General features: G+C 49.5%; 2 protein-coding genes, 4 long non-coding RNA genes and 1 pseudogene across 34 annotated transcripts; 3 read left to right on the forward strand and 4 right to left on the reverse strand.

The window, feature by feature from the left end:
- The first annotated feature begins 12031 nt into the window (after positions 1-12031).
- Positions 12032-133638, forward strand: NCOA3 (nuclear receptor coactivator 3). 15 transcript variants are annotated; one of them, XM_070588454.1, is made up of 24 exons: positions 12281-12419; positions 70341-70422; positions 84247-84352; positions 102571-102675; positions 103715-103887; positions 104323-104423; positions 106020-106194; positions 106581-106769; positions 106948-107049; positions 110344-110484; positions 110763-110910; positions 111919-112310; positions 112491-113356; positions 114870-115005; positions 116025-116222; positions 116896-117156; positions 117251-117377; positions 118615-118786; positions 125264-125557; positions 126679-126783; positions 128109-128331; positions 129171-129345; positions 129700-129841; positions 130151-133638. In XM_070588454.1, exons 4-24 carry the CDS (start codon positions 102590-102592, stop codon positions 130160-130162), a joined length of 4218 nt encoding a protein of 1405 aa, XP_070444555.1. In that variant the 5' UTR covers positions 12281-12419; positions 70341-70422; positions 84247-84352; positions 102571-102589; the 3' UTR covers positions 130163-133638. The 15 variants fall into 15 exon arrangements, with proteins under 15 accessions (XP_070444557.1, XP_070444556.1, XP_070444552.1 ...); XM_070588461.1 differs by having other exon boundaries at positions 128112-128331; XM_070588462.1 differs by lacking the exon at positions 12281-12419 and adding an exon at positions 66813-67016 and having other exon boundaries at positions 128112-128331.
- LOC139078294 (small ribosomal subunit protein eS1 pseudogene) lies at positions 108674-109503 on the reverse strand (annotated as a pseudogene).
- Positions 133639-134172: 534 nt separating the features above from the next.
- On the reverse strand, positions 134173-262213 carry SULF2 (sulfatase 2). 14 transcript variants are annotated; one of them, XM_070588473.1, is made up of 22 exons: positions 239658-239845; positions 239355-239502; positions 226773-227047; positions 205714-205953; positions 172194-172345; positions 161391-161560; positions 156557-156707; positions 155204-155379; positions 151472-151600; positions 150002-150058; positions 149378-149507; positions 147377-147569; positions 141254-141482; positions 141037-141133; positions 140416-140510; positions 139444-139503; positions 138789-138958; positions 138403-138545; positions 137167-137290; positions 136392-136425; positions 136095-136148; positions 134173-135124 (listed from the first exon to the last, which is right to left on the reverse strand). In XM_070588473.1, exons 3-22 carry the CDS (start codon positions 226945-226947, stop codon positions 135094-135096), a joined length of 2610 nt encoding a protein of 869 aa, XP_070444574.1. In that variant the 5' UTR covers positions 226948-227047; positions 239355-239502; positions 239658-239845; the 3' UTR covers positions 134173-135093. The 14 variants fall into 14 exon arrangements, with proteins under 14 accessions (XP_070444574.1, XP_070444573.1, XP_070444571.1 ...); XM_070588472.1 differs by lacking the exons at positions 239355-239502; positions 239658-239845 and adding an exon at positions 262065-262213; XM_070588470.1 differs by lacking the exons at positions 239355-239502; positions 239658-239845 and adding an exon at positions 254438-255066.
- A 106163-nt stretch (positions 262214-368376) lies between these two features.
- LOC139078131 (uncharacterized) lies at positions 368377-369773 on the reverse strand. The gene is made up of 3 exons (XR_011530929.1): positions 369642-369773; positions 368962-369105; positions 368377-368674 (listed from the first exon to the last, which is right to left on the reverse strand). It is a non-coding gene; the product is annotated as an uncharacterized lncRNA (long non-coding RNA).
- A 43326-nt stretch (positions 369774-413099) lies between these two features.
- On the reverse strand, positions 413100-423103 carry LOC139078258 (uncharacterized). Its single transcript, XR_011531138.1, has 3 exons — positions 422921-423103; positions 419507-419660; positions 413100-414137 (listed from the first exon to the last, which is right to left on the reverse strand). It is a non-coding gene; the product is annotated as an uncharacterized lncRNA (long non-coding RNA).
- LOC103545044 (uncharacterized) lies at positions 416241-420069 on the forward strand. 2 transcript variants are annotated; one of them, XR_543322.2, is made up of 3 exons: positions 416241-416474; positions 417043-417196; positions 419527-420069. It is a non-coding gene; the product is annotated as an uncharacterized lncRNA (long non-coding RNA). The 2 variants fall into 2 exon arrangements; XR_011531136.1 differs by lacking the exon at positions 416241-416474 and having other exon boundaries at positions 416638-417196.
- Positions 420691-426457, forward strand: LOC139078257 (uncharacterized). Its single transcript, XR_011531137.1, has 4 exons — positions 420691-420849; positions 423159-424360; positions 424784-424941; positions 425394-426457. It is a non-coding gene; the product is annotated as an uncharacterized lncRNA (long non-coding RNA).
- Positions 426458-573991: the final 147534 nt, after the last annotated feature.

Consider the following 573991-nt stretch of genomic DNA (forward strand, 5'->3'; position numbering starts at 1 on the left):
CCTGCCACCTACCAGCTTCCTGTCGGCTCAGCTTCTCTTGCTCTCTACTTTGCTTGGTTCTTGGTCAAACTTTCTCGGTCTTTACATATATGCATATGAAATACACGGGGGTTTTTCTCATCTTTTGGTCCCTTCTTTTGTGTCTTCTTTCCCATCTCTTCCGTGGTTTCTATCCTAACAAGCTATCTGCTGAACTTCCATGGGTCTCATGCCACCTTTGCTCGGTCTGCTGATTCCCAGCGTAAGGAGGATGCTCTCTGTGTGTTGCAAGTTGGGGTTGTCTGAGCCCAAGGCCTCCATCCTGTCCTTGCATTTGCATGTCACCCCAAGACCCTTGCTTTCCGAGACCCACACACCTCCCTCTTCTGGCAGTATCAGTTCACACTTACTGGTTTGGTTTTCGATTTCATTTTTATTTTTTTGGCATCTGGGGATTTCCCTCACTTTCTTGTGAACTTAGTTGTTCATTTAAAAGAGTATTTGTTATCTTTTACCCAGAATTTCCAGATGTTTTTGTAGTGGGGATAGGGTGTTTCAGGTTATCTAAATCTGCTGTGTTACTGGGAGTGAACTGACTTGACTTTTCTTTTTCAGTATCTTTTCTCTACCTCCTAGCTCTGAATATTCAGTTTCTGTTCTTTTTTCCCATCCTAGTCCCTCCTGTCTCATATGTCCTTTCTCCCTTCAAATTCTTTTATTAACTAGCTGATTCACTCTGTGGTTTCTAATTTGAATTCACTCCAAATGGAAATATGACAAGTCAACCTGTTTCCTGTTTGACCAATTTTTTTTTTCTTTTGGTGAGGAAGATGGGCCATGAGCTAACATCTGTTGCCAATCTTCCTCTTTTTTTTTTTCTCCCAAAGCTCCAATACATATTTGTATATCCTAATTGTAAGTCCTTCTAGTTCTTCTGTGTGGGATGCTGCTACAGCCTGGCTTGATGAGCGGTGTGTAGTAGGTCTGCGTCCAGGATCCAAACTGGCAAACCCTGGGCCACTGAAGCAGAGCATTCGAACTTAACACTATGGCACCGGGCTGGCCTCTGACCAAATATTTTTGTGCTCAGACACCTCAGAAATCACTAACCAGTCCCTGCATTGGCTGCTCTTGGTCTGGTTCCCAGATCTGATCCAGTCAGCTGTGGTGTGAGCAGAAGAGGCCAGTCACATAGAAACAAAGACAGTGACTTCTGTCCTTCCTCTAGAAGGGCCTGTGGGTGGGGCAGGCAGCGTGATTGATGTGCATAGTAATTTATCCTTAACAGGCTCTGCAATCCGGTAGATTGATAACAGTCAGAGGGTGGGGTTTTGTTTTTTTTTTAAGCTAGAATCTTAACTTGGTTTATACATTCACCCCTGGCATAGATATCATTTTCATGCCCCAACACATCCATTCCTCCGGTGTTCCTACTCTGTAATTACTAAATAATTACAAGAGGGTTTATCCTTTTAAATAAGCTCACTATCATCACTTTAAAACCCAAATTCGTTGAAAAAAAAGAAACTGTAATTCCAGAGCTGGGGCCAGACTCCATATGCTGCAATGCCATGCAGCTGATAAAACATAACGCAGCTGCTCAACATGCACCCGTACGAAAAGGTCTCCCAGATTCTGTAAGTGAAAAAGTCAGGGGCAAAGCAGAGCAGACGGTATGCCATTATTTGTGTGATAAAAATGTATTTACTCATATATGTATGTTTATTTGTAAATGCATCTCTTAACACCTAAGAAATTGGTAATAGTGGGCCTCTAGGAGAGGAATTGGGTGGCTGAGGGTCTTCAACTTGCATCTCCTTTGTAGGATTTAAAAAGAAAGAAAAAAAGGGAAGAAAGAAGGAAAAGAGGGTGAAGGGAGGGAAAATGTAACAAAATCCCCCAAGCCAAGGTGGGGAGATTGCGCTGAAGGGGGGCTCGTCTTCAAATTTCTCTCTCTTTAGAGCAGAAGGGTGAGGATCGAACTGCTTCCCACTGGCAGCAGCCTCACTTCTCACCTGAATTTACACTAGGGGGTGGTGCGTATTTGGTTCTCAGTTCTATATAATAAGACTGGCGGAAAAGTTTGAGGGTATGAAAAAGAATATGGAGGCCAAAAAGTTGCCCTTCTGGCTCAGTGTCTTTAAGCATTTGCCTGTGAATCACAGTGACAAATATATTTCACATTGTGATTCAGTATTCACACTTCTATATATACTTGAGATAAAAATTTTAAGAAACAATACATACTATGTGAGACTCACTCTGATATTTGGTAAAATTCCATTACAGCTTTAAACAATAGCAGGTAAACCCCAGGATGTTGATTTCCAAACCCACAAATGGGTTTGGACCCACCAACTGGAAAACATGACATCGTCTCATGAACCCAATTCTAGTAGTGGCCTTTGGGGGACAGTGATTTGGTCATGTTCAAGGATGTCCTTTCACATCTGAATCAAAAAGCTCCAGCCTTGATGGTCCTTCTATTTCGAGACTCTGTGTTACCTTGATCCAAAACACTGCCATTGCTAGAGAACTTCCTTGTCTCTTCCCCAGGGCCCCCTCTGGTCCCATTCCACAGCAAATGCTGGAAGATCCTAAGCTTGACGTCACTGGACTCATTTAGCAAGAGATCGTTCACGAGAGCTCTACTTCCTTCTTTATATTTTGTGATTACCAGTACTTGTTAAAACGTTGCTTTTAAAAGAGAGGTACAAGGAAACTCACTGTAAAAGTAAAAAGAAAACCACAAAAAAACGGAAATATCCTCAATGTCTGCTAATAACACCCACATACTTATAACAGTTGTTAAAAAAAGCAGGACAGCTCTCTATGAACCTTATCACGAGGTCCTTGTGGGCAATTTCCATGATTCATAATTAAGTGGTAAAACAAAGAGCAAAATATTCTGGACGGAATGCTCTTGTTCATGCATGTTATGGCACGTGTCAGTACTTCCCTCTTTTTGTTGCCTATTAATTTTTCATCATATGGATATACTACTATATGTATGGATATACGTATTCCACTATGGAATGGATATACCATTCATCAGTTGATGGTCACTTGGGTTGTTTCCACTTTTTTTTTTTTAAAGATTTTATTTTTTCCTTTTTCTCCCCAAAGCCCCCGGGTACATAGTTGTATACTCTTCATTGTGGGTCCTTCTAGTTGTGGCATGTGGGATGCCGCCTCAGCGTGGTTTGCTGAGCAGTGCCATGTTTGCGCCCAGGATTTGAACCAACGAAGCACTGGGCCGCCTGCAGCGGAGCGCGCGAACTTAACCACTCGGCCCAGGGGCCGGCCCGGGTTGTTTCCACTTTTAGCTATTGTGAATAATGTTGCTATGAACATTTCTGTACAGGTTTTTGTGTGGACATATGTTTTAAATTCTCTTGGGTATACACCTAGGAGTGGAATTGCTGGGTCATATGGCAACTCTATGTGTAACATTTTAAAGAACTGCCAAACTGATTTCCAAAATGGCTGCACCATTTCACGGTTCTATCAGCAATGTGTGAAAGTTTCAATTTCTCCTCATCCTCACCAAAACTTTTTAAAAAGTTTAGCCCTCCTACAATGGGTACTTTTTTTTTTTTTAAAGATTGGCTCTTGGGCTAACATCTGTTGCCAATCTTCTTTTTTTTTTTTTCCGCTTCTTCTTTTTTTTTTTTCCGCTTCTTCTCCCCAAAGCCCCCCAGGACATAATTGTATATGCTAGTTGTTGGTCCTTCTGGCTGTGCCATGTGGGACGCTGCCTCAGGAGCGGTGCCATGTCCGCGCCCAGGATCTGAACTGGTGAAACCTGGGCCACCGAAGCGGAGCGCCTGAACTTAACCACTCACCCACAGCCTGGCCCCCAATGGGTAATTTTTAAACATTTGGTGGTAAATTATTTTTTCCCAAAGCAAATGCATTTAATAAGTAAGTCTCAGAGAGAAAAAAACCATAAAGTAAACCGAGCTGAAAATTCTTCCAGCTGTGGAAAGGCATTTGCAGGTTGTGGGGAGGGGCAAGTCGGTTGCAGCTGGCCCAGGTGCCAATTTCAACTGGCTCGTGTGCCAGCCACCTCTCGCACAAAATCACAGCTCGCCAGTCCCTTATCTAGGTTTAAAGCAAGAGGTATGAACAGCTTGACTCTAGATTGAAAGGCTCTAGCTGCTCTTTTCTACCAAAAATTTGCCTTAAATGTGGCTCCCTGCAGAGGTGTTTTCCCCCCGTTCAGCAAAACAGTATTCATTGGCTTTAAATCTCTTCTGTCTGTCTGTCTGACTTTCCCTCAGCTGTGTATCCTACCCCTGGAGTAGAGTGGCTCAGAGTACAGCCTGGGGGTGGAGCGTGCACCAGTGCCAGCTCATTTTCAGATTAGATATTTCAAAATAGAGTTTTAGGCATATGCAGGGTTTAGGTATCCACCCAAGCAATCTATTTCCCCTTGCAGGGGAATTTCAGACTCTAACAACTATAATGAGGCAAAATAGGGGGAAAGGAGGAAATTGTTACTAACCCTCGGATATTAATCCCCGCAAACCCCAAGTTTGGAACTGCCATACATAATCATCATTAACATTTATTGAGGGTGTACTTCGTGCTTGACACCATTCTTAGGACTTTCACTCTATCGTTTATTTAATCCTCGCAACAGCCCTAGGAAATAGGTATTATTATTCTTGTAGTTCCCATTTTAGGAAATGGAGGCACAGAAAGTTCAAGTACCCAGCCATTATCACACAGGTTTATAAGTAGCAGAACCAGCTGGGCAAGTCACGTATTGACAGCCAAAGCCTATGCTCTTAACCATTAGGCTATACTGTCACACAAGGAAAGGGGGAAGAAGGCAGGGGACTATGAGAGGGGTAGGGACAGAAACAGACTCTGGGCTGGACCAGACAACTGAGAAGCATTCGCTCATCTGCTCATTTAAAGCCCAAGGCTGAGAGAGCAGATGCTTGGGTTCCCATATTCCCTTGCAGTTAATGGTGTCCATGAGGCCCATATCTCTACCATAATGAGATGTAGGGGGACATTTGCTTTGGGGGTGAGAGGCAGTGAGGGGGAAGGGGGAAATTTTGGGAAAAAGTTTTATATCTGAAAAAAAAAGAGAGAGAGATATGATGCCTTTCTTGACACCTGTTCACTCTTCTGCTTCCTGCATTTGGACTTGATGGTGAGTTGAGGTGATGCTTCAGCTGTGGCAGCCATCTTGTGTCCATGAGGCTGTAAGCTAAGGACAGAATACCAATATGCTGAGGGTGGTGGAGAAGCAAGATTGTAACATCCCCATCCTGGATGAACACACTCGGTAACAGTCTACCCCTAGGCATGTCATGTGCAACAATTAAATGTCTTCATTGTTTATGCATCTGTGGAGAGGCAGTGCAGCATAATAGTTAAGAATACGTGGGGCTGGGCAGGTGGCACAGTGGTTAAGTTTGTGCACTCTGCTTTGGGTTTGTGGGTTCGGATCCTGGGCAGGGACTTAGCATCACTCGTCCAGCCACACCGTGGCAGCGTCCCACGTAAAACCAAGGAAGATTGCCGCAAATGTTAGCTTGGGACCAATCTTCCTCACACACACACACACACGCAGAATAATAATAATAAAAAAGCAACAAAAAAAACGATGAGCCTGTGAGCCTGGATTTACATCCTGACTCTAGTACTTAGTAGTTCACGACCTGGGGCAAGTTACTTCCTTCTTCAATGCCTGCGTTTGCACATTTGTGAAACAACATAATGAAAGATCCACTGCTTAGGATTATTGTGAGGGTTAAATGAACTCAGATACGTAAAGGACTTCAAGTAGCGCCTGGTAAGTATAAGGTCTCTATGAATCCTGGCTAGTACTATCTTTTTTCTGCCCTAAGTTTTTTTTTTTTTGTTTGTTTTTTGAGGAAGATTAGCCCTGAGCTAACTGCTGCCAATCCTCCTCTTTTTGCTGAGGAAGACTGGCCCTGAGCTAACATCCATGCCCATCTTCCTCTACTTTATATGTGGGACGCCTGCCACAGCATGGCTTTTGCCAAGTGGTGCCATGTCTGCACCTGGGATCCGAACCAGCGAACCCTGGGATGCCGAGAAGCGGAACGTGTGAACTTCACCGCTGCAACACTGGGCCGGCCCCAAGTTGTTTTTTTTTTAAAGATTGGCACCTGAGCTAACATCTGTTGACATCCTTTTTTTTTCTCCTTCTTCTCCCTAAAGCCCCCAGGTACATAGCTGTATATTCTAGTTGTAGGTCCTTCTAGATGTGCTATGTGGGACACTGCCTCAGCATGGCTTGACGAGTAGTGCTAGGTCCGTGCCCAGGATCCGAACCAGTGAAACCCTGGGCCACCGAAGCAGAGACCGTGAACTTAACTTCTTGGTCACAGGGACAGCCCCCTGCTGTAAGCTTTTTCCCCTAAACTTTTTATTTTGGAAAATTTCAATTCTACCGAAAACTTGCAAGAATAATACAATCAACACCTGTGAACCTTGAATCTAGATTTACTAACTGATAAAATTCTCCCACGTTTGCTCACATGCACTCTCTCTCTCCGAGTGTGTCTGTATTTTTTCCCCCCTTGAATCGCTGGAGAGTAAGTCGTAGGCGGGCTAGTGAGCAGTGTTACTGGTCTGGTTGTCTGCTACTTGCGTATCTATCATGTGACCTGAGCTAGAACAATTGAACAAATTTCTCTTTTGAATTTGAATCTCCAAGTAGGATGATGAGAAGATAGGATAAAGCGATTGCTCTTCTCTAGACCGACTACTGATCCCAGAGAAGATGTTCAAGTATCTTCTTCTCCCCTGCTTTCTCACCTTTCTGGGCCTTGTCCTCTAGCCTGGCCTGTGAGTCTGTGAGTTCCTGCATAACATTTTCCTCCACTCTAGAGTCTATTGTTGTTACTTTCAACCCAAGAACCCTGACCACCAAAGCCGCCCTTGAGGAAGGGAAGAGCCACCCTGGAGGCTCACAGGCAGAGGCTTGGTGCTGTCAGAAACGCTGCAAGCAGAATCTCTTTATTTTTGGAGGACTTCAGCTAGGTGACCTTCTAATTCCATCCTCACAAAGTTTATACTTCCGTGTCCCCTAGGCCAAGCCAATTTTATTGGGATAATTTCAGAATTTCAGATTACTCTTCCTGCCTGTTGAAAGTTCTCAGCCACAAGTCAACAAAAGTCCTCACCTGTGGAGTGTTTCAGTTATCAACTGCTGCCTAACAAACCGCGGCAAAATTTAGTGGCTTAAAGAACTATATTTTAGCATCTCTGATGGTGTTGTAGGTTGAATGGGCTCAGTGGGTGGTTCTTCTGTTCTGGATGTTGTTGGTGGGGGGTATAGTCACCTGGGGCCTCCAGAAACTGCAATGAGCAAGAAGGCTGACTCTCCGCCTGGGATCTTAGCTGGGACTATCAACTGGAGTGACTCAGTTTTCCTTCATGTGACCTCTCTATGTGGCTTGGGCTTCCCATGGTACGGCGGCTGGTTTCTAAGAGGAAGGAAGTGGAAGCTGCCAGTCATCTTATGGCATGGACTTGAACGTCCCACCATGTAACTTCCACCATTTCTATTGGTCAGTCACAGAGCAACTCCAATTCAAGGAAGAGGAAATAAAGTTTACCTCTCCTGCAAGAGCAACTTGTGCAAACAGGGAGGAAGGAATGATGGCAGGCATCCTTCATAGACTATTTACTAGAGCGTGACACTCATGTGGCTTAGATTTTAAGTCTAGAATAGCGTTTTCCAGACAACGCTCAGTACAGACACAAGTACAGGTTCCATCAAAACTCTGCCAAAGTCAGCACAGAAGTTGCTCCCTCCTGGTAGCTTTCTCTAACGCCCCTTGAGTTAGAGGTCTGTCCTTGGGTTATTTATTTTATTCCGTTCACATGCAATATTTTGTGTGTGCGTGTGAGAGGAAGATTAGCCCTGAGCTAACATCTGCTGCCAATCGCCCTCTTTTTGCTGAGGAAGACTGGCCCTGAGCTAACATCTATGCCCATCTTCCTCTACTTTATATGTGGGATGCCTACCACAGCATGGCGTGCCAAGCCATGCCATGTGCACACCGGGGATCTGAATCGGTGAACTCTGGCTGCTGAAGTGGAACGTGCAAACTAAACTGCTGCGCCACTGGGCTGGCCCCAAATATTTTTTTTATTATTGTTAATATCAGTTATACTTTCTGTGAACATATATATATTAATTAATATTAATAGGATTAAGAGATTGGTTTCCTTTCTTCCTTCTGTCTTTTCTTTTTTTTCTGCTCCTTCTTTCCTTCTTTTCCTCCACAGATGTTTATTAAGTGCCTACTATAGGATAGACATTAATCTAGGTGCCGGAGAAGCTTCAGTGAATAAGTAGACAAATTCCCTGCCCTCTTTGCACTTATAGTCTAGAGAGGGAGACAGACAATTGAAAAAAATTCAGATAGTGGTAATTATTATGAAGAAAATAAAGCAGGATGATGTGACTCTGTGTGTGTGTGTGTGTGTGTGTGTGTGATGTGTGTGTGTGTATGTGTGTGTAGCCCTTTGGAAGATCTACCTGAGGAGGAGACATTTCAGCAGTAATCTGAATGACAATAGGGAGCAAGCCAGGAGGACAGAAAATTCCAGACCGAAAAGGGAACTGGAAAAGCCCTGAGGCAGGAGCAAGCTTGGTATGTTCCAGAAACATCAGGACTGTTACTGTCCGGCATGGAGTACGAAAAGAGAAGAAATATATTACTTGAGATCAGAGAGAGAAGCAGAGACCAAATCAATTAGAGTCTGGGTTTTATCCCAAGTGCAATGGGATGCCATTGGAATACGTTCAGATTGGCAGTGACATAATTTAGTATATGATTTTTCAAAGATCCCTGTGGCTACTGTGTGGGGCGTGGCTCATGAGATGACTAATGTGAGAAGGCAGGAGAGCAGCTGGGAGCTGGCGGCAGTTGTTCAGGTGAAAGGCCACGCAGGGTCTTAGTGTTTCATCTCTGGGTTCTCAACGTCTAATATCTATTTATCGTCTGTTGTTGGATGAGGGAGTGAATTCATCTGCGCAGCAAATGCTGACTGAGCGCATACTATTGCTAAGTTCTGCAGTGGGTCCTGAGAACATGTCAGAGAACAAGAGAGACACAAGCCCTATCTTCAGGGAGCTTTCATTCTAGTGAGGAAAAGAGATAATAAATACTATAAGTAAACAAAAACAGATGGTGTTCCTGATGATACAAAATGCTACAAAGGGAAACGAGACAGGGAAGAGGGATAGGGAAAGCTGGAATTGAAGTGGGTGGGAACTTAAAATAGAGAAATTAGGACAGGTTTTACTGAAGAAGTGATACTTGGGGACTTAGTGACATGGGGGAGATAAGGGAGTGAAATGATGCGGGGTCGGTGAGCCGAGGAGTTGAAAGAAAGATTTCTTAGACTCTTAAGATCTGGCAGTAGTGCTCTTTTATTTAGAGAATAGAATAGCATGGGGACAGGACCCATGGGCAGTCAGAGCTGCTGCCGCCACTTCTGCTGCCCCTGCTGGCATGGGGACAGTGCCCATGGGCAGGCAGAGCTGCTGCTGCTGCTGCCCGGAGTTGAGGGTTGGGCTAATTTTATAAGGCATGGGTATGTGAGTCATTTCTTTACAAGACAAAGGAAAGAACATGAAGAAAAGTTAAAATGGTATCAGTACAGGTGGGGTCTGGTTGTTGGGTGGTCCCATGACTTTTAGACAAGAATCAAATCGGATTAAGCAAAGGTCAGAAGCCACCACCCTAAATCAGTTATATGAGATTGCCAGACAGCAACCAACTTAAGTTCTTGCCTTCCCCATTAAGAGTTTCTAGGGACAACGTCATCTCTCTTCTTCCTGGTACAGAGAGGGAGGCACCTTTTACAGATAGATTTACCTTACAAATGTAAATGTGTCCCAACAAGGGCAAGTTCCATTCCCCAGAGCCTCCTTCCCTGTCCCAGTTTATCGAAAGCAATCAGCCCCAAACAATCCCGATGCCAAAGAGACATATCCTGGGGTGGCCAATTTCAGGTCCCTACAAGGTCATCCCCCCTTCCTTCACAAATGCAAATGTCTCTCAAAAGGGCAAGCAAAATTCCAGTCCTCGGAGCCTGCTTTTCATCTGTAGTTTTAAAAATAACCAGCCTAAAATCCTCATCATAAATGATTTGGATTTTCTGGAAAAAAGTGAACTAGGCAGAGGAAATAGCAAATGTGATTTGCTATTTTGAAGCCAGAGTGTGCTGGGCCTCAAGGGTTGGAGGGACCCCAAGAAGTCCAGTGTACCTGGAGGACAGTAGTGAGTGGACAAAAAGTGGTGATGAGCTTAGAAAGGGAGCGGGAGAAGAGACACAGATTGCGTGGGACTTTGCAGGTAACTGCAAAGATTTTGGAGGACAGACCTAAAGTGACTTGGTGTTTACCAGATTCCTCTGGTTGCTGTGTGGAGAAAACACTCCAGGGGGAAAGGGTGGAACGGAAGCAGGGAGAACAGTGAGGAAGCTACTGTACTGGTCCAGGTAGGAAATGATGGTGATGGAGCTAGAAGTGGTTATTTATTTTATTCTAGTGACATAAAAATGGCAAGTAATAGAATATATTGGAGTATATGAGGAAGCCATTTGGTGTAAACCTAATTCGTCCTGACCTTGTCTTTCCAAAAGGGCCTGACAGAGGCCGTTGAGCGTACATTGTATACCTGCTTTAGATATTCCCTTTGGCAAGAGCAAAGGCCCTTGAGATAAGGGTGCAACTTCCCTCCCCCTCCCAACATTGGCATTTCTTTAAGGATTAAGCATCTTTCCTTAGGCTAGAAACTGATTGCTGAGCTCACCTGTGACCACCCAGCTCAAGACAATAGACTTGCCTCCTGCTACGCCCACCAAGATAGCAAACCCACTACCTACTGTGTCCATCAAGCGCTGTGCCGACAGGGCAATCTTGTGACTATTGTGGGAGGGACATTTCCATCATATGTGAAACACCCTGTTTGGGGGTATTTAACCACTCTGTGCACCCCACTTCTTCGGTGCCCTTTCTTCCTTCGGGAAGAAAGGCCCCGGGCCATGGTCCTCAGATTTCAACTCAGAATAAACTCTCCAAAATTTTCATTTATAGATTGGTTATGGATTATTTTTGTCGACACTAGTCAAATACAAGGCATGTAATACTAATTCAACATTATTATCTAATATATAGTCCATATTAAAATTTCCCTCCAAAATTCTGTTTGCATTAAAAAATAAAATCCTGGATCCAATCAAGGTTCACCTATTGCATTTGGTTTTCACCCCTTTCATACTTTGATCTTTTTAAGAGTCCAGGCTAGCTGTTTTGTAGCATGTCCTACATTCTGATTGTTTTTACAGTTATATTCAGGTCAGCTATTTTTTTTTTATTTTTTGGCAAGAATGCTACAGGGGCCGGCCTGTGGCCAAGTGGTTAAGTTTGTCCCCTCAGCTTCAGTGGCTCAGGGTTTCACCAGTTCAGATCCTGAGCGGGGACATGGCACCGCTCATCAGACCATGCTGAGGCAGTGTCCCATGTGGCACAGCCAGAGACACTCACAACTAGAATATACAACTACATACTTGGGGGCTTTGGGGAGAAGAAGAAGAAAAAAAGAAGATTGGCAACAGATGTTAGCTCAGGAGCCAATCTTTAAACAATATAAAAATGATTAAAAAAAAGAATACTACAGAGGTGGCTTTATGTCTTCCCCATTGCATCACATCAGGAGACACATACTGTCAGCTCTGCCCATTATCGGTGATACTAAATTCCATCACTTGGTAAAGGTAGTGTCTGCCAGATCTCTCCACCGTGAGGCAAGCTGTTCCTCATTGTAAGAGGTAAGTACTCCGTGGGATATATTGTCAACATATTATTGCCTAACAACCTTTCACCCAGTGACTTCAGCATCTGTGGAACAGCCCCATCGCTTCTGACCTCGTGCCTCAGTTTGCTCATCCGAACAATGAAGATCATAATGGTCCCTAAGGGATGCTTGTTTTCAGGAGCAGTGCTTGGCATACAATAAACGCTCCATAAATGTCAGATATTACTGGACGAAGACAAGTACGAAAAAAACAGGGCCAGGGCAAGGACTGCATTCCAGTCCTCGGGACCCTGCTGCAGCTCCCAGGCAATAAGTTAGCGAAAGCGGCCGCAGGGTCCACGCGGCCACGCCCTCGCGCCGCGGAGGCCGGACCGGCCGGGGGCACCCAGTACCCCGGCCGCGCAAGGCCCCCTGGGACCGGTAGTGCTGGGCGTGGCCGCAGGACTACAAATCCCGGCGGCCCCCGCGCCGCGACTCCAGCGGCTGCCGCCTCAGCCCTCCACAGCGACGGCAGTGGCCGCGGCGGCTGGGTCGGCGGCGGCGGCAGCAGCGGCTGCGGGCTGAGCGGCGAGTTTCCGATTTAAAGCGGAGCTGCGAGGAAAATGGCGGCGGGCGGTGAGTGGAGATAAAGGCGGCGCGGTGGCGGCGGGGGCGGGCGAGTCCCGGCTGCCTGAGCCGGCGGCGCGGAGGGGCGCGCCGAGCGAGGGGAGCGCGGGCGGACTCGGGGGCCGGGGCCGCGCCGCCAGCCCGCACCCGGGGCGGCCGCGCCGAGGGGGACCCGAGGAGCTTGGGGGGCCCGCTCTTGCCCGCGGTCCCTAAAGTTCTCAGTGCCCAGCCCTCGGGCTGCTTCGGGGGGCTCGCGGCGTCCTCCCGCCGCCCAGGCGCCGTCGCACTTAGAGGGGCGCACGGGGGCGCGGAGCCGGGACCCCCGCCGGCCGCGCGCGGAGCCGGGGCGGGTTTGGCGGCGGTTCCTGCCGCCCTCGGGCATCGCTGGCGTTTTAGCGCGTTATCTGCGGGATTTCCATTTTGGGCGCGGGGAGGTCTCTGCCGTGTTCGCGGTGGGAGGGCATCTCGCCGCCCCTGGTTTGCGGGCTGGGGGATGGCAAGCGGGAAGTTAGCGCGTTGCGTTGGGGTTCGGCCGCCTGGACGGTGACCGATGCCCCCCTCACCCCACCCCACCCCCGCCCCATCTCTCCGTCCGAGAGTCGACTCCGCGTGTAACGACTTAAAGCCCCTGTTTGTCTCGCGCACGCCTGAGAGAAACCACCCGCGAGTCGTGGGGAGGCGGAGCGGCTCCGAGGCTGTCGGAGGGCGCTCGGGGTGGAAAGGGACCCGAGGAGCAGGGGGAGAGGGCGAGAGCATCGTCCCTGAGTCTCCCCAGCAGCAGGAGTTCGGGATTCCCGAATGGAGTGACACGAAAGGGGTGAAATTCTCGGCAAGTCGAAACTTTGTCCCTCCCCCCCCCCCACCTCCGCCTCGCGAATATGAAGACTTCCTTTTTGCAGTTTTCGAGCAGCGCTTCAAAGCCAACCTGTTTTTGTTATTAAGCCTGTTCCGTCAAGAAACAGGAAGGCGAGTACCAGCTGTCTTGCTGCAGTGGTTTGAAATGGAGCTGGATGAGGTGGGTGAGAGGGGTGCTAGGACTCGGGGAGGTTGCTGCATCTGCTTGGTCTACGTGCCTGGTCTCCAATCCACCTAGCTGGTCCCTGGCTGCAAGAAAGCTTCAGAATTTGTGGCAGCAGGTTGTTTAGAGGATGATGGAAAAAAAAAAAGTCTTTTGAATGTCGCATAAACTAAAATGTTAAATGGAAGTCTGTAAGTTCGTGAAATGTTTGTTCTTGAAGAAAATTTAAATGATTGCTTGTTTAGGGTAGATTATACCTGTGATACTCAACTGGGAAGGTACAAGAATATTGAAAAATGAGTCTCTCTCCTACTCTGAATCCTCCAGTTTCTTCTCCTACAAGGCAACTGGTTTCTAGAATAACCTTGGTCTTTGGAATAACTATTTTAAGATTTTTCACTTGAAGCGTATCCCTGTTGGATACCAAAAGTAGGGAAATAAAGTGAACAGAGAAAAGGGAAAATGTGGTGGGAATACTGTGTGTGTGTGTTTTTTTTTTTTTCTGTCTTAAATGTTGATAGCAACTAGAAAAGGTCTTCTGAGCTTATTGCTTATGTTGCCTTATCTGCTAACACCCTTAATGAAATGACAATCTGAAGCTTTAGGATGAAGAACATGCCCGGGTTCATTGTTTGTATGTAAGGTGAAGCCTCTGTTTGTAACATGTAAAATGATATTGAACACTATAGCTCCTGTCGCTGGAGGTTGCTTCAGGTTCTGCATTTAAATGAGCAGTATTCCAGAGTGCCTGTGATCCTAAATTATAGGGATATTTTATGTATGGATAGAAATGACTTAATTGTCCACTCAGCATTAAAAAAAAAAGCTGTACGTCGGAAGCTGGCATATAGAACTACATTTTGGATGTGAGGATTGTGGACTAAGTGGGAATGTTTCTAGAGCAGTTATAGGAAGTGTTTCTACCAGAAAGTACTCCTTAACCACAGAGGCTTTCAAAGTACAAAACAACCCCAACATGATTAACAGGATTTCTGTTTTTATAAGTTTTACAATAGTGGTTTTAAATTTACCAACACTAACAATTCATTAAAAAAATTCAATGATATTAGAGTCTAGGGTATTAGTGAATTATATTAAGTGATTTCACTCTGTTTTGAAAGTGAATATACTGTGCGTTTTCCCCCGTATAAGAATGATTTCTGTAAATCGCCCCCTGTACCCTAAGCCAATAAGTTAGAATTCATTCAGTAAGGAGGGAGTATACTGTTGGATCCAGGACCCCCTTTCTAGGAGACATGTAAATAAAAAATAGTTCTCTACTTACTAAGGCCTTCATGACTGGTCTTTTGAAATAAACTTCCTTACTGTGTCAGGGACATATTAAAGATAAGCTTTTTGTTTTTTTTAAAATTCAGTCTTGTGCATTAGCAGTATGATTCTAGAACAGTTCCTTTTAACTTGAAGACTACTGTGTTTTTGAGAAGTCTTTTAAAAGAATAATTTAAAAATATTTTAGTTTGGACAATAGGGTAAGATAAACCAAACTACAATTGTCCTATCCCTAATTGTTAAAATAAATGGCTTTAGGGTTTCTTTTTGCATTTTTTTTGGACTATGTAATTTCAAGCGTTGACCATAGGATGTAGAAAACTTGGAAACTTTTACCTTGTTTCAAGTTTAGAATGAGTATAGCCTCCAGTGGCTGTTTGTCTACACAGCAAAGCCACTACAATTTAACACAGTTGTTACTCTTTTAATGCTGCCTATCAAGAGTTGTTAAGATGGAAGACGCAGTATAGTTTCTCCTAGGTTAAACCAGGTTACCTGTCCCAGTTGGGTTTGAATTTACCATACTCTGTAGTGTAGAATATTCCTTTTTTGCGTTACTGAGTGGTTAAAGCTCTGAGAGCAGAAAATTAGGTATTGGAAATGTATGTTAACTTTTCTCTTTCCTCGTAGTTCAACAGATTAAAGAAATAGGTGACTGTATCTTAGCCTAGATCCTCAGGGAGAGCACTGAGATTGAGTGCTGCAGTAAAATGTAGGCGTTTTCTTCCATTTTATGAGTGCTTTTGGGGTGGGGGAGGGGATTCCAAAACGAAGGTTTCCCAGTTGAGGTGGAGGAGGGCTCTGTTGTGAGGGGGCTTATGCCCTCACTTTGTTAATGTTTGCCAGGGAAGTTCACTTGGCCCATTGGTTTTCTGACAGGGTTTCTGGGAGATTATTTTGGGGTAAGGATGCAGTTTATCTAAAGCCTAACCTTATTTTTAGCCCCCTAACAAATGATGGAATTGACGTGAATTTAATCGCCTTTGCCTTTCCTACCTTCTGGTGGTGAGTTGTTAAATGAACAGGAAAATGGCCGGAAGATACACAGTGGGAGTTGAAATGAAGACCTGCAGTGTCTAGAAGGCCAATTTATCCATTCTTCTTAGACCTGCATGCTGCCAGTTGCCCACTTTGTCTGCGTTAACTCAGTTTGGTCAGTTCTGCCGGCCTCCGTCGGTTTACATGGGGGCAGTAGTAAAGGTTTATTTAACTAACTGTGTAGTAAACTTCGTGGCCTAGAGGCAGAGGGAGGAAGTGTGACCTAACTGGCAGACAAGGCTTTACCTATTTCAAAGAGTGTTCTAAGAGCAAGCGGACTAGGCTTCCGTTTGTCCTTTTTCCTATTTGTCATTAGGAACTTCGGTGTCTTCTTTTTTATTTTCTGTTAATACTTTTTTATTGATATGTTTTGGGAAAGTGTGACATTTTCTTTTTGGTTTGATGTTCACCTATGAAGCTATTCTTCTGAAATGTTTAATTTCCTTGGTTAGAGGCTGTGAGTGAGGGTTATGAAGCTTCTTTTTTGGAAACTAGGCTCACTACGTTACTAAATTGAACTCTTCCTCATCCACACAATGATGAGAAGGGAATATTGGCCTGGGTGTCACAGAGTTATGGATAATCTGCTGCTCTCTGGGGCTTTGCTTTTGGTAGCTACGGCAGCTGAGTAAGAGTGGTAGATGGCTAGATGGGAAAGGACTGCAGAAGTCAGCATAATCCTCAATTAGGAGAAACCTCATGGTTAATTGAATGTTGAGTGGACAGGTTAAATCCCGTTATAACTAACTCCAGGGAACTAGCTACATTATTTTGTTGCACTGAGATGGAGCTTTATTGAATATTGTTTGAAATAAATTAGTCTTTTTGGTTTTGTTAGAAGTGTGCGGAGAAGTTTTATTTATTGTAACAATTTGACAAGTTGTTACTCATGAACCAAGTGTTTCACCTTCATTTTTAAAGCTTTTGCCTGTAAAAAGAAAAGAACCGGTGGTGAGCTGGACAGATAATTTATTCCCCTTCCCTTCACCCACCATGTCTCCGTCTAGAGTAGTTCCATTGGTTTATCTCAACCACCAGATAAGTTTATTAGTAAGTACCACTGCCATCATCAAAGTGTGGTCAGAGGAAATGGGAAATCCCCCAGTTTTCCAGGTGACTGCTGCTGGTAATTTTTTCTGCCCCCGACAAATTTTTAAAATAACTGAATATACTTCATTTTAGTGTGAATTTTTCTTTGTCAGTAATAATTAAGATAACCCTTTACTGTTCAGCCTCATGTAGTTTGAGACTTTTAGGTCTCTATATGGTATTGTTAGAAAAGTGATGGTACTATTGTAGTCTTTAAGATAATTTCATATAAATGTGGAATTTTTCAGAAACAGGATTAATATACATATGAGAAAAATACTATTCTTATTCTTGGCTGGAAATATACTTTTTTCTTTCTGTTCCGTACTTTTAGATTGACGTTTACTAAACTTCCGGCATTTACATCCCACCTTCTTATCTAAGGCTAGCATTTTTAGTTAGAGTAAGCATTTTTGCTTAGAGAGTTTTGATTGGCTACAGCAAGAGGTTTTTGAAGTCATTCTTTTAAATAGATGTGCCATGAAGGAGGGAAAATCTGAAAGAAGGAATTTCACAGCAGCCCAAGCAGTGTTTTGAAAGTTTTCAAGTCTTAAGAATAATGACTGACTAGTAGGCAGGACGCCTGCAGTTGTATTGTGGTATTGTTCCTCCGTCTTACACGTTTGAGAACTTGAGTACAAAAGAGGAGAAGGCATGGGGAGGGGAAGAAAGGGTTTTAACAACAAAAAAAGTGGGGGGGGGAGACTTTTTAGAGTAAACATTCTTTGCTCTTCTGTTTAAGTGAAATCTAAAACCAAATTATTTTACTTTGAGAGGAAATGTTTGTTTATCATAATATAAGTGTCCTAAACTGACATTTTTGTAAATGAGAGTTAATTGTTATTGGTGGAAAGAGCAGCATGATCATATGCTCAGCTTTAAAATTACTTTAATCAAAAGAAATCTATACCTGAAAACCTTTAAACATTTCCCCCCTTTGTTACCTGATCAATATCATTTGTTAGCTTGTTACTTTGAAAAGAATACTTACCAGTGAAGGATTGAGAATAATTTGCGAGTTTGTGCTATAAGCTGTGCAAACAGTCCCTCTAGGTCTGTTTTTTAAATGTGTAAAACAAAGGGGTGGAGTATATGTGTTCCAGGGTTCCTTATATTAGAAAATTCCATAAGCTTAAAGTATCATATGTGTAGAATGACCTTTTATTTAAATTTTATTGGTCAGACATTAAATGGATTAACCTCTTTATGCCAGACAATGGTGTGAAGATGCAGGTTTCTGTGCTGACTCATGAGTTTGGGGACAGGATGACTTTGAGCTCCTGACTTCACCATAGTTAAATGCTTCAAGCGGCAAGACATGTGAGGGAAAGGGAGCTGGAGATCGAAACATTTTCAGTCCCCTCCTTCTGGTGTAAGAAAATGAAGTCATATTTTCTTTACTCCCAGTAAAGCTGTCATCAGTGAAATGGATTATTGAATTTAAGTCACACTGTAGAGTAGCTATATCAGCTTGATTTTGTTTCCAGATTGAAATTTGGCAACTTTATTTGAAAATGTTTTAATAATTACCCAATATTCTCTTCAGCAAACTGTGGCTTTAGTCTACACATCCTCTGCTCCATCCCAGCTCATCTCTTTCCTCTTTTACCTGCCTAGTCGTGGTTGTGTTTTATGACAGTACTGTCGTCCCCGCCAAGGTAGTTGGGTTCATTGGTGTTACAACCTAAGTATTTGGCTGCATTTAGGAAAATCTGACTTCACCAATGAGAAAAATAACTCCACGCATATGTTCCATCCATTGGAGGGCCACTGCTGTCTTATTCATATAATAAGACAGGACTATTATTATATTAAGTTCTAAAAATAATTTCATCAGGAATCTCACATGTGGCTTTTTAAACTGACTTCATACCACCGTTCTCTTAGCCATGAGGCCTTAAGTTTCAGCCGTCTTTAATTTGTTACTCCTTATCTGCTGCTCACGTCCCCATACACACACATACGTAATCAGTGTTTATTAAGCTTATGCTATTTAAGGCACTGTGAGAGTTAAAAGGTTTTGACCTCCAAGTGCACACAATCAATCAGGTACATCACTTCAGTACAAGGCAATCTGTTTTGCCTGTAAAGATTGTGGAGGAATTCAGAGGAGGAAAGGGGACTACCTCTGACCAGGTGATCAGGATGCAGGACTTTAAAGAGTGAGTAAGAGTTTAATACGGAGAGAGCACAGTTCCCATTGGTGGGAAATCAGTAGCTAGAGTGCAGAGGTAAGACATTTTAAGCCTTGATCATTTAAAAATTCAGTGAATGTTAAGTGAGTGATGGTATTGAATAAATGGGTTTTGTTTTTGCAAAATCCTATTGATACATTTTTCTTAAATATACTTACATTCCAATTTGTAAAACTCTCGTTCAGGCCATTTATTTCTAAATTATTGTAGTAGCTTTCAGATTAGTCTCTGCTCTTTCCTTAGTCCCCACTCTAGTTCTGTCAGTTTAATTTTATTAAACACCATTTTGATCACATTTTTTGCTTAAAGATCTGCAGAGTACAATCCAAATTCCTTACCCTAATATTCAGTTCTTAGCTGTCTTTTTTACCAGTCTTTCCCACTTTTGTCTCCCCTTGTTTCAGTCATGCTGATTTTTTCTGCCTCTTCTTCCTTGCTATCTAGTCTAGTCATTAATGTCCAGCTCAGATTCCGTCTCATTTAAGTAAGTTTCCCAGACCACCTCAACTGAAACTGTAATTCTTATTTCCTTATATGAACCTTAGTTATCTCTTCACATGCATTGGAATCAGTATTTATTGATTGGTAGGGCAGATTTCATCCAATTGTGTATTCTTTGAGGTAGAGACCCTTCCTTTTAGAAGCTTTTAAAATCGTCTATTTTTTCAATTATATTCATTTTAGGTCCTCTAAAATGCTTGGTGTTTTGATAGGAAAGTTTCTGGAGTTCAGCTCTCAAGTCATTTTTTTTCTACTTGGAAATTGAGATAAAATTAGAGTCCTAAGGATTTGCTTGGGGCCTGTGTCTCCCTCAGAGTTGTCCCAAATAAATCATGTCTGGGCCTTAGGATGCTTTCATATTTCCCAGGTGATATAGGGCTGGACATCCTGTAAGTTGTTCAGATGATTTTATTTATACCACTGTTCTTCAAAGAATTGTGCTAAGCATTGGGCATTAATATCTCTGTGATCTAGGAGCTTATACTCTAGTTGAGAAATGAGTATAATTGAAAAGACAGTTACAGCAACATAAATAGGTTGTTCAGAGGAAGAAAAGGTCGCTTTCACCTGGGATTGTTGGGAACTTCATGGAGGAGATGAAATAGATCTAAAGGGAATTAACTGCTTCTTCTCAGCTCTCAGATCTTTTATTCTGTAGTGCTTAGAGTAAAGAAAAAAAAGGTTTTTTAAATCGAAAAGAAGGCGTAAATATGGTAGAGGCGAAGCATTACAAAAAGATACGCTGTGAAAAAGTAATGCTCCTGGTACCCCCAGGTCTTTGTAATTACTCCCCCACAAAGGCTACTACTGTTAGAGGATATTCTATACAGATAATTATGCATGTCTCTTCAGTTTCTTTTTTTCTATTCTCTCCTCTTTCTTCTTTATTTTTAATGAACAATTGAGAAGACAGTGGGTTGCCACTATTTTTAACAAAAGAACTTAGCCTTCTATACCTCATTTTTTTTTTAAAGATTTTATTTTTTTCCTTTTTCTCCGCAAAGCCCACCGGTACGTAGTTGCATATTTTTAGTTGTGGGTCCTTCTAGTTGTGGCATGTGGGATGCCACCTCAGCGTGGCCTGATGAGCAGTGCCGTGTCCGCGCCCAGGATCCGAACCAGTGAAGCCCTGGGCCGCTGCAGTGGAGTGCACAAACTTAACCACTAGGCCACGGGGCTGTCCCCCATATACCTCATATTTTTTAAAAGGCTATATAATATTCCCTTGTACGAATGGATTTGATGTAACTTATTTTAGCCAGTTCCTCATTGCTTTTTCCAATCTTTGACCATTTTGAGTGATATTGCAGTGAACTGTACGTAGTTCTCTGTGCTGTCATGGGTATATCTTAGTACAAAAATCTTTTTTTTTTTTTTTAAATAAAAGATTGGCACCTGAGCTAACAACTGTTGCCAATCTTTTTTTTTTTCTGCTTTTTCTTCCCAGATCCCCCCAGTACATAGTTGTATGTTTTAGTTGTGGGTCCTTCTAGTGTGGCACGTGCGACGCCACCTCACCGTGGCCTGACGAGTGGTGCTATGTCCGTGCCCAGGATCCCAACCGGCGAAACTCTGGGTCACCGAAGCGGAGCTCACGAACTTAACCACTCAGCCATGGGGCCGGCCCCTTAGTACAAAAATCTTGGAAGTGAAATTTCTGAATCAAAGGAAATGTGCATTTAAAGCTTTAATGCCTGTTTACCGGTTGCCTCCAAATAGGTTATACTAAGCTTATGCTCTCACCTGTTCAGGAGAATGCCTGTTTCTTTGTTATCTTTCAAAAACTTACCCCTTCATGTTGCTTGACTGCTTGAAGGCATGGAATCTTCTGTTGTTTACCATCTGAGTTTGAAACTTAACTCCTTCTCTTAGAGTTCCCCAAACCTTTCATAATCTGGCCCTAATCCATATTTCCACCATCATTGCTGAATTCCATCTGTATATCTTTTTTTTTTTTAAAGATTGGCATCATGGGCTGGCCCCGTGGCCAAGTGGTTAAGTTCACGCGCTCTGCTTCGGCGGCCCAGGGTTTCGCCGGTTCGAATCCTGGCCATGAACATGGCACCGCTCAGCAAGCCATGCTGAGGTGGCATCCCACATACCACAACTAGAAGGACCCACAACTAAAAATACACACTATGTATGGGGGGCTTTGGGAGAAACTGGAAAAATAAAATATTAAAAAAAAAAAGATTTACACCTGAGCTAACAACTGTTGCCAATCTTCTTCTTTTTTTTCATTGCTTTTTTCCTCCCCAAATCCCCCTAATACATAATTGTATATTTTAGTTGTGGGTCCTTCTAGTTGTGGCATGTGGGATGCCACTTCAACATGGCTTGTCCACGCGCAGGAGCCGAATGGGTGAAATCCTGGGCTGCCGCACCGGAGCACGCGACCTTCCCCACTTGTCCACGGGGCTGGCCCCCATCTGTGTATCTTATACTGTAGTTGCAGTTAAGTCTCCTTTGCTCTCACCCCGATAAAGTTCTCTTCCCTGTGTTTTGATTCATATTCTTAGATATAAAAGATAAAAGTTACCGCTTATGGAATGCCTTTGTGCCTGGACTCTGTTGTGTGCTTACTATGCATTATCTCATGTAATAGTCGTGAGTTTTTCACTGTAGAGCCCTTTTTTTCTTCAGATGAAGTTTTATACCAAACCTTATTCAAAATAGAAAAGATGATTCTATTAAAGTGTATTTTCTAAGTTGAAACTTAAACTGTTTACTGGTTACAAAGGCAGTGAAAATGAGACTATTGTGACAAATATAAAATTTGAAATTGGATTGTGAAGAACTATTATGAACTTAAATCCATCCCTGCCACTAGTTTCTTTTCTTTTCTTTTTTTTTGAGGAAGATTAGCCCTGAGCTAACTGCTGCCAATCCTCCTCTTTTTTGCTGAGGAAGACTGGCCCTGAGCTAACATCCATGCCCATCTTCCTCTACTTTATATGTGGGACGCCTACCACAGCATGGCTTGCCAGGTGGTGCCATGTCTGCACCTGGGATCCGAACTGGTGAACCCCGGGCTGCCAAAGTGGAACGTGTGCACTTAACTGCTGCGCCACCGGGCCAGCCCCTAGTTTATTTCTATATTAAGAAAATCTTGACTCATACAGGGATATAGTTGCAAATGGTCTCAGTTCAAAAATATTTTTTGAGGGGGCCGGCCCCATAGCTAAGTGGTTAAGTTCGTGTGCTCTGCTTCGGTGGCCCAGGGTTTCGCTGGTTCAGATCCTGGGTGTGGACATGGCATCACTCATCAGGCCATGCTGAGGCGGCGTCCCACATGCCACAACTAGAAGGACCTATGGCTACAGTATACAACTATGTACTGGGGGGCTTTGGGAAGAAGAAGAAGAAAAGAAAAAAAAATGCACACAAAAAAATATTTTTTGAAATATATAACAGGTGCACGTGAGACAAATTCAAAAGGTACCAGAGGGTATGGAGTGGAAAGTAAAGCCACTTTCCTCAGCTGTTTCCCAGCCATCTCTCTATACCCTGCCCAGAGGTAATCATTGTTACTCTAGTCTAGGCATGTAAATGCTTATGCTTAAAAAGCTTTAAAGTTTAATGAATTTCTTCCACATTTTGGGTAAACTTTATGTTGAAGTGTAACATACATTCAGAAAAATGCACAATTACAGTCTTATAAATTTGCATAAAATGAACACACCTCTGTAACTGGCACTCAGGAGCCCTGCTTTGGATTCTGTATACTTTTTAAATGATCTTGGAGAGGTTTCATATCGATACTTACAACTACTACATTGTTTCTAGTGGTTACACAGTGTTCCACTGCATGGATATATCATAGTTTATCCAGTTTCATATTACTACAAACAAAGTTGTAAGTGTATCCTCATACATATTTCTTAATTCTCATATTTTGTTATAAAGGGTATAAAAATTTCTGGAGGTAGAATGCTGGGTTAAAGAGTATGGGTTTAGGGGCCAGCAGTGGTGTAGTGGTTAAATTCACGTGCTCCACTTTGGCGACATGTGGTTCGCAAGTTCAGATCCTGGGTGTGGACCTACACGCAGCTCATCAAGCCATGCTCTGGTGGCATTCCACATACAAAATGTACAAAATGGAGGAAGATTGGTGTAGATGTTAGCTCAGTGATGGTCTTCCCCAAGCCAAAAGAGGAAGATTGGCAGCAGATGGTAACTCAGGGCCAATCTTACCAAAAAAAGTATGGATTTAAAATTTTTATAGATATCACGTCTTGCTCCCTGTAGAGGTTGTATCAATTTACCAACGTGCCTTCAGTGTATGGAAATGCCTGTTTCTCTCATCTCTGAGTAATATATCGTGGTATCCAATTTTTTTTAATTGAGTTCATAATAGTTTATATCATTGTGAAATTTCACTTGTACGTTATTTCATGTCTGTCACCACATAAGTGCTCCCATTCACCCCTTGTACCTACCTCCCACCCCCGCTCGCCTGGTAACTACTGAACTTTTCTCTTTGTCTGTGTGTTTGTTTATATGCCACATGTGAGTGAAATGATATGGTGTTTGTTTTTCTCAGTCTGGCTTATTTCACTTAGCATAATACCCTCCAGGTCCATCCATGTTGTTACAAATGGGATGATTTTGTCTTTTTTTATGGCTGAGTAGTATTCCATTGTATATATATTACATCTTTAGCCAATCATCAGTCAGTGGGCACCTGGGTTGTTTCCTTGTCTTGGCTGTTGTCAGTAGTGCTGCAATGAACATAGGGGTGCATGTGTTACTTTGGATTATTGATTTCAGGTTGTTTGGGTAGATACCCAACAGTGGGATAGCTGGGTCATATGGTATTTCCATTTTTAGTTTTTTGAGGAATCTCCGTACTGTTTTCCATAGTGGCTGCACCAGTTTGCATTCCCACCAGCAGTGTATGAGGGTTCCCTTTTTCTCCACACCCTCTCCAACAATTTGTTATTTTTAGTCTTGGTGATTATAGCCGTTTTAACAGGCGTAAGGTGGTATCTTAGTGTAGTTTTGATTTGTATTTCCCTGATGATTAGTGATGTTGAACATTTTTTCATGTATTTATTGGCCATCTGTATATCTCCTTTGGAAAAGTGTCCATATCATCTGCCCAATTTTTGATCGGACTCTTTGTTTTTTTGTTGTTCAGTTGTGTGAGTTCCTTATATATTAAGGAGATTAACCCCTCGTTGGATATGCAAATATTTCCTCCCAGTTGGTGGGTTGTCTTTTTGTTTGGATTCTAGTGTCTTTTGCCTTGGAGAAGCTCTTTAGTCTGATGGAGTCCCATTCCCTTTTTTCTTTTCTTTTGTTTCCCTTGTCTGAGAAGACATGGTATTCGAAAAGATGCTTTTCAAAATTTTTTTTTTTTTAAAGATTGGCACCTAGTCTAACAACTGTTGCCAATCTTCCTTTTTTTTTTTTCTTCAAAGATTGGCACCTGGGCTAACAACTGTTGCCAATCTTTTTCTTTTTCTTCTGATTTACTTCCCAAACGCCCCCGGTACATAGTTGTATATCTTAGTTGCAAGTCCTTCTAGATGTGGGATGTGGGACGCCGCCTCAGCGTGGCCTGATGAGCAGTGCCATGTCCGCACCCAGGATCCGAACCCTGGGCTGCCGCAGTGGAGCATGCGAACTTAACCACTTGGCCACGGAGCCGGCCCCTCAAATTTTTTGATATGATAAATTTAAAAAGCTCTCTCATGTGTTTCTTTTAGTGCTTTTGTGGTTTCTTTTTCTTTTTAACATAAAATATAAAAATTAAAAAATGTAAAGTAAAAAAAATAACTGTTAGGATATCAAAATGGTAACATAGATTAATAAGGTGGTAGACTAAAATATGTTGTGACTATATATGTTTGTTCCTTTTAGTGTGTTTAAAGTTGTTTAAAATGTATCTATATAGTATTTGGGTATCCTTTATTTTTAAAAATCTTTTATTGAGGTATAATTTACTTATAATAAAATTCAACATTAAGTGTGCAGTTTGGGTTTTGACAAATGTAAACAGTTGTTACCACTGCCACGGTCAAGATCTAGAACCTTTCCATCACCCTAGAAAGTTCTTGTCTTGCCTGTTTGCATTCAGTTCCCCTCTGGGTTTTGTATTCAATGAACTGCTGTTCTGCTTTCTGTCACTATAATTTGCTTTTTTCCTTACTTTTGTTTTTCAACTTTATTGAGGTATAATTGACATTCAATTAATTGCATATGTTTATATTGTGCATTTTGAGTTTTGACATATGAATATGTCTACCCATGAATTTGTCACCACAATTACAATAATGGAAATACCTATCACCTCCAAAAATTGCCTTCTATCCCTTTTTAGTACATCCCTCCCTCATCTTCAGGCAATTACTGATCTACCTTGTATCACTAAAGATTAGTTTTTTTTTTTTTTGAGGAAGATTAGCCCTGAGCTAACTGCTGCCAATCCTCCTCTTTTTGCTGAGGAAGACTGGCCCTGAGCTAACATCCGTGCCCATCTTCCTCTATTTTATATGTGGGACGCCTGCTACAGCATGGCGTGCCAAGCGGTGCCATGTCCCCACCCGGGATCAGAACTGGTGAACCCCAGGCTGCTGAGAAGGGGAACGTGCACACTTAACTGCTGTGCCACCAGGCTGGCCCCTAGTTTGTATTTTTGAGAATTTTATAGAAATGGAATTGTACAGTATGTACTTTTTTTTTTTTTGCTGAGGAAGATTTGCCCTCAGCTAACATCTGTTGCCAATCTTCCTCTTTTTGCTTGAGGAAGATTTGCCCTGAGCTAACATCTATGTTGGTCTTCCTCCATTTTGTATGTGGGTCACCGCCATAACATGGCCACTGATGAGTGCTGTGGGTCTGTGCCCAGGCACAGAACCTGGGCTGCCAAAGTGGAATGTGCTGAACTTAACCACGAGGCCATGGGGCTGGCCCCCATAGTATGTACTTTTTTTTTGAGAGAAGCTGGCTTCTTTCGCTTAGTATGGTTATTTTGAGATTCATCCAGGTTGTCACATATATCAGTAGTTTTATTCCTTTTTATTGCTTAGTGCTATTGCATTGTACAGGTGTGTCACAATGTATCCATTCAGCTGTGGATGAACATTTGGGTTGTGTCCAGTTTTGGGTTATCAAAAATAGAGCTTCTATGACATTTTTGTACAAGGCTTTGTATGGACATATGCTTTTATTTATATTGAGGAAATACCCAGGAATGGAATGACTGGGTTATATGCTAAGTGTATGTTCAACATTTAAAAATTTAAAAAGAAACTACCACCTGTTTCTTAAAGTGGTTGTACCATTTTACATTTCTCCCAGCAATGGATGATAGTTTTGATTATTCCGCATCCTCACGAACCCTTGGTATGGTCAGTCATTTTAATGTCAGCCATTCCAGCAGGTGTATGGTGGTATCTCATTGTGGCTTTAGTTTGAGTTTATCTAATGACTAATAACTGAGCGTATTTTCATGTGCTTATTTGCCATTGGTGTGTCTTTTTTGGTGAAGTATGTGTTCATTTATTTTGCCCGTTTTTAAGCTGGGCTGTTTATCTTACTGAGACATAAGAGTTCTTTATTCTAGATACAAAACCTTTTTTGGATATATGTTTTAGAAATATTTACTTTGAGTTTGTGGCTGGCATTTTCATTTTCATAACTTTTTGGAAGAGCAAAAGTTTTGAATGTTATTGGAATTCAATTTATTGATTTTTGTGTTTTCTTTTATAGTTCATGCTTTTTGTGGTTGCATTTAAGAAATCACTGCCAAACAGGATCAGTAAGATTTTCTCTTATGTTTTTCTTCTTGAAGTTTTATAGTTTTGAATTTAGGTCTATGGCCCGTGTGAGTTAATTTTTGTGAGTGAAGTGAGATAAGTGTTGAGGTTTGTATTTTGGTATATGGCTACTGAGTTTTTCCAGCCCCATTTGTTGAAAAGATTATATATTCTCCATTGACTTGACCTAGCACCTTTGTTGAAAATCAAGTAACCAAATATGTGTAGGTCAATTTTTGGAGTCTCTTCTGTTCCACTGATCTACATATCTATATCTATCTATCTTCTCTCTCTGTCTAATCTATCTATCTGATCTTTACTCCAGTCTTGAAATCAGATAAGGTAAATCCTCCCACTCCTCCCTCCCAAATTGATTTGGCTACTCTAGGTCCTTTGCATTTTCGTGTAATTGTTAGAATCCTCTTGATTTCTGCAAAATCTCTGTTGTGATTGCATTGAATCAGTTGATCAATTTGGGAAGAATTGGTTTCTTAAAAATACTATGTCTTCTATCCTGTGAACACGTTATATATCTCCGTTTATTTAGGTCTTTAATTTCTCTTAGGAGAGTTTTGTAGCTATCAGTGTACAGATCTTATAAGGCTTTTGTCAAATTTATCACTCAGTTCCATATTTTTAAAATGCGACTATAAATAGTATATTTAAAATTTCACTTGCCAGCAGTTTGCTGTTAGTATACATAAAAACAGTTGATTTTTGTGTATTTACTTAGTATCTCTTTAACCTTGCTAAACTCATTTATGAGTTTATGAATTTAGCTTTTGTGTAGTTTGCTTAGGATTGTATATGTAGGTGATCATGTTGTTTGTGAATAAAGACAGTTTTATTTCTTCCTTTCCAATTAGTATACCTTTTCTTTTTGCCTTTTTCTAATGGCTAGTGCTTCCAGTACAGTGTTGGGATTTTGATTGTGATTGCATTGAATCAGTTCATCAGTTTGAGGAGAGAGAGAATCTTTGTCTTGTTTTCCATCTTAGGGGTTAAGCATTCAATCTTTCACCATTAATAAATGTGTAGGTCTGCTGTTCTGCTTTGCATCGATATAGCCCCCTTTCTTCTCCCCACTCCTTTTGTTACTGAGTTTTAAGAATTTTTTAAAAAAATATATCTTCTGAATATACCTCTTTTTTTCAGATATAATTTGCAAATACTTTGACCCAGTCCTTGGTGGCACAGATCTTTATCGGTGATCAGCCATGTCTTTGTCCTAATGCTCATGTTCTTGGTCATATGTATATTTTTGGGAATAACAAGTGTTTTAAAGCTTGAATAACTGTTATCCAAACATGCATTATAGATCTCATTCATTAATTCATATAAATGGAAAGAAAAAGTAAAATTGTTAACCTGGAACATACCAGTTCTTAAACAGAATAAATTACTTTCTACTGTATTTTACTGTTAAAAGTAGTTTTTCATTTTAAATAGTCTGAAACTTCACCTTTTAATCTCTTTAATAAAGATGAAACAATAAGTCTTGGTCTATTTCTTCACTTATTATTACAAATTAAGATTGAAAACATCAAATATTGGTCTGGTATAATCCTAATGAGAAGGTGCTGAAGACCTGTGTAAAAACTCTGAATCTTACATCAGAGATTTTGCCATTGTTTCCTCTTTAATCTTTACTGAAAAATACAATCTTCATGGCTTACTTCTGTTAGTAAAGAATGTATTCCTTTCTTACCAAGCTATATTGTACTGTGTTCTCTTTACGTGGTTTCTGTGCTTAACTGTTCTACTGATTGTATTAGCTTTTGAATGTTTCCACTATAAGCTAATGAAAAAATATCAGGTTCACAGTGTGCTATTTGTCATATTTAGGATTTGTATTAAATATTTTAGCCTTAAATCGCCTATCTCCCTGGACACTTTTTATTTCTTACTGGAAAAGAGTGACACCCACCTCAGTTTGCTCATCAGTCCCCTACCGTAATTTGAAGATAGATATTTTAATTCTTTTCTGTCTGAATTATTCTTTCTTATGCTGGAATTTTGGAACAATTTGCAGTTTACATTTAAGAAGGCTAATTTAAAAACCAGTGGAAATTTCCAGCTTAAAGAAAAAATCCAACTACTGGTCTAATAACTGCTTGCAGGAAGAAAGAAATATGAAAAAGAACCGCAGACGTTCTGGATGTCAGCCTGTGAAATTTTCCACTATTTCCCATAATAACATGCAGGCATGCTTATCCTGCTGGATTCAGTGCACTGCAGTTGTGCTCAGAGTGGAATTTGAAGCTCCTCTATCAGTGATAAAATGGCATCTGGCCAGCTTTTAGTGAGCAGTGCAGAAATTCTCACATCGAAGGTACTGTGTGTTTGTTTCATCTCTGCCTGAATAGTGTGGTCATAACACTGAACTTGCAAAATTATTTAAAAATCTTCTGATTCCAAAATTCCTTTTAGTTTTAAATGAATTTTGTTTCTTTTATTTCAGCAGATTTATTATGCACCTGAGAATGTAGACATATGAAATCATTCTTTTAGTGATGGTGCTGTGTAAATAAATTTTTATTTTATAAGATTTCATACTGCATCGACGAATGCTCAGAAAATTAAAAATAAAGTTTTTAAAAGATTTGCATAAGTTCGATATTAATTTGGTGTGATTCAGGAAACATTTTAACTTCTATTTCAGGTTCCTGTTAATCTTTCAAAGGGTCAGTAGACTTTATATTAAAATTGATAGTGTTTTTGTCTGACTGTTTGAAGTGTAAGTGCCAACAGTGGTGCACTGTTTTCATAGCGGGGGAGTCCAGGCTGTCTAGTTCTGTAAACTGGCAGAGCAGAATGAGGAAGAGTAGAGCGCACACAGCCTGTAATTGCCCACTTCTACCTTATTTCATCTCGTTCATGGCAAACGCCTAACTGTAGTATTAGGGAATGAAATGGAAAAATGCAGGTTTTATGAATTAACCTTTTAAACTCTTATGCATTTCTGCAGTGAGGAATTTGAATGTTGAAAGTGATGCAACAGATGTACATGCATATGCTTGTGTATCTTAACACTCGTAAGTCACTTATGTTTTGGAAGTAAAGGCGGGCGGCTGGCCTGGTGGCCTAGTAGTTCAGTTCCTCCGTTCGGCTTTCGCGGCCCGGGATGTGCAGGTTTGGATCCCAGTGCAGACCTGGCCCTGCTCATTAAGGCGTGCTGTGGTGGCGTTCCACATAAGATAGAGGAATATTGGCATAGGTGTTAGCTCAGGGACAATCTTCCTGACACACGTACACAAAAAGACATAGTTTATATGTTTTTCAGGACTGTTAGGTCTTAGATTTGAACAGGAACAGCCTTGTGACATAACAGTGCCCTGCACCCCTTCTCTGGGGTTGACTCCTCCCTTATACAGTTTCATCCTTCCTCCTTCTCTTTTTTTTTGAGGAAGATTAGCCCTGAGCTAACATCTGCCACCAATCTTCCTCTTCTTTTGCTGAGGAAGACTGACCCTCAGCTAACATCCGTGCCCATCTTCCTTTACTTTATATGTGGGACGCCTGCCACAGCGTGGCTTGACAAGCGGTGTGTAGGTCTGCACCTGGGCTCCAAACTGGTGAAGCCTGGGCCACAGAAGTGGAACTTGTGAATGTAACTGCTGCGCCACCGGGCTGGTCCTCATCCTCCTCTTGACCTCTCCTGTGTCTGTAACTCTTCTCCTCTCGTCTTCATGCACTTCTCATCTCAGCCCTCATTCTTTCCATTCTATCTCCAATTATTTTATCCCTTTCCTCTCAGCCTAAATTTTCTTCTGGCCCATAGTCCTTTTTTTTTTCCTTGTCAACTTTCCATCCTTCAGGTCTCTCACTTTTTCTAGTTGTTCACTAGTCTCTTTACCTTTGGAAGGCTTCTTTGCTCCACCTGTTCTCTGCTCCTGTCTGATTTTCTTTCAGTCTTCAGCCCCCTCAAACACACACATCCTTAACCTTCCCAAATTCTTTAACCCTTTTAATTCTGCCTCCATGTTTTAATTTATTCTACAGGGATTTATTGGATGCCAGCCGTGTGTCAGGCTGTTCTCTGGATGTCGGGATATTCTGGTCACCAGAATGACTGGAAAAAAATAAAGCTGCATATGGGGACTGGAAACTGGTGTGTGTGTGTTTGTGTGTGTGTGTGTTGTGGGGTTTCCATTTTAGATGAGGTAGTCATAGAAACCTTCTCTGAGAAAGTAACATTTGAGCAAAAGAGTTCAGGAAGTAAGCCTCGTGAATATTTCGGGGTGGGGAGCGTTGTGCGCAGAGGGCATAGCTAGTGCAAAAGCCCTTTGGTAGAAACATTCTTAGTGTGTTTGAAGAACAGCAAGGTGACCAGTGTGCTGGAGCACAGTGAACAAAGGAGTAAGTCGTAAGAGAAGAAATCTGAGAGGTAACAGTGGGGCCTGTTAGGCAGTTGTAATGTCTTCAGCTTTTACTTTTGAGCAAAATGGGGAACCACTGCTGCTTTCTTATTTTTGACTATTCCAAAAAGATCTTATGATCATCGATCACCCCCATTAAAGCATTCATTTTTTATTATAAAAGTAATTAATTCATGTTCATTTGGAAAATGCAGAAAAGTACAAAGGAGAAAATAAACCAAAGAGCAGATAAAGATTACCAGTAACCTCATCATCCGTTATCAAAGATTTTGTGTGTATATCTTCCTACTCATTTTCCTTTGTGCCTGTATGTGTATATATATATATAACACACTCACACAGCCGCCTCCTACACTGTGGGGTTTTGGCAGAGAGCAAATAAACTGACTTGGACTTTAAAGAGATCCCTCCAGCTGCTTTGTGAAAAGTAGCCTATAAGAGGGCAAGAAGCAGCGAGACGTATTAGAGGGCTATTACAGTAATCCAGGTACGAGATAATGTCGGTTTAGACCATGGGGGTGGCAGTGGAAGTGGTAAGTGGTCAGATTCTGTATATATTTTGAAGGTAGAGCCAGCAGAATTTTGTGATGGATTTGGTGGGGCTGGGGGTGGCTGTGTGTGGTGGGGTGTGGAGAGAGAAGCGGGAAAGAAACAAGGGTGTCTGAGTTTTTGGCTTGAGCAACTAGAAACCTTTGGTTTCATTTTTCTTTCTTGTCAAACTACCCATCCAATGTTCAATTCTGGCTCTATGTTTTATTATGTGTTTTCCTGTTCTTTTGAAGTCCTGATTATTTCTTTACCAAGCTTCTAGTCTGTTCTCTTCAGCTTGGCATTTGGGTACCCATTCCAAGATGCTATGTATAACAAATTGTTTCACTAGTATTGGTTTCCTTCGCTAGGCAGTGAGGACCCTTTTAGTGGATTATTCTGAATTTATGAATCTGCCCAGGGACTGGTAACTTTCTGAGCACATTGTGGGCGTTCTGTAAATGTTGACTAATTGTACACTCCTCAAGCTGGAGATCAAGGTAGGAGAAAACCTTAAAGTAAATACCTACTTTAGTTTTGCTTTAGCTTACTGGCACCTTTTGAGGATGAATTGTTTTGGATAGTTATTTTCATCAGTTATTTTGAGTCTAAAGCACCATTAAATACTTTTTATTTCCATAAAATGTTATGTATTTTCTTGAAGTCTGTAACAGTATGAAGACTTTTTTTTGGATAATGAATATTGCTTGCTCGATACATGTAAAGCATCCTAGGAGATACAAAGGTGAGTGAGAAAAGGTCCCTGCCCAGAAAGGTGCTTATGCTTTGGTGCAGACTGTATAGCATAGATACAAATCTGTGTCTCCTTTATGAATATAACATTGTGTAATGATTTAATGCAGAATAAATTGCTTGATGCCTTTGGCATTCTAAAGATTGTAGAGGTTCTTTGCTTCATTATTAAATGATGCTAGACTTGTGTGTTTTGGGTTCTTTTTTTTTTTTTTAAAGATTGGCACCTGAGCTAACAACTGTTGCCAAACTTTTTTTTTTTTAATTGCTTTTTCTCCCCAAATCCACCCCAGTACATAGTTGTAGATTCTAGTTGTGAGTGCCTCTGGTTGTGCTATGTGGGACGCCACCCCAGCATGGCCTGACTAGTGGTGCCATGTCTGCACCCAGGATCCGAACCAGCGAAACCTGGGGCCGCCGAAGCGGAGCGCGTGAACTTAACCACTCGGCCATGGGGCCGGCCCCTCATTCCTGCCTTTCAAATGAATCTGTGTCTTATTTTCAGAAACTAGAGATAATGTTATATCCCCCTTACTTTTCTTTTTTCTTCTTTTTTTTGTTTTTTTAACTTTCAGCATCTGTTTTGGCTGTTTCGCTTTTTCCTAAGCCTTTACTTAGAGCAAAAAAAGCTTGGATTCCCTGCTTTGCTTCCAGGACTTCACTTTGCATTTTGGTAATATTTTCTCTAAAGAAAATCTAGGTAGTGTTGTGTTTTATACTTTTTTGGGTTGCTTAGTTTTTCAGCCTTTGGGACAGTCTGCTGATTCAGTTGTGATTTTTGACTTTTCCTTCCTTGTGCCATGGAAGAACACTGCTAGCACATGTATGTGCCAGTAGAATGTAAACTCTGTGAGGGCTGGGAGTTATTTATTTTGTTTACTGCTATTGATTTTTGAGGAAGATTAGCCCTGAGCTAACATCTGCTGCCAGTCCTCCTCTTTTTGCTGAGGAAGACTGGCTCTGAGCTAACATCTGTGCCCATCTTCCTCTATTTTATGTGGGATGCCTGCACAGCATGGCTTGACAAGCGGTACATGGTTCTGCACCCGGGATCCGAACTGGCAGACCCCGGGCCACTGAAGCAGAACTGCGAACTTAACCGCTACGCCACTGGGCCAACCCGTAGTGCTGTGTTCTTAGTGCCCACAATGCAGGCAGGCACATAGTAGGTACTCAAATATTTGTTGAATGAATGAATTCAGAGTAGTGGTAGCAACAGTTCCTATTTATTGAGCATATACTACGTGCCAGAGTGCTAAGCACTTTGAATGGATTTGGTGCTATTTCCATTTTGCAGCTGAGTGAGTTGTTTCCTATCCATATGATAGTGTATGTATGAATGGTTATCGGGGGGAAGGAGGAGAGGATGCTAGCATTGGTTGAGGATGCTGCCAGCTATGACCAAATTTAATCAAGCTCAAGATACCGTCAGTTACGTGACACATTATTATGTACCACTAGGAAAGAAGATGTAAAACTGCCAATTAAACTATGGGGTACTGTCAGTAGCATGGCACATTCTGATTTGCAAGGTGTCAAAACATGAAAAAAAACTAAGAACCTCTAAAATAAGGAATAGCAGTAGTTTTACATAAACTTTCTCATTTAACCATCAGGAAGCCTTCTATATCTAGGTATTATTACCTTCTTTTTAGAGATGAAGAGATTGAAGTTTATTGATTAAGTTAATAAGTTCTCAAGGTAGGGGATCCGACTCGAAGTCTCTTAGATTTCAGTGGCCATGCCCTTTTTACCACCCTGTATCACTTCAGGAGTCAGGGGAAACAATAGTACATTGGCCTATCAACTCTGGCTTGAAGATTTTTAGTTGACATGGCTTTAAACGTTTTCTTAATGTAACTATATTTTTCTTTCTTTTTTTCCCCTCTATTTTTGACTTTTATGTATTTTTTCTTTTTTAATCAAATATCTTTGTATTTACTATGTTCCAGCTATTTTGTGTTTTTATGTGTATACAAAACAATATAAGGACTTATCTCTTCCTCTCAAAGAATTTACAGTCTATTTGGGAGATGAGAAATAAACACGAAAGTTAGATAACTAGAGAAGATTTAAATAACATTTCAGAGAATAATGAAAGTGGTTTAACAAGGCATTGCAGTTTTAATTGCCGAATAAATTGTACAAATAATTGCTTTTGGAGTTCAGAGGAAGGCGAGATCACTCGAGGCTGCAGAAATCCAGGGAAGGATTTAAGGGAATACCTGGGAGATAGTTTCAATCAGTGAGATTATTTACTTTAAAATCGTATTAGTGTTTGTAACTAATGGAATTGCAGGCTGTTGACTATGAAGAACTTTGGTGCATTAAGTTTTTTCTCTCTGTGTGAGTGCAGAGGAACTACCTGCTGTAGAAAAGCAGAAGAAATCATGTGGTATCCAGTAGATGGGGACAGGGCTCACTTTTAGAAGAAAGACATTTGGGTGAAAAGGAAGGGAGCTCCCCTTCTAAATGCCTTGAGTGCCACTCTTGCCACATTTACAGTCAGTTACACTTTTTAGACATTGTCAGGGTTACTTTCTGTGGCTCTTAGAGTTCACGATGAACCTGTAAAGGTTGAAGCAGGCGTTAAAGCCCTTTTTGCACCAGTGTTTTCTGTGTTTTGAAATAGGGCCTCTTAGTTAATCATGCACAGCAAACAAAGGATAGTGTACCATGTTTCGGGAGGGTATGATTCACAGTGTTTCAGACTGCATTCCTGCACACTCAGCTTTGGGTTGTAAAGGGTGTTACTTGTTTTACAGAAGAGTGAAATGCAAAATAGTAAAGGCTTGGGAAGCAAGAGAACTGCGTTTTGATGGATCATCTTGGGCATTTTATTTAACCTTTCGGAGACAGCTAACATCTGTGGCAGTCTTCCTCTATTTTGTATGTGGAATGCCTACCACAGCATGGTGTGATGAACGGTTTGTAGGCCCGCACCTGGGATCCGAACCTGTGAACCCTGGGCTGCAGAGGTGGAGTGCGCTAACTTAACCACTATGCCACTGGGCCGGCCCCCTTATTTTTTGAAAACATTTTTCTTTCTTATTTTTGAAAAAATTGGTAATACATGTACATGGCTAACAAAAACTCAAACTACAAAAGGCTATGAAGTTAGGTTTCCCTCCCACTTTCTTTTGTTTCCTAGTTCTGTCCGCAGTGGCAATCACTGTTACCATTTTCTTTTGTGTATATTTACAAATGTATCTGTATGTCTTTATAATCTATGTATCTACTCCTTTTTTTTGGGTGGGGGGAAGACCAGCCCTGAGCTAGCATCTGCCGCCAATCCTCCTCTTTTTGCTGAGGAAGGCTGGCCCTGAGCTAACATCCGTGCCCATCTTCCTCCACTTTATATGTGGGATGCCTGCCACAGTGTGGCTTGTTGAGCAGTGCCGTGTCCGCACCCGGGATCTGAAGTGGCGAACCCTGGGCCGCCAAAGTGGAACGTGCACACTTAACCGCTGTACCACTGGGGTGGCCCCAGCATTACTTTTTTTCTTCTTTGTATTTTGGAAAGTTTCAAACATAAAAAGGTAGAATAGTATATTGATCCTCATGTACTCATTACCTCAGGTTCACCAGTTAAAAGTTTATCACCAGTCTTGTTTCATATTTGTCTCCATTTACTTCGTTCTTTTGTAGCAAATAACAGACATCATATGATTTCCTTAAGTATCTCTAAAAGATAGACTTTTAAAAAAAAAATTGTAACCACAATGCCATTATTACATCTAGAAAAATTACAATAATTTCTTAGTAGCACCAAAATACACAGTCACTATTCAATTTTCCAGTTCCCTCTCTTGCTTTTCTTTTTTTCTTCTGCTTTTTCTTTTTTTTTAAGTTTTCAAATCAGATCCAAACAAGATTCACACATTGCAGTTTGGTTGTTATGTATCTTAAGTCATTTTAAATACAGTTTATGCCTCCTTCTCTTTTTTCCTTGGAATTTAATTTTTTTTCCCTACAGTTTCTTATTGTCTAGGTTTTGTTGAGTATATCCTTATGATGTTGTTTAAATTGGTCCTCTGTATTTTTTTTAATAAGTTGATAGTTGGCTCTCAAGGCAAATGCGTTGGTTATCTATTGCTATGTAGCAAGTTGTCCAAAAACTTTGCAGCTTAAAACATTTATCTTCCACGGTTTCTGAGGGTTAGGAATCTGGGAGTGGCCTAACTGTGTGGTTCTGGCTCAAGTTCTCTCATAGGTTGTGATGAAGCTGTCACCCAGGGCTGCAGTCATCTGAAAATTGGACAGGGACTGAAGATCTGCTTTCAGGGTGGCTCACTCACATAGCTCTTGCCACTCTCACTTTCTTACCTGAGTGTCTGCGAGGTGCTCTGCTGGAGCACGTGATCAGAGACAGGGAGGGAGAAAGCCGCAGTGCCTTTTGTGACCCCAGAAGTGACATACTATCATTTCTGCTCTATTCTTTTGGTCATATGGACCAACCTGATACTGTGTGGGAGGGGGCTACTGAAGGGTATGAATTCTGGGAGATGATGTTCTCTAGGGGCCATCTTGGAGGCCGGCTACCAAAGTGAGATTACTTCCTGTGTGGTGTGTTTATCAGGAGACCCATGACATTTGCTTCTCTTTCTCTTTGTGATACTAGCAGCTGTTGATGATCAGTATCCTTCATCTGTTAATTTATTAGGGGTAGCAGATGCTGAGCTGATCTTCTAATTCTGTCATACCCTTTTCATTTAATAGCTGTAATATTTCTATAAAGAGAAAACTTCTAATCAACTATTTGGTCACACAGTGTGGTGGGTGCAGTTCACATAGGAAGGCAGGATAAATGTTTGACTATTTCTCTTTTACTAGATTTTTAAATAACAGATTGTTTTAGTAGCATTCTCCAATGGTGAAAAACATTGTTTCTCAAACTTTTTTTCCTTTGAAATAATTTTAGACTTACAGAAATGTTTCAGAAACACTAGAATGTTCCTGTGTACTCGTCATCCAGGTTCCCCTCATGTTAATAACTGCATAGCCGTGGTACAGTGCTCAAAACTAGACGTTCTCATTGGTGCAGTATGGCTAACTAAACAGCAGGCACCACCACCTCTCCCACTCTTGTCTTTTTTTCTGTTGCAGGATCTAATCCTATGCTTACCTTAATTTCTCCCTTTTGCTTTTTAAACATTTATTTTATTTTGTTCTTTTTCTAGTTTTTTGAGTTGGGTATGGGGGGGTGTGTGTGAGAATATATCTTTGTCTTTTTTATGATATTCTGTCTTGTCTGTTTTAGGTTTTTTTTAAAAAAAATTGTGGGATTTGTACTTTTCTTCTAGCTATTGCCTTTATATTAAAACTTTTAGGTAATACACTTAAATCCCTCCCCACTCTTCACTTCTTTTGGTTATTGTCTGTTGATTTCTTACTTGGAGTACTGTTGAAATTACCTAGTAACCTCTTCTTTCTCTTCTCCAGCATTTGATTTAAACTATTTTTTTTACTTCCAATTAGTACCTATAAGACAATCAGCAAGTTTATTCTAATTTTTACTTCTCCTTATTTCCCCTTTAGTTTTTGGTATTTATGTTGCATCTACATTGTCAAAGTATGTAATCATTATGTATTATAACATGTTCCTTATACTCATCATTCAGTTTTTTTATAGGTAAATATATATTTAATTCCCGTGACTATTTTTATGTTGATGTGGACTTTCCAGTTATTTGGGTTGTCTGAAATTCATTCTCTAGTAAATTCCTCAGGAAGAGCTTATGGGAACAACATTTCTTGAGTTCCAGTATGTTTAAAAGTTTGTCTGCAGCTTTAATACTTGAAAGCTGGTTTGGCTGAGTATAAAATTCTTTTCTAGAGTGTCTGTCATTCCATTGTCTTCTGGCATAGAGCATTGCAGTTACAGTCTGATGTCAATCTGGTGTGGCCTTTTTTTAATAAAAGACTTAGCTTTTTTGTCTGCTTGTCAAAAGGGTTTTTTTCATAGTAGTTTCATGTGTTGGTGTTGGTCATTCTGACTCATTTTTCCTCAGGCGTGTGTGGTAAGGACTTTCAGTATGTAGTTTCACGTCTCCCCCTCCCCCTAGCTTTCTCTCTCTCTCAACATTAGGAAGGTTTTCTTGACTTGTAGGATCCTTTTTCTTTGCTTGCTTTTTGTTTTTGTTGTTCGGTTCTTTGGGACTATACATAGGACTGTACCTTTTCTTTTTATACATATGTTGGATCTTTGTGTGTTGTTTACGTGAGATAAACCTCTCTACCATTTCCAGACTCGTGCATCTACCTGTCTTCTCATTCTGTCCGTCTGGATTTCTAATAGACCTCTCACAGCCAGCATGGCTAAAAGTGGACTCCTGACCTTCCCTGCTGAATCTTCTTCAAGAAGACCTCCATGTCTCATTTGTTGGTAACTTGATTTTTCTGATCGTGCAGGCCGAAAACCTGGGCTCCTCCTTTCTCTCACCTCCATGTCTCTATCTTTGAAATGGATCTAGAATCTGCCTGCATCTCAATACTTCCAGTGAGCCGACATCTTCTGTTGCTACTGTAATAACATCCTGACATGTCTCCTTGCTTGTTACCCTTGCCTCCTTGCCATCTGTTAATGACATAACAGCTGGAGGGATCTTTTAAAATCCTAAACCACTTTGTCATTCCTCTCAAGAATCTGCAGAGGTTTCCCCATATCATTTCAGAGTAAGAAATGAAAGTCCTTCACTTGGTGTAGGCCCACTGTGACTTGCCTCTGCTCCATCTCTGATTGCACCTTTCGTTACTCTTTGTCTCTTCCTCACTCTTGATTGGTGCTGCTGTTCCTCTGATTCGGGCACACTCTTGCCTGTGTGTGTGCTTCCTGTGTGGAATGCTTTTTTCATCACATATCTGTTTGACTAACTTCTTGCCTCGTTTAATGTTTCAGATCCTACTCTCTTAATGAGGCCCTTTCTTACCACCCTATTTGATACTGGAACCTCTCCCCTCGAAGCACTAATTCTCTAACATACTGTCTGATTTATTTATTTATTGTGTTTAATGGTTGTGTGATGTTCCCTGATAAAATACAAGCTCCACAAGTATAGGGATCTTAGTCCCTCTTGCTCACTGGTGTGTCTCAAACTCTTAGATAAGTGCCTGGCATGTGGTAGATGTTGCTTATTCATTTGTTGAGTGAATAAATATACCCTATATTTCCTTGAAAGGAGGATGTCCTTCTCAAACTATTCTCCCGCCCCTGTCTGTGGCGTGAACATGTTTTTCTGGGGCATAGCATATCTTTCATTTTCAAACTCTCTGGAACTGCATTAGGGAAGTCCCTCGTCTCTGTTGGTTTTATTTTAGCTCCTGGTCTATTTAGGCTTGTTTCTAGAAATTAGGCTTGTTTTAGAACTGTTTCTAGAAATCGAGTCAAGATGGAAGTTGACTCTGAAATTGGCTAAAGATAGGGTGGTCTGTTAATATGAAGAAACTGTGAGTAGTAGTTAATCATTTATTGTATATACATGGGAATTCCTTTTTTATTTTCTTATTCTGCCAGCCTAGTAATAAAAGTTTCCTTTCTTTTACTGAATTTTCAATAGCAGTTTGAGGAGAGGGAATGATAGGTATAGGCATTAATTAACATGCAGTTGAAAATTGCCTTAAAAAAAAGTGTATGTGCATATTATGTCTCCCCGATGTATCTGTAATTCTGTTTCAGCAAATTAAGAGAGTTGGAGTAGTCCAGAAAAGACTGTATCATGATAGTTTATGGAGTGGTTTCCCCCAGAAAGGCTGCTCTGTTGCATCTTGCTGTCAGGTACAAGATGTGGGACAACAGCAGTGAGACTTTCAACTGGAGAACATGATAAAATCAATGAGTGTTAGAAAGCATCTCAAAAAATACCATTTAAAAATTTTAAAAATTATTGCCGGGAACATTTGTTAAATATTTATTACTTTTGTCTGTTTGGATTGGATGTAATGCATAAAAAACTTCAAATGTGTTGTAAAAACTTTCCTTATTACAAAGTTAATTCATGTTCTCTGTAGGAGTTAGGAAATTGAAATGTTAAAAAAAACCCAGGAAAGATCATTTTGGTGTATACCTTTTCAGTCTTTATTTATGTATAAGTAACTATACACAGTACGTAAGAAATGGAAATGGGATCATGTTATATAATATATTGTGAAAATTTTAAGAGGCTGTATAGTATTTGATTATATGGATATATCATAATTGATTCAATTCTCCATGCATTTAGGCTATCTTTTTTTTTTGCTAATATAAATAACATTGCAGGGGGCTGGCCCCGTGGCTGAGTGGTTAAGTTCGCGCGCTTCGCTGCAGGCGGCCCAGTGTTTTGTTGGTTCGAATTCTGGGCACTGACATGGCACTGCTCATCGAGCCATGCTGAGGCAGCGTCCCACATGCCACAACTAGAAGGACCCGCAACGAAGACTATGCAACTATGTACTGGGGGGCTTTGGGGAGAAAAAAGGAAAAAATAAAATCTTTAAATAACATTGCCGTGACAGTCTTTCATTATTGACATCTTATTCAGTTGACTTGAAACCTTTTCTATGGATGTTTAAATAATTATCCTTAAGAAATTTATATTTCTTTTTCAAATTTTAAAATTGTACATAAAATTTTTATGGCAACCTTAATAAAAAGAGGACAGAGTTTTTGGAGTCATTTGACTTATTGACAGTAGTTAAGGTAAAATTGTTTAGAAATTTAATTTACCATTTGCAGTTATGAGTTCTTACTGTGGTTTCCTTTTTGATAGATAAGACATTGGAATGAAGGTTGCTTTAGGTGAATAACCAACATGCCTTCAACCAACTACAGGGATTTTTTTTTAAAGTGCTTGAATAGCTATTTGTGTTAAGTATAATAGAAGAAGCCTACCATAACTTCCCCCTAATGCATTGTTAATTAAGGCAAGAATTATTACTGTGTGCCCTGTCTCCTATACATATGTATTTTAAGATTCTTATGTGGAACCATAAAGAACTTATTTTTGTTTTAAGATACTTTTAATAATATTGTAGAAGTTTATTTATTTTTTATTTTTGTCCAGGATGATTTGCCCTGAGCTAACATCTGTGTTGCCAATCTGCCTGTTTTTGCTTGAGGAAGATTTGCCCTGAGCTGACGTCTGTGCCCGTCTTCCTCTATTTTGTATGTGGGTCACCGCCACAGCATGGCTGCCAACAAGTGGTGTAGGTCCATGACCAGGAACAGAACCCGGACTGCCAAGGCAGAGTGCGCCGAACTTAATCACTAGGCCACAAGGCCAGCCCCTGGAAGTTTATTTTTTGAAAGAAGTTCAAAAGCTTTCATCCAGTTTCATTTACATGTTTATTTTATCCTGTTTATTAAACACAGCTAAGGAAAAGTGATTTGTTCTTTTCTGATTTTATAAAAAGTAGTGTGTTTATTTTTATTTTTTAAAGATTTTATTTTTCCTTTTTCTCCCCAAAGCCCCCTGGTACATAGTTGTATATTTTTTAGATGTGGGTCCTCGTTGTGGCATGTGGCACGCCGCCTCAGCGTGGCTTGATGAGTGGTGCCATGTCTGGGCCCAGGATCCGAACCGGTGAAACCCTGGGCTGCTGCAGCGGAACACATGAACTTAACCACTCTGCTGTGTGGCCAGCCCCTAAAAAGTGGTATGTTTATTAAAATGATAGATGCACATTTAAAAAAGTTTAAGCAGTACAGAAAGATATATCTAGAGATACCTGGTGCTAGTATTTTTGTATGCATCTTTCTACGTTTCTCTATGTAGACTTTAACATATGTTAGAAAGAGGAGATTTTTACATGCTGCTCTGTAATCTTTTATTTCACCTTATGTGATGGACGTCTTTCCAGGTTAATAAGTTGAAATCAGTACTACTTGTACGGTTTCTGCTGTGCATTTGACATCTTTTTTTCCTATATATGCACCATCCTTTATTTTTTATTGAAGTATAATCGACATACAATGTCCTATTTGCACCATCTTTTAAATAAGCTATCCTCCATTGATAAAATGTTAGATTGTTTCCAATTAGAAATCTATGTTTTAAATGCCTCACTAAGATCTTAGCTAAACAAGACTAAGACTTGCATAGTTGGCTTTGTGTTTAAAAATTACTCCCAGCCCCCATCAAAGCAACCTTAAAGTCAAATCTCAAAAAGAGAAAAATATACTTACAGATAGCTAAATTTATTAAAATTAAAATGCAATATTTAAAAGGTCCAAAAACTGCAACACTTGTACAGTATTTACAACTATAATTGCAACATGAAGAAAAACTGACCCTAGTTTAAACTCTTTACTCTCTTTACTGATTTAACAAAAGTTTTAAAAGAGGGAAAGGTGTGTATTTCTCCTGTACAAAATACCAAAAAATCTGGAGACAAGAAGCAGAATAACAACTTAGAAAGATTAAACCACAACATATGACCAGACAACGGCTACCTGCTTATCTCTATTTTAACATGAGAACATTTTTATCAACTCACAGGTTAAGTGGTTTTAAAACTTATGAACAACCCGGGGGCCGGCCCCATGGCTGAGTTTTTAAGTTCGTGCGCTCCACTGCAGGCGGCCCAGTGTTTTGCTGGTTTGAATCCTGGGCGCAGACGTGGCACCGCTCATCAGGCCATGCTGGGGTGGCATCCCACGTAGCACAACCAGAAGGACCCACAACTACAATATACAATTATGTCCTGGGGGGCTGTGGGGAGAAGAAGAAAGGAAGGAAGGAGGTTGGGATGGCGGAAGGGAGGGAGCGGGGAGGGGGAAGGACGAAAGGAAGGAAGGAAGAACGGCAACAGATGCTAGCTCAGGTGCCAATCTTTAAAAAAAAAGATGGATGTGAGTTAACAAAGTACTAATATATGAGGTACTTAGTTCTCCCCCATCCTTTTATTTCTTTTTTTGAGGAAGATTAGCCCTGAGCTAACTACTGCCAGTCTTCCTCTTTTTGCTGAGGAAGCCTGGCCCTGAGCTAACATCCGTGCCCATCTTCCTCCACTTTATATGTGGGATGCTTACCACAGTGTGGCCTGATGAGCAGTGCCATGTCCGCACCCGGGATCCGAGCCTGCAAACCCCGGGTCGCGAAGCCGAACGTGCAAACTTAACCGCTGAGCCACCGGGCCATCCCCTCCCTTTTATTTCTTAAGGAAAGATGCAATAGGAAGTAGGTTTTTTTTTTCTTTTTAAAGAGTGGCACCTGAGCTAACAACTGTTGCCAGTCTTTTTTTTCCTCTTCCTTCCCAATGGCAAGTTCATAGTTAAGTTCATAGTTAAGTCAAATTCCTTCCCTAGTACATAGTTGTATATTCTAGTTGTGAGTGCCTCTGGTTGTGCTATGTGGGATGCCGCCTCAGCATGGCCTGACGAGTGGTGCCATGTCCATGTCCAGGATCCAGACCAGCGAAACCCTGGGCCGCCGAAGTGGAGTGCTCGAACTTAACCCCTCGGCCATGGGGCCGGGCCCTGGAAGTAGGTTTTTGAGTGGGTGTATAGTCAGGTTTAGTGTATTGATGTTATGTTAGCTAGATTGCAGCTGTGAGGTAGAAGTTCCTATGATGAGGAATAAAGGTTATGTGAATGAATAAAGATCAGAGTCTTGCACTCCCTTAGGTATGTTTTTGTGGTGTCTTTAATCTTTTGTCTTTTGCTAGCCTTATATTGGGAGGGTGTACTTTAAAAAGTGAATGCCACAACCAGAAGGACCCACAACTAAAAACACACAACTATGTACCGGGGGCTTTGGGGAGAAAAAGAAAAAATAATTTATTAAAAAAAAAAGTGAGTGTAAATTCTTGTGTATGTAATTTGTACATATGTATTTATATAAATATATACAAATATATAATCCAAATAAAGTTTTCAAGTTTTAAACCACTTAAATACCTGTGAGTGGATAAATGCGTTTTCATGTTAAGATAGAGATAAGCAGGTAGTGGTTTCCTGGTGTACATGAATACACATTAAGTGATAACATGCTAGAGAAAGTATTTGTCACTGTTTTTGAGGTCTGAGCTTTAGAATTAATGCTGAACATTTGTAAAGGAAAAGAATTCATACATGCTCAGAGCATCCCGATGCTTCTCTGCACATTCATCTCCCGACTTCTGTTAGCAGGCGGAGCTGTTAAGATTCACTTGCGCGTGGTGTCTTGGAATGGATTTGGATCTCACTTGAGGTCTATGAACATTTCCCAAGGGGTATATGAGTGGAAATAGTTTTTTAAAACTTTTCATTATGAAATTTCAAACACGAAAAACTAGAGAGAATACTATAATGAATTTTCATGAAACTATCTCCCAGCTTCAACAATTACTAACTCATGGCCCTTTTCCTGTTTCTTAATGTCAGATATCCAGGCATGTTCAGTTTTTCAGTTGCTTGACATGTAACTATGTTTTATATTTATGAATCAGATGCACAAATTATAATTTGTTGTTATATCTTTTATGTCTCTTTTATTTTAGGTTCCTATTGCTTCCCGTTTTTTCCCTTGCAGTTTGTTGGAAAAAAATGGGGTTATGTCCTGCAAAATTTTCCATAGTCTGGATTTGCATCTGAGTGGTGTCATTTAGCACATTGTTCTGTCCTCTGTATTCTTCTGTAAATTGGTGGTTGGATCTAAAGGCTTTAGCAGATTATTTAGAGAATCAATTTCTAGATTCATAAACTCTTGTTCTCTTAAATCCTTAAGTTGGTCTGTCTGAGAAAGCTTTGCAGAGTCTTACTCTACAGATGTCTCCTCCCACAAGTGTCCTTCCAACTGCCAAAAGAAAGGAACAGCTCTCTTTTTACTGTGTTGTGTTGACACTGGGTGTTAAAAAAAAACAACAAAAAAGTGGGGTTTGAAACACATGGACAAATAGAAATATTGGTGTCAGGGCTTAAAAAGTGAGTGAGTCTAATGGCTGGGTAAAAAATGATCTGTCAGGTGTCTCTGAGTCTGTGTTTTCATCAAAATCAAAATTGAAGGGAGAGTTAGTCAAATTGCTGTCTGAGAGATAATGAAAAATAATTTTTGATAGTTCACTGAGATTTTTGTCATGTAACTAAGATTGCATTGAAAGAATTGAGTGACGTTGCTTTCACATAACTCCACTTAATTATCTACTTATCTCAGCAAGTTTTATTTATAATTTTAACAAAAAAGAAGTATAGATTGATGAACACTGTTGCATTTCAGCAACATTATTTATTGTGGCTCCCTGAGTGCATGGGGATGGGCGGCGGGGAGAGGAGTCCCTACCTGTGTATCTTAACAGATTCACTTAGAATGAAAAATGTACTTTTTACATGTAATTTATCAAAATTTGTAATACACATATTTTGGACAGTTATGTTCTAATAACAATTGTAGTAGTAATTAAGAATAAAATGTGTTTTCAACACTTATAGCCTGTGATCAGTGGAATTTAATTATTTCAGTTTGTATACCCTTTTGTTGCAGACATGTGATGATCAATAAAATACTTTCAAGCATAAAATGATATTCCATTATGATCAAATACTGTGGGAGAAGAGGAACAGAAATTTGTATTTCAGGAGAAAGGAGCAGTTATAAAGTTTCTGGTTGTTAGAGAGGGATGATGATAATCCAGTTTCCTTTCAATACTTAAGAGTGATGTAACAATTTATTAAAGATACAAATTCTTATACAATCTTGGAAATTACTGCTTTGTAACTAGTTAAGTTGCTGAAAAATATAAATTTCAACTTACAAATGTTCCAAGCTATGTAGTTTTCCAAGATTCTTTTGGTAGGTATGTGAGCAAAAAGTTCGAATTCCTTTGATATCCAGTTGATGTCAGGGCTTGTGCTGACTGTGTTCGTGATAAAATGACTAAAGTGTTAACATTCCTGGCTTTCAAGGAATAGATTCTGTAGAAAAACATACTACATCTATGTCTGAAGCAAAGACGCCTAACTTTATAAAACACTAATGTAAAGAAGCTTGTGTTACCCCCTTTTCCATTCTTGGCAAACAAGCAGCTGGCTCTTTGCTGTATAATCAGAATTACAAATCCATATTTTATATTTGGAATTTTAAGTGAACACTCCCTCTTTTGTGTCTTCTTTGTCAAAATGCAGGCACGAAAATAAATGTTCTTATTAAGGTGAAATTTTTTTGACAGTGATTTAAAAGATTAGAATAGTGGTAATTCTGTTGAAAAAGTTTAAACATGCATTTAAAAAAAATTGAAAACTGGGGGGCCAGCCCAGTGGCATAGTGGTTAAGTTCTTGTGCTCTGCTTTGGCGGCACAGGGTTCACAGGTTCGGATCCCAGGCACAGACCTATACACTGCTCATCAAGCCATGCTGTGGTGGCATCCCATATACAAAATAGAGGAAGATTGGCATAGATGTTAGTTCAGTGACCATCTTCCTCAAGCAAAAAGGGTAAGATTGGTAACAGATGTTAACTCAGAGCTAATCTTCCTGTCATAGACACACAAAAATAAATTAAAAAAAATTGAAAATTGGGCCCAGCCCTGTGGCCAAGGGATTAAGGTTTCATGCACTCTGCTTTGGTGGCCTGGCTTCATGGATTTGGATCCCGGGTGCAGACCTGCTCCACACACCAGCCATGCTGTGGTGGTGTACCCCCCTCCCAACCCCCCCCCCCCCACCTACACACACAGAGGAGGATTGGCACAGATGTTAGCTCAGGGCTAATCTTCGTCAAGCAAAAAAAGAGGAGGATTGGCAATGGATGTTAGCTTAGGGCGAATCTTCCTCAGCAAAATAATAATAATAATAATAATAATAATAAAAAGAGAATAAAAAATATTATTTGTTCATATCTTAGCAATTTATTGTGTCCATATATGAGACAAATAAAAGAGGAAAATAATTTTTGCATGCCTTAATATTTCATCGTTAAGATAACTTAATCTGTGTGTTTCTCTCCATGAAGAATAAATAGGAAGGCTAAAATAGAGTAATGTAAACATTTTTGAAAACTAATTTTTTCCTTTTGTTTTGGCTTGAAGGAAGCTCTGTCCCTAGGTTTTTAAATTCTCATGCACCAGGTTGGTCCTTTTGCTGAGGATGAGGCACTTTTGTGGTAGTGTTGCCATGGTGACTGCCTTCCAAGTGCTGCCTCAAGGTCACTCATCACTCATAGCCCTGAATACTTGGATTTTGTTAAAGAAAAATATCAACACTCAGTGGATAAAATGAAGTTAATTATCACATTGCTTTAATCAAAGCTAGCAAAATTATAAACAGTATTTTGTGTTGATGGTAGTGACAACTTGTAGTTTTTTTGAATATTAAATTTTAACCTGCCGGATTAGAAGGCTAACGGTATATCCATAAATCATCCATAACCATTATGTTGTAATAATTTGATTTTATTCCCTTTGTGATTTTTTTTTAATGTAGCAACTTCATTTTATTACATTTATATTTGACAATGTCTTAATCTACCTGCCTCAGTATTTGTTTTTTTTTTTGATATGAGACAAGGGCAAAGATTCATTAATGTTCTTTTTCTTTTTGGTAAACTTAACTTGAAGTTGCCAGTTGCATCAGCCTTTGTTTGTGTTAGGGTGATTATTTTATTTTCTGTGAACTAGGTTTCAGAGATCCATTGTCTACCTGGCTTCTACTTCATGTATTCTTTGTCTCATACTGCTGTTAGTTTTCCTTGTCCTTACTTTCTGGATTTTTATCTTTTGGTTAAATATAGATGTTATACCATCACAGATTTTCGTATATTGTCAAACTGGTTTTCGGGGAAGGAAGATATGAAAAGAAATGCTTCTTTGCATTATTCTTTATTTAATAGAGTCTTGTTCTAAAAGAATCAGCGCTGTGTCCCTCCATTAGGCTGGAAGGTGACTTTGAAATCAGAGATGAGAAGCATTACTGTAAAAAAGGAAAGTGCCACTGAAACAAAATTGCTGTTCAGACATATATGGCTAGAAAATTTGGTCTTTCAGCTAATTAGAATCTAACTAGTTGCTCTCCCTCCAAGGGAATTAGATGAATTGGTTCTCATAAAGCGTTTTCATCTCTGCTTCTGCAGTGCAGACACCTTTGCAGTGTCTGATCAAGATATTTTACATGCTTGAAATTTCAATGAATGCAGAGCTCTATAGATAGTATTGCAAATATGCCAGGTAGTATATGCCAGCTAACGTTTGTTTCATTTATGCATATTTATGAAACCAAGTGTTATCTGATGCTATTTTTGCTAATTTATTTGGAAAAGGGAATTGATTTAAAACTGTATAAGCTAGGATGTGAGGCAGTATGATCTAGGAAAAGGAATACTGGAGTAGGCGGTCAGGGCCCTGCGCTGATCCTCCGTCTGTCTAACTGTGTGAAGTTGGTCAAGTCACTTTTTGTGCTTCATTTTCCTCATCTATAAAACAAGTGGTTCCATTTCTATTGTGACCTTCCATGATTCCAGTCTCATTGTGTGCATTAAATTTGGATTATCTTCAGAAATGGAGGAGAACTTAACCACTCGGCCACGGGGCTGGCCCCCATGATTTTGAACATCTTGAACATGGGCTTAATATAGGTTCTAGACTCTTTCAACGAGGAGGAAGGGTTAATGTGCAATATATTTTTCTTTGAAGTTTTCCTTAAGATGTCTCATTCCATAGGGCAGGGGAGAGCATTTGTCTCAAAAGATGGTGCACATCCATGTTTTTTTTTGTTGTTAGAAAAATATTAATATGAGTTTTAAAAAAGTTTACAGTATATAGAATCTGTGAGCAAAAAGTGAAGGCTGTTTGTGGTTTGGTGTTGTATCTTTTCATACCCACTTCCGGGTGTCTGTAAACACACACAGTTTTTACTTTGTTGGACTATACTGTGCTTATTCTGCCCTTGCTATCTTTTTGTCAGTACACAGAAATCTACTTCAGGGGCTGGCTCCGTGACTGAGTGGTTAAGTTCGCGCGCTCCGCTGCGGCGGCCCAGGGTTCGGATCCTGGCCGCGGACATGGCACCGCTCGTCAGGCCACTTTGAGGCGGCGTCCCACATCCCACAAGTAGAAGGACATGCAACTAAGATATACAACCGTGTACGGGGGGGGGGGGAGGTTTGGGGAGATAAAGCAGGGGAAAAAAAAAGAAATCTACTTCATTTTAAAAATAATGACAGATATGAATCTAGCATAATCTAATATTGAACCAGACCTGTATTGATTGGCTGGTAAAACAGTGCCACAAAGAAGATCGTTTTTCTTCCATCTTTACCACCTTTACAAGTATTTCCATAGAACAGATTCCTCTAAGTCAAGTTTCTGGTTAGAGAGATATCCTTAATGTTTGCATAGGTATTTCAAAATTGCTTTCCGGAAAAGTTTAAAAAGTTTATAGTCCTGTTATCATTGACACCTACTTGTCATGCACATTTTCTTGGGATGATGATCCTAATCACAGCTACTGTTTATTGAGTACATCTTGTGTTAGGAATTGTGCCAGGTGCTTAATTTAGTGCTCTCTAATCCTGATAATCCAGTAAGATATTATTTTCATCCCCATTTACAGTTAGGGAATTTGAAGGTCAGAGAGGTGAAATAACTTCCTTAAGGCCACATAACTAGTAAATTGCAACACTGGGGTTTAAATCTTCATCTCCTTGAATCCACAGTCTGTGTTTCTTTTATCCAGAAACAGTGGCTCTAATATTGCTGATGTTGAGAGGACTGTCTTTAGTAGGTACACAAAAATTCAGAATATGTATATTTTTCTTCAAAACAAGTCATATAGTCACAGAATACATAACATGTTAATAGTGCTTTAGATCAGCCATAGCCCAAGGAGTATAGATAATATACTTTATTTATTTTTAAAAAATTGTTTTAAAAGATTTTTATTTTTCTTTTTTCTCCCCCAACCCCCCCCCCCAGTACATAGTTGTGCATTTTTAGTTGTAGGTCCTTCTAGTTGTTCCATAATATACTTTATTTAAAAAAGTATATATGATATATAATTGCTAGTTTTGGCTTCAGGTATTTGATTTTTTGACTTTGGAAATGTGTCTGGAAATGTGTCTGATTCTAAGTGGCATTGAGCTTAGCTTGAGCCAGTGACTACAATTAGAAATATACTGCCCATTTATAAACTCAGTCTAGCTTTAGGAAGAGTAGGTTGTATTAGTTTGCTAGGGCTGCATAACAAAGTACCACAGACTTAGGTGGCTTAAAGAAATTTGTTTTCTCACGGTTCTGGAACCTAGAAGTCCAAGATCAGGGTATCCACAGGATTGGTTTCTTTCTGAGGGCGCTCTCCTGGGCTTGTTGATGGCTGTCTTCTCTCTCTGTCTTCACATGGTCTTCCCTCTGTGCATGTCTGTGTCCAAATTCCTTCCTCTTATAAGGACACTAGTCATAATGGATTAGGGCCCACCCTAATGACCTCATTTAACTTAATTACCTCTTCAAAGATCCCTGTCTCCAAATACAGTCTCATTCTGAGGTCCTGGGGGTTAGGACTTGAACAAATGAATTTTGGGGGGTATGCAGTTCAATCCATGACATAGGCCATATTATATTTTGCTTTCCATACTTTAAGGACTTTGGAACCTTTTTGTTTGTAATGTTTGAACATGTGATTTTTCTTTTTGGTCAGGAAGATTTGCCCTAAGCTAACATCTGAGCCAGTCTTCTTCTACTTTGTATGTGGGATGCCTCCACAGCATGGCTGATGAGAGGTAGGTCTGCACCTGGGATCCAGACCTGTGAACTTCGGGCCGCCGGAGTGGAGTGTGTGAAACTTTAACCACTTGACCACTGGGCTGGCCCCTGAACGTGTTTTTTTTCTTTTTTTTTTAATTTGAATTTAAATTAAAAAAATTTTTTTGAGGAAGATTAGCCCTGAGCTAAATGTCTGCTACCAATCCTCTTCTTTTTTGCTGAGGAAGATTGGCCCTGAGCTAACATCGGTGCCCATCTTTCTCTACTTTATATGTGGGGCACCTACCATAGCATGGCTTGACAAGTGGTGTGTAGGTCCACACCTGGGATCCGAACCAGTGAACCCTGGGCTGCTGAAGCAGAACATGCAAACTTAACCACTGTGCTACCAGGCTGGCCCCCTGAACATGTGATTTTTAAAGTGCCATTTGTACATTTGAAATGACTTTGATGTAGCATTGTGAAAATACTTAGTACTTGCTTTAAGAGATTTTCTGCTCTACTAAATCTAAACAGTTTATTTAGCTAGTAGTTTAGTAAATAATTTTTATATTAAAGTTGTTATTTATTATTTTAGAGGGGCAGTTTAGAAGAAGTGAAGTATTGATTGTTAGAAAAGGAGCTAAGCGAGTGAGGAACAGCAAGTGATAGGAAAAGCCTTCACTCAGAATGTAAACTTGCTGCCTGGATCTTTGCTTTCTGAGATTGTTCTGTCATAAAGCAATAATAATATCAACCGTTATCACTTACTGAGCACTTGATACACATATCAGAATCTGAGTATTTTAAGTGTTCTGTGTAATTGTCTCATATAATTGTCACAACAACCCCGTAAAGTATTTTTTGTGTCCCCTGTAGGATGAGGCCCTCAGCTGGGCAGACTAGTCTGTCTTTATCCAAAGTTTGTAATCTTAACTATACTGGCTTCTCATTTTCTACTTACTTTACATTTGTCATTTTATGACAGATTTTTCCACCATATTATATATGATTTCATCTTTTCTAGGCATGTTAGTTTCTTCACATACTGCAAAGCATGGAGGAGCCAGAGGTTTTCTCTTCTGTGTGTGGCAGAATTCCAAACATCATTTCTGGAACAGAAAACTGAAGACATTTGGTGTTTTTATAGCATGACATTAAGTCATAAGTATGTGTGTGTGTGTGTGTGTGTGTGTGTATATGTGTTTTAAATTCCAAAAACTGTAGTAGCTGTGTTGGCCTCTTTTAATTAAATTTTAACTTCTTGGGTCCAAGACATTTATATCAGTACCTCAAATTATTTGATGGCAGACTTATTCTTGTGTTTCAGTAGTGTTTCACTTTGCTTTCCTTTGTGCTTGTAACCAAAAAGAGAGTCTTATGTATCGTGGTAGAATATCTTCTTCAGAGAATTTCTCAAATGTTATGAGATTTTATGTGAAACTGTCTTATATGTTGGTAAGCAACTTCCAGATGTTTTGACCTCTGTATGGAGAATGATTCTCTCCTCCAAGACCTCTGAGATTCTTATACATATTCACCTGTATGTACCCTTTCTTCCTCTCATTTAATCAACCAAATTTTGTGTGCCTACTATGTGTTAGGCACTGTGGGTGAAACAACGCAGAGACTGAGACTCTGCCTGCAAGAAGAGAGGCAGTTTCCAGGTGATAAGCACAGTAGGGATATTAAGGTGTTAGTTGTCGAGCTCAGTGGCGGAGTGTATAGCCTAGTTTGGGATTGGGAGGGTAGGCTGCGAGAGGCAAAGTTGAAGCATCTGGGTATATTATAAGTTGGAGGAATCTTATAAGTTGGAGGTGGATGGTGGGTTGATAGAATAGCATTCTGACTGAGAGCAGTTTGTGCACGAAGACTTGGCGGTATTGGGGTCTTCTCTGGGAAGTGGTAAGTTGTTTAGTGTGGCTGGACCATTAAGTACATGGAGAGGTTTTTAGAAATTAACTTAGAAAGGAATTTGAGCTTTATAGGCCTGGAAGAGTTTAAGTAGGGGTGTGGACAGATTGCCCTCATTCAGCTGAGGATTAAGTGGAGAATAAAGGGTAGACTTGTGGAATAATCCAGGGAAAATGTTTCCCTAGGTTCGAAATGGTAAATGAAAATAATTGGAGTGACAAAAGGGGTAAAAGTTGTTTGGGATTAATTGTATACAAAACACAATCTTTCATCAAATAAAGATCAGTTAATATGTGGTGCTACCCAGATTTTCTTTTTTTCCTTTTTCTCCCCAAAGTGCCCCAGTACATGGTTGTATATTTTTAGTTGTGAGTCCTTCTAGTTGTGGCATGTGGGATGCCACCTCAGCATGGCCTGATGAGCGGTGCCATGTCCCCACTCAGGATTCGAACCGGTGAAACCCTGGGCCACCTAAGTGGAGAGCACAAACTTAACCACTCGGCCACAGGGCCAGCCCCATACCCAGATTTTATTAATCTAGATTCCAATCTAAGACATTTAGGGCAACATTGAATGAACCCTTTTTGGGCAAGTAATGTTTTCCATATATTTTTCTTATGAATATAAACTAAGGTGATACCTAACAATACAATTGTACTTAAAAATATGGTTTAAGCTTTTTGGTAAATGATGTGGTTGCTGAGAAGATGTTAGGCAGATTACATTAGGTACCACAAAACTATTTTTAATACAAGGATAAAGAAATAGTAGGTGATTTGAAAGAATGCAGGTTCAATTTGGGTTAGGGGGCCTACTAGATGCTCAGTAGTTGCACCTGTTCAGTATCATTGACTTTGAGGCTGTCTTTTGAATATTATTTTGCTGTTGCTTTTCATTGATTGGTTATATTTGATAAGAAGATAGTGATTAAAAAGTTGTCTATAAGTGGTTTTTAATGACCATGTTTTTTCTATTTAAAATACTAGTATAGTGGCCAGCCTGGTGGCACAGTGGTTAAGTTCGCGTGCTGCACTTCAGCAGCCCGGGGTTTGCAGGTTTGGATCCTGGTCATGGACCTAGCACCACTCGTCAAGTCACGCTGTGGTGGCATCACACATAAAATAGAGAAAGATTGGCACAGATGTTAGCTCAGTGACAATCTTCCTCACAAAAAAAAAAAGAAAAACTATTAGTGTAGGACTTACAGAATTGAGTTTTTGCTGGGTTTTTACCTGAATGAATCTAAATAACGGCTCTAATGTAGCCAAATAATAGCAGATTGGCTTAAACACATTGGCTGAAATCTACTTAGAATATATACGTATAGTTTTTGCTTGAGGAAGATTGGCCCTGAGCTAACATCTGTGCCAATCTTCCTTTATTTCGTATGTGGGACTCTGCCACAGCATGGCTTGTTGAGTGGTGTGTAGGTTCGCACCCGGGACCCAAACCTGCATACCCCAGGCCACCAAAGTCAAGTGTGTGAACTTAACTATAACACTATGCCGCGGGGCCAGCCTCAGAATATTTTCATTATCTTAGGAATTCTCATTTATCACAGATGGAATCTTAGTGTACTTGAGGGTGTGCTTCATCCGAGTGGACAAGTCTGAAGCCCTTCCTTATCTGAAATGAGATAATTTTCTGATGTTAATGTGTACTGTTACTGTAATTAGCAATTTTATAGTACTGTTAAAAATACTGTTATTGCTGTATTTTCTATTTGTACTCTATGAGTCTCTTGGTGATGGAAATTTTAAGTTCTTTTTTTTTTTAAAGATTTTATTTTTTTCCTTTTTCTCCCCAAACCCCCTGGTACATAGTTGTATATTCTTCGTTGTGGGTCCTTGTAGTTGTGGCATGTGGGACGCTGCCTCAGCGTGGTTTGATGAGCAGTGCCATGTCTGTGCCCAGGATTCGAACCAACGAAACACTGGGCTGCCTGCAATGGAGCGAACTTAACCACTCGGCCATGGGGCCTGCCCCTAAGTTCTAACATGAGATTTATTAGTGTCTTTCTTTTGAAAGCCTGAACATACTTTCCTAAGAAGTGCCTATGTGCAAACTTTTATATTCCCCAAGACTTGCACTAAAAATGGTGTTTCCTGTTTAAGCATGTGTCTGAAAATACACCCGAGTAATAAACAGCACTCCTTTAAGCGCTCACTTGGTACTTACAGGCTCTGTCTTTATTAGGAATTGTCGAGGTTAGTATAGCTTTCCTTCTCTGTGAATCTACCCAGCCTCTGTCAGGTGATCAATGGGAGTAAGGTGCTGTTGTGAAACGGGTTTAAAATGTTCTCTTCCCTGATTCATTTTAGCTACATGTTTGTGCTTTTTGTATTTAATCCAAGAATGTCAAAATACTTCATAATTTTAGAAGTTAAATTTCTTCTTGGTGGGTTTTGATAAATGCATAATGTTGCCTATCTGCCGTTACAGTATCATACAGAATGGTTTGTCACTTCTCTAAGAGTTGTCTGTGCTTCACCTATTCGTTCTCCTCCGTCCCCCCGAACCCCTGGCAACCACTGGGCTTTTGCTCTCTCTCTAGTTCTGTTGTTTTTGTAGTGTCATAATAATTGGAATCGTATACTATCTAGCCTTTTCAGACTGACTTCTTTCACTTAGCAATGTGCATTTAAGGTTCTTCCATGCCTTTTCTTGGCTTGACCACTCATTTCTTTTTACTGCTGAATAATATTCCATTGTATGGATGTACCATTTATCTGTTCATCTATTGAAGGACATCTTGTTTGCTTCCAGTTTTGGGCAATTATAAACAAAGCTGCTATAACAATTTCTGTGTAGGTTTTTGTGTGAACATGTTTTCAACTCTATTGGGTAAACACCTAGGATGTGTTTGTTGGATCACATGGTAAGAGTACATTTAGCTTTGTAAGAAACCGCCAAACTGTCTTCTAAAGTGGCTGTACCATTTTGCATTCCCCCAGCAGTGAAGGAGAGTTTCTGTTGCACCGTATTCTCATCAGCATTTGTTGTTCTCGGCTTTTTAGATTTTAGCCATTCTAATAGTGTGTGGTGGTATCTCAGTTTAGTTTAATTTTGTAATTCCCTAAAGACATAATGATATTGGGAATCTTTTCATATGCTTATTTGCCATCTATATGTCTTTGGTGAGGTGTCCAGATCTTTTGCCATTTTTTAATTGGGTTGTTTTCCCGTTGATTATTGTTTCTTATTGTTACTGTTGTTGTTTGAGTTCTTTGTATATTTTGAATACAAGTTCTTTATCAGATATGTGTTTTGCAAATATTTTTTCCCTGTCTGACTTGTCTTGATTTTTTTGCTTAAGTTGGCATTGAGGGCCAGGAATCGGGCTTGGGATATAGTTTAGGTAGGGAGTTAGGATTTTGTGTTTCAGATGTAAAATAAGGTCTAGGAATGTTTATATATAAATAAATTAAAACCTTGTCACACCCATTTTATTATTTTGTGATTATAAAAGCAAAACAAACTAATTTTGGAAAATTTGGGGCAATGTCACAGTGGGAAAATGTACTAGTAATCTTGGGATTAACATTTTGGTGCATTTTCTAAATTTTGTTTTATCTCTCCTGTGTATATCATTTCTTTCTATTTCTATATCTTGCTTCTATATGTAACTTCTCAGAACTTTTGATAGTATTTTAATAGCTTCTCCATTTTATAATTGTTAAAAGTAATGCCGATGTGAGGATTTGATACTACAAGCTTTATCTGCATTCCTAATACTTCCTTTGGCCAGACTGCTGAAAGTAGAATCAGGATCAAAAATCTTTTTCGTTTTGCAGGGGAAGATTCACCCTAAGCTAACATCTGTTGCCAATCTTCTCCCTTTTTTCTTCTTTTTTTTCCCTTAAAGCCCGAGTAAATAGTTGTGTATCGTTGTAAGTTCTTCTGGTTGTTCTGTGTGAGCTGCTGCCCACAGCATGGCTGCTGACAGGTGACGTCTTTCTGTCCGGGTCCTGAATCCAGCTGCCAAAGTAGAGCACACTGAACTTGAACCACTGGGACATCAGGGCTGGCTCTGGATCAGAAAATTTTAAGACTCTTGGTGTGTGTTACCTAATTGTTTTTCCTAATCTGTTTTTTTATATTAAGAAGTTTAACATTTTGTAGAGCTTAAAAATTTTTGTCACATTTTCTTTAAATTTAATTTTTATTTAAAAATACTAACAGAGTTATTTCTAATCCCACATCTTAAAAAAGTACAGTAATTAAAGTATTCCCTCAGTTTAATTGCTCATCAGATTGTACGTACCTTTCTTTACTTTTCTTCAAGTTTAAGGAGATATATCTATGTAAACATGTTCTTACACTTTAAAACAATCATTTTATTTGTTGCCTGCCAGTTTTTTTTTTTTTCCCCAATTGTTTCATGGACATCTGTTTAGGTGATTATCTGCATTCTTTTCAATGACTATATAATATACCATTTTTGGATGTCCTTTCTTCACCCATTTATCCATTAATTTAGCAAATATATATGTTGAGTACCTGTCACGTGCCAGTTACTGGGGATAAATAGCAACAAACAGAACATACTGGAATCTCTCCCCTCAAGGAGCTTGCGTCAAGTTAGAGTTTATGCATTCCTATTAATGCTTATTATTTTTTCCCTTCTCCTCCCCTTCCCCCCTTTTTAGGCTCTTTTATAAGATGTTACATTGAATATCCTTGTACATGTCTTTTTTTGTTTTTAAAGATTTTATTTTTGCTTTTTCTCCCCAGTCCCCTGGTACATAGTTGTATGTTTTAGTTGTGGGTCATTCTAGTTGTGGCGTGTGGGATGCCACCCCAGCATGGCTTGATGAGCAGTGCTGTATCTGTGCCCAGGATCCGAACTGGTGAAACCCTGGGCCCCTGCAGCAGAGTGCACCAACTTAACCACTAGGCCGTGGGACCAGCCCCTGTACATGTCTTTTTATATCTTGATGTACTTGTGCTATATTCCTGGCCATGGGCTTGTTGAACCTAAAGGATACATGCTTAAAATTACTAATTTTTGCTAGCTGGTACCGTTTTCTTTCATTCTTTTTATGTTTCCCCAACCCTTGGAAGAGTTGTGCATGTTTTTGTGTGTTTATTGGCTGTTTGTACTATGAACGGCCTATTCTGATTCTTTGCACATTTTTCATCTTACGTTGTCTTGTCGTACCAACTTGTAAGAGCTCCTGTGTATTCTGGGTTTTTATTCCTTGTCTCTTTATACACTGCAGATGTTTTCTCCCTGTCTGTTGTTTACCTTTTAAATTATTTTTTATTTTTCCTTAATTCGGGGCTTACAGAAAAGTTGCGAGACTAATGTAAAGAATTCCTGGGTACACTTCACTCATATTCTTCAAATGTTACCATTATTGTCTTGGTGCTCAAATTGTACCAGATTTGTCCAGTTGATGTGTAACTTTGATTTTGATGGGGTTTTTTTTGAATATAGAATCTACAAAAATATGCTAATTTTTAATGACTTTAAATGTATTGGTCTCTTAAAGCTTCTGGACTTTATGTTGTACTTAGTTAGAGGAAGCCCTTTCTTGCCTTAACTGTACCTGCCCACTGCTGGTCGTCTGAGTCCGATGGTGTTCTCACCTTTGCTGCTTGGCTCTGACCATTCCCTTGCTTCTCAGCACCATCCTGGGGAGTGGCTGGGCATAGAGAAAAAGGTGCAGAGAAGCCCATAGTGAGATCGTTGCTGTGCATAGCCGAAAACAACCGTTAAGGTACAACACTTGTAAAAAAAAAATCATGACAAAAACAACAACAACAAAAAAAACCAAAAAAAACCCTCAACCCTCGGAAATGGAAATCTTTAAGCATATTTGAACTTCCTCTTTCAAGCAGTGTGGTAAGTGTATTTAATCTTTTCTTAATGATTCAGAACATTACTTTTTTGTTTTTTTTGCTGTGAGTGATACCTCTTGTACCTCCTAAATTAAAGAGGATTATTTCCCTCTGGCTGAATGACTCTACAGTCTAGACTACTTTAATTTTAAGAGTTTTTGTGTTTGCTTTTTATTTTTTTTCCTATTTTCCTTCATTGTTGGTTGCCAGTCAGCTGTCCTTTCTTATTGCTGTCAGTTCTTTATTGCTTCTGATAGTCTTTCTCTTCTAATTTACTGTGAGGTAGGGAAGCCAGATACACACAATTCTAATCAGTTGGGTTTAAATCAGAACAAATAAACTTGAGTGTCAGACTTTGGGAATCTCTCTCTTTCTCTCTTCCTGTTCTTTTGAAGATTGACACCTGAGCTAACATCTGTTGCCAGTCTCCTCTTTTTTATTGTATTTTAATTAATTCTTCTTCTCCCCAAAGCCCCCCCCAGTACATAGTTGTATATTCTAGTTCTGGGTCCTTCTGGTTGTGCTATGTGGGACGCTGCCTCAGCATGGCTTGATGAGCGGTGCCATGTCTGTGCCCAGGATCCGAACTGGCGAAACCCTGGGCTGCCGAAGCAGAGCACGTGAACTTAACCACTTGGCCATGGGCCGACCCCTGGGAGTCTCTTTAAAAAAAAAAAAAAAAGGTTTTATTTTTCCGTTTTCTCCCAAAGCCCCCCGGTACATAGTTGTATATTTTTAGTTATGGGGTTCTTCTAGTTGTGGCGTGTGGGATGCCGCCTCAGCATGGCTTGATGAGCGGTGCCATGTCCGTGCCCAGGATTCAAACCAGCAAAACCCTGGGCTGCTGAAGCAGAGCGCGCGAACTTAACCACTCGGCCACGGGCCGGCTCCTGGGAGTCCCTTAATGAGTGGATGGGCTGTATCTTTTTTGCAGCCAGAGATAGAGCTTTTCCTGACAGTGTTGGTGGCAGTGAGGATCTCAGTCATTCAGTCTTCATAGCTGCCATTGGAGATAAACAGGGCAAGAGATGTTCTCCCTATTTTATAGAGGGAGAAACTGGTGATGTTGGTGACATACTTAACTAACTGACAGAACTGGAATTTCAGTGTCTCTTCCCTCCAAATCCATTGAAAAGCATTGTTTTTAGTAGTAATACTCCCTTGCCTACAATCCATTACTTCCTGGAAAGCGATGTTGTGTACTGGCTTTAAGTATGGTTCTTTTATAGACTTTATTAAACTTGTTTTAAATGAAGCACATTACTTTTTAGACAGATTATCTAGCATGTAATTTTCAAGTTCCCATTGGTCTATAACGTGGATTCCAAACCAGAAGTGGGAAGAAGGTTGAGACTGTTGGACTTAATGTTAATGAACTAGATAATTGATTCATAATAATTAATTTCATTATTTATTAGTGCTGTCATGTACAATGCTATCTGCCTGGAACCCTCTTGGCATGGTTGATTCCTTTCAGCTCTCAGCTTAAATGTTGTATCCAGAGAGCCTTTCCCTGACCTGGTATTACTTCCCTCTTCCTCCATTCCCTCCTTTGCATATCATATCACTATTTATTTCCTTTATGGCATTTAACACTTTCTGGAAATATCTTGTTTATTTGTTGTTTGTTAATATCCAATAAAATGTAAGCTCTGTGGTTTTATCCTTTGTCCATCTTTAGTGTTTGTCCCGTCTCACAGGTATGTGTTTAGGTCTTTTGAAATCTCAGCACCTTCCTTTGCCACACCTAGGAACTAGGCTCTCTGAATTTAAGGACTTCTTTGAGGGCCTTGTGTCTTGTTTACCTTTGTATCCACGGAATCTGGACTAGCAGTAGGGTAGAATATGGTATAATTTCAGCACACATTTGTGAAATGAATGGATGATTTACACTTGGTGTTACTATGTGCTGGTGACAGTTCATAGCGTTTTCTCTTGAGAGGTGTGGTTGAGGTGTATAGTCTAATGTGCTTTTAAAAGAGTAAGCATATAGCATAGTTATGCTATTACTGATTAATAATACCATTTTATATGGTATAGTACTTTGTATTTTTTTAAACAAAATTTTTCAGTTATGAGCTAGCCAGTCCAGTTTGATGCCATAGAAAGTATTTGAGTCTTTTTTTAAACACGTATTCTGTGAATCTTAAAGAGTGATTCTCAGACTTTTGTCTATGAACCACTCCGACAGAGCAAGAAGACATGCAGGCCAGTATTTTGTTTGCTGTTATTTTATAGTCAATATTTCCTTTCAGGTTCTATTTTTGGCACAGAAGCTGCACTGGTACAGGAAGAAGACCAGGCAGCCAGCTGCTGCGGCCCCAGTTTAGTCTGTGTTGTTTGCCAAGTGAGGAACGCGTGGGGTACTTGGAGGAAACCAGGGAGAAGGATTTAGCTGGAGATGTGAGGGAACGATGGCACCTCGCATGCTGGTCTATGGCAAGAAGCTGGCTACTGCTTAGCTCTGTGCTTTGTTCTGAATTATTTTTGGAGCAATTCATGTGATAGAAAGAATATAGAGGCTAGGAGAATTGGGAAAGAATTTATCCCCCTTTTGTGCCTCACAAGGTGTTCTGGGGAGAAGGAGTATGAATAATTTAATTTTGCCTTCTGTCTGTTTTTAGAGGTTCTCCCGTCTCAAAGGCATGTGATTAAGTCTTGTTGAATTCTTCTGAATGCCTGCCTTTGCCACGCCTAGCCACTAGATTCTCTGAATTCAGGGACTTCTCACAGTATTTTTTACTTGATTGCTTTCCTTTTCCAAAAATGATTTTAAAAAGCCCTTTACATAAACAGAAAACTCTGTGCCATTAAATAATAGCCCTTTTCGGCCAGTCATTGAAAGGTCAAAGGCTTGGGGAAAAAAAATGTCAAACAGTATCGGTTTGTTTGAACTTGAGCATCTACTATCTGCTCATTTTTTTGTTGCTGAAGTTACTGAACCAAACTTCAATCAGAATAAAGGGTTGGGGAGCATAAGGGAGGGAATTATATTTTCAATTTATGTAAAAATAGAAATAAAATGGCTTTGAACATGCTGATGATTAAAAAAGAGAAAGGCCAGGTATTGTATTTATTATACAAATGTTAAAAACACAGAGGTGATTTGCTGATTATATATCCCTGGAATATTGTGGTTCAACCATAACTCCCATTTAGTAGGTAGGAAAAATGAGGCACACAAAATCCATCTAATTTATCCAAGGCTATCTATAGAAAAGTACAAGGAGTGTATAGATTTCCTGACTCTACCTAATATTTTATCCAGTTAGTTGAAATGTGTATAGAACCTCAGAGAGGACAGGCAAAGTACTTAGTGTGGTTTCCTGGCTGTGCGTAGTAACTGCTCAGTTAAATCTGCCTGTTATTATTCAGGGAGAGGGTTTGTTCTAGTGGTTGATAATGTTTATTTTGATGTTTGTTTTTTGAGCAGAGAGAGATAATATTTGCATTAATATTGGTAAGAGGAAACTAAATTGAATTTCAGTACAAAATGTTTGTGAATATTTTGCAATATAGGCTTTTGTGTTTTGGATTTCTACTTTCTGAACGTTTAGGCCACTCTTGGTTTTAGACAAGAGAAGTTTGAATCTCTGGTTCTGTTTTCCTAAGGGGCCTGTATCTTCCTTTGTAGGCGTTTTGCATAGCAAGTGCACGTTGTATTGTGTTGAATGCTAAATTTACTTGAATGTCTGGTATTAGATGATTTGTATAGTATTAAGTGAAATGTTTTAACGTATTTTAGCACTGAGGGTATCTTTGATGTAATTTTGACGTGAGTATTATATATACTGAATTAAATTTCCTTTTTTAAATATTGAGTGGAAATAGTTCAATCTTTTTATGCTAGAAATCTTGAGATGTTCCTGTCGTCCTGTGCCATGTCTTTGTCTGTCCCTATGTCCGTCCGTCCGTCCGTCCGTCCCTTCCCCCCCCCCCCCCCCCCCCGCCCCCGCTGTCTTTCTGTAGCTGCTGGTGGAGATGGAAGCCTATCTGTGTTAATAAATGCCATCACCCATTCCCTTCCCCCAGCCTTACGCTAGGGCCTAGTTTGCCTGCAGCTGCAATGGTAGGCATCTTTCAGGAAGTGACCTTGGCTTGTATTAATCAAATTCAGAACACACAAAAAAGCTTCTTGCTAACATGCTGACTTGATGTAAAATTTTATCGCATCCATTTTCTTTCAAAATGAGGCCATCTTGTAAAGAAGATATACAGAAGACTCCTACTTTACTATTTAAAAAAGCTCCTGCAAGCCATGTTAAAAAAAAAAAACACTAGATTTTAAAAGTATAGACTTCTTATTGACAAATAATGCATAAACTTAAATCATGAAGGTTTGGGAGTTGTTACTAAAAAATTGTTTTAACGCTGAATTTAAAAAACCTGTATTTCAACATTAAGTTTATTTACCATCTTAACAACTGACCTTAAATTGCTCTGGAAACTTTATACACTGTGAATTTATTTTGAGGCCCTTTAGATGTGTTAAGTTAAGGACGTTTGTATATTGGTTACCTTTGGGTGTTCAGAAATAGCTGTAGTGTTGGCTTATGCTGATTTGGATAAGAGAACCAATATCCTACATGCAGTCATTTTCTTAGGCAGTGGTAGTGCCTATAAGGGCTTCAAAAAACCTTACGTTTAAGTCAATAAGACTGCTAAAATTCGTCCACCTCTTGTATTAATGAGATGTATTGCTAACTACAGATTCACACATCTGCTTATTTAGGGTTTAACTGATCATTTTGATAGAGCAGTTAATGTAGCTGTTTTACTTGTATCATGTAATGCTTCAAAGAAATTTAGTTTCTTAAATGTAGGATAGTTAAGGTGTGTATTGTACATATCTTCATTTTAACCTTGCTTAATGTTAAATATAGAATGTTGAAAAGAGTGTTTAATGGATTAGTTTATTGTGTTTTCTGCATTTGGAGGAAATTTACATAAAAAATGAGTTAGAGAGTGGTTGTGTTCATTGCCAAAGAGTTCGCTCTTGAGTTTATTTTATAGAGGATTACTGCTGGGTACTGAAGTGTTTGGAGAGGAGAAATACAGGAAAAGACAGCTGGAACCTTAGGAGCTGTACCTGCATTTCGGTAGATGTACAGTATGAAAGGGATGGATATGTTGCATGCTTATGTTAATGATTTGGAGAGGAGGTGGGGAATCTATGCAAATAAAAAATTGGTGTAGATAAATAATTAAATGCCTTCATTATCTGAGTTATTTTTAAAGCATTTACTGGAAACACACCACAGCATTATCTTTCATCATATTGTAAATTGTTCTTAGAATTGCAGCCTCATGGAGATAAATCTCTCTTTAACCTGCCTAGATGTCTTGATACTAGCATTAATGATTGGTTTGTTAGATACTACAGGATAAAGAAACTGATTTCAAGGAGAAAGATAATTACTTGGTCATCTCTCCCCTCAAATACCCGTTTAAAATACATGGTCTTAAATAAAATGGTCAACTTGAGCTTAAAATGTTCTTTCCTTCCCTCCCCAACCCCCCTTCCCCCCCGCAAAGAAGAAGAAGAAAAGGAAAGCCTTACAAGAAAAGGAATATGTGCAATCCTGGTAGCCAATGAGTTAATGTTCATTTGCAGCCTGAGGGGTCAGTGTGCAGTCTCTGTTTCCTGATTGGCTGCTAAAAGGTGAAATTGAAACCACTGTAAACTTTTGACCCTGTAGCAATTCTTGTGGAACGCCTTCCACTGGTGGAGCCCAGAGCTTCGCTCACCTCCCCACCCAACCCTCCCAACCCCTTTCCTGTATTTATTTTGTGTGATCGTGCAGCACTGCATGCAGTTTTTCCAAGAGAGGGGGGAGAGGGAGGCAGAACAAGCACCAGCAAGCGTTTCGCTTGCATGCCTGTTTTAGTAACCATGTCATTACTAACTACAACTCAGCCAAAGATATGGGGCCTGTTAATAAACTGGTCTGCCAACCGGATTTTTTAGTTTTCTCCTTAATCTCAAGGTAATTTAAAAAATGCAGAATGGTTATATTTACTGCCATTGTTCATCAGTGGATAGTTTCCTTGTGTAAGCAAAATGTATGGCATAATTTCCTGAATATGTTGAGTTAAAAATAGCTTTCATTTTCAACAACCTTTATACACCCCATTAATGTTTCCTATGTCTCATGTAATTTTTACGCAAATGACTAACAATTTATGAAAATTTTTTTCTTCTTTGCTGTTCTCTTTTATCATAAAGAAACTCAAATGGCATTTTGGTTATGATAACTATGGAAAATAATTGCAGAAATTATCTGTACATTTGAATTTCATTAATTCTCTCTCTTTTTTGGCTTAGGTAAGTAATTTTGGATTTGTCTAGCATTCTCGTTGAAACAGTGCTTTACACTTAGCACAGCAGTCCTGTGAAACAGGCAGAGCAGTTCTCTCTTCTCCCCTGTAACACTGTCGTTGGACTCTGACTGCAGCTTCAGAGCATTTGTCGTATCCCTAGGCGGCCGCAGCACAGCGCGTTAATGCTCGGCAAATGCTTATGGAGTGAACCGAGTTTGCATTTCGGGAACTCCACTGCCTGTTTATACCTGCTTCTCCTTTCCTAATTAATGGCAGGAACCATATTTGGCTTATACTTTTGAGTGCCAGTGTAGCGCCTGGCATCTAATTAGGTACACAGCAAATATTTAATTGAATTAAATGTCACACAAGGTCACTTTAAGAAGCTGGACTTGCAAAACCTAGGTTTTCTGGAACCAAGACTTCTGTTTTCATGGCATCATTTTAAATTTTTATGTTGACTCCATATAGAGCTAAATATTTATTATAATTTGTTAAATGACTGTGTAGAATAAATTATTATAAATCAGTTTGGTCCTTTCTAGTATATATTATAGGATAAGTGGTAATCCATGTCAGTTTCTTTTAACTCTGTTCTTAGTTTGCTAGACATGCATATGGTGTAATTTGAAATAATTCCTTCCTGTCTTGTCAAAAAGATTATGGTATTTAAAAAAGTTTGTAATCGGGGCCTGCCCCGTCGTCGAGTGGTTAAGTTCTCGCGCTCGTCTTCGGCGGCCCAGGGTTTCGCAGGTTTGGATCCTGGGTGTGGACATGGCACCGCTTGTCAGTCCACGTTGAGGCGGCATCCCACCTGCCACAACTAGAGGGACCCATAACTAGAGTTTACAGCTATGTACTGGGGGGATTTGGGGAGAAAAAGCAGAAAGAAGAAAAAGATTGGCAACGGTTGTTAGCTCAGGTGCCAATCTTAAAAAAAAAAAAAAATGTATGTCATCAGTGTATTACTGATGTTCCCTTGGGTACCAAATACATTTTTACTTATTTACTTGAACATGTAATAATAGAGTAAGTAATTCTTTTCACTGAGTTAAGTTTATACAGCCTCAAAAAAAGTGTCACCTTTCTATGTAATTTTAAATTTTCATGATTTTTAACTGACATCCATTTTTTTCCCTTTCAGTATAGCTACAGATTGATTGCAGTTGACTGTTGAAAGTAAAATCTGTTGTTACAGTTTTGACAAAGGATATATTTATCACTTGATGAATAATTTCAACTGCAAAAGAATGTTCAATTTACTTTGCACCAATGTTATGTAACCATTAAGTAACCTGAAATTCAACTGGTGCACAAACTTATTCTGTGGTGCTTTGAAGATGAACAGGTAACAGCTGGCTTTCCCAGAGATGGCGGTTCGGGATCTCTGTTTCAGGGAAGTGAGGAGGGAGTCCCTGGGAGCACTGCCTGTGCAGCGTGGGGACGACAGTGTGTTTAATATGATTAGCAGCGGGGTCCTTGCCCCTTTCCATGTTCAACAGCAAGAGGAAGACATGTTCATAATATTCAGTGGCCTCTTTTTGTCCAGTTGGTGTCTCCAAGTATGAGCATTATATAGTTTGGATTTTCCTCTGTGTCAACTCCCCTCCCCCAGTTTCATTCTTTGTTCTGGCCTCAAGGCACATCTTCTCAGACTAGCTATTAACAAAGCTCAGTTTGATGTTTTCCTCCTCATTAGCTTTCTAGTGTTGCAGGTTTTGATAATGGGGATCTCATCAATCACTTTTTTGTTAATTCCAGTAGAAAAATTAGTCGTCTTCCCCCCCCCCCCCCCGATATATAGTATTTTTGGGATGTGCCATTCAGTTTTTATGTCAGTGTGATTTGATTTTTGTATGTGTAATTGAGTAAACTCCAAATTATGAAAAACGGTAAGAGTAAGCTTATTTTTTATTTTAAAGATTGGCACCTGAGCTAATAACTGTTGCCAATCTTCTTTGTCTTTTTCTGCTATTTCTCCCCAAATCCCCCAGGTACGTAGTTGTGTATTTTAGTTCTGGGTCCTTCTAGTTGTGGTATGTGGGATGCTGCCTCAGCATGGCCTAATGAGCAGTGCCATGTGCATGTCCAGGATCTGAACCGGTGAAACCCTGGGCTGCCGAAGCAGAGTGTGAGAACTTAACCACTCGGCCACGGGGCCGGCCCCTTAAGCTTATTTTTGATAGAGGTAAAAAAATGTTGTCCCAAGAGATCTACTAGGACTGTTGTTGCCTTTGCAGAATCTTGGTTCTAGACAAGTTAACTGCAGTTTTCCTGCCAGCTCTATACTTTACAGGACCCTGTGTAGTACGTTCTAGACCATCTACCCCTTTCAGGTTCCTGGTAGGCAAGCCAGTCATTCATCTCTGACTATTTGGGGACCTCTCTAGTCCAACTGCACACTTCCTGGGAGCGGAGGATTTTCTACATGGTTTTCTTTGGATCCTGGGGGTGATGGGGTACAGATTGGCTGGGTCAGCACTCTTTTGGGTAGTTCTCACCAGCAGTACAGTATTACTTGAGTGTTAATATAGGCTCTCTTGCTGGCCTTCCCCACTAGGCAGCAGTACTTGTTTCCTGGGTCAGTTGTTAACAGTACTAGGTACATTCTGACTCAGATTCCTTTTCCTGCCCACTCCTCTTGTTCTGTAGGTGCTAACCCCACTCTATGACTCTCCCTTCCTCCCCCATAAAAAGGAGCAACAAGAAGACCATTTTTTGAAGTGAAACTTGATTTAAAACCAGGCCCAGAAAACCTTGGATTTTCTATAGAAGTTCAGCTACGTTTTCCCCCTTTACCTTCTTGTAAATAAATTGGTTATCATAAAAATTCAAGTTATAAAACATTGAATTCATTTCAAAACTAAAACTAATGCTTGTGTTTTCTCCTATTTTTTATTTCAATGTGCTTGGAAATTCTTAAGTTATATTATGTGCCAAGTAGTCTTTTCTTTGGCTAATAATAGTTTTTAATTGAGCATTTATGTACTAGGTACTAATAAGTAATTTAAGGATTTCACTTAGTCTTCACAAGAGCCTTATGAGGGGTGATCCTATTTTAAGATGAGAAATCTGGGGCCAGCCCTGTGGCCGAATGGTTAAGTTCATGTGTTCTGCTTCAGTGCCCTGGGGTCTGCTGGTTCAGATCCTGGGCGCAGACCTAGACACCACTCATCAAGCCATGCTGTGGTGGCATCCCACAGAGAAGAATTAGAAGGACTTACAACTAGGATATACAACTATGTACTGGGGCTTTGGGGAGGGGGGAAAAAGAGGGAGATTGGCAACATATGTTAGCTCAGGGCCAGTCTTCCTCACAAAAAAAAAAGGAAAAGAAAGAAAGCTAAGGCTTGAAGAGGTCTTAAGTTGACCCAGGGATACCTAGCTAGTAAGTGAAAAGAGCTGAGAGTTGAGTCTACGTCTGGCAGACTCCATTGCTTCTGCCCTTTAACCATTATGCTATCAACAGTTATGCTGTCATGCATTGGAAGATGTATTCCGAGAACCAGCTTTCTTTGGCATATATCTCAGTTATAAGTTGGAGACGATACTGTGATTCTTAATAGACATGTCAGTAGATATATCAGCTCTTTTTATAACTTTAATTGCATGGCACTGATACACTATCTGGATTTTCCTCTTTTCCCTTTGTGAACCACATGTGTACATTCCCACCTACCCCCAATTTTCCCACCTTTAATTTGCGTTTTAAAAGTGCAGCAGACGCTTCACATCATGAGGCTAGATTGTGGTTGGTTGTCCTCTGTCTGCTCCATCTTGGCCATGGCTTTAATATGTTCATTACTTGGAATTTGTGAATATATCAGTTCTTCTTCTACCCCTTCCCAACAAAGCTGCCAATTCCAGCGTGAATGCTGTTAACTTGAGGGCACAGTTATGGTTGTTGTCTTGATGTAGAGACTGCGAGAATTGGTGATAGCCAGACTGTTGCTTTGTTACATTGGGAAATTCCTAAAGTGAGGGTGAATGTTTTTATTGGCTGACTTTTTTGTTGCACCATAGCCTGCTCCACATTTCCTCAAGTGCAAAAGTCTGCTGTTTATATGTTCGTGTATTTTATTGCAGATTATTTTGAAGAACTCCCCCTCATTTCCCTGTCTTCCATTTAAAATATTTCTTATTGGTGACCCAAATGCAGCCTTTCCTAGAGGCAAAGAAAACATCCAAGACCTTTCTTTTTCCTTCCTTTATCCATCCATCCAGTGCGCATTTATTCTTTTTGGACTCAGATATTTAAGCATTAGCTTCTGCCAGGGATACTAATATTGTTTTTAATTGTTACTTGTTGAACATTCCTTTTGGACAGGTGGGGATATCCCAAATTCAGATGACTCATCTGGTTTGATCACTTTTCAGGACTTGGAGCTGGTCTCTTCCACCCCACCTTGCATTATCCATGTTTACAAACTGTAACAGAATATATTGTGTATGCCATGCCTGACTTTTTAAGCAGAAGTAGTAATATATGGCAAAATAAGGCATCAGCTCAGATTCCTAGGAAGAGGCCTCTTACTTGATAGCTTCTTTTGGTTTTTTCATATGTCGGGGGAAGGGAAACATGGAAAAAGTTAATATGTGTGTGACTAATAATAACACATATTGAGAAAGGGCAATAAAATTCAATGCTTTTTTTTTTTTTTTTTGTCCTCAGGATCAAAATACTTGCTGAACAGTGGAGTCAGAGACCAATAAAAATAAACTCCTACTTGAACATCATTTGACTGGTTAGCCAGGTAATTGAGTTTTACTTTGACTTGAGCCTTTTTAATTTTCTGACTTCACCCTATGAAGATACTGCCCTCTTCTTTGGATTTAATGATTTAATCTTAACCTTGTTTTATAGTTCATGTTTTTCTCTTTAATGATAATGTTAGTTGGATGAATGAATAGGCTTGGAATGAGTGAATATGTATATATTCATATATGTGTGTGTGTGTGTACACACACACACACACACACACACACACACACACACACACAAACATAACTTTAGGGAAGAGGGGAACTGTGTGTTACAGTTTAGTGTGAGATACTACCCTCCTGCCCACTTTTTCCTTATGTGTGGATGTTTTAATGGCATTTAGTCAAAATCTGAATCAGCTCCACCTACTTTTAATATTTCACCTTGTAAAGACTGGTTTCCCGGGTTGCTTGTGCTGGCATATAACATTTCATCTAACTCCTCTCCTAACGTTTATTGTTGCATCAGAATAGGAAAAATGAGAACAGAAGAAGTTGTCTGATAGCCAAGAAAGCAATTATGCTTTGCTTAGCTAGTTAATTTCTTGTTAGTACCATCATTCTCTTGGTTAGCTAGGTTTGAATCTGAGTTGTCTTTGAATCTCACCCCCTACCTCCCCATACATTTAGTGAACAGACCTTATCTGGTTTTCTATTTTCGGATCTCCCGTATTTGTTCCACTTTCTGTTACTAACCTTAGCTTCCTAGGCCAAGACTTCATAATTTCATGCTTGTATTTGGCCAAATGTCCCTTTACAACTTCTTATCTACTATTTCCACCCACTTGAAATTTTTGTTAGAAAGTTTTCTTAAATATATCCCTTTAATCAAGCCTCTGTTCTGCTCTAAGCTTTGTGCTACTGTTCCCTGGCTTACAGAAAAAAAGTACCAACTCCCTTCTCTGGCATTTGGAACAGTGCGTTATCTGGGAAACTATCTAAGCCTCTGGCCTCAACTCTTCTATTTCCCTATAAAGTCCTTCAATTAATTACAGTATATACCCACTATATTCTGAACATAGTAGAGAACCATCTCCATGGTGTTTACTTTTTAAAGAAAACCTTTTAGGGGCTGGCCCAGTGGTATAGTGGTTAAGTTCGTGTGTCTGCTTTGGCGGCCTGGAGTTCGCGCGTTTGGATCCTGGGTGTGCACCTACACACTGCTCATCAAGCCATGTTGTGGTGGTGTACGACATACAAAAAATAGAGGAAGATTGCCACAGATGTTAGCTCAGTGCCAGTCTTCCTCAAGCAAAAAGAGGAAAATCAGCAACAAATGTTAGCTTAGGGTCAGTCTTCCTCACACACACACACCCCCTTTTATTTGGAAATAACTTCTAATTTACAAAAGTGACAGAAATAGAGTATAGAGAACATCTAGACATCCTTTAGTCAGATTTGCCTCCTTGTTTTATTTACGTTCATGTGTGCTCTCTCTCTACACGCTCACATGCGCGAGCACACACTCTCTCCCCACCTGCCCGAACTATTCAAGGGTAAGTTACGTATAGCATGCTTCTTTCCCCTAATACTTCTGCTGTATTTCCTAAGAATAGGGTCATTCTCATTGCACAGTTATCAACTTCATAAATGGACGTTGATACAAATCTATTTTCCATCATCCAATTTTGTCGGTTGACCTAATAAAATCTCTTATAGCATTTCCGCCACTTCCCGCACACAATCCAGTCCAGGGTGAGGTACGGCATTTAGTTATTATTTCTCTTTAGCCTCCTTTTTCCTGGAATATTTCCATAGCTTTTTTTTTGTCTTTTATGACATTGACGTTTTTGAAGAATGCAGCCCTTCCCCCCTTTGACAGACTTTTCTTCATTTTATATTTATTTCAAGTTTCCTTGCAGTTAGATTGAGGTTATGCATTCTTGGCTGGAATACTGCCTAGGTGATGTGATACCCTGAGAAAGAGGCACAGCTTCTGCAGGCACAGGATGTCTTCTGTTCCTCATTGTGATGTTAATTTTGATCACTTAGCCAAGGTGTTGCCAAATTTCTACACTGTATGGTTTTTCCTTTTTCTTTGCAAGCAGTAAGCAGTCTCTGGGGAGACAATGCAAACACCATGATTCTCATCACAATCTGCCCTACATTTAGCATTCATTCGTGATTCCTTTCTGTTTTTTACTGTGATGCTTCCAAAATGGTCTTTTTCTTATTCTAGCATTCCCTTCACACTTACCAGTCAGCTCTTGGCATTATTTTGTAATCAAGAGCTCTATCTGTATGGAGTCATGATTTCCTATTTTTTGAATTGTTTACAATTCATTACTCTACTTAATTATTCTGGTGCTCAAATTCTCCTAAGTTTGGACAGTGGAGCTTTTTTAATCAGGCTCCCATGTCCTTGTGGGGAATAATAGTGTTAGAGACCAACATCTCTGGTGGGTAGGTGTCCTCATTGCTCCCAGGTTCTCTTCTCTTCTTGGCCCTCTCAGTGGACAGAGCTAGGAAATAAATGCGTGTTTATACACATACACATGCACGCATAACCATACTTGTACATATGCACTTGTTCATAGCAACGCACATATGCATAGTTTAGAAATCATGAGTTTATATGAGTATGTCCAGCTTCATTCCATATCTACAGGGTTCTGTGTTTGCGTCCCTCATTTCGTATTTTTATGTGCCTTTTTATTCCATGAGAACCCTGGCTTCCACTGTTGTCGCTACATTACTCATTTGCTCTATCCTATAATACATTTAAATAATTTCAGAATTGCTGTGTGCATTTCACTATAATATACAAACTTACTTAAAGTGAGTGGAGAATTTTTTTTCCTCCCCAAAGCCCCAGTGTGTGGTTGTATATCCTAGTGGTAAGTCTTTCTAGTTGTTCTATGTGAGCTGCTGTCACAGCATGGCAACTCACAGACAGGTGCTGTCGTTCTGCTACCGAGAAACGAACCCTGGCTCCGAAGCAGTGAGAGTGCCGAACTGTGACCACTAGGCCATCAGGGCTGGCTCAGTGAGTGGAGAATTTGTGTGTAGTTCTCCGCTTCCCCCCACCCATTCTGCCCAAGCCTGAGAGTAAATAAGTAAATAAATACTCTGTTCTTAAATTACTAGAATTAGCCTGCCCTCTTCCTTCTTTTCAGAAATCCTTCCCCTCCCCACTTTTACTTCCTACCCTTACTTTCTGCATAATGTAGTTATGGTATTTATTTGAAATGAAATTAGATTCATTTGTTTTCGTGAGTTGCAAAGTTTTTTTTTATGCCCCTTGCCATTCTGATTCGTTTTTTTTGTTGTTGTTGTTGTTAAAGATTTTATTATTTTTTTTTCTCCCCAAGGCCCCCTGGTACATAGTTGTATATTTTTAGTTGTGGGTCCTTCTAGTTGTGGCATGTGGGATGCCACCTCAGCATGGCATGATGAGCAGTGCCATGTCTGGGCCCAGGATCCGAACTGGCGAAACCCTGGGCCGCTGAAGCGGAGCGTGAGAACTTAACCGCTCAGCCATGGTGCCGGTCCCTCGTTTTATTTTTAAATATGTAGAGTATGAATATTTTTTCAAGAGTTAAAATTATGCAAAAGATAGCATTTCCGTCTGTATCACTTCCATCCCGTTTCCCACATTTCTCATAGGTAACCATCTCCAGTGTTTTCTGGTTCATTCTCCTTGTGTTTCTTTTTGTAATGACAAGCAGATATATGTAAGTTTTATTTTGTCTTTTTGTTTATACAAAAGGTAACAAACTGTGTATACTGTTTTTCACTTTGCTCTTTTCATTTACTAATATCTCCTGGAAATAATGCCATATCATGCCAAAGGGGTCTTTCCCATTCATTTTTTAAAATTGTGGTGAAGTTTACATAACAAACTTTATGATTGTCATCATTTTTTAGCGCACAGTTCAGTGGCATTAAGTACATTCACTTTGTTCCACCACCCATCTCCAGAATGTTTTCCTCTTCCTAGACTGGAACTCTGTACCCATTGAACAACTCCTCATTTCCCCTTCCCCTGACCCTTGTCTCATTTGTTTTTTACACAGATGTATAGCTTTCATTATGTGCTTATACCATAGTTTTATTCAAGCAGTTTCCTATGTATGGATATTATTTTGCAATTACAGTAATGCTGCAGTGAATAAGCTTTTGAATATACATTTTCACATTGTTGGGCGTGTACCTTTGGGATAAATTCCTGGAGGTGAGACTGCTGGGTTGAATGGTAAATGTGTATGTAGTTTTTGTTTTAGACATTGTCAAATTACACTCCATAGGAATTATACTATTTTGGATTCCCACCAGCAATATATGAGAGAGCCTGTTTCCCCACAGTCACACTGTAAAAGTTCTTTCACTCTGCATAATGTTTTTTTTAGGTGCAACAACGTTATTGCTTGTATCAGTTTCTTTCTCTTTTTATTGTTGAGTAGTATTCCATTGTGTGGATGTACCACAACTTGTGTTTCTCATTTTTGGCCTTCATAAATAAAGCTGTTGTGCCATTCAAGTACAAGTCTTTGTGTGGATTTTTTTCCCTCTTGGATAAATAGTCAGAAACTGTGAAACTGTTTTCTAAAGTGGCTGTACCATTTTATATTTCACCTGCAGCATATGAGAGTTCAAGTTCCGTAGCTTTCCTATTTGATGCTGTCAGTCTTTTTAACTTCAGCCAGTCTCGTGAGAGAGAAGTGGTATCACGTTGTCGTTTATTTGCATTTCCATGATGTCTGATATTAAGAAAAAGTTTCTTGTGTTCATTACCACATCTATCTCTTCTTTTATAATAAAGTGTCTTGTCCATTTTTTAAAATTGTGGCTTTCTTATTGTATGAGTTTGCTTTAAAGAAGTTGTCTGCTTTAGGTATATAAAAGAGACCTAGAAATTTTGACTTAGTCTTCTAGTACAGTTGTAAAATTGTGTAAGTTACCTTAGCTCAATGGTCCCTCACCCAGAGTCCATTTTATAAAATATCATGATTTAAAGATACTTTATATTGTCTTTTCCATGACAGTCTTAGACCTCAAGGCAAACATCATAGGGAAGCAGAGTCACCTGTTTGGCAATAAGACATTTCTCATGCTTTTCATTTGTCTTTGTAGATAGTTTTCATCTGATGGCCTTTCTCCTTAGCCTGAAGGATAGATATCTTTTTGTTTCCTTAAGTGCTTGTGACTAATTGTGTCAACTTTCATTTATCTGAAAATGTCTTCTTTTCATATTAATTAAATTTTTCTTGTTAAGATTGACACCTGAGCTAACATCTGTTGCCAGTCTTCTTTTTCTTTTCTTTTGCTTCGTCTTCTCCCCAAAGCTCCCTGGTACATAGTTGTATATTCTAGTTGCAGGTCCTCCTGGTTGTGCTATGTGGGATGCCACATCAGCATGGCTTGATGAGTGGTGCCATGTCTGCGTCCAGGATCCCAACTGGTGAAACCCTGGGCTGCCGAATCAGAGTGCGTGAACTCAACCATTTGGCCATGGGGCCGTCACCCCATTTTGTATTAATTAATTAATTGATTTTTAATTTTTATTTAATTTTTAATTTTTTGATTTTTAATGAGTTCATAATAGTTTTTACATCAATGTGAGATTTCAGTTGTGCATTGTTTCTTTCTTTCCTTTTTTTTTTTTTTTCTTAAATATTTTATTTTTCCTTTTTCTCCCCAAAGCCCCCTGGTACATAGTTGTATATATTTTTAGTTGTGGGTCCTTCTGGTTGTGGTATGCGTGATGCTGCCTCAGCATGGCTTGAAGAGCGGTGCCATGTTTGTCCCCAAGATCCAAACTGGCGAAACCCTGGGCCACCAAAGTGGAGCATGTGAACTTAACCACTTGGCCACGGGGCTGGCCCCCTGTACGTTATTTCTTGACTGTCACCACATAAGTGTTCACCTTCACCCCCTGTGCCCACCTCCCAACCCCATTTCCCTGGTAACCACTGAACTGTTTTCTTTGTCCATGTGCTTGTTCATATTCCACATATGAGTGAAATCATCTGGTGTTTGTCTTTCTCAGACTGGCTTGTTTCACTTAGCATAATTCCTTCCAGGCTCTTCCATGTCATTGCAAATGGGATGAATTTGTCTTTTTTTTATGGTCGAGTAGTATTCCATTGTATATACATATACCTCATCTTCCTTATCCAATCACCAGTCGATGGGCATTGGGTTGTTTCCATGTCTTGGCTGTTGTCAGTAGTGCTGCAATGAACATAGGGGTGCATGTGTTACTTTGGATTGTTGATTTCAGGTTGTTTGGGTAGATACCCATTAGTGGGATAGCTGGGTCGTATGGTAGATCTACTTTTAGTTTTTTGAGGAATCTCCGTACTGTTTTCCATAGTGGCTGCACCAGTTTGCATTCCTGCCAGCAGTGTATAAGGGTTCCCTTTTCTCCATACCCTCTCCAACATTTGTTATTTTTAGTCTTAGTGATTATAGCCATTTTAACAGACGTAAGGTGGTATCTTAGTGTAGTTTTGATTTGCATTTCCCTGAAGATTAATGATGTTGAACATCTTTTCATGTATTTATTGGCCATCTGTATATCTTCTTTGGAAAAATGTCTCTTCATATCCTCTCCCATTTTTTGATTGGGTTTTTTTTTATTGTTCAGCTGTGTGAGTTCCTTATATATTAAGGAGGTTAACCCCTTGTCAGATGTATGATTTGCAAATATTTTCTCCCAATTGGTGAGTTGTCTCTTTGTTTTGATTCTAGTTTCTTTTGCCTTGCAGAATCTCTTTAGTCTGATGAACTCCCACTTGTTTATTTTTTCTTTTGTTTCCCTCATCTGGGAAGACGTGGTATTTGAAAAGATCCTTTTTAGTTCGATGTCAAAGAATGTACTACCGATATTATCTTCCAGTAGTTTTATAGTTTCAGGAGATATCGAGTCTTTGATCCATTTTGAGTTTTATTTTTGTGTATGGCGTGAGATAGTGGTCTACATTCATTCTATTGCCTCTGGCTGTCCAGTTTTCCCAACACCATTTATTGAAGAGACTATCTTTTCTCCATTGTATGTTTTTGGCAGCTTTGTTGAAGATTAACTGTCCGTAGATGTGTGGGTTTATTTCTCAGCTTTCAGTTCTGTTCCATTGATCTGCGTGCCTGTTTTTGTACCAGTACCATGACATTTTGATCACTATGGCTTGGTGGTACATTTTGAAGTCAGGGATTGTGATACTTCCAGCTTTTTTTCTTTTTTCTCAGAATTGCCTTCGCAATTTGGGGTCTTTGGTTGCCCTGTATGAATTTTAGGATTCTTTGCTCTATTTCCGTGAAGAATGCCCTTGGGATTCTGATTGGGATTGCATTGAATCTGTAGATTGCTTTGGGTAGTATGGACATTTTAACTATGTTTGTTCTTCCAGTCCGTGAGCAGGGAATCTCTTTCCATCTCTTTATGGCATTATCAATTTCTTTCAGTAATGTCTTATAGTTTTCGTTGTGTCAGTCCTTCCCCTCCTTGGTTAAATTTATTCCTAGGTACTTTATTCTTTTGGTTGTGATTGCAAATAGAATTGTATTCTTGAGTTCTCTTTCTCTAAGTTCGTTTTTGGAGTATAGAAAAGCAACTGATTTTTGTAAGTTGATTCTATACCCTGCAACTTTACTGTAGTTGTTTATTATTTCTCTTAGTTTTCCAATAGAGTTTTTGGGGTTTTCTATATACAAGGTCATGTCATCTGCAGACAGTGAGAGTTTCACTTCTTCACTCCCTATCTGGATTCCTTTTATTCCTTTCTCTTCCCTGATTGCTCTGGCCAAAACCTCCAGTACTGTGTTGAATAAAAGTGGTGATAATGGGCATCCTTGTCTCATCCCTGTTCTCAGGGGATGGCGCTCAGTTTTTGCCCATTGAATGTGCTGTTGGCTGTGGGTTTGTCATATATTGCCTTTATTATGTTGAGGTAATTTCCTTCTATCCCCATTTTGTTGAGCGTTTTTATCACAAATGGCTGTTGGATCTTGTCAGATGTTTTCTCTGCATCTGTTGAGGTGATCATGTAGTTTTTATTCCTCAGTTTGTTGATGTGGTGTGTCCTGTTGATTGATTTGTCGATGTTGAACCACCCTGTGTCTGCGGTATGAATCTCAGTTGATCATGATGTATGATCCTTTTGGTGTATTGCTGACTTCAGGTTGCCAACATTTTATTGAGGATTTTTGCATCTATGTTTATCAGCAATATTGGATATTGGTAATTTTACTTTTTTGTGCTGTCCTTGCCAAGCTTTGGTATCAGAGTGATGTTGGCTTCATAGAATGTGTTAGGAAGTGTTCCATCTTCCTTAATTTTTTGGAATAGCTTGAGAAGGATAGGTGTTAAATCCTCTGAAAGTTTGGTGAAATTCCCCAGGGAAACCATTTGGTCCTGGGGTTTTATTCTTTGAGATTCTGTTGATTACTCTTTCAATCTCTTTTCTTGTCATTGGTCTATTCAGATTGTTTGTTTCTTCTTGACTTGGCTTTGGGAGTGTAAGAACTTATCCATTTCCTCTAGGTTATCCATTTTGTTGCCATATAGCTTTTTGTAGTATTCTCTTATACTCTGTTGTATTTCTGTGGATTCTGTTTATTTCTCCTCTTTCGTTTCTTATTTTGTTTATCTCAGCTTCCTCTCTTTTTGTCTTTGTAAGTCTGACTGGGGGTTTGTCAATTTTATCTTCTCAAAGAAACAGCTCTTTGTTTCACTGATCCTTTCTACTCCCCTTTTTGTTTCAATAGTATTTATTTCTCTTCTGGTTTTTATTATTTCTCTCCTTCTGCTGACTTTGGCCTTTGTTTGTTTTCTTTTTCTAATTCAGTTAGATGTAATTTGAGATTGCTTATTTGGGATTTTTCTTGTTTGTTAAGGTGAGCCTGTATTGTGATGAATTTCCCTCTTAATATGGCTTTTGCTGCATCCCATATGAGTTGGTATGGTATGTTATCGTTTTCATTTGTCTGCAGATATTTTTTCATTTCTCCTTTAATTTCTTCAATGATCTGTTGCTTGTTCAGTAGTATGTTGTTTAGTCTCCACATCTTTGTCCCTTTCTCAGCATTTTTCTTGTAATTAATTTCTAGCTTTACAGCATTATGATCAGAGAAGATGCTTCTTATTATTTCAATTTTCTTAAATTTATTGAGGCTTGCCTTGTTTCCCCACATATGGTCTATCCTTGAGAATGTCCCATGCGCACTTGAGAAGAATGTGGACTCGGCTGTTTTTGGGTGGAGTGATATACAGTGAGTCTATTGAGTCCAACTGGTTTTGCTTTTCATTTAATTCCACTGTTTCCTTGTTGATCTTCTGTCTGGATGATCTTTCCATTGATGTGAGTGGAGTGTTGAGGTCCCCTACTATTATTGTATTATTATTAATATCTTTTAGGTTTGTTAATAGTTGCTTTATGAACTTTGGTGCTACGGTGTTGGGTGCATAGATATTTATAAGCGTTATTTCTTCTTGATGGAGTGTCCCTTTGATCATTATGTATTGCCCCTCTTTGTCTCTCTTTACCTGTCTTATCTTGAAGTCTTTGTCTGATATAAGTATTGTGACACCCGCTTTCTTTTGTTTGCTATTGGCTTGGAGTATCATCTTCCACCTCTTCACTCTGAGCGTGTGTTTGTCATTGGAGCTGAGATGTCTCTCCTGGAGGCAGCAAATTGTTGGGTCTTGTTCTTTAATCCATCTTGCCACTCTGTGTCTTTTTATTGGAGAATTCAATCCATGTACGTTTAGGATGACTATTGAAGTATGAGGGCTTAATGCTGTCATTATATCACTCGTTTTCCGGTTTTCCTGCATTTCCTTTGTTACTCATCCTGTGTGTTTTGGTCTACCCATTGAATTGTGCAGTTTTTTGTGATGTGTTTCTTTGTTTTCTCCTTATTTATTATTTGTGTCTCTATTCTGCTTTTTGTTTAGTGGTTACCCTGAGGTTTGTATTCACAATCTCGTGTATGAGATAGTGCATTTTCTGATGGCCTCTTAGTTCCTTAGTCTAAACCAATTCAGTCCCTTTCCTCCTCCCCTCCTAAGTTGTTTTACTCCTATCTTATTCCAACTTTTGTTGTGAGTTTGTGGTTAAAGTGACAAGATTGTCTTTGTTTTTGGTGTTTTCCTTACCTTTAGCCTCATGCTATGGTTGAATATGTGCTATCCTATTCTGATTCTGTCTACCTATTTATCTCCTTACTCTGTTTTCTGACCCCTTTTTTCTTTTTTCGGATACAAGGACCTTCTTGAGGATTTCTTGGGCGGGGGGGGGGGGGGGGTGTCTCGTGGCTACGAAGTCCCTTAGCCTTTGTTTGTCTGGGAAAGATTTAATTTCTCCCTCATATTTGAAGGATATTTTTGCTGGATAGAGTATTCTTGGCTGAAGATTCTTGTCCTTTAAAGTTTTGAATATGTTGTTCCATTCTCTCCTAGCTTGTAAGGTTTCTGCAGGGAAATCCGATGAAAGCCTGCTAGGGGTTATTTGTAGGTTATTTTCTTCTGCCTTGCTGCCCTTAGTAGTTTGTCTTTATCATTCATTTTTGCTAGTTTTACTACTATGTGCCTTGCAGTAGGTCTTTTTACATTGACAAATCTAGGAGATCTGGAAGCCCCTGCCACACGTATTTCCCTCTCTATCCCTGGATTAAGGAAGTTCTCTGCTATTATTTCTTTGAACACTCTTTCTGCTGCATATTCCTTCTCTTCACCTTCTTCAGTACCTGTAATTCTTATGTTGCGTTTCCTCATTGAGTCGGATATTTCTTGGAGACTTTCTTCATTTCTTTTTAGTCTTAGTTCTTTCTACTCCTCTGTCTGGAGCATTTCAACATGTCTATCTTCGATTATGCTGATCCACTCCTCTATGATGTCTACTCGAGCATTCAGGGAATCCGTATTTTGCTTTATCTCTTCCATTGTCTCTTTCATCTCTAATATTTTTGTTTGATTCTTTTTTATCGTTTCAATCTTTTTTGTGAAGTAGCTCCTGAACTTGTTGAATTGTTTCTCTACATTCTCTTTTACCTCATTGAGTTTTTTTTGATGATAGCTATTCTGAATTCATTATCATTTAGCGTATGTATTTCTGTGTCCTCAGGACTGAGTTCTGGGTACTTGTCGTTTTCTCTGGTCTGGAGATTTGATGAAGTGCCTGATGTTGGAAGGATGGGGCTTTCCCATGGTGATATTATTCTGTTGCAGTTACAGCCTATTGCCACTGCGTTGGGGTCAAGAGTCGTGTATTCTGAGCCCTCTGCCTTCAGCTGAGATGGTGCTGGTCGGGGGAGGGGTGCTTGCTCCTGCGTGCAGCACCGCGGTTTCTGATCAGCTCTTGCTATCTGGTCTCCTGGGGTCTTGGTTGGATGAGGTCACCCCCAGCAAAAGCTTTCGCCTGGTTAGAGGGCTTCCCTCTATGCTGCAAGGGCGCTAGGGAGTCCTGGGTGATCCTGCAGACAGGCAACCCCTCCCCCACTCCTTCCCTCAGGGAGCCTCCCATGGCAGCAGTCCCAGTCTTTAATGGAGGGAGTGGAGTTCTCTCTTACCCAGTCCACCTCCTCTGAGGAGGGCTCCAGCCTCTCTGCCCTCTGTCCTGTGGCTGCCGTGACTCTCTGAGGATTTTTATGCTTTTAGGGTATTTTCTGTTGGAATATGGTTGCCCCTTTTTGCTGTATGTTGCAGGAGAGAGAGTCTCGGGCAGGTTCACTCTGCCATGGTGCTGACGTCACTCCGTTTATTTTTATTTTTTGCTAATGAAGATTCACCCTGAGCTTACATCTGTGCCAGTCTTCCTCTATTTTGTATGTGGGTCACTGCCGCCAGCAGGGCTGACAAGTGGTATAGGTCCATGCCCCGGAACTGAACCTGTGAACCCAGGCTGCCGAAGCAGAAGATGTGGAACTTAACCCCTCCGCCACGTGGCCCGCCCCCATTTTGTATTAATTTTTAAAGGATTGGTTTACCGGATATAAAATTCTGGGTCGACAGTTTTTTATTACAGCACTTTAAAGATGTTGTTCCATTGTCTTGTGGCTTTTTTCTGAAAAGGTAATTTTTATCCTTGTTCCTCTGTATGTATGGTCTTTTTTTTCCTGTGGGTATTTTCAAATTTTCTTTTTATGTTTGATTTTAAACAGTTTGACTATGATGTACTTACAACTGGTTTTCTTTGTATTTATTCTTTTGAGATTCTCTGAGCTGCTTCAATCAATAAATTGGTGTTTTCATCAGGTTTGGGGGAAGTTCTGGCCATTATTTCTTCAAGTAGTTTTTTCTGCTTCACTCTCACTTCTGGGACTCCAGTTACATGACATGTTTGTTAGACCATTTGATATTTCAACATGTCCGAATGCTCTGGTCATTTTTCTTCATTCTTTTTTCTTTTCATTCTTCAAATTGGGTGGTCCTTTTGATAACCCTTCATGTTCCGTTACTTTTTCCCTCTCATCTCCAATCTGAGTGCTATTCAACAATAAAATGCTTTTATGTCTCATGCTCTTCTTACAACCCTGTGTAGGAAGAGACTTAAGAAAAGTTAATGGGTTTATCAAAGTGGTATAACTAGTTTGTGATATAACCGAAACTCGAACCTAAATCTTGAGTCTTTCCCAACTTGAGACCATTGTCTTTCTATAATTCGCTGAGCTTTATCTTACAGTAAGTTGTTATCTTTTTAAATGTTTGTACTGTTATGAGTAGGAGTGGGGTTGTGGTTGGGGATACTATTTAATTAACTTAAACATTGTAACATTGCAGAAAGTTGAAGTTCTTGTTTCTGCTTCTATAAATGGTTTTCAGTGGAAGAATGTACGTATCACTGAAGTCCATAATACCTTAAGGACTAATCTTTTAAATGATTTTCTTCCAGCAGTGAAAATATGTCTGTGGTTATTCAACAGAAAAATTCAATTCTAACCACAGAAATTTTAAAATCATGACTTTTTGGAATCCCAGGCTGTGATATCATTCGTGGTCTTGAAAATTAACTCTTTGAAGTATTGCCTCTTATGAGTTGATGGATTTACTTCATGAAAATTTCTTAAACCAATTTTTGTGTCATCTTAGTTAAAATAAGAGCACTACATAGTTGGATAAAGAAATGAAAACATTGCCAAGGCCAGGGTAATTATCAAGTGCCTTTATGTCTCATTTTACTAACATTTTAGTTTCTAGATATTAAAAAAGTATTACTAGCATATGAATGGCATTGGAAGTTCTAAGAACTGTATTTATCTCTGTCCTTCAGTTTAATTTGAAATTGAATTACTAAAGTTTAGAGAGAACTTTTAATTATAAACTCTGCTTTTATGCCTTGTAATTAAAATATGAATCAGACTCATGGAACTCTTGGAAAGCAACTGTTACTTAAAAACCAAACAATTTAAGTAAATTTCTTTTAGGTTTACATTTTAAATATGTAGGAAAATTGACAATTGGTAATTTTGTCAATTACCTCTCTAGATATTATAACAACTCTTAAATTTAAAGCTAGAAAACACAGGATGTCAGGGTTTCCTAGCGTGGAAACTAGGAGTGGGAATAGTCTCAGCTTGTCATCAGTTTCCTCACAGTGATCAATTTGCTTGTTTTGTAGATCTCAGGTTCTTTCCAGCTTGAAGTTTCTATGATTGATGGATTTGGTTCTTCATTCCAGAGCCTTTTAGTCACCCTGCTAACTGCTTCTCCCCCACTCACCATAAATGCTTGATGATTAGTCAGATTAGGAGATGAAAGTATTGGTAAAATGAAGATATTTTATTTTTTAAAGCAGATGTACAGGGATGGGTCAAGAACCTGCAGTCCTTGGTGATGACTCGTAAGGGCCATAATTCTTAACTGTTTTCTTCTTTTTAAGATTGGTAAGAATTTCTAGTGAATGTGCCTGGAAAACTGTGGCTTCTGATGGGGAACTTCACCTTGGCCAGTTGGACTGGAAGGCAGTGTTAAATCAGCTGCAAATGGTACTGTTAGAGATGCCGTGAAAAAAAAGAATTAAAATATTTCATGTGACTTAAGCTGTGTTTATTTTTTTGGTGGTAATAGTTAAGAGCTTGGGCTCTGACATTGGATTTAATTTCTTCCTCCACCACTTACTAGATACATGACATTGAATTATTTTACCTACCTATGTCCCAGTTTTCTCATGTAAAAGAGGGATAAAGTTGAATTCTACTTTCATCTACTATCCTGTCCTGTATATCTGAGGGCTGTAACAGGGATTAAGTGAGAGTCATAAATGGAATGCCCTCAGTTGACACAGTATCTAGCTCAAATGTTGGATCAAGTATTTGTCCACATAGTGTTTTTTTTTTAATCTGACGTTAAAATTATGCAGTATTTTATAAACAAGAGTTTATGTTGTATGTGAGTTATGAAATAACACCTGTGGACCCACTGCTTGAACTTAACTAGAAGGGGGGCCGGCCCGATGGCCCAGTGCTTCAGCAGCCCAGGGTTTCACCAGTTTGGATCCTGGGTGTGGACATGGCACCACTCGTCAGGCCATGCTGAGGCGGCGTCCCACATGCCACAACTAGAAGGACCCACAACCAGAATATACAACTATGTAGTGGATGGGGCTTCGGGGAGAAGAAGAAGAAAAGATTGGCAAAGGATGTTAGCTCAGGTGCCAATCTTTAAAAAATAATAAAAAAAAATAACTAGAAGGTTGTTATATGTACTTGCTCCGTATATATTTCTCTATGAATTCTTCCTCCTGCTTCTATCCCAGAAGTAACAGCTATCTTTGAGGTAATTGGTCTGTTGCATTTGAAAACTTAAGAAACACGCAAGTTTGTTTTCCTAAACAATGTTTAGTTTTTCTAGCTTTACAAAAATACAATGGATATAATGTGCTTGTGTTTTTTTATACTTTAACTGCTTGTATGATTTAACTGTGTTATGTGTAACTTATTTTTGCTACTATGGTAGTCTGTTCTTTTGTATGGATTTATTAGAATTCATGTTTTAAATTTGGGATTGATGAACATTAGAGTTTTATCTGGTTTATGAGGTTTGAATGATGTTGCAGTGAACATTTTTGTGTATTTCTCTTGTTGCATAGAGTATTGTTATTGCCCTAATGTTTTTAAACATAAATTTGATTTTAAGTTGTTGATGTGATAAATTTACTTTTCCTTTGGAACTTACTTAGGAAAAGCAAGTTTTATTGAAATAGTCCTATGTTAGCTGATGTATTTTATCTCATACCAGTCATTTAATATTTATCACAGGATTAGCAATATGCACTGCCGTTTTTCTCATAACTTAAAGTACTTGATTGTAAGAGACAACTTAGGTATAATTTATATACAGTAAAATTTGCCAACCTTAAATCTAGAGTTTGATGAGTTTTGACAAATGTCACCGTTATGACAGTCACGATATGAAACCCTTTGACCTCGGCTGAGGTTCCTCTGTGTCCCTGTGCTGTCCATCCTCTCTGCTGCTTGCTGGCCAACACGGGTCTGCTTTAGATCGCTACAGTTTGGCCTTTTCTTGAATTTCGTATAAATGATATTCCCATTATGTGTATTTTATACTTTGTGTAATTGTGCCACCATTCTTGGAATTCTGTTCCTTTTGGTCTTTTCTTTGTATTTCAGTTTTGGAAGCTTTTATTGATAAATCTTTAAGCTTGCTGATTTTCCTCATCTATGTCCAGTCAACTAAGCCCATGAAAGGCATTCTTCATTTCTGTTAGTGTTTTGATTTCTAATATTTCCTTTTGATTCTTTCTTAGAGTTTCCATGTCTCTGCTTACATTGCCCATCTGTTCTTGCATGTTGTCCACTTTTTCTGTTAGAGCATTTAACACATTAATCATACTTAAAATTGCAAAGTTTCCAGTCTTTTTTACCTTTTCTCTCCCAATCGCGCCCCCCCCCCACCTCTGTACATAGTTGTATATTTTAGTTGTGGGTCCTTCTAGTTGTGGCATGTGGGATGCTGCCTCAACGTGGCCTGATGAGCAGTGCCATGTCTGCGCCCAGGATCTGAAACGGTGAAACCCTGGGCCACCGCAGTGGAGTGTGCAAACTTAACCACTAGGCCGCGGGGCCAGCCCCTAGTGCTCATGATTTCTGATTTAAAAATCTAAATGATAGGGTCTGGCCCCGTGGCTGGGTGGTTAAGTTCGCATGCTCCGCTTCGGTGGCCCAGAGTTTCACTGGTTCGTATCCTCAGCATGTACATGGCACCGCTCATCAAGCCATGCTGAGGCAGTGTCCCACATGACGGAATAGGACTTACAACTAGGATATACAACTGTGTACTGGGGCCTTGGGGAGAAGGAAAAAAAGAGGAAGATTGGCAACAGATGTTAGCTCAGGCAGCAATCTTAAAAAAAAAAAGCGACTACACAAAAACTTGCACATAAGGCTTCATAGTAACAATATTCGTAATAGAGAAAAAGTGGAAATAACTTAAGTGTCCCATCAATTGAAGAAAGGATAAATAAAATTTGGTATACTGCTACAATGAAGCATTATTCAGAAGTAAAAAGAAATGAGGTACTGATGTGTGCTACAACATGGATGAATTTGTATTATGCTAAGTGAATCAAGCCAGTCACAGGGGCCTAGATGTTGTGTGATTCCATTTATTTGAACTGCCCAGAATAGGTAAATCCATAGAGACAGAAAGTGGATTAGTGGTTGCCTAGAACGTAAGGGGTGGAGGAGAGGTTGCATGAGGTAGGGGGCATTGTAGAATTAGGAGAGTGACAGCTAAGGGGTACTGGGTTTCTTTTTGGATAATGAAAATGTTCTAAAATTGATTGTAGTGACAGTTGTACAACTCTGAATGAACTAAAAGCCATTGAATCGTATACTTAAAGTGTGTGGTATGTGAATGACATCTCAAAGTTGTTAAAGAGTATAAGTGATGTTTACAAATATAAGAGCTCTCTGATGCGATAAAGGAAAATATTTTACGGAAAATATTTTCACTTTTCTCATGGCACTCATCTCAAAAGGTTTGCTCTTTATCTCAAACATTCTAGGGATTCAAAATAACAGTTAATTGAACTCATCTCAATTTTTCTAAAACCGTATTCAGTCTTTGTCGTAGACGGCAACCTGTAATTACAGGGTTAATGTTCATTCCAGCACTATATCATTTTCATGTGTCAAAAGACTATTCTTTAAAAAAAGTCAGTTCCAAGTCATACCAGACTTTTCCATTTGTCCGTTCAAGGGCTGTGAGGTACTTGGGGGTATCTTGCAGCAGTCTGTCCAGAAATCACTTTTTGCTCTCAAGCTTGTAAACAGCAATTAAAACAAAATTTACCAAGAAAACCATCATTTCACTAGACCTGCTGTTTAGGGCTAATGAAGTGCTGTGGTTACAAGTGGAAAAGCCAAAGGTATTTTGCTTGAAATAATCTGACCAAACTTAGTCCCTCACCCCGTTTTTAGTTTTCTTTTTGGTTTTTAAACTTTCTAAGAGTCTCCTTCTCTGGAAGGAAGACTGATGAGTAGTGACACATTTAGAATGTGGAGATAACTGGTTTCTGCGATGATATGTAGGAGAATATTAATGCATTTGTAATTCTAAAAGCTTAAATATTTTGAATTTAGTACAGATACTTTAAAAGAAAATTCCTATTGATAGTTGTGTTTCATTATTAAAGTCAAAGACCAAAGGTTATGCTGGTTTGCCCTAACGATGAAGCTTTCAGAATATGTAGAGAAACTGTTGAATTTTCGAGCTTGATCTTTGACGTGAACAGCGAACTATTAATCGTCACCATTTTTCTCTCATCGTGAAAATGGATGGAGCTAAGGTTTTAGTAGTTGTTCATAAAAAGGACAATTTGATTGTGCTTGGAAAACAGACACAAAAATCATCACATTGGTAATATAACTCTTATAGTACTTAAAGTTTGTAACTTATTTCGGCCAGTTATATTTAATAATCAGCTCAGTGATCTAAAGAGTGACCTGCTGTACAAATAGGCCATCTTATATCACTGTTCTAAATGGCCTATCTCCCACGTGCCAAACTCAGAGTACTTACTTTTTTGAAGAAGAAGAAGGTTAGCCCTGAGGTAACATCTGCCACCAATCCTCCTCTTTTTGCTGAGGAAGACTGGCCCTGAGCTAACATCCGTGCCCATCTTCCTCTCCTTTATATGCGGGATGCCTACCACAGCATGGCATGACATGCGGTGCATAGGTCCACAGCTGGGATCCGAACTGGCGAACCCCAGGCTGCTGAGGTGGAATGCGCAAGCTTAACAACTGTGCCACTGGGCCAGCCCCAGTAATTACTCTCTTGTGATTCTTTGTTTCCAAAAACTGTTTTAATAAGAAAATGTTTTTGAATCTGTGTAATATTAAACATATAAAGCCTGCATTATTTTGAAGTTGATATTGAAAACCTCTAAACTTCTGACCTTGAGTAGAATTTGCTATGTATAACCATTACATGCAGCTGGTGGATTCAAAATTGCCTTTTCTGGATCTCTGCTCTGTGAAAATTAGTATGTATTGGACTTGAGTGCATGACAGCTGACATTTATCAAGGATAACAGGAGCCTTACTCATTTTCACATTTTAAAGCAACTTTGAAAGCTTTTCATGTGCACACATGCTCAACATATGTTCCTGAGATTTAAATATATTTTCTATCATGTATTGCCTATCATTAACACAAGAAACTGAGCTTCATATATTAAACTTACACTGTGTGAGTATACAGGCATCTAAAGATCAACGATGTAGGATTCACTTCTGTAGAATTTTGTTCAAAGTTTTTAAGGTATTACATGTGAAAAATGTAGCTAACATAGTTCAGGTATCACTCTTGTTGCATAGTGTTGTGTGATTTGGCATTTCTTTAATCCCCCTACTATAAAATTTGACCCTAATGTAGAAAAGCAATCACAGAAATTATTTATTTTGAAATCAACTCCTAGTATATTACTCTTCTTTTGAAAAAGATTTTTATAGAGCTGGTTATTTTATTTTACTGGAGAGTGACAAATGGAATTGCACAATTTTTAGTCTTGGTTCTTAGCCTTTTAAAATTTTCTTTAAAGTTAGATTGTGATAAAAGTTTAAAAATAATTCTAGAATAAAACTGCAAAGTTCATAATATGTTGGCAAACTTAATTAAAATGACACCTTTTATGATTGATATGGGTTTCAGATGCTGCAGCCCTGCTGCATATATTGATATGCAGATCACAGTGACTTGCTGCCAGGTAACAGGAGACATGCTTTGACTTCAGAAGATAAATTGGCTGTGCACAGCTATAATCCTACTGTCTTTCCATTTCCAGACATGATTCAGTAGTATAAGGCTTTGGATTCCTAGGCCCTGGGAAGCAAGTTGAAATTTAATTTTTTGTGTATGAGAGTTTTAATTGGGCTTTTGATAGGCCTGTTCTGTGGTGTGAAGGTACCATGTAAATTGTGGATGTTTTATTACTTAAATAATTCTCTCCCGATTCCATTTGAAATAGATAGAAAGTCTGAGTTCTGTTGGTTTCCATTTTCCTTTTGGGAGTTGAAAGAAAGCCTTTTTATTAAGAACGATGAGTAGTGAAAGGAATTTTAAATTTAGGCTAGTTAACTTGCCAGTGTCTTTCAAAAAAATTACACAGCATTAATTATGGACCTTAACATGATTTTTCAAAGAAGAAATTGTCCTTAGTCACTTGTGATGCAAGTGCCCCTTTTAATAAGAGGTACTGTTTCTACATATTCTTTTGACAGTGAAATGTACATCAGAGAGTTTTAAAGAAAATATTTGAGATGTTTACATAAGAACAGTTTAAAACCACTACCGAAATTTATTTGTAGATCTTAGCATCTTTGAGAACTTAGTACTTCCCAAAAGACATATCCTTTAATCCCCTCTGAGGTACCAAGGTTTAGACAATTTCCTTAACTTATTCGACTAAAAAGAAGTTAGGAAACACACAAATACATTGTCTCCTGAATTTATCCGGGTTGTAGATGCAGTTGCTTTATAATTACATAGGCAAAATTCCATTTTTTTCCTTAATAACCTTGATTCTGTTTCTAAAATCATAAGATTCTTGAGGGAGCCATTTTGCAAGCCTACCATTTGCCCAGACACTGAGTTTTTTTATTTGCATATGGTTTTAATCCTTTCAGCAACCCTATAAAGGTGATGGTGTGTCCACTTTAGAGAATAGAAAATTGAGGTTCAGAGACTTAAATTTGGTAACATCGTGCTGGGGCTTAGATCTTCTCTGAAGTCTATGTTCTTTCCCCTTTGCTACCTCACTCCGCTGCATTCTGGCTGGATTCATCCGTGTTCTTGTCCAGTTCACTGTGTGTGTGTGTGTGTGTGTGTGTGTGTTTATTTTGTCCAGTCTAGGAGTTAATCCTGTTGAGTTTTGGTTTCAGAGATGGATTGAAGTACCTCATGCAAACCAAATCTATCTAGAGTTCGGATATTTGGTGCTCAGATAATGGGCAATACTACTGTCTTTTTTAATTCTTTATAATTTATGAAGGTTTACAGTTCATTCTTTTTTTTTCTTTCTTTTTTTTTTTTTTTGGTGAGGAAGATTCACTAACATCCTTTTGCGAATCTTCTTTTTTTTCTTGAGGAGGATTAGCCTTGAGCTAATGTCTGTGCCAGTCTTCCTCTGTTTTATGTGGGATGCCTCCACGGATTAGGTCCATGCCTGGATCCAAATCCGTGAACCTGGGCCCCTGAAGTGGAGTGTGTGGAACTTTAACCAATCAGCCACAGGGCCAGCCCCCCAATTCATTCTTTTTATAATTATTTATTCTGTTTCTTTTAATTTTTTTTTCATGGCTGTCGATTCTTTTATCTCATTAAGGATTATAAATATTTATTTTAAACTTATTTTAAGATTTCATTTTATTGGATTATGAATTCATCTGTAATGTTGATGAATTTCTTAGCCATCTTTCTTAGTTCAGTTTTCAAGTACACTTGGGAATTTTAGTTTATAATTTGCATCTTAAGTGGGAAATTTGTTTTTCTTTTTTGTTGCCCTCCATGTGTCCCCCTCTCCCTGCCCTTGGCTCTATTTTTGTTGTCTTCACCCATTTCCACCATACCTTCAGTCTATGTCCAGGATTCTGTTCCGAAGTATTATGGCAATATCAGAGGTATGTATGACCTAGGTTTCTTTCTTCTACAACTGCAGGTGACAGTTGGATATAATCAGTAACTATCGATAATAAGTTTCTTTTCACTATCCCTTTGGGACTATTTTGTTAGGTTTCTACCTCTGAGCGTTGCTTTTGGCCCTGTTATCTTGCGTATGATTTGATTTCCCAACTGCCCTTGCTCGTTTCTGGTCCTGGAGCTCAGAGGGTTTATGGAGTCATCAGTTCATTAGGGAGTTTGCTCTGTGTCTTGGTCTACAGACATACTTGTTATGTTTGAGCATGGCTGTTTCTTTCAAAATTAATAAAAAATATGTTTTCTCATTATTGTATTTGGAGGAAGGGGGAGAGAGTGGCCGGTTGAAAGCAGTAACCCACTGTGTCATCAGGAAATCCTGTGTTCTTTTGATCTCACACCATGGCTTACTTATATAGGCCTGCAGATAGTAGATATTGAAATGGATGTGTAGAGGATCTTGGAGAAGCCATACCAGTTTCAAACCCTTAAACCCAACCTTAATCTAGTACAGCGGTTCTCAAAGTGTGATTCTTGGATCTTGGGAGCCCCCGAGAGCCTTTACAGGGTCCACACAGTTAAAACTATTTTCATGATGATGATATGTTATTTGCTATTTTCATCCTGTTGATGCTTGCACTGGTGGTGCAAAAGCAGTGGTGCATGAAACTGCTGACGTGTTAGCCCGAATCAAGGCAGTGGCACTGTACTACTAGTCATCACGTTTTCACTGCCATGCACTCATAGCTTAAAAAAAAACAAAACAAAAGATGAAAATAGCAGCTGTTTCCCACTTAGGTTGTCCTTGATAAAGCAGCAAAATTTGCTCATTTCATTAAATTTTGATTCTACTCTATTTTTAATATTCTGTGTAGTGAGACTGGAAAATATGCAGAAGGCACTTCTGCCTACCAAATTATGATGGTTGTCCTGTGGAAAAGCTCTTGTATAATTGGCTTGTGCACTGAACTGGCCACTTTTTTTGTGGAATACCATTTTTACTTGAATGACTGACAAACTGTAATTGTTGAACCTTGGGTATTTGGCAAACAGTTTCTTGAAATTGAGCAAAGTGAACCTGTCACTTCAAGGAAAATATCTGATGATGTTTGTTGACAGTGATAAAATTTGACTTTTCAAATGAAAATTATAATATTGGTTAATTTGAATTTGCCACCATGAGTATGACAGCTTCTCAGAACTTGAAGACTTTTTGGATGAGATGCGTGGTGATATTAATGAATATGGAGTTTTTGGTATTGTTTATTAGTATTTGAAAATCTGCTTAATCAGTGAACCAGTATTACCGAAATGACTGAGTTATAAAATCATGCTTGGGTCAGAGATTTGTTCAGAGTGTATTTTAATGTAACAGCATGAAAGTTCATCAATGTGGGTTCAGATTTCTCTTTGCAGCTAACCTTTAAGAAACTACCACTTGTCAAATTTTAGCATAATATCAAGGAAAAATATCTATCATTATTTGTAAAAGACTGTTGAAATAGTCCTTCCTTTTACAAGTACCTATCTCTTTGAGGCTGGATTTTCTTCATATGTTTAGTCTAAGTAACATTGCAACAGATTGAATGAAGAAGTAGATAAGAGAATCTAGCTGTCTTCTATTGTCAGACATAAGATTTGTAAAAATGTAAAACAACACACCTCTCTCACTGAATTGTTTCAGAAAAGTTATTTTTCATAAACTTATGTTTATTGTTTATATTACGGGCTTACTTTAAAAGGAATTAATATTTCAAATATTTCTAAATTTTAATTTCTAATATGGTAAATATTGATAGATACAACCGACATAATGAAAACTTTTTGGAATTCCCAATTTTTAAGAGGTAAAGGAATCCTGATATTAAAAAGGTTGAGGGGCCAGCCCCATGGTCGAATGGTTAAGTTCGTGCACTCCGCTTCGGTGGCCCAAGGGTTCGCTGGTTCAGATCCTGGGCGCGGATGTGGCACTGCTCGTCAGGCCACAGTGAGGCAGCATTCCACATAGCATAACCAGAGGGACTCACAACTCAAAATGCACAACTACGTACCAGAGGGCTTTGGGGAGAAAAAGGAAAAATGAAATCTTAAAAAAAAAAAAAAATTGGAGGTTCAGCCCGGTGGCATAGCAGTTAAATTCTTGTGTTTTGGCGGCCCAGGGTTCGCCAGTTCAGGTCCCTGGTGTGGACCTATGCACTGCTTATCAAGCCATGCTGTGGCAGGCATCCCACGTATGAAATAGAGGAAGATGGGCAAAGATGTTAGCTCACGGCCAGTCTTCCTCTGCAAAAAGAGGAGGATTGGTGGCAGATGTTAGGGCTAATCTTCCTCAAAAAAACAAAAGAAAGAAAGAAAATGAGGAAGATTGGCAACAGGTGTTAGCTCAGGGCCAATCTTCCCCACCAAAAATATAAATTAATAAAAACCACCAGGAATTCTTAAAAAAAAAAAATTGAGAACCACTGATCCAGTGAAATTGGTTGGAACTTCAGAAGTATTTGACTTTAGCCTTTCACCTTGCTTGTATCTATTTGTTCCCTTGTAGCACATCTAATTCGTGTCTCTGTTTTGTCCTGCTTAAACATGAAGTGGGCCTGAACTAACCAGTGAAGTGTGGCCAGTTTCAAGGACATGTAGTTGTCCTTAACCTGAATTTCTCTTTCAGTAGTAGGAAGCTAATTGACTGCAGACGTGTGGGACTTTGAGCAGCCGTATAACATTGTCTGCTATGGCTGGTACTCAGTTGTTCCTGCTTTTGAATCACAGATCAGTCATTAATTTTGAGTGGAGACCTTTTATAGCACAAAATACATTTTGTGATTCTATACTTACTAGTTTGTCATCAGCTTGCTGAAAGTGGAAAAACCGTGTCTGTTTTGATCCCCAGTTCATCCCAAGCACGTAGTGTAGGGAATGTGATCTGCTTTGTCTTTGCAGACAACCCACCCAGTATGCTGAAGAGTGACCCACTTTAAGACACTTGCTGAAGTGGGTTTTGGTTTTAACCAGTTTAGTTGAATGAATGATTTTACAAGAGTTCATAATTAAATTTTTGCCTCAGATGTTCTGTTAACGATAATGAAGTGCCCCCAGCTTCATTTACTAAACATGCATGAGCAGGTTTTGTGAAATACAGAAAGAAGCTCTTTAAAGTCATGAATCATGAAACTGACCTTTGAACAGCAACAAAAAAGCCAAACTGTGTTTTGTTTTAAACTACTTGAGTGATACTCTTTTCACCCCATTCCTCCGTAATTGATATCCTCCCTTGCTGCAGGTTTCTTCCCTGGAACCATCGTAGCGTAGCTCCACACAGTACAGGAGCTGTGCGTTGAGGGGGTAGAGGGAGGCAGGTGAGGTTTCTGTTCAGTTTAGACTTTGATGCTTTTTAACGTTTCTACGGGTGCTTAGCCCACCCTCCAGCAGGTACATGATGTTAAGAGTCCTTTCTTATTGGGCTTCAATATATATGCTCTCATTCGTTATTTGTGTTATTGTCATCCTGAAATCGATAATGACTTTTGGAGATTATTTGAAGAGAGAAATTCTGTTAGTAGACATGTAACTGGTAGGGATATGGAAACATTATTTTTAAAGAAAAGATTGTTTGGCATTTAAAGTTACTTAGGCTAGGAGTGGAATTATAATCGCTGAAGAATAACAAGCTGTGAGCTCAGAAAAGGAAACAAAAGAATGGAAATAGCAAGGACTGAGCCACAGACCAACCTGCAGTAAAGACGATGACCCATCCCGGAAGTCTTATGAGTCAGACTTGCCATGTCGTGTTGCTGAGATCGTGTAGTTAGAGATCGTCTGCTCCAACCTCTTTGCTTTTAGAGAAGGAAATCTAGCTAAGATGGGTTTTTCCCTTAATACATCTTAACTCTCTCTCTCTTCCACCTTCAGTACCTTTTCTTTGAAAAACTAATTGAGTGCTTTTTATCAGGTTTTACGTTTGTACATTGTTAATTTTTGTAATGTTAGTGACACAGGTAAACCCGTTGTAGCTTATGTTTCTTGGTAGTGATGGACAGGGCCAACTTCAGTATTATAGGGGGAAGTGTCTTGTCACTTTAAGTTTTTTATTCTGCAGGCACTCTAGGAGTATCTGTCTTGTGGTTGACCCAGGTTACCATTCCCTGTATCATTCATTGCTTGCCTTGTGCCACTTTCTGTAGCAGCTTTGCTGCTCTCAGCCATTTGGTTACCAGGTGACTAATGTCGTCAGCTCTTAATTTTTAACATTTCTTCTATCTTTCTTTCTTCTCTGAGGCAGATAGAAAGAACGGATTAGAAGAGAATGGGGCACATGCTGTGATCATCTCTCCCTTACATCTTTATTGCTTATTAATTAAGTTTATATCAGATTTTATTTCTGCTCTGTGCACGCACCCCTCTAATTCCCCACTGCTTATCTTAATCCAGTACTTCATGACTTTTAGCCCCTCAAGGGGGCTAAAAACTTTGTTTCTCTCTTCTTCCTCTCTCTTTCTCTGCTGCTGATATTTTCATTATGTGGCAAGGGACAGCCTTAGGTGTAAATAACACTTTTGATGCAGAGATATTTACATCTTTCAAAGAACAATTAGACCACAAATCCAGAAGCAAAAAGAAAACGTAAAAAAGAACCAGCACTCTGTGCTTTACCTAGTACCTTTGAAGGTACTTGGATCTCCTCTTCAGAATCTTGCTTTTCATCCTCACAGTGAACATAGGAATACATGAGGCATGATTATCCCTAGTTTTTACAGATCATAAGCTGTTTACGGGTGACAAAAGTTTACCTTTTAGAGGAGTTGAGATTCAGCTCTCAAATTTGATTTCGGCAAAGCCCTATTGTCTTTTATTGTATCACAGTAAATCAGCTGAAGGATCCAAACCCTTGAGTTTTAATTTTGATAGGCAGCTTGAAGCCACTCTATTTCTGGAATATGAATACTCAAGTGAAAAAAGATATGTCAGAAAGACACAAAAGTGTTCTTCAATGTATTTACACCCTTGTGCCATGTCCCCTCACCCTCACCCCCCCGCATCTTCTCTGTAGTTTAGGAAAATTGTGGAATTGGTCCAAAGTACAGCTAATGGGATGGGGAGGAAAAGAGAACTGGAGTTGGGAAAAGGAACAACGGGACTGGTGGTGGTGATAGTAAAAAAGAAAGAGCAAGGAGTTTGTAATAAAATAGTCTCATACAAGTTTTTATAGTGATTTGAAGCTTATAGTGTAGAAAGTGGAAACAAGACAAGTGCGCAGGAGTAGCGTATTGTGTGTAGAATGTTGTAAAAGCATACAGGTGCATTAGGATAAAGAAGGGAAATTTTTTTCTAATTGGGGGGCGGGAATGGTTTCTCAAGAGGTGACAGTTGAGCTTGATCTTGAAGGATGAATAGGAGTATTCTAGATAGAAGACAGATGAAAGGGAGATTTAAAAATAAATTAATGACTTCAGGTTAAAAACAAAATCAGAAATATTTCAATGATCATCCTTTGTCAAAATCTCTTTTAGCATAGGTCATTTGGGTGGCTGCCGATAGTGGCTGTGGTGGAATGAAGTGATGGAGGTGGAATGATGTGATGAGGAAGAAGCATGACTGGTAGTATGTTGTTTAGAATGAAGCCGAAGTCAGGTTTATGAAGCTCAAGTTTAGGTCTGTTCTTGTGTGTGAGGTGGATTCACTGCATTAAATTGTAGGAGTCAGTATAACATTTCAAACAACTAAAGAATCACCCAGCTTTTTAGCATGCTGTCAGAAGAGGGTAATTTGCTTTAGATGGAATTGGTTTGCGTAACTCCCTCTGCATAGAGTGTATTTGTGAACTTCAACTCTGTTCATGTAGTTGTTGAGAAGGCTCTTGGCAACAAGCTTCCAGTTGCAACTAACACCTGCCTTGCTAATTGGTCTGCCCAGTTCTGGTGCTAGAGCCTCTGGGGAACTTGTGTTGGAATTGACTTCATCACGGTTAAACCGGAGCATAAATGTGAAGAGGCTCTGGGATCAGCCCATTGATTGGCAATGAGAAGGCAAGACATACAAAGGGAGAAGAGAGAATGAAACCTTGTGGATAAAATAGCTGTTAATTTACATTCAGACGCTTTTCAGCTCAACTTACATGTTAAAAATAGGATGTTTTACTTTATTGCTCTCTGCTAGCCCCTTTCCAAGTTTGCTGGCATTATAAACTAAGGCAGAGGAAAAGAATGACCAAGCTAGTTTCTTGTTGACATTACTTATGTGCTTTTCCTCTTCTTTTTTAAAAAAACTTTAGGCTGGTAGGTTTTTCCTATCGCCTGTGTTCCCACTCTATACAGTGCCTTCATTTTAACACTTACCAAGTGACGTTGTTGTAATTGTTGGTATGTTTTCCTCTTCTGCTGGTCCGAGAGTTCTAGCAGTGTGTGGTGCCATTCCTCTCTATTTCCTGGACCTACAGTGGTTCTGAGCATGCAAGTTTTTGAGCTGGAAAGGAATTAAACTGAAAAGTGGATTGCATTAGGTGGTTTATACTTTATCCCACTAAACATGACAGATTATCAGCAACAAAAGAAAAGGATATCATGGAACTTTCCTTCTCTTTTCCCTCCTCCTGGTCTCCTTTCAGCTCTTATCCTCTTTACTAGGGTTGAGTTAAACCACAAAGGAGGACACGTTCATTGGGAAAGTTATCCAGTTGATGCGGAAGCTTTCCTAGTGGTTCCATGTTTAGGGACTTTCTACCCTCCGCCTTCCCCAGTCCTGTAAAGACACACAGGTAATAGTTCATTCAGTTCTTTCCTCCATGGTGCTGGTTCTTTTGGAGCTGTTCAACAGATTGAAATAAAACCTTTAACTTGGTATTTTAGGAAATATCTTGTAGGGATTAAGCCTTTAGACTGACTAGTGATAACTATACTAAATTGTCCTGAGTAAGAGTGTCAGCTTGGAAGTTGAGTTTTGGATAGTGCCTTTGTGTATGAATGTCTCAAATTTTTCCCAAGGGCAGTTTTTTTCCCTAATTGGCTTGAGCAGTCTCTGTTTTTACATAGTGCTTCAAGCACTTTTCAGTAAATCAATTCAAATCCACAGTTGTTTTTTGAAACATTTCCTTAAGTTACTGTGATTCTCAGGAGACGCCCAGAAACACTCCCTAATTAGTGTATTTAATCATACCTTGTATAAGTCAGGCAAACAAGCCTGAGGAGTAAACTGAATTACTGGTGGGATAGTCAAGAGTTCTTGGCCCCAGCGTTTAATCTTAGAAAACCCAAGAATAAAAATACGTGACAGACTATTTTAGGATATAGTTTGTACTTTTCTGACCTCAAGTTTTTTCTTGCTGTGTGAGCCACTGATTGTTCATCTCAAGTGGAAATAAGGGTCCTGTTAATAGACCAACTCAGAGGGCCGTTTATCCGGAGACTTGTCGAGTGCTGGTTAGTTTTTAGGGGCTTGAGGGGAATAGCAGCGTTTAGTACCTGCTGGGCTTGAGCAGCTCCTTCCCTCTGTCCCTAATGCTGCGTGCCCCTAAGCCCTGGACCTACTAACTTCTCAGTGTTCTTGGGGATGAGCTGAGAAATTTTCTGGCTAACTAGCTGGAGGGGGTGTGATTCAACAGTTTAAATGGTTTATTATTATTTTTGGGGGGGGGCATAAAATGCCCAAGGAATATTTGATGCGTAGTTTGTTGGTTATAAAGTCTGAAAATATTGTAGTCGCAGCTCTGCCATCCAGTGTCTGTATATGCTCTAGTGGGAAGTTATTTAGCTATTTTCTTATCTGTAAAATGAGAAGAATAATACCTACATTGAGAGTAGAGAGAAATTACACAAAGTATGTGACATGCCCAGCACTGTACTGCCACAGAAGTTATCCCCTTCCATCTCTCTCATTAATTTAGGAAAAGGAAAATATTTTAGTTGGTCTCTGCCAATTGAGATTTACTGTGTAATCTGTCTCCTTCCCATTTTGTCAAGGCATGGCTTCTCTTAGCTGCCCTCTTTCCCCCCTATTTGCTGGCATAATAGACACTAGCATTGTTGATTGATGTCTTTTCCTTTTGGACAGGGAGTACTTCCTGTATCCTTGTCCATCTGACTAGTTTGTTGTACATAATGAAAATTTCCCCTCTTGTCTTAATCACAAATAACCAGAAGGAAAGCTAGTTAAAGCTGCTAAGCCATATATGAACATTTTCATGGCTTTTGAGCTGGCAGGTATAATTTATTGCTGCTTTTTAGCCAGAATTTGAGTTTAGGAATGTTCATTTTTTCTAGCAGTTTATTGTATTCTTTGAATGTCTAAGCTTAGACATGTACCATAGCTTGATTGTTATGTATAGAAAGGCCGATAGTATTTGTATGAGAGATTCTCTCCAGTTGCTATAAGATTCGTGCTCATTTTAAATCTGATTTATTATGGATCTACTTCTGACTTTTCCAAATAACACATGAATAAGTAACATTAGAATTGCAGCAATTTAGAGTAACTTTCAGTGCTAGGAAAATCTAATGTCTCCTATTCCTCTTTATTATATTTTTAAAGAAGTAGTACTACTCACTGGCTAGTTTGCCATTCAATTTAAAAACCTGTGAATGAAACAAATATTAAACCAGTTGTATTGAGACATAACTAAAATTATTTTCCTTCTGTACTTAAGGAATCACTCTTTTTCTTTTTAAATATGAAAATTGGAAATTAAAACCGAACATACTTTTAAAACTTTTTTATTTGGAAATAATTTTAAAGTTAAAGCAAAGTAGCAAGAAAAACAATAGTACAAAGAATTTAAAAGTTTCTCCTCCACCAAGATTCACCCAATGTCAACATTTTGCCACCCTTCCTTCTCCTTTCTCTCCCTCCTTTCTCTTATTTATTTCTCACTCACTCACTTATAATATATTCTTCCCCTCCCCCCAATAGAAGGGTCATTTGCATACATAATGGCCCCTTTGCCCTGAGTACTAGGAATAGGGATAATCTCTTAAATAACCACAGTACGGAAATCAACTTCAGTAAATTTAACATTGATAAAGTACTTTATCTATTGTCCATATTCTAGTTTTGTCAGCTGATCCAATAATGTTCTTTATAGCATTTTCCCGTCTAGTGCAAGATCCAGTATAGGATCAAATATTGCGTTTAATTGTCATTTCTCTTCAGCTTCCTTTAATCTGGAAGATTTACAGACTTTGTCTTTTATGGTATTTGAAGAATATAGTATTCCTGGCATTGTGGGATCTGAATATGCTTCAAAATCATAATATTGAGTCACTATTTTTTTTTTTTTTGAGGAAGATCAGCCCTGAGCTAACACCTGCTGCCAATCCTCCTCTTTTTGCTGAAGAAGACTGGCCCTGAGTTAACATCCGTTCCCATCTTCCTCTACTTTATATGTGGGACGCCTGCCACAGCATGGCTTGCCAAGCGGTGCCATGTGTGCACCTGGGATCTGAACCGGCGAACCCCAGACTGCTGAAGCGGATTGTGTGACCTTAACCACTGTGCCGCTGGGCCGGTCCCTTGAGTCACTATTAATCAAAGTTATTTTCAGTTATTTTTTCTTGTTTCACTTATGTTGTGAGGAAAAAAAAAAAGCTACCACCAAGTCTTTAAAACATCTCAGCTTTTCAGCCTTTTCATTCTACTACCAAAATTATAGGTAGAATGAATTTTGTTGGTATTTAATCCATACCTAGAACATTTGTAAAGACAGTGTCAACATCTAGAACTCCTGGGGCCGTCCTGGTGGCGCAGCGGTTGAGTTCAAATGTTCCGCTTTGGTGGCCCGGGGTCGGCCAGCTCAGATCCTAGGTTTGGACATGCCGCCGCTTGTCTAGCCATGCTGTGGTAGGCATCCCACATAAAAAGTAGAAGATGGGCACAGATGTTAGCTTAGGGCCAGTCTCCCTCAGCAAAAAGAGGAGGATTGGCAGCAGATGTTAGTTCAGGGCTAATCTTCCTCCAAAAACAAAACAAAACAAAAAAAAACCCAGAACTCCTGATTAATGATCATGTGATTTTGATGCTTTTAAAGCTACATATTTTAAAGTTTGATTAGCATCTAGTGTGAAATTTTGCCTTTTTATTAATTTCTCACCTCCTGGTGGTATTGTGCCACCTAGTGGAATTTTATGGCCTTCAATATATGGCTCAGAATCTAGATGGAATGCAAAATGCATTTTAACATATTAAGAAACAGTAGTTTGGAATGTTTGAACTTCTTGGGTGACTTGGACTTCTTTAGAACAATCATTGTCTTCCTAAACAAGAATTCAGAACAAATAAATTCTTAGTAAGTGAAGTCTTAGTAGATGTCTTAACATGAGCTACTGAGTGTTAAAAATCTGCTTTTTTCAAACAAGAAATACCCTACATTTATTTTCTTTATCTATGAAATTTTAACCAAAGCGTATTATATTTCCATCAGTTAATATTAAACTAATTGTTGCGATGGGGATCTTGTAAAAATCTCCATTTCCCCTCGTAGGTCTTATTGTTGTACCTCTACTTTCTAAGCAGAATATATTGGAGTTTACATGTTATTTACACAATCTAGGTTTATTTTGGAGTAACAGAATAAAAACACACTTTATGATAAATATTAATTGAATGGTCGACAGGAAAAAATGTGCTACCTTGAAAATAGCCTGAAGATAGTTTAGCCTTTATCATTTGAAGATTTCTTGCCAGATGGCAAGATGAGCTCTTATTTGTGCTTACTTGGCTATAAATAAAATTTAGGATTTTATCAATTGGAGAGGTAGCGGTCTCTTTTTCTTGTTATTAAATGTGAAGAAGATGCCTTATTCCTTGAGAGGTATTCAATGTACATGTTTTTAGTAGGACTTGAGAAACATTTCTCTCTTGGGGTTGGTCATTCTGCATAATGAAACTGGAATATGACCTCTGAGGTTGTCTTCAGGATAGTCATTTGTGATAAAGAATATTGAGAATTATCTAACCATGAAGGGGAAGTAGTTCTGAATCACAAGATGCAGGTCATTCAAGCATACAATACCTTTTTAGAGTCACAGATATTATATAATGTTTTTATCTTATTTTTTCTTAGTTGCTGATGTATATTCACGATGAGTGGATTAGGAGAAAACTCCTTGGATCCACTGGCCCCTGATTCACGAAAACGAAAATTGCCGTGTGATACCCCAGGACAAGGGTAGGAATTTATTTCCTGATGCTTCACCAAGATCTCCTCCTCCTACCCTATTTTTTTGGTTTAAGCTAACATTTGGACTTTCTGTTATTTACATTCTCTGGTTAGATTTTTGTGTGTGTATGTGAGGAAGATTGGCCCTGAGCTAACATCTGTTGCCAGTCTTCCCCTGCTTTGTATATGGGACGCTGCCACAGCATGGCTTGATGAGTGGTGTGCAGATCTGCACCCGGGATCCAAGCCTGCAAACCCTGGGCTGGCCCCAGCTGTTTTTGTTTTTGTCTTTGCTGAAATAGTGTGGTTTTGCTGTGTGGTAAGTAGAGTGGTGCAGTGATGAGATGGATGTCCGTGTGATGTCCACCAATAAAGATAGAAGCGAGAATGTTATCCAACAGTCTGTGATGCTGTAAGACGCATTTCTCAGTGGAGGAAGTAGGAGTTAGGAATAGATAAGCAAGATTATTACAAGTAAGAATCTTTACTATCCTTTCAGAACATGTTATAAGTTGATATTTTGGCATTTGTGAGGTTTCATCATTCTTTTCCTAAATGGAGTGAGAAGTTTAAAAAGTTGCAATAAAATAACTGCATGTTACGCAGTGATACTGTGTAGCCTTTTTAGTATTTACCAAGGTCAGTATCATTTCAATTTTAATGTGATAGTTGCAGAATAAAAAAAAACAATTTACAATTCATAAAACCTCACCATTAATGAGTAGCGACCACTTTTTTGGTTATTATTTGTTAGTTGTTTTTCTCCATGAGGTAAAGGCTGTTTATATTTATTGCCATTTTCCAGATGATGAAACTGAGACTAACTGCCCACGGTCATTCCACTAACCCAAAGGTGGACTTGAATTTAGGTTTGCATGAATTTCTACTATGTTATACTGCATCTCCAAGATAGTGTTTGATAGTCTCTACTGGCTGAGTTTAGTTTGTTTACATATGAAGGAAACAGTGTTGTATAGGGACTTCTTTTGCTCACAACTTTTGTGATAGGTATACTTATGGCTTTCTTCCCCCCCCCCCCCCTTCTCAGTCTTACCTGCAGTGGTGAAAAGTGGAGACGGGAGCAGGAGAGTAAATACATTGAAGAATTGGCTGAACTGATATCTGCTAATCTTAGTGATATTGACAATTTCAATGTCAAACCAGATAAATGTGCAATTTTAAAGGAAACAGTAAGACAGATACGTCAGATAAAAGAGCAAGGTAATACAAAGTAAGAACAACACACTCTTTTGGAAGGAACTTGTTACCTCTGTTTATGTTTCCTTTTTGCTGCTTCCGTTGCTTAGGTGGGGTGACTACTGTGTGGGAGTGGGCAAATGAGTTGACCGGCTTTGCTCTTACCGAGTTGAAAGAAGGCCAGTGTTGCTTACTCTTTCACATGTTAGTTCCCTTTCAGGAAGTCATGGGACAGTACATTTATTAGTAAAAGAGAATTTAGAGTATCTTCTGCCCCCCTGGGTAACTTGGAAGTTTAATTTTAACATTTGAAAATTGTAGCATCATTTTCTTATGAGGAAATGTCTTGCTTATATCCACATGCACGTGTATGTCTCTTTGTGTCTGTTCTGGGGTCTATTCCAAGGTGGACGTAACTCATATATGTGCTGTTTGTAGTACTGCCTTGTGTCTTTCCAGGAAAAGCTATTTCCAATGATGACGATGTTCAGAAAGCTGACGTGTCTTCTACAGGACAGGGAGTTATTGATAAAGACTCCTTAGGACCACTTTTACTTCAGGCAAGTATAAGGTTTCAGCCAGCCAGTAAGCTCTGTTGATTACGAAAAAAATGATTGAAATTTTGGTTAGGAAATGAAAGCAAAAAGAAAATGTTTCTTTCTATGAGACAGAATTCAGTATTCTGAATATGATAGAAAAATGCTTTTATATTTACAATATATATAATTCAGGAGGCCCTGTGTGCTCTTACCCCCCCCCCCCCCCGCCCGCACCTCCACTTATAAAAATAGAGTGCAAACTGAGAAAGCAAACAGAAAAATACAAAGAAGCAAGAGAGGAAAGGTAACCCATAATTTTGCAAACGTAATATTTGGGGCATATTTAGCTCAGACTTTTTTTTTTTTTTTTTTGAGGAAGATCAGCCCTAAGCTAACATCTGCTGCCAATCCTCCTCCGCCCTTTTTTTTTTTTTATTTTGCTGAGGAAGACTGGCCCTGAGCTAACATCTGTGCCCATCTTCTTCTACTTTATATGTGGGACACCTGCCACTGCATGGCCTGATGAGTGGTACCATGTCCGAACCTGGGATCCGAACCGGTGAACCCTGGGCCCCCAAAGCAGAATGTGTGCACTTAACTGCTGTGCCACCGGGCTGGCCCCTGGCTCAGACTGTTTTGAACATTTTTGCCTGATGGATTATATGATGCCCTACTGTTTTATATTCTTGAGGAGTTTTTTAAGACTTAAAAATGTGCGTTGTTTTGTAAGTAGTTGTCTTAAATTCATCTGACTAACCTGTAGCACTTACAGAATGTTTCTCTTACTTTAAGGCAGGGTCTGAAGCCCTTCATAAAGTTAACTTGTCCACTTTTTGTTTTGATTAGTTTGGTCCAACAACTTTTTATGATCATTTCAGCTCTTCTTCATAAATGCTCATTAAGGAGTAGGGTAGTTCCTGTAGCTGGACTTGTTATCAAATGGAAAAACAGGAAACACTAAGGATCGTTTTCTTACTTTTAAAAGCTCCTTTGAAGAGGTGATTCTTCAAAATATTAGAGTAGACATTAATTCAGATTTTATGTTGAGTGTATTTGTCTTTTTTTCAGATTCTTTTTATTTTTCATAAAACCCTGTAGTAATGGTGCTAATGTTAATAGAAATGGTGGCTGATAGTTCTTTGCAGTAATTGTTAAATGAACATTAATTTTTTTACATTCTGCTTTATGCTAAGGTTGGTGTCTTAGTCTTCTAGGGCTCCCATAACAAAAGACAGCGGGGGGGCTTAAACACCAGGCCTGCCTTTCTCACGGTTCTGAAGCCTGGAAGTCTCAAGGTGGCAGCAGGTTTCATTTCTCCTGAGACCTATCTCCTTGGCTTGTAGATGGCTGCCTTCTCCTTGTGTCTTCACATGGTCTTTTCTCTGTGTGAGTGCATTCCTGGTGTCTCTCTCTCTCTCTCTCCTTATAAGAACACCGGTCCTCTTGGATTGGGGACCTACCCTAATGACCTCATTTAACCTTCATTACTTCCTGAAAGGCCCTATCTCCCAATAGAGTCACATTGAGGATTAGGGCTTCACGGTGTGAATTTGGGGGCGTAGGGGGGCGCCCTATAGTTCAGTCCCTAATAGCCAATGTTAACATATACCACTTTAGGCATTGGATGGTTTCCTGTTTGTGGTGAATCGTGATGGAAACATTGTATTTGTGTCAGAAAATGTCACACAATACCTGCAATATAAGCAAGAGGACCTGGTTAACACAAGTGTCTACAATATCTTGCATGAAGAGGACAGAAAGGATTTTCTTAAGAACTTACCCAAATCTACAGGTAGGCTTTTAATGTATATTTTCTAAATAAGTTAATTTTTTTTCTTAACCATTTCTTAGAAAAGCAAATGTACCTTTTAGGAAGTCAGGTGATCAAACTTGTGTAGAAAAGCAAGTGGCTAATAGTGAAATTTTCAAATATGACCTCGGTGAATTTAGAATTCAGTATACATTTCATGGGGCTTAAAGGTACAGTGAGTTCCAAAATATACAGTGAGATTTCTGTTGAAATTATTCTCGTGTTTTATGTATTGCCACTTTGAAATGTTAGTGTAGAAACTACTATGGAGAACATGCGTAATGAGAAAATACAGCTTAAATTCTTAATGATAGTTAAGGACTGAATTGCTAGCTTTTTAAAAACGCCTTTCAATTTGTTTTCCAAAGTTAATGGAGTTGCCTGGACAAGTGAGACCCAGAGACAAAAAAGCCATACGTTTAATTGCCGTATGTTGATGAAAACACCACATGATGTTCTGGAAGACATAAACACTAGTCCTGAAATGCGCCAGAGATATGAGACCATGCAGTGCTTTGCCCTGTCTCAGCCGCGAGCTATGATGGAGGAGGGGGAAGGTGAGGGCACACGTTTATGTGATGTGATGTCTGTCGAACAAACAGCAGCAACATTTGTAGTTTTGTAGTTTCCATTGTTGTAATTCTTCGTACTGCATGTCATGTCCTTGCTCACCTGATGAAAAGACATACCCAAAGGTTAAATATAATCCTTACTTGGTTAAATGCTTTATTGTAGATTTGCAATCCTGTATGATCTGTGTGGCACGCCGCATTACCACAGGAGAAAGAGCATTTCCATCGAACCCTGAAAGCTTTATTACTAGACATGATCTTTCAGGTAAAAGCTCTGGGTACATATGTATAATTTTGTTCATTTTGAAAATTTTTTTAAAAGTTAACTATTTCTACAGCCTACACTCACTGTAGTGAATGCTTTGCGTGGGTTATTTCCTCTGTCTCTTATCCACTCCTAACAGAGATGTACTATAAGATGTTTGGCGTTTGAGTTGGATATATTGGGCACTTTGAAAAATAAAAGTAGAGTCACCTGACTTTCTCTACAAATAGCATTTCGAATCACAAGTTAATATTTCTTTTCTTTAACCTCAAACCCATTTTTCATAAAGAAACATGTTTTCAAAAATTTAGGTAACTTAATGAGAATTGCTGAGACTAATTCTTGACTTCAATCTGAGCTTCAGTCTTGGTCAGCCGCTTTTTGACCATGAGAGTAAAGAATTCAAGCCGGTGTAGTTGATAAGGCACAGTGATGAAATTAAACCTGATGGCAATGTTATCTGTATTTACCTTCAGGGTCACTCTTGTGGTCATCTAACCCTACATAGTGATGCCAAGGGTTTGTCACATATGCTCCATCTTGGAGATGAGGAAACAGATCCCTAGTGACAGAGACATTGGGTTATTTGTCTAAGATCATGGCTAATGAGAAGAGAATTTGCAGCTGGATCTGCTTGACATCAAAGCCTGTACTGTTTGCTTTGTGTCCACTACGTGGACCCTCAATAAGTATTTGATAAACTGGAGTGTGTTTAAATAAACTCATAACGCAGCTATAAGTATTTTATATATGTGTATTTATATACACATGTATATATATATATTACATACACATACATACGTACATAATTTACTGTAAAAGATAGCTATTTTTGTATTCATCAACCGTTTTGTCAGGCTCAGTTACTTCTCTTGAGGCTGCTTGAGATTAATTTTCACACATTAAAAAAAATTGCAAAAAACTTTCTTTGTATTCTGAATTGACAATCTGTTTACACTGATGATTGTTACTTTATATTGGAAATTCTTCTCTTTATTTATCACCTTGAGATAGTCAGACCTGGTGACAGGAATTTTTGTGTGTTACATCATCTTTTTAGAGTGGTTCTTTCTCAGCATTTGTTATGATTTGGCAGTCTTAAGTTTTCTCCATAAATAACAATACTTCAGATTTTATAACTGAAAATACTAAATAAAACATCTTTACCTAAGCAGTTTTGCAAGTAGAACCTTCAAAAATAATCTCACCAGTATTTTCCCTTATTACAAAAGGAAAACATATTTATTACGAAAGTTAGAAATTACCAGCAAGAAAAATTAAATGCTTTTGTCTGGTTAATATCTGAGAGCTATCTTAGCACAGTTATGGTTGGTACCTTCCACTTGCTGTCCATTCTTTCATAGGAGAGTTGTTGCGCTCAGCAGAATACTGTTTTTGGCCTCTGGAGAGATTTTATCCTCTGTCCCTGCTGTGTTTATTGAACTTTTTCTGAGCATCTATTTTGTGTTTGTCGTGTGGCTCTCAGAGCTAAGCATTGCCCTGGTTGAGGGCAGATCATTCTTATTTTGGGCACAGTGCACATATGTTTACTCTTTCCTGGAATGTATTTGTTCCTTTTCCCTAGTCATTGTTTTTTCCCCACTAATAAGATTTTTTTTATTTGTCACCATTTAAGGTCTGAGTTGTAAACAGATTCTTGGACTGGTGGGTCATATCCATTAGCTCTCAAAAATTAGTGCCTTTCTCATCCCCAGTAGTGTTTCCAGAACTCTCTCTCACCATGAAGCTCTGTGAGTTTTCCCAATCCAAACTTGATTTTCTTCAGCATTTTTACTTTTCTCACAAACATATCATGGAGAAGATAAGTAGATTAACAAACTTTTCCTGTGTTTTCCCCAATCTGTCTGGAATCAAATTATTGAACACTTCTTTAAAGTCATTTGTCTATGCCTCTTGAATCATGATTTCCATTATCTTCTGTATTTGGTGGACCTCTTGGTGCCGAGCATAAGAGGTTGTTTGGGTCTGAGTATTGCATTTTTTAGTAAAGCCTATGCGGAATAGACAAAAGCAACCATTGGTAGTCTTGACATCAATATCAGCTTCAATCATAGTCTGACATTTTTTGACCATGGAGCATATTTTGTCATGGAAATCCATGTCATGGATGTCGATCACATGATTTTTGCCCTGGACGTCCTCAGTAATTAGTTTGAATTTTCTAAATGCAACTTCAGCATTCTGTAGATCAGCAAAGCTCATTTCAGAAGCATACCCCTTGAGACCATCAGAGACAGTTTTGGTTCCTTGCGTTGTGACTAATGTGTTCCCAGTATTTCTTATATTGAACGTGGCTGGTGCTTTCACGTCATAACAATCTTTTGTTTGAAATGGATCAACCACTTTCTTCTTGGGCTCTCTTTTTTCCACTGTTTGTAAGGTGTTCTTGCTAACTGCCCTGGTGCTGCTCAGAAAGTGAAAAGGCTTAGCCATTTTTTAAGGGCCATCTTCATGAATTCTTTCATTTCATAGCATTTTTGAATTGTATATATTTTGTCTTTCTGGTATATTTGATGTTAAAGCAAAGGTTGTCATGGGGCGGGCCCAGTGGCATAGTGGTTAAGTTCACACAGTCAGCTTTGGCAGCCTGGGGTTCACTGGTTCGAATCCCAGGCACAGACCTACGCACTGCTTATCAAGCCACACTCTGGCTGGTGTCCCACATATAAAGTAGAGGAAGATGGGCTGAGATGTTAGCTCAGGGCCAGGCTTCCTCAGCAAAAGAAGGAGGATTGGTGGCGGATGTTAGCTCAGGGCTAATCTTCCTCAAAAAAAAAAAAGTTGTCAGAAACTTCCTTACTTGTGGAAATTAGTATTTGGTTAACTTTCCTAGTTTGGATGTTGTGTCCAAAAATGCAATCACCTCTCAGATGGAAAGAATTGTCCCTGCTAGCTGTTTAGGTAGGTGTTTTCTCTTGCTTCATAGTTGAAGGGAGAGAATATCTTCAGATGAACAATTTTCCTGGTAGATGTTATTTTTTTCTTTTAAATGAAAATCAACCTAAGGTTATCTTGACATGTTATATTCTGTACATTCACAAAGTAAAAGCAGTTGTGTGGTAACACTCTTAGTCTATACAGCAGGTGATTTAATGTGAGAATATCCTGCAGGCCTATGTCCTTAAAGAGAACAGCGCTGGGTATAGCAGAAATTGGGACCAGAGAAGGTGGAATGGAGGTTTAGTGTGTGTTTTATTCTTTATTCCTAAGCCGTGCAGTTTGCACCCGGTGAATACTTGGGGTTGGATTTAAATCTTTATTTCCTTTCAATAGGAAAAGTTGTCAATATAGATACAAATTCGCTGAGATCCTCCATGAGGCCTGGCTTTGAAGATATAATCCGAAGGTGTATCCAGAGATTTTTTAGTCTTAACGATGGGCAGTCATCGTCCCAGAAACGTCACTATCAAGAAGGTAAAGAATTTCGTGGTTGATTCTTGATCTTGTTTGTCATTGTATTTGGAATAAAGTACTAAGTATATACATGACTGTAGTAGTTGTTTTTTGTGCCTGCGGGGTAAGAAAACGGTTCTTGAACATTCTTATTTTAGCCTATTCATACTTTGGTGTAGGCCCAGTTTTTCACTGAATTTTGAAAATGTTGGACTTGAAGTTGATTTCCTTTCTCTCTTCTCCTATGTTTATTTGTTTTGCCAATTGTAGTTACTAGTCATGGGATATTTTCCCCACAGCTTATATCCACGGCCACGCAGAAACCCCAGTGTATCGATTCTCTTTGGCTGATGGAACTATAGTGACTGCACAAACAAAAAGCAAGCTCTTCCGAAACCCTGTCACAAACGACCGTCATGGCTTTGTCTCAACCCATTTTCTTCAGAGGTAATGGGAGATCACCGTGGATTCTGATATTAAATGCAGCAGCTTTCTAAAGATGTGTTATTATTAATGTAAAAAGGGAGCAAATTTAACAAGAGAAAAAGCAGGAACATTGTTGGATTTGCTGAAGTGAGTTTAGATTCTTGGATTGTATGTTTTAAGGTTATATTTTTATGTGAAAATGAGAATTTGTTCATTAAATAATTCCTGGGAAAGCTGGGGGATAAGAAGGCTAGTAGTGGGTAAAAGATCATATAAAATCTGACCATTTTGTTACCTTTTAATTTCTAATGATACATTACATTGCTCTTAGGGAATGAAGGTAGACTTTAAGAATAAAAGATAGTTACTATTGCTGTTGCTAATGGTAAATGAGCAACACAGAAAGGAGCAGAATATTCACCTGTTGATTATCTGGAGTAATTTACAAGCACCCCCAGGTTAACCTGTGGATAAATAGCAACTCCAGTGAAGCCCAGCTGAGGCTCCAGTTAACGTAGCTGCTGGCCCCTCACAGTGCTGTGGTGGCATCACTCACTCAGGTTCTGTGACTGTTAAAAATTATGTCATTAGGTTAATAAATGATCACTGTCTAGATTGTTATCGTCACTAGGCATTGGAATGGCGCCTAAGACATTAAGTTCCTGGGCACACACTTTATCTTTTTTAAAAAAAAATCTTGATTCAGGGCTTTAATGCATGCCTGTAATTTTTTTTCTTTTTAAAAGATTGGCACCTGAGCTAACAACTGTTGCCAATCTTTTTTTTTCCTGCTTTTTTTTCTCTCCCCAAATCCCCCCAGGACATAGTTGTATATTTTAGTTGTAGGTCTTTCTAGTTGTGGTGTGTGGGATGCCGCCTCACCATGGCCTAATGAGCGGTGCCATGTCTGTGCCCAGGATCCGAACCTTGGGCCGCTGAAGCAGAGTGCACGGACTTAACCACTTGGCCACGGGGCCGGCCCCATGCCTGTAATTTTTTAGTAAAAGTTTGATGTTCTGTTTCTTGCAGGGAACAGAATGGGTATAGACCAAACTCGAATCCTGTTGGACAAGGCGTTAGACCTCCAGCTGCTGGATGCAATGCTTCGGTAGGCGGCATGAGCATGTCTCCAAACCAAGGCTTACAGATGCTGAGCAGCAGGACCTATGGCTTGGCTGACCCCAGCACCACAGGGCAGATGAGTGGCGCTAGGTATGGGCCTTCCAGTAGCATGGCTTCAATGAACCCTGGGCCAGGCATGCAGTCGCCATCTTCCTACCAAAACAACAACTATGGTCTCAGCATGAGCAGCCCCCCACACGGGAGTCCTGGTCTTGGCTCCAACCAACAGAATATCATGATTTCTCCTCGTAATCGTGGGAGTCCAAAGATGGCTTCACATCAGTTTTCTCCTGTGGCAGGTATTTGTGTTGGCATTTCCTTTTCTTTACTTTTCCTTTTTCAGTAATTCTTCTCTTTCCATACCACTATAATTCTTGTGAAGTTAATTCATTTTATAATGGAAACTTTGAAGAGCTCAGTGCTGTTTTGTTATAGCATTTAATAGTCTAATTCTTTTCTTAATTTTTCTCCAAATCCAGGTGTGCACTCTCCCATGGGATCTTCTGGCAATACTGGGAGCCACAACTTTTCTAGCAGCTCCCTCAGTGCTCTTCAAGCTATCAGTGACGGTGTGGGGACTTCTCTTTTATCTACTCTGTCTTCACCAGGCCCCAAATTAGATAACTCTCCCAATATGAGTATAACCCAACCAAATAAAGTGAACAGTCAGGATTCCAAGAGTCCCCTAGGCTTGTATTGTGACCAGAATCCAGTGGAGAGTTCAATATGTCAGTCAAATAGCAGAGATCACCACAGTGACAAAGAAAGTAAGGAGAGTAGTGTCGAAGGGTCGGAGAATCAAAGGGGTCCTCTAGAAAGCAAAGGTCATAAAAAATTACTGCAGTTACTTACCTGTTCTGATGACCGGGGCCATTCCTCCTTGACCAGCTCTCCCCTGGATTCAAGTTGTAAAGACTCTTCCATTAGTGTCACCAGCCCCTCTGGGGTCTCCTCTTCGACATCTGGAGGAGTGTCCTCCACATCCAGTATGCATGGGTCACTGCTGCAAGAGAAGCACCGGATTTTGCATAAGTTGCTGCAGAATGGGAATTCACCAGCTGAAGTTGCCAAGATTACCGCAGAAGCCACCGGGAAAGACACCAGTAGTACAACGTCTTGTGTGGAAGGAAATGTCAAGCAGGAGCAACTAAGTCCTAAGAAGAAGGAAAATAACGCACTGCTTAGATATCTGCTGGACAGGGATGATCCTAGCGACACCCTCTCTAAAGAGCTGCAGCCCAAGGTGGAGGGAGCGGACAGTAAGATGAGTCAGTGCAGCAGCTCCACCATTCCCAGCTCAGGTCAAGAGAAAGACTCTAAAATTAAGACAGAAACAAACGAAGAGGTAATTTGTCTTCTGTACATTCCAACTCAGCCATAATACTTCATCATTGCGTTTTTGGGTTAGAAAGACAATATATTAATACACAAATTCTTATGTTCTATTTTAAGTTTATTTCATGGAAGTGAATCTTGAGCTATGATTTCTTTGTAATTCTTTTGGGCTTCAGTAGAGTGTATTATGATGCAATTTAGAAATACCGGGCGTGTGTGTTTTAAAATGTGACTGTAACTCATTAGCAGTCAATTTGAAATTTTTCATGGAGGTGTTCACTGTTGGCATGAGGAGACTGGGTCATTAAGGGCATGGTGGAATGAAACAGGAGAAACACTTTTGTATTAAGCAGCAAAATTTTGATTTTTTTTTTAATAATGTGCTTTTTTTTTTTTTTTTTTAAAGATTTTATTTTTCCTTTTTCTCCCCAAAGCCCTCTGGTACATAGTTGTGTATTTTTAATTGTGGGCCCTTCTAGTTGTGGCCTGTGGGACGCTGCCTCAGCGCCACCCGATGAGCAGTGCCATGTCTGCGCCCAGGATTCGAATTGGCCAAACCTTGGGCCTCTGAAGCAGAGCGTGCGAACTTAACCACTCGGCCACGGGGCCAGCCCCCTTCCCCCCGCCCCCGCCCTTAAGAAAAAAAAAAAAAAAGATTGGCACCTGAGCTAACAACTGTTGCCAGTCTCCTTTTTGTTTTTTCCTGCTTTTTTATTTTTTTCCTCCCCAACTCCCCTGAGTATATAGTTGTATATTTTTTAGTTGTGGCGTGTGGGACGCCGCCTCAGCATGGCTTGATGAGTGGTGCCGTGTCTGCGCCCGGTGTTCCGTCCGGCAAAACCCTGGGCTGCTGAAGCAGAGTGTGGGAAATTAACCACTCGGCCATGGGGCCGGCCCCCAAAATTTTGATTTTTACCTGAAATCAAGTTTCATGTACACGATCACATTCTGTATAAAGATTTCACAAACTCTGCTTGAGGAACACTATTCTAGGAGACATTAATATGCATCTGAGAGTCTTAGAGAAGTCTTACTGTTAAGTTGTCTGTTTAACTTTGTTTAACCTGGTTTTCTCTGAATTTATTGGCCAAAATCTCTTTTTAAAGCATGCCTATGAATATTTTGTTGAACCTCAGCTTGCTGCTTTTATTATTAATGGTACTTATTTTCAGAAGGTGTGTGTAGACATCTAGGCAGACATCTCTGTCAGCTAATGATCCTGAGTAATGTTAGCTGGAAAATATCCTACAGTTTGAGAATTAAACTCCTAGTGTAAATTAAAAAATGCCCCTTTGAAAGCACCTCCAAACTCAGGGATTTATCTTAGTAGTTTTAAACTGTTGTTTCAAGGAAGAAGATTGTGGGGGGCGTCATAATAGACCAGCCTTTAAGTTGGGCATTATCGTTTCAGGTAACTAATGTATTTTACTTGTTCCCATTTCATCTGTTTTCTTCTGATGAATATGTTTATACTTGTGTGTCTAGTAATGTAGACAGCTTAATTTTTAAAATTTTATTTTCAGGGATCTGGAGATTTGGATAATCTCGATGCTATTCTTGGTGATCTGACTAGTTCTGACTTTTACAATAATTCCATATCCACAAATGATAATAACCTGGGAACCAAGCAACACATGTTTCAAGGAACTAATTCTCTGGGTAAGAAAGAGCTAGGTTTTGTTCTTGCTGCCTTTTAAAGCTTTCTGCACACTTGTATGTACTCTTATACTGAGAGTAGGATTTAAAACACATAATCTGCCTCTCAGTTTCTTAGACTAATTTATCATGTATATGTTTAAAAAAGTTTTTGGACATTTTCATGTTTTTTTAAATTTCCCATTTCTAACTAATATGATGCCAGTAATCATGGCACTAACAGGAAAATGTTCATCTTTGGTTGCTCCAGATGAGTAGTAGGTACTAGGGCATGCGTTTTTCTTAGGCAAAGAGAATTGGATTAAAAAGCAACTAAAACTGCAGATCAAAACCTGTCCTGCGAATTTATGGAGTGTTATCATTTAGCTATGAGAGTTTTCCTCTTTAGTGTTTGCTGGTCCTTTTCCAGCCTTTCTTCTATAGCTGTGTCTTTCCTCATTCATTAATTGACGATGTAGTATATGTACCAATCAAAATGAGTAATTCACAGTGATCAGAAAATGGTGGTTATTCATTTTCAGTGACACTATTTCCCAAACTGAAATGGATAATCAGATCAATTGAATAGATTGGATAAAGAAAAAGACTAAGAGGAAATTTTATCTTTCATTCCTTGTTTCATTAGAAGGCAACTTATCTGGTTACATTTAATTGTGAAGTTTCTCTGTAAAAACAGACAAGCCACTTACGAAAGTCCGCATATAGAAGAACCTCCAGGAATTTGAAACATTGGGAATTTTTCAATATTGAGTGAAGCAGAATATGAATGACCATATCAGGCTACAGAACAATACCCAATGCTTCAGCCAACACTGAGACTTGTGTTTCTACTACTTTATTTGGAGTATGAGGCTTATTTTTTTTTTTTTTTTGGTGCTTAGTGTTTACTTTGTAAAGAAAGACAGTGTTTTAGTAAGAAAGACATTCTTGGGTGGATAGTATTAGTATTTATGTCTTGTACTTGATTATTTATGTGTTGAATCATCACAGGATATTTATGTATTCTGCTTCTGTGTTTTCAGCAGGTTTGAGGAGTCCACAGTTGGTGCAGTCCATTCGTCCTCCGTATAACCGAGCAGTGTCTCTAGACAGCCCTGTTTCTGTTGGCTCAAGTCCTCCAGTAAAGAATATCAGTGCTTTCCCCATGTTACCAAAGCAGCCCGTGTTGGGTGGGAATCCAAGGATGATGGATAGTCAGGAAAGTTATGGCTCAAATATAGGTATGTTATTTCTAGTTAGTATTTATGATTGAAAGTTTCTTTTGGGAAAAGTAAATTCGAAATACGTAAAGCCATTTAAATAATTGAGATTAAGTAATAGATTTTTGAATAACAGTAGCATAATATTTCTTTCTTGAGTATCCTTCATTTATTCCATGTCTTGGTTATTTAAGCTCTTAAGGAAGCTTTTTTTTTTTTTTAAAAAAGATTGGCACCTGAGCTAACAACTGTTGCCAATCTTCCTTTTTTTTTTGTCTTTCTGCTTTTTTCTCCCCAAATCCTCCCAATACATAGTTGTATCTTTTAGTTGTGGGTCCCTTAGAAAGTTGTGGCATGTGGGATGCCACCTCAGCATGGCCTGACGAGCGGCGCCATGTCCACACCCAGGATCTGAACCAGCGAAACCCAGGGCTGCCGAAGTGGAGCGTGTGAATTTAACCATTCAGCCACTGGACCAGCCCCAGGAAGCTTTTGATCTAAGGCATTTTCTAACCTTTAATGAATATATGGCAATAGTGGCCTACCAAAATGTCTCCATAGTTGGCCAGCCCTATTCTTAGCATGACACAGCATTTTTTTTGGTCAAGGTCAATGCTGTGTATAGTGCCTGTACCTATGTAAGAAAGATTTCGTTATAATATGGAAAAGACGTTATCATTTCTACTTGTTTCAGGTGGTCCAAACAGAAATGTGACTGTGAATCAGACTCCTCCTTCAGGAGACTGGGCCTTACCAAACTCAAAGGCCAGCAGGATGGAACCTATGAGTTCAAACTCCATGGGAAGACCAGGAGCAGATTATAATGCTCCTTTACCCAGACCTGCAATGGGTGGCTCAATGCCCACCTTGCCTCTTCGGTCCAATAGCATCCCAGGTGCAAGACCAATGTTGCAGCAGCAGCAGCAGCAACAGCAGCAACAGATGCTTCAAATGCGTAAGCATCCCCTTCATAAAAAAAGAAAATGAGATGTTTTAGAGTAATTTTTGCTATTGGCTTACTTGAAAATTTATTGTTTTTCATCTCTCAGGGCCTGGTGAGATTCCCATGGCAATGGGGGTCAGTCCTTATGGCCAAGCAGCACCATCTAACCAACCAGGTTCCTGGCCAGATGGCATGTTGTCCATGGAACAAGGTCCTCATGGGACTCAAAACAGGTGAGGCTTTATTATGTGACTCTATAGAAAATGTTAGCATTGGATAATCTATAAAAGGGTTGCAGCACAGGAACAAACCTGAAAGAGAATGAGAAGAACTCTGTAATTGAGGTACTTTGTTGTCATCCGAGCGCTTCTCAAATAGTTGTGTGTAAAACAAGGCTGAGGCAGCAAGCAGTGGCGTTCACGGGAAAGGAGGGAGACAGAACTGTGTGGTTCAGCTCTCAGGACCATTGAGTGGTCAAACCTGAGTGTCTCTCTGAGGCGATTATTGTCTCCCATGATGTACCCGTCCTCCTTCATGAAGAAGGGCATGGATTGCCACCGGTTTGACAGATAGTAAGCCTCAGTTTTCTGGAAGATTCATTTTTAAGGATTGGATGATTCTCTAAAATTCTTTAAAACATTTCAGGGATCATGGTGAAAGTGAACTATATCACTTTAATTTTGTTAAAGAAAGATTGTGGATTATGTGTGTATTTCATTTTTATTTAGCTTGGTCAGCAACTCATTTGCATGAAAGAGGCCATCTGTCAATGTCAATTCTAACTTGAATTCTGCGATAAATTAGTAAAGAAAAAATGGATCTGTTGAGTAGCCAGCGCTGTAACTACATGAGTTCATTAACTTGAGTTTTCCTCTACCCAGTAGAGGACAAATAGTTTCATCACAGAATTTTTCTGAGACAGGATAAATGTCTAGCTCCATGCCCCTTTAATGTGTTGGAGAACTGTGGCACCTTGCTGTGGGCATATGGAGTTTTTATTATACTTGTCAGTATGTGAGCTCTGTGGGCCAAGTATAACAAAAAGTTATTTTGGCAGTTCCCAGGTTCAGTTCATCTATAGTTTAACACTTCGGTCCTTTTTTCTGTTCTTTTGTTGATTTCTTCAACTACAACCACCTCTATTCTTACAGGCTCTTGAAAACAGCACCCTCTTCCATCCCAGTCATCACTCCCCCCTCCCCCGTCATCCCCAAGTGCCACAGGTCTAGCAATTACATTTTGGTGATCTAGCTGTGGTGGTCGAAGATGGCCTGGTAAGGTTTAGAATGATGGGCCTTAAATTTAAGTTGATGCCATTTGCTCTTCTCTGCTTCTCAGTTGGTTTATTATTTATACTTGTAGTATTTGAGTTATTCTTGCATATTAAAAATATTGTGCATGGTTACTGTGACTTTTTTTTTTCCCCAAGAGGAAAAGCACCATTGAAATTGATTGCAAGTCTCTTTTTAGGCCACTTCTTAGGAGTTCCCTGGATGATCTCCTTGGGCCACCTTCAAACCTAGAAGGTCAGAGTGATGAAAGAGCATTGTTGGACCAACTGCACACTCTCCTGAGCAACACAGATGCCACAGGCCTGGAAGAAATTGACAGAGCTCTGGGCATCCCTGAACTTGTAAATCAAGTGGGTAGCGTTAACATGGAAATCGAAGTGTTTGTGTGTGAGTGCACATCCATGAAGCCACACAGGAGAATGCCTGTGTGTGTCTCTCTTCTATTGCTTGAGCTACATCACTGCATTCGTGGATACCAGCATTAAATTTAGAAAAGATACTTTTATAATTGTGATACCACTTCCAGCAACCTGTTATTTTATAAAGATGTCAGATTTTAGGCAAGCATAGAGATGATCTGATAAAACTACGATAGTTTTTTTAAAATGCTACTTTTTACCTATGTTAATAGTACTCATTTTTATAATTACCTCTCTACTACCTAGCCAACCAGTGTATACTCTTAGAAGGCAAACTTTTTTATGTGAAACAAAACCCGTTTGCAGTGGCAAATCTGTGAACACCCCAACATCGTCTTCTATTCCCAGTTACAGCCGCCACTTGGTATCTGCTGGGGATTGGTTCAGATACCAACATCTGCGCATTCACAAGTCCTTCATATAAAATGACGTAATATTTGCGTACAACCCACCCACGTTCTCCTGTATCCTTTGTCATCTCTAGATTACATATAATACCCAATATAATGTAAATGCTGTGCAAATAGTTGTTGCACTGTGTTGTTTAGAAATAATGACAATGAAGAAAGTCTGTACATGTTCAGTACAGACGCAGCCATCGCAGACCTTTTGATCTACTGTTGGTTGAGTCCACAGATGTGAAACCTGTGGATATGCAGGCCGGGCTGACTTTACCTGTGCAGCCTTATGAAAACATGCCATTCACAAATACAGGTTTTTGAAACATAACATTTTGTAGTGGCTGTTTTCATTTAACGGATCTGTGTGTGGGGGCAATGTATAGGTCTGTGCATTCAAAAATAAACAGGAGGGATCTTCAAGGGGTTCTTAATCTTTGTTGGGGAGACAAACGGGTACACAAGGAATTCCGCTACAATATGACAAACACTGTCACAGAACTTTTTAAAGGGTTGCTGGGAAACAAAGAGCAGTGATGATGTACACCTCTGGGGGTATCGGTCACATATGACCCTGGCGCTGAAGAGTGGTGTCTGACCTGGCTGGGAGTGACGTGTGGGCTACACAGAGATGCAGAAGCCTGAACTGCCCCTCAACATTTTATTTAAGCTGGAAGTAGCTTTCTTTGTCTACGTACTTTTAATACGTAAAAGTACATATTAAAAAAATGATAAAAATCTTCTGTAATCCTGGCACAAAAAATCGCCGTAAGTTTTGAGTGTATATTTAAAAAAAAAAAGCAAACTAAAACACTTTCGTAACCGTTTTACTTTATGAAAATCATCATCAATCATCTTTTTCTGATATATACATCTTTAATTTTAGTGGCCAAATAGTATCATATTGAACACAGTTTATTTAACCAATTCTCTACTGATGAAAATTTAAAATTGTTCCTAAATATTCTGTCTTGTAACCAGTTCTGTGAGTTACTCACATCTCGTTCACTTAGCCTGTTTTCTTAGATGCAGTCCAAGAGAAAGGATGGTTGGGCTCCAGGGAGTGTGTATTTTAGAGGTTTTGCTACATATTTTCAGGTTGTTTTTCTGATAGATCATGGAGCTGCTTTTCCACAGAGGAGGGTGAAAATTTGAGTTCCTCAACCTCACAAGCACTGTGCTGCTGTGGCCCACGTGGACAGAAGAACACACACAGTGTGAATGAGCAAGAGATAAAGCAAATACTGAGTGTCATTATTCTTTTAAATCTTTTCCAACCTGATTGGCATCATAGATCCTTATTTTAAATTATATTTTGTTGATTGCAAGATTGAACATATTTTATGTTCTTTGACCATTTAGATGTGTTTTTTAAGTTTCCTGATGGGGTTTTTATTTCGTCCATCTGTAACAGTACTTTATGTATGTTTAGTTATTGATTCCTTCATTTAACAAATATTCGTCTTCTATATGCCATCAGTCTTTTTATTAGAGGCCGAGTAGCAGTAGTCAACACGTTAGTTGCTGCTCCCAAAGCTCCCATCCCACTGGGCATGGCAAACATCAGGCAGGGGACCAGCAGATACTCTTGACGTGGTGCAGGAGAGCTGAGGAGGAAAGGTGTGTGATGATGCTGTGAGACTGCATCATAAAGGGACCGTTTCTTAGGCTGGGCTGTCAAAACTTTCCTCTAAAAGACTCATGTCTGAGTTGCGATTTGAAGAATGACTATTAACTTGTCTAATATGTTGCAAAGTAGTTTTCACAGTTTCTCTTTAGTCAGGGCTTATTGGTAGTTTTGTCCTTGAGTTTGGAAATGTTTGTGTTTTCAATTCAGGATGATGAGATAAAGAATAACTGGGGACTTACTGAAACGGTCAGGAAGACTTTTTCTGGGGAGTTGTCGTATATGCTGACACTTGAAGGATGAGAAAGAGCCAGCTGTGCAGAAAGCTAGGGGAAGAATGTTGCAGAAGAGTCACAGCTCGCTCAGAGGCCCTTAGACAGGAAAGAGTTTGGGAGTTGGCAGTTCTCGTAAGTGACTGAAAGGCAGCAAGAGCAGAGAGGGACTGGTACAAGATGATGATGGAGAGGTAAGTAGAGTTTAGGTTCCACAAAGCCTTCTTAAGGAGTCTGGAATTTTCCTGCTGTATTGCGAAGCCCTGGAAGATTTTAAGCAGGGTAGTGAGGAGAGCTGCTTTCCTTTTTGTTATAATTAATTTTTACTTTTAGCATAGTAACCTGTTTGTAACTTAAAAATAAAATGATACGAAAATACACTTATTGAAGAACCATAGTTATTTGCTCCCCTCAGAGATAGTGAAACTCAATTCTTTGTTTTGGTAATATTTCTGAGTAATATGCTTATGCAGCTCTTTCTTTATCAACTTCAGTCTGTATCTTATTGATGTCCTGATGTGACAGTGGACTATGCATTCATAGTCCCTTATCTGAGCACCTTGGGGTCAGATACTCTTTGGAATTCAGGTATTTTTGGATTTTGGAACGGTACAATGGTGCATATATACCCTATATTCTACAGTCCCTCGGGTGGAGTTTTGAGCAGTCGCCTGTGATCAAACATGGTAAGACTTCCGCAGCAAAATGCATAAATAGTCACCCGCAGTGGGGTACATGGAGATTATGTATCTCTTCGTGTAAGTTCAGGTCAGGTTTTGCTGTTACATACATTTGGTGCTAATGAAAAATTGTTAGCGTTTTTAGAGCTTTTTTGGATTTTTGGAATTTCAGATAAGAAATTGTGGATCTGTGTTTATCCCCCTTCCTCTGTTACACATACTCACACCCATACCCGCTACATACACACAGGCACGTGCTCTCTCTGTACACCCAGTATAGTTAGATCTCTTGTTGTTAAATGGGTGATCAGTACTTAGATTATTTTGCCTCGTTTCTGAGCCAGGTATAGTTTGTGTAGGTTTTTGTTTTGGGTTTGTTTGTTTTGAGTTAATTGCCTTCTCTTTTTATTTGGTTTGGTTTCTACACACTTAACTGCTACTTCTCCCCAGACACTTGGACAGAGCTCTAAAGGCTCTCTTCGTGTTTCCTCCATGTTCAGACCCGCGGCATAGTCCCTCCGCTCCTTCCCTCCCTCTTGCGGTTCTCTGTCTCTGTTCTTCTGTCCTTGTGAGGCAGGTCCACAAGTTAGTCATCGTCCCTCTTCTCTGTTGCACCGCCAGTCTCCTGGGTGTTTCCAGGGTGTTTTCTTTCTTAGCTTACGTTGTTGTTTTGCTGAAACACTATTTCTATTAACGTCTCCTTCCCTACTGCATGAGATATAATATTTTAAGTCCTTATGTATCTGAAAATATCTTTATTCCATTCTCCTCCCATGTCTGGCTCGGTATTCAGTTCTGGGTTGAAGATAATTCCCTCTTAAAGTTTCGAGAGAATTGTTGCGTAGTTTTCTGGCGTCCAGTGTTGCCACTGACTCCGATTCCAGTCTGATTCCTGTTCTTTTGTGTGTGACCCCTTCATTCTCTTTGGAATTATTCAGGAACTTTTTCCCTCTGAAACTTAGCATGGGTCTTGTTTCATTCATTCTGCAGTATATTAGGTGCACAGATATCCCCTTTGGTTTGGGGGCATTTTCTTCTATCATTTCTTTAATAATTTTGTCTCTTTTTCTGATCCTTCTTTCTGGGATGTCTGTTGATATGTTGAGTGTTATATGGATTTTGTGTTTTCTTATCTTCTCTATTTTTCTTTGTTACTTTTTGTCTGTTTGAGTCGCTTTCCTGTTGGAAGCTTTCATCAGCAGATGTCTAGTGATCCTCGACTGTCTTTGTGTGTTTAAGAACACTGTATGAAAAGCAGGGTCAGTCTTCCCTGACAGTGATGGGGCGGGGGAGGGTGGGGATGGCTTTTTTATTTCAGGAGTCCCCAGATTGCAACAATGTAGAGTCGTGTCCCCTCACCCCCCTCAATACAGTTTTTCTAGAGAAGAGTCCTCTGCTTTTTGCCTGGGCATTTTTTTATTACCTGGTTGCAATTTTGGAGCTTGGATGGGGAGGCAAGTTGATGATCCCGTAGTATTAAGATATAAAATTATATAAAATTTTATCAGAAATTATGAATATAGTAAGATTTCCCATTTTCAGCCACTGCCCTCTTCCTGCCCTCTGCTGTGCTCGGTGTCCCTGAACCGAGGCCCTCAGGAATAGGTAGAAGGTACAGCCTCTTGGCTCTGTGGAGTGGGGGGGCAGGCTGAGGGCAGGGAGGTAGTTGCCCCCCTCTGCTGTACTCAGACTCTTACCAGTGCCGTGTGAGCACTCTGCCAGATCCCTGCCGGCCCCGGTAGAGTCTCTCATTGCTCAGTTCTTGTGTTTCCCTCTGCAGGCAAACAGGTCTCAGTTTCTCTGCTCTGTAGAGTTGGTTACTGCTCTCTTCACTTTCTGTCTTCCAGATACCTTTTGAAATATTCAGTCTTGTTGCCTTCCTTATTCTCATTGTTTTGTGGATAACTGCTACTTTTAATTCTTTGCTGTTATTTTAGTAGGGTTAGCAAGAGAAAGAAGGTAAACACGCACAGTCAGTCTGCCATGTTTAACTTAAGGTGTGATTTACTTTCTACAAAGGTATCTTATTGCTGTCTGGAGAAGAGCATTGGTGTGATGGGACAAAGTAGAGGCACAGTTGCCAGTTACTGCAAGAGTCCAAGAAGTGCCTTGGGAGGGTCATGGCCATGGAATGGAAAGAAGGGAAGGATACACGATATGTCACGGAAGAAAAACTGACCGGGCTTGGTGGACCATGTGTGCACATGTGTGCACACGCACACTTGGAAAGGGAGAACGTGGAGAATGCAGGTTGCTAGCTTTTAGTTCTGGGAGAATGGTGTTGCCACGTATTGCCTTTGGGGAAGATTGCAGGAGAATCAGGGTTTTCTGGGGGAGGAGCTATTATGGATCATGACTTCCTTTTTCTGCACGTTAATTTTGAGATGCCTGAGACATCCTGGTAAAGATGTTAAGATATTTGCATAAGCAAAACTAGAATTCAGAGACAGTTGAACTGGAGACAGAAATCTGGCAGTTGTCACTAGTGGATGAGAACACCAAAGTAGAAATTGAGCGAGAGAAAAGAAGGCGGCCTAGGACTGAATCCTGATGACTCTTAACACTCCTCCAAGGAGAGGTCAGCAAGGTGGGAGAACATCAAGAGTGGTGTCACAGTCACAACAGGCTGAAGTGTGCTTTAAGGCGAGGCTTGGCCAGGACGTTGACTGCACACTTGGGCATTCTGTGCCGTGGATAAGAAGATAAAGGTGGATGCAGTGCGTGACACGCCCTTCTTGTCTTATCATGGCATGCTCTTCCTTCCTTCAGAATGTTTATTTTTACTCCTTTTTCTGTCACTGCTGGACATTATTTTGTTCACATTCTTAGCATGTGGAGAAGTGATGACTGGCACGTGACAGGCACTTAATAAATACCTGTCGAATGAATGTGGTGTCCATCCATGCCGCGCCTCCCCGCCCCCGACATGTACAGTAGTAATGGATGGCCAGCTTTAGGCTTTGTTTCAACTGGTGAATACACTCCCGGGAGTATGACTTTTCTTGATTTACCTGTCTCTACCAAAATCACCTCTTGCCTCCTTCAAAAACATTCTTCTACAGATTACATGAAAATTCGTTGATCACAGTGATTTTAATTGATGTATTTTATAACTTGGCTTGAGACGTCCATGTTGGTACAGAAATCTGGTCTGGAGCAAATACTGTTTCTCCAGGTACTTAATACATTGTAGATATTTGGTTCAGAAAATATTTGAGTGTCTGTGTGCGACCTTGTGCTAGGCAGTAGGACACAGCTGTGAAAAGATGGGGCATGGTCTGTGTTCTCATGGAACTCCAGACAATAAACTTGATTTTGCCGTTGAAATCCTGCAGCATCACTGTTCATGTATATTGACTTTGTTTTTCACTTTTAGAGCTGTTACTTTCCCAGATGTACTTCACTGTTCATTTATGTGTTTGGTTTTTAAGGGACAAGCTTTGGAGCCCAAACAGGATGCTTTTCAAGGTCAAGAAGCGGCAGTGATGATGGATCAGAAGGCAGCATTATATGGGCAGACGTACCCGGCACAGGGGCCTCCAATGCAAGGGGGCTTTAATCTTCAGGGACAGTCACCATCTTTTAACTCTATGATGAATCAGATGAACCAGCAGGGCAGTTTTCCTCTCCAAGGAATGCACCCAAGGGCCAACATCATGAGACCCCGGACGAGCACCCCCAAGCAACTTAGAATGCAGCTGCAGCAGAGGCTGCAGGGCCAGCAGGTAACCAGCCGCATGCTTTGCCTTGGCCCGAAGTGGCTTTCCCTTGGCTTCCTCCTCTTTAGTTTATTTTCAGACTGTTCTTCAGAGCTTTTGCCACTGGCTTCATATTCCTCGTCAACTGAAGAAATTCCTTTTGTTTTCACTTCTGTGTAACATTTTGTTTGTACAGGTGGGTCCTTGTTAGGGAGTGGTCCTGTTAGAATTGGATACCTTTCTATAAGGATATTCTGTTGTACAGGTTAAAAAATAAAGGTCAGAGAGGCTTGCTCTTGGGACAGAGGAGGAAAGTGTTTCTTGCTGACTTTGTAGTCTTAGAGGTAGATAAGTTCTATTTTTTAGAAAGTCCTTAATAACCAAATACTTAAACCTTATTGATTTGAGCATTCTATTTATGGAACCTCTGCTTTCTAGATGCTTTATTAAACTTGAACTCTCTTAATGTTCTAAGACAAGACTTCTCTTTTTTTCATTGTTTCCTTAATCCCCAACAAATCTTCTAAAGTATAATTATTTATATTGTGTCTTGGGTGTGCTGAGTTATTAAATGTGGCAGAATTGAACCATATAAGCGGACGAGTGAGTGAGTTTAGAATCCAGCAAGCCAGAGACTCTTCTGGTGTGTTAATATTCCTAATAGTCAGCTTAGGTACTCAGGAAAGCTGTGTTAATGCGTTCATGGTATCATTTTACTTTTTACCATTTGTTTCCACTAAAAGTTACCTAGGAAAAGGTAACAGAATAGGTTTTTCAAGTTTATTCAGTGTTACTCTGATCAAGTTAAAGCTATTTCCCTAATGGCTTCAATAATCCCAGAGAAAATTGGACTTTATAAATCCTTTGATTTCCTCCAATCCTTTGAAGATATTCTTTAAGCTGCAAAATCGCACTTAGTTTTCCTCCTGATGCCAAATAGAAAAGTGTCATATGCTGGCCAAGGACTGTTGGGCATGAACTGTTTGGAAATGGGAAAGTGTATCTGTTCAGCTTCGATGTGATTTAAGCAGGTTGACGGGTTTGGAGATTTCCTCATGACCTTATCGGCTGGTGCTGAGGATTTGGAAAGCTGTTTTGGGCTCATTAACATGCTCCACTTGCATCCTAACCAATTTGTCTCTTCCCAGTTCTTGAATCAGAGCCGTCAGGCACTTGAAATGAAAATAGAAAACCCCCCTGCTGGCAGTGCTGCAGTGATGAGGCCTCTGATGCAGCCGCAGGTGAACTCCCAGGTGAGAAGAGCAAGTCTCCACGCTCCCTGCCAAGTGCTCAGCACAGGGCCTGGCTCGTGGTGCTTCTCAGTAAACGACTGGTAAACAAAGAAGGGAATTCCATGTTTCTTGTGTAAGAAACCATCCCATGGTCCTACCACACTTCCTCTTCTCTTCTTCCCTTTTGTTGGTAACTAGGCAGAATCTGAGGAGGAGACATCCTTTTATTAAAACCACTGATTCGTGTTTTTTAAATTAATTCCCTTTGTGATCATTTGCTGTGTTGTGAAAACAGCTTTCACTTACTTTTTAGAAGTTTAAAATAATAAATCTGTAAACATTTCTCTGTTCTTGGATTATGAAACCACATGCTCACTGGGTAAAATTTGAAATTATAAGAAGTATGAAGAGGAAAATAAATAATACATAATCCTACTCTCAGTGATAACCTCTGAGATAACTTGTTTTCCAAGGTGGGAGGGATGACATTCAAGTTCTCTCTACCTCCAGCCCAAGGTGAAGATGTGTTAAGATATTTTCTTAATGTGCACGAGACAGATGACTACACGAAAATCCTTTACTGTGGTTGGAAATATTGTTCATAATTATTGTTAAAAAAGGTAACACTGAAATGCCCAGTTTTCACAGTTTTAAGCCTACTTGGAAGTACCGATACCTGCATTTTCTTGATAGTCAGATATCTTGCATAAGCTAAGCTAGGCTGCCCTCCAAAAAGATGATAGAAGTTTGCTTTTTGGAGATGACCTCTCCCAGCTGGTAGAGTTCAAATCAGCTTCCTTGTTCAGTGCTTTGATCAGGTCACCTCCTTGACCTCCAGAAACTTCTCGTTACCCTCCACCTCCTCTTGCAGAAGGTTTTAAGAGACTGCAAGACCTTCTGGGGTAGATTTCTGCTTATCTGAGTATAACTCCGTCTTTTTTTTTTGGTTTCCTTCTTGTTTCAATCCCCCCTCCCCCCTCCGCCCCCTGCTCTTTTTCTTCTTGTAGTTTTATTTCATAGTTTCTGAAAAGTTTGTCCTCAAATTCTACCCCTAAATGTTTTGTCGCTTTGAGGAATGTTTCTAACTATGCTGAAGCTTGACAACTTGTCTGCTTTCATTTCCTAGCCCTAAATTACTTTCAGGTCCCTGGTCTGCATCTCTTCACCCCGCCCTCAAATAGCCAGAAAGCCATTACCATAATGAGAATTGTTCATTTTTCCTTTTTTATAAAGAAAGCTTTGGGTGATTTTTCTCTCTGATACCTAATGTATTGTGGGGTGCTGTATGTATGAAATTGGCTGGTTCTTGCTATATCTGCATAATTGCGTTCTTTCTTGGGTGTTAGCAGGGTTTTCTCAACGCCCAGATGGTCACGCAGCGCAGCAGGGAGCTCCTGAGTCATCACTTCCGACAGCAGAGGGTGGCCCTGCTGATGCAGCAGCAGCAGCAAACCCAGGCCTTCAGCCCGCCCCCCAACGTGACTGCTTCCCCCAGCATGGACGGGGTCCTGGCAGGGCCTGTGATGCCACAGGCTCCCCCTCAGCAGTTTCCATATCCACCCAATTATGGTAAACTTGACAGTGGAAATGTGTTCCCCAAAGTAACATTACTAAGGACGCAGGCCTCACTAGCTCTGTTGCATGTCGAAAGCAAAAACACTGTTTACTCCCTCTTGTTATTTCACAAGAAAAATGAAATTAATTAAAAGTGTCTCCTCCAGTGTACAGGTTAATTGTAATTGAGGTAGATGTGCCGTCATAGTTGAATATTTTTTTCAGGTCATGTCTTTTCAGCTCCCCACATCTTAATTTGAGAGAAGGACTCACAGGCTCCCCCCCTCCACCGCATATGTCCCAGCAGAACTCGACAGTCCCTGAGTGCTTGGTCACGTCAGTGGGAGGAATGCACTGTGCAGGCTTTTGAGTTCTTTTTCTTGGTGACTAGGACATATTATTAATTACGGTAGTGCACGTCCCTCTTCAGGTCCGCCTTTGAGAGGTTCAGGAATGGGGTCGGGGTGGAGGTGGAGGTATCTTGGGGAGATTACATTTTAGGATGTGTCCCTGTCAGCCAGGGACAGTAGCTCTTCTGCCCTCAAAAGAGGGAGTGATGTGAGTAGGGTGACATGGAGTCCCTTTTATGCAGAAAGCTCATTGAAGCGACCGCTGTTAAGTGATCTAGACAGTGTGCTTTTCTGTAGGAAGCTTGTTCCTCTAGTCGTCATGTTGGCGAGAAGCACGAATAACTGGCAGGCAGCATCTTGTAGCACTTTATATCTCATACACATCACCTTGCCCTGCTTTTAAAAAAGAACAGAAAATCACTTTCAGGAAGCTGATATTCTAAGGAGTTAGCATTTGAGCATTGTGATTTTTTTCTTTTTCTTCTTCTTGTTTCTTTTTTAAAGGGATGGGACAACAATCAGATCCAGCCTTTGGTCGAGTGTCTAGTCCTCCCAATGCAATGATATCATCAAGAATGGGTGCCTCCCAGAATCCCATGATGCAGCACCCTCAGACTGCACCCATGTATCAGTCCTCAGAAATGAAGGGCTGGCCATCAGGAAACCTGGCCAGGAACAGGTAAAGAGCAGGGACTTTCAAAATCATTCACATTCTAGTGCCAGAAGTTCAGAAAGTTACTCTCTCCATTTGTCAGTCAAGCCTGTTTGGATGGAGAGATCAAAAGGTCTGGGGTTCATATTAGAAAATGTTATTTGGCTCCTGCATTTTGAGAATCCTTCCTACCGTGCACGTATCCGTGAGGTATTGAGTGCAGACAGCTGTGAAAGTAGACGGCGGGCTGTCAGGGGGTTTTCTCTCTCAGGTTGTTCTCTGCTTAAGTACAGTGACATTTGACAAAATTGTGATCATCTCTGTGTGCATGTCCTGTGTTACTAAAATGACCTAGGAGGTAATTTCACACTTTCTTTACAGCTCCTTTTCTCAGCAGCAGTTTGCCCACCAGGGGAATCCTGCAGCGTATAGTATGGTGCACATGAATGGCAGCAGTGGTCCCATGGGACAAATGAACATGAACTCCATGCCTATGTCGGGCATGCCCATGGGCCCAGATCAGGTACAGGGGTCTATTCTTTACCTTTCTCAAAAAGTTATTCCTGTTCCCTGGAGAGAACCAAAGCCTCAACTGTTAATCTAAAAGGTCTCAGGTAGATTTTTAACTTGAATGTGTAACGTAAAAGAATAGTCATTGAAAAAACTTTTGGTTTGAAGGCGTAGGGCCATTAGATACTTTTGGTAATCTGGGATCTAAGGAATCTGACTCAGCTGGCTAGAGCTATGTTGTAAGCCATCGGTATAGACACAAGGGGTCTTTTTTGTTGTGCTGAGTGTATGTTTTACTCATGTTTCTTCTGGTTGCTAACAGAAATACTGCTGACATCTCTACACCAAGACCTCTAAGGAAATCACTGTACAAATGACACTGCACTAGGATTATCAGGGGTAAAGGATCATTGTTCTAGGCACCCAGCTTTGAAGAAAGGACCAGCTTTGATCTCCATCAAGGGTATTCCAAGTGACGTCATTTGAGCAGGACTGGATTTTAAGCTGAAGCGTGATATCTACCTGTTTTTTTCCCCCTTCTTCTCTGTATCATGGTGTTCAAAACAGAAATATTTTTGGCATTCTCCCTGTTAGGGATGTGATTCTGGAGGTATGGAGTGTTACTGATCACAATACTCCTATGTCACTTCCCTCTTCCTGACTATCCAAAGTCTTTCAAATAAATGTAGGTGGGCCAGAGAACATTGGAGAAATCAGCAGCAATTACAATGCCTGGTTTCTCTAGTTGCAGCATTGGATGAAGAACATTGCCCCAGCCTTCACATGTTTTTTGTCACTACCAAGTAGTTCTGTACGTTAACCCTCTGCCCCGTGGAGCTGGCATTTCCGAGTTCTCGTTCTTTAATGCTAGTGTTGAGTTGCTCCAGCCCTGTTCTCGGTTGTCCTAGGCCTTTTCCTAACTAGAATTCTCATCTGCTCCTAATGTCCTATAATACTTCACCTCCAGGAATCGTCCTTGATGTCAAACGGCTTTGCAGAAGGGAAAATGAGATGACAGTATTTAACTGCAGCAGTAGCAATTTTTTACATGCTAATGTGCAGCTGAGTGCACTTTATTTAAAAAGTAATGGATAAATGCAATATTCTTGAGGTCTTGCGGAATGGTGAACTACATTCCTGGTTTTTGTCTAATCTGTTGGACAAGAACTATGATTTTTGTTGTAGTTGTTGTTGAAAGTACTGATGTCACCCTTTGCCTATATGGTAGAGCAATAATGCTTTTTGAAAATAAACTGCAGAAAACCCAAGGCCAGGTACTGCATTCTGAATCAGAATTTCGCAGTGTTTCTGTGAATAGATTTTTCTTTTGTAAATATGACCTTTAAGATATTATGTAAAATATGTATATACCTTTTTTGTAGGTCACAACAACTCATTTTTACAGAGTTTGTGAAGCTAAATATTTAACATTGTTGATTTCAGTAAGCTCAGCGCGGTGAGGTTCCAAACAGAAGAGACACCTCCTGAATTATGTGGCCTGGGGGAAGGGACAGCAGTCCTAAGCTCCTCCCCCGCCTTAGATGCCTGCTCTTTTCAATCTCTTAATCGAAATGCTTTTTAGAGAGATCATTTGTCTAGATGTAGGCATTTAAAAAAATTTTTTTAAATTCCTTTACCAGAACTAAGCACTTTGTTGATTTTAGGGGAAAGAATAGATATGAGGAAATAAAGTTTTTGAAAAAAGATATCAAGAATTTAAGAAGATCAAGCAATTTGATTAAAAAAGAATCTTGGATTTTAAGCAGTCCATAAATTAATCGCTATTCATGGTATTTTTTTAAATTGAATTCGTCGTCTTTTCATGCATTTTAGGAGTGCTCTGAGGTTTTGGTTGCTAGGACCTGAAGCCCACATTGAGATCTCGGGAGGGGAACCCTTGATGTGTGGTTTCTGGTGTCTGCTCTGCTGTGTCGTCATTCTACTAATGTGATGTGTTTGCCGTCCCTGAGAATTAGGATGGTGCCATGACTATTTCTTAGGCGCTCAGTCTCCAGAGCAGCCAGTGTCTGGGATTCAGAGCTGCAGTCTGACTGAGCGCCTCGGTGCTCCCTCCCTCTTCTGCCCCCACCCCGTTCTGCCATTGCCACTCCCTGACACTTGTTCTAGTCAGTGGGATTAGGGAAAAAAAAAATCAAGTTTAATTCCCTTTATCTGGTTTACTTTATTAAGTTCAAACAGTTGAATGAAAATGGGTTTTTTGGAATATTTGTGTATTTCAAATGTGTCTGCTAGCCTTGGTGTCATTTCCTAGCAATAACTGAGAGCCAGTTTTAATTTCACGCATTTAGCCAGTCTTTCTAGGTGTCTCTCAAGGTAAGATAATTTAACTTCTTTGACTTTCCTATGAATAAGTGAAACCTGTATTTCCAGAGCCACCACTAGAGCAGATTTGAGGTTGACCCCCCCCCCCCCCCCCCCGTGTGGTTAAAAATAGATCTAAGATTGTAAATCCATCAGCTTCCAGCATGGTGGCCTGTGCTTTTCAGGGGACATCTCCTGTCTGGGACAGAGGCGCAGGTGACAAGTCTCTGTCTGTGGACACAGCTGTGTCAGCATGCCTGAACCGCTCTGGTTTAGGTCACGTGTGTGTGGGGAGACAGAACGGTGCTCTTGCCTTTCTTGAGTTTTAAAAATAAAAAAAATAAAGTTTTGTGATTCTTCCCCTCAGTCCTAACTCCAGGCTAACTGGAAGGCAGCACCTCCTTTTTATATGGGAAAAAAATGAAGTTTATTATAAGTTTTTATATTTTCTACTTGGTCATTTTATTGGTGCAAACTTAAGATTTTGATTTTCTTTTAATAGATGCAGCCTTTGAGACAATTTGTTGTTTTTACCTTTATTGTCGCTTTATCTTTTTTGGATAATTCTCTTTGTACTCCTGCTGCCTACCTCTCCTCACCACCGCCACCCCACCACCACTTTTTTAAACCTTAGTATCTTTTGGGTGAACAACATAAGTAATCTTCTCATTTGCTTTTAGAATGTGAGATATTTCCAGACCTACTTTTTTGCTGAATCCAAAGATATATAAATATATATATTTTATAGAAATCAAAGTGATATAAAGGAGATACATGTTTCTTCCTTTAAAAAGCAAATAGAAGCTGTGGTTAATGTTCATATTATGATGCCACTTTCCGAATCGTGTGTCCTGAGGGAAAGGTGTACATATTAATCAACAGGACTGCTTAGGGATCGCTATTTACTATCGAGGGGCGAGTTGGGGTGTACCGGGGTAGGTGCTACAGAACATAATTGGCTTTCTGTCCTAGAAGTTCTTTGATCCAGAGACGCATGCAGCTGGAAAGCAGAGACAGAATGGACTGCCAGTTACCCACATGCCTGTCCAGGTCCTTTTTTATTTGCAGAAGCCATGAGTTTTGTTCACAAGTCAGAAATTGATAGGGGTAAAACTCTAGGATAGATGAAATTCCCCCTGCTGCAGAGGAGCAGGAGCTGTGGCCAGCTCCGGGGCACACCGTGTCGGAACGAGCAGGGTGTTCTCTTCTTTCCTTCTCTCTCCAATATGTGGAATTCTGAAGAAGATGGAAGTGTCATTCTGAGAGCAATATTTAAATTCTCAGGAAGTGACTTATAGTATTGAGAATGAATTCAGTTTCAATCAAGTTTACATTAAATGTTGCTTTTAAAAAATATAAATCATTCCTTACACTGCATAGAATCCAACTACATGGGATAACTTATGAGATGGTTGGGTGGTAAGCTTTGAGTGCTTTGCTCATCATTTTGGATGTCATTGTAAATAAAGGTTTCTATTTAAAATTGAAGTCTAAGAGAGCTTGCTTTTTCTCTTTCTTTAAAAAAATATTTGATTAAGGGTTAAAGAGAACGTTATGGAATCCTATTTCAAATAACGATAGCAGTTTCTGTGAGGTTAAAAGAAATCTTGAAAAGCATGGAGCTGTTCTTATAAAAGGTGAGTGCTTAGGGATTGTCTCCATCATGTGTTAAATGAGAAATGGGTTGGGCTAGGTGATGGCCGAGGTTCCTCCTGCTTCTCCCATCCTGGCGTTCTGACAGCTGCCTTTACCACGCTAGACTACTTGGTACACAAAGAAGGACCGGCTAAAGTGAACTGCTCTGCGGTTGATTATTACTTTGGGAAAGTGAGGCCCTAAGGCTGGTGTAATGTGAGACTTACCTGTGGGGTCCCTGACGTGTGGTAAATTTTAGGTATTGATTTATAACCATCTGTTCCCCTTCAAAAATCCCTCTAAACCCAAGGCGTCTCCTCCCGCAAAGGTGTTGACTGGTAGTATCTCGAATGCTTTTTTTTAAGAAAACCAAACACACCAAAAAACTCCCAAGAATGGCCTTTTACAAAATGTCAAAGGTTACCTCATACCAACTGCTGGTCATTGGCTGGGGTTTTGGACACTGTATGACAATACTTAGACTACAAAATTTCTTTACAAATACAATTGCGTTAAAACTTGGGATGTACATCAACTTCAGTACTTTAAAAAACATCAGTTCTGGGACAAACAACAAAGGAATACTGGGAGAAAGGGTATCTGGTCAGGAACAGAAATGTCCACAACTGCAAGGAGTTTTCTTTCGCACTGGCCACAGAGCGTTTATTGACACCACCACTCTTGAAAATTGGGTTTTCTTATTAGTCAGATTCCCCTAAAAGTTCACACGCTGGTTACATGGAAACAGTCAGTCACATATGTACAGTGAAGGCAGTTTCTTCAGAGGCAGCCAGGGCTATAGGGCTGGATAAACGTCACTTCTTTTGTGCTATTGACTCATTGTCGAACTCGGAGCACCATTTCCAGCATCTGCAAGTAAGTTGCCTCTGTCCTGCTTAGTTCCTTCTTAGTGATGAACCAAAAGAATAAGAGGATTTAAAACAGAGTTGTTCTTCCCCTGTGATTTAAAAAAAATTCCAGTGACTTTCACCCTTGGGGGAAATTTCCAAGAAAATCTCTCTTTCTGTTCTTTTTCCCTCATGAGCCTCTCAGAGGGGGTTAGTGGCGACTGTTTGATGGGAAAATGCATTTTGTGCAGCTGGTGAGGTATAATCCAAAGCAAAAGCAGGGGCAAAAGTGGGCATCCTGAAGTATCACGACTCTGACGGGTCTCTTCTGGAATCTGCCATGTTGACCGAAGGCTGGTTCTGCGTTTCTCAGGCCTCTTGGCCTTGAAATCATACATGGTTTCTCGTTGTCTGTACAGGCAGATGATGCCTCTGTTTTTGGAGGTCCGTCTTGCACTGCTTAACCTTCCCAGCCTTCCCACAGTTGGCCCCTGTAGAACAAAGCAGACTCCTCTTAGTGTCTGGTTATCATGCTGCTTATGGATTTCTCAATCACTCCTGCAGCTCAGTAGGCTTTGCTTCAAGGATGTGGCTGCTGAGAAGGAGTATTTCTAGCTCCCTCAGAAAGGGCCTGCTGCCACCTACTCGTCTAGCTTTTCAGTTGCTGGCTTACACACTCAGCAGCTGGCAAAGATGCATTTAAAGATCTGGATAGAGTAGTGGCTAAGGAGAACGTGAGATGTCCAGATTATGTGCTTTAATTCTGGGAGCACTAGAGAAAGGCTTAGCTGGCCCGTTACTGTTGTCCTGTTAAAGCCACATACATTATATACATGGAAAGACAGAAGGGAGTAGACCAGAGGTTGCTAATGGCAGCTCACTAAGTGGCTTAATGTCAGATTAGTTTCAGTGTTAACAAAAAATTGTCACGCACACCTGCGTTTTAGGATTTTCCCCATGAATTAAAGGATTCACACTGCATCCCATTCATGCTGTTCCCTTTAGACTAGAGGTGACCTTTCCAGGTTGTCACAGTCGTCTTAGCTCCCTGCCCACCTCTGTTGGCACTAGAGAGTGAGTTTAGTTAGCATGGACACTGGAAACCACTTAATGAGGCCCCCCGCTGCTGACATTATGGACCAGGCAGCACTTCCGCAGCCACAGCCTTCAAGATGGTTGGCAAGTAGAATATTTAAATGCTTCTCAACCTCTGAGGAGTACCTTGAGTTTACCAAGCACAGATTATTATATAGAGAACAACAGTGCATTAGACAAGGAATTAATCTAAAACGTGAAATGTATTCCAGTACGTTATTTTCAGGAAGAACTTAGTTACTGCTTCCCCTCTCATTATGGGAACAAATGAGAGTGATAACAAATGGCATGCACACAGAGTAGCCTTGGCAAAGCAGAGCACGTCAGACCAGATCTCTCTTTGTAAACTGGCTCAACTCAACTCACAGTGATTTGGAAGAAGGTCTCTTCATTTCTGGCCACTTTCGACGGTGAAACTGCCTAAGTTGTCAGGTGTCAAAAGGAGAACGAGTGTTAACCATCACCAAGAGAGAAAGGCACCCCCAAAGAACTCTACAAAGAAGGCCCCTTGGGTGACGCCTATCACTGGTGGGTGGTCCAGGCCCCTGGCCGGGCAGAAAGCGGGCAGTGTCTAACCGAACCTGTGCACCCTCACAGAGGCTAGACGAGAGGATGGGCCAAGACACGGGGCCGTGCTCATGCTTTAAAAACAAAACTGAATACCTGTATTGTTCATAGCTTCCTCCATCTTTAAGTCCTAAATGAGAGAGAAATGAACAGAACACACATAATTTAGGGTAAAAATGGCACAAGCAATGACCAACTTTATAATTGCCTCTTTTTCTGTTTTTAAACACCTGAGGCTTTTTGTCACAAACCCATGGGGTCGATAGTGTTCCCTAGGCAGACGGAGTGGAGTGAATTGTGAGGTGGGCTCCCAGGTAGCCTTGGAGATCACCTACACGCTGGTGTCACCATGTCAGTTTGAGGACCCTGAGGCATTCATTCAACACTGACCTCGGTCATAGGGAAGAGGCAGACATGGGCCCGGGCACCTATGCTGCAGAGGACAGACAGCCAAAGGCCCTGAGGGGTGGGGCGGGGGGAGGGCCCCACGTCTTGGCTCCTGGCAAGTTTCTTAGAGGATATGGCAGTTTGACCAAGTGAGTAGGCTATGTACTCAGCCAACCCGGTCACTTTACTCATCCGTGAACCGAGGACAAGCAGATTCGCCTCGAAGGGTTATCCTAAGGATCATCAGTTAATGCACATAAAACCCTCAGCACAGTGACTGGTACAGTGACTAGTAAGTGATGGCACTTAGGACCATAAAAATAGCACTCGGTTGGTGGATGTTGGGAAGCGGGTATTTCAGCCACTAGTGAGAATTCACCAATGCCTGGTGATTCCAGGTTCCCTCCTGGGACTAGACCTGACCTCCCAAATCCTTCCTGTGGGAACCCTGCTCTCCAGTCCCCGCGTGGGGGTGCCTACTCACCCAGGTCCATGTTTCGAGTCCGGGGGTTGCACTGCTTGTAACCCTTGCAACTCCTCAGCTCCATGAGCTGTACGTGTAGCTGATTGAGGACGTCCCTGTCCAGTGTATTCACGGCGTTCATCAGCTAGTTGGAAAAGGCAGGTTATCACCAAGGTGATAAGACCGGGGGCCTTAGTTCAGGCTGGCCGGGCATCACAGGAGCTGTGGGATGCTGACCTCCCCTTCTGCGAGAGCTAGAGTTTGGAACACTCAGGCCTGCCTCTTGCCTCTAGCCCCACCAGGCTCTCTCCTCATGAGAAGGAAAGCTCAGGAGAATAAGAACCACACCATGTACCTAACACTGGACTCCTGGGGCCACAGGACAGGAGGTTTCCACGCTTGGAAAGAAGCCCTTCCAAGCCTGTGTTTTTAGGCAGCCTCCATCCGCGGCCTCTCAGTGCCTTTTGGCTGGAAAGCGGCCATTTGGTGAAGGGATGGGTAGGTGATGTGGGTGCTTGCCCAGTCTGGGAGCTACCGGTGACCCACTGGCCTACGCGCTCTGCTGCCTCCTTTTGTAAAATCTGGGGATGACCTACCTAAGAAGAAAGACTGGCAGCCTATATGGTAATGAAAACAAAACAAGACAATGGAGTTGTTGGCCTTCAAAAATGAGATTTCATGCGAAAAACTGATTTCAGGCTTTTCTTGAAACATTGAAGACTGGACGATACCAAGCCTGCACTCCTGAGCAGCTCTAGTGCCGAAGCACAGTACACTCACGTCCCGCTCACCAGAGGCTCTGTGGCTCCTTTTGTCTTACATGTTCTGGGCCACTTCGGTCACGTATGTGTTCGTATGATTTAATACACGGAAGCACGCAGTGAGTGCCTGAACGTTAGCTACTGTCCCGTTATCCGCGTGGTTCCGGTGGGCCCCGGCGTGTGCAGGCCTGACCCTAAGGACCCCTGAAGCTCTGGGGGTCTAGGAGCCTGCACACCTTCCCACAAAGCCTGCTTTGACCTTGAGGTGCCTGAGTTAGGGGAGAAGCTGTCCACGGCCTAGATTACACATGCAGGAAGACGGAGGCAGAGAAGCCCTGCTTGCACCTCGAGTTCCCAAGTTCTCGGGAGCTTCAGAACTCACTTCTGCTGTCTTAAGGACTCAGTGGGACTTGGAAAATAAACCGCCTCCCCAGGAGGGCTAACTGGCCGCACCCTGTACCGTACGCCCCCATTTCTCCAGCCGTGTTGTCTGTACCTGGTACGGGTCTGTGTTGAGATCAAAGTACTCCAGGAAGCCGGTTGCAAATTCACAGAAGAGGAAATTGTGGGTCTCGTTGATTGTCCTCATGCACCAGTACGTGTTGTTGTTGGCGCTGGTGCAGGCACAGAAGGGCCCCACTGCCGAGGGAAGAGAGAGCATGCCTGGAGTGTGCCCGCAGGAAGAAACTCAGTTCGCCCAAACGAGTGCCCACCTGGGATGACCCCCTTCAGTTCCTGCCCCTGATGTTGTCAGGGAACCGGTTCCTGAAAGACCGGCAGGACCTTGCAAGGAGGTATGAGCTGGGGGCAAAGTGGGTCACTGTGAGCCCCTGAGAGGCCCCTCCTGGCCCCCCGCCCTGGGCCTGCCCCGGGCTCGCTCACGTGTCCAGAGAGGCGCCGTCTGCCAGTGCTGGTTGTCGTGGGTGAAGCACGTGAGGCCCGGCATGCTGCACGTGTCATTGTTCTGCAGCCGTTTGAGCAGCTTGCGAAGTTTCTTCTTGCGTTTCTGCTCCTTCAACAGCCACACCTTGTCCTTCTCCTGCAGACCCTTCCTAGGGGCACAGAGGGCCACACCCCTCACACCTCCCTCAGGCCCCCACCCTGGAGCCTCCTGGGGATCCATGGCCCTGAACTTCTGCTCTTCCTGCCCAGGGGGCTGAGGGCATGGACATAGAGGGTCCCAAAGGGGAGGACCTTTGCCCAAGTCCCAGTGCTGGCCTCAGGCATGCTGGGACCAGACCCAGTCTCCTGTCTCCTGTGGTTGACTTCAGCCTGGGCTGCACAGAGGCGAGAGAAGCAGGAGGCTGCGGACTCCTGCTCACACCCCTGCCCTGGAGCCTGTGTCTTGCCCTACTTGGTGGGGTAGCAGTAACCCCGTCCAGCCTTGGGGGGTGCCGGGAGCCCGCTTGGTGTTGATCTGGGGGTCAGGCCTTCAAGGAGGCCAACTGCCCAGGGAAAGACCAGGACTCCTTTGTCCTCCTTGTCTCTTGTGGCTTACGGGAGGGCAGCCTCCTCCCAGGGCCGATGCTGCCCTTACCTGAAAGGATGAGGACTGGAGCCCTTGTGCTGGAGGCGGCCTTTGTGCTGGCTGTGGTAGCTGTAAGAGACCCCCGCCCCGGCCTCAGGCATGCCACTGGGCAACTCGTGGGTGGGTGCAGACTGCAGCTTCCTGGGGGCCCATCCCTCCTTCTGGGGCAGTGCTCACAGGGTGCTGTCGCCTGGGCCGGGCTGGCTGGCTCCTCTGTACAAGCATGAGCTGGGGCCCCTGGCTGAAGGCCTCAGGCCAGACTGAGAATGTCAGGGAGATGGAAGATCGCCCACCCTGGAAGCCAGGCTCCACGGGGCCTCCGCCTCAGCATCTCCAGGTTGGTTGTCCTCAGACCCTCACCCACCTCGTGCCTGGTCAGGGCCAGCCCTGGCAGAAGCCACATTGTGCAAGCCCTTCCTGGCAAGCCAGCAGGGACCCCACAGCTGCGTTGTCTGGGACAGTAGCCATGGGCCATCTGTGGCTGTTTCCATTTAAATTAAAAGTACAGATCCAGTTCCTCAGTTACATTGGCCCCATTTCCGTGCTCCCTAGCCACATGTGGTGGCGCCCACACTGGACAGCACGGCCACGTCCACCTGCATCAGCACAGCAGTTGTAGAGGATGGGGCTGCTCTGGAGTTCAGACCCGGGGCCAGGGTCCCCTGAGCTGATCCCTGGGCCTCGGGCCACAGTCCTGAGAGGGCAGTCAGTAGACGCACTTCCCCCGCTGGGAACAGCCCCACATGTGCAGAGCCTGCTGCTGCCAGGGCGGGGATCTGGGCGTGTGGCCGGCCCCCCTGCGGGCCGGGGCTGGGTGCCCAGAGCTGACAAGGGGGGTGGGAACTGTTAGTGATATATTTTTACCCTGAGGGAGGGGACAGGGATATAAAGATAATGAAAGGAATCATGGATGCTGTGTCCCAGGGTTAGTCCTGCAGGAGCCCCAGGGGCCTTCCTGGGGTCCCTTTGCTGCCCGCTCACCTGATTTTGTGACAGTCACATTCTTCTGGCCGCTTTTTCTTCAGGTGACCTCGGACTTCCCTCAGGTTCTTAATTTTGTTCTGCAGGGTTTCGATCTGAGGGAGGGAGCAGGAGAGGAGGCCATGAAACCCTGGGGGGCGCTGGGTGCGACAGCTGGGCAGTGGTATCCCTGGCCCTGCCCTGTCTGTGCTCAGCAGCAAGCCTGCGTCCCCGGGCTCAGGGCTGCTCCCACACCTGTGGGGGCCCCGGGGCTCCAGGGCCACCTGCTGACATAACCAGGCTCCAGCGAAGGGACTGGGAGGCCTTCTCTGGCCCTGTCCTGCCTGAGAACCAGCTGAGCCCACTGAGGACTTCAGTGTCACCCCCCAGGCTCGTTGAGAGGACCAGATGTGGTGTGAACATCCCGTAAATCAGAAAGGGTAGGACGTGACTGCGCCGTCCTTCCTCCGCAGCCCGCTGTGCGGAAGCTTCTGAATGATGCTAGGACGGATGCTCCCGTCCCCGGGGTCAGGACTGTGTGGGCCTCTCTCCCCTGGGCCTGGCCTCACTGCCCTCCCAGGGTGGCTGGGGGCCCACCGAGCTCGTGGTGGCGAGAAACTGCCCCAGCCCAGACTCCGTCACCTCGTGGTCGATGTGCAGCTTGTGGTCCTTCCAGGCCTGCAGGGACTTGTACAGGTCCAGGTCACACTGGACTGTGTCGTTCTCCAGGATGTAGCATCTGTGTGGGAGAAGGGATCATGTGTGGCCCTGACGGGATGAGGGGGGCCTGAGAGGGGTGGGTGGCCCTGCCGAGGCCAAGCCTGTCCCCTTTACCCCTAACCCCCACCTGGACTCTCACCGATGTGTGACTTTAATGGGGTTGGGGGCTGAGGAGTCTGGAAGGCCCCCAGTGCCACTGAAGTCCCCGCCGTCTTTGTCATCTTGGTCCTCAGGAGCCCCTGGCCAGTGCCGTTTGGTAAGGTTGCGGGGCTGGGACGTGTCATCCAGGCCTATGTGGTGCACCTTGCCGTCCACCTCGATGGCCACAGAGCGGACGGAGCGGTTGCGGGCATAGCTGGCCTTGTACTCTGTGGGCGTCAGAGGGGTGGCTGGGTTAGGAGGGCTGGGAAGGCTGGCCCGGCTCCCTGGGCAGCAGAGTCTCCATCCGGACAAGGTCGTGCTCCCAAGCAAGAGGCTCAGTGTGGCCTGAGACTTGAGAGCTCATGAAACCTACCCCCCAGGAAGCAGGACCTGCACCCACTGGGAAGACCTCAAGGTGAATCAGCTGGGGACACTGAAGTCTTAGAGCTAAGAAGGAATTGGCCTGAGATAAGCTCAAGAGCTACGTGCGGATAAACCAACGCACATCTGTGCGGTGGAACATCTGCCACTGAGGAATGCAGCAGTAACACACGCCGCCACGCAGATGACCGTCAGAAACACTGCAACACGGAAGAAGCCAGACGTGGGCCGGCCCCATGGCTGAGTGGTTAAGTTGGCACACTCTGCTTTGGCGGGCCAGGGGTTCGCCAGTTCAGATCCTGGGCGCAGACCTATACACCACTCATCAAGCCATGCTGTGTTGGCATCCCACATAGAAGAACTAGAATGATCTACAACTAGGATATACAACTATGTACTGGGGCTTTAGGGAGAAAGGAAAAAAAGCCAGACACAGAAGGTCACATATTGTCTGATTCTGTTTGTATGAAATTTCCGGAATAGGTAAAGACAGACAGAAAGCAAATCACTGGTTGCTGTGGGATGGGGAGAAGGTGATGGGTTTCCTTGTGGGCTGATGAAGCATTTTAGGGCCACACAGAGGTGGTGGTTGCACTACACTGTGAATGCATTAAGTGCTTCTGAATTGTATACTTTAAAATGGTAAATTTTATGTTCTGTGAACTCCACCTCGATAAAAACAGGAAATCAAGTAAAGTAGATATAAAAACATTAAGTAAGGAGATTGAAGCAGTAATCAGAAACCTCCCAATAAACAAAAGTCCAGGACCAGAGGGCTTCCCTGGTGAATTCTACCAAATATTTAAAGAAGAATACCAATCCTTCTCAAACTCGTCCAAAAAACGGAATAGCAGGGAACACTTCTGAACTCATTTTTTGAGGCCAGGATTACTCTGATTCCAAACCAGACAACAATGCCGCAAGAAAAGAAAATTACTAATATCCCTGATGAACACAGAATGCAAAAATCCTCACCAGAATATTAGCAAACTGAATTCAGCAGCACACCGAGAGGATCAGACGCCATGATCACGTGGGATTTATTCCAGGGATGCACGGATGGTTCGCCATCCGCAAATCAGTCAACATGATGGACCAAATGATGCGACTCACCAGTGCGATTAACAAAACGAAGGACAGAAACATTCTTCGGGACGTTCTTCTGGATGGAACCGGGAGAGGCTTGGGGAGGCTCTCAGCTTCTCGGGGTGGATTTGCCCAGCAGGGAGCTGGATGCGCTCCACCGGGTGGGCAGCGAGAGAGATAGCTGAGAGATGCTTCGCCTGAGCTCTGAGTCAGCCATTGAGATCTAAGGGCTTGCAGGCTAAAGTCAGAGCCCAGACTACTCCCATCTTCCATTTGTCAAAGGATATACTTGATCAGGTCGGCCCATAATAACCCCCTGGCCTAAAGGTACATCTTTTTTTTTTTTTTAAGATTTTATTTTTTTCCTTTTTCTCCCCAAAGCCCCCAGGTACATAGTTGCATATTCTTTGTTGTGGGTCCTTCTAGTTGTGGCATGTGGGACGCTGCCTCAGCGTGGTTTGATGAGCAGTGCCATGTCCGCGCCCAGGATTCGAACTGACGAAACACTGGGCCGCCTGCAGCAGAGTGCGCGAACTCAACCACTCGGCCACGGGGCCAGCCCCAAGGTACATCTTTTTTTAAAGGGCCTGGAGCCAACTGTGGCCTGGGTTTCTGCTGGGCCCTGAATGACCACCAGGTGGCGACCAAGGCTGGAGCACGGCCTAGGGGCTGGCGGTGGTGGCGCCCAAGAGGGGAGGAAGGGACTCCCTGTCCGACGGGGCCTGGGCCCAGGGTTCCAGCATCCCCTCTTGCTGCCCCTGCTGTCCCGGCAGATGTTTGTATCTTTCCCTTCTCAGACTCCTTGTATTGGAGTCACACGGGCCAAGAGTCCGGGGGTCCAGGTCCAGGAGAGGCATCTTCTCTTCGGCCAAGCCTTGGGCCTTCTCTGGCCCTGGACAGCTTTCTCCTTGGCTTTTTCCTCCCTGACTTCAGTCTCCCTGAAGCCACAGTGCCCAGGCCCCTGACACATACAGTAATGAGCGGCTCTCCCTGGGGAGCAGGTCCTGCCTGCTCAAGAGGCCCAGGAAATAGCCCCCTGGGTTCTTTCTGCTGCTCTGTCTCACTCATGAGTCGGCTGCTCTGTATCTTTCCACCCTCAATCCCCCAGCCATAAGCCCAGGGGTCCCCAAACGACGGCCTTGAGGGCCTACGCCCCCTGTTTACAGAGTCCACGGCTGTCTTCTCACTACAGTGACAGAATGGAGTCGTTGAGACAGGAGCGTTTAGCTCACAAAGCCTCAGATCTTTACCCTGGCTCTTTACAGAGGAAGTCTGCCAGCCCCTGTGTAAACTTTTCCTGGGCTGAAGCCACGCCACTAGCTCTCCTTGTCACCCTAGTTGTCTTTATTTCAGGGCCCCGGGGGTGCCTCCCTGCTGCACGTCCCGGGAGGGGGCATTTCATGACCCAGTGGCCAGGAGCTTCGGCTCTGGAATCGGAGTCCTGGGGCAGGTCCCGAGCACACGTGCGACCACGGCAGCTGAGTTCCCTTCTGCGCGGCCGTGTGCCCATGGTGCCCGCCTTCCAGGGCTCTCTGGAGGGTGACATGGAACAGGACTGGTAAGTCTGTCAGCTCTTGGAAGCTGGCATCGAGCAGCTGCTCTGTGGTTCGGGACTGCAGCTGGGACATCCTCACCCAAGGTCACAACCCTGGCCCCTCTGCCTCCCCAGGCCGGTAAAGCCCGTGCGTGTGGCCTGTTCTCTGGGCCGGGACCCACAGGGCCTTTGTGCATCCTCTCCCCCCAACTTGGAACTCTCGTCCTCTGGGTGGTCTCAAGGTCTGTTCCTTCTCCACACTTGGCTCTCATTTAAATGTCACCTGACCGTCCATTCTAGAGCTGCCACCCTCTCCACCTGGTCACACCACCGTTTCATTTCCTCCACCCATTTTCCACTGAGGGAGGTGACCTTCCCACTTACACCTTGTCTCATCCACGAAGTCTGATCAGTGTCTCTCCCACTGAACTCTGTAATCTCAGCATTTGGCACATGGTGGGGCTTGCGGATTTGTTGGGAGAGTAAGTGAACAGACATTGGCCACTGGACCCATTCCCAGAGTCCTCATCTCCTCATCCTGGTCTTGGATCTCCTCTGATCTGGGCTGGCTGGCTCGGCCGGGCTTCCTCACAGCGCAGCCGGCATCCCAGTGGAGCCCGGTGTCCGGCGTCTGAGCTGCACGAGGCTGGGGCTTCTCAGCCTCAAAGCTGGTGATGTTTTGGGGCCAAATAAATCTCCGTCATGGGAGGCTGTCCCTTGCAAGGCAGGATGTTCAGGAGCATCCTTAGCTTCTACCTACGGGATGCCAGCAGTATCCCCATCACACACTATTGTGACAGCCAGAAATGTCTCCACGTTGCCAAGTGTCCCTGGGGGTTGAGAACCCCTGCTCTAGGCTGGCTGCTCAGAAAGGAGGGACAGAGCGTCTTGTCGGCAGCACTTGCAGGAGGAAGAATGGAGGGCCAGGAGACAGGGCTCAGGTCCCCAAGTCGGCTGTCTGACCTGGTCTTTCCTGACCGTCGTAAGGAGGGACCCTCCGCCCCCGCCACTTGCTCCCAGGTTGCTGTGAGCTGCATATAAGACAGGGCTGTGATGTCACACTGTCCTCACCTGAGGGCTTGGGTTGAGCCAAGTCTCAGCTATTTAGGTGCGTTTTTCTTTCTTCTCAGCATTAACGGGGAGGAAAGAGGCTTGAGTTGCCAGTTCTTATATTATTTAAAGATTATCCACTGTGCCACGTGTCGATGCGAGATGTTCACCGTGGGAGTCAGTCGGAAACCAACCATTTTATTCACTGACCGAGATGAGCTCAGGAGTCAGCAGTCAGCTGGAGAGGAAGCGTAACGGGGCCGCCAAGTGGGAAGCGCTGTTTGCGGCAGGAGCGGGTGGCCGTGGAGACCCGTCCGCTCCATCACAAAGGTGGGCTCAACAGACCAGAGAGGCCGTGGAGGGGACCTCTGAGCCTGCCACTGGACACCCACCGTCTGCTGAGGCTACAAGGAATATCATTCAGCCTGAAAAAGGAAGGGAATCCTGACCCAGGCTACAATGTGGATGAACCTCAGGGACATGATGCTGAGTGAAACGAGCCATCACAAGAGAACAAAGGCTGGGTGATCCACTTATCTGAGGTTCCTAGAACAGTCAGACCCACAGGTAGAAAGTAGGGGGTGGTGGCCAGTGGCGGGGGACTGGGGCTGGGGAGCTGCTGTTTAGTGGGCCCAGAGCTCCAGTTTTGCAAGACAGACTGATCTGGAGACGGACGGTGGGATGTCAGCACAATGATGTCAAGGTACTTGACACTACTGACCTGTATGCTTAAAAATGGCTGAGATGGCAAATTTTGTGTGTGTTTTACCACAGTTTAAAAAACAGCAGAACTAGAGTCTGTAATTAGGCATTGGCTGTCCTTGGGTTGGGGGGCCAGAGAAATGGGTGGCATGGGAAATGGCCCGGCTCTGGAGTGACACATCTAACTAGCTGACCGCATCTTGCTGAGCCCAGGCCTGGCCCCAGCAGCTCTCCGAGCACTTTGAAAGCACAGGTGCGTGCTCATTTGAATGCCAGGCAGGGAGCATTCCTCCCTGGGAAGCTGAGCCTCAGACGGAGCTGTGGCAGCCCTGGTGACAGCTGAGGCTTCCAGCCAGGCCTGGAGGATGTCCCCTGGGGACCGTCTCTGCTCGTCCTCCTCCAGCCTCTGCGGGAGTGAGGTGCGAAGACCAGGCAGCTTCCTCCGCTGGGACGGGGCCTTCTCCTCACTCGTCCAGTGTAGTCTGGTCTCGTTATTTGTGGGGACATTCTAGAAAGTCACCTCGCACACTGAATGAACTGGGCTGTTCTCCCAGCGGGAACACGAGGTTCCTGGGAGCATCTGGTCACAACATGCTTGTCAACTGCTCAACACAGAACCTTGTTCTATGTGTGTTTCTGTTTAAAGACACCTTGTTTAATATATATCGTCGATTCATGAACACCGAACTCACGGCCAACAGCAGCGTAATTTGGGCCTGAATGAGGCCGATCTAGCCCATGGGTCTCCGCGAGGTGCACCCAGCCTGCCTGCGCTTAGAGACACCACACAGCACTTCAGCTCCACGCTTGGGGGCCACAGTAAATACTGAAATCACCGGAAAAGTACAGAAATGTGGAAAACATGACTCAACAGATCTAAGGGCTGAAACGAGAAGGCAGAGCATCACTGTGGACCACAACTGGGAGTGTGCCGTTGGTGACTCCGAATTTCCTACTGCTCCCCTTCCCATGCCCCCTTTCAGCCACTGAGATGGCAGCTGGGGGAGCTTTGCAAACGCTCACCTGATCTTGCCTCCTCGGCTCCAAACCCTCCGGTGGCTCTTGTCTCTGAGTCAGGGCCCTACGATGCTCTGAGGCCTGGCGATCGGCCTGGCCCATCTCTCGCGCCCACCCCCTCATTTCTTTACTCCACTGCCCTCCGCAGTGCTCAGCACCCTAGCAAATTCTCTTCCGTCTCTATTACTGCTCTTCCCCGCTGGATGAGTGGATCAGGAGCGGGTGTCGCTGGGTCCCCAGCTCCCAGAATGCCACCTGGCTCTGATGGTCAGTGTCTGTGGAATTGTTTGAATGAATGAATGGGGCGTGGTCCCCCCTCCTGTCCTGTTCCGCCCAGGCCGCCCCACTTACTCTTCTTGAAGAACTTCTTCCGGCGTCCGGCCAGGCCGAGCTTGTAGTCCCCGCGGTCGCAGGAGCAGGCCTCGCCGCCCTGCCCGTAGTACTTGGGCACCAGGTTGGACAGGGCTCCACCCCCAAGCCGCACGGGGCCCTTGCACTTGTGCAGCTTCAGCTTCCCGGTGGCATCCTCCACACACTGCCACTTCTGCAAGACACAGGCGGGCCTCAGGCTCCTGGGCCTCAGCCAGGCCGCTCGGGCACTGCCTGGCCTCCCCTCCACCCGGCGACCTCCTCTCCCTGACCTGGAGGGGGGATACAGCTCCCGGGAGCTCCGCTCCTGGAACTGTCTGCTCTGTGATAGACCGAGACGCATCTATTGGGGGAGGAGAACAGAAATGGTGCCAAGGGAGTCACCCACAGCTGAGCGTGAGCGCTAGTGAGGGTGGCCCGTAAGAGGAGCCCCAGGGCTGGACAGAATGGTCACACGCAGGAAGGGCCTTCGTGGAAGGCACAGCATGCACAAAGATGTGGTGACAGTGCTGGGAGGGTAGGGGGCCAGGACTGACTGCCTCTGCCAGCCAGGGGACACTAGGGGCAGGGCCCCGGAGGCCCCTGGAGCTGTAAGTCTGGCCCCAGATCGATGTCCCCAGCTGGTCCAGGCCCTGAAGCCACGGCTGTGCTCTTTTCCTTCGGGTTCAGCAGTGTGCTCCGATCATCTGTTCTGCAGAACTGATACCTGCCCCTCCCCCGTCCCGGGACTGCCCGACCCCCAATCTGGGGTGGGTGAGAAAGGTGCAAAAGGGCCAGCGGGGGGATTCACTGACAATCCCAGGGGGACGAAGACCCCCTGGCACCATCGGCTCATTCTCTGTAGCTCAGCACCGAAATTGGCACCACTTCCGGGATCTCCCCAGAAGGTCCCCGCCAGGCCGGGGGTTTCTGTTGCGGGCACTCAGGCTGTCACCCGAGCGCCTGGAACGGCGCCTACACAGAGCACGCGGTGGCCACTGCTACAGTGGAGCACGTGCCCCAGAGTCCTGCCAGGCACACATGGTTCCTTCCCTGATGAGATGTCCCCGCCATCACGGCCAGGGGCCTGGGGACTACACACAAATGCCGGCTGGGGGTGGGGCTGAGCCACGGGGATGGGCCAGGACTGATCCCGGGTCTAGTGATGAGATGGAGCTGCCGGCTGCAGCCTGTCGGAACCCACCCAGCCCGGCCGTGGCCCAGACAGCTTGCGGGGCTGTTCACGAGAAATGGAGCACAGGCCCGGGTCTGGCTTTCTCTCACGGGCGAAGTGGGCACGCATCTCCAGGCCTGAGCCACCACAATGAGCTCAGTCCTGGCCCCTAGACCCAGGCGGGGCACATCACCTGCAGCCCTGGGCCAGGCCAGGTCCCCTTGCCCGCCCTCCTCCTCCCCTCCCCCCCGCAGAACCTTGCCTCCTGCTTGGGTCCCTCTTCCCAAGGCCCTGAGCCCTCTCCTCTCCTGTCCTCTCCTCTGCGGAGCCCACCTTGGCCTTCCAGGCCTCAGCACAGCCCAGTTCAGACTCTCCTAAGCATCCGTCACCGTTTCTGCTACCTCTGAATATTACCTGGATTAGAATTTCCTTAATATTTCTCTTGCAATCAATTCACTTTTTTAAAACTTAAATTTATTTATTTACAAAGGCAACTTCCTATCACTCCTATAAATGGAATCCCAGCCACAAAGAGGACCCTGTAACACAATGAAAATCAAGTCATTTCACTTTATAAATAGCGTGCAGAGGCCTGCTGTGTCTTTTTAAAGAGGGATCAGGCAAGGGTAACGGGATGAGCTAAAGACACAGGCGCTCCCATGGGAGGGTTTTCCTCTGACATCAGGACCGAAAGGGAGCTGGGGCAGGACCCCGATGTCTCACGCCTTGGGGGGCACTGGCCTCACTGGCTCCCGTGGCCTGCGCTGCAGTTTGCAGTGGAGGAAGGACGGGAGGCGCATCGTCCCCAGGACACCAGCCACACCCCTCACCTGGCCCAGCTGCTCACACGCGGTCTGGTATTCGGCGCGCTGACACAGGTCCTTCACGCGCTGGTACTTGGGCAGGAAGTTCTCCTCCTGGGCGTCCACCTTGTCACTGTCCCTCTTGTGGAGCAGTTTGCTGTGGGGCAGAGAGGGGGACATGGGGAGCTCTGGAGGGGCATCGTCTGCAGCCCCTCCTGGAGGAGCAGTCCCCCTCGACCCTGGTGCAGTGTCACCACGGAGGGTGCAGGTCCAGCCTGGCCACATCTTCTGATTATTAAGAGACTTAAGAAATGGGGATTTTATAAGAAACCTCCAAAATTGCATGAGTTGGCAGTAAATTAAAACATTTAAGACACCGTCCGGGCAGGACAAAACGTGTCTGAAGGGTACAGGCAGCCTCCAGATGCAAATTCTGGGTCAACCATAGGATCAGCAAACGGGCTCCCTTGTGTCTAGGGGGCTGTGGACACAAATTCCCAGTCCTTGTGGAAGGTGCCATAATAACAACCTTCTCCCTCCCGCCCTTGACAGTGAGATCTTCAACACCACAGGTGCATGGGGGCTGCCGGGAGCTCCCGGGACGGGGCAGGTGGGGGGCGCCTGGGTGCTGCTTCAGGACCTGGCACTCACCCTCTCTCCACCAGGAAGGAGTCCCGCCAGACCCTCATCTTCTTTTTCAAGTGAAACCTGGAAAAAAAGCACACTTCCATCTCCTTGTCAGTGGCGGGGGAGGGGGGCCTCACACATTCCCGCCTCCCTTTCCCAGAAGCAGGGAGGGTGCCCAGAGCCAGCCCGGGTTCACCATCGGCACAGACCCTGGGGTCCTGGGACAGCGGGTGTGAGTGGGCCCAGCTGGGCACTGGGGAAGCTTTGATGCCCCTGCCCTGCCCCCCAGCAGAGCTGCCTCCCGCCCAGAGACTTGGGTCTGAAGGCACATGGGGCAGAAGCTGCTCGAAGTGGCACACAGTTGTGTGTGGGGGTCACAGTGTAAGCCCTACAACCCCCCGCGTTGAAAAGGATCGCTTCCTCTTTAGTTCGGCACCAGATGAAGTGGTCGGCCCGGCTCCAGGTTAATGATGTTGTGTTTTGGGGGGTTTTTCCTTTGATCCTTTATAGTTGGATTTGTGTGATTTCAGTTGTGCATTTCATGCAGTTTTCGCTCTAGCATGTCCATTTCCCAGAGGGGGCTCGGGCTGAGAGAGGAAGCTCCATCCGGGCCCTGACTCCCAGGTGTCCTGGCTCCCAACCCAGGGCCCCTCTGCCCCGAAACATGCCCATTTTATGCTCTTACAGCTCATAAAACCTCACAGTTGGAGGAGGCAGCTCCACGGAGGCGGTGCCCCTACAGGGCAGCCCGACGTGGACGGACAGCGCCCCCCCGGGACCCTCCGAGCAGCAGGACACGCCTCAGGCTGGGAGCCCGTGGGCAGTCACAGGGCCGGCCACCAGATGGCGCTGCCGCTGCGTCCCCACCAGACGCGGCTCGCCTCCTGCCCGTCCCTTCTCTCCATCACTGTTCCCTGTCCTGCCTCCAGGACACCTAGAACAGGTTCCCATCTCCCCGTCTGGCATTAAAGGCACAGAGTGTGCGACCAAGAGCACAGCCTCTCCTCCAGAGTCTGAAGGCCCGGAGTCGGGTCCAGACTTGCTGAGCGACCTCCGAGTGGCTCGACGTCTCTGGGATTCAATTTCCACACTGGTCAAATGGGGTCACATAATGCCCACCTCGCTGGGCTACTCTGAAGATGAAATGAGAGGATCCCCCACACAGTCCTCAGAACGAGGCCTGGCACTCCGCAAGGGCTTGGGGTTACATCCTGTTGTGGTTATTTCAAGTTTTGCCCAATTTTAGCTCTGAGAGGGTCCTCAGCTGGTCACCTTGGCCGTATTCCAGATGGGAAGACGGGACCTTGGAGAGGGGACTCCTCTCCCTCGGCAGGTAAGTGGTCCGGATGGGGGGACCCTAGAACTCCAGCTGCTGACCCTCAGAGATGCCCTCCTCAGACCCACATGGTTTGGCCATGAGCTCACGCAGGCAGGGAGCCGGCGCCCCTCCCCCAGCACCCACCCCTCCCCCAGCACCCACCCCTCCCCCCTCACCGATTCACGGGCCGCTCCGTGTCCAGCAGCTTGAGGATGGATTTCCCGTCCATATCCGCGGGGATGTCCAGACCTGCGATGTCCAGGATGGTGGGGGCCAGGTCGATATTGAGCACGATGTGGGGATTCCTGGGGGAGGCAGGAGGCCAGGGACTCAGCCACCTGAGCAGGGTGCCCCAGCCTGGGAGAGGAGCGGCTGGAGGGATGGAGGTGGCCAGAGGCCAGCGCTGCCCACAAGATGCGGAAGCTGCGACCCTGTCACTCCTGCGCCTCAGCCCTCAACACCCTGCTGTGGCCCGCTCCCCACCTCCACCTCTGTGCCCTCCAGGCTCACCACGGGGTGCTGGGGTTCACAGGCCCCTGGCCTCTCTGTGGCTGTTTCTTCTGCCAGGAATGCCCTCCTTGCCCCCCACGACCCGAAAAAAGGACACCCGCCTTTAAGAGCCACTCTAAACCCTGGACCTACCCCCGACCCTTCTCGGAACCTCTGAGGTAAACACTGGCCCCCTTACTGTTCCTAGATAGCCCAGGCACAGTCTGGCCTCAGGGCCTTTGCCCTTGCTGTCCCCTCTCCAGAAGGTTCTTCCTCCAGACACCAGCATGGCGCTCTCCCTCACCTGCTTTGGTTCTTTGCTCAGCGATGACCAAGGAGGCCCGTGATGGACTCTAAGTGGCCCTGTGACCACTGCCCTCTGGGGTTCACTCTTTTGTGTCAGCCCCTCCCGCAAGGTTGGCCGAACCAACAGAACATGGCAAAGGCGATGGGCTGTCCCCCGTGGTTACGTCACATGATGCATAACGCTGTCTGCTAGCCATCTGTCCCTTGTCCGTTTCTCCCCTGGCTGGCTCTGAGCAAGCTGCCATGCATCCACTGGGCTCTTGGGAGGCAGGCTGTGTGAGCGAGTCCTCTGTTTGCCCCTGAACCACCCCGTGAGTGGGCAGCGGGGCCCTCCGCCGTTGAGCCTCCAGATGAGACAGCGGCCCTGGCTGGCAACTTGCTGTCGGGCTGAGTGGAGGACGAAGCTAAGCTGGGCCCAGGTGCTGACCTGCAGAAACTGGGTGATGATACGTGTGTGTTGTTCCCAGGTGCTAAGTTTGTATGGCTTTGTTACGTGGCACAGATCACGGACACAAGCTCCTTCCTGAGGACTGTATCCCCTTGTCCTGCTCCCACCCCCTCCCTGCTGTATCTTGCACCTGAAACCTCATCACCCTCCCATTCACTACATATTTTATTCATTTATCTGGTTTATTGTCTATTCCCCAATCAGAATCTAATTGGAAGGCAAGTAGATTTTGTCTGTCTTGTTCCGTTCTGTATCCCAGGTGCTCCTACACTTAGAGCATTCAGTGGGTACTCAATAAGCGTCAGCTAAGTGAATTTTGTTATTTATCTCCACCACACATCTGTCACTTATCCTGTCTCCGGTTTCCCCCTGGTGGTGTTCCCAGCGTGGTGGTAAATGACTTGAGGGATGCGCTCAGCACAGGGCCTGGCACCTGTGGAATGAATGATGGCTGCATGGACACACTCTCCATCAAGGTGGCTCAGTGCCCCGCCGCCCCGCCATGAGTTCCCTGGGGCTGAGGGGCAGGGCCTGGGGCCTAGGGTTCCAGTCCTCCTTGAGCCCCTCCCTCCCCCAGCCCAGCACCTTGTAAACACTGGACAGGTAGCCAAGCATCCTGGGGGGTTTGGGGGGGGAGGCTGGGGAAGGTGGGTGAAGCTGCACTGTGGGGGGTTTAAAGGCCAGTGTGAGGTGAGACTAGTTAATGTGGCAGATGGAGGGAGCCGGAGAAGCTGCTGGACGAGGGGGTGTTACAGCAAATGTTAGTGACCAGCAGTTGGGGTGACCTGAGGTTGTCCGGTGGTCCTGCTCCCCCCAGGTTGGGTGGAATGGACAGGATTGCTTTTCCCACCCAGCATCCAGCCTGGCTTGGTGGGGACAGCTTCCAGTTCTGGAGGAACCACCCAGCCTCATTCAGATTCCACCATGCGGTGTACTCAGCCTGGTCACTCAAGGTTTTCTATCAATGCTGGCTACAGTGATTGGTTCGGGGATGGAAACAGCCAAGTCAGGCTAGTGAGAGTCAGACTCAGGCTTCTGTTCAGACCACTGTTTGGTTTCCTAAGCTGAATGTCTTAAAGTCTGGAGCTGGGATTCTGCCACCACGAGAGAAAAGCCTGCCTAAGAGTGAAGCCAATTCAGAGGAAGCAGGGCCGAGAGATAGAAAACGAGTTTCCTGATGTCATAGTGTGACTGCTGGATCCAGCCATGCCTGAAGCCAGATAGCCTTGGACTTTCCACTTACTTTGGCTACTGTATTCCTTTTACTCTGTTTTATTTGCTTTCTCTGGCTTGAGGGTCTTTTCTGCTTGCAACCACATGAGTCCTGGCTGACAGATGTTGTGTATGTCTTCAGCTCCAAACCTGACTTTAGCCCTCTCTTTCTCTTATCCATGTGGGGCGTGGTTTTGGGTCCTATGAACCAGATCACTGACTCCGAGGCTGACCAAACCCACAATGTCAGTGCTTGTAGAGCCCTCAGTGGGTCAAATTCTTTCTATGCACAGGAGCAGTTCGAGGTTTGAGAGAGGCAGCATTGGCTGGCCGGTGGGACCATAGACAGCCTGGCTTCAAATCCCAGCTCCTTCTCTTACATGCCTGTGACCTCAGGGAACTTAGCCTCTTGGTGCCTCAGTTTCCCCAGGTATAAAACAGGGATATAAGAGCATCCACCCCATAGGGTGATTGTGATGCTTATGTGACTGACATGGACGTGAGTGCTTGCACCTGGGCCTGAAGAGCAAGCACTATCAAGCGTGAGCTATTATTATCATCGCTACTACTACAGGTGGGGACCCTGCGGTCCCACGACAGGCAGTGGTTTGATGAGGTGGGCAGGGAGAGTGATAAGGCTGGGCTTGATCTCACACAGCCTGCCTCCCGCAATTGTCACCGGGTGTCCAAGGCAGCGGGGACATCTCACTTGGTTCCCACACCGCCCCGCCAATGCCCCTGCAGGAGCAATTCTGCAGCAAACCTGTCAACGCCCGCGCATGTCCTGCGGCCCCTGAGCTCGGGGCTCAGAGGGAAGTCAGACCACAGAGGCGCCTTCCCAGCAATGGATCCGCATTTCAGTAACGTGACGCGAGGACGCTGCTGCCACGAGGACCACTTTTCTCCCTCTCCATGCCCCAGACGTGGCATTTTCCTGCCAGAACGTGTCATCTCAAAGGTTGACCCAAGGAGAACGCTGGCTGAGGGCCACATGGTCCTCAAGAAGGATGGGAGGGGAGCCTGTCTTCCTTTGTGCTGTGGCCCCAGCTGGCTCAGCTGATCACAGCCGCGCTCCTCCCTGACGAGCCCTGGACCCTAGGATGGCGGAGGCCATACAGAAAGGGAGGCGGCATGCCCACCTGCCGGCGGGGACACGCGTGCAGCCCGGCTCCCTGATTCCCTGGCACACGGCCCACGACAAACGACCTGTATTCACAGGCACCAATGGCTCCTGGCATCTCCCTCCCCAACGGAGGGGTATAAAATGCATCAGCGTCCACGCCGGGTGACGGAATCACCGTTGCACTTGGCACCGAGGTTCGTCCACCTTCCCCGACCCTGTGCCGCCCGGGGGAGTGGCTCGGGGCCGCACGGTCCCATCTGGTGCCAGCGGAGCCTGCTGGCCTCCCTGGGGCTTTGGGGCACTGGGGGGGAGGGTGTGCAACACACTTACAGAGAGCCAGCCTCCACGTTGGGGCCCCTCACGTAGAACGGGACCCTGATGTCGAACTCGTACGGCATGGACTTCCCCTTGACCAGGCCGAACTGGCCGATGTGGTAGCCGTGGTCGGCGGTGTACACGATGTAGGTGTTGTCCAGCTCGCCCGTCTCCACCAGCATGTTGTAGATCTGAAACACAGGCGAGGAGGTGAGGGCGCGGGCCAGGCACACCGGGCGCCCCCAAGGCTGTCGTGGGGCTTGAGGTCTCAGGCCTGTCCCTCCGCTGCGTCAAGTGTCTGCTCGGCCTCTCAGCGGGGCCCCTGGGCTGTCCTATTTATCACTGTGGCCTCCCCACCTGCTGCCACCTCCCGGCCCTTCCCTCTTCCTCACAGCGCTCCTGCCTCCCATCTCTCCTACTCATCTGTGGACTGTCAGTCCGCCTGCATCAAAGTGTGAGCCCATCACGGCGGGGACTGGTGTCCTTTCGTTCTCTGCCGTGTCCCGTGCACTGGCACTCAACACTCAACAAATGCTCTTGAATGAACGATGAATGAATGAACGAAGTTAGCCTGTGGCCCTGGCAGGAGTTTGTCCCCTACAGGGGTGCCGTCCAGCAGAACTTCCTGCCACACCGGCATGTTAATATCTGTGCTGTCCAATTCGGTGGCTGCTAGCCAACGCTGAACACTTGAAACGTGGCCAGTGCGACTGAGGAGCTGAATTTTAAATTTTACTGCATTTTCATTGATTTAAATGTAAACAGCCCTGGATAAATAAAATATATGATATATATCCATGCAATGGAATATTTTTTGGCAATAAAAAGAAATGAAGTTGCGACACCTGGAGCACCTGGATGAACCTTGAAACCATCATGCTGAGTGAAGGAAGCCAGCCACAGAGGCCACATATTGCCTGGTTCCATTTATAGGAAATGTCCGGAACAGGCACATCCACACAGACACAAAGTAGATTAGTGGCTGCCGAAGGCTGAGGGGTGAGGGAGATTTAGGGGTGATGGCTAAGGACTGCGGGGTTTCTTTTTGGGGTAATGAAATGTCCTAAAACCGATTGTGGCGATGACCAACAACTCTGTGAATATATCGAAACCACTAAATTGTACACTTCAATTGGGTGAATTGTATGGCATGTGAATTACGTCTCAATAAGGCTGGCTGTTAAAAAATGTCAATGGCCACATATGGCGACTGTATCGAACAGAACAGACCAGAAGATAAGTGCCATAAAGGCAGATGCTTCTCCAGCTGGTGACACCTGGGAAGAGGGCAAGGGGCAGGGAGACGCCGGGTCTATCAGGCTGTGGGGTCCCACTGACGCCCAGGACGTCAGTGGCAGGGCGGCCTACCGTCTCCATGGAGTCGTCCACGGACATGAGGGTCTGCAGACGCTTCCGCTGCAGCATGTTGGTGAACTCCATGTGGATGGGCTTCATGGGCCCCGTGTAGCGCATGATCCAGTGCTTGTCGGGGTTGGGCGCGTAGTTGTAGCTCGGCGTGCTGGCGGACACACACACACACACACACACATATGAAGGTCAGGCCGGGGGCGCCTGGGCCCAGCCCCCCACCCCACTCCTTGGGTGAGCAGCGCCCTGCGCTGGTCTGCAGCCCAGGCTGAAACGTCCTCCGTTTGGGAAAGCGGACGCTGGCACGTCAGGGGTCAGCATCTCTCCACGTTTGGGCGTGCATGTGGGAAGCCCGTGGGCGGTACAGCGTGACATGACCCTGGGCCACACAGTCAGAAAGTCCCTCCCGTTTCAGCTCTGTCAGCCCACCCCCCACCTTGAGGCCACGTCTGTCTGGCGAGTCTTTCATCAAGGCCTCTCTGGAATGCACTCGTCCCCCTTTTCAAAGAAGAGGAGAGGCTCCCGTCCAGAGCCTCCAGCAGGCCCAGGACCCAGCTCTCATCTTGCAGCACTGCATTTATTTTCCAGGCACCTCTGGTAGCTGGCAAGTGACAGTTACTGGGGTTAAGGGGTGACTGCAGAATATCCTTTCACAATATGGTTTTAAAAAAGGCTATTGATTAAAAAAGCAGGTAAATGATCGTTGTGCACGTACGGCCAAAATTGTGAGGCTGGCACCTGAATGTGTGCATGTGGGACATGTGTCCTTTCATTTAGTTGTCACAATTACCCTTCCTGTTTGGTTTAACCTCCCATTTCCTAAAGAGGAGACGGAGGCTCCGTGGTTCAGGGACCTACCCGCGGCCTCGCCGAGTGCTGGTGGAGACGCTGGACTCAGAGCCGCTGTGCTGACTGATGATAAACGAATGAAGCAATGATAACCTCTGACCTCTACCCAGCACCCACCATGCGCCAGGCACAGCTCAAGGGCTCACCTTCCATCATGTCTTTTAAGACAGCGGTCCTGGGAGCTGACACCACTCTCATTCTCCTTGTGTGAGAAATGGGGAAACTGAGGCCCAGTGAGGGGACCAGAGCTGGGGTCTGACTCCAGGAGAGGATGCGGCTGCCCACCGCCATACTGACAGCACCTCCCTGACCCGGGCCTGTCTGAAGACCCCCCCTACCTGTAAGCGCTCAGGTAAAACTTTGGCCAAGATACTCCTGCTAGAGGATCAAGCCGCAAAAACACACAGGTTAATTCAGTTCCGGGCCTCAGAAGTTTCCAGATACTTCCAGTCATATATTCCTCTGTCCCAGACTAGGAGCACCTGTCACCTGAGCTCATGCTGGGCCCCAGGATCTGAGCTATGGCGAACCCCATCAATGTGCAGAGTACCCTGGGGGGTACACCATGGAAGGGGAGCGCTCTGTTTAAAACCCCACAAACCACAGGCATTGCTCGCGCTGGGTCTGATGGTCCTGGGGGGCCAGGTTCCCCTACATCTGACCTCCCGCCTGGGTCACAGCTGAAAGGAAAGGTCTAGTTTCCACTGCTTGAGACAAAAGCCTTTTCAAAATGGCTATTGGGGGCAAGGGGCTGCGGGGAGCGAGGGGAGGGCCAACAGGCCTTGTCGGAGCCTCCGAAACCCCACCCCTTGGCCAAGCCTCATCAGGATGCTCACGGCCCACCTTCCTTCTGGGCTTTGCTCTCCGCCCGGGCATGGCCTCCTTTGACTCCGAGCAGGGGCCTGACCCGCGGGTAGAACATTGCCAGGAACCAGCCCCGCGCCCCCCACCTGCCCCTACCGGGCCGGATCCAGGATGCCGCTTTGAGCCAGGGGCCCTGATCTCGCAGGTTCTCTGAGGCTGGAGGCGCGGGTAGGGTCGGCGGCGTGAGACCGGGAGCCCCTCCCGAGAGGCCGCCGGGACAGGGGCTCCGTGCCGCCTGCACGAGGCCAGGCTCCTCCGGGGAGGCTGTCATACTTCCACAGGTGCCCTGCTGCCTGCTCCCCAAGAGTGGGTGCCCTCAGCTCCTCAAACGTCCCAGGGACACCCAGGGTGCTCGGCCGGCCCCAAGGAACACACGCCCCTCCTGGCAGCGAGGGAGGCTGGGCCGCGGGGGCCCGGATACCTGCCATCCCAAGGCTGTCAAGGTGGCCTGGTCCCGAGGGTGTAAAAGGAGAGCCCTGGACCCACGGTGAGACGCCACCCCTCAAAGGGAGCTCTGGGGCTGGTGGGGGGGCATCTGTGTGCGTGTATCTCTGTGTATGTAAGTGTGTCTGTGTGGTGTCTGTGTATCTGTGCGTACGTCTGTCTGTGCTTGTGCCTGTGTTTATCTTTATGTGTGTGTGCCTGTGAACATCGTGTGTCTTTGTGTCTGCGTGTTTGTGTGTCTGTTTCTGTGTATGTGTATTTGTGTGCATGTGTGTCTGTGTCTATGTGTCTCTATCTGTATATGTCTATCTTTGTCTGTGGGTTTGTGTATACACTTGTGTGTGCATTTGTGTATGTGTGTCTATATCCGTGCATGTGTTTGTGTGTATTTCTTTGTGTCTTTGTGTATGTTTGGGTCTGTACCTGTGTGTGTATCTCTTTGTGTCTTTGCATGTGTTTGGGTCTGTACCTGTGTGTGTATCTCTTTGTGTCTTTGTGTGTGTTTGGGTCTGTACCTGTGTGTGTATCTCTTTGTGTGTTTGGGTCTGTATCTGCATATCTCTTTGTGTCTTTGCGTGTGTTTGGGTCTGTATCTTTGTGTCTGTGTGTGTGTGCATGTGTGTCTGCAGTGGGGGTGGGAGGATGGGCCCTGGGCAGTGGCATGGGTGGAAGGGGGACCACACCGCATCAAGCAGCATTGGTCAGAACCCACGAAGCTCGCCCCAAGAACAGGGTCCACCTTGATGGGGTGAGAGTCTCAGAGACTCCTGATGGAAAGCTCTGGAACTCCGACCCCACAGGGAGAGCTCTGTCTCTTCCTCATGCCTCCTTGACTGTCATAATTAAACGTCTTGGCTGCAGAACTTTCAGGGTGTTGGTTTTGTTTTGGAAATGATTATACCCCTGAGAGGAGAGAGCCTTCACACCCGCCCCCAACAAGGCGAGGGGCTCTCTGGGTAAGTGACAGCGCTGCTCGGCTCAATTTCTGTAATTTTCACTTCAAAGGGGAAATAAAGGAGCAGACAGGCTGAACCATCTCATCGTGAAACTCCAGGGCGGGGCCGGGGTGTCAGCACCCCTTCTAGAGGAGAAGCCGCAGAAGCCGCAGAAGCCGCGCCCACGCCCACGCCCCCCGCCCCGCGGCTCCTCCCTCAGGTGGGATGCGCTGTCCCGCGCCCCTCCCGCAAAGGTGAGCCGTCCGGGGGGCTGGCATCGGGGCGGGGCGGGGCTGGGGGCAGGACCGCGGGGTGCAGGGCCCCGGGGATGGGGTTCATCAGCTCCCGTCAGACCCTCCTCCCTGAGGGCAGGGGTCGGAAGGTTAACACACTGTCTGGTCCTCGCGGAGCCACTCTGGGCGCCGTCAGAAAGTCATCACAGTGAGGGGCCGAGCAGGGCCATGCATTCTGATGTGATGAAAATTAGACGCCCGGAATATTCAGGCCGCCTCCAAATTGCCCTGTCCTTGTCGCCCCAATGTCACAGCAAGGCTGCGGAGTGTCGCTGCTGAGTGGGAGGTGGTCTGAGGCAGAGGAGAGCAGGAGAACTTTCCAGAAAGATTTACTGGCCAGTTGGAGGGAGGAGGACTGGAGGGGTGGACAGAGAGATGGGGGTGTGAGTGGGGGTGGGATTTGAGTCCTGGCTCAGCCATTTACCAGCTGGGCGACCTTAGGGAAGTTACCTCACCTCTCTGTGCCTCAGTTTCCTCATCTGTAAAACGAGAACACCAAGTGTGACGGGCAGCTCCGAGAGAGCCTTCCATGGCCCCTACTTCCTGGTGTTCACACGTGTGTAGCCCCCTCCCACCCAGCAGGAGCACCGGTCTGTGTGGCCAAAAGAAGACGGCAGAGGGATGGTAAGCTGCTTCCAGATTAGGCTGCAGAAGACTCGGGCTTCCACCTCGGACTCTCCATCCATCCCCTCCCACACCCATCTCTCTCTCTGTCTCCGTCTCTGTCTCTCTCTCGGACCATTTGCACTGGAGGCAGCCAGCTACCGTGCTGTGAGGATGCTCAGGCAGCTGTGGGGGGGCTGGCCTGCTGAGAAGCAGCCCCAGGGGAGAGCCCCAGGCGGGCCTGACGCCCTGTTTACAACCTCAGGAGACCTGAGCCAGAAGCCCCCAGACAGGCCTGATGCACAGACATTGCGAGATAACCGTGTGTGTCGTTTTAAGCTGCTAGATTTCGGGGTGACCTGTTCCGCGGCAATAGATAACTAACGCATCAAGGGTCGCCGTGAAGATTCAGGGATCTGGTGTGTGTAAAGGTCTTGGCCCAGAGCCTGCCACATGGTCGACAGCTCAATGAAGGCTGGCGAATATATGAGCAGTCTGATGAAGCTACGGACCCCTTCTCAAAATAATGTTTTTAAGTGTATAAAATAAAATGCATAGGATTACCAAGGAAACCTCTTGTGCTGAAATGCAGTGCCATCCACAGACCTCTCGGTGGGAGGAGGTGGGCCCCAAGTTAAAAACTCTTGTTGCCTGTCTGGCCTGTCAGCCAGCCCAGCTGGCCTTGGGTCCCGGTTTCCCCCGATGAGCAGTGTGCTCCTGGCTCTCGAACCCGGGAGGACTAGAGAGCAACCGCAGCTCTGTCGCTGTTGTTACGTTACGTGGCCGAAGCCTGACCCCCCACCTTCATGCCAACCAGCGGCTCTGCGGGCAGGGCGCGAAGCTTACATGTGCTGGGACGCATTGGGGAAGAGGCGTGAGTACTGGGGGGCCGAGTCCTCGGGGCCGTGGGGGGCCGCGTGGCTGATGACCATCAGGACGGGCCGGTGCGGGTACATCTTCTTGGACGTGCGGAAGAAGCTCACGCTGTCGTTGGTGATGAGGTCTGTCAGGTAGTCCTGGGGTGGGAGAGACAGGAGAATGCGTGAGGAGGAGCCAAGCCTTCCTACTGAGCGCCTACTGCCTGCCAGGCACGGGGCCGGGCATCGGGGACACAGCAGTGACCAAAATAGACAATCCCTGCCCTCATGGAGCCAATGGTCTAGGGAGCAGAGGGGCAATAAATCAGCAAGCAAAATATACAGACTGTCAAACGGTGCTGCATACAACGGAGAAAAATGAGCAGAGAAAGGGTTAAGGAGGACAGGAGAGGAATTGCAGTTTGTCATCCATTCGTGATATTAAAATAGTAACAGCTAACACTGTTGAGTGCTTATGGTGTGCAGGAACTGTCCTGTGCCCATGTGATAGCTCATTCAATTCTTACATAACTGGAGAAAGTAGGGGGGATGATAATCTCTGTTTTCCAAAACAGTAAGTTAAGGCACAGAGACGTTAACAGAATCGCCCAGTGTCACACAGCTGGTAAATGTTGTAGCCAGGCCTTCTGAGTCTTGGTTCTGAAGCCTGAAGTCTTCTCAAGGCTCTGGGGATGCCATCGAGCAGGGTGGGTACATCCCTGCACTCCAGGAGGGCCTGTGCTGGGGGCAGGAGTCGACGAACATGCAGACAAAGAACTAAGATAGTGACAAGGTGTGGCACATGAGGGCAGTAAGGCAAGATATGACAAAGAGTTACCGGGAGCTGGGGTGGAGGATGTACTTTAACTGGAGCAGTCAGGGAGGGCCTCTGTGAGGAGGTGACATTCGCACTGAGACCTGAGCGATGAGAGGGAGCTGGGCATGGGCAGCTCTATGGCACTGAGTCCACCCTCGGCTGCCTGCTGGAATCCTCAGGGGGCTTTGTGATGTGTGGGCCACTCCCAGAGACGCCGGTTTACCTGGTCTGTGTTTGCCCCAGGCATCGGACTTTTTAAAAGCTCCCCCAGGGAATTCCAGGCAGGGTTGAGAATCCCTGATCTGGGGGAAGAGTTCCAGGCAGAGGGAACAGCAAATGCAAGGGCTCCAAGGCAGGATTGGGCTTGCTGTGCGTTTGAGGAACACAAAGAAGGTGAATCATCAGCAAGGCAGGGACGATGGAAGGAGAAGCACAGAGGCATGCAGGTTCCTAAGAAATATGATGTTCCTTTTGTTATGGAAATTCAAAGTACGGCTCCAAGTAAACATTTGTTGCAAGATAATATGCACACGTGTATAGGTCGCCAGGGGCTGGGGGAGCGGGAATGGAGGGTTAATGTTTAATGGGTACAGAGTTCCAGTCTGGGAAGATGGGAAGAGGTCTCGAGATGGATGGTGGCGATGGCCGGGTGTCTCCGCTTAGATACTGGGCAGGAGGAGAGCAGACTGGGAGGAAAAGCCACGGGCAGACGTGGGCGGCTTTAAAAGCTCAGCTAAGAAGTTGAGATTTGCCTAAACTCTTCTTGAACTTGGTAAATCTTTAGCTGCTGATCTGTCTCGAAGGTAATGAGTTCTGGAACTTTACCCTCTGCCTCCTGGGAAGCACCTGTGTCCAAAATGATCCCTTTAAAAAAAAAGAGATTATTTTAGAGAAAAAAAGGTGAAGAAGTGGCTCCAGCTTCTACTCTGAAGGGAACAGTACGGCACACATACATACTGCTGGTGTCCCCGTGCATCTACACACACACCTTTAGGGACATGGACACACTCGACCTACACGCACGAGGACGGTCACTGCAGAGTGTTGATAGAGCAGAAACACATCACAGCGACCAGCGAGAGGGAGAGGACCAACGGACTGAAATCGCTTTCATGCTGTGCAGACATTCAAAGGGCAGGAGCTCTACCGTCGCCGAGGCGGAAGTTGTCCAGGACACACTGTTAAGGGAAAGGGCAGCTACAGAGTCAAACCCAGGGAGACTCTATCTTTTTGTGGAGAAGGGAGGGAGGCAGGGTGGAGCGGAGAAGCCAAACCACTAACTCCACAGGCGTTTGAGCACCAGAGAAGGATCCAGAAGGACAGATATCAAAGTGCTAATTGAGGACGGGGATACGGGGAGAGAAGGCGGGAAGGTCACCTGCTGCTTTACGTGCTTTTCCTTGAATACTTTTTATGATTAATTTTGGGAGTAAAAAGGGTTTTTTAAGGGGGCTGTGTAGAACCTATCACATAAGAATAATATTATATCTCATGTAAATCGAAGAGCTGCTGCTGTAGCTGTGGCCTAAAGGTGTTAGAAAGGCTCTTAAAACGACGGCGGTAACTGACGGGGGATCTAAAAATGGTGCAAAGCTCTCAGGTGCAGGGGAGGGGTCCGGAGCGGACAGGAGGTCAGCAGCCGTGTTCTAGGGGACGAAGCAGGACATGGCAGCGAGAACGCCGTGGGAGCCACCAGCTTACAAAGGGCTGCTGCTCTTCCCAATAAACCCGTCTCCACTCCTCGACTTTGGAACTACAGGCCCGTTTGGCCATGATTAAACTTGTTTTTTTTCAAAGCCACCCTTCACATCTATTCCCTGGAGAGGACATTCAAGGCGATGACACAGCAGTGCAAAAGAATAAATGACAGCTACACGGATGGATGTGGGCAAATCTTACAGACGTGACATGGGGCGAGAAAAGCTGGTCAGAGAGGGTATGTGGGATGCGACACCATTGATACAAAGTCTAAAAACACACAGAACGATAGTACATGTTGTTCGAGGTGTCTGCATGTGGAATAAAAGAATAAAGGCACGTGTGGGAATGATAAACACCAAATTCAGGATACTGGCTACCTCCCAGAGAGGGGGCAGCAGGGACAGGAGGGGGACCGGGGAGGGAATGCAGGGGCACCTGCAGTCTCTGTGATGCTGCGTGTTGGAAGCGTGTGTCGGGGATCACCGAGCCCGCCTCTCCAGGCTGGCGTGAGGGTTTCCAGGACTGAGACACAAAGCTCTTGACACGGTGCCCTGTGCCCTGCCAGTTCTCCGTAAGAGTCGACGAGTATCACGGCTGTTTGGGTGGCAGATTTTCTGTACGTCTAAGAGCCATCTGCCCTTCTGGGTCCTCCTCAAAGCCACTCCTCTGCTAAGCCTTTGCTGATCCCTGCTGGCTGTGTCCTGGCGTTGGCAATAACACCTGACACTCGTGCCTGTACTCCTCGCCCCCACTTCCATCCATGTGGATTGGGGGGGACCACACCACCCTGACTCCAGGCATGGGCAGCGAGGCTGGGCTGGCCAATGGGATCACGCCATCCCTCTGGCCACAGTACTTGAGCTGAGTCCAGGTGTCAGAGTGAGGGACGAGGGGGCCTGGGCCAGGGTGGTGATGGCATTGTCCAGTGGCGGCTTGGAGCAGACCTGATAGCTAAGAGGTGTCCTTGAGTAGACGTGTGGGTGCAGGAGAGGGGGCATCAGGCCCCCACTGCTGGTTTCTGGTTTGGGTGGAAGGTACAGAGATTGGGCTCCAGGGGAAAGAGAGCGCCTGGGTGAGGGCAGAGCGCTGAGCTCAGTTCTAGACCAGCCGCGCTGGGGGCCTGGGGTCAGCCATGAGGACAGAATTAGACACTCAGAGTCATTAACAGAAGGGTGAGATGGGTGGGAGGATCACCCAGGCTGAATGGTGAATTTTCCAGAACCCAGAAATGGGCTGATAGACTATGAAGGAGTCAGCCCTCTGCCTCCCTCCAGCCCTGGGCAGGGCCTGCTGCCCCATCCAAGGCGAGGTGGCACACCTGGGCCATCAGGAGCTAGGCTTTCCCCTGGCACACTCCTGGCCACACCCGGGCAGGTCGGTGGTGGTGTCAGGGTTCCGGGGACTTTGCTCCAGCCCGGAGCTTAGCAGCCACAGCTGGGAGACGGCCAGGGGTGAGGCTGCCCTGCCTGGTGCCGACAGGGTGCGCCCCCGCCGCCCTCTCCATCCTCACCTCCACTGGCTTCCTTTGATGAGTGAGCCAAGAGGGGCCGCGGTGCATCTGAGGAGGCTGCCAGCCTGTGGCTCTGAGCAAAAGCGCCCTTTTCCCCAAGGAGTCATTTGGCAACAGGATTTCTCGGGAGGGAACCGGGAGGGCATGTGGGGTGCAGGGTGTGGGTGTTCTTGGGGACCGGGGAGCTCGGGGACAGGGCTGGCACACGGCCTCCCCGCCATGCCTCTGGCTCGCCTTTGCCCCCGTTTCTGAGTTGCTGAAGCGACTACTCATGCGCTCAATTAAATGCCTGTGGCTGCCTGTTCCCAGGTGCCAGGCTCCTGTTAAGGGTCAGGGGAGTGGTCACGGGTCCCTGTCCCCACGGCACTCACGGTCCTGTGCAGCGCATGGAAGAGCACTGCCATGAGTGAGCTGAGAGGGAGGCAGGAGAACTGGGAGGGAGGGGACGACCTTGCTCACCTAGGACCCTCCAGCAGCCTCGGGGTGACGGGGGACAGAGCGACAAGAGGGGGCCGCGGCTGACGGGACGGGAAGCTCCTCTGCCCGTGTGGACCCAGGTGCTGGGAGAAACCCGTCCCGTCGCGTGGGTGCCACGGGGAGCTGCTCACACTTTCGCCCCCTAGAACCCGACTTTTCTGCCTCCTGTTTGAACTTGGGTGACATAAGCCAGGTCACCCCACATCTCACAGGGCATCTCCCCAAACTGGAGTCTCTGGGCTCCCAGGCCTAGTTAAATTTGCAGCTGGGGGAGCCCCATGTGGGCGCCATCGGGCTGCTGTCAGGCCGTGCCCAGAAACTAAGGGCTCTGCTCCCTGAGACCTGGGGGGCGCGGGGGGTGGGAGGCAAGGAGGGGAGGTTGACTCGAGCCCAGGGGGGGCCCCCAAGCCCACCTCTTGGTATTCTCTTCACTTGGCGAGTCAGCCTTGTGTAACAGAGGGTCTCCTTTCTGATCCATCGGCTTCCCGGGCATCAGGTTTGTCTAACGTTCGTTCCCGATCATGATGCTGAGCCTCACCCCAGGAGGTGTCTACACCAGTCTGTGTTTAAGAGATTCACCCCCCTTTAAGGAGCAATCATAGTTCATGAAGCAGAGTCAGAAACACTGGGTTCAAATTCCAGCTTCATCGCCTGCTAGCTGTGGGCGAAACACTCGTTTTTCTGCATCTAAAAATGGGCCCAACAACAGTCCCTTCTTCAGATGGTGATGGGACACTGGACAGGGACTCGCTAAGTGAAGAAAGCACGGAGCAGGGAGCCTGCACCGAGAGAACCACAGGGAACACTGGCCTCACTGCTGTCCAACGTTTGCCAAACTGACCTTCAGAGCAACTTTGAGAAGCAGACGCTGTACCCATTTTACAGATGCGGAAACTGAGCTCACTAGACCAACAAGCTCAGAGCTCCAGCTCAGGCCTTCATGTTTTTTGTCTGATCCATCTTTTTCCCCCACAAACAAACAAAACTATTAATGAGAGGAGTATACTGTGGTTCACACTGCGTGTCAACAAACCTTTTCTGTAAAGGGCCAGAGAGGAAATACCTGAGGCTTCCAGGCCAGACGGCTCAGTTACAACCACCCATCTCAGCCACTGTAGCGTGGAAGCAGCCGCTGTGTCAATGAGCGGGCACATCTGTGCTCCAATAAAACTTTGTGCACACTAAAACTTGAATTTCATGTTATTTTCACGTCATGAAAACTGCTCTTCTCCTGATTTTTTTTCAACTCGTTAGAAATGTAAAAACCATTCTAAGCTCAAGGGTTGTACAAGAATAGTGGGCGGGCAGGACTGGGCCCAAGGTCCACAGTTTAGAGAATAGATTTTTGAGGCAGATGGCCTGGGTTCCAACCCTGCTTTACCACTTCCTAGCTGTGTGGCCTAGCTTCTTAGCCTCTCTGTGCCTCAGTTTCCTCATCTGCCGGTTGGGAACAGTAACAGCATACACCTCACAGGCAGTGGTGGGAAATGCATGGCTCAATTCACGTAAAATGATTCCAACAGTGTCTGAAGCACCATCCGTCTAACTGAGTGTCAGTCATCGTTCCTCAAGAATCACACGCCTGCATCTCCTTGTGAAAATGAAAATGGGGGAAACAAAGCTGCAGTTCCTTTTGATTACCCCTCCCCCCGCTCCCAATCTCGGCCCTTCTGTCCCCTCCCAGGAAGTCTCTTTCTGGTGTTGCATATGTCAGAGCATTGCTTTATGCACCTTCTTACGTTCATTATACCGCACTGTGCATCTTCATTCATTCATCCAACATGCAGAGCAGTGACAAGACAGATGAACATTCCTGCCTTCGTGGGCCTGTATTCCAGTGGGAGGAGGCAGACAATTAACCAAGGAATCCGTGACAGACACAGGTCAGAGCATCAGTGGTGATCAGTGGACGGAGGGAGGCAGGGTGGTCCAGGAAGGTGGCATCTGAGCAGGGACCAGGACGAGTTCTGCAACCCACTCTTTCCACTCAGTCTTATGTCCTAAGCCATTCTGATGGCTTTAGAGGCAGACCCCCTTGTCTTTTTCCAGAATCCTCCAGGGGAAGGATGCTTCACGGTCATTTAGTCATTTCCTGCATTGGTGGGTTTCTTTGTTGGTTTCTTTCAAAAACAAACAAAGCTGCAACCAACAGCTCAGCCACGCCCCCTCCTGCACCGAGGGAAGTTTCTCCAGAACAGAGACAAGTGCCAATGCTGGGCCAGAGGGTAGACGCATGAGTGCACGGAGACCGCCGTTCCTCAGAGCCTCCCCACCACCTGCGCCTCTTCTCCCACCCCACCTGGAAGCCCCTTTCCGTGACCCGACCCTAGGTCATTCCTGTCCCCCCGCTGCCACCTGTTCTGCCTTCTCTGACCCTCTCCGCCGTCAATACTTGCTCTACGTCATTCTTTGCTCCATCACTGCCTCTCTTTCCACCCTGCCAGCAGGACCCCGTCTGTGGCACCTGCCCACCTCTGGGATTAGAGACTCGGGACAGAGTCCTCAGAGGGCCTTTCAAGGGGGGCTTTGGAAGGGCTGCCACTTCCTCCCCACCTGGGCCGCCCACCGAGGCCCCTGAGGCCAGCGAGGACGCTGCCCTGGGAGAGGCAACTTACCTCCCAGACTTCGGGGCCAGCGCACGGGCTCCTGGCTCTGCCTCGGCTGGAAACCCTGAGCTCACTCCTGCTCCCTCCCGATGGTGCGGCTCCCAATGTCCACTGCCACCCTCAGGACTTGAACTCTGGACCTGAGCCAGCTGACTCCAGAGGGGCCCCCCATCCCTCCGTTCCCAGGCCTCCAGTAACAGGTGGCCCAGGAATCCTACCACCTGTCACGGGGGCTCCTCTCATTCACAGGGGGAGATGTGTGTGTGGTGGAAATGGGGCCAAACAGCAGCCCTGCCACATCCCCCTCCTCAGTCCCGAGGGCACTCCGTGTACCCGGGGTAACTCCATTATCGGGCTGCTCTGAGACCAGGCGTGGACACGCGAGGAATTTCAACAAGGAGCAGGCGGATTTTTCTAGGTATTGGAGAACCTGCTTTGCTGAGGTTGGGGGGAGAGAAACAGCATGTTTGGCCCCAAGAAACTATAATTTCTATTTCCAAGGAGTCCAGCAGGCTTGCTGAACCCCCCACCAGGACTTTGGAATTAATTCTCTTGGGAGGCCAGAGAGGCCTACAATGTGCAGAGTGAGACACAGAGTCAGGGGAGAGGGCGCTGCCCAGGTGATGGCACATGGTTCCTGCCACTGCGGCTGGGGCGATCAGACTGAGTAAGGGGACACAGCAGTGGTGATCACCTGGCAAAGGCAGGAGGGAGGGACCCCCAAAGGTGCCAGTGCTTCCAGAAGGGGAGCAGGAGAGGGTATCTTTAGGCTGTTGAGCATCTAGTCAGCTTCTTCCGGTGGAAACGCTCCCCTGTTAGTTGGGGCTCTATTCTCAGCCCATGGTCCAGGGTCTGGCTCCAGGGTGGGGCGAGGGCAAGGGCAAAGGAGTCTGTCTGTGAATGGGGCCAAGAGAAGACAGCAGAGCTTAGAGGAGAGAGAAACCAGTGCCTGGAGATTTAGTTTGAGCCCCTGGATCCAGCCATGTCTGACGTCATCACTGCTGGATCAGTTAAGAAGGCTACTATGTTTCCTTTTCAAGGGAGCCATGTTGAGTTGAGTTTCTGTTCACAAACTGAAAGAGGCCAGTCTGATTCAAGAAAGAATAAATCTTGTAGTTTAAGGCACTCCGGGAAGCCTTCATGGAAGAGAAGATGCATAAGACTTGGATAGATTCAGGGCAGGACAGCACTAGTAAAGATTTTGAGACAGTTGTAATAACCGACAAAGCCCGTCTGGTTGAAATGGCTCCTACTGGGGATGACAAAACAGAGGAGACAGGGCTGATGTGTGTGTGCGTGCGCACAGAGTGCCATCACTTCACAGTTTATAACGCGCCTCCACGTGCCAGACAGAGCTCCACGAGGTTCGCACCTGGGCCTGCCTTTGTTCCCCCTTGGGTACCCAGCGCCTGGCACAGGAATCAACGCTTGTTGAGGGAACGAGTGAATAACGCAATCAACATCCCCCCAAGTCCACGGACTCCCAGAGGGAAGCTCCCTGCACAGCCGCTGCAGGGCAGCGGGCAGAACAGCGCAATGGGGTGCGAAGGCTGCAGACCCGAGGGTCAGGCCTGGCCCTCAGGCAACCTTGATTCATGTAGAATTTTCGAAAAGTCTGAATTAATTACCAATATTTAAAAATCATGAAATTTCACAGGAGAAGATGTACAAATGTGTGGTTTCTGTTGAAAAATCAGAAAACCTGGCCATCTTGGGCCCATGTCTACATGAGACCAACAGGCCCGATCTGAGAATTTGCTGCCCCCTTTCAGACACATTCTCCATAGTCCCCACCACTCCCTACTGTCTCACCTACTCCCAGCTTGCTATCCTGTTTGTGTGACTGCCTGTCCCCTCGTGATTTCCGCTGAGGGGCCTTGTGTAGCAATTCAGAGAGAGATGAACTGGAGAGGGCAGCCCCAATGAACTGTCACACTAACCCAGAGAACCCTGGTTATGACAGCAAGCCAAGCCCAGGGCTAGTGGCAGTGGGAGTGGGGAAGAGAGAGGGATGGGTCTGACAATCTGAGAAAGAATGTACCAGCTGTGGGGGGATGCCCGAGCTGACTTTGAAGATTTAGATGGGGCAGGAATATTTGTTAGTCTCCAGATTTTTTTTTAATGGAAAGTTTGGATGAAACACCACTGTCAGTCTCTCCTCTTCCTCCTCCTTACCATTATCATCTAAGTCAAGGGTCAGCAAACTACAGCCCGTGGGCCACAATGGGCCCACTGTTTGTCTTTGTAAATAAAGTTTTATCAGCACACAGCCATGCTTGTTTCCGTATCACCTATGGCTGCTTTTGCACCCCAATGGCTGACTTGAGCAGCTGCCACAGGGACGGTATGGCTCGTAAAGCGTGAAATATTTAGTATCCGGCCCTTCACAGAGGAAGTTCGCTGCCCGCTCCGAGCTGAGATGCGTTTACTGTGTGTACGGGGCTCTGCTGAAGCTCCACGTGGTCAGCTCCCATGATCCTCAGACACCTTTGTGGTGAAACCGCAATGAGATACACTCCACCCCCAGCAAAACGGCTGCAACAAAGAGGGCAACACCAGTGTTGACGGGGAAAGTGGAGCAACTGGAACCCTTACACGCCTCTGGCTGGAGTGTAAACTGGCTCAACCACGTAACATATCCTATGTCCCAGGTACGCAGCCAAACGACAAGCATAAAGATATTCACAGCAGCTTAATTCATAACAGGCCCAAACTGGAGACAGCCAGGGTGTCCAGCAGTCACCGAACGGATAAACACCTGGCACCTATACAACAGAATCCTACGCAGCAACAGAAAGTGCACAGCGCTGATGCACACAACCACACGGCTGAATCTCACGGCCGTCACGCCGGGCGAAAACAGCCAGGCACCAAAGAACATGCACTATATGACTCCATTTATGTGACGTTCTAGAACAGGCAAAACCAATCCACGGTGACAGAGGTCAGAATGGGGGTTGCCTGTGGGTGGGGGTTTTGACTGGAAAGGTGTACGAGGGAGCCTTCTGGAGGCTGGACCTGCTCTAAAGCTCGAGCCGGGCGCTGGTTAAACAGACGCGCACACAGGTGAAAACTCCCCGAGGCGTCTACGTAAGATCTGTGCACTTCACCTTCTATCAATTAAGCAAATTGGAACTAGAAAAATTACGACATGGGGAACAAACAAATAAACTGTGGCACGGTCCACAATGAAGGCTCAAGACTGAAGGATCTACACCCACACGTAACAGCACGGAAGAATCTCAACACAGCGCCAAGGAAGCAAAATACAGCGAGAGAAGCCGATACAGAATTAATCCACGAAGCCGGAAGGCTGAGCCATGGTTATCCTTGCAGGAGGGGAGCTGGTGGAAGGAGTCACAGGAGGGGCCTTCAGAGGGGGTGGTGACATTCTGCTCCGTGACCTACCTGGGTGCTGGTAACATGTGTCTTCGGCTTGTGAAAATTCATTGACCTATACACTTTCTATAAGAATATTCTGCGTCAGCCGACTGTTAAAACACAATATCCCCAGAAACAGACTATTATTTGAGAGATGGAAAAACCGAGAAGCAGAGGATGTGAGTAAGCGGCTGAGGGTCGCACTTGTCAGGAAGCGTCAGGATCCGAACCCAGGTAGCAGGGCTCGTGCTCCTACCTGCTGAGCGCCCGCCCGCCACCGGCCGGGAAGGGCGGACTCACCTTGGAGTACTCGGAGCCGTGCTTCTCCTTCACCCCGTTCCGGCAGAGCGTGTAGTTATAAAAGCGGGAGTTTTTAAGGAGGCCGACCCACTCCTTCCAGCCAGGCGGCACGTAGGAGCCATTGTACTCATTCAGGTACTTCCCGAAGAAAGCTGGAGGGGAAGAAGGACCCGAGGTGAGAAAGCGGGGGCCAAGGCGTCCTCTACTCATCACTCAGCCATCATGTGCCCAAGGCCCGCACACACCATCCCCGGGGCCACAGAGCCCCCTGCAAGCAAGTGACGCCTAGGATCTCCTTCTCAACTGTCCTCACGTGTATAAAATAAAATACAGAGAATTACAGAGAAAACTGATGATCTCAAAATATAGTTATTAAAATATTAGAAGAACTTGCCATATAGTAATGTGTCCTTTTTTTTGTTTTTATTAAGACATGAAAAGCAAGATCTTGAAGAAGGTGATAATTTCAAAGTAGTGATGAGTGGAAATACTCTGCAGTATTTGCAATTAAAATCTCGGTGATTTCTATGCATGACAGAGTTACAGACTCTGCTGAGCTGCTGTGGTTTGGAGCCTGTGTTCATAACTGATGCAAATGCTAAGTTTCAGTTGTGGTCAATGAAAATATAAAAGTGTAACTTTTGTTCATTTGAGTTCATGGACTCCTTGAATTCTATCTACTGTACGGTGACCAGAATGGCTAACATTAAAAAAACGAACAACACCCAGGGTTGGTGGGAATGCAGAGCAGGTGGAGCTCACATTCTGCTGGCGGGCCTGCAAACTGCTCCAACCACAAGTTCGGCAGTGTCTGCTAAACTTGAACATGTTCCTACCTTCTGACCCAGCGATTCGACTCCTGGCTTTTACTCAAAAGCACTGTATTCCTATGTTCACCAAAAGTCACGTGCACGACGCGCTCACAGCAGCAGTATTCATGATGGCAAATAACTAGAAACCAATCAGATGTCCATCCACAAAAGGATGCATAAATACATGCTGCACATTTGTATAATGAAATAGGACATGGAAACGAGAAAGAACTAGTGCCACGTTCAATAACATGGCCGCATCCCAACCATCTAATAATTTAAGAGAAATAAGCCAGATATGAAAGAATGCACATTGCATGATCCCATCTATATGAAGTTCAAAAATAGGCAAACAGATCTATGCTGTTGGGAGGAGGAGCAGTGGTTCTCTCTGGACACAGGGAGGAGTGGAAGGGGTCCGGGTGGTGGCAGGCTTCTCGGGCGAGGGCCTCGTTCTATTTCTGCTGGGACACAGGTGGCTCAGCTGGTGAAACTCCACTGAGCTGGACACGCAGAAGCAGAGTAGGACACGCAGAAGCAGAGTACTTCCCCGCGTGCGTACGTGCATGACCACCGAAGCTGACTTAAAAAGCATCAACCGCATTCAACCGGACGGGGACACAGCGAAAGACTGTGGGTGAGGAGGTAACAGACAAGATCTTCTTCGCAATACTTTCTGTTCTTTTTTCTTCCCAAAGAGCAAGTACGATTTTAAATAATTATAACCTGTAAAGCCATTTTTATGAAATGGAAAAACCTGTGAGAGTTTTTCCAGAAACAGAGGCCCTTTGCTGGCCCTCTCTCTCTGATGAGGACACTGGGGCTCCAAGACATTCTGGACCTACCGCCGAGAGGGCAAGAATTGGAGAGTTCAGGGTTAAGAGTTAAAGAGATGGTACAGCAGAGGGCTTAGAACTGGCCTGACAGACTGTTCAGTGGGTGTCAGTTCAGAGCCCACGATGGGAAGACAGACAGGGGAGGTGAACCTCCACAGAGGAGGAAGGAGCAGGCTGGGGCCGGGCTATGATGCCAGCGGAGGATAAGATGGGCCCTCCACCTGGAACCTTCGAGAGAGCATGGAGAGCGCTGGAGGCCTGTCGGCCCGGAGAAGAGAGGCCTGGGCCAGGAGGGGCTGTGGTGGAGCTGGAGTCCTCCCCGGGGTCCTCCTGGAGAGCTGGCAGGTGGCTGGCCCTGTGCAGCGGTGGGAAGACCCCTCAGAACCTGAGCAGTAGGATTCCGCATCCCCAGGGTGCAGGTAAAGAGAGGCACCGCCAGGCAGTCCTCCCCACACGCAGGGCCAGGAAGGGAGTGCTCCCGAGGGAGGAGCTGATGAAACACCTCGTGGAAGGATCGGGCACCAAGAGGGGGTGAAAATAGGAAGGGAGTGTCCCTGAGGGGTCTCAGGACAAGGCCCAGGCTGGGGGCCTCCCTTCGCATGGAGGGCAGGGCAAAGACAAACGGAGGGAAGCTGGCGTTGTGGGGAGCGGGGGCGGGACTGGCTGCCCTGGCTCTGCATCCCGAGGAGCATCCAATATTCAGAGAGTGAAATGTAAGTGGGTGGCGGGTGCCCAGTTAAACGGTGACGGCGCGTCCCTGGCTGCTGTCAGCCTGTAAGGACTGAGAAACCAGCTGGAGCACGAGGCAGCAGCAAAGGAACAGGCCAGCTGAAGGCCTGAGTTTCTTCCTCAGAACACAGCGGGTTCAGACCCTGCGCGACATCCATCCTCGGAAGCGGTGGCTCAGCCAGGGGCGCTCCTGCCCCTCAGGGGACCCCTGGCAACGTCTGCGGACATTTCTGGTTGTCACAACGTGGGGTGGGAGGAGCTACTGGCATCGAATGGTAGAGGCCAGGATGCTGCGAAACATGCGATGGGGCTTAGGCGGCCCCACCACAGAGTCACCCAGTGCAGAACGTCGGCCGGCAGCCTGGAGTTGAGAAACCGCGATCTGAACAACTCCCGCCAGCGCCCCACACCTTCCTTTCCTAGTAAAAGAACCGCACGCACGGCGGGAGCCGAAAAGGCCCTGGAGATCGAGTCCAGGAACACGATCCACTCAACCTCAGGGACCTTATTCTCCACCCTGACACTTCTCTCCCCGCGTAGGGAGCTCTACTCTGCCAATAGTGGCCTCTCTCCTTTCCCTCCTGCTCCTCCTCCTCAGGGGAGAATGACATACAGCAGGGTCGGCAACCGGTCCTGTAAATGCCCAGAGAGTAAACATTCTTGGCTTTGTGGGCCAGTCTCTGCTGCAACCCCTCAATGCTGCTGTTGTCAAAACCGTCACAGACGAGACACAGACAAGCGGGCGCGGCTCTGTCCCAATAAAACTTTATTTACAAAAACAGACGGCGGGCCAGACTTGGCCACGGGCTGGAGTCTGCTGACCCCCAGCACACACGACTGGTGGGTCTGGAGGGACAAACTGGGCGTGCAGAACCCAGTGCTTCCTCCGCCTTCAGGGAACGCTGGTCTAAGGGGGCTCGCTCTTGCGGGATGGGGAGGAGAGAGGCGTGGGCCTGGCTCAGCGGGAGGTCTGCTTAACTCTGGAGCTTAGCATCCGGAAGTGCAAATGCCCTCCGAAGGAAGTCATGCCCTCAAACCCGGCCTCTATCAGATTTATCAAGACATGATTCCGGCTTCCATCTGCTGACTCCTTAGTTCTATTTCTCAATTGGTTCAGAACCTCAATAAGGAAGAGGATGAAATTTAACAAGACCCCTCATGGAGCCCCAACACTTTCCATTCAGGATAAATAATACTGGTGGTGATGTAACAGTTTCCTTTGAAATAAATGAAGTAAAAAGAATAAAATAATTGAGAAAAAAATACTAACTAAATAAAAAATCAGTGTGCCCAGGTATGGTAAAAGTCAATAGATCCATTCAACAACTATTTATTAAACACCGATGGTATGCAGGAGCTATCCTAGGCACTGGAAACACAGCAGTGAATGAGACCAACAGGATCCCTGCCCTCATGGGGCTGACATTCTGATGGGAGTACTGTGACAAATAAAGATGGTGTTGTTGGTGATAACAGTAATGAAGAAAATACAGGATGATGATGCGACAAAGTGACCAGACATGGACCACTAGAGGCACCACTGGGCCAAGCAGTCAGAGGAGGCCTCAGAGGGATGAGAACGAGTCAGAGGGAACAGGGCAACACAAGGAAAACTGCTCCAGGCAGAGGGAATAGCAATGCAAAGGTCCTGAGGCAGGAACAAACTTGGGGGCATCTGAGGAGCCCAAGGAGGCCAGCGAGGGAGAGAAGAGAGGACAACATAAGGTAGAAGGGCCAGATCATGAGGATCCTGGAGGCCACATTGAGGAGAAGCAACAGAAAGCACGACAGGGAAACCTGAAGGGGGCCACATGTCCCCTGAAATACAACACACCAGATTTTGCATTTTGTGTGCATTTGCCTGGAAACAGGTCCACGGCTTCTGACACATTGTGAAAGGAACCTAGGACCACAAGTGATTTAACCAGCACAGAACTTCACTGTTTTGAATGAAAGCCGGAGAAAGGGGCCCACTGAATTCCCCACTGGGGAACTGGGGTCTCCCCAGCCCCCGGCTGATGATCCTACTGCTTTTTCCCTGAAGATTTGGGCCAAGGTCTTTCTGATAAACGTGCAGCCTGGAATGCTAAAGAGGCTGACTTCTTGGCCTGGCTGGCAGGAGAACTATTTCTTGGGGGTGGGAAGTGGGTGCCTTTGGAAGCACCCCTGCTCATTGTCGTCCGATGCCACGGGTGTCAAAGCGTCAGGAGCTATTTCCTCTGCTAGAATCTCCTCTTTTACATCTCTCTCCTCTCTCACCACCAACCCTTAAAACATCCAGAAAGAGTTTATTATTCGAGCTCCACAAGGCCCTAGAAAACAGGGCTTCAGTCAAAGGCTTTTAGTGCCAAATTAGATTTTGCTCTCATTTGATTAGATTTCCCCAAGGTAGTTTTAAAAATGGTTACTCCGGCACCAGTTGAGGTGGGAGAAACAAATTAGCATGGGCCCCAGGGCTCCGGGGCTGGGAGATACAACCAGGAGAATGAGCTGGAATTAAAATCAAGATTAAAAATACAGCCCATGTCGCGGCTAGAGCCTGGAGTCACTGAGCCTTTGTGGCTGGGACGGTGCACGAGGAAGAGCAAATGGGGTCTGCTCCGGGGGTGGAACAACCTGGCAGGCAGATTGAAAGGAATTAATACCAGGCCAGGAAGGGCCATTGACAACGTGCCGGCTGACCGCCGCTCCGAGGAAGCAGGGCTGGCGTCAGTGGAAAGGATGGGGCACTTACTGCCTCCCACGTGCCCGGCACCGGGTGGAAATTTACACCTGGCAGGGGAGACTTTTGTTTTTCCTGCCTGGTCCCGAATGTGGTCTTTTGGGTACCACCACTTCCTTACTTAAGTACACATGGGCTCTTAAGTCCTGAGTTTGGGGCTGCATGCATAATCTCAGCCTGACCAATCAGAGCACTGCCTTCCCTTGGCTACTGCCACTGGTTCAGGGACAGGCGTGTAACCCACGCTGGGCCAATGAGAGTCAGTCCTGCGATTCTCAGGGAGCTACTGGAAAAGAGAAATTCTTCCATAGGGCTTGAAGCTGGTGGGACATATGCTTGAAGCTGCTGGCAGCCATCTTGCCACCAAGAGGGGAGAGTCTATTTGAGTGTGAAGCAACATGGAACAAAGCAGCAGAGGGCTGTGTGTGTGTGTGTGTGTGTGTGTGTGTGTGTGTGTGGAAGAGAGAGACAGAGAGAAGAATAGAGAGAGAGAGATGAATAGAGAGAGGCTGGTTTGAGTCCCTGGGTCCACTCTTACCTGAAGCCCCCTCTAATGCTAGTAGTTTCAGTTATATTACTGGTTCTCAGTTAGGGAACGTTGGACAATAGGGACATTTTAGTTGTCACAACTGGGGGTGTGTGGGTGCTACTGGGAGCTAGTGGGTAGAGGCCAGGGATGCTGGTAAACATCCTATAATGCAGAGGACAGCCCACCTGCACAAAGAATTATCTGGCCCAAAATGTCAGTAGTGCCGAGGTTGAGAAACCCTGAGTTATGTAAACCAATAAATTCCTTATGTTATTGTTGCTTTGTTTGCTCAATTCAGTTTAAGTTCTTTCACCTGCAATTAAAAGACTCCAGGAAAGGACGATGAGATGCTTAGAGTGGAGCAGAGTCTGCCAAGCCAAATCCAGCCTGCCACCTGTTTCTGCAAATAATTTCTCTGGCACAAAGCCACACCCATTTGTTTATATATCGTTCTGGCCGCACGCACACTACAATTGCAGAATTGGTTGTTGCAACAGGGACCATGTGGCTGCAAGTCCAAAATCTTTACTATCTAGCCCTCTGCAGGAAAAGTTGTCCAGCCTTTGGTGGAGAACAAAATTCCCTGTGTGGGGTGAAGGACCCCTCTGAGGTTTAAAACAAGCCTGTGGGAGCTGGAGGAAGCGATGCCAGTTAAGGAGAAGGCTCTGATCTGGGCCAGGGCAGTGAGGGGCTCCGCAGTGCAAAGAATGACCCAACGATGACACAACAGAGGGTGGCAATGACAACAAGAACAGGAGCAGCCAACACAGGCAGTCCTTGCTTTGCACGGTCCTCACATGCACAAATGTCACTTTCCACAGTTTACTTAAATGCCAGTCTCCCACAACGTGGTTCAAACCCGGCTACCGCAGGATATTAACTGCAATTGTCTAAAGCACAAACTCTGCAACAAGCTCTCTGGTCCACAGACTGTTGCGTAAATAACACATGCACATCAGGATCAGCGGCCAGTCACATGACTTCTCGCAAAGTCTATCGGTGACCGGTCACGGGGCATCTGGCATTCAGTTCACGCACAGACAGGAATGCACGTAGTTGTGTTGCCGCCCTGTCTCCCAGTGACAAATCTCCAAGACGCTTTACAAAAGCGGATTATCGAAGGAGAGAACTGGCCAACAGAGATGAGAGTGCAGCAAAGAAATAAAATGTTAGAAGGCTGAAATGGAAGCTTGAGTCAAACGTAAATGGAGTTACAGAAGAAATGGAGCTGACGGAGGGGATGTGGACACTCCCCGGGCGGGAGACTCAGATAGCAGCCGACGAGCTTAGTCGAGGGTGAACTTAATCACGGACATAAAGGAGGAAAAGTGGCTGTGACGAAAAACATGAAGATCCAGAGGAAGTGATGCTGGAAAAAACACTTCCCATGAAAGGCAGCCTTGGAGACATTTCGCAACATCGAAAGCTGTGTGTCCCTGGGCGAGTGGTTTAATCGTGATACCTCAGTTTCTCCGTTTATCTTTATAAAATGGGGATAATGACATGGAGCTGTTGTGAGAACTAACATGGGCATGTTACTTAGAACCGGCGCAAACCAAGCACCCACTAACTGTCATAGTTTCATCATCACAGTGGCCCTTTCCTAGCCAACTTCTTGCTCCGTTTGACTTGTTGAATGGCGTCCCTGCAGAGGCAGATGGCAGAGCCCACCCTCTCCCCCGCCCGCTGAGGGGACTCAGTCCTCAGGTCCCTTCATCACCCTCTCCAGGTCCTGCAGGCCCGCGCTGGCGGCTCTTCGTCTGGAGAGCGCCGCACGCCCGCCTCCCTGGGCGGCTGCTTTCTCTCCATTTGTCTGAGTGAAGTGCTGTTGCAGAACCATTCACTCTGATGGGAGCCCAGGCCCTTCTCGTCTCTCTCCCAGCCCTGGATCTCACTGAAATTGCCTTGTCATAATCGCATTTGTGGTCTGTAAAAGCTGTGTCTTGCGGCGACTGGGGACCGAGACGAGCTGGTGATAAACCTGCACAGGAGGGCAGCCAGAGGCATCCTTTTGGTACGGGGGAGAGGGGACTTCAGCAGCTGGAAACTAACAGGAGGCCCAGGGTCACTCTCCGGCTGGAGCGTGGTCGGGCTGGCGTGGGGGGCACTGTTGTTTTGCATCTCCTGGCAGCCATTCCCTTTTCTCCCAGTAACATAGGAGCCGGCGACATGGAAGACCAGGCAAGAATGTGTCTCTGCGGCCAGACTGTCTGGGTTTGAACCCGGGTCTGCCACCTCCTAACCGCGGGACCCCAGGCAAATGACTTCATCCCTCTGTGCCTCAGTGGGCCACGAGGACAGTAAGCCACTCCTGCTGTCACTCGGAGTGAAGGAACTAACATGCGTAAGAATGTGAACTGGTACCTGGCACACCCTAAGTGCCTAGCAAATGGCAGCTAATGGGACTGACAGCACCCAACGCCCGTGGGGAACTTCCTCTCCCCCATCATGGGCCATCTGGGTGGAACTGTCAACAAGGCTGTTTGAAGGGCACTGGCGTCTCCGGGTACCCGTTCATCCCGTACCACCTCCGCCCACATCCTACATTAGAGACAATCGATAAATAACTAAGAGTCGAAACAGCCCAGGGTTGACCGGTTGAATCAAGCTACATTTCATTATTTATATTCAAATAGAAATAATTCATTAGATATTTATTCGTTTTGATTTGGTAGTTTCCCCCATATTTTGGAGCTGATATACCAGTGTAGACACACATGCATGAATACGCACACACATTCTTTCAGATAGCCCCTGAAAAGCCACAGCCACTGCACCCCCGGGTCCTCCCAAATACAAAGGTCCCAAATGTCAATCAAGGTGCCCTTCTCCACGCTAGGGGTGGGAGTGTGGCTGAGCTTGGCCAAGCAGACTCTACCCTGGGACTCTGAGTCTCGATCAGACTCTAAGGCCGAAACAGGGTTGGAGTTCTGGAAGACTCTGTGATGAGAAACTTGCTCCAGAGCTGCAGCCCAATGCTCAGACCCAGTGTTCAGGAGCCCAAACGAAAGAGGCAAGGCCGTCAGAGTGAGGAAGTCCAAAAAAGAGACGGAAGTGAATCTGGCCTCCTCATCCTCATTTGAGATGGCCTCCACCTGGACTTGCTGCCTCCCTTTTTGCCTTCCCAGAACCCAGTCACCGCCAAACGACCAGAAGGACCCTTCTGAACCCAAGACCCGGCACGCCATTCCGCTCAGTGACTTGCCCGCCCGCCTGCTGTCTCTGCCCTCGTCCCCCAACTTGCCCCTCGGCTCACTCCGGTCCAGCCTCCCCAGGCCTCCTGAGCCCTAAACACGCCAAGCTCACTGCCACCCCCGGGCATTTGCACCTGCTCTCCCCTCTGCCTTGGACACTCGCCTCCCCCCTTCTCACATGGCCAGGCTCCTTCTCTCTGTCATGTCGCAGATGAGATGTCACCTCCTCTGGGAAGCTGGCCCTGATCACCTGTCGAAAGTCACCCATCTTTCTATACTCACAAGACTCAGCAGTCCGAAATGACCCTGTAGATGTGCTTGTTTTCTTGTGTATCATTGTCTCCCCGCCTAGACTGTTGGGTCCACGAGGCAGGGGCCTTTGCCAGGTGCTGTAGCCCCTTGCCCCTGGCTGAGTGGGCACACGGTGACAGCTGCTGACAAGATGACGGGTCAGTGGACTTGGGTGAGACACACAGGCCGTGCAGGGCAAAGCTGCCCCATCGAGTGTCTTCACCCTCACAGCGTCCCTGGGAGGACAGGAGGGCTAGAGAAGTGACAACTAACTGTTTTCCTTAAAGGGATTTCTCTGACAGCATCTGCAGGAGCGAACGTTGCCTGTTGGGAAAGGAGACAGCGGGGGTGGTAGAGATGTCGACCCAAAGCCTGTCTGTGCACAGAGTGCACTGGACATGTATCAGGCCAACGGGGGCGATCTGCCCCCCAGGGGACACTAGGCAATGTCTGGAGACATTTTTGGTTGTCACATCTTGGGGAGTGAGGGTGCTACTGGGATCTAGCGGGTGGAGGCCAGAGATGCTGCCAAACCCTATAATGCACAGGACAGCCCCACACAAAGAATTATCCGACTCTAAAGGGTCCCTGATGCTGAGATTGAGAAACCCTGTGCTGGATGCACAGGTTCAAAAGTCGTGTGGGTGTCCAGCGACGGAGGGGGTGCAGCGTGGTCCTGAAGAGCTGGGTGCCCCGAGGCAGAGGGCTGGGGTTCGCGCCCTGCCTCCGCGGGCAAGGGAGCGCTCCTCTCTAGGCCTCAGTGACCTCATCTACGAAACGGGAGCAGGCACACATGAGATCACGTCTGGCACAGAGTGAGAACTCCAAAAAAAGGAACTGTGAGTTCCCCAAACGCAGCCTGCTTTCCTTTATCAAGGAGGGGAGGAAGGCTCGCGTCTCTGGAGAAACGAAAACGGCCGTTAGAAACCAGATGCGCCGCCGTCCCGGAAAACGACAAGGCCCCTCGGAGACTCCAGCCATGAGCTCAGGGGAGGATGTTTATGCTGCACAAAGAAGTCGGCTGAGCATGACACACATCTATTAGCAAGGATGGGCCGGAGCGCGGAGGCGAGCCAACGACAATAAACAGTGTTTGCCAAAGCAATTTGGAAAGGTCAGTGAAAAATAAAGTAGAACACTTCGGAAAGTCCATCTTTCCCGGAATCAACCACTCCATTGCACACGCAAGGAGGCGGGGAAAACAAAAAGGGGTCTTTGCCCTTCGTGACATCTTCTAAATTCAAGTTGTCGGTGTGCGTCTTCCTCATGTTTTGCCATTTTTCTGTATCGTTTGGACTGTTACAAACTTAATATTTCCCTTCAGGTCAATTCATTTGGTACCAAACAGGCATTTCAAGCTGGACTCGTGACGGGTCATCCTCAGCTTGCTTCTTGCCCAGCATCCCAGGAAATGCCAGCTGCTCGGGTCACACACACTGGAGGTCTCCAGCTCCTCTCCCCTCACAGCCACTGACAATGTGTCACAGCAGCTCCATCTTCAGAACTGACGAGGACTGGCACTTCTCACCTCTCGCTGTGACTGGCTTGGTCTGGGGCACCACCCTCCCTTGTCTGGACCTTGCTGGAACCTTGTCCTTCCAACCTCCACAGTAGCCAGAAGGATTCCGTTAAATCACAAATCTGATCAAGCCACAATTCTGCTCAGAACCTTTCAGTGTCTCTGCATCTCTGTTGAACCAAATTTCACAGTCCTTGTCATGGCCTGCAAGGTCCCACATGATCCGTCTTCTGCCCCCTTCCTGCCCTCATCTCCCCGGCTTGGCCTTGGCCCATCCTGCTCCAGCTGCAGTGGCCTCCTACTGTCCTCTCAGCCCCTGGAGCTCATTTCTGCCTCAGGACCTTTGCTCTTGCTCTTCCTTCTGAAGCAAGCATCTTCCTCAGACACCTGCACAGACCATTTACTCCTTTCCCAGCTATTTGTTCAAATGTTACCTCATTGGGTTACCTGCCTAACCATCCTCTTAAAATGGCCGCTCCCCGCCCTTGGCTGTCCTTCTCCTCCTGACTTTGTTTCTCCACAGTGTTTAGCACCACCTGACAAACGTGTCTTTATCACATGCCTTCTCAGCTGGAACACCAGCCCCTTGAAGGCAGGGGTTTCACGTGCCTTGCTCTCACCGTGTCCTTCTATCTGGAACAGGGCTGGGCAAGCAGTCAGGCCTCAACAGACATCCCTCGGATAAATGAGCACATGGTTGAACCAACGACCACAAGGTACGGGGGCCTGTGGGAACCGTGTCGACTGAGGAAGAGCGGATTCTCGTTGCCCATCACCCAGGCGCACGGTTTGAGTGGAACAGCGGGCAGAATCGTTAAACTGATGTCTTTCTATTTGATGCTGCGGCATCTTCTGGTTGAATCTGGATCTCTTTAATCCACACGAGACATGACTTTGCGGTGGAGGCGCTCTGCAAAACTGGAGGGGGCCCCCAGGCCAGTGTCGGTCAGCAGCTCTCAGGCGTTTTGGTGTCAGGGTCCCTCTAGACTCTTAACAATTATTGAGGACCCCAAAGAGTCCTGTTGATGTCACATATGTCTAGTGATGGTTACTCTATTAGAAACGAAAACTGAGAAATTTAAAAATAGTAAGAACAGGGGCCGGCCCCATGGCCGAGTGGTTAAGTTCGCGTGCTCCACTTTGGCAGCCCTGGGTTTCGCTGGTTCAGATCCTGGGCGCGGACATGGCACCGCTCATCAGGCCATGCTGAGGCGGTGTCCCACATACCACAACCAGAAGGACCCACAACTAAAAATACACAACTATGTGCCAGGGGGCTTTGGGGAGAAGAAGGAAAAAAAAATTAGTAAGAACAAAGCTGCTCCTTGTTAATATACGTTTTTTAAAAGAATAAATTTATTTTCCCAAAACAAAATAAAATTAGTGAGAAACGCTGTACTGTTCTACATTTTTGCAAACGTCTTTAACATCTGGTTTAAGAGAACACAGCTGAATTCTCACAGCTACTTCTGCCTTCAGTCTGTTGCGATATGCTGTTTCGGTCACGTTTCATGAAAAATCCCAGCTCACGCAGACATGCGTGTGGGGAGGGGAGGAGTAGGTTAATATCATTTTTAGATAATTGTGGGGATGCTATGTTCCCTCTGGAAAACACCGCACCCCTGAGGAAAACGAGGGCGAAAAGGCAAATGTCTTGGTATTATCATGAAACAGCTTGGGGTCCAGGGTCCTGGGCACACTTTGATAACCACTGGGTCGGATGATGACAATGTTCCATAACAACCCAATCAGGAAGATGCTATTTTTGTCCTCATTTTACAGTTGGAGAAACTGAGGCACAGAGAGGCGAAGTCCCTTTTTGCCCAATGTCCTACCACTGGTGAGTGGCAGGGCTGAGACTCAAATCCAGGTGGCACACCTCCAGCCCAGCTCTGGGCTCCCACCTGGTCCTGCATCTCGGCGGGACGGCAGCCCAGTCACCGCAGACGGGAGCATCTCCCATCCGCCGGGGCAGGGAGAGGCAGGGAAACCCTCGAGCGAAAAAGGAAACAGCAATTGGGCCGCTCAGTGGCTAAGGGCAGGGACAAGGACAAACGGACCTTGTCATCCAAGTGATCCTGCGTCTCGATGGGCTCAGACCAGCTTCCAACCCCTTTCTGCCATAATTCCAGGGCGAAGAGAGACTCCGCACTGAGGCCACTCCCCATGATCCATCCGTCCAGGGTCCATCCGCACCATGGGCTGTGGAGGGAGGGCCGTCCCCAGAGCCTCAGCCTTTGCCTTTCTCGAAGCCTCGGCATGGGGACACAGGCAGGATGCAGAGACATCATCTGGACCAGTCTTTCCAGAAGTGCAGGGTTTGAGGAACGACTTTTATCCTGGGAGGTTGAGTGTGGGCTCTGGAGGCGACAGCCTGGGTTTAAATGCAGCCACTTCCACCTAGCAGCTCAGTCTTCCCAACTGTAAAATGGGGATAATAATACGCTTACCTGACGAAGTTGGGAAGGATTCAATGAGAAAATGTAGGGAAACTGCCCCCCAAATGCTGATTATTCTTTTTATTATAATAATATTACTTATCACGATGTTATATATTCATTCATTCATTCACTAGACATTAGAAGAGGGGTGCTTATGTACCAGGCATCGTTCTAGGTACTGGGGATACTGTTGGAAAAAAAAAGAATAAATTCACAAACAAGGGGCTGGCCCCGTGGCCGAGTGGTTAAGTTTGCACGCTCCACTTCGGTGGCCCAGGGTTTCGCTGGTTCAGATCCTGGGTGTGGACATGGCACTACTCATCAGGCCATGCAGAGGCGGCATCCCACATGCCACAACTAGAAGGACCCACAACTAAAATACACAAGTATGTACTGGGGGGATTTGGGAGAAAACAGAAAAATAAAATCTTTTAAAAAAAATTCACAAACAAGAAAAACTGTGTCCCCACTGAGCTTATACTCTAGGGTTGAGAACAGTATGAGGTGGGGAAGTGAGACTCTGGGAGGCTGTCACGTGGGATGGTTCTAAGCAGGTTGGAGCAGAGGGCTTGGTGGGTTTCAGGCCTTTTTATTTTTGGTGAGGAAGATTGGCCCTGAGCTAACATCTGTGGCAATCTTCCTCTATTTTGTATGTGGGATGCTGCCACAGCATGGCTTGATGAGCGGTGTGTAGGTCTGTGCCGAGGATCCAAACCCACGAACCCTGGGCTGCTGAAGCGGAATGCGTGAACTTAATCACTACACCACTGGGCTGGCCCAGTTTCAGGCTATGTTTGAAGGTGGAACCAACAGGATTTGCTGACTGATTAGATGTGGTGCAGGAAAGAAGGAAGAGGAGTTAAGGATAATTTTAAGGTATTTGGTCCAAGCAACAAACACAGATCTGCCGTCACTGAGGAAGGAGGCATCGTCGGGGGGCAGGTTCTGGGGGATGATGGAGAGCTCAAGGTAGACACGTTAACCTGGTGGGGCGGGTTAGACATCGAGGTGGAGACAGGGCGGCAGCTGGAGATATGCACCCAGGTTCAGGGGAGAGGTCTGGGCTGGGGGTAGACATTTGGGAGTTGTCAGCATTTAGACGGCATTTAACGCCACGGAATTGAAGAGATCACGGAAGGAACAGGTTCTTAATCTGTGGTCCGTGACCCTGGGTGGGAAAACGACATCTTTATTTTCGTTATCCTCTAACTAGCATCTCCTTCAATCACAGTAACGGTAGTGCACGTGTCTTTGTCACCCACAGAAGTCACAGATATTTTCATATCACATTACAGTTAACACACACATCTCAAAATACCATTTAAGCCGGCACTACTTTGAAAGTGGATGGTATCAGACCTATCAGTTATCGGCTAAATAATCGTACATCGTGGGATTTAACGTAGAAAGCAGCATACATATCACAGTTCGTAAAGTATTTTGATATAACTGGCTTCCTTTGTAATTTTGTGTATTTTCTTCTAGGCATTTAATTTGAAGATATTATTCTGAAAAGGATCCAGAGCCTTCATGAGATGCCGTGGGGGTCCCATGGCACAAAAAGGGGGTAAACTTCCTGGTGGGGAAATGAGTCTAGCTGGAGAAGGGGCCCTGGGCTCCAGAGGAAGGGGTCAGGGTGGTGAGACAGCAGCCTGGGGCCTGGAAAGGAGCTGCAGGTGGGGAGGAGAAGCAAGGGGGAAGCCGCAGAAGGGAGCGTATCCAGGAGCGAGGCGGGATCAGCTCAGCGCTGCTCAGATGATGGCGTTTTCTTCCCCGGGAGGAGCGAGCATCCTGACCACAATCCCCACCGCCTCACAGCTTCGAAAGTGCACCGCATCCTCCGCCCGGCCCCAGCGTTTTGAGTACCAGCTTGGGGAGTGCACTTGGCCCAATGCTACCCAATCACGAGTTTATGTAACAGGGGGACACATTTTGCACAATCCCACGCCTGCGACCTTTCCTCTGCCCCCGAGTTCATCAGCTCCTTTTCTTCCTCTCTCCTGGGAGGGAATGTGCATAATTGACAACCGGGCACAGAAACTCATAGAGGTTCAGATGCTCCTGTAAACGAATGAAATGGACCGAGAATGAGAGAAGGGGACACGTGTGGGGAATGGAGATCCCCGCCCTTCCGGGAAGTGCCGCAGACTCTGCTGTCACCCCAGCGCCCATCTGCTCCTTCTCCACAGCAACAGAATGACTAGCTGGGCACAAGGCTGCCAGAATGGAGGTTATATTCTCAGCCTCCCTCACAGCTGGACGGGGCCATGACCAACTTTTGGCAGAGCTGTGGGAGGGAGCGCTGTGTGATTTCTGGCAACGCCCGTGCAGGAAGTGGGGGTGCCTCCCCTGCATCTCCTACTTCCTGCTGGCCGGATGTGGATGTGGTGGGACATTTTGGACAAGGGCAGTCCCCCAGGATGGTGGAGCAACGTCACAGAAAGAGCCTGGACGCCAGCACCGGCTGTGCCATATCATCTCTGGGCTGTTAATGCCCAAACTGTCAAATGAGAAAACAATAAGTGTCTATCATCTCTAAACCACCGTTGTTTGGGGACCAAAGTGCCCTCAGCTGTACCTAAATTCTAACAAATACTGGGGGTAGCTGTGACACAAATCCAGCTGGCTACTGCCACCAGTAGGGGTCTGCATACTTTTTGTGCAAAGGGTTAGACTGTAAATATTTCAGCATTGCAGCCATATGGTCTCTGTTGCAATTACAGTCACGCGTTGCTTAACAACGGGGATACATTCTGAGAAATGTGTCATTAGGCGATTTTCTCCTTGTGCGAACATCAGAGTGCACTTACACAAACCTAGATGGTATAGCCCACTACACACCTAAGCTATATGGTGCTCATCTTAATCTTATGGGACCACTGTCGCATATGCAGACCGTCAGTGACGGAAAAGTCATCATGCGGCACACGACTGCATTCCACTCGCCGCTGTGGAGCGAACGCCGCCTTAGACAATACGTAAACAGAGGAACGTGGCTGTTTCCAATAAAACTTTATTTATAAAAACAGGTGACAGGTCCCTGTGGGCTGTCGTCTGCTGACCCTACCATTCAGGAATGTTGCCAATATTGGCAAGATCATCATCATCATCTTCTTTTTTTTTTAAGCAAAGCATGGAATCTGGATTTTTTGGTGAAATTTCCAGATTTTAAATAACACTTTGTAACTCAAACAGAAAATGTTTTGGGTTGAAGTGTGGACTCAGGCTGTTGGCTGCCATCTTGCAAGACCCAAATTTGGTCCCAAGCAGCGCAGAGTGGGAGCTGAGCTGGTCCAGATTGAGTTTCAATCCCACCCCTGCTGCGGATAGAGGGGCCCTGGGGTGGGAGCCCTCCACCATCCATCATTTGGCTTCTGGAGCCCCTGGTTTGGGTAGAAGAGAACAACCTCGTTAACTTTCTGGGGGTGGAGCTGAGGTCTCCTGAGGAACAAGTGATAAATGAGAAGGAAGTGCTTTTGCAAACTCTAGAACACTATAAATATTAGATGCAAAATGCCACAGGACTGAAATCTTTGTTTTTTTGGCAGACAAATTGGCTGAGGAAGAAATGCATTAAATAAACCCAGAGCCCCAAAGCTCTCAGGGCTGAGACATTTCTGATATTCTGTAACCGGATCCTTTTAACTTTGGGCTGCTTGCAAGGTTACAACATGAGTCTCTTTCTTCTGCTTTTGAAAAGACACCAAACGCAAATTGCTGCACAAAGTGATAAATCAATGCTGTAAAAGTTCTGGATGCCAGAGATGGGATCTTGCTGAAGTGGGAACTGGGGCAAAGCAGATGAGGGAGGTGGGGCGGTGATCACGCACGGAGGAGGCAGCCGTGCTGGACACAGAGAGCTGGGGGCTGCGAGAAAGGCTCTCCTCCCACTCGTCCCTTGATGGGGAAGCTGGATTTGGGTTTCCCTAGTGGACATCTGGTTTATTTTTCTGCCCAGCAGCCATTCTCCTGTCTTTTGGTAACTGTGCCTTCTGAGGGAACCAAGTGTTCCCCTCTTTTGGTCTTATGCCTTCTGGTGAGGCTGTTTCTAGCCCTCAGCTCCTGGGCTAGGCACACGATCTGGGCCTGGCCAATCAGAGTAGCCCATCTCCCCTGGCCTTGTGATTGGCTAAGGGAGTGCCATATGACCCTAGTTGAGCCAATGGGAGCCTTCCCTGAGACTTCTGCTGGAGCATCCGAAAGAAGCTCTCTCTTCCAGCCCAGCCAGGGTCATGATGCTGGTGAGGTGGGACCTATGGGGGCCACCTTAACATCACTTTATCCTAAGAACAATGCCCACCCAAATGAAAGGCAATCCAAGAAGCAGAAAGCTGGGGTTCTGATGACAATGTCTGAGCACTGGGACTAGGCTAAATTTGCCAGAACTAATTTCAATTATATTTCCTAATGCTAGAACGATGAGAAAGCAATCCAAATTCCATTTTGTTCTCATTTTCTGCTTATGTCAAGTCTAAGGCCTAAGAGTCATCCATTCATCCACATCTTTACTGAGTACCCAATATTTGCCAGTCACTGTTCTTGGATCTGGCATAGAGCAGTGAACGAAAGAGGCAGGAAATAAGTTCAAAACACCTGAGATAATTTCCAGGGGGTGATAAGTCCTATGGAGACCATAAAGCAGGGTATCATGGTAGAGAGTGGCAGTGGGTGGGGAGGGCTAACTGACACATGGAAGTCAGGGAAGCAAAGAGGACGTTAGAGATGGAAGGTTAATGAGACAAGGAACAAGCGGTGTGAGTGGTGCCGAGGCAGAGGCAACAGCACGTGCCAAAGCCCTGGGGCAGGTATGACCTTGGAATGTTTGAGAAACAGCAAAAGGCCAGGTGTTCCAAGAGTTGTGAGGAAAGAAGGGAGAGAGGGAGGAGATGTGGACAGAGAGGTGAGCAGGCCGAGGCTGTGCAAGGCCTTGGCAAGAAGCCGTGAATTTATTCTAAGAGCAGTGGGTAGTTCAGTGTAGAGTTTTAAGCAAGGAGTGACATGATAGGATTTCCATTTTTCAAAGCTTCCTCTGGCTGCTGGATGGGGAGGAGGAATGACTAATTGCTGGGGAGAAGCAGGACAAGCACATGACCAGACGGAAGGCTGGGGGCTGCTGCTTGCCCACCCTTCACGAGCTCCTGGGTCCTGCCCACCTGTTTTTGGCAAGGTCGTTGCTATCGAGGAAGGTTGGCTGCAGATGACCCCGAGGCCCCGGCTAAGCTGAGGTGTCGGAGGCATGGAGGGCGGGCTGCTTGGGCCTCTAATTAAATGCTGGCCTCAGCCACCCACTCCCTGGGAGGGTCATGAAGCTCCAGCAAATGAGGACTGAGGCCGTCCATTTCCTGGAAACTCGATTAGTTGGGCGTGGAGGGCTCCCCCAGCGCTAGTGACAGGTTTTATCACCTGCCGAGTCAACATCAGGACCAGCTGGATCTGAAAATCTTTTTGCCCCTTTTAAAGTGTGGTTTTTGTCCAGAAGGATGTGACAGAACACGGGGAGAAAACCCACAACAGACCCTTAGCACAGGGCTGGGGAGACCATCAATCAATGCGTATTACTTATCACCCCGGGAAATGTGACGCTAAGCTCATCCTTCAAAGAGCGGCTCTCAATGCCATCAGAATGATGTTCCATTTCTATGACAAATATTCTCCTGAAAGGAAATGTATAGGAAACAAAAGCTACCTATGCACACCATTCCCCCCAAATCAATACAATGCTCTAAACGCAATCTACAAGAAAAATAAAAGGAAGGCAATTTATAATAAAGACAAATTTCAGTATGAACTTTCTCGAGCACATCCCTCAAGGAGACACGATGCAGCAGTCAGAGGCGTGCACCTAGACGCAGATTCACGGAGCGTGACATCTATGCACGCAGACGGGTGGCCTGCGGCATCGGCAGGTCAGACGCTTCGGGCGGCACTGCCATCAGTGACGAGATTTTCAGCAATGAGGAGTAACTCTTGGGGAAGTTTTGCATTCAAGTAGAATATCCCCTCTGTTTACTTATCACTTACAGTCCTGGAAAATTCAGGGTGTAGCAAAACTGTGCAAAAAATCTTCAGTGTTTATATACAGAATGGACTTGGGGTCAAGGCTCAGATAACAATAAACACAGAATAATCGGCTCATAGGAATGATCTGGTAGAAAACTCGGAAGCCATGTGGAATGGAAGGTAACTTGGGGGCCGCGTGGGGCTCTTCCGTGCAATGCAGGACATCAGTGGTCCCTGGTTCCTGCCTCCAGGAAGCCAGCAGCATCCCTCGACTGTTACAACCACCAGGCATGACTTCACGGATGTTAGCCCCTAGGGGGCGGTGTGCTCCCTTGAGAACCAGCAGGTTAGAAAAAAGTTTGCAAACGGGGGTGCCCTGTGGACCCGATCCGTCCCACAGGTGTGTCTGCTTGGAGCCTGCCTGGTGTTTTTATTTTTTTACTTTTAAAAAGTAAAGCGAACAGTCCACATTTGAAAACTGGGGAATCTCACATCAAAATCTGGATCTCGCAATTCTGACAAATTAGATTTGGCAATTCTGGGCCCGTTTGTCATCCAAAGGGCACATGTGGCTGGGCTGCGTGGCACTGTTCCCATCTGGCCCCTCCACCACTGGAGTTCGGCTTTCCCCGGGAGGAGTGGTCCACACAGGCCTGGCAGGGAGTGGACCCTCCTGGGCCTTGGGAGGGCCGACACGGAGGGCTGCTGTTTCCCCTCCTTTGCTGAAAGCCGTGTCAAGTTCTACTCTGCTCCCCTGCAGGACGGCACAGCTGATTCTGAAAGGGCTCGCAGTGCGTGCTGGACGCGACCTGCCGCCCAGGGACGGGATGTGCTGGATGCTCAGAGATGGAGAAGCTGTCTGCGGACAGATGGGACCCGCAGGCTCCAGGATGGAGAGCTGCTGTGAGCTGCCCCTGATCCTGAAACCTCGTCCCCCAACACAGCCACAGGACGGACTAGGAAGGCCAGGAGAGGCAGGGTCTGCATCACGGGGCCTGAGGGGGCTACTGCGGGAGGGAGGAGGGGGCGGCCCCCACCTCCTAGGCTTGCATAAGGATTCAGTTGAGATGAATCATGGCACCTGGCACAAGGTATGGGCACGGTAAAAACTCCATAATAGGAACAACTCACCTTTCTTACTCTCGTTATTATTAGATTCTCAAAGGTTTGTGTGCCCCACTCTAACAAGATTTTGCTTGAATGACACTCTTCCAAGGCTTTCCAAGAGAACTTTCTGCCATGATGGAAACATTCTGTCTCTGCACCATCCAATCTGGCACCCACATGTGCCGACTGGGCATTTGAAACGTGGCTGGTGTGACTGAGAAACGGAATTTTTAATTTGACTTATGTTTAATTAATTTAAAGTTGAATAGCTCCCGGTGGCTAATGGTTACCGTATTGGGCCCAGCAGCTCTACCAGAAGTCCTTCCAGAATGTTCCAAAGAGCTGCAGCTAGCGCCAGGGAGGGGACCGCAAAAGATCACGCTTACCCTGAACTCTCCCTCAGAGCCCCTGAGGCTCAGGAGACAGGCTTTATAGAGCCACTCAACACAGCCAGCTGCCTCACTTTTATTTTGACTGCCGCCATCATCTTAATGCCCATGGAAGTCAGAGACTCTGAGCAAAAGCAACACGGAGCGGCTGGGCTGGGCGGCCGCGCTGCCCTGCACTCAGGACCACAGCCCGCGTCGGCGGGGGGGATGGGAGAGGTGGCGGGTTTTCTAAGGGTTCCTCTTGCCTGCAGTGTTCGCTCCAGTTTAATGTCAAGACTCTGCAGCTTTAATGGGGGTTGACGTGTCATTGTGAGGATTACATAAAGTGGTGTGTGTGAAAGAACCCAGCTGTGCTTTGGGTTGGATCACGTCCCCGAAAATATATGTTCAAGCTCTAACCCCGGGCACTTGTAACGTGGCTTTATTTGGACACAGGGTCTTTATAGATGTAATTAAGTTAAGATGAGGTCATAGTGGACGAGGGTGGGCTCTCATCCAGTGACTGGCGTCCTCACAAAAAGAGGGACGTTTGGACACAGACATGCAGAGAGGAGAAGGCCAGGAGAAGATGGAGGCAGAGACGGGAGTGACCCAGCCACAAGCTCAGGGATGGCAGGGATGGCCAGTAACCACCGGAAGCTGGAGGAGGCGAGGAAGGATTCTTCTGGAGAGCCTTCCAAGGGAGTGGGGCCCTGTGGACACTTGGTTTTGGGCTTCTGGCCCCCAGAACCGTGAGAGAACACATTTCTGTTGTTTGAAGCCCCCAGCGTGTGGTTCTTTGTTACGCGGCCGCAGGAAACGGACACACCACCTAACGGGCTGGGGCAGAGAGAGCGCTCAAAAGCCTGGACCAGGCACTAACAGAAATTCGGCCCCATCAGCCTCTCGCCCAGTTTTCAAAAAGTTGAGAAGCTTGACCATCCACTCCTCTCTTTCCAAGGGACCCTGTCCTCTTCGGGCCGCAGGAAACCCCTCCTCCTGTTTGTGGGCACTGGTCACACGACCCTCAGGGCGGAGTCATATCAAAGGCACTGGGCAACTTACAAATATATGCTGCAACTCCTCCGCACAGATGGGGAAACCGAGGCCCAGAGGGGGCTGGGTCTCAGCTCAAGGTCACAAAGGAGTTAGAAGCAGGGCCTGCGCTCTGGACTCCTGCACCAATGTTTCACTGGTTTTGAAACTTGAAGATGCTGGAGAAAGGGAGTGACTGCAGTCACACGCCGCATAACGCCATTTCAGTCAACAACAGACACCACACACAACAGTGGTCCCATGAGATCAGCACCACGTAGCCTGGGTGTGTGGGAGGCTCTAGCATCTAGGTTTGTGTAAGTGCGTGCTATGATGTTCGCACAATGATGAAATCGCCTAGCGACACATTTCTCAGGACATATCCCCATCATTAAGCGATACACAACTGTATTAAATTGGAGTTTAGAGAAATTCGGCTTGAAGATCTGTGTGACACTGATGAACGTGGGCCTCTTAAGGATGCCCTGGGCCAGCCGCTCGACTCCCTCTGATGCACAGACTTTTGTGGTGGGGCAGGAGGGGTCCCGGGCGCCAGGAAAGATGGGGGGAGGGCCCCCTGCTGCTTGAGGTGGTCCCGCTTCATGGGGCAGATGAAGATGCTCTGCTGTCACACCCACAGGCGGGGGGCGGGGGGCGGGCAGAGGGGTGGAGAGGGGCAGCTGGACAGGGAAGAAGGGAGCTGTGTGTGTGCATGCGTGCGGGCGTGTGCACTCGACGGAGAGGAAGAGAGCGGGGAGAAAACCAGGAGAAAGGCCAAGCGGAGAGAAGGCTGCCATTGTGAAGGCGGGACAGCTGCACCAGGGGCCCGGGGCAGGCGGCCGGGGAGGAACCTAAGGGCTTTCTTCTCTGTGGGCAGGAGGGCCGAGGAGAAAGAGGAGGAGAGGCCGAGATGGCGGGAGGGGGCGGGCAGGAGGGAACCGGAGAGGAGAAAGGAGCACAGAAAAGATGCGGGCGGGCAAGGGGCTGCTGGCTCTGGAAGGGATGCGCAGATTCATCCGCTGAGCCTCCAAAGATCATGGAGCACCCGCTGTGGGGGCCCTCTTCCAGGCATGGGGACCCTGGGGGCACAGAGCGGACTGTCCCTGCTTCCATGCAGCTGACCCTCGAGAAGCAGGACGACCAACCAGATAAAGGGCAGAATATGGAGTCAGCAGTGGAAAGGGCCAGGGAGACAGAGAAAGCAGGAATCAGGGCGTAATCAAGGCACCAGAAGGGGCATACTATAACTCGGGAGGTTGGACAGCAAATATACAAATCTATGTTAAGTGGCGACAAGGGCTCTGAGGTAAATGGAACAGGGTGGGGGATAAAGATGTCCTTCTGGATGGGCTAGGCCAGGAAGGCTTCTCTGAGGAGGTGACATCTAAACGAGGATCTGAGGGAAGAGTGTGCAGGCCATGCAGATGTGTAGGGAAAGAAGTTTCCAGAAAAGGGAAGAATAAGTACAAAGGCCTGTAGGTGGGAATATGCCAGGAGTTACTGGATGGTTTGAGACAGAAAACAGTGGAGTGTCCGAGAGGGGTGACAGGAGGTGAGGTGGTCGCGAGGTGAGGGACAGAGAGCAGATCATTAGGACGCTGAGGTGATGGAGGGGCAGCTACCCTGAGTGAGCGGGGAGCCACAGGGGGGCTGTGGGCAGAGGAGTGACAGGCCCTGCCACCTCCCTGGGCTGTGGCGGTGAGAACAGACGTAGTGGGGTGAGGGCGGGAGCAGGGGGCCACGGAAGAGAAAGCTGGAGTCGTCGAGCCGAGGTGATGGCGGCCTAGATAAGGGTGGTGGCACCAGAGTGGATTCTGTGGTATTGTGAAGGGAGAGCTTGTGGGGCTTGTTGATGGATTGAGTGCGGAGTGTGAAAGGAAGAAAAAAAATTCCAGATGACATTAAGGTTTTGGCGTGAGCGACTGGAACGCGGCAGCTGCCAAGGGGCAGACCGTAGAGGCGCCGGGGGAGGAGGGCCAAGATCAGGAAGTCGTTTCGGACACGGTGGGTTCGAAATGCCAGGGAGACATCCAAGGGGGGATGTGCAGTTGGCAGCTGGATGCTGGCGTGTAGGGTGCGGGGTAAGAGGACAAAGGCAGATCAAAAGGGAGCGGTGGCAGGAGGAGGCGTGGGCATTACATCATAGGAAGACAGAGGAGGGCAACCCGAGCACCAGCCCTGAAACCACTTTAGGGAAAAAACAAGACACACACACACACACACACACCTGCCTTCACCAGCCAGCAGCGCCCCTGTGCTCAGGGCTGCCCAAATGCCCAGCAGACACCTCTCCGCCCTCCTGTGAGGGGCGGCAGGATGCCCCAGCCTGCTCCACCATCCCGCAGGCATCCTGGCACAGAACCCTGCTTCCCCCAAGCGAGTGTGGAGCCCGAGGTTGACAGCCGAGCTGCGCAGGTCCTCCCCAGCTTTGTGCGAGGAGAAGAGTGAAAAGAATTGGGGTGCTCAGGGCCAAATCTCAAAACCGCTCCAACTGGGAGGCCTGGCACAGCCCTAGCTCGGAACGAGAGGCGTGCTCGCCCGGTACATTCTAGAATGCGATGAGGGAGGGGCAGGAGGCTTCCCAGCCGTGCTCACATCTCTGCGAAAGTCTGTCCCAGATGGCAGAAGCCGGGCAGGGAAACCACCGCAGAGCTGCCAGACTCAGATGGCATCGTGGAACGAGAAAGCCCTACCCCAAAGAGAAGAAAATGGGCACTCTTGTCTAATTCACCAGAAAGGGCCGGAAAAGGTGTCTTCTTTTTCTTTTTTTGCCAAAAGCAATGCAATGGAAATGTGTGATTGTCAAAGCAGTATGCTTTTCCTCTTTATCCTTCCCAACACCCCTCAATTTCTATTTGGGAATCCAGGTGTTGGGGAGACACTGACTCCACCTGCTGCTCCAGGAACAGATGATGTATAACGTAACTGGCACATTCCAACCGCTCTCCATGGTGATTGGTTCAGGGGTCGGCATGTGACTCAATCTGGTCCAATCAGAAAGAACCTCACCACTTTGGCATTCTGGAAAAAAATACTGCTGGATGTGAATGAAGAGGCTCCGAGTCCCTGGAAGTGCCAGCCCTCGTCTTGAGACCTCGAGCCTTACGATGAAACTGTGATACAGTGTGACCCATCTTTCCCTAAGGCTCCCCCATATCTTTCCAGTTGAGGGAGCAAAGAATTCAACATCTTGTCAAAACCACTTGGAGTTGGGGTTTGTCACTTGGATCTGAAGGCCACTACTGGCCACGAGCATCACCAGGAAGCACCCTCACCTTGCTCAAGCAGAACCCACACATCACCCCCTCAGAATATGGGGTACACAGCCAGAGAAGAATTGCTGAATGGAAGGAGATGCATGTTTTCAGCTTTGCCAGAATTGCCAAATCGCTCTTCAAAGTGGAGGCGCCCATGTGCACTCCCACTGCTAGTGTCTGCAACTTCCTGTTTTCCCACGTCCTCACTAACATCTGGTGCGGCAGGACTTCTGAATACGGGTGAGATACGACAGCACATTGTCACTGTCATTTGCATGTCACTGATTACCCGAGAGGTTGAGCACGTGCTGCCACATTCTGATCCATGTGTACAACTTATTTTCACCATCTGAAATTACACACTGTGATACTCATCTGAACACTGGGCTGGGATGGGTCGTGTGATACTGTGCTACTTGTGCAAATCATCATCATCATCATCATCATGTTAACATTTCTTAAGTGCTTACTATGTATCCCTGTTCTAACATATTTAATCCTCGTAAAACTCTCTGAGTTAAGGGACGCTGTTATCTTTAGCTGAGATAACAAGACACAGAAGTTAAATAACTTGTCCACATCAATTCAGCTAATAAGTGGCGGAGCCCGGATTTGAAGAAAATGGGCACTCCTGTCTAATTCACCAGAATTGGAATTCTGGCTCTCCACCCCTTTGCAAAGAGCTGAGAGGCTCATCACAAGAACACTGAATACCTCTGACTTGTGGGTATCTAAGCGAGCGGTCAGGGCAGCTGAGGGATGCTAAAAGAAGACTACATACACTTTGCAAAAACTGAGGATGCAGTTTATATTTGCATCCTCAGATTGGATATTTGAGATCCAAGTCCTTGAAGTTCGAGGAAGCCAACACAGAAATATCCATGAACAAACTGACATTTACCCTGCTTAAACTGAGCCTCTCTCTCTTTATCCTTTGTCAATCTCTAGTGCAAACATGGGGTGGCACAAAGCAAGCTGACTGCAACCTGAAATGGCAAATATTGTAAAAGATGCAAGGTCTTACAAGTTAATTACAGTCATGCTGGAGGACAGCTCAAAGCCCACGCGAATCCACTCACAAACAATAATCTAGTTTATGAGATAATTGAAGAGGAGATCATTGAACACGATGATCAAGTCATCAGCACTTCACAGGAGAAGATTAAGATGTCAAAGGACTAAGAGAAAACTGATCAAATCCTCAAATACTTTTGCAAAGATGACCCTTTATGATTTTTCTGTGAAAACTGAAGGTGAAATAAAGGATATCATACTGTGCTATCATTTAATTTGTCAGACAAATTACACTCCACCCCCAACTGAAACTTCATCAATTCATTTGTTTAAAGAATCAATGCATCAGTCACAGTTAAAACCAAACTTATGTTAAATACTGTTAGATATAAGATAAAATAAGGTTATTATCAAAATTTCCTAGTTTTACTTTTTTCAAGATAAAATACCTGACTACATACATTAAAAGCACTATTTACATGAAATGTTGTTCCAGTTAAGGAACGTTTTTCTGGTTCCAGTCTTCCACAGTTCAGGCTGAGCCCCTGTGTTCAAAAGGTGTCACATACACAGATGGTTGAGAACTGTTACTGTGGTTTTGACTTTAATCTTCCCTCAGTATCCATTTTCTTCTTTTCCCATAGTAAAAGAATTTTTAGCTGGGCAAATGGCCACCCAGAATAAAGACTACATTCTCCAGGCTCCTTTGTAGCCATGTGTGTTCATGTGATTTGTTTCTCATTAATGAGGAATGAGAAATAGAATGCAGTTGAGTCTCTGATCAACTGAGGAAAACCTAAACATATAAAGCAAATATTAATAGACCTAAAGGGAGAAAGAGATAGCAATACAATAACAGTAGGGGAGGTTAATACTCCACTTTCATCAATGGATAGATCATCCAGACATAAAATCAGTATGGCAAATCAGCTTTAAATGACATGTTAGACCAGATGGACTTAACAGACATCTACAGAACATTCCATCCCAAGGCAACAGAATACACATTCTTCTCAAGTGCGCATAGAACATTCTCCAGGATAGATCATATGTTATGCCATAAAACAAGTCTTAATAAATTTAAGAAAACTGAAATCATATCAAGCATCTTTTCCAACCACAATGGTATGAAAGTAGAAATCAATTACAAGAAAAATACTGGAAAATTCACAAATACGTGGAGAGTAAATAACAGGCTACTGAACAACCAATTGGTCAAAGAAAAAATCAAAAAATACCTTAATACAAATGAAAATGAAAATGCAACATATCAAAACTTATGGGATGCAGAAAAAGCAGTTCTAAAAGGTAAGCTCATAACAATAAATACCTACATCAGGAAACAAGAAAAATCCCAAATAAAGAACCTAATTTTACACCTCAAAGAACTAGAAAAAGAACAAATGCAGTTGAAAGTTAGTAGAAGGAAGGAAATCAGACAGACCAGAGCAGAAATAAATGAAATAGAGACTAAAAAGGCAATAGAAAAGATCAATGAAACTAAGAGCTGGTTCTTTGAAAAGATAAAACTTAGCTAGACTCACCAAGAAGAACAGAAAGAAGACTCAAACAAATAAAATCAGAAATAAAAGAGGAGACATTACAAAAGATACCACAGAAATACAAAGGATTATAGGAGACTACTATGAAAAATTATATGCTAACAAATTTGACAATCTAGAAGAAACAGATAAATTTCTAGAAACATACAACCCACCATGACTGAATCATGAAGAAACAGAAAATCTGAATAGACTAATTACTGGTAAGTACATTGAATCAATAATCAAAAAACCTCCCAGAAAACAAAAGTCCAGGACCAGATTGCTTCACTGGTGCATTCTACCCAACATTCAAAGAAGAACTAATGCCAGTCCTTCTCAAACTATTCCAAAAAATATAAGAGGAGAGAGCACTTCCAAACTCATTTTACGAGGCCAGTATTACTCTGATACCAAAACCAGACAAGGGTGTGCAACAAGAAAAGAAAATTATAGATCAATACCCCTGATGGACACAGAATGCAAAAATCCTCAATAAAATATTAGCAGATCTAATTGAACAATGCATTAAAAGGATCATATGCCGTGATCAAGTAGGATTTATTCCAGGAATGCAAGGATGGTTCAATATCCATAAATCAATCAATGTGTTAATCAATCAACATTAACCAAATCATGGCTAAAATCATATGATCATCTCAATAGATGTAGAAAAAGCATCTGACAAAGTTCAACATCCATTTATGACAAAAACTCCCAACAAAGTGGGTGCAGAGGGAATGAACCTCAACATAATAAAGGCTATATATGACAAGCCAACAGAACATCATACTCAATGGTAAAAAGTTGAAAGATTTTATGCTAAGATCAGGAACAAGACAAAGATACCCACTCTCACTACTTTTATTCAACACAGTATTGGAAGTCCTCGCCAGAGCAACTAGGCAAGAAAAATCAGCAAAAGGCATCCAAATCAGAAAGGAAGAAGTAAAACCGTCACTATTTGCAGATGACATGATATTATATGTAGAAAACCCTAGAGGGGGCCAGCCCCGTGGCCGAGTGGTTAAGTTCGTCCACTCTGCTTTGGCAGTCCAGGGTTTCGCCAGTTCGGATCCTGGGTGAGGACATGGCACCACTCATCAGGCCATGCTGAGGCATCCCACATGCAACTAGAAGGATCCACAACTAAAAATATACAACTATGTACCGGGGGGCTTTGGGAGAAAAAGGAAAAATAAAATCTTAAAAAAAAAAAGAAAAAAAGAAAACCCTAGAGACTCCACCAAAAATCTGTTAGAACTAATAAACGAATTCAGTAAAGTTGCAGGATACAAATATACAAAAATCTGTTGCATTTCTATACAATAATAACGAACTATTAGGAAGAGAAGTCAAGAAAACAATCCCACTTACAATTGCATCAAAAGAATAAAACACCCAGGAATAAATTTAACCAAGGAGGTGAAAGACCTGTACAATGAAAACTCTAAGATATTGATGAAAGAAATTCAAGACAACAGAAATAAATGGAAAGATATTCTGTGCTCATGGATTGAAAGAATTAATATCGTTAAAATGTCCATTCTCACCAAAGCAATCTACAGAGGCAATACAATTCCCTTAAAAACTCCAATGGTGTTTTTCACAGAAGTAGAACAAACAATCCTAAAATTTGTATGGAATCACAAAAGACCTTGAATAGTCAAAGCAATCTTGAGAAAGAAGAACAAAGCTGGGGGCTTCCCTGATTTCAAACTATATTACAAAGCTATAATAATGAAAACAGTATGGCGTTGGCATAAAAACAGACACATAGATCAATGGAACAGAACAGAGAGCCCAGAAATAAACCCACACACGTATGGTCAATTAATTTATGACAAGAGTCAAGAATATACAACGGGGAAAGGACAGTCTCTTTATAAATAGTGTTGGGAAAACTGAACAACCACATGCCGAAGAATGAAATTGGACCACTATCTTATACCAGACACAAAAATTAACCCACGATGGATTAACGACTTGAAGGTAAGATCCAAAACCACAATCTGACATTGGCCTTGGGGATGAATTTTTGGATTTGACACCAAAAGCAAAGGCAATAAAAGCAAAAATCAACAAGCGGGACTACATCAAACCAAAAAAGCAAATGAAACCATCAACAAAATGAAAAAGCAACCTACCAAATGGGAGAAAATATCTGCAAATCATATCTCTGATAAGGGGTTAATAGCCAAAATATATGAAGAACCCATACAACTCAATAGCAAAACCCCAAATAATATGATTAAAAAAAAGACAGAGATCTGAATGGACATTTTTCCTAAGAAGACCTACAGATGGCCGACAGGTACATGAAAAGGTGCTCAACATCACTAACACCAGGAAAACGCAAATTGAAACCACAACGAGATAGCAGCTCACACCTGTTAGAACGGCAATCATCAAAAAGAGAAGAAATGACAAGTGTCGGCGAGAATGTAGAGAAAAGGGAACCCTTGTGCACTCTTGGTGGGAATGTAAATTGATGCAGCCGCTATCGGAAACAGTATGCAGGTTCCTCAAGAAATTAAAAATAGAACGACTATATGATCTAGCAATTCTGCTTATGGGTATTTATCAGAAGAAAATGAAAACACTAACTTGAAAAGACACATGCACCCCCATGTTCACTGCAGTGTTATTTACAATAGCTGAGATATGGAAACAACCAATGTGTCCATCAACAGATAAATGGATAAAGAAATCATGGTATATATATACAATGGGATATTATGCAGTCAACAAAAAGGAAATCTTGCCATTTGTGACAACATGCGGGGACCCTGAGGGCATTATGCTAAGTGAAATAAGTCAGACAGAGAAAGACAAATACCGTATTGTCTCACTTATATATGGGATCTAATAAAAGCATCGAGGGCCAGGCCCATGACACAGTGGTTAAGTTTGGCATGCTCCACTTCGGTGGCCTGGGTTCATGGGTTTGGATCCTGGGTGCAGACCTGCACCACTCATCAGCCATGCTGTGGCAGTGACCCACATATAAAGTAGAGGAAGACTGGAACAGATGTTAGCTCAGGGCTAATCTTCCTCAAGGGAAAAAAAAAGTAGTAAAAAAAAAATCGAACTCAAAGACATGGAGGACAGACTGATGGTTGCCAGAGGTGGGGATGAGTGAAATGGGGGAAGGGAGTCAAAAGGCACAAACTTTCAGTTATAAAATACGTAAGTCCTGGCAATGTGGTGTACAGCATGGTGACCATAGCTAACAATACTGTATCACATATTTAAAAGTTGCTAAGAGAGATGTTAAAAGTTACCAGCACAAGAAAAAAAAATTTGTAACTGTGTATGGTGACGGATGTTAACAACAGTTATTGTGGTTACCATTTCGCAACATATACAAACATCAAATCATTATGTTATACACCTGAAACTAATATAATGTTATATGTCTATTACAGCTCAATAAAAAAAGAAAGCTGTTAAGTCTCTGACCAATTTATGCTGCAGGCTCACCAAAGTCGCATGGACTTTTAATAGAGAAAGTAATAAACGATTGCTTTCTTGGGTTTCTCACACACAGCCAAATGTAAATCTGAGTCAACCCTAGACACTCACGAGAATGCAGGGTTTAATGTGTCTAAAGACCCAGCAAGACAGCTGACCATTAGTCCTTGGGAGACTACAAAGTTATTACATGTTCTAATGTGACTCACACAAATGAAATTAATCTAGAGGGATTTTGAATTCATTATAGTTTTCTGTCATTTTTCTCAATCAACCGACAAGGACCAGCATAACTAATATTACGTAGTGGTATCTTTAAAATGCTTTCACTTTAAACAGCAACTTAACAGAAAACTTAAATCTGAGCTTCCCAGCTGCCAAGGCAAAGAGAGAAAGTATACAGGGTGCACAGCTCTTGTTATTGAATGACCAGAAGTGCACCATTCATCAGAGTAAACAGACGTCTTCAGGGTCCTGAGTTCTGAAAGTCAAGTTGGAATGGGGTTCCTTGAACAGAGGGGCATTCTAAACACAATGAATAAAATTCTCAGTGACAGTTTACAAAAAATGTAAATGTTCTGTGTATGGCGATTTACATTTGACATTACGCTCCGGGTCTTCACTGAGGGTATGATAATGAAGCACAGCCGGATGACGCTGCACTTCTTTGGGGAGATAGATTCTTGGTGATTTGTGTAAATTCAAGGATGTAGTTTGGGAAATCAGTTCTGAAGGATGTTTATTCACAAGAGAGGTTCCCCTTCTGGCACCAGCCATATGACTTCTGAAATGCGGCTTTGGCTCCCACCATGAGCCCTCAGGCATCGCAGGATATGTGTTTCCTTTCAATTCCAATTGTCAATTTGACTCTGGGCAAATCTCTTTCGTGGGTTGCAGCTGCCCTGGCTTCAAAAGAGGCGGGCTGATGAGAACACTTTGGGGGCCTTACTGTTGCTTTGGCATCCAAAGCTAAAGGTTTCTACCCAGACCTTTCACCCAGAGGTTCTAAAGGAGGGTCCCTGAGCCACGCTCAGCCCTCAGCCATGTTTTTTTGGCCCATGGCATACATTTAAAAACATCGAGTTTTGTCAACTTTTCTTTTTTCTTTTTTTTTTTGCTGAGGAAGATTTGCCTTGAGCTAACATCTGCTGCCAATCTTCCTCTTTTTGTATGTGAGCCACCACCACAGCATGGCCACCGACAGATGACTGGTGTAGGTCTGTGCCCAGGAACTGAACCTGGGCTGCCGAAGCAGAGCGCGCTGAACTCAACCACTAGTCCACTGAGGCTGGCCCTTGCCAATATTGTTTGAAACGAACAGAGTTCAGCTAAAAATTCAGATTAGAAATATCTGAAGGTTGGCAACTCTGAGTGTGAATGGCTAACATTATCTGGAGCTCAGCGGCGGAGGCCCCTTTTAATTGGTGCCCTGTGATCTGCTGTTGGCCCCCCTGTCCTCCTCCCTCCATGTACATCCAGGTGCCCACGATGGCTCAGGTGATGGCCCATGGTAAACTCTGCCATGTGGCTTTCTGCAGAGACCCAGGGACCAACAGAGTTGTGTGTACAGGATGGAGGCTTTCCTGGTGGTCTCAGCAGGACCCACTTTCTGGGCAATTCTGGCAGCAGAATGAGTCTGCAAGAAGACACCCACCCCTCACCAGCTCACCAGCTCGCTCCTCACCCCAGCGCGCCCTCGCCAGCCACGCTATGTGACTGGGGGAGCTGCGTAGCCTCTGGGATGCTTCAGTGTTGTGAGCTGAGCCCACGGAGGCACCCGTCCTCCTCTCATGCCCATCTCCCCCAAACAAGCCGCTTGTCACTCGGACGCAACTTCCCGGGGTTGCAACATGTGAGCCACAACATCTGATTTCACGACCATCTCGGCTCCTTACCCGCGGTGGGGAGTATTTATTTTTTTAAGTAAAGCAAAGTCAATTAGTTGAGTTTGGAGGATTTTCAACGGTGCTGGACATACGTGACTATCTGTAATCGTGCCTTTGCCTTAGGCAACCAGCGTGGCAGGTGAGCCCTCAGAACCCACCGAAGCACCTCCTGCAAGATCGACATACAGGAAGCTGGCGGGTCCTCCACCCAGGGTGCAGCAGCCCAGCACTGACCGCAGGAGAGATGGAGCACGCCGGGTAGTGTAGACAGTCAAGTGTAGACAGCCCATCGCCATGGCAACTCCTGGGCCATTCTGCACAGAGTCCCCACATGCGCTTCCCACCGATTTTAATCCTCATCCCCCACCCCAATATTCTTTTGGAACCTTCTTCCTGCTGATGGTCTCAACTCAATAAGGCAGTCCCCCAGGGCTTTACTTAATAAAGAAAGCGAACTCGTGCACAGGTACTTCATGGCCTCTGTACTATATTTCATATCTTAAATAGACTCAGGGTTTTTAAAAAATCAAATTCCTTTGAAAAAGTCACTTTCTATCACTACTATAGGCAAATCATCCTGTCTTTTCCGAATGCACTTAGAAATAAATGCACAACTTTTAAATTAAAATAAAGGTGTCCACGCACAGCCTGAAGACCCCTAGGGTGCCCCGGCCGTCCAGGGGCCACACCAGGAGAGGCACCGGTCGCAGACGAGGACCCCCGCTTCTGGAAGCCCCCGCCCCCGCCCGCCGGCGCGCTGCTCACCTGTCCGGTAGCCCGTGCTGTTGAGGTACACGGCGAAGGTGCGGCTCTCGTGCTGCGCCTGCCAGGAGGGCGAGGAGCAGTTCTCGTTGTTGGTGTAGGTGTTGTGGTTGTGCACGTACTTGCCGGTGAGGATGGAGGAGCGCGAGGGGCAGCACATGGGCGTGGTGACGAAGGCGTTGACGAAGTGCGCCCCGCCCTGCTCCATGATGCGCCGCGTCTTGTTCATCGCCTGCATGGAACCTGCAAGCACAGCGGGGAGGGGTGAGGCGCGGCCGCGGCCTGGGGCCAGGGCGCCCAGGGCTGCGACACAGGGAGGGGCGCCACCCCCATCCACAGGGCCGGGGTGCGTTTTGGAAACCTCCCAGGACAGATGGGGGGCGCTCCTGGCATTTGTGGGCAGTAGACAGCAATGCACTGCGAGGGGGTCCTGCAGAACCAGCATATGTCCTGGGTCCCCAGTCCCGCTGGGGGGGGGGGGGTGGGGTGGGTAAAAACCTGTTTATAAGTTATCTGAGCCTAGGATGGAAACTCTGTTTGCATATAAACAGAACACCTCTTTTGCAGGGTATTAATAAACACTGATTTTTTTTTTTTTTGGAGAGCAACCACTATGTAAACCGAGGGAAAATTATACTTTGTTTTATTTGGAAGTTTCCCAAGAATTGTTCGCTCTTACTGAAATCTGGTCACACCAACCCCCCCGGCGCCACCTTCTCCCTGAACACTTCTCAGCCGAAATGCTCTGCATCAGCCATGAACCACACCCGCCTCCTCTGTCCACCAGCTTGGAACCCACTCCCACCTACCCCCAGATGGAACCCATCAGCCACCACTCCTCCTCCAGGGAGCCCTCTGGGATCGCTCTGGCTTCCGATTCTCTCCAGCTCTCACCATGCGTGCAGCATGTTACCAGGACTTAATTACAGACCACCAGGATTCGTGGTCTCGCTCCCGCCTGCTCTTGTTTCCTGGGGAAGCTGGAGCAGAGTAAGGCACTTAGGAAGGACAGGAAACTAACATGTGTGGGAACCCTGCTGTGCGCATCGGTCACTGCTCCACCGAGGGCCGAGACTGTGTGCCTTGCCCACTGCTGAATCCTCAGCGCCCCCACAGAGTGTGACACACAGTGGGGACTCAACAGATGCGTGAAGAGTGGAAGTGTCATCGTACACTAGGACTGGCATCCAAATACTTCTAGGTTCAGTGGAAACACTCAGTGGACATCCTTTCCCTCTCCCCCTGTGGCCACGCTCAGTCCCTCCCTTTTCCTTGCAGTTCTGAGGTTCTGCAGCGATTGAAGGATGGCCCACCCCCACCCCCAAAAGATATGTCCACATCCTAACCCCCAGAACCTGTGAATGTGACCTTATTTGGAAAAAGGGTCTTTGCAGATGGAATCAAGGATCTCCAGGTGAGACGTTCTGGATTACCTGGGTGGGCCCTAAATCCAATGACAGCTGTCTCCTAAGAGACAGAAGGGGGGAGACACAGACGTAGAGGGGAGGATGGAGGCAGACCCTGGAGGGAGGAATCTACAAGCCAAGGAAGTCCTGGAGTCACGGGAGCTGCACGGCAGGGCGGGGTTCTCCCAGAGCCTTGGGAGAAGCCAGCAGATATGGGACTTCTGGCCTCCAGAAGTGTGAGAGTAAATATCTGTTGTTTCAAGCCACCCGGCTGGTGACAGTTCGTTAGGACAGCAATAGGAAACCAATTCAGGGTCTACCAGGCATCTGGGGTTCTTGCTGGAGAGCTGCTGATCCCAAGCACCAGCAAGGCCCCAGACAGCCACCTCGCACTCTGTCCCTAAAGGCCAAGAGTGAGAAAGAGACTTACGTGGCTCGTTTATCTCATCTTTCTGCCAAACAGGGAAGGAACCAGAACCAGAGCTTCCCCGAGGCCAACAGAGATCATATCTCTTCACTGCTAAACACCATCCAAGAGCTTCCCAATGAACTCAGAAGAATCCCAGATTCCTGACCGTGGCCTAAAGGACTCTTCCAGACCTGCCCTCCCCTACCAACCACGCCCTCTTCTCTGACCTCATCTCTTCCCTCTCCCTTACTCACTTGGCTGCACTGGCCTCCTCATTGTTTCTCAAATTCTCCAAGCTCATTCCTGCCCCAGGATCTTTGCACCTGCCATTGCCTCTGCCTGGGACTCTGACACTCTCTGACACTCCTTTGCTGGCTTGTCCCATTATTCAGATCCCAACTTAGAGGTCACCTCCTCAGGAAGGCCTGGGCAACCTACCCCTTCTGGAGGACCCCCTGCCCCTTAATTCCTATCACACCAAGGTCTGCTGCTGCTTCTTAGCATTCCATTTATCTCCTTCTGAAATGGTCTGTTTATGGCTCGCTTGTTTATGACCTGCCTCTCCTTTGGGACTGAGAGTTCTGGGTGATCAGGGTGTTGTCTACCCTACTCGCCCGGGTATGTAATTGGTGCTCTGTGAAAACCCACTGAATGATGGAAGGAAACAGCAGAGCCTGCCCTTCCGGGCCCAGCACTGAGGTGGCCTAGAAGGGACTCCCTCCCGGAACCAAGTGTGTTTCCTGAGCCTCTTGGCCAAGGTCGCCCACAGCAGGTGGAGAAAGGCACTGGCCTTGTGTTACAAACGGAGCAGGAATCATCAGGCCTAGAAACTGCGTGAACACCCATCGTCAAGGCCACATGTGCCCCCCGCCCCCCGCCAAGTCTCCACGGGTCCTAGCTCTAACTGGTGGGCAATTACAGGGTTTCCACCCAGTGTGCCACCTCCCGCTGGAGGGGCTGGGGGAGGTTTGCTTTTTTTTGGTGAAGAAGATTCGCCCTGAGCTAACATCCACTGCCAATCTTCCTCTTTTGTTTTCTTTTTGCTGAGGAAGATTCACCCTGAGCTAACATCTGTGCCAATCTTCCTCTAGTTTGAATGTGGGCCACTGCCACAGCATGGCTGATGAGTGGAGTAGGTCTGCGCTGGGGATCCAAACCCATGAACTTGGGCCGCTGAAGTGGAGTGCGTAGAACTCTAACCACTTGACCACGGGGCTGGTCCTGAGGTCTCCTCCAATCAGCTGCTGCAGACTCACTGGAGCCTAAAAAGTGGTGCTGTCTTGGGGTCCTGCAGAGCCCTGGGGTCTTGCCAGCCTCAGGCTGCTCCCGGGGAACTGGCCCCTTAGGGTCCCAGACGGGCCTTCTGCTCGCCAACCAGTTCTTTCCACCTTGAACTTTTACCCAAGTCTACCTCAAGGTCGTGCCTGTGGGGCCCCAAGCTTGAACACTGGCCACTCGCCCACCGTGCAGCCTCCGCCCCAGCTGTGCCCTCTGCCTGGCGGTGCCCTCGAGCCTCCCGCAGGCTCCTGCCCACATGCCAGGTATCTCAGCGCGGCCTTCCCTGGCCACGCTTCTCCTCCAGCGCCCACGCCCCTTCCCCGCGTCACTTCCCCACAGCAGTACTGCCATCGGACACCACAGTCAGCTCTGGGTCACTTATTTGCATGCTGCCTGTTGCCTCCACCAGAACAGCTCTCCAGGGCAGGGACGAGGGCCACCTTCGTTCACGGTCATATTCCCACAGTGCCCAGCACATCGGAGGTACTCAAGAAACATCTGGTAAAATAACAAAAAATATTATCTTGCTCTCTGGGTTTCCATATTGGTCAGAAGCCCAAGTTGGTTTGTGTCCACAGATATGTGTGTGTGTGTGTGTGTTTTGTGCAGCAGAGTCTGAAAATAGGACTTGAAACAGCATTAAACAGATCATGTGCTCTGTAGTTTGCCATACTCCCCAGCACTCCCTATAGTCCTACACCAACTTTGTGCATCCATATTACCTGCCTGGGCCCTGAAGGCCTTGGTTTGGCAACCTGCTATTGTAACAGTTGTGTGACGGCTCTAACATATCCCTGGGGTAGAGGGCAGTGCTCTGTGTCACTAACTATCATTATAATTATTCATAGTGCTGACTGTCCCTGGTGGACGTTTGCTGTGTGCACTGTGCTGGGCCTGTGCTGGGTGCTGTTTTACTTAATCCTCCCAACAGCCCTTTAGAGGGCTGGTCAAGGCCGCACAGCTTGGGAAGTGGCAGGTGAGGACTCTAACCCAGGCTTGTCCGACGGGAATGTGGGTGCCGGGTGTCACGTCCGGGAAACGCTGTTCACGCCACGCAGGAGGCGGTGGTGATGTTCCGAGGAGAAGCGTGGCGGTCCCTGTGGCCTGATGGACTCTCAGCTTCAGTGAGGCTCAGAAGAGTCCTGGACTGAACGTTGGGTCCCCTAGTCGCCCCAGACGTGACTTTAGCTGGCACGTCAGCAGTGGGAGCACCACAGGGTCCCAGCACCAGATGCCAGGGACGCTGGCGATGGGAAGCGATCCCTGTCCCCTCCTGATGAACCCCGGGAGAAAGTCTCGGGTCGGTGCCATCACATCCTGACACCTACACCCCTATTTCAGCAGGGAGCCACCCGCCGCCTGCTCGGAGCCCCAGGCGGCGGCCGCAGGGGCTCATGTTTGACGGCGGGGTTTAGTTTCCTTTATTTGGGGTGGGTGATCCTAGCTTCTCTCACTTAGGGTAGTGGAATGCTGGTTTTAAAAAAAAATTACAGCCGATTAAAAGAAGTAAATAATAGTACAAGTGGCAGATAGATACGGTGTAAAGTGTGGGAGGGTGGGTGGCTGGCGTTTAGCCGGCACTGGCTCGGTACGACCCAAGACTGTCTGCCCAACGATGTTGTCTAGCAGACAGCGCAGGTGCCACACACCCGACACTGAGCTCCCGGGTCACCCGTCCCCTCGGTTCCTTCTCTTTCCTCCGGTTACTTAGGCAATAATCTCAATTACTCCTTGGTTGCGTCTTTCCGTTCCCACATCCAATCCATCAGCAAAGCCTGTTGCTCTTTCTTGAAAGGACGTCCACTGTCAGAGCCTTGTTGCCTCCTCGCTGGGCAGGCGGTCATTCTCTCTCCTCTCAATTAGGTCAACTGCTTCTCGACTGGACTCTGGCCGTTTATTCCCCACGGAGCAGCCAGAGCGCTTCCCCTCCATAGCACCCTCCATGGCTCCCACTCACTCGGAGAACAAAGTCCCTGTGGCCATCCAAGGCCCTGAGGGATCCTGCTCGCTCTCAGCAGCCAGGGGGGCCTCGTCTGTCCTCAGACCCACCAGGCTCGCTCTGACCTCAGAGTCTGCCCATCCTGTTCCTTTTCCGTGGAAGGCCCTTCACGCCCCACCCCATCTTGTCTCTGCACCCTCCCCCTGATGTTTCACACCCTCTGTGTTTCAGGTTTCCAACTCCGGACACCTTCTCTCTAAGGCACCATACACTTCAACATAGGGATACCTTTATCTCGCTCGTTGTCCCCCTGCAGCCCTAAATATGAGCCCCACGGGGGCCGGGCTTACTGACTGAACCCCCAGCCCAGGCCTGGAACGGCGCCTGGCACACAGTAGCTGCTCAGTGACTATTTCTGGAAGGAATGGATCCAGGGCACCCCAGGCAGACCCCCTTTGCCCGATCTTCACAAGCTGGAGGAGAAAGGATGAAGCGGCTGGTGATGAGGACTCGCCCTCTCTCGGTGGAGCCTGCGGAAAGGACCGAGCTGGCTCCCTACCCCACCTGTCAGACCCTCCTCCCGGAAACCAGGGAGGCCACCACCTGGGCAGTAATCCACCTGCAGTTGGCACCCCCCCCCCCCAACGCTGTGTTGGAAAAAACTGAACAGCCTGTGCAACCATTTCTTATTTATTTTTGCTGAGGAAGACTGGCCCTGAGCCAACATCTGTGCCCATCTTCCTCTATTTTGTATGTGGGATGCTGCCACAGCATGGCTTGATGAACGGTATGTAGGTCCGTACCCGGGATCTGAATCTGTGAACCCCGGGTGGCCGAAGCAGAGCATGCGAACTTAACCATGACGCTGTCAGGCCGCCCCGGAACCAGTTCTTATTTTTAACGGGCTCAAAACCAGGGTCTCAAAGCACTTGCATCTCCGTCATCATGTCAGAGGACATGCGCACGGGCTGCTCCTGACCAGCAGATTCGTGTGTGTGTCTGCTCGGCACGTGCACCCCTGCGGGAGGGCTGCGTCAGTCAGCCCTTCCAGCATGATCCGCCACTGCCCTGAGATGACAGTGGCGGCTGTGCACAGGCAGCTGGGCGTGCGGACCCTTCCCTCGGGGACAGTACCTGCTTTATGAAAACTGCCCTAGAGACGAGGCTCCGTAAATCCCCGTCTTTAACACAAACACACATGATCTAATCCCCTTGCCCAACCCGGCCCTCACGCGGACGGCCGGCTCCGATGGGGAGGAAAAACCTGGAAGACGAGGCCACGCAGAAATAACAAGGCCAGTTTTCAACATTTTAAATGAAGCCAGGCCAACCCAAACTCATTCTGTCCAACATAAACCTGGGGACACGCAGACAGAAACAGACCCAGCTGCTTTCCGTGATCAAACCTTCCTTCCTCACTGGGCCAGGGGTGAGGTCACCTGACACCTCTGTGTGGCTCTGAGGGGCTGGGGAGGCGTCACCCCCTCGCCAATGATGGGACCTCCATTCCGCCTGCCAGGAACGCGGTGTCCCCCCCTGACCTGCACCTGCCCACCCACTGGGTGACTGCCTTTAGGGGCCTCTCGGTGTCCCACCTGTGCTATTACTTATTTGATTTGATATTTTTCTTTACAGTAACTTTAAAAAATAAGCTTTCATTTCAACTCAGGTAGCTATGTGAAGTTCTGTATTGGACGTACTAATTACACACCTTTTGATGCGGATCAAAATAAGTTGGTAAGTAATGAAATCAAGGTCCGTTGACCTGTCACGTGAGATGAGCGCAGGCAGCACCTATGTCACAGGAAGGCATCTGGGGAAATGCTGCCTTAATTTGCCGGTTTCAAGGTCGGGGTCAGAGCACCTGCCGTCTGCGGCGGACGGTCGAGATTCAAAGCATGACCCCGTGCTGGCCATTCCTGGGGCTCAGGCCCTTCGTCTCTCCTCTCTGCCCTCGAGGTCTGCGTCAGCTGGGAGCAGGTGCACCCCGAGCCCCTCCCAGACAGACTCCTGTGGCCCCCAACTTGGGTGGCAGAGGAGGCACTGGTTTTGATGGGTAACTAACAAGGTGATGCCTTCTGATGTTTGTTTTCTTAAAATTATAGGTAACTAGGGGCCGGCCGTGTGGCCAAGTGGTTAAAGTTCCAGGCACTGCGCTTCAGTAGCCCACAGTTTGCAGGTTCGGATCCTGGGTGTGGACCTGCTCCACTCTTCAGCCATGCTGTGGGGGCACCCCACATCCGAAACAGAGGAAGATTGGTACTGATGTTAGGTCAGTGACAATCTTCCTCAGCAAAAAAAAAAAAAAAAAAAAAAAAAGGGAGGAAGATTGGCAACGAATCTTAGCTCAGGGCAAATCTTCCTCACACACACACAAAATTAAAAAAGAAAAACACCATAGGTAAGTAATTGAGTCTGTGATGTCAAGGCCTCCTTGGGAAAGTAGTGGGAGGTGGGACATGCAGGGATGAGTAAGGCTGGAGTCCCTAAACTCAGGGTCTTGACTCAAATCTGTGTCTAAGCACCACTGTCTCTCGCCTGGACTATTGCAGTAGACTCCTAAACAGTCTCCTGGCTTCCGGCCTTGTCCGATCCATCATGTCGTCCACTCGATGGGCAGAGGGCTCCTTTTAAAACATGAAAACACATCGTCTTCCTTTGCTCATACTCTTCCACTGACTGCTCATCTTGCTCAGAATAAAACCCAAGGTGCTCCCTCCGGCAGACAAGCCCTATGTGATCCGGACACTCATCCTCCCCAACTACAACCTGTACCTCTGCTTGCCGCTCTCCCTCTGCTCCAGCCACCTCTTCTCTGCTCCTTGAACACACCACACTCACTCCTGCCTCAGGGCCTTTGCACCTGCTGCTCTTGTGGCCTGGACTCAATCCCTCATGGCATTCAGGTCTCCAAAAACATGCCTCCTCAGAGAGGCCTTCTTCCAGCCTGCACTGACTGGGATCACTCTGTCCTCTCCCTTCGTGCTCTTTACTGTTCTTCTTGGCACATACACCTGAGCAAATGAAGAGAAGACGTTCTTAGGTGATACACAAGCTGTGGATGATGGCTGCCTCCGGGGTGAGCACTGTGAGTGGGGGACAGGGAGGGCCGCCTTTGCTCTGAATTATTGGCAAAACGGGCTAATGTGTGAAAGGTGCATATGCCTGTCACCTTCCTATCTCGTCCACGGAACAGACAATACGGGCTGGAATGTTCCAGCAGAGGCCTTTGTCAAGGACCCCCGCTCTGTGCAGAGGCCCCTGGTGACTGAACACTAAACCAGAGGCCACAGTCAGAAGGCCTGGGGGCCAGACATGCCCACGCGAGGGTTTCCTTATGTCTTTTCAGGGCATAAAGAATGCCATTACTTGCCCATATTTTAAAAAGTAGGCGATTTTTCTGGGGTTGCAACACGAGTTTCTGGGCCCTTGGCATTTCTGCTTTCATGGGCTCCTTCCTCTGTCAAAAATCTTAGAAACAATATTTTATGACGGTGCTGGTCTAAGGATGACTATATTACTATCATATATCAAAACATTTTCTTTGACCTTAAAGTTTAGTTTTTCTTCTTCTGATTTTAAAAGGACGTAAGACATTCTCACAGGCCCCTCAAAATATTGTGGGTCCCAGCGCTACACTTACTGGGCTTAATGGAGAACTTGGCCCTGGACTTTTCATAAAAATCTCTATCTTTGGCTTCTCCTGAGAAAAAGGGAAATGTTTTTCAAAGATTTTGTTGGGAATTCTGTCCACAGTGAGTGCACACCCCCTGGGTGCTGGGACCCAGCAGTCCCTGCAGAGGGGCTGGGACCCCTGGCTCACCACAGGCCCCACCGCCCCGTGATGCCCGGTACTCAAGCTGGTGTCAGTTGTCATTTATCCACGACACGTGCTGCGTCTTTCCACCCGTGGAGTTGAGAAGGGGGTGGACTGGCTTGCACCCTTGTCTCTATTAAAGATGATCTAAGAGGCCACAGGTTTCTAGAAAGATGGGAGAGAGCACGATTTGACACCTGGCCTCCCTGGATGGCCTTGCAGGACTGTCTGTTTGCCAGCTCCCCCGAACCAGGCCCTGGGGTTTAGGGGAAAGAAGGCAGCCAAGGGGATTTTCTGCAGATGACCCAGAAATGCAGGACGCCTCTCTGCTTTGGCCCATAGGTCACCTGCTACACTCCCCCGGGGTCTGCTCCCGGCTGTCCTGGGAGTTATGTCTTCTCCTCTCCTGTGGGTTGAGAAGGGGGACCTGCAGGGCCACCTGGCATGGGGACAGGCTGAGGATGAAGGGGACACAACCCACATCCTCTCTGGGTCCATCCTTCCCCGAGTGATGCTTCTCTCACCTGTGTAGTTCTGTATGTTCAACAGGGTCAGCTGCTAGATATGTTTGTGGGTGTGTAACACACACACACACACTTCTGTTCTGGACCACACACCAGGCCCTCCCTCACCTGCAGACCTCAGGTAACAAAGAGCACTGAATCGAGAGCCCTAAGAACGAAGCGTCAGTTGCCGTGCTAAACCACCTCCTGACTTTGGGCCTCAGTTTCCCTATGGGTAAAAGTACAGCACAGGAGTGACCTTCGGCATGAGGCTTCTTTTGACTATGTAATTCTAGGACAATTCTAGAACAGTCCGTGTCACCATGGGCACCTGCTGGGAAGGGCTCCAGGGCCAGAGGCCTGAGTTCGAATCCTCGCTTTGCCATTTCCATTAACCAGGGACCTTGTGCAAAGGATTGAGCCCCCGAGTCCTTCAGTCTCCTCCTCTGCAAAGTAGGGAGAATAACGGCGCCTCCATCCCAGGGTTGTTCTGAATTTTAATCAAGAGAAATATCTGTAAAGCCGTCAGATCAATGCATGGCACAGAGATCACTCAAAACATGCTCGCTTTTACAAGTTTTCGTTACTGTGGCCCCCGAGTGCAGCGTGACACAGAGTCACTAACCAAGGCCTCTGCTCGGATCTTGTCGGCACTCGTCTTTGATTTAGATCTGCTCCACAGTGTTTACGAATTGAGTTAATTGCTACCTTTTTTTTCCCCCCTAATTGGGAGATTTCATATCAATCCAGCTTTCTGGCTTTGCTTGAAAAATACAAAGACCTGGTCTAGATGGCCTCATAGGTGGGTGGCCCTGAGTCGTGAAGGCCGGCTTTATTTTTTTAAGCTTTTATTTTTTGCTGAGGAAGATTCACCCTGCACTGACATCTGTGCCAATCTTCCTCCCTTTGTATGTGAGCCGCCGCCACAGCTTGGCCGCTGATGAGTAGTGTAGGTCCACACCCGGGAACCCAACCGGGCCACCGAAGCAGAGCACACTGAACTTAACCACTAGGCCACAGGGCTGGCCTCGAAAGCCGGCTTTAAAAGACCCCCATAGTTCTCCATGGGCCCCACCACGCCCACTTCCCTTATTGGCAGTACTTGCCTGACCCTGTAGGCACTGAGTTTGCAACCCTTAGCTGATTCTACTCCAGCTGACAGGACCAGCTAAGTACAGCTGCAGAGTAACACTCACTGTGGCCCAGGGGCCCAGAGAGCTGGCTGTAAGAGGGGACGAGTGCTGTGGGTCTGCGTACAGGCTGGAAGAGAGCCTTGACCTGGACAGGTGGCAGGGAGCGCACGTCCCGTACCTGCGTCCTGCACGGCCCTCCAGCCACTGGTGTCTGCCTGCCAGGCTGGAATTCACGTGACAGCCCTGGTCTGGCCCTGAGTGTCCCTGGAATGCCCACAATGTCACTGGAGCAGATTGTGAGCTGCTTGCCCCCGGGAACACAGCCACAGGAGGCTGGCCCACCAGATCAACGGCTCCAGAACACCTCTGTCCCCAGCAGGGGGGTGGGAGAAAGGCCTGGGGGACAAACAGCAGCCATCAGAGGCCACGTCTGGGCAGAGGGACTCGGTCGTTTCCCGAGCGATTGCCTTTGATTCCCCTCCTTGTGCTGGAAGGAGCTTGCTGCTGGCAGCTGGTGACTCGCCGGCAGCTGGTGACTCGCCGGGCCTGTCACTCGATCCAGAATAGTCGCCCCGGGGGCCGGGACCTGCTTCTCAGACGAGGTTTCCTCACCAAGGCAGCAAAGGGGGACCATTCCTGGTCGTTTCAAACAAGGTCAAGTGTTATTGCTGGTTTTAGCTGTGAAAAGCCAAGGTTCGAAATTGGTCCCTAGACCCCGAATCAATCAGGCAGGCATCCAGGAGGCAGCCCTGGAATGGCATCAATGATCACTGGACTGTCAGAGACATCAGCAAGTCCATTTTTTCTCCTGTGCCTTCTGCTGGCTTTGGTTGCAGAAGCTTCGGGGAGAAAATTCTGATGTGGTTGTTATCACTGGTGGGGAGGTGCCCGAGGGGTCCTGGAAAAGGGGAGGTCACCCTATAGTCAATGGCACTCAGCAATCCTGGGTCATTTCCTCTCTGGGCTCCACCCAGAAACGTTCCTTTCATTTGTAATTCCCCAACATGCCGCCCTGGCAGAGGCGAGTTATCCGGCGATGGGAGATCTCCAGGCTGTTTTGCCCACTTTTCAGGGTGGGTTACACAGGGCCAGTCGCTTAGCCACTGGCCTGGTGGGTGATGTTTACAAAGCAGCTTACTGTCTGCTTAAGTCTGAAACCTGCTCCTCCTCCCCAGCCTCCCGTCTCTTGAACGGGACCACCATCTGCCCGACAGTGCAGCCAAAAGCCTCGAGTCATCCCTGGCTGTCCTTTGCTCACCTGCCACCTGCCGTCCATCAGCAAGTCCTCCCGGGCCGACCTTCAAAACATGACCTGCCCTCCCCGCCCTCTCCCTTGGCAGCACCCCCATCATCTCCCACCTGGACCACTCATCTCCCTGACTCCGATCTGGCCCCTGGACCACCCCCTCTCCACCTACAGCAGAGGGAGGCACGAAAATGTGAATCGTGTGGACTCGACCTGCTCAGAACATTTCGGTGACTTCCCATGGGCCTCGGATTACAATCCAGACCCTCCCCATCTCCTCTCTGCCCTCACCCCATCACCCACCCAGGTCCCGCTGCCCTCCTCAGAGGTCCCGGCACCCCTTGCTGCCACCCGGCTCCCGCACAGTCCGTCTGCCTGCAATGCTCCTCTCCCAGGCCTCCTTCTCACGGTGCACGTCTCGCAAGCGCCCATCACGCAACAACCCCTCCCCACCCCGCCCCACCCCACTAGAGGGGCTGCCACTCTCTGGGACCCTCGCCCTGATCTCTGCTATGGCTGAGAGCCTGAGTTACCCACCAATATCTGTTTCCCCTTCTTCCTTCTTAAGAAACCCTGATTTTAATTTTCAATGCATCTGCTGGGAAACATTTCTCAGACTATCTCACAGCCGCGTGGGGGATGGGGGGTCCTCCTTGGGCCTTTCAGATCCACCTCCACACAGCTCTCCAGCCCAGGGAGCTGACCCGGGTGGGCCGCATCCACAAGGGTCCTTACCCGCTGGCTTTGACCAACGAGGGGGCCCTGGCAGGAGATCAGCGGAGGAGGAAAGAGGTTGGGGTATGGGCTCCTCCGTCTCCCTCCCTGTGGTGTCAACCGAGGGTGACAGCTCCTGTCAGGTGGCCCTCTGTGTCGCCAGGTTCCAGGGACCATGTGTACCCCTTTGTCTTGGGGTGGGGATGGCCCCACTGGTGCTAACTAGCCTTCAGTGCTGCCCAGCCACTAGCGGTTTCCCCACACTTGCTCATACTGTAGCAAAAAATAGCTAAAACCTCCTTAAATAATCCAAATTTGAGTGTGCCCCACATTTCTTGCTGAGATCATGTGGCTAAGTTAAGAAGTTCCATCCGCGTTGTCTGTGATGTCCGGGAGGAGGTATTTAAAGGGAGCTGACTTAACCTGAAGGTCCATCCTTTTTGTCCTGCTGCTTCCTCCTTCTTACTGCCTGGAATGTGGCTGTGACAGCTGGATCTCCAGCAGCCATTCTGAACCACCAGGAAACCTTGAAGGAAGCCACCCAATAAGCACAGGAGAGAAGGAGTTGGGTCCCTGGGAACCTAGAAGCCACCAAGTGAGCCCTGCACTGCCAACTTCCAGGTATTTTTATGTGAGTGAGAAGCAAAATTCTATCTTGCTTAAGCTACTGCTGTTTTACATTTTCTTTTGCATGTAGCCAAAACTAATTCCGATCCACTTAAGCTTCCAGAACTTAAGTGATCTCCCAAGTGTTGCTGAATTGGAAAAAAATCTCACAGGAATGTGCTTGGCAAGTCGAACACCAGGGTGGGTCAGGCGAGCCGCTCTTCCTGCGATAACCTGCAGCCACATGTTTTTCTAACTCGATTGAGCGGCGGCAGGAATGTCAGGAGTCAGGATCTCAGAGAAGCCGAGCTGGAAGTTACCAGCGATGCAGTGTCCGGGATCTGGGCACCCTGTCCTGGGCATCCAGCCATTTGGCTCCCACAGAGTCCCCACGCCTGCAATTGAGAAGCGATTTCTGGGTATCAGTCTGCAGTGCAGGGTGTGGTCTCCTTCTGTTCACAGACGGAAAGTGGAAAACAAGCGCCTGGCCAGAAACCCTCCCAGGCCGTTCTCGCAGAAGCCTGCTTCTCCCCGAAGGCAGCCGCCCGGGCTGGCAGGCTGCACTTTTCAGCATCACAGAGCCCTCTGAGAATGTGGCGAGGGTCTCGGACCCAGGAAGTACCAACGCAGGCAATCTGCACGCAGCTCCCACCCTCCCCACTCCAGGCCCGTCGGGCCCGGGCCTCTCCTGACGCCTGACTCTGAGGGCTGGCCGCCTCGGACAGCTCCTTCTGGCTCTTCTCAGGCATCTGCAACTCACCAGGTCCAGAACGGAGCTCCTGACCATGCGTTTCCCCATCTCTGTAAACAGCAAATCCCTCCTTGTCATTATTTAGGCCAAAATCTTGGAGTTATTCTTGACTTCTCTCTCCTACTCCTCATCAGATCCATCAGCACATCTTATCAGCTCCACTGTAACTATGGGCAGCATCTGACGAGCTTTCCCCACTCTGGTCTGAACTGCCATCATCTCATGCCCAGACCATTGCAGTAGTCCTCAATGGGCCCATCTCCTGCCTGGACCATCGCAGTAGACTCTTCACCGGGCCCATCTCCTGCCCGGACCACTGCAGTAGACTCTCCACTGGGCCCATCTCCTGCCCGGACCATCGCAGTAGACTCCTCACTGAGTTCCCTGCTGTTATTACATCCCTTTAGTCTGTTCTCCATATAATCACCAGAGGGGTCATATTAACACACAAGTCAGATGGTGTTGCTCCTCTGCTCAATGTCCTCTTCTGGTGTCCATCTCACTCTAAAGCCAAAGTCCGCCCCTTGGTTCAAAGGCCCTACGTGATCCACCCTCCCACCACCACCCCATCACCTCTCAGACCTCACCTCTTTCTGTCTCGCTTGCTCATGATGCTCTGCCACTCTGACCTCTTTGCTGCTCTGCAGGGACTCCTTCTGCCTCAGGGCCTTTGCACCCACTGTTCTCTCTGCCTAGTATGCTCTTCCCAGGGGAATCCCCTTGACTGGTTCCTTTATCTTCTTTGCCCAAAAGTCCCCTTCCCAGTGAGGCCACCCTACACAAAATCACAGCTCGCCCTTTCTCCACCACTCCTTGCTTTCCTCTCCTCACCGCTTCCCACGATCTTAAGTACTATATAGACCGTTTGTATGAACTCTTGCAGTAGAACGTAAGCTCCATAAGAGCAGAGATTTTGCCCATTTTGTTTGCTGGACCCCCTCTGGCACACTGTAGTGCTCAGTTAATGCCTGATGAATGGGTCTGGGCCACCCTGGGAGCACCTGCTTCAGAGAGAGCCCCATGAGGCTGCACGGGCACCTCCCGGACTTGACTGCACGCCAGCCACTCTGCCTTCCTCTGGCACCAGCTCTTGAACACCCCTTTAGGGAGTCAGCCCAACTCCCCTCCCGGCCCTCATGGTTCATGTGGGGTTGGCCCCCTTACCTGGTTCCAGGGATGTGCACACGACCCAGGCCAGCCAATCACTGTGCTCCATCCCCCGGATGGTGCTGGGTTGACCAGCTGTCCCAGAAGGTGCCAGCCCTGCAACACTTAGTTTGGGGACTTTTTTGGGCACCTGTGGGAGAGAGACTCTTTCCCTAAGGAAGGCTCGCTGGAGCATTCACGTAGGTCTGGCGAGGCCAGGGGTGCCATGTGGAGGCTGGGCTGCCAGCGGAGCCCCTCGGAGGAGAGCTGAGCTCAGGGCCCTGGAGGGACAGGTGACATCCAGAGAGAGGCCTAAATCCAGCCGCATCTGAAGCTCATAGGCTACACCGACTTTTTATTTACGTGAGTCAAATAAACCCCTCTTTTCGTTTGCCAGGTCCGGTTTGAGTTGGGTTTCTGTCACTTATAACTGACAGAATTCAGACGGACAGAGAGTGGCTGCGACACACGTGGTTTTACATCCAATGGACCGCTTGGTTCCGTGGGGCTTTTTGCAGCCCCCCAACACCACCCGCTGCCGCCCTCCGTCAGCCGCGATGGTGCACCTCTGTTCACAAGAACATGCAGTGCGGAGGGGGGCCCACGGCGGACTGACCAGCGCCCCTCGGGTCTGGGCAGCGCCAGCAGGCCAGGCTCACGTGCCCGGCCGAGTGTGTGCCTTGCCTGGCCAGCCCTCCCGCCTGAGCATGGCCAGCAGGCCCCCTCTGTCGCACCGGCCTGACCCAGAGCGGGAGGAGACATGACGGTCAGCCTGAGGTTCAGTGCCACGAGACTTACAGCACAAAGTCATCTTTAAAGGTCGAATCTGCTGTAGATAGGCAGCACTCGGAGGCACCGGCCAAGGCCGGACCCAAGGAGGAGAGGCCTTAACGATGAGAGAACGAGTGAACCGTCCTACAGACGGAATACATGCCGGGTACTGAGTCCCCACAAGAAAGATTAGGCAGATGGATCATCATCTCCACTTTACAGACCAGTCGACGGAGGCACAGAGAGGGCGAGCAACTTTCCCAAGGCCACAAAGTAGGTGGCAGAGTGAGGATTCGAACCTAGCTGTCTCGCTAAAGAGTTCTCATCCTTACATCTTTATTGGGAGTATTTTCATTTAAAGATATTCTGAAAGGCAAAGAGTTCCTTTGAAATGTGAGCATTTGCTCCACAGTTCATGCAGCCTTGAGGGGCACACTGGAAATCCAGGCAATCTCAGGGGGCCTCTAGAAGGACACGGACCCTCAGGAAAATGGGGAGTGGAGAACCAACCCCTCATATTCTGGGGCTTAGGGTGTGACTGTCTCCCTATGCTCAGACACAGAGCTGCCACCATGTGGCTCCCACATTGGTGTGGCTCCCACATTAAAAGCCTATAACTCACACCTGAGAAAGCTCTTCCCTCTGCCAGTCTCCATCCTGCTGATCAGGTCAAGGAGAGAGTCTCGGGGAGGTGCCACTGCCCCCGGAAGTCCTCTCTCCAAACCGCCCATCACCCTCTCTGACAAAGACACGCCAGCGTCGGCCTCGTGGGAAGCAGCATCCGGCTGAAACCTGGAAGCACGGCTGTTCTCATGGGACTTGGTTCGGCGGGGACCTTTTACCGAAGGCGATGGATACCGGTCTTTCATTTACAGTCATAATTTAAAATAATACTTAAGCTTCAAAAAGTCAGTCCAGTTAAAGAAAATCTCAAGTAACAGAACAGACGGCACTGGGATGTTGCAAATATTCTCTTGCTCCAGGTAAAGACCACGTCTGACTCACCGTGGTGTCTCAGAGCCTGGCCGGGCCCGGAGGCTCACCAAAGGTTTGTCTGGATCAAATTAAACTAGTAAACCCTGGCAGAGGCCACCAGATTCGTGGCCTGTCTGACCAAGCACACGTGCAAATGAGACCGTGGCTTCCATGCGCTTCTCGCTCTCCTGCCCTCCTGATGGAGAAGGCCAGCCAAGACCCTGACAGTCTCCGAGGGTCATCCAGACACAGGGACATTCCCAATCGCTTTGAAAACATATTGATAATTGAGGCCGCTTACTGACCAATATGCCCTGGAACCAGTTCCCCTGGGCCTTTGATAGTGCTGGGTGACACGTCAGAGAGGTGTGTCAAACGCATGTAGGGACAGGAAGAGTGAATATACAGCCCCCACTGCCCCACCTTGCAATGAGGAACCAGGACGAGCCCCTCTGCTGTGCTGCGCCCCGCACCAGTTCTCTCGACCAGACCTTAATTAGGATGGACGGCTGTTGTCCTCCCCAGGACTGGAGGCAAGCCTGGAATGATCTTAGTCGAGAAGTCTCCAGCCCCGAAAACCATCAGAACTGCCGCACGGATGAGCAGAAAATAGCAGATGATAAATTTTTTAGGACCACCCTCCGCGTGCCAGTTGTAGCTGACTGTGAGATAATGTGCTGGCCTTTTTGGGAACATGCATTATTGATCTGGGTCTGTCTAGTGGTTTATAAAAAGCCCATCCCCCCCTCCCCCGACTACCACCTTCCCATCCCTCACCTCCTTCAACAGCCAGTTCTGCTGCTGGAGGGGCTGGCTGTTGTGGCGGGGGAGACGTGCAGGCACGACCTCTGTAACTAGGGGCGGCAGCTGACAGGTGCCACGGAACACGAAGGCTCTACCCACCACATCCACTTCCTGGAGTTTATCTTCCAGAAACGCTCACGTGTGCAAAGACGTGTGTATAGAGACATTCTATATGTGTTTGTCCCGGTGAAAACTAACACACACCTAGCAATCTAGCATCAACTCTCCAGCCACCCCAGCAGACTGGTTAAGTCGAGCAGTGGTTCAGATCATGGGCTCTGGCTCAAGCCTGGGTTAGCCATGTTCTAGCTGTGTCACCTTAGACAAGTGACTTCTTCTCAGTCTCTCTATCTGCAAAATGAGGAGAAGGAATCTATATATTTTAGGTTGGCTAAGGTTTTCTTTGCTCTCCTCCTCTCTCCCGTGTTCTCATCACACCCACGGCTCCTTTCCTTATATTTGCAGATTCTGTTGGTTTTATTCGAGATTCACAGATGCAAACTTACAACCGGATTCTGAGATGAGGCTTAGCTGGAACACGGTGCTGCAGCAAAAATGTGTTGTCCCTGAGAGTGGGCGTTCAACCATTCACTGTGGTTCAGGCCAAAAACCTAGGCGTTGCCTATGATGCCCCCACATCCAACCCATTCATCATCGTCTCACGGGTTCCCCTGCTCCTACCCTGGTCCAAGCTTCCATCGTCGCCTGCCCTGTGTCTGCACTGTCCTCCTCCGGGGTGTCTGTGTCTCTGCTCTTGCTCTCTGTACTCCAGTTTCGACATGACAGCCAGAGGGAGCCTGTTGGAACCTGAGTCTGGTCACAGCCTCTCCTGCTTAAGGCCTCCTAATCCATGTCCATTTCACTAAGAATAAAATCACAGCCACACAGGCCCTCTTGACCTGGTCCCAGTCGACTCCTGGCCTCATCTCTCTCCTCTTGTACCTCGGCTCCCTCCACCCTCTTGACCTGGTCCCAGTCGACTCCTGGCCTCATCTCTCTCCTCTGGTACCCCGGCTCCCTCCACCCCAGCTCCCAGGCATTCTTTCTGTCCCAACTCAACCAAGCTTGTTTCTGACTCAGTGTCTTTCCTGTCCTCTCCGCCTGGAACGATCCCTCCCCAGTCCTCCAGCTGCCAGCACAGGTCACTGCACAGAGAAGATGCTTAATACACATCTGCTGAATGCAGGAATGAACGTCCAGGGAGTCCTGAGTTCCCAGGCGTGACTATGACGGAAACAGCTCGAGGGCCCCCGAGGCAGACGGAAGTGCTCTGAGGTCCAGGCGCTGCCTGCCCGCAAGTGCTCCCTGCAAAATCCTGCTGGAAACAAAACTCATGCCCCATGGCATGGTCTGTGGACTCCCCGTCATTATCCACTATGGCTCATGCTAAATGCTGCTGGGGAGACGGATATTGTATGTGTCAAACTGTTAATAAAAGCTCTGGGCTTCGATCGCTTTCTGGATGCAAATTCTTTTTGCCCTGATAAGCTCCTGGAGAAAAATCGATACTTGTGATCATTGATACAAATCATTATCAGGAGGGACTTGGATGCATATAAATCACCTTTCTTGGCAGTTAAAAGACTGATTCATGTTTTTAATCTTGGATTCAAAAAGGGTGTAGATTTACAAGTGGGGCTTCACCACAATTTTATGTTTGGCTGCAAAGGCTTATCCACAAAACTGTTAAGTTTGTTGCCACCAACAGTATTCAGTTGTCCTTTGACAGTGGACAGCAGCTAAAGGCCCACCCCTCACCTGGTCAATTACTGGCACTCCTTACCACAACCCACGAGAGCCTCCAAGATCTGGCTCCATGCTCTCTCCCCAGTCTCATGTTCTACATCCCTTCCCCAGGCTCCAGCCACATCTGTTTCCTTGCCTGCCTCAGGGCCTTTGCACATGCTGTTCCCTTCGTTTGGAAGGCTTTCCCCCAGATCTTCACAATACATGGCCGTACTGATGATGAGAAGGGAAATCTAATTTATAGAAGGAAAATGCACAAGGCTATGTGCTGTCCAGTACAGTAGCCACAAGCCACAGATGGCTCCTGAGCAGCTGAAAGGTGGCCAGTCCTATCTGAGATGTGCTCTAAGTATAAAGCACATACCAGATTTCAAAAATGATATAAAAAATGTAATCTATCTCATTAATGACTTTTTATATTGATCACATGCTGAGATGATAATTATTTGGATAGATTGGGTTAAATAAAATGTTATTAAAATTAATTTCACCAGTTTCTTTTTACTTTTGAAAAAAATGCAGCTACTAGAAAATTTAAAATTGCTTATGTCATTGGTATTTGTGGCCCGCATTATATTTTTATAGAGCAACACTGTACAGGGTTTAACATGGAGAAACGGGACCTGTAACACTGGGGCATTCAAGGAGGAGACGATCCAAGATGAGGAGAAAGAAGGTTTACACTGAGGGAGACAACCAGAGGGGAGCGGGAAATGTGAGTGGAGTGCGAGCCGGGGAAGCAGAGGGTCTGGCTGGGACCGACTCTGGAGGGTCCCCTTCCTGGTGGCCCTGTTTATGGGGTCTCCTCCGCACATGAATGAAACTGGTGAGAAAAGCCTCGTGCAAATGAAGAAACCCTCGCTCGGCAGAGGAGCCCCTGGTCTTGCTCAGGAGGGCAGGGAAGGGGTCAGGATGGTTCAGACATGAACCCAGGATGCGGCCGAGGGGTGGCTTGTGTGGGGAAGGAAGGCCATGAGCTGGAGGAGCCATTGTCATGCCTGCCATTGGTGTAAATGAACTAAGCCTTGGTAAGGGCCCCTGTCCACCCCTGCTCCACCTGGAGCCCATGGTGCGGCACAGAGAGGAAGCCCAGGACGAGACGTGGCCAGGCGGGTCCTCCCACTGCATCATCTTTGTGAACCGGGTCAGGTCACTAGCAATAGTGCCCACCCTTCCTGCTGCCAGATGCTGCCAAGGAAGGCTGAGCCCAGCCATGGCTGTTGAGATTGGTGGAGCAGGGGTCCACACATTCATGTGTGCGTACACACACACACACACATCCAGGCTGGCTCCTTCTTTTGTTCAGTGTCAGCTCACATATCACGCCCTCTGAGAGGTCCTCCCTGATTACAAGCCCAAAGTCACTCTCAGCCCCACCCATCCAGCACAGCGCCCTCTTCAGTCTCACCAGAGCATCTCTCCCTTCTTGAAATGATCTTACACATGAACCTGGAATCGTGCTGATGGGCTGTTCCCTCACTCCATGACTGTGCCTGTCTCACTCACTGCTGAGAAGCCATATTGCCTGGCACATAGTAGGTACTCAATAGGAATTGGATGAAAATAATGAATTCGTCTTAACATCTGTTCTCCCTAAGACTTTGGAGAAATCCACGAAGCGCTCTGCACTGGGAAAAGGTTGGAGACCCCTAACCTTGAGGACCAAGCTGTGAATCCGCGTGTGTGGGGTAGCCCCTGTGACGTGGTTTAAATCCACTCGGAGTGAATTCTACAGGTCTACACGACCGATGTGCATCAGGAGCCTCAGACCCAACACGGTGGCCCCCGGGGAGATGCCGCCTGCTGGCGGATGCTTACCCAGCTCCACGTCCTGGTCGTCCGTCAGCACCAGGATGATGTTGGGGCGGATGTTTCTGCGGTCCCTCTGAAACCTGCCTTTCAGGCGGTGGTGTGACAAGAACGCTGAACCTCCACCCAGCAGGGAGAAGACAGTCGCGGAGAGCAGGCAAAGCCGGAGGCCCGGGTGCGCCATCTCTGCGTCTGCTGACCCGCGGCTTCTCTCAGGGCACAGGAGGCTGGGGTTGCCTTATGAGGATTTCTTTCTTTTCCCTGTTCCCTCTCGACTCACGGATCTAACGTAGGAGAAAAAGAACCAGGTCAATCTCTGCACAGAGGCTGCCCCACTGCCTGCACGCGCATAGTGATTTCCACGACGGCTTCTGGCACTGACGGGGGCGTTTCTTTCATTGGGGGGGGAGCTGTAGCAGAGCAAAAATCTAACTCGGCTAAAGTGACAGGAAAAGTATTTGCAATTCACTCAGGCAGCAGGCTGGCGGGAAAGCCTTCTGTGGCCACTTCTGCAGACAGAATTCTTCCTCTGGACATGTCGGTGGCAGCCCTAGTCCCAAGTCAGAGAGTCAGCCTGTCTCTGAGCCACTCAACCAACTCAGCAGACAAATCACCCCCAGAGAAAGGGAAGGAAGCGGCCGATCTGGGGGAGACATTTCTAGGTCTGTCTTCTCCGCCAGCCCCGGGGGGGCATGGAGGGGAGGGGATGCGGACCCGGCTCAGAGCCGCACGTGGTTCAGGGAGGGGTCTGGATGGCGGGGCCAGGCACGGGGTCCCCTTTGGGCTGGAGGAGTCCCCAAGTGTTTCAGTCCTGGCTCCACACCCCCCCCCCCCCCAGCTCAGTTTCCCTGTCAATAAGCCAGGGACGCACCTCAGTTTCCCCATGAACTAAGTGGGGAGACACGAGTTGTAAGAACTGCATCCAGCGGGGCTGTGTGGGAGGGCCCCCTGCCAATGGATCCCATAGCTGGGCAAGTTATTCGTAGCAGTTTTAAGATGCAGCGTAAACAAAATGATAAAAGAGGAACCTGAGAGCTAAAAAGCTGAGGGAGAAGAGCTGTTGCATTCCACTGTGACCTCAGTCGCCCCCCGCGCCCGGGTCAGCGGGGGTCACAAGCAGAGGTGGGCGAAGGGAGGCAGCACAGCCACCTGGGCTCAGGCAGGTCTCGGACCGCGCCCTGCTCTTTGCTCTCTGCGGTCATTTTTCTACTCCTTGAGGAAATGAGCCTTCAAGTCCTGTCCAGATATAGACTTTTGGTCTCATTTATTTAAAACTAGAGAGCGAGCGAGCGAGCAGCTGCATTGAGAGGAAACCAAACTCGTCAGAGTTGGGAGTTGGGCTGAGTCATCGGCCCTGTGACCTTGAAGGAACCCCGCCCCCACCCCAGCCACAGGCCCCTGGTTCCGCAGAGGGGGATGTGCTGGCTGCGTCATCTCTCCCAGGACTGTGGGATTGCAACAGCTGCTGAAGGGGTCTCTCTGCCTCCCCCAGCCCTGCTACCATCCTCCCCTCTGTCCAGGGCAGCCAGAGGGATCTCCCTAAAATTCGAATCAGGTCCTATCACTCAGTGAGGCGCTCAGGGCACACAATTGAGGGGCAGTCACTCCCGGCTGTACAAGTGCAAGGCGCTCATCTCACCTCAGTCCCAGTGCTGTCCCTCATCTGTGCAGACCCTCCGCTGGCTCCTCAGGGCTCTGGGAACACAACGCAAACTCCCTACAGGGCCCACAGGCCCATGTGACCCAGCCCCTGCCCACCTCTCCCCCTTCCTCTCAATTACTCTCCAGCCCCACTGGCTTCTGTCTGTTGCTTGGACAAGTCAAGCTAGTTCCTGCCCCAGGTCCTTTGCACTTGCTCCTCCTTCTACCTAAAAGGGTCTTTTCCCAGATTTTATGTGCTGGGCTCATTCTCCTCTGCCAAGCCTTGGCACAAATGTCACCTCCTCAGAGAGGCCTGTCCTGATTGGCCCATCTAACGGGGTGCCCCCACCCCAGGCCCTCTCCAGATTTTACAAGCGGTTTTATTTCCCTCCTAATCCCTACCACAACCTGCAATTATCTTATTTATTGCCCAGTTCTCTCCACTGGAGGGTCAGCTCCCTAAGGGCAGGAAATGGGACCTTATTCACTAGGTCCCCAGCACCTAGTACCATGCCCGGTGCAGTCAGTGCCACATAAATATTCAGACAAACAAAGGAATGAGGATTTTGTTAAAGTCCTCTGAGTTGTGCAGGGTGAGGCACCCTGGGCTGGGCATGGCTGTGCCATAACCTGGGTCTGGATGCTCAGAAGCCTCCATCAGTGACACCCTCCCCCGTCACCCTCTGGGGGTCACCAAGGAGGGGTCGGCCACTCTAAGTTCTCTGGGGATGCTGTGGTGCAAAAGACCCCAAGAAGGGTCGGGCAGGGGGTGGGCCCTGCTCTTTGTCTGTCACTCCTGGTCCATTCTCCATCCCGCCGGGGTGCCAGAAAGCCGACCTCGGCATCTCTGCAACTTCCTGAGCGCTGGGGTCTCGCTGCTTCTCCCAGCGGAAGCCCTGCTGGGAGGCTGCAGGGCAGAGGCAGGCAGGAAACCAGCGTGTCCACTTGCCTCTGCTCCTCCCCAGCAGGCAGTGGCTCCCTATGCCTCTGTCTGTCCACGTCCGGCCACAGCTCCATAAGGCACCCCTCCCGGCTCCGGCTTCCCCCCTGTTCAGTGGGTACCTCTCCCTCCTCTTGGCCCTTCGAGGAGTAGCAATGGCTCCCCTCCGATGCTAGTTCTCGGGGCGACAGCATTCCTGGCGTGCTCCCTTACCCCCACGCCACCTCTGAAAATAGTCCCTTCAGTCAACTCTCCCCAGGGAGGCTGGGAGCGGGAGCAGGCTCCCCCCAGGGCTTCCCTCCGCGGGGATCTCCGACAGGACATCTGTGCAGGGAGGCGAGATGACAGTCACAGCATCAGAGGAGTTGACCTGGGAACCATGAGTTTCATGGGGCCGGAGGGCAAGCACCCACCTGCCCACCTGCTAAAAGACACATCTCTCAGCAGCCAGAGCCACGGCACCGACCACGTACTGAGTGCCTGCTTTGTGTCACGTGGTGTGATGCTTAAGACACGGACTATGGAGTTACTTGCTGGGTAACCCTGGGCAAGTAACGTCACACTTTGTGCCTCAGTTTCCTCATCTATAAAATGGGTGTGAAGGATTAAATGAGTTGACACAGAGCCCTGTGACTTAAGCCTGGCACACAGTATTAAGTGGAACACGGTTCACAGTGAGAACCATTATCAGATTGTTATTCCTATCCTGGGTGCTGCCTCGGGCCTCTCTCCACAGCATCCCCTTCAGTCCCCATGACAATGCTCTCACGCAGGTACGAGTATCGTCCCATCTTACAGCTGAGAACAACTGAGGCACAGTCACGTCCCCAGCCCACCTGGAGAAGAAACGGCAGAGATGGGGTGTGACCTCTGCTCTCCTGACTGCTCAACATGGACCAAGCGCCCTCATTTCAAAATAAAAACACAATACATGTTTTTGAAAAAGCAAACTTTCTATCCAAGGATAAATGGAAAATTGTCTCCCTTCTCTAGAACCAAAGCCAAAGAAAGCAGACTCTGCGTTCCTGCATCTAGCAGCATCTGGTCCATATTTCAGGCTCTCGGCGGAGCCCCGAGCTTGCTTGCACTTTCTCTTTTAGGGGAGATTGGCAGGTGTTGAGCGGAGTCAGAGCACGTCAGCACCACCCCGAGACTTCTGGCCGGAGGTAACGGGGGCTTCAGACGGCTGACAAGGGGACTCGCTCTAGACGTCTAACTGGTCCCCGAATTACCCCAAATCATGGGGTGGTCCTCAAATCATGCCATTTATCTGTCCACGTCCCCGTCAGGAAACACACCAGGATGCGTCGCGCTTTGCACTTGAACCAACGTGCCAACCAGTCCGTGAAAATGCACGCTCGTGTGCCCTCAGACAGACATGGAGCGACAACACAACAGCGAGAGAATTTCCAAGAGATGCCCTACAGACAGCGACTCTCTTATACCAGAAATAATAACAACGGATGCTCCCTGGGAGCCTGCGATGCCCCGGCCCTGCTCTAAGCATTTTACACACAGCAACTCGCTGACCTGCAGACCCACCCAGCGACATCATACCCACTTTATGGATGAGAAAGTGAAGGCACAGGGAGTTGGAAGCACTTTCTCATGATCACAAGGCTAAATCAAGGGCAGAGAGGGGGTTCAAACCCAGTCTGTCTGGAGTCAGCCTGCCCCCTCAGAACCTTCTGGAAGGAGATCTCTGGGCAAGTTCCTGAGAGGCTCCCAGCCTGTTTCCTCATTTGCCAAGGGAAGTAGCAGGTGGCCACATGCCCCCTGAGGGCCTTTGTGGCTCTGGGCCTGGGATGCGAGGTGCAGCGGAACTGGGAGCCCTGGGCCGGGTGGAGGTGGGGAACACGGTCAGCTGGACTCTGTTCCTGGGTCCCATGGTGGTCTTCTTAGCCCACCTGCTCCCGGGCAGCTGCAACCCGCCAGCCAGGATGCTCCTCCTCCAGATGGAAGTCAAAGCTCTGATTCCAGAGACCGGAGAATACCAGGAGCTAATTATTCCATCAGATCAAGTCATCCGTAGGTCAATTTCTGATGAGTTCCCCTGGCTCCCACTTCCCCTGGCCTCGTGCCACCCTCTCTCCAGATGCCGAAGAAATTAATTAAAAATGACACAGGGATTCTGCCTCCATTTTCTTCCTTCTTGGTCAAAGATTCAAAGTGGCCGACCCGAGAATCGGTGGATCCGTGCCGTACTAGCCGGCCGACACTGCCCACGTTCTATCCCGCCGACACCACCTCCCATGTCCTCCAAGATCCATCCGGCTCCTTCTCTTCGTCTTGCGTCTTCTCACAGACCTTGGCAAAGCCGTCACAGCCCAGGAAGACATCTCTGGAAACGCCCGATGTCCCGAGCGGTCAGAAACATCACTCCTGCATCTGGATTCATCGGCGCTCGGCAGAGAGGAGCGGGGACTTCCCGGCTCCTCACACCACAGCTTCGGGGAAACACCCGGGACCTCACCCAGGCCCGTCTGGAAAGACCCAGATGGCTGTTTTTCTCTGAGGATCCCCAAATCCAACAAGGGTAGCCGAGAGGAGTTTGGGCACAATCAGACAGCCAAAGGGGTGGGAGAAGAAGTGGCCAGAGGCAGAACAAGGCATTGATCCGCAGAGAAAACTCCCAAGGGAGGTGGGAAGAAAGGAGAGAGAGCTCTTGGCTGAGTCGGTAAATATCTTGAGTGTCTGTATGTCCCAAGCACTGTTGCAGGTGTCAGGATACAGATGTGGACAAAGCTGACACTCTAGTGGGGAAGACCCACAAAGAAATAAACCAGTAACTCTAGTTGTCAGAGGGGGTAAGTGGTGCTGGGGAGGGGGGAGATTTCTGTCTTAACCTCTGAAGGTGAGACCTGAGCAAAGACCTAAAGGAGGGGAGGAAAAGGCCACACAGCCATCCGGATGAAGGCTGCAGGCGGAGGGAGCAGCATCTGCAAAGGCCCTGGGGTGGGGACATGCCTGGCACCTGTGAGGAGCAGCACAGAGACTGTGTGGCTGGAGCCCAGTGGGCTGGGGTGAGTTCCCAGGTGTGGGTGGAGGCACTGACCCCCTTCTGCCCCTTCTGTGCAGTTTGAATGCGGGGTGAAACATGTGACCCAGGGGGAGCCAATCAGCACATCCCATCTCTCCAGCTCCAGTGATTGGCCCAGAGACAGACATGTGACCCAGGCCTGGCCAATGAGAGGGAGGGAAGACACTGTGTGGCCAGTTGTTGGGTAGAGTCCAGCCCTGCCCTCTGGGGCTCTGGCACTATGAGTTAGGATGCTCCATTTGCAGAGAGGAAGCCAAAGCATGGAGAGGTTCTAGAACTTGCTCAAGGTCATGACACTTGGGTACTGAATCCTGTCCCTCCTCATGCTTTCTGCTCTTCCCTGCGCCCTGGGAGGCTCACTTGGATGGACCACATCATGGGCTCTGTGCTCTCTGGCTCGTGGCTGCCTTTGGCCAAAGGGGACACTGCCAGGGAAAGGAAGGGTGGGAGGAGGGTGGGGTTGGGGTACTGCCCAGGTGCCCTCCCTGCCAGCTTGCCGGGAACTGACCACAGCCCTCTATCGCCCTGTGAGGGTCACAGCTCCTGTGGGTGGCCTTCTCTGTGTTCCAGCAGACGGTCCCTGCTGTCCCCAGCCCCAGGGATCGGTACGACTCATTTTCTTACACTCCGCTCCCACCTTGGGCAAGAGTACCACCTGTTTCCTGCATTGAGAAAGCAAGCAGACAGCATGGTTGAGGTTTGTGCTCAGACGTTCTGACCCCAGAGACCTCTCCTGACTCCTGCACTCGCCTGGAAACCAATGAATGATACAAGAGGCTGAGGTTAAATGTGCTGCACAAACAGGAAGAAGAACGGGAAAACTGCTGGTCTGGGGGCAGTCAGGGAGGGCTGCCTGGAGGAGTCCTTACAGAGTAAAGTTTGAGAAGCCTGAAAGGACCAAAGTTCTGAAGGCTCTGCCAGATTTGGGTAGACTCTGAGGAAGAGGGTGAAGGACAGGGTGTTTCAGGCAGGGGAAACAACGGCCGGAACAAGGAGCAGGCGACGGAGGAGTGGAAATGTGAGGCCCGGAATCTCACAAGCCCAGAAGTCGTCTAGACAGGGGATGACACACGCACATCTGTTAAACCTTACACTTGTCTGGCGTCTCCCTTCTTCTTGGCCACAGGCTTTTTCCAGCCTTCTCTCCTCCTCTCCAGGGCTGCCAGAGAAGCAACAGGAGATCCTGCAGCCTACAGGCCAGACCCTCCGTGGCTCCCCCACCCAGGTCCAGGGTGCCTGCTGGCTCTCTGTGCCTGTGCTCGGAATTCCAGCTGGAGGCAGAGAAGCACGCCAGCTCTCAAGAGCAGGACAGGGGACAAGAGAAGGGTCCTTCAGAGCAAGGAGCGAAAGATCAGGTTTCAAGACGAGGGCTCAGAATGGAAAGGAAATTAGGGCGTAAAGAGAAGGGCTCTAGAACCCAGTGGCCCATGTAACTAGTCACGTGACTAGAATTCTCGAGGGCCTACTATGTGCCAGCACAGTTCTCAGCACTGCAGATAAAGCAGTGAAAAGGAAGTCCCTGCCACCACGGGGCTCATGTTCTAAGGAGTCAACCTGTCAACAGCTGGAGTGGAAAGACTCCAGCTAAAGGTGAAAAGGTCAGAAAATAAGATAGGAGGTCACGGCAAACCACAGGTGAACTCTTAGAATGGGGCCATGGATTATAGTTAGAACTCAAAGAATGTTTAGAAACAATATATTCCAAGTCTTGGGAAGCTGAGCATCACAATGTTTGCAGGTCAAGTGGACAGGTGCCTGAGAGGCCATGTAATTCACATGCTCATACACCTGAGCATCCACGTGCCAGGTTCTGTTCCGTGATCAGTGAAAAAAACGGACACAAAGCTCTCCCCTCAAGGAGCTGACAGAGAGTGGAGACAGGCAGGCAGACAGACGGATACAGGCCAGCAGAAAATGCAGCAGCGAACAGGCTAGGGAGCCAGTGGAGCTGGGATCTGGAGCCAGACCGCCCGGGGTTCGATTCTTGGCTCCACTACTTACTACCTGTTGGGCAAGTCACCTAACCTCTTGTGGCCTCAGTGTCTTTATCTGGAAAGTGGGGCCAACAATAACACTTACAGAGCCGTGAGGATGAAATGGCTTAATGCCCGTGAAGCCTGTTCAGATCTGTATACAATAAGCGCCCAATAAACGTGGCTAGTGTTATGTTGGTTTGGGCCACCCGATGTTCTATACGTTTTCATTTGGGGGGCCTCTTCTCCCAGATGCTTTGTCCATAAGGTTCAAATTAGGCCCCAGCTTCAGCACTCCAAGGCTAGACCAAGGCGTCTGGACCTGAGCCAATCAGAGCCTTCCAAGCCCCCTGCCAATCACGGGCTCGACCAATCAGAGTAATCCAGGTGCTCTGGCCTCCCTGATTAGGTGGCTCTTTTTCAACCGGCTAACTGGTTCCCTGTCATTCCAGTGTGACGGCGGAGGAAGACTCTGACGCGCCACCTTGCCTTACGTGGAGTTGGCACGAAGCCAACACCCAGAAGCGAATAGGGTTGCGAAATGGAACTTACTCGGGTCTGACAACACTTGAGACCTGGATCCAGCTAAGCCCGAAGGAGGAGTTACCTGCAGGTGCTTTGTTTCAGGCACCAATGGTTTCCTCTTTCTCTTTCAAGTAGTTTGAGCTGTTTTCTTTCTTTTCAGGGCAACTTCCTCACTCTTGACTCTTTAGGGACATGAATCATATTCTCTTTTTTCCTTAGGTCACTCTGAGTTGCTTTCTCTGTCTCTTGCAACTGAATGAGCCGAACGGTAGGGCAGGCTGGAGGCAGTGTTGACTCAGATGTGTCCCAGCCACCTCCTGCCTGTGTTGAGAGTCCTGACGACCGGGCCTGCTAGCCCTCGGCCTGGGCCCGTGCCCAACTCTGCCCTATCGCAGGCAGACTTCCCTCATCCTTATCTGTCAACCAATCAAAGAAAGGTGGTGCGGAGAAGGGGAAGGGACGTGGGTGTGGGAGTCATGGATTCTGGTCCTGATCCAGCCTCAGTTTCCTCACCTGCCACGAAAAGCAGACCGTTCCCTGGGCACGGCCTTGAAGTTTGGGATGGGTGGGGTCCGACAGGGAACAGAAAGCCTGTGCTGGCCTCCCTCTGAGGCAGGCCCCCATCCAAGCTTCGTTCTCTCCACAGCACATGTCACAACTCGTGAGTCCTTTGTGCTCTCTTCCGTTTGGGTTCTTATTTTCCAGGGGGTCGTCTTTCCCATCAGATGCTCCTCCTGGGCCGGGGGCTGTCTCTTTTGAACTCCACAGCCCCACCTCTGGTGCGACCTGGGGGCTGACGTTTCCAGATGGTCCATGACTATTTACTGAGCACCTGCTGTGCACCAGGCCCCTTCAAAGAGCTGGGGATCCAGAAAGGAACCATGTTCCACAGATGAGACCCCAGAGTAGATTACAGGCACATGAGGTGATGAGTCCTAAGGACATGAAGCAGGAGAGGGAAGCTGGGAGTGCTGGTGTGGGGAAGGCTGCATCTTTAAATGGGGAATGACAGCCGGGCGGAGTCCTGAAGGAGCTGAAGGAACGTGACTTGTGGATATCCAGGGGAACAGTGTTCCAGGCACAGGGAAAAGCAAGTGTAAATGTCCCGGGTGTTCGAGGAGCACAAAGTGGGCAAGAATGGCCGGAGCGGAGCTGAGAGCAAGGGGGACCTGAAGAGTTCCAGCCCAGCAGTGCTGAGAGCGGAGGGAGGTTTCCACAGGATCCCTCTGGCTGCGTGTGGGGCACAGACTGCAGGGCATGAGGGTGGATGCAGGGAGGCCAGTGAGGCGACCGCCATGGACAGTGCTTGGACCAGAGAGGGGACAGCGAAGGGGTCAAAAGTGAGAATCTAGATATTGTTGAATGAATGAATGAATGAATGAATGTGGAATGGCGGGAAGGCCGGCCAAAGGCTCCAATTACCATTTCTATATAAGAATTTTCCTCCCAACTCAGTAGTGGGGTGAAATCTTTTTTTTAGGCTCAGGGACCCATGATCAGGGATCTGAACAGGACGCACCAGAAAGGGCTGCTCTCTGCTTTGGGGCGTCTGAGGCCCGAGCTGCAAAGGCTCCAGAAGTGGGGATGGAGTCATCGGTGGCTGCTGGCGGTTGGCTGGGACCTCAGGGGGGCCTCTCCATGTGGCCTGGGCTTCCTCACGCATGGTGGCCTCAGGGTGGGGTCTGATTGCTTGTGTGGCAGCTTAGGGCTCCGAAAAGGGAGTGCCCCCGGGATCACTCCCAGGGGTGGAGCTCCCTCATCTTTTCCGACTGAACCCCAGCATCACTTCCACCCTCCTATTGGTTACAAGGGATACACAAGCCTGGCCAGATTCATGGAGGGGACACCAGCAATACCCGACCTCTAGACAGAGTGATGAGTTCACACTGGAGATGCACATGCGGGTAACTTGTGACCATCCTGGAAAATGCAGTGGGCCCTGCCAGGTCACAGAGGCTTGGGCCTGGCAGGGGCCACATCACCCCTTATAGGAAGGGGCACTGGATCTGAGTCCCATTCAGCCTGTCTGGATCTGCCAAGCTTTGGAGTTCACGTCCACGCCCATTCCAGAGAGCCTGAGCCTCAGGAGGCCTTGGGGGCACCTGAAGGTTTCCTCGGCCCCAGTCCTGCTTCTCACAGGACCCAAAGGGCTGAATCAAGGGTGTCGGGTCCAGAGGGCTCTGAAGGGACCTCTTCTGAGGAAGGGCCTGCCCTGGATGTGAAAGCCGCAGCGAAGACTTCTCCTCTTGATTTCAGACAGCGGAGTTTCCCCAATTACGTCTGCACTGAAAACATTTCCTTATTCCCACTATTTTCAAAAAACTTCCCCAATTCTTGTTTTTAAGTAGGAAGGAAGCCACTTAAGAAACCCAGAAATGCAAACAGAAGTGTGGGATCTGATGGGGGGAACTGGCCCGAACGTCCCCTAGTCCTGCCCTCCGGCTGATGTGAGAAACCACACTCCCCAGGCCGCGCCCTCGGGCCCTAGGCGTTCAGGCCTCGTCGCCACCAAGGAGGGAGGCTGCCACCCCAGGCCCATCAGGTGGCCGCTGGCCTGTCTTTGGTGGGAGACTGAACCCGGGGGGATGCTAGGCATGGGCTCCAGGGCCGGACCAGGGAGGGACGATCACGACGTCCGGCTGGGCGTGAGAACTGCAGACAGCTCCCGACCTGCCAGAGCTCAGACCTGCCAGAACGCAGCCCAGGACAGCGCGGCTGCTCCACCTGGCCCAGAACCAACTGCTGTGGTTTCACAGGCAGCTCCCCAGGAAGTTTCTGGCAAGATGGGAGCTCCCAGGGCAGGGGCTTCTGGTGGGAGGCAAACGGTACATTCTGCTCCCAAAGGGGCGTGGTGACCAACCGTTCCCGGGGCGCTCTGTCCCATCCGTCGGGTCTCAGAAGCTCTGCTGGACTCTCATTCGTGCCAGATTTATCTTTCATTCACTGTCTTTCTATTCCAGTAAATTTACTGACAAAGGAAGTTTTCTCCCTCCGTGGGGAATGAGCACCACTCGCCCTGAACTGGGTCTCTCAACCTCGGCACCCTGACGTTAGGGGCTGGGTCACTCTGCGGTGGGGCTGTCTGAGCGCACAGGAGGTTGAACAGCATCCCTGGCCTCTACCCTCGGATGCAAGCGGCACCCCTCCCCACCCCAACTGTGACAATCAAAAATGTCTACAGACGTTGCCAAATGTGCCCTGGGGGGCAAAATCGCCCCCAGGGGAAAACTCCTGCCATAAATGGAGAGCAACACAGAGAATCAGACGCAATAACATTGCGATTAAATTCTTGCTCGCCAAGGGCGCTGAACCTTTTCTTCCAAGGGGAGCAGGCCTCCTGGCAGACCACAAAGGAGAGGTTCCTGGGTCTCTCTCCCTCATGACTCAGAGGCTTGAAAGAGAGCACGAGGAGACTCAGTGTCATTCACGGCCGTGCATGGACCCCTCAAACAAGGACCACTGGGTCCTGCCCACCGGGAACCACACCTCAGTCCATCCATGGGACTGCGTCGGCCGGAGTCCAGTGGGCTGGTGCAAGGCCTGGGCTCACAAGAAGTCTGGGTGTTGTTTGGTTCCTCTGGAGAGAGACATCTGTCTGCAGGTGTCTTTATCTAAAGCAGGGACACAAATGCAAATGCCTGCAGGGGCCAGGCAGGAGAGTTGAGTGAGTGATGTGGCCTGGACTCAGGGGGACAGGCAGGGGTGGGGACTGGACCCCAGTGGAGATGCCGTTTCCCAAGTGAGAACATTCCACACATTTTAAACATTGAGCAGGCCAAACAAAGGTCCTCTGGAGCTTGGCTGGGGCCCATTTGCAAACCTTCCAAGCTCTCTGATCTTTTCTGAGCACCTACTATGTGCCAGGTACTGTGTGGGGCGCTGGGAAATAGCAGTGGACACGGGGCAGGCCAGGCCTCTTTCCTTACAGAGCTGACATTCTGGTGTGGGAGACAGCTAATTAATAAGTGAAGATGAATTTCAGATGGTCTTAAGAGCTTTGAAGGAAATGATCAGGGTGACAGGATAGAGAATAAATCGGGGGAGGCTTCTAGGAGGAGGTGAGTTTCAGCTGAGACCAGAAGGTGGGTGAGAAGCCGGTCATGGGTGAAATGCTTTCTAAGCAAAGCAAAGAGCAAGTGCAAAGGCCCCGTGGTGAGAATGAGCTTGGTCGGTTTGAAGAACAGAATCCAGACCAGTATGGCAGCAGCGGGACGAAGAGAGACAGCCTGGCACAGGTGAGGCCGGACACCGCCTTCCCCAGCCCACACCTTCCAGGTAGGCCACACCTGCGGCCCTTCCTGGGTGGTTAGGGGAAATGAGGATCAGATAGAGACATTCCCACCTCTGTCCTTTGTTCTTTTGTTTGAGCTGTGGACAAAAGCTCCCCTAGCAGCAAGCGACCAAGTTATTTTTGCAAAAGGCCTTTGGCCAAAAACAATAAAGTCGGACCTGAACAGAGTCATTATTCACACCTGGTTGTGGGCTGGTTCTCCGTGGAGACTGCCTGGCTGGGACAGACGAGTCCAGTCACAGCTCTCTCCCCATTCTTTAACCCCACACTTTCTCGGTGCTCTTTCCCCCCACAGAACACGTATTTACGTTTCCAGAGATGGAAGTTTCCTTCAAGAAGAACATAAAAGGGATAAAAGGCTATTTTCACTGCCTGGTATTAATAATCCAATTATTTCTCCCTTTGCCACCCCGTCCACAGCCCCGTGCGCCATCCTCACCCATCTCGCCCCAGCTATTAGCAGATGAGTTTCTCATTAGCTCACCTTGGAAACGGCCTGACGCTTACAATTATTCGAGAAGCTTGTCCTCAGCGGCGGGGGAGGGAGCCTGAAGCAACTTTTACCCAAGAATCTGCTAAATTTAGAGATGCGAGTCGAGAGACTTTCGAATGACAGGTCCATTTCCAACCCTGGCGTGCTGTGTGCAATCTAATTAGTGGCTGGAAATAGACCTTTGAGTGGGAGGAAAGCCGGGGGTCAGAGGTGCTCTTCAAGCTCGGATCAGTTTCTCCGAATGGCGGTCTCCCCACCCCTGGGGGCCTCACTGTGTGTCACCAGGTGTGCTGTGTGTACAGGTGTACGGTGACCGGCAGGAGGGAGTGAGAGCTGGGCTGCCAGTGTCCACGACGGGGAGGGGTCTGGGGAGGCAGAGCCCCTCCGCTGTGCCTGCGGGTCCGTCAGCCCCGTGCATGCTCTCCCTTCCAGGAGTCAGTTCAAATCCCCCCCATCTTGGGGGTGAGGATGCCGAGGCAGGGCAGGATCCTGGGAGCTGGCTTTGCCCCATAAGATGAGGAGGCTCCCAGACCCCCAGCAGTGCCTGAACTATGGGGCCCCTGACCTGGCAGCTACACAGATTTGGGCATTCTACTTATACTAGATTTAAAAAAATTCATTCCTTCATTCATCCACCCACCCATCCGCCATTCACTCATTCATTTAAAGATGCTAACTGCTCATCTTGGGGCAGAGCCACTTCTTCAGGGGCCATGCAGAAGTTTCTAACTCGTTCTGTCTGTCTAGCATCTGGTCCCTCTCTTTTGACAATGGCACCCCAACTTCCTTTTGAGGATTCCATCTCCTCTGCCAAGATGCCCTACACTCTCCCACCATGTGACCAAGGGGTGATCATGTGACCAGAGGTGGCCAATGAGACTCTCAACTGGAGTGTCAAGCGCAGAAAAAAAAGCAGGTGTGTCCCTTGGGAGCCCTCCTCCAGGAGCTGCCAGCCACTCTTGCTCCTTGGTCCCTAGAATTTCCTAAGCCGAGCCTTAAGAAGGCCTGGCAGCTTTCATTTTTGCACTCAGAAGTCAGGTGACCCTGAGACCACCATACTGCGAGGAAGAGGAAGTGGCGGGGGAAGAGGCGGAGGATGGAGCCCTTCCGCGGATGCATCTGGTGGCCAGCACCGGCTGCCAGCCGTTTGACGGGAGCTATTCTGGACCTTGCAGCTGATACCACATGAAGCAGGAGAACCACCTGGCAGCCCACGGAGTCGTCACAAATAGAGTGTTGTTGCTTGAAGCCACTGAGCTGGGGGTGACCCGTTATGCAGGAGAGACACAAGCAAAGAACCGGAATGACACTGATCAGAGCCCATCCCTCCACCTGGAGTGTCACAGTGCCCTGCGATGAGTCTCCTGCGGCCGATGGCTTTAATCAGACGAAGACTTAGAGGAGAGCATCATTTGTTCATCCTCTCAGTCATTGTTTCAAACAGTCATCGGGCTGAGCGCTGACGGTCCAAAAATGAACAGGCTTAGGAGCTCCTGCTCTAGTGGGGCCGTCACTCACCGTGCCTCAGTTTCCTCAGTTACGAAATGCAGATGGTCACAGGCCCTGCTTAAAAGGGCTGTTGTGATGATTGAAGGCTTGGCAACGCACCCAACAGGTATGAGACTCACTATTATTATAAACCAAGTTGCAATGCATCATCCCTAGAAGTGTGGCCATCGGGTGTGAACAGTGTTGTAGCAGGGCACAAACTCAAGCGCCCCTGTGGCCAGGCAGGTGACACAATGCGTGAAGTGGGCCCAGGATAAGAAAAACCCACCCATCGCTTTCTCCCCAGCTCTCGTTTGACCGCTTTTGGTAGAGGTGCAAGAACAGAGAAATCCTGCTCCACAATGAGGAGAGCGGCAGGGCAGGCGCCACGATGCGTGGCAGATGGACGTGGCCACAACCTCAGACAATAGGGAATGGGAGGGACTGCGGCAAAGTGGAGAAGTGGAAATAGGACCCCAGTGTGGCCAGATGTGGCCCACACCTCCCTATTTCTTAGAAGCTGGAAACTCTAATTTTTAAAATGAGAAATCTCACAACTGTTAAAAAATCTGACAACTAACTTCTAAAAACGTTCAAAACAGTGTGCAGAACAAACAAAACATTTCTGAGTTGAATACGGGGCCCCCCCTGTGACGTCCTATTCTAGCACGATGACAGAGCAGGGAGCCTCTCTGAGCCTCACTCTCCTCGTCCGTAAAATGGGGACTAGAATATCCTTGTGCTACAGACAGAATGTTTGTGTCTCCCCCAAATTCACATGTTGGAACCTGAGCCCCAGTGTGAGGGCATCTGGAGGTGGGCCTTGGGGAGGGGACGAGGTCCTGAGAGTGGAGTCCTCAGGAACGGGATTAGCGCCCTTATGAAGGAGACCCCAGGAGCTCCCTTGCCCCCTCTGCCACGTGAGGGCACAGCCAGGAGGTGCCGTCCAGGGACCAGGAAGCGGGCTCTCACCAGACACGGAATCGGCCAGCACCCGGATCTTGGACCTCCCGCCTCCAGCACCGTGCGAGGTCAGCATCTGTGGTTGAAGCCGCCAGTCCACGGGGCTCGGTCCCAGCAGCCGGCACACACCGAGACGCCCTCATCGCAGTTGCTACGTGTTTGCCTGGGAGAGCGCTCAGAACACTGCCTGGTGTGCAGGCGGTCTCCGCAGACGCGAGCTGTCAGGAGCGCGGGGTGGGGAGAGCGGTGGGGGGCGGGTTCCGGTGCTGTAACCGCTCCTTTCAGGGGGCGATTTGTCTTTCCGAGGCCACATGGGGAAGTCTTCTACACAGAGCCCTCATAGGATGTCACGCCACCAATCTCGCAGATGAACCTCCACGTCCCAGCTGGCCTGAGACCGGTCAGAACCAGGGCATCCGCCAGCTCTTCTGCAGGGCCTGCTGTCCCGCTGTGGCCCAAGGAGGGTGAGCGCTCCTCTGCGAGCCACCTTAGCACAAACCCAGCTCCAGCGCTGGGCTGGGTGCCGAGGGGGCAGAGGGACCGGTGAGGGCGGGAAAGCCACCCCCTTATGCCCACCCTTGCTTGCTGCAGAGGACAAACAGGTCTGCCCCGCCCTGGCCGCAGTGAGCAGTTGCCTTGATCCCCAAACGCCAGATTCAGATCCACCAGTAGGGCTCCGAGCCTCCTTCCTTCCTTGACTCTTTCATCCAAAAAGGTTTGCTGAGCACTCAGAGCCAGGCCTTGTTCCAGGTGCTGGGACCCAGTGGAGAGAGATGGACAAGGGCCCTGCAACAGCGGGCTTACTTTTTAGGGAAAGGAGAGAGGACAGAGGACAAATGAGTAAGTTGAGATAATTCCAGAGAGTCCTCAGGGCTACAAACATAAAACAGGGTGCCTAGGCATCCTGATATTCTAAAGAGGTGACATTTGAGCTGAGAAGATCAGGAGGAGCCAGGCTTGCGACTCTATGGAGGAAGAGCACTGCAGGCAAAGGGAACAGCAAGTGCAAAGGTCCTGAGGTTGGAACGAGCTTTGATACCACCAAGGAACAGAGAGGAGGCCAGGGTGACTGGCTGCAATAAGCTTCGAGGAGCGTAGAGTGAGATGGGGCAGAGGCCAGGCGGTGGAGGGTGAAATGGCAATAGGAGCAGTCTGAACTTCATTAAAGGTGCGGTCGGCCCCTGGAGGGAGGGTTGCACTAGGGGAGCTGGCACCACCTGTGAGCCCTTTTGGGACTTTGCAGAAGTGCCTAGCAGACACCCCATCCAGTACCGTCTCTCCCTGCTTCAGAAGTCCTCAGTTCAGCTGTGCACAGGAATTACTGGGGGGCTGCAAAACATCCCGATGCCTGGGCCCCCCCCGGGTGCTGATTCCACTGGGCTGGGTGTGGCCTGCACACTGGGGTTTTTAGGAGCTGCCCCAAAGATTTTGTTAGGAACTTCTGCTGTACTCATAAGCATCTCCCTGTGCACAAGGGGACAAGCCCCACCTTGGCCTCCCAGGACAGGCTCAGGGCTGGGGCCTCCAGGCCAGTCCCTGAGGGCTGCTCCTTCCCTGAGACGGGCTCACTGGGGCCTAAAGGAGGAAGCGGGCGGGGTGAGGTGGAAGTGAGACACAGAGCAGCTCCCAGCTCAGGGAGCCACAGAATCGAGCTCTGAGCCCGGTTACGCCTCCAACTCGCCCCCGTCTCTCTGAGCTGCACCTTCCTCAACCGTGGGATGAGGGCAACAGCCTCTCTCATGGGCAGAGTGGCCAAAAAGATCACCAGGATGCTAGGTGCAAAAGCACTTCAAAAAGCTAACAAGTGGTGCAGTCACTACGGAAAACGGGATGGAGGTTCCACAAAAATTAAAAGTAGAAGTACCATATGATCCAGCAACTCCACTTGTGGGCGTGTATCCAGAGGAAACAGAATCACCATCTCAAAGATGCATTTGCACCCATGTCCACTGCAGCATCATTCACAACAGCCAAACCAGGGAAACTAAGTGCCCACTGACTGACGGGTGGATAAAGCAAACGTGGTCCATATTCAAGATGGAATATTATTCAGCCATAAAAAAGAAGGGACTCTCGCTATTTGCAACAACATGGATGGACCTTGAGGGCCTTATGCTGAGTGAAATAAGTCAGACAGAGAAAGACGAATACTGTTTGATCTCACTTATATCAGAGGTGGGGGCGGGCGAAATGCTGAAGGTGATCAAAAGGTACAAACTTCCAGTAATAAGATAAATAAGTCCGGGGGATGCACAGCATGGTGACTATAGTTAACGATACTGTCCTGTACATTTGAAAGTTGCTAAGAGAGTAGATCTTAAAAGTTCTCATGTCAAGAAAAAATAATCATAACTATGTGTAGTGATGGATCTGAACTAAACTTACTCTGGTAATCATTTCATAACGTATACACATGTCAAACCACTATGTTGTACGCCTAAATGTTATATGTTAGTTATATCTCAATAAAAAAGCTAAAAAAGATCTGCGAGGATGAGCAATAATAGCTATGACGGCAATAATGATGATACCTGCCTTTCTGAAGCAATCTCCGGGCGCCCACACACTGTTGTGCTGTTCCACAGTAACTCTAGGAGGAAGCCACTATGATTATCCCCCCTTCTTTTTTTTTAAGGAAGATTAGCCCTGAGCTAACATCTGCCACCAATCTTCCTCTTTTTGCTGAGGAAGACTGGCCCTGAGCTCACATCTGTGCCCATCTTCCTCTACTTTATATGTGGGACGCCTACCACAGCATGGCTTGACAAGCGGTGCCACGTCCGCACCCGGGATCTGAACTGGTGAACCCCAGGCCGCCGAAGTGGAATATGTGCACTTAACCACTGTACTACCGGGCCGGCCTGGATTATCCCCTTTTTAAAGAAGAGGAATCTGAGGCTCAGAGAGGTTAAGTGACTTGCCCAGCTCCACCCAGCTTCTGAGTGGCCAGGTTGGGACTTGAACCAGGAAGTCTGGTTCTAGAGTCCATGATCTTAACCACTACGACACACTGATTCTCAGACACATCCCTTAGTCCAATCTTCTATACCTTCTTCATCTCCTGCCCGGGTGGAAGCCACTGACACCTGGATCAAGGCAAGACCTCCTAACTCCACTCATTGGAGAGGCTGGTACATGCTAACCACATGGGTTTGTTTCATCGGCTGGACTAGGACATTTTAGGAACATGTCAACAAGGAGGGCGATGAGCAGAAAGAGGAGCTGGGGGACCACTCTGAGGCAGAAGCGGTGGGTGGCCCTCCTGATGGTCATTCCTCAGTCTACAGGATCAGCGTCATTCAGGAGGTGGGCCTTCCCTCATCCGGGCAATAATCCAGCGGAGTCTAAGCCCGTGGTTCTCCGAAGGGTGAAGTCGCCCCTCCAGGGGGTGTTCCCGGGAATTTGGTTGTCACTATGACTGGAGGATGCTGTCGGCGTCCAGTGGGGGCACAGGGGTGCTGGATCCCTGCAATGCCCCACACAGAGGAGAACCACCCCATTCCCAGCAGAACTGGCTCGTGTCCCACTGGACATTCACGTCGGTGCAAAAGGTTTTACGGTGACCTGACCTTAGACGTGAACTCCATTTCACATATAAACGCAAAAGACGCTCCGTGGGGTCCTACTCTACACTGAATTTCCCAGGAATGCGACCACTAAGTGCAGTGAGGAAAGATTGCAGTTTGTTGCATTTGGAAATTCTGGTAAATTGTTCATCATTTTGGAAAATCACATTGTTTAGGGCCATACCACTTGGGGTATTTGAGCTGCCAAAGCCACGCATCTGTGTCCCACTGCATCTGTAGCTGTCAGATTGACAGGACTCTGCATTAACACGAGCATCTGACTGCTTCATCATGTCGTCTTTTTTTTGGTGAGGAAGAGTGCTCCTGAGCTAACATCTGTGCCAGTCTTCCTTTATTTTGTACGTGGGATGCCGCCACAGCAGGCCTTGATAAGCGGTGTATGTCCATGCCCGGGATCTGAGCCTGCGAACCTGGGCCCCCAAAGTGGAGTGCACTGGACTTAACCACTATGCTACGGGGCCAGCCCCCTCATCATGTCTTCTAATGCAGCTGTGCCTAAGTATGTAGATGCTGCAATACAGACATTTAATTTTAAATCACTTTCCTTTTAGTTTTCCTTTAAATTACAGTCAGGATATTTTATTGATGAAAAAATGTGTAGATAGGTTATTTTATCCATGAATTTATTTCAGGTAAACCTGGCAAAATATTCGCTAGAAGAAGAAGGTGTCGAATCTGCTAATTTTGGGAACCACCGAGTAAGTTAAACATGAAAAGCCCATTTCTCTTTGCTAGTGTTTGGTTTAGAGGTGAGTACAAAACCCAACCCTGGGCCAATGAGGCATAAAGCGAAGTCTGCTGAGGTGAGGGTCCTCTTGGAAGGATTTTGCTCTCTGATTAAAAGAGACAGCAAGGAATCTGACTCTTTACTCCCCGTTTGTATGGGGATATGATGTCTGGAGCTGCAGGAGCCATCTTGAGACCATGAAGTTCTTTATTCCCCATTTGTACGGGGATATGATGCCTGGAGCTGCAGCAGCCATCTTGAGACCATGAAGTAACAAGGCCAAAGACATGATGAGGACAGAGGAACAGAGGGTAGGAAGCTTCTTGGCCTTTGATGACATTCCTGTACTGACAAGCTAGCCCCTGGACTCCCCACCTTTGGACCTTCATTATGCGAGGATTAAACGTTTCTCTTGTGGAAGCCACTCTCAGCCAGGAATTTTATTACTTGCAGTGAATGCATCTTGATTCACACTCAAATGATTAGGACTCCAAACCAAGAAGAATCCTAGTAGGTAGGCTTGCCTGTTCTCTGAAATATCCAGACCAATGGCCTGCATTCAGAAGTCTGTGCACAGCGTCTGTCTCTGGAGCAGGCCAGAAACACATGATTTTCACCAGAACGTAAACATCTCCCAAACTTCTGTGGGCTAACAGTTTTTTTCAATCTCTCTTAAAAAAAACTCCTCTTTTCTGGCCGCTGAGGTGGGTCAAGTCACCCACTGGGCCCCTGATCGAGAGCCAGTGAGAAAGGCTGTTGGCGGCATTCCTCCCTCAACACATCTGGCTTCCACCTGGCCAAACATGTCTGGGTACGGCTCAGGGGCCCCAGGGACGGCCCTGCCCGTCAACGCACACTCAGAAGCCCTGCTCATAACGACTCAGGGCCTGGAGGAGAATCTGTCTAAGTTCCAAGCAGGGCCCAGGTGTGCGACGCAGTGGGCCAGGCCTTTCATAAGACGAAGCTGCCTGTCAGAGGCCAGGGCCGCTGGGCAACAGGTATGTTGGAACCCTAAGAGAACCTGGCGAATTCAACACAGGGGTGGGCTCTGCTTAGAGAGAATGCCACGGAGTCTGCGTCTGGGCTGGAGGAGAAGCTCTGAAGACAACGCCAACAGCTGTTGTACCAAGGAGGCACCAGGCTGTCTGCGAGGCCCACGACCCCACACGACCTTCAGCGGCTTCCCAAGCACACCTGTTGCAGAGCGCTGCCTGTTTAGGCCTGTTTGCTCATCACCGAGCGAGTGAGCAGGAGATGGACACACGGGCAGGCTCAGCCTGGGCCTTCAGAATTTCTCAGGAGCGTCGTAAAGAGGTGAGCATATGGGATGGGCTAAAAATATCCATCAAATAGAGGCATGACGGAAACTGGGGGGAAGGAGGGAGAAAACCACACCAGAGAACAAAATACATTCTCCCTAGATGATCGCGTCCAGTCCCGTGGCTTAAAATAACAACAGTGCGCTGACGCCAGCCCCAACCAACTCCGGACATGTCTCTCCGGCACCCATGGAGCTCTCAGACACCCAGGGCGAGTGTCATCATAACCCCACCTTTCCACAAGGAAATTCTGGGTCATCCCTCCTCCCCCAAAACCTTTTCTCCCAGTCTTCCCCACTTAGGGACCACCCCACACCAGGCTGCCCAGTGCTCTGATTCCTCGGCACCGTGGATCTTGGGGACTTCATCATCTTTTGTTGTGGGGGCCGTCCTGTACATTGTAGGAGGTTTAGCAGCATCCCTGGCCTCTACCCACTGGATGCCAGGAGTTGTGACAACCAAAAATGCCCTTGACATTGCTAAGTGTCCCCGGGGGGGCCAAGTCGCCCTTAGCTGAGGACCACCGCTCTTCCCTTGCTCAGAACATGCAATCTTCCAGAAAGTTCCACCGGCTCTGTCTCCAAAATACATCTTTAACCTGCCCATTTCCCTCCATCTCCACTGACACAACATTATCCAGGCCAGCATCAGCTCTCACCAGGCTATCAGCACCCCCCATCTTCACATCCCAGGTTCCCTTGCAGCGGCCACTGAGAGCTTTTTTTTCTCTAAAGATTGGCACCTGAGCTAAAATATGTTACCAATCATCTTCTTTTTTTTTGCTGCTTCTTCTTCCCAAAGCCCCCCAGTACATAGTTGTATATTCTAGTTGTAGATGCTTCTAGTTGTGGCATGTGGGATGCCGCCTCAGCATGGCTTGATGAGCAGTGCTAGGGCTGCGCCCAGGATCCGAACCAGCAAAACCCTGGGCCACCAAAGCACAGTGTGCCAGCTTAACCACTCAGCCACGGGGCCAGCCCTCCACTGAGATCTTTTTAAAACACAAATCATGTTGTTCCTTAACACTCTCTGATGGTTTTCCATTTCATTTGAAACAACATCTAAATTTCTCACCAAGGTCCATATTTCTCACCACTGACCTCATCTTCCCCCTCCCCTGCTTATTCATGACCCTCCACCTCGCTGGATTTCTATTTGTGTTTAGAATGGGTGTCTTGGACAGACCATTCCTCTCCACTGCCAGGCCTTTGCACTGGCTGTTCCCTCTACCTAGAATGCTCTTCCCCGAGATCTTCCCAAGGCTGAGCTCATTCTCAAAATCCAGCTCACAGCTCAAAGGTCACGTCCTCAGAGAGGCCTCCCCAGACCACCTGCCAACAGTGGCCCCCACCCCTACCCCATCATGCAGTCATTTCCCATCATGTCACTATTTTGTTTCCACTGCAGATTTTGTCACTTTCCGAGAGAGCCTCGTTGGTGGGCTTGCTCGTGTATTATCTGCCTCTCAAGCAGAGAATTCCTTCTCAAGCATGCAAATTCCACGAACGCAGGGTTCTCGCTTATTCATCATAATGCCTAAAGCAGTGCCTGGCACATAGTAGCCGCCCAACAAACACGTGCGCACTGACAAACACATGGCACTCCAGCTCCCTTCCAGCATCCGGGCCCCTGGGGAGCATGATTCAGTGGGGCCTACGCTTGGAGTTTTTAAACAAATACCTCCAAATGATTCTCATGGTGGAAGGTTGGGCAGACCCTGCCCAGCCACCAGAAAGCATAGAATCAACGCCACCTTTCAGACACTAAGGCAGAAAGGTCAGGTCTCCAACGCCTGTTGACCCCAGGGGAGAGGGAAGGGAAGCTGCCCACCCAGCAGCTGTTTCCATGGTCCCCACCTCGACCAAAATGGAGATAGGACCACCCAACCATCATCTCACATTAGTCATCCCCCTCATCACAGGCACTGCTCTTGGACTCCCCAGCAACCAGGCTCCCTTTCACAGATGCCCTCTAGGGTTTCAGGGTCTCAGTCAGTCTGTCCCCAGCTCCAGGGCAGGGTCTGTGAGCCTGGCCTGAGCCCACTGTCTGCCACTCACGCCCTTAGTCAGTGACTGGTCTGGAGGGAGCACATGACATAAGACAGTCCAATCAGAGGGACGCTTCGGGCTGGGTGGGCATCATCAGAAAAGAGGCTGCTCTTTCTGTTGGGCTCAAACCAGAGAGGAGGAGAGGAGAGTTCTTCAGCAGCCAGCTCAACACCTCAATTACGGCAAGAACCAATGTTTACCGAGGGCTGGCCTGTGTCAGACGCTGTGCTAAGCACTCGACACCGACGATCTCATTTCATCCTCTACCGCAAACCAGGAGACAGGCGCTGTGGTCATCGTCATTGTCAGATGAGGACACCGAGGCACAGAAAGGTTAAGTAACGCTCCCCAGATCACACAGCTGGGCAGGCGGCCAGGCAGTCTGGCTCTCTAACTATGGGCTGGGGACAGCAACCAGTCCCATGCAAGGAACAGCAGGGATGGCGAGGAACAGACTCTCGTGACAAAATCTGAGCCCTGATGCCCGGCTGTGCCTGAAGCTAGAGTTACCGTAGCATTTTCTGGTTATGAAAGCGAACAAGTCCTCTTTTTTTCATTTTATGCTGGTTTGAGATGTTTTTTTTCTTTCTGTTGCTTCCAGGAGAAAGGATCCTGATTCCTTTACAGAGCTTCTAGGAAAATGCCCTTCGCTGATTGTCCATTTGCAACTCGCACACAGCAGCTGCTCAGTAAACACCAGCAGATGCGAGTGGAGACTGTGCTTACCCTCCCCATTAACTGCAGGGTCTGCAACCCTACACCCGACCGCGGCCAGCCGGAGGTCGCTTCCCCTTTTGGCTGCACGCGAGACCTCGTTCCCTAGCAACCATGTCAATTAGGCAATCACGCCATTTATCAGGATGCCAATTAATTATAATGATCTTAATGATCTTCCATTTAGGTAGTGCCTTAAATCCGGACCGGGGCATTGCAGATGCCCCACCAGGGCCCATCTCGAGGAGGCCCATGGAAGACAGGCCCGGGCGCAGCCTCCCTCCCATGCAGGTCAGCACTGAGAGGCCCCATTTCCACATCCACTGGCCACACAGGGCCCAGGACTGAAACAAAGCACCCTGGACCCCCAGGCCCACCCCTCCTGGGACAAGTCAACGCGACTCCATCACCAACCACAAGAGGGCGCATCTCCAGGACAACCGAACCCTTCGCCATCGTGTTCTCAGTGGGGCAAATGCCGCCTCAGATCTCATGCCCCAGCAGACATTTCCCTTTGCATCCTGACCAGGGGAGAGCGTCCTCGAGGGAATAAGAAAACGTCCTTGGGCAAGCACATATTTTCCTCAGGGCAACCCCTGCCCCCAAAACCAAGATATAAGACACCCCCCAGCAGTGGAGGTTTTTGGAGAGAAGTGGCATTATGGAGAAGCTTCTGCCTTCCAAAATTTTGTTTAAATATGTTTTCTTCCTCTGTGCATACGTTTCTTCTGCATTTGGAAAAAAGGCCACGGTCATGGAGTAAGGAGGGTGCAGTGGGTCAGAGTGGACCCTGGAGCCCCAAGGCCCCTTGAATCCCAGCTCTACCACTTGACCAGCTGTCATCAAGTCACGATCCTCTCTGTGCCTCAGTTTCCTCATCTTTAACATGCTGACAATCATAGGACACACCTCACAGGGTTCTTCTGTGGATTCAATGAGTTATTATCTGTGAGGGCTTAGAATGGTGCTTGGCCCATAAAACCCGACATAAGTGTTATCTATCATCTTAAGTCTAGACAAAGCCCTTTCTCTTAACTACAAGCTGCTCAGAGATGCTGACACTCTTGTGCAGATCGAGGCTTTTGGTCTTTTTCTGGGGGGCCAAAGACTAAGAACAGCTTGACGAAGTTGGGTGACATCTCCCCTCTGGCTGACTCAGGAGACCAGAAGCTGCCCCCCTGAGGCAGGTCCCAATGGATAAACTGAACAGATCCAGGGAAAGGGAGGGGGGAATGTTGTCCCCAAATCAAGGAATGGACTTCAAGCATCAGCGTGTGCAGCCGCCCATCGGCTAGGTCCCCGGGATGGCAGCTGAATGGAGCTGTCGGGCGGGGGACACACGCATGCACAAACACAGTCACACACACACACACACACAGAGTCTCACACACAGCCACACCGGCCTCCTCCAAGCCCAGGCTTTCTACAATCAACTCATCATTCCACTCAAGTCTGAAAACTTAACATGTTATTAGGGTTTCAGAAAAACCCATAAATTCAAATTAAAAAACCCCAATAAATACACACAAAGCCCAAGCCCAAACCCACACTAACTCTTGGCCGTGGCCGTTGTGCCAGCTTCGCGCATTTCTGTAGTAAACTCAGTCCGGGGAAGGCAGATACTCCCTGTGCACCCGTCCAGCTGCCATCATCCATGTGCCACCCTCACCCTGCGAGCTGCTCACTGGAAACTAAACCACACACGGGACAGGCTGCTCGATGAGCCTTCTCTCCTCCACCAGGTGGGACGAGCAGAGATGGGAGGGGCTCCCTCACAAGGTGAGTGGTCTGCAGCCCGTCCCCCGCCCTTCTGCTTTAATTTAATTACAGCCCTCCCGTGGTTCTGTAACGGAGCGAGACGCAGTCAGAAATCCCCTTCACCAGGAACCACGAGGTGACAGTAACTCCTCCGGCTCCGGGAGCGCCCCGGGGGTCCTCCCGGGGAAGCCCTTCCTCCCCGCTTCTCAGTCCTGCTCAGGAGCAGCCTCTGCTCTCCGCCCCAAAGGACCGGGGGGCGGCCCTGTGGGAAAGAGGCAGGGGACAGACGCAGGGGCGAGAGGGCGGGGGTCCCGACATGCACAGATGCGCAAATACCCAGATTCAAACATAAGCTGAATGTAATTACTTGGTTAATTAAATATTGACTTTTAACTCAAAGAGTGATTAAAACAAGCTGCAGGGAAGACTGTCCAGAGAGGAGAGGGGGCAGGGAGGGTTCAGAACTTTGAAGAAGGCGGGGCAGGGGGAAGGGGTTGTCAAAACGAAGGTCTTCGCGCGTCCTAGTGTGCGCAGGCGCCTACTGTGTGCAGGGGGCGTGGCCTTCAGGCTCCAGGCAGGTGGGGAACTGCGGACAGAGGTCACTGTGCAAAGACTGGGATTTGCGGGTGTCTCCTTACATTTTTCCATCTTGAGCCCGCATCTCTCTTACCAGGCTGCCCTCAAAGTGAACTGGAGCCTCTGGTGCTCACGAACGAGACTCAGCTCCTCGGGTGTCCCTGGAACCTAACGCGGTGGCTGGCGGGGGTAGGGGTGGGTGCGGGTGGGTGCCGGAGGTGCTCTATGAATGCTTGTAGAACGAATGAATGAACTACTATAAAGAATGTTAAAAAGAGGAAAAAAAAGGGCACTCCTAGAAATCGCTGCAGCTTCTCCATCAGACTTCGGAAACCCTCGGGAGCCCGGGGAAGGGGAGCATCTCTCGACAAGGCGATGAGAACCGACCCGGTCTGGGAGCAAGTTTTTCTTTTCAATCCTATTTGCCCTTTCGGTATCTGCGAGCTCCCAGTCACTCTGGAGATCCGTCCACCGCTTTCCCGTGTCCTGCCCGGACAAGCCCCACGTGGTCTGGCTGCTAGCCGCTCCGCTGGGTCTCAACTCAAAGGGGTCAAGGAGGCCATCCCCCTGCGACCGGCGGGCCCAGGCGCGCTTCCCCCGGGGCCTCCAGGGCTCCGCGGGGCGCGCCCGCGGGTCAGGGCGCGGTAGGAAGTCCTTGCCCGCTCGCTCAGCCCGCCGGCGGGGTCAAACGGGTCATCCCTCTGCGGCCCGCCGGCGCCGGAGCCTCGCTCCAGCCCGCGGGTCCCCCTCCGCGCGCTGCGCTGGGGCCGGAGCCGGGCGGTCGGGACCGGCCCCGGCTCACCTGGGCGGCGCTCGCGGCCGCGCTCAGCCCAGGGCAGGCTCCGGCCGCGGGGAGCCCCCGCGCCGCCCCCCGGGTCCCCGCGCCCCACTCACCAGCGCGCACGGCCCGGGCGGCCTCACCCGGCGCGGGGCGCCGCCGCCTCTGCCGCAGCCCGGCCGGGCCGCGGGGCGCAGGGGACTCCGCGCCGCTGCTGCTGCCGCCGCCACCGCCGCCGCTGCTGCATCCCCGGCGAGTGCGGCCGCGGCTCCTCCTCCCCTTCCTCCGCCTCCTCCCGCCTCTCCGCCCCCGGCCCCGCCGCCGCCGCCCCCGGCCCCCGCCCCGGCGCGCCGCCCTCGCCAAAGTCCGGTCCGCGCCCCGCCCGGACCGTTCTTGCATCGCCCCGGCCCGGCCGGCCGCGCAGCCCGAGCCAGCCCCTTGGCACGGCGCGGCCCGGCCCCCCGCTGCCTGCCGGCCGCCGGCCTCCGCGCGGGGGAGGCGAGCGCGCGCCGGGGCGGGGAGCGCCAGCCGGGAGCCGCGGGCGGCGGGGCCGGGGCCGGGGGACCCGCCGCGGCGCCCTCTCCGCGCCCCCCGCGCGCGAGCGCTTTACCTCCGGCTCGAGGGTCGCGCGGCCCGGCCGGCCCGGCCCTGCGGTCCCCGGCGCACGGCCCTGGCCCCGAAGTCCGGCCCCGGACGGGGCAGCGGCGGAGAGCGGGGGTCCAGGCAGCTCTTGGCCTCCGAAGCCTCGGGTCCCGCCGGCCGCGCTCCCGGCGCCGAGCGCGCACCCTCGCCGGGACACAGACGCACACTCACCCGACACACACTCGCTCCCGCTCGCCCTCGGCGGAGAGTTGAAACAGCTGTGGGATTCGCCCAGGAGCTGGAAATGAGGGAGGGACGCGAGCCAGAGCCGTGTGTGTGTTTGTGTGTCTCTGTGTGTGCAACACACGAGGGGGGCATCTCTAATAAATCAGATATCGCAATAAAGTCAGGAGGGCCATCGATCAGGTCCACTTGGCTGGAAACGAAGAGAATCCTTGCCTCTTTCCGCTTTCTTTTCTCCTCCCTCGGAGCTGGAAGGAGCCAAGTGTTCGGCGGGGCGTGCGACAGCTCCGGCCGGGCGCTCCCCTCGTAATGACACGTTAATAAATGTTTTCTTTTATCTGCTTTCACAAGGGCTTGCCCGGGTCTGCAAACACCCCGCCGCCTTTGCAAAAGCCCGGCGCTCGCCTCTAACCACACACGATCGCCTAGGGAGGGCCAGCTCGACCCGGCCTCCTGGACCGCCGGGTGGACTGCCCGCGCGCCGGGGAAGCTCCCCCAGACCTCAACTCGAGCTCAAGTGAAAATAGCCGCCGTTGCCCAGAAATGGTCCGGGAACAGGAAAGAAAGGAGGAGAAACCGGCTCCCTCCGAAGCCGGAGGAATTCAACTCAAGGTGGTGCTGTCGACCGCGGTTTCCACTGCACCCAGCGCCACAGAGGAGCCCCGAGGGGGACGGGGCGACAGGGGTGGGACAAGAGCCGGCAGAGAACCAACTGGTAGCGCAGAACACAGCTGAGTTGCTAAAGGGAACAGAACCTGTGGCAGATAAGTTTAGTCTACTTGTAGGCGAGAGCAACTTATTTAAAGCTAATAATCCTATGGGGTAAGTATTATTATACCCATAGTACAGGTGTGGAGACCAAGTCACAGAGAGGTAAAGTAACTGGCCCAAGGTCACACAGTTGTACGTGGCAGACCCAGGGTTTGAACCCAAGAAGCTTGGCTCCAGAGTCATGCTGTTAAAATCCCAGCCCATTGTTGCTTTTCAGCCCAGCATCTCCTTTCTCTGGCGTAGTCTTCTTTCAGGCTGGGCAGGGTTGTCATACTTAGTAAATAAACATTCAGAAGGTCCATGAGGATTTACTTATACTAAAAAATTCCTCGTCGTTTATCTGAAATTCAGATTGGGTGACCTGACCCAGTGGCGGGCTCTAGACTCTCTCCACCAGAATCCCCCTTAGCTACCCGGATCAATTTACAGACTAAATAAATCAGAAAAACCTGGAACTTGCTTTTCCAAGTCAGATCCCAGCACCATTGAAGATGCTGATCCTCTGCTCTGCTTTTGCCTTGAAACAAAATGTCACGTTTACTTCTTGACCATCACCCACCAAAAGATAATGGGGACTCCCTCTCCTTCTGCCTTCTCTCTGGGGAAGGAAGGACACATTTACTGCCGCTAGTACGGTTTTGTCTAGCAGACGTGTAAGACAGGCCGTGTATGTAATTTAAAATTTTCTAGTAGCTCCGTTAAAAAGTAAAAAGAAACCAGTGAAACTGTTTCAATGATATAGTTCATTTAACCTAGCATATCCAAAATATGTCAGTTCAACATGTAATCAATATAAAAATTATTAATGAGATGTTTTACATTCTTTGTTCTTACAAGTCTTGGGAATCCATTGTGTGTTTTATGCTTACCCACACCTCAATTAGGACCAGTCGCGCGGGGCTGGAGGTTCCCATCCCGGACAGCGCAGCGCTAGTCGGCCCTGTGGTCCACTGCTGAGTGTTTCTACCAGGTTATCTCATGTAATCCTCTTAACAATCTTTCAGGAAAACTGGTGATCAGAAAGGTGGAGAGATTGACCAAAGTCACAGAATTGACAAGTGTGATTTTAACCCATTTGAGGCTGTGCCTGGCTTTGGGATGTGTGTCCTCTGCATCAGTTCTCTCACTGGGTCCTCAGAGCCGCATGGGGTGCCTCGGGGGTCTGGGGTTGGGGAGGGAGGGGAGATCAGCTGGAAATGATAGCCGCCTTTTGCCTGCTTTTTATGTTGAGTTCCGGAGAATATTTCAGAAGCAGGGGGATTTCCACTGCAAGAAAGTTGAAAAACACGCTGCTTTCCTTCAGGCCTCAAGTTCCTGAGCCCAGCTCTCCCCTCCCTAAATGGGCCCTGCCACAATTTCCTCCTCTTTCCTTCTCTCCTTATCAGGGAACCCCAGGAACGGAGGGCAGCTACGGTCCCCTGCGAGGGGCTCTCGGTGGGGCTGAGGCCGTATCATTGGATCATCGTTTTGGGTTTTTATTCTTTCCATTGTCGCTGCTCAAGACCAAACACGATGATGTCTGTGTTTGCCTCTTACCCTTTGTTAGGGAGTGGGGCACAGATCTTGTGTGAGTCTCTTTGTGTGTGTGTATGCCTGTGTACACGTGCACACACCTGTGTGTTTGCATGTGTGCATGTGTGTGTGCATGCATGTGTGTGTGTGTGATCCCTGCAGGCAGGTGCTTGGATGGGGTCTCAGGTCAGGACTTAAGCCTCCAGCTCAGAGGCTCACGGGGTCGGAGGGTCTGCAAAGCGCCCTCTGGTCATGTTGCTTTCCCCTAATTCACAGCAGACGCCACTGTCCTCTGGGTCTGAGGCCTCAGCCTGAGTTTCCCAGGTCCCCTCCAGGCAGGTGGCGGCTCCTGGCCCCATCGGGAGCTCAGTGTCCGCCTGGGAGACTGGAGGGGCCTCAGGGGCACAGATGATCCCCAGTCTGGGAGGTCGCTCAGCCAGGACTCAGCCGGGCCTGGGTGGGGCCCTCCCGGCCTCCTGATTCTCCAGCATCTGCCCATCCCCAGCCACCCCGGCTGGCACAGCCTTCCTCCTCCGTGTCCCTCGTCACCCGACGGCCTCTCTCGGCGTGACCGTCCTGGCTGGGTGACCAGGCTTGTCAGGCCCTTCATGCATTCCCGACCCTCCCCCGCCCCTTGGTTTAACCTCCAGGGGATCTTTCTATTGACACCTGCACGCCTTGTTTCCTCCTCCTGCGACTTCCTTGGCGGCCGTCTGTGCAGATCGCCCGTCTGGTTCTATCCACCTGGCACAGCCGGAATGCTGCTCTGTTTCCTGCACTCCCATGCAACAAGTAAAAAAAAATCATTCCTGCTGTGTGTTTTTTTATCTCTGTCGAGAGGCTGAAACTCAATCCGATTGTCCAAGTGCTTCTGGCCGCATTTGGGTCAGAGTAGACGGAGTTTGATGAGGGTCGTAAAATCCAGGCTTTGAACGGGTCTCAAATTGGCGCATGAAGGAGAAACACGGAGAGTAGAAACATGGCGGCGGCAGGAGGCTCAGGAATGTGAGCTGCAGAACCGGGTGCAGGTGCCTTTAATAACCCACAAGCTTGGCTGTAACTTGCTTCTAGAAACGCAGAGGAGGCTGCAGGGTCGCCCTCAGAGGACTGGGATCGAACTTCTCAGTTCCCTACTCTTGCACAGCTTTAAAAATACAAATCCCAGCATCCTCCATAACAACGTAAGTTTGTGGTTAATTCTGCTGAGTTTTCACTTACACCCGAGCTGTCTTGTCGGTAGAAGTGCAATTGTATTAGAGAAAAACTGTTTATACTTCTTGAGAGATTGTGATAATGAAAAATAGCACCCCAAACCCCCATTAACTAAAAAGAACATTAATTGTGTTTCATGCTGCCTCCCCAGGCCGGCGGGCTGACGTCGACATGCTTTCCTTCGGCAAAACAGGGCTAATCTTTGCAGCACGGTACTCATTTCCCCCCTTAATTACACGTAATTGTGTAGTCTAATTTATTCTAACGCCCGACGCCTAAAAGTGCACATTCATGAATCAAGGGTTAGATTGGGAGGCAGGAGAATTACAAACAGGTATAATTGCAGTCTCCTGGGGGCTGCTTATGAGCGATCTCAAAAAGCGATGATGTTTACTCTGAATTCTTACTAATGAAAGACAGTCGGGCTGCCTCCAGGTAAGAACACAGATCACAGTGACAATTTGTCTAGTCCCTTAACCATACACGGATAGTTCTCTTTTGGATAAGCAGGCAAGAAAGATGAAATATGTGAATTTCACGTAATTTGTGATGTGATGAAACACACACACAAGCAGCACTGGTCCACGGGTAACTGAGTATTTAAATGGGTCACCTGGCCCCCAGCAGCACGGCTGCACACCTCTGGGGACAAGGCAGACTGGTGCGTCCTCGGTGGCTGGTAGTTTTCCTAAGGGGAAAAGCAGGGTCCATTTGACAGTAAATGCAATTCCATTTAGTCTCTCTCCGTGGCAGCACACCTTGTCTTACAATCGTCTTCCAGAAAAATCACTTGTGAGCTTTGATCATAATTAATCAATTACTGTTAATGTTGGTGGTGATTTCGTAAAAGTGGAATGGTGACTTAGTGCTGCCCCAGGGTCGAGATACTAACCAGCCTGGACTCGGCCCCCCGTGGCTGATGGCTCCTTAGCTGAACTCCCTGCGTCTCAGTTTCCTCATCTTAGGAATGGGGAGAATATTTTGTTTTGTGTCCACGACCACTGTCTATTTCCCCCTCCCCACCGCCACTGCACACAGTCCGTATTCAGTAGATAAGGTTGGAGGAATGACTATACCTGTGTGTGATGTTTTCAAGCAGAAGAGGTGGTAAAATGGAGTGGTGAGGACTCCAGCGTTTAGAGACAAATCCATAGAATTTCCATTGCCGTGCTGCCACTCGCCAGCTGTGTGACTATGGGCCTCTGTCTCCTAAACCCCTCTGCCAAGTGGGGACGATGACAATGATCTCTAATTCCTAAGTTGTCGTGAGTTGCTAATGAGTTTGTATATGAGTGCGTAGAACAGTGCCCAGGCGTTGCAACCAAGCTTCCTTGTGCACTTGTAATTAATGTTCAATCGGCTGGCCGGAGGCCCGGGCTTTTAAGCACGACTGGCCGCTCCCAGGCTCACACAGAGACTGTCTCCAAGCGTCATGCGCCAGGGAAAACTTCTTGGAAGTGCTGATGCAGCCGCACCGTTGGCCACATGCTGCCCCAAGGGAAGCCGGCCAGGTCAGCCTTTGGCCTGGAAAAGGCTCTCGTTGTTTACAGTGGGCACCTGGGCTGATGTTGCAGCCCCTGCGGCGAAATGTTTTGACTCTCACCCCTGAGACCAGCCCTCGGAGGCTCACACGGGAACCAAGGCACTGGAACCTGGAGAGAGGCGGTCAAAAGGAGACCCCTCTCCCCACTGGCGGACACTGAACCCAGTGGTGTGGGCTCCTGCTCAGTGGGTGCCCTCCCACGCCCCTCTGGAAGGTCGACTCTTATGACTTCTACCTTATTACTGGCCTGTGCATTTTTTAAAAAGGATATTAAGTACTGGATGCCCATATGCAAGGGCGTATAGGTAAATACATGGTTTTCAGCTAAAGTCGCAATAAAAAATGAGTTAGGAAATCAAGAAAAGTGTTGGAAATTTGGACAATAAAAATTGCATCTAACTGGAGATAAAATAAGGTGGTCCGGGGGAGTGTGTGTGGAATATGGATATTTGCTCCTTTGGGGAAGGCGGGAGAGGTGTTCCTAGCATCTATTTGCCCAGTTTTTATAATGGGATCCCTACTTTCCGTTGGGGAAACGGTCCCTACCCTATTTTCAATCCCCGAGGCTGTAGTGGAACAGCTTTGACTCCTTGGGCCTGTGCCTTGGACGTCTCCAATCTGGGCCCTTCCAGGAATCAGAGATGCTCCAGCTGGCCTCGAAAGGGCAAATTGCTGTTTCGTGGAAAAGGCCACTTGGCAAGGACTGGCCTCCACCTGACAGACAGCAAAAAAGTGGGAATCATTGTCTCACAACCATAAGGAGCTGAGTTCTTCCACAGCCAGGGAGGGTGGGAGAGGACCCTGAGCCTGCAAAGAGATCACAGCGATAGCCACCTTCAGCCAAGGGCACTGAAAGCAGCCTGCTGCGACCCTGAGGAGAAGACCCAGCTAATCCATAGCCAGATTTCTGACCCATGGGAACTGTGAGATAATACATTTGTATTGGTTTAACCTGCCAAGTTTATGGTACTTTGTTATGTAGCAATAGAAAACTAACACATTTGTGAATACCTAGGTCAAGCTGTACCTGAAGCCAGCCAGATAACACTGGAACTTTCAATTATGTAAGCCAATTAATCTATTCCTTCCTCCCCTTCTTTTTTCTCTTAAGCCTGTTTTTTTTTTAGCAGAGGTCCCAGGATTGCATCCCATTGACGTGGCTTATTTCACATAGTCTTCCCTGAGCCGGTCATTAAGCCTGGGCACATGACACGTGGTGCTGTAATTGGCCCTGTTTGGGTCACAGGCCTGTGCTGGGAGCTGTGTGCGTGTGTGATTTGCCATCATCTCATGTGTGTCTTACACCCCGACCCTGAGGATACAGACTTCTGTGTACAACCTCATGTCCTTCCTGGTCCTATCTTGGTAGCTGTGGAGGGTGTGGGAGGCTGTGTGGCCTCATGGTTTAGGGCAGGAGTTTTTATATAAAAGGACAGAGAGTAAGGAGTTTAGGCTTTGCAGGCCACATTATTACATTCTTTTTTTTTTTAAATAACCGTCTAAAAATGGAAAGGCCACTCTCAGCTCATGGGCCATACAAACACAGACCAGGTGGGTCAGGTTTGGCCTGCAGGATGCCGTATTCAGAGCCCTGGTTTAGGGCAAGGCTCTGGAGCCAGATGGTTGGGTTCAAATGCAGGCCCTGGGCCAGGTCCTTCACTTCCCCAAAGCCTGGTTTCCTTACCTGGAAAACGGGGGACAATAAGAGTAGTGGTTGTGGGGGGCTGGCCCAGTGGCGTAGTGGTTAAGTTCACTCACTCCACTTTGGTGGCCCGGGGTTCACTGGTTCGGATCCTGGGCACGGACTTGGCACCTCTCATCAGGGCACACTAAGGCGGCATCCCGCATACCACTACCAGAAGGAGCTACAACTAGAATATACAACTATGTGCTGGGGGGCTTTGGGGAAAAAAAAAAGAGGAAGATTGGCAACAGATATTAGCTCAGGGCCAATCTTCAAAAAAAAAAAGAAAAAGAAAAGCGTAATGGTTGTGGAATCCAATGAATTAATGTGCGATGCCATCAGACAGTGTTTGGTCCAGGGTCTGGGTTATGTGCTATTATTTTCCGATTCCCATCCCCCCAGGTCTAGGAGCCCCCGGGGGAATCTCCAGAGCTGACACTTATCTAGACACCACCACGTCACACCTGCATGGTCCCCATGGTGGCACCTGGAGGGAGATGAGCCTCAGCTCTGCTCCATGGAGGCGGCCTGGGGCCCTGCAGCAGGGGTGTTACTGCAGGAAGGGGAGGGCAAGGCGGCTACACCTGCCCCTGGGTTGTCTGGTCTTAAAAAGGTTGACTTGGCTCCCATCCCACTGTACCGGACTGAACAGCATCCCCTGGAAGGCATGTCCACCTGAAATTGCAGAAAGCGACCTCATTTGGAAAAAGGGTCTTTGCAGGTGTCGATTGTTAAGATGATGTCATACTGGGTTAGGTGGTCCAATGACTGGTGTCCTTATGAGAAACCAGGGACATAGAAAGACGCACAGGGAGAAGGCCATGTGACGATGGAGGCAGAGATTGAATGATGCAGCTACGAGCCAGGGGGCGCCAAGGATGGCTGGCACTCACCAGAAGCTGGAGGAGGCGAGGAAAGGTCCTCCTGGGAACACCCTGAGGGAGCTCGGCCCTGCTGACACCTTGATTGCAGACTTCCGGCCCCCAGAACTGCGAGAGAACACATTTGTGCTGTTCTAGCCTGCCCCGTCTGCAGTGCTTTCTTACGGCAGCGCCAGGAAAGGAGGTCGGGCCACTCCTCCTCCCTCGGGGTGAGTGTGAATGACGGTGGTGGAAAGAAAAGTCCCCACGGTGACGCCAGAGTAGGGCTCTCAGCCCCGGCCCCACACCAGAGATTCTGACTTCATGGCTTAGCAATGTATGGGTCTAGACATGGATATTTTTAAAGTAACAACTTCGTTGAGGTATAATTTACCTACCATAAAATTCACCCATTTTAAGTGCACCATTGAATGATTTTTCAATTCCCCGAGTTGTGCGACCAGCACCGTAAGCCATTTCTAGAACTTTCTCATCGCCCCTCATGGGCGTGGGTGATTGTGAAGCTCCCCGGGTGATCTAACCTGCAGGGGGCTGAGCACCCTGCTCAGGGGCAGGGCCTCGGGAAACAGGGACAGTGGCATAAGGTGGCCCAGAGGGTCCGAGGCTCCCGGCTAATGGCAGAGTCAAGGCAGAGGCAATTTAAAGAATGTAAACACGCGTCCACAGAAGCAGTTTTGGTTGTGGGCAGCGTGGGAAGGGTGAGGTGGGTGAGCAGAGGGATGGAGGCTGGGCCGTGGTGGTTTCCCAGAAGCCCAGGCCCCAGCCTAGAAAGGTCCCTCTGGGCTGGGGATAGCGCTGGGGAGGGGCATACCCCACACCCTGTGTGCCCTCCCCAGTGAACACACCTCCCCTGGAAATTAGGAGGGGAGGATGGGGGCTGGGAACTGGGGTGGGTGCGGGGGAGCCTGCATGGCCCGGAGCCAGGCACGTGGCTGTTCCCTGTGCCTGTGTCACTGTTCCCTGAGGCGTGAACCACCATCCCTGAGGACACACGGCAGGGCAGAAACAGAGGGGAGGGAAGGACCCAGGGTTCGGCTCTTTCCACCTTGGCGCAGCTCCCGGAGCCTGGGAGGACTCTGCAGAGTGGCTGGGCCAGCTCCGTCCTGCTGGGTGTCCAGGGCCGGCTCCTGCTGGAACCCCCAAAGTGTTCCCTTGCCTTCCTTCCAGCAAGACTGTGCCTCCCCTGGAGGGTCTGCCCGGAGAGGTGCCTCCCGTCAGCCCAGCACTGTGCCCTGCCATTGCCAGGCGGAATCTCCGCCATTTGGCACCCAGGCTTGCTGTCGTCCTGTGATTGCTCCCGGTGACTCATCCATTTGTCCTTATATCCGGTTGTTCGTGGCTCTGGCAGGGGCTGGTGCCCGCAAGGGCTGGGCTGCCAACCAAGACTGCAGCAGAGGCCTCTGCGATGAGCTGAGTTTATCCTGGTGTGTCCCAGTCACCTTGGAGAAAGTGACTCAGGAGCGTTGTTCAGTGACCGCTTACTGCATGTGTCCGGGAACTCAGTTGCAAACAGCAGAGTCGCTTTGGCTGGTTAAAGCAAGAAAGGGATTTGCGTCGAGATATGAAGTGTTCCCAAACCCCTGGGAGGATTGGAATGCAGGCTCCAAAGCTGTGCAGAAGGAAAGACTTCAACCACACCACGGGGCTGCTTTAGCAACACACCACAGCCACCGTGTCTGTCCTGATGAGATTGGGCCCGGACACAAGGCTCAGCCACTGCTGAGCCCCTGCAGAAACCAAAAGTGTTGCCACAGTGTCTTCTAGAAGCTCAGATCCCTTGGGCACAGCCACCACCACACAAAGCTCCATTCTGATTCTCACCCGGGTGAGTCTGCCTGGAGGAACTCAGGCCGCATGGCTGCATCCCAGCTGCGAAGAAGCGCGGGAACTCGAGTGTCTGGAATTGGCGTGGAAAGGCGCCACTCATCGCATGGGACGGTAGCAACACCTAGGGAGGGAATCGAGTGCCCACAAAAGACGAACACCTGCTCCGCCTAGAGTGTGCTGGGGGGCAGGCCCAGCCCTCAGTGCCTCTCATTTAATCCTCATCCTTAGAGTCAGGGAACCAAGGATCAGACAGGGGAAGTGATTTGTCCAAGATGGCATGGAGCTCAGACTCCAGAACCTTCACCAAACTTCCAAAGGCAGGACTGGATGGAAGATGGCACAGAGTTCCCCAGACCCCAGCTGTCTGGGTACCCTAAAGCCAGCCTGGGGCCTCAGCCCCAAATGAACCCATTTCGTGTGGCAAATGCACCACAGGTCGGGCTCTGTGCCCTTGCTCATTTCATCCCTGATGGGAGCAGGAAACCGCTTACATTTCATTCCTTCCTGAACAGCCACGTCGTGTAAACCTGATCTGTCTTCCCACAGTCAGAGGGCCTCGGCTCGGCTTCTGCTTCCTGCGGTGCGACCTAGGGTCTGGTTCAGTTTCCAAGCCTCTGTTTTCTCATCTGTAAAATGGGCACCAACCCCTCCCCCCCACTTTGCTCCCTTCAGGACTATCATTCGCATCAGGTGTGAACGTGAGTGTGGAATAAACGGATACACTTGAAGGCCAGGTCTCTTCTTCACTGATCTTACTTCCGATCTGCAGCCTGTGGCTAGGGGAGGCCATGGGCCTGCGTGCAGCTCAGTCACTCGGCTCAGAAGGAACCACAAGCCTGGCTACAGGAGAGTGTGGTTGGGGCTGTTTAGACCATAAGTGGACTGACGGCTTGTTTCTTTGCCTTGAACAAGGACCACCCCCTTGTGGGCCATTCACAGACACTATTTGGGACCGATGGCCACAGACTGTCTGCCTCAGCCCGGACGTGGGTGGCAGTGAAGGCCCCAACAGGCCTTGTTCTTGAGTCACCCACAGGCCAGGTCTGAGCCCGCAGAGCATCTGAGCAGGAGCCAGGCCTCCCCTGGGAGGAGACGTTGGGAGGGGAGCCACGTGAGCTGCTCTGGGGGAGCTGGCATCGCTGAGCCGGTGCGGGAGGGGCCGGCCCTGGCCTCGGAGCCGCCTGTCCGCCGGGAAGAAGGTCTTTGATCAGGGTCAGCAGAGCAGCCAGCAGCCTTGCACACCCTTAGTGAGACACTCACTTATTCATTCATCTGACAAACCTGCTTAAAGTTGCTACCAAATCATAGCAACTAAGTCTCAGACCCCAGGGCGCAAAAGGAGACTTTTGTGACCTCTGCTCCGAGCAGGTGAAAAGGACACGACAACCAAGCTTGACAGAGTTTGTGGCAGAACATCTTGGTTCTTAGCGACGTCTTTTTTTTCTTGCCAATAGAAACTTGGTTTTCTTTGGGTGGTAATGTACCCCACTCGAGATCACTTCAGGCCAGGGGTCCTCCAAGGGTGGCCCCGGGACCAGCAGCGTCAGCAGAACCTGGGAACTTGTTAGAAACGCAGATTCTCGGACCCACCCCAGACCCACTGCATCCGAAGCTCTGGGGTGGGGCCAGCACTCTCTGCTTTGACGAACCCCCAGGGTTCCGATCATATGCGTGGGCATCTGGCCAGCTCTTGCCAATGAAATGTGAGGAGGTATCTGCTGGCAGCTTTGGGGAAACACTTTTTTTCCTGTTAAAAAGGTCGGAGTCTTAGGAGGTGAAGTCCTGCCTCACGCCCACTTCCTGTTGCTCCAGGCATGGTCTGTGTGCACACAGACCTCCAAGTAGAGGCATCACCTGGTCAGGAGCGGGTGACATTCTGGATCCACTGACGATGTCAGAACAGAAAAGAGCCTGAACTGCCCAGCTGCTCTGGGCCCTCCAGTGAAGAAAACAGTAAATGTGGGCCAGCTCTGGTGGCCTGGTGGCTAAGTTCAGCCAGCTCCTCTTTGGCCTCCCAGGCATGGATCCACACTGCTCTGTTAGCAGCCATGCTGTGCTGGCAGGCCACAGACTAAAAAATAGAGGAAAACTGGCATGGAAGTTGGCTCAGGGCAAATCTTCCTCAGCAAAAAAAAGAGAAAAGAAAACAGTAAAGGCCCTCACAGCATTGCTACTTGTAGCCAAGGGCATTACCAACAGATCTAGGTTCACGAGGCTGGTGTTGATCTGAGAATGACACTCATGTGTGCTTGCCTTATTTGGTGCTTGCACAATCTTTTTCTTCCTCTGCACCTTTTCCACATCTGTAATTTAAAACCTCTTAACCACCTCACATCCTTTAGAATGGCTCCTATCAAAAAACTCAGAAGGCAAGTGTTGGTGAAGATGTAGAGAAATTGGAATCCTTGTGCCCTGTTTGTGCGGATGTAAAATGGTGCAACCTCCATGGAAAACAGTATGGCCATTCCTCAAAAAGTTAAAAATGGAATTATCATACCATCCTGCAATTCTACTTCTGGATATAAGCCCCAAAGACTTGAAAACAGGGTCTCAAAGAGAGCTTTGTACACCCGTATTCATGGCAGCATTAGTCACAATAGCCAAGAGGTGGAAGCAAGCCAAGTATCTATTGATGAATGGTTAAGGTGGTAAATTTTATGTTATGTGTATTTTACCACGATTTAAAAAAAATGAGAAACACACACACACTCCTCCGTCATCTACGCCGGCCCTCAGATGGTCTCCATCTTGCCTCTCCCTGAGTTCTGCCCATATATCCACCAGGCTTCTTGACGCCTTCACCTGGGTCTTTTAAAGGCAGCTCGAGTTCAGTGTGCCTGAGTTTGAACTTGTGGCCTCCCTCCCCAAACCTGCTTCTCCTGCCGTGATTGTCTTTGGGGTGACTGACACTTCCATGCATTATAAGTCAGAAATCCCCGCTCCCTCAGCCTCCTCCCTCCAGCCTAATCCATCGCAAATTCCTGGTGATTGTGCTTCTTAAATACCTGCCAAGGGCTGCCCCCCGCCCCAGTCTCCTCCAGTATCACCTCTGATGACAGCAGAGGGGCTGACTGGGCTCCCGTGCGTGCGTGCCTTGGCACCACCCAAATCCACGCTTCTGGGCGGAGCCAGAGGGAGGCCGGGCAACTGCAGATCTGATCGGCTCCATCCTAGCTGCTCTCTCAGTAATCAGTGCCATATGAAAATCCTCCACGGAACGATCCGGCCCCTCCCGGAGTAAACTGCCATGCAGGCTTCTTCTCTGGAGCTGGTTTTTCACATCTAGTTATCAGAGCCAAGCTGCCTTTGGACTGAGTCTCTCAGATTTGGGGTCTCACGCTGGGGGGAGGCTGGGCGGGACAAACGTCACTGATGGTCGGTGCCTTAGACCAGATTGTCCCAGGTGCAGCCTCCGAGACAAGAATTGGAGAGCAAGTAGTTTATTTGGGAGGTGATTCCAGGAAACACTGGCAGGAAGGGAGGATACCAATTCAGGGTGTGTTATTAAGCTGCTGGCACAGAGGACAAGTGAGATTCCACCCCATATAGAAGGTCTGGGAGGTGGATACCTGGACCAGGGATCCCAGGAGCGAGGGAGCTCCTACATCCAGTCCATGGGGTTTCCTGGAGGGGGTGTTAATTCTCTGGCACTTTCTGCCTGCCCTATGTGGGCAAAGTGGTCTTTTGAGGGTGGGGGCAAAAGCCTTCAGGCAAAGAGAAGCAGATATTGGCAGTTGGAAGTGGATCCGAGCCGATTGGGAGGTCCCAGGGCTGTGGGCACAGCAATGATGACAAGTGATGCTAAGTGACTCAGACCTCGTGACAGAACATGGAGACAGTTAGACAGTTGGTCCCTTCAATTCTCCTTTCCCTCAAGGAGAAAAGTCTCAGTTTGTGCTAATATGTCTTAACTCCTTTCTAACACTTGATCATTTCCCTTTGAACCAAGACAGAGCCAGCCCTGGGCTTCGAGCCTTTCTTGGCAATTGTGCGCAGCTGCAATTTATGACGTAGCTTTGGTTTCTAACTTATTTTTCCAATGAAGTTGAGAATATAGGGTTTGCTGTTAAAATACGTTTACACAATTAGACATCTGATTTAAAAGGATGTTAAATGCATCACAGGTGTGCTGCATCAGACAGGTGGCAGGTGGTGGCTGGAGAACGGGGACACCAGCCCGAGGGATAAAGTCCACACCCCGCAGTGGGTGGCTCGGGCTCCACCTTCTGATTTCTGGCCGCCTCTCTGGATCCCATTCTCATTTCTCGCCGATGGCTCTGCCCCCTGGGACCCCCTTCTCGCGCCCCCCCAATCCGTTCTTGTGTCTGTTCTCCCAGCTGCTCCTCTGCCTACACCACCTTCCTCCTTCTTTTCCATGTCAGCTCCACATCCCTCCCCCCAGCCCCACCCCCAGGCCCTGATTCCCCCCAGTTGGAGCTGAGTGCTTCCTGCCGGGGGGGGGGGGGGTGGGGGGGGGTGGGGGGGGGGAGGTCACCGCCTTTCCCCGGGATTATTTCACCTGCTGCGCATGCGGCTGTTGACGGCTGGGTCCCCCACTAGCCGGGCGCTTCATGAGGACCGGGTCCTGCCCCTCTCTGGGGCCCACGGTCGGCTGATGAGCAAATGAAAGAGTGAAGGAGAGACCATGGTTCCCTCCTCCGTGTCCCCTTGACCTCCTCGGGTGAGCTGGACAACCGGGGTGCTCAGCCAGGGAAAGGATAATGGCCGGGTGTGCCCGTGGCCCTGCAACTCAGCGCTGACCTTCTCTTCTCAGGCCGCCCCGCGTGCGGTCTCCTGTCTTCACTGTTCCTGTCCCTGGCCAAGTGGAACCTGTGGTTTCTTGTCCCCTGGTTCTGAGCCAGACGAGAGACCAAGGACCAGCCTGCACCGGTGGCCCTGGGTGCTGGTTGTCTATCGCCTGACAGCGCTGCCCGGGGTCTCTGGGTCGTGTTTGGGGAACCACCAGAGGCGGAGGCCTGAGTGGGGCCCCAGGAGCCAGTTAGGTCGCTGGGAAGGGAACAGGCCTGGAGTGGGCGGCAGGGGCATCGGAAGGACCTGCACCAGTGGCTCCCCAGCTGGGAGTGTGGTCAGGTGGGAACCCTGGAGGGGCCAGGGGCAGAGTCCGCAGAGTCGGCTGGGATTCAGACCCTCACGGTGAGAGCTGAGGTCTGCACACACCTCAGAGGCTGTGCATGTGCATGTGTGTGTGAGTGTGTGCATGTGTGACCGAGTGTGTGTGTGTGTGAGAGAGAGTCTGGAGGGGAGCAGAGGGTGAAGAGGTGACCTCAGAGCAGAGAAGGTGTCCCTGTGGACAGAGCCAGCCTAGACACGTGGCCGGGCTGTGATGAGAGCAGGAGGGACCAGAGGGTCAGACGGCTCCGGGTCTGGTCTCACCGTGTCAGTGAAAATCGGCGCAGCTGAAACTCACCGAGCGCCCAGGCATCAGACACGGTCTGAGCACTTTTCAAGCATTGTATGTATTTTTTTAACAGATCCTTACGTTGTGCTTGCTGTGTGGAAGCATTGTTCCAGCTGTTTTACAAAACAAAACAACTAAATGAACATTTCGAGCCATTCAGTCATTAGACCATTTGATCCTCACTCACGCCCTGGGCACGTGCGACCACAGTTTCCGTCTGCAGCGGGCAGGGGTGACTCCCGCAGGGCGGGGCTCAGAGGGACGGGGAGGCTGGTGGGCTGACTGGCCTCTGGCCCCAGAGTCGGCTCCACCCCTCCCTGGGGGGATGCCTGGGTTTCCCCACGCTCATGAGAGCCCCGGGTCCATCACGCTCGGTCTCCGTTTTACAGACGGAAAACCCGAGGTGCGTGGGGCTTGGCAGTTTCTCAACTCAGAAGTGGCCGAGCCGGGACCCAGCCCAGGCCGCCGGCTCAGGTCCAGCTGTGCCCACCTGGCCACAGGCCCCATGGTGATGAGCCCTTTGAAGAAAGGGGAGTCACCTACCTTGGCCGTGCCTCAGTTTCCTCATTTGCCAAGTTGGGCACTAGTAATCCTGTCCTCTGACCCACAGAGAGTGGTGAGAGAAGGGGTCAGGGCCCAGGCTCCCAGAAACTTCCAATGGGAAGGCACCCTGGCAGGGGAGGAAGCTGGTCCGGGCCGCCTCTGCCCCAGCATCCTGAGCACTGTGGCCCTGCCCGTCCCCTCGTTGCCTGTGGTCTCCTCACCTGAGTGGGGTGGCCTGGGTGACATCTCAGGTTCATCGAGCTCCACATGTGTCCCCCACCATCCACCTCTGTCCTGATGGACGCCACTCAGGAACTAAGGTGCCAGTCTAGGATGCATCAGCCCTCACTCTCACAAGCAGTCTGAGCATCTTCTCCTGTGAGTCCCCCCCCGGGATCTCCTTCCATTCTTTTTTCTTTTTTTTTTTGAGGAAGATTAGCCCTGAGCTAACATCTGCCAATCCTCCTCTTTTTGCTGAGGAAGACTGGCCCTGAGCTTACATCCGTGTCCATTTTCCTCTTCTTTATATGTGGGATGCCTCCTACAGCACGGCTTGGCAAGCAGTGCCATGTCCATACCCAGGATCCAGACTGGAGAACCCTGGGCTATGGAAGCAGAACGTGCACACTTAACCACTGCACCACCATGCTGGCCCCGGGAATCTCCTTCCAAATGTCCCTCTGCTCGCACATGGGGAGGGTGGTCGCTGGCTCGCATGGATGTTTCTAGAACTCTCTTTAGAATGAGGGGGTTCCAACATCTCCAACTTTGGGACATCAGCCAAAATTCCAAGTCCCCCAGAAAAGTCCCGTTCAGTGTCCCGTTGCACCAGATTCACTGTCTCAGAAGAGCAGGACTCTTTCCTGGAAAGAGGTGTCAGGAGCAATCTTGGTGCCTGGGGCTGTCGCCGAGGCCCCTCGTCCCCCAGCGAGGGCACAGTCAGTGCATGGTCAGCGGTCAGCGGTCAGCGGGGCGGCCCCGCAGCCGTGAGCCCAGGGATGTCGACCCTGCCTGGCCTGACTGCTCCTCTGTGACCTGTGGTCCTGATGGGGCTGTGGGACCACGTCAAGGCGAGGATTAAGCGAGTTAATGCACCGGAGCACTGGGAAGCCCAGCCCCGCACAGTGCGTGGGAGTGTCAGCCCACTGTCGCCAGGGATCACCCATCAGGGTCACAGGTGAATCGGTCAAGAGGCCGCCCTGGAGTCAGGACTTTGGGGTCAGAGGAGAGATTCCTGCAGGAGCGCTGAGGCTCAGCCTGACATCGGCGGTTTTGCTTCTGGCAGCTCTCAAGAGACGAGCCATAAAGGGCTGATTGTCCTTAAACCAGAGCGGAGAGGGCTGAGGGACAGGGCCTCGCTCCCGAGGGGCACCCGCCCTGCCCGCTGCGTCAGGCGGCCCCACGCGGATGACCTTCCAAAGCTCTGGGCTCCCGGCTGCTGCTTCTCCTTCTGCTTCTTAATTTTTTTAAAAAAAATTATATCCCGAAGCCTCTATTGCTACAGATTCCCTCACAGTCTGCTGTGGGCTGATCTTTAAGAGAAAGCCTGGACGTTTTCAAGCTTTTTCTCCTCTGGGTGCCCTCTTTGATCGTGAGACCAGGAAGAAACATATGCTCCTGCTCGATGCCGGGAAACGCGTCCCTCGCTCATTCTGAAATTTCTCCTCTCCCTGGCTCTTTCTCTTTCTCTTTCACGGTTGATGGACGCTTAATTCCCTGATGGCTGCAAAGCAGGTGGTAACTATGCTGGTGTCTTATTGTGAATGGCCGCGACGATGGAGGCACGCGCCTTCCCCACCCCGATCCTGGGCGCTGTGATGACCAGCCCCAGCCACTCTGAACAGTTACAGAGACGGCATGGACTCAGCCTGGCTGGAGGAAGGTCGTGGGCCGGCAGAGAAGAAAGCTCTAGAGAGAAAGAAGCAGCACGAGGGGCCTGGGAACTGCCATCTGCCAGTGCCTCAGTCCCGTCTTCCATCAATTCATCCAATAAACATTTACCCAGGAATTTCAGTGCACCAGACTCCATCCTGGGCACTGGGTTTGCAAGATGCGCAAAGTCTCTGTACACACAGAGCCCTCTAGGAGCCCGAGACAGGAAATGCACCATTAAATCAGTAAATGGTGCAATTTCACACCCTGCTACATGGTGTAAAATAAAATAATTTGATAGGATAGTGGGGGACTTGGGGCTGGCCCTCATTAGGGACGGCTCTCTGTACAGAGATGCTCTCTGAGCTGAGATCTGAATGAAGAGAAGGAATACACCAAGCAGAAACTAGGGGAAGACGAGTGAATGGATACGTAAAAATGTGGTCTATACATACACTGGAATATTATTCAGCCTTAAAAAGGAAGGAGATGCTGACACATGCTACAACATGGATGAACCCTGAGGACATGATGCTGAGTGAGATAAGCCAGTCCCAAATGACAAATACTGCAAGATTCCACTTATGTGAGGTCCCTCGAGCAGTCAGATTCATAGAGACAGAAAGTGGAAGGTGGTTGCCAGGGGCTGGAGGAGAGAGGAATGGGAAGTTGCTGTTCAATGGGTGCAGAGTTTTGGTTCTGCAAGATGAAAGGAGTTCTGTGGCTGGATGGCGGTGACGTAGCACGACGACGTGAATGTACTCATGCCACTGAACTGTACACTTAGAAATGGTTAAGATGCTAAATTTATGTTTATTTTACTGCATTAAAAAAATTCGAAGAAGCTTCCAGGCTTAGGGAATAGCAGGTGCAAGGGCCCTGGGGTAGGGATGAGCTTGACACATCTGAGAAATATAAAGGAGTCCAGTGCTTTAGGAGCAAAGTGAGTCAATTGGGGGAGTGGAAAGAGATGTGATGGGAAAGACAGCCAGGAGCCAGAGCAGCCCAGACCTTGGAAGTCTGGGTTTTATTTTACAGATATGAAATCTGAGACAGAAAAAAGAGTCCCAATAACTTGCCCAAAGTCAAATAGCCAGGAATTGGCTGTGGCAGGGATTCCTAGTTGTCCTCCAATAGCTTAGCTGTGCCCTCTTCTCCCTTTAGTAATAGATCTGCTGATTATCAGTTGTGTCTATCAGAGTGATAACTACATTTCCCAGCTTCCCTTTCAACTAGGCATGGCCATGTGACTTAGTCCTAGACAGTGGGGAGTAAGGGGACTTTACGTGGGCAACTTTAGGGATGTGTCCTTTGAGGGAGGGGGCATTCCCTTTTTGGTCTTTTGTGCCTTTCTGCTGTCTGGAATGTCAATGTGATGGCTGGAGTTCGAGCAACCATCTTGGACTCATGAAGGTGACATGACACACGGGAGGGGGTGGCTGATTTGGACTGGGGAGTCGGGAGCCCTTTGAGGAGGGGCCACTTGATCTGCCGTCTCTGAGGAGGAGGAGGCAGCCGAGGGCGGGCGCATTTAGGGAAGGCCACTCCTGGTGGAGGGAGCTGAGGCGGGCCGAGCTTGAGGGACGTAGGACGCAGCAGTGATGGGCAGGGCGGGAGGTGTGAGGGGAGCGTGGGCAGAGACGGCATCTGAGAGGAGGGAGGGCCTGACCCATGGGTCCCCGTGAGGGGGCCCTGGAGGGTTTCACACAGAGAGGCGCCGTGATCGCACCCGTGTCGGGGAGGGATGCTCGTGGGCAGGAGGGAGGCAGGAAGGCCAGCACGAGGCTGGGGCAGCGTCCAGACCAGCTGGTGCTGGGAAGCTGAATGAGAAGCCATGTGCTCTGCCAGCTGTGGAGCGTCGCCCATCTAGGGACGATGGGCCAGCACCTGCTGTGGGCTCAGTGACACGTGAGGCTGTCGACGGTGGTGACGATGAGGGGGTGACCTCAGAGGGTCCTCCTCAGCCGCGTTTCTGCAGGGAAAGATCTGACCTGGGAGACGGGATTGATCCCAGTGGGAAGACACAGGGAGCTGATGAGGCCAGGAAGGAAGATCAGAGTGTCATCAAATGCAGTCCTCACGATGATGATGGTGACGATGATGGTGACGATGATGATGATGTGGAACACTTTAACCCCTTGCGTCCTGTGGGCAGACACTGCCGAGCACTTACTGATACTTTCTGCTCTAATCTGTCCAATGATCCTGTGCAACAGAGACTGTCATTATCCTCATTTTTCAGAGGAGGAAACTGAGGCACAGAGAGGGTAAACAACTTTCCTGAGATCGCACAGCTGGTAAGTGGTGGGCTGGGATTTGAACTCAGAGAACCCGCCTCCAGAGGCTGTGCTCTCAGGAAGCTGTTTGATGGCCTGACTGCCTGCACAGAAACCGCTTAGGAACGGGTTCCCTCTGTGACATTTTAGGGGAACTTTCTTGGCATTCTAACATCTGGCTTCCAAAAAGCAAAGTGAAAATACTTCCCCAGGTGACCCCCCTTTCCCGGACTCCATCCTGCCCTCTGTGACCTCCGCTCTCTGCCCCAGATTCTAACCCCCCGGCCCTGCTAAGAACGGGCAACACCTGATTCCCAGGTGCCCGAGGAGCAGGATGGAGAATGGCAGGTGGGGTCAGCCCCCCACCCCGACGTGAGAATGAGCGGGATCTGTAGCTTTACGACCCGAGAGGGGCTGTGCTCAGGTCGTGTCACGCGCTGGGCCCCCTGCATCAGGGAAAGGAGGGGCTCTGAGCCGTGATTCCCGACTGAGCGGTTCCTCCTCTCTCACCTGAGACCATAAAACCAGAGATCACGGCAAAGACGGCCCTTCCCAGGGGCCAGAGAGCAGCTCAAAGGAGCGGGACATCTGGGCCCTGGAGACGGATCTGCCCTCGATGGGCTGGAACAGCCGTCTAAGGCTTGTCCCCGACCCGCTCACCAACAATGTCAGCCAGTGACACGGGGAGCTTGGCAGTGATTCCGTCCTCGAGTGGTAAAGATGGAAACACGATTTCGGGGGACCAGGCTGCTGAGGATTCACGCCAGGGGAATTCTGCATCTCGGGGCTCTTTGCTGAGCAGAATCTTGCCGTTTGCACATTTCAGGCTGCTGGTGCGGTATTTACACGGCACAGCACACCTTGCTGACCACACGGAGCCCTCAGTGGCTCCCTGAGACTGAGCTTGTGGGAGAGCCGGTCCTCCTTGAGGTCCTGAGGAAGTGTAACTGTGGGGCCTCCTGCTCCATCGGCGCACGTGCGAGGTCAGACCCTCAGCAGCCTGAGTCCTGTGCTGAGACTCCCCTGCCTTTGGGCTCATTAATACACAATGGTCTGAGGGGTTGCTGGACATGGGGCAGGGCGGGCTGTGGCGCAGTTTCCTTGGTCTGGGGCATCTCCTTGGGTGCTGGGAGGGGCTCATTTTGGGGGGGGCAGCCCTGGAGCCATGGGGGCCTCTCTCAGGCTGCGGCACACTGGGGCTCCCCAGGGATCAGGAAGTTCCCGTGAAGGCCGCCCTGCTCCTCCAGCCCCACCCCTTTCTTAGGGACTGGTGGGCTCTGGGCTCCCAGGAAGGCGTGTTGGCCTTTGCTCAGGGTCATCGGATCACGACATCGTTTCTTTGTCCATTTGCTCTGGGGAGGAGGGTATCAGCCGTCCCCCACGTTGGAATTTTAGCTTCACGGGGAAGGGATTTTGTTTGCCTGGCTCAGTGTGTGTTTGTTGAGGTATTAAATCAATAAATGAATGAGGGCAGAGATTGTATCTGTCTCTTCCAACCTGGCACCTGGCAGAGTGCCCTGCAAGTAGTAGGACTCCATAAATATTTGTTGAATGAATGAATGAATGCGTGAACGAAGTCTCTCAATCCCGCCCCCCATTGTCTTCAGGGACCCGCATCCCCGCCTCATCTGACATCCCCGTCTCCAGGCCTCTCAGTGGATCTGGGGCCCCGTGCTCCCTGTGCCCGGGCTTCACGGCCTCCCGGGCCTGGGTGATGGGGTCCCTCAGCCTCGGGAGCAGAGGCTTCGCGCTCGACAGCCATGCGCTGATGCTCCAGCCCCGCCCCCTGCGAGTGCAGGGCTGACGGGGACTCTCCTCGCCCCGGCGGCTCCCCGCAGAGCCCGGGGCTGCAGAGCCCCCTCTGCCCCGGGTCGCGCTCCGCAGACAGATCTGGTTCCCAGAGTCTAGGCGTCGGTCACCTCCTACTCGCACCAGTGCGAAAAGCAGTGTTATTTCCCCAAACTCAGCTGCAGCTGTGGAGACAGGACGCAGACAGCCTATTTTCAGCAGGTGACAGACGCCACATGGGGCTACAATTAGCATCTTGTTCAGAGGGTGGAGTTTCCAACCCAAAGCAGAGTGACGGCCCTGGGGGTCCCCTCAGCTCAGCATCCGTCTGCTGTCTGGAGTGGGGAGGAGCCCGCTGCACCAGAGGGATCCCTGGGGTTCCCTGGGAGTCCCGGGAAGGGGGTGCAGGCCTTTTCGGGTATTGACCCCATCATCGCTGAAAGCTTGGTCCTGCCTAGAGGTGAGTGCTGTCCCCCTGCAGGGATCCCCTGGCCAGGCCACCGTGACAAAGATGCCCTGTCACATTGGTGTCAGGCTTGTGGGTCATCTGTCCCCCACTCACGGCTGCCCCATCAGGGAATATGGCAGGGGTTGCTGAGCTGCCGCAGAGAATGCAGGTGCCCCCCAGAATCCTCTGCACCTCTCATTGAAGCAGAGAAACTGGCCGCGAGAAGAAAGACTACATTTCCCAGGCTCCCTAGTGACAAAAGCGTGGCCAGTGGGGTGTGAGCACCGCCTCCCTTTCTCTTTCCATTGGCTGGGAGAGAACAGGGAAGGAGTGTCTGGGATAAAGATGAAGGCAACAGCCTCAAAAATCAGAGCAACAAGATAGAAGGAGGTGGAGCCTCAGTTTCCTCATCTGTAAAATGGGAGAGTAATGATACCTATGTTCTATGGTTCCTGTAAATTAGGATTCTTCCATCTCTGAAGTGACGGAAAATTCAACCCCAACTGTCCAAGGCAAAGGGAGATTTACTGGCTCAGGTAACTAGCAGAAAAAAGGTTTAAGAAAGAGGCTGAGTCAGATGTGACTGTCCTGGGCCAGGGGGACTAGAATGTATTATCTCGCCAGTTGTTTTTACAGCAAGTTTGTTAAGGTCGAAAACAATTCTGGCTTGAAAGGACCGCAGGATCTCATTGTAACCCGGGTGTTGGCTGGTGGATGTGCTCAAATCCGGCATCTACGGGGAGTCCAAAGCCGACCTCCAGGTTTCTGTGATTCACGGAGCTGGCGTCTCTCCCTGTTCCCATCCTGCCTCTGCTGAGCTCTTACTCTCCACCCCGTCTCCTCGATGCTCTTCTGGCTTCTGCAGGACGCCATCACCCACGCACGGCATGGGCGCCTCCTCCTTGTTCCTCACTCCCCAAATTCCCTGTCCCCATGGCAGCTGTGATGGGCACGTTTCACTGGTGACTCTGGAGCAGCAGGGGGAGGCAATTTTATCGATGTCCTGGTCCCTTTGCATTTCTGCCAACTCCAGCATCAGGAGGCGTTGCTTAGCAACCCCACAGTCCCTTCACCCGCTTCCTTTGGACCCTGCTACCTGCGCCCCCCGCCCCCCAACTGCTGCTCACTTCCCTTGTGTCGCTAATCTCATTACTCTGCACTAGGGCCCCATGAAGTGAGGCTTATTTTCCCATTTTATAGACACGGAAGCCGAGGAGGGGTCAGGAGAAGGGACTTGAGGGCAGGTGGGGGTGTTGGGGTTCAGCCGGTGCTGTCTCACCCTGGGGTCCAAGCTCCTAACCATTGCTCACTGTTTCCTCTATTTATTTTCATTGAGACATAATTGACACATAACATTGTATTAGTTTTAAGGATACAACATAATGATTTGATATATGTATATATTGTGAAATGATTTTTAGTGTATGTTTAGATAACATCCAACACCAAACACAGTTACAATTTTTTTTTCTTGTGATGAGAACTTTTAAGATCTACTCTCTTAGCGACTTTCAAATATATAATACAGTATTATTAACTATAGTCACCATGCTGTCCGTTACACCCCCATGACTTACTTATCTTATTACTGGAAGTTTGTACCTTTTGATCAACTTCAGCCATTCTGCCCACCCACCCAAACCCAATTTTATTCATTTGCAGGCCACTGTCCCTGTTTTCCCCACATCCACATATCACCAGGGCAATCCTTTATCTAATATTTTTCTTTAAAGAAATTTATTTTTGTTTTCACTAAGAAACTTTTATTTGAAAGAAAAATATATCAGTGGAGTAGATGGAGAACCACCAAGTCTTGCTGCAAAAGGATGGTAACCACAGAAATAAAGCAACAAACCTAAATGCAGGTCTGCCTTCGGCACCCAGCCTGGGGCTTGTTCGTTCTTTGTTCCGAAGGATGATGAGCGAGGCTTAGAGAGGCAGTAAAGGCGTCTTGGCACCGAATGAAGATGGACATAATTGGAGGAGGTGAGGAAGCTTCCCTGTAGGGTTCAGTGTTTCGGTGCCACGTCCATTTGCTCTGTCAAAGCATCTCATGTTTGCCATTTGGGAGGCCCTGAGCTAGGAGGGGAAGGCAGAGAGAGGTGAGAGACGAGCGTTGCAGGCAGGGGAGCTGCATGGCCCGGGCCTGAGAAGAGAGGAGCCCAAGTGAGCAGCAGGAGGAAGACAGGGCAGAGAGAGGGTGAGGAGGCTGCCCCCTTGGGCAGGGAGGCGCATGGAGGCCACTGTCAGGAGTCCCCCCTGGGGCAATGGGAAGCCATGTGAGGGTAGGAAAGCAGGGCAGGAGCGGGTCAGAGGATGCTGTTGAAGTCCTGGTGGCCCTGGGAGAGGAGGAGGGATGGAAGACATTAGGCCAGATGGGACAGCATCCCACCCATGTGCCTCCCCCAGTGTGCCGCCTGCCCCTACCCCAGCTCCAGACAACCCTCCCCCGAGGGCACCCAGTGCATCCCTCAGAGGCTGAACTTGGGAGATAAGAGGAGACCCTGAGTCTCCATTTGCTGAACTCACCTGTCGGTCTCTCGGCAGGGACCCCTCAGCCAGCTCAGGGAAACGGCTGCAGCCCCACTGTCTCCTGTGAAGTGCCCCGGATTGGATTTCCGAGGCCCCCCCGGCCCCGAGGACCACTCTGAGGCTCAGGCCAGGGACCTCATTCCGCCCACACGCCGCTGCTGCCCGGATGGAATCCATCGACTCCCGTATATCAACACCTCCCCTGAAACATGAAGGATGCGACGGTTTCAATGATTGATTTATTTCAAGCCACCAGTCGTGGCGGAGACATCAATAGGCTCGTGTTAGGATTCCCCCTAATTTTTCAGGCTTTCCAAAGGACAGCTTGAAATATCTCAGCATGAATCGAGCCAATGTAGAGAGGAGGCCTGAGGGGATGATCAGGTCAGCACCTGCCACCCCCCCCCCCCACCCCCCCGACGTGGGCTCTCCAGGGCACAGGCCAGGTGTCCTTAACCCAACTCTATGTGGTGACTATGAATGGAGCAGCTTTACCGCATCGAGTCCTGTTATAGCCCCAGGGACACAGTGAGGAAAACGATGTGGCCTTGACCTTCGAGGAGCTCACGGTCCAGAGAGGGGTTTGGGTTGTGCACAGAAAGGCTTAACACCCCTGATTATGGCTTAATATAAAGAGCAGGTGAAGGTGAGCTGGGGAACACATAGCAGAGAGAGAATATTCGATGTTTAAATATTTTTCACAAATCACTCCTGTTTTTTTGTTATTTCTTTGGGTACAAAGGAAACTTTAAGACAATTTAAAAAAAGGAAGACTTTTACAGGCAATGGTTGGATCAAATGATATTGAAACAAGTAATAAAAAGACATCCGTGCTGGAAATGTTCTGTGCCTTGATTGTGGCGATGTTTATGCCCGTGGACACATTTGTCAAATCTCATTGAATTGGATACTTAAAATGGGTGCATTTTATGGGAAGGAATTCTCTCCCATATAACTCCCAAATCAAAGCAAAAATCAAAACTAAAATGACAGTTCCTAGAAAACAGTGAAAGGGAGAAGAATTCATACCCAAACCTGGAGAAGTGGCTAAGCTGGACTCGGAAGGAAATTTATGGTCTTTAATGCCTGCATTGTTCCTGAAGAAAAAGGAATGGTAAAGACACTTAGTTCTTAAAAAATAGGGGGATGGGCTGACCCGGTGGTGCAGCAGTTAAGTGCACACGTTCCAATTCTGGCGGCCTGGGGTTCGCTGGTTCGGATCCCAGGTGCGGACATGGCACCACTTGGCACGCCATGCTTTGGTAGGCGTCCCACATATAAAGTAGAGGAAGATGGGCATGGATGTTAGCTCAGGGCCAGTCTTCCTCAGCAAAAAGAGGAGGATTGGCAGCAGTTAGCTCAGGGCTAATCTTCCTCAAAAAAAAAGGGGGGGGGGCGAAGCGAACAAAATAAAGAAGATAAACTGGGGAGAGGGAATTAGTAAAGATAAGAGCCAAAATCGAATATGCACATGGTGAGCATCTAGAAGGTGAGTTTTTAGAGGAGCCAGTAATGTAAGACTGCACGTTAGAAAATGCCTTTCTCCATTTCAGGACCTGGAAGTTTTTTCTGCAGGAGAGCGATGTGGGCAGAGCTGGGTTGAGAGGTTGAGAAGGATGGCTCTGAGCTCAGCGTGGAAAAGCAGCCTGAGGCAGGGAAACGAGAAGCTGGAATAGTCAGTGGCTGCGTGGCCCCTCCCTCATCCTTCTCCTGGGCTCTAAAGTATTTCTCTTCCCTTTCTACAGAGTTTAGAAGCTAGTTCTGCCCTGCCTCTAGGTTACACAGACCAGAAATGAAATTTTCAGAGAGTGGACTCATCTCCTTAAAATCCCATCATAGCCAAAGGCATCTGAGATCTGGTGGGTTCTGCACTGAACTTGTATCCGCCTGGGGGAGGAAGGTGGAAGGGTCTGGATTCCCCATGATGGGAAAGGGGTTGGCTGAGTAAGGACAGAGAGGGCCACGGGGAACTCTAGGATGAGAAGGACCAGCCCAGCGAGGTCCTTGGAGGATACTGATGGTCCAGATGCCCTCGGTGCCACATGACAAGGCAGGAAGGCAGGGGGTGAGCCAAGAGCGGAAGCTGGGAGCAGCTGGGGTGGGGCAAATCCCCTTGGGAAAGGGCCAAGAGCACTTCCGGGCTGATAGGCTCCAACACCCTGGAGGGCGGTGACTCACCTTTAAAAAATGTCTGTCTTCCTCAGTCAAAATCCCACTGGCAGTAACAATATATTGAAGTATAACCTGCATAAGCAAAATGCCTAGATCACAAATGCAACCTGGATCAATCATCATCGGATAAGGTACACACCACACCTGTTAAAAAGCAAAATCTGGCTGAGTAAATTTGAAGATCTGATTGGCTTTGTTAAACGATTCGTGAATGAGACAGCATCCTACCTAGCAAGTGGAAAGGAGCTCTGAGGAGCTGTGCAAATGGAAGGCTTTTACAGGCAGAAGGGAGACAAAGAACAAAAGAAAGGATTATCTCAAGCAAGGTCACCTTCCTTTGGGGCAAGGGCGGGCTTATCATGCAGATTATCTCACTAGTGTTGATCAGGAAATTCTGGACGGATTGGTTTAAAATTCCACTCCTGGGAGAGGCTGAAACTGCAATTAGGTGTCAAGTCTTGGTGGGGCTAGCATAAGTGACTCCTGTTGTCTCTCCTTTAACACGCTGAGACCCAGTCTCCAGATCAAGAAACAGCATCACCAGTAACAGAGGCCATCTGGGGAACCCTTGGAGGGGAACATTCTCATCTTCAGTGTCAGGGTCTCACTCCACTCGAATATTCTATGTGCAGTTTTTTTTTGATTAAGATTATGATAGATAACAACCTTGTGAAATTACAGTTGTACATTATTATTAGTCATGTTGTAGGTACACCACTTCACCCTTAGTGCCCTCCCCCCACCCCCCCTTGCCCCTGGTAACCACCGATCAGTTCTCTTTGTCTATATGTTAACTACCACCTATGAGTGGAGTCATACAGAGTTCGTCTTTCTCTCTCTGGCTTATTTCACTCAACATAATACCCTCAAGGTCTATCCATGTTGTTGTGAATGGGACGGCTTTGTCCTTTTTTATGGCTGAGTAATATTCCATTGTATATATATACACCATATCTTCTTTATCCAATCATCAGTTGCTGGGCACTTAGGTTGGTTCCATGACTTGGCTATTGTGAATAATGCTGTGATGAACATAGGGGTGCATGGGACTTTTGGAATTGCTGATTTCAGGTTCTTAGGATAGATACCCAGTAGTGGGATGGCTGGGTCATAAGGTATTTCTATTTTTAACTTTTTGAGAAATCTCCATACTGTTTTCCATAGTGGCTGCACCAGTTTGCATTCCAACCAACAGTGTATGAGGGTTCCTTTTTCTCCACAGCCTCTCCAACATTTGTCACTCTTGGTTTTGGATATTTTTGCCATTCTAACAGGTGTAAGGTGATATCTTAGTGTAGTTTTGATTTGCATTTCCCTGATGATTAGTGATGATGAGCATCTTTTCATGTGTCTATTGACCATCTGTATATCTTCTTTGGAGAAATGTCTGTTCATGTCCCCTGCCCATTTTTTTTTTTTTTAAGATTTTATTTTTTCCTTTTTCTCCCCAAAGCCCCCCCGGTACATAGTTGTGTGTTCTTCGTTGTGGGTTCTTCTAGTTGTGGCATGTGGGACGCTGCCTCAGCGTGGTCTGATGAGCAGTGCCATGTCCGCGCCCAGGATTCGAACCAACGAAACACTGGGCCGCCTGCAGCGGAGCGCGTGAACTTAACCACTCAGCCACGGGGCCAGCCCCGTCCCCTGCCCATTTTTTGATTGGGTTGTTTGATTTTTTGTTGTTGAGCTGTGTGAGTTCTTTATACATTATGGAGATTAACCTTTTGTCGGATAAATAACTTGTAAATATTTTTTCCCAATTAGTGGGCTGTTTTTTTGTTTCAATCCTGTTTTCCCCTGCCTTGAAGAAGCTCTTTAGTCCGTGCAGATTTTTTTTTTAAAGTCTATTTTGTCTGATATAAGTATTGCTACCCTCGCTTTCTTTTCTTTGCCATTTGCATGGAATATATTTTTCCATCCTTTCACTTTCAGTTTGTGTCTTTAGGTCTGAAGTGTGTCTCTTGTATGCAGCATATACATGGGTCTTGTTTTTTTGTCCAGTTGGCCACCCTATACCTTTTGATTGGAGCATTTAGTCCATTGACATTTAAAGTAGCTATAGATAAATATACATTTATTGCCATTTTGTTACTTTTTTTTCCTGGGTGTTTTAGTAGTTCTCTGTTTCTTTCTTTTTCTCTTGCTCTCTTCCCTTGTGGTTTGATGGCTTTCTGTAGTGAGGTGTTTGATTTCTTTCATCTTACTTTTTTGCTTACTTAATACAGGTTTCTGATTTGTGATTACCATGAAGATCCTATATAATATTCTATGTATATAACAGTCTATATCGAGTTGATAGACTCTTTAGCTTGACCTCTTTCTAAAAGCTCTACTTTTTCACTCCCCTCCTCCCACATTTTATGTTTTTGAAATCATATATAGTCTCTTGTTTATTGTGTCTATCCATTACCCTCTTATCATTGAAAAAGGTGATTTTAGTACATTTGTCTTTTAACATTTATATTATCTTCACAGGTAGTTGATCTGCCACCGTTACTGTATTTTTACCTTTACAAGTGATTTTATTGCCTGGTTTTTTGGGGGTTTTTTTGGATAATTTTTTAATCTCTAGTTGTGGTCATCACTTTCCCACTTAAATAAGTCCCTTCAGCATTTCTTGTAGAACTGGTTTCTTGGTGATAAACTCCTTTAATTTTTGCTTGTCTGGGAAGCTCTTTATCTCTCCTTCCATTCTGAATGACAACCTTGATGGATAGAGTATTCTTGGCTGTAGGTTTTTTCCTTTTAGCACTTTAAACATGTTGTGCCATTCTCTTCTCAACTGTAGGGTTTCGGCTGAGAAGTCCGCTGATAGCCTGATGGGCTTTCCTTTGCATGTTGCTTGTTGCCTTTCTCTTGCTGCTTTTAGGATTCTGTCTTTATCTTTAATTTTGGACAAACGTGCAGATTTTTACATACTGGACTTCCTGAAATGGGATCTACTTGGGTTTTTAGGTTTTAATTTCATCTTGATCCCTCTAGGCAACAAAAACTTCAAATCACAGAATGTGATGTTGGAAATCTGGAAAAGATTGACATAGCTGTTTTAACCACGAGAAGAAAAGCTGCCCAGGGAGTTGGCCAACTGAGGCAGGAGCTCGGCTCTCGTGAGTTAGATCCATGGGCCAACAGCAAGGACGAACGGCTCACAAGTCCCAGGACGGCAGCTGCGGCCTCAGAGCTGCTCCCTGGGAGCCCTGGACAGGCTGGGACATGTTGAGAGGCTGCAAGGGCTCAAGAGACAGGTCTGTGCTGGTCTTAAAGTTTATCTGTGTCAGAGAAACTCCCACCATGACATCAAGAACAGATCAGCTCCATGTCCCCTCATCTCGGTTCTTCTTTCCCTTCTCTTCCTTTTCCTCTCTTCGTATATTTTTCCTCGGTAAGAAAATGTACTATGGTTTCCGAAGGTAACTCCTTTCTTGTCCTCCCCCGTGAACAACCAGGCAAAGAATTAATTTAGATCTTTGCAATGTCGGGGCCTCTCTCATTAAATTACTCCCACTGTCTCTTGGAAGCCGTGGTAACTTAGTTAACGATCTCTCGTTTCTTATATCCTGCAGAAATGCTTCGTGTGTCTCCCAGCACAGGCAATCTCAAATCTCTTGGCAGTTTTAGGTTTCCTTGTCATCAGCCCACACTCCGAGGCCTCACCCCCACCCATCCCTTCCTCGGCTCTGCTCGTGGCTCCCGTCTTCCTGCATCCCTTGCCTCATCTGGTTCTGTCTGCATTCTGTGCTCACTGACATTCCCATGTTTTCATTTCCTACTAAAACCTCAAGTGGACCCAGGCATGCTTTTCAAAAAAAACTGAAATGATGATGGTCATTATGTTCTTATCAAAAGTCACTGCCTGATGGTTTACATTTGTTGGGATGGGATGGGCAGGCCGCAAAGGATGGTGGGCATTCCCCAGGCCTGTGCAGTTTGAATAATGATACTCAACCACTTCACTCACCAAAACAAATGTGTGAGAAAGGGACCTTTTGCTTCTTAATAGGGGCCCCCGATGACGTGTGATGCACGTGAGAATTACACACGCCTCCTTAGCGGTCTGGAAAGTTCAAATGAAGAAAAAAGCTTCAATACGTTTGCATCAAGGTGAAAAACAATTCTACATGGACAACTCCGCGAGAAGGATCACATTGCATCTCAAGCCTCCAGAGACCCTGCCTCGTGTGAATGTCTGGTTTGTTTCCCTGATTCTTTGGTTCCCACGTGTCCAAGTCTGCAGGAAGGTTAACCAGCAAGAGTTCTCGGACTGGGGAAGGGCAAAGCTCAAGGTGAACTCGGGATCAAGCTCTGAAAAGCCCCTACCTCAGTCAGGCCTGGGGCAAAGACGAGGAAAGAAGACGGAGTCTGCATTGAAAGGCTCAGTGATGAGGAAAATCAGATGATTCTAGATCGTTGCAAGAAGACAGTGAGTGCTTGGGCACAGGCTCAGCGTGTTGAGTGCAAGGGCTACACTCTGAGATACAGGAGTGTGAACTAGGTGAGGGCCGTGTATCAGCTCCCTATTGCTGTGTAACAAATACCCCCTCCTCCGCATTGAATGGCTTAGAACAACTCCTATTATCTCACACAGTTTTTGAGGGTCAGGATTCTGGGAGCAGCCTAGCCGGTGTTTCTGGCTCAGGATCTCTCAGGAGGTGGCAGTGAACCTGTCCCATGGGAGCTGCTGTCTTCAAAGTCGTGCAAGAGCGGGAGGAGCCTCCTCCAAGTTCACTCACACAGCTGTGGGCAGAGGCTTCAGTTCCTCACCATGCGGGCCTCATCTCTGCATGGCTTCTGAGAGAGACATGGAAGCCGCAGCCTTTTATAATCTAACATTGGCAGTGACATGCCATCTCTTCTGCCGTGTGCTGTGGGTCATACACACCAAAAACGGGAGGGGACAGCAGAGTGCCAGGATGGGGGACCCATAGAGGCCAGCAACCACAGGCTAGGATGTCCCTCTCTTATTCAGAAAGTATTACTGAGCCCCTGCCAGGAGCCGAGCAGCGCTGTGCTCTCTGGGAATTCAACAGGAGACGAAACAGACAAGGTCAATGCCTTGGGAGTTTGCATTTTAGCGGCAAGACAGACAAGATACAAATAAACCTAGAATATGTTTCACTGATTCCAAGATACACCTTTCTCCACATCTTTAGCATCTCTGTACATCTATCTTATAAGTGGATGCTACATCAGAGTGTATTTGACAATGTTTTTATTTTCTTCTCTTCAGGGAAGGGTATAAATGCCTCATGAAAAAGAGGAATGGAAGAGAGTTTAATGAAGAGGCCATTAAATGACCATTAAGAGCTGGGCTGGTTTATGGGGACCGAGGGAGGGTGGTGTCGTCCACGGGGATAGGTCCCAGCTGTCCGAGGCCTGAAGGGGTGAGAGCAGGGGGCAGGTATCCAGAACCTGGTGGGACGTCAGCCAGGGGAGAGGGGCCCCCAACAGGAGCTGGGGCTGTTGAGAATTGCAGCTGCTGTCAGCACCGCAGCCCAGCATGAAGGAGGCGGAGAAACGCATCTCCCAGCTCTACTCCTGCCGGTGCTCCCAGGGGCTGAACCCAAGGGGAGCTGAGGGCAGGGGGCCTGGGTGAGGCGGTCCCTAGAGATCAGCCTCCTGGGGCACAGAACAGACGGAGAAGGGCAGAGAACAGGTATGGAGAAACAAGGAGAAAGAAACCAGCATGCGGGCTAAGGGGGAGGGTGAATGAGACACGGGGATGCCAGGAAGGCGGTCAGGAAAGGCCAGCCTGCAAAGTCACACCTGAACTGAATGTGGGTCATGGGACTGTCTGGAGAGAGCATCCCAGGAAGGCCAGGCCCTGAGTGGGTGCGAGTGTGGGGAGGCAGTCACAGAGGAGCAGGTGTGCCTGGGCAGAGAGGGCAGTGTGAAGTGAGGCCAGGATGCAGTCAGAAAGTTGAGAAGATTCTGGACCAGGTGCAGGGCCTTGCGGGCCGTGATGAGGAGCTTGGGTTTGACTCAAGTGTGGCCAGAGCTTTTGAACAAAGGAGGGACATGACCTAGGGAAGGGTTTAACAGGATCCCTGTGGCTGCATGTGCAAAATGGCCTGTAGGGGGTGAGATGGAGACAGGGGACCAGGGACGAGATCCAATAATCCAGGGGAGAGATGATGGCCCCCGGTCCAGGGTGGGACCGTGGAGGCGGGAGAAGAGGTCAGATTCAGGATATACTTTGAAAGCAGAGTGAGCAAGATTCGCTGATCAGTTGAACACGGTGCCAGAGGGAGAGAGGAGTCAAGAACAAATCCAAGGTCATTCTACGTAGTTCCCATGGAGATGAGCTCAAATCATCAGAATTTATTAACTATGATCAATTTGCAATTAAGAGTATATCGGCAGATACTTTAAGCTTCCAGCTATTCTTTAGAATGTCCTAATGGTGAAAAGCAAAGCTTAGAGTGTGACCCACACCCATCTGATGTTCACCCCTCGACCCATAAAATGCGTGCTTTAGTATACCACACGAATCGTGGAAGTTGTCCCGTGGCTACTCATGTCCTGGAAATGATCAAACTACCGCTACAAACCCGAAGATGGCCCATGTCAACGGGGAAATCAGACGTCAATACAGAAAGATGGAGCGAATCGAGCTGAATCGACCGCCGTGGGTTGTCTACCCCCTGTCAATAGAGGGAGGAGTCTTCTGTCTCACCAGCTCCCGGCTGGGCCCCATGACGGCATCTGGACCACTGCTGTGTCGGTCAGTTCTGTGGGAAAGCAGGGCCACGCTGGGCAGAGTAGCTTAAGAGCGCTGTCCAGGTGAGATGTCACGCAGCCCAGAGAAGGGAGCTCTGCGGAGAGGAGCCCACCGGTGAGCTGGGCTGGGCAGGGAAGGTGGGAGGGTGGGGGAGGGGACCCCAGGAGGAGAGGGCAGGACGTGCAAAGGTGTGGCCAGCAAGGCCAGGGGGACTTGATCTGGACAATGGCCCAGGAAGATGTGAGAGTCTAGACCATTTATATCCATGAGGGCCCCTTGGCTGCAAGTGACAGACGCCCAACTCCAAAGCAGGAACTCAGGGGACGGCTCTAAGGGGCGTTCTCAGGCAGCAGGAGGGCTGGGGACCAGGTGTGGAAAGGACACGGCCTGGGCCACACCAGGACGTCTCAGCAGCAGGAGCCGTGGGGCACCTGGTCCAGGCTCCACCTCTGGAATCCATGACCCGGCCCCCCTCAGTCTTCGGACATGAAGGAGAAGGAACCGCAGAGCCACTGCAAACTCTTGATGTGACACTCGAGGGGCTGGAGGTCCAGGAGGCCATTCCACCTGCCCAGAGCCACGTGGCCACGAGGGGCAGGGGGAGGGTGCCCAGCCACGCCACCGACTCCCGGACTGGAGATTTCTCCACTGCAGCAGGGTCTCCCAGACTCAGGCGTTCCCAGCCACGCTCACGATGGTCGTCATTTGCATTATGCTATCTTTTCTATTTAATTTTTTCTTTAAATTTATTCACTTAAACTTTTTCTCATGGCTAGTTTTATTTTGGTCTAATATACATCAAATACTCTCATGCTTTTAAAATAAGCAACATTGGTCTGAGAAGGACCCAAATCCGCTTTGGAAGTAAGAGTACTGCGTTCTGGGAAACCCTGCACCATGAGTAGGGTACTTTTCTCTCAGAAGGATGATGCAGACTGAGTATTTGTTCTGTTGAACAAGAGTTCGTTGCTTGTTTGAAGAAAAGAAATAACCTGAGTCCAGAGTAGCTGGACAGGTGAGTGACAGGGAGATGGGGGATGAGCTGGGGGCTGGGGGTGGGGGGGGGGGTGGGGGGTGGGGCACTAGGTGTCCAGAGTTTGTCCTGTGAGGGATTGGGAAGCCTGGGAGTTCTGATAAAGGCCGGGGTGCCATCTGACTGAGGTTCTGGTGGGATCCCTCCGGCAGCCGCGGGAGAATAGACTGTAGGTGCAAAGGCACAGCAGCCAGATGCGGGATGCTGGAGAAATAAGGCAGACGGGATGGTGGCCTGGACCAGACAGGGGTCTTGGAGGTGGAGAGAGCGGGTTGGAGTCTCGGCATATTTTGAAGGCTATTTTCACCCGGTCCTGCGTGGTCGCTAATGCGGGGCTTGGAGCCTGGGCGGACGGCAGCGCTCCTGCTGGAGCTGGTGTTGTCGCAGGTACACACCTTCCTGCCGTCAGATGGACCCAAGGCCTCCCTTCCTCCCAGGGGCTGAGGGTGTAAGTCCTAGGTGAGCTAGCGAGTTTCAGGGTCAGGGACCACCTGGCACGGTTCCCAGGTGCCCGGGGTCAGCTGGGCAGGGAGCCGGGGGTCCCAGAGCACGAATCGCTGGCTGAGGAGGCAGGACTTTCCCCACCGCCCTTCTCAAAGTTGCAGCAGCGGATTCCTCTTCTCAGCCGTGGAAGATGGATGGTCTCATTATTCGCGGCGCTCCGCGATGAATCTGCGAGTTTCCGCTAAAGCGAGCACTTGCCCCGCGGAGCCTCTTCCCCTCCCGGTCACTCATCGCCTTTAATCCTTTCTCAGCAGGAGGAGCCCCGGGCGCGGGGGGCGCGGCTCTTACTCTTTAGGGCTGCGGGAGGGGACCCCGCGCAGGGAGGGGCGGGCTGGGGAGGGAGGCGGGGGCCCAGGCGGGGCTGGAGCAGGTCCAGCTCAGGCCGGAGGACGACGACGGAGGGCGAGTCCAGGAGGAGCCCTCGTGGGGCCGCAGAGCCCGGCCCGTCGCCAAGAAAATCTCCCATGGAAGGGAGGGGAGGGAGCGCCGAAAGGAGGAGAAAGGCAGCAGCCCGAGAGCGCTCTGCCAAGGGAGTGCTGAAGATTTTAACTCGAGATGAAATGTGTTCTTGTTTGTGTACAGTTAATTTTCCTCCCGAATGCAGGGTTTTGTCCCTCGCTGGAGCGTCTCAATAGCAACTGCCGCTCCCCCGGCGTCATTAAGGTGGCTCGTGCCCCCTCAGTTTGCAGGCAGCTGTTTGTGTTAACGTGTTGGGGAAGCAGGCATGGCTTGGATTGGTTCCTGGGTCCAAGAAGGAAAAAACACAACAAAGAAGGGAAGAAAACACCTCCAAATAGAGACTTGGCTCCCGCTGGGATGATGTCATCTGGAAAGTGTGAGCAGGACTCTTGGCCCTGAATGGAGGGCCTCAAGATTCTGGGTCTCATTGTGGGAGCTGCAAAAAGGAGAACTCAGTGTCCAGAGACTCTGGAACTGGAAAACTCACGAGCCTCCAGGGCCAGGTGGGAGGTGGATGTGAGGGCAGTGGGTGGGCTGTAGTTTTTGACCTGAGTGCATTTTGTTTGCATAGTAGATACAAGGGTAAATACTTCAATTCCACAAAAAACAATGCACTCACATTTTTCTTGAAACATATGGATCTCTTAATTTAACTTTTGTGGGGTATTTTTTTTTTTACTTTTAATAAAGAGATGGCATATTACTTTTCTGTTGCGTAACAAATTACCGCTAATTTAATGGCTTAAAATACCCATCTATTCTCTTACAGCTTTGTGAGTCTGAAGTCCAGCATGATGTGGCTGGGTTCTCTGCCAAAGGTCTTACGGGCTAAAATCTCGGTGTCAGGGGGTCTGTGATTCTCAGCTGAAACTCAGGAGCCCTCTTTCAAGTTCGTTGGCTGTAGGCAGAACTCATTCCTTCCCGTGCTTGGCCTCTGGTCCTCTCCATCTTTAAGCCAGCAACAGCAGGTCAAGTCCTCCTCTTGTTTCGAATCTCTCTGACTTCCTCTTCTGCTTTTAAGGGCTCATGTGATTATGTGGGGCCCACCTGGATAATCTGGGGCAATCTCCTTATTTTAATGTCAGCTGATTAATAATCTTACTTATATCTATAAAATCCTTTTTGCTATCCAATGTGACATAATGATGGAAATCACATCAGGTGGTAGAAATTATGGGGGCCAACTCAGTATTGAGAAGGTAAACAACCCGATAAAAAAGGGCAAAAGATCTGAACGGACATTTCACCAGAGAAGATACATGAATGACAACTAAGCACGTGAAAAGATGCTCAACGTTTTTGTTGATGCAAAGCAAAGTTACCATGTGATACCACTACACACCCAGTGGTGTTGCTAAAATGAGGATTGACAAGACCAAGTGTTGGCAAAGCTTTGGAGCACGTTGAACACTCCTCCACGACTGGTGGTAATTCAAATGGCACTGCCACTTTGTAGAAATAGTTTTAAAGATTTTTTTTTTCTTTTTTCTCCCCAAAGCCCCCAGGTACATAGTTGTATATTCTTCGTTGTGGGTCCTTCTAGCTGTGGTATGTGGGATGCTGCCTCAGCGTGGTTTGATGAGCAGTGCCATGTCAGTGCCCAGGATTCAAACCAACGAAACACTGGGCCGCCTGCAGCGGAGCGCGCGAACTTAACCACTCGGCCACAGGGCCAGCCCCAGTTTCACCGTTTCTTATAAAGCTAAACACACACTTATCATTTGACCTAATGATCTCACTCCTCAGTATTTATTCAAAAGCAATGAAAACAGAAGTCCACATAATGACTGGCACTCAAATATTCATAGCAGCTTTATTTGTAATAGCCCCAAATTGAGAGAACACGGGTGGCCATCAACAGCTTCTAAGTGAAGAAGTCAGACACAGAAAGCCGTGTACTGTATGATTCCGTTTACACGCAATGCTGCGAAATTCAAGGCTAAAGTGACAGGAGTAATGGTTGCCGGGGGCTGGTGGTGGGGGGGAGAATTGTCTGTAAAGGGGCAAGAGGGAACTTTTTGGGGTGATGGAATGTTCTCTATCGTGATTGTGATCGTCGTGGTGGTTACCTGACTGCATTCGCTTGTCAAAACTCCTCAAATTGTTCACTTAAAATGGGTGACTTCTTTTATTGTTTGCAAATTATACCCCAATAAGGCTGATTTTTAAGAGTAGCTTTATATCATTACCATTAATGGAAAATCAGTGTTCCCTGCCGAAACAGCAGGCAACCGTAAAATGACATATATATTTAGAAAGTATACGCAAAGAAAGCAGACATCCCAGCTCTCAGGTCCTGTGCTCAGGGTCTCCAAGGCTGCACAGTGCTGGCCAGGACTGGGTTCTCCTCTGAGGCACTGGGCCCTCTAGGTAAGCTCAAGTGGTTGGCAGAACTAATCTTCTTGGAGTTGTAGAACTCACAGAAGCTTGCTCCTTCAAGGCCAGAAGGAAAGCATCTCTCTGGCTTCAAATCTCTCCCTTCAGGGAAGTCCAGGACTCTCTTTTAAAGGGTCCACCTGATTAGGTGAGGCCCACCTGGATAATCTCCCTTTTGATTAATTCAGGGTCAACTGATTAGGGACCTTAATTACATCTGCAAAATCCCTTTACCTTTGCCATATAACATTACCTAATCACGAAAATGAAATCCCATCCCATACACAAGTCCCACACACACTCAGGGAGGACTAAGTGTACACTCGGGGGTGGAAATCTTGGGTGCCATCTTAGAATTTTGCCTACCACATAGGCTCTCAATAAATCTGTAGAACGAATAAAGCAGATTCCTTTCCCAAAACCCTTTGTTTAAAGTATTTCCTTCACTAGGAATTCTTTCCATCTTTCCCACTTGCTGCCATCTTTGCTTGTCAAAATCTCATTTATCCTTTGAGACTTGGCTCAGATTCCCGTCTCATTATGACTTTCTCTTGTCTCAGGCAGATGATGAGTTGGGTTCCACTTCCTCACCTTGAGTCCAGATTGTTTCTTATTTGTCAGCATCCTTATGTATAGACACGCATGTCCATTCACGACAATGGGATCCTGTGGTGCATGTTGTTATTATGGACGTTTTCCTCTCCTCCTCCCTTCCCCCCACATCTGCCATCTCTGTCTCCAAAGATAACCTGTGTTAAAACAAAACAAAACAAAACTAGTGTGTATCCTTCCATGGTTTTGTTCTCATATAGTCCCATAATCCTACAAGGTGCATCTCATACACACACACGCACACACACACACACACACACACACACACACACACACACGAGAAGTATAAAGGGCATTTCTTTTCAGAGGGGGGTCATTGTTTACAGCAATGGTATTATATAAGACACATCTTTCTGCATCTTGCTCTTCTCACTCAGTACCTTGTAGAAACACTTTCAAGTCAACTTGTATAGCTCTAAATCCAAGCTAATTCCTTCCAACGTCTGTGCAGGATTCCACGGGGTGGAAAGTACTTGGCCACTAGCAATGGGAATTTGCTTTGCTTCTGCTTCCGCACCGTTTGGACGATGCTACAGGAAATGTTTCTGCACATATTGGTGCAAATAGGATGGATTTCCAGTGGCTCAAGAGCTGGGTGTACACATAGGGTGTTTCCTCTTCTTTTAAATTTTACTAAATGTTGCCAGATTACCTTCAGAAAAGACTGTAATATTTCACATTTCTACTAGATTATAAGAGAGTATGTTTCCCCCACAGCCCAGCCAGCAAAAGGATTTATAGCCCTTTAAAATTTTTGCCAGTCTTCTGGGTATAGGCATAACTCAGAGTTAAATACGAAATTTCCTGACTACTGGTGAATTCGAGCATCTTTTTTTCCCCTTGCTTCTTTCCCTTTTCTTTACTGTTTTTCTTCTCTCTCTCTCTTTCCTTCCTCCTCATTTTTTCAATGTTGGGATTTGCTGTTCGGTGAATGGTCTCTTTATAATCTTTTTCTAGTTAATTTGTAAGAGCACTGTGTATACTATGGAAACTAATTCTTTATCTGTTATTTACTTTACAAATAATTTTACAGACTGACAGTTTGTATGTAGATTTTGTTTATGTAATCTTGTGATATGCAAAATTTTAATACTCAGATATGTCTCTTTCTTTCTCTTATACGTTCAGGATTCCCTCTCTTGATCTGTAAGTCCTCCCTAACCTCTGTACTGTATTGAATTATCTTTGATTTTCTGGTAAATGTTTAATTTTCTTTTTTTACAATAAGTCAATAATCCACTAGCATTTAACTTTATATAAGGCATGAGATGGGGATCCATTTAATTTTAACTTAATTCTCTTGCGAATGAGAAACCAGTTGTGCTGGCATCGTTTATGAAACAGCTCATCCTTTTCTGAGTGAGCTGAACCACCCTCCATATCTTGTGTTACCTGGTGGTTTTGAGGGGCTCAGCCAGAGAAGCCAGCCTTCTCAGAGCCATGCGTTCACTTCTGTCCACAAGACGGAAAATCTTGGGTGTGAGCCTTTGTTCTCTCACCAGCTTGAGTGAACAGAGCAGACTGGAGGCCTCTGGTTTGTAGTCCATTCATTTAACATTAGTTGGCATCTATTATGTTCTAGGCTGAAGAAAAATGTCCATCCTGTGTTCTTAAGGTCTTTTGGTCAAATATGAGATATAAGACAAGCACGGAGGTCCTTGGCAATCAAGAAAAATGGTCACTTCAGGTGAATTTACTGAAGACGAGGATCCCAAAGTTCAAAGAAAGAGTAGAGAAAAGCGTTTGAGACTTTAACTTCGAAAGTCAAGTGAAAAGTTTTCAAGGAAGTGTATTTTCTTATATTTAAGAAGATTGATGCTATAATCGCAACCATGTACCGATACTTGGAACAAAGAATGAAGGAAGTATTGACTTGGAGGAGGGGTGTCATTTTCCTATAACCCCCCTGCACCTCAAGTTTAATGTTTACAGTTTGAACAGCAGTTTAGTTTTTCAAAATATTTCAGGGCCCATCAATTTCCCCAAAGGACCCTTGTTTTTTCATACACAAATAATTCTCTTGCAAGCACCTGTCAGGGAGTCTGCCGTTAACTGGTCTAGCTGCCATGGCTTCACGCGTCAATGGCTCCATGAGCTGTTGTCACCAACATCATGAAATTCATGAAAAGCTGCAAAAAGCTTTTGCAAGATGTGCTTTTTCACTTTCCACTGGTTTTTCTTTACTTGCACTACGTGGGCAGAGGTTCTGGTGTCACCCTCTGGGACGCTGGCCTGCGAGGACGTGGAGGTGGCTGTCACGGGGGTGACGGCTGCTGCTGTGCATCTGCAGGGCTGGACTTTGGAGATGAATTTTGTAAGTGGTCCTTCATTAGCGCACAGCTCTGGACCGTGATGGCTTCGTTGCTCTGTACAACTTGGTGGTAACTATGGGCACTCTGTAAAGATCGGGACGGGAGGCCGCTTTACACACACAGCCGTCATCTGCAGGAGAGGAGAGAAGTGTGAGTGGAGCTCCGGGTGTGCTGCGAATGGAGATTTTATTTCCAGTGGGGAGGCTCGTGGGGAAGTGGTGATGGGGGCTACTAGGGGTTTCAAGAGCAGGCTGAATGGTCCTTGAAGGATGGGTTGGATTTGGACGTGCAGAGGTGCTGGAAGGGTATCCTAGCTAAAGGGAACAGCATAAGCCAATGCACAGAGCCTGCGTCTCCCCACCTCGCTCTGCTCAGAAGCTCTTTACACAGTTGACAAGGCCCAGCGCGCTCGGCCTTCCTGCTCCCTAATCTCGTTTCCGCTTCTCTCCTGTGCTCCCTCTGCTCCTGTCACACGGGCCTCTTGCTCCTCCCAGGACAGGCCAGGCGCTCCCACCTCGGGGTCTCACATCTGCTCTGCCCCCCAGCCCTGCTCTTCTCCCAGACGTCCCCCCGGCTTGCTCCCTCACCTCCTGGGCACTAGCTCCAGTGTCACCTTCCCGGTGGGCTCCTTCTGACTGCTCTCTGTACAACCACAGCCCCTCCCTCCACGACCACCCTTCCCCTTCCTGGCTCCGTCTTTCTCCAGGCCACTCACTGCCATCTGATGACTTGATGCTTTCCAGGAGGCCTTAGGCTGGATTCTTCCAGAAGCCAACCCAGACTCTGAGTGTGAGCAGAGTGCTTTTATCTGGAGGTGATCCCAGGGAGCCCTGCAGGAGGGCGGGGAAGGCAAGTGGGAAGGAAAAAGACTATCACGCCAACCCTGGTGGGTACTGAGCAGGGGCCCACCGTGGGGCGCTGGGTCAGTCCCTCTGGGGTCCTGTGGGAGACGGAGTGGAATGGGCCTCAGAGGGGCTGTGTGGGGGGCGAGGCTGTGGGGTGGGCTCCACCAGCTCCCGTCTGGCCTTCGCTGATGGCCGCTTCCCTGGATGTCAGCTCCCAGCCACGGGGGCTCCTGCGGCTGAGAAAGCCTCAGAGGGACAGTCTCAGGGTCAGGAAGAAGCTACCGTGGGGCAAAAACGGCGAGGAAGGAGGGGACGGGCGGGCACCGGCTGTGCGCTGCGCTTACTGTCCTGGGCTGTCACTGGTTGTTGTCTGCCTCCCTCTGCAGATGGTGGGCTTCCAAAGCCGGGGTCTTTATCTGCTCTGTTCTTTGCTGCATCTCCAGGGGACTCGGTTGTGCTTGGCACATAGTTGGCCCTCGTAAAATGCGTGCAGAATGAATCAATGAAGCCTTAGAGAGTCACCTCTGAGGCTGCTGAGCTGGATATTTAGAATCCGGAAAGAACCCAAATTCTAGACCAAATGATTGATTTTGTTTCCCTCAGACCTTCCTGCTGTGGCTTTCTTGGCTGGTTCCGTAGTGGCTGCTGCCCTTTGGGTCCTCATTGGGGCCGCGTTGGCTGTCACAGCAGCAACAGGGCTGCAGAGGGCCTCAGACCTGCCGGTAAAAGCTCCTTTTCTGGTGGGTGCTTGGGGCTGAAGCTTCCAGAGAGATGCCCTTTGATGTTGTCGCAGGCACGGCTCCTGATGGCAGCTGTGACAGTAATAGTCCCAATTACCCCAGCCATCTTGCTTGATGGGACGACCAAGAGCCCACAAATTGCTCCTGAGTGCACCTCTCTCATGACAGGTTTTTTGAAACCGGCCCATCTGGTTTGATCAGGAGAAGAAAACAACATATACATGTATTTTTCTTTTTTTCCCCTTTGGTGGAGGAGTTGCAATCATCTGAAAATCATTTGGAGATTGTCCAAATGCCTGAGACCCCAAGGACATGGACTCCTGAGCACCGTCTCCATCCTTAAAGGCCAGGCTTCCCTCTGGGCATCTCCAGGACCAGCACAGGGCCTGGCACCAGGCAGAGCTCAAAGCGAGGAGTGTCTGTCGACCGCACAGGTGAGGTCAGATGGGAGCTGGCCCGCTGGCCTGTGGGATGTCCCACAGTCTGGATGAGTGTGACCGTTTCCCTCTAGATTCAGGCTAACGGTTGTCGGCAGGATTGCTGCAGCCAGAGACTCTGCTGACCCATCGCAGGGAAAGGGACTCACAACGTCCCTTCATCTGTCATTGGGACATCAGGTTTGAGTCCTTAGTTAAGGTGGTGTCCGCCAAATTTCAAAGGACCCTTTTCCCCTTTGTAATTGCTAAGTAACGTGGCGTGGTAGGGGCCATGTGGGTATAGATCCCCCTGTTACTCAGATTCCCCTAAATCTTTCCTCAATGGTTTTGACGTCGACGGATGGTCTGCATCTGAGTCAACTATTACGTTGATAGTTGCAAATGGGGATTTTCTAACTCTGTCAGGCCTTCTCCGTTTGTTAGCTGGCATTCTTCCGTGAAGATGAATGGCCTCTTTTCCTAACCACTATTTTCAGTATCACTGAGGCCTCATGGATTCTTTCTTTACTCCCGGTATTTATATCCATGACCATAAGTGTTTTATGTGCAGATATTCCTAAGGTTGGCCAGTGGAGCCCCTTTATTCCAGCTGCTGTTTCCTTGATCTGTCCCCATCATCCTTTGAATACTTCGTAGCTTTCCGGTATGAGACAAAATCTTAAAAAAACATCAAGTCATAAGAGACAGAAAAGGAGGGTGCGTGTTCTAGGAGCCGAGTCATGACAACAAAATGCAATGCAGGATTTTTTATAGGATTCAAGAATTAAGGAAAAAAGCTCTAAATCTGACTGTACATTGAATTATATTTCTGCATCAACATGAAATATTATGAGGATAGAAATGGTTTTGACACATGATAGGAAATCATCTTTTTAAGGACAGATAGACTAAAGTGTTTAGGCATGAAATATGATGTTGTTTGCACCATACTCTCAAATGGTTTAGGCAAATAAAGGGAAAAATCCAGACACATATTATAAATAATACACATAGAGACTGAAGCAAGCGTGGCTCAGCGTTGCCAGCTGGTGATGGAGATAAAAGGGACGCGGGATGTGGGTGTCCACTGCACTACTTTTTAAACTTTTCTGTGCCTTTGACATTTTTCAAAATAATAAGTTGGGGAAAATAAAAATAAAATCAAATAAATCAGACAGAGAACAGGAACTGTGGTCAGGGACCGGCCTTTGGCCCTTTGTCTGCCCTGTGAAAATAGCTCTTATTGCTGTTGCCTCTGCGAGACACGAGGAATCAGACACAGTTTGTTTTACCAACTAAAGGATAAATCTAGATGATCTGAAGAGCATTTGTCTCTCTGTCATTCAGGAGAAGGATAACAAGGCAAGGAGGGAGGGAGGGAAGGAAAAAAAGAAAGATGAAATGAAGGTAGGATGGAAGGAAAGAGGGATGGAGGGCAGGAAGTTATTGATCAACATGGGGGAGCCAGGCACTGCTGTAGGTCCTTCCTCCTATGTTATTCATCTATTTCTAACAACAACTTTTAAAAGACAAGAAAAGGGAGGCTTAGGGAAGTCAAAAACCTGTCCTTCGGCCACAAAATAAAAACTGGTCATCTCAGATAATGATGCCCGGTAAAGAAATACGATTAACCAATTAGTCATAAGTGCTGAAAGCTGCCTGAACATCGAAATTTACAAAATTCTGACCGTGGTTTATGTGTTTTTCAAAGAAAGCTTTGTGGCAGGGAGGGTTGTGTCCTGTGGCTGAAACGTCAGGAGAGACATCTGGACCTCCGTGGCTGAACCTTGGCCCCGGGGGCGTCTGGGAAAGCAGCTAACGTCCCCTCTGCAGATACAGGGTTCCCAGGCTTCCGCCCTGGTGGTCGGGCCCCTTCAGGCGGCTCCGCCCCTCTGCTTCACCGCAGGAAAGGAGGCCCCCGGGGGCGTGGCCTGCTGGGGAGCCCTGAGCGGGCGGCGGGTCTGGTCTGGTCTGGGCGCAGCCTCCGGACCCCTGGCCAGCGCTCCGTGGGGTTCAGAGGCTCATGGGCGGAAACTCGGGCCTCCTCCTCGACTTGGAGGCTCCTGGGATCTTCGGACACGTGCAATTTCAGCCTCCTGCCGTATTACGATGTAGCGGCCAGCGTTGAAAATTAGGATATTTTATTTAGGGTGAACGGGTGGGAATATTTCCACTTCCCCAGCCCGCCCCCTCCTTGCCACCTGCAGCTGTGGAAGGAAAGGACGCTTTCCCTCGCTTCAAGGGCGTTCCGTGAAGACGCCTTCTGATTGCACCCGGTAGAGATGTAAGCAAATTAGCCAATTAAGGCAGCTCCACGAACCCCGCACCTCATTCAGGCAACTCGCTCGTTACTTGCCACACAGGCAGGGAAACTAAAAAAGGAACCAAGTCAACATCTTGGAAAGAAAAAATATCTTTGATGAGTGAATTAAAGTGAAAGATTGCTTGATTATTGGAAGCATCTGAAATGATTCTCACTCCAAGGTCGAAAGTCAACAGCACCTTCTCAAAGCAGAGTTCCTGCCGTTCCTTCAGGAAACTCTTTATTCAGGGTCTACGACGAGTCAGGTTGACATGAAAAGATGGAGGGAAAGTAGAACAAACAGGCTGTTAATCAGACTCAAACAGGTATAGCAGACCTGAGCCCTCTGTCCGCATCTCCTGGGGGCTGCTGTCTACGGAGAGCCAGGTCACACGAGGCTGAGAAGGTGATGTACGCTGTGCATGGGAGGCAGCCTGAGTGGGCAGAGCGGGTTTGCTGACAGGTGAAGCCTCACAAGGTGGTGGGTCCGACAATTTTCGATGCTCCTTTCCGAGATTACCTCCTCCCGATGGGCTCCTGTCCCCCCTACCCCACCCCACCCCATCGGCAGTCCTGGACTGGGCAGGAGTGACTGACCACCGGACCACAGTGGGGACCAGAAGAGCGGGGCCTCTGGGGTGGGGTGAACAGTGCAGAGAGCTGGTGGGGTGTAGTGGGCTGCAGACGAGGGAGTGAGGGGTGAATGGGGGAGAGGGTCTGGCCAGTCTCCCTGCTGACTGAGGTGTGGTTATGTGGCTTTCCCTGGGAACCTGGGACTGAGGGCGCATTGCCACAGGCAGCATGAGGGGCAAGTCACCAGAGAACCCCACCCACACCGGTTTCTCTGCTGCAGTGAGGACACCGCGTGGGTTGGAATGTGCCGCTTGAATCGGAGTGAAGTTCTGACTGTTCACCCTCCTTTTCTTTTTGTGTGTGCTTGGCCTGCAAAGGGCAGGCCTGTTTATTACAACGGTAACACCCATTTCCTTGTCTGATAAGTGCATTGGGCAAGAGTCACGTGTCTGAGGTCACTGATGCATCCAGCCCCTGATTGCTCCCCAGGCAATGATGTCAGCACCCGGGACAGCTCCTTGCACACAGTGAGTGCTCAATAATTGTTCGTGTGAAGACCAGACACACGTCCTAGAGCAAGCGGGGGGCTGTCAGTTGATGGGTGCGGAGGAGAGACGTGGTCTCAGCCCTGGGGTTCTGGGGTTCCGAGCCCCTTCTAGCGAGGTGGGTGAAAGGAGAAAGCTGGGGGCGGACACAGGAGCCACTGGAGGGGTCCCAAAGTTGACAGCAGGGGTTCCCACCCAAAAGTCGGGGCTGTGCATGAGACGTGACTGCACTGGCGTGTTGGTAAACCGGGGCTTCAGGAAAAAAAAGCTCTGATTTGTAGCAACTGCTGGTTTCCGTGGGGGGTTCTCTGACCGTGGCTGATCCCAAGCTACCAGTTAATAGAATTCCTGAACATTTCCCAAGCGGCTCTCGGAGCTGGCTGTCCTCTGCACACACTGGCATGAGTGACCAGGCTGGTCCCCACTAGAGGTCTCACAGCAGATGTGGGGGCGGGGGCACCGTGGGCTGCGGGGAGCATGCACATCTCGCCACACAACGGGGAGCGATCCTTGAATCACCACAAAGTCACAGACAATGAGGGTCTGGGGGTTCAGGCCAATTAACACCGGAGAGGAGAGCCCAGCAGGAAGGGGGCAGGGCAGGGTCTTCCAGAGGCGATGAGGACGGTGAAACTGAAACGATGGACCCCGGAGGCCCCAGAGCCCTCCAGCCTTTTTGAAAGCGACTCTCCTTGGATGGGGCTACACAGGTCAAAGCTGAGGGAAGGATGCTGACTGTGCTGCGGTTTTGTCAGAAAAGTTGTGCCAAAGGTTAGTACTCGATTCATTCGCTGATTACTCTAAGAAGCAGGGCACATTTGCCAGTATCACCTAAATTTGTTAAATCTGAGATGAAAACTCATTTTTTGTCACATTTAGTTTCATTTTTCCGGATAAAGCCTTTTATTCAGAAGAGGTGGGTGAGAACAGGAACTCGTGCCAATGACCAGCTGGGCGCCCTTCCTGTGCGTCAGTGTCCCACTCTGTAAAATGGGGACAGTAACACAGTGTCCGCGGTGTGGAGGACTGAACGATTCCACGTGTGGCTCTGCGAACAGAGCCTGGACTCAAGTGTGTCCCAGTGCGTGTTTCTTCAACACATCGCAGAACCTTTCCTGTGGGACTTTGGTACCCAGTTTAATTGGATTCACCTCAAATGGCCTTGTCATCTGATCAGATCATCCTTGGATAATAGACACCTCGTGTCATTACCTGTGGTCCTTGCTGGGAAGCAAAGGCACCATGGCGTCATGAGAGGGACTTGGGGGACCTGACCTGGGCCCTGGGCCAGGCTGTGGGGGTGATTGGGGGTGAGGAGAAACAGAAGATCCCCCCAAGGAGGGGACATTTCATCTGAGACCTGGCAGGTGAGCTGCAGGTAACAGGTGATGGACTGAGGTGGAGAAACATTCCAGGCGGAGGGAACAGCATATGCAAAGGCCCTGAGACACTGGGAGCCTAGTATTTCCAAGGCCAGAGGAGAGGCCAGTGTGGCTGGGGCCAAGCAGACACAGGTGAGCAGCAGGTGGCGGAGCAGGCGAGAGGCGGGGACTGGGGGCGTTTGGGCTCCTCCCAAGGGCCGTGGGCAGCCTCTGGAAGTTCTGAAGCAGAGGCGTGACTGGGATCCGATTCGCCTCTTGGGGTGTTCCCAGTTTTAATGGGATGCTCTCCTAGTCTGGGCCTCTTTCCTCCCCGTTCCCTATCACAGCCTGTTTCACCGTTGAGAACCCGTGTGGGATGGCCGGGCTCTGCTGTAGGGCCCTGGTCACATCTCAGGAGAAAATCAGAGCGGATGGTCAGGAAGCGTTCAGCAAGGCCTCTGGCCTGGGCAGCAGGGGTCTGAGAGTCAGTCAGCAACAGTGTCTTGTTCTGGGGACCAAGCCTGAGTAAGGGCTTTGAGGGGAAGCCTCAAGACACGTTCCAAGTCACGGGGGTGATGGAGGGACCAGCAAAGGGGTCAGGGTGGATGTCCCTGGCCTTGGGAGCGTCAGCGGGCAAGCACCTGCTGGTGGGGAGTTCAGATCCGCCAGGGCTGCAGGTTTGCGGGGAACCAGGAGACACGGGGCCGTCTCCGTGCAAACAACTTCAGCTCCCACGGTTTACGTCCCTGCGAAGTGTCAAAATTACTAAAATTCCTCCAGGGGATAAACTTACGCCTCTCTGTTTTGTGTCTGCTTATTGTGGGATGAACGATTTCATTAAGCAACCCAAGTAGCACTTGGAGTAAAAATATAGAGAATTAACTAAAAAGAGGTGAACTGGTGAAATTTGGCCACAGGACGTTTCCAGATAATTAAGGGCCGGCGCCCGGCTGCATTTCCACACGGCTCTCGTCTCCAGCCTGTCGCTTTTCCCCGAGTGGCACAGACATGACTTTGTTTTCCAGCGCGAAGAGTCTCTTAATTAAATCTTATTTGTCAAGAAGGTGAGATGTGTTTGCGTTTCCTCGGGCTCCCAATGTTATAAGCTGTGCCATGTTTTCTCTGAAAAATGCTCCTTTTCTGCTCGAAAGAGCTGGATTGCTGCCTTTTCCCTCTTCCGTTGTGAGGAGGAGATGCCTCAAGTCCTTTGTCAGGTTATCAATGGTCCTGCTTAAAGGATCCTGAAGCCATCACCTGAAAGTCACGGCTCCTGAAACATAATAAAACGCCCACTTTAGCACGTTGTCGCCTGTCAGAGCGAGTTTCCCTCCCCTCAGAGTCACAGAGCCTGTCAACTGCCCGAGTCAATGACCTCTGCCTGTCGCTTCTGGGGTTTCGCTGTTGACACGGTGTCTCTTTCAGCTTCTCCGAAGCCGTGTGACATGCTCCGTTTAGTAGTGCGTCCTTCCTTTCTTCTATCTCAAACTAATTGCTCTGATTTATGTCCCTCGACAACACTCCCACACGCGTGTTATCTGTACCTTTGCGTGGAGCAGGACGGTCTCAAGTTCAAGGTCCCTGGCAGGTAACCAACACAATTTCAAGTTCCGGGACATCGTCTGCAATCAACATCAACTACCCCATCAAGAAAGCAGACCCTGGTGTTGGTGGTGAGTAGCAGATAATTTATGAGCTTGTCAGTGTGTTCCACGGCCCCTGATCTGTATCAGCATGAAATAAGAAACCAGTCAAGAGGCGTCAGGAAAACACGGCATGCCCCCGCCCCCTCGCCTAACCATTTGACGTTGACTCATTCATGTATGAAATTGAGTCTTTGTGATGGTGGAGTATTAAAGATCCCGTGTAGTCGAATTAATATCATGGAACCGGAGAGTGGAACCAGGTCATTAAATGCTCCGTGGTTCGCCCTCCTTCCAACAGGCAGGAGAAAACAAACAGAAGGCTTAGATGCAAATACGAACTCAGGTCCGAGTGTTCAGGAGAACCAGCGTAGGCTGCGAAAGGAGAGCTGGGTGGAGGTCCCAGATAATTTGGGTTAAAAAGACTTTCATTGGGAGAAGCAGTCACCCAGGCACAGGCTGTGGATCCTGCCGTGGTTTATCCTCCCTGTCTGTCTGCTTGTGGATGACCTCAGGGTTCATGCCAACGTTTAGTGAAACTGTTGAAGCATCACTGAAATTCCTTGAGCCAAAGGGAACGTGTTCAGGCCCCAGTCCTGCCCCCCCTGTGAGCTGGACAGACCGTCCTCCCTCTCTGGGCCTCAGTTTCCCCATCTATAGATTCCACACTCCCTTTGACGTTCGTTGGTGTTGCCCAGTGAAGATAAAGGAGGCGGAGGGGTGGAAGAGAACCTGCTTCTGCTGGTGTCCAAGAGAAAGCTTGATGTCAGGACATCCTGAGACGTGTCCTGGGGAGAAGGAAGCCTTCAAGGGACAAAGGAGCTGTGTAGGAGTCACAGCTCTAACGGAACAGCCAACTTTCAACCAACCAAAAATACTGCATCCCTCCCTCCCCAGCGGAGTGACCAGGAGGTGATCGGAACACAGTGGATCCCGTGGACCCACAGGGAGTCAGTTTCTGCAGGGGGAGATAGATGAGGCTGAAAAAAAAATCTGCTGTGGTATGTAACGTATCTGACACACATCCCTTACAATTTGCATCTTTATTTCTTTCCCAGTTCCCCTCCACTAAAAAATAAGCTCCTGAGGGAAGGGATGTGGGGCTGTTGGTTTTTTTCTGTTGTATCTCAAGTACTGGAAAGAGGCCTAGCACATAGTAGGCCTTCAGTAAATATCTACGGAATGAATAAGTGCACAAACCAATGCAGTCACAAAACAGCTTTGGCTGGGAAAGAGTGAAGACGTGGTTCTTGACATGAGGATTTGTAGCAACAGTAGCCTGTGTTTTATTCCTTTTTTAGGATTTTGAAGAAGGCAACGTGGAGGCAGCACCTTCGGGCCCTCACTGAGCCGCAGCCTCCCCCTCCTCCGGCTCCTGGCTCCCAGTGTAGAGGTGGGTGGGACGGTGGGTGGCGACCGTCTTCCTCCTCCTCTCTCCTCCCCATCACCCCGCTCCCCGTCTCCTCACTCTCCTTGGGGAGAGGTTTTCGTGGCTGCTGTCTTCGGTCCAACACTTCACCTCATCCCGTTTCTTCCATCAGTCCCAGGCTGCTGTTCTAAAGTAGGGACGAGCACACACGGCCCTGAATTGTCGTTATTTATGCGATGCCTTCACCTGTTCTCCACTGAGCTTTGGGAGTCGGGTTAAGAGGTGGGAGGCTGTCTGCCGACCTCACTTCCCACACCGGGCAGCACATCCATCCTCAAAGGGGGATCGGGGCGGCGCATGTCCCTGCCCACCACAGACTGGACACAGTTGCCTGGGGGCTGAGTTACACCCCAGCCTTGACCTCTGGCCAGCTGTGTGTGAACAGACTAGAACCCCATGGAGTCAGTTTCTGAGTCTATGAGGTGGGAAGAACGCTGAACTGCACTGATTCTGAGATGCACCTTTTTCACATGTGAATATCTCTCGAATCTGGTTGTGCTACATAATCGATGGAGTCTTACGCATCACGATTTAATTGGCAGCGTTTTCCTCCTTAGTGGTCCGTAGAACAACGACGCCTCATCCATCAGTCTTGTCTTAGGTGTGTGAACGCAATGCCATCTGCCACTGACTGACTATCATGAAGGTCAAATGTGACCGCGGGGGTTGAGAGGCCTTTGCAAAGTATAAAACGCTGCCCGGTCGTCCGTCCCTGCTCTGCCTGGTGAGCATCCCTGACGGACGTGCCTCTCCTCCAGGCCTCCGGTCCTGGTCCTTCCACCCAGGACGGTGGACTGGACCTGCATGTCGAGATTTGCTCTGCTGGGTGATGTCTCAAGAAACCCCAGGCCAGGGAGTGCAGCCAGGCCATTGAGCAAAGTTCTCTGAGAAGAAATGGAGATGAAACCTCTGGATGAGAGGATGCCACGGAACCTTCCAGACCTGAAATTCTAGGAGGGGTAAGGGTCTCCCTGAGGACCTGAGGAGAGAGCGGCCGGCAGAGGCTGGCGCTGCACACATCCAGGGCCACCCCTCACGTCCACCCGGTGGGAACGGGGCCTCTGGACGTGTGCAGAGAACACTCGCACGATCACACTCCCGGCCTCGGTGTTGTTTTTCAGGGGGCGGGGTGAGATGCCCCGAAAACTGCTGTTCGGCCTGAAGCCTGCGGGGCCTTAAGGAAGGGGCCGCAGCAGAGAAGAGGGAAATCCGACAAGTGATACCGTTTGCCAAGAAACATCAGCAGTGGGACGTGTGTGTCGGCTGTGTCTACACGAGTCAGACACAGCAAGTGATTGTTCCCAATCTAATCCTATTATGGGCAATTTAAGGGACGGTCTGCTGTGAAACGGAAGGCCCAGCTGGGCACCTGGAGGTGGCGTTTCCATGAGACCTGCTGTTCTGACATCTTCCGGCACCGACCACGGCCCTGGGGCCACAGTGGGAACTGAAAGTGGGCAGAGGATGTGATTGGAGGCATCTGTACCCGTTAGTCCCGGCTTCTGGGGGGCCAGGTCACCCTGCAGACATGTGGCTCTTGAGCCAGCTTTCCTGGTTCCCAGAGGCGAGACACACAGGCTGTGGAGTCAGACCCCATGGGTCCAGGTCCCAGATCTGCCGCTTACAGCTACTTTCAGAACTAGCAGCTTTTTAATTTTCTGAATGAAAAATAATTTTTATTATAAAAATGATAGATATTCGTTGTAAAAATAAATGATCTCTGGAGCACGGCCTTGCAACATTTCAGTTGGATCTGGAGTCCTGAGAGCTGCCTTTTCCACACAAAGATCGTCATGTGGCCCCCACCTCACCCCCTCTAGAGGAAGCTGAGTCATTAGTCCGGCATTCAAGGCCACTGTGGTCCCGCCCAAGTGATGCGGAGGTGACAGGGGTCGTTTCTGGCTGCCCAGGATCCATGTCCCTTCCCTGGAGCTGCCCCACTTCCTTTTGGGAATCGCCGCTCCTCATGTGTCACGGGGTGGCTCCTGGTGACACCTCCCACCAGGAAAGCTGAGGGGTGAGGCCCTCCCTCCCCCTCCTTACTTTCCTGAGGGGTGGGCCCTGGTCTGAGGCTGGCCCCTCACTCGCTCCTGCTGGGACTTTGTTTTGAGCAAGTGCAGGAAAGGGGAGGGAACAGAGGGAGGTCCCGTCCCAGGGCTTCATCCCCATCAGTGGGTTCCAGGTGTGAGGTGCTGCCTCTCGGCCCCACGGTTACTGCGGTTCCCGCCTGGTCCTCCGTCTCATCCAGTCCGTGGGGCTCGAGATCCTGCAGGGAAAGCCGACTGGGCTCACGTCACCCAGCTGGGTCTCTACCCTTTACGGCCAAGAACCTCGACTGCACCACGGCCCGTCTGGCCGTCCAGGTGAGGACACCCCTCAACGCCCCACCCTCCTTCCGGAAGAAACGAGAACCTTCTGGTGCCACCTCTCACCAGGATCCCTCCTTCCAAACTCTGAGATCTTGTCTCAGGTGGAGAAAAGAAGGGCTCTCAGTGGGGTAACTTCTCGTGCAGGGCAGACACCCCCTGAGACCGGCAGGCCCTAAGGAAGGGGATGCACTGGGGGGACCCAGGACATGGGCAGGATGTGGGAAGTGGGAGGCGGAGCCCAGGCTCGGGAGGGCAGGACCAAGACCTGGGAGGCCGTCAGGATACCGGGCAGCCACTCTGCCCCTTTCCCTCATGTCTTTTCTGGCCATCGACTTCATTCTCTCTTCTTTCTGCCTCTCAGAGGACATGGCTGAAAATGGCGGCCCAGTGGTCACCCAGTGTATGGCCCCTTAGTCAAGTGACCTGCAGCGGATTCTGATTTGCCCTGATCAGGTCGGCTGCTCTGCCCTCATCCCGTCAGCTCTGGACAGGAGTGTGGGTCAAACACACTGCTGAGGCCCCCGCTGGGAGCATGAGAAGGATGCCAGGGCTGGGCCTGGGCCTCAAAGGCCGGGCACCTCAGAGCCCCAGGGCCTGTGCCCGTGTGGGGACGACCTCTCATGCAGGACGTCCAGATGGATTGACCTGCCCCCCATCGGAGAATCTACAAATTGCTTTTTAATAATGGCCTTTGGGAAAGTGCTCCAGGGAAAAAGATGATTTCTGGTTCTTACAGCCAGAGTCTGTTTGCCTTTGTGATAAGACTGATTTATAACACTCGTCGTAAACCATTAATTTCGCTCTCATGGGACGAACTCCAGAAGAATTTCTCTTTCACAAGCCTATCAAATTATAGGCGCTTTGAGCAAGAGTTCCCATCAGCAGTGCGGCTGGCTAACCCTCAACAACGTGCGGGGTCCCAAAGACAATTCCATTCCCTCCCAGACCTCCCCCCCCCAGCAGAGTTCAAAGCTCCACGCTCAGGCAGAAATAACACGCATGGGCTGGCTTTTCCGAATCAGACCGATCTTTCAGTTTCTTGGTCTTCTTTTCAATCAGAACTCTTTTTTGTTGTTTCATTTTAATATATTGAGATGGAATTTCATAAAATTCTCCCTTTTAAGGTGTACAGTGGAATGGTTTTCGGTCTTCTCAAGGTTGTGCAACCATCGCTACTGTCTAATTCCAGAACATTTTCATCATTTCAAAAAGAAAGCCATCCCCATTAGCAATCATCCCCCAACCGCCTTAGGTAACCACTCTTCTGTTTTCTGTTTCTATGGATTTGCCTATTCTGGACATTTTATGTAAATGGAATTGTACCCTGTGGGGCCTTCTGTGTCTGGCTTCTTTCACTTAACCTAATGTTTTCAAGGTTCGTCCGTGCTGGGACGTGATCAGTACTTCATTCCTTTTTATGGCTGAATAATACTCCACTGCATGGATAACTCTTTTGGTGTTAAGTGTAGACCAATTCAAATTACCTTAAACCAACAACGGAACGTAAGGGCTCATATCCTGGCAGAGTCCAGAGGTGTGGGGAGAGGTTCTAGGGTGACTTCCAATGACCCCTGTGTAATCTCCTCCCTTGAGTAGGGGTGGAACCCCCAAATAAGATGAGATATCACTCCTGTGAATTTGGGATGTTACACGACAAAAGGGAATGTGCAAGTCTAATTCAGGTCATTAGTTAGCTGACTTTGTGTTAATCAGAAGGGAGATTATCCACGTGGACCTGACCTAAGCACACTAGCCTTTTAATCTGAGTCTAGGGATCAGAGACAGAGGAAGCCACAGACTCAAAGCATGAGAAAGATTTGACACACTGCTGTTGGCTTGAAGATGGAGGGACCACATGGCTAGAATGTGGAGCTGCCGATGGTCCCTGGGGGACCTCCAGCAAGAATGTGGGCACCTTACTCTTACGGTCACATAGAACTGAATTATGCCAACAACATGAATCGGCTTATAAGCATATTTTCCCCCCAAAGCCTCCAGGTAAGAACTCAACAACTTGATTTCAGCCTTGTGGTACCCTGAGCTGAGAACCTAGTCACGCTGTGCTGACCTTCTGACCTGCAGAATTGTGATCTAAAAGATAGGTGTTGTTTTGAGCCACTAAGTGTGTGGTAATTTGACATAGCAGTAGGAAACTAATATAAGCAGCAAACGGACTTCAGGTATTATTGTATCCAGGTGCTCACGAAATGTCATCAGGACTCAGTTTCTCTGGATCTCTCAAGTCTGATTTTCTTTAGTGCTGGCTTCATTTGCAGGCAGACCCCCAGGCTTACCTTCTCCTAGCTTATCATCTCAGAGGAAAGGGAGCCCCTTTTTCCATTAGTACCAGAACATCCTGCTGACTGGGTTTCATTCAAACAGCAAGTGCATACTGTCCTCACCCCATCTGTCTCTCTTGTCAGTTGTAGAGCATGTGTCTGTGGTGCCCTCTCTGGTCGGGAGGACTCAGCGCCCATCCTCTACTGCTCCTGGGCTGAGCTGGCCCACCCAGAACACTCACCAGGGGTCATGGAGAATGGGCATTGGAGGAGCAAGGATGTTTCCTGACAAGACACCCTGCAAGTGCTTCTTCTCTGAGCCCCACCCTCCACACAGGGGCACGCTCTTCCTGACCGTTTCTGGGAACAAGCCTTTAGCATCCTTGAGATCCATGTAAGGGTGCCACAGTGTGGCTGGAATGAAGACCAATTTGTGGGTCTTACCCTGCTTCTTAGGAGCTTTGTGACCTCAGGCAAGTTCCTCACCCTCTCTGGTCTTTCTCATATGAAAAATGGTCTAATAATGCCTCTCTACAAAGTAGTGAGCATTGGGTGAAATGCACTTGTAAGGCATTATATTACCAGAAATCTTGATAACACTTGACCATTGTCAGTTTTCTATGTAGAGGAGGAGTAATGTTTATAAGCATAATCAACAAATTGCATTCACCACAGAGATCATGCCTCTCTGCTTGTGAGATGGAGAGGACGCCGTGTGTCACTACAGAGCACATCCAGCGTCGAGCCTGTGGTCATCCGTCTTCGTGGACACGTGTTGCTGTCAAGCAGGAGTGTTGGCCCCTCTGGCCTGCGGGCGAGGCCGTGCCCTGGCTTGATGTTCAAAGCGCATACGTGGCTGCTCTGTCTTGGTGTTTCTAAACGAGCCTGTGATGAGCATGGAGCTCTGTGCTCACATGGGTCCCCCGTGGCCGGAGCACAAAATACATATTTCCTGAGAATATTTCTTCCTAAAATTCCCATTGATTTATTTTTAGACACGACACTTAATTTATTTAGAAATTTCCAATAACAATGAAAAGGCTTGTGAGTTTTCCATGTTTATGAAAGGGGGCCCGCTTAACAAAAGTGGGAGGGGGAGAACCTTGACCTAGAAGGTTAAGATGGTTCGGTGGCTCTGCAGCATCCTTCAGGGTCTTGCGAAGAGCATTTCTCCACCCCCACAGCTGAACAAGAGCGAGGAAGACCGAACCTACTTTGTGACAAGAGATTTTCACATGTTGATGTCTATGGGGACTATTTTGAGTTCAAAACGGATTGGGCTTGAACGAAAAAGCCTGATTTATGGACTGTCAAACATACATTGTACATCTGGTTATCCATTAGAGTAAAGATGCTCTCTCTTAGGGTGAGAATGCAGACTTCCCCTCCTACGCCCTATTGGTGATGCCCGGATTAGTCCCTTTCCAACATAAGGGTCCTGTTGACCTGTTAGTTTGCAACTGAATATCTCTTTGAAACTTTGACGAAATGGTATCCTGGGCGTGTTTAATGTACGTTCTTTGTTTTAAAAAGATATAAGACTGTAATGAAACCCATGCTTCTCTGGAACGTCTTCTAAGGCCTTCCTGGGTTATAATCCTCTCTCTGGCTCATAATAAATTTACCCCAATTTTGATTTATAGATTGATTATGGAGTATTTGTGTCGACATTTCTTGGTGTGGTTGCGGCAGGATTTCAGAGAAGCTCACCGGAGACCACCTGGAATCGACACTGAACCGGCATTCAGTACCAATAGGGGCCCAGTGAGCCCTGCTGGATCACTGCATTCTTCAGGCGACCCTGGTGACTTCTCCTGAAACCTGGACCTCCTTATTTTAAGTTGATGGCCCAGAGTTTATATGAGCTGTTTCACACCTTAAGACTGGGTGTCTTAAGGGGGTACCTGTGCACACCCTAGGTGAGAGGAACCTGGGGGGAGTTCCTAGGACCGAGGAACCCAGGGGGAATTTCCTAGGCCAGGGGATCCTAGAGGGAACTTTGGAGTGAATGGGGCAGGCTGACCTTTTTAGTTTGGCTTTAAATTGGAAAGAATTGTGTTTATATAAAGTCTGAACAGGGGCCGGCTCCATGGCTGAGTGGTTGGGTTCGCGCGCTCCGCTGCGGCGGCCCAGGGTTCGGATCCTGGGCGTGGACATGGCACCGCTCGTCAGGCCACGTTGAGGCAGTGTCCCACATCCCAGACCTGGAGGGACCTGCAACTAGGACGTGCAACTGTGTACAGGGGGGGTTTGGGGAGATAAAGCAGAGGGAAAAACAAAAAAAGAAAGGATTGGCAACAGTTGTTAGCCCAGGTGCCAATCTTTAAAAAAAAAAAGAAGTCTGAACAAACTGCTTGATAGAGAAATGAAAAACTGAACATGCTCAGCTCCGAAGAAAAGGGACACGGCTCCTCCTGTCCGAGAGGCGACCTCAGGTGCCTGAGGACCTCAGTGGGAGTGTTGGAGGATCGAAGGCCTCATGATGTGTAGCGGTCCCATAGGGAACTCCACTCTCATTCATGGTAATTAATTATAGGTTCGTCTGGGGAAGCTCATAAAGGGTTGGTCACCCAAGCTCCGAGCCCCCACAGTGTGTTAGGCTGCCGGCGGGAGAAACTGAGGCACGTAAGAGAGTGTTTGTGACCTTTCTTTAGAGAGTAAGACTCACAAGGAGTACACTTCTGACCCGCTACACTGTCCCTAGGAATTGTTCAAACTTTATAGCAAAACAGAACTAAAAGGAAAGTGGGAAATCGAGCTTCTAAAAGCTGACCAGTTCCCGAATGGGCAGCCTCACCTCTGAACTCTGGCTGGCTTCATGCTGTGACTTGTGAGTGCTTAACCTAATAAGGATGGCTGTAAATGGCTGGCAAGATGACCTGGGATAACTTGAAATCACAGTGGCCACTGTGGGCTCCTTCTTAAGAGGCAGAGAAATTTTTAGAGTCGAGCTTGCAACTTCCAGCACACCTGTTCAAACTAAAGGTTCTGGAAGCTGTGAATATTTACAAAGAACAGCAAAAAAAATATCTTACCAAGCTTGTTTCATGTCCTGATGGCTTGGCTTAATAATCGTCAGGTTAGAGGTCCCAAAATATAGTTAGACAGAATACAGTTGCACCCCATTTTGCCATCAGATATAGTCGGAGAAATGTGGGTTGCACTCTATTTGTGGCTAAGGGTCCTACCAAGCTGCTGCCAGACTCAGGGGAATTACACTGGTCATTAGAAGGAAAGTTATGATTAGATAAGATCATTTAAAAAATGCACTGAGAAAGCAAAAATTTCAACATCCTCAAATAATCTTATTGAAAGTTTTGTTGCAAAAAGCTAATAGAAAATTAAGTTGTAAATAGTACTTAAAGGAATATATTAGGCCATGACTTTACAGACATCCCCGTAATCTCTTCTCTGAGTTAATGAGACTCTGGAAGATTTTCCGGCAAACTGCTACGCTAAAGATTTCTGGAACTGTTCAATACCTCCAGGTAGCTACTGTTTGTCCTGGCTGAAACCCACAAGGTATTAGAAAGGATTTAGCAACTTAGGATCAGAAATTTGGCCAAACTAGAGGCTGATATTCAGAGTCTGATAGGAATTTTCTTTCCAGACCTTGTTCCCTAAGTTAAAATAAAACTAAGCACCCAGAGGGAAAAAAGCAAATTAGGGTGATGTGGTTGGACAGATAGAACAATTGTCCTCAACTTACAAACCCCTGTAAGACTGGAAAAGCAGTTCTAGAGGCAGTTCAGATTCCACCCAGTTCCTTTATCTCAGAAAGGATAATGGCCTCGCCTCTCTGGGAACTGTTATCTAGCTCATCACCAATTCCTAAAACTGAAGAAAAAAGGAAAAAGGCCAGAAAAATGGCCATAAGAGCAGCCTCACCCCAAATCTCGCATCTTGAGAGTCTTCTCTACAAATATTAGTAAAAAAGGTTTAAAACAAAATTTGGATTCATAACTAGTGTATTATTGTACCTGATTCATGGCAGTAGTTTTAAAACAATAGCTGTGGAGACTGTGTATGTGTGTCTATATGTTTGTTACATGTGTGTGATATTTTATCTCCAGATGGTACGGCCAAAATTAAGAGCTCTGTTTAATTGGCTTAAAGTAAGTGCTTACATAAATTCTAAATGTAATAGAAATTAACCCAAACGTCTTTCAAGTTAACATGAGATAAATTAATCTTTGGTAAACAAAAGCTTGTTTAAGTCTGTTGCTTTGATGGAAATAGGCGTGTCCTCAGAGTTGTCAGCATTTGGACATGATGCAGACGTGCAGCCTGGGTTTACTAGTCAAACAAGCTCACGTTGTCTGTTAGAAATTTGTCAGCAAAATAATAGCTTTAAATGATAGCTAATTTTGCCTAATGTCTCATGAAGCAAATGATGTAGATAGATAAAAATGGGTAAGAGTGTGGGTACAGTAATTATGTTTTATGGTCTGAACACTTGAAAAAAAAACAGTTTCCAAATTCATTTTGCTAACTTAGAACTTTAGAGTTTTGCTAAATTAAATTAAATTATAAAAACTTGTTGAGTATCTGGGTCATTTTCAAGTAAGATAAAATATTGGAACATTATTGCTAAATGTATCTAAGTTTACTTTTGGCTTCTTATTACAGAGAAACTAAAAAATGTTTGGGTCTATTAGTAAACACACCTTGTGTTTTATTACTATGAAGTAGCATGTTTCTCGAAATTATGAAAAGTGTTTAGAATGCTGATATAAAAGGGTTCATAGTCACTTACTTTTTAATTTTTGCTAGGGTCTGTAAGAGTTAAAAATTCTAATTAATATAAGTAATTAAAGCTACTAAAATTAATAAGAAAAATAGCTCTGTATACAAGGAAAGTAAAGTAAATTTTCGGTACAGAAGGTATAAAGAATGGAAGTATTTTTGTTTGTTGGGTTAAGAAAGATAAATGTGTCCTAAAGTGCTAGAAGGGAAGAAAGAAAGCATGGGACAAATTCTGAATGTGAAAAGAAAGTTATAGAAGGTTTGTGAAAGAAATTCTGAAAGGAGTTTTATGCCTGGTCAAGTTAGCTAAGATTAAAGTAAATCCAATTAAGTAAATGAGTTTTAATGTCAAAAATAAGCTGGTGCAAAAATTAAAACTTGGTTTTCCCTCTGAGGATAATTTTCTTGAGCTTTTGATCTGCTCTTGATAAAGAGGTTACAAAAGGTTTTTCTTTATTTTTGAGTACATCTACATAAAGGACAGAAAATCTATGTTTTGTTAAAATAATTTCCTGTATTCAGAAAGATTGAGGTCTCTCTATTAAGATTTTTTGACTGTTTTACTCACTGCTTCTCCTTGATTGTTTAATAGATTACTGAACGTTGTTTCACAGTGAGCACTGTTTCCTATTCGAACAAGTGTTTTAAAACCTTTTGATATTTTTGACAAGTGCCTCCGCCCCCAGATACTCAAATCTTGAATAAAGGCTTTCTTTTGACCTGGAAGAAGGAAGATGATTTCTCTGAGGATTTTCAAAGGGCCCCTGAGACTTATCAAAGAAATTTGTTCTCTCTTCCTATAAAGTGTGTGTGTGGGGGTACTAATTAGGCTTGTTTGGTATGCTAAATTGCGTGGGAAGCATTGTCAAGTAAATGATGATAACCCTTCTTCGATTATATTGTGTAGGTAAATATTATTCACTGTTTTAACCCTGCTGCCTTGCTTTCAACATCACAAGAGGAAAAGACCGTGACTGTGTTCTGTTATTTAATGTGGTTTACAGATGGGTCTTACTTAAACAACAAGCAAGGATGTTATCAAGCTGGATATGCTGTCCAGCCTCAAGAATGCCTGCTACTTTCTATTAACTCTACTAACCCAGTAAAAGGGTTTCCTTCTACAGGCTCAAGAAATCGCCATGGAAGAAAAGAAATAAAGGTGGCAACAAAAGGCAGAAAACAACACTTGTGGAAACTTTCTCCCATAGTGACTCATAAAGCCTATACTCCTGCTATATGGCCAAAATATAATCTAGGGAAACTATTTTGTGAGTCTCCGGGCCACTTTCCCCCTTCCTAGAGGACCCTTTGAGGAATGGCAATTGGACTTTGTCCAAATGCCACCATCTCAAGGCCAAATATATCTTGTAATGATCTGTATATTCTCACATTAGGCTGAGGCCTTTCCTTCAGAAGAACAACGACTTTAGGTAAATTAAATCTGTTTGTCTGCGAGCGCTCTTCAATCTTAGACCTACACCCTTCGGTAAGCATCGGCTGTCTCCTTTTGAAGTAATAGGACAGCCTATGCAATTTGATGAAGAAATAGATGAACCAACTTTGCTTAAGGGAGCTGTTACATTGTTATCAGGGTCTCATGGAGGTGCTTAAAGGAAATGAAAGGTTGGTAGCTGATTCTTTTCACAGAGCTCTCAGGCCTTAAGAATCGTGGACTATAACCTGGAGAATTTATTTATCAGAAGAGGCATGAAATAAAAGACTCTTTGCAGACCTGTTGGAAAGGACCATACCAGGTAATTTTAACCAATTAGTGTGCTGCAGAATCAAAAGGCATAGACTCATGGGTCCACATTGCTCCTTCAAAAAAGGCCTCTCCGCTTGAGTCAGTTTCAGTTCCTTTTTCTGATACCCAACTTTAACTGACCAAGGCAAATATCTCCAGACCACGATGAGAAGAAGACAGCCTCTGTTGTAGACAGCTGTCCCCAGACTCCGGACCAGGCCTGTATTCCCAACCTTGTATCTCCACATTTAAACCTTTCTTGTGCTTAAATTGTATACCTATTTTATAATTGTTCCATTTAAGGTTTCAAAATACTATTGTACTTGAAGAAAGTGACTGATTTGGAACAGACTGGTCTTGAAGGCTAAGCATTTATCGGGTGGCTCGTAATGGAACTCAGTGGTTGTGTGGAACAAACCTTTGGCCTTGGCTACTGCCTGGATGGCTAAAACACTGCACCCTGAGTTTCCCTTGGATGCGGGAAGGAGCCACCCTGAGCTAACACCTGTTGCCAATCTTCTTCCCTTTAAGGCCAGATGGGCTCATTCAGTGTTCCGCTGATATGACCACGACCAGCTAGCTAGTTGTTCCTTCTCTGGGGCTAGAGGATGTCCTAACACATACAGAAGCCCTTAATGGTAGTCAAGCAGGAGTAGCCTTGTTAGATACTGAAATGTCTTTGATGAGAAAGGCTGTCCTTCAAAATAGAATGGCCTGAGATATTCGTACTGCATCCCAAGGAGTACATATATACATCGTTCAAACTGAATGCTGTGTTTTTATACCTGTTGAGTCCTCCAATGTATCATCTCTGCTAAAGCATGTGAAAAAAAAAAGCAGGTAAATGCCTTAAGCGATCCTATACCTGGTCTTGATTTGTTTAGTTGGCTCCTTTCTGGTATTGGCTTCCATTTATGACCTGGATTGCAATTCCTATTTCTATTACTCCTTGGAATTCTTGTATTAGTCATAGTATTCTGACTAATTACTGTTTACTCAGTGTTGTATGACTGGCATGCAAGCTAGAGTGATGATTGCTCATTGACTTGAGATGGTTGATTGATCTTACAACCCTGGACGAATCCCCTTTTCTTATTAAGGTTATGCCTAAGAGCTCAGTTTAAGCTAATAATTTCAGGTGTTGGATTACCTGTCCTATAGTTGTTATAAACAAAGTAACTATAGGAAGTCATGTAAAAGCACATGTGCAATGTTTGTGCAATAATCTAAAAATAATAGACAAGTTACATAACCTATAAAATGCTTCCCCTGTTAATATATACTTCTATGCTTGTCCACTATATCTGACTATTTCCCCCCAATGTGGACAACCAGGCAAATCAATGAAATAGAAGCCTAGCACCGAGGGACACGATGGACCCCAGCAGGCAGCAACTGCCCTGGCACCGAGGGACAATATTTTGATCAGTAATGCTTTCTATTGAAAGATTATTGATCAAAAGGGGAAAATGACAAGAGATTTTCACATACTGAGGTATATGGGTAACTATTTCAACTTCAAAACTGATTTGGTTTGAACTAAAAAGCCTGACTTGCAGCCTATCAAACATACATTGTACATCTGCTCATCCATTAAAGTAAAGATGCTCTCTCTTAGGGTAATGCCTGGATCAGTCCCTTTCCTGACATCACGGTCATGTTGACCTGCTAATTTGCAACTGAAGACCTCTTTGACACTTTGATGAAAATGTATCCTGGGTGTGTTTAATGTATGTTCTTTGTTCTAAAAAGATATGAAACTGTACTGAAATGCACGCTTCTCCGGAACACCTACTAAGGCCTTCCCAGGTTATAATCCTTTCTCTGGCTCATAATAAACTCACCCTAATTTTGATTTATAGGTTGGTTATGGATTATTCGTGTCAACGTTTGAAATGCAATTGGCAACATTTATTATCCATCAAGGCAGCCTAAGTTATATTTTAAATAAAAAATTATCCTGAGCTAAAAGTGCTACGATATGAAATTTGTCTTTTCCATAGTGGTAGTTGTATCCGCTGCAGATAACTATGACACTGGACAGCAGGACTCACGTTCTCCATGAGCCAGCTTCTCTGAGGGGCCTCGAGGACCCCACGTTGGAGAAGGCTTTCCAGCCTGAGTGGGTGAGGGGCTCTCATCCCTCAGCCAGGGACCCCAATGGTCCTTATACTGACATTCCCTATCTGCCCACTGAGGTTTGAGCCAGGTGCCCAGGGAGAGTCATCCTCTCTGCTGGGAAATAAAACCAAGCAGACCCCCCAAGAGGCCCCTCTCCTGGTTCTCGTCTCCCCTTGCCCCTCTCCCCTCCCGTGGCACCTTTCCAAGAGACAGGCTTGAAATGTCCATGCAAATAATCCATAATCAATCTATAAATCAAAATTGGGGTGAATTTATTATGAGCCTGATCTGAGGACTAGCCCAGGGCCCTCCTTCCCCAGGGAAGGCAGAGTACCAGAGAAGTGGGGTGTACAGAGTGAATTCATGCCGTCTTGGAACAAAGCACACATCACATATGACAGGAATGTCCTTTTTATGGTGGTCATGTGGTTGCTTTGCCAACACAGCAGTTCGGTGAACACAGCAGGTCAGCAATTAATCCTTAGTTGAGGGAGAGATGCTTATCCTTAAAGAAATGCTGATGCGAGAGAAGTTACATCCTTATCTTTAAGGGCTTTGTTCTTGTCTTTGGGACACAGTGAATATTTAAAGCAGACGTACACTGCATGCTCAACAGGCCACATCAGGCCCTTTCGGAAAAACAAGGTCAGGACGAATTAGTTTGAACCCAGATGGCTTCCTCATATACTCCAGTATATCCTAGTGCTTGTCATTTATTTATCGGAATCATTCACATCGACTATCAGTGTCTTTCATTGCTCAGTCAATGCTGCTCACGAGCCATTCAGCTTCAGCTGCCTCCACAACGGGCGGTGTAGGGGCACAGATCACCAAAGTTTGGATCTGATGGGAATTAAACTCTAAATCTGGGGTCCCCGTGTTTTCTCTTTCCTGACACTGACAAAAGACAAACCCAAATACAATCGTCCCTGGACTTCATGTGGTGAGGCCACCTGAATCTCTTTGTGGCCGGTGGTGGCCCTGCCTGGGTGGGCCCTACATAGTGGGGTTTCAAGCCTTTGGTTTATGCAGCAGGAGACCCTCCACTCTGGGCTTGATGTGGTGCCTGCTAAGTGCTCAGGTAGTTTTGAAGAATTTTTTTTGTTTTTTAGCTAAGCAGCACATGTTCGTTACAGATATAGATGTGTAGTAGGTAGGAGCAGGAATGTTTTTTGAGGATGAGTTAAACATTAAAAGTACGAAAGGTGCTGAGGGAAGAGTCTCCCACCAGCACAGCCGCTCCGCCTCCCACTTTGCTTCTGGGAGAAACCGGTGCAGGGCCTTGTGGCAGAGGCTGGTAGCCTGGATGTCGTTCTAAGGCACCAGGAAGCAACTGCAGTGTCCCCGGTCCCTTCTGATCCCTGTGCTCGGGAGTCTCTGGCTTGTTCTGGCCTCCTGGAGGCCCTCAGTGAGAAGACTGTCCCCTGGAAAAGGACAAATCAGGCTGTGACACAGCCATTTTCTCCTCTGGGATTAGAGGCCCCTCACTAACCCCTCTTACTGGCTGATGGCCAGAGCACAGACCTGTCCTTTCTTGCCAGGCAGTTCCCAGCTCTGCCGGGCCACGTGCCTGCCCTGGCGGTGCTCAGAAGGGTGTCCCTGGATTGACGGTGGGGGCCCCACTTGTCCAGAGGCAGATGTCAGTGCCCCCTCCGAGCATCATCCTCTCACCTGTCTCCGAGCCCACCTCTCCTACAGAAGGTTGTTCTCTTTGATTTGGCTCAGATGGAATGATCCCACTGTGCAAACGCGGGGAGTCAGGCCAATCAGGCTGCTGGTCACGGGCTGCACCGCGAGGCTGGAGCAGGTGTTCACATGGAAACATACCTGTATCCATGCTGGTTGGTTCAGAGCTGCTCTCTCCACCCCCAAGGCCACCTGCGCAGGCACCCCAGGATGTAGCAGCTAAAGGGGCATTGCTGGCCCAGCGGGGGTCTCGGGACCCTGTGACCGGGCTGCAAGCAGACATGTTGTGGCCGCTCTCAGTGCTGGGAGTGGGGACGGCCCAGAGAGCGTGTCTGAGCTGCCCTGGAGCCTGACAGGGGCCTCAGAGCGCCTTCAGCATCTTCACACTCAGACCCCAGACAGACCCTACAGACTCTGATTGTCCCTGGGATCTCAAGCCTTGAGAGGACTGGAGGCCTGACCCCCCATGCCAGGAATGACCATCAGTGCCAGGCAGGCCCTGGGCAGCTGGAAAAGGGTCATCACCCCAAATGTCCCCTCACCCCATGCCCCCTCTCCTCCAGGATCCCAGAACCTGCCCGCTGAGCACAGGTCCTCACGGGAAGGCAGCTCCAGGACTAACAGGACCATGATGACTTTCCTTCCACCAAGAACCACGTGGCTGCTGTCTTCTGGGTGCAGAAATGGGTGCTCATCACCAGGGAGTCCAGGCAACAGAGGAGGTGAGTGAAGACGGAGGCGAGAACCATTCCCATCCCACCCCACAAGGGTCAGAGTTCGTGTAACGCAGGTGGTCTGTTTCATGGAACTCCGGGTGTCGTGAGCAAAGCCCTTGGACTTGAGCTTCTAAGTTAACGCGTCTGTGTGTGGTTGGGAACTGGCGACACGGCAGTTTCTGTTGTCCTGACATTCGATTGTGGTCCTCGTGGCACAGGTGGGTGGGCCGTCACTGTTACGGGTGGCTGGCTTGTGGAAGTCAGAAACAGAAAGCTTTGTTCTCCTCCAGCCGCTGCCCTACCGCAGCTTCTATCAGGCAGGGCTGGGTTGGGGGAGGGCGAGCGAGGCTGTGCAAGAGCAGGGCTGGATCCCATCTCTAGTTAAAATTTTGATATTTTGTTCATCAGGGATCTTTTGCATTAATTTTGATTTTTTAAAAATACTGCATTGAACTACGATTTATCTTGATTACCGCGTTTTTTGGCGCACCTTACATTCTGTGCCTGAGACGAGGCCTGGCTTGACTCACCTAGTCCTTGTCCCCCTAGCTCTTAGGTCCCGGGCCCCTGCTTCTTGGTGACATTTGAGGAAGATTTCCTAGGTCTTTGTTCAGTTTTGTTTACTAGAAGATGCTCACCAATCATAACTCTGATTCGGGTATCTGGAGTCTAGGCTGGTCCAAATCTGAATTTTATTCTCCCATTAATTCTGAGCTTCTCCCCTTCCCCTACTGAGGCCTCACTAATGTTCGGGGTCCCTTAGTGGGGAGGGAGTGCCGCCTGCTCCTCCTTCTCTCTCCCTCCTCCTCTGCCCGCTGCGCTGCCTCCAGGCTTGGGGCAGGGGAAAGCGCCCTTGCCTTTATCGTGCCCTCCATGATGACATGCAGCAGGCGAACAGGGGCTGGCGCCCTTGTGTGGTGCATTTCATCCGTGAATTCATCACTCCTTCGTTGAATACGTATTTATCAAGCACCAGAATAGCAGGTGCTGTTCTCAGCACTCGGGATACAGCGAGGAAAAGCACAGACAGGACGCCTGCCCACATGGAGCTTATATTCCAGTTGAGAGAGATAAACATAAGCCAAACAACCATGTACGCTATTTAATACTTTGGAGGGGTCCAAGTGCTCTGGAGAAAGGCTGCAGGGGGCCAGTGTGCGAGGTCCCTTGAGCTCCCACAATCCTTCTCTGCGGGGTCGATGCCTCACTGAGCGCAGACGGCCTGTAGCTTGTGACGGTGTTTTTGTGTGAATGTCTTGTTCCTCCCAACAGAAGGTGGCAGCCCAGAGCTCCTCCATTCTCCACAGGGACCGTCGTTTAACCAAACCTGCAGATACCAGGACAGAGGAAAATCAGCTCAGGTCACGGGGCTGAACATACCCACAGACCGACTGCAGCACAGGGACACAGAGGCCAAAATTCTATGCGTTATATGCAAATCCACTAGTGAATCACTCAGTATTTGCTCACAGACAACATCCTGCATGGGCTCACTCCCTGCCCACATGAAGATTCAAGTCTAGAAGGGAAGACAGCCATTCCAAAGATAAATAAGAGTGATTAAACAATAAATGAGAGTGTGCAAAATGCTGGGAAGGAAAAATGTGGGTGCTGAGAGAGTGCAACATTTCTCCTGGCATCAGGGGACGGGGGCCTTGGGCTTAGGGGCTGGGGATGGAGGAAGCGTGCTGAAGGGAAGACACCAAGGATGAGTAGCAATTAGCCAGGTGACGCCGGTGGCGGTGGGGGAAGAGCGTTTCAAGCAAAGGGAACAGCATATGCAAAAGCCTGGAGGTGAGGAGGACACCGTGTGTTCTCAGAACAAAGGAATGTTCCTCAGGCTGGAGGTGAGTGGGGAGAGGGACGACGGGAGGCCTCACCCACTGATCTATTTGTCTGTTCGTTCCCCAATACCACACTGTCGTGATTTCTGTAGCTTGATAGTAAGTCTTGAAGTTGGGTTGTTATCAGTGCTTCAGCTTGGCTCTTCTCCATCAGTACTGTGCTGGCTGTTCTGAGTCTTTTGGCTCTCCATGTATACTTCAGAATCAGTTTGTTCATATCCACAGAATAATTTGCTGTGATTTTGATTGGGATTCCATGGAACCTGTACATCGAGGTGGGAAGAACTGACACCTTATGATGTGGCGTCTTCTATCCACAAGCATGGACGAGCTCTGCATTTAGTCCTCTCATTTCTAGGTTTGTAGTTTTTCTCATATAGATTTGTGCATATTTTGTAAGATTTATACATAAGTATTTCATTTTGGGGGAGGTACTAATGTAAATGAAATTTAGCTTTTAGTTTTAAATTCTACTTCTTCATTCCTGATATATAGGAAAGTGATCAACGTTTGTGTGTCAACCTAGTCTCCTGAAACCTTGCTATAACTGCTTGTTAGTTCCAGGAGGGTTTTCTGGTTGATTCTGTCAGACTGTTTACACAGATGATCACGTCATTTGCAAACAAAGGTAGTTATGTTTCTTCTTTCCGATCTGTGTACTTGTTATTTCGTCTTCTTGTCTTATAGTTTAGCTAGGACTTCTGGATGGGGAGCTCTGTGGAGCACAGCCAGTGCAAAGGGTCTGAGCCTGGCTGACTCTGTTGGGTTTGAGGGACTGTGACAAGGCCCGTGGGCAGGAACCTGGCAGCAGAGAGCAGAAGTTGGGGCCAGACCACCTGGGCGGAGGAGGCTGGTGGCGAGTCAGGACACCCTAGGGCGATGGGAAGGTATTAGAGGGTCTGAGGGAGGGGAGTAACGATTGAGGATACTGCATATTCTGGGACTCTGAGTGAAGTGAATCCACAGTTTGAATTTTAAGAAGATATTTGTGTGTGCAGAGACAAATGGGACTGTTTCTGTAACTGTGTGATAACATGATTTAAAAAGCACTCAACACTAATTTTTTGATATTATTCAGAAAATAGGTTTATTTCTTAAATTCATGAGAGTTATGTATTTTAAGGTTGACAAGGAGCAGAGAAGTTTACCGGGTGGCATGAAGATTTCAGAAATATCAGTTTAAAACGAAACCACCATTTTTTATACTTTCCAAAGTAATTTGACTGCCATGTTTCTTTCTCAAACACCAATAGAGAATGTTAATGAATGCTTTGAACATTTCTTTCCACAAATTATTTTATAAGCTTTGATATCAGAATTTTAATTGAAAATAAGATATCCATTATTAAAAGACATATATTTAATGAAAGGTCCTATATTTCATAGAAACTATCAGAGAATATTGTGCTCCTCACCTGGTAGCTATTGGCAACTTTAAATAATTTTTTCCTCCTGATTTTAAAAGACTCGCTCATTCTAGAAAATATAGAAAAATGCCAGCAGCTCTAAAGAAGAAAATGAAAACCAGTTATAATTATACTACCCATACGTCACCACTACTGGCATCTTGGTTTATCTCTTACACTTTTCTCTGGATACGGGTGCATGTGTGATGGAGGCACAGTATACATAATTTTATATCCTGATTTTTTTTCACCTCACATGATACCATGAGCATTTTTCATGCTATTACTTCATGCAAACATATTATAAAATTATCCTTCAACATTCCCTTGTCTGAACAATTTATGCAATCTTCTCCATTCCTATGTTGTTGGACATTTGTACTATTTCCGATTTTTACTGTTAAAATTCATGTTGCGGTAAATATCCTCTATTATAATAAACTAAATAATAATAAACCAATAAACTGAATAATTTGGATTCACGTCTATGAATAGCTCCTTAAGATGAAGTCTGACCTGAACAATGGCTGCACTGGGAGTTAGTGCTTTTTTAAAACTCTTGAGACGGCCGCCAAATTGGTTTTGGAGATACTGGGACTGAGAGCCCCCGCTGGCGGGCGTGTGTGCCCGTGTCGCTGTGTCCTCACAGGCAGAGTGGCGCATGGGGAAGGGTGTTTGTGCAAATCCGACTCGATGTGCTTTCTTGTTCTTTGAATCTGCGGAGAGTTCATCGCTGGGACCCGCTGGTCCTGGGGTCCACCTTCTCGGGGCGGGTTGGAGCCCGTCTTCAAGTCCATGAGGAAACAGAGTCCCTGCCCCCCCGGGAGTCGTTTGTGCCCACAGCCCCGTCTGACCTGGAGCTCTGGCCGTCACTTGGAGAAGGGGTGTGTCAGGGCCCGGGGTGCAGACGGAAGCGGCTCTGGACCAGAATCCAAACCCGCCCCGGATAGGAGGCTAAGGAATTTAGCTCGGTTCTCCATCACCCCAAGTGGGGCCACCCCAGTTAGCAGGTGGTTAGCGGGCACCCTGCAGGAGCCCCAGACCCGCCCCTTCAGCCTCTGGAGTTCAGGGTGCTGCGGACCCAGGCTCATCTACTGCACATGTGACAAGGCCCGGAGCACCGTGTCCTGCTGGCGCCCTGTCTTCTGACAGCTCAGCAGACCGTCTGGGCGCCAGGCCCTGTTAATCGCTTCACCCTGGAGGCTCATCCAGAGCCTGCTCCACGCTCGTCCCTAAGGGAGGTGAGGAGGACTGTCCCACTTTTGTTAAATGATTTAATTCACTGGGGACTCGGTCAACGTCGTGTCCCAACCCAGCCTGGTTCCTGGATTGCTTGCAATTTACCATCCTGATTGCAACCACCCAGACGCCATCAGGCTCTGCGCTGGGCCCCCAACAGAAATCGCACCTCCCGGCCCTAGGGGACATCTGGTCCGGGGGACTGAGGCTCGGAGTGGGGTGAGCAATGAGTGCGTCAGACTCATTTCATGAAACTGATGCATAAAGTGACACTCACAAATGATGGGAATCCAATCGCTCCTGAAGACGGGGAATCCCATGGAAATGCATCTGATAAATGTTTAATTAAATGTTAAGAGGGACCATTATTCCCGGAGCAGTTGTTAGCCCCAGAGGACTTGGAGCTCCTGACCTTGCTCACTCCCATGTTTACGTGCAAATCAATTGTCCCCTCCACTCCCCCCGCCCCCTGCCTTCCCGCCATCCTCGCTGCTCCTTGGGAGAGCAATGAAGACAGCATGGCCAGCCCTCAGGTCAAAGCAGGGTGACACACGTGTGAGCCGAGACCCGGGGGCTTGCCTGTTGGCAGGCGATTTTATGGAGAGAAACATAAACCACAAATCTGAATCAACATGCTGATGCCTGAGTGATGCCCGGCCTGTTCCATGGGTCCCCGCATGGTGGTCTCCCAAGGGGTCTCCCCTCTGGAGCTTTTTTTTTTTTTCAGATTGGCACCTGAACTAACATCTGTTGCCAATATTCTTCTTCCTTTTTTTTCCTTCTTCTCCCCAAAGCCCCTCAGTACGTAGTTGTGTATTCTGGTTGTAGGTCCTTCTGGTTGTGCTATGTGGCATGCTGCCTCAGCGTGGCCTGATGAGCGGTGCCATGTCCGTGCCCAGGGTCCGAACCAGTGAAACCCTGGGCCACCAAAGCAGAGCATGTGAACTTAACCACTCAGCCATGGGGCCAGTCCCCGTTCTGAAGCTCTCGATGCTTGCGAGGGCTTCAAGGTCCCGCAGCTCCTTGGAGAAGCCCTGCCATCCATGACGCGCCCGGAAGGAGCCTCCTGGGACCGAAGACTCAGGTGAGCCTGTCCTGGGCGGGAGGGGTGGGCGCAGCACTCAGGGCTCTGAAGCTGCAGGCAGCAGACTCCACGTCGGATTCTGAGCCCAGGACAAGAGGAACTGACCAAGAGGAAAGGGGGGAGAAGAGCACCAGGCCTCAGGGGGCAGGAGCCGGGCGGCCTGGGCTCTGGGCAGTGGCAGCGAATGGGAAGAGCCTGCTGGCGGGCAGAAGTGGGAATTGGGGCTACCAAGTCCTCCAAGGAGACCCGCTGGGCTCTTGTCCCCAGGAGGAGCAGGAGCACAGCGCCGATGTCCGCTCCAGGAGTCCGTCCCAGCGCAATGCCCTCCCCAGCCCGGGAGGGACCCTCGCTCCTTCCCTGCTGTCTTCCTTCACCAGAAAGTATTAATTAGCCACAAAACACTAAAAGCAACTGTCAACATAGAAATGTCATTTTTTAGTCATCATCATCGTGGTCTTCTATTTGCCTCTCTTTGTAGCCCGGTCTCTAAAAGGAGCATGAAATCAACAACAGAGAAAAAGGGAGAAATGTGAATTGAGTGGAGAGTAGGGGGAGGGACCTTCAATCTGTCAAAGTGGCCTTTTCCACGTAGGAAATGTCAGCAGCTGGAAATAGATTAAATCTGTCACCACGTTGGCTACAACCCAGAGTGAGGGTCTTTGGAGTGGCCTTTATTCAAAAAATATCACGGCAGAAGGCTGTTATAAATTCACTCTCGTGAATGACAGGGACCTGATGCATGGTATGTTGTTGGGGGTCTGCAGGAACAGAACCAATAGGATGTGTGCATATAGAAAGAGATTTACTTCAAGGAATTGGCTCACATAATTATGGAGGCTGGCAAGTCCAAAATCTGCAGGGTGGGCGTGCAGGCTGGAGACCCAGAGAAGCGTGGATGGTGTAGTTCAAGCCTGAAGGTTACCTGCTGACCTCTGGAGAGGTCAGTCCTTCTTCCATTTAGGCCTTCGACTGATTGGATGAGGCCCACCCACATTATGGAGGGCAATCTGCTTTACTCAGTCTCCACTGATTTAAATGCTAATCTCATCCCAAAACACACTCACAGAAACATCCAGAATAATGTTTGATCACATAGCTGGGCACTATGGCCCAGTCAAGTCGATACAAAATTAAATATCACACACAGTTTTGGGTTTTCAACCTTCTGGTTTCTGAGAGTCAAAGAGGGGTGGCATTTTCCATTTTCTGTTCTCTGGTACATGGGTCATCTCGTCTTTTGTTTCTTCCTGCCCATGTCCCCTGAGGGAAGCATCTCAGGAACCACCATGCCTTCATGCTTGGACCAAGTGGTCCCATATTCCGTCTTCCTGGCCATGTGATTTGTCCAGCGATGGGCACACGACTCAAGGCAGGCCAATGGGAGAGAGAGAGCTGGGACTTGCTGAAACTGTTGAGGAAGAGGCTAACCTTTGTGCTGGAGTCACTGAGCAGGGAGAGTAGGTCGTAAAGCTGCTGGTGCCGTCTTTCCATCTCACGTGATGAGCCTTTCTGAGAACGGAGCCAACACAGAGGAAGGCAGAGTTGAGAGGGAGAGAGACCGAGAGAGACAGAGAGAGAGGACCACAGGGATGCCACTTGACGCTCCAGATCCAGCTGCACCCAAGCAAGACGGACCTGTGACCTTCGCAGTTATGGTGGCCAATGCATTCTTCCTTTTCTTAAGTACTTCAGATTTGGTTTGTTTCGTGATTCAGCAACCAAAGATCCTGAATAATATCCCTAGGAATTGGAAAGCTTTAAAAAACTAGTTGATGATAAGACTCAAACCATGATTATCATGACTGACAGAGAAAAAATTGTGTATAACTATGATTATCCCTTCACTCTGATATTAAAATAAAAAATAAGTGGAAAAATAGATCCAAGCTAAGGTATAGAAAGGTATTTCACGGAGAAGAAATAGCGGACAGAGATTAATCTGAGAACTGCTGTTAAAGGAGAAATGTAGAATTTAGCGGATTCCTCGCCGTGTTGAGGTGCAGAATGATTTCTCGTGGGCTTTGGTGGCCGAGCCACCGTGCACAGCCTGGTGATGCAGAGGTGTCACAGCCTGGCCCCACGGTCCCCCAGCTAGTGCCACCTCTGTTGTGATTAGTGGGGTGTCTGATACCCAACAAATGGCTGTGTCGTGAGAGAGGCCAGTCCCTTGAGCAGAAAGAGCAGAAGAGCATCTTCCTGACGTTCATCCACCGTGCCGCCATTCCATGCCTCTTATTTGTAATTGTTTTCTAGATACTGACTAGAAAGAAGAGGACTTATACAATATGGGTGAGCTGTAAAGAATATCAATGCAATGGACACATCTAACCTCCACCTAGTTTAAGGCATAGAATCTGAAGTATGGAACCTTTGATGCTCCCTGGGGGCACTCTTGAATCCCAGCTCCTTCCCTCCCCCACAGCAGGAACCACTTTCCTAATTTGATCTTTATTATTCCCGTGCTTTTCTTCATAGTTTCGCCATATATGCATCCATCACATATATGTGTACAACACACATGTGTACAATATAGCTGGTGTAGACTGAATGTTTGCGTCCCCCCCAAAATTCATGTGTTGAAATCCTAAGCCCCAATGAGATGACACTAGGAGGTGGGGCCTTTGGGGCGTTAGCTCATGAGGGTGGACCCTTCATGAATGAAGTTAGTGTCCTTATAAAGCTACCCCAGAGAACTCTCTCATGCTTTCTGCCATGTGAGGACGCAGCAAGAAGATAGCTGGAACCAGGAAACAGTCCCTCATCAGACACAGAATCTGCCTCGATCCTGGACTTTCCAGCCTCCAGAACTGCGAGAAATAAATGTTTGTTGATTAAGCCACCAGTCTCGGGTAAGTAGTTGCAGCAGCCCGAATGGACTAGGCTATGGCTGTTAGTTTTAGAACTTTGACGTTAGGAATCGTTCGTTGTCAACGCTTCTGTGTTCACCCTGGCCGTGAGAATTTGCTAGATGTCTATTTTGCTTGCCGTCCTCCTCCTGAGGCCCGTCCATGCTAACGGAGTACCTGTGGTCTGTTCCTTTCCACTGCTGCAGAGTTTCCACCGTAAGACGGGGACACGGGGCGTGTATCCGTTTTCCCATCCATGCCGCTGGGGGCCGAAAGGGGACAGTCTTGCTCTGAACACTCGCACACGTTTCTCCTGTCCACAAGTGCAAATTTCTTCTTTCAGTAGCTTCCAATTTTAAAAAATTTCATCCCAGGTGAGAAATGTAATTTGCATCATAACGTGCAACACACATACACCCACAGACACACACGCATGCACTTTCACAAGTACGTGCAATGACTAATTTCACAATATGTTCTTATCCTTCTAATGGGCGAGTGTGCTATGAGCTGTTATATTTCATTTCACAAATCTGGTGTTTAATGGAAATCCTGCCCTTGGTTATCCAGCCAGGAGAGGAATTGCTGGATCCCCAGGGGTGCACAGCATTGACAAAGTCAACGTTTCTCTGAAAACGGTTGTAACAACTCCTTTTCCACCAGCAGTGCCTGGGGCTCTCATTGCTCTATAAATTTCCCAACACTTGAATTTATTTATTGGGTTGTGAGAACTTGCCCATCTGCTGGGAGGTCACATGGTGTCTCATTATGTTCTAATTTACATTTCCTGGGTACACCGGAGGTTGAGATCTTTTCATGTGTTTATTGACCTTTTATTCCCATTTCCTGTTCTGTGAAGAGCTGGCTCAAGCCTTTTGCCCATTTTCTATTGGATTGTTGGCATTTTTGTGTTTTTCTTTTTGGAGGGGACTCTTTATATATTCTGGACATTAATCCTGGTGACAACATGTGTGGAAAATACTGGTTCTAATACAGCGGCATCAGCCCCAGGAATGCCCCTATTTGTTGGTCAGGAGATGCCGAAATCTCTGTTGGGAAGGGCGGGGCCTGGAGGGGAGTCTCTTCAGGGCGCACGGGGTCCTCGGAGGGATGAGCACTTTCAGCCTCCGCACGGTGAGCCTGGAGCTGGCTAGGTGCCTCATCGAATCCTCCCCAAAACCCAATGAGGTCGGTGTGTTTATCTTCGTTTTACAGATGGGCCGATAAGAATTGGAGAGGTTAGCTGGCTTGCCCAGCTTTAGACGTCTCGTCGTTAGGATTCAGGTCTCTTTTACTCCCAAACTGGTGCTGTTGGAGCCACAGCCCACTGCTTCCTTCCTCAGGCGAGCACTGTGAGGTTCAGTCTATGGATGAGACCGCGCGGGCACGGACGGGCTAAGTAACCTGTGGAGGGGTGTGTGGCTAACAGGCGGCACCGCAGACTCAGGGCAGCCTGAGGCCAAACGCTGGCGTCCTCACTGCCCGTCAGCTGTCTGTGGGATGGACGGCGTGGGAAGCCACAGGGGCGGCTGCTTCCATCCGGGTGTGAGGTGGGGTTGTCATCCCAACAAGGTTACGGGGAGAGAGCCTGACCTGCCCTTTGGGGGCCCCTCTCGGATGCACCTGCCCCTCCTCGAAGGGGGCTCCCAGGGGGCCACCACTGTGCAAAACTCTAGGTAAGCTTTCTCCACTACAATTTTCCTGTGACTCCCAAGCTCGGAATTCCACGGGAATGCTCTCCAGGGAGTAACTGAGACAGCACAGACAGCAGAGAGGCCCCCAACCCGTTCACCGGAGGTTTACAGCAGAGACAGCCCGACAGTCCCGAAGGACGATCTGGGCTGACCAGCACTGGACGGTCTTGGCACACATCATGGCCCCTGGACAGACCTTGGTGGGCGAGAGTTAGTGGGTGCTGATAGCCAGGCCAGGGCTGGGAGTGAGGTCAGCCCCGCCCCAAACACCTGGGCGGAGAGCGGGGCAGGGGGGCTACCTGGGGGATTGTGTGCACATCACCCCCAGAAGCAGAGAAGGCTGGGAAGGCATGGAGACAAGAGAAAGCATAAATAACCGCCACACTCAGTTTAACAGAGCGCATCATCGACACACAGCAACATCACGTTCTGTTGAAGTTTGGGACTTTGGGACGGCAATGCCCGTGCTCCTGTTTTGAATCAACAACATCTAACCCCCCCGGCACCACCCCCGGGATGACAGCAAAGCTACTTGCAGGCCCTCTAAGAATTGGAAATTTCTGATATTATTTTATAAGTTCCCACAGTGTCTGTACGACGGTTTCCTCTAACTGCTCATTTCACAAATGTTTACTGAGCGCCTGCTGTGTGCGGGGCCCTGAGGGGCACAGGGGCTCAGCAGTGGATGGGACAGGTCCTGGGGTTGGCGTGGATCCACAGCCAGGAGGTGTGTGTGGCTGGAGAGGAGAGAGTGAGGGGTGGAGGGGCAGGGGAATCAGAGGTGAGGAGGGGTCGAGTCAGCAGGCCCCCAGCCACTGGAGGGACTTGGCTTCTGCTCTGAGTCGGGTGGGAGCAGCAGAGGTTTTGGCCAGAGGAATGACAAGATCTCACTTGTTTATTTTTGCCACCACTGGCTCAGTCGAAGTCACTTCTGGAATGAGCTCAGCCCGGGCCGTCCCGGAGTCCCGTGGCTGAGGGCTGGGCGGCCGCCAGGCTGCTGACATTCCTCTCCTGGCACCCGCCTGGCTGGGTGGCCCGGGGCCCTGCTCTGGGGCCTCTCATTTGTGGCATTTCTCATGTTCGCCGTTTGTGAGCCTCATTACACCTGGCAGGAGAAGGAGCCTCAGCAGACGGCTCAGAAAGTGTCTTTTAAAGGTTAATGGTCACTGGCGAGGGAAGAAAGGGCCACCGAGCATCGTGCTCTCTTTGATGAGGCGGACTTTCCAATTAAGTGAAAATGAGAGTCCCACCTCCGCACAGGTTCCTTCTCTGATTACCAAGCAGCCAAGGAGGCTTCAGGGCGTCAGCCCCGCGTGCTGTGTGCTACAGGCTGACACATAAGCCGCTCCAGGGGGTGGGGGAGGGGGAGGGGGGGTCAGGGATCCCAGCCTCGCTGCTGCTCGGCCAGATGAAGTCTGTGAGTGGGGAGGGCGTTCTGAGGATCCCACGCTCTGGCCGGAGCTCCAGGAGGGCGGGGTAAGGTCTGCTCCGGATCCATCACGCTCGGTGCCTGGCGTCTGCTCCGGCCGCTGTGGGTGTACAGGCGTGGGGTTGATCTCAGATGAGGGGCTCTACCCAGTGGCCCTGGGGCCAGGAGGGAGGTCAGCCAAGTGCTCTCCTGGTCACGATCCACCATCTCACTCAGCGTTTCCAGATGAGAGCGCTCAGCGTCTGCACGTTAGTCAGGACAAGTATCAGCAGCTGCTATGACGTCAGCCCCAAACCCCAGAGGTTAACACACACGAGGGTTCCTTCTGCTCTTGCCACAGTCTTACCTGGTGGGGCATCTCTCCTGGCAGGATCTCCTCCAAGTGGTGGCTCAGGGATTCAGGCTCCTTCAATCTCGTGATGTCACCATCTTCAGCTGTGTTCCAGGTCACTGTGAGGGGCTGGGAGATGAGAGGCTCAAGCAGAGTGTTTTATGGACCAGACTGGCATTGTCTTACATCCCTCATATCCTTGTTTTCTTGGTCAGAATGTCTCTGAATTCACTGCAAGGAAGCTGGGAAATGTCATTGTCCCATGTGCTCAGGAAAAGGAAATGGGGTTGGTGAGCAGGTGGCCAGCCTCGGTCATACCTGGTGGAATCGGTAGTGACAGGCATCAGGAATGAGCTGTTTATTCGCCCAACCTGCACTGTATTTACTGAGCAGCCCCGGTTCCAGCTGCTGGGGACACAGCTTTGAAAAAGACAGACGAGGTTCTGGTCTCATGGGGGAGAGACAGTAAACTCATAAACAAACAGAATGTTTACTCGCATGCTGGTTAGCGACCAGCGAGAAACGCAAGGACAATGAAGGAGGGCACGGGCTGGGACTTGCTGTCTCACAGAAGTGATCAGTGCTTCTCTGACCTGGCGACACTGAGCCGGGGCAGGAAGGAAGTGATGGGGCAGGTCTGGGAACCTTCAGGGAGTGGAGGTTTCCAGGCAGAGGGAACAGAGATGCCGGAGTGAGGAGGCTGGGCGTGTGGTGGGCCGTCTGAGGACAACAGAGAGGCTGCTGGGGCTGCATGTGGGGGGAGGGGGCAGCTGGGGAGGTGGGAGAGGTCAGGGGATGCAGAGAGCTTCGGCCCGTGGAGAGAGTTTCAGGTTTGTTCCGGGCTCAGTGGGAAGATCTGGGGGCGCTGGGAGCAGGCAGCGCCACGACTGGGCCCCGGGTCAGAGGACCCCTCTGGCCGCTGGGAGGAGAAAGGTGAGGCTGGAGGCCAGAGAGGGCAGTGGCCATGGAGTTATGAACAATCAGGGCTCAGAGGGGAGGCAGAGGCAGCCCTGGGGGGGGTGGCGGGGGGATGGACCAGGCTAGGAATTGGCCCAGTGAGCTGTTCGTCTCCTCTGCACCTGGGGCACAGAAATATCTTGCTGGATGTAAAAGGCGTTGATTACGAAGCACTTTTTCCCGCCCCCAACGCACATTAACGGAGGCTCCTGGGACCATCTTGCTTTACAAAAGTATGTGACAAATGGATGCGGGAATAAAGGAATGAGTGAACGAATAGCCGGTCTGATTCTCGGTAGCTGTAGAAGCAAATTATGGCCTCACTGACCACGGAGAATACTCAGGGGAAGTGGCCCTCTCCTGCGGACGAGGGCCGGTCATTCCCTCTCTGGGCCTCAGTTTCCCCGTGGGCACAATGAAAGAGTGGGTCTAAGTAATCATAAGGGCTCTTCACGAGGGACGCGCCTGTGACTACACTGAACTGTGCTTCTCGCAAAGTCCTAAAGGGAAAGTGGGGAGAATCCCGTTACTCCTCAGAGGTGGGGGGCACCCCCCGCAGACTCCTCACCTGGAGCAGGTGGGCCCTGAGTCCTCCCTTGCCTGTGTCTTCCCTCACATGGCCTACAGGCCGGATGTGGTCTGGTCTTTGCCCGCCTCTCCATGCCCCGCCCCCGCCACCTTTCTACAAAGTAGCTTACAGCCTCAGAGAGCGTGACAGGGACCCCAAGTCACAGTGGCTTAAGTAAGACAGTTTAGTTCTCTTTTGCATAAAATTCCAAGTCTGTAGGGTGATTCTCCTCTGTGCAGTTGTCAGGGTCTCAGGTGCCTGCCATCTCACTGCTCTGTCGTCCTCAGGGTGTAGCTTCTTCTGTAAGGTCCATCGTGTTGCCATGTCAGCCAGCATGGAGGGGGACAAAGGGAGGCGAAGGGCACAAACCTTCCTTTCCCTTTAAGAGCAGCCCCCAGCCCCTGAGTACACACACCTCTTTCCCATTGGCCACAGCCCAGCCACATGACCTCCCTTGATGGCAAGGGAAGCTGGGAAATGTAGTTTTCCTTCTGGACAGGTGAACATCTATGACCGTGGCAGTGGCAAGAGTGGGTGTTACTGCCCATCCTTGCTCACGTTGCTCCAGCCTAGGGTGGCAACTGTCCTGGTTTGCTCAGGTTTGCTCAGGGCTGACTGAGGGGTTTCTTGGGAAATGGGACTTGCTGTGCGAAAACTGAGAAAGTTCTGGGCAAACTGGGATGAATTTGTCAGTCTACTCCAGCCACACTGCCCTCTTTTCTTTTCCCCAAATGGGCCAAGCACATTCCTGCCTCAGGGCCTTTGCATTTGCTGTTACCTCTGCCCAGGACATGCTTTCTACAACTCTCTCTATTCGGAAGGGATCACAGGGTGCCCACCTCGTGCGTGATCTGCTGTCCTGAACACCGTGTGCCAGAGCGGAGTGAAAATCCCAGCCACACTCTTCCCATAAAGGGTAATTCTTTCTACTCCTTCCTGACCACTTTAGTTTCACAGCCTCTGTGGATTAGTAACGTTTATTCTCTGCAGCTCTGGAGGGAACACCTCCTTCCCCAAGGCTCTGGCTGGGCTCTCACGCAATCTCACGTATCCCACCTTAATAATTATCCGAAAGAAGAGCACGTATTCAATTCTAAGATTAGGATCCAGCAGACAAGGATTTCGAAGAGAGGAGTAAGCCTAATGAAGGCAGAGAGTGGATTAGAAGGAAATGTGAGGTGGAGAAACTTCTCGTCAAACAAAACCGCGCCTCTTGGGTGGGTTCCCGGGTGCAACCTCTCTGGAGGGCCATCTGGTGAGATGTAGCAACTGCAACTAAAAGTGCATAACTTTAGGCCCCAAATTCCACTTAAAGGAATTTATCCCAAGGAAGTAGTAAGAAAAATATGCAAAGATGGATCTCTAGGAGTTTTTAGAGGGGAAAAGAAGTATAAAACCTTGTTTTATACTTAAAACACCTGTTGGTGGGACAGCTAAGACCGCTGTCTTCTGCTCTGACACCAGTCTGTTCTTCAGATGAGGAAACAGAGGCACAGAGAGCTTAAGCAAATTGCCTGAGGTCACACAGCAGAGCTGGATTTGATGCGGGGAAGTGACTCCAGAGCTCGCCGTTGCCCAGTCGGCTCTGCCACCTCGGGCCTCAAGAGGAGAGGAGAATGTCTTTCTGGGAGTAATGTGGAGATTTCTCTGGGAGGCAAGAGGATGGCATGGGACTCACAGGTCTGGAGTGTGGAGTCCTGGGGCCGACGCCTTGGGCTGAGAACACCAGGCTCGGGTGGGAGGATGTGGTGGCCGAGGGCGCTGACTGTCCCCAGGCGACCAGGGTAGAGCCAATTCTGCCATCCCCCACCCCCGCTCAGGGTGGGGATTGTGTCCTTTGCTGCACCCTCCCACCCCCAGCCAGCAGCCCAGCCCCCGGCCTCCTGAACCCACGAGACCCCCCCAAGATAGACTGGAGGGAAAGCCCAACTTCGTCAGTGGAGTCAGGTGAAATCCGCTTGTAAATAAGTCAATCAGAAACCAAAAGGTTGCGTCCCAGCATGACCGGGAACTGTCACCGTCAGCGGCGTGGAAATGATGGAGACGAGAGGGACAGTGCCTGTCAAGAGATGAGCAAGGTGAGGGGAATGTCCTGGAGGCCCCGAACTGTGGGCAGCATGTGGCTAGAGGGTGGAATGTGGGGCACACGGGAGCGATTGGTGGCCCTCTGGGAGCAGTGGGGGGCACAGCCAGATGACTAGGGTCCTCAGATGCTCAGCGCCCTCTGTGGGAGGGCCGCCCCCTGCCCTGTCCCCTCTGAAGACAGTCGTAAGGGAGGGAAACGAAAGAGCTTGGTGTCAGACAGAGTCGGGTACCAGTCCCACTTCCTGCCAGGCCAGTGACCCTGAGCCTCAGTTTCCCCATCTGTAAAGTGGGGCTAATGTGAACAGCCTGTTTTGACTGCCTGCTAGCGCCAGGCCCTCGTCAGTCATCTTTCATTCCCAGGGATGGGGACTTTATTATCCTCATTGACAGCTGAGAAATAGGGGCACAGAGAGGTTATGCCACTTCCCTGGGATCACACAGATGCTGTCTGTGGAGTTAGGCCTCCAGACTGGTGAGGATCAGATGGAGCCTTAGCCGCGGGCCGGGCGCACAGTAGGTGCTCCGGAACGTTGGGTGTTGGTTGCTATCATCATCACTGCTGCTGCCACCACCGGCGCCTTGCCCTGCACCCTGCGTCTTCCTCCAGGGGCATCGAAAGCAGGAAGGAAGATGTCACCCATGGGCACCAGATGCCGCTGGGGGAGCAGCTGAGGACAACCATGGACACAGTCAGAGTAACTCTTGCTAACATGTGCATGCGGTGTCCTGCCTGTTTCTCCGGGCCAAGGGGCTGTCGGTGAGCTCCTGAGGCCTGGTTCCCAGGCAGATCGGAGGATGGTCTGGGGTCTTGGGAGGGGGCGGTGGGTCCAGCTCGTCCTGCTGCTCCCTCGGCTCATCCCTGACAGCCGCGCTGGGACCTGCTCCCCGCTGAGCTGGGGGACGCAGGGCTGTGTGGCGCAGACCAGGGCTCTGGCGTCCGGTCTGTGCCTCCGACCCCAACACCCGCCTTGCAGACTGCTGGGCACACGGAGGTCGTGACCTCTCAGGGTCCAGTGGGCACAGCCCTCCCCTGCCCACTGGCTGGAGGAGGAGAGGGTGCGTCCCCAGGTGACCTGCCCACTCACTGTGGATAAACGGCACCTGGTGGCTGCGTCCACAGCAGCTGTTTCCTGGTGCGAGGGAGTCCTGTCATGGGCTGAGATGATCAGCGGGTCCTGGAATTGTGTGGAGGGTCAAGCCGGCATTTAGAGTCCATGACAGACTAGAATAGGACAGACTAGGAGCCCGTCCCCTGATGTGCCCAGTGCCAGCCCAGTGCTGGCGCACAGTAGGGCTCACCAAAGCCTGGGGCGCCCAGGTCACCAGTCCTGAGGGTGAGGAGCATCTGGGCGGGTCGGGGGGAGTCTGAGTGCAGGAGCGAGCCCCAGAGAGCGGCCCAGGAGGGGTGGGCTCCTTTTTCTGAAGGTCCCTCATTGTCCCCTGGTGGTGCTCTTGTGCCCCCTCCTGGCTTCGTGCTACAGCCCCTGCGTCTCCCTTGAGGGCCTGCAGCCAGGCGGGGCCTCCTGGAGCTCCAGAGGCCAGAGGTGCAGGGAAAGCAGTGTGGCCTGAGCCAGGTCTGATGGGGCTGGGGTGATGCCCCGCACTCTTGACCCTCGGAGGGGCCCTGGCGGACTGGGCTCTCTCTGTCCACGTTGGTGACTTGCTGAGGAGGGCACAGCCACCCCTGCCCAGGAACCTCAGGCCTGTCTTCTGTTGGCAGGTGCTCTGGGGTGGGCTCCTGGCCATGCAGAGGACCCCTTGGCTGTTTCCCAGAGAAACGGGTAGAACACTTATCAGCTCCATCCCTCCTGGGCTCCTGCCCACAGCCTGATGGATAACTGCTTGACCTTGAAACTTTGCCTCAGGGTCTGCTTCAGGGAAAACCAGAGCAAAGACAAAGGGCGGAGGGCTGCTTCTGGTCTGTGTTTACATTCTGTGAAGATGAGGTGTGTGTGTATGCATGCACCTGTGTATACATGTGTGTGTGAATGCATGTATGTATGTGTATGTGTACATGTGCACACACCTGTGTACGCACGTGTGAATGCATGCATGTAAGCGAGTACTCATGTGTGCATGCATACATGCATGTATATATGCACTGTTGCATGCATGCTTGTGCAAACACATGTGTAATGCATGCATGTAAGTATGTATGCGTTTATGCATGTCTGCATGTCTGCATCTATATGTATGCATGCATGTGTGTATGTATTTTCCCTGATTTGCAGGGAGAAAAAATGGGTACAAGCCTGTGTAAAGGGTTTTGTAGGTCAGGGGGGCGAGGACGTGGTGGTTCCATCCCATAATCTGCAGCGGGAAGGGAGCTGCAGGACAGAGGAGGCTGCAGCCAGAGCAATGGGAGAGGGAGGGAGATGCAGGAAGGCGATGGGGGGGATGAACAGAGCGGGGGCGGGCGGGCGTTTACCGGGCTGGAGGAGCAGATTCCTCAGGCTGGGCCGGCAGCCGCCCTGACTCAGAAACACGAACTGTCCCCTCAGAGACCCCTCGGAGCTTAAGGCTCTGTCGGAATCTGACAGGTGTCCAGCAGATCTTTGGGGCCATTCAATTTCATCCCATACATATGGGGCCTCGACATATGTGTGTGCAAACTTACACACATGTGCACACATACGTGCACTCTCTCATACCCGCACACACTCGCCCGCTCAGACATAGCAAGTCAGCGTCACTAACATGCCAGGCCGTGCGTCCGCCTCCTCGTGGAGCTGTGTGACCTGCGGACCCGAGGAGGCCACGAGTCCTGAGCCGCGGCCTGGGCCCTGCTCTCCCCGCGGCCCGGCCCGACACCTGTGTGTGGGTTTACACGCTCCAGGGCGCACGTGCTCTCTCCCGTTGATTCACGCAGATCAGTCGTCCACTGTGCGGTTCTCCTACTGCTATGCGAGGCAGCGAGGCACAAAATCGGCGCCTGCTGTGTGCGCATGTGTGGTGAGTTTGGTGCACAGTTAGGATGAGGTTGGGGTGAAATAGCGTGAAAAGTACAGCTGCTAATTGGATCACAGTTGTTGATGCTTTCAAAGCACTTCCTGTGGGAGATTAATCCCAAGGATACACGACATCCAGTAGGTTCTGAGCGCCCTGCTGACGTGATGTGGGTGGAATAAGAGAGAACACATGCACGGACTTGATTCCATCTCCCACGCGGTCCTGAAGTCATCAGTGGGATGGGGGATGGACATCCAGGGACAAGAAGGGAGAGAATCTGACACGTCCACCACAGGGTCTCCAGTGAGTGGCGTGGTCGGGCCTGTGGAAAACCCGGGACTCCCCGGGACGGGTCTCCAGGCCTGTGCTCCTTGCCCTCTGGGTGTGGGACGGAGTGGGTGGTGGGGCTGGGGAGGAAGGTGGAGGTGGAGAAGCTGGAGAGAAAGGGGCAAATCTGGCTCCTCCATCCACAGCAGGGTCTCAGAGCCAAGCGCCCAGACAGGCCTGGCAAGTCACAAAGGAGTGAGGAAGGCTCGACCCCACCAGCTGACAGCCAGCAGGCCCTGAGGGAGGACCACCTGCCAGACTCGTTCCAGCAGGTTCTGGATATGGACTCAGCCAATCCCCCAGCCCTGTCGGGTAGGTTTATCACAGTTTCATCATAGAAGGGGAAGCACCCAGGGAAGGAGATCGCCCGGGTCCCACAGCTGGCAGGTGGCATATGGACAATACAGGACAGGAGTTTGGGTGGCAGGTCCTGGGCCTCCCTGTTGGGAGACAGTGGGGAGGGGTGGAGACTGTGGCAAACTGGGAGCACAAGCCCGTCTAAAGGGGCAGCCTGGACTTTGTGCCACCAATTGCTGCTATGAGAGGGTGTGGGCCCAGGGTGGCCCCATCTCCTGAGACCTCGGGAGAACCAAGCAATTGATTCTCAAGGGAGACCTCTAAGCTGTCCACGTGTTGACGTTGGATTCATATTCCTCAAAAACAACGAGAGGGACAGACAAGACACGTCTGCTGCCTGGTTTTGGGCCATGCATCCACAGTGTGTGCTCTGACCGTGGAGAGAATCGTTCATTCTAGAAAGTCCTGAGCCGCAAGGGTGTGTGTGGTGCTGGGCTGGGGGGCGCAGGGGTTACAGAGGCAGACGAGATGAGGGCGGCCCCCGGGAACTTAGACCTGCCTCACAGGTCAGTCACGTTCAGCCCGACGGCCCAGCGAGCTGGCGCTGCTCAGGCTGCGGAGCTCAGAGGGGGCGACCGCTGCTTTCCAGCTGGGGGGCCGAGGAGGGCTCTCTGGGGGAGCAGGACATGGTGTGGGTGGGATGTGATGGACATGGTCCCGCCTGACACAGCTCACGGCCTGGAGTGGACAGTGGCCTGCATTTCCCCGGGGTTGCCCTGGGGGCTGGGAGGTCGGGCAATGCTGGGCGCGTATTTCCACGTGGCCTCTGCTGGCTGGAGACAAGGCTCTTCCTGTGGCCAGGACCCCCACCCCCGTCCCTGCATGAGTCCCTTGACCCCCAGGCCTGTGGGCATTTGCATCTGTAGCCCCCACCCCCCTTCAAAGCCCCCAGCCCCGCTGGGCCAGTGCAGGGCAGGTTCAGGACATGTCCTCCTGCCCCCACGTGGGCAGCGCTGACCCCTCCGGAGGCCAGGATGGAGGCCCCACGGTGACTGTGTCCCTCACAATGGCCGTCTCTCTTTACAGGGTCACTTTAAGAATGCCAGGTGGCAGGCGCCAGATTTTGGCATCTGACACGCTCCCATGAGCTCCCTGGGACCAGAGCAATCATCTTTTGTAAGCTCTGATGGGGAACAACTGGCCGCTGTCCTTTAATTAGGAGGGGACGTGCTAAGCTATGGCCTCCTGCAGGGCTCCATAAACGTCCGTTAAGTCAGCCTGCGCACTCTGTGGCTCCCTGCAGACCACGAGGGCCCACTGAGGCCACGGAGCAGCCCCTGGCCCCAGTCTGGCTCTGGAGTCGGAGAACAGCCTCTGAGAGAAAATGCCAATCAGCCAGGACTCCTGGCAGCCGCTCAATGTGGCAAATTATTTCTTGTAAATTACTTCTTAAGACTGAAATCCGGGCAGGACTCCGCAAGTCCACGGGCCTCTATTATCTGCTGGTTTTCAGCCGCCTGGGCACATCCGAGGGCAGGCTGCTCATCTGTGGCTGAGGGATGTTTTGGAAACCATGGCCGCCCTTTCAGCCAGGTGCCCTCTCTGCCACTTCCCCTGCCTTACGGAAAGACGGTGATGGCCAGGAGGATGCGGCGCCAAGCTCCCTCTTGTGCATCGCCAGTAGACCTGGGTGTCAGGTGTGATGGGAGCCATTTGAGCACCATTTCGTCTTCTCCCTGGGGGGCACTACAGGTGGTATCCCAGGCCCTCCCCATGCCGAGGGCGCATCGTCTGAGGCTGTGCCCGGGCTCGAGGCGGGGCGGGTGTGCAGGACATGACTGAAGGAGGTCAGACCACAGGGCAAAGGTTGCAGGTCGCTGGTGCCAGGCCTGGGAGCACAGATGGAGATGTCGGTGCCCACCCAAGTCACGCAAACCAGAGAGAGGGTGAGGAGGGAGCCCCCGTGCCAGGGGCTGAGACGTGGGGGTCCCAGGGCTGCAGGGGGCTGAGACATGGGTTCCTGGGACAGCAGACACTGAGACATGGGGTCTCAGGGCTATGGACACTGAGATGCGGGGTCCCAGGGCCCTGGGCAGCTGAGAGGTGGGGTCCCGGGACAGCGGACACTGAGACGTGGGGTCCCAGGGCCGCGAGGGCCTGAGATGTACGGTCCCAGGGCAGCGGGGCGGGGGGGGCTGCAGAGCGCAGAGAGGCACAAGTTCTGAAATGGCTGCCTGGAGCCGGCCCCATTGCATTCTGCTTCCCCAGAGTCGCTGTCCATGGAGCCCTCCTGGGAGGGAACCCACCACCCAGGAACCTGCAGGGCTCTGTCACTTTGTCTCCCTTTGGTCATTGCAAAGACGGATGCTCACAGCCCCGCCGGTGGCCGATCATGGTCCCTGCTCCCTGCCCTCTCCCCGTGCCCTGCCCCACGTGCTTGCTCTCGCTGCTCCTGGTTCCTGGTGTCGTGCAGCAGGGACAGCCCAGGCTCGCTCCCAGGGCTGGTGTGTGCCTCCTGCAGAAAGCCCCCCGCAGCCTGGCCCCACCTGGGTCCTGGGCAGAGCAGCGACGGGGTGGGAGTGGGGGACTGGTGAGTTTTCATGTCTGCCTCCTGAGTCCTGATGACTCTCCCTGTGCCCTACTGTCTGGAGCCCCCCGTGACATCCCCCCGAACCCCTGAACTTGTGTAATCCAAACTCCGGGACCCTTCTAGGGTGGGGGTGGTTAAACAGCAGGCACAGTGAGGGGCGAGCCGCGGGGATGATCACTTTCTTGTGAAGAGTGGCCAGGCTGTGTTACATTCCTCACCTGTATAAAAGTGTAGGCACAGGCTCCAGGAAAACTGATGTCCCGGTGCCAGCGGTGCTTGTCTTGCAGTCACACCCTTTGCACGTCAATTTGGACATCCTGGTCTACTCACAGCGCTGTGTTTGAATCCTGTGCAACGTGATGGATTTTTCTACCCAAACAGTAGTGGTGGGTGACACACACTATGGGTCAGGCACTGTGCTAAAAGTGCAGTAACTCATTTAATGCTCACAGCAGCCCTGTGAGGTGGATGCTATTATCATCTCCATTCTTTAGAGGAGGAAACAGGCACAGTGAGGTTAACTAACCAGCCCAAGGTCACCCAGCTAGTAAGTGGCACAGCTAGGATTTGAACTCAGGCAGCCTGGCACTGGAGTCTGTGCTCTTAACCACTCATTACAGGGGCACTTTATGATCCCCAGCTTCACTGCAGGGGCTTTTGTCTGGGGGCTGGCAGAGGACATTTCTCTCGGGTCCCACAGGGTCCACTGGGAAGGGCGGGGTTGGCCGTCACTCAGATTCCGCTCCGCTGCTGTCTGGGCTGGGAGCCCCCTCCCGGTTCCCTCCCGTGATCTGTTCCTTCTCCTCCTTCAGGACTCAGGTCAATGTCCCTCCTGGTCCCTGAGTCCCCATCCAAGCCCCCACACCCGTCACTCCCTCCCTGCAGCCTGGTTAGCTGCCTTCCCAGCGCCTCTCACCTCAGGAAATCCTCTCGAGCGTCGCTGGAGTGATTTCTTGCTCATCGTCTGTCTCCGGCCACAAGTGCAGGGTCTGTAGGGGCAGGATGGGGACCACGGCCGCACCCCCAGAGCCTGGAGCTGTGCCTGGCACAGAGCACGTGCTTAACAGAGCCCGTTGGATGAATGCCACACGTTGGCCGCTGGAGGATGCTGGAAGAAATCTCCAAGATCGCCCTCTGACCTGCTCACTTGACAGAGGACATGGTGGGAGGTGGGGGGCTCCAGAACTGTGCCCCTGACCACCTGGCTGCACTGCCACACGGCACACATCATGGACACACAGGACACGGATTGCCAAGGAGCCCATTGACTTTCTAGCAAGAGCGAAGCCGTCTGTGCGCAAGACTCAGGTCAGTGCAGAAGCCACTCCATGTGGACGCCCCAAGTAGACAAACCACTCCCTGCGCCCTCACGGGGACACTGAGGGGGAGGGGGCAGTGTGGAAAGGACGCCCTCCATGTGCACCTGCATGTGGGGGGACGGAACATGAACGGGGGGCTGCTCACCCGTCCCAGCCAGGATGCTGTTTCAAGCCAGCCCACTTCATTTGGCTTTTGTCTCCTGGAACAAATCCTGACATTTCGTTTTATTTTTTGGCTCTTTCAGTCTGAGGAGTGATGGGCCACAGGCTGCAGTGGAATAAACTGGGAAGCTCTGCTCCCCTTGTCACATCCTGAGCTCAAACCAGACAGGGTCCTTAGGAGGTGACAGCCGACAGCGTTAAAGAAAGTGTCAGCGGTTGCTGTGGGAAGATGTTCCCCCAGGAGAGGAAGCTGCGGAGCCAGCACCCACAATCTTGGTGGAGTCTCTTTCTAGAACCTGCTTGCGTCTCTCAGCCACCTGTCACACAGAGCTGCCTGGAGACCAAGTGACGTGGGTGAGGCTTCATTCCGGGCACAGCTGGTGTGGTAGGACCCTCGGGGCCAGAGTCTGGGATGTGGGTCCCAGGCCTGGCGCTCCGGCCTCTCGGCTGGGTGACCTCTGGAGAGTCTCCCAGCCTGACAGGTCTCTGTTCTCCTCATCTTTGCAACGAGCAGAATGAGCCTCTCCCGCCACCTCCCAGGGCTGTTGGGGGTCACCTCCACTGATGGATGCCAGGACACGCTGGCAGCGTGTGTGGTTGCTCTCTGCCTGCAAATTATTCCAAAATCTGGTGCCGGGTTTCCAGCCCATGACGTGTTTTCATGTCTGTTTCTAGTCCATATTGCAAAGGTAGTTTCCTCTGCAGCCAGCACAGGTACGTTACTATTTATTAAACTCTGCACGTTATTGAGATTTTACTAGTTTTCTCTCGTGTCCTTTTTCCGTTCTACACTCCCATTCAGGACACCAAATTATCTACACTGTGTGTTTCAAACATTTTTGGACATAACCCAAAGTTAAAAGTGCATTTTACATCACGAGACAATAAACACCTTTGTATAATCTGAGAGTATTAAGCCTACAACGCTTATTCTTGCCAACCGAGATACACTCTGGTATTTTCTATTCTATTCTGTTCCTTTCCGTTCCATTTCATTGTATTCTACCCCATCCCATCCTATTCTATTCCAACCTAAAAACACTCTTCAAGGTGTGATAAACGGAACAACCCACAAACGGGTCAGTCAGTGTCTGCAGTTTAAAAACTCACCTCGCCTAAGGATGCTCTCTCCCATCGCTTCTGCCACAGTGTGTGGTACTTCTGTTTACCTCCTGGACCCGCTGTGAGCCCCTGGCACTTCGGGACGGCGCCGTCCTTCTTCCTGGGACCCCGACACTGGGCACTGTTCCCGCTGCCTGTGCTCGGTAAACACCCGCTGCCTGGACGGCTCGATGCGTGTGTCCTTTTTTCTCTTTTCTCACGTTTTGGCATCGCTGCCTATTTTTCGGGGTTGAATGCTCAGTAAGCAGCACCTACTTTCTTTGGAGATGTGGCCGGTCATGAGTGAGATATTTGCAGGCACCAGAGCTCAGAGCTAAGCGGTTTGCACGCTCGGGAAGAGCCTCACCGGGGGCCATGGCGGGTGCTCCCCACTCAGGTTGTAAGGCCTTTTCAGAGTTCGATTTGCATGCAAACCCAGTGATTGGAAATGTGGGTTTTCAGTTGTCATAATGATTGGGGGAAAGATAAATGTCCTTTGATGCCTGAGACAGTCCCTTACAATGAATTGCCCTGCACGAAGAGCCAATAATGTCCCCTTTCGAGACACTCTGACCAAGACCGAACAGATTAGAAATAGAAAGGGTGACAGCAGTGTCTGCTTTGTCCCCTGTAAGCTTTCCTTCTTTCCAGCATCTGTCAGTGAGCCTTACCCGGGGGGAGGCTGGTCTGGGACAACTGGCGGCATGTTTTCGAGGACCGCCTGGCCCTGGGCAGCCAGGTCAGGCCGCAAGAGTGGTGGGTCCCCACAGATCCAAGCTGCCCCGGCCCTCGGTGGATGGAATGGGCTGCAGCGGGCTCTAATTTTGTGGCGAGAGGAAGCCACGCTCCTTTCGGGAAAGTCGTCTCCAGTCACACCGGGCAGACCTTTCTAATCACTGCCGACCCCAAGGAAGCGATCCCGCCTCCCTGCACACACACATCCGGGGCTCTGGGCTGTCGGGGAGCATTTCCCCAGGAACGGGGGTCTGAAAACTGTCGCTCTGCTGCCCTTTTGAGAGCGGGTCCGTCTGCTCCTCCCCAGGCTCCTCATTCAGTTGAGAATCCCGTGCCCAGGGGCTCAGGCCGAAGCCCTTGGTCTCCCTGGATGCCCTCGTCCCCCGCATCCCGTCCATCGGCCCCGCTCTCTCCCTGGATCTGCCTCAGGCAGGTCCCTCTTAGGGTCCACTTTGCTCCATCTCCTGCCTGTCTCCAGCACCGGCGCCCTTGTCCCTCAGCTGCCTCAATGGTTTCTCACCTTCTCCTTGGGCCCCACGCAGCAGCCAGACAAACTCGTAAGAGAGTCAATCAGACCATGTTTCTCTGTTGCTCAAATCCCTTCAATGGCTCCCATCACACGTTCGCTGAAGTTCTTCCCTCTTTCCCTGCCTCTGTAACCTCCACTCGGGCGGCACAGGCGCTGCTCTTTCTTGAACGTCCAGGCCCCTTCCCGACTCGAGTCTTTTGCTGCAGCTGCATCGCCCCACCTGAGATGCTCCTTCCTTCGTTCTTGGCACTTTCATCTTCTATGCATCCTTCAGGTCTCAGCTGAAAACACACCTCCTCCATGAGGCCTTCCGTGATTACCCGGTCTACAGAGGTCTCTGTCCCCTGTTCACTGTGCTTCACATTTCGCTATTTTATCCTTGTCATGGTACGGATAATAACCTGTAATTGTCATATCTGTCTGTCACCCCAGTAGAACATCAACCCCATGAAGATAGGGACTGTGTCTGCCTCATTCACAGCTGCAGCCTGAGGGCCGAGAACAGGGTTCAGTCGATGCTTGGGGAACGAGTAGTAATAATAGTCACAGGGTATCAGGGTCCATACTATATGCCAGTACTGTTGTCACAGTCACTTAGTTCTACCCTAAGCCAGCGAGGCGGGTTACTATTACCATCTCCAGTTCAGATAATGAATTGCCGTCGCTGAGAAGTAAAGTGACGTGCCCAAGGTCACCCCACGGGCCGGTGGCCGGCTGGCCCTTGAACCCCGGGCAGACTGAGCATAGACTTGGTGCTTCGCCCTGTGCCTGGCTGCCTGGCGCTGTGGGGACGGACTGAACCCGGGCCATCAGAGAGCTGTGATTCCGGAAGGAGCGCGTCCGAGTGGTGCAGAGAGACGAGTCTGTGAGAGAGACGCATGTCACCTGGTCACACCTGCCGTGGGGACAGCAAAGCGGGAGTGGGGACGGGGAGCTCCAGGGACGTGGGTCTGTCAGTTTCCCGTCGCTGCTGCAACAAATTGTCACAAACTTGGGGATTGAAACAACGCAGCTTTATTCCCTTGCCGGTCTGGAGGCCAGACATCTGCCGTCGGTCTCCCCGGGCCAAAGTTGAGGTGTCGGCAGGACTGGCTTCCTGCAGGCTTGGGGGAGACTCCATTCCCTGGCCTTTTCGGCTTCCAGTGTCCTGTGTATTCCTGCGTTCCTCGGCTGGTGGCCCTTCCCCCATCTTCCAGGCGCATCTCTCTGATCCCGGCTTCCCGTTCCGCTTTCCCTGACTCTGAGCCCCCTGCTTCCCTCTTTAAGGACCCTGTGGTTACGTGGGGCCCACACAGATAATCGGATCACCTCCCCCTCTCAGGATCTTTGGCTTACTCACGTCTGCTTCACCTTTTGCCGTGCAAGGTAAAAACCTACAGGTTCTGGGGATTGGGGCGTGGACGGATGGAGGGGCATCATTCAGCCGACCGCAGGGGATGGTTGGCCATTTTAAATAGGTGGTGAGGGAAGGCCTTGCTGAAAAGCCATCTGAGCAAAGATGTGAAGGGGCAGAGGCAGAGGGCCACGGCGACATCAGCTCAGCGCCTTCCAGACAAAGAGCAACACGCGCAAATCCTACAGCAGGCGTGTGCCTGCACGTTCTAGCAAACCCAGTGAACACTAGGGCTGGTGTTGCTTGGCTGAGTGAGGAGGGGGAGAGCAGTGGAACGGGAGTCAGAGAGGCCATGGCGGCAGGCCCTTGGGCCACTGTAAAGACTTGGGTTTTACTCTGAGTAGGTGGGAGCCATGGGGGGTTCTGAGCAGAGGAGGGACAGCATCTGGTCCAGATTTTCAAAAGCTTCCTCTGGCTGCTGTGTGGAGAATAGTCTGTTGGGGGCAAGAGTGGAAGCAGGGAGGCCTGTGGGGAGCTTTGCAACAGCCCAGCTGAGAGAGGCTGGCAGCTTGGCCCAGAGGCTGTGATGTGCCCCCAGACGCTCCTTCAGGACCAGGCAGTCCCTGCTGCCCCGAGTGTTGGCAGCTGAGCGCTCACAGCTGAGTCCCTCCCCGGGAAATGCCCTTGGCCAAAGGGAGCTGCTTGGCCAAGGTCACTCTCCCTCCCTGGGGACCACCCATTTCCAAAGACTGGGAAGTACAGGGGTATAAAGATTCAGGCCCCTGGACTCAATTCAGTGCCTCTGAAGGGCCATCGCAGCTCCAGACCTCATGGGATTGACCGCAGGGCCACATCCAGAATGTGTGGGGCCCAGGCAGATGCACACATATGTGTGTGTGTGTATATATATGTATTTTCTTTGCAGGGTTTCTGTCTACATAAACAATTTGCTTAAGAAATGTACTTCACAATCCCTGGGCCCCTGTGCGGCATAGTGGTTCATCCTGGAAGGTCTAGAATAACGTATAGAGAAGGGGCCTTGATGTCTTGTTTTTGTCCAGCCAGAGCACGTGAAGGCTCCTCGTAGCCTAGGCACCATCTGCTCCTGGTCAGGTCCACGTTATATACAAGAACAATGGGACCAACCAAGTGCAAAGCAGCACATCCCCACGTGAAATCCATCGATGTAACTGTCCAATTATGGATCTGTCCATTCATTTACCAGATATTGATCGAGTGCCTTTACACTCAGCCATCGCCCTGGTTTCCGGGACACAGCAGTGAACAATATTGATGCAATCCATCTATTCTCACAAAGTTCTGGTCTATGAGGAGGATAGACAATATCCAGGTAAACAAATAAACACACAGACAATTTCAGATTGTGAAGAATGCAGTAACGGACACAGATTGGGGGATGGATAAAGAGTAATGGGGCTGGGAGGCCTTTCTGAGGAGGTGACACGTGGGCTGAGTCCTGAAGGATGAGAAGGGGCTGCCATGGGAGATCTGAGGGAACAGCATGCCGAGGAGAGGAAACAGCAGGTGCAAAGGCCCAGAGGCCCAGAGGAGGGAACAGGTCCAGAAAATTGCAGGACCAGAAATAGGCCAGTGTGGGTGAGGCGTAAGGAGGAGGGAACAGTGGTGGGAGATGGGGACACAGAAACACTTTACAAACTGTTGAGTGGGACAGAAAAAGAAGAGAAGAGTGTTGTTATTATTGCGATGATAGTGGGTTTTTTTTACAAGTCTCCCTTCCCTTTGAGCGCAGCCCTATCTCCAGAGACAGGGACAGCCTTCCCGTCGTTCCACCGCATGAAGGGCCCTCGCTTTCTCCCTTAAATCTCCATCAGCTTCAGCAAGTCAGCTCTGCGGGCTGGGACGTTGTCTGTTTATCAGACGCTGTCACAGGCACATTAAGGTATATCTATCAGGAGCCGGTCCCACGGCCAAGTGGTTAAGTTTGCGCACTCCCTTTCGGTGGCCCAGGGTTTCGCCGGTTTGGATCTTTGGCGCGGATATGGCACCGCTCATCAGGCCACGCTGAGGTGGCATCCCACATAGCTGAGCCAGAGGGACCCAGAGCTAGAATGTATAACTATGTACTGGGGAGCTTTGGGGAGAAGAAGAAAAAAAAAAAACGGAAGAAGATTGGCAACAGAAGTTAGCTCATGTGCCAATCTTTAAAAAAAAAAATTAAAAAAAAGGAAAGATAGATCTATCAGCTGGGCCCCTAAGCAAATGGAGGAGCCACAGAGAGCTTGGGATCAAATGGGGCTGCCGACTGGCCATCATCACCCCAGGATACACATTCCTGCTCTTCCTTAAGGAATTAAGGCACCAAACTTTAATCTTTAAAAACAGGTAAATAAACCTTGATCTCTCTATGGAAACAGACATGTTTAACAGTTCCAGCATTTGGGGCAATATTTCTACGTTCCCTTTTGTTGGTATCATGTGTCAGACTTTGCAAAAACATTTTCTTATGCACTAGTTAGTTTGTACTCACTGGAATGTGTGGGAGGGGTTTACGTGTTGCACATCCTTATAATTCTTTCCCCAATCAAAAAAGAAAAAGCCAGAAGAAAATGCCTGCAGGTCCTCAGTTGTGCATACTTTATGGTAAACACAGCAAACTCGTATCTGCATTCTTTCCTCGTCTTGTGCTGCTTCCTTTTCTTTCTCCACAGTGTGTGTTTAACACTCTAAACTGGTTCCTCTCCCTCCTCTTTCATTCATAAACATGTGGCGGTGGGTGACTGTTGCTTTTGTCCACCCAGCATCCATTCCCCCTGCCCTGGCATCACCGCCCTGATTTTATTTTGGACAACGATCCCTCCCCTCTTCAATCTATGTGGAGGACTTGCCTCCATCAGCCTCCAGCTCTAGATTTGGCCTCGTGACCCAGGCCTCCACAATCCGTGTGTTCTTTCTCTCCACCCCCACCCCTGCTCCCGTAGGTCAAAGAGATTCCTGGATGGCCCGTGAAACTCACTGCCAGATCTGGTTTGATTTACTGTGTTGGGGACTGGAATTGGCCACCCCAAGATACGTCTTTTTAATATGAGGATTATTTTGGGCTGGTTACTTTTAAAAACTGCAGACATGAGAGAAACTCTGAAAAGTAGAATTTACCTACCCTTTGTTAAGAGACATTTACACTTGTAAGGGAAATCTCCATCTGTAAAGGTGTCTCCCTCTCTGTACCAGGAAGAAGGGGGATGACCTTATCTCTAGGAACTCTTAATCAATGCCAAAGGCAAGGACTTAAATCTGCATAATGACCTTACCCTTGTTTACTGTGCTTTTCTGGTAATCTCCCGTAACTGGTTCCCCCAACCCCAACATCCTCCTTTGTCTTTAGCTGAGGGTGGTATTTAAGGGGAGAACTTCCGCCATTTTGGTGAGTTGCTCAGTTTGCCTGGGTCTCTCCCATGTATACATGTTATAAAGCTTTGTTTAATCTTCTCCTGTTATTCTGTCTCATGGGAATGTAATTCGTTGTCTGGCCAGAAGGACCCAGAGCGGGTAGAGGAAATGTCTTCCTCCCCCACAACTGGAAAGAATGTCTTTCTTTTCTCAGGACTTGTTTCTGGGAGAATGTGAGTCAGGCCACAGGGCTCTCTGCTTGTGTGTGAGGTCAATGTAGAGGAAAACAGCCAAGAACTGGAGAGAAATGGAGCCTTGTAGACATGATTGGAGCTCCTGGATCCAGCTATGTCTGAAGCCATTACCCCTAGAGCAGATTTTCTCAACTTCGGAACCATTGACAGTTCAGCATTAGATAATTCTTTGTCCTGTACATTGTAGGATGTTTAACACCACCCCTGGCCTCTACCCACTAGATCCCAGTAGCACACTGCCCCCTAACAACAACCAAATTGTCTCCAGACATTGCCAAATGTCCCCAAGGGGGCAAAATTGCCTCCGTTAAGAACCCTTGTCTTAGATGCCCACAAGTTATGTGGGTCAATAAATGTCCTTTTTTGCTTAGTCCCGTTTGAATTGGGTTTCTGTGCTTGTCTGACCAAAGGACAGCTTACCTTTAGGAGGCAGGGTGACACTTAATAATGGGGCCGGATGCCAGCAATGAATGACTGAATGACGGGGCACCCTGTTGCCAAGAAGCCAATTCTAGAGTGCAGCTCAGCAGTGTAACAGCCTGCAGCTGTATTCTGAGGAGGGAGACAGCCTCAAACCCAACCTGGGCTGATGAGAAACTCTCCCGACAGCCCCCAGGGAGAGAGAGAAGAGGGGAGAGACGGCCTGAGGCATCTCCTCACAACCTCCCATCCTCTCGAATTCCCGGGGGGTCTAAGACGGTCTGCTAAGACTCAGAGGAGCCGTATTTCTGGCCTTGCCTGCGAGGCCCGTGCCAATGTGTGTGAGCCCCCAGGGGGCCATGCTGAATAGGCTCCCCTGCCGTTATTGTGAAAAGAAGGGCAATGTCTGTTGGGTGATTAAAATAACATTTTCCCACTATAATAAGCAGTCCCAAACACATACAGGGCTTCAACTGTCTGGGACAAATGGGGAAAAAAAATAACACTGACCCAAGTAGATATTTCCAGACATCCCCAAATACCTAAAGTTTGGCATTCCGGAGGCCCAATATCCAATATTTTTTGTTGATAATGAAACCAGCAAACAGCCATTGATGATTAAGTAGCTCGGAACTAAAGTTCTTTTTCTTTTTGCGATTACTGATTATAGCTTTTAGCTGTTTAACCCACCCATGGTTAACTGTGCTGTTTAGGCAATATGCTATCTGACTCCCACTAGGCTCCTATAGGTAACATCTCCCTGGAGCCTGGGTCACCATGGTAATGGGTGTGTGAGCTGTTTTTCAGGAATTAGAGCTCCTTGTCCACTTCAGGCCTGTTGAGACCACCAACTCATCAACTGGGCCTGTGGAGATGTCTGATAGGTGACCTTTTGATGTCAAGAGGCTAAAACCTCCACCCTCAGATCATGCTCATGCCACCATTTTGTGAACATGGGTCCCATGAAGAGGCACGGGGTCTGACTACGCCTGCACAGATCATCATTACCTCACCTCTCCTCACCTCCAGTCACCCATCTCCACATCTCAGACCACCTTGCCCCCATCCCATAAAGATCCCTGAGTCCTTATTTTCGGGGAAGTGAATTTGAGGCTCATGCTCTCGCTTCCTCACGTGGCTGCCTTGTGAGTAAACCCTCTCTCTGCTGCAATCTTGTTGTCTCAGTGTTTGGCTTTCTGGGCGGCGGGCAAAAATGAACCTGGTTCGGTAACAATCATTTGTGTGGATCCAGCAGACACGTAAGAACACCGAGAGTTACGAGGCTGACTTTACATCAGTCTCAGGGCGGGCTTGGGAGGGGCTGCCTAGGATCACAGCTGAGTCTGAAGTTCTTGCCTGTAAGCCCTCCCCCTTCTCCCAAAGGCCTGGGGGGAGCACAATGTGTACACAACGCTGACACTGGGATCCCGCACGGCAGGGTTTCATCTGAGAGACCCACGCCCAGGGAATGTTCTGGCACTCAGTTGTTTTAACTTGAGTGATGCTGGAGGTGGGGTGCTGGCCACATCTCGGGTCAAGAAGGCACAAGAGACAGAAAGGAGGCCGGGCAGGGCAGGCAGGAGGTTGGCAGCTGGTGACACTGAGGCGGGAGCTCATTCGAGATTTAATTCCCGATGTTTAGGAAAGTGCAGCTGAACCGAGAGTCCAGGGTCCCCTTCAGACTCTTCACCCTTCCTTTCCCCGAGGAGGACCCAAACTCACCACCATCTTTGATGAGGGAAAGGTTGAGGCCCCCTAGGCTCCTGTCCTGAGCTGGGGACCCCCAGACTCACTGTTTCCTTGAGTTTGAAGTGAATTCAAGGCTGGGACTAAGGTGAGGCAGGAAAGGAACTCACCTTGGGCACGAAAATTTTGGAGTCCCCTAAAATCTCGGTAATCAAAATAGATATCATTTTATTGCAATATTCAAAAAATCAAAACTGATGTGGAAAATCCACAATGAACAAAATATCAGATTTCGAAACAAAGACAGGATCTATTGTTTCACCAGGAATTAAGATTTGAAATGTATGCCTCTAATTTCCTAATTGCTAAATCAATCCTATTTTTAAGTATTACAATGAGAACCGTGGCTTATTAAATAAACAAAAAACCCCAACAAGCCAATTTATATCAGAAACAAACTGTGATTTTTTTTTTTGCCAAAACAACTGAACAAGATTTTCACAATATTTTATGATCTAAATAAATATAACATCTGAGTCATTTATTGATGGAAATGCCCAACTGAGTTAGCTGACGACAAGAACAATCAAAGCAATTCACCCTAATCCCAAATGCAAACCCTTCTGGGGTTTATAAATCCGGCCACCAAAATTCTTACAGCCAACTCAGGATCCTCACTTCCTCTGCCCGAAGGACCCTCCTTGCGTCCTGCAACATGGTCCAGAGGTGAAGAGTATTTCTCCTGTCTGCAGAAACCCAGAGAAAAAACCCTCATTTTGTGATCTGAAAGGAGATGAAAAGCATGTTTTAACACTGCATTTCAAATGCATTCTCTGCTCACGACAGACACATCCCAGGTACCTACATTATTTAAAAAGCTGCGGGAGAGCGAATAATGGATGCAGAATATGCCAGCGATTCATTTTGATTTTTTAAAAATGCAACCGAGCTTGAGAAAGCTTCACAAAAGATCTGAAAACAAAATAAAACCTCTACTATTTGCAAAGTCCAGACAGTAAAGAGATGATGAAGCCAAAACAAACCTGAGATTTAACCTTAAAGAACTGAGCGTTTGAAATTTTTAAAAGGTGGAGAAAATGCCATAACAGGGTGTCTGAGGGTTCAGGAAACCGTTAGGAAGATGAGAATCCTGCGCCCGCAGCGCTTCGCAGCTCGTCCCTGGAGCGTGAAATCAGCGACCGAAGGCGGAATTCACAAGCACCGCGCACGGAGCGTGTCGGAGCCTCAGCGGATCTGCACGGGCCTCCCCGCCAAGCCCTGCCCACTTGCAAGCTGCTGCCCTTAGTCATGCAGAGCACAGATAATCCGGAGTGTCTGGAGCGTTTTGGTTTCTGTTGGATGCGGCCTCTCGCCTTCCTATGGGAGCGAGCCCAGCGCATGGGTGGGTGCCTGGGAGGGAGCATGAACAAGACCACCGTTCTCAACCAAAGTCCTATTTCCTCTTAAAAAAATCCATATGGATGACATTCAATGCAAGTGTTGGAAAAATGTATAAAAAGTAGGACTATGGTTAAAAATGTTAAACCTTGAAATATCTCCAAGGGCACTAAGGAATTCTCTGAGTGTGGGTTTTGGTTCTGAAACAATGGGTGATAATGTCCTGGTCCCCATCACATGGGGATTCTGCAGAGTTGGTTTGAGGAAGTTAAAGTGAAGAGAGAAAACTGGGGACATGGGGCAGTGGGGGAGGTGGTTGTACGTCCTGTCTCCCTGTCTGTCTTGGTCTCATCCATGTAGTTACACACGGCAACCGAACTAAGGTGTAATGACGCTTGTCACTCTTTTCCCTGGTCCTAGTAGGGTGGGCGGAATTGAGCTCGGCGGTGGGAAAGGGTCCTTCTTAACTCAGCTAACTGGCCCCCCAATCCAGTCACCTCAACAGCTGGAGAAAACGGTCATCTCAGGAGAAAATCTTAGCGGCTTTAACATCGTTGGAAGCGTTTTGGACTGTTTTGTTGATTACCTTTTGGGAGTATTATATTTTCTAAACCCAAGGCAATATCAACCTGTCGTGAATCGCTTCCCTTTCAAATGGAATATTCTCCTTTTTATGGCCTCCATGGTGAGGTAGGCGTTTGACACCTCCCAAATGTGGTTTGAACTTTGAACACCCTTGTGGAAAATTTGAGGTAAAATAAGAAATAAACTGTAAACAAATTGTAGATCAGGATGCTTTTTGATATAAAGAACAGAAACTCACACTGAAATTGGCTTAAACCCTTACAGAGTATGTCGGTTCCCACCAGTCCGAAGTGAATCAGCCATCCGAAGACGTCTCGGGGGTCAGATCCTTTCCATCTCTGCCCTGCTTTTCCAGGTGGGCTTCAGCCTAAGGCTGGAGACCCCCCCTGGGTAGGGCTGGAGACCCCGACTTGTGTCCAGAAGAAGAAATCAGGTCAAAGGAAGCTTTGGAAGCTTTCTCGGAAGAGCATTCAGCAAGTTCACTAGAAAGCACCAGCAGAGCCACTCTTGAATCTCCTTGGCCCCAAGTGCATCTCGTGTGTGCTCTTGACCAAATCACTGGCAAGGGAAATGGGTGGGGTTGCCCCTAGAACAGCCCCCCAGCTGGCGTGGGGTGGGGTCAGCTTCTCTGAGTCCCATGGGATGTGCTGGAACAGGGGATCTCTGAGAGGTCAAGGACCTTTTCTGTGAGGATGGGTCGTGGATGCTGGTAGGCAGTCAACGATGTCCACTACTGTCCAGGAGAAGTCCCCGCTTCCTCTCCACTACCCTCACCGAAGGAAAACTCTGTTTTTGCCCACTTACTACTCATGCAGAACACTTCTGTGACCAGATGTGTGGGTTTCCTCCCACACTCACCAGTTCTGTGACACCAGCTGGTTGTCCTCCTATTCAGTTTGGTTCTGCCGTGATCTACCTGGAGTTGGCGTCAGATCCCACAGGTTAAGGGCTCAGTGCCACGAGACTGCCCCCACTTCAGGTGCCACTTGTAAGTCTCAGGTTACTACCCGTACTTCTGACTGACAGCTATAATTTGGGGTTTCCATGACCTCCTCCCCAGGTTTGATAATTTGCTAGAATGGCGCAGAGAATCAGGGAAATATTTACTTTTGTGTACCAGTTTCTTATAAAAGATATAATAAAGGACACAGATGAACAGCCAGATGGAGACATACATAAGGGTGGTCCGGAAGGGTCCCGAGTGCAGGAACTTTTGTCCCTGTGGAGTTGGGGTGCACTACCCTCCCAGCACGTGGATGTGTCCACCAGCCCAGGAGCTTTCTGAAGCCCATAGTTTAGGGATTTTTACGGAGGCTTCCTCTTGTAGGCAGGAACAATTGACTCAATCTCCGGTCTCTCTCCTCCCGCTTGAGGATGGGGGCCCCTGAAAGTTCCCAAGCTTCCTGTCATGCTTGGTCTTTCTGGTGACCAGGTGCCATCCAGTAGCCCACCCAGAGTCACCTCATTAGAACAAAAGACACTCTTACTGCCCAGGAAATTCCAAGGGATTTAGGAGCTCTGTCAGGAGTCAGGGTCAAAGACCAAGTATTAGAACAAACGCGGGAGAACATCTTCAAATACCCCTTCTTCCCTCTGGGTTAGTGCCTGATATTCAAGAATAATTTGACTTTCCCTTCAACTTTTCTGACGTGTGCCTTGTGGACTGAGACAAGCATGCATGCCGAGGTTGGGAGGTGGATGAGGGCGAGGAGAGCCCGTAGGAAGAGCAGGACAGGGGCAGGGGGCAGGGTGTGGTCAAAGTTCAGAGGCCATCCGAAGTCGCTGATCTTGGATGTGGACTTCAGGTCAGTCCTGGCTTCCACCCACTTGGGTCCCAGTCCTGGCTCTGCCACCTCTGGGCGGTGGACCTTGGGTGAGCCATCTCATTTCTTTGCTCCTCAGTTTACCCATCTTTAACCTGAGCATAATTAATAATGTTGGACTCAGAGTTTGCATGTGAAGATCACGTTAACTTACGTGTGATGTTCCCCAAACAATGTTTGGCACACGGAAGGCATTTTATGTGTCTTTCTAGCAGCACTGTCTTACAAAGTGAGGAGCCATGAGACTCTATCCCTAGCTCAACAAAGAGATAAAGATGCTCAAGTATTGCTTAAAATGACAAGGATAACCCCACTAAAATAATGGGAGGTAACATTCATTGAGTGATTACAAGTTGGGTTGAGTTGATAAGATGTTTCTCGAATGAGTGCTCCCCATGACATTGTGGAATAGGAACTATTTCCATCCCATTTCATAGATGTGAAAACAGAGACACCAAGAAATGCAACAGCTCATCCAAGTTCCCGCAGCTCGTAAGTAATAGAGCTGAGTGTCACATCCACGCAATTCCCCTTCAGAGCTCCATCTTCCCTCCTTACAGGTAAAAATCATGCTGCTGGGGGGAGTCCTGTGCTAAGTCCTTCATATGTTTTGATGGCAAGCCAGCGACCAATGTCTAAAGCTGACAAAACTAGGATGTGGAACAAAAGGAACCCCCACACATCACTGGCGGGAGTGTAAAATGGTGCAATCACTTTGAGAAACTCTTGAGTGATTTAAAATAAATTAAACGTGCATCTGTCCTCTGACCCAGTGATTCCACCGCTGGGTACGAGCACAGAGAAATGAAAACATGTCCACAAAGAGAGGTAAAGAAGAATGCTGAGAGCAGCTTTACTCATAATGGCCCCAGACTGGAGACAACCCAAGAGTCCATCAAGAGGAAATGAAAAAACAAACCGTAGGACCTTCATGCAATACTTCATGGATACTACTCAGTAGTCCAAAGGGACACACCACTAATACGCCCCCGCATGGAGAAGGGTTACTGTCCCTTAGATGTCCTTTTCCCAGAAGTGCCAATGTCAGAGGCCATCCAGAGTCGTTGATGCTGGACGTGGAGCACAGGTCAGGAGGCAGGGACCGAGGAGAGTCTGTCTTTCAGTCTTTCTGTACTTTCAGTAATTTGAAAAATGATGTACTATTTAATTTAATAAAACTTAAAGGGTCGTTTCTTCTTTCTGCCCACTGAGTCTCAGTCACAGTTTAGCTAAATAACCGGAAGCCCCCTCGCTCAAGTTCAGCTGGACATTTAGAGCCCAGTTTAGAGGAGAAGGAGATCGAATACACAGAACTGTAGAATCGGTCCAAAGTCAAGGAAATGACTCCTCTAGGCGACCGAGACTCGGTGGCTTTGGCCCAGGAGGGGCTCGTTCCCGGGGAGGGACAAGTTGGGGGCCTCTCACTTGAGAACGGCCTTGAGAATGAAGCCCCCACACCCACAGGTCACGCGTGTCCCCGAGGCTGCACCGGGAGCCTGCAAGCGAGCTGAAAAAGATGAAGGAAGGAAGGTGTGCTGTTTGGCATAAATTAACAATTCTCTAAGAACACTCTTTCTCCTGCTGATTGGCGCTGCAGTCTCTGGATGATTGCAAAATGCAAATGAAAACAACCTTTGCTGAACCAGGGCTCTCTGCTTCTGGAAAGCTCCAGAGGTGAGTCCACGACGTAACAAAACAAGAGACAAAACAGATTAGGGGATTGGCGCTCACTTTACACGAGTATTTACCGTTTTATAAAGAGGCAGCCCTTGGAATGGGATTTGTTTTACAAAAATTTTATTTAGACACCTCCTCCCATAACCGTTCTAAGGCCAGTCTGCAGCAGGTGACCTGCCTGCTGTCTGCGCCCCACCCACGCCGTGGGGGCTGGGATCTGCTGGTCCGTCACCACTTATCCCCACCGCCTAGGGCAGGACCTGCCGCAAGTAGGAGCCCGGGAGATGATTCTTGTGTGAAAGGATGAATGAAAGCTTTCTTTGCCCCAAATTCGTTTTTTTTCCCCTCCAGCTTTAAAGTGCCATATTATTAATATTTTAGGTAGACATGCCAGTAAGACTTGGGTAATCTTTTGTTGGTTGTTTTCCGTGTTTTGTTTTGGGTCGGAACTCTTTGTAAGCAACAGGAACTGACTCTGGCTGCTTCAAGTGTTTTGGATGTTTTGGTCACTCTGCTTAAGACGCAGCTTCTGAGAAGAGCACAGATTGTCCAGGCCTGGGTCCCTAGTGGGGCCCTGGGAGCCTTGATTGGCAGGTCCTTCAGGCTGTAGCCAATGAGGAAAGCTTTGTTCCCCCAAAGAGAATTGGACCGCTGTTATTGGAGAAAGAGAAAACCCTGGTGATAGTATTCCATGGAAACAGTGACTCTCAACCCCTATTGTCTGACTCAACACCCACCTTTGTGACAAATACTGTGTAATGCTGCCTTACACTCGGAAATGAAATTCATGAATAATATGACCTACCTATAACACGATTTAAAAAATCAGAATACTGCCCTAGCTATAATATCAGGGAGAATTCAGAGGAAATTAACTTTAGAATATTGTTTATAATAAAAATAACAAAACAATAGAATTACACAAAATTAAAGTAAAATAAATATGTGCTTGGGAGCAGCTATGCTCCAAGATCAAAGAACCCATGAGATGTTTGCTTCTGCTGTTGATGAATAAGTGTGGATCTAAAAGCAGCAAGACAATCAGAAGCCATCCTGTACCAGAAATGCGGGAAATGAAAGAACAGATGCGCGGTGCGTGCTGGAGTAAAATCCATTCAACGTACGTCAACAGATGCGACAAATCCTGCGTGTTCCCATGGAGTTAGGTTTGAGTCTTGGTTAATCATAAACAGAGGTTTTACTTGCAGGAATATTCAGAGGGACATTTAAAAGTCCTGGGGGATGCAGTGGGACTGTCTCATATGTGGCAGGAGTTGTAGCATTGCTGGGCTCCTGGCCACTAAATGCCAGTAGCCCCTGTCAGGAAAAATTGGGAAAGATTTTGAAATTTAGTGGGTGTCCTGGCTAGCTCACCAGCCCAGGTGTTCTTCATCCCTCACTGTCTTTGACAAGGCCACTTTGTAGTCCTGTAGGAGAAGTCAATTTGTAGCAAACAGACAGTAATGCAAACAAGCCCTGCCTTGGAAATGCACCTACGTCCAGCGGGGTTTAATTGACTCCCTTCCCCAATTAGAGAAGAAGCCAGTTTTGCATCTATTAATCAAATTCTTTTCAGCATCCCTAATAGCCTATAAAGTGTCTGTATTTTTAATTTTCTTTTGAATTGGTTTTAAAACCTTTCCGGTTCCCTCATTCATTACTGAGTTAAATAAAACCTTTGACACACATTCACTTAACGCTTGTATGACAGTCATTATCTTACCTTTTAAAAAAATTATTCTTTAATAATCCCAATCATTGCGCAACCCAAAACTAACCCCTCAACTTTTCAGCCTCCCCTAAGATGAAACTACATGCATTGTGAGTCACTGCATTAACACACACACACACACACGCACACACACACACGCACACAGAGATGACAAACCTAAACAGACTTGATTCAATTTCTCTTCTCTCTACCCCGTGGCCACGTGGTACGATGGTAGACTGAATAACTCTGTTGTTTCCGCTTTACAAATGTCCCTCTCTAGGCTTTTATGGTTTGAAACCCCAACCTTAAGGTGGGGTCCTTGAAATCACTCTTTATTCATAGCCATTTTTGTTTAACCAAAATCCTCAGCTTTTTGGCTCTTGTATGAGGAAAACCACACTTCAGAGATGACCCAGCACCCTTTGACGCTTATCTATGAAAGGGAATTACATCCTGTGTAATTCCAATCTCCTCAGCCACGGCTGTTTCTTTAGCGTCGTGGGGTATTTTTAAGCATCAAAAGGGAAAAGAAGGAGGAAATCCGAAGAGACCACCCCCCAAGGCTGAAATCCTGTTAAACCTCAAACAAAACCCAACCCAACAGGGCCTGACGGCACGAGCTCGCAGACAGAAGAGGCCGCGGTCTCAGCCGCGAGGTCCTGCGGGCTCCTTTGTGAGCCAGTCCCTTCCATCTGGACGGCAGCACGGGAGAGATTCCTGGTGTCCAGGGATTCTGGTCGGGCTACTTGGAACGGAAGGGACCGCGATTTGATCTTTGGGTTCAGTGCGCATGTCCATAGCGCGGGTCGTTTTAAGAGGAAGGGGAAGAAGTCATCACCGAAGGCACGCCGCAGAACACGGGGAGGCGCTCGGACATTTGTGCTCTGCTGTTTAAAATTAGCATCCTGACAAAGGGGTCTCATGCCAGTAGGTGAGGAGATGGTGGAGAGGAGGCGATCTCCTTCCTAAAATCCTTGCACCCTACTCAGTGGAGGACATATTTCCGATACAGAGAAGAGCGTCTGCCTAAAGCACTTTTCTGAAGGGTTTTATGATCCTAGAGTATTAATAATTGCTGTCAAGTACTCAAAAACACTGAAAAACAATCCAGAGTGTAATTTGAATGCACAACGGTGTGTAACTAATGCCTGAGTTCCCATATGTGGTGTGTGTGCACATCTCCGTGCTCCCTGGGTACCCCTCGGACTTCAGCTGCCTCCCTTCTCCACCTCATTCACGCCACTCACCCCCAGGGGCCCCTTCCTCTTCCTCCGGGAGGCCAAACTCATGCCCACCTTGGGTCATTTCTGCTCACGGGTCCCTCCCCTGGAATCCTCTTGGGCTGCCCTCCCCCGCACTCATTCAGGTCCCTTCTCTAGCATCCTTTCCCTTGTGAGACTGTCCCTGACCGCTCGTCTAAAATAACGTCTGCTTCCCTCTCCATATTCTTATTCCACCTTATTTTCTCCACAGCACTTTTTTCATTTCTTGACGTTATATTGCATTTTTATTTTTTTATTGGTTATTGTCTTTTTTTCCCATTAAAAGGTCAGGTCCAAGAGGGCAAGGATTTTGTTTTGTCCACTGTTGTAGTTCCAGTGCCAGGAGAGAACTGAGCACGTAGTAGGTCCTTAACCAGTACATGAGTCCACCCTTCCTTAAAGCGCCAGTCTAGACTCAGCTCCCCCCGTGCCTTTCGGGATGCCCGTCGGAGTCAGTCCCTCTTCCCTCAACGGCCTCGCTGTGCTCTTGCACCTGACGTGGTTTTGGAGCCTCTGGTTTCACAGTCAGCCAGGGGGCTGGATCAGGAAAACCTGACTCCCTGCCTCGTGGAGCTGCCCTCGTCTCACGGAAAACGGGGATTAAACGCATTACTTGTATCTCTGTTCTTAGACGTCCTTCTACCTCTTTTTCTAGTTACTTTGATCATTTGTTCAAAACACAGCTTTTGTCGGGGAGGGGCTTACCACTTGACAGAGACTGCACGAGGCACTAGGCAATCTAAAAAGCGAGTAGAGGATGGGAACTAATTTAAAAAAGGACGCACAGTGCACTGAGCAGTGAAGGAGTAGAGGCGGATGTGACAATAAAAGTAGTGTAAACTGGGCTATGTACTGTAGCGGAGATGGAGGGTCAACCTTTGGGCTGAAGACGGGAGGACAGTGAGGGAGAAATCAGAGATGACTTCCCAGGAGAAGTGACAGATGCAGAGGGATGAGTGGGAGTTCACCAGGAGCCGTGAGACTGAGAGGGAAAGGCATTCGGGCAGAGGGAACAGTCTATGCAAAGGTTTGGAGGCCAAAGAGCTGCTACTGATGAAAGAGTGTGACATTTGGGATACCCTGAAAGTGACGAAACTTCCTCTCATGCCCTGCTCCAATCCACTCCAGTGCAGTCCCATCCCGTCCCCTCCCATGCTGAGGTATCTTTTCAGAACGGCCAAGGGCAAGGCATCGTGGAGGATGCACAGACCGCACAGAGCAGGAGGCATGCCTTCAGCCCTCAGAGCTCTGAGTCCAGCCAGGAGGCAGGCACATAAAGCGAAGCAAGAGCAAAAGATCTGATTTGTGTTCAAGGCATCACTCGATGATCCCTGAGCACACATGCTGTGGATTTGCACCCAACTCACTTGCTAAAGGACGAGCAGCAAAGCTCATTAGTCGTGATCTTGTCATTCATTCATTCACCTGACGAAGGTGTATTGGGCACTGACTTTCTGTGCCTGGCACATTTTAGATGTTTGGGAGAGAGCGGTAAACAGGCAAGATAAGAGCCTTGCTTTCACAAGCTTACACTGAAAATTCACCCAAAACACAGGGGAACAGATGAGTCAAGGAGACCTTTCCAGATGGTGACAGTGCTACGAAGACAATACAGCAGGGCGGTGGACCAGCAGAGTGGGGGCAGCCGAGCGGGGCCCCTTAGATCCAGTGTCCCGGGAGAGAGCCCCCGGCCCCCGTTAGAGGAAGCCCTGCGTGTGGAGGCAGAGGCGAGCGTGTGGAGATGGGGCAGAGGGAACAGCACGTACAAAGGCTGGGACGTGGGACAGTCACTTGGGCCAGGGTGGCTGTGGAGCAAGGGGACAGCACAGAGTCGAGGTGGGAGAGGTGGGCGGGGCAGGCGGTCAGGGCCCCGCAGGCCCTGGTGAGGAGACGGCTCTGTTCTCACTGGGAGGGCGATGGACTGACCACTTCCTTTTTCAGCTCAGTCCTTGCAGGGGCCCCTTCTTCCTCTGCCTGGGAACCTCTGACGTGCAGAAAGCGCTCAGGACCCTCCGTTAAGCCAGGCCGTCGAAGCCTCTGCAGCGTTCCAGCCCAGCCCTGAGGGTCCTCTTTCCTGCCCTGACCTCCTCCTCCCACCTGCTCCGTCCACACGCTGACAACTCGCCCTCTGACGCCGAGTCCCTAAGCCACCAATTTCCTGTGCGTTCTTAAAGTGATTAAACACAGGATCCAGGGGCAGCTGTTGTCTCTGTTGTGAATCCGTACAGGAAAGAAACAGGTGAAGAAAAGAAAAAGAAAATCCTGTGATGCTGGATCGAATCAGCCCCACCCAGCGAGGCGAAGGCCGGGGGTCTGGCTGGCGTGTGTCGGTTCATCGGGCCCTGGGAACAACGATGCTTTGAAACGATGATGCCAACGTGGCTCTGGTTCCTGGAGGGTCTCAGGGGCTGGCTGGCCCTGGGGAGTCAGGGAGGAGACTGCTGATACTTGGGGCAATAATGATGGCAGCCAGCATTTCTTGAGCACTTGCAGTATGCGAGGCCCAGCTGGAGGCAAGGGTGTCAGCTCAGTTAATCTCCACAACGGCCCTTGGAGAGGAGGGATGTGATTAACCCCTTTCACAGATGAGGAAACAGGCCCAGAATGGTGAAGTGTTTCGCTATTTGTCGTAGAGCTGGTAGGAGATGGAACCTGGATTTCACTGCAGTCTCTTTACTGCACAGATCGTGTCCGAAAAGCCCGGCCCTGGCAGGACACAGCAGATTATGTCGTGTTGGAAGTGTGCAACGCGGCTTCCACGCTCGCCTAGCCCCTTCTCCATGTGGTCAGGCACGGGGAGCTGGAACTCAGGCTCTTAAGGGCCGAGCAAACCCTCACAGCTGTCACTCATCATGCTCGATGGGGTGGGGTTAATGCTTCTAGGGAACGCTGCTTTCTGCCGAGGCTCTAGAGTCTGTGTGCATGTGCGCATGTGTGTGTTTGTGTGCACACACGAGGCGTGTGTGCAGCACTTACAAGCAGGGTCTCTGGGTCCAGACAGCCTGGACTTGAATCCTGGCTCAGCCGCCCCCAGCCCACAGCCTCGGGAAAATTACTTACACCCTCAGTGCCTCAGTTTCCTCCTGTGTCGCAGGGTGACATGCACCTCTACCTCATAGAGTGGATATGAGGATTAGATGAATCAGTCTGTGTGAAGATCCTAGAAGGGGGCCTGGCACAGGGTTGGTGCTGGACAAATGTCACTATTACTGTTGTTTGTTGTCACCAAGTCTCTGCTGCGTGCCCAGCTCTGCAGGGCCCTGGGGTGAACACGCCGTGACCTCCCTCTCCCCATGGGCAGTGCTCATTGTGAGCGGAGGGGAGGAGCATCCTGGCCCCACTGGTAACTAGCCTGGTGACCTCAGGCCAAGTGCTTCACCTCCCTGTGCCTCAGTTTCCTCCTCTGGACAGTGGGGCAATAATTGCACTTCCCCGTGGGGCTGTTGGGGCGATTAAATAAGTGCCAGGAGCACACAGGACCGTTCAGAACTAGTTATCTTCCTAGCGTGTCCTGGCTTGTCTCTCTTCCTTCTCCAGCCATGTTGGCCAACTCTCTGTTCCTCTAACGTACCAATGGTGTTCCTACCTTGTGGCCTTTGTCCTTGCAGTTCCCTCTGCTTGGAATGCCCTCCCCTGGAACTTCATTTGGCGACTTCTCATTCACACATTATCTGCTCAACACCCTTTGCCCCTAACTGGTGACTCTCCATCCCGGCGGTCAGCAAAGCACAGCCGGGGGCAAATCCAGCCCGCTGCCTGTTTTGTAAATAAAGTTTTATTGAAACGGCCACATTGATTCACTTATGTATCTTCTTGCCACGGAGCACAGCTGAGTAGTTGTGACAGAGACTGGGTACCCGCAGAACCTAGAACACTTACCATCTGGCCCTTGCACAAAAGCTCATCGGCCTCTGTTCCGTCCTGCCATCATGTTTGACTTCGTCGGCCGTGGTTCAGGTCCCAGAAGAAGGTGCTGACGAGAAGAGAGAGGGGAGGAGTTTATTCTGGGAGACCCTGCAGGGCAGTGGGGCAGTGGGACAGCGCAGGTGTGTTACCAGGAAAGCCCTCGGGGTCCCAGCTGTCCCTGGCAGAGGTCTTTCATCCCTTGGGGTCCCAGACGTCCCTGCGTCTGGGGTGTCAGCTCCCAGCATTTCCCTGGGTCAGGAGAGCGCCATCAGGTGGACTCTGGGGCTTGTGGTCAGATGGCAGGTGACAAGGGCGGGCTGTGAGTGTGGAGGGGTGTGGGCTGCCCTGACACCCACGGTCAGGGCAATGGCCGCTGTCTGAGGCACTTTGTTCCGTTGTTCACTCATCTGTCCATGTCTGTCTCCACCGCCAGAGTGGGGCCTCATCCCTGCGCACCTTTGAGGGGGAGGACACTGAGGAATGTGGGCTGAGGGCGTCAGGGGTGTTCCTCGACCCCAAGTCTCTTCCATGACCATCTGGGATGTCGAGATCCTGCCTCTCCTCCAGTTCTTTTCTGGTAAAACATGGTGGGCTTGCTCGGGGGAGCAGAAGGGGCCATGAAACTGCACAAGAAACACAGACAGTGGAGCCGACGCGGATTTGCCCTCCACCAGCTGTGTGAGCTTCAGCTCTTCAGCGTGGGCAGGGCCCTTACAAGTCAGAGAGTCGCCGAGCCTCCCGTTTCTCAGACAAGGGGGCTGGGGTCTGGGAGTGTGACCCATCTCCAACCTCGCAGCTGCCCAGGGAACCCCCATGGGGAGCAGCTGAGGCCTGTGGGCCTCCTGGTCTCAGCTCGTCTCGACATAAGCTCAGCGTCCTCTACGCTGTGGGAGGACAGGAGGCTCCCCCATGACCTCACCCAAAACCCAACACCCAGCACCCAACGTCCACTGGTTTCCTCAACGCAGCCAGAGGGATCCCCGAATGCACCAAACCCACACATCGCCCCACTGTCTAGACACTTCCAGCACTTTACCTTGCCCTAAAAATAAAGACCAAAGTTCCTGAATGTGCCGTGTCCGTTGGGGGTGGGTGGGACTATGAGTAACAGAGACTCAAAAATAACTGTAAGCTGAACAAAGCAGAAGAAACAGAGAAAAGGCTCGTGTGGCTAGGCCCAGTGAGTTCAGGCAGAATGTCAGGAGGTTGGCCAGAGGCCACCATGGCCACATCCCGTGGGGCTGGTAGCGTGGATTTTACTCTGGGTGTGGGGAAGATGTCAGAGGGCTCTGAGCAGGCAAGGAACAGGATTTAGTCGACTTTCAGAGGGCACACTTGTCTTCATCTGCAGATTACATTTATTGGAACGACCATTTTGTTGATATCTGCTCTCCCCAACTCCACCCCAGATGAACTCCGGGATGGCAGGGACCATGCCTCAGAAGCGCATGTCCAGCTCCTAGCACATTGCTTGGCCTGTGGCGGACACTTCCTAAGTCTTTGTTAAGGAAGGAAAGCAGAAAGGATAGAAGTTGAGTGTAGACACCAGTGCAGCCCTTTCTCTGCCTGTTCCCCCACGTCATACGCGTAAATCCAGGCCGGACTCCATGGTCTACCGGGCTGTGTTTACGTCTGGTGTTTAGCATAAAAAACTCTTTCAGGCACAGCCGTGTCAATCCTGAGGTTGATTTTGTGCTGAGCAAGAATGAGCAATGATTGGAACTACCGAGACAGCAATTCCAGCAGCTCCTCATTGCCTTAAAGGAAAGAAGCTTCTGGAAAGTGGTCACAGCGCTGCCTGTCACCCTGAGAGAGAGAGATAGGGGATGGTTTGCTGCAGCCTTCTGGTGGGATAAGAGCCGATGGCTTAAAGGGGAAGAGAGCTCTTCCGTGGCCACCTGCCCAAAGAATTTACTGAGTGTGTGCACTTCGTCTAGTCATACAGAAACCCTGACTTCCTTTCCTGCGTTCAGCAAACGTTACACCTTATAAACCACTGCCTCTTGCTGTAACTCCAATTACTCAGTTACCCAGCCTCCCTTGCAGCTAGGGCTAGGGCCCTGAATCTGGGTGCACTCAGCATCTGCACCCACATACACAAATTTGGAATTGGGATCTTGTCTCTTTAAGAAACCAGAACCTCATGAAATCAGTTCTGGGGCTGGCCCGTGAGTGGGAGGAGCTGTACATCAGTGCTCTGAGAAATGGGAGCCATAGGGTTTGTGCCCAGAGGTGCCAGAGGTACCTTCATGTGAATAGCTCTGTGGGATGATTTTTGGACCAAGTTCTTAGCTATGTAGCCTCTAAATCTGATTATCTGGCCCTCCTGGGAAATCTCCTAGCTACCCACTTGTTTTAGTAAATTCCTTTTCTGTTTAAATTTTCGGCATGACTTCTGTTGTTTTTAAGAAATGGACCTGACAAAGACAAGGTGCAGGTGTACGAAGCTGCCCAGCAAGTTCCAGGAAGCAGACGGTAAACGAGATGCGTGGGCTCTGGATTCAACTGTGCACCTGGAAACAGGAACCAGGCGAACAAGGGCAGCCTGTCTACGACTGAGCGCACTTTCTCTTATTTAGTCATTCAGCAAATATCTGTTAAGCACTGACTATACCAGACACTGTGCTAGCTGCTGGGAGTAAAGTTCTGAACAAGACAGACAAGGTTCCTGTCCTCATGGAGCTTCCATTCTGGTTGGGGAGACAGCGAGAGATAACGAACACGTGAGCAAATAAGATGTTTTCAGATTGTATGGTAAGTGCTATGAAGAGAAGAAAATAAGACGATGAGGTAGGAAGTGATGACCATGGAAGGCTGCTTTATCGGCGTGGTCAGGGAAGGGTTCCCCGGGGAGGTACTCTTTTCATTCCTAAAATGAGAAGCAGCCAGCCAGGCTAAGTGCTGGGGAGCACGTTTCTGGAGCAAGGGAGTGGGAAGTAGTGAGAACAATGACCCTGAGCAAGGACTTGGCCTCTTAAAGGAGCGTTAATAGACCAGATCATGCCTCGTGGGCCACAGTAAGGAGTTTGGATTTTATTTGATGGGAAATCATTGGAGAAATTTAAGCAAAGGAGTGTCATGATCTGACCTGTAGTGTGGAAGCGCAGCTTGAGCTGTGGGGTGCAGGGCGCAGGGAGACCCAACAGGTGGGAAGTGTTGTCTACCAGGGAAGCTCCTTAGAGACTCAGAGCCCATGGCATTTGCTGGGGGCTGGTCATGTAGGTGTCCTCTGCTCAGCCAAGATTCCAGACACGCAGAAGGAAAGCAGATGCTCAGCACAAACCACATGGTTTCTTCTGGTGGCTTGGATAAAGGTGGGGAGGAGGAGAGAAGAGAGAAGTGAGTGGATTCAGAATCTACTTAGGAGATGGAGCTCTCAGGAAGCGCTGATGATTTGGGTGCTGGGGGGGCCCTGTAAGAACGGGAGGTGTCAGGCTGACATCATCATCACAGGAAGAACCCATTATCATCACTAAGCACTTCGGAGTTGAGAGAATACTGCCGCATCTCTCTCTCTCTCTCTCTCTCACTTAATCTTAGAAATTTCACAATGGGAAGGATCTTAAGGAACATCCGGTATAGCTGCTTACGTGACAGATGAGGAAACTGAGGCCCGGGGACGGGATGGGACTCATTCAACGTTATCCAGAGAGCTCGTTGTAGACACAAGACTGGAATCCATGTTCTTTGACTTCCCAGTAAGTGATCTTTCGATCTGCCATTTGGATGGGATACTAGAAAGAGCAGAAGTAATAGAACGCTACAGCTGAAACCATCCTGTGCTGGTTCTGACGCTGCTGTTTCTCAGCCTCAAACCCGACCTTCTAAGCTCCGCTCTGGAATGCTGGGGTTGGGACTCTACAAACGACGTTTATCCCTATCAGTTGGCTTCTTACTGGGTTCCACTCACTGGGGACTGTAGCAGCCTGGTCCCAGTCGAGAGATTAAAACCTCATAGTAATTTAAACAGGGGAAATGTTAAAAAACAAATTATTAAACTAGGATAAAAGAGCGACTATAGATTATAAGAAAAGCCTATATGGTTCCCTAGGGCTAAGGGAGAGTACCCCAGGAAGGACACACTTGGAACGGGGCCCCTTCCCAAGGATGGGGATTCAGATCTCTTTGTAGGAGGTAGCTGGCTGACCCCTGGTTAGGCTCATTGCTACACTGGCGTAGCACGTAATGAAGTCACCGATATTCTGAAGTCACCAGTTCCTTCTCCCCACCTCCACTGTTGGCATTTTAGTCCAAGCCGCCGTCATCTTACCCCTGATTATTGCCGTTGTCTCCTAAGTGGTCTTTTGGTTTCCATCTTGACCCGACATTAGGTCAGTGCTCTAGAAGCAGAGCCTATGACGGAGACCTTTTGCACGTGATCTATTGAGGAGATGCTCCTAAGAAAAGGGAGTGAAGGTACAGAACAGGGTAAGGGAAGAAAGCTAAGCAAGGAAGGAGAGTAATTTCAGCCTGATCCCATGTGGGAGAGATCCCATATGGAGAGCCCCAGAGCATGAACTGTATCCCGGAGTTGATCCCAACTTGAGGCAAGGGGGCTGGCGTTTTTCTCTCTCTGTCACTCTCTCTGGCTAGGATGTGCATGAGGGTTATAACCTCCTGGGCAAGGAAGCTCCCCTTTGGCCTAGGGCTGTACTTCGGGGAGGGGACACCCGTGAGCCTTTATCAGCCGGACTCAAAGCGGCTGGTGCACGAAGTCAGGACCGGGGGTCCAGGCAGTCTACTAACAGCTGGGTGATCAGGGTGTTCCTCCTCTTCAGTTTCAGGGGAAAGTCAGAGATGGAATCCACCCTTCTCGTGCTGGGGACTGCAAGGTTTGCTGGGCTGCTGCAGAGTCTGCCCAGGGGTGTGACCCAAAAGGCCGGAAATCACACTGCAGTTAGATTCAGGCCTCCCTCCCAATAGCATCCCGTTGAAGCCCCCCCTCGTCCCTCTCCGGCTGTGGGACCTCGGTGAACTTCTTCCTCTCTCTGGCTTCATTTCGCCGTCTGGAAACGGGACACCGACACCCGCCTCAGGGACTGATTCTGGGCTCGCCCTCCACAGCCCACCACTCTACTTGATCTTCAGGCACTGGCACTAATGTTGAATGCCCCTCTGGATGTTCACATAGATGAAAAAGCTGCTTCAAATGACCTGAGCCAGAACCAAATTCCATTTTACACAGACACAAAAATATTTTTTTCCCACTGTTTTAAAATATCCCGAGTTTTTCAGGAAGGAAACCATGGTGTAAATTGAGGTGGTGCTTTGTTTTGTTCACGACTTCATGAGGGTCGTTCACCAGTTTTAAAACGCGTTACCAATGACGACGCCTCTCGTGGCATCTGAACGGCTCCCAAACAGCACAGTGGTCGCAGGTCTGCATCTGTCGCTTCATTCAATGGGATTTGATGTCCAAGTTCAAGCATCTGACGACTTTATTGTGGCTTCTAGTTCATTTTTGTCAGAGCATTTGCCTGTTGAAATGTTTTGTTTGATTATAAATTCTTTTCCTTTCCTTTTTATATTATAGTTGAAATATTATGTTGATTAAAAAATATGTGTGTAGGTAGGTCATATTATCTATGAATTTCATTTCAGTTGGGTAAAGGGGAAATTATAAAATATTTGTTTTAATAATCAGGCATGGGCTCTGATAGAGTCCAGAACCGCAAGTCTGAAAAGAATGAGCAACGTTTTCTTTCTCCCCTGGGAACCCACAGCCTCATTTGAAGCCAGCTTTGAGCTATTTGTTAGCTCGAGCTGAATTTCACAATGACAGGAGGGTTTTTTGCCCTTTTCTCCATTCTAGTGCTCCTTTGCTAGGATCAACACACCCTCTTAACGAGCCTGCTGGAGATCAGTGTAATTTTTATCCCCACATCCCTGGGCTGTGTAAACTCTCCTGGAATGGTCCCTACCAACCCGAGTATGGCTGTCTGGCTCCCGTCTGCCGGAGGAGCAGACCTGGGCTTCTGCCAGATGTCGGTCCCTGGCTGGTGAGCAAGTAATTTCTTTCTTCCATAGGAGACAGAGCAACAATCAAGAAACAAACAAACACATTTTTTAAAAAGGCAAAAAAGCTTAGTCATGCAAATCAGGGCAGAGGAGAATGGGGAAAGAAAGCAGCTCATTCATATTCTGCAACTTCAGCGGGGCCCTGGCCCATCAGCTGGTTTCTATGAAACCCTCGGCCCAGAAAAGCAGCCCCCCCAGCCTGATGCACATTAATAAAGGTTTGTCCCAACCGGAGTAAACACCACCCGTTCCCAGGACACCGAGAAGCAGAAATTAACCAGAGGTTAACTGGGTCATTAGCTGCCGCACAATAGGGGTCAATCTAGATGTAATCAGGTTCCCTTCAGCTGGAGGCTCCGATCCAGCCACCAGTTCTCACCGCAGGGACAGTGACTGAGCAGCGAATTGAGGTCTCTTGGATACCAGGAGCGTCATTATGATGCACGGCGCCTCTGACATCACTGGGTGTTTTTGTGATGCAAAGTGACATGTTGTCTAAACACACATGAGGGGACCAGTGACTCTGTGTGTCGTTGTTATGGGCATGCCCACAAATGGGACACACAATGACATACTGTTTTAATTAGGTAGCCGGGATTTGTTTTAATCAGATATGGCAGGATGTGTGGACACAGAGATGACCACGATGAAGGAAGAAGTTTATTGTACTCACAGATCCACAGAAGTAGGAGGCGTGGCGTGTCATGCAGGGCGAGGTGGGGAAGCATGGTGTCAGGAAGGAGGCAGAGGGAGCCAGGAGAAAACTGTGGCAGGAGCCTTTACTGTGGTTTCTGCAGGAAGGAACGGGTGAGGCGGGGCAAGTGGGCTTAGGATCGGCCAGTTTGAATGGTTTCAGTGGGCTCTGGGCATAGTGGGCGCCCCTAGTTGTCTGGGACCTGGCTCTGGGTGGTTAGGGCACGTGGATAGTGGCCTGGAATATGAGAGCCAAAAGAAGCAGTGGTTGGGGTGTGGGCTCTGGACGGGCTGGTTTGTACATGAGAAGCACACACACAGGCAAATTGTTTGCTCTCTCTCCAAACTGGCCAACTCTGGGAGGACGGTCCCTCCAGGGTCAACAGGGTCCCAAGATATCAAAGCATCAGAATGCAGAAAATAAAAGACACGGTTAGCACACATACAGAGACATGACATGACACTCACGCACACGCACACACATGTGAATTGCTGAGTTAAAAATGCCTTCAGTTCTTGTTAGTAGTTATGTCACTTTCCCCAACAGTGTCCTTCCATGGCAAGAACACGTGAGAAATGGCAGGGATGAAGTCAGACACATCCCAGCGTCATCATCATGCATCACGCATATGTTCTGCCTTTATACCTTATTTGGAAGCATAAAAACCAAACAGCAAAGGAGGCTCGAACAGCCTGATTTCACGTGGGCAGAACCAGAAGGGAATCGCAGGGCAGGCAGCCCGTCGTCAGCGTCCCCTCTGCTGGTGCAGGGAAGCCGTCACAGCTGCCACCTGGGTCAGGAGACTCGGAAGCAGGCGATCGCTGTGACTGTCACACTTCCTGCCCCTCACTCTGAGGGGCCCAAAGCAGACGGTGGAGGCCTGAAGAGGAAAGAGCCAGCCTGGGCCGAGGCCGCCCGGCTCAGCCAGCCCTGGACTTCCCACCGGACATCAGGGCCTTGTCTGCCCCGCCCCCACTCCCTCCCCACCCACGCAGCAAGCCCTTCCCTCCCTGAATGGGCGTGTTCTCTGCCCCGAAAAGATGAAGACTCAGAGATGTTTCCAGATGCGCAGGCCCCGGGGTCGAGTGGGGACCTGTCCACCCCTCCCCGTCCTTCTCCCGGACTCACTGACCTTCCTTCTGTGCCACAAACGTGCCAGGTTCATCCCGACCCGGCCTTTGTCCGGCCGTGCGTCCTCCTGGGATGCTGTCCCAGGTCTTTCACGGCTGCCGCTTCTCACCTTCCAGGGCTCTGCCAAGTGTCACTCCTCGGCGAGCCCCTCCTGACCACCCTGTCCACAGAAGCCCCCGCCCCACAGTGTGAGCTCCAAGGAGGCAGGGACCTGCCTGTGCCTCAGTTTCCTCCTCTGTGAAATGGGGCTGAGACCAGAATACTGGCCTCTCACGACTGTTGGGAGGGTTAGGGACGGAGGAGACGACATCAAAGCGCTTTGCACCCAGAGAGCCGTGGACAGGAGGGACTGCGTCACAGTTGCTGCGCCCACCTGGGCAGAAGTCAGGGCAGCGGCCGAGGACACAGGATGGCACGTGGACGTGCTCAGTGTGTGCATGTGTGTGTGTGTGTGTGTGTGTGTGTGCAGGCACTAAACGTTGTTTAATTACCACTTGGGCCCCATAAACAGTAAGAGCCAATGCTTACTATGTGCCAAGCCCTTGTTCACTCACTGAATCCCCACAGCCACCGGTGTGGCAGGTCTTGCTGTTATCATCAGCATGGCCGTGCTACAGATGAGGGGTCGGGAGCTCAACTACCTGCCTGAGGGCAGCCGGTGGGCGAGTGGAGAGGGTGGGATTGGCAGCCAGGCGGCCTGGCTCCAGTGCCATAATCCTCATCATCATGCCCTCCAGGCATTCTTATATTTCTACTTCCTCTCCCGATGGGTCTGTGGGCAGAGTAGGTTGTACACCTGTAGCACCCCGGCAGAGGGGAGACACACTTCATCACTCCGTTCATGCACAGAGGCCTCGATGTCCCTGGGACTCCAGGAAATCTGTGTGAAAGTAGCTTTCGTAAACCACATTTCTCCTTCAACTTCTCAATGAATAAGGGCACGTTCAAGAAAGATTTCAGCACATATGCAATGTGATACGCGGAATGTTCCAGACTGACATTCTACTTGGGAATGGAGCCCAGCTGGAGCTCCAAAGGAAAGGTCTTGCCCCTCCACAGGGCAATATTTGCTTAATTCCCCCCGACTCTGGCAGGGCCAGCGTTCCTGGAGTAGGTAGTTCAACCCAGAAGCTTCTGTTCCAAAGACTGCTGGTTGTTCTCGAATATCCATTCCCTTCTTCTTTAAGATGAACAGAATCTGACATTTTTAAAGTGGGCATAGACCACTCAGAACAAAGCCTACATTTCCCAGCCTCCCTTGCAGCTGTGGCCGTGTGACTCAGCTCTTTCCAGCAGGGTGTAACGAGGAGTGATAGGAGCAACTTCTAGGCTGAGCCCTTACAGGTGAGGATCTTCTGCTCCTTGCCTCCCTTTCACCCACATCCCGATGGCTGGATGCAAACACGGTGCTGGGCCATGACGGACCAGGAGGATGAGAGCAGCCCCACAGGGGTGGTGAATGGACGAGACAGCAGGGGTGTGGATCTTGACACCGGGGAGCTGCCGTGCCAGCCCTGGGCTGCCTACTCTCCGACGACGCCATGACAGAGAAAGGAACTGCAGCTGGACCAATATCCTAATCATGGAGATAGATTCCTCACCACAGATGCTCATACCCCAGACTCCAAGAACGGGGTCACCCCAGGCCTGTGTCCCTGTTAGGGCTGCACCCCCTCCCTGCCATTAGACCTCAGCATAAACCATGTTTTGGGCATTGCTGACATTGTTGACCGTGCCCCACCACCAGCTGCCTCTGTTCTTTTGGCTCTGGAGGAGATTTCAGGCCCTGAAGACACAAATATACTCTCTCTAGAGTTTATGTCTAAGCCATAAATGATATCTCCATGCACGACCGCGTGATAATTGCTGAAGACATTTCTGTTATCATGTCACACAAGAAAAGAAAAAATAATCCAGCAGACTGACCGAGATCACCCTTCCCCCTCTGCACGCTCACACACACACACACACACACTCACACACACACACACACACACACACACTACCCTGCCCTCCACCCCCCAGCCTCTTGCTCCCCACCCTGGCTCTTCCACTCCAGTATCCAGTTGTTCTGAACTGATATGCTTTCTTAAGTCCCATCCAATTCGTTTGGGGGAGTAGGGAGAGAGAACCAGAGGGCAGCGATGGCTTATTCAAATGTACCAGGGAAGAGCAGGCTAAGGGAGGGTATGAGTGGACAGGGCACCCTGAGATTTTGGGTAGGGGAGGAGCGGGTGATGCGGAGGGCGGGCAGGACACTGGTCAGGGTTGTCAGTTTGGTCTCTGTGCCTCCTTCGCCCGTCAGGACTGGAGGCCCTTCTCTCCCTCCTCCCGCGCATCCTCCCCTGCTGGCCCCTCTTAGGGTTAAAGCCACTGCTCCCGGCCCGTCCTCTGAACCTCCCACGTCCCTGCTCCACGGGCCTGGCCAGCCTGCAGCCCATGGCCCTGAGTCCCAGGAGAAGCCTGGGGGTCCCTCCCTGCCCCTCCCCTGGCTGTGCCTGTGGCCTCCAGTCGGGGACAGAAACACAGAAGGGACCCTACTTCTAATCTGCAGGAGCCCCGCCCCGCCCTCCAGGGGTCAGGGAGATTCCTGAGGGTCCAGGCGGCTCCCCGCTGGCCTGAGGGCAGTGACTAAGCCTCCATTTCTGTTGTGTGTTCTGTGGAGGACAGAACAGTTTTCCTGTCGCCCCATCAGACGCTGCGCTCTTCATGGTGGTCTCTGGGGGGGACAGTGGGGGTGGGGATCAGACTCCCCAGAGACGGGAATTGCCCACTTCATGCGCTTCCAGACCACTTTCCCCATTTACATAGAGGAGGCACCATTTTTAGTTTTTTCAATGATAAAACTGACATGCAAATACATGACAATAAAAACCACAGAGCAGAGCACGGTAACGAATGAAAAGGGGAATTCTTCCTCCCCAGGCTGTCGATTCCCCTGTCACTTCTGCAATTTCAGGGCTCGCGGGTGCTTGTCACCAATGTTCCAGGTGACACACACGACCTATGTCTAGGTTTGCATCTCTGGATGCTACATATTGCCTCTCCTGCCGTGAAAAACGACGTTTAGCCCCTTGATGGCGGCTCACCTCCCTTTCCCCTTCCTGAGACGTACGAAGTGCATTTTTATTTTAAATTCTCCCGCTGGCCAACTCCACAGCCTTAATGAACAGAACCGCCGCTTCCCCTCGCAGGAAGCGTGGACGTCGGGCTGCGCGTCCTCAGCACTCGATGGGGAAACTGCGCCTCCACACCGTTCTCCATCGTTCCTCACCATCCTCCCTCGTGCCTCCTCCGACCACTGTCTGTTCCACGTTACTTTTAGGTCGTCACGGTTTATAAAAGGCACAGCACGTGGTCAGCAGCCGGGGGGCGTCTCCTGTGCCTTGACCACAGGGGGATCCTGTAAAGGGGGAACCAGAAAGCACCTTGACGGCACCAGGATCGCCTGGGTGTGGGGCCCGCTTGCCTCCTGTCCCCCCGGACCAAGAGCCTTGTGAGGTCAGGGGCCGTGTCCATCGGTCACTCCCCATCTCAGGGGCAGGCACAGGCCTGGCATTGATACCTGCTTGATAAATACCAGCAGAAGGAGTGAGAGGAGACAGAAGGGGTTTAGAGAAGAAGGGAGAAAAAATTAGGGAACCACAGAAATTGCTCACATTCAACCCTTCTGACCTTCAGAATGAATTCAATGTCAGTGAAGCCTGGGGCACAGAGCCAGACCCTGGGGAGGCCCCATGAGCGCTAACACTCCTGCTTCTCACTGTTCACTCTGACGGGAAGTCGACCAGGGGCCTCCCGACGGCTCTGAGGCAGCACTCGGCCTCCTGAGCGCCTCAGGATCCGACCGTCTTTCTCCCAGCAGGTGGCGAGGACCACATGTGACCTGTCTGCAGAAGTGGCTTTGGGGTGGAACCACCCAGCGTGGCTTCACCCCCTCGCATCCTCTGTGGTCAGGAGGATGAGGACAGTGGTATGGGGGGAGGGTGGGGGAGAAGGAAGTGAAGACTGGGGTGGGCGGGGCGAGGTGAACCTCTCAGGGGGGGTCTGCAGGCCCAGCTTGTCTGAGCTGAGTCAGTCCCAGGACTCTGGCTGGGATACTGGGAGACAGGCTTCTTCCACCGTCCTTGCCGGGCTGTGGGGTGTGAATCTGCAGTGCTGGGTACCTTTGCCGTCTCAGGGGAAAGGTGTGACTAAGAATGGAGTCAACCCAGGAGCAAGCAGAGCTGAAGGATGGGAGAGCCCACTTCCTGATGAGGACATTTACCCCTGGATCCAGCTGTGCCTGCAGCCGGAGAGCCCTGAACCACTGAGTTTCTGCACTGAAGATGCTCCTCTTTTGGCTCAACTCAGTTTGAGAGGTGCCCTGTCCCTTGGGATCAAGAGTCCTGGCTGATTCACCTGAGTGCCCCCCTCTTTTTTTTTTTTGAGAAAGATTAGTCCTGAGCTAAAATCTGCTGCCAATCCTCCTCTTTTTTGCTGAGGAAGACTGGCCCTGAGCTAACATCCATGCCCATCTTCCTCTACTTTATATGTAGGATGCCTACCACAGCATGGCTTGACAAGTGGTGCCGTGTCCGCACCCGGGATCTGAACCGGTGAACCCAGGGCTGCCAAGAAGTGGAATGTGCGCACTTAACTGCTGCACCACTGGGCCGGCCCCTACCCTAGCCTCCTTTTAGTCTTAGCTATTTCTAGAGCTTTTGGGGTCTTTTGTGGGGAACCCTCGACTGCCAGAAGGAAGTTCCTATTGGTCCTGTATTCTTGGGAAGTCGTTGACCTGAGACTAGACCGAGGTGGCCTCAGATGCTCTGATCGACTTGGGACCTGGTGCCAATCCCTTTGGGCACCTGAACCAGCCCTGAACCACAGGAGAACGAGGTGCTAGCCCTGCAGGAGGCTGGTGGCCCAGGCCAACGACGGAGGTGAGAGCTGGGAGTCTGGACAGGCCAGGCAGAGGCAGACAGGAGGGTGAGATCCAGAGAACACAGCCAGGAATGACGCTGAGGATGGAGTCCTGTGTGTCCTCCATGGGAGCCACTGGCCATCGACAGCTATTCGTTTATATTTACTAAAACTAAATAAAATGAACAGTCCAGCTCCTCTCACACTAGCCACATTGCCAGTGCCCTATAATGATCTGTAACTAAAGGGACGATATTGGACAGTGCAGACGCAGAACGTTTTCATCATCGCAGACAGCTCTCTTGGACAATGCTGGCCCGACAGACAAGGTTTTGAGTCCAACAGCTCATCAGGTTGGAAAGAGGCATCAGGCGAGAAGGAAATGAGACCTAAGTAATAAAGCTTTATCCAAGTCCTGCCTCCCTCATTCGCTCAGTCCTGCACTCACTCATCTAAGTCACCTCACACGGATGGAGCTCCTACCAGGTACCGGCCACTGTGATGGGCTCCAGGGACACGAAGGAGCCTGAGACGCAGCCCAACCTCAGGGAGCCCAGGTTCCAGTCTGGGGAGGCAAACCTTAGAGAAGGAGGGAAACAAGTTAATAAACAAGACAATTTCAGATGATAAACACAGAGGGAAGCGGAGCGGGCTGTAACAGAGCCGCGTGTCTGCCGGGGTAGGGCTGGCATCGCATTTGGGCGACCCCAAATTCCAGGCTTGGACAGCATCAGGCTGCAGAGGGAGGGGAGTGGGATGCTCTCCAGCCCCCTTCCTAAAAGGCTGGGAGAGCCTGGGGCCGAGAAGCCCAGAGTTCCCGGAATTAGAGCACGGACCCCACCCTGGAGGTGGACAGGGGCCAGAGAGCGGAGAAGAAGGGACACGCAGAGGCGGCCGCGGGCGTCAACAGAGTTCATTCCCCTGACAGAGCAGAGGAGCTTTTAGAGCCACCACCCCACCAGCCTCGCCCATGGGGACACCTGTCGTTTGTGGGTTGTCCCTCGAGCTCTGGTTTCGGAGGCGTTGGCATCTCTCCCGTTAGAGCCCCCACGAAGGGACTTCTTCCAGGCCCTCTGGGCATTTCGTCCCCTTCGTGGAGGCAGCAGGCTTCAGCTCAGCGGAGACGCCATGATGCTGCTCCTTGGAGCTCTGCAGCAGAGCCGCCCATAGTCACGCCCTCTTCATCCTGAGGCATCGCTCTCAGGGGGCCAGAGCCTTTCCCTGTGCAGCAGCCTCAGCCAGGGGCTGAGGGGCCCGGGAGGGCAGGGCCCTGGGCCGGGGGCTGGACACGGGACGCAGGAAAGGGCCCGGGAGCAGCTGCAACACAGAGTTTGACCTCCGGATAAGGAGCGCCAGGGGGGTTTGTGTCCTAACAAAACCTCAGAAATAAAGGGGCCTGCAATTCCCTCTGCAAACAGGAACTTCCAGTTCCGCATGCGCAGGACATCACAGTACCATTCAGGTTCTCAGGCAGACCAGGCTGGGTACTCCTGGCCTGAAGGGGGCACAACCAGCCCCAGAGACGGTTCCCTGACACGGCACTGCATTCACCTAAAGAGAATGCCCCACTGCTGGGGGCTCGGCTCTCAGAGGGTGATCACGAGGGGAACTCAGCAGGTGGATGTGTCCTTGTGGCTTCGGGAAGGTTGGAGGCTTCCCAAGGGGCCAGGGGAGTTTCTGCCCTAAATTGAACCTTCTCCTGCGAGATTCTCCTGGTGACAAGTGACAGACTCAGGTGGCTCAGGCCAGGGGCGTTAGCAGGCTGGTGCAGTGGGGCCTGGTCTTCAGGCAGAGCTGGGTCTGAGCGCACAGACGTTGTCCCCTGGACTTTGCTGGTCTCCCAAGTATCCCCCACCCTGCCCCCCAAGTCGCTGGCTCCCCTGAGGCTCCACTCAGGGCCCGGCATTGCAGGTGCCCCACGCACCCACCCACCGCAGCTCCAGCCCCACAGCGCTCAGGTCCAAGGCCGGGGACAAGAGCGGGATGCCCTGAGAGCCCCAAAGTCACCAACAGGCTCGCTTAGGTCCCTCCTGTCACTGAACCCATCACTGTCCGGGGCTGGGCAGTGGGGGCTTTGCCAGGCCTGGCTCGTGCGCTCCCCGGGGCCTGGGGCTCAGGGTCAGCTCACCCCAAACACAGGGACTGAGGCAGGAAAGTGAATTCTCACATGCAGTCGGGTCTGTTCATACAAGGAGGGGAGTGGATGCTGGGGGACGCACAGGAGATGTTCCCTCCGCGAAGGGGATGTGCAGGACCACACCACGCTGCCCGAGAATCGCCAAGGACTCGGAGGGAGGAGGAGGCGAGAGGGAGGAAGAGGCTGAGGTAGGGAGACTCCGGTTCCCCCTCCTGCCTAGCACGGTGTCACGGGGCGTGACAGCAGGGGGCTGGACAAGGTTCAGGGAGCATGTGACCATCAGGGTCCTGCTGGTGAGAAAGGAGGGCATGCCCCGGTGAGACAGCTGGCAGAGTCTGTCATCGTCCAATTAACCGGCTCAGGAGATCTGCGTTTACGGCCGAGGACACACGCAGCTGTTTTCCATCCAAGGTTCATAATTCACATCTTCACCAACACGAATTCCTGCATTTGAGGAAAGAAGGCAACTGAACCACATGATTCTGCCTGAAAACATTCCACCTGGTCTCTGAGTCGCCCAGTTAACCATCGTGTGGTTCAAATTCCACAGAATTTCCCAAATCTCCACCCTCCTTGGGGCGCACAGACACGCCGCCTGCAGCGCCTGCATTAGCCGCTTTTCCGTGCCCGGCACAGATCACCCCCCTCCTGGTCGCCCGGGCTGCGGGGCCTCAGCTGTCCTCCATCTGCAGACCAGCCGCCGAGGGATTAAAAACCTCCTCGCTGGCCAGGGAGCCTGGGCTTGTCCTCCAGCAGCTCCGGCCTGGATGCGGTCCCAGAGATAAATCATATCTCTTTAAAAGGCCACAACGGCCCATTATTTCTGCTTGAAAATACCCCTGGATCTTCACTTGAGAGCTGGGGTGACAGGCCCTGGCTGTGGTGCTCAGCTCTGCATAAAATCGCTGTCAGCCGGTCAACTTCTGTCACGAGCAGGCTGGCAGCTTCAGACGGAGGGTAAGGAAGATCCCCTCCCCGGCTCCAGGACCTGGCCGGAGGCTCCCGAGAGTCCCGCCTGCAGAAGAAGCGGGAACCTCCACCATCCTTGGGCTCATGCCCACGTGAAGTGCCCTGTTCCTGCCCGGTCAACATGGTGAGGAGCCAAAACGACAGGGCGATTCCTGGTCTGCATTTCGAGATATCCTGTGATACTTCCTCAAGTAAACAGCAATCGGAAATAATAAACCGAGCACAACTGAACAATTATTGTGGATATTTTCACCCAGAAGAATATAATGCGCCTCCACATTCCCATCACTTGGATTCCACAGGGACCAGGATTTGCCCCACTCCCTCCAGCTCTCACCCCTCTTCCTGCCAGCGTGTTTTAAAGCAAATCCCAGACCTCACGTGGATGTCTTCTACCATAGCTGCAGCGTCCTTGTCACCTCTAAAGTTCAAACTTCCCCACTTGTCTGGCAAATGTCTTCCTCTCATTGCTTTTCCGGAATCAGGATTCGAACAAGGCCCCGTCCTTGGTCGTGAAGGCTCTGCCGTCTCCGGTGGAGGTGATCCACGCCCCTCACTTTCCTTCTCACGTCATGTAGAGTTCCCAGGATCAGCTGCCTGTGGGACACCCCGCATTCCGGATTTGTGCGTCTGCCGCCTCCTGGTGTCACGTTTTAACCCCCTCACCTGGGAAGACGTGGATGCCACTGAGCGACCTTGGTGGGGGGGGGGGTCATGGTTTCGAATGAACCCAGCCCGGGGGTTGGAGTTCAGAGGGGCCAGCTTCCAGAATTGCGTTAGAAGGCAAACTGTGTGTTTTCAGCCATTTCCGGTATTGCTGTTGAACGAGTAAGCAGGCGTTTGCTCGCAGCGTCACCACCTCATTCGACGTTGGTTTTGGGTGGCATTACTTTCCCAGGTGAGATGTAATGAGCACTCCAGTCCCAACAGCACGGCCCCTGCTCACACATGTGAGGAATCGTGAACAGTCGTGAGATGAAGGGCTGGTGAAAGGGGTCGTGTTACACGAGCGTGTGTCCCAGGCCAACACACAGGCTCGTTATTCTGGCCTGAGTTGCGTCCTGGGTCAGGGGCATGAGTCTGGGAAGGTCAGTGTCCACCCGCTACAGTTACAGAAGGCCTGACGCTGTGTGCTGGGCTCCACCACAGATGTCATCCTATCCAACCCTCCATCTCGATCCCTTCACGCCACAGGTGCGGACACCAAGGCTCAGGGAAGATGAGTTTGCTCAAGGCCACACGTCTCGTAGACCCAGGATGGGCCTGGAGGCCCGGCTTCCACTTGGCCTCACCGTCCATTTCACCAGCAGCCAAGACTGTTCAGGAATGCAGATCCGCAGACCCCTCCAATCACTTGCCACCATTCTCCACGAGAACCCCAGGGCCTTGCCCTGTACCTGGGGCTCGCCCCCCTTCCTGCCTCCCTGCAGTGCACCCTCCCCCACCACCACAGTCTGCAGCCTCTTCTCTGTTCCCTGCGCTTGTCCAGCCCAGTCCTGCCTCCAGGCCTTTGCACAAACTGTGCCCTTTGTCTGGAACGCTCTCCTGGCGGCCTGTGCCTGGCTGGAATCTTCTCGGTGTCCCCTCAGCTCAAAGGTCACCTCTCCAGGGAGGCCGGCCCTCCCCTCCCCGTCTAACACGGCCTCGATTCCCTTTATCCCAACTCCCCGGTGACCCCCCATACGGCAGGCTTGCCCCCTTCATCCACCTTGTTCTTCATTTACTTGTGCACTGAGTCTCCTGGAGACTTCACCCTCTGAGGGCGAGCACCGGTCTCCCCACTCAAACCTCCATCCCCGGGGCTCAGAGGAGGCTGTCAATAAACACTTGCTGGAAGATGGTGGATAAATAAACGAAACAGGCCCGAATAAACGAATAAAACCCAAAGTCAATGTAAATGAGCTTTCCCAAGAAGTCATATTATTATGGCAAAAAAAGGAAAGAAAAGAGCAAGTCCGTGCGCAGGAAGCTGGGCCGCAGCATTTCCCTCTGTCCTCCAGGAAGCAGCGGAACTGAGGACGCTGATTTCACTGCAGAGCGGAGCTGCCTGGACAGCCTCTGTTTCTGTCCGGTCGCTGGAGCCTCGGCCCACGTGTGGGCACAGGACCTGGCCTGCCCTCCCGGGAGCACGGAGGTCCGCTTCCCAGCCCTCACCGGGCCTCTGGACCCTGGGCCGTCTACTGTCTTCTCGACTGTGAAATTCCAACAGGCCGTGGAGAAATGCTTTTTTTGTCTTTCCTCCATCTCAGCACCGTCCTCGTCCCCGGTCAGTGTCACAGGGACACTGATAAGGGCTCTGCAGAGCCCTGGACACAGGACCTCATCATTCCCAGTCTTAGGAGCCGGCCGGGGCGGGGTTTTCTCTCCCTTCTGTCCTGCCCCTGCATTCCACCTGATAAAGGCGCCTTCTCTTCCCGCTCTGCTCCAGGTGGCCCTTCTCTGAGGGCCTTGCCTGCTGCTTTGTCTGCGTGACCTCCAGGCGCTTTCATGATGCTTTCATCCCAGAATCACCACAGCTCCTGAGAGAAGGGGAGCTGGTTATAAAAGGAAACACTTCTCTTAATTACTCTTAAACTCGGAGTGACTTGCTGAGGGCAGGGCGCTGAGGGACCCAGGGTTTGTGACAGCAGGGGCGGTGGACCAGGCCGGCCCGCTGGGCGCTGAGCCGCCTCCTGCAGACCAGGGCACCGCTGTGCTCCGCGGCGGGTAATCACGGCCTTTCTGGGAGCCCTGAGCGCTGCTGTCTCCTGTGAGATGAGAATCCACCTGCAACTGCCCTGGAGGGAATGTTCTAGAAGGGGCTGGCCCCAGGTCTTCCCTCTGCTGGGTCCGGGAGAGGTCACAGAAGATGCTGTGGCCCCCGGGCAGCCCTTGGGGTCCTCAGACGCCACGGATGCAGCAACACCACAGAAGATTCTGTAGACCAGGCGCCCTCCAGGCTGGCGGAAGGGAAGGGGCCCCTGACAAGACCCCCAGCTCCCTCCCTGCCCCTCACAGGCTCCACTCTGCCCTCGCCTCTCTGGAGACCAGAGGCTGTTTTCATTTTCATCTTTATCCCTGTTTGGGTCAGTCTGCAAAGGAAACCCAGGACCCCACTCCTCTCTCATCCAGACCCTAATGCCCAGCTCTGAGGGCAGGGAGGACGCCCGCCACTCCCCCGACCCTCTCACCCCCTCCGCACGCCCTGACCCCCTATCCCCCGACCCTCTCACCCCCTCCACACACCCTGACCCCTCTCCCCTGACCCTCTCACCCCCTCCACACACCCTGACCCCTCTCCCCTGACCCTCTCATCACCCCACCCCCCAACTTCCTGGGCCCCTAACCCCCAACCCCTGACGCTCTCATTCCCTCCTCACCCCCTGACCCCCATCCCTGAGTCTCTCACCTGACCCCCCTTCTTTCTTTTTCCCACGGACCATCCACCGCTGCACTAGCTTAATATCACACTCATTGACTTGTTTGGTTCTAGAACACCAGCTCCTGAGGTCAGAACTTCTGTCCACAGATTTTTACCTCACATCAAGCTCGGAAAACCCGCAGCAGCTCCGGGAGAGGGAGCGGCCCCTTCTCCCCCGGGGACAAGCGGCGTTCAGAGGGGTGGCGCAGGATAGAGGCCGCGTGGGGCCTGGCGGCGCAGGGTCCGGCTCCGCGCCCGGCCGAGACCTGCATGTCCCTGTCCTTGCTGACCTGCTGCCCCAGGAAGTGGAGGGTGAGGGGACACTTGGGTCAGAGCCCGGGGTGCCGCTGGCCCCTTGCTTTCTGGACACGCCGTGGGACAGGCCGCGGGGGCCCTGCTCCGAGGGCGCAAGGAGGGCACCGGACACCAGGTTCCTGCAGCCAGGTCGCCCATTAATGCAAAACTATCGGCTCCAGGAGCCTGGAGATGCGTGCGGGGCGAGCCCTGGGCTCCGAGGGGAAGGGCAATGGGACCGCAGCCCCTCCTGGACGATTAGGACAGGAGCCCCAGTGACCCGCGCCTGCATCCGGCCCCTCCTGAGCATCGCAGGGGTCCTGAGGCCTTGCTGAGGTTGGGAGGGGCTGTGCCCTGGGCTCGGCCCCGCCCCCGTGGCCGCCCGCCCCCCCATCGCAGCTGCGCCCCCACCGCGGGGGGTCTTGTCTCAGCGCCTCGCTGCCAGGGGGGCACCGGGGGATGGTTTGCTCCTCCATTTACGACATGGGGGCGAGGACCCCAGCTCTCCTGACTCCACAGGGACGGACAGATGCTCTTCCTTTCTCTTTCTTTCTTCTTCCTCTTCTTTCTCTTTTTCTGTGTTCGTTTGTTTGGTTTTGTTTCCCCGAAGTTAAGCTCTGCGCAGAGGGGTGCTCTCTGAAGTGCTGTCTCCTAACAGCAAGATGCCGGGGACAGTCCAGATGGGCAAACAGGGGAAGGGGCACGGGCCCACCACTCAGTGGACCTCATGCAAACTGTGAAGTGCGGTCGGCCAACAGGAAGCTCCAGCAGCATGAAAACAGGCTCTAAGTGGGAAATAAGTCTAGGACAGAGAGAACCGGATCAAGCTCCAGGCTGACCTGGGCCCCTGCCGCGCCCGCGCCTGCGCCGCTCTGAGCAGCTCCTCACTCTGCTGCGCCCACAGCCGCCTGGGCCTCGCTGGACTTTAGGTTCCATTCATTCGGACTTGGATGGGACCTGAAATCCCGCGTTTTTAGGTCGCTTCCAGGTGAGGAAGCCGCTGCTGGTCTGCAGCCAACACTCGGAGAAGCGAGTCCTGATCTATTTGACTCTGAGCCTTTGTGGCAACCCTTGAGCTGGCGGGACGGGTTCAGAAGGGGTGAGGGGCCTCTCAGGTAAGTGACCTCCCCAGGGTCACATGGCAGGTACACGGTGCAGCCAGGATGTGAAGACGGATCCGCCTGATCCCAAAGCTCCAGCTCTTAACTGACACCATCCTGTAAGAGCAACGTGGGTGATTTTTCTGCAGTTTTTCCTTAAAATCTGTTTTGCATCATTGTCTGACTAACTGAAAATTGGGTGTGAGATGACTTCTCCTGCGAGAGTCACTAGTCTCTGAAAAGTGCCCTTGTGTGAACTGTCCTGCCTGGATCCCGAGAGGGAGCGAGTGTCGCCGTCTCTGGAAGGAGGGCAAATGCCGTTGGCTCTCAGGTCGGTTCCTTCTGTCAACAGCTCAGCAGAGACCAAAAGGCACTTACATGGCCTAAAGTCGCCGTCGTTTTTACCATCAAATTTCAGTGCAGAATCTTCACTGTGAGAGCAATGCAGCCTTGAGGAGGCTGCTGTTACCGTGACAGACGTTTTCAACCAGGTGAAACCTCAGAGAGAATTCCCACCCGACAGTGACGCTGACCTTGGCAAAGCTGCAGCCTCTCGCCTGGTTCCGGCTCCTCAGCCCCCAGCGCTTCCCGGTGACCATATCCAGCAAACCCAGTGTGGGGTCCGCCCCTCACTGCCCGGCTTTAGGTCACCCGGAGAATGTAAGTCAGTGCACCTGTCCTCGTCTCAGGATAAATTAGGAGAGAAGAGCTTACCAAACAAGCAGATAACAGCGACGAAAACAAACCCGCAACAGTCAGAGTTCAAAAGGAGTGAGGACGGAACAAAATGTATGTTAATAGCCTATTCTGCATTTATATCCCCTTTTAGGATTTTTTGTTGTTATTGTTTTGGTGAGGAAGATTGTCCCTGAGCTAACATCTGTTGCCAACCTTCCTGTATCTTGTATGTGGGACGCTGCCACAGCGTGGCTTGATGAGCGGTGTGTAGGTCTGCATCTGGGATCTGAACCCATGAACCCCAGGGCCACTGAAGCCGAGCGCATGAACTTAACCACTATGCCACCAGGCTGGCCCCTAAGATTTGTTTTGGTGGAGGATAAACTGTGCTTAGAAAAACACTGCAGAGGTGTACCCAAGCAACAACATCAAATTAAAAAAAGTAATAAGTCATCTGACTTAGCAGAGAAAAGAAAAAATTCAGGTAGACAAAATACCAGAATCACCGGGACTGTCCAGTCCTTGGAGCAGAGGTTTTCTTGCCGAATGCACATGGCCGCCACTTCGCTCAGGGTGTGCAGACATGAACTTTGCATTGACAGATGGAGCCCCACTTGTCCTGTCATTGGTGGTCTCTCATACTGTGTTAACCTAGAAACATGAGCAGCCAGCAGTGGGAGATGTGGGCTAGGGGTTCCAGAGGAGGGCCGGGTTTCTGGAACTCCGCCCACACGCAGGTCACTGGCCTCACCCCTCCAGGCTTGGGAACTTTAAGGAGGGCCTTTAGCCTGAGAGAAGGAGAGCTGGAGCCTGTGGCCCTGGGGGAGGCTAAGGTCCCCAAGGAGGGCTCTCCAGGCCCCCGGGAACCCGCTCCCCTTTCCTCCGCTGTCAGCTCCCCGAGCTGCGGACCACACTCCAGCCTCGTCAGATGAGCTCGGTTCGGCCCCAGGGTGGTGGTTCCCAGGTGCCAGCTGACCCTTCGGGGAGCGTTCTGATCCTGCTGAGTCCTAGCTTCTGTGACAAAGGGACTTGGGGAGCAGCGAAGCCCCCTCTGGATCCGTCCTCATAAATCAGTGTCGGCCGCGGCGCACTGTGGGGAAAATCTCGGAAAGCGAAGAAAAATTCTTTTGAGTATCTCGCTGCTCAGAGTCGCGGGCTCTAGGAGAGAGACGCAGACATCCCTGGGCGGTGTCCCTGTGATGCGGGGCGGGCGGGGTGCTCCCTTTTCAGGTAGGACCCGTGACGTCCTCAGGGAAGCCCGGCGTCTGCTCTGCACGGGAAGGTTGGGACGTGCTTACTGTGCGCAAACTGGAAGCGGGTCGGGCCAGTCACTGGGGGCTCCTGACGTCCCTGCCTCAGTGAGGCCCCCGCTCAGGGTGCGGGCTGGGTGAGGGCCCAGCTGCCCTGGAGACGTTTCTAGAAAGCCGAGGACGGAGATGGGAGGCACAAGGGACGAGAATCGTGCGGATGCCTGTGCCTTAAAAACTCATTGAAAATGCCCAATTCAGGCAGTTTTTCTGCATTTCCCGCTGTGTCGCTGGGCCTGCCTCTGTCCCTGTCCTGGTCCTTCACTGACCAGAGTCCCCGTCCCTGGGCTCCCCCAGATCTGCTCAGGTGTTTATTTTAAGCAAACTAGAGGCTGGGCGGACTGATCCTGCGAGTGGGCTTCCTCGTGGGCGGTTCAGCCACTCGCAGACCGGCTTTGGCAAACGGCCCGTGGTGGCCGAGGGCAGCAGGGGCGGGTCCAGGCAGCATGGTGACCTGCCCTCCCCAGTTCCCACCATCCCCCGTTTTCCCGCCCACGGAGCCCCCGGTGGGCACGGGGACTCGGCTTCAGTCCTTCGTTCAGCCCAGAGGGACTTGCGTTTCCTCTCTGCCTGGAACCGAGAGGTCAACTTCTCGTCAGTGACATCACAGCCTCTCGAGTTGGCCCTCCTGTGACGACGGATTTGTGTCCTGTCCCGTTTGGTTCTGACAAGCACACGAGGCTGTGTGACCACTGTCCCCACTTTACAGGTGAAGAAACACGAGTGAAGAAGTGAGGTCACGCGGGCGGCCGGATAGAACACGCACGTCGGCATGCACAGGTTTGGGGGTGTCCGTTAAGAGAACTGAAATCTGGAGCTAAAGCCAAGGTCGCCATCGCTGCCTCTTGGGAAGTTTCCCTTCTCTCCTCAGAAAGTGTCAGACCCGGTCAGTAAAGGCACTTGTGTCCTTAAGCTTGGGGGACGAGAGCACTGGCTTAATACGAAGGATGATTTCATCTTCCCAGTGCTTTGAGATGTCGGTGCTGTCCTCTCCCGTCCACCTGGCATCTGGTCCCCATTTAGACTCTCGGTTCCGCAGGTCCAGGCTTCCTGTTGGCAGCTGCTGTCACACGGGAACTCGGGAGCGATTGCTCGGTGCACACCCACCACTCCAGACGCAGGGGACCCTCGGGGTGACCCCTGACCCCAAGCAGGCAGTGGGTGTTGGTGGAAACCCAAGGCCAGCGCACCTCTGAGTCAGACGCTGGGGGACAAAGAAGCCTTTGTGCGAATGCTCCAGGGGAGGGGCCGAGGCAGGAGACCGGGGGCTTAACTGCAGGGTCTGTGGCACAGGCCTCCGTGAGCGCGCTCAGACAGTGCCCTCGAGGTCAGGCCGCAGCACAGCACAGCGGGCTCTGCACTCTGTCCCCGCATCGCGCATCGAGGGGTGAATAGAGCCGCCACTGTGGAGACAGGGGCAGCCTCTGACCTGAGACCAAGGGGAGGAGCTCCGATCAGGGGGCTGGGGGCCTCCTGCTGGGACCCACGAGGCAGGGGTGGCGAGGGCGGCTGCGGGGGCCTCAGTGTTCTGGGCTGTCGGTTGGTCACTGGTGCTTTCCTGAGAGGACGTCTGTGCCTCTGACCCCTGACCCGGTTGCTTTGTTGCTCTGAGGTCCCTCAGGTCACCTTTCTCCAGGGGACGTGGATTCGAGGGACGCGCTGTCCACAGAGCCGTGAAAAGGGAGTCAGGTCCCGTCAGGCATGTTTAGGAAGTTTCCCAAGCTTCTGTCACTCGAGGGCCAGTGTCACGGTCATCGCCGATGATTGTGGTGCCCGTGGTGGTGCGTGCTGTCTTATTAATGTTTTCCTTTAGGCCAAACCCACTCCCAGTTTTAACTGTCAGTCCATTCATTGTGGTGCTACCTCCTTTAGCCTCATCCCCCGTCTTAATGGACTCATGGGTTGGAGGACCAGCTGGAATTGTTTCCCTAATTCACATTCAAGGGAAAGAATAGCTATTACAGTAAGAAATGTACTCCCATACTTATTGCTGCGTAAGTTCCCCGGCTGGTGCAGAGCGCCAGATACCAGCGGCTTAAATGGGACAGAAGTGTTTCTCCGCCGTGTGCAGCCTCAGGTGAAGGGCCAAGGCCCCGGGAGCCCCACGGGGTGTGTCTTGGCCTTCTTGTGTCTCACTGCTCTGTCACCTTAGGACACTGTTCTCGTCCACCTGGTCCAAGGGGGTGCAGGTGACACTAGGCAGGAGGAAAGTGGAGGAGGGGAGGTGGGGGCACAGCAATCCATCCAGGGTCACTGGGAAGGGGCACGCCAGCTGCAAAGCAGGATGGGAAATTCAGCTTGAATCTGGGTAGTCGTGTGCCCGGCTAAAAATTGAGGTTTCTAATATTCTGTGAAGAGGATGACGGATATTGAGGGACAACCAGCAGCCTCTGCCCCTTCTGTGGACTCGAGCCCACCTGCCACCAGACCTCCTCGCCCTCCGTGGGTGAATCACTATCTTAATCACATCAGAAGCACGGTTCATGTCGCGTCACCAGGTGACGTCATTCTCTGCAGAGCCCATTATTGTCACATGGGTGCATTTTCTTTCTTATGCATCTTTTGTTTTCCCCGGAGTTAGCAATTTCTTTGTTTTTTTACTTGCAAAATTTACTTCCAGACACTTAGCTCTCCCCCAGTGCTCTATCATTTCATCCTCGCCAGGGCTTTTCAAGCTGTTTTTACCACAACACTTTGCAACCAGGCCTGGCACAGAGCTCACCTTCACCACGAGTGGTGTCTTCTGACGGTTTCTACTCAGTTCTGATACTAATGTCTTAAAATGCTGGTTGCAGCCCACTGAACTGATGCTAGCTGGAGAGGCTCTGGGCTGGCCGAGCCCGGCCTGGCTCCTCCTGGGCCTCCCGCTGCCCTCGGCCTGGGCGACCCTCTCTGATCGACCAGCTCCCGTCTGGACACTTTTCTCTGCTCCCCTCCTGGGATGATCAACTTTCTGATGGACCCCATGTTTTCTTTCTTCACTGATTTCCTGATTTCCATGAGTCTTCCAAATGACTTCTTTTTAACTGAGGAACACAAAATTTTTAGCAACTCTCCAGCCTGTTTTACTTTTTCACCATTTCTCCAGTAACAGAAAAATAAAAGTGAGAAGGATAAAATTACAATAGGAGGAAGCCGAGAGCAAACAGAATTGATTTATGGTGGTTTTGGTTCTGCACGGAGCCAGCGACACCCTGATGAAAAGCCGGACCTTCAGCCATGTATCATTTCTGGCAACATCCAGACGACGGGCTGCAAAGTTGACTGCGGCTCTGAGTCAGGTCTTCTCTCCCTCAGCTCTGTGCACATTCTGGGAGGACTCGTCTCTGTGGGGGGCCGTCCTGCGCACTGTGGGATGTTTAGCGGCACACTTGACCACTACACACGAGACGCCAGTACCGTCTGTCCCTCAGTTACGGCCACCAAAAATGTCTCCAGACATTGCCCAGCGCCCCTGGGGGCAAAGTCACCCCGGCCGAAGCCTCTGCTCCGAAGGTCTGGACGAGCCTGTGCCTGCAGCTCCGTGCAGCTTCACAGCCTATTGACGACGTGTCAGTGGAGCCCGGATGGGTCCATCGCATCCTCGAGGGGCCGCACCAGGTGTCATTCGCTGACGTCTGTGATTTGCCGTCTTGTTATGTGGGGGATACACCGGGGGCTCATGCAAACCCGTGGGCTCAGGGCCTGTTCCAGGTCAACTCCCCACAGAGTCAGCGCCTGCTGAGGAGGGGACTTTCCCTCCTCTGAGTTATTAGGATCTGAAATCACTGACACCCCAGAACCCGCTCTGCTGCTTCTTAATGGGATCACAAGCAAATTGCAATAAAAATAATCTAGGGCTTGGGAAGCTATTATTAAAATGGGCCATTTACTGTCACTTGGGGACGTGTCGCTGTTTCTGTTTCAGCATCAATATCTGAGACGATGTCCTTGGGAAACGGCGACTCTTCCCCACGTGCAGAAACCCACACCTGAGAACCTGAAACGGTGCCCAGGAAGGACTCGGGGCTGAGACGAAACCGGGGGACCGTCTACGTTGTTGTCATTAATCTCACTGTCCTTCTGCCTCAGCCGTTTCATCTTCAGAGAGCAATGCGAGGGCCCTTTTAGAATGGGGACCGTCTCAATGTCATGTGTGCCGGAGGGAGGCATGAATGGAGGAGGTGTCTGTGCGGGTTAATTAAATCCACCACTCCTGCAATAATTACGGGGTACACGCTGTCCTGCAACCCCTGGGTCCCAGTGCGAGGTCAGGGTGCAGGCACAGGGCCGAGTCGGGCGCGCCTCACGCTGAGTCCCTCCCTCACTTGGGATGTGTGCTGCTTCCAGGCGTCGTGTGCACGCTCACCCCGTTAGGCAGTCGTGTGCGGAGATGGATCTCACGCACGTGTGCTGCAGGTGGTGAGCAGCGAGCAGCGGAAGGTTGCCGAGCCCTGACTCCGTCTGCTTCTCAACTCTTGGAAAGAGGCTGGGGCAACAGCTTTCCTTCTCTACGGTCAAACGGAGCTCCAGCCAGGCCGGCGGGCAGGAAGCTGGGCTCTCAGTCCCGCTCTGTCTGCTTTTGCAGAGGGAATTCTGCTCCCGGAGGTCGTGTCAGGAAGTCGGTTGTGGCCCAAGGTCAAGTTGCCTTCTCCAGGCCAGCCTCCTGGTGACGGAGCTCATGCTCCTCGTGCGCCCATGCCATCCTCGCACCCAGTTCTCGGGGTTCTGAACCAGAAGCAGGAACAATGTGATAATGTCATTCACCACCGTCCACAGGTCCCAACACATGTATTTTAAAGTTGAACAGGATTACACAAGTCCTTCTTATGACCACTATTGATGGGGTCTGTTTAAGTGATGTTCTTGCGCGTTTGTGGTTGTCATGGTGTGGGATGGTGGGATGTGCGAACAGAGAGTGTTTCATGGAAACAGTCCTTGTTGGGGAGGCAGCAACCTGGGGCAGCCGGGAGCCCATCACGGGGGGCAGGGAGAGCCTTTCTGGCCGGGTGGGAGGAGCGTGGCTCCTGGCTCCCTCCTCTCACCCTCCGGGATGTGGGGTCTGTGGGAGACATCATGCAGGGGAGGTCTGCCCCAGCCAGGCAGGAGAGAGCCTGCGCTCCAGCGACAATGATCCTACCCTTTGTATCTGAGGCCACCACAGGCAGGAGACGTCTGAAGTCCTCGCCTGCAGGCTGAGAGAAGGAGACCTCAGAGAAGAAAGAAAACCCTCGGAAATCTTGTCTGTGAAACTCAGTCTTTGTTGCAGGAACGTGTCCCCCACTCTGAGCTAAACACGGCCGCTCTGGGCTTGGCGGGAGCCTGGCCCCGGCCCAGTGTCTGTCCTTCACTGACTCGGGGCCTGTGCTGAGATCGCTGAGCAAGGGGATGCTGGAGCGCCGAGGACATCGAGGGCCTGGCTGGTCCAGCCCCCTCCTGTGTGTGGGGGCGGATGAGGCTCAGGGAGGCAAAGGGACTTTTGAGGACCCCCAGGTACTGGGTGGCAGAGCTGAGGCCTGGGGGTCCCAGGCTCCTGACCCCTTCCTTAGTGCTCTGTGTCCCAGCCCGTCATCACTCATCAGGAGCCAGGCCTGTGCCGAGCACCTTAGGTCACCAGCCCTTCAATCCCGACCTCCACAAACACGTGAGGCTGGGATTACACCCGCTTCTCCCCCGGGCCCGGCCTGCTCCAAGCACCTCTCTGGCATTTGCTTTGTAAGCTTTAAACGAACTTGTAAGATGCGACTTGGTGTGACATCATCCCCCTGGTCCTGGGAAGATGAGGGACACGCGGGCAGCGGACCTGGACTCACCCTCAGCTCGGAGTCAGGAGAAGCCAGGCCCGGCCTGTCTGTGACGACCCCGCAGACCCATGGACGCGAGAATGAGAACTGGCGCTTGTCCTTTGCAGCTGAGTGGGGGTGTGTGTCATGCAGCGTAACCGTGACAACAGCCAACCGCACGAACCCCCGTGACTGAACCCACCACAGCTCTCGACGCGCCCACGTCCCCCTCAGCACCAGGGACACAGCCCATCCCCCACCCTCCACACTGCCCGCTGCCCCGAGCATCTTCGCGCTGGACGGGGCTCTCTGAGCACGTCCCGTGGGCCCCTGTGCCCGAGGGGCTGCCCCGGGGTCTCCTCGTCTGTGTCCAGTGGGGCTTTGCTGTGGGGCACGTGCCCTGTTTTTGCTTGTTCGCTGTTTCATTTTTCTCTAATCAGATGTTCAAGGGCCCGTCTCGTCCACTCACGCCGAGAGGGTCCCTTTGCATCTCACAGCGTCAGTCCATTCTCACGGTTCCAACCCTTTTCTCTGAGCGTTTGTCAAGCCCAGAGCTGGCCTCTCCCTCCTCTGGGTCAGGCATCATTCTGCTTCCTGGTCGTTCGTCCTGACGTCTCCGCTGGAGAGAGTCCAGCCTTGTCCCTCCTGACGGCTGTCCCTGTTGTGGAGTTTATTGTCAAATCACCACCACACCGTTATCACTCTCGTCTGTGGGAGCAGAAGCGGGCAGAGCTCTGTTCCTGCCTGTGAGGAGTCGAGAGAGAAGGGACAGGACCTGCTCACCATCAAGTGCCCCCCGAGAGGCGCTGTCGGGCTGGGCTGCTCCGTCTGTGTCACCCCATGGTTTAGGCTCACAACTCCGGAGGACATCGCTGTTATTATTCCCTGTCAACAGAAGAGGGAACTGAAGCTCAGAGAGGTTATGTAAGTAGCCTGAGGCCACACAGCTACAGAATATCCATCTGGAAGAAACTTCAGGCAATTTGACTAGGAGGGGGCTGGGGGTTATCTGTTGCCATTTTTCAAAGCAATTTCTCTGTTTATTTAGGGTGGACTTGGGGGCGTTATGGAATGGATGGGACTAAAGCCTCCCATCACTTCTTGGTGTCACCCCTGATAATAAATGGTCATCAGCACACAAGTCAGGCCCTAGGGGCGAGAGGCCTGGTGATGCCAGTGGGAGATGCCACCACATCTCGGCTGTTCAGTGCTCTCACCAATCCCGGTGGTCCTGGCTCATCCAAGCAGGCGCTCCACCCCTCCTCCCTGCACAGCCTCTGCCCCTTAGGGAGACCTGGGTGGGGCCCAGTCCCCGGGTTGGCCGCTCCCTCTCTGACCCTTTCCTTCTCACTGTCTCCCCTTAGACTCCACAGCTACAAGGGCTCCAAGGACTCAGGTTGCTTCAGGTGATCTCACCTGTCTTGTGTTTGAACCTGACCTTTGTCGACTTCAGCAGCATCTTTTTTTTTTTTTTTTTTTGCCAAGGGAGATTTGCCCTGAGCTGACATCTTTGCCAATCTTCCTCTGTTGTGTATGTGGGATGCTGCCACAGCATGGCTGCTGATGAGCAGTGTAGGTCTGCACCCGGGAACCAGACACAGGCCACCGTGCCAAGCTTAACCACTAGGCCATGGGGCCTGCCCCTTAAGCAGTGTCTTTGTTTAACCAAATGTGAGGCCTTGAAGCCACCGTCACCCCCTGGTCTAAGGTGGCCCATCGGACTTCCGTCATCCTTCGTCAGCATCTGGGCAGCGAGGACGCCCATCTCCACAGCGAGGACGAGCGCCGTGCTCAGGTTGGCACAGCGGCCTGTGGGCGTGTCTGTGTTTATATCACGGAAGCATCCAGAGGCCTCGGTGCCTCCTCCTGCACCTTTGCTCAGTCAGAGACTCATCGGCAGGGAACGGAAAGTGCGCAGGGAAGAGAGAAGAGGACCGACTGTCTGAACGGAGACAGTGGAGGCAGGCGAGCCGCGGAAGGCTGAGACAGTTGTAGACTCGTCGATAATCGTAAAAGCGTCTGGAGAAATCGTGCTGCTCTGTGGCTCGCAGATGCTCCGTACGGCGCGGCCACAGTCTGAACGGCTGTTGGAATCGTCTCTGTAAACACAGGCTGTGCCCTGAGGCTCTGGGCTGTCACACAGTCATTTTATCAGCACCTTGACTTAAATATAAATGTGAGGCCTGAGCGAGGAATCAAAACCAGCCCCAGGGTCAGGAGAGGCAGGATCACTTTCTGTTGGGTCTGTGGCAGGTGTGACACGCTCTTCCCTCTGGACTGGGAGCTGAGAAGGTGAGAGCCCAGAGCTGCCCGCAGGTGTCCTGCCACAGCGTGAGAGCAGCTCAGGGATGGAGCCCAAACCTGTGAAGGCAGAGCCGACGATGGAGAGAGCGTGAGGGCTGGATCCACCCAGGCCTGCAACCCACGCTACCCCTGGAGTTCTCTGCTAATGAAAAATTTCTTTTAAAACTTTTTTCTTAAAGCGAGGTTGAGTTGTCTTCCTGTTATTTGCAGTGGAAGATTCCTGACCCACACTCACCTAACTGTCAGGAGTCATCGATCAAAGAAAACAGTATCACATCCAGTTAAAACGGCCCGTCCACCCAGGATCCGTGACAAGGGGCCTAAGGACCATGAAGCCACGTGGAGCCTTTTCTTCTGGAAGAAGATCTTGTGGCGATGACAGTGCGTTTGTCCCTTAGATGCAGAGCCAGGGCCAGAGCAGGCTGTTCTCCGAGGAAAAGACTTTCATGGAAAACTCCAAACACGGGCAATTCAGAATTGAGCGCTCAAGCCCCAAGTGCGAGCTTTTATGTTAAATTAAAATGAGCTTAGAAACATAACAGCTGGTTCCTTAGCACAAAGAGCCTTAGTGACTAGTCAGTTGTGACCTGACGTCCGACTCTCACCGTCTCCGTCTGTGGCCAGAACTCGGGGGACACACGCCCGCAGGGAGGCGGCTCAGCGCCCGGCAACTCGGAGGAGGCCTGTGTCCCCGTCGGCTCCCGGCGGCGACCAGGACCCAAGGTGCGTTCCTGCCTCAATGGAGCTTCTGTTCTCGGGTGGAGCGCAGCCTGAGGACACCCGGAACAGACGCTTTCGTGTGCGGCGCTGAAAACAAGAGAAGGGCACTCAGAGATGCTCTGTCTTTTAGAAACGGATTTGCATGGGTCATGTGGAACATCCCGGGGTCCAGTTCTCATCCTGACGCGACACCCGCAGCCCGCGCTGTGGCCCCGGGCTGCTCTGCTTCCATGCTGTTGCCACCGTCCCCTCCGCGTGCAGACCGAGGGCACCCGGGACTCACTGTCACCTCGGGCTTCGGTGTCCCTCGTCCCCATCAGGAGCTGAAGTTGTCACAAGAGTGAGTCAAGATTCTGCCCAAGGATGTTGGTGGCAGTGTGATTTGTACTAACCAGAAACCATGAAGAAAAGGGAAAGAGAGAAAACGACCCTCCAGCCTGGAAATCGAGGATTCTCTGTGCGTTGCCATGACGGAACATCTCACGACTGTGAGCACGGATGTTGCTGAAGACGACTTCATGGAACTTCACGTACCTGATACGACTTCACAGAGCAGACACGTACGCAATAGATGTGAGGTTAAAGTCAGGTGAAATCTGAGGCCTATGCATGCTAACTAAATCCTGATGTTTTAAAGCAAGTAGACTTTTTATATATGCATTAAAAATACCAGAGTTGGGGCTGGCCTGGTGGCGTAGTGGTTAAGTCCGCCCACTCTGCTTCCAGTTGGCAGGTTCGGATCCCGGGTGCAGGTCCAGCACCGCTCATCAAGCCATGCTGTGGCGGTGTCCCACCTAAAATAGAGGAAGACTGGCACAGATGTTAGCTCAGGGCCAATCTTCCTCACCAAAAACAAAAATACTGGAGTTGGCTTTTATTTTTTCTCCATTTTCTAGGAGTACTTTATAAACTTTCTATTACCATTTAGATCAGAAAAGAAATGAACATCATTAAAAATAAAGGCATAACAAAGGCACGGAGCAGCCTTCAGCCACGACACGTGCCTGTCTTTTCAGCTGGAGCATTGTTTTAGCTTCACAAACTCTCCTTTCTTCCCTGGGGAGTCCCCGGGGTGGGGACCCTGCCTCCTTTCTGTCTTGGTGGCGCCAGGAACGTAATGAGGGCTCGATGAATAATTGATAATTGCCAAGACCCCGAAAGGAGCCCAGCCGGGTGGACTGCCGACTCCTCCAGGCATCTCTTAAGTGCATTCCATTTGTTTTTGATTTTTTCAGCTTAAATGAAAATGAAAGCCAGGAGAGAGCTGCTGGCTTGCCGAGAGCCGGGAAAGAGAGAAATAAGTGAGTGAGAGCCGTCCCCGCAGGGCCCCGTGAGGAGCCCGAGCCCCGGCACCTGCAGCGACGCACGTCCCTGCTCAGGAGACGAGGGGTCTTGAGTCCGTCCCAGCACACGGCGAAGCCCCGTTCAGTTTCTTTCTGAAAGCGGTGTTTTTGCCCAGCGGAGCTCCGAGGCCCTGGGACCTAAGGATCCACGAAGAAAGTGGAGGATGCTTGAAAGCCACTCACGATCAACTCAGGAAAGATGGAGCGATGAGATCGGGGCCCAGGGCTCGGCCTCTGAGTCCTTCCCTCCCCCTGCTCTCTGAGCTCCCGTCCCTGCCGGCCTCTGCTCCGGGCGCTGGGACAGGACAGGGAACACAGCAAAGTCCCCACTGTCCCAGAGGTCACTTTCTAGGCTGGAGGACAAGCAATAGCCATTGAACTGACCATTGTGTGATGTGTGGGGAGCAGGCTTGCTGTGAGGGCCTTGAGCCATGGACCACTCATGTTTCTCCCTTAGGGCCCGGACAGGGCCACCTGCTTCCAGCACATGCTCATCTCCCAGACCGGTGACCTAAAGCTGGGTTCTGCTCTCAAGGAGGGAAGGAGACAGCTGTTCACTGTTGGCCGTGAGCCTGGCTGCACCTGTGTGGCCCTTCTGTCTCTCTCACACATACACACACATGTGCGCATGTGCACACAAGCACACAAACACATACACGCACAGACACACACACATGCACACACACACATACATGCACACACACACACACACACACTCTCCACGGTCCTCCACTCAGCGGGACCTTTGTCTGCTCTGCACACCCAGGACTCGACTTGTGGGAGGAAGACAGAGGAAGGTCTGGGCCGCAGGCGCCCGCCCGACTTCCAGGACAGACGACAGAAAGCCTCTCTGGATTCCTCCATGTGACATTTTGGAGAAATGCACTAGGAGGATGCGGGGCGAGTCACGGAATGTAGGAAAGTGAAATGTGAACAGAGAGCCGGGGGCATGAGGGCAGCTCCTGGGGTCTCCTCTGCCGCCATCACGGTGAATCCTGTGGGCCCTTATGTCACTCTGCTCGTGAGTGGAGTCCCCAGGGCAGGACCTGATTGGGCTGTGTTGGTCACATGTTGACCCCCGGGCTGGGGAGGTTGTGGGTTTGGCTGAAAGTCCCCCTGGACCACAGCTACAGGCCCCAGTGGGAGCCCGAGGACCTGGTGTCAGAAGAGAAGATGCCGGCAGAGCAAACCACGCCCCCTCCACCTGCTTGGCCGCATCACTGGCCCCTCCAGCTGAGCCAGCCCGCCCCCTCAACTCCTGCCTCCTCACCTCACTGTGCTGTGATCCCCTCCTGGAAGGCTTCCCTCTCCTGTCCGTCCCCCGACTTCCATTGTCCTCCGAGACGCAGTGTGGAGCCCCCTCGGACGAGCACAGCCGCTCCAGCTCCCTCACCTCAGGGCTTCTCAGCCTCAGCACCGGTGGCGTCGGGCTGCCTCGCTCTCTGTGGGGCCGCCCTGTGCTTGTAGGATGTTCAGCAGCATCCCTGGTCTCTACCCACTAGAAGCCAGTATCATCGTCCCCAGTTGTGACAACCAAATACCTCTCCAGAGGTTGCCCCGTGTCCCCTGATTGGTAGTGGCGGTGGTGGGGGGACAAAGTCATCCCGATGGAGAGCGTCTGTCTTCTTTGAGCCCAAACCACTAAGATTTCCTGCTGCGGCGTTTAGTTCCGTTTCTACATTTGTTTAAGTTTTCGTCTCTGCTTATTGCTGTCGCAAACGGACTGCGACCAGCCAGGAGAGCGACGGCTTCAACCCCACTCTGCCTACAGTCGCCCCGCACTGTGTGGTGATGGCTCAGGGAGGAGAGGACACTGTGTTCACACACTTCGCGGGGCTCACAGCCTGGCACCACGTCTGCCTGCCGTGCCAAGGCCCCGACCCAGGACGGTCCTCATCTGCTCAGACACCCTTGCTGGCTGCGGTGAACGCCAGAGTTATCATTGGGTCCCCGGTGGAAACCCAAACCTCCTGTGACCCTGTGGCCATGCCAGCTGCCACCCACCCCTTCCGTGCTCCAGGCAGTGCTCACAGCAGCCGTTCACGGGCTGGTCTCAGCTACAATGACGCAGGTGCGAGCACCCAGTTAGCAGAGGTGGGAAACTGAGGCACAGGGCGTTTCAGTGTCCTGCGCACCTTCCCAGCGAGGAGGGCAGAGCCGGCTGTGCCCCGAGGGGTCTGACAGTGGGGGCAGCGCTCCTCGCCGCAGTTCTCAGCTGCGCGGCCCGAGGGCTCCTTGAGCGGCAGCGGTCTCCACACCGCGAAGACCCCGCAGGAAACGAAGGGCTCTCGCCAGCCCTGCATCCCGCCGACTCACCTCCTGACAGCACCGAGCCTTTCTGAGAGCTACGATTTCCTGGACCCGCTGCTTTACTCCGTCCTCCCCACAGTGGTCACCTCTGTGTTTTGCTCACACCTGTGTCTCAGAATCCAGCAGAATTCTTGACGCCTCATTAATGGAACTGTATACATTTCTTTGCACACGTCATCACATGACAGTGCTTTGCACAGCGTAGTTGTTCAAAACATACTTGTTAGGTGGTTAAATGTTTGATCGATCATTGGTTTTCGGTTGAGTATCTGTGCAAGTGCATATCGTAAAGTGACTGCAGGCGGCTTGTGGTTACTGTGTGTTGATTACTCCAGTTAAATGCTTTCTAGGCATCAGAGAACAGGCTGATTTGCTGTTTCTGATTTTCAGCTCAAGTCTTTTCAGTTTTGATACATGCAGGTTTGAAAACCTGTGAAATTTATAATATGGATGCTGCGAAACCATAATGCCAGTGGCCAATTTAAAAAATTCTTATGGAAATTTATATTCATTAGAAATGATGGCAAGTTCTGGAACACGATTCTGTGGAGTCAATTTAAGGAAATTTGTTTCAGGGAGATAACTGAAGAGCAGCAAGCCCAGAAGCCAATGTGGATGTGACACCCCCGAGAGACAAGCTTGCCTTGATGAATGGTGCTGAGCGCGGGCAACACGGAGTTCCTGTCCCGGGGGGGCCGTTCATTTTCTGACAACTGGCAACTCTATCTGTTCGCTACAAACATGTTGTGGGACAAGGAGGAAAATTGTCTGCAGCCCTCGGAGAGTAAAACAGTTGTCCTCTTGACGTCCATGCAGTCCTGCTTCTAAGCGACTCTGGGATTCAACAGGGGTGTGATCCTCGGGTACTTAACCAGGTCCCCTGAGGGCGGCGATGGGTCTGGATAGGAAACAGCTGGGGGCAGTGAGCAGGGAAGCTAGGAAGTTGCTTCTGCCCTGGACACATTCTCCAAAGAGGATGCCTTTGCAGCAAGAATCTTTTTGAAGTATTACGTTGACCGAGGGGTATTAAGACAACGATGGAAAGACTTTCAGGAAGGCATTCTGAAATATGCAATTGCAGCATGAGTGGTCGGCTGGGAGGCTGTCTCTGAAGGAGTCAAATGTTGGTGGCTCTGTGGTTGAGTGTGCTCCCTCAGCCACCTCTCAGAGGGCAGAGACCCCATTCCAACCCACCCTGAGGACCACTGCACCAGGGGCAGAACGAGCTTCTGGCTCTGAGACGTGCAAGGTGAAAATGCTGGAACACTCACCCCTGCCCCGAGGAGGAGGAAAGTTTAGGGCTTCGAGAGCTGCAGGCACATTCTCCTCCCATGTTCAGGGGATGCTGTTCATGCGACAGCCTGCAGCGACTTTCAGAGCCCAAGCCTGGGCCTGCTGAGTCCCCAGAGCTGAGGTCTGTTTGCGAGGGGTTGCCTCTCCTGCTGGGAGTGCAAAAACATCAACATCATCTTCCAGGCCGGAAAATCACTTCACAAAACCACAAAAAAGTTCCTTTAAAGTGGGACCAACCATCATGTCTGCATCACAGAGAAACTCCCTCTTAAGCCGTCTTACCTCCCTACTAGAGAGATCAGTCAATACGGACAAACCTTTGCCGCCGTCTCGTCTCATTCTGCACCGGGTGTTGGCCACGCTCCGAAAGCATCCTCGAGTTCACGGGCAGCTGGCTCTGCAAGAGCGAGCTGAGCTGGAGTTTGAAAAGCCCTTAATTACAGAGCTTGGTTATTTTCTTTGTAAAGGGGGTTTTGAATTAAGAGATGAGGTGATTGTAGGGACGCATGAACCCAAAACCTTAAAAAGTACTTTATTCCTCATTCCATGCCTCTATTTACCCAAATTAACGACCCTCCTCCCTGCCCCCCAAAGAACGAGTAGAAAGCAGATTGGAGAAGGAACATAATATTGTCTTCAGGTTCCAAGAGTGGAGACCCCCACAGAGAGCGTGTCAAGTCCTAATGACTCTTGGAAACTCATCAGTGAAACCCCTCAGGGAATTCCGAGGTGAAAAGGGCCTGGAGGTCGTTCCATTGGTGGGACGGGGCACATCACTGAGTGAGGTCATACTTGGAGGCGGGAACATGGGCTCAAGCTCTCAACATCAGGTCTCATCACCCCCCATCTGTCTGGGGACGTCTGAAGACATTGCCCTGTCGCCTGGGCCCCTATTGTGACAGAGAACCTTCTGTTACAGATGACTTCCTCACTGGCCACCGTCTCAGCCTCAGGTTTTTGCCTGACCATTTAGAGATCTCACCTTTTAAAAAGCATTTTAGTTTTCAGAAGTGGATTAATCCACGTCGAGACTGTCACCCTAAATGTGAACCAGAGGAAGAGCCATCACAAGGTGTTGTGGGTAGAAAGTGGGGCTGGGGTCTCCAGGAAGTAGAGGATTATCACCCAGGTCCTCGTCCAGAGAACCTCATGGTGTGTGTGTGTGCACGTGCGCAGGTGTACTCGTCTGTGTGGTGTGTGCATGCATGTGTGTGCACATGTGTTTTGCCTCCTAAGTTAACATGAAGATCCTGGAGGTCAGGCCTCTGCATCCATCTCCTCCCTGAGTCCTTTTAGCTCCCAAATCAGCTGAGAAAAGAATAAATATTTCATCATTGCAAACATGTAGTAAGCTGGAGATGGGTCCACAGCAGGATCACCTTCCCCTCACCACTGTGATTGGCTCAAGGGTGATCAGTGACACAGGGCTAAGCCAATGAACGTGCGGCATTCCCCTCGGCCACCGGGATTGGCTCAGAAGTGGGCATGTGACCACATGGGGCCAATCAGAGTGAAGACAGAACCTTTAAAAGAAATAGACTTTATTTTTTAGAGCAATTTTTTGCTCACAGCAAAACTGAGCAGAAGGTAGAGAGAGCCTGTCTCCACACAGGATGCATAGCCTCCCCTGTTCTCAACATCTCCCACCAGAGTGGGACATTTGTTACAATCGGTGACCCTGCATTGACACATCATAATTACCCAGAGTCCACAGTTCACATTAGGGCTCCCTCTTGGTGGCGCACATTCTGTGGGTTTGGACAAATGTATAATGACATGCATCCACCATTATAGTGTCATTCAGAGTATTTTCACTGCCCTAAAGCTCCTCTGTGCTCCGCCTATTTATTCCTCCTTGCCCCACCTGACCCCTGGAAACCACTGATCCTTCTACTGTCTCCATGGTTTTGCCTTTTCCAGAATGTCGTATAGTTGGAATCATACAGTACGTAGCCTTTTTGGATTGGCATCTTTCACTTAGTAACATGTACTTAATTCTCCTCATATCTTTTCATGGTTTGATAGCTCTCTTTTTTCAGCTCTGAATAGAATTCCATTGTCTGGATGTACCACAGTTTGTCCATTCACCTATTGAGGGACATCTTGGTTGCTTCCAAGTTTTGGCAATTATAAATAAAACTGCTATAAACATCCATGTGCAGGTTTTTGTGTGGACATAAGTTTTCAACTCCTTTGAGTAAATACCAAGGAGTGCGATTGTTGGACTGTACGGTAAGCGTGTGCATGCTTCTGAAGAAACTGCCAAACTGTGGTCCAAAGTGGCTGTACCTTCTGCATTTCACCAGTGATAAATGAGAGTTCCTGTTGCTCCAAATCCTTGTCAGCTTCTGATGTCAGTGTCCCAGATTTTGGCCGTTCTAATAGGAGTGTGTTGGTATCTCATTGTTGTTCTAATTTGCATTCCCTGATGACAGGTGAGGTGGGGCATCTCTCCATATGCTTATTTGCCATCTGTATGTATTCTTTGTTGAGGTGTCTGTTAAGGTCTTTGGCCTGTTTTTTAGTCACATTGTTTTCTTATTGTTGAGTTTTAAGAGTTCCTTATATAGTTTGTATAACAATCTTTCATCAGACATGTCTTTTGCCAATATTTTCTTCCAGTCTGCAGCTTGTCTTTCCATTCTTTGGATAGTGACTTTGACAGAGTAGAAATTCTTATTTTTAATGACGTCCAGCTAATCAATTTCTTTCTTTCATGGATTATACCTTTGGTGTTGTATCTAAAAAGTCATCACCAAACCCAAGGTCATCTTGAATTTCTCCTATGTTACCTTCTAGGGGTTTTACGGTTTTGCACTTTACATTTAGGCATGTGGTCCACTTTGAGTTAATTTTTGTGAAGGGTGTAGGTCTGTGTCCCGATTCATTTGTTTGCTGTCCAGTTGTTTCTGCACCACTTGTTGAGAAGTCTGTCTTTGCTCCATTGTATTGCCTTTGTCCTTTGTCAAAGATCAGTTGACTATATTTATGTGGGTCCATTTCTGGGCTCCCTACTCTGTTCCATTGATCCATTTGTCTACCCTTTTGCAAATATTGCATTTTCTTGACTACTGTTGATTTATAGTAAACCTTGAAGTCAGGTAGTTTCAGTGTTCAGACTTTGCTCTTCTTCAATATCATGTTAGCTATCCTGAGTCATTTGCTTCTTGAAAACCTCTAGAAACAGTTTATTGATATCCACAAAATAACTTACCGGGGTTTTGATTTGGGTTGCATTGAATTTATAGATCAAGTTGGGGGAACTGACATCCTGATAAAATTGAGTCTTCCTATCCATGAACATGGACCGTCTCTCCATTTATTTAGTTCCTCTTTGATTTCTTTTACCAGAGTTTTATGATTTTCCTCATATTTTGTTAGATTTGTATCTAAGTATTTATTTTGTTTGGGGGGGCTGCTAATGTGAATGGTATTGTGTTTTTAATTTCAAATTTCACTCATTCATTGCTGGTATAGGGGAAAGTGGTTGACTTTTACATATTATTAATCTTGTATCCTACAACCTTCTCATAATTGCTTATTAGTTCCAGGATTTTTTGTTGTTGTTGGTTCTTTTGTTTTTTCTGCAAAGAGAATCATGCCATCTGTGAACAAAGACAGTCTTATTTCTTCCTTCCCAATCTGTATACCTTTTATTTCCTTTTCTTGTCTTGTTGCATTAGCTGGAACTTCCAGTACAAAGGTGAAAAGAAGTGGTGAGAGGGGACATCCTTGCCTTGGTCCTGATCTTACTGGGGAAGCTTCTAATTTCTCACCGTTAAGTATGATGTTAACTGTACGTTTTTTGTCGGTAGTCTTTATCAAGTTGAGAAAGTTTCCCTCTATTCCTAGTTTACTGAGAGTTTTTATCATGAATAGGTGTTGGATTTTGTTAAATGCTTTTTCTGCCTCGATTGACATGATCATGTGATTTTCCTTCTTTAGACTGTTGATGTGATGGATTACATTAATTGATTTTTGAAGACAGGAGTTTTGATTAATGGTTGGGGAACAGGAACCTTTTCCTTTCTAGAGAGTGGGGACGCAGACAGCAGTCTGTGACCATGAGGAAAGCCAGAGGGAATGAAGGCTCCAGAGTTGGGGACAGAGGGAAACAGCACAACGAGGTAGAGCCCGTCGAACTCACCCGAGGCCCACTCTACCCAAATGCAGACGCCAACACCTTCCCTTTAAGGTTTAAGTCAATTTGACTTTTTTATTGTTATCTGAAACCCCAAACACACCACGTGATACACACCTCACTCCTGGGGTGGTCAAGGAAAAAGAGGCCGAGAAGGTGCCAGGGATATTGAGACAGGGATTTCTGCTGTGAGTAGAGGACTGGGCCGTGAAATGCTGTGTAAAGTTCCTTCCAACTCAATGACATGACAAATGACACTTGTTCTCTGGAAAATGTGCATATGTGTGAAGGTGGGAAAACACATGGCATTTCTTAGAGGAATAAAAAAAACATTAAATATGGTTGTAAAATGTCTGTCAAGCTGCTTGGAAGAACAGCTCAGATGCTGCTTCTCGCTGCAGGATGGGGCACGGTGGTCCACCGGGAAGCTCCCGGCCTCCTACCAACCAGAGAAACCCTCTCCAGCCAGCAACTTGACCAGGGAGCAGAGGAGGAGAAGCAAATAATTTGATATGTCTGCTTTACTGTGTGTAGGCTTGATCTTGAAGAGGGCAGAGTAGAACTCATCCCCACAAGCACCTCCCCAGGACCAGAGCAACTGCTGTGTTCTCCCCCCTGGCCCCAGTGTGTTGGGTCCTCACTGTGGAGACCACAGGGGCCCATGGGTCTGGCCTGGCTAATGCCTGCTTGTAGTAGTACCTCCCTGGGATTCTGGAGCATCCTGGGTCCACATAGTTTTGCCTGGAGCCACCACAATGTGCCCAGAATGTCACTCCATCCAGCAGCTGATCCAAATTATCCACGTTGGGGGCCTCGATGTTGGCACAAATTGGCAGCGTGTGATTCACTAGGAAGCATCATTTTTTTACCATCCTTATTATTCAGTCCACTTCCTCTGCTTGGCTTCATGAAATTTAAAAGTGTCCCTTGTTGGAAAAAGGGAGGGATTATTTCTCCAGCTGATGCTATAAGGAGGGACAAATCTTCACATCTTGAGCCAAATGATTCTTGCTAATTTTCTCCCACCCCCATCCAAGGACACTCCTGTTCTTGGACGTCAGCCATAGAATGTGAAAACAATGTAACTGTCTTTTATGCGGAATTAATCAACGTGCTGCCCTCAGGCCAGTTCTACTGACACTAACCCTGAAAACTGTCACAGGACATCTTTGTATCTGTGAACAAACCACAGACAGAGCAGGGACATCCCAGAGGAAGATAGATGCTTCTGTGAAGCCTCTGTGATTCCAAACCCAGGACCCACGCAGCAGTGTCACTGGGCTGGAATGTGTGGGGACCCCGCTTCCCCAGCAGCTTGCAGGAAAATCTGCGTTAGGGCTTCTGGGGTCTATACCAGGCATGCTTCAAATCTATGTGCAAGACCATTTGGGAGGTTTTATTTTTTTAAGTAAACCTTAATTTTAAATTTATTAATTTTATTAATTATAAGTAACTCTTACATTTATTAATTATAACACAGATAGAGAAAAGCATAAAAAATCCTAATAAGCTACATTTTGGGAAATCCGAGAGGAATAAGCTTTCTTCATGTATCTGTCTTTAAGCAAGTCTTTTAAGCTCTGTGCATATCCATTTTCTCATGTAGAAAGTGAGGATGACAGTGTCACCTTCGCAGGGAGCTGTGGAGCCCCATGGCGATGGGGTATGAATTAAGGACCTCTGCCATTTTCACCACACAGCATCCTTCATCCCAGAATCTTCACAGCAGCCACACCCCCGCTTCAGGGGCTTTTTTCCCCCTTGGATTGGTTATCACATAAACACATCACTATGAACAATTCTTAAGTGTAAACAAAGCAAACTTTTTCATGTACACACACATCCATGTGACGACCCCCAAGTAAAGATACAGACCATCCCCAAGAAACAGAAGCCTCCTCCAACCCCTTCTGATTCAACACCCACCCGAGTTAACTACCATTCTGATTTCTACCGTCATAGGTTAGTTCTGAGATTAGTTTCGCTTGTTCTTGATTTCACATAAATGGGGCCCTATCATATTAAGTCTCGTGTGTCTGTTTGCTTTTGCTCCTCATTAGGCCTCACTAAATGTATCCATGCTGTTCCTTGTAGCAGAGTTCATTCTTTTTCTTCTGTAGCATTCCATTGTATGTTCGAACAGACCTCAATTTACCCATTCTATTGCTAATGGACATCTGTTTAAACATTTTTTTCCCAGTATGAATACAACTGCTATGATCATGAATGTATGTGTCTCTTGGTGGAGAGACAGGCACTCATTTCTCCAAGGTGGTTCCCAGGGCAGAAGCTCTGGGTCACGGGGTGGTGGATGTTCAGCATTAGTCGATATTGCCAAACATTTTCCAAAATGGTTGTTGCAATTTTCACTCCCATCAACAGCATATGAGAGTTCCAGTTGTCCTATATCTTTGTCAACACTTGCTATTGTCTATCTTTTAAAATTTAGCCACTTGGTGGATGTGTGGTGGTATCTCATTATGGCTTTAATTTGCATTTCCCTATGGTCATGATATGAAACATACTTTTATATGTTTATTGGACATTTGGATGTCCTCTTTTGTTAAAGTCTGTTCAAACTCTTTGTTACTTACTTGCATTTTTTCTTATTCACTTGTAGGAATTATGCATATATTCTAGATACAATCCATTGTCACGTATGCATCTTGCAAACATCTTCTTCTGATCTGCGGTTTGCCTTTTCACTCCTTTTCACTTTCTTAATGGTAGTTTTAATGATTGGAAGTTCTGAATTGTATTGAAGTTTGATTTATCAATCTTTTCTTTTACTGTTATATTAGGAAATCTTTGCCTCCCCTGCATGCAGTTTGACAGTTTCTATTAATCAAGTGGCCAAAGCCAGACCACTGAGACTTTGTCTCCAGGCTAAACAGCTTGAAGAGGAAGCACCAGGATTCAAATTCAGGTCTTCCGGCTCCAAAGGACACACTCGTAATTACTGCATTGGACTCCCTTTCTACTATCAGGATTCTTTTCATTGCAAATGGTCGAAATCTGGGTCTTAAGGTAAACAGAGAATTTGTTGTCATGTAACTTAAACGTCTAAGAGTATCTGACTTCAGACACGGGTTGATCCAGGTACTGGCAAGATGTCATAAGAATAGAGTCCCTCCCTTCATCTGATGGTTCTACTTTCCTCTGTGTTGGCTTCTCCATAAGAAGGCTCTTCCCTTTTGAAGCCCCAGCTGTGGCAGCTCCTACCTTCCAAAGATGGCACAACAATACCCTTATCTCCACACTCCTCTGCGATGTGACCTTGACATTCTTTCCACTCAGTGACAGTTCTACGTCCTCTCTCCTTGAGTGTGGGCAGGCTTGTGACTGACTGGAAATCAACAGACAGTGGGTGGGGATGCTGCTGCATGACTTTTGTGACCAGGTCAGAAAAGGCAATGCAGCTCTTGCTTCATCCTCAGGGGACCGCCTTTGGAGCCCCAAACGGGTGAGAAGTCCTGCTGGCCTGTGACGGCCACACTGTGGGGAAGCCCAGCCACACGAGGAGGGCACAGGTACCAACAGTGACAGCCTCAGCCAAGGTCCCAGTCGACAGCCAGCAGCAAGCGCCAGACTGAATGGAGATAATTCCAGATGATTTCAGCCCCCAGCTCTCGAGACACTCCCAGCTGTCGATCGTTTCTAGTTGAGGCATCAGACATGGGGGAGCAGAGACGAACTCTCCTGCTCTGATCCGTCTGAATTCCTGACCCACAAACCAGTGAAATAATAAAACAGTTATTTTAAGCCCTCACATCTTGGAATAATTTGTTATGTGCAATAGCAAGTGGACACCGGGCTTCTATCAGCCACGCAGCCCTGCCTGAAAGAAGGCTGCTCTCCTTCCCAGTTGTTCTGGGGCAGGGCAGTCATTGGACCAGGCTGGGTCACATTCCACCCTGAGCCAATCGCTATTGCTGGGAGATATGGTGCTCTAACAGGCAGCCCTGGGTCACTGTCCGCTGGGAGTGGGGTCAGCCTTGGGAACCGCCACAAGGTTTGGGAATGGGGGGAGAGGCTTCCCCAAGGGAAAACTGGAATGATGTGGGAAAAACAAGTGGCCAGAAGCTGGGCAGGCAGAAACAACAGATGCTCCTGCAGCAGTTTACTATGATAAATGAGCTTAATTTTTAGAAGGAAGAAAAGCCATCTCGCCATGGCTCCCTGGGACACAGCGGGGGCTCCAGGGCTCCGCATTTGCCCCTGCATCATGACTCCCTCCGTGGATCCCTGGACCCCCATCTCGAGCTCCTTCCATGGTTCTCTGAGACAATCCAGGGGATGGATGTCGATCCGCCCATCTGGCTGAGGGGAGACTGAGTTTCGGAGAAGGAGGAGCCTTGAGCTGACCCCGAGCAGAGCAGGGCGGTGAGCGGGGCTGGGCTGGAGGCGCTGAGCCAGGAGCCCTGTACTGGAGGCTGGGCAGACGGTCAGCCAGCGGCCTACTGACCACCAGGACGTCTGCCATCATCCGCTGCCTCCGTGCCCCCGACCATTGGGCCAGTCCTTGTCCCCATCTGTGGGAGGGCCCCTGAGAGGCCCCGGAAGATTCCAGGCCAGCTTTCAGCAGGTGGATGGAGCAGGCAGGCCACATCAGGCACCAAGGCGGCCCCGTTCATCCCCATGAGGGCTTCGGTCCGGCTCGTCAGCGGGGAAGGTCAACACCCATCGCCTCCAGGACCTGAGCCCCTGATGGGTTCTGAACAGGCCCTGGGCTCCGCTGACCTGGGGCCTCTCCCTGCTCCTCCCGCCGTAGTCAGCTCGCCACATCCCATCAGGACCGGAGGAGATGGAGAGAGGTGCCGAGCATCCTTCTCCAATGTGGCTGCCTCCACCTCACCTCTGCAGAGAGACGTGTCCCTCCTACCTGGGGCGCGGACGTGGAAGAAATACCCCCAGGCCGGGACACCTGCCCAGATGCCCCAACTCGGTAAATCATGTCTAATTTCGCAGGAGTCTGAGATGATGTCACTTCCGCTGGGCCGCTGCCCCGAGCCCCTCCCCCTCCTGCCTGTCCCCTCGCTCCGTTTCCGGTATTTGCATATTTACTTTCACCACCGTGAGGAGGAGGGGTCAACACGAGACTGCAGGGGGATGGGCCGACTGGTCACTTGGTCAAATGTGCACTGATGGTGGCTAAGCTGGGACTTTGGGGATGAGTGAGGATTCAGGCTGGTGAAGAGAGAGAGGGAAAGGAGTTCTGGGGGGGCACGGCACGTGCAAAGGCCTGGAGGCCAAGATGGTGCAGCAAGTGTAACAAAGGAATGAAGTTCATTGTGGCTGAAGCGCAGGCTTGGGGGTGAGGATGATGAGGGAAGGAGGCAGGGGTGGGGCTGGAGGGGCAGCCGAGGCCAGAGAGTGCAGAGCGTGGCAGCCGCGGTGGGAGCCGGGAGAGTCCTTAGAAGCAGTGGGGAGGCCTCACTGAGGTTTAGCAGGGATGTGACATGGTCACTCTGTGCACGCTATGGGGGGTGGGTGGGAGCAGGTGACCAGGGCCAGGCTGTCCATGAGAGGGGTGAGGCGGTCATGTGGTTGAGAGAGGGTGGTCACCTGAGCTAGCAGGGTGACCTCAGAGGTGGGAGGAGTGGAACAGGGTCAAGAGATATCTAGGAGCAGATGCAATGGAATTGGGTTTGAGATGTGGGGGAGAGGAAGGAGATGGGAGAGATGCCCAGGATCCAGCAAGGGCCTGGGTGGATGGAGTCACCAGTCACCAAGGTGGGGACATCCAAAGAGGCCACGTTTGGGGGTGACCTCACTGAGTTGGGTTGGAGGTGACCGTGGGACACCCACATGGACGTGTAGATCTGACGCTCAGGAGAGTGGTCTGGGCTGGGTGTGGTTAAGGGGTCACCTGGGTGTATGTGCCCTGGAGTCTTGGGGAGGCTGAGACCCCACAGAGGGTAAGCAGAGTGGGGTGAGAAGGCAGAGTAGATGGAACCTGAGGGACCCCTGCATTTAAGGGTAGGAAGACAAGAGGACAGAAGAGGGTGAGAAGGCCTGGCAGAGTGTGGGGAGCAAGGAGGGAGCCATCAAGGTTCAGGACCACTCTCTGTGGACTGGGCCAGGCCCATTTGATGGAGCCCAGGTGAACCTGACAAGAGAAGTTCCGTGGACTGGGGGCTTGGAAGCCCGGATGGAGTGGGCTGGCGAGTGAGGGGGCGGCTGACGAAGGGGACTGTGGACACTAAGTTCAGGACCCTCATTTGCTTTAAAGGGAGGGATGCGAGCTAGAGGGAGACTTGAGATGTGTGTATACTATATGTCGATATGTCTGTATACCTATACTGTATCTGTGTCATCCATATCTAAATCTCTATCTGTATCTATATCCAGCCAGCCATGGGACTTCGCTCCTGCAGAGTAGTGTCACATTTTACAGAGAGGCCGGAGCTGTGGGAGGAAAGCTGGGCAGGGCGAGCCCCAGACACCAGGGAATAACCAGAGCTCAGGTTTACTGAGCTGGTCCTGATGCAGGCCCGGCACCGAGCACTGTGCCTGGAGCATCTCCCTTAAGCCCCCACCTGCCCCAGGAGACAGGTCCCATCATGACACCCATTTTACAGAGGAGGAGACTGTGGCCAGAGAGGGCAGTGACCCCTCCATAGTCACACAGCTTGGAGGGCCGAGCCCATGCCCCTCATCACTACTCTGCAGCCTGGCTCAACTGCAGGAGCAAAGTCCCACGGCCGACTGTGGCTTTGGGCGCCCCAGGGCCTGGTGTGTGCAGGGCCAAGGAGGCCCAGGGCTGGCACATGGAGGCCACTTGGGATACTGCTGGTTTTGGCCGCAGACTCTGGCTCCTGCTCTGTGCTGAGCCCTCTTCGATCAGAGTCTCTGTCCCTGATGGTCTCCTGGGCTCTGGTCTAGCAGTTTCCATGGGTCACAGCCCCGGCACCGGGGGAAGGGAAGATGAAGAACAACACAGAATCTGTAACCTCCCCCACTGCTGGTGTCCCCGCCCGCCGGCCAGGGGGCGGACGACAGTGTCCCTCCCACACCCAGCCCAGGCTTTGGGACCCAGCGGGGAGAGGGCGCCAGCCAGGGGACTTGGGGGGGGGGGGCAGGGGCGTGGCCTGCTTTGAGGAGCCAGGTGGGGTTCAAGGTGATCTGGAGGTCTGTGAACAGGGGAGAAGGAAGAGCACAGCGGTGATGGGGGATGCTGAGTTGGCGCCACGCTCAGCGCAAGCTAAACATGGCTTCTTCTGATGGCCTACTTTTTACGTATTAATTCTTTTGGTCCACTCACAGCCTCTTGTTATCAGGTTCATCCAACACCAGGGAGGAATTTGATAGTACCTGGTTCCTCTGGCTACACCGACTAACAGATATGCTGGCTCGCAGAAGATCCTTTGGGGCTTAAAATTGAGCTATGATCTAAATGCCTTTGTTTTTTGGTAGGGGTCTTTCAAAGTTTAGTACAGAAGGTCACTTACTTTTCTCACTCTTGGGGTTTATAGATCATTTGGGGCTCTTTAGGGACAACACATTTTATAGAAGCGCTGTCTGCCCAGGTGCAAATTGAACACTTCAGCTCCAGTTCAAATTTCTCTCGGCCTTGACTTTGATGTAGGACCACGTCATGTCATATTTCACTCATGGGCTGCATGCGTCTAAGCAATGTCAGCTTCCAGAGAACGGACCCGAGTTAAAGGCAAGATAGCTGTTGTGTTGGTCTGCTAGGTAACAATAAGTAACGGAGGTCACAGACTGGGACACTGAGACGATAGAAATGGATTTGCTCACAGTTCTGGAAGCTGGAAGTCCAAGATCAAGGGGTCAGCAGGGCTGTTTCTTCGGAGGCCTCTCCTTGGCTCGTGGATGGCTGTCTTCTCCCTGTGTCTTCACACGGTCTTTCCTCTGTGTGCGTCTTAATCTCTTATAAGGCCACCAGTCGTATTGGCTTAGGACCCGCCCTCATGACCTCATTTAACCTTAATCACCTCTTTAAAGATCCTGTCTCCAAATACACTCACGTTCTGAGGTCCTGGGAGTGAAGACCACCACATGAATTTTGGGGGGACACACTCCAGCCCATGATAGCTATTTTTCATGAAAGCAAGGCTTTTCCTTCTTTTTCAGCTATCCCAGGCCAGATCAGGATCCACCTTCTCCGATCCTTGGAGCCACGAATCAGGCTGTCGGCAAGGGTTTTGGAGGACTTCTTGCTCTCAAGTTCGAGGAGTAATGGATGGTGGGAAGACCTTAAGAATCAGACACTGAATTCACAGCACAGGTGGTCTACCTGGAGAGACAAAAATACTTAATTAAAAAATACCCCCAAATTCCCTTTTCCTATTGCCAGGAAAAACCCACAAGAGAATGCCCATTATCGGAGATTCTTTTGGTCAGAAACATTTGTCATCGCTAGTCTATTGAGGAACATGCTGAGTGTTGTCCGTATGCTATTCTAGACTTCCCATTTTGTCCACGTGTAATCGGAACTTTGGCCATTCCTTTCCTAGTGACTCAGCACAAGAGAAGCCATCAATTTCAGGTTTAAAATTAACTGCAAAATGTAAGAGACAGTTCAGCCTAGGGAGAGGTAAGCAGTAAGCTCATTCTGCAACCTTAAAAGCATTTTGGAATGAAAAATCATACTTGGAAGGCTGGAAACTGGAGGAAAATTCTGCCAAGTTTGTTGTAAAAAAACCCCTCATTATGTATCTTGAAACTCTTTAGGAATATTTTATCAAATGATCCATTCCCAGTGATGTTATTTTGGGATCCATTTTATACCAGCTGACACGTTTCTATTTAGTATTTCACTGACTTTGAAAATCTCAGCACCTCAATTACAGTTTCTAATGAAAGAAGGGAGCAGGTCTGCAAGTGGAGCCTGATTGGTATATTCAGTTCTACACCCGTCTCATTCTTGCCTTAGACGATGGGTGAAAATGTTGCAGGAGTTATTTATTTGTTTTGGAAGAAAAGAAAAGGTCAATGGGGGTGTGGTGGCTCTCAGGTGAGTTGACTCTACGTCTGTCTTCTTCTTGGACATTCCTGTAGAAGCTGGTCCCTGGATACTGGCCTGGCTCATGGAGATGGCTTGTCAGCTTGGCTGATCTGCTTTAGATGAAAGCCCCACAGTCTAAGAGGTCCTGTGGTCCCTCCCACAGATGGCAAGAGCAAGCCTCCAGTGGGTGAGCCCACCTGGAGATGCTTCTGTGAAGGCTGATGTCTCTTCATGATGCTGTGGGCTCCTTAGGAGTTGATTCCCACCAAGAGCAGATAAGGAAGGACCCGTTTTAAGAAGGGGGTTCACCTACATCATGTGCCTTCAGGCGGGGACTTCTTTCCCCAAATAACTCCACAGTTAACCCAACTCAGGCATCTCTAATGATTCCCTTTGGGCTGAGGCAGTGTATTCTCCTAGAGACCTCCATGACAACCACTTCTGAAACACCATTCAAGGAGACCCCGACACGCTAACATCACCTCCACGTTGGGTTGGCAGGATCCATCCTGGTTCAGGTGTTTCTGCGTGGTTATGATTCCCAAATTAGGTTTGTAAGTGATGACTTATGAATACCTCAATGAGGTTAAAATTGTAACTGGGTGCGCTGGAGAATTAAAATGTGAAAGGAATGTTTTGTATTAGTAAACCATCCACAGCTAATAACTTCTGTCTCCAACCAATTTTCCCCAATGTATGGGGAGCTGCCACCACCACCATCATCAATATCACCGTCACCTTCATCATCACCATCCCCACCATCAGCATCACTATCACCTTTGTCATCACCATCATCAGTAGCACCATCATCTTCCTCATCACCATCCCAAGCATCAGCATCGCTATCACCTTTGTCATCACCATCACCAGTATCACCGTCATCATCGTCATCACCACTGCCGCCACCATCAGCATCACCTTCATCACTACACCGTCAGCATCACCATAACTTTCATCATTATTGCTTCATTCGCAATCTGAATCAACAACCATTACTCTGAGTTGGAGGATATAGGAAAAGGCTTTTGTAAAGCAGACTTCAAACAAAAAAAATATACACTCGTAACAAATCAACCAGTGGACTTCTTAGAAGTAATTTCCAAATCAGTGCAGACTTTAAGCATCCTAACTCCTTTTTATTATGAAGATTCTGCAGGCTACTTATAGGAAGGGACAGGAACATGAGGCCTGGAAATGGCTCTAGGTAATGGGGAATACTTTGAAATAAATTGGTGCTAGGTTTGACATATTCTGAATTTTATCCGTTCACAGTGGAGGAGAGAAAAGTGAATCACCTGCAGAGAAAACAAATATAAATTTCCAGAGGATTTTTTCCTTTAAATGGTGCCACTCAGATGTGGTGCAATCCTGCCATGTTGTCGCAGGGCCTGTGAAGCCAAATCAAAAGAGGGGGTCAATTTTCACCTCTGTTAATACTCGTGCATCCATCATTGTTCTTTCTCTTCAGAAAATAGAGAATTTAAAGGTTATTAGAAAACTCTGCCGTGTACTGTGCTGTCCAGGGAAAGCAGGCAGCCACTAAGGGGGAGAGAAATAAAACTGGCAGACGCAAGGAGGCCTGTGGAAGGAGGCAGAGTGTGTGATTACGTTGGAATAGCTCCTGTGGTGAGTTTCCTTTGCTCCCAGAGACCATCCAAATTCCAACTGAAGTGAGATCAATTCCCAATTCATTTCTGTCTAAACCCAATCACATCTTATAAGCCTGGAGGGTCCCCGGTTTGTTTGAGGTTGAGATGAGCAGTGGCTTTGCTTGGGTGCAGGCAGACTGGGGAAGCGATGCCCGGAACTGACGCGCGGGGCCCGGGAAGAGTGAAAGGCTACCGCAAGGATGCAATCTGAGTTAGTTACTGTGTGTGGTTGTTTTAAAATATATCTGCAAATTTTTACCATTCTTCCAATCTAGAGGCGGGATCTATGTCCCCTCTCCCGGCTTGTGACTCTTCCAGCTGGTGGCACTTGTGCTATGTGACCTCCAAGGTGAGGTCAGAAAAGGTCATTCAGCTTCCACCTTGTTTGCTAGAACGCTTGCTCTTGGGATCCTGAGCCACCATGCGAGAAGGCTGAACCCCCGAGGCTGCCGTGCTGTGAGGAAGCCCAGGCCACGGGGAAGGCCACATTAGGCCCTCTGCTTGATAGTCCCAGGCGAGACTAACCTTTGAGCTTTTCCAAGCAGACATCAAACATGTGAAGTCTCGAGATGATTCCACCCCTCAGCAATTTGAATCACCCCCAGCACTTCCGCCCTTCCTAAAGGAGGCCGTCAAACACCGTGGAGCTGTGCCCTCCCTGAATTCCTGACCCGCTGAACCAGCGAGCAGAATCTACTGGTTGGTGTTTCATGTCACTGGGTTTTGAGGGGGTTTGCTGGGCAGTAAAAGAGACCTGGGACACGTGGGTGGCAACTGGGTCAGTCCCCCTAAGGCCCTCTCAGGAACCATGCAGAAGGTGCCTTCTCATTGTCTGCCAAGACCCTGAGGGTGGGATGTTTACCCGCTGACCCCAGGCTCGCTCCCATCCCAAGCTGGCACCAGTTGTATTTATTTTATCCTCTGCACGGACTTTTTCTCCAGATAGTTCGTGACTGGATGATTCGCCCCATCGGATCTTTGCACAGATATTGCCTCTCAGGGAGCCTTTTTCTGCCCGCCCTTGTGAAATCGCATCCCCGGCACTTCTCTCTCCTTCCTGCTTTGTGTATCTCCATGGCACCTAATGCCCTCCAACACTTTTTGTTTGGGTTGCTCCTTTCTTCCCCTAATTAGAGGATAAACTCCATGAGGGCAGTAATGTTTGTCTGCTTGCTCAGTGATTTATCTTTGGCTCCCAGAAAAATGCCTGGCATACAGTAAGCACTCCATAAAAATAGATTGAATGAAACAAACATGAAGTGAGATGGAGAATATTGGGGTGTGGGGTCTCCTTTGGAAAGCCTTGTCAGGAAAGGTCTGTTGGAAGAGATGACAATTAAGTTGGGCTCAGAAGGGTGAGAATGGGCTAGTTAGCAAAGGTGTGGAAGACAAGAGTATTCTAGATGGAAGGAACAGGCTGTGCAAAGGCCCTGAGGTGGAAAAGAACTTGTCACATGTGAAGAACTTAAAGAAGACCAATGTGGCTTGAGCTCTAGGAATGGGAGTTAGGAACCAGTGACACAAGATAAGACTGCAAAGATGGCAGGGGCCACATTGTGCAAAGCTTTGGGTCTATCCAAGATCCCTTAGAAACATACACTCATCTTTATCACTTAAATATTCAAATAACATTTCCTGATTATCTTTTTATAACTCATCAAATTATAACTATCAGGTTATAGATCTGTTTTTCCCACTATCCTGTGAGATCCTTGGGGACGGGAGACCATGCCCGATTCCTCTGCACCTCTCCAACACTGAACATATACCCAGCACCCACTCATCACCCAGCGCGCTTGGCTGAATTGTGGGTTCACTTGTGAAGCACCCCTCCCAAAGGAACGCTCCCGCTCTCCGTGGATTTGGGCTGTGCGAAGGAGCAGGGAGAAGATGAGGATGTGACAACAGTGGCAATGTGTTTGGAGGCTGCTGTGGCATCTGCTGTGTGCCTGCTCAGCATCTATCTCCTTTCTTCAAGTATCGGCCCCTCAGCTCTCTCTAGGGACCTGTGCCTCACCTGTCTTTCAGCAGGTGGCTCAGTGGCAGCTCTTTCCAAGGCCCTGGCCCTCCATAAGCAATAGAATTTCATGTGGCTCACACAAGGATTCTGAATTCTTTTTTTCCCCTGGCAAAACACCATGACCTCTTTATAGATCGTAAATGTTTTCCTGGAAAAATGCTGTAACCTCTTTCAAATATATGTTGTCAGGGCCTTTGCAAAAGCCTCTATGAAGATGCCAACCCGAGACTAGGAGGTCCCCCCTCCCCTCCCCTGCTCAGCCTGCTTCCCCGCGGACAGCCATGCCCCCCTCTCCAGGCAAACTGGAGGGGTCTTGGGCAGACTCAGGCTCAGAAGAAGGCATGAAGTTTCGCTCTATTGGGGAACTGCTGAGGGCTTTCCTCCTCCTTCCTGTAACACAGCTTTGACAAAGAGCCACGTCTCGCTTTAGAAGTCTGAGACTGGGGACTTTCTACAACAGCGTGAACCGCCAGTGTTCCATCCTCTTGGCCACTGAGAGTGGCTCAAGGACGGACGAGTCAGAGCGGATGAGACTCAATTCTTCCCTGAACACTGTGGGAGACTAAAGTCATGTTTCTGCTGGGGTTGCTGAGGTGTGAACCTGGAGCTGCCAGGAGCCAGGCCAGGAGGAGAGGCTGCCCACATGGGGCCAACAGAGAGGAAGGCAGAGCCAAGCATGGGGAGAGAGGCTGCCTGTCTCTGAGTGCTGGATTTAGCCGTACCTGAAGCTAGACCTAGATCTCGAGTTTTCAAAAGTTATAAGCTAGTAAATATCCATTTATTTGAGCCATTTGATTTGATTTCTGTCTCTTGTAATCTAGAGTCTTGATGAGTACGGAGACCAACCTAGAAAAGATCTGAGATGCCCTGAAAGAGGCTAGTGTGCTGTTTCAGGACTTTGGCTGCCAGACCTCGTAGAGGAGATCCTCTCTGATAAAATGTGTTATATATTGCCTTTTAATTTGGGCTGATTTAGGCTTTCATCTTACCTTTCTTCTTGCTTCTGCAGAACTCGGTTTGGGTCACGGCGTGCTGGGTGATCCCCTGACGCTGCGTAAATTGCACTGAGGCTGCCTGTGAGCATGGAGACGTCACAGGCTGAAGCCAGCTGAAATCGATTGCCTCTTTATCATTTATCTTTCCCTGAAAGGCAAAGAAAAAGAAACACAGTGTGTATGATTGTTCAAGTTTGGCAGAAAAGGATACGTAATTGAAATGAAGATCTTTGATTTTTTGGAAACTTCAAATGAATAGCGTGATCTGAACTTGCTTTTTTGTGCCTGCCCTTTTCCTTCACATTACGAGCTCCAAACGTTAGCTCTCGTTTAACTTTTTGTTCCTTCCTAAGTACTGGCTCTAATTCCTGGGTGGCCCCATTGTCTCCTAAAGACATTTGACCGTGATACATTCAAGGTCACTGACGATGTTTTAAATATTTTCGTAGACATTGCTTTGGTTTGGGCAAGATTTGGAATCCATAAATACATTCTTTGATGCACTCTCCTACTGTTTACATATTTCTATTAAAAACAGCGATTTTCCTTCTGCTTTAGAGCTATGTTCACGCCCTTATTTGCCTCATAGTTTGCTGTCACAACACAAAAACTTGTTTGAAAGGAAGAATAATTCATACCTGCGTCCTCAGTGGCCCCTGAATGAGTGCTTTCCATCAGTGGCTGTATCGGCTCTTAGCGGAGAAATCTGCTTTTAGCCAGAGGCACACAGTCCCTGCCGGACCTATCACTGTGTGTGTATTGTAGGAGAAACAAGGACCTTCAAACATTCCCATCTTCCCCATCAGTGGTTCCCATAAGCCGAAGTCACAAGGACCAGGCTTGTCTTGAGAGAAAGATAAGGCAGGGTTTTGGCAAAGAATGCAAAATCACTTTTTCACCGAAGCCGGAACGTGCCTTACAGTGAGGAATGGCGGCTCACTGCGTTGTGTAGTTGTGAGTGTGTAATAATAAAAGGAGCCCTACAGCATCCGTCCCTAAGGCACTTTTTAATTTATTTTTTTTGTCCTGGATGCACAATCACCCACAGCAAGAGGCGTGCCATTCTCACACGCGGGCCGACCTGCGCTCCTGGACGCGGTCGGGCGCGTCTCGAGGACCCGCCTGTGGCTGTGACGATGGAGGCACCGCCACGTGCAGCCGGCCTCTGCCTCTCGACGGGGAGGGGGCGGGTGGGGGCCTGCGGGGGCGGCGCAGGGTCTCCCCTGCGAGGCCAGGCGGAGGTTCGCGGCTCCAGGTGCCCGCTCTGCTCCTCCCAGAAGCTGGACTCACGGGAAACGCAGGCCCGGCCGCCCCGCGAGCCCTCTATTTACAGCCAGGTCGGTCCTCTCAAGGCCAAGGCCACCCGGGGACCAATAGTCTATTTGTCCCCAACATGGAACAGCCGGCTCCTTCCGGCTGCCTCCTTGGAGAAAGAGGGGCCGGGGGCGGGAGCGCTGGCGGCCCGTCCCTGCTCCCCAGGCCGCGTCCACGCGGGAAAGTGCTCCTGTCCCTGCGTGTCCTCCGCAGCCGGGCGGGGCCGGAGCGGCGCTGCCCCCGGGGTCTGGGGGGCGGCCGGCCGGGGCGGGCACTCCCGACGGCGCGGGGCCGCGGGGCTGTCGTGCTGGTGATGATGAAGCCGGGAGTCTGGGCCACCGACAGTCCCCGGCGCCCCAGGAGGCGGGGGGCGCGTCTGCCCGGCGCCCCATCGCGCAGCACGAGGGCTCAGAGACGCCCGCAGGCGAAGCGGCTGATGATGCGCCCGGGAGCACAGCGCGGAGTGGATCCAGGAGCTCGGGTCTCATCTGGGTCCGACGTCCCCTCTCTCCTTCCTCTCCTTTCCCTCCCTCCGTCCCTTCCTCTCTTTCTTCTTTCCCTCCATTGCACTGGAAAATGCCTCCGTGTGCAGAATGAGGCGCCGAGTCCTCCGAGAAGTCGAACAGCCGGACCGATGAGAACGTGGCCCTGATTAAGCCCAGCATCTGATGTGACATTCTCTGTAGTTACGTTTACTTCCCGTTTCTAGGGCTTGTGAAGGAGGCGGCGCTGAGAAGGCAGCCTTGCGACGGTCCAAGGCGTCTGGAAGATTTCGTCAGGACGTGCCCCCTGCGCCTCCTCCCCGGGGTTTGGGGTCGCGAGGATGCTGCCGCCTGGGACCCCTCCTGGTTACCGCCGTGAACCTGCCGGGCGCGGGGCCTCCTGCAGCCTCCGCGTCTGGCCCGTCTGTCCTCAGGCCGAGGCTGGGCCGTAGTGACCGGCTGGCGGTCCCTGCGCGTCCGGCCCTGCTCCGACGGCCCGAGGCGCGCCCGGCTGCTGGGCAGTCGGAGCCTCGCAGGCTCTGGGATCCGGGGCCTTCTCGACAAAGCCGCACGAGACCCGTGGCCCCTACTCAGAAAGCGGAGCCACCAAACGCCTGGTCACTCGTGCCAGTGACCACCCCCCCTCCACGGGCATCCTGGGGTCCCCCTCTTCTCCAGCCTACCTCGAAGACGCTAAATTCGAAACAGGCCTCCAGTCTGTCCATCTGTCCGCCCCCATCCCCTGCTCTCGCGAGCGGGCAGCTCAGTCCTTGCTCGGGTCACTGTGACAGCCCTGTGGGTTCTCCTGCCGACTGTCATCTCCCCGCCTCGAAGTTTACTCTCCACACCCACCCTGAGGGAGAGGGAGCTCCAGAAAGTCAAATGAGCTCCTGTGGCCCTGAGTGTTTCAGTGGCTTCCCACTGCACCTGGGAGAAAGTGACCCCCAGCCCCCATCACATGGCGCAAGGCTCCCGGGATTCCTGCAGTTTCCCCCAAATTGTATCCCACCATTGTGCCATGCCATTCCAGACACTCTGGTCCCCCAGCTCTATCTCCAATACCCTGAGTTGTCCAGCCCCAGGGCCTTTGCACATGCTGCTCCCCCTCCTTCTGGAATGCTCTCCCCTCAGCTCTCCCCATGACCCGCTGAAAGGAGCTCAACACAAGGTTGACATAATGGAAGCCATATTGTAGAAGAGAGACCATGTTGTAACTTTGAATGACCTCTGACTAACTAACCCAGCTGGATTTGCACCCTCCAGGAGATCCACCTGTGCTGTAGACGTTATGACCCCTGCTAGAGCCTATACCTTGCAGCTGCAATAAGATGATAACTTTGTTCTTTTGAGTTCCTTTGGAATGTGATGACCCCCAAACAGACAGTCTATGCTGATAGCCATCATCAATGAAACTGAAAGACCTGGAGTGGCGACTTGCAGTCTGTAACAACTGAGGGTCAACATTCCTAACCCCGCCCCTATAACCCACTGCCCTATATAACTGCGTCAAGATTCTGTGCCCCCCTTACGATGGGTCTTTTGGACATTAGTCGGCCATCTGCCCTCTTGCTAGCAAGCTGTAATAAAATGCCCTTTCTCTGCACCATCTCACCTCTTGACGACTGGCTTTTGTCTCGGGGAGAGCAGATCGTGCTCTTTGCGTGGTCATACTGCCCCTCATGTCCTTCCATGCTCTGCTCGGGTGTCACCTGCTCAGAGGACAGCCCTGACCACCCGTCTAAAGAAGCCCTCGGCACCCATGTCCTGTCCCTATGTCCTGCACAGAACTTGTCCCCATGTGAAATTGATGTACTCATTTTATACCCTTCTGTTGTCATTTCCACCCACAGGAATGTCAACCATGTGAGAGAAGAAACTGTCTGTTCGCTGTGGATCCCTGCTCTGAGAACGGGGTCAGCCGCAGTGAGTTCTTGATTTGCGTTTGTTGAGTAATTGAAGGAACAAGAAGAATCATAAGATGGAATCCCAAGAATTCCAAAATAAGTATTTAAATCATAGAATGTTCGAGTCAGCAGGAGCCCTTGGAAACCATTCAGCCAAACCCATTCCTTTTGCAGATGGGTGAACTGAGACCCAGGAGGACAAAGTGCCTGCTCCACACCCCAAGCCGGGGGCCCTGCTCTGTGCGGGGGGGTTCCGCTTGCGTGGTTGTGGGGGCCACATGTGGCTGTGGGGCGCCATCTGTCCTTGACACATGGCTGAGGAAAATAGGGACAGAAGGCACAAATATGCCAAAAGATAAAAGACTAAAAGCTACACAGTTCAGAGGAGACAGAGCTGGAGGCTGGGTGCCCAGTGGCCTGGAAAGGCTCCCCGAGGACGAGGGGCCTGAATGGCTTGAGGAGCCGGTGGACCCCAACTTTGAGGGTCAACTCATGGGAGGGCCTTAGGCAGGAACAGGCTGAGGCAAATCCCTCAAGAAGGTAATTCAGGGACAGAAGCATCCGCTGGCTGCCTGTCACAGCCAGGGGCCTTTCACACGGAAATCAGATCACGTGTTCGCTGCCTGGAACATTCGCTGCTTCTGTGCTGAGGCAGCTCAACAGACGACCACAGACCGGGTGGCTTCAGACAAGGGTGATTTGTCTCTCAAGTTCAGGAAACCGGAAGTCTGAAATCGGGGGCAGGGGCGGTCCCTCCTGGGGCTCCGAGGCAGCATCTGCTCCAGGCCCCCTCCAGCTGCTGGTGGGGACCGGCCTCCTTGGGGTCCCTTGGCTTGTAGATGCATCGCTTCCATCTCTGCCTCACGGTCACACGACCTTCTCCATGTGTGTCTTCACACGGCTTCAGACAAGGACGCTAGTCATTGTATTTAGCGTCACCCGAACCCAGTACGACCTCATCTTAACTAATCACATCTGCAAAGACCCTCTTTCCAAAGAAAGTCACATTCTGAGGTTCCGGGAGGGGCAACGCTATTCAAGCCAGTGCAGCTTCCCATTCTCCCGGATTGAAAGCTGAGCCCTCTCCAGGCCTGTGGGGCAGAGCAGCCTGGTGCTTGAGACCAGGAGGCTGGAGCTGGCCTGCCCAGGTGAGCACCCAGCTCGGTCGTCACCCCCGTGTGCCTGATGGTGGGTCATGGCTCCCTGTTCTTTATTCCCCTTTTGCCACATGATGTCACGGGGCCTCCCAATGATGTAGGATGGCCAGGTGACCTGCTCTGCTCAATGGGGCACTCGTGGGCTTGACCACGCAGAGGCCCTAAGTGCACTTGTGGGATCCGGCTTGGTTCTTGGCTTCTGGAAGGTCCTGCCCCGAGGAGCTGCCCTCCTAGGGCTGATGAGAGCTTCGCAGGGCTGACCTGAGGCCGATCCCCAGCCTGCGGCCAAGCCCGGCAGCCCGGTGACCCTCCACAGAGTCACCCCATCGAGCCCAACTCAGATCAGCTGAACCCAGACGACCTGCCCTCCGCGAGCTGGGAAGTAAGTCACTGTGTTTGGATGGTTCGTTACAGATCAACACTGGGACAATGGCTGAGGAAAACAGAAATGTGTTGCTGGGCATTCAGCTGCCCTCTCGGTTTCCCCATCTGTAAAATGGGGCTGAAAATAGTACCAGCCTCCTCAGTTGTTGTGAGGGTGAAGCGAGATAATAAACGTAACGTGGCATGTGGTGAGTATCAGTGAGCGTCAGCGCCATGCTATCACCAGGCCCAGCACGACCCTGTCATCTCACGTCCGCTCGGTCACTTGGTTGAAGGCAAAGGCCTCCTCCTGTTTCTGGAAAACTCTCTGCCTTTGTGCTCTTCCCGATCTCCACGAGGGTGGGGTCTCCTTGTCCTCTGAGCTCAGCTCCGATGACCCCTTCGCAGAAGCGCCCTCCCGAGAGCTCGGCTGCCCCTGAGGCCGCTGCCCGTCTGCTTGTTAGCGTCTGTCCACAGCCAGAGGGCAGGGACTCCTTCTCTTTTGTCCTCTGGAGCATCCCACAACTAGAACCAGCCGACACATAGTAGGTGCTCAATTAATACTGTGAACCTATTCTAAAGGGCAGACCAAGCCTTCTCTTCATGTGTACGTCCCCAGCAAATTGCGTCCAACGCCTTCCTTGCTCCATGTCTCTTCCAGGGGCGGAGACAAGAGCAGACGAGGTCCCTGCCCCACGGGCCTCCCACGTTGGCGGGAGAGAGACAGGAACGTGAAATCCAGCGGGGCCGCACGTGGCCGGTGGTGAAGGTCGCCAAGAGGGAAGCACAGCAGGATAGGGAGGCGGGGACAGGAGTGGTGCGGGCTCAACAGGCTGTTCAGGGAGGGACTCACTGAGACAGGGACATAGGGCAAGGGGCCTGAAGAAATAAGTGGGGCACGAGGGTTCTGCGGGGAGCGTTCAAGGCAGAGGGCACAGCCGGTACAAGGCCCGTGTGTGCGAGGAGCAGTGGGGGCCAGAGTGGCTGCAGGGAGGTGGGCGAGGGGGACTGTGGGAGCCGAGGTCAGAGAGGTGACGGCACGGGATCCGTGTACGACCTTGAGGGCCAGTGAAAGGACGCTGGCGTTACCTGTGCGTGTCGGAGCCCTCAGATGGGTCTGAGCACAGGAGTGACGTGCTCTGAGTTCATTTTAGGTGACCCCTCAGGCTGTGTGTGGGGCCAGACTGTGGGGCGGAGGGCAGAAGCAGCCGGACCTGCGAGGAGGCCACCAGGGTGGGGGCAGGAAGGTGCAGGGCACGGTCATCAGTGCCAGCTCTGGGATTTGCACCTGAGGGTCGGCTGACGGGATCTGCTGATGGATGGGGCGGAGGCGGTAAGAGGGAAACAGACCGTCAAGGAGGACGCCAAGGGCTTTGGGCTGAGCGGCTGGAAGGACTGCCGTGCTCCTGAGTCAGGTGTGGGAGGTCTCAGGAGGCGCAGGCGGGAGCAGGGAGCGGCTGAGAGGCAGAGAGACCTTCCAGATAGGTCTGGGGTCCTGAGCCAACTTGGCCCCCCCTCAAGAGCTTCCTTCATCTGAGCTGCAAGGACGACCACCTGTGTTGTCCCCGAGCGGGTGACGCCAGCCAGGCTCTGCACTTGTGTCTCCCTCCGAGAGACAAAGGTCAATGTCACAGCAGTCTGCTCTGATGCTGGCTTCAAGCCAAGGCCCTTAATATTCAATGAGAAATCTGCATTGATGAAATTTTCATTAAAGAAACGTTATCCCTTTCCCTCGCCTTGTTATTCCGTGGCTGTGGGTATCAGGCTAATTTGGGTTTGATTACCCCGATGATCTGAAGATTGGAGCATTATTAAAAATTTAGATGAGCAATGATAGGTCTGCGCCTCCCTCTCCTGTCTCAGCCGGAGCACAGGGGCTCTGCTAACGATCACAACGAATTCGGGGCAGACACGGCAATTAGAGGAGTATCGATAGTTCGAGGGGGCTTCAACCCCTCTGCCTCCAACGGAAATCGGCTGGGTGGCTTCCAGGGCACTCAGATTTAATTGATAAAATGCAGCAAAAGAGAATTCCAGTCCTAGACCCAGTTGCAGTCTAATGAGCTGTATGCGTGCCTGAGCGGGTCCCCTCCCCTTCCTGTGCCTGAAACGTGCCCCACGTGTGGAGGAAGGAGCCTGCACCAGGCAGATGCCTAGAAACGGTGCCCGTGGGCTGCGCTCAGCTGCAGAGGGAATCTGTCGGCCAGCTGTTTTTTTATCTGTTTAATGAGCACCTTCCTAGACTTATGATCTCGGGTTCTGTGTTTCCTGTCTATTAATTGTCTGATTCTCCCAACCACCATGAGAGACAGATGCTCTCATCATTCCCACCTCACGGATGGGGAAACTCTGACCAAGAGGGCTGACGTGGTTTACTCTGGGTCACCTGCCAGGCAGGAGCAAGGGCACGATTTGGACTTAGGTGGTCTGGCTTCAGAGCCCATGCTCTAAACGGTGTGCCTCTGTGCCAAAGTGTTGTTGTTATCATTATTTTTGGAAGCACAGTGTTTAAAAATATAATGTCAGAATTTTAAAAGTAGGTATTTTTATACAAAACCTAGCTAATACGTTGAAATAATTTTAAAATTGGTCAACTTTTCCACCTTGCAACAGCAGCTAGTGCCAATGTCCCTTAGGATGGCATGTTCTTCCCCTGGTGCCCCGCCAGCCCCAGAGTCTGCCTATCACCACAGCTGAGTGCCATTTGCCTTTGACCATTGAATTTACCCTTTTCAGGATGGTTGGACTGCTTCACTCTCTGACTTACTCACCTGGTACTGGTAGGCATTTGAATTTGCAACCTCTAAGCTAGATGCTCTCTTAGTCTTTGTTTATTTCTAGAATCTGCAATTTTTGGTTTCCTGAGAAACCAGCAACAAAAACAATTTGCCATTTGTCTAGTTAAGAGATACGGAAAATCTTTCCAACCCCAACTTTCTAGCCATTGATGTCTAGTTTGATATGCAAGATGGGACCTCTCTATATTTAGGTATGATGGAATAACTTTTATCAGACCAAGGGAACACCTGTCAAAGCTTAATAAACTGAAATTAAAGAAAAAAGAAAGGGAGAGAAAGAGAGAAAGAACAAAAGAAAGAAAGCAAAAATGGAGAAAGAAAGAAAAACAGTTTTTGAAGGCATCAGAGCAACCCAGGCTGGCAGGACTCAAGAGTCTGCACTTCCAGAGAGAAGGGAAATGCACTGTGCTGAGCCCCACATCCTCCACCCCTTTTCTCCTTGAACCAGTTGTCAATGTGTAAGTGGAGAGGGGCTGAGAAGGCAGAAAGTGACAATTCAGAGCTGTTTGCTAAGTTCACAGATCCGGAGAGACAAACATTGACATTCAAGGCTACCAAGAAAGCCAGCCTTTCAGGGCCCAAGACATCAGAGGAGGCAGACCCTCCCACCCTCAGCAGTGAGCCTGACTGTCTGCGGCACCTCCCTGCTTGAAGTGTTTGCTAATCCCTACACACAGAAGGAGACGCCCGGAGGCCAAGCTGCAGAGAAGCTGAGAAACTAAGCAGAGTTTTCACCAATATCACGTTGCCATAACAACCAACATTAGAGTTCAAGGCTCAAAAAAACAGAAGCCCTGAAAACATTCAGTCTTTCCCTTGAGACTCTCGAAGGACTTTCTCCAGGAGTGAGGTCAAACCAAAATAAACCAGGCCTTATTAAGACTGAAGAGCAGCCTTAAATGATCTCAATCCCAGATTTGATTAAGGAAATCTGGCCCACCATACTGGCTGCTGGGAGAATTTACTCTGTAGAAAAATATAACATCATCGAGGGGCCGGCCCTGTGGCCGAGTGGTTAAGGTCGCATCCTCCCGTTTGGTGGCCCAGGGTTGCACCGGTTTGGATCCTGGGTGTGGACCTAGCTCCACTCATCAGGCGATGTTGAGGTGGCATCCCACATGTCACAACTAGAAGGACCCACAACTAGAATATATAACTATGTACCGGGGGGCTTTGGGGAGAAGAAGAAAAAGAAAATAAAAGATTGGCAAGAGATGTTAGCTCAGGGCCTATCTTCCTCACCAAAAAGTATACCTTAAAAAAAAAAAAAAAGATATCATCGAGAGACACTAAATTTTCAAGTAAAATATCCAGCATTCAGAAAAAGTTACCAGATATCACAGGAGGAATGACCAAAACCAACACATGAAAAAACAGATGACAGAAAAAGACGCCCAGGTGACAAAGTGCTGAAATGATCAGAGAGAAGCTTTGAAATAATTATTATCAATGTATTAACTACAAAGATGAGCAGCTGGAGCATTTTGTCAGAGAAAGGCAATTTACAAAAAGAATCAGATGGATAGTCTCAAACTGAAAATAAAATGAGTAAATTTAAAAACACAGGAGATTGGCATATCAACAATTTAGACAAAGAAGGAAATAAGTTTGTTGAAAATGTCCATGATGAAGCACGGAATGAAAGCACTGAAAATGTGGAAAAGAGCATTAAGAATTTTGAATATTGGAGAAGGGTCTAAAACATGTGTAATTGAAATTTTAAAAATAGAGGAAAGAGAGGATGTTGCAGAAGCACTATATGCAGCAGTATTAGTTGAGGATTTTCCCAAATTGATGAAATACATCAAGTGGCAGATTCAAGAACTGCCAGCATGATGAAAATAAGGAATTACACACTTAATTACATTATAGTAAAACTGCCATGAACTGAAGACAAAAGGAAACCTTAAACACAGCCACAGAAAAACCATACATTTCCTCCAAAGGAGCAGCAGTAAGTGAACAGCTGACTTCCAAACGGGAACAACGGAGCCAGAAGAGAACGGAATGATTGACGTGCTGAAAGAAACAGCGGCCAATTCACAACTTTACACCCATCAAAAATATACTTTGAAAGTGAGCACGAAATAGAGGGGTTTCCAGAGAAGCAAAAATTGAGAGAATTTTTTGCCAGCAGATCTGCACTAAAATGAACACTGAAGGGAGTTATTTAGGCAGAAAGAATGTGATTCTAAATGAAAGTGAAGAAATGCACCAAAGAATAAAGAGCAATAAAAAGGGCAAAATGAGTAAATTTAATGAGTATGCAAAACAACAATAATAAATGTCTTGTGGGGTTGACAATACATGTAGAATTAAATTACATGACAAAGATGACACAAATATCCAGAAGGATGTTAAGTGATGCTACCGTGTTCTAAGGGTCTTCATTGTGCAGGAGGGGTGAAGTCCTCACTTAGGGCAGACTGTAATGGGTGGAGGGTCTATGTTCTAATCCCTGGCATATGTGTTAAAATAATAATGAAAGCAGCAAAACAAACAATCCAATTATGGCTTATAGAATGGAATAATAAAAATACTTGATAATACAAAATAAGGCAGGAAAGGGGAGGATAAGGGGACACAAATAGAAAACAAATAGTAAGAAAATAGACTTAAGTCACAGGAATAATCGCATTAAATATAAACAGATTAAATTCCAAACGAGAAGGACCCGTCTTATTTCTCACCTGCAGAGACACACGGGTCCGTCTCTCGCCTACTACAAGGGGTTTCGAAGGTGCACGTGCTTGTGAATCAGCTGTGGAGCTTAGCGAGGTGTCTGCCTCCCCGGGCCCGACTTCAGCATTTAGGGCTGGGATGTGAGAGGCTGCATGTTGAACAAGCCCCTGACCTGTCTTTGAGGGACAATAACGTATTATGTGGAAGGGGTGGGGACAGGAATGAGGATAAATTGGAAGCATAGAGATTAGCTCTCGTGGAGCTTAGTGCTTAGCAAGGGAAGGGCACAAACACACTAATAAGTGCCGTGCAGGAAACTGTAAAATGATTGTCTTCAGGGAGGACCTTTGCCCTGGTGTCGGGGCCTGGAGCCAGAGAGCGTCCCTCATCTGAACTACTCAGATCCCGGTGACTCGGGACGGCCCAGCTGTGGGCAGGATCCATGTACACTCAGGTGTTTATTTACTGGTGCAGCTCAGGCAAAGAAAGTTAAACCCTGCTGGAGCACAGCGGGGAGAGGAGCCAGCCACCGTGTGGGGACAGTGAGCCTCCACCTTGTCCAGGATGCCCGCTCCCTGCAGCCGGTCGTCTGTGCGCCGGCCAAGGCCTGCTGGACACGGACCACAGGTGGGGTGGAGCTGTGGGCTCAGGGCACCCGGCAGCTGCCTGTTCACCGGCTCCTGGTCTCCCTGGGGACCCGGGGGTCGGCAAGCGAAGGTGAAATAGGGATCTCATCCCGCATCAGGAGGGGGCACGCCAGCCCTGTGCTGCTGGGAAGCTCTTTCTGACAGCCCCTGGGGTGCTGGCTGTGGTTCAGGACCCACAAACGTGGACCTGAGAGGGGTCCCCTGAGGCAGAGGCCACGTGGGGTGGGGAGCGCAGGCCTGTCCTGCCTCAGCTGCCCAGGGGACCTGTCCAGGCCCGCGAGTTTCTCCTGGAGGGCCTGCCGGAGGCAGAGGGGCGTCTCCAGAGTTCCCGGCACCGTGGCCCAATGTGCCAGGTCTGACTGGGGAGCGGTGGTGGCCACGCTAATTTACTGATTTGCTTAACTCTACAAAAAAAAAGAGTAGAATACAGGTTTCTCCTTTTGTCTCTTTTCATTTTTTTTTTTAAAGATTGGCACCTGAGCTAACATCTGTTGCCAGTCTTCTTTTTTTTCCTTCTTCTCCCCAAAGCCCCCCAGTACATAGTTGTATATTCTAGTTGTAGGTCCTTCTGGTTGTGGCATGTGGGATGCCTCCTCAGCATGGTCTGATGAGCGGTGCCATATCTGTGCCCAGGATCCAAACTGATGAAACCCTGGGCCGCTGAAGCAGAGTACGCGGACTTAACCACTCGGCCCAGGGGCTGGCCCCTTTTTTCATGTTTAAAGATAGACTTTTTTTCCTTTTTTGAACAGTTTTAGATTTATACAAAAAAAATTAAACAAAAAGTACAGAGCGCTCCCAAATACCTCCTGAATCCCCTCCCTCCTCTCCTTTCTCCTATTGTTAACATCTGCATTAGCGTGGGACGTTTGTTACCATTGAGGAGCCGATCTTGATACATTATTATTAACTAAAGTCCACAGTTTACATGAGGGTTCACTCTCTGTGTTGCATAGTCTATGGGTTTTGACAAACATAATGGCTCATATCCCCCACGGCAATATCATATGGAACAGTTTCACTGCCCGAAAACTCATCTGAGCTCTGCCTATCCCTCGCTCCCTCCGCCTGAACCCCTGCGGCCAGTGATCTTTCCATCTACAGGTTCCAGAGTTTTCTCTCTTCCAGAATGTCAGACAGCTGGAATCACCCAGTATGGAGCCTTTTCAGACTGGCTTCTTTCACTTAGCAGTGTGCTTTTAAGGTTCCTCCAGGTCTTGCCATGGCTTGCTAATATTCCACTGTCTGGATATACCACAGGTTTTTATTCATTTCCCTGTTGAAGACTATCTTTGGTTGCTTCCAAGTTTTGGCAGTTTATGAATAAAGCTGCTATAAACACCCATGTGCAGGATTTTTGCGTGGACTTCCGTTTTTTTACTCCCTTGGCTGAATGGAGGGAGCATGCTTGCTGGATCCTCTGGTAAGAGTATGCTTAGTTTTGTAAGAAACTGCTGAATGATCTCCCAAAATCTCTTTTGCCTTTTTCAGAATTTTAAAATTAATTTCCAATTACACTTTGTGGGTCCCCATAGTGCTCAAAACAATTAATTAAAAAAACCCAGCACTGAGAACATCATCATGACCTCACAAAAATCCAGGAGGAAGAGAAAACCCTGCCAGCCTCCCAGACGAGAGATAGGGTGATCTCAAATCCAGAACCAGGGATCGGAAAGCAGCCCCAGAGCCGGCACGGAGCAGTGCCTCCAGACTTCCTGGGGAATTTACTCCCAAGGAGGAGTGTGACCCATAGCCACCTTAGAGATCAAGTGCCAGGACAGAATAAAGACGTTCAGACCTGCAGAGTGGCAGAGCGTCACCCTCTCCTGCCCTTTCTCAGAAAGCAGACGCGGTGGGGTGCCAGACAAGGACGTGGCGGTCCTTCCCCGGGGAGAGGGCCGAGTCTCCAGGGTGAGTCCGGAGCACCAGGATCATTGCTCTGAGGCAGATCTAGAGGGTGGCTCTTCGCCAGAGGGAAGAAAACCACAAACCCGTCCCCTTACCTGCTGGTGCGATCATATCGAGAGGCGGCTACAGGCAGGGCTGAGAATTGGGGGTTGCGTTCACTACAGCTGCTTAGAACACTAAGTGGAGAAGATCAAGGTCATCATTCATTTTAGAGAGGAAACCCCCCGAAAATTTGTAAAAAAAATAAAAAAGAATTAAATTTCACATCACACAGTTCACCTTTGGACGCTTTTACCGGATTCTGGTGGTATAAACACGGCAAGTTTCTTATGTCTATGAAGTCTTGGTAAAACTCTACCGGGATGCAGCGGGAGGGCGAAAGTGTGAGCAGCGCTGGTCTCAGAGCTAAATCCTCATATTTTTGTTTCATAGCAGGAAGCAGTAGGTAATGAGCTAGAAAAACGAACAAGCAGCTACGTAAACTTAGAAATATAGAGGTAGATACACATAGAAATGCTAAAATTGCCAAAAATGGTTATTTCTGGAGCAGAGAAATTAGTGGTAAGGGGTGGGGCAGGGACCTGCAGGTTTTTATGGTCAGCCCTATAATCCTATATGACTCTGATAACAACTAGAATTAAAAGAAAAAAGAATAGGTGTTTTTTGGTGTAGATTTTACATATCAATAAAAACATACTCTGTCATTTTCCTAATTGCTTTCTTTACTCGATATGTTTTCGAGATTTATTGCTACGCACAGTTTTGACCTTTTCTTTTATTCCCTGTATAATGTTCCTTTGTAATATCACTGCCACTATTGTTTATTCATTTGCCTGAAAACAGCTATTTGGGTTGTTCCTAAGTTTTCTTTCTTGTGGACAAGCCTGTGATTAGTGTGTGTGTGTGTGTGTGTACACATCGGTGTGCGTGTGAGTTTTCCCCAAGTTAGATTCCTGACTGTCATTGCTGGATCAGAGGGATTTGCCACTTAGTTTTATGGGATAATGCCAAGTGGCCAAGCCCTTGTCCAAAATAGCCATAATAACAACAAAACTCGTTAAAAAAAATCCATCTGACTTTAGCTAGATTTTCTTTTCTTTTCTTACTTTCTTATTTTTTTGCTGAGAATTTTACAGTTGGTTGCACCCACCATATGTCTAGTCAACCTTTCTGTACCCTCTATTTATTTTTCCACAAACACTGACTGATTGCTCTATTTTCCAGGCCCTGGCTGTGACACTAGCCACGTGTGACAGAGGGCCCAGGCCCTGTCCTTGAGAACCTGAAGCTGGGAAAGAGACAAGTGAAGAGATGATTAAAGTACAGGACGAGGAAGGTCATGGCGGAAGAACGGACAGCTGTGGGGTCACAGGTCTGGGTGACACCTGGCTGCCTTCTCAGGGCCTCCGTATCTCAGAAACGGCAAGGCCCTCCTTCCGGCGGCTCCATCCAGAAACCTCTGAGCCAGCGTCATCCCTCATTGCTCTCTCTCTGTCCCTCTCCAACCCCAGTCTGGCTGCCCATCCTGTGGGCTCCACCTTCAGAACAGTCCAGAACCGGTCCCCTTCTCAGCATTTCTCCCTCCGCTCCGTGGCCCTAACACTGCTGCCTCCCGCTGGGTTCCGGCAGGCACCACTCCTCTGGGGTCTCCTTGTTCCTCTCTGGCTGCCTGCAGACTGCTCCCCACAAGGCCCCGGAGGGGGGGGCCAACAGGTGAGTCATACCCCGCCACTCCTCAGCTCAAGGCGGCCAATGGCTTTTCATCTCCCTCAGAGTCAAAGCCAATGACGTTTCAAGAAGTTCTGGACTGAATGTTTGTGTCCCCCAAATTCATAGGTTGAACCCCTACCGCCCTGGACATGATAGTATCAGGAGGCGGGGCCTTGGGCGGTGATCAGGAGTACATGAGCTCATGGAGTGGGGCCCCATAAAGGGGATCAGTGCCCTGAGAGGAGTCAATGGAGAGCTTGCTTACAGCTCTGCTCGCCACTGTGTGAGGACACAAGGAGAGGTCTGCGGTCTGAAACCGGAAGAGGGTCCTCACCAGAACTCGACCAGGCTGATACCCTGACCTTGGACTGTCAGCCTCCAGAAGCGTGAGACATAAATCCCTGCGGTTGATGGTGCTTCGTTACGGCAGCCTGAGCTGACCGAGACACAGGGTCCACAGGGTTCTGTCGCGCGGGTTCCTCTTTCCTTCACATTTCTACCTGTCCTGGAGAACGTTGCCAGGTCAGTGCCAAAGAGAGATGCTGCTGCCTGGACCACCAGAGGAGCTTGCCTCTCACACGGAATAACCGAGGGCAGAACATTCTTCTCCTTGAACAGTGGCCAAGTGCCTGCTGTTGTAGTCACAGCGAACACGTTATTCTAGAACAGTGAGCATGCTGGGACATGGCTGGCTTGTTTGGTGTTTGTACTGAATTATCGTGCTGTTTTGAGAGGCAGCCTTATACGCAGGAAGCAGGTGACCTCAACTTCTTTCTCCCAGGTGTGAGAAAAACACAAAACGATGGCGGCACACTGCTCCGGGTCCCTGGCAAGTGGAAGGAGTGGACCAGCTTCCTTTAAAGATGGCCTCGGCGGAGTCAGTCCAGGCTGATGGAGCGGACCTGGGGCTGAGAGGGGCTCAGCAGCAACGCTCACAGAGGCCCTGGCCAGCTCGCGGCTGAGAGACGGCTCCAAGGTCCTGGGACTCAGCTGGCTGGGAGCAGAGACAGGGTCCCAGCTGCTAGGACCAGGCCAGGACTGAGGACGGGGCGGGGGGGGGGGGGGGGCGGGGGGCTTCCCAACATCCTGGCTGGAGCCATAATTCTAGACGGTTCCAGGCTCCATCGTAGAGGCCGAGGATGGAAGACAGAAGGCGAAGCAGAACTTCTCAGCTTCCATGTTGCACGGCCTGGTGCCCAACATGCTCCTGCCTTTCGGTTTTCTTTCTTTATTAGGGAATCTTTTGAATTAAGTAGAGCCCACTTAGAGCAACACCTATTTTAGATTTTTGGGGTGTTATAATTCCAATTTCACAAGTAATACGAAATATACTCTTATTGAAATTGAAACAGTTTGGAAGTATATAGGGTAAAAATCTTCTCCTCTCCCATAACTCTACTTCCCTTCTCATACCAAACACCATTATTATTTCAATATGACTTCTTCTAGACTATTCCCTATGCACATACCTCTATAAATATGAGCATGCAAATACACATATGTGTAAGATACACATACATACAAGTATTATTCTTGGTTTTTTTACACAATAAATGTTCTGGATATAATTCTCTGTAAATACACATTGGCCTACCTTATTCCTTTAAATGACGGCATAGTATAGAATAGGGATGAGCCATATTTGATTTAACCATTGTATTGTAGATATGTGAACATTTTCCATTTATTTATGTGTTCATCCATTCGTTCATTTACTTTTGCTGATATAAACATTCCTATAGAGAGCATTTTTGGGTAAATATCTTTAAATTTTTAATGGCATCTTTTGTTATGCAGAAGTTTGAAAGCTTAATGTAGTAGATTGTAAGAGAAACTCTACTCGAACTGATTGAAGCAAAAGTAAAATGTATTGATTCACGTAACCGACAAACTCTGAGGGGACGCTTCCGGTGCCAGCGGATTCAGGAGTTCCGACCACGTCCTCAGGATCCTCTCCAGCGGATTCAGGAGTTCCGACCACGTCCTCAGGACCCTCTCCAGCGGATTCAGGAGTTCCGACCACGTCCTCAGGATCCTCTTTGTTTCGGCTCTGGCCACAGGAGTGTCATTCTTGGGCTTTCTGGGGTGGTAACATGACTTCTGGTAGTTTGCAAACCATCTTATTTTTAGTCCACTTAAAATTACTTGACTAGAATAATGAAACTTCAATCCAGAAAGTGGCTTAAATACTATTTTCCCTACTCCACCTCCTACATGACAAGAAAACTAAAAGTTAGTTAGCTCTGAGAGTGATTCAGTTAACTCAGAATGGAAGGTCCTGGGTAGACTTCTTTGTAATGTGGTTAGTCTTTCTGGTGTGGTCCCCCAGTGGCTGCTGCATCTCTGAGCATGTCCTGTTCACACACAGCATTCAATGAGGGCAGGAAAGGAAACGTCCCGTCAGGCGCATCTCTTCTTCCAGACGGAGCAGATCTTTCCCAGGACCCATCCTGCCCCGGCCCCACCCCCACCCCCACAGGCCTCCCTCGGATCTGCCCGGCGCTGGGTCAGGCGCCCACGCCTCGCTGCCCGGGGAGGGGAGAGCAAGCCCTGGGCTCTGCCTCTGGACGGCTGGCTCCGCGGCCGGAACGAGGGTGGGAGCTACTGGGTGGACCTCGGGCAGCGCCCGCCCCGGGCAGCATCCCTCCCAGTCACGCCTGCGCCGGGGACAGGGTCGCTCTGCTCAGAGCAGCTCTTGCCACATGCTCGTCCTGAACCACGTCCCGGTCTGGGGATCTGCCCGCTGATTGGCCAGCCCAGGTCACATGCTCCACCCTCAGCCCAGACGTGGCCCTCATCCCAAGCGCATGAATGGAGCGTGGGAGAGGGACTGTTGCTTATCGGCCCGGGTACCAGAGGACGGGGGATGTGTGCTGGCAGCTCCAAACAGGAGGGTTACACCGGAGAAACCGCACGGACCTATAGGGATCACTGTGCAGAGTCATGTCGATTTCTGAGGGTGAAATTCTGGCAAATACTGGACTTTTGATAATTTCCATTCTCTCCTCTCAAAGTGAATGATGAAAAGAACTTGTTAATGAGCTTTCTCCTTTTCCTCTGCATTTCTCTGTTCTTTTTTTTGGTGAGGAGATTGGCCCTGAGCTAACATCTGTTGCCAGTCTTCCTTTTTTTTTTTCTCCTCAAAGCCCCAGTACATGGTCGTATATCCTAGTTACAGGTCATTCTAGTTCCTCTCTGTGGGATGCCACCACAGCACGGCCTGACCAGTGGTGGGTAGGTCCGCACCCAGGATCCAAACCAGTGAACTCTGGCCCCTGAAGCAGGGCACATGAACTTAACCACTCAGCTACTGGGCCGGCCCCTGCATTTCTCTGTTCTCACCTCCTCCCACCTATGCCAAATGTCCCTTTGTCTTTTAGATGAGAATTCATGGAGCCCCTGTGTAGACCAGTGTCACTGTTGGACAAGTTGAGTGCCCATTAAAGCCGTGGATATCTTCAAAGATCTCACTTCCAGCCTTGTTTCCACAGAGCCCCAGAGAGGTGGGCGTCAGTGTGAAGGTTAATGCTGTCTCCCCGTCTTCTATTTCTGCCTCCTAAATGGAAGACTTCCAAGCCTGTCTCACTCCTGCTACGTACCTATTAGCAGCTTCTGAGCAATCAGAGTCGCACAAAGACTGGAAATTGGTGCGTTCCAGCATGGGCTCAGCTACATAAGTGATCAGAATGTTCACAGCTTTAAAATGACTTGACAGTCTGTCTATAAAATGTCCTGTGGTCTGAAAGGGGGTGATCCATTGATTGTTTCTGGAGCCAGGTAACCTTTGTGACCAAAATGAGAGAGCAGCCAGAGGCCTAATCAATCAAACCAGCCATTAAGAATCCTGCCCGTCCACAGGCCTGCTCGACGTCAGGTTCCTGGAGAGGAAAATGCAAAGGGAAGGGCTTTAGCCACAAAGGCAGAGAACACGCAGACAGGCTGGACAAGGCTTGGCGAGGCTGGAGACTATTCATTGCACTGGTGGTTGGTGACTTTCCCTAACCCCCTCGTGGGTTAAATACGGGGGAGCAAAATGCAAAGTGACACCTGGGCTCTGAGACCAGGAGACATCCTGCGGGGTGACTGTCCTGCCATTTCCCGCAGCTGCAGATCGCAGCGCAGCAGGGGGTGCCCGTCTGTGGTCGGGGCAGAGACGGGGGGGAGGCTCTGAGATCCCCTCTTCTCAGTGGGAGGGTCTCATCTCTGTGAGTTCCTCAGGCCAGGTCTGCGAACTCTCCATGCCAGGCCGACCACAAACCGCGACTGCGCCCAAGTCAACAAAAACGTCACCGACAGAATGGCTGGAAGTTACCAGAACTTTATATCAAACCGGGAGCGATGGGTTCATTGTGCATTTAACCTCAGGCATTTCAGAAGTTTTGAATGTAATTTTCTTTAGCAGAAAGTTCATTTTTACTCTTAAAAAGGAAAACAATTTTGTAGGATGCATCCTTTGTTAAAGAATCTGAATTTGAGAAACACCCACGTGTGTCAAAGAGGTGGGAGGAGGAGATTCCTTGAAGCAGTTTATTTTACACAAAACATCGGGGGACAAATCGGGTTCCTCTTACTGCCGGAACAAATCACCACAGACTCAGCGTCCCGAAACACACGCTGGTCCTCCTCCGTGTGGAGGTGAGGGGTCTAGAATGGGCTGCCAGGGCGGCTCCAGGGAGAGCTCATTTCCCTGCCTTCTGTGGCTTCCAGAATCCACCCGCTCTCCTTGGCTCATGGCCAGTCCCCATCCTCACACCCAGCGGGGCAGCATCTTCCAGACTCTCTCTGCTTCTGTCCTCCCATCACCCTTTTTGACTTTGACCCTCCTTCCCCCCTATCATAAGGACCCCTGAGATTACACTGGGCCCGTCTGAATAATTCGGGTTAATCCTCCTTAATTTAGTCACGTCTGCAAAGTCCCTTTGGCCACGTGAGGTGCATGTCCACAAGTTCTGGGGAACAGGGTGGGGACGGCTTTGGGGGGCTGTCAGTTAACCACAGAGGAACCTGCATCCTTCGGGACAGACAAACTGCTGCTGCAGAAACCAACACCGCTCAAACCTCGGGCTAAAACTGATTGAAGGCTGATTCTCGCTCACACCACACATCCCTCTCAGGTCGGGGGCTCTTCTCTACATCGCCCTACTCAGGGATCCACGTGAGGTGAGGACGGCTCCGTCCTCGGGCTCCCATGATGACCCGGGCAGGAGGAAGCGAACCTTGCAGACCAGGGTCGGCTCTTACCTTCTGCCCGGAAGTGACGCATGGCACCCACACTCACATTTCATTGGTCCAAGGAAGTCACGTGGCCACGCCCACCTCCAAGGCAAGGCGGAGAAGGGGGTGGTGCCCCCTCCCCGGAGGAAGGAGGACCGGGAACAGACGTGAACTTGAGTGCCCACCTGGCAACCTAGACTGAATCCCTCGGGGAAGGCGTGTGAACTGGGGCTTCCAGGCACTGCGCTGACTTCAGGGGGCGTGGGGTGTGTGCAGGGGGAAAGCAAGATGCAGGACCACGTGTGATGTGAGGGGCTGTCTATGCAAACCTGTGCCTACCAAAGTACCGTCTGGTGTCCGTGGAGACTCGTATCTGCGGTACCTGGAAATCAGGTCCGGAAGCTGGCACGCTGATGTCAACATGTCCCCTCACCTCTGGAGAGGGGTCAGGCTAGGACTGGGAGGGGATCATTAGTGGACACTCGTCATGTTCATAAGGTTTAACTTTTTTAAAAAGGAGACCACATTTAAATATTTTTTACTTAAATAAAAATTAATTTTAATTTGATTTTTCCCTAACATGGGGTACATTTTTTTTTTAATTTTCTGTGACTTTTTACAAAAAGGTTGAATGCAATTACTATGGTCCTCTCCTTTGATGTGGGGTAGAGGGTAGGGAGGGTGAGCTAGAGAAAGGACCCACAGTGAGGTGGGGGCTGTAGTGTGTCAGAATAACTGAGCTAAAGGTGCCCTTGGGAACCACGTTGTTGTCCAATGGTTCATTTGTTCGCATGTCAAGAATGGTACCATTGAGGCCTGGACAGGGGGTGACCCACCCAAGGTCCAGAGCCAGCTGTGGGGTGGCTGGAGGAGAGAACACAGAGCCCCTGACTCCCTTCCCAGTGCTGCACCCGCCACCTGATGTCTGGAGCAGGAGTGCGGAGACCAGGTTCGAGTCTCAGCCCAGCCACTTACTCGCTCTGTGTCCTTGAGCAGGTCCCTTGCCCTCTCGGTGCCCCATTTATTTTTTTACCTATAAAATAAGATAGGGTGGTAAGAATTCCCCTGCATCCCTCACTGCTCTTCCCCTGCCCCTTTAAAGGACCAAACTAGTTAATTCTATGAAAGTATTTTGCACAATTTTGTATAAAGCACTCCAGAAATTATTCTATTATTAATAAATTAGTATCTAAGTATTAACAATAATGAAATGATAATCATCTTTAATCATCCAATTGCATTACTAACATTATTGATAATTGTTATTAACATATCTAAAAGGGTGATATAAACTTATAAGTGGAATAAAGAGCGTTGACCTCTCTGGTACAAACCACCTCGTCCGTAAACCCAGCTGCTGCCTGACTAGACTCTGGACGCGAGTGCGTTTCCCCACGGAGCCACCGCCCGGGCCGGGACTCCCTGTGAGCTCCCTGTGAGCGCAGGTGGGAGCAGCTGAGACGCCAGTGCTTCAGCAAAGCGGGCGAAGCTGACGTCCCCAGCCCCAGCGTCTCTCCGAGGACGGGCTGAGCCGGGGCTGCGACCCGGAGAACTGCCTCTGACCCCGGAGGGAAACCCAGGAGGGACGTGGTGGCCTCAGACCTTCCTGAGCCTTGGAGGCAGGGAGGGGGCCACCAGGGAGCTGTTCCTAATTTAAGCATCCTCACCACCCCCCCATCGCTTTTTTTCTTATCACACATGGGATGGGGTTTATTGTGAACTACACGCCTTCTCCTCAATTCTGAACAACGTCCCAGGTCCTCAACGGCAGGATCTGGCCACACTGAGTCTGGGTCCCGTGTGGCACCAATGGGCTGGTGGAGGAGCAGCTGCCACTGGGACAGGCTCGGGGTCTCCTTGGGGCCAGCCCCCAGCCCACCTGGCTTCTCCCGAGCCATACCTGCCAGGGCCCAAGGGCATCAGAGCATCGCCTGGGGGTTGGAGAGGCTTCTGGAAGCAGGGGTGGCTGAAGTGGTTCTCCAAGTGCGAGGGGAACCCCAAAAGGGAGGGCAGAAGCTCCTGGATAAAAGGTACAAATGTAACAGCGGACGGCACTCAGAGGGGTAACGCCCAAGCTATCATTTAAAAAAATTGTTTTAATTTTGAAATATTTTAAACAGATAAAAATAAACTTAGCAAAATATTAAAAGAGTTAAACAACAAAAAAGGCCGATTTAGAAATCCTGAGTCAAACTCTTGATCCTTCTGCTAAACTCTGGTATTCTTTTAAGAAAAGCTTCCTGGTAAGAGTTCCCATAATTTCCTGAACTCTTGAGAGACGACTATATAAATGTCCTCTTCCTCTTTCTCCCTCTTTTAAAAGGAATAAACGCTTTGTCCCCCGGCCCCTCCCCCTTCCTCCCTAGCATTTGGCTTCTTGGGAAAAGCCCACATCTCAGGACCCCGCAGAGAATTCCCTTTCCATCATCATGTGACATCTGTGTCATGGGACATATCAGGCTGGGACACCGACCCCTTGCTGTGGCTGCCCTTGGCTGAGCTGGGCCCTAGCAGGCAGTGCCACTCCACCCTGGCTCTGGGGTGGGCCTCTCAGCAGACACCGGGTCTTCCAAGCCGTCCAAGCTGCCGTGACATCAACCTTTCCGATCCCCCAGATTCAGGGCTCCAGGAACGGCCACCACTAATGTCGAAGACCTCAGCTGTTGGTGACACAATCAGCCAGGAGCCAGGAGGAAAACAGTAACTCGCGCAGAGGGTGGGACGTGGCTGGGGGGAGAGCTCACGGCTGGGGAGACAGGCAGCCTGGGGTTGGATCCACCCTCTGCTGCTTCCGTCATGTGATGTGTGCAGGAAATCCCCTCTGCACGCCCGGGTCCCTGGTCTGGAGAGTAGGAGTAAGGGTACCCACCGCACGGGCTTCGTAAGTGACCTCAGTGAGTTACTTCCGTGAAGGATCGGAACCTGCCAGCACTGGGAACACGCCACATGAGGCTTGTCAAGAAACCCTCAAGCAGGGGCCTGCCCGCTGGCGCAGCGGTTAAGTGTGCACCTTCTGCTTTGGCGGCCTGGGGTTCGCTGGTCTGGATCCCGGGTGCAGACGTGGCACCGCTTGGCACACCATGCTGTGGTAGGCGTCCCACATATAAAGTAGAGGAAGATGGGCACGGATGTTAGCTCAGGGCCAGTATTCCTCAGCAAAAAGAGGAGGACTGGCAGTAGTTAGCTCAGGACTAATCTTCCTCAAAAGGAAAAGAAACCCCTGAGTCATTTTGTTTGCTGTCTGTTATTGACCCTCCAACGGCCCCCAAGGCGGAAAGGCTTCTCATCTTTATAACCCGGGGAAGGTCGGATAGCGGCCTTGCCAAGGGCCACACAGCTGGAGAGCGGGCAGCTGGACTTCACCCCGAGTCCTCGACGCCGCTCCACAGCCCTGAATTCCCCTCTCCCCGCCCCGTGTTGTCCGTCGCTCTATAAATGAATAAATAACAGAGTCAGGCCGACGGGTTGGCCGCCGTCTGCCCTGTTTATTTTCCAGCATCTGCTTCATAAACCGTTGGACATCCGCGTTACTTTCCCTTATTGCTGTTGACCTCGCCTTCCAATTACGCAGAATGTTCCGGTGGAGCCGCCCCTTGTTGCAGGGCCCCATCGCTGGCTGCATTCGCTGCTGCGTGCCTTGGCCTTGACTCGCAGAGGCAGCGACTTCTCGTGTCGGCCTCTTTTTCTCCAAAGTGCAAATGACCCCATGACCAGATGGGCATCTGGGGGACCCAGGGGCTCTGGTGGCTGCTGGGCAAGTTATTGATAAAAAACAAAACCAAAAACAATTCTGGGTTTACTTGGTTTCTTCAAAAAGCACGAAGATTGGGAGGCACTAAAATAAGTTTCATGGGACTCTGTGGTTTTGGCCTTTCCCTCCGTGGATGCTTTAAAGTCCATGCGGCCTGCTTCCCTTGGCATTCGGGGCTCCCGTGACCGCTCTGTTTTGCCTGGTTTCCCAGTTAACCCCTGAATCATTCATTCATTCCTTCAGGACCTCATTATCGAGTGTCTGTCGTGTCGGAGGTGCTGTTCTGGGCTCGATGTGTGAAGGGTCAGTGAAGGTCCCGACACCATGGAGCTCACCTTCTGGTCAGGGACGGTCAGTAAAAAGATCAAATGTGTCTGGAATAATCAAGAGGTGGCTGGTGCTAAGAAGTGGCTGAGACAGGGAATGGTAGGTTTGGGGCCTACGGGGCTTCCTTAGAGGATGCTGACATGGAGCAGAGACCTGCAGGCTGTGAGGGAAAGAGATAGCTAATGTCTGGGGAGAGAATGTATTCCAGGCAGAGGGAACAGCAAGTGCAAAGGCCCTGAGGCAGGAGCATGTCTGGCTTGTTTGAGCAGCAGGATGAGAACAGAGTGGCCACAGCAGAGTGAAGGAGGGAGATAGCTGTGCAGAAAAGGCCAGAGAGGAGGGGAGACCAGACCACACCGGGCCTCACAGGCCACTGTGAGGTGGGAGGACCTCAGAGAGTTTTGAGCAGAGGAGAGCATATTAGTTTTCTATTACTGAGTAACAAATGACTACAATCTTAGTGGCCTAAAACCACACAAATTCATGATCTCACAGTTTCTGTGGGCTGGGAGTCAAGCATGCTTGAACTGGGCCCTCTGCTCAGGGTCTCAGAGGCTAAAATCAAGATGTTGGCTGGCTGTGTCCTCACCTAGAGCCGGATGAGGAACGGACCCGCTTTCAGACTCCCTCAGATTGCTGACAGAATTAATTCCCATGTGACTGAGGGACTGAGGGACCAGTGTGTCGCTAGCGGTCAGCTGAACGCCACTCTCAGCTCACAGAGGCTCCGCTCAGGTCCTCGCCATGTGGTCCCTCCTTAGCTGCTTCAGGAAGAGCCAAGTTCCTTTACAGGGCTCACCTGATTAAGCCAGGCCCACCCAGACACTCTCTCTTTTGATTAACTCAAAGTCAACTGATTAGTCACCTAATCACGATGGTGAAATCTCATCGCGTTTCCAGTTCCTGTCCACACGCCGGAGGAGAGGATTCTATGCAAGGGAGCAGGAATCTTGGGACCGTCTTTGAATCCTGTCTTTGACGGGGGGGTGACTCGACTTGTAGGTAAAGGATGACTCTGACTATTGTGTTGGGGGGTGGGGGAGGAGCAGGGCCAAGTGCAGACCCTGGGACATCAGTGAGGACACAGTTTGAATAATGGCTTTGACCATTGTCACAGTGTAGGTGACAGAAGTGGCTGAAGCCGGAGGAGGCGATTTTTGTAAAATGGATCGAATGAGAAAAATAAAACCTTGCTGCAGGTCTCCAGGATGGCTCGAACCTCACCGGTCTGAGCAACTTGAACTTTGACCTGTGACAGCTTATCAAGTTTATCAAGAAGAGTACGGATTTCCGAAGGATTAGTTTTGTGTGTGTGCAGGTCAAGGTAGAGACATCCTCTTGCTTTGTGGTTTCCTTATAAAAATAACAATATATTATCTATGCAGGCGAAATTTGTTGTCCCCTTAGGATCCCAAATTGCCATTTTCTTCTGTTAAGAAAACAATATAGAAAAGAAAATGAGATCTCTCTGCATGTTATCAGTATTTTGTTTTTTTCAGCTATTGGTTCCTGGAAAAAAAAAACAAAACTGCAGCATGACAGAATCAGTGACAATAATTCATGGAGGAGTTGCAAATAGGCCAGGAGTTGGCTCGCTTTCCTGGTTTTGACTTGAATTAGACGTGAGACAGATGAGTCCAATCAGGTCTGTTATGCAGCAGAAAGTATTGCAATGTCACACGGAGCAATAAAGGTGCAAAAATTGAGCGGAAACACATGTTCTTCAGAAATTAGCTGTTAGCTATGTGCCTTTCTCTCGTTGATGTTCTCAGTATGAAATCCAATATTTCCCGGGGAAAGGAAACAAGGCCACTTAACTGTTGGATGACAAGCTGTCTTACACTTCATCAGATCCACTCGTTAACTTGACACATGGCTCGTACCGCTCAGGAAGACAGCAGAAATGCTATCTCTGCTTTTCCTCACGGCGTGTTACGGAAGACGTGGCAGCTTGGTGTGCTGACCGCAAGGTGGGCGGCCGTCCAATCCGGGCAGGACGTTGGCACAATGTTCTGTATTTCTCCAAATACAAAAGACTGATGGAGCCAACATCAGCCCGTGGGACTCCAGCGCCCAGGGCTCCCTCCCACGACCATGAGATGGTCCCCGGCAGAGAAATGGTGACTTGGCTACCTGTGTCTTTCTCCTCTTTGCAAAATGATGCTCCGGTCTTAATTTTAGCAGGAATGTTGTTGAGAAGGTACCCTAGTGATCCACTCCACATCAAGAATGGGTTTTGTCAAGAGTGGACAAGGCCAGCAGGACAAGCCCCACTCAGAAGCCTTCAGTGGGAAGGGGGAAGAGAAGCTGCACCTCTCTCTGTCCAGCCCTGCTGTCTTCTTGCCCCAAAGAAGAGGGGTTTCCATCTCTAAGGCTCCTGGGCTGAACTTCTAGTGGTAGAGTGACAGGACATAGCTCAAATATTACCCGCAGGTGGCCTGCCGTTTGACCTGAAGTGCTGGAAGCCTTGAGTAAATGCTGGAGAAGGGAGGAGGGCAGGTCGGTCACGCTCAGCACTCCGTCATCGCTGGTGTTACTGAACGAAGGCAAACACGGAAAATGAGCACCGTGGACAGCTGCGCAGGCGGTCTTCACCTGCCGTCCTGCCTCAGCGTCTTGTGCGGAAACTGCGATTTCAGGCCTTTCTGTCTCGTCCCAGACAGCGAGCTCCTCGAGGACGGGGCCCACTCTTAGTGACTCCTTCATCCCAGAGGCCTCGAGCCCAGCGCAGAGCCCGGCACCCAGGACGCTCGGTCCTGAGGCGAGCACACATCCTGCTCTGACCGGGCAAGCCCAGGGTGGCCTGCTGGCCTCCTTAACTATTAACGGCAGCCCCTTCCAATCTCACGCCTCACTGAGCCTCAGAAGGGCCCTCCAGGTACCTGAAGCAGAAAACATTTATTACAAGGCCACCGAGTGGTTTTATCAAAAGGCAATTTCTTGCCTCATGTGATGAAAATCTTGCCGGTTTGCCCAGGATGGTCCTCGTTTATGCCTGCGGTTCTGGAATGATTGTGAACAGGGCCCCTTTTACAGCGTCCTGGAGGGGACAGCAAGTTATATGGTCATCTCAGGCACAGACAGGCACAGCAAAATGCAGACATCAAATGCAGTGGTCATCAAGAAACACAGGTGTTGGCTTAGCTGTCCAGGAACAGATGGCAGTAAGATGGCCCCAGCGGCCGTTTTGTGGAGGGTTTCAAACACGGGGCTAAGGTGGGCCTGTCTTCTGGGGCCTTTCCCAGAAACCCCAGACAAATTCCGATTGGGTCAGCTCAGGTCACGTGCCCACCAGGTAATGAATTCCTGTTGCCAAGGTGACGCCCTGGCTGTTAGGTTAACCTGGATCCCAGGCCCCACGTCTGTCCGGAGTCTGGGCGCCTTTACCCCCTCCCCTGGGGACTGGGTCGGGGAGGGTCGAGTTTTCCAAATGGAAATCAAGTTGCTGCCATGACCTCCCTCCACCAGAATATGGCCTCTTTAGAGACGGGGATTTTTCGTCCATTTTGTTCAACGCTGTATTCTAAGCATCTAACCCAGTACCTGCTCAGAGTAGCTCCTTAAATATCTGTTGAATGAATAAATACTGAGAAAACAAACAGCCAGTTTTCTTGACGCAGTCTCTTTTATGAAATACGATACACTTCATTGCGACAAATGCTCTGTGAAACAGCCTCAAAGTCAAGGTGAGCTTAATGGCCTTCCCCAAGATAACAATCCTTTGGTGTCGGAAAAACATATTGGAAATCACTGACCCGTGGCCCACATGGGTCTCTCACACACTGATGATGCGAACCCGCCTGACATCTCAAGTACTGGACTCAGTCAAGCCATGTTTACGGGAATTCTGACGCCTGCCTTACGAGGTGGTGTGCCTTCTCCCAGTGAAACTGAGGTCCTGGGCCTGAGAGAACCTGGAGGAGGCCGGGTCTCCCCAAAACCTCGGCAGGACAAAGTCAGTTCCCTGGTGGATTCTTCCTGTAGGTGTGAAATGCACATGTGGGAGGACTTTCTGGTTGAGCTAATCTCGATAAAGTCTCGTCCCCCCTGCGAGTTTAGCTGAATCCTTACTAGCAGCTCTTCAAGGGCAGAGAGTATGTCATTCTGTTCCTAGCACAGTGCCTGGCACCCAGAAGGAGTGAAAAATGCGACTTGGTGGCTGAAGAGGTGAATTCTCCCAGCTGGGATTTGTCTGACTCTCAAAAGAGCTGTGCCGTGTCCCATTCCCAGGGTAAGGACTGTGACCACGTTGAGGAAAGGGGCGGGGAGGGGGCTGCCAGGTTTGGATCTGCTGCAAACCCACCCACCTGTCACCCTTGGCACATTCCGTGGGTGGCTGTATCCGTTCACCAAGGATGCTTTGGTTGCAAGCAAGAGAAGCTGGCTTTGGCCAGCCTGGTCGCACTAAGTCTATGGAAGGCTGTGGGGTGACTCTGGGAACAAAACGAAGGGCTGAGGGCCCTGACAGCCCGGTGGTTAAAGTTCGGTGAGCTCTGCTTTGGCGGCTTGGGTTCGGTTCCCAGGCACAGACCTACACCACTTGTCTGTCAGCAGCCACACTGTGGCAGCAGCTCACACAGAAGAACCAGAAGAACTTACAATGATACACAACTATGTACTCGGGCTGTGGCAGGGGGAAAGAAGAAAAAAGGGGGAAGATTGGCAAGTGATGTTAGCTCAGGGCGAATCTTCCCCAGCAAAAAAAAAAAAAAGAAAAAGGAAGAGCTGAGGGAGCAGGCTGTGGAAGGACAAGATGGGGGTCAGCTCTGGGGTCCAGGGAGCAGGAACTCCTGGGGGACATCTCCAGGGCTTATGTTTTAGGGTGACGGCCCAATCGTTCTTGTGTCTTGGATCACTCATCTCAAGATGAAATTTCCCAGGAGACAAGTCTGAGCTTGAGCCTCATGTCCACCCTCCAGCCAGAGCACCTTGATTGTCTGTTCCTTTGGGATGGCAACACAGCGGGCGTGGAATCCTCAAGGGAAAATCGAGGGCCTGCGGCAGGAGAGTGGGGAAATGGGCGCAGGCCAGCCCACGGCGCCAGCAGCCAATGTCCACGTGTTCCTCATCTTGGGATCCTCACAGCTGGGACTTAGTAGGTCTTCAAGAAATGTCACACTTGCCCGACTTACTTCCTCCTCGAGCCCCCCTCCCCCCACTTGAGGCAGAATGGCTTCCTCCCTCCCCTTCATCCTACGGGACTTTGTTGTTACTTCTGTCCACCGGTTAGGTCGTTAGAGTTGATTTTTGTGCTTTTTGCTTCTTCGAGTTGGAATTGTGTCTCATTCAGGTCTGTTTCCTCCATGGCCAACTGAGTTGTGGACACGGAGTGGAAGCTCAGGAAATGTTTGTTGAATGGATGAATGACCGGACGCGTGTGTTCACAGGAAGAAAGCTCCAGTCAAACCAACATGTTTGTCTTTAAGGTATAAGAGAAAACTGTATATATGTCAAGTAAAACTCAGAACTTGGAAATAGGGATCGGCCCCGTGGCCGAGTGGTTAAGTTCACATGCTCCGCCCAGGGTTTCACAGGTTCGGATCCTGGGGGCGGACATGGCACTGCTCATCAGGCCGTGCTGAGGCGGCGTCCCACATGCTACAACCAGAAGGACCCACAACTAAAAATATACAACTATGTACCAGGGGGATTTGGGGAGAAAGAAAAAAAAGAAAAAAGAAGATTGGCAACAGCTATGAGCTCAGGGCCAATATTAAAGAAAAGAAGAACTTGGAAATAAGGTAGAAAGATGATTGTGAGACCTTTTGGCCTCTGGGTAGAGGACAGGCCAGAGAACTTCCAGCTTTCTAAGGACGTGGGATGTTGACTCCCTCTGACTGTTGGTTAGGGCCCACACAGTTGACAACTCTGCAAAGTTAGAGGTGAACACATAGAAAACTTGTAATGTACAATATTTGCCTTTTCTGATGGTGCTAAAGATAACCCACAAGTTATAGTTTTGTTGCCCAGTGAAATATTGAAGTGGCTGTGTCTAACTGAGCCATTGTATGGCAATATTTCTTTTTTGTCATTGACGGTATAGAATCCTTGGTCCCATATCCTGTTTTGAATCAGCTTGGCCATTCTATTAGTCCCATCGTTAATTAGTTAAATAGATTTGACAAACTCTCCCTCTAGTCCATGAGAATTAGGTTTTTAACATTTTGAGAATTATGCTTTGATATACCCATGCAAACACACACACATACACACACACCCCTGGGAAACTAGAATATTTCTCTCCTAAAACTGAATGGTTTTCATTACATTAAAATAGCAAATTCATGCCAAAAACACCTTTTCCTGGAATAACATCTGGAACTTATATTGTGACTTTTCTCTCCCTCCTCCCGATTTCTCCATCGGGGGTTGGGAATTTAACATGGCAGTTTTCGTGCCTCTTTGCCAGTTTTTAGCAGTGACGTAACTGTGGTCAAGAGGAGAGCCAGGAGGCCAGGTGGGGAGAACACGTGGGTAGTGGACATTTGTCATGATTTGTGATCTTCCAGAACCTTCTGAAAACCATTCTGCGTTCAGGAGAATCTCTCCCCTTCTGTGTCTGTGTATCCTCGAAGAAGAAGCCAGAAACCCACCTTCCCAGTGCCCCTCACAGCCAGAGAGCAGACACGTGACCTGGATTCCACCGGTCAGATGTAGACAGGGGAGACTTCAGTTCAGAAGAGAACTATGTGGCACGGGGGCAGCATGCAGCGTGCATTCTGGGGAGGGCGCTGAAGAGACATGTGGCTTTCAGAGGCCACCCGGGAGGCAGAGGGCTGTCACCAGGTCCCCTGTGATCCGTGTCAGCGGCGTGAGCTGCAAGGTCTGTGCCCGGCGCCAGGAGTGAGGCGCCTGCCTTGTTCCTGGTTGTAACCTCCAAGTCTGATTCTCAGGCCTGTGGAGATGCTGGGAGCCACCAAATAAATTCCTTTTTGGCCTAAACAAGTGACGGGGTCCAGAATGTGCCACCTCAAGACGTGCCACTTTGGCATCTTGACGATTTTGAGCTGAAAGCTCTTGAGAAACTGCAGACACGGGAAAAGCTGTCTAATTTCCCATTTCTGCCTAAAAGCGGCACGTAATGTTCCCCACGAGAAGCGTGCCTGCCTATGCCTGGGAGAGAGGAGCGTTCTTATCACAGAGACCGGGAGGCGATGCTCCAATGGATCTCTACAAACAAACCGATGAAAATAACTCTTCTCTCTCCCCGTACATTCCCCCGTGTATTTCCTGGTCACTGTCCCACAATTTACTGCCCCTAGCCCAAGCCCCTTTGTCTTGTCACATTGCCACAATCTATTATTCTTTGTTTAAACAGGTATATAAGCTTTTGAGCCTAATGGCGTCTTCAGGACTTTATTTTCCTCTTGAAGACTCCCACGTGCATATAAAAATATTAAATAAAAGTTGTATGCTTTTCTCCTGTTAATCTGTCTTATGTCAGCTTAATTCGCAGGCCCAGGCACTGAATCTAAGAGGGTAGAAGGAAGTTTGGCCTCCCCTCTACTAGCTTGAGGGGATTCTGTTGTTTGCCATTCAGACTGATGCCTGATCCAAACCATGAGTAATTGGGGAATGGGGACCTCAGAGGGGCTTGGACCAGAGATGGCTGGGTAGAGGGACAGGAAGCTCACTCTCTTGGATGTGTTCTAGACTATCTATGGTTTTTCATAGGATGGAGCAAAGCTCTGCATTGCCAACATATCACTTTGCTGACAACGTCCGTAAACTTTTCCCCTGTTACATAAGCAATATCTCAACTCTCATTATTCTTGAAGTTCCATCCAGCTCCTTGATTTCCTGATTCTGTGATGCTTCTTAACAAATGCATACAGCTGAAGATTGTCTGGAGTCTGACTTTATCAGCCTTAGAAAAATAACACTGAAATCTCCATGGATTAGCATACCCACCAACTGGCATGCCAGCAGGGGTAGCAAATTAAAATATATATATTCAAAAATTTGATGATCAGGAAATTACTCCTCGGATGAGCTTTCTTGTTTTCGACTTCAAAGAAGGATCTGTTATTATGGTGAAATGAAGGTGATACATTATAATTTGACGTTTTCCATGCAAATAGAAAAGTAGTAGAAATATCTGTCATTTCAGATCAAGGAAGGGCCCACCTGGTAAGAGGAGAACTATGCACACTGTCACACCAGGAGGTGGTTTGTTATGCGTGGTTGAAAATAGGAACAAAGTTTCTTGAGGCTTGCTTTGGCTACACGTTATGGAGACGCCCAGCTGCTCCCCAAGTAACCAAGAGGTTTATTTTTCCCTCATGTTAAATAGTTTAGAAGTAGCTAGTCCAGGGCTAGAATGGTGGCTCCATGATAACATCAGGGATCCAGGCTTTTTCTGGCTTTCCATTCCTCTATCTTTATTGCAGGCCTGTCCTCATGCTCTCAAAATGGCTGCCAGAGCTCCAGCCAACATGACAGGCAGTGGCAAAGGGCACCTTTGTTTATGTTTAGTAAGCATTTCTGGATCTGTGTCACATAAACGTTAGATAGAAGAGAACCTGAGAAATTTTTTTTAGCTGAAAATACAACCTCTCCAAATAACATCAGGGTTCGGTTAACAAGGAAGAAGCACAGGCCATCAGGAGTCTCTGACACAGACCTAGCGGTGTCTCTTTACATAGAGTTTTCTCCAAGAGCTGGCAGAGCTTTTGACTTTTCTTTTTCCTCCTGACTGGTGATCCTTCATCTTCATCTTTAAAAAAATTTATCTTTCAACTTCCATCAAAAAAAAAAAAGCAGCAGAACGTGTTCCTGTCCTACGGCACTTTTTCCTCCCTTCCCTTGGACGTTTATATTCAAGGGGATTTGGGTTACAGGGACCATGATCTCATCTCTAAGAGACACAGCAGAACAATCACAAAGGCTGCCGGGGAATTTGAGCCCTCAGAGCTCCGTGATGAAAGACCAGCCTCATAAATCAAGCGGCTCCATTTTAGAAAAACCGCATTTCCATATTTCCTGAAATGTGACTCCTTCACAGGCACATTCGGTTGCATAAATAAATATTTTTAGTCACCTGAATTGACCAAACACTCAAACGAACTATGCTAATTGGCTGGAATGCCATCAAAATCAACACTAAATCCTAAATTTTATTCCCCGCCCTCCCCCAAATAATCGGCTCGCTCAAGAACTGAGTATTTATATTTTCTTTAAACATTCAACTTTAACAAAATAGGACTATCCAGTTATTTTCCAAAGACCTTCTGATCCAGAGGATCGGTTTCAGAGTGTGAATGCCCAATTTAAACTAAGTTTTTAAAAAATAATTTTATTTTTAAAATGATCATACAGTAAAATTGAACTTTCGTGGATGTCCATGAATTGCAACACATGGATAGATTCGTGTATCCACTACCATAATCAGGATATAAAACAGTGTATCCACTGCAATAATCAGGATATAAAACAGTCACGACCCTCCAAATTTCCTTGTACGGCCCTTTGTAGCCAACCTCTCTTCTCTCCTCCCACTGATCTGACCCCAACCCCTGTAGTTTCCATTTCAAGAATGACATATAAATGACAACATACGGTATGTGAGTTTTTAAGCCTGGCCTCTCTGCTTAGCATCATGTCTATGAGATCCATCCAGGTGATGGTGTGTATCAATAATTCCTTCCTTTTTCTTGCCCAATAGTATTCCATGGTATGGATCCAGCACAGTTTTGTTTTGTGTCTTTAACCCCTCCACAAGTTGGTGGATATCTGAATTGTTTCCACCTCTTGGCGATGATGAATAATGCTGCTGTGAACATTCAAATGCACATCTTGGTGTGGACATATGTTTTCATTTTTCCTGGCTTGCGACTGCAAAGGTCTCCTGGAAAATATATGGGGAGTATTTTGTTACTAAAAATAGAGTGAGTGAGTGTGTGTGGTAGGGGCCAAAATGAACACTTGTCTGCTACACTGAGCCAAGTTTTCTTTTTTTTAATTTTTAATAAAATAGAATCAGTTTTGATGTTTTACACTTGCAGTCTCCCAAGCTTCTCACGTCCCTTTTTAGCTCATTCTTTATGGGGACAAAGCAATTGGAGTCCTTTTGACTTCCGTAGTTGTGGTTCAGACATGTTGACCAGCCTTTTGTGAAGAACATGTTTTCTCCTCCCACTTCTTAGTAGATTTCCGATGAAATATACTCACAAGGTGGATGACAACAATAATATAGCTCAGCTAGTCCCCAGATGGCACCAAGCACCCAACTCCCACTGGGTCATCCTACCTGTCACAAGACTATTTCTATTCATAAATTTAGATCTCATTCGACACAGCCACTGAAGTGCCCGCTCCTGACGTCAGCACTTTTAAATGCTTCTTTCTCTTTCATCAGATTCAATATTGGGGCAGCTACTCCTGAAGTCAGCAGCTGCCTCCTCTGTTACACGTCTGATTTTTTTGCCTGGAGGAACTTGAGAACCAATCATCTTTTGAGTGTAAGTTTAGAGAAAGTCACAGGCTTTTCGTGTATCCATTTATAGGATACTGTGGTGGATGATGTTGGGTATATTCATCTCAATGGACAAGGTTGCATGGCTTAACACGATGGAAGTTTTTCTCTCTCACGCTTTATGTCCCATGTGGGTTGTTGGGGGGACTCTGTCATAATCGCTCAGTGATCCAGCCTCGTGGAGGCTGCACCATCTCAGTACCTGCCCCCATGACCACCATGGCATGGGGAGGGAGCATGGCGCATCACATTCCAGCTCCTACGTGCTTCGGCTTGGACATAACACCTGCCACTTTCTCTTGGATTTTATTGGCTGAGAGGGGTCACATGTCCATGCATGACTATAAGGGGTGGGGAAGTCTGATCCTCCTGTGGGCCTGGAAGAAGTGGCGAGCTGGGGACACTCGTGAGGTCTGGCAGTGTCTGTCAAGAGGAGCATGGAGTGTGGAGAGGAAAAAATTGACCTCATAAACAACTTTACTCATGCCATCGTTTTCTCTTCGACTCTTTGGATCTCAGCAAATTATTGGGTCTCTATGTTGATGGATGAAAGAGAAGTATTATTTGAGGTTGGGCATTTTTTGCACTCAATGTCTCTATAATCTTATTTTTGTCTGCATGAAGGCATTAGCATACATTTTCTGGGCTCTGAGCCAAGATGACTCATTTTGTCTGTTTCCTCGTCTCCATGGTGCCCTGGTCTTTGCTGGAACCAAACAGTCGTCCCCGTCAGAACCTGCGCCAGGATCCTGAATCCCCTGAGCCTGGTGCCTGGTGACCCCTCCTGCTCGCTTGACGGAGCCCACCCTCAACAAATGCCACCAGCAAGGCGAGGCGCCAGGGATACCGCCACTTGGAATCTGATAAATAACACTTGGAGCTGTGCCCAGATCAACTTTTCATCACCTTAGAAAAGAGACGGGCTGGGGATGTTTCAGTCTCCACCGAACCCCTCAGGGGTACCTGTCATTATGGGGTGGGATGGTTGCAACGCTCTGCTGGATGGACCCGCCCCCACTTCAGGCTCTGTGAAGATTTGCGGGGGGTGAAAAAGCAAGATGGAAATGTCATCTTCTACTGGGGATTAGGAGGCATTCAACTCTAGCCAAGTTTGTTTCCCCTTCTAAAGGAAGAAAAAACAATGCAACTCAATTCTCCCGCTCTGGGCAACATACCATAAATGCGTGAGTTTGAAAGGAAAAACCCTGAAAACAAAAGGAAACAATTTGGCCGGCCAGCCAGGATTGCGTTGCCTGAAAGGTTTTAGTTTTCTATGCCTTTGAGGTCAGCACTCAAGAGTTTCTAAGACCCGCCTCTGAGGTGAACAAAGGGTAAATCCGGGAGACAGAAGCCCCTAGAAAGTGGGAAATAGAAGAGAGCACAGTTTATCCACCGGCCACAGTTTATTCTATCAACTCTCAGGAGTTTGGTCAGGATATTTGCTGAGTGAAATAACCATGTGGGCTGACTCTTCTCACGCTGAAAAAGGCCATTTTGAATTCGCCTAAGTCCAGCCCAGACTCAAGGCAGCATTCTCAATACTTCTAGGCGTAAACACTTTCTTCAATGAAGATCGTTCATAAAAACTTAATTTGTAAGACAGGCCAGACACTGAGCTGCTCTGAGGGTGGGCCCTGCGCCCGCCTGCACCCAAAGCATCATCTCTGAGACTTGCAGACTCAGTGCGCGCATTTTACGAATCCTTGGTCTAGACTGGAGGCCGTCCCACTTGTTAGCGTTTGGAAACAGCTAGGGGCGCTTTGTGGTGTCGCAGCACTGATGGCAGGTGCCATTTCCAGCACTTAGCGTGTGGGGTCAGGGGGGCTACTGTATGACCTGCGATGGATTTTCCAGCCCTCACACAAAGACTTGGCCTACCCAAACGTCCGTACAGCCCCATGAACAGATGTTGGACTAAAGTTTTTAGCTGCCTTTTGGGGAAGGAGCTCAGAGTCACTTACCCAATAACCAGTTTTAGCCCCCATTTCCCTGTCTGTGCTCCTCCCACTATAGAGCATGAATATGCCAGAAAATTCGAGAAGCATCTTGCCTGGCCTCCCTTACAGCCAGGAGATGCCATGGAACCCAAGTCTGATGATGCAACAGGAGAGTAAATTTATTCTAGGGTCTGGAGAATCTTCTAGAAAAGGTTTTCATGTTTAATAAAATGGATGCACAAGAAGAAACTCTATTTCCTGGTTTTGAAAACAGTTGGTTGAGGACAAGATGCTGGAGCCAAAGCAGCCATTATGTGAGCATGAGGTTATGTGCCTAAGAACCAAGCCAATGTGTCAGGAAGGCAGAGCAGAAAGATAGAGGTGGTTAAACTGAATTAGTCATCACTTCTGTTATAGGGGACAATAAATATGATTCTTTAAGTTCGTGTTGGTGGGGTATCTGGTTACTGACACCATAGCACATTTTAGTGGACGTACTTTCTCACTGTAGATTCATCCAGAAGTTTAGAGCAGAGCTCCAAGGGAGCATTCTACACATACGCTGATGCTTTGATTTTCGCTGGGTTTTCCTTGTTGACTCGGAGGCTGTATCCACCTTTCCCTCCGTTGTCATTGATCTTCCACTTCTGCCTGAGGGTGGTTATCTGTGTTCTGTAAGTACTGCCGGAGCTTTTTGGTTATTAAAGGCCATTCTCCACTTAAATTCTTTAGAAGCGTTTGTCTGCTAGGCCCTTCCCAACCCAACCAAGAATTCTCAGCCATAGGAGGTGACATGAACTACAGATTAAGAGATAAAGCAATTCTCCCTGTTCCCTCCTCCCCAGCATAGACTTGTGTAAGCCCCCAGGAAAAGCAGGGAGGATGGAAAGCTTGTGCGGCATCTCTGAACTTACAGGGCCTTCTTCATTTTGCCCCCAACTCTGCACTCTGTTCCACCCCCAGAGATAGACTCCATCGCCATTCAGAAGCCCCTGCTACAGGGCAGGCACATACTGCTCCATCAGCCACCCCTCCTGGGAGAAGGGAACGTAGAAAGGCAAACAAGAAACAATCTCTAATGATGAAATTCCAGGCCCGGAGCAGGCTGGTGGGGACAGGCAGCCTCCCCCCACCCCTTCCCAATCAGCCTTGGTGAGGAAGACTCAGGATGCTGCCACTTCAGCCAGAGATGGAGACAGGGCAGGGACACCAGGTCCCCAGCTGCACCTCTCTCTGTGCTCATCAGAGCCTCCAGCATCCTCTCACACAGACCTGGGGCCACGCAGATGCCAGCGCGATGGGACCTGACAGTTGCTCTCCTTGTTTGGTGCAGCAGGACGACGTCCAGGTCTCTGTGGGGAGACAGTCGCGCCTGCAGCGCCCCCGTGAGTCCAGACTGATGATCAATAGACAAATTACAATGCGACGAAGCCCTGTGGAGAGGAGGCATCTTCACTCCCCATAACACTGCGAGGACGTCCAAAGGGATCCTGAAAGGGGGAGCAGGGATGGGCTGCTGCTGAGTGGAACAGACAAGAGCGCGCACACATCTGAGGTCGTCTAAGGAAGATGCGCAGACCCGTGGGGACCATGATGTCCTGGGTCTGGGTCATACACTTGCAGTCTGATTTTTGTTTTAAGAAGTATTTTAGACATACAGAAATGTGTAGGTAACAGGCTGAAGATATCCGACTTCAGAAGTGCGTTGGAACCCTCCCGCCCACCCCTCTCACGTGCATCTCCCTGCCTCTCCCAGAGGACTAACCATCCCCCTCCCTCTGCTATCTTACCAAGCTCATGCATATCATACTTTAATGAATTTGTTTATGCTCCCAAACAGGATACATATAACTTGGCATATTTTAACTCTATTTATGTTAATGATATTTTGCTGTATATATCCTTCTATAACTCGCTTAGTTTTATTTAACATAATGTCTCTGAATTTGGTTCTTGCTGATATCTACTTCTCTGGTTTATTTTAACCTCTGTAACCATGCCGTTGTCTCCAGCCAATGGCTGTCCCAGTTGAGTGCACGTGTTTCACTCACAGACAAAGCTGCCATGACTGGTCTGGAGCACGGGTCCCTGGCATTTGCCCAGGACGGTCTCTCAGGCATTCACCCGGGAGAGGAAGGGACTTGCTCTTCCACATTATGTCTGGGCAGATCCAGGGAAGAAATGGAGTAAAGGCAGGGGTCCCGAGCACAGGTAGGTCATTGCCCTTGACCTCTTGGATGCTTTGCAGGCCACTATTGTCCCCTCGCTCCCCCACCACTTTCATAAAGCACCTTGGTTTCCTTTGGGAGAATCACCCTTCCCCATTAAGTGCATCTTTGGTGGGACCATTTGATCAAGGTGGCCTTCCGGGGCCCACCCTGGCCAAGGTGGGCATGTGATCTTAGTTGAGTCAGTCCCTTTCTCTCTGGGGAATTTTATTCTGAGGAGGAATAAAATATAGCCTGGGAAGGACTAGAACGCACCGTGGTGCCCTGAAAAAATTCTTTATTTCCTGTTTATGGAACCTCAGAGATGGCTCTGTTTTTGCCCTTCCTAAGGCTGGTTCTTCAACCTTACCTTCCTTTTCTGAGCTAACCCTATCCTTCCAGGAATTCCTTTTTGTGCCTAAGTTGGTTGGACCCGGTGTCTACGGGATGCAACCAAAGATCCCTGATGGATACAGCCACCCAGGGAATATGCCGAGGACGGCAGGCGGGCAGGTTTTCAGTGGACCCAAGACAGGAGATGCCCTTGCTGTTCTCTTTCTCAATGTGCTCACACCCCTGCCTCCAACCATCCGACCCCGAAGAAGCCTTGGGGCACGGCTCTTTTGTGAGTAGCCAACCCCAACATAGGAAAATTCATTCTCAGCCATCAATTCACATTTATCTAACAACTATGCTGAGCTAGGCACTATGTTGACACGAAAGCCATAGTCTTCACCAGGGTAAAAGTTTCAATTGAATTCTCATAGGGGAACCACAGTTCATCGAAATGAACATGTGAGAAAGGTCCCTAGTCTGCATTTTATGCAGGAAAGAAATGTCCATCTAGGTCATTGTCTCAATTCCTTCCTCTGCAGAGATTTTGTAGAAGACGTGGTTTCCTCTGCAGAATTGTTCTGCACTCTGGCATGCCCGAGGAGCTGGGGAGAGGAAATTGTCCTTTCTTTTAAGGCAGACAAGATATTTCATAAATGTATGGCTTGACCTCACCAGCGTGTGAACTCACCAGTGGTGAGTGGTGACTTTAGACATCCAATGAATCAGGAGACCCCATAAACAATAGGTCAGTGATTTCAAATCCATTTTCCAAACACAAACAGATGAGTCCAAAAGACATAGACGACACTTTGGAAGAGATTACATGCATTTTGATGGCTTCCAAGTAATATAAGAAAAAAAATGAGGGGCCAGCCTGGTGGCGCAGTGGTTAAATTCTCATGTTCTGCTTCAGCAGCCCAGGGCTCACCAGTTTGGATCCTGGGCGCGGACGTACATACTGCTTGTCAAGCCATGCTGGGGTAGGCGTCCCACATATAAAGTAGAGGAAGATGGGTACGGATGTTAGCTCAGGGCTAGTCTTCCTCAGCAAAAAGAGGAGGATTGGCAGTAGTTAGCTCAGGGCTAATCATCCTCAAAATAATAATAATAATAATAAAATAAATTAAAAAGATAAAAAGAAAAATGAACTTTTCTTACATAGGAGCCTGGGTATTGTGAACAGTTGTTCTGAAATCCCTGTGTCTCTATCCCTTTACTTTGTAAATAGAACACTCCCACTCCCAACTTTTATTTACAAAATCCCTCCCTACCTTCAGTCCTATGATCTGGGAGTCAGAGGTCTAGCCCAAGACCCAGAGCTCAGCCAATCAGCATGTAGCATTTCCAGGGCTCAGCCAATCATGTGTGGTGCTCCCAGCAACTGTGATTTATCAGGGGTGAACACGTGACCTAAGTTGACCCAATCAGAATGAGTCTCAGGCCTGGAAGCTCCTGGCTGTTTTCTGCTGGGTTGAACCTGGAGGAGGAGGCTGGAGGTGCTGCAGCCACTTTGCCACCCAGAGCCTGAGAATGAAGTGAACACAGCTGAAGTGGCTCCAAGGCGCTAGAGAATCTCCGACAATTGAGTCCAGAATCTAGCCATCCCTGAAACCAACACAATACTTAGATGTTTTGTCTTGGGAGCCAACAAATTCTCTCCTTGCTGAAAGAAGTTTGGTTTGCATTTTCTGTCTCTTGCTACAGAAGGACAGAGTCCTCCCTAACGCCCTGGGGTGGCAGAGCAGCCGAAGTATTGAGGCCTCAGTTTCCCTCTCTGATTTAGAGGGAGCTGATGTAATAGCTTCAGTATCCCCTTCCAGCAGCACTGTCTTGGTTCCTGGTTCTGGGTGATTCTCCACTGTCTTTTCTGAGCGAGTGAACTTGGGGACAGACTCCCTGGGTTCAAATCTCAATGTCACCACCACTAGCTGTGACTTTGGGCAATTTACTCCAGCCTCTGTGTCTCAGTTGTCTTACCTGTAAGATGGAAATAAAGACAACAGGACCTCCATGAAATTGTTGTGAGATGTGAACGTGCTAATACGTGCGCCGTGACTGGAATGGTGGCTTGCAGAAACCACTCTGTCATGGTAGCATTCCTCATCCCTGTGTTGATATTCATATTGATGATCCCTCTCAAGACATTTCCCTCCATCATAGTGGTGGCCGCTATTCCCTGGCACCTTCCTGTCTGGGTCACTACTCCACCTGAGGACCTTCTCATTTCTTTCCACGGGGCAGACTTTCCTTCTCTGTGTCCCGGCACTAAGGGGATTCCTCCTTCCAGCGTCACAGGTACCTAATCTGAGGAGTCAGCCCCGGGAAATAGGTTCCCGGGTTTCACCTTCAGACAGAAGGATGTGAAACATTGTTTCTGTGCATCCCACTTCAGTTTATAAACCTCTTTAATGAATATGAGTTTTGTAATGTGCATTCATTTTTGTGGCTACCCAGAATCCATCTCACCACCTTTTGGTGACCAAACCCCAATTTCCCTGGGAAACCACCCCCCACTCTCACCCACGTGGCTTGACCAGCCCTCTGTGTCAGGCGGACTGAGATCCTAGGGCTTTCCTTTCCTGGCAGCTCTGGTTTGCAGACGGGTGGGTGACACACTCAGGACCAATGAGATGCGAGGACACTGTTGCTGTGGCTTCTGGGGGTGCACAGAGACTCTTTTCTACTGGACTCGTCTGTCCTGCAGCCGTGACAGGAGATTCTCTCTAATAATGGACCCAAGAGGGAGGGGACGAGCCCAGAGCCCAGGAGACGTTAGTCAGGACCTGATGGCATCCTTTGAGCGTCTGGATCCAGCTGTGCCTGAAACTAACAACCCCTCCTTGCTCTTCTTAGTCATCAGATGTTACAATTCCTTTAACTGAAAACTGCCTGACTCAGGTTTTCTGTTACGTGGGACCAAGGGTCCCGACTGATGAACATTTGAATTATATGAAGTTTGCATTTAAAAAGCGGTGTTCAGTGTCTCAGCCTAGAAGGAGCAATGATGACAGGATCGCAGACACGTGGCGATGGGCTGTAGAGGGTCTCTGATGTCACACTGGATAGCGGCTTCCTGCCGAGTCTCTAGAGTCAGCTGGTTCTGCAAGAAAAGTCATCAAGTCATTAATCCTCTCCCTTCATTCCTCCAGAAGGTGTCCTTCTGTCCCTTTAAGACGACGCACAAGTAGCCTAGAATAAATAGCTTTAATTAGCCCAACAGTGAAGACATCGAGCAAAAGTTAAAGCCAGGACTGTTGGACTGTGACGACGCACGGCGGAAGGATCACCCGGGGTGCTGACGTCATTCAGGACGTCGATGCTGGATGGGGCGCTCTGGTTTCCCTCCACTTTTAAAAATGTTGGATCCCTGATCTGCCAGGACTTCAGCTAGATGGGGAAACATTTATGTGCATGGAGGGAGGCAAAAATATCTTTCGGTCACAAAGTGAGAATTTCAGTTGCTCTACCACCATTGATCCAGAGAAACAGAGTCTAAAATGAAGGTTTGAAAAAAATGTGTAAATGAGCCTCTCAGTGACTTAAAGGGGCAAAGGTTCCCACGGGCCTTCAGGGCTGGCCATTCATCCAGTGAACGGCATCTGCAGGATGGTGTCCGGGTCTGGACGCGCTTCAGGGGGACAGGGGTCATGTTCTTCTGACTCACTCATTAGTTTCCGCGAGTTCTCTGGGCTAATGAGCCACTTTCTCTGGTCTCCATCAGTTCCACATGGTGTTTCTGATAGAAAGACCTTCTGGTTTGCTTTCCTATTTGGTAGTAAATATTGATGGACCCCAGCCCTGCTCATTGACGAGAGCCTCTGACCCCGGGTCAGAGCAGGAAATGAGATTTTCAAGAAATGTTACAAAGGTCATAGAAGGCAAGAATAAAGGAGTGATGGCAGCAGCAAGGCTCCAAGATCTACAGGAGCAGGCAGACCCAGCTGTGCTTGTATTAATCAGGGCTCTGCGGGGAAACGGGAGAGATGTGTGTGTGCGTGCATATGATATATATACGATTTATGGTAAGGAATCGGCGCCTGTGAACATGGAGGCGGAGAAGTCCCACTGCCATCTGCGAGCTGGAGACCCAGGAGAGCCAGTGATGAGTTCCAGTCTGAGTCCAAAAGCCTGAGAACCGGGGCGCCGATGGTGTAAGTCCCGGTCCACGGGCAGGAGGAGACCCAGGTCCCTGCTCAGGCCTTCAGGCACCAGGAGCAAATTTTCCCCTCCTCCGCCTTTTTGTTCTACTCAGGCCCTCACTGGATTGGATGATGCCCGTCCACATTAGGGAAGCAATCTGCTTTACTCAGTTCACCGATTCGAACGCTAATCTCATCCAGAAACACCCTCACAGACACACCCAGAAATAACATTTCATCAATCATCTCGCCACTCCAGGACCCAGTCAACTTGACATGAAAAATTAATCATCACGGTGGTGAATTCCGGGTCCTTTCTGGAGGCAAATCAGAGGAGAAAATGCAAATTTGTTAATTTGGGGAATTTATTCCAAAAAGGCAGATGCAGAAATTCAACTTGAGGAAGCACTGCAGGTTTTGTAGATGAAAAAGAAACAGTTACAAAGATGAGCTGAATATAAATAGTGTGCATTTCACAGATTTAGCATTTGAAGTTTCAGCTGTTTGCAAGGACTCTCAGTACCACTCGGTGCGGGCAGGTCGGTCTGCGGTAACAAGCACGACCAGCACCCCAGGGGCTGAAAACAAGTCCCCGTTTGTGCTCACAGAGGCTGCGTTTCCGCCTCAGGGGCAGCTGGGACTTCTGCACGTTGGACCCAGGCTCTAGAGGCCCCATGCCATCACTGTGACAGGAGGAAGGTGACATGCCTTAATGGAGGCTGGCCTTTAAAATATTTGCCCAAGACGGACATTACTACTTCCTCCCACATGTCACGGGCAAGGTCAGTCACACAGCTTCCAAGGGTGGGCACGGGAGTCTGGAAGGAGACTGGATATTCAGTGACTGGCACCCACAAGCACCATACCCCATGACACACAGCAACGTGCATCCCATTCTACAGCAGGGCTGGTGCGTGGGCCCAGGCCTGGGAGCGGCTGGGCGAGGCGGGCCCACCGCTCAGGATCTAGGTGATGTCTAGATCTCTAGAGTAGGATCTCGCCTACTTTGCATCATTCTCATGAATTGAGACAAAGCAGATTCTTTGTGAAAAATTAGCCCTAAAGAGAAAACCAGAAGTAAAGAGCAAGAGAAGACCTTTAAGGGAGCTGTGTCCTCCGTTAGCAAACAGCCCTTCTGGAAAAAAATGAGAGTCAAATGAAATGGACAAAAATGACAAATTTGTGCAAATGACTAGTGTAAATGTTGATATTTTGGAACAAAACTTTTAAAATGTATCCAATTAAAGTTAAATATCATAGCTAGTTTTTATCTATCTTTTTTATTTTTTGAGGAAGATTAGCCCTGAGCTAACTGTTGCCAATCCCCCTCTTTTTGCTGAGGAAGACTGGCCCTGAGCTAACATCCGTGCCCATCTTCCTCTACTTTATATGTGGGACGCCTACCACAGCATGGCTTTTGCCAAGCGGTGCCATGTCTGCACCCGGGATCTGAACCAGTGAACCCCGGGCTGCTGAAGCGGAACGTGCACACTTAACCACTGCGCCACCAGGCTGGCCCACTACTATCCTTTTTAAAACATATATTAACAAAGTTATTCTTAACCATTAAAAATGTGTATCACTCCCTTTTCTCCTTGAAAGATTGCTTCCACTTCCCTGTGTTAATTTTTTCTTATTTTAATATGTTTTTATCGTATCAATTATTTTACTTATAAAATAGCTATTTAAAATTTCATCTGGGTTGAGTTATTGTTGGAATTCTTTATAACACCCAAGTGATCAAAACAAAATAAACATATAGTAAATTTGGGTAAATAATTATTAAACATAAAAGCAACATGTTACTGGAAATGCATGTGTTTATGAGGTGGATGGAGGGGATCGGGGAGTCTAATTGAGGGACACTTGCCCCAGACCCCAATATTACAAGCTGCCCCCTTGTTGAATGTTTGGGAAGCTTGTCTTCCTTGAAGCAAGGCACTATGGGAAGGCGCTGGATGGGTGAAGAGCATTCCTTTTCTTCTAAATGGCGCTTGGTCTCTGGGTCACTAAGGTCACGTACAACTTCACGCGCATCCGGCCTGCACAGCAACCTCCGTGGGGCCAGTCATCATGTGGTCGATTCTGATGACAAAAACAACTAACTGAAACCCTAAAGTTTGTTTACTCTCAATGCGTTAAGGTGGTAATTATCAAATCGGACCTGTACCAGCCTGTAAATTACCTTGAAAACAAAATCAATGGTTTATTTAATCACAGTTGAGAAAAGAAAAAGAAAAAGCAGGAAAAGTGCACTTCCTAGGCGTTTGCACAGTGATGAAATCTCATAACCATACATTTCTCAGAACATATCCCGTCCGTAAGCAGGGCATGACTGGAGCTCAACAGGCCTTTGCAAAGTCTGAACTTCTTTCTGACCCAGTGATTAGATAAAAATGGCCTGACAGTGGGGCAGTGTGGGTATTGATACTACTTCTTTAATTAAAATTCGAGATCCTTTATACAGTGAGCTTGTCGATGCCTCCACTGGGACTCCACCAGCAAAGTTTGAGCTCATTCAGATATCACCGCCTAAGCGGCTTTGATTTATTTTTAAAAATCTTTTTTTTTAATTTGAAATTTCTCAGATTTTCTGCTCCAAGTCATAGCCCTGCTGCCTTGAGTGGAATTGTCAGTTCCCCACGGGAGGTTGTAATAACAGCGTTATTCCCAGCGCATGGACTCCGGGAAACCTGAACGGCTGCTCCTTCCAGAAGGTCTGCGCGCTCCTCGACGCCCTTTCCCACGTTCCTTTTCTGCTTAAATAGCTGCAGTGGATTACGTTGCTAGCACCCGAACACCCTGACAGACGTGCTGGGTAAGACCTTCCACTTTCCTCGCTCATCCTTTCTGTGTCTGAACAGCTGGTGGCCACAGCGTAGCCACCACCCCAGTGTCTGATGTGCAGGGCCATCCTGCTCACCTCCCCATGACAGCTGACAGACTAACCGAGCAGAAAAATTCGATTGTTTACTTATTTGAAAACAGCTTCATTGAGCTGGGATTGATGTACAAAAACACTGCCTGTATTTAACAAACACAATTTGATGAGTTTGGACATCTGCGTGCGAACATCTGTGAAACCATCACCACAATTAAGGTAACAGACATATCCATCACTCCCTAAAGTTTCCTTGTGTGCCTCCTTTTTGTGGTAAGAACTCTTAACACGAGCTCCACCCTCTTAACAACGTTTTAAGGACATGATACAGTATTGTTGACTATTGACAGAAAACATTTATTTTTCGCTTCAAAATGTGAGAATTGGATTGTGAATCAACGGAAAGCCCATCTGTGAACATGTGTTCACAAATACTAAATGTTTTAAGTCAGAGGATAACAAGTCCCTGGGAAACAGCATTGATAATGGTAAATACTAAGGATTTTCCTGGGGGATGGGAGGAGGGTGACAGACAGAGAGACTCTGTGCCCCGGTCCTAAAGACCCATGGAAAAGTGGGGCCAAGAGGGTGGAGGTTGGGCTGGAGAAAAGGGCTAAGTCCGGGTGGAAAGGAAGTGTGAGATGCTATGGCAGATTTTGGTGCTCTTCCCCAGTATCTGTGCTTTCTTTCTTCTGTATTAGGAGCCCAGATATTTTGCTTGGCACGTGACCGTGTTGCATAAAAACTGCGTTTCCCATTCAGTCTTGCTGGTAGATGTGGCCAGATCACCAAGTTCTGGTTAGTGGAATATAAGCCTAGGTATGTGTTTGAACTCTGAGAAGTATGTTAAGGAGAGAGAGCATTCCCTCCCTCCATCACTTCTTTCCTGCTTCCTGTTGGCCGGAACGCAGACTCAGTGTCTGATCTGGAGCAGGACCTGGAGCCATGAGTGAGGAGCCTTATGCTGAACAGGGCAGAGCAACAAGATAGAGGGGGCCTGGGCCCTTGATGTCTCAGAGCCACTGTGCTAGCCCTGGACTGCCCATATTTAAGTGAGACAGAAACACATTTTTATCTTGTTTAAGGTACTATCCAGTTTTGGGGAAACTCATAGCTGAATGAAATCTCAAATCTCATCTCAATGGGTGCCACTGAATTAGAAATCTTGGGAGAGTCAGAATACGTAGTTCCAGTGTGGACTCTGATTAAAAGCACAGTGCAAAAACCCCTAGAGTGTGGACTGGGTGGTGTGACAGACAGTAAGAGATGGCAGGGTTCTGAGAAAAGTGGACGCTCAAAGGACTGGCCAGGACATGCTGGCCGTGGGAGCTGGGCCCTGAGCCTGGAGGCCGAGGGAGAGGAGCGCAGACAGAGGGTGGTTCTCTTCCCAGGCTGGGAGCGGGGAGTCGGCCTTCCTTCCCAGTGAGGAGCGGAGAACGAAACCACACCAGCGTGAGATCCTACAAGGAGATCAACGCCATGAGATCTGCCCAACAGTGAAGATATCCTGAGAAATGTGTCGAGAGTACTTAGCACATAGTCAGCTCACGACAGCTGTTTGCTGAGTGAAATAAAGCAGGAAGGACTGCATGAATAACACCCAGAGAAAGAGAAGAGTGGCCGTGTGGTAGAGGGGCTGAGAACGGGTTCTAGAATCCTGGAATCTCTGTCCCTTTGTATCTCAGACCAATGCCTAGAAACAGTGTTCAACAGATACAGACTAGTAGTATTATTACTGTTGTTGCTGTTATGATGGTTGAGAATAACTGAGTGTTAACAGGTTGATCTGATTGCAGATGAAAAGATTCTGGGGTCCATAAGCCAACACCCTCCTTCTAAGCTTTCCTGGCAGCTTTTCCTCCAGAGACTCAGACGCGGCTCAACCCTCCTTCAGATCCTGGTTAACCTCCGTTCCTGTAGGATGTCTGCTGTGATCGCCTGGGCCACAGCGCTCTTTCCCTCCTCTGACAGCACGTTGTTACCTTGTCATTGGGCCCTGGATGCAGGTGTCCCGTGACATCCTGGGTTTCATTCCTCATTTTCCCAGCAAAAAAAGTCCTTCAGAATATCTGACCCCTGCTGCATTCTACGGGCTCATCCCCTAGCATCTCTTCCAACTTTAAACATCCTGTCTGTACTCTCATATTTTTAAGCTATTCTCTAAGTTTTTTTATCATAGGTTTAAATATATATTTGGATATAATTATATAAATTATATATTGTTACTATATACATGTATATTAATATTATTAAAATATAATGTATTTATTTTACATATAAATAAGTAAATAAAAATATATAAATGGATATAATTTTTGATATGTTGTAAATATCGATATTTTAAAAATAAACTGTCATATAACTTTCAGAGCTCAGTCCTGTTGTGGTTTGATACTTATCATCATGGATTTTTAAAAAAATACGCATACAAGCTTCGCTTTAATTGTTAAGAATTCTGCATTGTTCTTTCTTCCGTGAACTTGTACTCTCCTGGAAGAAATTTGGTCTTAATGTATCATATTTTTATTCTTGGAAGTCTTTTATGATATATCACTGAGCAATAGAAATACGCTCATGAATTAAAATTTTAAAACTTTTCATTGACTACAAGTCTCTAAACTTTAAAATGTTATTTTTAATTCAATTATCATTATGGTTGTTAATAGAACACAACTAATCAAAACAACATAAATAGGTCATAGCTCGTGGTAAGAACGATTAATCCTCAAAAAGTAAAATACTTTGGGATATACTTTTCTTAATACACTAGATGGGACTGTCTTTTCAGTTCACGTTTTCTTGATGAACGCCATTTCGGAGAGACAGGTCCCAGCATCAGCTCTGTCCTCACCGTTCTGTTCTTGGTGCCGGCGCTGAGAACCTGGCACACAGCCGAACAGACGGCCGTGGGAGGGCTTCTGCTGCAAGCCGCTCAGTCATTCCGGCTCCTTTCAGGTTAGATGCCCAAAATGACATAATGCTTTTTGATCATCTCTGAGCTGACATCGGTACTCGGTTCTTCTTCACTTTCAGGGACAGTGAAGAATTGAAAACAACCTGACTGGTAAAAGGATGTGGTTCCCAGTCATATGCCAGATGTGGTACCCAGTCAGGAGAGACTTTCGTGTTCTCAGCACTGAGGTGAATATTTCAAAATGTGCCTTTGCTGGGTGCTCTGAAGGACTTTTCGAAGCGGAGGTGCCTTTGTGAGAATCAGGATGGCTGAAGCCTTTTCAGTGGGGACGTCTTCCACTCTCCACCCTCCTCCCTCTCATTCCGCCCGGGAGGCTGACTCCGCGGACCCGTCAATGGGCTTCCGTCACCTATGGCTTCCCCGTTGGGTTTGGCCAGTGGGGAGCCCCGGCAGTGGGGAGAGGGGAGCAGAGGAGCCTAAGGTTGGGCATTGATTCCCAGGCCTATTCTGTGGGGTGATCCAGGGCGGTTGTTTCTCCAGAAGGTCACAGCACCTGCACATTTTACACAACCTCTTGTGCCTCCAGGTTCTAGAAACGTCTCCTTCCTCTCACCCTACCTGGGGCCCCACTAGCCCAAAGGGGCTGCACTTTCTGTAGTTTTCTTTACCCCACCCACACCTTTATAAATATTTCCTCTATTAAACTCTCCTCGAATTACCCGATTTGAGTGTACTTTCTGTTTTACGTTGGTACCCTGACTGAGAACCTTTTTTTATGTAGTGGAAGAAGGACGTTTGTGAAGGAGGGGGTGGCAAACAGGACACGTCAGTGGAGGCTCTGGAAATCGGATTCTCTTAAAACTATCTGTGTCTGTGAACCCTTAGAAAATCTTCATGTCCCCCCGGGGGTCTGTGTACTCCAGTCTGATCATGGCCCATCTCGTACCTGACCATCCATGTCTGTCCCCTCCACTGTATCGTCGTAAGGATGTGGATGGAAACAAAATAGCCATGAAAGAAACTGGCAGGTGCTTTTGCATGAATTCCAATGGTACAGATGAATGCTATGCAGCCACGGTGCGCGCCCAGCGCTGTCCGTCTTTGCTGCTGCCCGGCCCCACCCACCACTGGCCTCACCTGCTGGGGAAGGAAATGGCCTTCCTGGAGCTGATGTATGAGGTGGGGCTGGTTCCGCAAAGCCAGGACCCCGGATTGCCTGGTCGACTCTGCCATCAATCACCTTCGCCAGGGAGCCCGCCTGCTCGATCTGCCGGGCTCTCTGCAGCGCTGATTTAGAAATTCCAGACAGCCCGTCGAGAGTTCTTGATTGCAGCAGCGGGCCACTGATCTACAATAATATGTAAAAAGATAGGGGTCCCCAGGCAGGACGGCAGCTGAAGTTTAAGTTGAAATTGGAGTTAAATGTGTGCTGGATGCGCCTGCTGGAGGGAGCGAGGCTCTCACACTTCCCATCCTGGGATTGGCTAGAAGCCCCCAGGGGCAATTGCCTGATATTCTTGGTGCCACTGAGACTTGAGGCTGCTGGCAGCTGGCTGTGGATGTGTTTGCATTAGCTGCCACTGTGATTTCTTTTCCTTCCGGAGGTATTTCATATTCTGGCGTTCTTCGTTCGTTATTTATTGATAAGCATGTTTAGGCCATGGCTTCTGTGATATTTGCATTATCGTTCAGCAAATATTCACCCTCTTACCTTATTGTGAGCGGAGAGCGCTTCCCACTCCTTTGATGTGAGCCTGGCCACAGAACTTGTGTTGACCAGTTGAAAGTCAAGGGAAGTGACAAGAGTAAAGACGTTAGACGTGCTTATGCAGTCTGGCTGGCTCTTGCTCTGGGGATCAGCCAGGAGAAGAGCGTGCCCAGGCAGCTGTCGCCCTTCCAGATTGGGCCCAGGAAGGACACACGTGAAGTGGACCTGACACCAGCCCGCAGCCTTCACCACGCCTGGGGGAACCCAGTGGAGATCAGACGAGCCACGGTGGCCCCGTGGACCTGTGAGTGTGGGGCAAAGTGCTTCTTGTACACCCTTGAGTTGGGTTGGCAATGACGGACAGGTGGCCAAGTTTGCAAATTCTGCTCTGCTGAACCCAAGGGAAATAGTTTTCAAAAAATTTCTCCATTCAGGGCCAGCCCTGTGGCCGAGTGGTTAGAGTTTCATGCACTCAGCTTTGGTGGCCTGGGTTTGCAGGTTCGGATCCCGGGTGCAGACCTACTCCCCTCGTCAGCCACGCTGTGGAGGCATCCCACATACGAAGTAGGGGGAGACTGGCACAGATGTTAGCTCAGGGCTGACCTTCCTCACACACACACTCAAATTTCTCCACTCAAAATCGTATTTCATTCATTCAGGCATTTTATTTATGAACGCCCTGGTTTATTCTGCAAACGCCTTTTGATCACCTGGGTGTCAAGCAGTGATCCAGACCCATCTGTCTCTGTATCTCTGGGTTGTCTCTTGATCTTCCTGAGAGAAATGAGGTCATGCAGGTGCACATTCCTAACGTGCTCTGAAATCCAGCCTGTTTCAGCCCATCTCTCCTGCTCTGCTCAGCTCCGTGACCCCCTGGGACCAGGCTGGGGTGGGCGGAGTGGAAAGGAATCTGCTCCTGTCTGGACAGGCTCAGATGACCCCCCACCGCCCTCCCCTACATTAAATCAGAGGCCGTGGGGAGAAAGGGCAGAGGGAGGTGATGCTCATCGTCTCCCCCGAGGGGAACAGGTGTTCTCACCTCTTGCCTGGGTTAATTGGCTCAGTCACTTTGTGGTCGGCCTTGTTTCTGTGTTCAGAAAAAGAAACTGAAGCTCAAAGAGGGGCAATAACTCACCCAATTGTTGGCACAGGGCAGGAGCGGTAAGCGTTAATTATGATGATGCCCTTCAAGTCTCCGTGATTAGAGAAGTAAAAAGGCCTGACCTTAAAGACGGAACTCCTGAACATCTGTGTGGAAGAGAGTTGCCGTAGCAGGCCTGACGCTGGCCTTGGAAAGGCTCGCTCACAGGCTTGGCTGGAGTCTGGGAACCTGGATTTTGGGGGCGTTCCAAACGCCCTGACTAATAAGAAAGGCTCACGGTGCTTAAACTGTTTATACAAAACAATACAGTTCGTGCTGACACCTGCTTTCCTCCTGGGAGTCCAGAGTTTCGGTACATGCAAGGCAGAGGCTGCCACATGGCCAGCCTCCCACAAGAATCTGGGGCCCTGAGTCTCTGAAGAGCTTTCCTGCCGGGCAAGCTTTCACACATATTGCCACAACTTGTTGCTGGAGGCGTTAAGGGAGTCTTGTGGGGCTCCAGTGGGAGAGACCCTTGGAAGCTTGCTCCCGGTTCCTCCGGCCTTCACCGCCTGTGCCTTTTCCCTTTGCCAACGTCCTTTGTTTCCTTTCACTGGAATGAGTCGTGGCCACGAGGAGGATGGTGATGCCGATTCCCGGGAGTCCTCCCAGTGAATCAGCAAAGCTGAGGTGGTCTTGGGGACCCCAACACAATGACTTCTCCCTCTTCTTGACTCCAAGCCTTTGCTTTGGACCCTTCATCCCACCATCCTTGGCTTTTAGGATGATCTTCCTGGTTCACAGGACTCTGTTCAGTCTCACCTTGACCAAGACTTCTGAAGGGTTTTCCCCACTCCTGAGATTCTGTAGACTTCATCATCAGAATCACCCACTTGGCCTTGTGTCTTTTTTTTTTTTTTTGAGGAAGATTAGCACTGAGCTAACTACTACCAATCCTCCTCTTTTTGCTGAGGAAGACTGACCCTGAGCTAACACCCATGTGCATCTTCCTCTACTTTATATGTGGGACGCCTACCACAGCATGGCTTTTGCCAAGTGGTGCCATGTCCGCACCCGGGATCAGAGCCGGCGAACCCTGGGCCGCCAAGAAGTAGAACGTGCGTATGTAACCACTGCGCCACCGGGCCAGCCCCCGGCCCTGTGTCTTGAATGGTCATCAATTCCCTTCCTAACTGTCTGAATTTTGAGTTTTGTGACATGTCGATTTACCACAGCCCTTAGCCTAGAAGCTGAGATAAAATGATATAAAACGAATGTTTTAACATTGGTTTGCCTTGTCCTCAATGCTCTGTGTTCACTGAAAAAAGACTTTTGAAGATAGAATCTTAATAGATACTAAATTATTACCTAACTTCAAAATATTTTGACAGTTCTTCATAGACAGAGCTATGGCAAAATACATCTCTCAGTGGCAGCGCCTACGCTGGCGTTAGCCCTGGGCTGTGAATACTATTTTTAAATGCGATTAGAATTGTATTCCCTATGGTCTGTTTTAATGTTAATTCAGTCATCAAAAATTGATTGAGTGCCTGCTAAGTGCCATTAACTGTGAATGACGTAGAGATTCAAAAATGAAGAAGACCCATTTGTTTGCTAGTTTTTGTCGATGTTTCTTGTGCCCACCCAGTGTCTAATCGTCCACGCCCCTTCCATGCAAAACCCTCGGGGAGGGCTCACCCTTTCCCCGGGTGGCCTGTTTCTCTCAGGGAAGCTGGCCCCATGCTCCAGCGACAGCAGCGGGGCCTCAATGTTCTAAGTTGCCTGGCGTCATCGCACGCCCTTTGCCCCATGATTGGTGCAGCAAGACCAGGCGTAAGTCAACCAGCATCCAGTACTCCTTTGGTTTCCTTGGGGGATTGGTTCTGGGACCCCCATGGATACCAAAATCCACAGATGCTAGAATCCCTCATATAAAATGGGGCAGTATTTGCATATAACCTACACACATCCTCCCACATACTTGAAATCATCTCTGGATTACTCATAATCCTAAAACAATGTCAACGCTATGCAAACAGCTGTTATCCTGTATTGTTCAGGGAATCATGACCAGGAAAAGCCTGTACGTGTTCAGTACAGACGCAACTGTCACAGGCCTTTTGATCTGCAGTTGGTTGAAACCCATGGTGGATGCAGAAGGCAGACTGTATAATATTCTCCTAGGCACAGGGTGGCCCCGTCAGTGCAGAGCTCATGTTTTCCCTGGAAACCTTCCTCTAAGTGTGAGAGAACCGGTGATTTGAATCCAGAAACGGCTGGGCCCTTTCGGGAAGCCAGGCTGAGAAGGAGGGCACCTCACAGAAAACAAAAGATAAAATGGAGAGGGGTCTTAATCAAGCCACCCCAGATGTCCGAACCTCTGGGCTTATTGCTTATATGAACCCACGATCATTTTAAATAATTAAGTAAGGGTGAGTTGGCACTTTTGATATTTGCATTCAAAATTAATCTAAGTGGTTTAGCTCCATAGCATCTATCTATCCATCTATCCTTTCTCCCATTGTCTGTACTCCGATTTTCTTTGGGAAAATTATCCCTTCTATATTCCCAGCCGCGTGTTTCGGGTGGGACTGATCCCATGCTCTGATACATTGGGGAGCCCATATGAGCCTACACCAGGCAACACACTCCATCCACCATTTTGGCTTTGATGATCGGTTTAGGAATAGACGTATGACCCAGTTTGGGCTAGCAAAAGGATAACAAATTTAAGACTTATGCAGCAGATACTGTGAGACCCCTTTCTTCCCCTGGTTTGTGTGGTGTGAATCTGTGTTCTAGACACCCAGGAGCAATTCTATTCCACCAGATGAGAATCCAGAACTGCCAGAAGACAGAGTCCAAGGATGAGGGCAGCATCACAGAAAGCAGAGATGAATGAGGGGAATTAAATCATTTAAGACTGGATTAGACCTGCCATGAAGCATGCTACCTCTGACTTCTCTGCTGTGGACACCAAACCAAACAACAACCGTTTATTGATTAGTTCAAGCTGGATTTTCTGACATTTGTTAGGTGCTATTTTAAGGGTCTGCTCTATTTCCCATCCTCTGCTTAGTCCTGGGGTAGACTCAGGGATGAATGAAGCGAGGCATTGAGCTGGAGAAGCTCACATCCTGGGAGGGACTGTGACACAAGGAAAATTGCAATAAACATGTCAAAATGAATGAATGAATCATTATTTTTTAAAAATGACGTTAGCCAGTTCTGGTTCCAGTTAAGATGGACTAAACCCTCTCCTCTGTCTCTCCCACTGAGTAAAACTGTAGAACTGGGAAAGATTGCATGGAACCATGAATGGAGGACTCTGAAGAGGAAATCGTTGTAGGTGGATCGGGGAAGAAGACCAGAATTTGAAGCCCTACCAAACTGGTGGTGAGTTTGCCAAATGTGGATCTCTGGTATCATGTGACCTGGTCCCCAAACCCAGAAATGGGCACCAGAACAAAGACAGAGAGCACTCCAGGAGGAGCCCAGAGGGGCCCGCCAGTCTTGTTCAGAGAACCAGTTCTGGTGAAGGGGACTTCTAACACTCAGAGAGAGTGTAGACATCCCTCCCAGTCTTTTCTTTTTTTTTTCTCCGTTCCCCCCATGCCCAAACTCTTAAGCAACCGTGTGTTACTGGTGCAGAGGATTTGAACAAGAGTCTGAGTGTCATAACGTAATGCACAAAATGTCCAGGATAGAATTGAAAATTACTTGATATGTAAAGACTCGGAACAATCTCAACACTCATGGGAAAAGACAATTAACAGACGCCAACAATGAAATCACACAGATATTGAAATTTCCTGGCAATGACTTCAAAGCAGCTGTGATAAAAATCCTTTAATAAGCAATTACAAACACATGTGAAACAAAGGGAAAAATAGAATCTAAGCAAAGAGTAGGAAAAATCTTCATGACTTGTAGTTAGGAAACGATTTCCAGGCATGATACCAAAAACATAATCCATAAAAGAAAAAATTAATGAAATGACTTCATAAAAATTAAATTCTTATTCTGTGAAAGACAGGGTTAAAATAGCTCACTGTTGAAAGAAGCCAAATTTGGGGGCCCGTCTGGTGGCACAGTGGTTGAGTTTGCACGCTTCGCTTCAGTGCCCCAGGGTTCGTGGGTTCAGATCCTGGGTGTGGACCTACGGACCGCTCATCAAGCCATGCTGTGGAGGCACCCCGCATGCAAGATAGAGGAAGATTGGCACAGATGTTAGCTCAGAGACAATCTTCCTTACCAAAAAAAAAAAAAAAGAGGAAGCCAAGTTTGTTACTGGGAAAAAATATTTGCAAATCATGTATCTGAATATGTACGTGCAAATTACATATCTAGAATATGTAAAAAATTCTCAAAACTCAACAGTAAGAAAACAAACAACCCAATTAAAGAATTGGCAAGGACTGGAACAGACTTGTCATGAAAGAGGATATACAGACGGCAAATACAAATAGGATAAAATTTTCTATATTGTTAGCTGTTAGGGAAATGCCAACGGAAGCCACAGTGAGATCCCACTGCACGTCTGTTGGAAGAGCGTAATAAAAACATGACAGTAAAGTTCTGGAAGGCTTGTGGAGCAACTGGAACTCACATGTTGCTTTCGGGAATACCAAACGGTCCAGTGGCTCAGGAAGACAGTTTTTCAGTTTCTTAGGAAACTAAGCGTACACTCACCAGATGACCGAGTGACCCCATTCCTGGGTAGCTACTCCAGAGGAAAGAAGACTTATGTTCACACAAAAACCTGTACACAAATGTGTACAGCAGCTCTCCTCATAACTGCGAAAACATGGAAACGACCCGAATGCCCTTCAGTGGGTGAACGGCTCACAGCGTGTGGTTCCCCCATGTGTTACAGTAAGAAGAATGAGGTATTGATTTGCACAGCAACTTCTTGGAATCTGGAAGGCATTATGTTGGATGACAGACAACAGTCTCAAAGATTGCAGACTGTACATTTCCATTTATATGACTTCCTGAAAAAGAGAAAAACCTATAGTGATAGAGAACAGTCAGGGGCCGCCGGGGCTGCGTGGGAGGGGGACATTGTGACTATCAGGGAGGAGCAGGAGGCGGGGATTTCTGGGGGGAGAGGTGGTGATAAAATTGCTCTGGATCCTGATTATGGGGGGGCTTACACAACACATATACGTCCATTCAAATTAATAGAAATGTACACTGCAAAAGGCCAATGTGCAATATTTGTCTAAATGACATTTAAAGTCACAGATGCAAAACTGATGTCTCTGAGAGCATTAGTTGGATTTCCTTTAAAAAAAATGTAAGGCTCTCCACTGGCCCTGCTCTTGTCCAGGGATGGCCTGGCCTTCCAGAAGCAAATCCTTGCAGAAGGACGGGGCTGGGAGCCCTCCCTTCAAAGGCGGCCTCAGACCTGGTGTCTGCCCATAAGAATACGGGACAGCGGAGTCCTGGCCTTCACGCCCAGGCTTTCCTCCTCTTTCTCCCAGCTCCGACAGGGCAGATGGAAATAACGTTCGAAATGGAAACTTTGAGCATGAATGGGAATTTTATTTCCAGAGGTGTTTACAATTTTTTCTCTTGGATTGAATCCCTCATTCATATCCAAATAAGTTATTTGGGGGTGTTGATAAGAGGAGAAACCCTGGATTTTGCACAAAGGTCTGTATTGAGAAAATCTGCTCTTCCCAGGGCTGTACATTTTATGGGCAGTCAGGGAGGGGCTGGGGGGTGGCATGGCGTTCTGAACTTCCTATCTTTTCTTGTCCTTTTCATGTGTTCACAAAGCACCCTACATATCAGGCAGCCGCAAGTTCAAGGTGAGAAGGAAGATAGGCTTCTCCAGAGAGATCACCTGTCAAAGCACAAGGATTCTGCTTGTTCCTGGAGCCCTGGCCAATGAGACAGTGCAGGCCTCTGTGTGCAGCTTCTGAGCCATCAGCTGGGAAATCTTGGTAGCAAGATAGGGCACACCTGTTGTCTTCGCTCAGCTTCGTGTTTAGGTGGCCAGGGACTCTGTCTAAATGGCTGATGGAGGATGGAAATATTACACAGTGGGGCACGGGCGTGTTTAAGGAACTGTAGTTTAAAGATTTTACACAAGAACTATAGTTTTTACTTTTCTACATTTCTCTCCCAATTTTGACAGCAAGAATATGTATTAGTTGGTAGGCTTTGGCTGTAAGTGGTAGAGATCCAAATTAAACTGAATTAGAAGACAAGGGGAGATGGGTCAGGAAGATTGGCTTGTTCAACTGGAAAGTCCAGGGGAGGATTGCAGGCATGGTTGGATCTAGGGGGTTTTATTGGTCATGAGTTAGTTCCAAACAGGAGAAATCAATCTAGCTGGTTTAAATGTAAAAGGACTTATTGAAGGCTGTCAGGAGGCTCACAGAGTCTCTGGGAAGAGCAAACAGTCAGGCTTGGTGGCATGAATTGCACTGCAGAACTGCACCAGAGCTCCTGGGGACACTGCAGCTGAGCCCAGGCACCAGCGCCGGAGCCCCCACATTGAGGCCATCAGGAAGCTGCGTGTCCCTGTGGCCTGTCACCAGCAAGGATCTGCATGGAGCCTTGTCCAGGCTACCAGCCTCCAGGTCGCATGGCGCATCTAACTCACTGAGCCTGGTCACCTTCCGGTGCCCCAGCTGCAAGGGAGTCTGGGGCACGTGTTTCTGACTCCTCATTTGGGGAGACATGAGCCCATAAGATGGAGAAATTCTCTAAATAAGGGAGGAAATTTAAAGTGTTCGAGGACAAACAATATTGAAAACAACATCGACAACACTAGTTAACACATTTCAGTAACTTAGGATGTGCCTGGCGGTCATCTAGGCACTTTACACGCACGAACTAACTTAATCCTCATCATCCCCTTGAAGACAGGTATTCTCGATGAAGAGTCAGAGATAAAGACACCTAAAGTAACTCGCCCGGGTCTAGGGCGAGCATCCCTGGCTTTCCTGGGACAGCCCTCAAACAATGCTTACGAGCACCCTCAGCACTCGCAAAAGTGGCCTGATTTGGTCAGTGAATTCTACGGTTATTCCCCCAAAGTCACACAGCTGGGGAGAGAAACTTGGATGGCAAGTAGCCACCCATGGGCTCAGCCGACACCACCTGACTCAGTCTCCCTCTTTCTGCATCTCTCAGCTCTGCCTTCCTCCGTTTGGGTTCACCCCCAGGTGGTCCGGGCTGAGATGCTCCCCTTTCCAAGGCCAGTGGAAAGGGACATCTTCCTGGCCCCCACCAAATCTTTGAACAGAAATCACAGAATTTCAGCTCTTTGGCCACTGTGGGTTTAGAACTCCCTTCTGGAACCTAGGCTGATGCCCCAGGAGACTCAAGTGCTAAGAGTAAGGAGTCTTGACCAATGAAAACAGGAGTGCTGTGACTCAAAGAAGTAGAATGGGTGCTGTGCAGGGACAAACAGCTGACGTCCCCCTAAACTCTGAGGACCAACCCTGTACTAGGACTATTATATACAAAAACCTGGGTGGCAAAACTAGACCCCGTGGGGCCAGGCTGGTGGCATAGTGGTTAAATTTGTGTGCTCCCCTTTGGTGGCCTGGGGTTCAATGGTTCGGATCCTGGGTACGGACCTATGTACCGCTTATCAAGCCATGCTGTGGCAGGCGTCCCGCATATAAAGTAGAGGAAGATGTGCACGAATGTTAGCTCAGGGCCAGTCTTCCTCAGCAAAAAGAGAAGGATTGGCGGCAGATGTTAGCTCAGGGCTGATCTTCCTCAAAAAAAAAAAAAAAATGAAAACAAAAAACTAGACTTTCCACATGCTCTCTAAAACACCAGGTCTTGGCTGATAATCAGGGGGGCCTGAGCACATCACCCACAATCAGAAGTTGCTGTTGGAACCAATCCAGCTGGAGACGCAGAGGTGGAGGAGGAAAAAAGGCCCTCCCTAAATGGCTTATAATCGGCAAATTTTTTCTGTAAAGGGCCCGATAGTGAATATTTTATGCTTTGCAGGCCAAATGTAGTCTGTATTGCATATTCGTGTGTGTGTGTGTGTGTGTGTGTGTGTGAGATGTAAAAACAATTGGTAGGTCAGGGGCTGGAGAAAACCAGGCCGGATGGGCTGGATTTGGTCCTGGGTGCTTGTCTGCCAACCTCTGATCCATCAGAGAAGACTAGACTAGCTATGTGAACCGAGAGCATGAGGGGCCTCAGGTCGCCCACACTGGCCCCACGTGTGTGTCTGCAGAGACTGTGGCGGGAGGGAGGGCGTGGAGAAGGTTCCCGGAGGTGACATTGAGAGCAGACCCGAGGGCTACTGGGGTGGACCCGCATTATTTCAGCCACCTTAGCCCATCTGTCTTCTCGTTGGTAGCACTGATGTCTCTCTGGAGAAGCACTTCTGTCCCCTGCTCAGCTCAGACCTCAGCCCACCAGGGCCTCCATCCCCAGTCTCAGAGGAGAGCCAGGAGTGTGCATGTGGCCTGGAAGGGCTGTGAGACCTGCGGCTGCCAGAGGGCCCTTTCCATGCAGATCAGAGCCCCTCAGCCCTGCTCTCCACCCGCCTCATTCACCTGCTCATTCACCTGCGCATGCGCATTCACAACTCACGCTCCTCCCAAGATCCCATCAGGCTCCTGCCCGCCTCTCCAACCTCTTGCCCCCCTCCCTCTCTCCCGTATCTCCAGCCACCCCATCCCGTTCTCCCGCGCACACGCTCAGCTTGGTCCCTCCGCTGTGCCTCTGCGCTTGCTGGTCCCTCTGCCTGAAATGTTCACCTCTCTGTTCCCAGAGCCCACCTCACGTGGGTCTCTTCCAAAACTTGACCTCCTCAAGAGGCCTATCCTGACGCTCTAAGATGGCCCCCTGCATCCATCTTTATCTCTCTGCCCTGCACTATTGCTCTTCATTCTATTTCTCACCTGACATCTCTCGTATATTTATTTGTTGATCCATTTACTGTCAGACACCTGCCTGGACCTGTAAGCCCCCAAAGGGCAGGGATTTTTATCCGTTTTGTCTCAGGTATACTCAGCACCTAGAAAAAAATCTGGAACAAAGAGATGCTCCCTAAATATTTGCTGAATGAATAAATTAATGTTGGCACAAAGATGCTCACTCTTCCAGAAGACTTGAGACTGAGAAGAGGTAAAAAATGCTACAGCCACAAAGGGAAAATGTATCTGAGAACAGAGGCAAGAGATAGAGAAACCAGATCCTGATGGTAGCCTCTGAAACACTTGATCAACCTGCACCTGAAGCCAGACCCACTACTGCCATTTTCAGTTACCAAAGCCAACACATTCTCTGTATGCATAAACCATTTTGGATTGGAGATTTTGTTGCTTTAAATAAAGGAGCCTTTAGAATATCATTTGGCTAGTCAGAGAGGATAAGACAGAGAGGAAAGAAGCAGAGGGAGGGGAAAGCATGTCGAGTGGGCCAATGACTCATCAGGAGATGCAGCAATTCAGGCCTGTAATACAGTGAAGTTCTCTGTGAGCCTTAGAGAAAACCCCCTCCCCAATGCAGCAAAGCAGGACTCAGAAAGGAATCGAAAGGGAAGTGGTGCAAAACTTAGGATAATCGAGCTGCGCCTGTTTGGAACACATCTTCTCACTACAAAGCAGGCAGAGAGTGGATCAGAGAGAGGACACAGATGCTGGGGTCAAGTGAGCCATGAGTGGCTCCAAGGCGCCCGGATCTCTTTCCCACAGTGCGGCCTCGGGCAAGCGCCCGAGCCTCAAGTTCCCATCTGAAAATGGGATGATGAATACCAATCTCAACAGTGCTATAATGGGGATGAAATAAGGACATATACACAAAGCGCCTGACACAGGAGGTGGCCCATGGCAGGTGTTCCGTAAATGGCCGTGGCAGTTATTATGATGGCGTCTAATTGCCCCACTTCCAATTGGTGCTGGAATCTGGAGAGTTGCTAAAAAACTCTGCCACCACCAGAATCGAGGGTCACCAACAGAATTGCTCAGATTTTTACATAACGTGTTGTCCTGTCCAGCTGCAAGCAAAAGCCAGTGATGCTCACACCGCCATCCTCCCCGCCCCGGCAGTTCACAGAGTGCTTTCGCGTCCACACTCACAGAACGTGCCCAGGGAAGAGCTTAAACGACGGTGGATGGCACAGTGACAAACCTACGGTCTCTCCTCTTCCCTCTCCACCTTCTGAGGAAGCCAAGGGGCGTCTCTCTTGGGTGCTAAGGATGCCTGTCATCTCTCTAGCACCTTCTAATCTCCCAAGCTAATGAGGGACAAAATCGGGACAGGAATTCAAGTCATTGACTGCACAGACAATGCATCTTTTCACGCTTTGTGCACATTCATTTATCAGATTAAACTCTAGGAATGGTGTCTTCATTGATGAGATAGAATAAAATATAGAAGTTTTGATGGAGACGAATGCAGGAAACTTCCATACCTGGTGTGGGAAGCCGGGGTGGAGAGCCAAAGGCTGGGCCCCCCAAAATTAGGGAGTAAGGGGGAAGCAAGCCGTTAGAAGGCCAAGGGGATCCTGGGAGGTGGCCATCAAGAGAAGAGCGGGGGAGACATGCTGAAGCCACAGGCATTTTCCCCCACTTTTGCAGAGGGATGTCCAGAACCTTCTAGATGCTTCTGTTCCGGTAGAAAGGTGCATGGTGGGGACTCATGCCTGCACCGGCTGCCATCTGAACGCCTCCAAGTCCTGTGCAGCTGGCAGAGTCCCTGCTCCGGTCGCCATCCATCAGAAGCCGGTGATGGATCCAATCCCAGGGCCTGTGTGCCCAGAGCTAACAGAGCCCGTCTGTATGGACTGCTTGGCGCTGGGACACAGGCCTGAGCAGACCGCCGGTGGAGGGGAGGCGGGCTGGCAGCCTCGGATGTTTTCCCTCCACCTCGCATTTCTCCATCGAGGAGCAGCAGGCAGCGTGGAATGCACCCCTCCAGAGGGCTGGGAAACCTGGCGGCCGCTGAGGCCTGTCCTCTCACTGGACACTTGGAAATGAGCCCCGAGGAGAAGCCTGGAGAAGAAGGTGGGCCTTTATCAGTTCACCTCTTCCTAAGGACACCAGATGACTCGTTCAGCTACTGCCAAGAGCTTCTCTCTCCACTGGGAGAAGCTTCCAGAAGCTGTGTTTTAGCCAGCTGTCCATGACTCAGGGTCATGGCTGGATTGCTCACATTCCTTCCTCCCGCCCCCTTCCAAGGCACCAGCAAATCCCATGGCTTTACCTCCACAAGGCAGTGTCCCCTTCTCTCCAGCTCCTTCAAGTCTACACTGCTCCCAGCCACCACCACCTTTAACCTGGACCACTTAGCCTCCCTCAGACCTGTCTCTTCCATTTGCACTTGCCAACCCATCTTCCATATAATGGCAAGAAAGGTTATTTCAAAATATATATCAGACCAGTCACTCACCTCTAATACCCTCTGGGGAGTTACTGGATCTAGAATAAAATTCCACCCCCTTCCCTGACTTCAACTCCCTGTGTTCCTGGTCCCCTATAACATGCTTGCAACACTCCAGCTGGACCAGGATGCTTTCTGTTCCTTGAACACACCAAGCTCATGCCTGCCTCAGGACCTTTGCACATGCGATCCTCACTGCCTGAATAGATCCTTTCCCAGATCTCTAAAGGGTTTCCTCTCTGTCATTTTCCTTTCTAAGTACCCTCTCCACATCATTTTCTTCACTGGACACTAGAACTTCATAAACTTCTCTCCCATCCTCAAAGCTCCTCTCCAGCTGCCACCTTATCATGTTCCTGCCCGAGGGCCGTGTCTACTCTGGCCTTGATGGCTCCTAATGGTCTGGCCTGATGGAGACAAACCAGGACCAGGAACCTGTCAGAAAATACAGATTTGAAGCCCAGCTCTGCTACTTAGTTGGTTTGTCATCATGCCTCGTTGTGTTAATCTACAAATCTATTGAATATTGATTTTCCCTCCCAGGGTTCCTGGGAAGACACAGCAGCTCACAGGGGTGAAGTGTTTTATCATCTGGGGAGTCCTTTGCAGATATTTATTGACACTTAGTGCATACTTATTGAACACCTACTGCATGCAAGACAGGCCCAGCCTGGGAATGCAAACAATAGTAGGTGTGCCTGCCCTTGAGGACCGGGCAGCCCACCAAAGCAGGCCACAGATGGCCGGGGTCGGATCCTGCACCTGCCGCTCAGCAGGGTGACGACTTCATTTCTCCTTATGTCAGTTCCATGCTCTAGAAAATGGGTTTAATAACACCTTCCAGAATGGTCGTGAGAATTAAACACAATCTAAATAAAGCCCTTCGGAGAGCACCTGACATAGGACGGATTCAGCAATCATCGGTCATCAGAAGAGGAGGTCAGTGGATACGCATTGTTACCACTTGTCTGTTAGCGGCCATTCCGTGGCGGTGGCCCACATAAAAAATGAAGAAAAAGGGCCAGCCCCGTGGTGTAGTGGTTAGGTTCGTGTGCTCCACTTTGGCAGTCCGAGTTTGTGGGTTTGGATCCTGAACGTGGACACACACCACTCATCAGCCATGCTGTGGTGGCGACCTGCATATGAAAAAAAGAGGAAGATTGGCAACGGATGTCAGCTCAGGGCAAATCTTCTTCAGAAAAAAAAGAATGACTGAAATGAGTAAAGAAGGCTCTAAGAAGTGAGTAGACGTTTCTCCAAGGAAGACGTACAGATGGCCAGGACACACACGAATGATGCTCAGCATCATGGATCGTTAAGGAAATGCAAATCCAAACCACAATGAGAGGCCACCTCACATCCATTAGGATGGCTGTTATCAAAAAACCAGAAAATAACAAGTGTGGACAAGGATGTGGAGAGATGGGAACCCTGTGCACTGCTGGTGGGAAAGTCAAATGTTGCAGCTGCGGTGGTTCCTCAAAAAGTTAAAAATAGAATTACCATAGGATCCAGCAATTCCACTCCTGGGTATCTACCCAAAAGAACTGAACGCAGGAACATGAATAGATATTTGTACACCCGTGATCATAGCAGTGCCATTCACAGTGGCCAAAAAGTGGAAGCCACTCAAGGGACTATCCGCAGATGAATGAATGACCAAAATGTGGTACATCCATACGGTGGAACATTATTCAGCCTTAAAAAGGAGGGAAATTCTAACCCAGGTTACGACATGGACGATTCTTGAGGACGTTATGCTAAGTGAAATAAGCCAGCACACTGTGTGCCAATAAGCACAGAGAACAGTATCATAGCACGTGGAACACTAGCTGGCATGTAGTAGATGCTCGAGAAATACTTACTGAGTGACTGACTAAACTAAAGAATGGATGAGATGGGCAAAGACGGGGGAAGGGCTAATATTATAAATAAGCCAAATGCTGCACGATTCCACTCGCATGAGGTCCGTAGAGCAGTCAGACTCAGAGACGGAAAGCAGAAGTGTTGTCAGGGGCTGGCGAAGGCAGGAGGGAGAGTTACTGTTTAATAGGTGTGGAGTTTCCTTCTTGCAAGAGGACAAACGTTCTAGAGATGGACGGTGGTGATGGTTGTCCAACAATGCGAGTGCAGTTACTGCCGTTGAATCGTACACTTAAAAATGGTCCAAATAGTAAATTTTATGTATATTTTACCGTAATTTGAAAATTGATTAAAATTTAAAAATGTATTATTTCATGTATCTGAGGTTGGGAGAGAAGTTTATGAAGTTCTAGTGTCCAGTGAAGAAAATGATGTGGAGAGGGTACTTAGAAAGGAAAATGACAGAGAGGAAACCCTTTAGAGATCTGGGAAAAGATCTATTCAGGCAGCGAGGATCGCATGTGCAAAGGTCCTGAGGCAGGCATGAGCTTGGTGTGTTCAAGGAACAGAAAGCATCCTGGTCCAGCTGGAGTGTTGCAAGCATGTTATAGGGGGCCAGGAACACAGGGAGTTGAAGTCAGGGAAGGGGGTGGAATTTTGTTCTAGATCCAGTAACTCCCCAGAGGGTATTAGAGGCGAGTGACTGGGCTAATATATATTTTGAAATAACCTTTCTTGCCATTATATGGAAGATGGGTTGGCGAGTGCAAATGGAAGAGACAGGTCTGAAGGAGGCTAAGTGGTCCAGGTTAAAGGTGGTGGTGGTTGGGAGCAGTGTAGACTTGAAGGAGCTGGAGAGAAGGGGACACTGCCTTGTGGAGGTAAAGCCATGGGATTTGCTGGTGCCTTGGAAGGGGGCGGGAGGAAGGAATGTGAGCAATCCAGCCATGACCCTGAGTCATGGACAGCTGGCTAAAACACAGCGTCTGGAAGCTTCTCCCAGTGGAGAGAGAAGGTCTCTTGGCAGTAACTGGACGAGTCGTCTCGTGTCCTTAGGAAGAGGTGACCTGACATCTTACTGCAGACTGCGACATGCCCACTTCACAGAAGAGGAAGCAGCATCTCAGCGATGGCACATTTATCACAGAGCCAGAACCAGAACTCAGATCACCACTGAACACGGGATGCAACCCCGCTCCGGGGAAACTGTCAGCATCGCTCCACTACATTCAGGCTGAGGTCTCGTCTCCTTTTAGCCCAAATTCAAAGCCTTTTTTTTTTTTCTGAGGAAGATTCGCCCTGAGCTAACATCTGTGGGTTGCCGCCACAGCATCGCTGACGAGTGATGTAGGTCTGTGCCCGGGATCCGAACCTGCAAACCCGGGCTGCTGAAGCGGAGCGTGCCAAACTCAACCGCTATGCCGTGGGGCCGGCCCCTCAAAGCCTTTTAAACCTCCTTTTCCCTCTACGCCCCTTCACCCACAGCCCCCTCACCACGCCGTGCACCATGACCCGCTCCCTCCAGGCACCATCCCACGTCCCCTCTTCGCCCAGGCAGCTCCTCTTCCTGGACCATCTGCCCATCACCTCGGTCTAGTGGTGAGGTCACAGGCTCTGAAGCCAGACTCCCTAGGGTCGAGTCCTGGTTCTGCCTCTTCCCAGTGAGATTAGGCAAGTCACCAAACCTCTCTGTGCCTCAGTCGTCTCAAGTGTAAACTCGGGGAACGACGGTGACCCTCTTAAGGGTGTTGTGTGGATAACTGAAGTCAACTCAGCCGAGTCGCTTAGTCAGCTCACCACGAATGTTAGCTGCTGTCATTCTTACGTCTCCATCATCCTCATCTGCCCTCCTTCCCTTCGGGCGCCCCTCCCCAGTGGGGAGCATTCCTTGTTTCCCCCTCAGGGCTCCCAGGACGCCCTCAGCCAGTCCTTGTTGGGAACATGTCTACTCGTCTTCTGAGTGCTCTGGGCAGCAGAGTGGGTGGTAAAGACGCTGGATTCTGGAACCAGATGGCCTGCTTTCATACCCTGGCTCTAGCCACCTTTTAGCTGTGTGACCTTGGGCAAGTGACTTAACCTCTCTGTGTATGCCTCAGTTTCCTGGGAGAAATGGAGTCGATCAAAGGACCCACTTCATGGATTAAGTGCGGAGCCTAAATGCATTAATGCTTAAAACAGTGTCTGGCCCACAGGGAGTGCTCAATAACGCTGGCTCTTGTGAGTTGTTTCCTGCCTGTCTCGCTCCCTGAACCATGAGCATGTGAAGGGCGTGAGGCAGGCTTTCTTCACCTTTGAGTTCTTGGAGTCGACGTGGACTGGTCGGTGCCGTGTCAGTGCGCCATGCTTGCAGTCTGGTCTCGTGGCAGTTATTTTTTCATACCTCCTGCCCGAAGGGCGCTGTTCCAGCCTGAAAAAGAAAGGGCATTTCCATCCAAGCTTGGTGCCCTTTGGGCTGCGGGCCAGGAAGCCTGAGAAGACACAGGCCGTGGGCAATGTCAGCTGTGGGGCACTGGCGCCCCTCGGCAGGGGCCCTGGGGACCACCCACCCTCGGCAGGGGGACCATTAGCATCTCATTTGGAGGCCCTGCCTCACACAGAGGCCGCAGCATATGCTGTGTCTCGGGCGGTACCAGATGGTCGGGGTTTGGCCGCGTGCCGTCCGCATCTGTGAGCCAGCTGACCCGTTCAGCGGCTCCAAAATGCAAAAGAGAGATTGTCATGGTGCTTCGAAATGACTGGAGCCAGGAAGCCGCAAGGAGCCTGGCAGAGAAGGAGCACGCCGTGGTCGCCGGTGCTGGGCTGTATTCACGCACCAGCAGAGCAGGATGGGTCCCAGCCTGCTTAATGACCCCCCCGGTCAGCTGTCTGGCTCCTTCCACCTGCCAGCCGTGTAACGGATCTAGAATAGAGCGGTGATTAAGAGATCGGGCCCTGGAGCCCCATTGCCGGGGCTCAGATCCCAGCTTCTCCACTTACCAGTTATGCGCACCTTTGGCAAATGTCATTAATTTTCTGTGCCTTGATTTCCTTATCTGTAAAATGGGAATATTATTCCTGTAATGGCAGAAGAACATTCTGGATGAGCAATGCTATGTGCCTGTGTGTCAATACGACAACAGCTAACACACACAACACTTACCACATGCCGGGAACCGTTCTTTACACATATTCTCTCACTGAATCCTTACAACCACTCCATGAGGTAGGTCCGGTATCATCTCTATTTTCCAAAAATAAGCAAAGTAAGGAGAGTTTAGACAACTCACTCAAGGTCATAAAGCTAGACATTGGCAGAAGCAGGATTCAAACTCAGGCAGCCCGGCCCACAGACTTAGTCAAAGACGGAAACAGTCCCGCCGTGAGGCAGGTGTGTACGACCTGCTCTGGAAGGTTAAGGAAAGCAACCACTTAAGACAACCAGACGCTATCAGCCAGGCTAACTGATGATGATCAATCCGTCTTTCTCCCCCTCGTCCACTAGGATGACTTGGGCTGCAAGTAACCATCAGCCCAACTCCAGGTGTTTTCAACGACGATGACGTCAGAGACTGTCATCATTCACACAGGAGTTCAGGTAGCTGCGGTTTGGTTCATCCAGTGGCTCGAGCACGTCGTTAAGGAAACTGGGTCTTTTCCACTTTCTGTTCTGTGATTTTGGGGCATCAGCTTTGTCCACAGGCCCACTCCCCTCTTGACGACAGGATGACCGCCCACAGTCCCAGGCAGCTGCAGATGCAAAAAATGTCTGAGAGGAGAGGGGAGGGGGGGAGCTGTCTGTTCTTGGGTATTTTCTTAGAAGTGTGAAAATATTCTCTAGAATCTTCCAGAAGACTTCCCATCAGGTCTCATTGGCCAGTAGTAGGTCACATGCTCCTTCCTAGACCAGTCGTTGGCGTGGGGGACTGAGCCCACCCTGACCTGGCCAGATGGTGGAGAAGCAGCAGCCGGAGCCACTGCACAGACTTGGTGCCTCTCTACTTTCCTGCGCTTGTTTCTGCCCTTCCTCCTGCCGGAACGCCTGTCCCATTCCTCAAGATCATGGCAAACCATTTGTATCCTGTAGGAATCCTTCAGAGGCAAGTAACAGGAAACCTAACTAAGAGGGGCTTCCATAAAGATGGGTTTGTTTTCCTGACATCACAAGAAGCCCAGAGGCGGGCAGTGCAGGGCCTCTGCTGTATCCGTCGCTGATGTCCAGGTACCGTGCTCTTTCTGTCTTTCCACTTGGCGCCCTCGTCTTACTGGTTCTCATTCACAGGCTAATCACCTTCTGGTTCTAAAGTGGCGGCTTCATCTCCAGGCAGGAAGGAGAGACAAGGAAGTAAGGTGGTTCTTGTGTCACAGAAGCAAGAGGGCATTCTCAGGAATGCCCTCCAGACGTCCATTTAGGTCTCATTGGCTGGAACGGGGTTGTGTGGCCACCACTGGCTGCAAGGGACTCTGGGAAAGTGAGCATCTTAGCTGGGCACCGTGCCGCCTTGAACAAAGCCAGGGGCCTGGTAGGAGGGAGAAGTGGCTACTTGGAGGAGACCAGCAGTGTCTGCCACACTCTTCTTTACAGCTCTGCTCACACCGCAGCCCCCCGTAAGTCCTTCCCTTCTCACCCCAAGCGAATGGCTCCGCCTGCCCTTCTGAGAAATTAAAGCGAAAAAGGAAGAGGGGAAAAGAATCCGATGAAATACCTTACCTATGTCATCTCAGCCATTCCTCAAAACCCTCAGGTGGTGTTGACAGCACATCTTTGTTGATCAGGGAAACTGAGGCTCAGAGGGTCGTAAAGATTTGCTCCAGACATAGCTAGATACGGAGCTTAGCAGGCATGTGAACCTGGGTCTGTCACTTGCAAGTGCCCGCTCTCGCCCACTCCGCCGGTTCCCCTGGAGCCCCAGTTAGCCTGAGAAGATGGTCCTGTCTATCGCTTCATCTCTCCCAATGGTACTGCACATTCCTTGACTCAGGACCAGTGCCTGCGGGGCTCCTTGTGTTCCCACACAGGGTGGAGAGCACCCCCATCGACACTTGCCTCCTGGCCGAGGAGAGGAGGGACCCGCGTGGGCTGGAGTTGGCACGTGAGCAGGCCTGGCAGCCGCCTCCGACTCTGGAAACCCGAGAACATCGCTTCTAACTATGGCGAGCGAGGACAGGAAGCTTTCAAGCGGGTGCTGAGCCACAACAGACGCGAATGTGAACGCTGAACATTTTTCTCCTCCCTTCCAACCCCTGAGTTCTGCTGGGGGCCAGTTTGTGGCAAGTTGGTTAATTGGAACTGTCCCTGCTGCCCCAGTGAGAAATGGGACCTCGTACACCGCGTCCCCTGGAGACAGTCTCCCATCTGCTCGCTCCATGAGGATAATTACTCGTATAAATTACCCGCCTTCTCACCCCGCCCCAGCCCGGGTGCGAGGGGGGCGGTTCCTGATGAAGTTTCCCGAGTGACCTTTGAGATGGGGGAGTGTGAGTAAATCAGCTGCGGGGATCAGCCACCTGCCCCGAGCACGCCTGCAGTATCGATTTTCTATTCTAGGTGGAAAACAGACATTTATTTTGAAATATGTTCTGTAACGAGTCTGTGATTTGAAAGGGTGCTTCTACGCTTATTGTTGTGGAACTTGACGCGACTTCCAGCAACAAAGTCACCGACTGTCACTGGGTTTACTTCTGCCCCTTATTAGACTCCAGACGGAGCGGCTTGCGAAAATGCGCCAGGTGCTTCCCGGAGCCCTACGGCAGTAAATCTCTCTCTGAACACCCCAGCTGTGAGATAGATCACGCAGAAATTTCTCTGCCGGGGAAAGCCCCAGCCTGGGAGCCAGGATTTGTGGGTGAGTCCGGTCACTGCCTCTGACCGGCGATGGTGCCCTGAGTAGTTGCCTCCTCTTCAAGGGCCTCAGTGCTCCCGCCTGTGGAATGGGAGGAGGAGATACAGTTTCAAGTATCCCCGTGGTAAGCAGCATAGTGGTCCCCGAGATGCCTGAGTCCTGATCCTTGGAAACTGAATGAGTTACACAGCAAACGGGAATTAATGTTGCACATGGAACCTAATTGCTAATCAGCTGACTTTAAAATAGGGAGGGTATCCTGGATTAGCTGGCTGGGCCCAATATAATCACAAGGATCTTTGGACAAGGACAAAGGGACCTCCACAAGTGGACGAGGGAGGTAGAAGCCGGAGAACCGGAGAAACGGCAGTGTGAGAAGGACGCGGCCTGACGTTGCTGGCTTTGAAGATGGAGGAAGGGGCCGTGAGCCAGGGAATGCGGGCAGCCTGTAGAAGCTGGAAAAGGCAAGAAAACAGATTCTCCCTTTGACCAGCTTACCAACACTTCAGTTTTGGCCCTTCGAGACCCTTTTTGGCCCCATGATGATGAAAGCCAGTCCTTGAGAGCAGGCGCCACACACGGTGCAGTTTGAGGAGCCTCCCGTGAGTTATCGTGATGCATCTTTAAAGAGACCCTGAAAAGTGGGGATTGTTATCGCCTCACCGTTTGACAAATGAGGAAACTGAGGCCCAGAGAAAGCACATCACTTGCCTGGGGTCACAGAGCTGGGCATGGTGGAGCCTGGGTCTCAACCCTTCGGGCCATCAGCCTGCCCCCATCCTCTGTGCGGACAGTGAGCACTTCCTCAGTGTTACGTAACGTGCTGCGCAAACGTGGCGGCCGGTTACGATGACCACAAGTCCCCGTTTGCCTGGGACAGGCCCCATGTCCTGGAATAATTATTAGTGGTGCCCCCATCCGTGCTCAGCGAAGATCTAGATTGGGGAATAAACCACGCCACGTCGAGCCGTCCTGCCCGGTGGTGACTGAAACCTCAAGGGAGAGGGTACGAGCAGATAAGTAGAGCTGTACCTGGGCTCGGCGAGCGCGTAGGAGAGCCCCAAAATCGGGTAACTTGTGTGAGTCTTAGTTCTAGGACCATTTTGTCCCGAGACCCTCAGGGAACAAGAGCCCGTGTGATCAGCGGCATCCCTGGGGAACGTCTCCCTCCCCGACCGGCTTCCCTGAGGACCCCCAGGCTTAACCAGGCACAGCTGGCCCAGTCTTTGCTCTTATCCACATAAATCTCCCCCTTTCCTCCTACAATTCTTGGCTCAAATGTCAACTTCTCAGCGAGGACTTCCTGACCAGTCTGTCCAAAATTGCAAATGATTGCCCCCAAAACCCATCTCCTTGCCTCCGTGTATTATTCTTCATAAATCCAAATGCAACCTCACATATTATATATTCACTTGTTTATCCTGTTTATCCTGTCTGCCCCACTGGAATGCAAGCCCTAGAGGGTCAGGATTTTTGCCTTTTTAAAAAATTATTGCCAACCTGGTGCCAGCAACAGCGTCTGTCATAGAGTTGGCACTTGGTGAATGAATGAATGATGAATGAATGAATGAAGGCAAGAATGATATCTTGGCATAAGTCTGCAGAATTGAGGAATGCACGAACTTGAGAGATATTAAAAGTTTTTCACTTGAGTTTCCCGTTCAGCAAACGTTTCCTCTATGCTTTCCAAATTTCTTGTCATGTTTACACATCCCTTAATATTATGTAAACATTCATTTATTTTCTTCCAGGACTCTGATGTCTTTTACATCTAATTTACCAGTGCGTCTGGGCTGTATCATGATGTACATAATGAGATAGGGATCGGATTTCATATTTTTATCTAGATCATTAGGCACTTTCAAAATGGTCTGAATATCATTCATTGAATAATCTATCTCCCTCCAAATAATGGAAACGCAAGTTTTATCACTTTGCAAAGTCACATCTATGTGAGTCTTTTCCCGAACTTTCTACTGAGATCTACTGTGTTCCCAGTCAGCCCCACACTTCAGTTATTATAATTCTATGTGTGAGAATACAAGATAGAGTGAACTTCATCAATTTTTTCAAAAAAAAATTTTTATGACAATTTTCCAAATTCACTTTAGACTGTTTTTCTCCTGATAACTGTGGAACCTTACATTTTTATAGATTGAAAGAAAGGAAATAGATATCTAGCAAATATTAACTCTCTATCCAGGAATATGCTGTGTATCTTGCTATTTGGTTCTTTCCATAGTTTTATTCATTTGATCCCAAAGGCTTGTTATAATAACGTCTAAGCGCTGTATATCATTGCTACTGAAAATTGGATTTGTTTCTGTTTTGGGTTCAACCACTTATTCTTAATACACAGGACACATTAATTTGTGCATCTGGATTTTGTTCATTCATCTTTTTGTTTGTTTCTGTATCAACACCAAATTTGGTAAGGCAAGTTCCTCCTAAATTTCCTTCCTTTTCAACAAGCTTCTAGGTTCTCCTTACATGTTTTTCTCTCTATGGGAATGTTGTAATTGACTTGCTTAGCTCCCTAAATATATGCTGATTTTGTAGCTCATTGCACTTCTGGACACAATGATAAGCTCTGAAAGTTCCAGTTGATTCTCTTGGGTTTTCCAAGTACATGATCAACTAATGCTTTTGGTCAAGTCCTTGTACCTCTCACTGTCCGTCTAAGTGTCTGGCCATTAGCCATGTTCTGCCCTTTGCCCTTTTCCCTGTCACTCTCCTGGACATCACTTGGTGCCTCTCTTTCTGTTCAGCAAGTCACACATTTTTGCCTTGGCTCCACGTCTCAATCATAAGGTTCCGTGCTGCCAGCCCAGAGCTGCCCACAGCAGACAGCCAGTCAGCAACTGTTGGCTTAATCTGATAAAGAACGAGAGTAGAGGCAAGATGTGCATGAGCTGGGTGCTTCCTCTCATGGACCAAGAGAGTTCTGAGTCCAGATGAGTCCAAGTGATTTTTCAAATAGTAGGATGGAATTGGCTAAGAGGTCTGTCCTTATGAACAGCAAGCCTTACACGGGACTCTCTTGGTGCCCCAGGCGTTGTTCTAAGGACCTCACACCTGTTAACTCACGTGATCCTCAGAGCAACCCTATGCAGTGGGTACCGTTGTTACAGACTCTCAATACCCGCCCTGGTATCGGGTCATACATTGAACCCAGTCCATATGGGGTTAAAACCAAAAGCTCTCACCCCATTCCCAGCTTCTTTAGTATGTACATTGAGTATTTACTCATATGTAAATATCTGTTTCTTTAAGCTTTGACTCCCTGAGCTTTATAACGAAATAGAAGTTACAGGTTGTTACAGCCCAGGTGGCCTCACGCTGGGCTCACACTGAAGTTTTGGCTGATCACAGGTCCTTGAAGTGTATTACAGGGAAACTGATGTCCAGAGAATATCAAGAAACTGAAGCTTCTCAGGCCCAGCTCCTCAGCTTCCCGGCTCCAGAATCCACCGTCCATCACAGAGGCAGACAACCAAGGACGTCTGTCTGCGGATTCCCTTATCTCACCATTCCCCTTCCTGTAAGCAGCCTCATGAGGCCAAGCGCAGGCTGGTGGGAAAGGCCCGTCAGCAAAGTCACAGGCCCCCCTCCCTACAAGCAGCAATCCTTTAAAACCCTTTACCCACTTCTTCACGGGGAGCCAGCAGTTCCTAAGGCATTAGCCAGCTGCTACTCCCTTGCCTGGCAAAGAAAATAGTAAAACTGTTTTTTTCCTTTTCACCCAGAACTCTGTTCTCTTTATTTGGATTGGCACCAAGTTCTGAGACTAAACTTTCAGTAACACCATTATTGCACCCACTTTCATATGGAGCACACTTTCCATATGGAACACGTAGGGGTTAAGCCACTTGTCCAAGGTAACAGTGAGAAAAGTGACAGACCCAGGATTTGAACCAAGGGAGCGTGTCTCCAGAATGCGCGTTCCTAACTGCTGCACCCACCACCTTTGGGAGGGTTGCATGCGTAGGTTTCTTTGTTGGTTTCATCAGCACAACTTGCCAACTTTGACCTTTTGGGAGCCAGACAATTTTCAGTCCAATCCAGCAAGCCCTTCCAATCCATTCTGGTCTCCATTTTATTCTATTCTCTCTGAAAAGACCCTGCGTGACCTGGAGACAAGGTTTCCCCCATTGTCCAGGGCAGCATCTCTGAGGCTCCAGCTGAAGACATTGTCTAATGAGGTTAGAACTTTACCCCGCCCCCCAGGGCCCAGTCTCCCTGTAGTGTAATGTAATTGGTTACATTTATGGGGCTGGGGGTGGGCGGTGAGGAGTGCCGTGCCTTGTTGATGTGGAAGGGGCTGCCCAGCGGAAGGGCCCTGGCTGTGTCTGCAGCCCTCCGTTTCCTGCGGGTGGATAAACAGGTTGCAGATGATCTCCTGGTGATGTGACAGCAGAGGTGGCTGTCCCGGCCGGCCACTCTAATTCTCCTGAGCTTCCCAGCTGGACTGATTTTTTCAATGGTTCTGATTTCCTGTCAGAGAAAACTGGAGATGGTCAAGTTTTGTTGACGGCTCCCATTTCACAGCTTGAAGAACTGGGGCCTCGCGACGTTTCACTCCAGGCGCACGAGCGTTTGGTCAAGTCTGCTGCTAGCCCCTGAACATCCAGGTGTTTGTCCTCAGACGGATCAGCACTAACAGAGGCCAGCAGACATTGCGCTGGCCTGCAGCACCCAGGCAGTGACCGTCCCGAAGACCCTCCATTGTAGGACCACCGAGCAGGACAGGATCTCAGAGATCGCATTCTTCAATCCGCATTTCTACAGACAGGACGATTCTGAAGAGGTGATGGGATGTTCAAGGTCCCACAGTAAACCCACTCACAGAAGATCAGAGAGGGAGTCTGCTTTCCTCTAAGCTGTCCAGCCCGTCTCCCTGGAGACTCACTCCAGGCTGCAGGCTTTAAACATTTCCCGCCTGTATAGCTCTGGCCTGAAACTGCCCTGAACTCTGAACTCTCACCTCGCGCACTCAGCTGCCCAGACCGCCAACCTTGCCCTGTCCCGAGTGAAACTCCTTACACTTCCTTCTACATATGCATCTTCTCGAGTCTTCTCCATCTCAGTCAAGGGCCGTCCCTCCTTCCAGTTGCTCAGGACCCCAGCCTGGGAGTCACAGGCCACATCCCGTCCACCAGGAAGCAGGCTGTATCCCGAGTCCGGCCACTTCTCGCCCTCCACTGCTCCTGCCCTGGTCCAAGCGCCAGCCCCTCTCACCTGGTTTCTGCAACGGCCTCCATGCTGGTCTCTCACCTTCTGCGCTCCCCTCCATCCTTGCTCTCCTCTCCTCGCCGGAGCAGTCTGGGTGACACGTTTACACACGGATCAGACCTTGTGGTTCCTCTGCTCAAAGCCCTCCTTTGACTTCTCATCTCATTCGGGGTGAACGGGGGGGAAGAAAGCAACGGACCGAGAGTCAGGAGAACCAGCTGTGCTGCCAGTTTCATTCTCTCTCCTGCTTTAAATGGTTAGATGTGGGCATTTTAAAAGGTAAAGGGGTCAGCAGTCACGGGTCCCCAGATTCTCCTGTGCTCCCTCCCTGATCCCAGACCTAGACCCGACACTTCTGAGCCACCCTCCTGGGGCCCTGGCCAGCGGATCTGTCACCCTTTGCTCTCGTCCCTTCTCCAGGGGTCCCCACAGGATCCACCATTCCTCGTAAGCTGTTCTGCTGACGTACAGCTTCCCAGACACCCTGGCAACAGCTGTATTTGAAATACTGAAAAACAACAACAAAGAAATCGTTTTTCAAAAATGGAAGAAGTGCTCCAGGAGAGTGGAAAGGCCTTCTCCGGTAGAAATTGGTTGGTGACCTTAATGACACAAAGGATGCAAATCTATTTTCCAGCCAGGCTTTGAAAGGGCCGAAACGGAGCCAGGCTGTGAGCTCACAACATCCTACACGTAACATCTGATTATATGGGAAAGAGTTAAAGTGTGCGCTTCCCCAGGACCCCCCGAGCAGACACGAGGCCGCTCTTTCAAACATGACTTGCTGGATTCCTCTTGCGCTGCGTCGTCTGGCAACCTCAGGCCCATGGCTCCCGGCCCCACCTCCTCAAGTTCCAGCCTCTGCCCCCAGCCCCAGAGCTTGGTGTCTGCTGCTATTTAAACCCAAAAGATGCGACAAGATGACCGTCTTCCTCACCCATCCCCAGCACGGTTCCTCCTCCAGACTTCCCTCTTTCTATTTGGTCATCTGGTCAGTCATCCAGGTTCAAGGACACACCGGTCATCTTGGGCTTCCCCTGGGTGTTGGTTAGGATGCTTTAGGCCACAAGTAACAGCCACTCCAACAACAATGGTTCAGGAAAAACGAGTGTTTTTAGCAAAAGATTTAGGTGGGTGTCTGTAGGCATCACACACTCCACTTTTGCCAAAAACAAGGGAAAAAGGGCAGTTCAAGGGAGCACCCCCTTCACACCTGTTCTTTTTATAAGGATTACAGACCCTCCCCAGGAGCCCTGCCACACGTCCTCCTCGGTCCACTCGGCCAGAGTGAGGTCACAGGGCAGCCCTCACTGCAAGGCAGTCAGAGAGTACCCAGCACGGTGCCTGGGAGCATCTAGACGCGTTCTGACCCATCACGGTTCATTTCTCTTTTGCCCAGAAAAAACAGTCCGGGTTTTGTTAGCAAGAAAGGTGGGGAGGGCTGTTGAGTGAGCAAACTTCAGTGCCTGCCACACTATCTTCTGTTACCCGCCATGCTATGCAGGGTGCAGCCTGGTCCTTTTCTCCCCACAGATGCCCCGATCATCTTTGTTTCCTTCCTGCTGCCAGCACCTTTAGTCACCGGGCACTGCCTCTCCCCTCCATCAGCATAATTGCCTCCATCTACATCTTTTCTCTCCCAAAAGACTGACACTGGATCCCTCAAGTACAGTCCTAACCAGATCACTCCAGAGCCCAAGTATCTTTGGTAGCTCCCTCTTATTGACCAAGCTAGATACAAACCTCCTCACACTGATAGTCAAGGCCTTCCATAATATGACCACTGATAAGGCAAAATCAGTCTTGTTTGCAGCCAGACCGGGAAGGGAACCAAGAAAGAGGAAAACAACGTTCCTGGCAGCTGGCAGCTGGGCCATGATGCTCCCAGATCAACAGGATCGACGTTCACGGAGTGTAAACGTGTCCAGACAAGCCCACACCACGACCATGTGTGAAACTAGGTGAGATGAGACCACTCGGCAGCCACAGAAGTGACTGAACACGCCTGTTTTCTGCTAACGTGAGTGACGGCTGCCTCTTAACGGATGACCGCTCTGGCCCTGCGTTAATCTTCCTACCTCCAAGTTAAAAATATTTAACCTACCCAGTCACCAGATTGCCCCACCTCTTGCCCCTGCCTCCTCAGCCTCTTAGATTGTTCAACAGAAGCGCAAGTCCTGCGTGGAAGCACTTCCACATCCCTCTTCCGAGATGCTCTGGGCTGTCGCGAGTGTGACCTCCCTGTTGCAGCAAACGGGATAAATGTCGCTGTGGCTGCAGGTGGGCTCCTGGCGGGCTTTGGCTGGCGAGCTTGAATGTCGAGACCCCACTTTCTGACTTCATCCCCTCAGTTCCCCCCAGAACTCCTTCATGATTCAGAACTTCTTCAGAATCACACGTCGTTCTGACCAAGGCTCAGGATCCAGCTGCCGTTTTTCAAGAAAGACGGAGGACAGAGAGGAGAAAGTGTTGACGGTACCGTAAATATGGAATTACCACAATCCAGACTGTGAGAAACTCAAGGTCCCACGGCCCAGGCCCTGCGACGGAGGAATCCTGAGGAAAAGAGGCCAGGACAGGAACCCGCAGACTTACAAGACCTACCACGTTTACCAAATGGGCACCATCCGCTCCAGGGTCTGAGGCGGCACGTGGCGGGGCTGACGCCATACGGAGGCAAGGGAGGTGTGACTGACAGTCAGGGGGTGGCTTCTTGTGGAGGGGCCGTGGGGCTGTGATTGGGGTGCCGCTGTGGAGGGGCTTCTGGCAAAATGCTGTTTCTAGACTTGGTCCTGGGTATCAGGACGTTCATTTATCATACTTCACTAAGCTATACATTTTTGTGTGTTTTTTGGTACCTCTGTTTAATTTTAAAATGAAAAGGTTAAAAAGTGTAGCCTTGAACAGGTCAGTTTCTAGACAAAAATGGAAGCAAGAAGCCCAGTGAGGGGGCTGTCACAGAACCAAGGTGACAGCGGCGGAGGTGGGGAGCTGTGGTCGGCTTCTGTATAGTTTGGGAGGAGCGGCCCAGGACTCCCTGCCACATTGAACGGAGGGTGAGAGAGAGGAGAAGCGAAGAAAGTTACACCCTGCCCTGTCTCTCTGCCGTGGTTGCGTGTCCTGGGGACATGGTGGCTCCCGAAGGCTTTTGTAGGGACGAGACGAAGCTTTCGCGGAATCGCCAAAGAAGCAGTTACTGTCTGTGGGCGGGTGACATCATCAAGGGGGGACAAATGGCAGTGGGCATGTCTTTTACGTCGGAAGGGTATCCTGGCTGTCACTGGAGCTCCTGCCGGGCACGGATCACTAGGTGTGGACAGGCCCTGGAAGCAGCACAGCCCGGGGGCATTTCACGACCTCGGGACTCTGAAGAAGGCAGATCCTAACTTGTCGGATCTGTGTTGTCCCCTCTGATGCCCCAGGAAGGGTGGCATCAAGATGCCCTCTCCCTCCAATGACACACACATCTATCTTCCCGCTCCTGAGATTCAGGTTAAACAAGATGTCCCTTTTGTGGGAGCTCATTCTCCATTTGTTGAATTGAATAATCTACCTTGTCTCTTTAAAAATGTCAAGTTCATAAAATAAGGGACCAGGACATTTAAATAATTTAAGGCAAAAGATTGCCAATAACCAACTCTTTTACGTTTATTTTAGTATGTACCACATCTAGATTTGCAAAATAGCTGTGTGCAGATACGAATCTTGTGAAAATCTGCTTTTGGACAATTAGGGTCCTATTTTCCCGTGGACTTCTGTTATGATTTCTGACTTGTAACTTATCTTCTGCTTCCACACCAGCTACAGGGCTTCCCAGGCCTGCCCCCCGAGAGAGATGTTATACCATCTTTAAGCCAACGTTTCCAGGGAACCGAGGGAGCCTGGGCCCCTAGGAAGGCATCCTGGCGTCCTGCTTCTGAGCAGGCGTGCATTTCGAGTGGGTTTCTTCACAGACAGGCTGCCTGCCGCTTTAAATGGGTTCCCAGCCTTGGGCTCTGGAAAGCCTGCAGCCAGCTGCACCCCGCGTGAGTTATGATGTCAGTATTCCAGAATCCTAATGAATTCTCCCGAGCCCAGAAGGCTCTTGCTCCACCTCACCCCCAGTCACATTTCTAGCTGATTAATGAGCAAAGGCCCAGAAGAATCTGTGCCTTCGGGGGAACGAGGAAGAGCGAAATCATTTCTGCTTTAAGGAATCACTGGGCCCCAATGATTTTATTTGTTAAGAAAAAGAGATTCCATTTTCTGTTTATTCCCTCCTCTAAATCTGGATCCAGAACCAGAAAAAGAGTAGAGTTGGAGCTACATGTCCCCCCCTACCCCACCCCGTGCCTTCATCCCTGCTTATTTGCCCCCAGATAGAAAACCCAGCCAAACCCTGTAGGCGGCAGCTGTCTGGCTCTCCGGGATCTGTTTTAAATCCTGTCTATTTACAGGAAATAAGTCTGCAACCCCCTGCCCCCCGCCCCCATTAAACCCATTGCCTCCTGGCTGCAAAGAGGCAGCCCCCAGTGAGAACGGGGCTTGGCCTAGCCCAGCCTGACCCCTCCGTGGCCCTTCCCAGCATGGGCGCAAGGGCCCCCCGCCAGCTGGGGCCTTGTGGACAGCTGGTCCTTGGGGGAAAGTCACTGGGCACAATTACCTGCTTGATATGGATGCCTTTCATGGGGCTGCTCAGGCTAATTAAAAGTCACGCTGTGCATGATTTTAATTAGGATTTGCATCAGGCCGGGCCAGGCTTTCAAAGGGAGAGGAAACCACAGGCTGAGCCTTCAGAGGGTGGGGGGCCTCGGGAGGGGGGCAGGGAGGAAGTTTATTTATAACCCTTCCTGCCACGTGCACACGGCGGAGGCTGGCAGACCCATGTGCCCACCCCGAAGGGCAGAGCTGGGAGTCGAGAGTCCAATTTGGCCCGGTTGGTTCCAGTCTTCATAATCTGGAATTTCCGGAATTTTCCCGCATTGTAGCTGAGGCTGGCACACTCCATTTCATTAAGGACGAGAAAGAGTGCGGGTGTCGGGGCTCTAGCCCACGGCTGACCTGCGGAGTCATCACACCCTCGGAGTTCAGCCTGCAGACTCCCGCTGGACCGGGGTGGGAGCACCTGCGCTCCTGTCCGGTGAGGCTGGGGCCGTCTCAACCAGCTTTGGCCACCGGGTGGATGAGCTCTCACGTGTCCCTGCTCGGCTTGGCCCCTGACACGCGGTGGCAGCTACTCTGACAAAGCCCATTGCACGTTTCCTCTCTTAGAGTTTCCGTTTTTGTGGGATCAGAGGCCGGGCTCAGTGCATCTCTGTGTTCTCAGGGCTGGAAGACTGCGGCCCGTCACCGTAGCTGGAGGAAATGTGTGCCAATTTCCTCATGGGGACATGAGACGCTCAGTCAGAGCCACTCTAGGAGGAAGGATGCTGGTGCCAGCAGGGGTGCACCCGGCTGCAGCTACGAGCATCTGACTGGGTCTGTCTTCAGCTTGAAGACGTCTTCTTGTGTCTTGTGAACAATATACCTGGGCTCCCTGGGCTGATGTGCCCGCAGCCAGAGGGCATTGTGGATGCAGTCTTTCCACTTCTGCCCTACCTTCCTCAGCAGAGTGGCTCTTCATCCTCATGGTCACAAAGTGGCTGCCAAGATTCTGATCTTGCATTCGCAGAGGGGAGAAAGAGCTGGGGGCAAAGGTTTCCTATTTTTTTTTTTTGGCGGGCAGCCCCCAAAGTACTTCTTCTTACATCTTGTTAACCAGGACAGAGCCATATGCCAACTCCTGAACCAGATCCTGACAAAGGGGAGAGTATATACTGTGATGGCTACAGACCAGATTAATCTTCTGGGATCGAAGATGGGCCAGCTTCCCTGAGATCTGGAGATTGCTCGCTCCTATCTCAGCACAAACTCAGGGATCTGAAGGCAGGGAAGAAGTGGGAGGTGATGGCTGTTGGGTAGACAACCTAGAGTGTCTGCTATTACTGTAACTGTTGTAATTGTTTACTGGAAGATTTTGCTAACCCTGTGGAAACTTGACCCTTATCTTTAGCTCTACTGTCATGAAGTGGACGATTGCCACACCAGGAGTTACCGAAGACCTGGGGTATAGTCTTGGCCCTCCTGGTGAGTAGGTTCCATGTTGCCAGTGGGGCCACAGGGGCCTTCTCTCTTTCCATTCAACGTCATTAGCTGAATGTGCCTCATGAGCATAAAGTGGTTGCTGATGTGCGTGCAGCTGAATCTGTGTCCTTCACCTGACAACATCCGATTATGTCTCCTTGACTACATGCTTAGCCTTCGAAGACAGGGAGCCTTTTACCAGCGTGCTATTTAGATTTAACTACTAACATATTCAGCTCAAAGAGTTGAAAGCAGTCACCCTAAAATGTGAGAAAATTGGGGTAAAAGGCGTGAGAAAACTCCATATCTGTCACAAACCTTAGAGAACCACTGCATTATCTAATCCGTGTGCACACACCTGTGATTACAAACATAGAAACCAGACTGGGCTCCTCTGTGAAGCGGGTCTGCATCCCAGCCTTGACCTTGCTCCTGGGGGGATGGGCAGTGACTCGGACCCTGACCCCCCACCCCCCCACCCCGTTGCTGGTTCTCAGCTGGAGCCTAAACCCAGAGAAGCCGTTCCACCTAATCACCTGGGTCATCGTCTCAAAAACTGGTTTCTTTTTAACTGTTTTTCGTGAGGAACAAGGTGAGCATGAGGGGCAGCCAAGCTGCTGTCCCCCGGCTCTCGCGCTGTAGGGGCCGGCCTGAGAGGGCAGATGCCTTTGGATCGACTTCAATTTTCAATCCATCTGGGGAGACCTGGGCGCTGCTTCACCAGGTGAGTGGATGACTCAGGCAGAGTGAGAGAATCGGGGTGAAATGAGACACCAGCCGGAGAGCCCCGCTCCCCTCAATGCAGGCCCAGATCAACTCTGTTAACTCCCGGCGTTCTAGCTCTGTCAAAGTGCCTTGAAGCTCGACTCTTGGAGCCAGAAGCCAACTTGGAGGACTGGTGTTTGAGCCCAACTTGGGTCCTAACTTGCTGTGTGGCCAAGGAAAAGTCACCCAACCTCTCTGGGCTTCATTTCTGCATCTATCAAACGAGACAGAATGATTTCTGCTCTGACTGCTCAGAGGGGCAATAGGAAAAGCAAATAAAATCATAGTAATTGCTCCAAATTGTAAGTTATTTTATGGGTCAGTTAAGACAATTTCTTGGGTTTTCTGTCCCAAACTCCTTATAACAGCCTTGTAAATGAGGCTGATCTGCTAATATCATTGCCTCGTTATGTATGGTGTGTATGCAGAAGTGAGGACGCACATGAGAATGATAACCACACAATTTAGGGAGGTGGCTACCTCTGCAGGGAGGGAGGGACGTACGCAGGGAGTGGAGGGTACACAGAGCTCTCCAGGTCTCTCCTGAAGTCTGGGAGGCAGAGACGAGGAGAGTCATTACAGGATTGTCTGTACCCGCTGTGCGTCCGCAGCAGTTTCTCATCCCCCGCGTGTGGACATTTGGGGCTGGTTAACTCCGTGTCGTGGGGCTGCCCTGTGTGCTGCAGGGTGTTCGCGCGTGCCTGGCCTCCACCCACGAGATGCCACCGGCAGCCTCCCCTCCCGAGCTGTGACAGCCAGCAGTCTGCCTCCAGACGGTGCCAAACATCCCCTGGGGGCAAAATCGTTCCCAGTTGAGACACGAGTGTAGAAAAAAGGAAGACTTCTGTCTCCGAAACACTCGACGAGCTCCCCAAAGTCACAGTCGGTCAAGGAAAGAGACGGGCCCCGCGTCCACGTCTCCTCAGGCCGAGCGGGTGCGCTTTGAAGCATGTCAGAGTCTCCTGAAGGGCAGGGGTGGTTGTTAGGCTCACGGACGCGTGTGTCAGACATGGACACGACTGAATCGGCTGATAGAAATTACACATGTGAAGGTTTTCTTGAGTTTTATAACAAACATGATGTAACTGTAATGATAATAATTAGCATTCGACTAATGTTTAAACGAATGTAAATAATCCAGCCGGCCCCGCCCTGTCACGGCCCCTGCCTGGCCGGAGTGGGGACAGCAGGTGGACCTGCTCTTCCCTCCTGTGTCCCCGTTGCCAAGGGCCACTCCAGTGGGCTCATCACACACGCGGAGTGTGATTGTGGGGCTCGAATGCACTCAGCGGGTCCCCCACTGGGTGTTCACTTTGTCTGGTGATTGTAGGGCCGAAGCCGGGCCCAGCCGCGGGTGCCACCCTGCTGTTTTCCAGAGAAGAGTGTGCCGCCATCCCTGGGGCTCCGCGCAGACCTGGCTGGAGGCTGTGTGGTCGGAACCGACGGTCCCATGATGCTTAAGAGGAGACGAAAATCCTGTGAGCAAGCGCCCCACCCCCAACAGAATGTAATTCAAATGTCCAGAAGCTGGTGGACGATGCCCTGGACACAAGGGGCCACTGTGTCACTGGAAGGCTTCGTGACAGGGCAGGCCGTCAAGTGTCGAAGGTGCTCTGGTGTGGAGTCCTGGGCTGGCAGGCACTTGGACGGTGCCTCTCCTCGAGCTCCACACTTTATATAAAAACCTTAGATACGAAAAAAACAAATGCTTTAGGGCCGGCCGGTGGCACAGCGGTTAAGTTCGCACATTCTGCTTCGGTGGCCCGGGGTTCGCCGGTTCGGATCCCGGGTGTGGACATGGCACCGCTTGTCAAGCCATGCTGTGGTAGGCGTCCCACATATAAAGTAGAGGAAGATGGGCATGGATGTTAGCTCAGGGCCAGGCTTCCTCAGCAAAAAAGAGGAGGACAGGCAGAAGTTAGCTCAGGGCTAATCTTCCTAAAAAAAAATGCTTTAGTCCAGAATGCAGCTCAACTCTTCAGTGAGCCTCTGGCCACTTTTTAAAACCAATGTTTGCTAAATGAATCCCAGGTACGGGCCCGAGGAGGACACAGCGTGTAATTGCACCAGACTGCGTTTAATCCACTAACAAATTCACCTGCACGAGTGGAGGGAGACAGCAGTGCAGAGAAGGACTAAGTGTATGTGGGGATCCCGCCAGCCACTGAGCTCATGGGCCGGTGCCCCGGGCACTGGATGCTGTGGTGTCTGAACACCCAGGAAAGCTCAGGAACCTGTGAGAACAATTTGAAGGGTTTCCCAGGCATGAAACACGAATGGGAAATCACTGCTCATTTTCGTGGCTGCTGTAAGCTTCCTCAGAGTCCTTGAGGAGTCAGTGACCAAAGAGCACTGGCCAAACAGTGCTTAGGACACTGGCTAGAGCCAGGCTGCCTGGGTGCAAGTTGCAGCAACATCACACACCAGCTGTGCAACCTTGGGCAGGTTACTTAACCTCTCCGTTCCTTAGTTTTATTGTGTGTAAAATGGAATTATCATGAGGATATATGTGGATTTCAGCCTTATGAAATTGCTGTTCGGTGAGTCTCCTGGGCTTCTCTGTGCCTCAGTTTCCTCAACTGGGAATGGTGAGGATCTTTGTGCCTACCTCACAGGGCTGTGGCGAGACAGTCGACAGAGAGGAGCAGGTGAGATACTCAACACAGCGCCGGGCGTGGGATAAAGAGCCCGGGAGACGCCAGCTACTGCTGTCTGGGTTGTTATTTTTCACCGTACAACCGACTTCGCGAAAGACGGGACTCCACTGCAAAAGGGAGAAACTGATTTGTTGCGATTTTTAGGAAACACTCACGAGGCAGAACACTCTTGGATAAAATAACCTAAAGATATTAAGCAACCGATCCTCCTGTAAACGATTAACACCACGCCAGGTGACTCTGAGATAGAGAGATAGCGTCGCCATAGGGAGAGGGCAATCCGGGAAGGCTTCCCAGAGGAGGGAGCTCTCAGCTTGTCTCAAGGAGACTCCAGGGTGGGACTGAGGAGAGCTGGGCCCAGGACACCCAGGGAGAAGAAAGGAGTGTGGAAAATCCAGTAAGTTGTAGTTGGCAGATCTTGGGCTAAAGCCGTGATGGAGAGACGGCCGGGCGTCCTGGCAAGGGGCCATCAGCAGCTGACAACGCCCGCCGGCGTCCACCAGCAAGAGACAAACCAGAACTCACAGGTGCACGCAGTCGAGGACACAGTACGATCATGTCAGGGCCGGGCATGTGCCTGAGCGTTGCAAATGTTTGCGAATATTAATAACCATTTGCTCTCAAAGGCCCACAAATCAGTTAATTAGGGCCCGTCAACCTGTTTACAGCATCTATAAATGAAGACCCGGCAGCAGCCAAACATGAAATGAAGCGACCATGTGTGGGCCGCCGCCGTTTCGGGATAAATTACGCAGCCGCTCCTGCTGAGCCCGGCCCCGGCACCGAGGCGGGTCTCTCTCTCCCCGGCTCGAGTTTTAATCAAGTCGGTGGTTACAGGAGGCACCTGATGGATGGGGCCGTGCTTCCTTCCCTGCGAGCGGGAGGGGTGATTTAAAGACGGGCTGTAAATTAGCTGCAGTCGGAGTCTGGGAGGAGAGGGGACGTTTCCTATCGATCAACATCCGCAGACAGGTAATCAGGCCCCAGGCCAGGCGCTGATCGCCCCGGCTGTGTCCATCCATCTCCTTCCTGCGGTGCCGAGACTGGGGCCGGGCCCCGAGCCACAGTGCCCGCCCGTCACGTTCCATCTGGGCAGCTGGCATCGGGGGTCTCAGGGCTGCTCCACGGACCGAGCCTCAGGAAGTCCGAGTGAGGGGGGGAGAGAGAGAGAGAGGAGAGAGACCGGAGCAGACATAGAGCCACTGGACGGCCAGTGCGCGCAGGGCCCCGAGCTCGGAGCCACAGACAGACACAGCGAACAAAACCGACAGAAGGTGGGCAGCGCTGCCAGCAGAGAGAGACCCAGTGCAGGGCGCCGTGCCCTCCTCACACGGGTGATTCCCCCCGAAACACTCCTGGCGGGGCAGGTCTGGTAATATTCTTTCCTTTGAGCACAAAAGGATGTGGTTTCCTAATCCCGTTTGTGCTAAAACCACACTAAATTCTGTGGCGTTGCACGAGAACTGGCACAAGGACTCGAAGAGTTAGGGCTAGTTATCAAAATACGACCTAACGAGTTAGGACTAGTTATTAAAATACACTGACCCTTCAGTGGAAGTCGCAGAGGACTGGGGTCACAGGCACGGATCCTGGAGAGGCCTCCCGGGTTCAAATCCGGGCTCTGCTACTCCCGAGCTGTGAGACTTTAAGCAAGTGACTTAAGCTCTTTTCGCCTCAGTTTCCTCATCTGTAACGTGAGGCTAAAGTAGTTTTGACCACTTAGGAGAGTTAAAGACGGTGATAAATGTGAAGTGTAACACAGTAGCTCTCTGCAGATGCCTGCTTGAGGGGAAGTCGGTAGAAAAGGTTAGAGCCTCAGCCTAGAGCCAGGCTCTAGCTCCATCACAAGCCGGCTGTGCAACCTTGGGAGGTGACTTAACCTCTCTGTTCTGCTCTCTCTCTTTCTCCTTCCTGTGGGTGGAGAGTGGATCTACTTTGGCCATGAGGGTGAGGACCATGCATCCACCTTGTAGGATTGCTCACTCAGTTCTTGCTGCTCTCTTACCAAAAGGTAAGCTCCGGGGGTGGGGACACGGTCTCAGCCCGGCTTGCCTTTTAAAGGTCCCCTCTCCTCACAGACGTCCTGCGGGGCAAAAATACATCTTCCCAACTGAAAAGTATTCCAGAATCACCTGACACACCGTAGTGCTAATGCACCAGGCACGGAGCTGGGTCAGGGATGGAGAGAAACGGTGCCAGACGCAGACTCGGCCGTCCCGTCTCTATGGGTTTCCTGTGGCTTCTGTAGCGAAATAGCACAAACTGCGCAGCTTAGAACGACGCAAATTTGCTCTCTTAGCTTCTGGAGGCCAGAAGTCCGAAATCAAGGTACCAGCAGCCCATGCGCCCTCCAGGTTTCTAGGCGAGAGAAGCTTCCGTGCTCCCCTGGCGTTCCTTGGCTTGTGGCTGCATCGCTCCACTCTCTGCCTCCATCTTCACGTGGCCTCTTCCCTGCTCTTCTCCTCTTGTAAGGACACTTGTCACTGGATCTCGGGCCTAGCTCATTAATCCGGGATGATATCATCTTTAGATCCTTCGCTTAATTATATCTGCAAAGGCTCTGTTTCCAAACGAGGTCACATTCACAGGTCCCGGGGGTTCAGAATTGGACGTATCTTCTCAGAGGCCACAATTCAAGCCACGGCATGGCCCAAGGGGTGAGAACAGCGTGAAAACTCAATGAACACAGAAGCAGCCCGGCACCAGCTTGCACCCGCTGGGCGCTCCCTGCGTACGGGCGGCTCCGGACGGCCTTGGATGCACATTAACTCGTTTACTTATCTCAGGCACAGGTGCTGTGTTTACACCCATTTTACAGATGGTGAAACCGAGACACACGCACAAATAAGTCATTCGCCTCCAGTCACTCAGCCGGTGCCGGCCGTGGAAGCTGGCGGTCTGTCTGTCTGCGGAGTCTGAGCTCCGACCCGCCCACTGCACCGAGGCCGGGCTCTCTGCCCCAGCGGGCACCGGACCAGGCAGGGGACACAGAGAGTGGAGGGGTCTCCTGGGAGTGGTGACCTGGAGAGGTGGGGTGGGGCGTTGCTGCCGGGCACCAGCCAAGGGTAGGACCTCCAGTTTTCAAGAAGAAGCTAAGATCTCAATGCTTATGTGGAAATTCCCAATTATTAGATTTGGTGACATTTATCTTCTGAGAACCAAATGGAACACATGGGTAGTCTGTAAATCAGCGCCTGCCTGCCGCCTCCACGCTTTGGGGGAGGGCTGTTAATTCTGACTCTGGGCGTCAGGAGGCCAGCAGAGCCCTGACTTTTGAGAGGCCCCGTCTTGGCAGAGGGGTCCTCGCCGTGCCCCACAAGCCCCGACTCTGAGTCTCGCTCTCCTCTGGCCCTGAAGGAGCCATCGGTGGGAGGTGACAGCGACCGTAATTCTGCTTTTATTATTACAGAGCACCGGTCCTTCTGGCGGAGTGGCGCTGAGTGACGCGGCGATTAGGGATCTCACGGACGGGGGAGGGAGGGGAAGCTCGACGCCTTTTCCTTCGAGGCCCATGCTGGCCGCAGACATGCTTCTGTGGAGGATGCTGATAAAAAGCAAATTATTTTATTCTGTTCACAATCAGTTCCAACCTCAGCCTGCAGAGTCCCCCAAGAAATAAGGTATTAACTCTATCGTATGGAGGTGAATTCTTGGAGGAAAAGCCATCCCTAAACAGACGGAGAAGTCGTTTTTAAAGCATTAAAATCCTGCGGTGTGTGTCCCACTCATCCTTCTTCTTAACGAGCCATGCGCTGTCTTGACGGATTTGATGTGAGAAACGAATTCAAATCACATGTCGTTGGCAAGGAAAGGGTTGCCCCCGGGGGCTCTTGTACCAAGAAGGGGAATTTTCGTGATGGGCCCTCAGGCTGTGTGTGTACATCCGGCCTTTCTGATCGCCAGTGTCTATTCCTCCATCTTCTGGCGACAGCACCCTGGTTCTTTTGTGGGACCACCTCTCTCCCATGCTCAGTCCATGTGCTTTGAGTGGGGCCATCTCCATCCCTGGATCCAGGGATGGGCATGTGACCCAGGCCTGGCCCCTCCATTGTCCGGCCTCAGTCACTGGTGGGTGGGGTGGTTATATGACCTGAGTTGGTCCAGTTAGAGCTGATCCTGGGATTTTTGCTGGCACAACTGGCAAAGAGGCCTCTGTTGCTATAACAGCAGCTGTGAGGGCAGCATAAAGGCCTAAGATTGCTCTTTGTCATCTCTTCCATCACTGAAAATCAAGGCAACACAGAGGAAAGCAGAGCTGAGAGATGGAGAGAAACAGACCCATGTTTCCAGAATCCAGATTGCTCAAATCCTGGATCCAGCTGTACCTGAAGCCACAAACACCTCAAGCTTTCATTGACATAAGTTAAAATACTCTTTCATTTCAGTCTATTTGATTTGGGTTTCTGTCACTTGCAGTCAAAAGAATCCTGACAAATACCTCCTTGTAAGATGCCATCTCCTGCAGAGCACTGGTCTAGCCCAGAGCCTCCGTCAAAGGTGACACACAGAGACAATGCCCCTCCCTCTGCTCCGTCAGACTCACACTGGGCTGGGCTCCTTGGGCCATTTACTTTCCCTCTCTTAAGACCCTGTTGCAAACGTGCAGAGCATGGCTCCTTCCTGACGATCCTCCTGACTGTGCGCAGATGACGCCATCCTCTCACTGCTGTGCTCTCAGGCCCCAGTGACGCCACATAAAGAGCCTTCGACAGCCAGTAGTGATTCCAGAAGCAACAAGAGTGCACCCTCCCCTTTCTCCAGAGCCTTCCACATACCATCACCACTAATTGAAATACCACCCTTACAGTGTCATCTTGAATTTCCTGATGAAGGAAAGTACCCTGGAGAAAAGGGACCCTTTAAATCTTACGTTCCAGCCTCTTAGACGAGGCCATGAGAAAAGTACAGTTGGGGCGTGGTCCATTCTCAGTCCCAGCGTTTAAGATACTCTGGCAGCGTGACAGTGCACGGGGATGCAACCCAGTGGTGTTGAAAGATAACCGGAGGCCTGATTGCCCATCTTACTAGCGATTCCTTTGCCGGCAAATGTTCCGGGAACACTGGCTGCGCTGGGGCCCTGTGACAACGCCGGTGTGTGAGTCGTGTCATTTGGATGAAGCACTTTGCTGAGTCAGACGGGCTAGGTCAGAAGCAGTAAATATGAGGGCTTTGGGGTCACCTTCCCCCCTGCTCCTTGGCAGACATCGCTAGATGGTCATGGCACCCCATCTTGCTGTGGTTGGGCTGGGTTCCAATCCAGTCAAGCGGCTCCAGGCTGCCTGTACCAGTCTGAAAGAGCTAGAAGATGCTGCGTGACAAACAGACAAGATGTTTCAATGGCTCACAACACCAAAAGCTCCTTGTCCCTCAGCTACAGGTCCTCTGTGGCCCGGCGGCCACTCTGCATTGTCCCTGCTCTCTGGGACTCCAGTCTCATCACCAGGTTTTTCAACCTCAGTACTGCTGATAACTCTCTGTTGTAGGGGGCTGTCCTGTGCATTGTAGGACATTTATCAGCATCTCTGGGCTCCACCTATGCTATGGGTTGAATCGTATCTCCTCCAAATTCGTATGTTGAGGTCCTGACTCCCAGGGCCTCAGAATGTGACCGTCTTTGGAAATAGGGTTGTTGCAGATGTAACTGGTTAAGATGAAGTCGTGCTGGAGCAGGATGGGCCCCTTGTCCACAATGACTGGTGTCCTTTAAAAAAGAGGAAATCTGGAGGCAGACAGGCAATAGGGAGGGCGCTACGTGAAGATGAAGGCAGAGATGGGGCGACGGGTCTGCAAGTGGAGGAACGCCAAAGACGCCAGCAAACCACCAGAAGCAGGGGAGAGGCCTTGAGCAGACTGCTCCCCACGGCCTCAGAAGGAACCAGCCCTGCCGACACCTCCATCTCAGGCTTCCAGCCTCCAGAACCGTGAGACAATAAATACCTGTGGTTGAAGGCACTCAGTTCGTGGAACCTTGTTACAACAGCCCTAGCGAAAGAACACAACCCGTGAGATGCCAGTAAGGCCCTCCCCTCAAGTCCACAGACATCATCAGTGTCCCCTGTGGTCAGTGTCACCCTCGGCTGAGGGGCCCTGCTGTGTCGGGAGCAGTTCCAGAGTCAGGCACGTGTGCACAGTGCTCTCAAAACTTCTGATGGGAAGCAACACGTGGCACGTCCTCTCACCCCATCGGCCAAAGCAAGTCACATGGCCCCACCTGAGTGCCAGGTGGCATTTATGACCCTCCCACAGGGCAGGTGTTGCGGCGGGCACAGTTGTCTGATCGTCCCCAAACCAAGAATAAGGTGTGGCAGGTGAGCCAAAGGATTCCTCCCTTCTTCTGTCAGGTCCTCGTTCACCTGCCGCCATCTCAACGAGGCCTGCCATGGCCCCCCGCTCTCCCCTGTCCTGTCCCCCTGCCCCGCTTTATTTTCTCATAGTCCCTCCACCAGCTGGGACAATGATTCCCTTCTGGTGTATTCTGTTTCTTGTCGGCCCCACAAGGACAGACCCTTTGTCCACAGCTCAGCTCCTAGAAGACCTCCTGGCCCAGAGCAGGTGCTCCATGGAAGTTTGTTGAGTGAATCAATGAGTGAATGAAAGTTATTTGCTAACTCTGGACTAGATGATCACTAAGGACATGCTGTGCTTTTCTTTTTTTTAACCCCATGCATTCCAACAAGACTTGGAGGCTGCTCCTGTCTGTCCCTAAGCCTGCCCCGTTGTCTCGCTTCTTCCAGAATAACCGATCCTGTCACTGGTGCCAAGATGCCAGTTGCCCCTCCCTTCCTGTGAGTCGGTTGGTTCCATTCCTGGGGAGTAGCAGCCCGCAGAAGGAGGGTGTCTGGTCCTCTAGCAGCTCTCAGACGTAACTCAGACCCCGAGGAAGCCAGGGCCTCAGCTGGTTACCGTGGAAACATGGCCCAGGGAAAGCTGCTCTTCCCACATCCCACTCCGCAGATGCATTTTGGTGACCTCCTTAGCAATCCTAACCAGTGGCCTCTGAAAGTTTCCTGCTTGCTCCCTCCCCAGCCCACCCGCTCTCTCACCGGCTCTGGAGATGAAAGCGAGGATCATTTTGCATCCTTGAGCCTGTGGAGTTTCCCGCTGTGGGATACAATCAAGGAACACTTATTGAATACCTGGTCTGTGCTTGGGCCTGAGTGCAGCCTTTTTCCCTAAACCAGAAGACACTGAAGAGGTGGAGCAGGGTGGCCAAGAGCTTACGTTCTGGAGCCCAATTGTCTGGGTTCAGATCCTGCAACCATCGTCTTGCCATGCGTGGTGCTTTTAAAATACGTCTGCACATCCTTTAACCCGCCTCCCACCAGCAGCCGTTTAGTTCCCCTTCCGCTGACTGTGAGGGAGTCGTCCTCAGGGATAAATGTGGTGGGAGCGATAATGCAACTTCCCAGGGCTTGGTCAGGAAAGGTGGTACAGACTCTGCCCGTACCACCTCTCTCTCTCTCTCTTTGTACTTGTGCCTTGGGAGCCCTGAACCACCATGTGAGAAGTTCGGCCACCCTGAAGCCATGCTGGAGACGCCAAGATGAGAGACCACAGAGAAAGAGAGACTTGACGGAGGAGCCCCAGCTCCTGGCCTCAGCATCACCGGGAGGGTGGGGGCCTTCAGATGGTCCCCAAGCCATCTAGCGATGCAGAGTGGAGCAGGGGCAAGCTGACCCCACCACGGCCCACCCAAATCACAGATGCACAAGCAGAATAAATGTTATCGTTGGTTTATGCCACTAAGTTCTGGAACATCTCCATCCTGAACATTCTACAAAACTGGAAAAGTTGTAAACCACGATACGTCCCTCTCCTCATCTGCATTGTGGGAACGGTCCCTGTACTTCCTTCCTGGAGCTGTGGAGAGGATTCAGTGTGTTACAAACAGTCTGGGACACACCCAGTGAGCTCAGCGGCTGTCAGCGTAACCCAGCGCACGAGGGCAGAGGGCCCTTTGGGCTGCGCTGTGGGGAAAGCGTGGAGTCCAGAAGGCAGACACCCTCCTTGAGTGTTTCGAGGGGTCTAGAGCTGGAGTTCTGGAGGCCTCTATTGAAACTCATGTTAAGGAGGTGAGACATGCGGGGGAAGCAACCATGCAGAAGGGCATGCTGGGAGCAGGGCGTCCCTCCCCTCCTGTTTCCCCGTCTTCCCGGCTCCCATCCCCAGAGGCAACCAGAACTTGGGGACCAGCTTCTCGGATGGCCTCCTGGAGATTGTCACTTCATATGTAGCATTTATGCAAAAAAAAGGAGAAAGACAGACAGACAGACAGGGAAAGGGAGGGAGGAAGGGAAGGAAAGAAAAGAAAAAGAAAGTCGTTAACAGCTCCATGAGGACAGGGATCTGCCTGTTTCTTTCCCTGCTGCCTGCAGTGTCAAGATCAGCGCCTCGTCCTGGCTCGTGATCAGTAAATACGTGAAGCATGAACGTGGCCTTCTCTATTCCAGGGGGAGCATCCCAAACACGCTGCTCTCGGCTCACCGTCTGCAGTACCTTCCGTTGGGAGGTCACTCCTTCTCCACGTCCTGAGCTGCCTCGTTCTTTTGCTGGTGGACAATGGTTCACCGTGGGGCCATATCGGGTGCATGGGACCGTTCTTACTGATGGAGACGCCACGCGGTTTGATTCCAAGCTTTTGCTGCTGTGATTAGAGCTACAACCTTTCCTGACTTCTCACCAAACCTTTTTCTATCTCTGGAGATTAACCTTTGGGACCACCTCCTCTCCCTTTGTTTTTGCTCATCTCCTTGTCTTTGCTCATGCACATCTTGTTCATGGCCACCATTGTACCCTTGGATGTTTCTGAGCACCCCTGAGCAGACCTCCATCTCGGTTCTTTGTCTCCCAGGGATGGAGAGTGTCCTTCTTTATCCCTGTCTCTGTCATATTCCCCTCCCCTGTCTCTCTTAGGAGCACAGCCTAGACGAGCTGGAAGACTTTGCATGACCTGGGCATCAGCATGTGCTTCCGGGGACATCAAAGAAGGCTTCTCGGAGGAGGGGCACCAGAGCGGGGCCTTGAAAGTAGGGTCTGGGCTGCCAGGGAGGGGCAGCAAGGACCCCGGCTTTATGAGCCACCTCTTGAAACCCACCCTCCTTCCTCAGATGAGAGTGTCGAAAAGGCCAGCTCAGCAGACCAGGGGTCCACACGCCCCTCTGCACAGATGGTCCCCAGCCTGGGCTCCATCTCTCTCACCCTGGCAGCTGGTGGGCAGTGGCGGCAGGAATATTGCCACACACGCTGTGAGAGAAAGTAAAGAAGGACATTTTCAGTTCAGAGCTCAGATCCCCGGATCGTGTTCTCTCTTCCCATTCTGCCTGGCCGGCGCGGAGCTGGCGTGAATTCATCCCAATATTTATTGGACGTTGGCCGTGACCCTGGAGCGGGTCCTCAAGACCCTGCAGCCTGCTTCCCGCATGAACCCCTCACTTGCTGGAGCGTGGAGAGGCCCAGGGGCCGGGGGGCCAGGAGCGGCCAGGGAGCTGGGGGGTCACCCTGGGGCGTAAGAGCCCGGGGGCCCTGGTTGTGGGCAGAAGTTCAAGCCAAAGTCCTAGCATCGCCGTGGACCCTGCAGATCACCTAGTGGGGAGAAGAGGTCCCCATGCTCTCCCAGGGAAGACATTGGCCTAAGCTGGATTTCAGGGACTCAGGCTGATGGCAATGAAGCTAAACTCAGTCAGTGGGGTGAAACTGGCAGCATGAAAAATTTAAATAAAAATCTGATTTTTAATATCTCTCTAAAAATCTGAAGATTTGGCTGTGTTAGGTCCTTGGGCCTGCAGAGTGACAATTAACTGGAGCTCTGTAGTGGGCCCCCCCACAGCTGGGGCTCTCCAGTTTGCCACAGTCCCCACCCCTCCCTGTTGCCCTGTGTCCTGGCCCACTTCCCTCTTTGCTCATTTTTATTACTGGCCTGGCTCTGGGTGGCACTAGGGTTTTGCTTCTGCTTTGGTTTGCAAAGAATGTTCATATGTCTTTTCTGACTTGTTTCTCTCCACACCCCTGTGATCTGGGCCACAGTGGTTAGACACGATTTTCTGAAGGGGGAAGTGAGGCTCCGAGAGGGAGGATGTGCCCGCGGTCAAGCAGGTCACTCCCTATCTGCAGGGGTCCTATGACATGTACTGGAGACCCCTCCCCTAAGATGCTCCCTGCAGGCAGAGGGTCCTCCCAGCCACGTGGAGAGAGGGAAGACACAGACCCCAGGTGGGAGACCGTCTGATCGTGCGTGGGAAAGCGGCTCAAGGGGTGAAGGCCAGCGTCCACGGCAGCCACGGGGCAGGAGAGGGGGCTGGCACAATTCAACAATTTCTGATAGCTTCTCCTCCAGCTCCTGAGAGACCAACCCCTGTCCATGATTATGTGTGGGGCCAAGAAAGGGACAGAAACAAGACAGAGACACATGCCGAGAGACAGAGACAGACACGGAGAGAGAAGCACAGAGGGAGACAGACTGAAGGAGATGGAAAAAGAGAGAACTGGGAAGAAAGAGAGTCCCAGAGAGAGCAAGGGAAAGATGGGGAGAGAAGGAGAGGCCGCGCAGGGTCGGACGGAGAGCCACAGCAAGCAGGGAGGCACGAGTTCCAGGGCCAGAGGACCCGGACTGATCCCGCAGAAGCTGCTGCCTCTTGCTCCTGAGACAGGCCCGGGCTGGCAGCAGCTGTTCACGCTGGTCGCCCACCGCCAGGCTCCCAGGAGCCCCATGAGCTGTGGCACATCGGCCAGCGCCAGCTTCCCTCAGGGTCCCCTCTGCGCCCAGCCACATCTATGCCCTGTCTCCCAAGCTGTCCATCTCCTGGGGAGGGCAGAGGCTGCCCCCCTTCTTGTCCTCCTCGTGGGCAGGGAACCCAGTTTCGGCTTCTGCCTGGGGGGCGGGAGGGAGTGGGGAGGTGCTCCCCCAGAGAAGGCTCCAGGCCCGGGCACCGCAGATTCAGAGCAGATGCCTCCCTGGGAAGAGAGAGGGAACAGATGTGCGTCTGTGGTCTTTGTGGAGATCCGGCAGCCTGGCAACCGTGATGGCAGTCGGGACAGGCCTCGAAGCTTTGTCTTTGCACAGCCTTCCAGGAGTGCAGACTCTGAGAGCTGGTCTGCCGGGCATCCACAGGGACCCGGCCTTCCCTCCCGGCCAGGGGGGGCCTGGCTGACCAGGACACCCCGCAGTAAGGGCAGATCGGGGGGTCCTTGGTGAGCTCTCTGGGGACCGTAGGCACAGATCCTGGTTAAATAATGTCAGCTCCACCGCCTGTCCCCCGACTTGCTGTCGCTAACACGTGCTGATGCCAGCTCCAGTTACAGTACAAAGGCCCTGCAGGTCTGCCCTGGAAGAAGGGAAAAAGGGCAACCTGGCGTGTCTTGAATGTGTAGCAAAAAGCAGGCTTAAGAGCTGGAAGCAGATGACCAGAAGCTTCACGGCCATTCGTTCAATCATCAGCAAACTGCAGAGTCCCTACCAGGTACCAGCACTGATGCCCAAGACACAGTCCCTCCCTCACAGAGCTGAACAGAGTGGGGGAGATGGACGCTTGACACATTGAGAAATAATAAGATGTTTCCAGCCAAGAAAACAAGATGAAATCACAGGTGAGAGAGTGACAAAGGGGGGGTGGGCATATGTCGCACAGGGCATGCCAGGAAACCGTTCCAAGCAGGTGACACGTGAGAGGGGACCTGAATGAGAAGGAGCAGCCAAATGAACCATGCAGAGAAGAGTATCCAGAAGACAGGAACAGCCAGTGCAAAGGCTCAGAGTCTACCTCATCTGAAGTCTAAAGCATTCGCCAATAAGAATTGTTCTCATCCACTCGGGATGCTTCTTGGCTTCGTGAGGACGAAGGTGCAGCCTCTCACTGCAGTAAGACCTTCTAAGATCTCTTTCCTCTTCTGGAAAGCAGGGCGGTGAGGGGTGCAGGGAGCTCCATGGGGCCTCCTCTCAGTTTAGCTCCTCCACTGGCCTGACACCCAGGTCCTGTCGTGCCCTAAATCCACAGAGCCGGAGGCTTCCTTTCACGTCGCCTGGGTCCGTGTTTCCCAAACGTCGGCATTCACACCCCAGCCCCGTGCTGCAGACCTCACCTCACTGGCCCGTGAGTAGCTCTGTCTCCCGCTTGACACTGGCCGGCTTGCAGACGCTCACCTCATCCTTGGGATTAAGAGTCATGACGTTGTTGCTAGTTCTCTTATTTCTGATAAATAGCTATTAAAATTAAAAACGTGCATCTGCGAACCACCTGAAATCCAGCCACGGTTGACCCTTTGGGAAACGCTGCTCCAGTCCTGCCTGAGTTCACACACAGCTGAAGCCCAGAGATTCGTGCAAACCCGCAGGATCAGTGAGCCTGGCACGTGGCCACCTTCCCTTCTGTCCTCTGCGCTGGTTCACTCCAGCTGACGTTCAGAGGGCGGCCTCAGGTCTCAGAGACTCAAGGCTCAGGGCTCCCGGGTTTCTCTCTGTCTGCCTCTCCCCGGCCCTCCCCTCTCTCTCCCTCCCTCTGTCTCTCCTCCCCTACTTCCCTCCTCCTCTCCCCTCTCCTTGACTCTGAAATACCAAGCAGGTTCTCCAGCCTCAGCCCTGCCTAACTCACTGATGCTAAGCCACTCTCTCCAGGTGAAAAAAATCACTAATTTCCTCCTCTTCTCTGTAAAGGGGCAGGAAGACCCTCATTCCTTGTGAGCACTGTGAAACAATCCACCACATCAAGCGTGAGCCGAATCAGCCCCTCAGGATGCTCCGGAGGACTCACGTGCGCATTCACTCCTCCACTGGGATTCACAAGGAGCTGGGATGTGTTGGATCCTGTTCAAGTCACCGGAGACGAAGCAGAGAACGAACAAGGAGCCTGCCCTGGAGGAGCTTCCGTTCCCCTGGGGAAACAGATGACGCACCAGTGAACCAATGAAGGGGTAAGTTAAAGCAAAAAGGGATGAATGGATGAATCACTGGTCTTCCCAACTTTTCAGGCAAATTCCTTTTCATCCTTCAAGACCTGGCTTGAGTCTGCTGAGTGCTGGCAGCTCTCCCCTGCCCCGTGGCTGGATGGTCCTCCTCTGCCCCCGGGGCACCTGACGGCCGCCTTGCACAGAAGAGTCAGGAGCTCAGAAGATGCTCAATGAATGAACGCAGACGGACAAGCGTGTGTTCGTGTTCGGCAAGTGTAATTAGGGACGTGCTTGTGCTCGTGCATCCGATGACAAGCTGGTGCATTTGTGTGCTTGCTAATGGATGGGGCCACCTATGTGGGTGTGTGTTTGTGTGCAGTGAATTGTGTCTTCTGGATTGGAACGATGGCTTCAGCAAAGGCAAGGATATGGCATCTGAGGGGGAGGTTTGGTAAGAGTGTGTGTGAGTGTGTGTTTTATAAGTACACGTGTGTGTATGTGTGTAAGAGAGAGAATGGGTATGAGTGTGTTCGAAAGTGTGTGTGTGTTTGTAGTATGTGAGTGTGTTTTATAAGTGCATGTGCACGAATATGTGTGTAAGAGAGTGTGTAAGTGTGTTTGCAAGTGCATACATGTGTGGCTAGGAGTGTGTGTGAGTGACTGCATGTGTGTGGCAGCGGCTCTGGGCTGCAGGCCACACTGACCTCCTGATCTTCCAGAAACACAGAGCAGAGACGGATCTCTCTCCTCGACTCGGGAAGAGAGGAGAGGGGCGTGGACAGGGGTCAAGATTCCTGTGAAACTGGGCCCCTGGGCTTGTGTCCTGCCTCCTGGGTCCCTGGTGCCATCTCGTAGGGCCCCCATGTGCCATCACCCATCAATACTGAGGACACGCCTGAGGCTGCCCTGGCCTGGTGTTTGCCAGGTTCTGGCTCTGGGAAGGGCCCCTTCAGGCCAGGGGGCATTTGCCTTTGAAGGGGCCAAGGTCCGAGCTCCCCCGAGGCAGACCGAGTGGGGAAAGCCCGGGGCGGCGCAGATGCCCGGTGGCCCTGGCTTGGAGGCTCTGAGCTGCGAGGGTTGGACAAGCCACCTCCTTGGATCACAGGCGTGACCACAGCACCCAGCTCAGCAGCTCTCGGGGGAATGAGAGGCCTGCGTTCCAGTAGGCACTTACCCAGAGCCCGCACCCACTTAGCTCTCGGTGGCAGTGACCATCGCACGCTTTCACCCTCAGACCCAGGCCCCCGGGTCGTCCACCCCACGGTCCCCCCGACCCCCACAGTTCCCCCCACCCCCCACCTGCAGGCTGCCCTGGGCCCTCCCTGGGGCTGCCCCTTCTCATCTCAGTTCTGATACTTTCCTGGGTCAGGTCTCTGTCCCCACCCTCCCCACCAAGGGCTGACTGTGGCCACCACCGTGTGGATCCTAGAGACCCCCCCAGGGGCCACCTGCCTTGTCCCCACCCTGGGCAGCCCCCCTCCCCAGCTGTGGCCCTGTGACACTTTCTCCTCCTTGACACTCTCACTCTCTCCACCAAGAGCAGAGTCCCAAGGTCGGCTGTCCCCAACTGCCATCCCTGCACCCCACAAGGCCTGGCCACCCCTGAAGTGTCCCCCCATTCCTGTCCCCTCCACTCACTCCCAGACAGAACCCCTATTCCCTCTGGAGAGAAAAGGGGAGGGAGGGAGGCAGAAATCAAGAGCCGGGCTTGGACAGGCTAAGTTCCACTCGGGGCCTCCCAGTGTCTGCCGAGGGTCCTGGCCAGCTCTGCGCCTCACAGCCACCCACGAGCCCCTCCCTCGGCAAGTTCTCTTCCCATCCACTCCGGGCTCCAAATCTCTGAGAAGATATCTAAGTCAGAGGCGTCCTTCAGCTGCCATCTAGGCTCTTCTCCCAGCCCGGGGAAGGGCAGGGTTTATTCTTGATTAGATAATATATGCTAATCTATGCACCGCTGGGGCCAGGGCAGGAGTCCTGGGCTGTAGCCAGAGCTGTTCTTGCCCAGGCAGAGTGATCGGAGTGGCCGATGGGTCAGAGTGGAGACCCCGGGCTTGGAGGACTCGGCCCCTCTCTCTTGGTGCCCCCAGGTCACAGCCAAGGTTGGATACAGCCTCCGTGCTGTCCGAGACACGGGAACAGGGCTCCACAAGTGGTTCCAGATGCCGCGGGCCCCATGCAGAGAGGTTGCTGGAAACCAGATGCCTCCAGGAAGCCACGGGCCATGCTGCCCCCAGCACCACCCCTGAGTCCCACGGAGAAGGCTGCTGAGGAATTCGGCCCCAGGCCAGGCAGGGTGTGCCTGGGACTCCAGCCCCTCCATTCCCTGCTGACAAAATCTTCTTCGACTGCTCAAGACGCCTTGGCAGAGGCTGCGCGTGCAGGCGCCAGTCTATTCAAGTTTTGCGTTCTTATGTAAAAATCCAGATCTCAGGCTGCCTTTGTGGAGACCACGCACGTGGCAACATCAGGCTGGCATCCTTGGGTAGTGACTGTACACACTACCGGGGCCGTGTGCCCTCCAGGGCCGCAGTGTCCTGCTCCAGCACCCCCCGCCTGGGCTACCTGCTGGCCTCGGGGGGAGCTGGATGTGCGGCTTCGGTGCCACGGTTAAGGGGGAAAATTAAAACGACAGCGTCTCTGGCCTGGTATTGAAGCCACTCGTGATGTGCTCTGTGCCTGCCTCCCGCTCCGGGTCAGACCCCACCGCAGGTTCTGCCCTCCACACGTTCCCATCTCCCATCCTGCGCCTGGGAGGCTGTCTCTGCGGCTCCCATCTCTCCTACAGTCCAACAGGGGATCCTGTAGGGACAAGCTTCCCGGCCACCTCCTCCAGGAAGCCTTCCCCCATCCCGCAGATCCAAATGCCCACATGGTTGAAGACCTGCCGGGGACCGGATCAGCGACTCCTGAGGTCCTTCAAGCATGGGCATTTTTGCTCCTCCAGGAAATGAAGAAAAATGGGTCTCCATGACCCAGGACGTGCCCTCTCAGGGTCTGAGCAGGCCCCTCCGGGCGCTCCCACTCTCCTCCTGCACCCCTCCTTCCCAAATCTGGCCATCAGCCTTCAGTCCCCCAGCCAGAGCTGCCGGGAGTGCCTGCTCCCCGCCAGGTGCTGGGCAGGGAGACAGGGCCCCGTGAGGTCCCCGGCAGCCAGAGGCAGGTGGTGCCCTTCATGGGCAGAAGAGCCAAGGTCAGCTAACGGTCCGCAAAGGCCACTGTTGGCTGTGGCAGTGACTGAGTCCTCCAGGGCTCCGGCCGCAATAAACCGTATTCACTGGTTTTACGACACCAATAACAGGCCAGGCTGCAAATCTGCCGGAGGAGCTCACCAGCTGCCGTCTGCCGGGGACTCCAGGGGCTGAGACCCCATCCTCTGCAGCCAGCCTGGGGGACCCAGACTCACACACAGCCTCAGGACACTCCACGTGCTCCCACCTGGCCCCGAGACACGAGGCAACTGATCAAGCCCTCAGGATTTTCCAGAAGTTTTTAGAATGTCAGGAGTCCGGGCGTGAAGACAACCTGGCATTGTCACCCACCAGCCCCGGCTCCGTTTATCTCGTCCCGCACATGTTTGGAACACGGTGCTGCGTAAAGGGATGAAGGGCGGGACTCCTTCCTCGTGTGAGGGAGGCAGCCACCCACAGGGCACGCTCCGGGGTACGGGGGGCACTCCTCGCGAGGGACCCGGCTCCCGCACACTCACGCCCGGGAGACCCATCCAAGCTCAGCTCTGGCTGACGGCCCAGGCTGCAAACCCACATGCCAGCTTGATGCCAACCTTGGACAAACAGGGTTTATTTTCTTTGTTTACATGTTCACTCCCCGATTCTCTCTCTGCCCGAGCCCAGCCCACCCCGTACCCCACACACAAACCAGAGCGCCATGAGGGCAAGCGGTTTGCTGGTTGTGTTAACTGTGGCTGCCTCATTTATTGATCAATAAATACTTCATCCATTCATCCCACGGGTATTTTCTGAGCACCTGCGCTGTGCCAGGGGCTGGGCGTTAGAGCCGAATGAGGCAGACGGAGCCCTTTTTCATATGAAGTTGACAGTCTAGTCAGGGGCCAGTTAAACCAAGAGGCTGATAAATAAACACCATAATTCCAGGCGGTGGGAGGTGCTGTGAAGAAACCAGTGCAGGGGGATGGAAGGGGGGGTGTGGGGATGAGAAACTAGGAGAAGCTCACCAGCAGAGGGAACAGCACAGGCAAAGGCCCTGAGGCAGAAGATGCTTGTGGGGCTTGAATAGAGGGAGGAGGCTGGTGTGACTGGAGCAGAGTGAGACAGGTGAGTAGGCAGGGGGCAAGGGCGGAGAACTGGGGACCCCAGCATCACAGGGGTGCCTCAGCCCACCGGTCTTGGAGGGAGGACAGACAGAGGCACAAGGCACAGACTAGCACCTGGTCCGCCCGAGGCTAGATCTGGGGCCAGCAGAGCCCCCGAGGGCCCGGACTCCACACGTGTTCAGGCCTCTTTGCCTTGACCCCCTGGCTTCCTGGGGAGCCCTCCTCCACCTTCGACATGAGGTCAAATAGCCTCTCCGTGGAGTCGTCCCTGGGCCCCAAGGCGAGCGCACTCAGCTGGTGCCTCCTCTGCACGTCTGTCACCCCTCTCCACGTCAGGGATGCGTCCAGACCTGACCACTTCTCACCGCCCCCATGCATGGCCCTGGTCCAAGCCACCATCACCACATTGGCAGCCTCCTCATTGGTGTCCTCGATTCCTCCCTTGGTCCCTACACTCTGCTCCCTCACCAGCAGCCAGAGGAACATTTTAAAAACATACAAGAGACCGTGTCATTCTCAAACTCAAAATTTTCTAATGATTTCCCATCGTACTCTATGTAAAGGTCAAAGCCCTACAGTGGCCCATGAGGACCTCCAAGAACTACCCCTCCCTGCCCCACTTGCCTCTCTGAGCCCCCTCTACCACGCTGGCCCCCGTGCTGTTTCTCCAACATCCAGGCATGCTCCTGCCTCTGGACCTTTGCACTTGCTGTTCCCTCTGCTGCGATGTTTTTCCTCCAGATGTCTCCATGGCTCACTCCTTCACCTCCCTCAGGTCTTTGCCCAGATGTCACCTTCTCAGTGAGACCCTCCCTAATCCATCCATTTGAAACTGCAAATCATTTCAGGCCACCTGGGCATTCCGTGGGCTCCCTCCCAGCCTTACTGCCTCTCCTGGTCCCCCCCACCCCCGTCTTCTCTGTATATCTATGCCTTTCTTTCGCTTATTCCAAGTCTCCCCGAGTGTAATTTATATTCCGTAAGGGCAGGGATAATGCCCTCGGCTGTGTCCCCGGAGCCTAGACCAGGGCCGGATGCATAGTAGGTGCTGCAGAAAGGCTTGTTGAATGAATCATAGCACTTGTTACATTACTTTGTGGCTATTTACAGTGCGGTATGATTAAGAAATGAATTTGCAACTCTCTTTTCCCTCTTTTTGATGGCCCTTGGGGACCCCCAGCGAAAGAATGACAAGGGCAACTTCTGTCCCCATGGAAAGCGAGCCAGGCCTTGGGGGCTCTGAGTTCTGAGCCCCCTTCTGTCTGGGTTTCAAAGTCGAGTAATGACGGTAACCAGGCGCTGGGGTGGGAGCAGCAGGTCCTGCGGGGCAATCCCTGGAGACGGGCGGAGAGGCGGGGCCTGGGGGTTTCCACAGACGGCAGACGCTGGGCCACGGCTCTGCTCAGGGTTTGCGGGAAGCTGGAACGAGCGCACCGATGGGTATTTCTGCACCCAGCACAGCAGCAGAGCACGACCTTGGGGCAGAAGCCGTGGAGAGCAGAAGGAGGAATCGTTCTAACGACAACTGTTACTATTACTGCTGTTATAATCCTGCCTGATTTATCCAGCGCTCACTGTCTGCCAAGCAGGATCTCCCACGTCTTGAGATTTAATCACTACAGTGACCCTGGGAGTACAGACTGTTCCTATTCCCCTTTTACAGACGAGGAAACTGAGGCACAGAGTGAGGGAGTCACTTTCCTAAAGCCACACAGCTACTAAGCGACAGAGCTGGGGCTTGACCCGGGTGACCTGGCCCTAGAGACACAGCCCAGCCTCTCCTGCCTCAGGACAAGGGCCCTTTGGCAGTTTTCTTGGTCACATTCAGGTCAGCCGCCCGAATCTGCCCTAAACCGTGGGCGGGCAAGAAGCCCCTAAAATGGTGGAGATTCAATTCCTGCCAGAGCGGGTAGGGGCAGGCCCAGAGTTTGATTTGATTTTGAAAAAATGAACAATTGCCACCTCTCGGGAGGGCAAGTCCCATTTTGAAGTTTCTGACTCCCCCCACCCAGGGTAGCTCCTCGGGGACAGACACTGTCCCTGGTCCTATGTGTGGCTGCATAGCGAGCCCAGCGTCGTGCCTGGTGCATAAGCTGCGTGAGATGATGACACGGAGCACAGCTCTCCTGCTCTGAAACGCAAGTCCTGGGCGTCCTGGTGGCGGGGTCTCTTAGGAGGGGCTGTTTCTCCACAGGCACAGGTTCCACGTGAAGGTGAGTATCCCGGGGCCTCTGTAGATTTAACTCCCGGAGCGTCTTTTCCAGGGCTGGGCCTCCCCCCTACTCCCTCTGCCTCGACTCTGGGATGGGGAGACCACCTCCTCAGAGGAGTGGAAGGAAGCCATGGTTAGAGCAAAGCCTGGGAATCAGGCCATCAGGGTTCAAATCCCAGCTCTGCCAGTGAGTAGCTGTGTGATCTTGGACAAGTTGCTTAACCTCTCTGTGCTTCAGTGTCGTCATCTCTAAAATGGGCGTGATAGTAATGGCACCTCCCATAGAGGGGAGTGTGAGGATTCAGTGGGTCAATTTGCCTAATGGAGGGGTGCACAGCGCATGGGGGGCACCCGCAAGGTGAGCTGTTGTTTTCATTTGTTGCTTCAGGCTTCTAATGGTATCCTGGCAAGAGCCTGGGGAAAAGCAGGTGAAAGCAAACCAAAAACACGTGGCTGCTAACCAGAAACAGAGAAACGCTCTGACCATCCCGCGGTCAGCGAGCCAAGCTCTTTTCCAGCAGGACAACCACCCAGAGCACACACGAGCCGTTGGGACAAAACCTGGTCTCAACCTCAGACCAGAAAGAAGAAGTGCAAATAACTGAGCAAACGAAACGAAACCCGAAGTCCAAACAAACTGCGCCTTCCTCTGGGGAGGGAGGTCCCGGCGCACCCCTGGATGCCGAAAAGCACACAGCTTTGTTTGCTCATTCCATGGGCCGCCGGACACGGCTGGGAGCTCGAGGGGCGTCTCGGGGGCTCATCTCGACAGGCAGCTGCAGGAATGCAGCCTCCGCCGGGGGGGCCGAGCAGGTTTTCACGGCCCCGGAGTTTTGTTTACAAAGCAGGAAAGATCGTGGTGAAGAACTGAGGCTGGAGAGCTGGCTCTGGGGGAATGGGACCCCTGAGAACACGGGAAGACCAGGCTCTTCTATCCCGCCACCCTCTCCGGCTGCTCGGCTCTGCCAGGCTGGCGCGGCGCAGACAGCTGCCCTTCTCCTGGGAAGCCATATGGCTGTAGGACGACAGGGGTGGGCCTGAGACAAACCTGCAGCTATTGACGAAGCGGGACGAAGCCGCTCGGGTTCGCCTGCCGCTGAGCGTGGGGTGTTGTGGATGTGCGTCAGCGGGACGTTAGGATCGAGGCAGAAGAGGGAATTCCACCACTGAGCTGAGGGAGCCATTATTTTTCACATTTAAAAAAATTGTGAAATACAGCACACATTCAGAAAAGCGCATAATACATAGTCATTACTATTAACAGATTATTATCAAGCCTCCCGTCGCCACATCAAGACACAGATGCTTCCAGAAGCTGTCTGTGTCTCCTGGCCCAATCACAGCCTCCTCGAGTCGTGAAAGTCATCACTGTTCTGACTCAGGTAACAGCTTCCTTGTGCTCCTCTGTTTTCACGCCGCCCACGACTTCTTGCCTGGACAAACCGAGCAGTTCAGTGCTGCCCGCTCGGGGACGAACATGTGTGCATTCTTCATAACGAATTCTTTGTGTCTGGCTTCTATTGCTCAGCCGTAGGATGCACATAGTTTTTATTTGTTTTAAGATTTTATTTTTCCTTTTTCTCCCCAAAGCCCTGCGGTACATAGTTGTATATGTTTAGTTGTGGATCCTTCTAGTTGTGGCATGTGAGACTCTGCCTCAACGTGGCCTGACGAGCAGTGCCATGTCTGCGCCCAGGATCTGAACTGGTGAAACCCTGGGCCACTGAAGTGGAGCACGTAAACTTAACCACTCAGCCACGGGGCCGGCCCCAGGATGCACGTAGGTTCAATTTCCCTTTCACCCTTGCTGGAATGCATCACGTCGCGTCAGTCCATTCCACAGCTGGTGGACACCCGGGCTGGCGCCGCGACATGGGGCCTATTCCCAAGCCACTGCGGGGGACGTCCTTGGACACGCCTCCCGTTGCACATGTCAAATGCATTTCTGCTGGGGGTACAGCAACAGTGCGCTTGCTGCCCGTCAGGGCTTGGAATCTCCAACCCTATTGGACAACATCAAACTACTCTCCACAGGGCTGGCGCCAGGGCATACAGGCCCCGGCTGCATGAGCGAGTTCTGGTCACTCCCCACCTGCTGCTTCGGGAGCACTGCCGTCCCACTCAGGTCCGTGCCCTTGGCTGAGGCGGGCCCTTTATTGGAGGAGGCGGGTATCCAGGATGAGCATGCTGAGGCAGGAGCGGGGGCTGTTCACGTCTGGCCATGCCTCCTCACCGCCTGCGAGGCCAGCACACAAGCCGCCGTCTCCTCTTCTTCTCCTTTTCCATCCCACCTTCCAGAATCTTCTCTCATATCCTGGCCACCAGTCCCAACAGAGCCCTGTGCCTGGGTTTCTGGGGAGGGCCACCCACGGGCCTCACCGTATACCCCACAGGTCCTCTAGACGGGGGTGGCGGGGGTACTGACAACCCCAAAGGCAGCAGAGAGGGGCATGCTGGGAGCAATGTCATCCCCCCATCCCAGTTACTGTTGCCTCTCGGGCCATATGCCACTGAAACAAGATACATAAATATTTTGCACCCGGAAGCCATCTGCAGAGTCTAATAACGAGGAGCTTGGGACAATTTGTGACATAAGGTGTTTGCTGAATGTGTATTAATTACTCTTGTAGCAAAACAAACCTTGTTCTTCAAAGAAAGGGGCGTGGGGTGTGGGGTGTGGTTGGGAATAAAGGGATGGGAGGCAGTTTCAGAGAAACAGCGCAAGAGGCTGGACCGGGGGCAAGTTGTGTGGGTCTGGAATGAGTGAAGCTGCCAAGAACCCCAGGGCTCCCAGGAAATGGAGGCTGGAGGTGAGGCCAGCGGAGGGGAGTGAGGGGCACGGAGGGAGAGGGGTTTCCCTGTGAAGGGCCCAGCCGCTCTGTGCCCTGCATTCCTCCAGTGCATGTTGTTGAGCTGGGCTGGGACGTCTGAGATGGCCAAGGCCCCAGTTCTAGTGGGCTCGGACCCTAGGTGGGGAGGGGTGACAGTAGGAAACAGGAAAACAGTGTGTAAATAAGAAGCCACGTTGTCAAGACGATCAACTGGCATGCAGTAGAGAGTGGTGGGGAGTTAGGGGCTCGCTTTGCTGGGTGATCAGGGAAGGCCTCTCGGAGTAGGGGGAATGGTCACACCGCTAAAAATGACGCACAACATTACTACGTGCCCAGCACTGCCCTACGAGCATGACTTCCCTCAATTCGTTTACTCTCCAGGCAGAGACCAGCACAGCCTCCTTAAATCAGGTTCCCCACCCTCCTGGTCAAACTAAAGAACTACATTTCCCAGCTTCCCTTGCAGTCAGGTGCTACCATGTGACTTAGATTTGACCAATCACAAGTGGCTGGCCCAGAGACTGGTCCAAGCCACATCCTGTTTGTCTGGATGGAGCCAAACATAGGAGCCTGGGTCCCTGAATCACTCCATGGAAGGCAGCCGCCCAACAGCCATGTGAGCTGGAGAAAGTGTTCCATTTTCTGTGATTTAGCGGGGTCATCATCTGTTCCTGTTTGCCTGGGATTGGGCTGGTTTTAGCACTGAAAGTCCTGCATCCTGGGGAACCCTTGGCCCCAGGCAAACCGACATCAGGCTACCCTAGCTTTAGGGACAGCAGTGCGCTGCCCTGAGCGCCCTGATGTGGTTATCACACCAGCCTTACAAGGCAGGCTCTGTTCTTATCTCTGCTGAGTAAATGGAGAAACTGAGGCTGGGAAGCGTGTGTCATTTCCCTGAGGTCATCTGTCAAAGGTCACACAGCTAGTGGGGGCGCCAGGAACCGAAAAGAGAGTCCGGCTCCTAAGCCCGTGCTTCTAACCATCCAGTCAAACTGTGCTTCCAGGGAGCGGTGAGGAAGGGACGATCTGGCAGAAACGCATCCCAGGGGCAGGCTGCCAACTCCCACCTATGCTTCAGGCCCACCTGTCATGTCTGTCTCTAGACCTTGTGCCCTGTCTGAGGCAGAGAGCAGCGCGTCCCTCTCTGGAGACTCCTCAGAGTGTCTTGTCCCTCTGATACCATCAAGCTGTATCTTTATCCATTTTCCTGACTGGATGGCAGATCCCAGAGAGATGGAGACCCTGCAGTTTCCATATTTGCATTCCCCAGAGTCTCGCATGACCCCTAGCTGATAGTAGGTGCTTAAGAAATAATTATTGTGAGACCCAAAGATGTGTGGAGAGTGGAAGGAGAGAGCCAAGGAGACAGCGACAGAGAAATGCACCAACTGCAAAAACTGACTATGTATTTGCTAGAGACCAGCGCTGCCAGGAGGAGCCCAACTGGAAAACAAACAACTTCTTCTAAGGAGTGACACTGAAACGCTGCTGGGAGAACCGTATCAGACCAGGAGGATGCAGAAATGCGGTATTGAGACACCTCCCGCTGAGGCCCAGCCTCTAGGAACGCCATTGTTTCGATGGTCCTCTTGTTTGTCTGTGCTGGTCACTGGTGCACTTGTTCTCAGTCCCCTGCCTCTCCTTCTCCGGCTCTGCTCTGGTCACAGGGAGCCTGACCCCTGCTTCCTGAGGCTCCCTTGTCATCAGGATTTGGAGCAGGTTTGGCCAATGGAAAACACTGCAGGGGGACTGGAGGCTGGAGGAAGGGAGAGGCCAGGGTATTTCTTACCCTCTCTCTGCCACGGGCCAAGGCTGTGCCTTCTCTGGGGCTCTGGCTCCGCCGTGGTCTTTTAGGCCAACGCCAGCCTGGCTCACTCCTCACCAGGCCCCAGCCTGGCACACCAGCCGGCCACCACATAATAACGAGTTAGTTTCTCTCCTGGGAAAACGCGTGTTAAGGTCAACGGTCCACCCGCTGCTGCCAGCTTCAGTGTGGTCAGGAGAAAACAGTTAACCCATTTAAGAGCAAATATTTTGAAGCTGAACTTACCAGAGATAGAGCCAAGCAGGTTTCCATCCCATAAAAGCAAACATGGGTCAGTAGCCTCCCCACAGACCTGCCATTTAGCTGCTAAATGGAAAAGGGCCTGCTAATGATGCTGGCATTCCGGGTTATTGGAAGAAGTCCCGTTCAGAGGAATTTCCAGGACAGAGTTTCCAGTACTTTGGTTCATATGCATGTCACACACACATGTTACAATGATCTTATTACTGGTTGGGATATACAAGCACACACATGGAGCATGGTTATCTCTTATGCCTCTGCAAGATGAATAGCCTAGACCAGAATTTCTCAAGGGCTGTGTCCTCCTGTGCCCCACCTGCCAGACTTCGACTCCGAAAAGACAGAGTAGAAGCGTGGGGAGGCCAGATGCACGATTGTTATTCCAGAACAGTCCTTTGGGTGTGAGCCCCAATACCTTCTATTCCCTGATAAGCTCGAGGGGCATTTACTGCCCTCCTCTTTATAACAGGGACAGGGGCCAAGGAAAACCCAAGAAGGGAGAGAGAAGGAGTGAAGAGATAAGCAGAGAGTGTCAAAGTCAGCCCAGAGCCTGACAGACAGGTGGCAACGTGTGAGCGGGTCTGGGTTTCAGGAGGGACCTGTCATCCATTTCTGGGCATCCTGTGTTCTTGACAGGCAGTTGTCCCTTCTCCTCCCTGGGGAGGCTGAGCCAGACCGCAGCGCACATGGGCTCCTTCCTCCCCTCCACCCACTGGCCCTCTCCTGTTTCCAGAAAAGGCAGACGGGTGACGGGATGCTGTTCCCGCCCATCCATCTCGCTGCTCATTAGCCAGGTGAGGGAAGGGACAGTTGGGAACCGATGGCCAGTGTGAGCTCTTGTGTGACCCAAGTGCCAAAACGTGTGGCTCTGCCCGGGGAGTGGACAGACCTGGGCTTGATCCGGCTGTGCCTGCTGCCGGCACGTTCCTTTCCACAAAAATGGGATTAAGGGTTGAACTGTGTGATCTTCTAAGACTGGGGATCCGTTTCTGAGGACTAACCTGAAGCTCCCTCAGAAGAAAGTGCAGAAGGGATGGTGTGGTACTGCGATGCAATGCTGTGTCAACGCCCGGAGTTAAGGTAGACTCCGCAAGTTCAGGCCACTGTCCCCAACAAGCTGCCCTCACTTCACACACCAGCTGCAAGTTTGGGGATCCCCAGGGCACCCCCACTTCTGACCAACTGGTTGCAAATTCAGGGGTTCCCATGACCCACTTGGGTTCAATAATTCACTAGAATGACTCACAGAACTCCCTATACTTACAATTACAGTCTTAATATAAAGGTTGTAAGTCAGGACCAGCCAAGTGAAGAGACACACAGGGCGAGGTCTGTGAGGGTCTTGAACACAGATCCCCCGTGTCCTCTCCTCGTGGGATCAGGACTCACCTGCCTCGTGGCACGTGGATGTGTTCACCAACCAGGGAGTTCCCTCCCAGGACCCCAGGACAGACGCCAGACCAGTTCTTCACTACGGAGCACAGGGTGGCGGGTTGAGTCTATTTCCAGTCACACACCCACCCATCCTTTCGTCTGCAGCACCCACGGAGTGCCCTCCCAGGTTAGGGACCGAAACACAAGAGCAGGCAAGAGTAGGTTAGGAAATTGGGTGGACGAAAGTTGTTTTACTTGCAATCTATCCATTTCTCCTTCTTTGGGGGGAAGAATTTGTGTGTTTCTTGGGAAACCACCCCTCTTTCACTCTTAGCCCACTGAGGTCTCCTGGGCTGGCTCCAGGTGTGAGCAGGTGACCCACGCCTGGCTTATCAGAGCACCACATCCACTGGCTACCTGGATTAGCTCCAAGGTGGCCCCTGGAACGCAGTTCTGAAACTGTGGTAGACACTGTTAAATAGATATTCTCTTTACACTGGATTTTATGCTGCAAAATACAAGCTTGGAGATTCTTGGAGACATCACATGGAGGAAATTTGCCTGCACCTGATGCCACATGATGGAAACAGAGAAGAAAGCTTAAAAAATCAGAGCGGCCGGGGCTGGCCCCGTGGCCGAGTGGTTAAGTTCGCACGCTCCGCTGCAGGCGGCCCAGTGTTTCGTTAGTTGGAATCCTGGGCGCGGACATGGCACTGCTCATCAGACCACGCTGAGGCAGCATCCCACATGCCACAACTAGAAGAACCCACAACGAAGAATACACAACTATGTACCGGGGGGCTTTGGGGAGAAAAAGGAAAAAATAAAATCTTTAAAAAAAAAAAAAAAATCAGAGCGGCCAAGTCCTGATGAAATAATTTAGGCCAATGGATCCAGCCAGGCCTGAAGGCCATCTGCTCCTGTCTGCACATTTCAATCATGCGTCCAAAAGATCTTCTTTTTTCATTTTCTTTAAAGTCCAGTAATTTTACTTGAACTTGGTGTTGGTCGTGGTGGATCACTATTGTCAGGAGGCAGCATGCTCTTTCAATAAGTGATTTCAAATCCTTTCTATTTTAGTGTCAGGAAAATTTTCTTGAATTACAGTTTTTAGAATTTGTTTTGCTCCCTTGCTACAGTTTTTCCTTCCAGGGATCCCTTTTATCTGTGTGTTGGTTCTTTTTTCCTTATCAACAATTTTTTTCTTTTACTTTCTCTCCTAAGTTTTACCTCTTCTGATCTTTTTGCTCACCTGTCCCCGTCTCTGCCTCCTAAAATCTTTGAAGCAACTGTTTGATCAACAATCTCCCTCCGTCCCCAATATCTTCAAACAAGTCTCCCAGCCGTCCTGTCCTGGACCAGCCTTCCCTGAGATCCGACTTTCCCTGGGGACATGGTGTCCCTCTCAAGTGGAGGCTTTTTTTTTTTGTTTTTCTCATGAATCAGGTGCCCAGGCCAAGAGGTAGGGTCGGCCAAGAGGTAGGGTCGGTGTCCTCTTTGTTTCCCAGGGCCCCTAACATACCACTTTGCATCCTCCCATTTCAAAAGCATGTCTTGCTTGAATCTCTCACGAGGAGTCTACGCCACACATCCACCACCATGCACCCCTCATCTGGAAACATCCCCGGCTCCCCTCCATTCAACAAGGACTTGGACTCTTAGCTCACTCTCTCTGTTTTTTCAGACTCACCTAGGACCTTAATATCCACCGGCATTCAGATCCTGGCTCCATCACTTATTAGATGCAGTAGCTCGGGCAGGTGCTTAATTTGCTAGCACCTCAGTTTCCTCAGCCACAAAATAGGATTAACGGTGGTCCTATCTCGTGTAGTTGTCGTAATGACGACATGAGGTTAAGCACGTAAATGCTAAGAACAGTGCTCGGCTCATGGGCGCTCGCTAAGTGTCGGCTTGGGCTAGAATTGTGGTCCTTGTGGTGCTTACCTGGTTTGCCAGAGAAGCACAAGCAGGACCTTAGCTGAAAGGCTAACACTGTTTTAAAAATTCTGATTTCGTTTTGGTGTCCCAGAAGGTAACATCCCAGAGGTAGGAGTTCATGAGCCATTCAAAAGAAATAAGGATACAATTTAACCCTACGGAGGAAGGCTAATTTATTTACTTTGTAACTAGACTTTACTGATTCCGATACTGACCAGACCTGCTCACCATCAACCCACCATACAACCACATGACGGAGGAACTCCTAACAACCGGAGGGCAGCAGGAGGGTCTCCCACCTCGAGCTCAGGGACCACCACTGTGTGACTGTCTCCCTCCCACGGACGCCCAGATGCCCGAGGCCTCTCCAAGGGTGCGTCTCCTCCGCCTTCCCCCACCTCCCGCACCACCCCAACCCCCCGCGGCGGTCTCATGCCCACACGCTCTTGCCTTCTCTGATCCTTCCCCACCGGCACGTTCTGTCTCTGGATTTCACATCATCACACAAATCACTTTCTGAAAACTCTTGGCCTCCCCCTAGGATGGTTTGTCATCTGCAAGTAGAGTGACGGGAGGGACCTCTTCATTAACCGAGAGATGATTCATGGGGCTCCAGGCAAGAGCCTGTAAAAGGCAACCTTTATTTTCCCCAAATAACATAAAACCATCATTAATCATCATTAGTCATCCCACCCAGCCCTGTCCTGAACAACCTCCCCTTCATTTTCCCTCCTACAAATGAACGTGAATCACGAGAGATGGGGGCGCACATTTGGGGTGCAGGGTCAGAAGAGTTGCCCAGAAGACCTTTGTCTTCCTTTCAGTAAAACGCCATCACTGTGACTTCAATCCTTTTCCGTTTCTTTCTTTCATATAACTGAGCAGGGGTCTTCCAGACTCAAAAGTCCATTCTTTGAGAACCAAACACAGCAGAATTTAATACTGCTCCTCCCTGCCCCCACGTCCAGATCTCAGACTTACTGCCTGGTGTGCATAATTAGGCCAACATATGGAGGACGACACCCTCGTCTAGAAAAACAACCTCTGTAATGTGCTGGCCCATCAGAAAACAGCCTGAAATTATATGCTGAAGCACAGTGGAAATTTCCCCCTGCATGTTTTATGTAAACAAGTTCATTTGTTCATTCAATGAATCCACAGTTCTTCAAAGGCTCTGTTTATATTAAAAGAAAGAAGCAGAAAAATTTGGATTGGCTGGCAGCCAGCTCTACACCTACAGAGTTGTCAAGCTGTTAGAGCAACATTCAGGAGCTCAGATGTTTATGTGGAGATGGGCTCTTAAGCCAAAAGTAAAATATTGTTTTTGGATGCAGCAGCCAGATGTGTGAGCAATGGAATCACATCTTCAGAGACAAAATGACCACTGTTTTGCAAAAGGGCAGAGCTGGGCCGGGGCCGGGCCTCAGACCTCCGGCAGCCCTCGGGACTCACGCTTCATGTGTCTTATGGAACAGCACGCAGAGCTTTCACCTTAGACAATTGGAAAGTCACAAAGAACAGAAAGCACTTGCTGTCAAGACACTAACGTATGACAGTCTCTGGTCTATTTCCTTGGATTCCAGGGAAGAAAATCTACCCCCCAAAGAGATCATAACTGAGTTCTTTCCCAGTCTGATGTTTTGTATTTACTGTTTACAAGGGCATGTAGTAATCAGATGGTAGCTTCAAGGGAGGGGTCATGAGAAAGAGTCTTGTCCCAGTCAGGATGCCTTGGTTGCAAGTGACAGAAAGCCCAACTCAAGGTGGATTCATTCCAACGGATGATGAATTTGCAGCAGGGTGGGGATTTTTGCTTCAGGTATGGCTGGATCCAGGAACTCAGAGGATGTCACCGTGTGGCTCTTTCTCCATCTTTCATTCACCCGGGTTGGCTGCCGGCTCCTCCAGCTCAATGCTGTAACTTCTCAGCAGAAGCAGGGAGAGGAGAGCACTTCTGCAGTCACTGGAGTTCATAGCTGAGAGCTGGGTTTTATGAACTCTAGTTGGGTCACATGACCTTATCTTAGCCCATCGCTGTGGTCACAGGCTACAGGTTTCTGATTGGCTAGCCCAGGTCACATGCACAGCCCTGGATTCATCCAAACTACCCCGACAGAGAGCAGGGGAGGGGTGGCTCACCAAGGAAAATAGGATTAATTATAAGAGGAAAGGGATTTTGGGCAGGGAAAACATGGGCTGAAAAAAAATGTCATAGCCGAAAACAAAAGAAGGAAATGGTGTGTTTTGCTGGCAAAGGATCATCGTTAAGATGAATCCTGGAATCTCAAAGATGCAAACACTGTCCCAGATCTAGACCAATTGTTTCCGAACAATTTTTTTAAAGCAACAGATCTCTTTTCTCAATTCAAATGCGAAGCCTATGAAATGGAAACGTCCATGATGAAAACAGATCAACTCTGAGCTATTTGGTCAGAGAAGGAAAGGGGACAGAGGGGGAGAAAAGACCTGGTGTCTGTGCCTCTCTGTTCTCCCACCATCAGCCTTACAGCCTAAGGCTCCTCCTTGGAAACAGAGGGAAGACGTTGAGAAACGGCTGGGGGTTCAAAGACGACTTCAGGAGGCCCTGGAGACAATGAACTGGAATAACAGCGGCTCACACCGAGAAAAGGTTCTTCCCGGCTCAGTTCGCTTTCAATTTTGTTGATTTTTTTGAGGAGAAAGTCAAAGTTTAGTGCTAATATATTTAATCAATTTTGTAGCTCTTGCTAATACTCATTTCAAAAATAAGGGATCAGTTCCTCAGGCTCCGAGCTCTCTGTGGGTCACAATATTAGGCTAGAATTTAATATAAATATTTTGTCTTAATTGCGTTTATTTTTACTACTTTCTTCTATTTAGGAATATGATACTAGTTTTCCATTTTACGATGGTGACATTTGCGTGTGAGTGTTTCTTTTCCTCTTTTAAGAAAATGTTTGGTAAAATACACATATGTTAAGTTTGCCATTTTAACCCCCTTTGGGTGTACAGTTCAATGGCATTAAGTATATTCACCCTGTTGTGTTACCATCACTACCGCCCACCTCCAGAACTTTCTTTCGAAACTGAACCTCTGTACCCATTCAACACTAACTCCCCATTCCCCCCCACCCCTAAGTCCTGACTATTATATATTTCTTTTAAATATATGTCTGTAAGTAAAGCACATAAATGTATGCAAATAAAAAATATTTAATAAATCACAGTACAGACGGTCTACAGGGAAAAGGATAAAACCGCAAGGGATGTTTGGAAACCACTGCGGGAGTGTGCCCTCCCCGACGACGACAAACCCTGTCTGTAATATCCCGAAAACTCTGTTTGAACTTTGGGAACGATAAAGCTCTCTCCCTCGCAAGGCAGCCTGTTTCATCACAGTCAGTGTTGACTGTTAGAAAGTTCTTTCCGTGGAGCATCCAACCGTCGGCCTTGAGGACCCGAGCTGCGCAAAAGGGCGGTCACTTTCCTTCCACACTACGCGCCTCAGATATCTGAGTCTGGGGTCCAGAGCTGGGTTAAATGGCCTCCCTTCTTGGCTAAGGACTCCAGCGTTCGTTCAGAGCTAGGACCAGTGTGACAACGGAGGATGCGAGCGCAGCTGCCCCACCTCTCCAGCCAGCCCAGCACCCAGCTCCCCACCTTCTGGGCGCACCTGCCCGCTTTTCTTCGGGGAGCTGCGCCGTCATCGCTGTCTTCACGTTGATTGGCCAGGCTGGCTCCACCCCCTCAGTTGGGGTGTGGCCATAGTACCCAGGGCTGGCCAATCAGAGCAGCCTATTGCCCAGGCGGAAGTGATTGGCTCAGGGATGAGCACGTGGTCTGTGCCTGGCAGTCAAAACCACCCAGTTGCGCCTCCCCCAGCTCAGGTACCTCCCAGACATAGGTGCCACTCTGGGTGGCTCATCCTCCTTAAACTAGTGGTTTTGGGTTTTTTAATTCTGAAAACATGGTTGTGTCAAAGATCAAGGCTGATTTCCCTGTGATTTCCGGCAGCGACTGCCACCAGGCTTGACCCATGTGCCAGATGCCAGTTCTAACTGCTTGACGATATTCCTGACTCATTGAATCTTCAGAACAACCCTGTGAGGTGTGTCCTAGGACAGTCTTTGCTTTCAGGTGAGGAAACTGAGGCACCGAGCGGTGGAGTAACCTGAGCAGGGGTTTGAATCCGGGCAGCCTGGCTCTCAGCCACTCCTCCCCTGACTCAGTGCGGTCCAGTGCCACTAGCAGAACGATGACACGAACCTCCGCCACTGCTTCCACGTCCGAGTTTCCCTCCCTTTCAAGGGTAACTCGTGCCTGTCACTGAGTGCTCGCAGGGCCTTTCAAATCGAATGCCTTTGATCCTGAACCTTTCTTGGGAAGCCTCTGAAGGCCTTGGAGACCATCTCTCCAGCATCTCGGCTCTCCCCACTATGTTCTCATTTTCTGGCCGATGGGGCTGGTATCAAGCGCCCAGGTGAAGTCCATCCTCCCTAGGTGGAAAATAGAAGAGAAACAAACAAAAAAAAGTAACTTTGTGACATTGAAAATTCCAGCCAAGGAGCCAGTGAAGCCCCAGACTGGGAACACCAGTTCCCAGAAGAGAGCGGAGTCCTGCTCCCAGATAGCATCAAGATTCTGCCTGCACACGCAGAGGGATGCAGCGGCTGTAATTGCACCTCTTAATCTGGGGCCTTACTTTACTTAATGAGTAATTTTCCCAAACCATGCTACTGTTTGAGGCGTGAACCTGGTGTGAGAATAGTTCGTATGCATCTCTCCCACCCAGCGCCTCCCTCTGCAACATCTGGGATCTGGGAGAAAATGTTTCTAAGCCAAGCAGCCGCCGCCTCTCTCACCCTCCGTTTCCCCAGCCCATCTCTCCCCAGCCCTCCACCGTCTCACCCCTCACCAAAGGGGGAAAGGCACTTCCTGACTTCTCCAGAGGCAGAGTCAGCTAAGGAAGGGGATCCTCAGAGTGTCCCTTAAAAGGCACAGGCATTGTGGAAGGGGAAAAGGAAGAAGAGAGAACTCGGCAGAAGCCGTGGCTGGTCTGGTGCGGCCGGGACGGTCTGCTCTGAGGTGCCGTGGAAGGGGTCACGTGAGCACAGTTAGGGAACCCGTCTCTGCATAAAGGGAAACTAAACGCATGGAGCCCTCTGTCCCCGAGGAGTTTGCAGCGATTGGACATTTTATTAGGGCCGTAAATGGGCCTTGATGAGTTGCTGGATGGAAGGTCACGGCGAATTAGCCAAAGGAGAGTCATTTCAGGATGGCTCTGGGCGCTTGTGCTAATTTCCCTTAAAGGTCTTGGAAGAGACAAAACCCGGGGTCCAGCAGGGACTGCTTATTGCCCCCTCATGTCCAGTCTCCTCGTCTTCCTTGGAAACAGAACTCCAAGTTTAACTGGGCACATGGCTCCCTGGAAGGAAGATAACTTTGCCCAGCTTCCTTGCGCTGGATGAGCTGATGGGATGAACTCACGGCCAATGTCATAGCGGAAATCTTAGGTGGGATTTCAGGGCAGAGGACAGGCTCACATGGGAGGTGTTCTGTTTGTGCTCTGACTCCCTTCCTACTTCTGGCTACCTGGAATATGGGCTATGGCTGGTGCTCAGCATCCATTTTGGACCATGAAGTAGCCATGAGGATGGAAGCCATTCACGGTGTAGCAGAAATAGGAAAGTTCTGTGATCCCTGATGACTTCATGGAGCTTCCACCTTGCCATGGACTGTTTATCCCCAAAACTCTCTTTAAGAGAACACAGATACATACTTGTGTTTAGTCATGGTTATATTGGGTTTTCTGTTACATGTGACTGAATATATCCTTACTGATACAAGGGACAAATGACTTTTGAGGCTGATGAGGGTGAGGAGAAGCTTTGAGGATCAAGCCCTCACTTCTCAGCTTGCACTTTAAGTCCTTCGTGATCATGGACCAACTCTGCCGCCAAATGTCGTGCCCCAGGACCCGCCAGACTCTCCTCCAAGTTGCAGCCTGCTCACCACTCCTCTGCTTGCCATGCTCCCTTCCATCTCTTGACCTTTGCCCTTGAGGTAAGCCCTGCCTGGGCCAGTCTCACTACCTCCTCTCCACAAATCTCACCATCCATGAGAGTCCAACTTACGATTTTCACCTCCATAGTCTTTCCCGAATATTCTGGGAGACGCCTTTCTGGAAAGTCCAGTTAGCATTGAATCCTGTTGCAGCGCAGGCCCTGGCTGGAGAAGTTTCCTCTACGTGTTTGCAGTACTGACTGCTCTGGAGGACCCTGACCCACGTGGTCCTCGCTGGGTCGCTCCACCAGACTATGAGTCAAGGAAACGTGCTCCTCAGCCAAGTGCCGGACAGAACTCAAGTTCACCCTTAATGGATGCAAGCTGGGAACTCCCTTGGTTTGATGTTACACACAACATTCACTTTGCACATTCTGTTCCATGGTCTAGCATGCTTGTCCCCTTCATCAGCCAGACCCAAATCTTCATCACCACCTACAAAGCTCTGCATGGTCAGCCCAGCCAGCCTGTGTGCTTGCTGTACCTGCCTCCTTGTTTATTCCACTCGAGCCAAACTGGCCTCCTTGATGCTCTTTGAGCATCCACCACATATATGCCTTTGCACTGGCTGTCCCCTCTGCCTGGAGTGTTCCTCTCCAGGTCTCAGGCGACTGTAACCTCCTCAGTGAGGCCTTCACTAACCAGCACCAATAAAATAGCCACACCCTACCCCCACCCAATTTGGTCACTATCATATTTTATTTCTTTCTCAGCACATACTGTAATCTGTATTACCTAACTTTCCTTCCAGAATGTCAGTTCCAGGAGGTCAGGCCCACTTTCATCTTTTCTTCTTCTTTTTAGGTGAGGAAGATTGGCCCTGAGCTAACATCTGTTGCCAATCTTCCTCTTTTTTCTTTCTCCCCGATGCCCCCATACGTAGTTGTCTATCCTAGTTGTGGGTCCTTCTAGTTCTTCTCTGTGGGATGCTGCCTCAGCATGGCTTCATGAGCAGTGTGTAGGTCCGTGCCCAGGATCCAAACTGGCAAACCCTGGGCTGCCAAAGTGGAGCATGCAAACTTAACCATTCAGCTACCAGGCTGGCCCCTGTCTTTTCTTCACTATACCCTCCAGTGCTCAGAACACCTCCTCCGTGAGTAATAAATGTGCATTTATTCAGTGAATGAACGAATGTGAGAGCGAATGAATGAAGTGAAAGTCCCGCCTCTGTCAGGCTGTGTGTGACGTCAGGTGGGACATTCCACCTTGCCGAGCCTCATTCTCCATCTGCAAATTGGTGCTAATTATAGAAAGCTCTTCTCACAGGAGACATTAGATTCATTTCCTCTGAAGCTTGTATAGAGAGAAGCTCTCGCTAAACCATGTATTGTCACACAGAGGCTACTTAAACCAATTAAGTGAGACGTTCACACCAGCCCTGCCAGCGTACTCTCCTGCGCATGGCGCCTTGCCCGAGGTCACATGGCAGGGCCTCTGCAGGTGGGCTCCTGGGCGCATCCTGTGTTGCACTGAAGCCTGGGACGCCACGTACTCAGACGTGTTGACTGAGCACCTGCTATGTGCCAGATGCTGATAGGGACGCTGAGGTCACAGCCGTGGACAAGCCGGGCCTCCCCTCTGACCACAGGGAGCTCAGTCTAGTGGAGAAACAAACACGCGCCAGAAAAGTGAGATAAATGTTCTGTGAAGAAGCAGTATGAGCCACGGGCAAGTCAGCCGGGGTGGCTGGCCAGGCAGGGGGTTTCTGGACAGCCTCCGTGAGGAGGTGACGTTTGGCTGAGTCCTGAAGAGTCGGCAGGACCTAGCCAGGGAGAGAGTAGGGAAGGCTCATCAGGCTGGTGGAACAGCGTTTGCTAAGGCCTAGAATCAAGAGAGAAAGGTCAGCGTGACGAAATGAAAGATGAAGGGAGTTTAAACAGGGGAGAGAGAAGACGTATTTCCAACTCTAAGCAAACCACTGTGTCCACTGAGGGGAGCATGGGCCGAAGGGCAGAGGCCAAGACAATGGAGCTTGGATTGGACATTAGAATTTTTTTAAATAACAGCTTTACTGAGATATAATTGACACACCATAGTGATCAGTTACGATGTACAGTTCAGTTGTTTTTAGTGTATTCATAGAGTTCTGCAACCATCACCACTAATTCCAGAACATTTTCCTCACCCCAAGAGAAACCCCTCCCCAGCCCCTTAGCAGTCACTCCCTCCCCGGCCCCCAGCCATAGGCAGCCACTCAGCTACTTTCTGCTCCCGTGGATTTGCCTGTTGTGGACATTTCATATAAGCGGATCATATGGTCCGGGGTCTCCTGTGGCTGGCTTCTTTTACTTACTGTGATGTTTCCATCACGTCCGCGTTGTAACGTGTCAGTACTTCGTTCCTTTTTATGGTGGAATCCTATGCCATTGTACATTTATCCCACATTTTATTGCTTATCCAATTGTCAGGTGATGGACATTTGGGTTGCTTCCCCTCTTGGCTGTTACGAAGAGGGCGGCACTGAACGTCTGTATACAGGTGTTTGTGTGGACGTGTTTTCAGCTCTCTTGGGGATGACCTAGGAGTGGCGCTGCTGGGTCATGTAGAATGCCGGGTTTAACTTTTTGAGGAAGTGCTAAACTGTTTTCCTGAGTGGCTGCACCACTTGGCGTCCCCACCCGTCCTGCAGGAGGGTCCCACCTCCTCCTAACACTTGTTATCGTCTATCTTCTCGATGACGGCCATCCTCCTGGGCGCGAGGTGGCATCTCATGCAGTTTTGATTTGCATTTCCTCAGCGGCTAATGCTGTTGAACATCTTTCCACGTGCTTAGCGGCCGTTTGTGTAGCTGCTTGGGAGGAACGTCCATTCCTCTGCTCCCTCCCGTGGCTGCCAGGCTGCCCATTTCACAGCTAGTCTGGTGGCGAGGCCGTAGGTCTTCAAGGCTGCCGCAGAGCTGGGAGAGGGAGAGCGCGCTGGGGGAAGTTAACCTGCACGGAGCGTGCTGTTCCTCCTGAGATCAGCCATTCTTCTTGAGTAAGCACTCCTCCTGGAGATGGGAGCTTGAGTTACCACCCGGAGTTCTGGAAACGTTGACTTGGACAGTTTTTTCCCAGAGTTCTCCTTGTTCCTATGGAGGAGTGGATCCTGGAGGTACTCACTCTGCCCTTCCAGAAGCACTGCTGACTGAAGTACCAATGGGATGTAAGGGCTCACTGTGTGCCAGGCACTTACTGAAGTAACGTGCCCATAACCCAAGGAAGGAGGTCTTATTACCTCCATTAGAAATGGAGAAACCAAGGTGCTCAGTGACAAAGGGTTCAGCAGCTTGCTAACTCTCGCACAGCTGGTGAGCAGCCAGGAGTGGGGCAGGAGAGAGCCAGGTGGATCTGTGCTGGTGGCCGCCTTCCCTCCTCCTGGCGCCTCCTGAGTCAGGAGGGCCCCAGGAACGGAGGCCGGCTCTTCCCCAGGGGGACACCTGCAGCTGGGAGGAACAGAGCGGATGCTCCCCTCGGAGCACCCCTCCCTCTGCTCGGCTGGGCCATGAACGCTGTGGAGGCCGCCCTGACTTCCCAGGGGGCACGTGGATCATGTGGAGGGAGAGGGAGGCGGGGTGCCCGGGGCTGACAGAGGGGCCATGACGGGGCAATGAGCCGACCTCAACACTTGGGACACAGGCTCCTTCTCCAGCCACCCCCACCCTGCATCAGCTGCCAGCAAACCCGCCCACTCCTGCATCTGCGGAGCTCTGGGAATGCCGTGGGATGGGCCTGTTGAAAGATTCTGGGAGAGTCTTGGTCTGAGCCAGAAAGGGTGAGGCTTAGGAGTCTAATCAAACTTTAATTTTTAAAGACTTTTTACTGAGGCCCCTGATCTACTTGTGGGCACCTCTCCAAGTTCATCTCTCACCAATGTCTCTCTGGCGCACACCGGTTGCCTTGCCGTTCCTGGAACACTCCAGGCACTGGTGGGATGGATAGACAGACAGACAAACAGATGGAAGGATAGATGGACGAGTGGACGGATGGATGGGTGGATGGATGGACAGAAGGAGGTGTGTGTGTATGTATGCATGCATGGATGGATGGACAGATGGATGGATGGATGGAATCACAGTATGCTGTCACTGGTCGTGTGAGTGGGTCTATCAGACTCTTCCTTGAGAGGTCTTGTGAGCAGAGCTGGAAGGCACTGTGCACGTAGCGTCAGAGCCAGGAAGGAGGATCAGGTGACCACAGTACTGTCACCAGCCAGGGTTCCTTCAGGAGCAGTGGCAGGTAAGCCTGGGGAAACTCCGGCCCCAGGAACATGTACCTTGAAGTGGCTTCAGGAAAATTGACATGGATAATCCCAGATTCCCGTGGAATGAAAAGCCCAGGGATCATCACTGTGCAGCACTGGGCAAGCTGCTGACCTTCGGAGGCCTCAGTTTCCCCATCCGTCAAATGGGGCTCACAATAGCCATCATCCTCCACCTACACTAGACACGGCAGCACAGCCCAGTGTGAGGATGGGTGGTGTGGTCTCTGGGGCCAGGCTGCCGGGTTCAAGTCCCTGCCCTGCCCTGTAATAGCTTCACGGCCGTGGGCAGGTACCTCACCACTATGAGCCTCAGAGAGCACAGAACTTACTGCCCGGGGCTGGCGGAGGATTGATGCGTGAATGGTGGAAAGCTCTTAGGCCAGTGTTTGGCATGGGGTCAGCTCTCAGTAAATAGTCTCTCTCTGTCAGTGCTTGCAACGGGCTGGAATGCAGTAGGCACTCAATAAATGCTTCTGGAATGAATGAATGCATGGAATGACTGTTCCCAGGCCTATGAGTTAAGTACTGTCATTATTCCCATTTTCCAGATGGGAAACTGGGGCTCAGAGACACCAAGGAGCTTGTCTTCCCAGTGGGACGCGGGGACCTAGCATCCCACAACTTGCCCAGCTCCCTCAGGGCGACAATCTCACGCTCCACGCACAATCCAAACTGGGTCAGAAACCAGGACTTTCAAATTCAGGGCCTGGGAGCATCACCCAACAGTTTCAAATTTCTCTAAAAATGTCCTTCTTTTCTAAACTCCCAAGGCCCCTCTGGAGGTGGAAGACAGACTTTACGCAGACGGCCCCAGGCTGGAAGGGCTCTCAGAATAGCTGCCCCCTGCCCATCCCAGGCCCCTCCAGCCCCTCACCATCTGGTCCCAGCCCGGAACCAGCACCCTGCCCAGCCGTGCCTCTTCACTCTGGCCTGGAGAGATTTATGCCTCCCAGGCCTCCACCGTCTGGCCGCATGGACATGGTTTTGTGGCGGCCCCCGGGCTCCATCCCTCCCTCCTTCTGCTTCATGGGTCCCAGAAGGCCACTTAGCCAATGTCCATATTAATGGCCTCTCAGCTTCAATGGCCAGTTTTCTGATTTCCCATAAAACTGCCTGGAATTTTGCCCCAAGGACAGTGCTGGGGGAAGGAGTGAGGTCATGGGAAAGCGTGTGGGAGCAAGAGCCCACATCTGCTGCTCCCCTCCCCAAGGTCTGGGCTCCCCGGCCACCTCCGGCAACCCCCAGTTCCAGCCCACGGCCCGGGCCCCGGCTGCACTCTGGCGTCAGGCCCGGCTGATTGACGTCTCAGGGCCCCGGCCTCTGCTCCTCCTCTGCCCCATGGTCCACGGCTGGATCCTTCTGCCCCTTAAGGGCTCAGTCGAATGCCACCTGTCTGAGTCCCTTTGGGGTGTTGCAGCAAAGCATCATAGACAGTGTGGCTTATAAACAATAGAAATCTATTTCTCACAGTTCTAGAGGCTGGGAAGCCCGAGATCAAGTCATCAGCCCATTTTCTGGTTCATAGATGGCGGTCTTTTCCTTATGTCCTTGTGGAGGGGCGAGGGAGTGCTCTGGGATCTGTTTTATAAGGACACTAACCCCGTTCACGAGGGCTCCATCCCCATGACTTACTCACCTCCCACACTGGGGCAACAGGCGTCAACACGTGAATTTTGGAGGACACAGATATTCAGTCCACAGCACCACCTCCTGGGGGGCCGTCCCAGAGCACTACTCTGCAGAGCGTGGCCCCTGTGGTCACGTGAGCATGCTGTCCCAGCCGTCACCGTCAGAGCACGTCTCACTGTTCGACATTTTCCTATTTGTCTGATTTTTTTTTGTCTAGTCTGAACGTCAGATCCCAGAGGGCTGGCCTCGCCAGCCTAGCTCGCTGCTGTGTCCCCCACACCCGGAACCACCCGCCCGCACGCAGCACACACCTCCGTCTGAGGGGTGAGGGAACGGACTCATTCGCTAAGAATTAATTCATAAGAACAGGCTCACTCCAGACAACAATATTCTAACAAGGGAATCCTCCTCCTCATCATCACCAATATCCATGGAACGTTCACTCCGTGCCAGCCACGGCTCCCAGTGCTGTATACATACCATATCATTTAATCCTCCAACAGTGTGGTGCTGTTACGTGCTGTTCAGTCCATTTCCCACCCGACTCCTGCACTGGCGCTCTGAATTCCCGTGGAAGGAGCCAGCCAGCACTTTTTCACACGAGCTGTGAGAGGCGCCTCACAGGTTTGCTCCCATAAGCTCTGCCTGGAGCATGACGCGTGGGTCTCTCCCGCAGGGACCCGGGCCCAGCACACTCCACTCCTTCCACAGCTGGCCCCCGTCGGCCCGCCCACTCGCACGAAGACTGAGGCTGGCTCTGGGGAGCCGTCTGCTGCTTAAGGTTAGAAAATCACACAGTACTCACTTTGGGCCTGGCATTGTGCTAAGTGTTTTAGATATGTTAACTCATTTCTAAAACCCTAAGGAGTAGGTACTATTATTATTACTATTTCTTTGGATGAGGAAACTGAGGGACAAAGAGGCTGAATATTTTGTCCAAGTTTGCTCAGCCAGAGAGTCTGGCTTGCAAGTCTGTGCTTGGAACCAGTGCTGCAGACCACCCCTCTGATGAGACTGACTCTCACTGGAGCAGAAGGGAGGCAGAGACAGTGACAGGGCTGCAGGGGGTGACTGATGCGTGTTGGTTGAGACTCATTTCATTGCCCACTGGCTTCAGCTAAAAGGAAAAACCAGATGTTGTCCTACTTCAGGCACGGCTGGATCTAGAAGCCCAAACGATCGTATTAGGACTGGGTCTCCTTCATGGTTCAGTTCTGATTACCTTTGTGTTGGCTGCAGTTTTGGTCTCCATGGGGTGGCAAGATGGGTGCCAATAGCTCCAGGCCCATTATTAATTCCAGTTTTAAACCCAGCAGGCGACAGAGAGCCTTTTTAAAATCCCTCCAGTGAAAAGTTTAGAATTACCTCTCTTTGAATCTGATTGGATAACCTTGAGTCCTGTGCCCACCTGTGAACCAATCATGATGGCTAAGGAAATGATGCAATTCTCTGATTGGCTAGTCCTAGGTATAAAGTCAACCCGGGGTGAGGGGTTTGGGGGGCTAGATGGTCAGGGAATAGAGGTTGTAGATGGGGGGATGGGAGGTGGGGGAGTGTGTCAGCTCCACCTAAGGTAGCTAGAGGAGGCTGGTCCCTGGGACAATACTCCTGCCCTGATTAGGAGAGGGGGAGAAGAAGTGGGGGGACCCCCCAGGTGTTTGCTGCAGGTGCCATGGCCAAGAAGATATTCACACCAATACTGCAGGAACGTCCTCTCTCCTGCGTGTGTACAGGTCTGGCAGACGCTTTATTGTTTGAATTTAGGAATTTTGTAGAGTTATGATGACATAGGCTCCTATTTTTCTCTATTCTCTATAGCTGTCTCTCTAATGAGCTCTAAAATAGGGCATCCACGGTCCTTCTGGTGGATGTGGGACTCTGGAGGAGTTCCAGACACTGTGACAGGCCCTGGAGGAGAAATTCTGCAGGAAGACTGAGTTTACAATTAAGTGACACTATTAGTCTGTGGAAGATCTGGGTCATTTTAGGGAGAGGAAGAACACCAGTGGACTCTGATGGAGTTCTTAAGCTGTGCCACCCACCATTCTAACCTCTCTACATGCACCCCTCATTTCAACTTTCCAACAGCTCTCTGAGGCTTTACCCCATTTTTATGGACAGGCAAACCCAGGCGGTAACTTGCCTACCTGGGGCTTCACACTGGCAAGTGCCTATGGCCAACAGGGGTGGCCGCCTCCCCACAGCCCTTCCTCTCCTAGTCAACACCCAGCTTTTCTGACATTTGTGAGCCCAGCCCAGGGGTGAATAATGAGGGTCCTAAGCCAATCACGGGATCCCGCCCCTTTCCTGTGATTGGCAAATGTTGACCCACTTCTGGCCAATGAGGTGCAAGCGTTGTGCTCTAGGGGATTCTGGGAAAATCCTTTCTCCCTGAAAAGAGATGGCCCCTGAGGAACACTTCTTTTCTCCCTGGGCCTCGTTCCTTCCTGCTCTGGATGTTGGACACTTGGGTACTTCTCTCCACGTCTACTGCTGCCACCCTGATCCACACCATCTTTCGCCAGAATATTCCAGTCTACTCCTCAGTGGTCTCCCGCTCCCAACCTCAACCCCCCTACTGCAGACAGAGGGATCCTGTGAGAGTCTAAGTCAACCATGTCCCTGCTCGCTCGGAATCCTCCAGGGACTTCTCTCACTCAGAGTACAAGCCCCACACCCCCACCCCCTGCAAGACCCTACTCTATCCTGCCCACCTCCCCCGAGCCCTTGCCCTGCTTCCTGCCGTGTCACCTTCTCTCCAGTCAAAGCCTGCCCTCCCTCTGTCCCCTGCCCTCTGGCCCTGCTCCCTGCAGAGGGTCATGCACATCCCCGTGCCACGGGGGCCAATGCGTAACAGGGAGATGCCCCCACGCACCTATTTGTGCTTCAGCAGAGCCCCCCAGAGCTGCGGGGTGACGAACGGGGGCTTTTCAGAAGCGTCACAGCCGGGATGCGCTGTTCCAGGGACAGGAACGCCACAGGCCCACAGGCTGGAGGAGGGCCAGCTGGGCAGGGGCCACTCTCTCTTCTGGCTTTTGGTGCAAACAGCTCTTTGGGAAAGAACGCAGGGATGGCTCTGACGGGTGGGACTTGTTTCCGTGGTGCGTGGCCGACAGTGGAGGGCGATGGAGCTCCAGGCTGATGGGGAGCAGCCCATCAGGGGAGGGCAGGAGGCTCAGGTGTGGGGGGCGGGGCTGCCCCTCCATCTATCACACCACCTGCTGTCAGGAGCTGGCAGGGGGTTCTGGGCACTGTCACCTGGGGGGCTGTGGGAGGTGCTGCCATGTCTGTGTCCTGGCAGCAGCCAAGCCAGACCTGGGTCCTGTGCAGAGACTCAGCTACAAAAAGGGGGAAGGAACACCCTGCCATCCTCCCTCGCTCATCCCTGCTCTGTTCCAAGTGGGACCCGACTTGATGGTGGAGGCCCAGAACGTCTGACCCTGCCCGAGGGTGGAGGCCCAGAACGTCTGACCCTGCCCGAGGGTGGAGGCCCAGAACGTCTGACCCTGCCCGAGGGTGGAGGCCCAGAACGTCTGACCCTGCCCGAGGGTGGAGGCCCAGAACGTCTGACCCTGCCCGAGGGTGGAGGCCCAGAACGTCTGACCCTGCCCGAGGGTGGAGGCCCAGAATGTCTGACCCTGCCCGAGGGTGGAGGCCCAGAACGTGACCCTGCCCGAGGGTGGAGGCCCAGAACGTCTGACCCTGCCCGAGGGTGGAGGCCCAGAACGTGACCCTGCCCGAGGGTGGAGGCCCAGAACGTGACCCTGCCCGAGGGTGGAGGCCCAGAACGTCTGACCCTGCCCGAGGGTGGAGGCCCAGAACGTCTGACCCTGCCCGAGGGTGGAGGCCCAGAACGTGACCCTGCCCGAGGGTGGAGGCCCAGAACGTGACCCTGCCTGAGGGTGGAGGCCCAGAACGTCTGACCCTGCCCGAGGGTGGAGGCCCAGAACGTGACCCTGCCTGAGGGTGGAGGCCCAGAACGTCTGACCCTGCCCGAGGGTGGAGGCCCAGAACGTCTGACCCTGCCCGAGGGTGGAGGCCCAGAACGTGACCCTGCCTGAGGGTGGAGGCCCAGAACGTCTGACCCTGCCCGAGGGTGGAGGCCCAGAACGTGACCCTGCCTGAGGGTGGAGGCCCAGAACGTCTGACCCTGCCCGAGGGTGGAGGCCCAGAACGTCTGACCCTGCCCGAGGGTGGAGGCCCAGAACGTGACCCTGCCCGAGGGTGGAGGCCCAGAACGTGACCCTGCCCGAGGGTGGAGGCCCAGAACGTGACCCTGCCTGAGGGTGGAGGCCCAGAACGTCTGACCCTGCCCGAGGGTGGAGGCCCAGAACGTCTGACCCTGCCCGAGGGTGGAGGCCCAGAACGTGACCCTGCCCGATGGACATCAAAGGCCATCTGGCCTCCCTCCTCTCGGTTAACAGAGGAGCAAGATCCCAGTGTCCATCTGGGGTTGAAGAGTCAATATGATGATAGGTTAGCGGAACACCTGCTATGTCCTGGGCACGGTGTTCCCATGACATGTCACCTCACTGATCCCACAGCAGCCCTGTGAGGGGCACTGGCCCACCACCCCCACAGTGGAGATGGAGGGGTGAGGGGCTCACCCAGGGTCACGAGGTTAAGGGGCCTCAGAGCCGCCGATGAGCACATGGCAGGGGGTCCCACATCCTCGCTCCAGCCCCAGGCCCACCAGCGGCTCCTGGGATGGGAGATGCTGCCACTGAGGCCAGGGTCAGTCAGAGGGGGGTCCAGGATGCTTCCCCTTGGGGGCTCCTGGTTTATTAAAACATGAAGAAATGACCAAATAGGTGATGTAAGCCGTGGGCTGGACACTGAAGGGGATACTTTCTCATGATTCTGTTCAGAAAATAAGAACTGCACTGATTTAAAGAAAAATCTAGATGCAGGTGCTCTGAGGCACGTGGCCGGGGATGGAGGGCCGGTGACAGTGACGGTGTGGGGTGGGGCCTCGTGAGTAAGTGCGCGAGCTTTGTGGACAGACTTCCTGGGTTCAAATTCCCAGGGAAGTCACTTAAGCATTCTGTGCCTCAGTTTCCCCGCCTGTAGCCTGGGCTCACAGCAGCGTGTTCTTCACGGGCTGGTGTGGGGGGATGAGTGAGCGCGGGTGAAGGCTCTGATCAGGGCGGGGCCACGGGAACGCTCAGGATGCTGCGAGGGTTATTCATCTGCACAGCCTGCAGTTTCTCTTCCACTCTCCACACCTCATCCGGAGGAAAGGCCAACAGTCTAAGATTCAGGCCTCTGTGGAAGGGGTCCCAGGGCTGGTGACAGGCTCGGGCCCTGGGGACAGATTGCATCCGTGTATTTTACAAAGAGTGTGTTTATCTGCATTTTCCACCTGAACGCTCCAGGGAAGCATTTGCGAGGATGCTGCTCCCAAAACAGTGATGTCAACTGAGGAGCCAATTAGGAATTCACACGGTTTACTCAGAAGAGGGGACGTTCCAGGCGAGGAGGCGGGAGGTGAAGGGGCGGACGCTGCCCGGCTGAATGCAAAGTGGGGGACTGGTTTGGTGACGCGCAGAACCCCTGCCCAGAGGCGTGACCTCAGTGCTGGCCTGACCTGCAGGGTGGAGGCAGTGCCTGGCTCTCACACCAGCATCCCTGCTGGGCACTCTCAGGGTTGATGTGGCAGAGGGTGCAGGACACAGCCCCTGGGCGTCTTCTCCTGGGTGGGTCGCTTTGAACATGGATGCACAGTCAGGGTCGGCTGGGTGATGCTCGTAACAGCCAGCCTCCCAAGCTGAGAGGCCCCCCAGGAGGGCTGGCTTCTGGCTCAAACCGCAGGTCCACAGAAGCGGCTGGGGCTCTGCTCAGTCCTCTCGCTTGCGAGCCGGGGTCAAGGAGCAGCCGCCCTCTCCGAGGTCATCACTGCCTGGCAGGAAAAGACGAGCTGGGGATGGGCCTCGCACGGGCAGTTAAGTGCCCAGCCTGTGGGCGAGGCCATCACTGCACTCACAGCTCATGGGCCAGAACGGGTCACATGGCCACAGCCACAGGGACCAGCATGTGCTGGGAGGGTGGACACCACCAGTGACTTCCAGAGACTCCGGGGAACTGGAACTCAGGGACTGCCTCCCAGAGCATCATCTGCGGAGACGATGCGCTCCTGCTCTGTCCGAGCCCGCGGGGCAGGAGGGCTGGGCCGGCTGCGTCCCCTCAGCGCAGAAGCGGGTTAAGCAGTAAAGGCCTCGGTGGGGAACAGCCCGGCTCGTGCTGGTTCTCCCTCGGCCCCTCCCCCGGATCAGCCCTCTGATAGCACGAAACTCGCCCTGCGAGGAGGTGGAGACGGGATTTGTGTGATTGTGCAGGAATCGTGCTTCTGTCTACGGCTGAATTCCCAGAGAGAAATGTTTGCTGCAGAAAGGGCTTCTGTCTTAATTACAGCGATTAATAAATAAGAGTCTCACTGACGGATGTGTGAGTGTATGCGTGTATGTGAGTCTGTATGTGTGTATGTGTGCATGTGAATGTGTATGTGTGTACATGTATGTGTGTGGACGTATGTATATGTGTGTCTATAGTGTCTATATGTGTGTGCATGTGAATGTGTAGTGTGTACCTGTATGTGTGTGTGGATGTATTCATATATATGTGCAGGTGTGTATGTGTGTGTGGATGTACATATATATGTGTATGTGTATGTGTATATGTGTGTGTGTGTGTGTGCGACTTTCTCAAGCCTCCCAAGCTCACACAAACCTCCCCGTCAGTGCTCGCAGCGCTCAGAGGCCGAGTAAACAAACACAGGGCCCCTGGGACCAGACACGGTGAGGGAGCCCGGTGTGGCCCGGTGTGGCCGACGTTTCTCATTGCTTCTCTCTTCAGACAGTGAACTCTCGAGTCCTCTTTCTGTAGGACATGGCAGCTTGGGTGCAGAGGGTCCCAGGGTGCAGATGGTTCAGCCTGGCTCCGGATTGCCCTGGTGCTCCCACCTGGTCCGATGGTGCTCCCACACTTCAAGCCCCCGCAGAAGTGTAGCGGAGGTGCTCATCACTGGCCTCTTGCTTCATCCTTTTTATCTGGTTTCCACTCTACCCGTCATTGCCCATTCCTGAGGCCAGCCTCCCCGGGCACAAGGGGCCCTTCTCAGAGGCCCACATTGCAGTAGGAGGGGCGTCTGTCCCATTAGGTGGGTCTTAGCTCCTCCCCCTGGGGGCCTCTGCTGACCACCTTGCCTGAGGGAGCCCCTGCCTCCTGTGGAGTCACTTCCTGTTCGATCGTGCTGTACTGTTTCCTTCATGGGGTTTGTCAGATCCCTGATCATCTTACTCACGTGAGTATCCACTGTCTCCTCCTACTCGGCCACCGCCTGTGGGTCTCACGCTGGGCAAGTCTCTCCCTCCTCCTTGGCCTCAGCGTTCCTATCTGTGAATGGGGATTGTGACCCCACCTCACCGAGTTTCAGTCCTGGTGCTTTGTCGATTCCAGTCGTTGCGCACCAAACAGAAGGGGCTGTGGATCAGGGTGAAGCCGTCCTGCCTCTCGCACATGCAGTGCTGTGGGCTGCCGGGAACAGCAAGAGCCAGCGAGAAGCGGGTTGTTTAACAGAGGCAATGTGCCACCGCCCTTTTCACTGCCTGAGCTTATCCAGGCCTCAGGTTTGCTCCCTGCTCTGCTCTCTCCTGAGGGCAGGGGCCTCACCTGCCTTTTTTCTCCACTGACCCCAAAAGCATAGTCCGGGGCCTGGCATGGGGAAGGTGCCCAATACTGATTCCACCCAGGACCTCATCTAATCCTCACAAACATGTCGTCTGTTGTAATCTCCCCAATGACAGGTGAAGAATGAAAGCTTAGAGAAGGTAAATTACCTGCTCGAAGTCACACAGCAAATAGAAAGCAGAGCCTGCATTCCTTAAGCTGGGCTCCCGCTACAACCCTGAGCAACCTGCAGCCCTGCTGTCTTTCCAGGGCCTTCCTTAGGCCAAGTGCCCCCAGTTCAGGGAGCATGGGGGTTGGCCAGCCCCGCCCCAGATAGCACAGAAGTCGGCAAAGATAGAAGTCTACCATCCTCCTCATTTCGATAATTGCACTGAGGACATAAATTCAGCAACACGTGCTTGGTCAGCTGCCCCGTTTTTCTCCTAAGCAGCAAATTTATGGGGCACACATGCGCACGGGTGATTATTTCCTGATAGCTTATAGTATCAAGGCTCCTTTATTTCCCTCCAATAAATCTAATTTATATGGATCAGCAGATCAAACAGTGCATTTTCTGGCAGCGGGAGGCCGTGAATCTTTCACAGTGATGTGGGGAACTTGGGGAGATTAAGGTTTTGCATAATGCAAATCGGGTTGGAAACATATTTGGTCCGACTTGCTGCGGATGCAATTAGAGCAATGAACGCTAGGAGAAATTCATTTTCCCGGGACAGAGAAAGGTCTGCTTGGTATGCAAAAGAGCAGAGTTATTTGCAACACAGGAGTCTGGATCTTGGTTAGGAAAGCACCTCGTGACTGTTTGATTTGCAGCTTTAAAGAATTCAAGGATGAATAAAACATTGACTTAATTGCCAAGAACTGTCGCCAGCCTCCATGAGATCTAAGCACCTTAGAAAGCACAAAATGACTCAAGAATGGGCCTGTGCTATCTCTATTCCTGGCCCCAGAGACGGTGTTTGGTTTCCAGTACTTGATTCTTTCTGAAATTTTCTCCCATCAAGAGTCGGCCTCTCTCAGTCCCATCGGCCCGGTCTCAAGTCCCCTCCTCCAGGAAGCCCTCTCTGCTTGCCCCGGCCCCCAGGGGATGCTCCTTTGTCTGACCTCTGATTGTCTCATTCTTTGAGCAAATATGTCCTGAGCCCCTGCTGAGTGCCAGACCCAGCATTCTAGGTGCTGGGGAAAAAGAAGTGAATGTCAGTGCTCCCTGCCCTGCCTGAGGGGAGGGAGAGACAATAAGCAAAACAGAGAAATGAACGAGTAGAAGATGGCAAATGCTGTGCAGAAAGCAAAGCAAAAAGAGAGAAGCAGGGGAGAGAGGCCAGGAGGGCGGATCGACGGCCGACGCAGGTCTGCAGTCAGGGAGGGCCTGAGGTGGTGACGTTTTCACAGAGACCAGAAGGAATGAAGGGAGGAGCCAGAAGTATCCAGGGGAGGAGCTTTCCAGGCAGAGGGAAGAGCCAGAGCAAAGGCCCCGAGGCAGGGAGATTCCTGGGTGTTGGAGACTCAACAGAGGCTGGGGTGGCCGGGCGACTCAGAGGGAGAGCAGCGGGTCCAGACGAGGAGCAGGGCCAAGGTCACAGGAATCCCACTTATTCGTTCATTCGCCTCCCAGTTCATTCATTCACTCCACAAATATTTCTGCAGCCCCATCACGTGCCAGGACTTGCTGCTCCAGATACAGGCAATCCAGCAAGTTCCCTGCTCTCACGGGACTCACATTCTGGTAGAAAATGGAGAACAAAGAAATAAGCAAATACAAAAGGTAATTTCAGAGAGGGATCAGGAGACATAAGAGAGTGGGGTGGTGGAGAAGACGGGCCAGACCGGAGCCGGGCTGTGTCACAGCGGGAGGGAACAGAGACTCATGCTGGGGGCTGGGGTAGTGGCTTTCCTGAGGCGGGCAGGGAAGCCCAGTGCCCAGGGACCTCCAGCCCCAGGAGCCCCGCAGAATTCTCTCACTGTTATCGAGGGACTCTTGTGTTCCCAACAAGCCCATTTAGCAGATGAAAAAACTAAGGCTCCTTTGGGGCAGGAAACCTGTGTTTGCTTTTTCACCTCTGCAAAGAGTCTGGGAATGTGAGGGAGTAGAATTAACTCCCTTCTCCTTCTCCTGGAGTCCGCACGGGGCTTTGGGGAGCTTCTTAGACAAGGAGCATCCCACAGCGGGCATCTCCTCCCTGGGCGGGCCGTGACCAGACCCTGCGTGGGCAGCACCTTGAGAAGCAGTGGGATTCTGGGAATGGAGACCCCCGCCAGGAAGGGGGAGCCCCCCGCCCACTGCAGGCACTCCCGGGGTGCCTGAGGGGTGGCTTGAGGGAGCCTCCTGGGCCCCTGCTCCCACCCTCCCCACCTGCGCTCCACTCTCCACATGGCTGTAGAGATGCCTTTGGAACCCAAATCTGGTCACATCCTCCTGTCTCAGAACCTCCCATGGCTCCCAAGGCACCTGGTGATCGGGCCGTCTGAGCCAGGCTATGCCAGGTGCTCCCAGCACCTTCAAGAATGAGTCTTCCAGCTCCCTTGAGTGGGGACTGTTGTTGTCCCCACCTTCTGACTGGGGAGCCCCCAGAGCATTTGTTGAATGAACAAATGAATGAATGAATGAACAAATGAACAGTGGGGTGACCTCCCCCTTGTCCGCTGCCCCAGGGCCTTGTGACCTGTTCTGGCAGGACTGCCTCCCTCAGCGGCCGCTTCTTCTTGGTCCCAGCAGCAACGCCCGCTCTGCTCTTCACCATGTGGGGGTTGGGTGGACATCTGTCTGTCTATCTCCCACATTTTCATGTGAAAGGCGGGTGGCACATGACTTGGGGGTCTGGGGGCTGCCATCTGCTCCCGGGAGCGCATTGTGCTCAGAGCCACGTGTCCTGGACAGGAGCAGAGGGGCACTGGGGCGCAGGGTCAAGGGGGGAAGGAAGCAACAGAAGGCGCTTTCAGGGCGGCTCAGGCGGAGGGTGGGCCGGGAAGGGCTGGGCTGTCCTGGGCTGCTGCCGCCATCTGTGCCCACCCCTCCGAGGGGGTTCTGGGCTTGGCCCAACTCAGACGCACCCCTCCCCGCCAGAACCAGGCTGCTCCTGGGTGGTGGGCCCTCAGCCCTTCTCAGCCGGCAGCCCTGGAGCAGCCTCTGAACCAGCTCTCTCTGCTCCCAGGTCTACACAGCAGGCCATCCTGCCTCAACCCCTAGGAGGCCAGAGTGTTGGGGACGGTCCCCAGGCTGCACCTGCTCGTGGCCAGGAGACTGCTCCCCTGGGAGGCTCTTTTCAGTACTGACCCCCTTGACCTGGATGCCGGGACCCTCCAGCCAGAGGAGGCCCAGGGCGAGGGTGCAGGGAGGGGCTCCCCCGGGGAGCGAGCAGGAGGGGACGGGTCCAACTCTGTCAGTGCCGCTGCAGAGTCTGCAGGTGTCTCTTCCTGCAGGGACCCCGAGGACTGGGGTCGCTCTCCGCTGGGTCCAGAAGCCCCTGGGTCAGGACGACCTGTTGCCTCACCTCAGATGCCTCTCTGCAGCCCGCATCCCAGGACTGACTTCAAAGTGGGTCCTTTTTCTTATTTTATCTGAAACTTGGTTGGCCCCCTTTGAGAGCATTTTTAAGGGTTGAGGAAGAGGCAGGCGGTCGGGAGGAGATGTGCTCCCCACATCAGGCAGAACCCACAGGAGCATCTTTGGGGGCTGTCTGGTACCTGGGCAGGAGGGTCACCTGTACACAGGCTCGCACCCTCAGACGTGACAGAGGAGGGGACCATTCGCCTGGGCCCAGCCCACGGCCGTGTTGATGCTGCTGTGCAGGGCCTGGATGGTGGTGCCGGCACACCGCCCCCCCCCGCAATCCTCCACACTCGCCTGCACTCACGCAGAGGGAATGCGGATATCCTGTTTGTGATTAAAAAGTAATTGAATTATCCCCTGAAAATGAGGGTCCAGAGTTGACACTGAAATGAATTCTAGCTGCATGTACAGCGTCTCCCCTCCCTGCTCCTCAGGAAGTTGGGAGGGCGGAGGGAGAGAGGCCCCAAGAGGGAGTGTCCCAAAGCTCTGGGGGAACACACAGCCTGGGACCCCCCAGATCCAGAGCCCCCAAGGGTCTGGACGAGACCCGGAGGAGCAAAGTTACAACCAGACTGTGGGGTGGGAACCGGCTCTGCCACTCGGCAGCTGTGTGGCCATGGGTGAGTTTCTGAATCTCTCTGAGCCTCACTTTTCTCCAGTGGAAAATAAGGATGATGATGGTCCCTCCCTTGCAGGGGTGTGGGGAGGGTTGGACAGGCTCCTTGAGGTCTTGACTCAAAAGCTGCTTCTGAGTGAGCTGTCCTGGCCACCCAGTTAAAAGTCCCAGTCCAGCCCCTCCCCACCTCCTCTCCCCCTCCCCCTCACTTCCCCTCAGGGCACTTAACCCACCATCGAGCACTCCCTGAGGCTTAGTTCTCTCTCGCTCTTTGTCTGGCTTCCTCCTCGGAAACTAAGTCCTTGAATAAAGGGATTTTTGATGTTTTGCTCATGGCTTTAGTCCTGGAGCCCTCATAGTTGCTGGTACATAGTAGGTGCTCAGGAAATATGTGTTTGGGTGAAATAATGAATGAGTGAGTGAGTGAATGAATGAATGAATATGTGGAGCCCTGGGAGAGGCGACTGCACATACTTAGTTCCATCAAGCCTTAACAGCTGTTGAAGTCACTAAACAAGGCGACCATTAGACTGAGGCCACTTTGATACCTTGTAGCCCTGTAACCAAAAGGAATCCCAAGCCAGAGTGGATGTACTTGAATCCGAGAAAATGAAATGAGAACAACCAATCACGACCAAACATCTAGGCTTCCCGAACTGAGACAACCGCTTAAACTATAGCCAGTCAACTAATATCCTTGCTTTGCTTCTGGATCTTCTCTATAAAAACCTCTCCCCCAGCTCCTGTCGTTGGAGCGCTCCTAACCACTTTCCAGGGCTGCCTCATTAAAATCCATGTTTGCTCAAATAAACTCTCGAAAATTTGACGTGCCTCAGTTTATCTTTCAACAATGCCAGTGCATCAGCATCCCGCCGCCCGTCTCTATCTTTTTTCTTCCTTTCATTTTTTCAACAATTATCCATTGACGTCCTAAGTGTCAGGTGCCATTCCTAGGCACTAAGGGAACACAGCAGCGGGAAAAACAAAGCAACAAAAACAGAAACCCTTAAATTCCTGCCCTCTTGGAGTTTATATTCCAGTGACAGGAGACCGATATTGAACCAGTAAATGATTAAATATAAAATACAACGTTAGATCGGGATAAATCTTAGGAAGAAAAATATGTCAGGGGAAGGGGCCGGGAGTAGTGGGTGCTCTGTCAGCAAGGGAGGACGAGGGGACTCTGCGGAAGGGGACCCGTGAGCAGAGACCTGGGAATGGGAGGATCCAGGCAGATACGGGGGCGGGCGGAGGCTCCAGGAGGAGCGCAGAGCAGGGCAAAGGCCCGGTGGGCACCGCCAGGAGTGGGAGGAGCTGCAGGGCGGGTGTGGAGGGCGCCACGTGGGCAGAGAGGAGGGGGAGGCGAGGTCGGCCCCTGCGGCGCCGTGGCCCGGGCGAGGCGTTGGGCTTCTACTCCCAGCGAGATGGGAGCGGGATGTCCCGGCACAGCAGGGACCTGAGCGGGGCTTGAAGTCTCCCTCGGGCCCCGCGTGGAGAGAACTGCGGTGATGGGGAGACGGGGAGCGGGGAGGGTGTGACGGGGCGGGGCCAGGGCAGGTGCGGGGAGGTGGGACACGGGCCGGTGACACTGTGCAAAGCAGGAAAGAAGGGGTCCGGGCAAAAAAGTGCGCGCGCAGGTTCTTGTTTCACTTTCTTTTCTTTGTTCCGCCTTACAAGCAGCATCCTTTTCCGGAGACAAAGTTCTCCCAGGAGCCCAGGACACGCCCCTCGCACCCATTGGTCAGACGTGGTTGCCGTCCGCCAATCACAGGCGAGGGGCGGATCCCACACCTGGCAGAGCCCCTCGTGGTCCCGGGACCGGGCACGTGGCTCCAGGTAGGGCCGGGGTGTCAACTGGGCGGTGGGAGGGCGCGGGCAGCGGGAGTGACCCCGGAGGGGGCCGCAGTCTCAGCTCTAGGCCGCGTGAGCTGCTGTGCCCGGGCCTGCAGCCCTTAGAGTGGGGCCAGTGCCCGGGGAACTACCTGTTAGCAGGATAACGCGGGGCTGTGGGCCCCGAGCTCAGCCCGCACTGGGCACAGAGTTCGAGACCAGGCCGGAGGCCGCTGTGGTTGCCAGAGCGAGCAGCGGAGCTGGAGGGGATGAAGCCACAGCGACAGTGGGGCCGGACCCTGTAGGGCCTCCAGGTATTTGCAGATCACAGAATGAACTGTGGCTCCTATTAATTACCTATAATAGAGATTGAAAAGTCAGAATGCCAGCTTTCGGGGCCCAGCTGGTGGCAGAGCAGAACCCAGGTCTTGGCTCCCCGGGGATCCTCTTCATCGCGTGCTCCACCTTTCCCTCCTGTCTCCTGGAGAAGCCTCCGCATGTCTCTGCCGGGCCCTGGAGCACAGGTTCCTGGAGCCGGGATCACAGACGCCTTACGAGAAGCCTGGGCAGTTCAAGGCCCCTTTGACCGACACTCTGATCAATACCCTGTCAGCTGAAGCTTCCGGCAGGGGCCTGGTTCCCAGAAGTGGGCTCTTAGGACAAGGGCTGTGGTAGGAAGGGACGTGGGGGACCTGGCTTCCTGGATGCTCTGCTGGTGGGTGGATGCAGGTCTCTGAAAGTGGCTGTGACGTGGGCCTCATCAGTTACAGCAGAGAGTGCCAGAGTCTGTGGGTGAAGGAGGCCAGGACCACAGGGCACAGCTGGAGCGGCTGCTTATGCAGTGGGCACGTGCTGGGCAGTGCCACTTACTTAGGACTGCTCTCCATCCTGTTTACCCGTTGTTCAAAGTGTTGAACCCTCTCCACCCCCTGCACACTCCCCTGGGCTGGATTTGGCCCTGGGTGCCCGGCTGTGACCCCTGCAGTGGGCACTCGGTAAGCATCTGCTGAATTGGTGGTGGGAGCCGGGCCTGGGGAGGCTGTCACGGGCATCACGGCCCCGACAGCTGCGGAGGGGTGCTCTTCCAGGCCTGGAGTATTTTCCACTTGCTTGTCTTCTGTTTCTCTCTCCGCCCCTCCCACTCCCTCCCTCTCTGATCAGGCCCAATTGATACCTGAGCCCCTAAAGGTCAGGGATTCTGGGTCTGGGCAGACTCATGCCTGGGGCTGAGGAATTGCCTGGTAGCTGTTGGGCACCAGGCTGCTGAGGGCCTTGCTCCAGCTCCCGGCCTCAGGGGAGGATGCGGGCTGCAGACCCCTCACTTGGGTGAGCCACACAGAGGCAGCCTGTGTTCACTGCTGGCCCAGGCTGTGCTGGGTGCTGGGGACACAGAGAGGAAACAGACCCCGTCACCACCCTGGGTGACATCCCAGTCCTGCAAGTACGATCCTGAGTCAGCCTGTGGGCTGAATCTGGTCCACATACTCAGAGAGCAGGACATCCATCCTGTCCGCCTACCCCAACTTCAGCCCACACGGGGGCTCCTGCTCAGGGGCCTGTACAGTTCTGGGACCTGTCAAGTGACAAAGTATAAGTGGGCAGCTATCTTTTCTGGCTTCTAACACTCGATCCTTGGTTCTCAAAGCTCACCAGTGACTCCCTCTTTCTTACACATTCCACATTCTGTCCAACAGTAGATCGTGCTGGCCTACTTTCTGAATATCTCCAGAATTCACTCGCTTCTTGCCTCCTTCACTGTACAAGGTGGCCCAGGCCACCGCATCTCCCTCCTGTATTCTGCTGTAGGCACCTCCCTGGTCTCCTGCTTCCACCCTCACCTCCCCGCTGCAGTCCCTTCTCCACAGTCAGCTGGGGGGACCCTGGGAAAGCCTGAGTCAGCTCCTGTCCCTTCTCTGCACAGCAGCCCCTGCAAAAGCCAGCATCCTTGCGGTCATCCAGAAAGCCCTGCCTAATCAGACCCATTGTGTTTCACCCTCAGCTCCCCCACTCGCCTCCTCATTCCCTCCCTCCAGTCACACAGCCTCTTCTCTGTTCCTTAAATGCATCAGGTACAATCCAGCCTCAGGGCCTTTGCACTTGCTGTTCCCTCCACCAGGGACCCTTTCCCCAGACACCCAGCCCTCATGCATTCTCCCTCAACTCATCCAGGTCTTCTCTCAAATGTCATCTGCACAGTGAGGCCTTCCTTGATGGCCCACTTTGGAATTTCACACACACACACACACACACACCCCCACTCCCTATCCTCCTTGCCTGCATACTCAGCACCATCTAACATGTCATTTGTTCTGCTAACTTATTTGTCCTGCTTACTTTCTGGCTCCCCTGCTGGTGCATCAGCTCCGTGAGAGCAGAGACGTCTGTCTGTCCACTGCCTTGTCTGCAGCACTTGCTGCTCAGTCGTTTCCTGTTGACTGGGTGATGAGTGACTGGGTGGGTGGGTGGATGGCTGTCATGTGCTGTCCCTGTCAAGCTGATCGGGAGGCTCCTTCTCTTCCTGGGTCCTGTATGAGACACATGAATCTTGGGGAGACTGACATAAATCTGGGGGGTCCCCTCTGCCTGATGCCCAAGGGAGGTGGCCAGAGTCCCTGATGAGTGTGTGGCCTTTGAGCACAATGGGCGGCTGGCCTGGGTAGAGCCCAGGGAGGCAGCAAGGCCCAGACACAGGATAACTGTGCCCTGAGCCAAGGGTAAACTCAGGCTCACAGACATTTTATGCATAAAATGGTACTTTATAAATTGCCTTTTTGCCAATATTTTAAAATCAGGAGATTTCACATGAAAAACCTAGCTTCTGTCAAAAGTAAAGAAATGAGGGCCAGCCCCAGTGGCCTAGTGGTTAAGTTTGGTGGGCTCCACTTCGGTGGCCCAGGTTTTGTTCCTGGGTGTGGACCTACACCACTCATCCGTCAGCAGCCATGCTGTGGCAGTGGCTCACATACAAAAAGAGGGAGATTGACAGTGAATGTTAGCTCAGGGTGAATCTTCTTCAGCAAAAAACAAAAAGAAGTAAAGAATTAAGCTCCTTAGGGCCTTCCTTCCTTCATATGACAATTGGCCAGGGCTGAGAAGTGGCCCTCTGCTCAGGGTTCATGCCCCCAGCTCCCTGCAGCCCCTACTGGCCCATTCTCCTCTTGGTCACTTGCCCACCTTTCAGATGTCTGAGTTTGTCACCCCTGTCATGGTGGTTGGGTCCGTGAGGATGGCAGAGCGTGCTGCCCCACATGGTGCAGGAGCTGCGGGGTGACATCCCCTTCGTCCAAGTTGCCCAGAAGTAGCAGAGCCAATGGTCAGGCCAGGAGGGACAGGCACAAGGAGTGTCTCCATGACAACTGTTTGAGCCAACACCCAGGAACCAGGCTGACGGGTCAGAGGGATGGTGCCCCAGGACCATGTTGGTCTGCCCGTCGCCTGGAACACGTAAATCCTCGGAAAAGGGGAAGGATCAGCAACAAATTGCGTGAGGTCAGGTTTCCAGCATCTGTGCAGAAAAGAGAAGTAAAGACAGCTAACACGCAGGCATTGTTCTAAGTGTTTCCATGGGAACGTGTTTTAATTCTCTCAGCAACACCAGGAAAGGATTCTAGTATAGCCCCATTTCACAGATGAGGGAACTGAGGCACGGAGCACCCCAGTGAACGTGGCCCAGGTCACACTGCTGGGAGGAGGTGGACCCGGTGTCCTGGATCCAGAATCTGGGCTTGACCCACCTGGTCCAATGCAGCTGAGATTGCGCTAAGTCGAGGAAAAGAACAAAGTTGCGCTTCCTGAAAAACAGAACTCTTCTTTGACCTCATGAACAGGAAACCTGTGGTACCAGGACATACGCTTTTTTTTTCTTTTTTAACAGAGGAAAAATAAAAAAAGCCTCTGTACCTAACAGGCCAAATGAATCCAGGTTGGCCTCCAGTGTCTGTCTGAAAAGGTAAACAATGAATAATCCTCCTTCCCCCATTGGAAAAATCGGATCCCTGTCATTCGGATGCCTGGATGTTTGCTCTTATTAATCACATAGGAGGAATGACGTGAGCATCATGGTGGAGTGAACTTGCCCGGGACTGTCTCCTCTCCAACATACAAGGGAAAGGGGCATCCATACTCCAACAGAGGACATCCTAACAACACAAAAGCCTCAGAGAGACATGCTGCCGTATGACAGAGGGGGGAGAGGCTGGAGCCCCTCTCAGAGGAGCTGTAATGGGGTAAGATGGAACTTACTCTCCCCTAAAGACTGCAATCCACGACTGCCAGAGGCTCCATGAAGGAAGGAATCAGAGAGGCGACATTCGTGCACGGGAACATCAAGGACCACCAAGGGCCCATGCAGCCTGGAGGGAAGACCTCTCCCACAGTGAGAACTTTTGCAGGGCGTGACCTCCTCAAGCCAGCACCCCAGGATACCAGTTAGCGAGAGCTGATCAAGAAAGGCCGGAGTGCACGTCCCTCCCCCCACCTTCCCAGCTGCTTCACTGCCTGGATCTCTGCTGAAGGCGGAGGGTTCAGAATATGCAGCTCTTGACCCCCACCCAGTGGCGATAGGCGATAACTGCAACCAGATAGTATCAGGATGCGTAAGATCCGACCCACCTCCTCTAGCAAAGTCAAAGACTATATCAAATCTCCAGACCAGAGAGAAAACGACAAGCACCCAGAATTCAGTCCTGAGGACACAGAAATATGTAATCTGAATGACAATGAATTCAAAAATAGCTATCATCAAAAAACTCGAGGTAAAAGAGAATGTAGAGAAACAATTCAACGAGTTCAGGAGTTGCTTTACAAAAGACATTGAAACTATAAAGAAGAATCAATCAGAAATATTAGAGATGAAAGACACAAGGGAAGAGATCAAACAAAATACAGATTCCCTGAATGCTCAAGTGGACATCATAGAGGAGCATATCATCATAATCAAAGATAGACCTGTTGAAATGCTCCAGACAGGGGAGGAGAGAGAACGAAGACTAAAAAGAAGTGAAGAAATTTTCCAAGAAATATCTGACTCAATGAGGAAATGCAACATAAGAATTATAGGTGTTCAAGAAGGAGAAGAGAAGGAGAATGGAGCAGAAAGCACGTTCAAAGAAATAATAGCAGAGAACTTCCTTAATCCAGGGATAGAGAGGGAAATACGTGTGGCAGGGGCTTCCAGATCTCCTAGATTTGTCCATGTAAAAAGACCTACTGCAAGGCACATAGTAGTAAAACTGGCAAAAATGAATGATGAAGAAAGACTACTCAGGGCAGCAAGGCAGGAGAAAATAGCCTGCAAAGGAACCCCTATCAGGCTTTCAGCAGATGTCTCTGCAGAAACCTTACAAGCTAGGAGAGAATGGGATGACATATTCAAATCTTTAAAAGACAAAGATTTTCAGCCAAGAATACTCTATCCAGCAAAAATATCCTTCAGAGATGAGGGAGAAGTTAAATCTTTCCCAGACAAACAAAAGCTAAGCGACGTCATAGCCACGAGACCCCCACCCCCACAAGAAATCCTCAAGAAGCCCCTTATACCTAAAAAAGAAGGGGGGGAGAAAGGGGTCACAAAACACAGAGTAAGGAGATAAATAGGTAGGACAGGATAGCAAATACTCAGGTATAGCGTTAAGCTAACGGGAAGGAAAGGGAAGGAAAACACCAAAAACAAAGATAACCCTGCCATTTTAACCACAAACTCACGACAGAGGATGGAATAAGATGTGAGAAAAGCACTTAGGAGGGGAGGATGAAAGGAACTGAATCAGTTTAGACTAAGGAAATTAGAGCCCATCAGAAAATACACAAGATTCTGAATACAAACCTTAGGGTAACCACTAAACAAAAAGCAAAACAGAGACACTTGGCTCACTTTTGCACATTGACAAGATGGCTTCAGGCATGGCTACATCCAGGGGCTCCTACAATGTTAAGGTGCCTCCTCTCTCCATCTCTCAGCTCTGCTTTCCCCTGCGTTGGGGAAATTCTCAGACAGGCTCTTCCATTTGGGAGCAAACTGGTCCCCAGCAGCTCTAGGCTTCTATCCACCAATTTAGCACCTTCAGCAGAAACCAGATACCTCCCTCAGGGAGTCCAGCAAAGCCCCAGGGATGATGCTCGTTGGCCCAGGCGTGGGTCACATGACAACCTCGTGCACAGGAGAGGATGAAGCCACATGGACTGAGGGTGGTGAGGAGTCTCCACTGTTGACCCTGGGCCCAGGGTCAAGTGCAGGCTGGGGCATCTGTACCCATGGGCAGCAGCGTCGGGTCCCTGGGAGCAGTCCTGCCGGGGACGCCGGGCGTTCTTGCCACCTGTGCAGCCTCCAGGCCAGCCTCTCTGGTCCTCCCAGAGCTCCCAGGGTCAATTCCCCTCGACCCACTCCTCCCTCTGCTCCACCAGCCGGAGCTGAGTCCCTGGTGGCTGCGAGGAGCTCTGGTGATGGAGCTTTACAGATGGGGAGACTGAGTCGCATGGTGGGGGGTGACTTCTCTGGGTCACTAGCCTGCAAATGGTGGAGCTGGCTGCAGGTTTGGGCTGCTCCAGGACACACTGCAGCTGGTCTCCTTCCTGCGGCCGGGCCCTCCGCCAGGCTGCCTGGGCCTGGGGCTGAGCGGGGCTCAGGCGGTCCCCTGGAAGCCGTGTCTCGCTGAGTCCCGGCAGTTTTACTGGACGCTCCAGGCGGGCGGCGTGGAAGGTGGACTCTGAGGAGCCCTTGATTCTCAGCTGACGTCTGGCCTGGCCCCAGGTGCATCCTTCTGATGGACGGGGAGGAACGAGATGTGGGGACAGCGGGGCCCGGTCCAGGGCCATCCTGGGTGCTTCGCTCATCGGGGCTGTCACTCCTGCTGTGGCCAGAGCTGGACTTCTCAGGGGTCTCTGGGGCGAGGGGGGCTCTGGTCACGTGCCCAGCTCTGACACCCACTGGCTTGCAACGCTGAAGGCCCCCTCTGCTCAGACATCCAGGCTGTTGCTATGCGTGGACAGAGCTGACCCCACTTGTTCAAGCCGCACCTGAGTGCTGCCCCTGGTCCTCGTGCTCCTGGAGTCCCTGGGTGTGGCTTTTCTGCTTTGACTCTGAGACGGGAGCTCCCCCTCCCTCCCCTGCCCCCACTCAGCCGGAGCTATGTCACCACCCCCTGGACCACAGCAGACGCCTCTCTGCCACCTCCACTGGCGTCCACAGCCCACGGTCCCCAGAGCAGTGAGAGGACACTTTAAAGAGTAAATCAGATCTGGTCACCTCCCTGCTCATCCCCTCCATGGCTCCCCACCTGACACGATGAGCACCAGAGCCCTGGCCTCGGCCACAGGCCTGGCCACACATCTTCCCTCTGTCCTCACTTGTAGTCTCTCAGCCTCCCCTGCCCTGTGACCTGCAAGGCTGATGAGGTGTCCCACACCACAGGGCTCCCTGGCCTCTGGCTTTGGCTCTGGTCCAGCCAGCAGGGGGCTGGGGAGGGTGGTGTCGGGGTGGTGGGTCACCTGGCTCCCTCCTCGAGGATGGGTGTGCACTGGCCTCCTTTCTATTCCTCCACTACAGGAAGAGATTCCCTGCCTCAGGGCCTTTGCACTGGCGGCTCCCTCTGGAATGCTCCTTCCCTGGCTCTTCCCACCCTGGCTCCTTCTGTCTTTCAGTAAATAGCGCAGCCACGGACTGAGCTGGGGAAGACGGAGGGAGGGGAGGGCAGGTTTGGGCAAGAGAAACAGGAGCTTCTCTTCAGCCTCGTGGACCCGGGGCAGGATGGACCTCGGGGGAGACATCAGGGTGGCGCCTGGAGCTCAGCACCTGGGGCTACGACAGGGGGTCTGAGCTGGAGGCAGATTTTGGGAAGATTTCCATCCTTCAGTGTCACCACCTCGGGGACACCCTCCACAGCCCTCCTGTCCATGGGGGTGCCCCTGCTCCCCTGCTCGTCTGGAACACATCACCTGGTCAGTTTCCCTCATCACCCTGTGTCGTCACTTCACTTCACTGGTTCTCAGTGGATGGTACTTGGTGTTGTCTGTCTTGTCTGCCATTTGAAACACCGGATCTTAATGCCTAACACGGTCCCAGGGCCACAGCAGGTGTGTGGTGAATAGTGCCTGAATAAACAAAAGAACTGACGCGTCTGCAGTGTGCACGGACGCACACACACACACACACACGCACTCTGGTCTCCTTTCCCGACAGTGGAATCTTGTCCAGTTACACGGCACAGGTCCCCGGGAGGGGGCTCAGATGGGGCCCACAACAGAATCAGGGCCCCTCAGTCCCCGCTGACACCCACCTGGTGAGAACAAGACCTTTATTCAGACTCTCCCGTCCGGGCTCGGAGCCCCGCAGCCTCTGTAACTGAGGCTCTGTCCTTGCCACGTCTCGACTCCTGGGGCGTCTGGGGAAGGTTTATGGTAGAAATAACAGAATGAAACCCAAGCTCCTTAGAGCTGAGGGTGTCAACCAGGCATCTTCAGAGAAGAGGAACCTGGTCCACGACGGCAACGCCACACGGTTCCCTCGGGAGCCCTGCCCCAGCCCCATCCGTCTCCTGTGGCCCCAGCTGCCTGCAATGCCCAGCCCGGGCGGCCTCTTCCCCGAGTGCCCTCTGCGGTTCCCGGGTCCCAGGACGGGGTTCGAGCCCGAGGCAGCCTGCCCGTCCTCTCAGGGGGGTTCGTTCCACTTAGGTGTCCGCCCTCCTTTCCAGGCCCTGCCCGTGGACACCGCCTCCCCCCGGGGGCGTCAGAACACTGCTCCGGCCCCCAGAGGCCCAGGGTCTCCCTGGGGGGTGCTTCCTAACCACACGCTTAGCGTCCAGCTGGTCACTAAGGACAGTGTTACGTCACGAGACGCCACAAAGGCAGAGCTACAACTTTCACCTCTGTAGATATTTATAAGTAATGAAATTGCACTCCAAGCCTTATAAAATGTTCATTGTATCAAGGTTTCTAGTATAATAAAGATATACATTAAAAAGATAACTCTCTAGAACCAGAAATATGACACAAAATTAACGCACAGGCTGGAACACACATTAAACCTTTTATTCACGTGGGCATTGCTTGTCTTTCTAGAATTTAGGAGGCTGTTTTGGCTAAGTCGTCCGGCCCAAGATTGTGGCAAAGGCTGATTTGATGTCAGGATGCACCTGTGGTCAGGTCCAGGTTTCATCTTAGGGCCTGTGTGGCCTTGGGGAAAACATCAGACCCCCTGCTCTTCAGCTTCCTCATCGGTAAAATGGAAATAGTCAGAGGACCCTCCCTCCTGGGCTTGTCCTGAGGGGTCACTGATGTCACACAGCGAACACTGCCGGGGGGCCGTGTGTGCCCATTAGACGGAAGCCTTCGCTGTCAAGTCAGTGGCACAGCGTCCCCCACCAGGGAGCGCCCCCAACGCCCAGGGGCTGCTGACCTCCCGACATATGGCCCAGAAGATCTTCATAAATGGCTAAGACAACAAAAATGCGCTGCTGGACACACATATATGTAAAGAGCGTCTCGATTACACAATGGGCCCTCATGTAGTAAAAATTACGTAGAGCAGGTTAAAAATACAACTCTCTCTGGCCCACAGATTTGACCTACAACTTGCACACGAGCTAAAGAAGACACGAAACGTTTCATTAATGCTCATTTGTTGGGCCTCTTAGAATTTAGAACCAGGTCAGGCGACACTGTCGCTCTCTGCTGGGTGATCCCGTTCCCCGTAGACACCTCTGTCCCCTCTCTCTGTGTGATCTGTGTTTGTGGAATTGGGGATTCACCACCCACCCCCGGGGAGGAGCTCTCCACCTGCTCAGGACTCGGGGAGTTCATCCGTCCAGCAGATGGCTGGGGAGTGCTCGCGCTGCGCCAAGCGAGGTTCTAGGCCCTGGGGATGAGACGTTGAAAAAAAAACCAATAAAAATCACTGCCTTCTTGCAACTTGTGGTCTAATCAGGTGAGAGAAAGACAAGACAAAGAAGGAAAGATTAGAGGGCGGGCGGGAGGGAAAAACCCAGTGTATTGAAGGTTTGCTCTGTGCTGGGCTAAACACGGTGACAGTGCTGTTATGTCCCCATTTTACAGATGTGGAAACTGAGGCCCAGAGAGGTTAAAGTCATTGCCCAGAGACTCCCAGTTTAGAAGTGGTGGAGGCATGACTTGAACTCAGGCCCGTCTGGATTCAAAGCCTCTCAGCAGTCTGGATGAGTGAATGAATTCCAGGGTGAATGAATGAGTGGCTGCCTGAGCAAATACGCCCCACCGTGAGGTCCCTGCAGCAGAGATACCGAGGGCTTTTCAGAACCAGGAGGGTCCAGGCCTCTCTCCAGCCCCCTTCCCTGCCGTCCAATTCCCCAAGAATATTCAGGATCCAGATCCGGACCCCTCGCCGCTTCGTAAGGCACGCGAGTTGCCTGGACTCCTGTGCTCGTCCCCGAGCCACTGCTCGTTCTGCCCTCAGCCCGACAGCCCATTCTCCACCAGCTGCCAGAGGCATCACAAACGCCCAGTCAGGCGATGCCTCCCCTGCCCAGAGCCCTCCATGGCTCCCATCTCACTCGGAACAGAAGCCAAAGTCCCTGCAAGGCCCGCGGGCCCTGCGTGTCCTGCCTCATGGCCTCTGACCCTGGCTCCCAGCACTGCCCCCAGCTCCCTCTGCTCCAGCCACACCTCCTCCAATACCCTAGACACACGCCCCTTCTGGAACGTTCATCCTTGCTCTTCCCTCTGCCTGGAAAGTTCTTCCGCAGGGTCCACCGGCTCCCTCCTTGAGCTCCCAGCTCTTTGCTTAAGGGTCTCCTCCTCCGTGAAGCCCTCCCTGACCACTCGCTTTCTCACTGCAGCCTCCACCCTCCAGAGTGCTTGTCACCACCTGACCCATTTTCCTACATCTCTCCACTGCTGTTTGTCTCCCCCTTAAATAGGATGTCAGTCCCAGAGGGCAGAGTTTTTTTCCCAGTCCCTGCCTGGAATGCCTTTCATATCGATTAAAACCAAAATCAGACATCAAAACCAAAAGCCTTTACTCGGCACATTCTCGGTGCCAGCACAGTGACCGCCTCTGTCCTGCAAGATGCTGCCCATCCACCAGGCCCGGCTCAGGCCTTCGCTGACCTCGCCAGTTCTCCTTCTCTTTGTGTCGCCTAATTTCCATGAGCATTGTTTCTCTGCATGCTCCCCTCCCCCCACAACTCTATAAAACCTCATTTGAGGAAACTGAGTCCCCAGTTAGAAATAGAAGCTTCCTTAAGACAACAGATCTCTTCTGCATCTTGTCCCCAGAGTGCCAAGGACAGTGCTGGGAAGGCAGGGACTTGGTGTCTGTCTCGCTCACTTCTGTGCTCTCGGCACACCAGTGGCTGGTATCCAGTGAGCACTCCCCAAATGTTTAACTTTGAATGGATGTGAAAGGGATAAACAGCAGCCGAGGAGAGTGACGTTAGCCTGGGCTGGGGGAATCACATTTGAACTGAGACATGAAAGATGAGGAAGAGTCACCAGCAAAAGTTGCGGGGAAACAGCACATGCAAAGGGCCTGGGGCAGGAATGAGCTTGGCAAGTTGGAGGAACAGCAAGGAGGTCAGCATGGTTCCAGTGGAGTGAGCTGGGGGGAGAAGGAGGAGGAGATGAGCCCGAGAGGTCAGCAGGGGCCAGACCAGAACCTTGGAGACTGGAAAGGAGAGTTTGCATTTTATTCTAGAGCAATAGGGAGCCACTGAAGGTTTCAGAGCAGAAGAGTGACATGATTTGATTTACATTTTTAAACGCTTGTTCTGACTGCAGGGGGTGGGCATGGACTGAGGGAGGCAGGAGTGGACGCCAGAGCCCGGGGCAGAGGCTGCTGTAACTATCCAGGAATGCCGTGATGGACGATGGGCTCAGCCCCGAGGGCCGTGGGGGTGCAGGCCCTCTTTGCAGAACGACTCGGTGTTCCAGTTTGGCTGTGTGGAGTCACATTAAGGTTTGGGACCAAAGCCCCTGCTTACAGTGAGGTGTGGCTGTGTATGGAAATTCTCTTGTTCCCTGGACACATTCACATGGGGACCTCGTGGGAAGGAGAGGCTGCTGGACCAGCACCTTGTCCCAAATGCCATCAAACACAATACTAATGGCCCCCAAGCCCTGCACCCCCCAGAGGCTCCCTATGGGGTCTTCACCCCCCTCCCAGCTTTCCCTCCCCCTCTTGGAGGACAGCCTCGCTGGAGTCTGCACTCAGCCCTGAAGCTCATATTTGTTTTGCTAATTGATATAAATGACTTGCCTTTCACAGCCCAGCATCGGCACTGAGCAATCCACGTTAATTGGGTTGGAGGAGGAAAATTAAGCACTTCAATTTGCCATTTTTCAGGATGAAAAATGGGAAAGGAGAAAAATTACTCTGCTGAAAGAGAAGAGCTTTGAGCAGCTGAAATCACCTCTGGAGGAGGGGCAGAGGCTGCCCTGGGGAGGGGTCTGGACTCCTGGGGAAGCCACCCGCGGAGAGGGAGGATGGTGATGAGGTCACAGCCTGCCCCTCATGCATAAAGCGTTTAAACTGACCAAGTGCTTTTCAAAGGCAGGTCTCATCCAATGTCTGTGGTTGCCCTGTGGGCACCATTACGCCACCCCCGGGTCAGACAGGAGCCTAAAGTTGAAGGACAGGAAACCCAACTCCAAGAGGTGTAAGCAAAAAGGAAATGTATAGGCTCATAGAACTGAAAAATCCTGAGGGTGGTGCGGGCCTCAGGTAGGGCTGGTTCCAGGGACTCTAGTCAGTTTCTCCCAGTCTTGCAGGGCTGTTCTGGGCCTCTTCCATCACTGGGGGGAGATGCCAGCTGCCTGTGAAGTAACCCCAGAGGGAGGATCTTCTCTTCCTGGTGGCACCTGTGGGTTTCTCAGGATTCACCTGATTGGATTAACCTGGTCACATGCCCATCTCTGACGCAAACACTGGAGTCAAGGGGGTGGGGTTTGCTCACGGCCAGGGCTATCCCCCGTGGTGCCCTGGTGTCAGTTAGAAAAAGTGCCCCTTGTTCTCGGGAGAAGCAGCCCTGCGCCAGGACCCAGGCTTGGTGGGCAGGAATGTTGGTCCCTGTGCAGGCATGACCCACCCAGGTGCACCCAGTGGTCCTGGCTGTGCAATTGCCAGGCCTGGATCATGCACCTCCCGTGGAGTCAAGCGTGGGGTCCCCCCCCACAGTGCATGAACCAAGAGTGGAGGACGGAGGTTCCCCAAAGGACGATCAGGGTGCTGTGCCCAGAGGGAAGATTTCATTCATTCACTGAACATATTTCTATGAAGTGCCTACTATGCGCCAGGCGCTGTGCTAGGTACTGGAGACACAGCAGTGAAGTAAGTGAGCACAACTCCTCCCAAAGCTCATATCCCAGCGAGGGAGACAGGCAACCAATGAATTAATTGATTAACTGTATAATAATCAGATGGCGACAGTGCTATGGAGAGAAAGCAGGACAGGAGGATGGGGTGGCGGGGGGACACCTCACTGACAAGGTGACATCTGAGTAAAAATTGGAGGAGGTGAGTCATGCGGATTCTCTGGGGAAAGAATTCCAAGAAAAAGAAAAAGCTGGTGCAAAGGCCCTGGGTCCGAAGATGAGGTGGCCTGAGCCCAGCGCGCAGGGCAGAGGCTGCGGGGTCTGGCGGGCCACTGTGAGGAGGTTGGTTTCTAGCCGGTGTGAGATGAAAAGCCGCTGGAGGGTTTTGAGCAGAAGAGGAACCTGATCCAACGCGGGTTCTAACAGGGTCACTCAGATGGCTGTGCAGAGAATAGTCTGTCACTGGGGAGGGTGGAAGCAGGGAGACCAGTGGGGTGACGGCAACAGTCCTGGGGGGATGAGGGGGCCTTGGACTGGGGTGGCTGCAAAGGTGGTGATGACAGGTGCTTGGATCCTGGGTACAGTCTGGAAGCGGAGCCCAAGGGTTTGCATCCTGAGTGAGCAAGAGAGCAGCTTGCCCTGTAGGTGCTGAGCTGATAGATACGGAGGCAGAACCCAGCAGGTGATGGTCTGTATGTAATACGTGTTCCTACCGTGCACCTGTCTCCTCTCGCACCCTCTCAGGCCCCACCCTCTCCAAAAACTGCCGCTGCCTCTCCTGATCCAGAGCCACCTCACCGGCCTGGCTGAGCCCCTGGGCGGGGCCCGTGTGACCCACAGAAAGAGGGGCTGTGAGCTGGGACCCCGTGACCAGGGCCATCCTGGGGGTGGGAGGGGGCACTCGGCGCAGCCCTGCCCTCCAGAAGGAGCCCCTCAGCGTGCCTGGTCCCCAGAGACCAAGGACACGGCCTTCCTGAAGCAGCCCCCTTCCGTGGGTCTGCCTGGTGCCACCCTAGTGTCCCCCGGGAAAACTCTGGGCTCTCCTGCTTGGGATTCTTGTAGTTGCAAGTGACAGAAGCTCAATTCAAATAGATTTCAGTGAAAAGAGGGAATTTAGTAGCTCGTGTAGCTAAAAGTCAGGTGTACCAGCGTCTGACCCAGCGGGCTCCAGGGGCTCCGACAATTTACTCGTGACTCAACTCTCTCCGTCTCGGGCCCTGCTTTCCTCTGAGCTGGCTTCCCTCTCAGGCGGGCTGTCCCCTGGGGTGACCAAGGTGACCGCCAGCAGCTCCCAGTTTCTGTCCCACCAACCCAGCAGCCCCAGGGCGGAGAGAGTCTGTTCCCAGTAGATGCAGCAAAGCCCCAGGGCAGGCTCTCACTGGGTCATTTAGGGTCACCTGTCCATCCCACAGCCACTCAGAGCGTCCAAGAGGAAGAGGACAGTCCAGTCTGCTCGGCCACCCCAGGGTCACCCGCCCACCTCCGCTGTTGGGGGTTGGAGTCGGCCCCACACAGTCCACACGATGGCTCCTGGGAGGGAGGGCTGAGTCCACAGTGGGCTGTCACAGGTGCACAAGGATGGACACACGGACAGAAATCACGGATGTACACTGTGGCTCCTTATCCCAGAGCAGGAGAATGGATTCCAAGAGGTGGGAGGTGCCTCAGCCGAGGTCACGGAACCAGAACCGGCCAGAGGAGGGTTTTCAGCCCAAGGCTTCACAGGTGGCCCCTGGGAGCGCAACAGCTCCAGTCTTTTCCACCCTTGACACCTATGAGTTCCCAGGAGACGCTGGGTCATGGGGGGAGGCCGCTCTCCGGAACTACACCCCTTGTCTCAACAGGGCAAGCCTCACGTGTGCACCCCAAAAACCAACCTGCGAAATACATTCAACCCCAGGAAGCCCTTCTCTCCCCGGAGTGGCTGCCGACACCCCTTTCCGTGCCCCTCCCCCAGCTCGGAAAACATCGATGCAGACTTATCCATCAGGCCGCTTTCCTCCTCCTGACTGAGAGGACCCACAGCCACACAGCAGGAGGAGGAAGAGACCCACAGCAGGGAGGAGTCTTGAAAGGAGGGAGGGAGGAGAGAGGGAGGAGGGAGGGAGGAGGTAGGTGGGAGGAGGGAAGACATTGGCTTCCCTCAGAGCTCAGCGAGGGCCCTGCTGTCCCCCCCATCACACCTGGGTGCAAATCCATGCCTCGTCCCCAAATGTGCATGTGTGCTTGCAGGAGAACACGCCCATGGGGACACTGGTAGATACATGTGTGCGA

This window comes from Equus przewalskii, chromosome 21 (assembly GCF_037783145.1).
Source record: "Equus przewalskii isolate Varuska chromosome 21, EquPr2, whole genome shotgun sequence".
Lineage (NCBI taxonomy): Eukaryota > Metazoa > Chordata > Mammalia > Perissodactyla > Equidae > Equus > Equus przewalskii.

What these genes read in the sequence shown, in the direction of transcription:
- NCOA3 (XM_070588455.1), top strand. Translation starts at nt 102,590, where the DNA reads ATGAGTGGATTAGGAGAAAACTCCTTGGATCCACTGGCCCCTGATTCA. An exon ending in AAGTTATGGCTCAAATATAG is followed by an intron (nt 116,223 to 116,895) that starts GTATGTTATTTC and finishes TACTTGTTTCAG; the next exon opens with GTGGTCCAAACAGAAATGTG. An exon ending in TCCATATCCACCCAATTATG is followed by an intron (nt 128,332 to 129,170) that starts GTAAACTTGACA and finishes TCTTTTTTAAAG; the next exon opens with GGATGGGACAACAATCAGAT.
- SULF2 (XM_070588472.1), bottom strand. Translation starts at nt 226,947, where the DNA reads ATGGCGCACCCGGGCCTCCGGCTTTGCCTGCTCTCCGCGACTGTCTTC. An exon ending in CAGCACGGGCTACCGGACAG is followed by an intron (nt 172,346 to 205,713) that starts GTGAGCAGCGCG and finishes CTTCCCCTCCAG; the next exon opens with CTTTCTTCGGGAAGTACCTG. An exon ending in AGACCTTCTTCCAAATCACT is followed by an intron (nt 135,125 to 136,094) that starts GTGAGTTGAGTT and finishes TTTGTTCTACAG; the next exon opens with GGGCCAACTGTGGGAAGGCT.